The sequence below is a fragment of the Hyla sarda genome, chromosome 1 (assembly GCF_029499605.1).
Source record: "Hyla sarda isolate aHylSar1 chromosome 1, aHylSar1.hap1, whole genome shotgun sequence".
NCBI lineage: Eukaryota > Metazoa > Chordata > Amphibia > Anura > Hylidae > Hyla > Hyla sarda.
The window spans coordinates 129,690,515-130,222,100 of NC_079189.1; the positions used below are offsets into that span (position 1 = coordinate 129,690,515).

The following is a 531,586-nucleotide window of genomic DNA, read 5'->3' on the forward strand; positions in this document are numbered from 1 at the left end:
GCCCACATCTTTACCAAGCTGGACTTAAGAGGTGCATATAATCTCATCCGCATCAGGGAGGGGGACGAGTGGAAGACTGCGTTTAACACCAGAGATGGACACTTTGAATACCTGGTTATGCCCTTTGGGCTTTGCAACGCCCCTGCCGTCTTCCAAGACTTTGTAAATGAAATTTTTCGTGATCTTCTATATACCTGTGTTGTGGTCTACCTAGACGATATTTTGATTTTTTTTTCTAACCTAGAAGAACACCGCCAGCATGTCCGCATGGTTCTTCAGAGACTTCGGAACAATCAATTATATGCCAAAATGGAAAAATGTCTCTTTGAATGTCAATCTCTTCCCTTCCTAGGATACTTAGTCTCTGGCCAGGGACTCCAAATGGACCCAGATAAACTATCTGCCGTATTGGATTGGCCACGCCCCTCCGGACTCCGTACTATCCAACGTTTTTTGGGGTTTGCCAATTATTACAGACAATTTATTCCGCACTTTTCCCCTATTGTGACCCCTATCGTGGCCCTAACCAAGAAAAACGCCAACCCTAAGTCCTGGCCTCCTCAAGCGGAAAATGCATTCAATCATCTCAAAACTGCCTTTTCTTCTGCTCCCGTGCTCTCCAGACCTGATCCATCTAAGCCCTTCTCACTTGAGGTAGACGCCTCCTCGGTGGGAGCTGGAGCAGTACTCCTACAAAAAAATTCTTCCGGACATGCTGTTACTTGTCGTTTCTTTTCTAGGACCTTCTCTCCGGCGGAAAAAAAATACTCCATTGGTGATCGAGAACTACTGGCCATAAAATTGGTGCTTGAGGAATAGAGGCACCTGCTGGAGGGATCCAAATATCCAGTTATTATATACACTGATCACAAGAATCTCTCTTATCTTCAGTCTGCCCAACGGCTGAACCCTCGCCAGGCTAGGTGGTCGTTGTTCTTTGCCCGTTTTAACTTTGAAATTCATTTTCGCCCCGCTAACAAGAACATTAGGGCTGACGCCCTCTCTCGTTCATCGGATGCCTCTGAAGTGGAAGCTTCCCCGCAACACATTATTCCTCCGGACTGTCTGATATCCACTTCTCCTGCCTCCATCAGACAAACTCCTCCAGGGAAGACCTTCGTCTCTCCACGCCAGCGCCTCAGGATTCTCAAGTAGGGACACTCCTCACACCTCGCAGGCCATGCTGGCATCAAAAAATCCATCCAGCTCATCTCTCGATTTTATTGGTGGCCTACCCTGGAACCTGATGTTGTTGATTTCATGCGGGCTTGTACAGTCTGTGCCCGGGACAAGACCCCTCGCCAGAAGCCTGCTGGTCTCCTCCATCCTCTGCCTGTTCCTGAACGACCATGGTCTCAGATTGGTATGGACTTTATTACTGACTTACCTTTATCCCATGGCAACACAGTTATTTGGGTGGTCGTTGATCGATTCTCCAAGATGGCACATTTTATCCCTCTTCCAGGTCTTCCTTCTGCGCCTCAGTTGGCGAAACAATTTTTTATGCACATTTTTCGCCTTCACGGGCTTCCTACGCATATCGTCTCAGATAGAGGTGTACAATTTGTGTCAAAATTCTGGAGGGCCCTCTGTAATCAACTCAAAATCAAATTAAACTTCTCATCTTCTTATCATCCCCAATCCAATGGGCAAGTGGAAAGAATTAATCAGGTCCTGGGTGACTATTTGCGACATTTTGTTTCCTCCCGCCAGGATGACTGGGCAGATCTTCTACCATGGGCCGAATTCTCGTACAATTTCAGAGTCTCTGAGTCTTCCGCTAAATCCCCATTTTTTGTGGTGTACGGCCGTCACCCTCTTCCCCCCCTTCCCACTCCCATACCTTCTGGTTTGCCCGCTGTTGATGAGGTGACTCGGGACTTCTCCACCATTTGGAAAGAGACTCAAAATTCTCTCTTACAGGCCTCATCCCGGATGAAAAAACATGCCGATAAGAAAAGAAGAATTCCCCCCATTTTTTCTCCCGGAGACAAAGTATGGCTCTCCGCCAAGTATGTTCGCTTTCGTGTCCCCAGTTATAAACTGGGACCACGTTATCTTGGTCCTTTCAAAATCAAGTGCCAAATCAACCCTGTCTCTTACAAACTCCTTCTTCCTCCTTCTCTCCGTATTCCCAATGCTTTCCATGTCTCTCTCCTTAAACCACTCATCCTTAACCGCTTCTCTCCCAAGGTTGTTGCTCCCACTCCAGTTTCCGGGTCCTCTGACATCTTTTCGGTGAAGGAAATTCTGGCATCCAAGACGGTCAGAGGTAAAAAAAAATTTTTGGTTGATTGGGAGAATTGCGGCCCAGAGGAGAGGTCATGGGAACCTGAGGACAACATCCTGGACAAGAACCTTATCCTCAAATTCTAAGGTTCCAAAAAGAGGGGGAGACCCAAGGGGGGGGGTACTGTTACGCCGAGCGCTCCGGGTCCCCACTCCTCCCCGGAGCGCTCACTGCGTTCTCCTATTCGCAGCGCCCCGGTCAGACCTGCCGACCGGGTGCGCTGCGATAATGTTCCCAGCCGGGATGCGATTCGCGATGCGGGACGCGCCCGCTCGCGATGCGCATCCCGACTCGCTTACCAGACCCGTTCCCCGTCTGTGCTGTCCCGGCGCGCCGCCCCGCTCCCTAGGGCGCGCGCGCGCCGGGTCTTTGCGATTTAAAGGGCCGGTGCGCCACTGATTGGCGCATGAGGTTTTAATCAGTACCGTCACCTTTGCACTTCCCTACTTATACCTCACTTCCCCTTCACTCCCTTGCCGGATCTTGTTGCCATTGTGCCAGTGAAAGCGTTTCCTTGTGTGTTCCTAGCCTGTGTTCCAGACCTCCTGCCGTTGCCCCTGACTACGATCCTTGCTGCCTGCCCTGACCTTCTGCTACATCCGACCTTGCTCTTGTCTACTCCCTTGTACCGCGCTTATCTCAGCAGTCAGAGAGGTTGAGCCGTTGCAGGTGGATACGACCTGGTTGCTACCGCCGCTGCAAGACCAGCCCGCTTTGCAGCGGGCTCTGGTGAATACCAGTAGCAACTTAGAACCGGTCCACCGACACGGTCCACGCCAATCCCTCTCTGGCACAGAGGATCCACCTCCAGCCAGCCGAATCGTGACAATAGCATAGGCAGGAGATGGAACATGGTTTAACCTTGAAGGGAAGCTGATATACAGTAGACACATGGCATTTGACATACTACCTGCAAGCACGTATGTATTAGTCCAGCTAAAGCCAAGTTTGCAAACATGTAGCCTAATGAAGAGATGTGCAGCAAAAGCATTTTATCCTGTAGCATACAGTGTCACAGTTAGGCCCAAATAAAGGACTCAAAAGATAAAAGACAATTATTAGTAAACCATACAGAGCATAAAAATAAAATAGGAACCTCAAAGAAGGATAAAAATGTTACAAATAAAATAGAAACAATGATTATAATCTCTTGCCAGCATGACAATGCAGGCAAAGAAGTAAAAAGACAAAATGGAAAGGAAAGTAACCAATGATAAACAAGTAGAAAAATATAACATGTACTCACCATTAACGACATGTACGAATACAGGAGGACATGCTCATGGTCGGGGAGCCAGGCAATGAATGCTGTTTCGCATATCATTGCGCTACGACCCTTTATGGGAGCTGACTATGGTGCGCATCCATAACAATGCGTCAACACCCAGGAACATGCACAAAAGACATAAGAAAAGAAAAACCTAAGTAAACCAATATAAAAAGAGATGATACTATAGTAGGATAAAACACAAGACAAAGCTTCTCATTGGGCAGTATGTTTTGTATGGTTGGCACTGCAGGTGAGTCGTATAGGCGGAACACTCACCTTGTAAGGTTGTGTTTGGCACACAACAACCTTGAGAGCTTTTATATGTATTCAGAGTTAGCAGGGTGGCGGTGCAGCCGTCCGGATATTTCGAGTGTATCCTCACTCGATAGTAGATTCAGTAAGTAGTAGATAAAAATTTCCGGGTGATCATCGCAATCCGCATGACGTACAAAATACAAAGTATGCTGGTAAAAATCCAAAGGTTCTTTTATTTGCTTGCGTCAGACGCATTTCGAGGTTTCATACCTCTTTTTCAATGACTACAGCAGTGATCATGCGGATTGCGCCGATCACCTGGAAATTTTTATCTACTACTTACTGAATATAAAAAGAGAGAGAGAGAGAGAATATGCAGGCAGCACACCACTGCTTTCTCAAGTGCTAAACAGGTTACATGTATGAGGTTACATGTATAAGCCAACCAATCACAAGATTATGACATCATCAAACAGTGATTTACATATATAAACATTATACAAAACATCATATAAATGAGACATCCCAAGTATCAGAATGCAAATCAATGTCACTTCTATGTGCACAATGTGCATATTCTCCGTTGTGCATCACCCGATCGTGTGGTGCAGTAATTGTCCATAAGAAAAGTGTCCATAATATAAACATGTGCAGATTACCTCCTGAGCCCCTACCACAATATACTCCTTCCGGGACGCCATTTTCACATGGTTACAGCCTCCCGCTGTGTGAACAATTAACTTCCGATTAGCAGGACACGTCACAAAGCGTCCATGGCAACCTGAGTGTTGCTGCATCCAGCGTCGTTCCTAGACTTGATTACTTAACACAGTGTCCATAGTAACCAATACGTTGTCCAATCCTTCGTCCTTCTCTGTGCATGCTCACTTTTGGAGAGAACGTATTTGGAGATACATCACGGCCGGTCATAGAAGCCATTGTCCTTAGCAACCGGATCAATACAACGTACTTAGGTAAGTAAAAAATGTGGTTCTTGCCATCTTATAGTATTCATGACAAGAGGAACAGTGTTGCCACTGACACATACAGACCATATACTCCAGGGTGGTGACAATGCAGTCCCCTGTGTATAGGGCATACAGGGAGGTGCTTTCACGGTGTACATCATGCAAATGGATAACACCAGCATCGGATAGGGGATGTTCCGGTGACCCAGACCAGGTATCATCTCCCACTTTCCATACTCCCTTACCCACACAGTTAAAGGGAATTGTCGCCAATATATCCCTAATATACATACATAAATTCCATGCATACCTGTGGCGATACCAAAGTTCCTCTTGAATGAACTAAATGAATATTGGCATTACCTCTGACAATTGGAGAAAAAAGCTCATGTTGTAGCAGACACACTTACAGGTTGCCATGGGTGACGACAAAAAAACTTGATTGTAGTTACATACATCGTCACGGTAGGAGTGATAGCATGGGCGGTCTCAGGTACAAATGTATTTTTATATATATATATATATATATATATATATATATATAAATTAGTAGAATTCCGCAGCACACAATCCAAGTAGATGAAAAAAGTGAAGTTTTATTCCATAAACAGGTGAAAGTTACAGCGACGTTTCAACCAGCTCTCCTGGTCTTTCTCAAGCATAACACAAGTGAACAAAAAGACCCATTTTATGGGCTATACAATTACAAATCCAATTTAGTGAAAAAGTACAAAATCAATATAAAGTGTACAAAATTCAAACAGTACATTACATAAACAAGTGTAGAAATATGTGTCACATATATCTATATCTAATGCATTATACGAATATAGACGTGAATCCCAAAATCATATAAAATCCCTAATGATATGATTTTGGGATTCACGTCTATATTCGTATAATGCATTAGATATAGATATATGTGACACATATTTCTACACTTGTTTATGTAATGTACTGTTTGAATTTTGTACACTTTATATTGATTTTGTACTTTTTCACTAAATTGGATTTGTAATTGTATAGCCCATAAAATGGGTCTTTTTGTTCACTTGTGTTATGCTTGAGAAAGACCAGGAGAGCTGGTTGAAACGTCGCTGTAACTTTCACCTGTTTATGGAATAAAACTTCACTTTTTTCATCTACTTGGATTGTGTGCTGCGGAATTCTACTAATTTGTATTACATATAGGACCATTAACCAGGGTCCGGCTCTGCGTGCACCGCTTTTTTCTTCTTTTTTCTTCTTTTTTTGGGGTGCTGTTTCTCTTGGATTACTGCTATATATATATATATATATATATATATATATATATATATATATATATATTTAGCAATATAAATATAACTCAAGAAAGGGAATAAATCAAACCAATCGTTAAACCCTGCAGGACCCTGCGTGTTGCACTCAAGGATCCAGCAGGCTTCACGTTGCAATAATAGGATGTGCCTCTCCCTGCCATGTGTTGGGCAAAAAAAACCCTCTCTAAACCACCAAACTTAAGGACATCATTATTATGGTGAGTATTCATGTGATCCATAAGCCTAGGACCACCGGACTCGGTTCTCAAGGAGTATAAATGCTCCCTAAATTGGACACATAATTGGCTCGTCATTTTGCCTAACACTTTCCTAGATACCACCTGTCCCACTGGAGGACAGAAAAAACCACAGTGAGGCATTGGAGTGGAAGGTGTTATATATTTTTGATTGACACCATATGTCCTATTCTTGTGAGAGGATAGATTTGTCCTCATTGGTGCATTAGTGCTGCTGCTGCAGAACATAAAGGAAATTCAAAGTTCTCCAATACCTATGGCTTGTTTGCTTTGTGCTACTTTTAAACCTCAGACGGACTTTAGAATTATGGGGATCTTTTGGGTTATAACATGATTTAAGAATACCTTTCTCTGGCTTCTTGTTCATGTTGACAAAAAGTGCAGGTGGTGCATCATACAGGAGGCAAGATAGCTACATATAGCCCTATATACAGGGGGAAAACTTCCTACAGGGAGGTCCTGCATACTGTGGGCATCCTACCTACAGGGGAATCCAACCTGTAAGAGGGTTCTATCTACAGGAGCAAACTACCTACCGGAGGGTCCTACCTACAGTGGGAAAGCTACCTACAGAAGGGTCCTAAATACTGGAGTCAGTTACCAACAGGGTGTACTACGAACAGTATAATATACACGTGTTCAGAAGTAAAGGCCGTACATATGCCAGATATGAAGACCTCAAGGAAAATAATTAGGAATGAGCGAATCAAATCTGACAAATCCAAATTTGTTACAAATTTCAGTAAAAATGTTATTCGCAACGAATGCAAATGTGGCCATGATTCGATCTCGCAAATCGCTTCATTAAACTCCATTTAGTACGGTCCAGACTCCAGGGCATCTAAAATGGTAGATCCACATGTGAGGACATGGGAAAAGGAATCCTGGGAAGGAGGGAACAAGGGTATGCTGGAGGACCCTGAAGCACATGCAGGACACCCCTCTGTTATCCCGTTCACCCTTCTGCCACCCCTCTACATCCCTCTGTTACCCCTGTATGCCCCTCTGTCACACATGTACACTCATCTACACCCCTATCTCATAGGTACACCCCTCTGTCACTGTGTGGGGTAATGCAGGAGGCTTTGTGTGAGCTTGTGGTGGTGGTGGTGGTGGGGTCTGGAAACATTGGGGAAGATTTAAAAAAAACTTGTGCAAAGGAAAAGTTGCCCATAGTAACCAATCAAATTTCTTATTTCATTTTGCAAATGCCTTATTAAAAATGAAAAAGCAAGCTAATTGGTTGCTATGGGCAACTGGGCAACTTTTCCTCTGCACAGGTTTTTATAAATCTCCCCCCTTGTGCGTTGTGGGAAGGCTGGTGTTTGGGAAAAGGGGAGGATAATGCTGGAAAAGTGCAGAGCCTAATACTAAAATGTTTGTGTTGCAGGTTCCATGATGCCCTGTGTCAAAATATTCTGTTCTCGCCTCAGGAGTAAAAAGAGCTAGCTACAGCTCTGTCTGTAATGCACATAATATAACAATGTTTAGCACTTAGCTGATCGGTGTTATTTTCTGTTCTCGCCCCAGGAGCAAAAAAGAGCTATCTACAGCTCTGTCTGTATTGCACATCATGTAACAATGTTTAGCACTTAGCTGATCACTGTTATAAGAGCCTTGTAGTTTGCAGACTTTGTTTAAAGACATTTTATAATTTATGAAAAGTGACTTTTAAATAATATTTAATATAATTTAAATAAATAATTGCTATACATAAAAGCCAGGTAAGAAGTCCAGAATGGAAGGTAACTCTTGTCACTACATTCTCATGGCATGAAGGACATTTCCAAAAGAATTTGCATTTCATACTGAATAACAGTATTATTTCACTAACCCAGCACACACCCTATGCATGTTACAGAAAGGCAAAGTGTTCTACACCCCTATTGAGGCTCTCTGTAGGCCAGAAATAGCTGTTTTTAATAGTGATTCGCCGCTAATAAATTCAGCCCGGAACAAATTTTTGGGATAGAGTTGGCGAATCGTCCGAATCAAATTTTTAAAAAATTAGCTAATCTCTAAAAATATGACAAAAAAGCAATGTTCCTAAGACTGAGGTGCCCTATTAAAACATACTTTTTATTGATACAAATAATACATTAAAAAAATGTGGGAGTCGCCATCCGACCTACGACATACACAATTATGCAGTAGTCAACAATAATCCAACTTGGTCAGAATAAACACAAATAGTGAAGTATTGTGCACCATTACGACCCCATCCCACCCCATTTATAGAATTTGGATATGGATTTATAGGATTTATTCATTTGAGTATATTTTTCAGTTGGGATCACTATTACTGATTTATGTGGTGTTTCTTAGGTGTATCAATAAAAGTTATGTTTTAAAAGGGCACTGCTTTTTTGTTATGTCCTACAAACAGGGGGCAAACTGTCTACAAAAGGGTCCCATATACAGGGGTCCTATCTTCAGGTGCAAACAATTATCTACAGGGGGTCCTATATACAGGGGCAAACTAACTACAGAGTGGCCCTACATACAGGGAGCTAACAGTCTACGCCTCACCAAAAGTAAGCCATTTTAGCCATTACATTAGGGGTGAGTTAACCAAATGTTTGACCAAATATACTGTAGCTGGCTAATTATTAAGATGATCATTTGTTTATGGCCCGTAAATAATTGAACAAATATGCAAATGGAAGTCTCCATGAAAAAAGGTTCTCCTGTGGATGGCATAAGTGTCTGTGATGGGAATGCAGTAAGAGAAAACTCTTCAAATGTTTTATTTGGGGAGGGGGGGGGGGGGGTATTTTTGCACTGGGCCCATAAATGTGTTAAAATAACCCTATGAGTGATGTATAATTCCTTTCTCCTTAAAAATAAGGAGCCAAGATTTAATTGAAAAGTTACATTATTGGCAGATATTTAAAAAATAATTCCATTAAACAGTATGCCTGTTTCGGCATAAGTAAATGGAATTAAAACATAACAGATTGATGTGTTTTCTATTAATCCAGTACCCAATAGACATGAAAAGCTTTGATTCATTGGAGTGTAACCAGAAACATGCAGAAATCTTAATAAGCAGCTTCACATAATAACAAGAGCCCAAGCGTTGCAAATTACTGTAATGTCTACATTTAACAAATTAAATAAATCTGCAAGAAAAGGTGACTTCAATACGGTACAAAATCCGTATTGTATCCATACATACTATTTACTAATGGAAAACTGTAATGCACATTTTTAACAAATCTTACACATGCCTCTCCCTCACATCACATCTAATAGCAAGAAACACAAACAAATAACCAGATGTTATCCTAAGTAAAATATAAAAGAATAGTGTAGCTCAATCAGTGGGAAAATATACCTGAGGTGAACTGGTGTTACCTTCACCTAAAGGTCTATAGAATACAGAAAAAATAGTTGATAAAACAACTAGAAACCAGTCCTCAAGGTATATGTAAGGGTAAAGTAAAGATAAGGTGAAGAAGAAAATGATCCAGATATCAATTAAATCAATGTATTTATTAGAAAGTATATGGTGGTCACTGGTGTCCAATGTCCCTGCAGGGCCCTTGCATGGGACACAAGACACAGCGTGGAGGATAAAATTAGATTAAAACAGTTAAATAAATAAAAATAATTAATAAACATAGGGAAAAATAGGGAAAACTTGCATGTATACTTCAGTATCGTATATTAAATATTAAAAATCAATAATTGTCAATGTGCTTTCACTGCTCAGTGGGTCAAATGTCTCTTAAAAGAACAAAAGGAGATTCCAATAGCTAGGTACGCTATGCTGACAGCAAATTGTCCTGTATTGTAACAGTCACAGTAGATAGTAATAGCCTTTCAATGCTGTGTATCCAGTGTTGGGGATACAGTATCAATATACAGTGTATCAGCCGTTGGTGGTACAGTAATGCAAACTGTATCGCAGATGCAGAAAATAAGAAGAATAACAGAGTCCGGTGCACAGCACCACTACCACCCAACTGGTTCAGTAATGTAGCACGGAGGTATCAGACCTCTGGCAATATCGGTCTCTGTCTCCTGTATCCGGAGGTGTGGTATGTAGCGCTGTGGGTAACGCTGGTGATCTCCTTTCAAGGTCCGCGGCTGGCACGGATGGCTCCGGCCTCACAGGTATGCCAAGGGTCCTTGGTTGGTGGAATAGGGTAGCGCAGACAAAGCGGTGTAGCCAGGGCAGTGGTGGGTGTACGTGCAGCGTGCCTCGTGTGATTAGGCGCTTACTCGTGCATAGAGTAGCAGTGAAGTGGTTGTGGTCCCAAAGATAGGGTCTCCAGCAGTTGCAAATAGAGTTCTATGTTGGGCTGGATTCTTGAAATATGGTAGTGGATATAGATAGATGCAAGTATTGTAATTAATTCTAGATGCGTTTCAAGGCCGCAGGCCTTTTTTTCAGTAGAGGTATAGATGAATGATATGTGCGGGAAGAGTTTTTTATAGTGTGAATTGGGATTAAGGGAGGACTGGAAAATCTGGAAATTCCAGGTTATAGGTAAACTCAGGTACTGGATCGTACAGAAGAGAAAAAATTGAGGAAATGAGATAATGAGAAGGGAGAATAAAGGTGATACAAGCTTGGATATAACAAATATGATGATAAAATAGAATGTGGATAAAGATAAAAATATAAATGAAAATAAAGATAATAATGATAATAGTATGATAATAATTGGATGTAGATGGCTGAGAAGGCAATGGTTTTCTTGTTCAATATAGGTGATTGGTACCTTATGATTATTTAACAGTCTCCCATGTATATATATATATATATATATATCTATATATATATATATATATATATATATATATATATATACATGGGATATAGCACATATATTATAACAATATATATGTATATAAATTAATTAAATCAATTAGTAAAAAATGTGTATGACAACCACAGCCCCCCTGAAGAAATAGGAGTGAGGTGGCAGGGGTGCCACCCCTCCTATCCCTGCTATTGGTGGTCTAGACGCGACCACCAATAGCAGATCGGGGGCGGGGGGTTTACTTACGTTTTCCCCGTCCTGCCCACCCACAATAGGTGGGGCAGGACAGGGAAACCCGACAGGGACCGGCGCCGAAGATCCACTTACCGATCCAGAAGCTGCGGGCGACGGAGATCGGCGGGCGGCGACGTCGTGCGGCTGGATCCTACGGAAGCCGGTGAGTTGCCTAGCAACATCTGGAGGGTACAGTCTGAGACCACTAGATAGTGGTCTCTAACTGTAGCCCTCCAGATGTTGCAAAACTACAACTCCAAGCATGCCCAGACAGTTGTTTGGGCATGCTGGAATATGTAGTTTTGCAACAGCTGGAGGGCTACAGTTTGAGACCACTATATAGTGGTCCCTAAACTATAGCCCTCCAGATCTTGCAAAACTACAACTCCTAGCATGCCCAAACAGCTGTTTGCTGTCCGGGCATGCTGGGATTGGTAGTTTTGCAACAGCTGGAGGACCACAGTTTGGAGATCACTTTGCAGTGGTCTCTAAAACTGTAGCCCTCCAGATGTTGCAAAACTGCAAATCCCAGAATGCCCAAACAGCTGTCTCGGCATGCTGGGAATTGTAGTTGCGTACCTCCAGCTGTTGCATAACTACATCTCCCATCATGCCCTTTGGTGATCAGTACATTCTGGGAGTTGTAGTTTTGCAACAGCTGGAGGCACACTGGTTGGAAAATACTGAGTTAGAAAACAGAACCTAACTGAAGGTTTTCCAACCAGTGTGCCTCCAGCTGTTGCAAAACTATAACTCCCAGCATGCACGGTCTGTCAGTACATGCTGGGAGTTGTAGTTTTGAAACAGCTGGAGGTTTGCCCCGCCAGGTGAACGTACAGGGTACTTTTGCATGAGCAGGTTTACAGTAAGTTTCTTGCTTCAAGTTTGGGCTGCGGCAAATTTGCCACAGCGCAAACTCCTAGCGGGAAACTTAATGTAACCCGCCAGTGCGAATGTACCCTAAAAACACTACACTAACACATAATAAAGAGTAAAACACTACATATACACCCCCTTACACTGTCCCCCCAATAAAAATTAAAAACATATTGTACGGCAGTGTTTCCAAAACGGAGCCTCCAGCTGTTGCAAAACAACTCCCAGCATTTCTGGACAGCCACTGACTGTCCAGGCATGCTGGGAGTTTAGCAACAGCTGGAGGCACCCTGTTTGGGAATCAGTGGCATAGAATACCCCTATGTCCACCCCTATGCAATCCCCAATTTAGTCCTCAAATGCGCATAGCGCTCTCTCCCTTCAGAGCCCTGTCATATTTCAAGGAAACAGGTTAGGGCCACATATGGGGGTATCTCCGTACTCGGGAGAAATTGCACTACAAATTTTAGGCTTTTTCTCCTTTTACCCCTTATGAAAAGGAAAAGTTGGGGGATACACCAGCTTGTTAGTGTAAAAAAAAAAAAATTTTTTACACTAACATGCTGGTGTTGCCCCATACTTTTTATTTTCACAAGCGTTAAAAGGAAAAAAAGACCCCCAAAATTTGTAACGCAATTTCTCCTGAGTACGGAAATACCCCATTTGTGATCGTAAAATGCTCTGCGGGCACACAACAAGGCTCAGGAGTGAGAGCGGACCATGTACATTTGAGGCCTAAATTGGTGATTTGCACAGGGGTGGCCGATTTTACAGCGGTTCTGACATAAACGCAAATAAATAAATACCCACATGTGACACCATTTTGGAAACTACACCCCATACGGAATGTAATAAGGGGTACAGTGAGTATTTACGCCCCACAGGTGTCTGACTTTTTTGGAACTGAGATTTTTGGAACAGTGGTACGTGAAAATGAAAAATGTAATTTTTCATTTGCACAGCCCTCTGTTCCAAAGATCTGTCAAACGCCAGTGGGGTGTAAATATACACTGCACCCCTTATTAAATTCTGTGACGGGTGTAGTTTCCAAAATAGGGTCACACGTGGGGGGGTCCACTGTTCTGGCACCACGGGGGGGCTTTGTAAACGCACATGGCCCCTGACTTCCATTCCAAACAATTTTTTCCCCAAAAGCTCAATGGCGCTCCTTCTCTTCTGAGCATTGTAGTGCGCCAGCAGAGCACTTGACGTCCACACATGGGGTATTTCCATACTCAGAAGCAATGGGGTTTCAAATTTTGGGGGGCATTTTGTCCTATTACCCCTTGTAAAAAAATTAATTGAGGGAAAACTAGCATTTTAGTGAAAAAAAAATTCATTTACACATCCAACTTTCACGAAAAGTCGTCAAACACCTGTGGGGTGTTAAGGCTCACTGGACCCCTTGTTACGTGCCTTGAGGGGTGTAGTTTGCAAAATAGTATGCCATGTGTTTTTTTTTTTGCTGTCCTGGCACCATAGGGGCTTCCTAAATGCGACATGCCCCCCAAAAACCATTTCAGTAAATTTTGCTTTTCAAAAGCTAAATGTGACCCCTTCTCTTCTGAGCATTGTAGTTTGCTCGCAAAGCATTTTACATCCTAACATGGGGTATTTCCATACTCTGAAGAGATGGGGTTACATATGTTGGGGGTCATTTTGTCCTATTATCCCTTGTAAAAAATCAAAATTTGAGGGAAAACTAGCATATTAGTGAAAAAAAAAATAATTTTCACATTTAACGAAAAGTCGTCAAACACCTGTGGGGTGTTAAGGTTCACTGGACACCTTGTTACGTGCCTTGAGTGGCGTAGTTTCCAAAATAGTATGCCATGTGTTTTTTTTTGCTGTTCTAGCACCATAGGGGCTTCCTAAATGTGACATGCCCCCCAAAAACCATTTCAGAAAAACTCACTCTCCAAAAATCCCAGTGTCGCTCCTTCCCTTTTGAGCCCTCTACTGCGCCCGCCGAAGACTTGACATACACATATGAGGTATTTTCTTACTCGAGAGAAATTGGGTTACACATTTTAGGAAGATTTCTCTTCTTTTACCCCTTGTAAAAATTCAATAACTGGGTCTACAAGAACATGCGAGTGTAAAAAATGAAGATTTTGAATTTTCTCCTTCAATTTGCTGCTATTCCTGTGAAACACCTAAAGGGTTAACAAACCTTTTGAATGTCATTTTGAATACTTTGAGGCATGCAGTTTTTATAATGGGGTCATTTGTGGGGTATTTCTAATAAGAAGGCCCTTCAAATCCACTTAAAAAAAGAACTGGTCCCTGAAAAATTTCGATTTAGAAAATTTTGTGAAAAATCGGAAAATTGCTGCTATACTTTGAAGCCCTCTGATGTCTTCCAAAAGTAAAAACATGTCAACTTTATGATGGAAACATAAAGTAGACATATTGTATATGGGAATCAATATACAATTTATTTGGAATATTCATTTTTCTTATGAGCAGAGAGCTTCAAAGTAAAAAAAAATTGGAATTTTTCACCAAGAAATGATGCAAGTATTGACAACATTTTACCACTAACATAAAGTAGAATATGTCACGAAAAAACTATCTCGGAATCAGAATGAAAGGTAAAAGCATCCCAGAGTTATTAATGTTTAAAGTGACAGTGGTCAGATGTGCAAAAAATGGCCGTGTCCTACAGTGAAAATTGGCTGGGTCCTTAAGGGGTTAATGGTGTTGTCCTCAAGGGGAAATATTACCCCATTTATTTATACCCACATGCCTCTCACAGCTAAGCCAGATCACCCTGCACTGTACTGATTAGGGGCAAGACCTTGGACAATACTGCCTGTAGATAGGTACTCTTTTCTTCTGGAGAGATTTCTGACAAAATTCCAATGGATTTCTAATGCTCTATAGGTTCTTAAAGGGGTATTCCAGGCCAAAACTCTTTTTTTTAAATATCAACTGGCTCTGGAAAGTTAAACAGATTTGTAAATTACTTCTATTAAAAAATCTTAATCCTTCCAATAGTTATTAGCTTCTGAAGTTTAGTTGTTGTTTTCTGTCTAACTGCTCAATGATGATGTCACGTCCCGGGAGCTTTGCAGTTACTATGGGGATATTCTCCCATCATGCACAGCTCCCGGGACGTGACATCATCATTGAGCAGTTAGACAGAAAACTTCAGAAGCTAATAACAATTGGAAGGATTAAGATTTTTTAATAGAAGTAATTTACAAATCTGTTTAACTTTCCGGAGCCAGTTGATGTATAAAAAAAAAGTTTTTGCCTGGAATACCCCTTTAAGATGCTCAACCCCTTCACGACCACGGACGTAAATGTACGTCCTGGTTTGGCGGGACTTCGCGCACCAGGATGTACATTTACGTCCTGTGTATGACCGTGAGCATCGGAACAATACTCACGTCATATACGGCAGGTTCCGGCTGCTAGCTGATCGCGCTGCCATTAACCTCTCAGATGTCTGCCATTAACCTCTCAGATGCCGTGATCAATACAGATTACGGCATCTGAGGCAGCTGCAATCCGATCATCCAGCATGGTGGCCGAAGGTCCCCTTACCTGGCTCCGGCCATCTCCCGGGGTCTTCTGCTCTGGTCTGAGATCGAGCAGACCAGAGCAGAAGATGACCGATAATACTGATCAGTGCTATACATTGCACTGAACAGTATTAGCAATCAAATGATTGCTATAGATAGTCCCATATGGGGACATAAAAAGTGTAAAAAAAAAAGTTGAAAAATGTAAAAATAAAAAGTTAAAAAAAGTGAAAAATCTGCTCCCCAATAAAAATGAAAATTGAAAGTTTTTCCCATTTTACCCCCAAAAAGCTTAATTTTTTAAATAAGCATATTTGGTATCACCGAGTGCGTAAATGTTCGAACTATCAAAATATAATGTTAATTATCCCGTACGGTGAATGGCGTAAGTCCAAAAATGCAGCTTTTTTGTCACATTTTATTTAAAAAAAACTAAAATAAAAAATTATCTAAAAGTTTTATATATGCAAATGTGGTATCAATAAAAAGTACAGATGATGGTGCAAAAAATTAGCCCTCATACCACCCTATATATGGAAAAATGAAAAATTTATAGGTGGTCAAAATAGGGCGATTTTAGATTACTGATTTTGTACAAAAAGTTTTAGATTTTTTTTAAGCGGTACAAAAATATAAAAGTATCTAGCCATCGGTATTATTTTAATCGTATTGACCCACAGAATAAAGAACACATGTCATTTTTACCGTAAAGTGTATATTGTGAAAACAAAACCCTCCATAATGTGCAAAATTGTGGTTTAAATTTTCTCCCTGAAAAATGTTTTTTGGGTTTGCTGTACATTTTATGGTAAAATGAGAGGTTTCATTACAAAGTACAACTGGTCACGCAAAAAACAAGCCCTTATATGGGTGTGTAGATGGAAATATAATTTATGGATTTTAGAAGGCGAGGAGGAAAAAAGGAAAACACAAAAATAAAATTGGCATGGTCCTTAAGGTTAAAATGGGCTTGGTCCTTAAGGGGTTAAGTAGGCAGGGAAAGTGCTGTGGGTAAACTCATGGCGGCACATATCCCTGACTGACATAACACCCAGATCAACAAAGGTTTAGAATATAATTAAATAGTTACATCTCCAGTTACTACTGCCTTTAAAAAACGTGGAACACAGGTTGTTAAAGGAAAATGGTAATCCAGTTCACCCATACTAAATCCAATACACTGGGTTAAAATGTGGGTAAACAGGAGACCGATGAGGGGGTCACTGACTCCTATACGTACCTTTACTCCGAAGATCTGCTCCCATCTTCCATCTGCCGTTTCAATTTGAAGATTCATTGTCGCTGGTCATGTGAGCGCTGAGCCGACTGTGTGCTCACATGATCAGTCACAATGAATATTCAAGTTGAGCCAGCAGACCCACCTCCAGTGCACAATTTACGGAAGATGGAAGCAGATCTTTGGAGGGACAGGAGTCAGTGACCCCTCATTGGTCTCCTGTTTACCCACACTATAGCCCAGTGTATTGGGTTTAGTGTGGGTGAACAGGATAACCATTTTCCTTTAATGGGTTTATCCAAGTTGCGGTGCCCATGTAGGGGATGAAATATTACATACCCCCTTAGAATCAATAGACTGTCCAGTGCTCTTACCTGCTGTAGTTACTTTCCACTGTGGCTGATCAATACAGTTATTGGGCTGTTATATTTAACTCACTATTTCCTAGTAAATTTCTGTGGGAAGATATAATAGGTAAGTGGTGCCTTATAAACTTCAAGGTTAACATGATCATAATGCTTTAATAGGAAACTATAGAAGCGTAATAGTGCAAGAAATTGTGCACTGAACAATAATAGAAATCAATTGAACTCCTCAATTTGCCTTGTAGAGCCAAAGGCATCCATTAGCAATAGAGTTTCGACTTGAAGACTGTAATCCTATACAGTGTTTACACATACTTTAGAGGTCCATAGTGTGTTTAACCCCTTAGGAACTCAGTCCATTTTTACCTAAAATTTTCATCATTACTTGCATCCTTTCTTGTTGAAAAATCCCCGAATGTCATGAAAATTTGGAAAATTTAGCATTTTTCTAACTTTGAAACTTTCTGCTTGTAAGGAAAATGGATATTCCAAATAAATTATATATATTGATTCACAAATACAATATGTCTACTTTATGTTGGCATCATAAAGGTGACATCAGAGGGCTTGAAAGTATAGCAGCAATTTTCAAAATGTTCACGAAAAATTAAAAATCAGATTTTTTTACGAACCAGTTAAGTTTGAAGTGGATTTGAGGGGCTTTTCTGTGAAAAATACCCCATAAATTACCCCATTATAGAAACTGCACCCCTCAAAGTATTCAAAATGACATTCAGAAAGTTTGTTAACCTTTAGGTGTTTCACAGGAATAGCAGCAAAGTGAATGAGAAAATTTAAAATCTTCATTTTTTTACACTTGCACGTTCTTGTAGAGCAATTTTTTTTATTTTTACAAGGGGTAAAAGGAGAGGAATCCCCCCAAAATTTGTAACCCAATTTCTCTTGAGTAAGGAAATACCTCATATGTAGATGTAAAGTGCTCTGTGAGTGCACTAGAGGGCTCAGAAGGGAAGGAGCGACAATGGGATTTTGGAGAGGGAATTTTGCTGAAATGGTTTTTTGGGGGCACATCGCATTTAGGAAGCCTCTATGGTACCAGAAAAGCAAAAGAAACCCACATGGCATACTATTTTGGAAACTAAACTCCTCAAGGAATGTAACAAGGGGTACAGTGAGCCTCAACACCCCACAGGTGTTTGACGACTTTTTGTTAAAGTCAGATGTGTAAATGAAAAAAAGTTTCACAAAAATGCAGGTTTTTCCCAAAATTTTACATTTTTTAAAGTGGTAATAGGAGAAAATGTCCCCCAAAATTTGTATGGAAATACCCCATGTGTGGACGTCAAGTGCTCTGCTGGCGCACTACAATGCTCAGAAAGAGGGAGTCACATTTGGCTTTTGGAATTTTTTTTTGCTGAAATGGTTTTTGGGTGACATGTCGCATTTAGGAAGCCCCTATGGTGCCACCTTATCATTATTCTGTAGGTCCATACGGTTAAAATGGTACCCTACTTATATAGGTATGATTTTGTCGCACTTCTGGAAAAAATCATAACTACATGCAGGAAAATGTATACGTTTAAAAATGTCATCTTCTGACCCCTATAACTTTTTTATTGTTCCACTTACAGGGCGGTATGAGGACTCATTTTTTGCGCCGTGATCTGAAGTTTTTATCGGTATGATTTTTGTTTTGATCGGACTTTTTGATCACTTCTTATTCATTTTTTAATGGTATAAAAAGTGACCAAAAATGCGCTTTTTTTGACTTTGGAATTTTTTTGTGCGTACGCCATTGATCGTACAGTTTAATTAATGATATATTTTTATAGTTTGGTCATTTACGCACGCGGCGATACCACATACGTTTATTTATTTATTTTTTTACATTGTTTTATTTTTTTTATGGGAAAAGGGGGGTGATTCAAACTTTTATTAGGGAAGGGGTTAAATGACCTTTATTAACACTTTTTTTTTTTTACATTTTTTTTGCAGTGTTATAGGTCCCATAGGGACCTATAACACTGCACACACTGATCACAGACGTGTATTAACAGACACGGAGCAGTCATTCGCCGATCGGACACCGAGGAGGCAGGTAAGGGCCCTCCCGGTGTCCTGCCAGCTGTTCGGGACGCCGCGGTGGTCCCGAACAGCCCGACTGAGCAGCCGGGTCACTTTCACTTTCGCTTTAGAAGCGGCGGTCAGCTTTGACCGCCGCTTCTAAAGGGTTAATACCACACATCGCCACGATCGGCGATGTGTAGTATTAGCTGCGGGTCCCGGCCGTTGATGAGCGCCGGGACCGACGCGATATGATGCGGGATCGCGGCGCGGGAACCGGCGCAGGACGTAAATATACGTCCTGCGTCGTTAAGGGGTTAAAGCAATATTACTGCCCTACCTTTTTTGTAAAAATATCTCTCCTTTTACTTTTCTGAGACATCCAAATATGTAGGAAAAAGTGAATGTCACTAATCAGAAACATGGCCAATATAAAAACCAAGTGGGAAGCTGCATTGCTTAACCCCGTAAAGGACACAACCCATTTTGGCCTTGAGGATACAGTCATTTTTCACTTTTTGTGTTTTCCTTTTTTCTTCCTTGCATTTTAATAGCGATAATTCTTTTCTTTTTTTAATCTACAGACCCATATGAGATTTTGTTTATTGCATGACCAATTGCACTTTGTAATGATATCCTTCATTTTACTATAAAATGTACAGCGAAAACAAAGAGTTATTGTTTGTGAGGGGGATAAGAAAATCCCAATTATGCAACTTTTTTTTTTTTTTTAAACAGTACACTTTATGGAAAAAAAAATTCTCTTTATTTTGTGGATCAATACAATTAAAATGATACCCAATTTATATTGTTTTTTGATTATTGTACTGCCTTAAAATGAAGGTCACACTTTTTAACACAAACTCAGTCTGCTTAAGATGGCCCTATTCTGACTCCTAAAACTTGTTTAGTTTTCCATATATGTGGCTGTGTGAAGGCTCATTTTGTGTGCCATGATCTGTAGTCAGGGCCTGCCTTAGGGGTGTGCGAGCTGTGCGGCTGCACAGGGCGCCATAGCAACAGAGTGGTGGGTGGCCAACACAGCTCGCACCAGGTATATGTAATTTGTATTGCCCGACGTGCAGTTCCGGGCACCGGGCAGGTAACTTCTTCAGACATTCAGCGCTGCTTCGGGCAAGCAGCGCTAAATGCCGGTGTAAGGAAGAAAACTGGCCGGCCCGAGTCTGAAGAGGGACGTTGCGCATGTGACGTCCCTCCGCAGACCCGCACAGGAGGACGTCAGTGACGTCACTCGTCAGGCCGCCGTCGGAGAGAAGCGCAGCGCAGGACAGGTAAGTGTGTCTATGTGTGTGCGTGCATGTGTGGGTGTCTGTGTGTGTGTGCATGTGTGGGTGTCTGTCTGTGAGTCCGGGGGGGGGGGGGGGCATGGGTGAGGGGAGAACCTGCTACTACCTAATGTGGGAAACCTGCTACTACCTAATGTGGGGAGAACCTGCTGCTACCTAATGTGGAGAACCTGCTACTACCTAATGTGGGGAACCTGCTTCTACCTAATATGGGGAACCTGCTTCTACCTAATGTGGGGAACTTGCTTCTACCTAATGTGGGGAACCTCTTCTAACTAATGTGGGGAGCCTGCTTCTACCTAATGTGGGGAGCCTGTTTCTACCTAATGTGGGGAACCTGCTACTACCTAATGTGGGGAACCTGCGACTACCTAATGTGGGGAACCTGCTTCTACCTAATGTGGGGAGCCTGCTTCTACCAAATGTGGGGAACCTGCTACTACCTAATGTGGGGAACCTGCTACTACCTAATGTGGGGAACCTGCTTCTAAGTAATATGGGGAACCTGCTTCTACCTAATGTGGGGAACCTGCTTCTACCTAATGTGGGGAACCTGCTACTACCTAATGTGGGGAACCTGCTGCCTACCTAATGTGGGGAACCTGCTTCTACCTAATGTGGGGAACCTGCTTCTACCTAATGTGGGGAACCTGCTACTACCTAATGCGGGGAACCTGCTATTACCTAATGTGGGCAACTATACTGCACCTAATGTGGGGGAACTATACTGCCATCATAATGTGGGGGAAATACTCTGCACCTAATGTGGGGAACTATACGGCACCTAATGTGGGGGAACTATACGGCACCTAATGTGGGGAACTATACTGCACCTAATGTGGGGAAACTATACTGCACCTAATGTGGGGGAACTATGCTGCACCTAATGTGGGGAACTATACTGCACCTAATGTGGGAGAGCTATACTGCACCTAATGTGGGGGACTATACTGCACCTAATGTGGGAGAACTATACTGCATCTGATTAAGGGGGGCAGGGGACTGGTGAAGGGGTACATGGGACTGATTGGGGGGCAGGGGACTGATTAAATATTAAAAAAAATATTTGTCACAAAGATTTTTTTCCTCTTTGTGTACGTTTATGGGGTGGGGGGGGGGGGGGGGCGCCACAAGGTTAGCTCACACAGGGCACCTGAACACCTATGGCTGACCCTGTCTGTAGTAAACAACCCAAAACCCCAGGGCCGAAGCCTGGAGTCACTAACTCCCCTCTTGATATCCCATCCTTAAAATGTAACCTTTATTGTGTACATTAAGATGTAGAATACCCTAAACACAAAATTTAAAACTAATGCTATGATGAATATTAGAGATGAGCACATTTTTAAAAAATTCGATTCGGCCGATTCGCTGAATTTTCCCAAAAAATGTGGTTCGGTCCGAATTTATTTGCGTCGAATCTGTATTAAAAACGGCTATTTCTGGCCAACAGAGAGCCGCAATAGGGGTGTAGAAAACTTTGCCTTGCTGTAACACGCATAGTGTGTTTGCTGCCTTAGTTAAATAATACTCAAAAAATAATAGATAAATCAGGTATCTAAACACCTTTCATGTGTAATGCTCCCAGCCTCAAAAATGCACAGATAATGGGGGAGTGAATTTAAAATGTAACTTTTACTTGTTATCTACTAAAACACATAATATAAGTGTACGTAGAGATGATTGTAGGTAAGAAATTACCTTACATATGACGCAAAATAGACAACTGTTAGAATCATAGATTACAAATTGCTCAATAAAGTGTAGATAGAGTCACTATTTGATTCAATGCGTCTCCATGTATATCCCGACGCGTTTCTGACATAACTTAAAATGTCTTCCTCAGGGGAAAAAGGGGAGACATTGACCCACATTAGATAATCAATGTACCAAGTCATGAAATGATGAGCTAATCACCGAGGTGGTGAGCGGGAATAGCCTCATAAGGTCCGGTCTGTAGACCCTGTAAGAAAAAAAACATAATACATATATGGTGAGGCTCGCTTATTGTCCCCTGCAACCTGTAAAGAGAAAAGTGGGGATCTTACTCACTATTAGGCTTCTGCCTCCATGCTCGTCTGATGCACAAACCCGCTGTGGCAGGGAGCCGTGCAGTTGTGGCGGCTACTGTGCGCGTGACTGAGCTACAGCGGCGTCTGAGCTCATATCCGCTTCTGGCGCAGCAGGTGAAGCTTCCGTAGTGACGCGTCCCCCAGCTGACGCCATAGTGGGAGGCCGTAACCCGCTCGCAGTAAACACTGTGAGCGGACGGAGCTCTGTTAAATCTGCCGCTGCCGGAACGGACAGATAGTATTACAGCCATGCAAGGCTGTTAGATATGCTAATGCTGTAGAGGGTTAGTAACGGCATGTCTCCAGGTTTACTATTTGCAGGGTAATAACCCTGCAGTGTAGAAGATGTATGAAAAGAATGGCTATTAATGTGTGTACATACTTATAGAGGTAATGCACATAGATGAAACTAGATATTCAGATATTAACCCCTAAGAGAATATTGTTACCAACATTGGGGTGTAGTCTAGACTGGAAAGGTGCACGCAGTAGGACGTGAAGGAGGGAGACAGCGGGGAAAATGCAACATGGACATATGGGATGGATCTACACTACGTCCTAGTGGGTATCGGAGGTGATAAGGTCGAAAAAGGGTAGATGGGAACCCCTAACAGAGAACAGTGGGGGATATTAGATAGGGGCCTAGGGAACCTGATGTAACCTAAATAAATTCCACACTATCGGGGACATTTATCATCACTGCTTTGGTAAGCAAGTTCTGTAGTCATTTTTTTCTTGCTATTTTTTTCTTATGTATAACATATTTATCATACTATCACAGGGGGTTGATAAATTTGGCTTACATCAGCAAAAACCAAGAAATCACTTTTAAATACCATTTTTTTAGCACACATAAGCAAAAACCAAATAATGACTACAGAACACCACTATGCAGCTTTGAAAAAAAATGTGTGTGTGTGTATATATATATATATATATATATATATATATATATATATATATGTGTGTGTGTGTGTGTGTGTTTATTAATTTTTTTTAACACTGTTTTTTCTCCCTAAATGTACTTACTCATTTTTTTTTTGTTAGTTCTACAGATCTGTGTATCCTGTGGACTCCTTCGGATTCGGTGGACCACTTGGACGACCAGCGTTTTTCTTTGCTTGATATTAATAAAATGGTTAACGAGGACTTTTGGGGGAGTGTTTTTTTGTAATAACATTTTTTTTTTAAACCTGTTGTGTTTTTTTTTTTTTTTTACTTACTGGACAGGCTTAGTAGTGGAAGCTGTCTTACAGACGGAGTCCATTACTAAGCCGGGCTTAGTGTTAGCCACAAAAACAGCTAGCGCTAACCCCCAATTATTACCCCGGGACTCAACACCACAGGGGTGCCGGGAAGAGCCGGTACCAACAGGCCCAGAGCATCAAAAATGGCGCTCCGGGGCCTAGGCGGTAACAGGCTGGCGTTATTTAGGCTGGGGAGGGCCAGTAACAATGGTCCTCGCCCATCCTGGTAACGTCAGGCTGTTACTGTTTGGTTGGTATTTGGCTGAGAATAAAATAGGGGGGACCCTATGCGTTTATTTTTAAAATAAATAATTAAATATTAAAAACAAAAACGCATAGGGTCCCCCCTATTTTTATTCTCAGCCAAATACCAACCAAACAGTAACAGACTGACGTTACCAGGGTGGGCGAGGACCATTGTTACTGGCTCTCCCCAGCCTAAATAACGTCAGCTCCGGCCCTCCCCAGCCTAAATAACGCCAGCTCCGGGCCTGTTGGTACCGGCTCTTCCCGGCACCCCTGTAGCGTTGGGTACCGGGGTAATAATTGGGGGTTAGCGCTAGCTGTTTTTGTGGCTAACGCTAAGCCCAGCTCAGTAATGGACTCCGTCTATAAGACAGCTTCCACAACTAAGCCTGTCAAGTAAAGTAAGGAAAAAACACAACAGGTTTAAAAAAAAATTTATTACAAAAAAACACTCCCCCACAAGCCCTCGTTAACTATTTTATTTAAATCAAACAAAGAAAAACGCTGGTCATCAAAGTAGTCCACCGAATCCGAAGGAGTCCACAGGATACACAGATCTGAAATGAGAAGAAAAAATAAATAAAAATGGGTTAGTACATTTATTATCACCTGCTCGCACATCTCCCGCCCCGCACGACTACAACTCCCAGCATGCCCTTACAGTAAGGACATGCTGGGAGTTGTAGTTGCGTGGTGCAGGAGATGTGTGGGCAAGTGAAAAGCTTGTCCCCTGCCCCCAGCTGCAGGACTACAACTCCCAGCATGCCCTTACTGTAAGGACATGCTGGGAGTTGTAGTCCTACAGCTGGGGGCAGGGGACAAGCTTGTCATTTGCCTGCACTGCACAACTACAACTCCGAGCATGTAATTACAGTAAGGGCATGCTGGAAGTTGTAGTCCTGCAAAGGGAGCCCGGGCACACACACACAGAGAGTCACACAGAGAGTCACACACAGTCACACACACAGTCACACACACAGACAGTCACACACACACAAACACACACAGTCACACACAGTCACACACACAGAGAGTCACACACAGTCACATACACACACAGTCACACACACACAGTCACACACAGACAGAGACACACAGGCAGAGATAGAGACAGACACACACACTCACCCATCCAGCGCAGCGATCCTTTTCTTCGGGCGCCCTGCGAGTGACGTCACTGACGGAGGGACGTGGGAGCGGAGGCCGGCGCAACCGAAGACGTGGGAGCCGAGGCCGGGCACAGTGCAGGTGAAGGCCGGGGGGGGGGGGGGGTGGGGGCTGGTTGGAGTAGAGGGGTGCTGTGGGGGTGGAGGCCGGGGGGGGGTTACGGACGGGTACAAAGCAAGTAAAGGCTGGGGGGGTTACGGGCTGACACAGCGCAGGCGAAGGCCGGTGAGGGGAGGGGGCGTGAATGCTGAAGGACCCCCCCCCCTGACAGACTCCTATATCCCCTAATCATGTCACTGTTCCGGTCGGGTCCTGTGATTGGCTGCTGGTCCTGGCCAATCACAGGACCCAGTGGGAAATGTGAAATGACAGCAGGGGATTTAGGAGTCTGCGGCGCCGGTATATGTAAGGAGCCCGGGCTGACATTACAGTGCAGCCGCCCGGGCTCCTCATGCTGCCTCCCCGCTACCCTCACTTAATAATGATGGGGACACTGATATCCCCCCTTGCCTCCCGCCCGCGCCGCTCAGCTCCCGCTGCTAAAGGACTACAACTCCCAGCGTGTCCTCACTGTAAGGGCATGCTGGGACTTGTAGTCTTGCAACAGTTAGCAGACAGATGGGAGTTGTGTGGCGCTGGCAGGTGAGAGGGGTGGGTTGTAAATCACTGCAGTGTCCCTGTAGTGAAGTGAGGGTAGCGGGGAGAAAATATGTCGGAGCGCAGTAGCTTTTCCTGCTCCATGTTGGAGCTGGAGTAAATTTAGTCAATTTTTACGTCCGTTGCGACATTTTATTGCGCAGCTGCGACTGTCGCAGTTAATAAATACCTGACTAAACCAAGTAAAGAAGGGGTATAACAATTTAAAACTTAGCGTTTAATGTGCAGTATAAAACCACAAGGCCCCACTGACAATACAACAACAGATATTTGGCATATAAAACAATGACCCAGAGACCAAGAAAGCTGGTGTAGCAGTCCGAGCCCGTGTCAAAAATTGGCCAAAATAAAGATGTCAGGGGATAGGGGTATGATGGAGAAGTCCAGGGAGGGTAGGGATGGTAGCCCTAAGAAAACCCTAGCGGGGAGATGTAGTGCCACTACCCCTGCTCGCTCAGGGAACTGTCGGGGCACTCGTCCTTGAAAGGACGACCCCTGCCCCGTTCTACCCCTTTGTCAGCCCCTACACTTAAGAAAACAATAAACCTGCCCAACGCGTTTCCCCCAAGTTGATGGGTTCGTCAGGGGCTAGAAGGCCCAATGTAGTCAATCTTATACAATAGAAATCAAGACAAATAAACCATATAAAATAATTAGAAGTCACGGCCAACAAAGTGCATCACAAACAATATCGTGCACAAAACAAAATCAGTCCATCGCTATTACATCCACCGTTCATAGATAACCCATCATTATACAGTACATTGACTGGGAAAGCGATGTGCTAAAAAACCCAGGGCAGAGCCCTGCTCCTGGGTATGGACTCACGGATACCACAGTGGTGGTCGGCGAGAGGCTGGCATCTGCAGTGGCGGTATGCCCAGCTTTGGTGTCTGTTATCCGCTGCTGGTAGCAGTAAAAATGGGGCCTTTTTAAAGCACTTACCTAGGTCAGACGCTACCACGCTCAATTCACCCGCGCCGCTTTCGGATGTCGACGTCAGCCAGTGAGTCCGCGTCATTTCCGGGGGCGCGTCGTTGCTGCCGAGCGGAACGTCTGTCGTTGCTAAGCGACGCCCGCGATGGAAAACTGCAGGCGCCGCCGCAACTGTTTAACAAGAGAAGAGTATTCTGTGGCTGGGATCCGACACGGATTTGAAAGAAGTGACCTGAGAGGTAGTATGATACTACACTAGGGGTAACATGACAATAGATTACACCATAATATGGATCAAAAGAATAATCTAGTAAATAATATGATTATAATTCAAACAAGGGTCAACCCTCCACAGTAGAGGGCCATGAGTAAGATAGTGTTGGAACATAATAGGGTAAATGTGCGAGAATAAATTAGGGGAGGGGAACACCGAACTAGAAATAAATTAGTTAGAGAAAACATGCATAACTCAATTTTTCATTAACCCCTTAAGGACGCAGGACGTAAATGTACGTCCTGGTGAGTTGGTACTTAACGCACCAGGACGTACATTTACGTCCTAAGCATAACCGCGGGCATCGGAGCGATGCCCGTGTCATGCGCGGCTGATCCCGGCTGCTGATCGCAGCCAGAGACCCGCAAGCAATGGCCGCCATTAACCCCTCAGGTGCCGGGATCAATACAGATCCCGGCATCTGCGGCAGTTCGCGATTAAAATGAACGATCGGATCGCCCGCAGCGCTGCTGCGGGGATCCGATCATTCATAACACCGCACGGAGGTCCCCTCTCCTTCCTCCGTGCGGCTCCCGGAGACTCCTGCTCTGGTCTGTGATCGAGCAGACCAGAGCAGAAGATCACCGAAAACACTGATCTGTTCTATGTCCTATACATAGAACAGATCAGTATTAGCAATCATGGTATTGCTATGAATAGTCCCCTATGGGGACTATTCAAGTGTAAAACAAAATGTAAAAAAATGTAAAAGTAAAAGTAAAAAAAAAGTGAAAAATCCCCTCCCCCAATAAAAAAGTAAAACGTCCGTTTTTTCCTATTTTACCCCCAAAAAGCGTAAAAAACATTTTTTATAGACATATTTGGTATCGCCGCATGCATAAATGTCCGAACTATTAAAATAAAATGTTAATGATCCCGTACGGTGAACGGCGTGAACGAAAAAAAATAAAAAAAATCCAAAATTCCTACTTTTTTAATACATTTTATTAAAAAAAAATTATAAAAAATTTATTAAAAGTTTTTTATATGCAAATGTGGTATCAAAAACAAGTACAGATCATGGCGCAAAAAATGAGCCCCCATACCGCCGCTTATACGGAAAAATAAAAAAGTTATAGGTCTTAAAGGGATTATAAACGTACTAATTTGGTTAAAAAGTTTGTGATTTTTTTTAAGCGCAACAATAATATAAAAGTATGTAATAATGGGTATCATTTTAATCGTATTGACCCTCAGAATAAAGAACACATGTCATTTTTACCAGAAATTGTACGGCGTGAAAACAAAACCTTCCAAAATTAGCAAAATTGCGTTTTTCGTTTTAATTTCCCCACAAAAATATTGTTTTTTGGTTGCGCCATACATTTTATGATATAATGAGTGATGTCATTACAAAGGACAACTGGTCGCGCAAAAAACAAGCCCTCATACTAGTCTGTGGATGAAAATATAAAAGAGTTATGATTTTTAGAAGGCGAGGAGGAAAAAATGAAAACGTAAAAATTAAATTGTCTGAGTCCTTAAGGCCAAAATGGGCTGAGTCCTTAAGGGGTTAAGGCCCTGTGGGGACTGTGTCTGGAGACGGAATATGCATTTGGTTTCTTTTTGCAGAATCAATTTGTCCCAGTCCCCTCCTCTGAGGGGAGGTCTCACCAGTTCGATCCCCACAAAGGTGATCACCTTGCTGTCCCCTCCGTGACAGTCAACAACATGGCTTGCTAGAGGCTTGTCTGCCTGGTTCATGATGTCCCTAAGGTGCTCTCCAACCCTCCTCCTTAGTTCTCGTTTAGTTTTCCCAATATATTCAAGGCCACATATACATGTGGCCTTGTACACCACCCCCTTACTCCGACAATTGATAAAGTCCCGGATGTCAAACGTGTCACCTGTGACAGAACTGCTAAAGATCTTAGTTACTGCTATGTGTCCACATGCAATACACCCGCTACATCTGTAGCAGCCTTTAATCTGCCGATCCAGCCAGGTTAAGGCCTGACTGGGTCTGGAGAAGTGGCTATGGACAATTCTGACTCGGAGACTACGTCCCTGTCGGAACGAGATCTGCGGGCGTGTGTCCAACACCGGGTCCAGTTTAGTAAGGAGTTTGAGGAGGTGGGCTTACGATATATGGTGGTATCCAAACCTCCTTGGTCATTCTTCGAAATCAGGACATCAAGGAATGGAATCTGGTCCTTGTGCATTTCAAAGGTGAACTGTAAGCCAAAATCATTAAGGTTCAACATGGCCACAAACTCCTTAAATTGAACAGACGATCCATTCCAAAGAATGAATATGTCCTCAATATATCGAGCCCACAGTCCGACCAGCTCCGTATATTGTGCGAGACTCCCACCAAAGACAACTGACTCCTCCCACCACCCGAGATAGAGATTAGCATAGGTGGGGGCGCAGGGGCTCCCCATCGCGGTCCCCCGCGTTTGATGGTATATACGCCTATCAAAGAGGAAATAATTCCTGGTGAGAGTAAATCGCAACAGATCGGAGACTAGTCGGCTGTGGGCTCAAAACTGGACACCCCTGGTTTGGAGAAAAAATTCAACGGCAGCCACCCCAAGATGATGTGGGATAGAAGTATACAGGGATACGACGTCAATGCTGGCCAATAAGCACCCCTCCTCGAGGGTGAGGCCATCAAGTTTTTGCAGTAAATCGGATGTGTCTCTGGTGTAGGACGGAAGAGCCGTTACAAATGGTTTAAGTACGGTATCAATGTACAAACCCACGTTCTGGGTAACATTTCCCACACCAGAGACTATTGGTCGACCCTTCAGAGGAGAGGTGCCCTTGTGGATTTTGGGCAAAGCATAAAACATCGCAATCCTGGGAAAACGGGGTACAAGAAAATCCACTTCATCATTGCTCATCATTACCGCGTTGGGCAGGTTTATTGTTTTCTTAAGTTTAGGGGCTGACAAAGGGGTAGAACGGGGCAGGGGTCGTCCTTTCAAGGACGAGTGCCCCGACAGTTCCCTGAGCGAGCAGGGGTAGTGGCACTACATCTCCCCGCTAGGGTTTTCTTAGGGCTTCCATCCCTACCCTCCCTGGACTTCTCCATCATACCCCTATCCCCTAACATCTTTATTTTGGCCAATTTTTGACACGGGCTCGGACTGCTACACCAGCTTTCTTGGTCTCTGGGTCATTGTTTTATATGACAAATATCTGTTGTTGTATTGTCAGTGGGGTCTTGTGGTTTTATACTGCACATTAAACGCTAAGTTTTAAATTGTTATACCCCTTCTGTGAATTCTGATTTGACATTGGGTACCGCAATATATTTTTTCTGTGAATCATTTTGTGATATATTGGAGTATGGCTGGTTTCCTGGCCACAGGTCTGAACACTGAGAGTTGGGTAACAGAAGCATCAGAGGTTTTTTCGGATAAGGTTTATGTTCAGAAACAATATACCCCTTCTTTCAAAGCCGCTTTTAGAGAATTAACCCAGTTGTACAAGGAACATATCACCTCCTGGTGGGAGATTCAGAGTCTAGATAATTATATCAAAAATCAAATAGTACCCAGGGGTTTACGCATCGGCCTGACCCCGGCTACCAGAATCAGAAACCCAGGTCTTATGACCAAATTGGAGAAAGAGGCTACCCAAAGCTCTCTCAGGCTGATGCGTCTACTCCTTGACGAAGAAAAACGTAACCACTCTACTTTTGAGGTGAAATTGAAATCCCAGATTGAAATTACTCAGGGGTTCTCTCTTGAAGCTGAGTTCCAAACAAAAGAGACTCAGTTGAAAAAAAAAGTCGAACGCTTTTAAGGACAATAAGGTATACGGGGTCCTTCCAAGAGGTGGTGTTGTGGCATCAGAGGTAGAGTGTTCCTCGACAGAGACAGACGTCTCTGACTCTGATAGGGAATCACAGGGTAGGGGGCGTGGTAGAGGTAGAGGAAAGGGCAGTTACAAACGCGGAGGTAGGGGTAATAACAGAGGTAAGCGAGGCGGTCCACCCACTGCTAATGATAGCTCTTTTTTAGAGCGCCAGAATCAGTACACAGTGTACCCTCTCCGCAACCGGAACACCTAGCTCTATCCGACTCACAAATTATTAACTTATCCTCCCATTACCTTACCTTTGACGAAGTGTGTATCCTCAGCAGAGGTCTTGGTTTTGTTCCCACAAATGACTTTAATAAATTCAACTGGGTTAAAGATCTCAACTTATTTACACGCAAGTTACAGTGGCATAAATATCATGCTAATATTGAAAGAAGGAGAGCTCTGGGGCTACCCAGGGATGTACTCCAGGGCGCTGATACGTTGGTAGACCTCCTGACTGAAAATGAAACCATTAGTGGCCAAGGTCCATTCACGACCCTTAGGAACAAGAGCACGAAAATGCCCCTGGCTGGGGACATCTCGTGCATTGATGTGTTCCTAGGGCTTGTAACTAACAAACTTGAGAGATTACAGATTAACAAACACTCTAATTTCAGGCATGGAGAAATGACTGCACTTCAGTCTCTGGAATGTGACCAGTCCCTGACCATAAAGCCCTCCGATAAAGGTGGCAATATTGTGGTCATGGACTGGTCGCAGTATCGGGAAATGTGTCTCACATTGCTATCGGATACCACTAGTTATGAGATTTTGACCTCTAATCCAACAGAGACATATCTCACCGAGCTTAAACACATAGTTGAGGGAGGCCTGAACCTCAATTTATTGAGTAATGATGAAGTGGATTTTCTTGTACCCCGTTTTCCCAGGATTGCGACGTTTTATGCTTTGCCCAAAATCCACAAGGGCACCTCTCCTCTGAAGGGTCGACCAATAGTCTCTGGTGTGGGAAATGTTACCCAGAACGTGGGTTTGTACATTGATACCGTACTTAAACCATTTGTAACGGCTCTTCCGTCCTACACCAGAGACACAACCGATTTACTGCAAAAACTTGATGGCCTGACCCTCGAGGAGGGGTGCTTATTGGCCAGCATTGACGTCGAATCCCTGTATACATCTATCCCACATCATCTTGGGGTGGCTGCTGTTGAATTTTTTCTCCAAACCAGGGGTGTCCAGTTTCGAGCCCACAGCCGACTAGTCTCCGATCTGTTGCAATTTACTCTCACCAGGAATTATTTCCTCTTTGATAGGCGTATATACCATCAAACGCTGGGGACCGCGATGGGGAGCCCTTGCGCCCCCACCTATGCTAATCTCTATCTCAGGTGGTGGGAGGAGTCAGTTGTCTTTGGTGGGAGTCTCGCGCAATATACGGAGCTGGTCGGACTGTGGGCTCGATATATTGAGGACATATTCATTCTTTGGAATGGATCGTCTGTTCAATTTACGGAGTTTCTGGCCATGTTGAACCTTAATAATTTTGGCTTACGGTTCACCTTTGAAATATACAAGGACCAGATTCCATTCCTTGATGTCCTGATTTCGAAGAATGACCAAGGAGGTTTGGATACCACCATATATCGTAAGCCCACCTCCTCAAACTCCTTACTAAACTGGACCCGCCATCACCCCAAATCAGTCTGCAGAGGCATCCCCAAAGGTCAGTATTTGCGGATGAAACGCAACTGCTCCACAAATTCGGAATTCATAAGACAGGCTGCAGACCTACGTAAAAGGTTCAGGGAACGGGGATACCCTGACTGGACCCTAAGAAAGGCATTTCAGGAAGCCAAGTCAAAAGAACGGAATTCTCTTCTTACACCTAAACAAAAAACATCTGATGAGAATAAGATTACACGCTTAGTAGCCACTTTTGATAGTGGCACCCCAGAGGTCAAAGCCATTATTGACAAATATTGGCATGTTCTCTTGATGGACAAGGATCTGCAGGAGGTGTTGGACACACGCCTGCAGATCTCGTTCTGACGGGGACGTAGTCTCCGAGACAGAATTGTCCATAGCCACTTCTCCAGACCCAGTCAGGCCTTAACCTGGCTGGATCGGCAGATTAAAGGCTGCTACAGATGTAGCGGGTGTATTGCATGTGGACACATAGCAGTAACTAAGATCTTTAGCAGTTCTGTCACAGGTGACACGTTTGACATCCGGGACTTTATTAATTGTCGGAGTAAGGGGGTGGTGTACAAGGCCACATGTATATGTGGCCATGAATATATTGGGAAAACTAAACGAGAACTAAGGAGGAGGGTTGGAGAGCACCTTAGGGACATCATGAACCAGGCAGACAAGCCTCTAGTCAATGTTGTTGACTGTCACGGAGGGGACAGCAAGGTGATCACCTTTGTGGGGAACGAACTGGTGAGACCTCCCCTCAGAGGAGGGGACTGGGACAAATTGATTCTGCAAAAAGAAACCAAATGGATATTCCATCTCCAGACACAGTCCCCACAGGGCCTTAATGAAAAATTGAGTTATGCATGTTTTCTCTAATTTATTTCTAGTTCGGTGTTCCCCTCCCCTAATTTATTCTCACACATTTACCCTATTATGTTCCAACACTATCTTACTCATGGCCCTCTACTGTGGAGGGTTGACCCTTGTTTGAATTATAATCATATTATTTACTAGATTATTCTTTCGATCCATATTATGGTGTAATCTATTGTCATGTTACCCCTAGTGTAGTATCATACTACCTCTCAGGTCACTTCTTTCAAATCCGTGTCGGATCCCAGCCACAGAATACTCTTCTCTTGTTAATCAGTTGCGGCGGCGCCTGCACTTTTCCATCGCGGGCGTCGCTTAGCAACGACAGATGTTCCGCTCGGCAGCAACGACGCGCCCCCGGAAATGACGCGGACTCACTGGCTGACGTCGACATCCGGAAGCGGCGCGGGTGAATTGAGCGTGGTAGCGTCTGACCTAGGTAAGTGCTTTAAAAAGGCCCCGTTTTCACTGCTACCAGCAGCGGATAATAGACGCCAAAGCTGGGCATACCGCCACTGCAGATGCCAGCCTCTCGCCGACCACCACTGTGGTATCCGTGAGTCCATACCCAGGAGCAGGGCTCTGCCCTGGGTTTCTAGCACATCGCTTTCCCAGTCAATGTACTGCATAATGATGGGTTATCTATGAACGGTGGATGTAATAGCGATGGACTGATTTTGTTTTGTGCACAATATTGTTTGTGATGCACTTTGTTGGCTGTGACTTCTAATCATTTTATATGGTTTATTTGTCTTGATTTCTATCGTATAAGATTGACTACATTGGGCCTTCTAGCCCCTGACGAACCCATCAACTTGGGGGAAACGCGTTGGGCAGATTTATTGTTTTCTTAAGTGTAGGGGCTGACAAAGGGGTAGAACGGGGCAGGGGTCGTCCTTCCAAGGACGAGTGCCCCGACAGTTCCCTGAGCGAGCAGGGGTAGTGGCACTACATCTTCCCGCTAGGGTTTTCTTAGGGCTACCATCCCTACCCTCCCTGGACTTCTCCATCATACCCCTATCCCCTGACATCTTTATTTTGACCAATTTTTGACACGGGCTCGGACTGCTACACCAGCTTTCTTGGTCTCTGGGTCATTGTTTTATATGACAAATATCTGTTGTTGTATTGTCAGTGGGGTCTTGTGGTTTTATACTGCACATTAAACGCTAAGTTTTAAATTGTTATACCCCTTCTGTGAATTCTGATTTGACATTGGGTACCGCAATATATTTTTTCTGTGAATCATAAACCAAGTAAAGTTTTCAAACCCGCGTACCGTAGTCAAAAAAACAAAACTTGCTCTTCTTGCTCGCATAGATGATTGTCGCACAAAAAGTCACGGTGTCGCAGTAGCCACTTTTTTGCGACAAATTTACACAGAAAAAATCGGGTAAAAGGGTTGATAAATGCCCCTCTATATCCCTAAGCCTAGGCGGGGTGGCCGCCCTAAAAAGGGTGGTCCCGCACAGGAACCTAACCTGTCATACCCTAGAAATCCCTAGGCTAGCAGGGGTGTACTTACTTATGAGCTGACTACAGCTCCACCTATCTACCTAAGAAGCACCCCCAAAGGCCCTCTGTCGACCATCTTATATATATATATATATATATATATATATATATATATAGCCAGTGAAACACAGCTGTTCATTTAAGCCTCGAGGTGTGGCTGTATCTAAGGTGTAGATCCATCTAGTTTCTCGTTGCAAGAGTAGATTATCTATATCCCCCCCCCCCCCCCCCCCCGTGGAAATGGACTCATTTTCTCTATCCCATAGAAGTAAATGTCTTTCATATTCCCTCTATGCACATCATTTATGTGTCTCGCTATTGCTGTGTCTCTTTTATTACGTATGTCGCCAATGTGCTCCAGGACCCTCTTGCGGAGTTCCCGCAACGTCTTGCCTACATACTTAACATGTCGCACACAGCGACATACACTACCGCCTTTGAAGTTCCTGATTTTAAATATCCTTTTGTCAGATGGTATTAGGACAGATTGTGTTTTTTTCATGAAACTACATGCACGGCACTGTCAACATTCATAGGATCCTACTACTGTATGTCTATTCAACCAGGTCGTAGGAGTGGGGTCGGTGATAAGTGACTATGCGTGACCATGTCTCCTATGCTTCTCCCTTTCCTATATGTAATTTGAGGATATTCTCCCACGTATGATCTCAAATCATCATCCATGAGGAGAATGCTCCAGTGACGTTGGATGATTTCTCTTACGGAGGTAGACATGTAGTCAAAAGTCCCTATGATGCGATCATTCTCCTTAGAAGAGTTCCTCCTGAGGCGGAGATATTGCCCTTTCGGGATCCCCCTTTTCAGGGTGCCCGGATGGCAACTCTCCCACCTCAGGTGGCTGTTCGTCGAGGTGGCCTTCCGATAAACTGTAGTCGCAAGGCCACCTTGTCCGTTTTTAGAGACAGTAAGGTCCAAAAATGCATTTGAGTGTCTCTCAACTGTATATGTGAAAGTAAGGCCAATGGAATTGGAGTTGATTAACTCAATAAATTCTTAAAAGTGTACCTGTCATAAACAAAAACTTTATATATAATGTAGATAATAACATTTTATGTATATTTGTAATATACATTGGTTAAAAAATTTGCATATTTTTAGGTGAAAAAATTCTGTCCCTGCAGCTATTGCATTCGTGTCTCTGTGAGGAGTCCAAATACAGGAAGTTAGGGCTGGACAAGCAGGACTTTGTGCTGGCTTCTGGCTTGTCAATAATCCTCATGTGTGAGCCTATAGCATGTCACAGAGCCTCACTGCACAGAGCCCTGCTTGTCCTCAGTGCACAGAACCCTGCTTGTCCACCCACACTTCCTATATTTGGACTCCTCATAGAGACACACAGGTAATAGCTGCAGAGACAAAAATATACAAATTTTTTAACCAATGTATATTATGGTATTATCTACATTATATAAAAAGTTTTTGTTGACGACAGGTACACTTTAAGTTGCGTAATGGTACCTGTCCACAAGATAAAAATATCGTCTATGTACCGTGCCCATAATGTGGCACAGTTATAGTAAATCTCTTTCTCCTCAATGAACGCCTCCCACCTGCCCAAATAGATGTTTGCGTATGTAGGCGCACAGGGACTGCCCATGGCAGTCCCTTTGAGCTGGTGGGAATAGCGTCCGTCGAAGAGAAAATAGTTATGGTACAAAATAATTCTCACCAGAGATAAGATGAATTCATTATGGTTATGAAGATAGGTGGATCTTGTGGATAGATAAAAGGCGACCACCCGTAGTCCTTCCTCATGTGGGATCGAGGAGCACAATGCCTCAACATCCAAACCCACAAGGAGGGTGTCCTGCTCCACCTCTATCCCGTCAAGTTTGGACAGTAAGTCCGTTGTATCGTGAACATATGACGGGAGGTTTGTCCACGTACACCCCCCATTCTGCGTGATGCTTCCCATGCCGGGCGCAATTGGGCGTCCTTTTAACAGAACTAACCCCTTGTGTATCTTTGGCATGGCATAGAAAATGGGGGTGATGGGACTCTTTGGACAAAGGAATTTGTATTCTTCATCATCAATAAGTTTATTGATTCTAGCCTCCTGTAAAATGTTAGTGAGGGCTTCCCTGTATTGAGTTGTCGGATCTTTTGAAAGGATCTCATATGACTGTCTGTCATCCAAGATCTTATAACACATGTGTGTATACTGATTTCTCCCCATAACAACAGTATTGCCCCCCTTATCTGATGGCTTAATTACTAGAGAGGTGTTGTTTTCTAGTTCCCTGAGGGTTGCTCTTTCTTCAAAGTTTAGGTTGTTACGGAGAGTACGATCATGTGTTTGCAGGTTTCCTAGATCCCTGGTAACCAGGTCCCTAAAAATCTCAATGCAGGAAAGTTCCCCTATCGGAGGTTGTGCCTTACTTTTTGGTTTGAGTTGTGTAAATGGACCTATACCTCTGTCTCTTTCTCCTGTTGTCAGTATATCTGTAAGTTCTGTTATCATGTGCAAGTCTTCAGGTGTAACGCCCAGATCTTGGCATTTTTTTCGTTCAAGGTTTTGAAAAAACTTATGCCAGCCAAGTTTCCTCGTGAATAGGTGGATGTCCTGCGTCCACACAAACGAGTCAAAATTGACAGTGGGCACAAAGGACAATCCCCTATTCAGAGCTTTGGTTTGTATCTCTGTCAGTGGATAGTCTGACAGATTAAGGATCTGTGGAGCATTATAGTTTTCATAGGTATGCCCTACATTTTCCCCCTGCCAACCGTTGGTCAGAGGGGGTACGGGTTCTACACTTCGGGCTATACATGGAGACGCATTGAATCAGATAGTAACTCTATCTTCACTTTATTGAGCAATTTGTAATCTACGATTCTAACAGTTGTCTATTTTGCATCATATGTAAGGTAATTTCTTACCTACAATCATCTCTACCTACACTTATATTGTGTTTTATATGTGTTTTAGTAGATAACAAGTAAACATTATGTTTTAAATTCACTCCCCCATTATCTGTGCATTAGTTAAATAATACTTTTATTCAGTATGACATGCAGATTAGAGGCGTCACTATTAGAATCACTGTTGCAGAGCGGCACAATGACAGAGCCTGGAGGAGGCATCAGTATGAGGAGACCATATAGTGGCTGAATGACACAGCGTGGAGGTGGCAGCAGCATGAGTAGACCATAAATGGCTGAATGACACTGCGTGGAGGTGGCTGCAGCATGAGGAGACCATATAGTGGCTGAATGACACAGACTGGAGGTGGCAGAAGCATGAGAAGACCATATAGTGGTTGAATGACACATCTTGCAGTTGGTGGCAGCAAGAGGAGACCATATAGAGGCTGAATGACACAGCCAGGAGGTGGTGGAATCATGAGGAGACCATATAGTGGCTGAATGGCATAGCCTGGAGTTGGCGGCAGCAAGAGGAGACCATATAGTGGCTGAATGAAAGCCTGTAGTTGGTGGCAGTATGAGGAGACCATATAATGGCTGAATGACACAGCCTGGTGGTGGCGGAAGCATGAGGAAACCATATAGTTGCAGAATGAGAAAGCCTAGAGGTGGCATCAGCATGGGAAGAACAAATGGTGGCAGTATGAGACAGCCTGGAGGTGTCATTAGCATGAGGAGAACCTATGGTGACAGTATGAGACAGCCTGGAGCTGGAAGCAGCATGAGGAGAACATATGGTGGTAGAAAGAGACAGCCTGGAGCTGGGATCAGCATGAGGAGAACGTATGGTGGCAGTATGAGACAGCCTGGAGGTGGCAGCAGCATGAAGAGAACATATGGAGGCAGAATGAGACAGCCTGGAGCTGGCATCAGCATGAGAAGAACAAATGGTGGCATTATGAGACAGCCTGGAGGTAGCAGCAGCATGAAGAGAACATATGGTGGCAGAATTAGACGACAGATGGCATCAGCAGCATCAGGAGTCCAGAAAGTGACCCGGTGACATTGTGGGGTGGTGGGTGGCAATACCAGTACCTGGTGACGAAGGTGGGTGAAAAAAGGAGAACTTTGCATCAGATGTGTGGCATCAGGCAGGTGGCAGAATCAGAATAGTAGGTGAGGCAGGTAGGCAGAAGAAAACAGTCTCTTTTGTAAAAGTGTTAGTGTGCACAAGTAAGTATTGAGGATATACATTACGTAAAACTTTACTTTTAATAACATTCTTAGGATAAAGTATATGTACCCAGATTTTTTTTTTGAAAGGAAAGGTGTGCAAAAAAACCCATGTGCTACCTACACCACCAAGTATTGATGTGATGCATAGACCTCTAATAGGTGGAAAGGAACAACGTATGGTTCATTATAACCAGCGGGGGTAAAACTTCCCCTGTAAGGCCTTACTCTTGAATTATTAATTTCCTTCTTGGCAAGTGTTATGCGCCCTAAAAAGGGTGGCCACACACAGGAACCTCTCCCTATTTCCACCTGAAAACACTGCCATTTCCCAGGGTTTTTAGGTGGAAATAGGGAGAGGTTCCTGTGTGGGGCTGCCCATTTTAAAACAAGTAACACTTTCCTCGAAATGGTGGAAGGGAACAACGTATTGTCCATTGTAGCAGGTGGGGAAAAATTCCACTGTAAGGCCCTACTCTCGTCCTATTAATTCCCTTCTTGGCGGGTGTTATTCACCCATACAGGAAACTCTCCCTATTTCCACCTAAAAACCCTGTGAAATGGCAGTGTTTGTAGGTGGAAATAGGGAGGGGTTCCTGTGGGGCTGCCCTTTTTATGGCGAGTAATACTTGCAAGGAAGGGAATTAATAATGCGAGAGAAGGACCTTACAGGGGAAGTTTCACTCCCCACCGTTTACAATGGACCATGCATTGTTCCCTTCCACCTTTTAGAGGTCTTTGCATCACATCAATACTTGGTGGTGTAGGTGGCACATGGTTTGTTTGCACACCTTTACTTTTGTTTGATTTCAAAACATTTTTGGGCACATACATTTTATCCTAAGAAAAGGATTTACGTTTTAGCTAATGCATATCCTCAATACGTACTTGTGGTCTGATGCAGAGGAATGTCTGTAACTGGGGAGCAGCATCTTAAATATGTTTTGCACTATCCATATTGGTGAAGTGTTGTGTGGCACCATGGTCAATTTACTCAGATGCATCAGGCATTGGTGGGTGGAAATCCTGGCTGATCTATGAATGATTCTTCTTCACAAAGGTCAGTCTCTCCATATTTTTCGTGGACAGACGAGTTCTCCTTGGGGTTACTAGGGCCCCCACCGCACTAAACACCCGCTCTGATGGCACACTACTGGCTGGGCAGGACAGCTTTTCCAGGGCAAACTCTGCTAGTTGCAGCCAAAAATAAAAGGGGTATTCCAGGCAAAACCTTTTTTTTATATATATCAACTGGCTCCGGAAAGTTAAACAGATTTGTAAATTACTTCTATTAAAAAATCTTAATCCTTCCAATAGTTATTAGCTTCTGAAGTTTTCTGTCTAATTGCTAAATGATGATGTCACGTCCCGGGAGCTGTGCATGATGGGAGAATATCCCCATAGGAACTGCACAGCTCCCGAGACGTGAGTCATCAGAGAGCAGTTAGACAGAAAACAACAACTCAACTTCAGAAGCTAATAACTATTGGAAGGATTAAGATTTTTTAATAGAAGTAATTTAAAAATCTGTTTAACTTTCCGGAGCCAGTTGACATATAAAAAAAAGTTTTGGCCTGGAATACCCCTTTAATTTGGCTGCCCAGAAGTCGAGCGGATCTTCAAGCTGTGTTGGCATGGTCATGTCAAGGTATGCCACCACCTGCTGGTTCAGGTCCTGCTCCAGGTCTACCTGCTGCTGATGAGTTGCTTCACTATGCGGGTGAAGACTGTAGACTCAGGCTGCTGCTGATTGAGATGGTACGGCTCGTGCCACACCACCCCTCCCCCGCAGCCACGGCAGTGGAAGGTGAGCGCAGAGGTCCCCCCGAATCAGACCTGCGAGAGGATGGGCGATGGCGCAGATAGGAAGGGCCAACTACGTAGGGACTATGTAGGATGTTTCTGTATTAGGTGAGTTTGTCCTCCCTCTCAATGGGTGTAAAAATGGCCCCTAATTTGTGCCAGTAGCGAGGGTCCAATAAGGTGAAGAGCCAGAAGTCATCCCACTGCCGAATCGTGACAATTCGGGGGTCACTACGCAAGCAAGTTAGCATGCATTGTGCCATTTTTGCAAGTGACTCGGAGGGACTCCCTGCCTCCATCTCCACTGCATACTGCCACGGTGTGTCTGGGTCCTCTGTCTCACCTTCCTCATAACCCTCTAGCTCCTCTGGCTGCTCCTGCTCCTCCTTTCCTGACAGATGACTAGAAAAACTGCCCATCTTGCGGAACCTAAACTGTGCTCCACTGTGCCCCTCTCCCTCTTCCTCCAGTTCAGCCCCCACAGGGCTCATGTGGCCATGAGATGTAGGCGCCACGTCTCCATTGCCATGACCAGCCATAATTTCCAACATGTGTTGCAGTAATTGAAGCAGTGGAATGACATTGTTCATCCCGTAATCCTGGCTACTGACGAATAAGGTGGCTTCAAAGGGCCTGAGGAAACGGCAGGTGTCAAGTATGAGTTGCCACTGGTTGACATTGAAGTTACACAGGGGAGTACCCCTATCCGCTTGGATTATCAAGCAATCAATGATCACTTTTCTCTTTTTGTATAATCGGTCCAACATATGGAGGGTGGAATTCCAACGTGTGGAAACGGAGAAAATCAGACTTTGTTGGGGATACCGTTCTGACGCTCAAGGAGGGTGTGCTTTGCTGTGTACGAGTGGCTGAAGTGCATGCACAGTTTCCTTCCCATTGTTAGGATGTCCTGCAGATGGGGGGAACACTTCAGGAACCGCTTGACAACCAGATTGAACACATGAGCCATGCAGGCGCATGGCTCAGGCTTCCTTGTCACAGCGCAACTAGATATTCTTCCCATTGTCAGTCACCATGGTTACCATTTCCAGTTTTCGTGGAGTAAGCCATGATTCGATTTCTTGATGAATTACTTTTAGCAGTTCCTCCCCTTTGTGACTCCGTTCACCAAGGCAAACCATGTGAAGAACAGTGGGACACCGCCGTGCCCTGTGCACATGGAGGGGCATTGAGACTTGTCGATGCAGTGGAGGCTGAGGACACGGTGGAGGATGAGGAGGCAGAATCGCACACTGTCACAGGACCGAGGGCCTGAGAGCGTGGAGGCAGAAGCGGCATGACCTGTAAAAGAATCTGTGTAGAGAAGGAGGGCACCAGGGTATGGTGCGCCGTGTTCATGGATCATATAAATCCAATGGAAAAAGAAAAAATCCCGGCACCAGCAACTTTGATACAAGTAAAAGGATTTATTTATAATACAGCATAATTCGATACGATTGAGAAAGGTGGCATTAGCCGAAACGCGTCTAGTTACGTGTATAATACATGCCGTTCGCCAATGGATTGCTGCCGGAATGACTGACTCGAAGTAGGAGGAGCATCTGGAGTGACAGAAGATGGGTATGGCATACAGCTCCCTTTGGCTGAGGTGGTGGAGCCTTGGCTGGCTGAAAGAGGGAGTGGTGTGCCACTGGGTGATGCAGCAGACTGGACCACCACATCGGAGACACGGTTCTCCCAGGCCGCTTTATGGTGATGCTGCTTATGTTGACACAGGGCCATGGTGCCAACATTGGGATGCTTCACCTTCAGTTGACACACCTTGCATATGGCCATGTTAACCTCCTCCGGATGCTTGATGAAAAACTGCCACACCGCTGAGTAGCTGATTTTCCCACCAACAGTCCGCACTGATTGACTGCTACTGGTGCCGGCTCCAGGAACCCCTGTTCAACTCACTCCCGGGAAGGTAGGCTGCCGCGTAGCAGGTGGTCTACCCCGGGCACGTTTGGCTCCAGACTTTCCACTTCTGCCACCATGCTGACTGCCAACAATGCTACCACCTTGCTAGCTCAGCTTCTGCCTCACGGGTAACCTGCAACCCTCTTCTCCTGATGATGATGAAGCCCCTTCTGCACCCGCCTCCCAAGTGCCATCGGCTTCATCATCATCGAGTTGTTTCTGCACGTCACTGATGTCCTCCTCAGGTTGCTCAACAGTGTCTGCTTCAGAAGCCTGAACGCTCGCAACACCACCTCCCACGCCACTCTCCTCATCACTAAGATAATTTTGTGGGGGAGGGAACAGCATAGGACAGAGGCAATGGGAGGACAGGGACTGCTCCCGGGCCATGCAAACTGAGGGTTGTGTCTGAGGAACCCACCAACTGTTGACTGGGGGTGTCAGATGTAACTTGTGATGAAGGGGATGATCGTGTTAACCAAACAATGACGGCAGATGGATTGCTGTTCGAGACACGACCTCTAGCTGATACCGGAAGCTCAGGCCTCTCGCCCGTGGTCTACTGTGACCTCTGCCTGAAGAATTTAGGACTCTGCCACTCCTCTGTGCACGTCCTGGAACTTCTCTTAGTGCTAGTACAATACGCTCCACTTCGCTTAAACAGTATTTGTTTACAACACCAGCAGGTGTGTACTTTTGGCTGGCCTTTCACAGGTACTAGGCCCTTGAGACTTTAACAGGAACAAAATGGTACCCCACTTAAATGTACATATGTGGCATGCACTTATGAGGGGAGTACAATGCGTTCCTCCAGTATTTGTCTACAACACCAGCAGGTGTGTACTTTTGGCTGGGCTTTCACAGCATCTAGTGCCTTAAGACTTTAACAGGAACAAAATGGTACACCACTTAGATGTACGCATGCGGTATGCACTTATGAGGGGAGTACAATGCGCTCCAGTATTATTAAAACAGTATTTGTCTACAACACCAGCAGGTGTATACTTTTGGCTGGCCTTTCACATTAACTAGGCCCTTGAGACTTTAACAGGAAAAAAAATGATACACCACTTAGATGTATGCACAGGTTATACTTAATACAGGATAATGTGCTTTTAATGCTCTGCTCACCCTAACTGGCTGGCTACTATTAGCTTTTCAGTTGTTGTACACACCAGTTCTGCAGCACACAGTCGGTGTGTACTACACCCAAAATTGCACTTTCTCTCTCAATCTCACTCGCTTCCCTATCTGTGCTTCTAGGCTTGATTTGGGCTTGAGGTGAATTGCTGCTGTAAAAAAAGCTTTTCTGTGCAACACACTGCTGTCCCTCTCTCTCTGCAATAGAACCCTGATGTGATTTGCCGCAAGATGGCTGCCAATTATATAGGACTGTGACATCACAGGGGTGTCCGGCTGCTGATACGCTGCATGCTGCATGGGATTCAGGGTGACCCCGCCGACCCTTGTTCCTGCCTTCCCAGGATTCCTTGCCCCATATCCTCACATGTGGATCTGTTATTTTAGATGCCCTGGAGGCTGGACCGCACTAAGTGGAATTTAATGAAGTGATTAGTGCGATCGAATTGCGGCGATATTCGCATTTGTTGCGAATCAAACTTTTCCTGAAATTCGTAACAAATTCGGATTCATCAGATTCGATTTGCTCATCTGTCATGAATATGCCATTAAGGTATACAGTGTGCCTTACAGGATATGACTCATGTTCAGTGCAAAAAGTCAGATGCATATCATATCACCTCAGTATGAAATGTTAAAATGCAAACTGTCATGCCCTCCTCAACATGTTTGGCCGTGACAACGGTGTTGTCAAGAGGCATATAGATGGCAATTTCTTCAAGAGGCTTATAGATGGCAATGGCATCTATAAGCCTCTTAACAACACAGATGTTATGGCAAAATATGTTGAGGAGGGCATAACAGTTTGCATTTTAACATTTCATACTGTGGTGATGTGGTATGCAGGTCTCTGCAACATCTGACTTTTTGCATTGAACAGGAGTCATATTCTGTAAGGCACACTGTATACTTTAGTGGTATATTTATCACAGTATTAGTTTTAAGTTTTGTTTTTAGGGTATTCTATATTTTGATGTACACCAAAAATTTGACATTTTAGGGGTGTGATGTCAAGAGGGGAGTTAGTGACTCCAGGCTTCAACCCTGGGGTTTTGTTTCATTCAGTATTGGGGATCCTTCACTCTTCTTGGGTTAATTGTGCTCAATGATCTGAAGTATTTATTGGTATTTCTGTTTAGATATAACTTTTTAATCACTAATAAACATTCTATGTTGATAGTTTAGAGAATTCTTCTTGTATATATATGTTTATATGTCTTTTTTTATTTTTATATTTTATTTATTGTAAAATGGGAAACTTTTTTTATTTTATTCTACTTTTTATTAGCGAAGAGGCTTTTCTGTAATTTCAAAAACACTTTTTAAAATTTTTTTTATATCCCAATAGTGGAGGTAAGTGTCAGCTCACGTTAGGCAGGGTGCACAGTCTGATTCTTGCAACTTAAAGGAAAGATCTAGGAATGTCTTCACTCGGTATAACTCTATGTTAATTGCAGATATTATACCAAATACAGGATAGAGTGGAACATGATAAGATCAAACAGTCAACTTGATGTCAACCACAACAAGTTGACTGTTTGATCTTATCATGTTCCAGTGTATCCTGTATTCGGTTTTATATCTGCAATAAAAAATATTCCTAGATCTTTTCTTTCCCATAGTGGACTTTTATATGCAATCATTAGATTGCATTCACTGCGCAATGCTATGCCTATTGCCTTTGAGCACCACTGGGCTACCGGCATGTTTCATAATTCATTTAGACGGCATGATCGGCATTGATCATGGTGTCTAAACTGTTAATGATGGACAGCGGTGATCCCCATCATTAGTAGGGAGGCCCCATCTACTGAAAGTAGCAGTGGTGAGGTCCAATCTACTGACAGTAGCTGTCCTTCGCCACCTACAAAACAAGCACAGGTAAGCTCTTGGTCATTAAGTCTCAGCAGAAAGTGCATACAAGTATGCCCGATGTCCTCTAGAGGTTTAAGGGTTATTCTGTCTCTGTAGAAAAAAGTAATACTGTGGCAGAGTCCTATCCCTAGTCCCCAACTGGTGGTGTTGCAGTGCTGGTTCTTCAGATCCCCTGTATCTCTTCTCTTCAATCTGTTTCCAAAATGAGTGCTTGAAGTAGGACCTTCCAGCTCAGCTAATCATTGGCTGAGATAGGATACCACTGTGGGCAGCGTTTGAGGGAATGTCCTGCTAATGCGTATCTTGAAAGCAAGTTGAAGAGACAAGCAGCATGGGAAAGGAAGAAGAATGTCTGGTGCTCCAGCTGGATTGTTGGTAGGATAGTGTAGTTTTTTTTTCTATTTTACCAGAGCTCTGGTCTTAAAGGACATGTCTGGTGCTCACTTTTCTCATTGTATCACTTTTCTCATTGTATCATTGTAAAATAAGCTTTCGCTTACCTGCTTACGCTCCCCCGGTGCTCCGGTACAGGTGTTTGGTCCCCGGGCTGTATTCTTCTTACTTCCTGTTAGCCCGGCACGTCACACGGAGCTTCAGCCTATCACTGGCTGAGGCGGGACATCGCTGCGGCCGGTGATAGGCTGAAGCTCCATGTGACGTGCCGGGCTAACAGGAAGTAAGAAGAATACAGCCCGGGGACCGAACACCTGTACCGGAGCACCGGGGGAGCATAGGCAGGTAAGAGAAAGTTTGTTTTCTTTTTTTTGCAGCCCGGAACGGATACAATAAGAAAATTGAGCACCGGACATGTCCTTTAAGGAATAGTGTTGAGCCCGAATATTCATAATGCAAATTTTTATCACGAATATCGTCAATTTGCGATTATGTGAATATTTAGAATATAGTGACAATTTTTTTTTCATATGCGAGTTTTTAGGCAAATGTAAATGCAAATTTCCCATGCAAATTTTATGCAAATGTTTCATGCTAATTTTTAGCGAATATGCGAATTTCGCGAACATAAGACAAATAATTATCAATATATTCGCAAAATATCGCAAAGTCGAATATGGCACATGCTGCTCATCCCTAATTAGACACAAAGCAACATAGCTGTGTATGTAGGGGCTATATGAATGAAAAGAGACGCCTCTATTTAAGGGATCTTGAACTATTTTATTTTGGGATCTAAAACACATCATTTATAGCATCGTACATTGCATAACGTTAACCCCTTAAGGACCCTTGACGTACGCGCACGTAATGACAACCTGGTACTTAAGGATCCATGATGTACACGTACATCAAGGAGAATTCCGGCCCCTGCTGCGAGCCGAGCGGAGATCGGAACCCGACCACCCGGTAATTTTCCATGATCCCGGTTGTCACAGCCAGGAATATGCTGAAGGCTAGGAGCGAGGTGGCAAGCCTGCCACCTCCTCCTATCCCCTGCGATCCGTCGGTTAGCTAACCGACCAATCGCAGGGGGGGCAGTTACTTCCTCCCGCCCTGCCCGGCCCCTGGAAGTCCAGAGAGGACGGGAGGAAGACCGGGGGACGGGGGAGTGCTGGGGCCCGGCCCGGCCCCGGTACTTACCTCGACCCTGAAGACCCGGATCCCGGCGATGAAGACGGCAGCGGCAGCGACAGGTGAGTTCCTCTTCAGCCGCGGTCGGGCCCTTTACAGCAATGCACGTCCCCGTAAAGCGACATGCATTGCTGTAATGGGACCCTGTATACTACAACTCCCAGCATGCCAAGACAGCCCTTGGCGTCTGGGCATGCTGGGAGTTGCAGTTTTGCAACATCTGGAGGTCCACAGTTTGGAGACCACTGTGCCCTTCCAGATGTTGAAAAACTACACATCCTCAGCATGCCCTTACTGTCCAGGCATGCTGGGAGTTGTAGTTCTGTAACATCTGGCCCTTCAGATGTTGCAGTACTACAACTCCCAGCATGCCTGGACAGTTTTGGCATACTGGGAGTTGTAGTTTTGCAACATCTGGAAGGGCACACATTGGGAACCACTGTATTAGTGGTCTGCAAACTGTAGTCCTCCAGATGTTGCAAAACTACAACTCCAAGCATGCTGGGAGTTGTAGTTCGGCAACATCTGGCTCTAAAAATGTTGCCGAACTACTACTTCCAGCATGCCTGAGAATTTTTGGGAGTAGTGGTTTTGCAACAACTGGAGCCACACTGGTTGGGAAACATTGTCTGTTTCCTAACTCAGTGTTTCCCAACCCGTGTGCCTCCAGCTGTTGCAAAACTATAACTACCAGCATGCACTGATAGACTGTGCATGCTGGGAGTTGTAGTTTTGCAACAGCTGGAGCCCCCCCCCCCTGTGAATATACAGGGTACATTCACATGGGCAGGGCCTTACAGTGAGTATCAGGTTGCAAGTTTGCGACGCAGCAAATTTTGCGCAGCAACTCAAACTCGCAGAGGGAAACTCGCTGTAACCCCCCACCCATGTGACTGTACCCTAAAAACACTACACTAACACAAAATAAAATAAAAAGTAAAAAACACTACATATACATATACCCCTACACAGCCCCCCTCCCCTCCCTAATAAAAATGAAAAACGTCTGGTACGCCACTGTTTCCAAAATGGAGCCTCCAGCTGTTGCAAAACAACAACCCCCAATATTGGCGAACAGCCGTTGACTGTCCAAGCATGCTGGGAGTTTTGTAAAAGCTGGAGGCACCCTGTTTGGGAATCACTGGCATAGAATACCCCTATGTCCACCCCTATGCAAATCCCTAATTCAGGCCTCTCACTTTGGAGCCCTGTCGTATTTCAAGGCAACAGTTTAGGGACACATATGGGGTATTGCCGTACTCGGGAGAAATTGTCTAACAAATTTCGGGGGGCTTTTTCTCCTTTAACCCCTTATGAAAAGGTGAAGTTGGGGTCGACACCAGCATGTTAGTGTAAAAAAATAAATTTTTTACACTAACATGCTGGTGTTGCCCTATACTTTTCATTTTGACAAGAGGTAAAAGGGTAAAAAGCCCCCCAAAATTTGTAATGCAATTTCTCCCGACTATGGAGATACCCCATATGTGGGCGCAAAGTGCTCTGGGGGTGCACAACAAGGCCTAGAAGGGAGAGTGCGCCATGTACATTTGAGCTGATTTGCACAGGGGTGGCTGATTGTTACAGCAGTTTTGACAAACGCAAAAAAAAAAAAAAAACCACATGTGACCCCATTTCGGAAACTACACCCCTCACGGAATGTAATGAGGGGTGCAGTAAGAATTTAACCCCCACTAGTGTCTGACAGATCTTTGGAACAGTGGGCTGTGCAAATTAAAAATTTCGTACAGCCCACTGTTCCAAAGATCTGACAGACACCAGTGGGGGGTAAATGCTCACTGTACCCCTTGTTACATTCCTCAAGGGGTCTAGTTTAAAAAATGGTATGCCATGTTGGGGTTATTTTGCTGTTCTGGCACCATAGGGGCTTCCTAAATGCGACATGCCCATCGAGCTCTCAAAAAGCCAAATATGACTCCTTCTCTTCTGAGCATTGTAGTTCGCCCGTAGTGCTCTTCAGGTCAACTTATGGGGTACCTCCATACTCAGAAGAGATGGGGTTACAAATTTTGGGGGGTATTTTCTGCTATTAACCCTTGCAAAAATTTGAAATTTGGAGGGAAACACACATTTTAGTGAAACATTTAAATTTTTTTACATATGCAAAAGTCGTGAAACACCTGTGGAGTATTAAGGCTCACTTTATTCCTTGTTACGTTCCTCAAGGGGTCTAGTTTCCAAAATGATATGCCATGTTTTTTCTTTTTGCTGTTCTGGCACCATAGGGGCTTCCTAAATGCAACATGCCCCCCAAAAACCATTTCAGAAAAACTTACTCTCCAAAATCCCCTTGTCACTCCTTCGCTTCGGAGCCCTCTACTGCGCCCGCCGAACACTTTACATAGACATATGAGGTATGTGCTTACTCGAGAGAAATTGGGCTACAAATTGTAAAAATTCAAAAATTGGGTCTACAAGAACATGCGAGTGTAAAAAATGAAGATTGTGAATTTTCTCCTTCCCTTTGCTGCTATTCCTGTGAAACACCTAAAGGGTTAAAACATTTACTGAATGTCATTTTGAATACTTTGGGGGGTGCAGTTTTTATAATGGGGTCATTTGTGGGGTATTTCTAAGATGAAGACCCTTCAAATCCACTTCAAACCTGAATTGAAAAGTTGTGTTTGGAAATTTTGTGAAAAATTGGAAAATTGCTGCTGAACTTTGAAGCCCTCTGGTGTCTTCCAAAAGTAAAAACACGTCAATTTTATGATACATATTTTATATGTGAATAAAAAAAATGTATTTGAAATATCCATTCTCCTTACAAGCAGAGAGCTTCAAAGTTAGAAAAATGCTAAATTTTAAAATTTTTCATCAAATTTTGGGATTTTTCACCAAGAAAGGATGCAAGTATTGACAAAATTTTACCACTATGTTAAAGTAGAATATGTCACTAAAAAACTATCTCGGAATCAGAATGATAAGTAAAAGCATTCCAGAGTTATTAATGTTTAAAGTGACAGTGGTCAGATCAAAAAATGGCCGGGTCCTAATGTGTAAAATGACTGGGTCCTTAAGGGGCTAATACCACACCTAATAGTGTTTCATCAGACACAACATTAATATGACCTCTTAATATTGTGCCCTATCAGCCATAGCATGAATACCACCGCCTAATATGTTTCATCAGCCATAACATGAATACCACTGCCATATATTGTGCCCCATCATCCCTAACATCAATACCACCCCCTAATATTGTGTCCCAGCAGCCATAACATTAATACCACCACCTAATATGTTTCATCAGACATAACATAATTGCCATCTACTTATATTGTTTCCCATGAGCTATAATATTAATAACACTGCCTAATATTGTGTCCCAGCAGCTATAATATTAATACCACTGCCTAATATTGTGTCTCTAGGTTGAACTCGACAGTCTCTTGTCTTTTTTCAACCTTACAGACTGTTACTATGTTTCCCTTTGGAGCATTCTGGGTTTTATTTTTCTTTCTTTGTAAACCATGATATTCTCAAAATTCACAACTTACAGTTGCAGTTATTTTACACCCCCCTCTATAACTGCTTTAGGTACTGTATACATGAAACAATATCACTGACAGTTGGACACAATAGTGTCCTATAGCTAATTTGTACCAGAATAACACTAAAACATGTAGCTAAAATGTATAATTTTATTAAATCCTCATTAAAAAACCCAATAACAATAATATAAATAATTTGTATCCACACAAAAGAAAGAGAAAGTTCTCCTATGATGAACAACTGTATATCCCAATGCGTTTCCCCGTGTATCTTATGATATACAATGGTTCATCAGGGGATGACAACAACAGTATAAAAATATACCTAATAAGCACAGAGATATGGAGGAACAATATATATATAATACAGGAATATGGGTGCACTACTGTGGTGGATGTAACAATGACATTGGCTATCCCTCAACACTGATGTTAAAATTGAGACATTCGCCAGTGTATCCTTATATGAAGGACACACCAGAGCCCGCACACCAACGCCAAGGTTTCTCAAGATGGTGCGAGACCTAATGCTAATCCTACCTGTGCTTGATAAGCCAAACAGGGGCCAGTGGGCAATTACGGCAGCATTCGGTCGACTCACAACTTCCTCCCAAATACCCTCCAGCGTGACTGAGCACACATGCAATGGGAGGAGGGAGGCAAGCTGCAAGCCCCATCTGAGTTGGCTAATATGGGTGCCTGGCCTCACAGGTGCTACCTTAATGCTGCCTTGAAGGTATTCAAGGCGCATTAATTTTGGAGTTTACACACCTCCAAGTATAAAATTTAAACAAACAACAAAAAACGTGGTCTCAAATGTCTGGAGGTGCTCAACCCCAAATGCGGTTGTGCATTTATACTGGGGGAGCAGATCCTGCCCTTGTAGTCCGTTGCTAAGGTCGATCTCCAGCATAAAAATGCATACAATGGAGGATGCCTGCAGCGGACTACAAGTGCCACAATAGAATCCTACACCAGATAAACGGTGTGGATGTGTAACAATTAGAATACAATACAGGAATATGGGTGCACTACTGTGGTGGATGTAACAATGACATTGGCTATCCCTCAACACTGATGTTAAAATTGAGACATTCGCCAGTGTATCCTTATATGAAGGACACACCAGAGCCCGCACACCAACGCCAAGGTTTCTCAAGATGGTGCGAGACCTAACGCTAATCCTACCTGTGCTTGATAAGCCAAACAGGGGCCAGTGGGCAATTACGGCAGCATTCGGTCGACTCACAACTTTCTCCCAGATACCCTCCAGCGAAGGTATTCAAGGCGCATTAATTTTGGAGTTTACACACCTCCAAGTATAAAATTTAAACAAACAACAAAAAACGTGGTCTCAAATGTCTGGAGGTGCTCAACCCCAAATGCGGTTGTGCATTTATTCTGGGGGAGCAGATCCTGCCCTTGTAGTCCGTTGCTAAGGGCGATCCCCAGCATAAAAATGCATACAATGGAGGATGCCTGCAGCGGACTACAAGTGCCACAATAGAATCCTACACCAGATAAACGGTGTGGATGTGTAACAATTAGAATACAATACAGGGATATGGGTGCACTACTGTGGTGGATGTAACAATGACATTGGCTATCCCTCAATATATATATAGACAGCATGCGACACATGGACAATAGCACAACTTAATACAAAGAAAATAAGAGGACAATTAAGACTATACATATTTGTAATACATCAAAGCAAACATGTATACAATACAAAGCACATGAATGCAGACAAACGATGACACAGCTTATTTGTGGCTTCATTTGAATATCCTCCGACTGATGCAATGACCTATAGCAAAAAGCAAAAACAAGAGAGAGAGAAAAAAGACACAACATACCACATAGAGCATAGCATTAGCTTTAGTAAACAAATATTCCATTATACATATAATTGCAAGCCAAATAGAAAGGCAAGACAAAGAATAACAGAACATACAAAAAGATATTAAGACAGAAAAAGTAAAAAGATAATAATGATAATGACTGTGTTAGAGGATGACAAAAATAAATAAATAAAGACTGTGTTATTAACAGACCAGATGCCAAAGAAAAAGAGGAGATAAATCAGATCCTTTAGTTACACCAAGTGTGGTCTCAAAAAAGAAAATATACCCATTAACCAACTAAAGAGAAATACATAAATGTATCATTACCTCTATGTAGTTAGGCAGCAAAAAACAGGGTCACTGATAGAGTGAGGACCCTAATGTAAGGGCTCCTCCACAAAAGAAAAGACTTAACAAATGGCCCCCTGGAGATAAGATGGCAAAAAGGTAGTCATGATAAACCATGCTGAATCTACCATTTATACACTGACCAGTTCAATATTATTAGTCAAGCAACTACCTGAAGAAATTACCTGATAATAATAGCTCCTTTAATACAGATAACTCCAGACCACAATTATCCAACCACCAGGATCCTATATGGCCCTCCAAATTTTTATAGATAAGATATTCTGATAACAATACCACCTATACAAAAAAGGGGGGTGGATCAGTACATGTGATATATGTATATAGTCCAGAGCTTCAACCCCAACATCCTAGTCCTTACCTAGATGAAAAAGCAACCTCTATGATGTCCACATAACCACAGTCTGTCCAAAAGATGTCCAGCCATTATCCATGTATAAATACTGCAATAAACAACTAAACTAAATAACTAATTCCTAACACCAAAGTTCATCATACATAGTCCAATGCTTACCCCCATATCAGAATGCCATAAGCATGATACGTCCGTCTGCGGCTGACGATCCACGTCGCAGATGGCTAATCATAGCCCAGCCTCTACCTTAAATACCTCTACACTGGCGTATATCCGGGACGCCAAGGGCGTCACTTCCGGTAGCCGCGCATCATGTGATCGTATCTCCAAGGACGCCGCAACCGAGATAGATCACATGATATATCATGTGACCTATTGCGTCCGTCACTCCGCTACACGTCCAAGATAATTGATAAGGATAGGAGTGGGAGGAGAATTGGAAAGGAGGCTAGCAAGAGATAATACTGCAAAACAGATAAAAGCAGCACAGGAGAACTTAAATAAGGTACTGTATATATGTAGATAGACATAAAGTACCAGATTAAGAAAACACATATAATTTGACCAAAAAAAAACAGATGTGAAAAATATATATACATATAAAGTCACAAACAAAGTGGTATAAAAAAAATATATGACCACATAATATACAGACTACACATTTTATTACAAAAATATAGGGAATAATAAATTATTGAGAACAAATGATACATTCAAATTATGTGTCATTAAGACTACATAAATAGTATAATAACTTTTGAAACCTAATTGCTCAAAAGAGCCAATAAAATTAGGGGCATTTCTCGCAGTTTCATATGACTCTAAAGTCCATTTTATATTATCTCACCAGACCAAGATGCGTCTGTCCCACTCTCCACCCTTAGGGGATTTCCAAATTACTTCCATGACACAAAAGGAGATACATTTAGTATCACCACCATGCTTTGCCCACATGTGTAGTGACACCGGCGTGTCTCTTCGATTTTGAATGTCGCAGACATGTTCCCTAATTCTTTTCTTAAGGGACCTCTTGGTCTTGCCTATTTACTGAAGGGGGCATGTACAAGTCCCTACATAAATCACCCCCTCAGTATCACAATTGGCAAAATCTCTAATTGTGTACTCCCTTCCAGTCACTACGCTAGTGAAGGACTTGCATTGCTGGATGTTACTACATGCCCTACATCGGCCACAACGGAAAGTACCAAGTGGTTTCCTGTCCAGCCATGTCCCTTTTCTAGTCGGTTCAGCAAAATGACTATGTACCAGCCTATCTCTTATGGACCTACCCCTCCGAAATGTAATCATAGGATAAGGAGAAACAATTTCATGAAGATCTTGATCACTTCGCAGGAGAGGCCAATATCGTTTTAGTAAATTTTTTACCCTTTGTGATTGGTTATCATAAGTACCAATTAATCTCACAGAGTTGTCCTCAATTGTCCTATTCTTCGGGGTTAGCAAATCCCGACGTTCTGATGTTCATGCCCTCCTAAAGGATGTAACCAGCGTCTCTGAGGGGTAGCCTCGTTCAATGAACCTATCCCTCAGGTCTCTTGCTTGGTTGTTGAAACCTACCATCAACGAACAGTTCCTACGTATCCGCAAGAATTGTCCAGTAGGAATACCTCTTTTGAGGGGTACAGGATGGAAACTGTCCCATCTAAGTAGGCTGTTCGTCGATGTAGGTTTCCTATAAGTACATGTCTCTAACAAACCATTCTCTCCAAAAATGGTAATTCGTCCCTATCAATCTCGAACGTAAACTTAAGACCCAGGGGGTTGTGATTTAAATCTTCTACAAATTTCTTATAGAGATTTTAACTTCCGGACCAAATTACGAACATGTCATCAATATATCTACCCCAATAAATTAAATGTGGGTTCCACTTACTCTCCTCCTCCCCAAAAACTATGGTACTCTCCCACCAGCCCAGGGTAAGGTTTGCATATGAGGGGGCCACTGGGCTTCCCATGGCAGTACCCCTGAGCTGGTGGTAGTGCCGAGAATCAAAAATAAAATAATTATGGGTTAGAAGAAATTCCAATAATTGAATGACATATTCGCTATGGGTCCGGAAGTGAATGCCCCTAGTCTGTAGATAATAAGAGACAGCCCTCAATCCATCTGTGTGACGAATAGAGCTATAGAGGGCTTCTACATCTATCGATGCTAGGAGCATGTCTGAGTCAAGTTGTATACCATCTATCTTTTGCAGAAGGTCACTAGTGTCCCTTATATATGATGGTAAAGAGGACACATATTCTCTCAATATCTGATCTAGGTAAATGCTGAGTAACTACATAGAGGTAATGATACATTTATGTATTTCTCTTTAGTTGGTTAATGGGTATATTTTCTTTTTTGAGACCACACTTGGTGTAACTAAAGGATCTGATTTATCTCCTCTTTTTCTTTGGCATCTGGTCTGTTAATAACACAGTCTTTATTTTTTTATTTTTTTATTTATTTATTTTTGTCATCCTCTAACACAGTCATTATCCTTATTATCTTTTTACTTTTTCTGTCTTAATATCTTTTTGTATGTTCTGTTATTCTTTGTCTTGCCTTTCTATTTGGCTTGCAATTATATGTATAATGGAATATTTGTTTACTAAAGTTAATGCTATGCTCTATGTGGTATGTTGTGTCTTTTTTCTCTCTCTCTTGTTTTTGCTTTTTGCTATAGGTCATTGCATCAGTCGGAGGATATTCAAATGAAGCCACAAATAAGCCTTGTCCTCTTATTTTCTTTGTATTAAGTTGTGCTATTGTCCATGTGTCGCATGCTGTCTATATATATATTGTTCCTCCATATCTCTGTGCTTATTAGGTATATTTTTATACTGTTGTTGTCATCCCCTGATGAACCGTTGTATATCATAAGATACACGGGGAAAAGCGTTGGGATATACAGTTGTTCATCATAGGAGAACTTTCTCTTTCTTTTGTGTGGATACAAATTATTTATATTATTGTTATTGGGTTTTTTAAGGAGGATTTAATAAAATTATAAATTTTAGCTACATGGTTTAGTGTTATTCAGGTACTGTATACATGACAAAGATTCAGAAAAAGTATTAACCCCAATAATATACATCGCAACCAGGTATTGTTCCAAATGTAAGGAAAATAAATATATCCAAACCAAGCTGAATAAGCAGAGTTTTCCCGCAGAAGCACATTTTTTGAGTAGTGAAAAGGGGTACAGGCAGGTTTTTTCTATTATACCCTTAAAAACTGTGCAAAAGCAGCGTACATAGCCGTATCAAAGAACAGCTGTATAAACAAAGCGGTTTCCAACAGGCAATCCCCCTATTTCTCACATTAGACACTCATAAAAATAACATAGTGTTATGAGTGGCGCTGCTGTCAGACTTGCTCACCGCAAGCACACTCCCTGTTCTGTCAGAGCTGTGAATTGCTTGTCGGGATGCGATCACATGCAGCTCGCTGCCCGTTCCATACCCCACTCTCGCTGCGCGTTCTCGCTTCCTAAGGTGTGCGTGCTGGCTCCCTGAGATTTAAAGGGCCAGTGCACCCTTAATTGGTCCATGTCTGGCGCTGACCTTATATAGTTCCTCACTTCCTCCTGACCCCCGCCGAATCTTTGCGCCCCACAGAGTTAGAGAAAGCCTACCATACTTGTGTTCTGCCTTACTGTGTACCAGACCTCCTCGCTACGTTTCCTGACCACGCTCCAGTGCCGCCCGTTCTGAACTACTTGCCTGTCCCCGACTACGAATTTGCCTTATCCTTCCTGGGCCCTGCTTCACCTCAGCAGCCTGTGTGGATGGGTCGTATCAGGGGTAGCTACCTGGGTTCTGCCTGCTGCAGCATGTCCATCCCCCTTTGCAGTGGGCTCTGGTGAAAACCAGTGGCACCTTAGATTCCACTCCCTGGTATGGCTCATGCCATCATCCACACAGCCTCAGTGGATCCACTTCACCACAATCGTTACAGTAAGATCCAGCCATGGATCCCGCTGAGGTGCCTCTGCCAAACCTTGCTGACCTTTCATCCGTCATGGCTCAACAATCACAACAGCTTGCACAGCAAATGCAACAGCTGAATCATCTATCCGCAATGATGCAGCAACTCCTCTCAATTCAGCAGCCACAGCAGCCTCCTCCTGCTGCTGTGATTCCTCTGGTGTCTGCAGCTTCCGTTGGTTTCAAGCTTCGTCTGTCTCTGCCAATGAAGTATGAAGGGGACCCTAAATTGTACAGGGAGTTTGTGACCCAATGTTCTATGCATTTGGAACTTATGGCTGAACAGTTCTCGACGGAGTGTGCCAAGGTGGCGTTCGTGGTCAGTCTCCTTTCTGGGAAAGCCCTGGCTTGGGCCACTCCTCTTTGGGACAGAAATTACCCGGTGTCCTCCAATCTGCAACCCTTCCTTTCGGAATTCCGCAATGTTTTTGAAGAGCCTGCACGAGCGTCTTCGGCCAAAAACGCACTCTTTAACCTCATCCAAGGGGACTCTACTGTTGTTGACTATGCAGTTCAGTTCCGCACCCTAGACTCCAAATTGTCCTGGAACGATGAGGCCCTGTGTGCTACCTTTAAAAATTGACTTTCCACTAGAGTCAAGGACGCTCTGGCTGCACGAGATCCTCGATCTTCCCTAAGTGACCTCATTCAGTTGTCCACTCGAATAGCTGTGCGTTTGCCGAGAGGCAGGAAGAACTTCGGCAAGAACCTGAACCACTTTGGACACATCGTCTTCCCTATTTGGCATCTGTGTTTTAGCAGCCACATCATCCACCCTCTTTGCCCTCCGCTGAAGGAGCTATGCTAGTGGATTGTGCCTATCTTACCCAGCAGGAGAGGTCTCGCCGACGCAATGAAAATTTGTGTCTCTACTGTGCCAGCCCGGAGCATTTTCTCAAAGATTGTGCTTTGCGACGACCACGTCTGGGAAATGCACAAATCTAGGAAATGTGGGAGAGGCGTCCCTAGGTGAGAATTTCTCCTCTCCTCGACTTACCACACCGTTCCAAGTCTATACCTCTACCAATGCATTGTTCTTTGTCTCAGCCTTTCTAGACTCTGGTTCAGCTGGAAACACAGTCTCCCGGTGACTCAGCTCGTCAAACCTTTTTACATTTCTGTACGGAGAATGCCTTAACTATGCAGTGCAATTCCGCACACTACCACTTTTGTTGCAAGTGGGAGTTTTGCATAAGGAGAAGATCGAGTTCTATGTGCTTCCTCAATGTACTTCGTAGCTTCTTCTCGGTCTCCCTTGGCTACAACTTCACACTCCGGCTTTAGACTGGCAAACTGGTGTGATCACCCGCTGGGGTTCCTACTGCCAGAACCACTGTCTGGCATTCCCACAACCTAAGAGTGTCTTGCCGTCTCCTTCCCTGCTTTATCCCTTCCTTTCTGATGTCTTCTGTGAAAAACAGGCTGAGAGTCTTCCTCCACATCGGCCCTATGATTTCCCGATTGACCTTCTGCCAGGGACTACGCCTCCCCGGGGAAGAATCTATCCCTTGTCTGTTCCCGAAATGCAAGCCATGGCACAATACATTAAGGAGAATCTTCAGAAGGGCCGAATCCGAAAATCCTCATTTCCTGAGGGTGCTGGATTCTTCTTTGTTGAAAAGAAGGATAGTTCTCTTCCTCCTTGTATTGAAAGATTACAATCAAAATGGTACCCCTTACCTTTGATTTCTGAGCTCTTCGATCGCCTGCGGGGTGCCAAGGTCTTCTCCAAGCTGGATCTGTGAGGAGCAAACAACCTTATCAGAATTCGCATAGGAGACGAATGGTAGACGGCCTTTAATACCCATGACGGGCACTTCAAGTACCTTGTCATGCGCCGGCCGTTTTCCAAGAATTCTTCAATAACATCTTCCGTGATCTTCTCTTCACGTGTCATGGTGTATCCAGATGATATCCTGATCCTTTCACCCAACTTGGAGCTTCATCGCACATATGTGTGACAGGTCTTACAATGCCTACGGGACAATCGTTTCTACACAAAATTCGAGAAATGTCTCTTCGAGAAGACAAGCCTTCCATTTCTTGGTTATTTAGTCTCCAATCAAGGCTTCGGTTCTTAACTGATCTCAACCTAATGGCTTGCGGGCAATACAACACTTCCTGGGGTCTGCCAAATATTATCGACAGTTTATTCCAAACTTCTCTTTGGTTGCTCTGATTGTGGCTTTTACTAAGAAGAACAGTAACCCCAAATCCTGGCCTAGTGATGCCAAAGAAACCTTCTCCTGATTGAAATCGGCGTTTGCCTCTGCTCCAGTTTTATCAAGGCCCGATTCAGGAAAACCCTTCTTCCTCAAAGTAGATGCCTCTTTGGTAGGAGCTGGCGCCATTCTGACCCAAAAGACAAACAGAGAAAAAACCATGACATGTGGTTTTTTCGCCTAAACCTTTTTGCCTGCCGAGAGGAATTATTCCATTGGAGATCGTGAACTGTTGGCCGTAAAGCTCGCCTTGGAAGTATGGCATCACCTACTCGAAGGCTCTACTCATCCAGTCAGTATCTACACAGTCCATGAGAATCTCTTGTATCTTCAGTCCGCTCAGCGTCTGCATCCCCGGGTCTTTTCTTCTCCCGATTAAATTTCCTTATCCATTTTTGGCCCACGGATAAAAAAATCAAGGCCAATGCTCTCTCCAGAGCTTTTGATGTAGTGGGTCTGGACTCCTTTCCTCAGCACATTGTGCCTGCAGAACGTTTGATCTGGGTTGTGCCTTTCGACCTTCAGCAAGTTCCACCGAGGAAGACTTTTGTGCCCTCCAGCCTTAGAATTAACGTATTGAATTGGGGACACTCTTCTCTACTGGCCGGACATCCTGGAATACGAAAGTCCACTCTGCTCATCTTCCGTCATTACTGGTGGCCGAATTTGGAGTGAGATGTTTCTGATTTTGTTCGTTCCTGCAATATTTTTGCCTGAGACAAAACACCTCCACTTAAACCTGCAGGTCTTCTTCAACCTCTGGACATTCCGGAGTGTCCTTGGACTCACATTGCCATGGACTTTATCATTGATCTGCCTTCTTCCTCTAAAAACACGATCATCTCGGTAGTCACAGATGGTTTTTCCAAAATGTCCCATTTTGTTCCTTTGCCTGGACTTCCCTCTGCTCCTCAGTTGGTGGATCTATTCTTCCGGCATATTTTTTGCTTACATGGCTTGCAACTACACATTGTTTTTGACTGAGGGGTCCAGTTTGTCTCCAAGTTTTGGTGGGCTCTCTGTTCACGCCTCAAAGTCAAGTTGGACTTTTCTTCTGCTTATCAATCACAGACTGATGGCCAGGTAGAGAGGGTGAATCAAATTCTGGGAGACTACCTCCGTCACTTTGTTTCTGCACGACAGGACAATTGGGCCAATCTGCTTCCTTGGCGGAGTTTTCTTATAGTCACCGGAATTCTGAGGCTACCAGAAAGTCACAATTCTACATAGTCTATGGACACCATCCTCGCCCTCCTCTTCCTCTACTTGTTTCTACTGGGGTGCTGTGGATGTCCAGGTCCAGGATTTTATAGGTATTTGGCAGGAAACCCGGCGTTCCCTAGTACACGCCTCTACCCTCATGAAGACACAGGCCGATAAGAGAAGAAGAACAACTCCCATCTTTTCTCCAGGAGATAAAGTCTGGTTGTCCGCCAAATATGTTTGTTTAAAGATCCCCAGTTACAATCTGGGTCCTCGGTTCCTTGGTCCCTTTTAAATTCTGCACCGTGTAAACTCGGTGTCTCACAAACTCTGCCTTCCTTCTTCCCTTCGCATCTCGAACTCCTTCCATGTCTCCCTCCTTAAGCCACTGGTACCTAACCACTTTTCCCAGAGGGACATTTCTCCTTTTCCGGTGTCAGTTTCTGCTGATGTGTTTGAGGTGAAGGAGATTCTGGCCACCAAGACTATGGGGGGGGGGGGGGGGGAGACGTTTTTTTCTGGCGATTGGAAGGGGTTCGGGCTGGAAGAGAGGTCTTAGGAACCAGATGAAAACATCGTGGACTGAGATTTTGTACGTAGGATTCTGTTGCCTAAAAAGAAAGGGAGACCCGGGGGGGTACTTTTATGAGTGGCGCTGCGGTCAGACGTGCTGGCCGCATGTGCACTCCCTGTTCTGTCAGCGCTGAGATTCGCATGTTGGGATGCGATTGCTCGCAACCCGCTGCCCCTTCCTTACCCCACTCTCCTCATGCCTCCTCCATCCTCTCTGTCTGCCTTCGTGTGCGTTCTTGCTTCCCAGGGCGCGCGTGCCGGCTCCCTGAGATTTAAAGGGCCAGTGCACCCTTAATTGGTCCATGTCTGGCACTGACCTTATTTAGTTCCTTACTTCATCCTGACCCCCGCTTGATCTTTGTACCCCACAGTCTTAGAGAAAGCATACCATACTTGTGTTCTGCCTTACTGTGTACCAGACCTCCTTGCTACGTTTCCTGACCATACTCCAGTGCCCTCTGTCCTTACCTTCCTGCCTGTCCCAGACTACAAGTTTGCCTTATCCTTCCTGTGCCACGCTTCACCTCGGCAGCCTGAGTCGACGAGTCATGTCAAGAGTAGCGACCTGGGTGCCACCTGCCGCAGCAAGTCCGTCCCACTTTACGGCAGCCTCTGGTGAAAACCAGCGGCACCTTAGATTCCGCTCCCTGGCATGGCCCCATGCCATCATCCACACAGGCTCAGCGGATCCACTTCACCACAACCGTTACACATAGCTGTGTATGTAGAGGCTATATCAATGAATAGATATGCCTCTATGTAGGAGATCTTGAATTATTTTAGTGTGGGATCTAAAACAGATCATTTATAGTATCATACATTGCATAACATGAATACCACCGCCTAATATTGTGTCCCATCATCCATAACAGCAATACCACCCTCTAATATTGTGTCCTAGCAGCCATAACATTAATACCACAGCCTAATATATTTCATCAGCCATAACATAATTACCAGCTCAAAATATTGTGACCCATGAACTATAATATTAATATCACTGCCTAATATTGTGTCTCTAGGTTGAACTCGACAGACTTTTTTTTTTTTTCAACCTTACAAACTGTTACCATGTTTCTCTTTGGAGCATTCTGGGTTTTGTTTTCTTTCTTTATAAACCATGATATTCTTAAAGTTCACAACTTACAGTTACAGATATTTAACATCACTCTGTAAGCACTTTAGGTAACATATACATGACGAAGATTCAGAAAAATATTTCCCCAATAATATATATCGCAACCAGGTATTGTTCCGAATGTAAGGAGAAAATATATTCAATCATGCCGCGCATGCCCAGTGAACTTGCAGACATCACAGCTGCTCCCCCTGCTCTATGAGCTAGGCCGAGAGCTGCCGCGATGTGCAAGTATACTGTACATGTGCTCTGCGACTCCCACATCGCAGTGTGTCTGCTCGTAGCGGCTTATTGCCGCTCTGAACAGGCACATGTAAAGGCACCCTACAGCGGTCCTTCAGCGGCGGATCTGCAGCATAAAGTATGCCAGGGATCTGCTCGTGTGAATGTACCCCTAGGCTTCTGAGTCTTTGTATTTACATGAACAGGTACCATTCATTTAATATAAATCCTGATTTTATACAATGAAAGGGTTGCTAGAGAATGCAAGTAAGAAACATAGACAAAATAAATCTGAGGCATGGATCTCATCTCTAAGAATTATACAAGCTCACATTCTATAATGAAGTCACTACTAGTGTAATTGCCTGGCAGTGCTGAAAATTATGACATATTCTTAGGCTCCTGGTAGCATGTAATGTTGTCATGAATTGTAAAATTACACAGGTTCAATGTAGCTATCTATGTCAGGCGGGGTCAATTCAAATATACAAGGACTGAGAACATGTGTTTTAGTGTGAGCTACATTGCTTGTGTTTGTCATTTTACTGCTGTAGTTTTAAACTCCAATAGTAAAGTTTAATTTATAAAATAAACATCACACAAATTTGTGGGGGTTTAGTAATGAGTCTATTATTTTGAGCATTTTTCTGTTTTGCTTGCTTTATTTGTAAATTACAGTCAGGCTAATTCCACTCCTAATTTTGGCTAAAATAATGACCAAAATTCCAAGAATATTCCTATGTGCCATTTGAAGTTTGTCCCTAACTAGCTGAAAACAATGCAAGAACAAAAAGGAATAAATTAATTGAAAAATGCACACAACATTCCATTAGATCTTTGAGGCATTATGGTATATTCACACGTGTAGATATAATCTGATAATCCATCAATACAGCTGAATAGTTTGTTTATACAATATGTGCATGGATTTAACCATCACAGAGACAAAGTCCTGCAACACATTTCAAATTTGCGATGTTTGGACATACCCAAAGGTAAATACTTTCAAAGTGCACAATTTAGAAGTTACATTTATTATGCACCCACTCTATAAGTGTTTCAGCTACTATATACATAACAAAGATTCAGGAAAATATTGTGGTAACCAAGTAATATCCAGGGAAAATGGGCACTGTGCCTATTGTAAGTAAAAGAAATGTGTCCAATCGTGGAATATTTAATAACATATAAACATAAAGAAAATACTATAATAAAAATAATAATAATGATGTTATATATTTATAGCACATGATAAATAATGGCATTAATCATTGTCAGTGACAGTAATATTAATAGGACATGTACGAACACATAGTAAATACTAGAGTAAGAGTATTTCAGGTTTTGCCAATCATTCTCACATGAACGAAAAAGACAGGACCAACCATATACCTCCGGAGACGTGAAGCAATTTACTTCTCGACATTTACACTATAGCACTGAATTGACTCTATGCACTGCACAATTCTTTTTTTTTTTTTTTTTTTACATTAACGTTTTATTAAAAGTACAAAGTTCAAGTAAATTACAAAAACACCATCAATAAACAGGCATTGTAGGAAACGCGGTTGTCGATAGGGTACACACATATGATGCGTACCATCACTATATAAAGTCAGGTATTCAGTAACAAGACAGGATGTTGAATACATTAAAGTGAATAGTTAAAGACATGACAATTCAAACATCAACTAGTCAACTCAAGGTACATGGTCCAAGCTTCTATGTGATCAGGGTAGGTACAATCAACAACAATGTGGTTGGTGTAAGCAACATATGGGAAGAAGAGGAGATGAGTACAGAAAGAAGGAGGAAGAAGAGACAGGAAAGGGTTCCAAAGGGACAGAAGGGAATGGGAACGAGGAAGACTACTAGGTTCGTAAGAAAGAGGTTGTTAGACTTACCCAGCGGGTCAGGAGGGCTTCAGAACAACATGGCAAAGCAATGAGGCATGGTGGCTATTTGTGAAAAATGGGTTGTTTAGGTAGAGGGAGCACCGGAAACCGGGCGTGCTGTAGGGCTTGGGGGACATATGTTTCCGAGTGAAAGATGCATGGACGTATAGTCCCTAGAGGATGTAAAATGTGTCCAAGGGTGCCAGACGGTGTTGTATTTGTCTATCTGATTTTTGGAGTCGGCTAGCAATTCTTCCATCCTGTGTAGATGGGAGGATTCTTGGAGCCAAGAGGTAATGGATGGGGGAAGTTGTGATTTCCAAAGTCTTGGAATTACCGTTCTGGCCGCAAGCAACAGAAACGATATTAGTTTGGCCGTGTGCTTGGGAATGTGAGCAGGAAGGATGGTGAGTAGGATGACTTCTGGCGTGGGGGGGAGCTGGGTCAATGTGATACGAAGTATTATATCTATAACTTGAGTCCAGTATGTAGATAAGTGGGGGCAGGTCAGCCAAATATGAAGCATAGTGCCACCTACACCTCCACATCTCCAGCACGTATCTGGAAAATCGGGATAGAATTTGGCGAGTAAGGATGGCACTCTGTACCATCTCGTTAGAACTTTATAGTTGATTTCTTGTGCTTTACAAGAGATGGAGGTGTGGTGGCACCGATTCAGAGCCCTGGTCCAGTCCTCCTCCGCGAACCGACATCCTATTTCTTTTTCCCAGCCTAACCGGAATGGGAGCGGATCGGTTGTAAATTCATGTATGAGGAGAGAGTAAAGGACACTGATTTTATGGTTGATTTTATGCGAGGAAACACAGAGGTTTTCAAAGTTGGTGAGTGGACGATGAAGTGATAGCTTCCTTTTGTTAGACAGGTAAAAGTGACTGAGTTGTGCGTATTGAAAGAGTAAGTGGGTAATCACCTCGGTCTCCTGTAAGAGATCAGGTAGGCTCTTCAATGATGTCTGAGATATTAATTTGGAAAAACAAGTGCCATCTCCCCTTTGGAAGGTGAGGAAGGGGCTCGTGGATAAGGCCGGGGGAAAAGCCGGGTTGTCAAATAATGGGGTAAGGGGGCCGTCTGGGGAGAAGAGCGAAAGATGACTAAGATATGTATTGCGAGTGCGAATGATTGAGTTAAGGACAGCCGGTAGACTGGCCACATCTTTAGTGGAAGAGATGTATTGTGGGAGCCAAAGTAAGAATTTGGGGTTTTGATTCAATATAGTACCCTCAAATTGTACCCATTGTTTGTCTGTATAATGGTGAAAGCAATCTAGTACGCGGGAGAGGACTGCAGCCAGGTAATATGAGAAAGGGTCAGGCATCGCCAAACCCCCCTCTCTTTTCCTTCTAATCAATATGGTGCGGGCCAGTCTAGACGGTTTGTGCATCCATACAAATCCAGAGCTGAGAGCAGAGAGTTCCCTGAAATAGGATTTGGGTATTAGGCAGAGAATACAGGAGAAAAGATATGAGACGAGGTAGCATATTCATTTTCAGGATATTTACCCTCCCCAGCCAAGAAAAGTCTCTCCGCTCCCATCTGGACAAGTCGGTTTGAGAGAGTGTAAGAATGGTGGGAAGTTGATGCAAAAGATTTCAGACGGGTCAGCGGGAACATGGACACCTAAGTATTTAATTGATTTAGCCTGCCATCGGAAGGGATAACATTCCTGCAACTGTTGTAGGGTGTGGGCAGGGAGTGTGATGTTTAAAGCTTCACATTTGGAAGTATTGAGTTTGTAATTGCTATAGTTAGAGAACTGGCGTATTGTGGACAATAGGGAAGGTAAGGTAGTTAAAGGGGAGGAAAGAAATAACAGCAGATCGTCGGCGAAGGCCGAACATTTGTAATGGCCCGGGGAGACATTCAGACCCTTAATGTCCTCATTATTGCGAATGGCAACCAGAAGATGTTCCATACACAGGACATATAATAAAGGGGATAATGGGCATCCCTGTCGGGTGCCATTACAAATATTGAACGGGGTCGACAATTGGCCATTTATTCTTATCTGAGCCTGTGGGTGGAAATATAATGCCTGTATACGGGCCAGCATACGGGAACCTATACCAATTTGAGCCAGCGACGCATATAAGAAGTCCCAGTCCACTCGGTCAAAAGTCTTTTCTGCATCTAACGACAGCAGAAATAGAGGGACTTTATTTTGTCTAGCGTAAGAAACTACAGAAAAGGTCCGGAGTGTATTATCCCTCGCCTCTCTGCCGCTCACAAAGCCTACTTGATCCGGGTGTACTAGGGACGGCATATGCGTCGCCAATCTGTTAGCAATCAGTTTAGCAAACAGTTTTGCATCTGTGTTAATTAAAGATATAGGTCGGTAGCTTTGGCATAGTAGCGGGTCTTTACCCTCTTTTGGGATTACAGTTACAAAGGCTCGCAGAAAGGAACTAGGTGGGGGGGAGGAATCAGATATATTGTTGAATGCACTGAGTAATGGACCTGATAATTCCTCTCTAAGTGATCTGTAAAATTTTGCCGTATAGCCGTCCGGGCCAGGGCTTTTCCCCGCCGGCATGGAGGAGATGGCTAAGTCCAGCTCCTCAGATGAAAAGGGCTCTTCCAGTGTCTGTATCGTCTGTTTGGGTAGTTGGGGGAGAGCTGTGTCAGATATATATTGCATTAAAGAGGGGGTGTCAGGAGACGGAGATACTAGGTTTTTTGGTTTGGGCAGACAGTATAACGCTGAGTAGTATTGCCGGAACGCCTCAAGTATTTCCGGGGTTAGGTAAGTTGGCAGGCCCGTGTGGGATTTAATAGATGCTATGTAAAGTGAGGATCTCTTTTCCCTGAGGGCAGTTGCCAAAAGCTTTCCCGACTTATTGCCCCATTCGTAGAAGAGGCGTCCTGTAATCTGTTTATAGTGTCTGTGTTTAATATTTATGTAAGATAGAAGCTCAGTACGTATCTTTATGAGATCTCGGTAAGTGGAGTCTAACTGAGATTTCTTATGGAGGGATTCAAGGTGTTGAAGCTCCTGGTATAGAGAAGCCAACTTTGCGGACGCTTCTCTCTTCAGCCTTGCCCCATGACTCATAAGTATTCCTCTCAAGACACATTTCAACGCCTCCCATTTAATCAGAGGTGATGATGAGTCTGAGACATGGTCAGAGTGAAAGTGAGTAATTGATTTCTTGAGGTCTTGTATACACAGGGTATCTAAGAGCAGAGATTCGTTTAGTCTCCATGAGGAGTGGGGTTTGGCCAAAGAGGGAAGCGTAAATGAGCATCTCACAGGGGCATGATCTGACAGGGTTTGGACATCTATGCGAGTACGTGTGATATTAGGAAGGAGATGGTGTGGGAAGAAAATGTAATCTATACGACTATAGGTGTTTCTTGGGTGGGAATAAAAGGTGTAATCCCTATCCTGGGGATGTAAGGCTCTCCAGGCATCGACTAATTGCAAGGAGTGCAATTTCTTTCTGAGAGCGCTGAGTTTGCGGAATGATAGAGTAGAATGACCAGAAGATGTATCTACCTGAGGGAAAAGAGGTAGATTGAAGTCACCACATAACAGGATCGGTCCCGTTGCAAAGGCTCTCAAAGCTTCAAGCATGCTCAGAAAGAAGGGAATCTGGTTGTGGTTGGGGGCATACACAGCAGCAATTGTAAGTGGCTGGTTAACTAGCGTGCAATTGGCGAATACATAACGTGCATTAGGGTCTAGTTGGGATGAATTAATCGTGATGGGGAGGGATTTGTGGAAAGCGATTGAAACTCCCTTAGTCCTCGCTTCAGTGTTAACGCTGTGCAACCAGGAAGTGTAATATCTGTTATTTAATTTGGGTAGGTGTCCTTCTTTGAAATGCGTCTCTTGAATCGCTAGGATATGAGTTTTCAGTTTATGTTGGGAATACAGTATTTGGGCCCTTTTTTCCGGTGTATTAAACCCTTGAACATTAAGAGTAGTGAGTGTTATATCAGCTGCCATTGTGTGGTTGTGTAATATGGGTCCACTTACCAGCCTTGCCATGAGTCCATAGAATGCTCCGTCCGCTGGGCAGGAGAAGGTGAGAAACACGAATCCTAGGAGGGAAGAAATAAAGAAGAACAGTAAAAAAAAAACAAGAGATGGAGAGGATTAGAAGGAGAAGTATCCATAACACTGCACAATTCTTTGGTATTTTTACAAATGCGGGCCTCATATTTACTGCACTTTCACTAATAAACAACAGGCTGCATTCTCTAGAGGTGCTGAGACATGTGACTGTAAGCTAGTGGCATCTCCCAACACATACGTAGGGGCTCTCACCTCTGTAGCAATGTGTAGGGCCACACCATTATGAAACTGCAGGCAGTGTAAAAGTTTACAATAGTGCCTCTATAGCATTCCATTCCTGAAATAACCAACACAAAATCTGTTTCTTATCACATGAAAATGAATAACTTTCCTTTATTATTAATATTTAACATGCATTTATTTATTCAGCTTTTCCATTATTTGTTGTTGAATGATTTGTAAACACAACCAACTATTCAAGGTTAAATTGAAAACTTTAAAATAACAATCAGGTCACATTTCGTTGTGGGCACTTTAAAAACAACCTCAAATGGTAACAGTTTTGGGACTCCAGCTAAATAACCACATTAAAGACTCTATGGATTGGATTTATGACCTCTCCAAAACCCTAACTTGGTAGATGAACAATATATGTGTTTCAGATTTGCTCCTCTACACTGCACCTTGCGCCTCTAGGGATCCCTCTCAGTCTCATCTTTTACAACACTCAAGGCATGGCAGATTTTAGACCCTGTGCAAAACTAAAAGTATGCCCTAAATGGTGAAATATTGTACCAAAACACTGTAATGTACTATATAGAAGGACTTCTCTGTTTCATCCTCATATGATCAAATAACAAATACCACACAACATTAAATAGGCGCTATAGCGCACAACCATGTTACACCCAACTAAATAGCACCAAGCAAAACACATAATACCCCAAACCAAATACCACAGTGCAGTACAAAATATTTCCCCCTAAAGAAACACGATAATACAGCACAAAATACCACTCCAGGAACACCAAATATTACAGTGCAGCACAATATACCACTTCAACAGCACCAAATATTACAGTAAAAGCACAAAATAACTCTCACCCACACAGAAAAAATCCCACAGTGCACAACAAAATACCTATCCACCAACATAAAACAAATAAGACACCATATAAACATACTTCTCCAACAGTAGTACACAAGTGCCACAGAGCAGCGTAAAATATATTTCCATCTTTGTTTGTCTCTTGTGCAAGTCATCTGTTACTCTCACTAAAAAATGTATGACTAAATAACTGTCTGACTGTTACCATTTGGGATTGTTTTTAACCCCTTAAGGATGCAGGACGTAAATGTATGTCCTGGTGAGGTGGTACTTAACGCACCAGGACGTACATTTACGCCCTAAGCATAACCGCGGGCATCGGAGCGATGCCCGTGTCATGCGCGGCTGATCCCGGCTGCTAATCGCAGCCAGGGACCCGCCGGCAATGGCCGACGCCCGCGATCTCGCGGGCGTCCGCCATTAACCCCTCAGGTGCCGGGATCAATACAGATCCCGGCATCTGCGGCGGTTCGCGATTTAAATGAACGATCGGATCGCCCGCAGCGCTGCTGCGGGGATCCGATCATTCATAACGCCGCACGGAGGTCCCCTCTCCTTCCTCCGTGCGGCTCCCGGCGTCTCCTGCTCTGGTCTGTGATCGAGCAGACCAGAGCAGGAGATGACCAATGATACTGATCTGTTCTATGTCCTATACATAGAACAGATCAGTATTAGCAATCATGGTATTGCTATGAATAGTCCCCTATGGGGACTATTCAAGTGTAAAAAAAATGTAAAAAAATTTAAAAGTAAAAGTAAAAAAAAAGTGAAAAATCCCCTCCCCCAATAAAAAAGTAAAACGTCCGTTTTTTCCTATTTTACCCCCAAAAAGCGTAAAAAACATTTTTTATAGACATATTTGGTATCGCCGCGTGCGTAAATGTCCGAACTATTAAAATAAAATGTTAATGATCCCGTACGGTGAACGGCGTGAACGAAAAAAAATAAAAAAAAGTCCAAAATTCCTACTTTTTTAATACATTTTATTAAAAAAAAATTATAAAAAATGTATTAAAAGTTTTTTATATGCAAATGTGGTATCAAAAAAAAGTACAGATCATGGCGCAAAAAATGAGCCCTCATACCGCTGCTTATACGGAAAAATAAAAAAGTTAGAGGTCATCAAATAAAGGGATTATAAACGTACTAATTTGGTTAAAAAGTTTGTGATTTTTTTTAAGCGAAACAATAATATAAAAGTATATAATAATGGGTATCATTTTAATCGTATTGACCCTCAGAATAAAGAACACACGTCATTTTTACCATAAATTGTACGGCGTGAAAACAAAACCTTCCAAAATTAGCAAAATTGCGTTTTTCGTTTTAATTTCCCCACAAAAATAGTGTTTTTTGGTTGCGCCATACATTTTATGATATAATGAGTGATGTCATTACAAAGGACAACTGGTCGCGCAAAAAACAAGCCCTCATACTAGTCTGTGGATGAAAATATAAAAGAGTTATGATTTTTAGAAGGCGAGGAGGAAAAAATGAAAACGTAAAAATTAAATTGTCTGAGTCCTTAAGGCCAAAATGGGCTGAGTCCTTAAGGGGTTAAAGCACCCACAATTAAATGTGACCTGATTGTTATTTTAAAGTTTTCAATTTAACCCTGAATAGTTGCATGTGTTTAAAAATCATTCAACAACAAATAATGGAAAAGCTGAATAAATGAATATTAAATATAAACATAACATAATATAAACATAATAATATTAAACATATTAAATATTAATAATAAAGGAAAGTTATACATTTTCATGTGATAAGAAACAGATTTGTGTTGGTTATTTCAGGAATGGAATGCTATAGAGGCACTATTGTAAACTTTTACACTGCCTGCAGTTTCATAATGGTGTGGCCCTACACATTGCTACAGAGGTGAGGGCCCCTACGTATGTGTAGGAAGAAGCCACTAGCTTGCAGTCATGTGTCTCAGCACCTCTAGAGAATGCAGCCTGTTGTTTATTAGTGAAAGTGCAGTAAATATGAGGCCCGCATTTGTGGGAATACCAAAGAATTGTGCAGTGTTTAGAGCCAATTCAGTGCTACAGTGTAAATGACAAGAAGGAAATTGCTTCACATCTCTGGAGGTGTATGGTGGGTCATGTCATGTTCGGTTATGTGAGAATGATTGGCAAAACCTGAAATACTTTTACTCTAGTATTTACTATGTGTTCATACATGTCCTATTAATATTACTGTCACTGACATTGATTAATGCCATTATTTATCATGTGCTGTACATATATAACATCATTATTATTATTTTTATTAAAGTATTTTCTTTAAGTTTATATATTACTAAATCTTCTACGATTGGACACATTTATTTTACTTACAATAGGCACAGTGCCCATTTACCCTGGATATTACTTGAATAGCACAATATTTTCATGAATCTTTGTTATGTATATAGTACCTGGAACACTTATGGAGTAGGTGCATAATAAATGTAATTATAAATTGTGCACTTTGAAAGTATTTACCTTTGGGTATGTCCAAACATCGCAAATTTGAAATATGTTGCAGGACTTTGTCTCTGTGATGGTTAAATCCATGCACGTATTGTATAAACAAACTATTCAGCTGTATTGATGGATTATCAGATTATATCTACATGTGTGAATATACCATAAGTCCTCAAAGATCTAATGGAATGTTGTGTGCATTTTTCAATTCATTTATTCCTTTTTCTTCTCGTATTGTTTTCCTATCAGCTAATTAGGGACAAATTTCAAATGGCACCTAGGAATATTCTTAGAATGTTGGTCATTATTTTAGCCAAAATTAGGAACGGGATTAACCTGACTGTAATTTACAAATAAATCAAGCAAAACAGAAAAATGCTCAAAATAATAGACTCATTGCTTAACCCCCGCAAATTTGTGTGATCTTTATTTTTGAAATTAAACTACTATTGGAGTTTAAAACTACAGCAGTAAAATGACAAACACTAGCAATGTAGCTCACTTGGTCTAACACTAAAACATACTGTATGCTTTCAGTTCTTGTATGTTTGAATTGACCCCGCCTGACATAGATAGCTACATTGAAAATGTGTAATCTTACAATTCATCAAAACATTACATGTTACCGGGAGCCTAAGAATATATCATGCTTTTCAGCACTGCCAGGCAATTACATTGGTAGTGACTTCATTATAGAATGTGAGCTTGTATAATTCTTAGAGATGAGATCCATGCCTCAGATTTATTTTGTCTATGTTACTTACTTGCGTTCTCTAGCAACCCTTTTATTGAATAAAATCAGGATTCATAATAAATGAATGGTACCTGTTCATGTAAATACTTTGACTCAGAAGCCTAAAATACATCTATTCTAGTATTTACTATGTGTTCATCCATGTCCTGTTATTATTATGATAATAATAATAAATGGCATTACTTATTTATTATAATTAAATAACATCATCAATATAGTATTTTCTTTTAGTTTATATGTTAGTAATATTTGTATGATTGGATACATTTTTTCCTGATACTTCGAACAATACCTGGTTGCGATGCATATTATTAGGGGTAATATTTTTTTTTTAATCTTATGTTATGCAATGTACAATACTATAAATGATCTGTTTTAGATGCCACACTAAAATAATTCAAAATACCTTACATAGAGGCATCTCTATTCATTGATATAGCCCCTACATACATAGCTATGGTACTTTTATGAGTGTCTAATGTGAGAAATAGGGGGATTGTCTGTTGGAAACCATTTTGTTTATACAGTTGTTCGTGGATACGGCTTTGTATGCTTCTTTTAGCACAGTTTTTAAGGGTGTAATAGAAAAAACCTGCCTGTACCCATTTCACTACTCTTTGGAATGTGTGGCTTCTGTACAGAAAATAATGTGCTTCTGCTGGAAAATTCTGTTTATACAGCTTGGTTTGGATATTTTTCTTTTCCTTACTTTTGGAACAATACCTGGTTGCAATGTATATTATTGGGGGTAATACTTTTTCTGAATCTTGGTCATGTATACAGTACCTAAAGCAGTTATAGATGGGGTGTAAAATAACTGTAACTGTAAGTTGTGAACTTTGAGAATATCATTGTTTACAAAGAAAGAAAAACAAAACCCATAATGCTCCAAAGGGAAGCATAGTAACAGTCTGTAAGGTTGAAAAAAGACAAGAGGCCGTCGAGTTCAACCTAGAGACACAATATTAGGCAGTGGTATTAATATTATAGCTGCTGGGACACAATATTAGGCAGTGTTATTAATATTATAGCTCATGGGACACAATATTAGGAGATGGTAATTATGTTATGGCTGATGAAACATATTAGACTGTAGTATTAATGTTATGGCTGCTGGGACACTGTTACGCCTAGCGCTCCGGGTCCCCGCTCCTCCCCGGAGCGCTCACGGCGTCTTTCTCCCTGCAGCGCCCCGGTCAGTCCCGCTGACCGGGAGCGCTGCACTGTCATGGCCGTTGGGGATGCGATTCGCACAGCGGGACGCGCCCGCTCGCGAATCGCATCCCAGGTCACTTACCCGTCCCGGTCCCCTGCTGTCATGTGCTGGCGCGCGCGGCTCCGCTCTCTAGGGCGCGCGCGCGCCAGCTCTCTGAGACTTAAAGGGCCAGTGCACCATTGATTGGTGCCTGGCCCAATTAGCTTAATTGGCTTCCACCTGCTCCAGACTATATCTGACCTCCTTCCATGCACTCCCTTGCCGGATCTTGTTGCCTTGTGCCAGTGAAAGCGTTTAGTGTGTCCAAAGCCTGTGTACCTGAACTTCTGCTATCCATCCTGACTACGAACCTTGCCGCCTGCCCCCGACCTTCTGCTACGTCTGACCTTGCCTCTGCCTAGTCCTTCTGTCCCACGCCTTCTCAGCAGTCAGTGAGGTTGAGCCATTGCTAGTGGATACGACCTGGTTGCTACTGCCGCAGCAAGACCATCCCGCTTTGCGGCGGGCTCTGGTGAAAACCAGTAGCCTCTTAGAACCGGTCCACTAGCACGGTCCACGCCAATCCCTCGCTGACACAGCGGATCCACAACCCGTAATCCGAATCGTGACAGTAGATCCGGCCATGGATCCCGCTGAGGTGCCGCTGCCAAGTCTCGCTGATCTTCCCACGGTGGTCGCTCAGCAATCGCAGCAGATTGCCCAACAAGGACAGCAGCTGTCGCAGTTGACCGCCATGTTACAGCAACTTCTGCCTCTGCTAAAGCAGCAACCATCTCCTCCGCCAGCTCCTGCACCTCCTCCGCAGCGAGTGGCCGCTCCTAACCTACGCTTGTCCCTGCCGGACAAATTTGATGGGGACTCTAAACTCTGCCGTGGATTTTTGTCTCAGTGTTCCCTGCATATGGAGATGTTGTCGGACTTGTTTCCTACAGAACGGTCTAAGGTGGCGTTCGTAGTAAGCCTTCTTTCAGGAAAGGCCTTGTCTTGGGCCACACCGCTCTGGGACCGCAATGATCCTGCCACAGCCACAGTCCAGTCCTTCTTCGCTGAAGTCCGAAGTGTCTTTGAGGAACCTGCCCGAGCCTCTTCTGCTGAGACTGCCTTGCTGAACCTGGTCCAGGGTAATTCTTCCGTTGGCGAGTACGCCATACAATTCCGTACTCTTGCTTCTGAACTATCCTGGAATAACGAGGCTCTCTGCGCGACCTTTAAAAAAGGCCTATCCAGTCGCATCAAGGATGTGCTGGCCGCACGAGAGATTCCTGCCAACCTCCAAGAACTCATCCATTTGGCTACCCGCATTGACATGCGTTTTTCTGAGCGACACCAAGAGCTCCGCCAGGAAAAAGACTTAGATCTCTGGGCACCTCTCCCACAGCATCCTTTGCAGTCTACGCCTGGGCCTCCCGCCGAGGAGGCCATGCAAGTGGATCGGTCTCGCCTGACCCAGGAAGAGAGGAATCGCCGTAGAGAAGAAAATCTCTGTCTGTACTGTGCCAGTACCGAGCATTTCTTGGTGGATTGCCCTATCCGTCCTCCACGCCTGGGAAATGCACGCACGCACCCAGCTCACGTGGGTGTGGCATCTCTTGGTTCTAAGTCTTCTTCTCCACGTCTCACGGTGCCCGTGCGGATTTCTCCTACAGCCAACTCCTCCCTCTCAGCCGTGGCCTGCTTGGACTCTGGTGCCTCCGGGAATTTTATTTTGGAGTCCTTTGTTAATAAATTCAGCATCCCGGTGACCCGTCTCGTCAAGCCGCTCTACATTTCCGCGGTCAACGGAGCCAGATTGGACTGCACCGTGCGTTACCGCACAGAACCCCTCCTGATGTCTATTGGACCCCACCTCGAGAGAATTGAGCTCTTCGTTCTCCCCGGCTGTACCTCTGAGGTCCTCCTCGGTCTGCCATGGCTCCGGCTTCATTCCCCCACCCTTGATTGGACCACCGGGGAGATCAAGAACTGGGACTCTGCCTGCCACAGGAAGTGCCTCTCCCCCCCTCCCAGTCCCATCAGGCAAGCCTCTGTGTCCCCTCATGGCTCCCGTCCTTGTGTCTCCCTGCCCCGTGCCAAACTTCACCCTCTGCCCTCCCTCCCCATTCCAACTCCTGCTGTACTGCCTCCCGTTGAGGAAGCCCTCCATTCTTTCCCGGTGTCCTCATCCCAGGGGAGGCAGTTACCGGACAAAAAAAAGGGGAGACCTAAGGGGGGGGGGTACTGTTACGCCTAGCGCTCCGGGTCCCCGCTCCTCCCCGGAGCGCTCACGGCGTCTTTCTCCCTGCAGCGCCCCGGTCAGTCCCGCTGACCGGGAGCGCTGCACTGTCATGGCCGTTGGGGATGCGATTCGCACAGCGGGACGCGCCCGCTCGCGAATCGCATCCCAGGTCACTTACCCGTCCCGGTCCCCTGCTGTCATGTGCTGGCGCGCGCGGCTCCGCTCTCTAGGGCGCGCGCGCGCCAGCTCTCTGAGGCTTAAAGGGCCAGTGCACCATTGATTGGTGCCTGGCCCAATTAGCTTAATTGGCTTCCACCTGCTCCAGACTATATCTGACCTCCTTACATGCACTCCCTTGCCGGATCTTGTTGCCTTGTGCCAGTGAAAGCGTTTAGTGTGTCCAAAGCCTGTGTACCTGAACTTCTGCTATCCATCCTGACTACGAACCTTGCCGCCTGCCCCCGACCTTCTGCTACATCTGACCTTGCCTCTGCCTAGTCCTTCTGTCCCACGCCTTCTCAGCAGTCAGTGAGGTTGAGCCGTTGCTAGTGGATACGACCTGGTTGCTACTGCCGCAGCAAGACCATCCCGCTTTGCGGCGGGCTCTGGTGAAAACCAGTAGCCTCTTAGAACCGGTCCAGTAGCACGGTCCACGCCAATCCCTCGCTGACACAGCGGATCCACAACCCGTAAGCCGAATCGTGACAGTAGATCCGGCCATGGATCCCGCTGAGGTGCTGCTGCCAAGTCTCGCTGATCTTCCCACGGTGGTCGCTCAGCAATCGCAGCAGATTGCCCAACAAGGACAGCAGCTGTCGCAGTTGACCGCCATGTTACAGCAACTTCTGCCTCTGCTACAGCAGCAACCATCTCCTCCGCCAGCTCCTGCACCTCCTCCGCAGCGAGTGGCCGCTCCTAACCTACGCTTGTCCCTGCCGGACAAATTTGATGGGGACTCTAAACTCTGCCGTGGATTTTTGTCTCAGTGTTCCCTGCATATGGAGATGTTGTCGGACTTGTTTCCTACAGAACGGTCTAAGGTGGCGTTCGTAGTAAGCCTTCTTTCAGGAAAGGCCTTGTCTTGGGCCACACCGCTCTGGGACCGCAATGATCCTGCCACAGCCACAGTCCAGTCCTTCTTCGCTGAAGTCCGAAGTGTCTTTGAGGAACCTGCCCGAGCCTCTTCTGCTGAGACTGCCTTGCTGAACCTGGTCCAGGGTAATTCTTCCGTTGGCGAGTACGCCATACAATTCCGTACTCTTGCTTCTGAACTATCCTGGAATAACGAGGCTCTCTGTGCGACCTTTAAAAAAGGCCTATCCAGTCGCATCAAGGATGTGCTGGCCGCACGAGAGATTCCTGCCAACCTCCAAGAACTCATCCATTTGGCTACCCGCATTGACATGCGTTTTTCTGAGCGACACCAAGAGCTCCGCCAGGAAAAAGACTTAGATCTCTGGGCACCTCTCCCACAGCATCCTTTGCAGTCTACGCCTGGGCCTCCCGCCGAGGAGGCCATGCAAGTGAATCGGTCTCGCCTGACCCAGGAAGAGAGGAATCGCCGTAGAGAAGAAAATCTCTGTCTGTACTGTGCCAGTACCGAGCATTTCTTGGTGGATTGCCCTATCCGTCCTCCACGCCTGGGAAACGCACGCACGCACCCAGCTCACGTGGGTGTGGCATCTCTTGGTTCTAAGTCTTCTTCTCCACGTCTCACGGTGCCCGTGCGGATTTCTCCTACAGCCAACTCCTCCCTCTCAGCCGTGGCCTGCTTGGACTCTGGTGCCTCCGGGAATTTTATTTTGGAGTCCTTTGTTAATAAATTCAGCATCCCGGTGACCCGTCTCGTCAAGCCGCTCTACATTTCCGCGGTCAACGGAGCCAGATTGGACTGCACCGTGCGTTACCGCACAGAACCCCTCCTGATGTCTATTGGACCCCACCTCGAGAGAATTGAGCTCTTCGTTCTCCCCGGCTGTACCTCTGAGGTCCTCCTCGGTCTGCCATGGCTCCGGCTTCATTCCCCCACCCTTGATTGGACCACCGGGGAGATCAAGAACTGGGACTCTGCCTGCCACAGGAAGTGCCTCTCCCCCCCTCCCAGTCCCATCAGGCAAGCCTCTGTGTCCCCTCATGGCTCCCGTCCTTGTGTCTCCCTGCCCCGTGCCAAACTTCACCCTCTGCCCTCCCTCCCCATTCCAACTCCTGCTGTACTGCCTCCCGTTGAGGAAGCCCTCCATTCTTTCCCGGTGTCCTCATCCCAGGGGAGGCAGTTACCGGACAAAAAAAAGGGGAGACCTAAGGGGGGGGGTACTGTTACGCCTAGCGCTCCGGGTCCCCGCTCCTCCCCGGAGCGCTCACGGCGTCTTTCTCCCTGCAGCGCCCCGGTCAGTCCCGCTGACCGGGAGCGCTGCACTGTCATGGCCGTTGGGGATGCGATTCGCACAGCGGGACGCGCCCGCTCGCGAATCGCATCCCAGGTCACTTACCCGTCCCGGTCCCCTGCTGTCATGTGCTGGCGCGCGCGGCTCCGCTCTCTAGGGCGCGCGCGCGCCAGCTCTCTGAGACTTAAAGGGCCAGTGCACCATTGATTGGTGCCTGGCCCAATTAGCTTAATTGGCTTCCACCTGCTCCAGACTATATCTGACCTCCTTCCATGCACTCCCTTGCCGGATCTTGTTGCCTTGTGCCAGTGAAAGCGTTTAGTGTGTCCAAAGCCTGTGTACCTGAACTTCTGCTATCCATCCTGACTACGAACCTTGCCGCCTGCCCCCGACCTTCTGCTACGTCTGACCTTGCCTCTGCCTAGTCCTTCTGTCCCACGCCTTCTCAGCAGTCAGTGAGGTTGAGCCGTTGCTAGTGGATACGACCTGGTTGCTACTGCCGCAGCAAGACCATCCCGCTTTGCGGCGGGCTCTGGTGAAAACCAGTAGCCTCTTAGAACCGGTCCACTAGCACGGTCCACGCCAATCCCTCGCTGACATAGCGGATCCACAACCCGTAAGCCGAATCGTGACAGACACAATATTAAAGGGTGGTATTGCTGTTATGGTTGATGGGACACAATATTAGGTGGTGGTATTAATGTTACATCTGATGGGTTTATAAAGCTTTATTAATAGAACTAATCATATATTCAAGCACATTTCATAGAATAACGCGCCCCAAATCTCTTTTTCAATTAGCTGTGTAGGGCTCTTTAGTATAAATGCAACGTTTACCTCTTTTAACTTTTAATCTAGTTTTAGGAATTGGGGTATATTGTAAAATGTATGGTAAGAGATTACAGAGAGCTAAATGCATACCAAATGTTTGTTAATTATAGCACAAGGTGCATAGTATAGCATCAAGCAGTCATTGTTTACCGTAAAAAATGACAGAAGCGAGAACAGCTGCTGTAGAAGAATTTTAGTCTGCTGCTGGACATGTCCACATATTACACTGGGGCCCCACACTATAAACATTCATATCCATTTAGGAGACTACGTCAGTGAATGTGGGGGAAAGTGGGGGGCGAAGCTATGCAGGGAAGGGGTACATATGACTCGGCGTGAGGGGGGCACCACACTATAAACATTCACATCCATTTAGGAGACTACATCAGTTAATGCAGGAGAAAGGGGGGCAAAGCTATGCAGGGAAAGGGGCATAGCCTAGTGAGGTTCTGTTAGAAAAGGGGCATGGCCTAGGGAGGCTCTGTTAGAAAAGGGGCATGGCGTAGTGAGGCTTTGTTAGAAAAGGGGTGTGGCACCTGTCACTTTACTTGCGGTGTGCAGTTTGACGAAAGGTCACTACTCACAGAGAAAAGCAGGATCTGAATATGATGTATTTTTCTCATTCCCTGCATGTAAGTGACAGCTGAAAGAAGAAAACTGCTCTATAAAGCTAATGAATGATATTTAGACAAATAACTAGGTTGGTGAGAGGGAAAGGATGGGCTATGGGTTTACTTTTTTGGAGTACCCCTTTAATGCATTTTAAGCCTCAGTTGACTAAAAAGTGGTCTATGGATTCGTTTAACAGATGACCTGGGAGCTATTCTGCAGATAACTTTAAACAGAGCCTGCTGGATACTGCTTAATGCAGTGCAAAAACAATCTTATGTTATGTGCTATTTGCTACACAATTAATTCTGTGAAATTAATGCTATGGATTTTAAGCTGCAGATTTTTATCAGTGCTTTACCAGCATGAACTCTGCCGTGCATAATCTGCAACAAAAATGATGCAGTATATACAGTATATGTGAAATAGGGAAAGCTGTAAGTACATCATTTTTGTTTATTTCGAGGGGGGAGGGGGTAGTAATAGGTGAGGGAACCAACAAGAGAGACAACAGGGCACAATCCCATTAGCACATTCACAATGATCACGCTTCACAAAAGAAACATGAGGTGTTTTTCATTTTGCACCAATTCATAAAAATTATAAAGGCTAAATAATGTTACTCACAGTTGCCTCTTAGCTACAGTACTTAGATGGTAAAAAGTTAAGAAAGTCAATGATATTTGCAGCGCAACCAATTCAATTCACCTTTACCATTTCTCTAACACTCAGAACAGCACTTTCCTTTGATAAATGTGGCCCGATGTCTCCTGCTGAAAGTTTTCTCTACTTTGTTGCCAGTCAACACATAATCTTAAATATCTTGCTTGACAAGTGAGCACCTTGGATGTGTTAGTCCGGTTTAACCCCTTAAGGACGCAGGACGTAAATGTACGTCCTGGTGCGGTGGTACTTAACGCACCAGGACGTACATTTACGTCCTGTGCATAACCATGGGCATCGGAGCGATGCCCGTGTCATGCGCGGCTGATCCCGGCTGCTGATCGCAGCCAGGGACCCGCCGGCAATGGCCGACGCCCGCGATCTCGCGGGCGTCCGCCATTAATCCCTCAGGTGTCGGGAACAATACAGATCCCGGCATCTGCGGCAGTGCGCGATTTGAATGAATGATCGGATCGCCCGCAGCGCTGCTGCGGGGATCTGATCATTCAGAACGCCGCATGGAGGTCCCCTCACCTGCCTCCGTCCGGCTCCCGGCGTCTCCTGCTCTGGTCTGAGATCGAGCAGACCAGAGCAGGAGATGACCGATAATACTGATCTGTTCTATGTCCTATACATAGAACAGATTAGTATTAGCAATCATGGTATTGCTATGAATAGTCCCCTATGGGGACTATTTAAGTGTAAAAAAAAATGTAAAAAAATGTAAAAGTAAAAAAAAAGTGAAAAATCCCCTCCCCCAATAAAAAATAAAACGTCCGTTTTTTCCTATTTTCCCCCAAAAAGCGTACAAAATAAATTTTATAGACATATTTGGTATCGCCGCGTGCGTAAATGTCCGAACTATTAAAATAAAATGTTAATGATCCCATACGGTGAACGGCGTGAACGAAAAAAAAAAAGTCCAAAATTGCTACTTTTTAAATATATTTTATTTAAAAAAAATTACAAAAAATGTATTAAAAGTTTTTTATATGCAAATGTGGTATCAAAAAAAAGAACAGATCATGGTGCAAAAAATTAGCCCCCATACCGCCGCTTATATGGAAAAATAAAAAAGTTAGAGGTCATCAAAATAAAGGGATTATAAACGTACTAATTTGGTTAAAAAGTTTGTGATTTTTTTTAAGCGCAACAATAATAGAAAAGTAGGTAATAATGGGTATCATTTTAATCGTATTGACCCTCAGAATAAAGAACACACGTCATTTTTACCATAAATTGTACGGCGTGAAAACGAAACCTTCCAAAATTAGCAAAATTGCGTTTTTCTTTTTAATTTCCTCACAAAAATAGTGTTTTTTGGTTGCGCCATACATTTTATGATATAATGAGTTATGTAATTACAAAGGACAACTGGTCGCGCAAAAAACGAGCCCTCATACTAGTCTGTGGATGAAAATATAAAAGAGTTATGATTTTTAGAAGGCGAGGAGGAAAAAATGAAAACGTAAAAATTTAATTGTCTGAGTCCTTAAGGCCAAAATGGGCTTAGTCCTTAAGGGGTTAATGGATCAGAGCAGAAAAATGCTCTGCACAATGGGAGCCATAAAAAAGGTGAACTAACACCTGCCAACATTATTACAGTTACATAGAGTCCTATAAGAAATACTGGTCTGGTAAATTTGGCTTAAACATTATGTTCCATTTTATTGTTGTAAAGTAAATGGTCTGAATTGCTAACATGCTAAGAAAAATAGAGTTGCAAGTACCACAAAATTCTTCAGTTAATTCTAAACAAAAAAAAAAAGTTTTGTATATTAACTTTATAAATAATAAATGTCTCCATAGAGATTGCATCCTACAGCTAATTCATTTGCTTGCGCTGCAAGAAGCGCACACAACAGGGAGGGAGCAACTGAGGAGAAGGGCTTCTGTAGTTACTCGCAGGACAATTTAACAGCATTTATTTATAAATCCATTTAATTCATGCTCTGCTTTAAGGAAAAGGAAGAAAAACAATTTCTCGCCTAGAATAGATAACCTGTGATAACCTGAGACTTGTTGAATGTGTGGATAGAAAATGATTGTGTAGGAATGTATGTGATTGTAGCATCTAATGTTCAAACATCTTATTTTCTTTTATTTCTTCTGACTTACAGTTACTCCTTGTTGTGTCTTGACACGTCAAATGTGACAAATACAGCTCCTGGGATTCATCATCTGGAGACACTTGCTGCTTTTTTACATGGTTATGAAGTTAATAAAAAAAATCCTATTTGAATGTACTTGTGACATGATTTGGGTGCACAATGATAGCAACACAACTTATGAGGGAATTTGTCTATGTTTTGGACAGTTCAATGGTTAGACCTCTAAAAACCCTTCTTCGGGTTAGCACCAAGGAAGCTAGGCTTGACACTGGTTACTTGTTAAAGGGAACCTGTCACTTTTCTGACAGCATCATGTTGTACAGCAGTGATGAGTAAATAACAAGTTACCTTGAAAACCCTTTTCACAGAATCATATATTTAAAGGGTTAATTGCAGAAATTGGCTTGAATGACGATGCCTGTCATTAGTGGTATGCCAGTGAGGATTCCAGCTCCTAAACTCACTTCATAGACAGATCGCACTTCGTGACTTAAATGTACTTCATGTCACATTAAGGTGCGGACCATGTATATTTACATCGTGGGGTAGGAAGGGGTTAAAGAGTAACCTAAGATTATAAAAGCAGAGCTGATTTCTGCAAAAACAGCACCAGTTCTGTCCTCAGGTTGTATGTGGTATTGGAGCTCAATTACATTAAAGTGAATGGGGCCAAATTGTAATACCACAAACAACCTGAGGACAGGTGGGCGCTATTTGTTTGGTTTAATTAGCTCAGTTTTTCTATTCCTGGATAACCTTTAATATTATGGTTGGCTGATTAAGACCATAAACATTAGTTGCACTCAATTGTTGACAGGCTTATTTTCTGTTTTTAAAAGTGCTTTTGGAAGAAACTAGCTCTGTTTTTCTCTTCCTGGAAAACACCTTTAAATGGGTTATGCAGACCCTCTTTTTCCTACTTTATCTTAAAGGGTATTCCCGGAATTTTTTTTATTTGACTATGCTACAGGGGCTGTAGATCTAGTGTAGTTCATAATATGGTGTCTGCACCTGTGTGTGACAGTTTTCTCACAATTCTTCTGTGATTTTCACTCCAATATTTATTTTTACCAGCATACAAAATGACTGTTGATTTTTTCCCAGGTTGCAGTGCGGCCGAGACCTGACTCACTAGTCAGCTGATGACAGGGAGCCTGTCTGCTTCAATGGGTGGAGGGATTGCTTGGTGGGAGAGAGATCAATCTGCAACTAATGCAACAGCAGTAGGCACTCTTATTGAAAACCATAGGTCTTTTGAATGGATGCAGCTCATGTATGTTTCAATGGGTGGGGTGGCTGATGTGTGGGAGGAAGGAAAATGGAATTATAGGATTTGTAGTCAAAAAAAGAAAACTCAAACAGGAAATGCCAGTTCACAAAAAGCTAGACACAGTGTTAGGGCAATCTCACAATATAGCCATTTAGCCCCATGACAAGTGCAGATCCTCCCTAAGCATGTCCATTACTGTCTGCCAGGTATGTACTAAAATCACCTTATGGTGGATAATCCCTTTTAATCGATCATGGAGAGATTGTGCTTATGTCTTTAGCCAATGCCCAGCAGGTATCCTGCATGTGTCCTATTAATTGGAACACAATATTTTCTGGGTGAAGAGACATCATGCATTGAGAGGTGCTGCGGCACACTGGGGAAGACTTTCTGTGTGCATCAGAGTTTCTCAACAACTGATCTGAGATTTGGTGGAAGAGATATTGACTGCACAGTGGGCTGCTGTGATGCTGCTGTTCAGGGATAAACAGTGAGGAACAACACTGTGAGACCCATCTGTACTTTAGGATTGTAGGGGTCTCAGAAGTCAGATAGGATATGCCACGTGATGACATATTGTAGCAAGATGTCATCACTTTACAAGCTGTGAATACCACTTTAAAAGTTGGAACTACAACCAATTTATCTAGCAGAGAAATCATGGATGGAGAAGCAAACACATTTTGTCATTTTTTTCACACTCCCATAATTATTATTTTTAAGCCATGGTTCACTGTTTCCAGCAATTTACACACAATAGAATAATACAAGAATCCAAACCTATTTATGCTTCACTTCATTGCTGCCACAGAGAATCCCATTAAAATACTATGACTGAATGCCAGAAAAGAACTTGAATAAGTTGCCTTACTGTTATTTTCTTAAATGAGCACTGTCAGATGCAAAAGCTTTTTATATGTTGTACATCTTGGCAAAACATTAAACTTTCTAATATACCTCATAGGAAAATTGTATTTCCTTTGTATAGAAATCATGGCTTTGTCTAAGCTGAAGCACAGGTGTAGACAAAGTCCAGTAAATAAGGGTGGGCTAGCACTCCTCTGTGCTCTTTCCTGTCTGATTGCACTCCTCTGTGCTCTCTCCTGTCTGATAGTACTCCTCTGTGCTCTCTCCTGTCTGATAGGACTCCTCTGTGCTCTATCCTGTCTGATAGGACTCCTCTGTGCTCTCTCCTGTCTGGTAGGACTCCTCTGTACTCTCTCCTATCTGAAAGCACTCCTCTGTGTTCTCTCATGTCTGATAGTACTCCTCTGTGCTCTCTCTTTTCTGATAGTACTCCTCCGTGTTCTCTCCTGTCTGACAGTATTCCTCTGTGCTCTCTCCTGTCTGATAGCACTCCTCTGTGCTCTCTCCTGTCTGATAGTACTCCTCTGTGCTCTATCCTGTCTGATAGCACTCCTCTCTGCTCACTCCTCTGTGCTCTCCTGTCTGATAGTACTCCTCTGTGCTCTCTCCTGTCTGACAGTACTCCTCTGTGCTCTCTGTCTGATAGTACTCCTCTGTGTTCTCTCCTGTCTGACAGTATTCCTCTGTGCTCTCTCCTGTCTGATAGCACTCCTCTGTGCTCTCTCCTGTCTGATAGTACTCCTCTGTGCTCTCTCCTGTCTGATAGCACTCCTCTCTGCTCACTCCTCTGTGCTCTCCTGTCTGATAGTACTCCTCTGTGCTCTCTCCTGTCTGACAGTACTCCTCTGTGCTCTCTGTCTGATAGAACTCATCTGTGCTCTCTACTGTCTGATAGCACTCCTCTGTGCTCTCTCCTGTCTGATAGTACTCCTCTGTGCTATCTCCTGTCTGATAGCACTCCTCTGTGTTCTCTCCTGTCTGGTAGCACTCCTCTGTACTCTCTCCTGTCTGTTAGTACTCCCCTGTGCTCTCTCCTGTCTGATAGTACTCCTCTGTGCTATCTCCTGTCTGATAGGACTCCTCTGTGCTCTCTCCTGTCTGATAGTACTCCTCTGTGCTCTCTCCTGTCTGATAGAACTCCTCTTTGCTCTCTCCTGTCTGATAGTACTCCTCTGTGCTCTCCCCTGTCTGATAATACTCCTCTGTGCTCTCTCCTGTCTGATAGTACTCCTCTGTGCTCTCTCCTGTCTGATAATACTCCTCTGTGCTCTTTCCTGTCTGATAGGAGTCCTCTGTGCTTTCTCCTGTCTGATAGCACTCCTCTGTGCTCTCTCCTGTCTAATACTACTCCTCTGTGCTCTCTCCTGTCTGATAGAACTCCACTATGTTCTCTCCTGCCTGATAGGACTCTTTGTGCTCTCTAATGTCTAATAGTATTCCTCTATGCTCTCTCCTGTCTGATAGTACTCCTCTGTGCTCTCTCCTGTCTGATAGCACTTCTCTGTGCTCCCTCCTGTCTGATAGTACTCCACTGTGCTCTCTCCTGTCTGATAGCACTCCTCAGTGCTCTCTCCAGTCTGATAGTACTCCTCTGTGCTCTCTCCTGTCTGATAGTACTCCTCTGTACTCTCTCCTGTCTGATAGTGCTCCTCTGTACTCTCTCCTGTCTGAGAGCACCCCTCTGTGCTCTCTTCTGTCTGATAGTACTCCTCTGTGCGCTCTCCTATTTCATAGGACTCCTCAGTGCTCTCTCCTATCTGATAGTACTCCTCTGTGCTATCTCCTATCTGATAGTACTCCTCTGTGCTCTCTCCTGCCTGATATTACTCCTCTGTGCTCTCTGTCTGATAGTACTCCTCAGTGCTCTCTCCTGTCTGACAGCACTCCTCTCTGCTCTCTCCTGTCTGATAGGACTCCTCTGTGCTCTCTCCTGTCTGATAGTACTCCTCTGTGCTCTCTCCTGTCTGATAGTACTCCACTGTGCTCTCTCCTGTCTGATAGCACTCCTCTGTGCTCTCTCCTGTCCGATAGCACTCCTCTGTACTCTCTCCTGTCTGATAGTACTCCTCTGTGCTCTCTCCTGTCTGATAGGACTCCTCTGTGCTCTCTCCTTTCTGATAGCACTCCTCTGTGCTCTCTTCTGTCTGATAGTACTCCTCTGTGTTCTCTCCTGTCTGATAGGACTCTTCTGTGCTCTCTCCTGTCTGATAGGACTCCTCTGTGCTCTTTCCTATCTGATAGGACTCCTCTGTGCTCTCTCCTGTCTGATAGGACTCATCTGTTCTCTCTCCTGTCTTATACTATTCCTCTGTGCTCTCTCCTGTCTGACAGGACTCCTCTGTGCTCTCTTCTGTCTGATAGTACTCCTGTGTGCTTTCTCCTGTCTGATAGGACTCCTCTATGCTCTCTCCTGTCTGACAGGACTCCTCTGTGCTCTCTCCTGTCTGATAGCACTCCTCTGTGCTCTCTCCTGTCTGATAGGACTCCTCTGTGCTCTCTCCGGTCTGATAGCACTCCTCTGTGCTCTCTTCTGTCTGATAGGACTCATCTGTGCTCTCTCATGTCTGATAGGACTCCTCTGTACTCTCTCCTGTCTGATAGCACTCCTCTGTGCTATATTCTGTCTGATAGTATTCCTCTGTGCTCTCTCCTGTCTGATAATACTCCTCTGTGCTATCTCCTGTCTGAGAGGACTCCTCTGTGCTCTCTCATGTCTGATAGGACTCCTTTGTGCTCTCTCCTGTCTGATAGGACTCTACTGTGCTCTCTCCTGTGTGATAGGAATCCTCTGTGCTCTCTCCTGTCTGATAGGACTCCTCTGTGCTCTCTCCTGTCTGATAGGACTCCTCTGTGCTCTCTCCTGTCTGATAGGACTCCTCTGTTCTCTCTCCTGTCTTATACTACTCCTCTGTGCTCTCTCCTGTCTTATAGGACTCCTCTGTGCTCTCTCCTGTCTGCTAGCACTCCTCTGTGCTCTCTTCTGTCTGATAGGACTCCTCTGTGCTCTCTCATGTCTGATAGGACTCTTCTGTACTCTATCCTGTCTCATAGTACTCCTCTGTACTCTCTCCTGTCTGATAGCACTCCTCTGTGCTCTTTCCTGTCTGATAATACTCCTCTGTGCTCTCTCCTGTCTGATAGTACTCCTCTGTACTCTTTCCTGTCTGATAGCACTACTCTGTGCTCTCTCCTGTCTGATAGTACTAATATGTGCTCTCTCCTGTCTGATAGTACTCCTCTGTGCTCTCTCCTGTCTGATAGCACTCCTCTGAGCTCTCTCCTGTCTGATAGCACTCCTCTGTGCTCCTCCTGTCTGATTGTACTCCTCTGTGCTCTCTCCTGTCTGATAGCACTCCTCTGTACTCTCTCCTGTCTTATAGTACTCCTCTGTGCTCTCTCTTTTCTGATGGGACTTCTTTGTGCTCTCTTCTGTCCTATCAGACTGAAGCTTCTGCTTCGAGCCATGATTTTATGCAGTAAGCCATGATTTTTATTAAAAAAAAAAGGAAATTATATTTTCTTATGAAGTATGTTAGAAAGGTTAACCCCTTAAGGACTCAGCCCATTTTGACCTTAAGGACTCAGACAATTTAATTTTTACGTTTTCATTTTTTCCTCCTCGCCTTCTAAAAATCATAACTCTTTTATATTTTCATCTCCAGACTAGTATGAGGGCTTGTTTTTTGCGTGACCAGTTGTCCTTTGTAATGACATTACTCATTATATCATAAAATGTATGGCGCAACCAAAAAACAATATTTTTGTGGGAAAATTAAAACGAAAAACACAATTTTGCTAATTTTGGAAGGTTTCGTTTTCACGCCGTACAATTTATGGTAAAAATGACGTGTGTTCTTTATTCTGAGGGTCAATACGATTAAAATGATACCCATTATTACATACTTTTCTATTATTGTTGCGCTTAAAAAAAATCACAAACTTTTTAACCAAATTAGTACGTTTATAATCCCTTTATTTTGATGACCTCTAACTTTTTTATTTTTCTGTATAAGCGGCGGTATGGGGGCTCATTTTTTGCGCCAGGATCTGTACTTTTTTTGATACTGCATTTGCATATAAAAAACTTTTAATACATTTTTTATAATTTTTTTTTAATAAAATGTATTAAAAAAGTAGGAATTTTGGACTTTTTCTTTTTCGTTCACGCCGTTCACCGTACGGGATCATTAACATTTTATTTTAATAGTTCGGACATTTACGCACGCAGCGATACCAAATATGTCTATAAAAAAATTTTTTACGCTTTTTGGGAGTAAAATAGGAAAAAACGGACGTTTTACTTTTTTATTGGGGGAGGGGATTTTTCACTATTTTTTTTACTTTTACTTTTACATTTTTTTACATTTTTTTTACACTTGAATAGTCCCCATAGGGGACTATTCATAGCAATACCATGATTGCTAATACTGATCTGTTCTATGTATAGGACATAGAACAGATCAGTGTTATCGGCTATCTTCTGTTCTGGTCTGCTCGATCACAGACCAGAGCAGAAGACGCCGGGAGCCGGACGGTGGAAGGAGAGGGGATTTCCGTGCGGCGTTCTGAATGATCGGATCCCCGCAGCAGCGCTGCGGGCGATCCGATCATTCATTCAAATCGCGCACTGCCGCAGATGCCGGGATCTGTATTGATCCCGGCACCTGAGGGGTTAATGGCGGACGCCCGCGAGATCGTGGGCGTCGGCCATTGCCGTCGGGTCCCTGGCTGCGATCAGCAGCCGGGATCAGCCGCGCATGACACCTGCATCGCTCCGATGCCCGCGGTTATGCACAGGACGTAAATGTACGTCCTGGTGCGTTAAGTACCACCGCACCAGGACGTACATTTACGTCCTGCGTCCTTAAGGGGTTAATGTGTTGCTAAGATGTACAACATGTGAAAAGCTTTTGTACCTGAAAAAGACCATTTAAAAATACAGAGTCCATGTAAAAACCTAAAGTAGGCAATGGTGAGATACAACTTAGCATTACATATCAATATCTCTGTTTGCTGACAGAGACTGAAAACCTGTTCAGATCGTATCACAGTGATCGGCTATTATGTTGCTGAACCCAATTTTTTATACGCCCTACCACTCCTGAGATGAGGGCTTACAGTTTATCTGACATTTATCTGACAATCTGCCATATATGTGTGAACTTAATTTTAATAATGGGGAGTGGAGCTGACTTGTTGCTATGGGTGACAATGATAAGTAATCTTTCCAACAGTTTTGATAAGTGAGATATATTGGGGAAATTCACCAAAACCTTTGTCTCATATAGATATATAAAATCCTGTTGACCAGAAATTTAGCAGAGGTGGTGCACACCCGCTGCTTCAGCGACTGCCGTGCGCCATATGTTGAAATTTACGCTAGCTACCAGCTTGTGTACATTTAAGCAACAAATTACTGGTTTTAGTTGTCCAACCCCTTTACAGCACAGCCAAGGTCAATATTTTTAACCGAAACCAGCTTTGGGTCCAAAACAATGGAAAAAGGTGCAAATATTAGATGTGAACCAAAACTGACCACAGGCACCCAGATGAGGTGAATATACTATATACAAGTGTATCACTACAGTACTTCCCCCTTAGATAATGTATAAGTGCAATTATATTTGTTCTCTGTTGTTAGGCACCCAGGGCACTCTGAGGACACTTCTGACCTAACGTGAAAACCTACAGCCATATACATTAAAGAAAATACATTATATAACACGAGAAGTTCCGTAATATATGCCTTATGCCTATGTACAGTATCTCATTACATTTTAATGACTATCTGTCTAGAAGTCATGTGCCCCATTGGTTACCCTTTTGTCAGGTCCCCATTAGCGACCATCTCTCCCGCATGTTTCACTTCCATTAATCTCACTTTTTTCCAGACAGTGAGAATATAAACACTTTACAAATTAGTATTTTAATCAGCGCTGCCAGCAGATAATGTCATACACGTGACCGAAAGCCTAAAGTTAATGTCTTCCATGGGTAATAAGGCAGCTGCTGTAAATGCCACGCTTATAGAAGTATACAGCTTGCCAGCGTAGCATGTGAGCATTGTGTGCGGACGTCTGTGTGTGTTTCCAGTGTCTGTTGATTCTGCCTGTGCTGCAGCAGCTGATTCTGTCTCATATACACACAATACAGCAAGTGGATAGAGCCGTACAATCACCTTCAGAGGAGCACATTGCTTCTGCCAGTGTGGTATTCTTCTTTACACCTGATTCACTCACTGCTGCTCCGCAATTGAAGGCAGATCCTTTGACCTAAGCAGATTAGACGCATGAACGACACAGCAAGCTATCTGCGCTTTTCAAGGAAGAGATTTGACTCCAAAATAGGGCACTAAGCTTTTCAGCCTTATGCCTATTTACCAAGTCAGCATGATGCAGTGTCTCAGGGTGCTTAGTAGCCTCCTGGGGAATCAAGTGGGAAACAAAAGCAGAAGTGGCAGCCGCTGCAAATGTGGAAGTCTGTGCCATTAGAGAAAGCGCTTGCTAATAATGGCCTGTGAGACCCAGGTTTCCTTGGTTTCCATGACAGCTATTAGGTACCATAGAAATTGAATTGCCCACTGCTCCTGGGGGAGTGAAAGGGTGTTTCGAATGACAGAGCATATTACCAACAACTTGTCGTGTTCATCTTTTTTTTTGCAAAACTAACTGGATTATGGCTTTTTTGTATCCTTTGCTTACTGAAGATCTGGATTGCTTTTAAACCTTCGTTTCCAAGAACATTTACTCTTTTTTTTATGTTTGTGCATAGAACTGATCTTGGAAATTCAAGGATATGAGCTGTTATACAGGTGGGCTACAAAGGGGGAGTGAAAATACCAAGCATCCAATCAGGTATTGGTTACCTGCAACACCGACAAGATGCCCCTGCAACAGATTTCTGTAGTCCCTGCAAGGGAAACTGCTAGCAATGGGAGAAGTTCAATGGGAAAAAACAGACAGAAGAATAAAGAAGTTGAGGTAAGTACTGGGTTGCTCTTGCCCAGTATATACACTATGATCTATGACAGATACAAGGCATGCTTTTCACGACAAATCTTGGCAAATTGTAATGCATGCATAACGCTTTCATCGCTAGCTGGACATCCAGGTCCGTATTATGATAAAGCTGGCTGCTTTGTAATGATAATACTGAATAAGGGCTTCTTTCTATTATGACTTAGTTTGTGTTTGTGCATAGAGTTCTGAGACTCAAAGAACAGAGAGTTAAAAATGCATAAACACAAAATTACTAAAAGCAATAATGGCAGCATTAGGAAAATGAAACTCATAGTAGTGTTAATGTATGTGGCATAAATGACTAGCAATTCATTCAAGCTTTCATTGGCACTTACTGAGTCTTGAGCTGTAGGAAGCTATATGAAGCACACGTAGACCTTCTGTAAAGAGCCAATCATTGCATTCTTACCAGCCTCATAATTAATTGTAATCCTTCTGTCTAATGAATGGAGCACAAAGGGAGTCAGGATTATTATGATGGAATGTTTTTGTGTCTCAGAAATGTCAAATTGCTTATTCTTATAATACTTACGGTGTGCCAATCAAAGTAGACTTTAAAGTAAGTTTTTTATGTGAGAAATTAAGTTATTTTAATGTTTAAAAAAGTATTCATTGATATATGACTAATGATCTAATTATATAAACACTATCTATCCATATGCTTTCTTTAGTTATTTTGAAGTTCTAAAATCTGGGGGCTTGATACTTAGTGGCCATGTGGAAAACAATATAGAAAGAGATTTATCATTCTTTTCATATGTATGGCTTTTATATGACAATTTTCTTTACTTACTTTTGCTTACATGCGACCTATTTATCAAATAGTCAGACGACCTTGATAAACAAATCACACGTAAGCAAAATACGGGAAACCCGCTCACAAAAGTATTTTTTAAAGCAAAAAAGTTTTCCCTTATGTTAATAGCTGAAGTTCTTTATCTACCCTTTATTACCAGTAGGGTTGCTAGAGAGTGACGGGGAGGGGGGGGGGGGGGGGGGCATATCGCATCGGGTGACATCCTGCCTGGCCTGCCTGGCACTAAATAGCTGCACTCCAACTGTCCCACAACAACCCATCCACCCTCCTCAGAAATAAAAAAATATTAAAAACATACTATGCCACACCTTGAATATCTGTACTCTGGAGGCTTTTTTGTTTAATTTTGAGCCTGCATTTTGTGACATTAGTGGGCGGAGTCCTGCGTCGCTGCGCTGAGGCAGGAGTTTACATCAGGAAGGAAGACAGCGCAGCACCAACAGGCACATAAACAATAGTAACGCCACAAAAGAAAAAAACGGCTCGGTACGTTACCCACCCCAAAATGTGCATGAAGCTGTATTACTATGGATGTTTCTTTTTTTTAAAGGAAACATTTTAGTGCCACATATGGGTTATTTACGTAGTCTGTAAAAAGTCTTACACAATAATTTTTTGCCTTATTCTATTTTAACACAACATTAATTTTAAAATGTAGTGGGTACACCAGCATGTACGTGTCCTAACATTAACAAGGTGTGCAGTGTGTATTTTCAACCTTAAAATTAATAGATTTATTAATTATATAATAATTTTTTTCTATAATTAAAATTAACATTAATGTAGTAGCTTTGTTGCATGATGCAGAACAAGAACGGTTGTTAAAGTGGGTGTTAATGTCCTTTTCTGCAGACGTGTGCACTTTCTGTAAGACAGATTGGACCTGGAATGCATATGCGACTTTTAAATGGAGATGCAACTTTTTTTCTTTATAAATAGCAACTATCGCATTTGATCCATACATGACCACTGTAAAGCAAAAAAAAAAAAAAAAAAAAAAAAAGATAAATTACTATGTGAGCAGATTTCAGAAATGTGCTTTGGAATAAGCAAAAAATCTAAAAGTCGCAGCATGTATAGAAAAGTAGAACGTGCGCAAGTATGTGCGGCTTTTTTTATGCAAAAAAAAAAAATGTGCTACAGAGCTTGATAAATCCCCTTCATAATGATAAAAAAATAATATTGCCAATTCTTGTTTGCAAAAATTTGTTAATGGAGTTAAAAAAGGCATACTCACCTGTCTGATGCCCTGCCACTGCTAGGACCATGCTGACCATGCCCTTTAAAAATAATTTTTAGTACTATGCCACCCCAACTATTAAAGCCATAGATAGGATGTTTACAAATAATATTGGGGACATTACAAATATTTGCTCACCAATTCACCATAATAATATAGGCATAGATCATTTGTGTAATATTAAAATAACACTGGGCAATTTTATCTGAAGCGGTAGGGACCATGGCATAAAATATATCAAAATGCTTGATGTAAAGCTGTATGTCACTTTTAAATATACATGTGAACCTGTCATAATTTTTATGTTGCCCAAATCGCAAGTAGCATGATATCAGAACACTATCAGTTACTCTGATACATTCAGCCATTTCAGATTAATAATAATTTGAAAATGACCCTGGTAATTAGTCACAGGGAACAGGTCCCAGTGGCTGCTTTCTGCCTGGCCAACCTGAATGATGCATGTCTCCCTATCGGTGTATAAGGAGAAATGCGTCACTCAGTACTGGTGGGGCAGAGAGCAGCCATTGGGACCTGCCCCCATGACTTGTTACCAGGGATTGGTTTCATTTTTAAACTCTGATAACTCTGAAATGTCAGACGTATCAGAGTAATTCATGAAATCCTAACATGATGCTGTCTGCACCTGTTTTCTGCTGCCCACGGGTTGGACAGCATAAGATGGATGACATGTTCCCTTTAGATGTAATTTAAAGAGGGAAAAAATAAAGATAACAGAGGTGCTGATTGTAATTTTAATTTGAATGTTAATTAGCATACAAAACAAACATTTTGTAGTAGAAAAAGAGTTACATTTTGGCAAACTGATTTATAATGAATTGTTTAAGGCTATATTGTTACATTTTTCCCTTAGGCTGTCAATATTTGTTGTCTGTCTGTCAAAAAAAAAGTTGCCAATGTAAATTGAGTTCCCTTGAAGGGCCCATTGAGTTTAATTGACCAGTATAGTCAATTTCCCAAAAAATTATTACTTGTCATGTGAACTCCCACTGTTGACATCCAATCTGATAATATAGTGTAACCATTAATGGTTACAGCAGAGAAAATAGTTCTTTGGAAAAGCTGGCTGTAGATTACCTGATTTCTGTTACCAGATAGTGTGACCAATCTGATAATTGTTCCTTGTATTAAGGCTTTGTTGTGTTTTTTAACCGTTCATTATTTTTGTAAATAGAAATTATGTTCAGAATAATTTTAGTTTTTTTAATGCAAAAGTCCACGGTTCCAGTTTCTTCTCACACAGCCATCTGTACCACATGCATGGCAAAGAAAATCACGTTCCATATATCTTATTAGGACAGCTTACAGGGCTTCCCCGATCTGGACCCTACTCTATGAACCATAGAAGAAAACCTCTTACAAACAATAACGCCCTTGCAAGTATGATGTAAACTCCTAAATTTAACCTAATAATGGCTGTAGGTTGTCAACATCATATGTTTTATCTTTATATCTGTATGAAGAGAAGCAAAGGGGAACCATATTGGTCAGTTAAGAGTTACAGGCCAGTTAGCAGTTGAGGTGGGGTATTTTGATTCTTCCTTAGCCTTCTGGCTTGGCTCTTGTTTTGCTAGATTTTAGTCTTGACTGTTTTAGTTCTGACTTGTTAGTTTGATTTTGCCATGGCTTTATTGTATTGATCCATTTATCTAATTGTTAGCCTTGTTCTGTTTCAGTTTTATTGTATGTCTAGTTTACATCTGTTACCTGAATCTGTATCATGACTTATTCTGACCAATTTGTGTTTCATACTTTATTTTGGTATAAAGCTTGATCATTTTTTCACTTGCTTTGCCCCTTGCCTTGTGTGTTGTATTTCTGTCTTGTCTGTTACTTGAACCTGTATCTTGACTTGTATTCTGACCTGTTTGTGTTTTGTGCTTCACTCCAGCATACGTCCTGATCCATTGCTTTTCTTACTTATTCCTAGCCTTGAATGTTTTACTTCTGTTAAGTCTTGTTTCATCTTGAATCTGTTAATTCTCATCTGACTGACTTCAGTTACCTGTTCACTCACCTTCATTCCTGTTAAACCTGCTGCAACATCCTTATGGAAACCTGTTTGTCATTTCTCTCTACCAGCTGTATTATTTTGGTCCTGAACCTGTTAGTCAGTACTCGATATACCTGCTGTTATATATTTCTGATACCTGTTTATTACTTTTTTGCATACCTGCCATTATATCTAACCTTGTTTCCAGTTTGTTTTTTCTTGCCTGCTCTTTTTGACCTCTGTACAGACATGCTTTTCTGAAATCTGTACAGTTCAATTTATTATTTTGACTTGTGACGCCCCTGCACCTTCTAAAGTGCAGGGACAGCCGTTCAGTCGTGGATCGGCTGCCTAGGGCAGATATGCAAGTAGGCAAGGAAAGCGCTTCTGGTTGAACTTTGGGATGCACTATTTCCTGCCCTACGTGACAAAAAGACTTTGAGTTCTATATAAGAGAAATACAGCTGTTTGTTCACTGTAATGGTATATTATAATGCCACAAAATGTTACCTAAAAACAACATTCTGTTAAAAGGTGGACATTTGAATGGTCACTGTCACTTCAACAAAATTTGTATAAATCAATAATACATGTGAATAGAGATGAGCAAATTTTTGAAAAATTCGATTTGGCTGATTCGCCGAATTTTTTGAAAAAATTCAATTCGATCCTAATAAATTCATGGTTAATCGATATAAGAAAGTGTGTGTTTTTAACTTTTTCCTTTTTTTTTTTCTTTTCTTTCGCATTTTTAAGGTAGAACCACTACTCCCAGCATGGAACAGACTGTTCCATGATGGGAGTAGTAGTACCTGTACTAATAGACAGATCGCCCCGGGATCTGACACCCGTTGCGATACTCCTATATAATGTATAGATTACATTACTCTTCTGCAGGATCCTGCACTATGTTCTGCGATGTGAAGTTCTTCACATCACAGATTCATATTTCCCACAGAAAGCTGTGATTGGCTAGATGGTTCCAGCTAATCACAACTCTCTGCGGGAAATATGAATGATAGGTATATATATATATATATATATATATATATATATATATATATATATATGGCAGTGCAAGGGACCAGAGAAGAGCGGCCGTGCATCGCATCTATACATTATACAGGATGCTCGCAGTGGGTGTCGGGAGTGGCTCGAAAAATAAAGGGAACACTTAAATAACACAATGTAACTCCAAGTCAATCACACTTGTGAAATCACACTGTCCACTCAGGAAGCAACACTGATTGACAATCAATTTCACATGATGTTGTGCAAATGGAACAGAAAGCAGGTGGAAATTATAGGCAATTAGCAAGACACCCCCAATAAAAGAGTGGTTCTGCAGGTGGTGACCACTTCTCAGTTCCTATGTAGTGTTGAGCGCGAATATTCGAAATGCAAATTTTCACCGCGAATATTGGCACTTTGCGATATCACAAATATTTTGAATATAGTGATATATATTCGTAATGATGAATATTCATAATTTTTTTTTTGCGAATATGTGAAAATATTTGAATATATGTGGATATGCAAATATTCGCAAATATGCGAATATCGGCACTTCCAGTTAGAGGGCACTGATTCCTCCATTCTATTAGTTGAAAGATATAATCGCACGTGTGCACTATGTGAATCTCATTATGGATTTTCACTTGAAAAAAAATAGAACGAACATAGCGAATATGCGAATTTCGCGAACATAGGACGAATATTCGCAAAAAATTTGAATATGGCCCCTGCCGCTCATCACTATTCCTTTGTTTCCTGGCTGATGTTTTGGTCACTTTGAATGCTGGCGGTGCTTTCACTCCAGTGGTAGCATGAGATGGAGTCTACAACCCACATAAGTGGCTCAGGTAGTGCAGCTCATCCAGCATGGCACAACCATGCTGTGGTAAGAAAGTTTGCTGTGTCAGTCGGCGTAGTGTCCAGAGCATGGAGGCACTACCAGGAGGAGGCCGTAGGACGGCAACAACCCAGCAACAGGACCGCTACCTCCAACTTTGTGCAAGGAGGAGCAGGAGGAACACTGCGAGAGCCCTGTAAAATGACCTACAGCAGCCACAAATGTGCATGTGTCCACTCAAACGGTCAGAAACAGACTCCATGAAGGTGGTATGAGGGCCCGACGTCCACAGGTGGGGGTTGTGCTTACAGCCTAACACTGTGCAGGACGTTTGGCATTTGCCAGAGAACACCAAGATTGGCAAATTCACCACTGGCACCCTGTGCTCTTCACAGATGAAAGCAGGTTCACACTGAGCACATGTGACAGACGTGACAGAGTCTGGAGACGCCTTGGAGAATGTTCTGCTGCCTGCAACATCCTCTAGCATGACCGGTTTGGCGGTGGGTCAGTAATGGTGTGGGTTGGCATTTCTTTGGGGGGGGCCGCACAGCCCTCAATGTGGTTGCCACAGGTAGGCTGACTGCCATTAGGTATCGAGATGAGATCCTCAGACCCCTTGTGAGACCATATGCTGGTGCGGTTGGCCCTGGGTTTCTCATGTGCTAGACCTCATGTGGCTGGAGTGTGTCAGCAGTTCCTGCAAGAGGAAGGCATTGATGCTATGGACTGTCCGCCCGTTCCCCAGACCTGAATCCGATTGAGCCCATCTGGGACATCTTGTCTCGCTCCATCCACCAATGCCACATTACACCACAGGCTGTCCAGGAGTTGGTGGATGCTTTATTCCAGGTCTGGGAGGATATCCCTCAGGAGACCATCCGCCACCTCATCAGGAGCATGCCCAGGAGTTGTTTAGAGGTCATACGGGCATGTGGAGGCCATAAACACTACTGAGCCTCATTTTGACTTGTTTTAAGGACATTACATCAAATATGAATCAGCCTGTAGTGTGGTTTTCCACTTTGATTTTGAGTGTGACTTCATATCCAGACCTCCATGGGTTGACAAATTTGATTTCCTTTGATAATTTTTGTGTGATTTTGTTGTCAGCACATTCAACTATGTAAAGTCGAAAGGATTTCATAAGATTAGTTCATTCATTCAGATCTAGGATGTGTTATCTTACTGTTCCCTTTATGTTTTTTGAGCAGTGTGTGTAAATACATATTGTTCATATTTCCCGCAGAAAGTTGTGAATGGCTGGAACCATTTGGCCAATCACAGCTCTCTGCGTGAAATATGAATCCGTGATATGAAGAACTTTACATCTCAGAACATAGTGCAGGATCGCGCAGAAGAGCGGCTGGCCGCCGCATCTATACATTATATAGGAGGATCGCAATGGGTGTCAGAACCCAAGGTGATTTATCTATTAGTATAGGTACTACTACTCCCATCATGAAACAGTCTGTTTCATGCTAGAAGTATTCGTACTACCTAAAAAATTTATTAAAACACACACACTTTAATAAACACATTATTAAAATACATTACAAAAAAAAAGTTTAACAAAATTTATTCTAAAAAATATATTATTTTTACATTTAAATGGCCCCCTTTTACATATTTATTATTGTCGGCTACATTTTTTTTGATCCCTTCTGTCCATTTTTTACTGCAAAAACTCAGTGGAATTGTAGCCTTAGAATAATATCAAAATGCAGAGAATGAAGAAATTCGTTATTCGTATCTAGTGGAAATTGGGATTCGGTCAGGATCTAATTTTTCATGAAATTTGGAACGAATTGGGATTCGTCCGATTCGATTCGCTCATCTCTACATGTGAACGTAAGAAAATTTACAATATATATTTTCTGAGAAAAGTATTTTCTCTATCAGGCTTCTTTCTTCTCCCCCTGCTAAATTTTCATTAAAGGGGTATTCTGGGCAAAAACATTTTATTCCCTATCCAAAGCATAGGGTATAAGATGTCTGTTCGCGAGAGGGGGCACCGCTGGGACCCCCCGCGATCTCCTTGCAGCACCCACATTCTATGCAGGAGCTGCGTCTCCAGTTTTGGAAACCTCCGGGCCATCACGCCCCCTCCCTTAGACATGAATGGAGGGGGCGTGGTGTGACGTCACGTCCCCAGTCCCGGAAACACGGAGGTTTTCGAAACTGGAGACACAGCTCCCGCATAGAATGCGGGTGCTGCAGGGAGATCGCAGGGGGGTCCTTTGGATAGGGGATAAAATGATTTTTGCCCGGAATACCCCTTTAATTCTGAAAGAAAAAAAATCAACTTTATCCTGTGTATAGAAAATAGACCTCACTATAGAAAAGATCTCACTCAGTGGTCAGATTGCATGCTGTTCACACTAGTTTATGGAGACAGGAGGGGTGAAGAGTGAGATTGGAAGGGGGAAGTTTATCCCCTTAAGGACCAGGCCCATTTTGGCCTTAAAGGGGTATTCCAGGCAAAACCTTTTTTTATATATATATCAACTGGCTCCAGAAAGTTAAACAGATTTGTAAAGTACTTCTATTAACAAATCTTAATCCTTCCAATAGTTATTAGCTTCTGAAGTTTTCTGTCTAACTGCTCAATGATGATGTCACGTCCCTGGAGCTGTGCATGATGGGAGAATATCCCCATAGGAACTGCACAGCTCCCGGGACGTGAGTCATCAGAGAGCAGTTAGACAGAAAACAACAACTCAACTTCAGAAGCTAATAACTATTGGAAGGATTAAGATTTTTTAAGTAATTTGCAAATCTGTTTAACTTTCCAGAGCCAGTTGATATATATAAAAAAAAGTTTTGGCCTGGAATACCCCTTTAACCCCTTAACGACGCAGGACATATATCTACGTCCGGCGCCGGCTTCCGCGATATGAAGCGTGATCGCGCCGCGATCCCGCATCATATCACATTGGTCCCGGCACTCATCAACGGCCGGGACCCGCAGCTAATACCACACATCGCCGATCGCGGCGATGTGCGGTATTAACCCTTTAGAAGCGGCGGTCAAAGCTGACTGCCGCTTCTAAAGTGAAAGTGAAAGTGACCCGGCTGCTCAGTCGGGCTGTTCGGGACCGCCGCGGTGAAATCGCGGCATCCCGAACAGCTTACAGGACATCGGGAGGGCCCCTATCTGCCTCCTCGGTGTCCGATCGGCGAATGACTGCTCCGTGCCTGAGATCCAGGCAGGAGCAGTCAAGCGCCGATAACACTGATCACAGGCGTGTTAATACACGCCTGTGATCTGTGTAAAAGATCAGTGTGTGCAGTGTTATAGGTCCCTATGGGACCTATAACACTACAAAAAAAGTAAAAAAAAAGTGTTAATAAAGGTCATTTAACCCCTTCCCTAATAAAAGTTTGAATAACCCCCTTTTTCCCATAAAAAAATAAAACAGTGTAAAAAAAAATAAACATATATGGTATCGCCGCGTGTGTAAATGTCCGAACTATAAAAATATATAATTAATTAAACCACATGGTCAATGGCGTACGCGCAAAAAAATTTCAAAGTCCAAAAAAGCAAATTTTTGGTCACTTTTTATACCATTAAAAAATGAATAAAAAGTGATCAAAAAGTCCGATCAAAACAAAAATCATAGCAATAAAAACTTCAGATAACAGCGCAAAAAAATGAGTCCTCATACTGCCCTGTACATGGAAAAATAAAAAAGTTATAGGGGTCAGAAGATGACATTTTTAAATGTATACATTTTCCTGCATGTAGTTATGATTTTTTCCAGAAGTGCGACAAAATCAAACCTATATAAGTAGGGTATCATTTTAACCATATGGACCTACAGAATAATGATAAGGTGTAATTTTTACCGAAATATGCACTGCGTAGAAACGGAAGCCCCCAAAATTTACAAAATGGAATTTTTTTCTTCGATTTTGTCGCACAATGATTTTTTTTTACGTTTCGCTGTGCATTTTTGGGTAAAATGACTAATATCACTGCAAAGTAGAATTGGCGACGCAAAGAATAAGCCATAATATGGATTTTTAGGTGGAAAATTGAAAGGGTTATGATTTTTAAAAGGTAAGGAGGAAAAAACGAAAGTGCAAAAACTGAAAAACCCTGAGTCCATAGGGAATTATTTATAGCAATCATTTGATTGCTAATACTGTTCAGTGCTATGCATAGAGCATAGCACTGATCAGTGTTATCGGTGATCTTCTGCTCTGGTCTGCTCGATCTCAGACCAGAGCAGAAGACCCCGGGAGACAGCCGGAGACAGGTGAGGGAACCTCCGGCTGCCATGCTGGATGATCGGATCCCCGCGTCAGCGATGCGGGCGATCCGATCATCCATTCAAAGTACTGCACTGCCGCAGATGCTGTGATCTGTATTGACCACGGCATCTGAGGGGTTTCTTGGCGGACATACGCGGGATCGATAGCAGCCGGGACCTGCCGTGCATGACGCCAGAGAGATTGCAAAGAGAGACACCGAGAGATTGCAAAAAGACCAATGTGAGTTCCAGATCCAAGGCTTAATTTACAAGTTAAAATATTCACTACTGCTCTCTAATGTCATCCTTACTATTGCTGCTTCTTAGTGTGTGCTATAAAGGAAAGCATGATCCCCTCCACTGTGTGTGCAGGGTACAGGCGACATCATAGTGGCTAGTCACCACAAACTAGTTTAGGCACAAATAAAAATTACACATAGAACCTGCAGTTATATAATGGCCTTAAATAGTATTGTTTCTCATGTACGAACATTGTAAGCTTTATGCTATTAAAGGGGAAATCCGGTGGAAGTTTTTTTTTCAAATCAACTGGTGCAAGAAAGTTAAACAGATTTGTAAATCCCTTCTATTTAAAAATCTTAACCCTTCCAGTACTTATCAGCTGCTGTATACTACAGATATACTACAGAGAAATTTGTGAAGTTCTTTTCTGTCGGACAGTGCTCTCTGCTGACACCTCTGTCCGTTTCAGGAACTGTCCAGAGCAGGAGAAGTTTTCTATGGGGATATGATTCTAATCTGGACAGTTCCTGAAACGGACAGCAGCTGATAAGTACTGGAAGGATTAAGATTTTTTAATAGAAGTAATTTACAAATCTGTTTAACTTTCAGGCCCCTGAAAACATTTGTTTTCTTCTTGTTTCCACCTGAGTTCCCCTTTAAGACACAATTTTCAGCCCACTTCTCTGTACACTATTGAAATTCTAGAACATATAGTTAAGGTCTTACCCTTAGGGTATGTTCATGTGGGCAAAAGAAGCTCATTTTGATGTCCGAAATGCACTGATTTTCACTTCAAACACAGGGCAGTGTCCTTGCCTAAAACCCTGCCCTTAATGACTTTAATGGGAGTTGGGTGACATAGAAAGTAACATGTTCTGCATGTTACAAGAAAAAAATAACATATTTGGTATCGCCGTGTGGATCATTTTCCAAATTATTAAAATATAATGTTTATAATCCCACATGGTAAAGGACGTAAATGGAAAAAAATACAACGTAAAATTGGTCACGCCAAAAACAAGCTCTCATATGTATCTGTAGGTAGAAAAATAAAAGAGTTATGCCATTTAGAAGGCCAGGAGGAAAACATTGAATGAAAATTGGAAAATGAAAATTGTCTGTGTCCTAGGGGCAAAATGGGACATGCCCTTAAGGGGTTAATAGTTGTGTAAGTAGTGGGAGATTTGCTTACTAAACAGCAGTTTTGTAAGAGTTCTTTACTAAATCCGTGTTAACAAATACACTAAGCTCTGTTACAAAAAGGATTGACCTGATTTGCCATAAACAGCATGTCTTTTAATTATTACTATTGTCTTACACAACATATTTTCTTTGCTTTAAATTGTGACATCACTAGGCACTTAGATCTACAGCCTCTGCTGTATTACAAGTCTAACCTAATGCCAACACCTTTTTGTAAACTAAAATAGAAATTCTATTAATACTCTGTCTGCTGTGTGGCACAGTACAGTGTGTGGTAAAGTGTGTATCCTGACTCCTCCTGACGTCTTCCCTTCCTTAAAGAAGAGTCTGCTTTAACATTTTGGATGACAGTTTATTTGCTGTCATTTTGGTGGAAGCTTGAGCTGGAAAGGTAAAGATGTTTCAAAAGCTGGGCACATAGTAAATAACATAGTAACAAATTTACAAAAGCAAAATGAAAAAAAAAATGCATAAACATTTATAATTTTTTCCGACAAAATACTGCAAATACTACAAAAAGTGGGGCAGGTGCATAAAAATGTATCCACAACTTCAAGCAGAATAAATCCTACTTCTAGTACACTAGTACATATAAACTTGCAATACTATTATATCAGGGAATCAGCATACTAAACCATCTGAATCTTATTCCCCCTATTGTTTTATACACTTTCTTGAGCCCACAATGTTGTAAAGAACATAGTTTAAAAGTCTCAGAATCTATAGGTTTAGTAAATAAAAATGTCCCCTTATAATGTAAGTAAACATATGCTTGAAATTGTGGATTCTTTTTGTAGTTAGTACTTTTTCTTTATCATTAACCCTTAACGACCTGCACCGTATATATTTACATGGCACAGTCGTGTGATAGGTCTATGATGCGAGCTCAGGAGCTAAGCTCGCTTCCTATCCTTTTGGTCCCAGCTGCTATCAGCAGCCAGGGCCCACAGTTAATGCCGGACACTGGTGATTGGGCTGATGCCCGGCATTAACCATACAGACGCCGCAACAAAAGATTATCGTGGCATCTAAAATGCCGGAAATGCAACGACACAGATCAGCGGAGCTGATCAGGATCATCGCAGGAAAATTGTGATGTCCTAATCAGCTGAGAGGACGGCGGGAGGGCCCTTACCTGCTTCCTCACCATCCGATCGATTCTCCAAGGCTCCAGTCAGCCGCAGCAGGCTGGAGCAATGGAGTACCGATGATACCGATCAATGCTATGCTATGGCATAGCACTGAACAGTGTATGCAATCTAGTGATTGCATGTAACAGTCCCCTATGGGGACTAAAAAATTGTGTAAAAAAAGGTAAAAAGAAAATAATTAATAAATGCGATTTAACCCCTTCCCTAATAAAAGTTTGAATCACCCCCCTTTTTCCTATGAAAAAAAATATGTAAACAAAAATAAACATAAACATATGTGGTACCGCCGCATGTGTAAATGTCTGAACTATAAAAATATATTGCTAATTAAACGAAACAGACAATGGCGTATGCGTAAAAAATACTAAAATCCAGAATTGCGTATTTTTGGTCACTTTGTATATCAAAAAGTCCCATCAAAACAAATAAATAAACTAATAAAAACTACAAACCATGGTGCAAAATATGAGCACCTATATAGCCCCATATATGGAAAAATAAAAAAATTATAAGGGTCAGAAGTGGACATTTTTAAACATGCTAATTTTCGTACAAAAAGTTACAAAACAAAATAAAACCATATAAGTTTGGTATCATTTTAATTTTATGGAATCGTACAGAATAAAGATAAGGTGTAATAAAAATGACAAAATGGTGGAGTTTTTTTTTTTCAATTTTGTCCCACAAAATATATATTTTTTTTCGCCATAGATTTTGTGGTGAAATGATTGATGTAATTACAAAGTACAATTAGTGACGCAAAATACAAGCCCTCATATATGTCTGTAGGTGGAAAATTAAAAGCGTTATGATTTTTAGAAGGTGAGGTGGAAAAAACTAAAGTGCAAAAAAGAAAAAACCCTGTGTCCTTTATAATAAATTCTGTGTTCTTCTTTTAACATCCATCCCACTGAAGTCATTTTATAAATTTTTTGCCCTTAGTAAATGTAAATATTGCCCATGAGTACCTTTAGTCCATATTACTGCAATTACTCTTTCATGTGCCTTTCACAATTCTTTTTGTCTATATTGAAAAATTGTATGCCTGTATTGTACATAGCACAATGTTTCTCAAATAATCCAGTTATATTGTTAGAGTTTTTGTTTTAAAAATGACACAACAAAAAAATAAAATAAAAATAAAGGGGTATAATCTAAGGCTTTTCAGGCCCCCCCCATCCAACTATAATTTAGCATTTATGAAACAGGTATTTTACTGCAGTCAGTCCTTGGTCTTCCTCTGGCACCAGGTTTGACTGCTACCTCTGTAACCTCCGCAGTAACTTCTCTAGTCCTATCGTGTCAACCCCCATTTGCCTGCTTATGACCTATGGACATCATAGAGTAGGGCCTCATATGAGCCAGAGTAGGGAAATGTCAGGAAGAAACTATTCCTTTGACGATCCCTGTCTGTTCACATATTTTATTATTTGAATGGCCTCATTCATCCCTATAGTTCACATGTAGCAGGCAATGAACAGCCAATTGTCAACATTTCATGACAAAAGCAACTGTTTGCCAGAAAAGTTGGGGGCAAGATCCATTGTGATTGGCTAATTGCTGTTATTGATCAAATGATTGCTTACATAGTACAGCACAGGCTATAATTAGATAATAATGTAGAGGTTCTTTTGAATGCCTTGTCCTTACTAGTTTTAGCTCATGTGGCATGCATGGATCTCCAGCCCTACTGTGTAATGACTGGTCCTGTATGCACCCGTAGGGTTAATTCTGCATAGTTCTGTTGTTTTTGTTAGTTACTGGGACAACGCCCTGAGCTGCATGGGTGTGGTTGGAGTTTCTTCCCAGCCTATCTGTACTCTGGTTTCTTCTTTCAATCAGGATTCTCCATTCACCTACACTCTCATATATAAGTAAATCCTTTTCTCTTGTGCTTTGCTTGTGAAAGTTACCTGTTGACTGAAGCTAACACTCCTTTATATATATTGTCTAATTTGGTACTCTGATCTTTTGGCTTGGCTCTTGACATCTCTTCTGGCATTTGCATTGCTACTTTGCTATCTTCTGTTACCAACTTTGGCTAAGACTGACTTTGTTTTGACTCTGTGTTTGTCATAGTGTATCTCTGTTAGTTTGTATGCCTCCAGCTGTTCCACGACTCCTACTGTTTTGTAGTTTATTATTTCGTCTCTGTCTGTCACGTCATGTAGTAGAAAGGGAACGTCCTCGTGGTTGTAGACCCATTGTTTAGGACGGGTACGCAAGTAGGCAGGGACAGAGGATGTGGGCAAGATTAGGGCTTCACCCAATCCCTGCCCATTGTGACATATTGATTCCAATTCAATCACTGAAATGATTTTCAAATTTGCATAGAGAGGGATGGAGTCTCTTCACTGTATTTCCCTTTCTTTATCCCTCACTGTATCACCTTTCACAAACTCTTTGTGTGCAATTTAGAGAAATATTGTCCTTAGGTTAAAGTCATTTTCATTTTTTTTGCCATGATTTGGCTGTTTTTTTCTTGCAATTAGAACGGTTGTAAAATTATACATTTTTTTATATTATTTGTGGCAGTAAAAATAGCACCATTTTGGCAATGGCTTTGGGAAAAGCACAGCAAAACAGCTTCAAGGAAGGTATATAACTACTATATCATGGTCCCAGAGAGATAGCAGCAGCAGTGTACAGATAGAGCTGGGAAGGAAGGAAATCTGTGAGCTAGCAGGTGTGAGTTTATAGCTGATGATGGCATCCTTTAGTTTACAGAAAGTCAGCTGACCCAGGACTGACCACTTCCTGAGACACATAAAGCCTTTTAATTTTTTAATGGTCTAAATGCTGCTCATGTGTCCCAGGAACAGTAGTGATGTGCATGGCTACAGCTGTACTGGAATAAAATAGAAACTGCTATAGGACTGGTGATGGTGATTGTGCACAAAAAAGAAAAAGAAAAAGAAACAACCTAAAAACCCTCAAGAGTAGAAAGTTTTTTGCAAACTCACTCAAGACCAGACCACAATTTGAAACTTGCTTAGAACTTCACTATTTAGCTAGCTTTAAATATGGGGGAAAGTAAACATGATGTATGCACTGGCAAGTGGGGATAAAAATAACTTGATTTAGGCAGACAATGCAACACTTCCCCCAGAGTCTTTTGGAAAAACACTTTTTGTGGCAGTTTTTAATTCATATTTTTGAGGAAAAGCCGTTCAAGTGAATTCAAAATGTATTTTAAATATACATTAAGTATATGAGTAGACTAATACAATAATAATAATAATAATAAATATTCTGATTATTATTATTGTGTGATTTTGCAAATGTTCTCACATTTCTTGGATGATTGTAATGTTAGTGGCTCAGTTTATGGACTTTTCTACCATTTAAATCAAATTCTATAAAATGAAGTAGATATTTGTGTATAACTGTACTGCAGAGCAGGTCAACTCTAATAAGTTCAGTGAACAATTGTAAAAGTCTTGCAAATAACAGTCTATAAGCTGGTTACTGTGTAATTACTGAGCCCCATCCTCTCAGGACCAATGTGCACGGCTAGTTAAAAACAACCAGGGAAATGTACCCAAGCCTCAGCACACAAGACTCTTCATATTAAAAGAAAATTGATTGTGTTCGCTACAATTATGTTTATGGCTGTTTTTATATATTTTCTAATGTATAGACACAGGTTATTACACTATTTTAGTAAAAAATAAGTATAAAAGAAGAAATAACTTGTGCAAATGTCATGCAAAATTTTGGTATTGGAAAGTGTAGAACATTTAAGGTCCCAGCAAGTACATTGTCTTAGACAGCTGATGAGGAAGGCAAGGTATTTGCCGAAACGTGTACTGTGTACTCTTATATGTAAAACTTCAATAGTCAAATTTTCTAGCAGAACTTGGCGAGTGCGGACCTTGACTTTTCTAAATGTGCCTACCCCCATTACTGCCCATGGAGTGCTGACAGCCTATCTATACAATGGTGGGAAGTGGTCACATTTGCTGTGGAAATGTATAGTATATCTCTATGCTTGCATGAATCTTGTAAAACCAACGTCCCATTTACTGCAGTCTAGAGATATTAGCTTTTCTTACTAATCATTATATGGTCTCATTTTAAAGCATGTATAATACAATATATAGTCAAAATTCCAAAGAGCAGTTACAACAAAGCAAGCGGAACATCTCCTGCAAACAAAAATGGACACTGACAGTAAACCTGGCAAATAGAGGTTACTAAGTATAATGGTCCACAGTGATTAATGACAAATGTCACAAAGCAGACCAACTATAATAAAGCAGACCAAATTTTCTGCTGCAATATATATGCAGTAAGCAGTACTAGGGAACACGATACTGCACTGGGAATACTGAAATGCAGAACCAGCTAGTGCCAGCTTTACTAAAGGTAATGAGATAGTGCGAAACCTAGTACTGGGGTATATACAGTAATGGCCGAACAATAACAGCACTGTGTAAAGTACAAAACTGTGTATAACAAAAGTTAGACTTCAAATGATATTTAGGTGATCTTAGCCAATGGGAAAGTCTACAGTAAGGGGTGACTGTCAACTACCTGACGTTTTACCACAAGCGGGCAACTCTCTCTCTCTCTCTCTCTCTCTCTCTCTCTCTCTCTCTCTCTCTCTATATATATATATATATATATATGTATATATATATTCATATAGCTACTATCCAATGGGATGCATAGTGGTTCATAGTGTCAGTTACCACCTTTCTATAAATTCAAAAGCCGACGCACAAGTTGAGATGCACATCCTTCTAACACCCCCTCACTCTGGGCAGAGCTGTAGCTAGATCCTTTTGCACCCGAGGCAATCCCAGAAAATTGCACCCCCCCCCACCCAAAAAAAAAAAAGGTATAATACAGGATATAACTCAGGATCAGTACAGGATAAATAGTGTAATGTATGCACACAATGACTCCACCAGCAGAATAGGGAGTAGAGCTCTGGAGTATAATAGTTTACAGAAAGTCAGCTGACCCAGGACTGACCTCTTCCTGAGACACATAAAGCCTTCAAATTCTTTGATGGTCTAAATGCTGCTCATGTGTCCCAGGAACAGTAGTGAAATGCATGGATACAGCTGTACTGGAATAAAACAGATAGTGCTATAGGACTGGTGATGGTGATTGTACACAAAAAAAGACAAAAACAACCTAAAAACCCTCAACAGTAGAATGTTTTTTGCAAACTCACTTGAGACCAAACCACAATTTGAAATTACTTAGAACTTCACAATTTTGCTAACTTACACATGATGTATGCACTGGTAAATGGGGATAAAAATGACTTCATTTAGGCAGACAATGCAACATTTCCCCCAGAGTCATTTGGAAAAACACTTCTTGTGGCAGTTTTTAATTCATATTTTTGAGGAAAAGCCTTTGAAGTGAATTCAAAATGTATTGTAAATATACATTGGGTATATACGTAGACTAATACAATAATAATAATAATAATAATGAATATTCTTATTATTACTGTTATTGTTGTGTGATTTAGCAAATGTTCTTACATTTCTTGGATGATAATAATGTTAGTTTATAGACTTTTCTGCCATTTATATCTAAGTCTATAACACAAAGTAGCAGTACAGGATAAGTAATGTAATGTATGTACACAGTGACCTTACCAGCAGAATAGTGAGTACAGCTCTGGACTATAATAAAAAATATAGCTCAGGATCAGTACAGGATACGTAATATAATGTATGTACACAGTGACTCCAACAGCAGAATATTGAATACAGCTCTAGAGTATAATACAGGATATAACTCAGGATCACTACAGGATAAGTAATGTAATGTGTGTACAGTGACCTCACCAACAGAATAGTGAGCACAGCTCTGGGAGTATAATAGAGGATGAGACTGTAACAGGTAGGCATTAGAAGAATGCCCATTCTACATTATAGAAAAAAAAAACTCTACTCACCTCCAGCGCTCCCGCTTTGTCCTGTTCCGGTCCTGGGGTACAATACTCTTCCTGAGCTGCAGCATGTTTTTAGCCCAGAGTGACATCTTGGCCCAGTTTTTCATACTGCTGCTGTGCCAACCACTGACCGTAGTGATGTCCCACTTTGGCCAGCTAAGCAGCAGCATGACACACTAGGGCCCAATGTCACTCTGGGCCCAACCGTGTCTACAGCTTAGGAGGAGGATTGCACCTGGTGACCGGAGAAGGGCACAGCGGGATCGCTGGAGGTGAGCCCTCATACATCCCTGTATATGGGAAAATAGAATAGTTTCAGGGATCAGAAAAGGACAATTTTAGGCATACTGATTTTCATACAAAAAGTTAGAATTTTTCAAATGTAGTAAAATATAACAAAACCTATATAAATTGAGTATCGTTGTAATCATATGGACCTATAGAAAAAAGATAAGGTTTTTTGTTTTTTTTTCTACCGAAAAAAGCACTGCATAAAAAGGGAAGCCCCCATAACTTACAAAATGGCTTTTTTATTTTTATTTTTATTTCCCCCTCAAATAATTTTACTTTTATTTCGCTGTAGATTTTGTGGTATGAGTGATTTCATTACAAAGTACAATTAGTGGCGCAAAAAACTTTTCTTCCATTATGCCTGGGCTGCCAGCATCTAAAACAACAAATGGCACTTACCTGCCACCGCTTCCTTGGTGTATCACCGCTGCAGTCCTCCACTGCTATCTTCTTCCTGGTTGCCCCTGATCAACATGTCACACCTAATCGCTGGCCGCAGCGATGTCCCACCATGTCCGGTGATAAATTGAGCGACAATGTGATGCACTGAGCCACGGCACCAGGATGAAGACCAGGGCCAGGGCTCAATACATCACACTGCCACTCAGCCTATTGCTGGCTAAGGCCAGTGATTAGCTGAGCTGCAGTTTGATGCATAGATCATGGGCAACCAGGAAGAAAACAGCAGCGGAGGACTGTAGAGGTGATGCCAGGACACCAAAAGAGCGACATGAGGTAAGTCCAGTTTGTTTTATATCATATCAGCAAGGACATAATGGCTGAAAAAAGATCTTGATGACACATCTACTTTAAGGTCCTAAGGGGTACTGCGGGTTAGGAAAATGTATCCAACAACCCCCCCCACAATTAAACTTTTATCCCCTATTCTATGGATAAGGTATACATTTTCCTTATCTGAAATACCCCTTTAAGGGTACGTTCAGACGAGAGGATCCACCGAATATTTTACGCTGCGGATCTGCCGCCGAAGGACCGCTACAGAGTGCCTTTAGATGTTAGCTATATGGTGGCACTGGCAGGCAGGTGGGGGGGGGGGCAGGCTGGTGGGGGGGATTACTTATATGGTGGGTGGCACTGGCAGGTGGTGTTTTCAAAATGAGGCCTGGTGCTGCGACATTCAGCAGCAGCAGCAGCTTAGGCACTCAGACGGCAACTCAGGCGGGCCCAGGACGCGATGAGGCAGAGGCAGAGCTCCTCTCTGCCTGCATGCTGGGAACACAGGTGGCCACTGCTGTACTTTTTTTTTCAACTGTGATTTTTATTAAAGATTTTTCAGAAATCCAAATCCAAATAATGGAAAAGGAACATACAGATAGGACCATAAAGGGTTGAACCCGTAACAGTCAGGGTGTTTGGAATCGAAGAATGAAGTATAGGGAAGACCATCGTAAGCTAATAAAACATAAAAATCTAGATAAGGGTCTCCAACACCTGAGCATGAATACAAGGAAAGAGCATAACCTCAACCATAAAAATGTATAAACTAGATGAAGCCTACACATCAACAAATATAGAGGCATGAGGGCCACAAACAGGGGAAGGGGAGAGGGGGGAAGAACAAAAAGGACCACAAAGACACTGAACACACCACAAGATCAGGGAGGAGGGAAGGGGGGAAGAGATAAGAAGGCAGGAGAAGGAAGGAGAAGAAAGGAGAAGAGAGGGAAGAGAAGGTAGGAGAATCAAGGTGGCTGTTGATCAGAAAAGCGGTCCCAGGGTTCCCGAAAAAGCAAGAAATGAGGGAATAGAATTATTTACAGAGGCCGTGAGAAATTCCAAGGAGCAGATCTCACGAATACGGGCTAACAGGTCGGACTCAGAGGGAGGAAGGGTCCTCTTCCAACACTACGCAATAAGAGTTTTAGCTGCCAAAGCAATATGCATAAAAAGCTTAAATGGCTTTTTAGAAAGAGTGGGGTGAGAAAGGTGTAGGAGGTAGACAAGAGGGTCCAGAGGGACAGAGACTCCCAGTATGTCAGAAATTAGGCACTGCACTTTTTTCCAGTAATCTACTAGGAGAGGACATGACCAGAAAATATGAAACACCGTACCCAATCCCACCCCACAACGCCACCATTGGTGGTGGTGGTGGGGGGGGGGGGGTGTCATTGGGGGACGTAAGGGTTTAATCTATTCAACAGTTCCGGAGTTTGATAACAGCCCATAATCATTTTATACTGGGTTTCCTTGTAGGCAGTACAAATGGAGGCCTTGGAGGCCCTCTCCCATATAATATGCCACGGAGACAGGGTAATGATAGTAATTAGAAAGGCCTCCCAACTGCCCATGTATTGGGGCGATGGGGGGGTCACCATTAGGGGGCTGAAGAAGTAAGGAATAAATGTCGGAGAGAAGACCCCTCATCTGAGGCCCACCTCGGCACAAACTTTCAAAGCTGGTGGGCAGAGAGACCACTGTGGAGCCGGCCATGGAAAACATGAAATGTCTCAATTGTAAATGGTGAAAGTGCTCAGACGAGGGGAGCTTGCAACAAGTCATCAATTGGTCAAAAGGCAGGAGGGAATGAGATAAGGGGCCCACTACATCAGCCCAGCAGAAAAGGCCCTGAGACCCCCACTCCCTCACCATAGTAGAGGACAGACCAGAAAGGAAGTCAGGATGATAGAGGAAGGACAAACAGTTTGAATTGATAGAGGAAGGACAAACAGTTAGAATTTTACTGAGCAATACCCCCACACATATTTAGAGAAAGACATAAGACCCAGTAGAGTAGAGAGAGATATAGGAGACACTGGAGGGGACCAGAGGAGAGTATAAGGATGGATAGGAGCCAGCCAGAGCTTCTCTAGTTCCATCCAGTGGCTGTATGCATGGTATGAGGACCATGCCATCAGATGGTGTAGGTGTGCGTCCCAGTAGTATAGCCCTACTATCCATCATGAGAGACATTGGCAGACGATGTCTCTTACCATCCCTGATAAAACTAAAAATTGCCAATTGGAAAGAGCGAAGGACAGATAAAGGCACTCGGACAGGTAACGTCTCGAAAAAATAAAGTAGTTTCGGAAGGATCGTCATCTTAACCGCCGCTATACGACCAAACAAAGGGATATATTGTGACCACCATTTCTCCAGAAAAGTGGAAGGAAGTTCCCGGAAAAGTGGAAGGAAATTAGTAGAGTAAAGAGAGGAGTAGTGAGAGGTGATATATATCCCTAAATACTTTAAAGCAGTGGTAGACCATTTAAAGTAATACTTAGAGAGCAAAAGGGTAGACAAGGGCAGAGGGAGGTTCAGAGGAAGCACTTCAGATTTAGAAAGATTGACCTTGTAGCCAGAAACCACACCATAGGCATGAAGAGCTTCATAGAGGCTAGGTAGAGAAATCAAAGGACGAGAGAATGTAAGAAGAACATCATCAGCTAATAAGCATATCTTGAATTCCCGATCATGTAAGGGAATGCCAGTGATGTTGGGATCACCCCTTATCATAGCAGCAAAAGGCTTAATGTATAAGGCAAAAACCAGGGGGGGGAACAGGCATCCCTGACGAGTCCCATTAAATAAGGGGAAGGTTGGGGAAGAAGCATGAGGAAGTTTGAGAGTTAAGGAGGACAATAGGCATGTAGCTAGAGCAAGGTTTAGGTATCAGGGTGATAAAGGAATGCAAGAAGGACTGCAGGATCTCCTCCCCCACCATAAAAGAATTAAACAGAGGAACAAGGTGAGGAACAAGTAGAGAAGAGAAAGTGTTATAATACAGGTACGTGAATCCATCTGGGCCTGGGGAGCGACCAACAGGAAGGTATTTGAGAACCTACAGAAGTTCATCCCTAGTAATGAGTGCATGAAGGACCTCACGATCGTCCCCCGACAGAGTAGGTAAGCCACACCGTGAAAGATAGGAGTCAAGGGCAGCTGCACGGAAGCTAAGAGGGAAGGGAGTAAAGACCAGTGTAATAGTCAACAAAGAGGCGAGAAATAGCAGCAGTGAAGAACATCAGAGGGGTCTTTTAGGGCAGAGGGAGATTGAGCAACAGCACGGTCCCATAGGCGCCTGGCTAACATAGTATGAGCTTTATTACCTTTCTCATAAAACCGCTGTTTATCATATCAGCTGTCGTTCAACTCTATGGAGAGCCAGGTCGCCCAACTGAGCACGGGCAGCCACTAAGCGCCTCAGGGTGGATATAGAGGGGAAAGACAGTAAGAGAGCTTCTAAGAATATATCTGAGCACAAATTTCCCTGGAGAGAGTCAGAGTGTCACGCTTAAGTCGTGCACCTAGGGCAATACAATGTCCCCATACGACCGACTTGTGAGCTTCCCAGAGGACAGCCTGTGAAGAGACTGAGCCCTCTTTAGTAGCAAAGTAATCAGTTATACACATCTGTATCGGCTCCCGGGAAGGTAGTGATTCAAGAAGAGAATTGTTAAGCCACCAATGACAGCACCGAAGAGAAGAGGGAGAGGAGGAAAAAGAAAATAGAATGGGACAATGGTCAGACCAAGAGATTGGTTCTAGTGAGGCGGCCGAGAGCATGCGTTACCAAATAAATAGTTTATGCGAATACTAGGGGTGCGAGTAAAAACGAAAAGAGAGGTCTGTCGGGTTGTTTATCCTCCATAATTCGTACAACGAGGAGGCCCTAAGAATCTGTCGGAAAATGGTAGCTAAACGTATCTGGGCAGGGGTAGGAGGAGCTGCAGTAAGAGAGTGGTGGTCCATAGAGGGAGAAAAGATGAGGTTAAAGTCCCCCCCAAGCAGCCAGGCAGAGTAAGGGTATTTATGGAGTTTAGCAAATACTCTTTGCAGGAATGGGATTTGGGAATAGTTAGGGGCATAAACATTGCATAGCAGAAGTGGGACCCCACCTAGAACCACCTCCCCCACTAAAAAGCGTCCCTGCGGGTCTAGGAAGGAGGAAGAAACTTGTAGCGGACTGGATCTAGAAACAAGGATAGCAACTCCAGGCGTCTTCCTGGAGGAGGAATAGAAAGGATCCAGAACAGTCAAAGTGTGTCTCGTGAAGAAAAACTATATTGGCACAAAGCTCAACCAGCTCCCGTTGCAAGAGGCGCCTCTTAGAGGAAGAGTTCAGGCCCTTAACATTCAGGGAGACACACTTCACCATGGTGGATGGTAAGAGGAGGAATGCAGCCAAATAAGAGGCATACTCACAGGAGATCCCGGAAGGACCGCTTCACATCAAAGGAGACATAACTGGGGAACCTGGGCGAATATGAGGACGAATATTCGTCCCATATTCGTGAAATTCGAATATTCTTTCTTTCAATAGTCTTTCTTTCATTGCGAAATTTTGCCTTTGCAAAATTTCGCTATATCGAATTTTCGCTATTTTGAAATTTTGCTCGACTGCGCATGCGCGCTATGACATCATGCGAGAACGGAGATCATTTCCTGGATCTTTGCCAGTTGCTTTTTGCATTGCGATTTTCTGCTGCCCTGCGAAGCGAAGATGGTGGGGAGTAACTTTTCACCAAGTGAGGAAAAACTGCTGATTTGTGTAAGTAATGTCACCACTGTTATTTCATTATATTTTACTGCATTTTAGACTAGTTTAAAAGTTATGATATAAGATCAGATAGCAGTGTTTCCCAAACAGTGTGTCTCCAACTGTTGCAAAACTACAACTCCCAGCATGCACTGACAGACCATGCCTGCTGGGAGTTGTAGTTTTGCAACAGCTGGAGGCACACTGGTTGTGAGACACTGAGTTAGGTAACAAACTCTCAGTGTTTCGCAACCATTGTGCCTCCAGCTGTTGCAAAACTACAACTCCCTGCATGCAACTCGCTGCACCCCCCCCCCTCTCCCCCAATGTGAATGTACAGGGTACATTCACATGGGCAGGGGCTTACAGTGTGTTTGTAGCTGAAGAAGATTTTGCGCTGCAGCTCAAACTCTTAGCGGGAAACTACTGTCAACCCCCGCCCGTGTGACTGTACCCTAAAAACACTACATTACACTACACTAACCCAAAATAAAAAGTAAAAAACACTACACATACCCCTACACAGCCCCCCTCCTCTCCCCAATAAAAATGAAAACGTCTGGTACGGCACTGTTTCCTAAACTGAGCCTCCAGCTGTTGCAAAACAACTCCCCAGTATTACCGAACAGCCATTGACTGTCCAGGCATGCTGGGAGTTTAGCAACAGCTGGAGGCACCCTGTTTGGGAATCAGTAGCGTACAATACCCCTATGTCCACTCCTATGCAATTCCCTAATTTAGTCCTCAAATGCGCATGGTGCTCTTACTTTGTAGTACTGTGTTATCTGTGGTATTACATAGGACTGCAGGTCACATCTACTACATTATCTGTACTCAGAGTTATCACGGTGTTATCTGTAGTGTTACATAGGACTGCAGGTCCCATCTACTACATTAGAGAGTTATCACTGTGTTATCTGTGGTGTTACATAGGACTGCAGGTCACATCTACTACATTATCTGTACTCAGAGAGTTATCACTGTGTTATCTGTGGTATTACATAGGACTGCAGGTCACATCTACTACATTATCTATACTCAGAGAGTTATCACTGTGTTATCTGTGGTGTTACATAGGACTGCAGGTCACAGCTACTACATTGTCTGTACTCAGAGAGTTACCACTGTGTTATCTGTGGTGTTACATAGGACTGCAGGTCACATCTATACATTATCTGTACTCAGAGAGTTATCACTGTGTTATCTGTGGTGTTACATAGGACTGCAGGTCACATCTATACATTATCTGTACTCAGAGAGTTATCACGGTGTTATCTGTGGTGTTACATAGGACTGCAGGTCACACCTATACATTGTCTGTACTCAGAGAGTTATCACGGTGTTATCTGTGGTGTTACATAGGACTGCAGGTCACATCTATACATTATCTGTACTCAGAGAGTTATCACTGTTATCTGTGGTGTTACATAGGACTGCAGATCACATCTATACATTATCTGTACTCAGAGAGTTATCACGGTGTTATCTGTGGTGTTACATAGGACTGCAGGTCACATCTATACATTATCTGTACTCAGAGAGTTATCACTGTATTATCTCTGGTGTTACATAGGACTGCAGGTCACATCTATACATTATCTGTACTCAGAGAGTTATCACGGTGTTATCTGTGGTGCTACATAGGACTGCAGGTCACATCTACTACATTATCTGTACTCAGAGAGTTATCACTGTGTTATCTCTGGTGTTACATAGGACTGCAGGTCACATCTATACATTATCTGTACTCAGAGAGTTATCACGGTGTTATCTGTGGTGTTACATAGGACTGCAGGTCACATCTATACATTATCTGTACTCAGAGAGTTATCACTGTTATCTGTGGTGTTACGTAGGACTGCAGATCACATCTATACATTATCTGTACTCAGAGAGTTATCACTGTGTTGTCTCTGGTGTTACATAGGACTGCAGGTCACATCTACTACATTATCTGTACTCAGAGAGTTATCACTGTGTTACCAGTTGTGCTTCTTCTGTTAAAAAAAAACAATTGGGTTCTCTTCTGCTTTTAAAAAAGCAATTGGTTGTCACAGGATACAAGGCACAAAGGACGCAAGCAAAAGCACAGAAACACTCTCCTCTGTAAACCACCATGTGAATCTACAAAGGAATGCTGGTGGGGAGTGATCTTATATACTGGTCGTGCCAGCAAGTTTCTATTGGTTGCTAGGGAAGTTGCTAAGCTCTGACAACTGTGCTTGCAGAACTCTCATTGGCTCACAGGCATAAGTAGGGCGGAATTTCAAAGAATATTTGCATTGCGAATATTCGTATTGCGAATATTCGCATGCATAAACCTTTCACCTCACAGTCTCATCCCTGGGTCTTTAATGATACAAGCATTGCATTTATCAGTCGAAGGAGATCTCTACAATGTGCTCAGTTTTTAAAACAGTTTGAAAAAAAGACAAATATTCGTAATAGCAAATTTTTTGCGCGAAATTCGTAATATTCGCAAATTTACGAATATAAGATATTCGCTGTGAATATTCGTAATGCAAATATTCGTGAGCAACACTACTATATAACAATGTGCAAAATACATGGGACATATAGTAAAGTGCTGGATCTAGATGGATTTAGATCCCTGAATTAGAAGACAGTTCATAGAAGTGCTGCAAATGGAACCTAAACATGATTTATGAAACAATGTATAAATAGGTATAAAATGAGTGATATAGGATACCTTAAAATAATTAGACATGTAAGCAATTCATATTAATAATACATAGACAGACACATTGACACAAAAAGACATACAACACAAAAACCTTGCCAAACCACAAAGCAACTCAATGCAAAATAGTGTGATGTGTTCAAGTTAAATAAGAAAAAAATGACACTCAGACAGGATAATAAAGCTTCCACAGATGCTCATCCTCAACCTTACACATATATCAAACTAAGGGTATCATCAAACATCGCTGCCGAAGTAGGTTACCAAGGTAACTGAACTGAAGTGTCCCTGTTAAAAACAGTGGTGTAGGGCCATCATTCTGCCCATATAAATGTATTAGATGCAAAATATAAAGAACTGTATGGTCAAATTAAAATTGTTATTGAGTATACTATTAAATGAATGGACACGCTGAATTGGATGATAGTAGCGTAAAAAAAAATGCACTAATACATAGTGGAATGCCCATAACCCACTGCTGAAACACAGTCCAGAGCAAAGTGAGTAGGTTCTCTGCCTGCATAACAGGTTCATCCATAGGAAAAGTTAAAGATGAGTGAACCGAAGTACAACAACAATCAATTCAGACGATCCGGAGGAGATCATCATAGATAATACAATGTGTGACAGTAATACCCAGTTCATCCGGACAAACCTACAAATATGGCTGAGTTCACACTATGGGATATGGCTGGGGGGAGCAAAAACCGGGTGCTCCCGTATCCCAGACGGATCTGACCCGAACCCCATTCATTTCAATGAGCCGACCAGAGTCAAACGCTGACTCTGGTCGGCTCGTTGAAATGCATTATATAGGTGATGTGCAGTGCCTTTTTTTCCAGATATGACTTAGAATTGAGGCCAACAGGGTTTTTCTTAATTTTATCAGACCAAAGAATCAGTGTACTATTTTATTTATTTATTTTTTGCTTTTTTTCCGGAAACTCTGCTATACAACCCGGAATTTTCCAGTGATGGTTGACCTTGTGGAAGTTTCTCCATCTGCCCACACACTCTCTTACCAAGGCTCTTCACCCTGAAATCTTATTGTGGGGAGGTGGCCATCTCTAGGGAGAGATCTCCTGGCTGTTTCATATTTCTTCAACCTTATAGTTATGAAGGCCACTGTGTGCTCAGGAACTTTTAGTGAAGCAGAAATGTTTTTGTACCCTTCTCTAGATCTATGCCTTCGCACAAACCTATCTCCAAGCTTTCAAAGATAGGGCTTTTCTTTTACAAATCATGTCCAATGATGTGAATTTGCCACAGGTGACTCCAGTTAAGGTTTAGAAACATCTCAAAGAAGATTAAGAAAAATTTAAGGCCTCCCAAGAAATGAATTTGCATGTCCATGTAAAAGCTTAGTTTTTCCTTTTTTTTTAATTGACCAAAAATTTTTATTTCACATTCTAGGCATTGAAGGCAGAATAACTTTTGGTTTAGACCCCCCATTGATTGTTAGAATTAATAGAGAGAAGCTTCATTGTAAGTCTATGGTACCAGTCTGTTGCAACTAGAGATCAAAGCAAGACAGATTTAATCCAAATGCTTCTCTTAGTTTGTCCTTATAAGTTTAGAAACTTCATTGTGGCTGTCTACAGTAGGAACTTCCAAAATAAAGGACAACACAATTTACATATTACTGTCATTGAAATTAAAGGAAATGTGTTGGTACAGACAGGTAGTGCAGGTGACACAGATGACAATGGTACTTGCTTGGTCCTGCTCTGTGCTGTGGCTCTCTCACAATATTCCGCCGTATCTTCCATTCCGAGGCGGACTTGGAGCATAGATGGAGCCTAGTGACGTCACCTCTGCTGTTCTCTGCTGGGTCCCGCTGCAAGCAAACAGCAGCAGTGACATCACTGAGCTCCACCCATACTCCAAGATTGCGGGAGAACCAATGCACGGAACAGGACCAGGTAAGTATTGTTATCAGTCTCAACTGCAATACCTGTCTGTAGCAATAGGTTAGTGCAGGTGTCACTGATGACAGATCTCCTTTAAACTGTCATTATTACTTCAAAAGGGAGCTATCCATAGATTAAATATATTACACACCCACACCAATCATGACAATGAAGGTCAAAAGTGTGCTTAAATAAAGGTCAGAAAAATTCAAAAGTCCCATATACAGTAAATGATCCTGTGGTGGAGCATGCACACTACTCCTCCACTCACCCAGTGGATATTTGATCTCAGTTTTTGTGATTGGTGGGGGTCCCAGCTTTTAAATTCTGACCCATTACCTAGTTATCTCCTAATGTAAGGATATAGGATATCCTACTAATTCCGTAAATTGAATTTAATAATTTAATAATGGCAGTTTTACTTTCATGAAAGCATTAAAAACTGTAAGTGACAAAAAAAGTTCAGTTAAATACAGTAGATAACATAGAAAAATCAATTATGCAAAGAGCCATAAAATAAACTTACAACATTTTGATACTTGATTTAGGAAAAACAAACTTAATTTGCAATAAAAAATATAATTTGTTATGATAAGTGACTTCAGCTAACTCCGAGACAAATTATCTACAGCTGTGCAATGTATAACATTAGACAAACACCCACACAGATTTCCTAGAAACTGCTACTACAGTTAAAAAATCAAGTGGGAAAAGTTGATTATCAGTGAGGATGTGGAGAGAATTCAATGAGGCAATGGCAAATAAGTATATTCAAGGGAGAACAGCTGATACTTTAATAATTTTAATAAATTTGCCTATACAGTTTGTGTTATTGGGAATAAAAAGACAATGGGCCTGATTTTTCAATTTGCGTGGAAGAAAAACTAGAGAGATTTTACCCTCAGCAACAAATCACAGCTCAGCATTCAATTTATCAGAGCACATTAAGATGTGAATGCTGTAGTCATTGTCTGCTATGGGCAAAATCTCTCCAATTATTCTCTCACATGCATTGATGAGCCAGGGCCAAAAAGGAGATGTAGCAAACCTGGTGCAAGGGGAAAGTGGAGCAAATGTTGGAACAAAGCAGCCAATGGCAATCATTTTTAAACTGGAATCTAAATTTTAACTTTTATTAGGGAAGGAGCTTGTTTTCATTAATTGTAATTTTTTTTTACATTTTATTCTTAATTTTTTTGTCAACATAGGGGGACTTTTAACTTCAATCTTTCAATTACATACACTAAACAATTCTTTGCCTTAGCAGAGTATTCCTCAGTGTTATCGGTGCTCAACCAGTACAGGCTACAAAGGCTGTCTGCACAGTTGTACCGCAGATGAAACATGCAGAAGCATAGTAAGAGACCTCTGTCTGTTCTCTCTTGGCATCTAATTTTAGCACTTTTAGACACACGATAAGCCAGGACCAACTGAGTATGAAGCGTATTCAGCTCCTCAGCATGCTTCATAGGCTGGGAGTGGGCACATGGCATACATTTACATCCTGTGTCCTCTAGGGATTAGTCAATTATTCCATAGAGGTCAATGAGTCCCTTCTAATCTATTGTTTCCTATGTCCATATTGCTGCCCCCATATTAAAATACAAATAATGAATTAAAAACATTTAAAATAAAAAAATACATATAGATTAGAAAATAAATGTTTCGGTATTTGGCTTTAATTTGTGAAAAAAGTGACCTGTCATTAGCAAAAACCTTTTATATATTGTAAAAATTATGATATACATTGGTTTAAAAATTTGTATATTTTTGTCCCGGCAGCTATTGCCTGTGTGTCTCTGTAAAGAGACCAAATACAGGAAGTGTGAATGGACAAGCAGGGCTCTGTACACTGAGAATAAGCAGGGTTCTATGTACTGAGGACAAGCAGGGCTTTGTGTAGTGAGGACTAGCAGGGCTTTGTGTGGTGAGGACAAGCAGGGCTCTGTGCATTGAGGACAAGCAGGGCTCTGTACACTGAGGATAAGCAGGGCTCTGTGTAGTGAGGACAAGCAGGGCTCTGTGCGGTGAGGACAAGCAGGGCTCTGTGCATTGAGGACAAGCAGGGCTCATAACACTGAGGACAAGCAGAGCTCTGTACACTGAGGACAAGCAGGGTTCTGTACACTGAGAACAAGCAGGGCTCTGTATACCGAGGACAAGCAGGGCTCTGTGTAGTGAGGACAAGCAGGGCTCTGTGTAGTGAGGACTAGCAGGGCTCTGTGCAGTGAGGACAAGCAGGGCTCTTTGCATTGAGGACAAGCAGGGTTCTGTACACTGAGGATAAGCAGGGCTCTGTGTAGTGAGGACAAGCAGGGCTCTGTGCGGTGAGGACAAGCAGGGCTCTGTGCATTGAGGACAAGCAGGGCTCTGTACACTGAGGACAAGCAGGGCTCTGTACAGTGAGGACAAGCAGGGCTCTGTGCAGTGAGGACAAGCAGGGCTCTGTACAGTGAGGACAAGCAGGGCTCTGTGCAGTGAGGACAAGCAGGGCTCTGTACAATGAGGACAAGCAGGGTTCTGTACACTGAGGACAAGCAGGGCTCTGTGCAGTGAGGACAAGCAGGGCTCTGTGCATTGAGGACAAGCAGGGCTCTGTACACTGAGGACAAGCAGGGCTCTGCACATTGAGGACAAGCAGGGCTCTGTGCACTGAGGACAAGTAGGACTCTGTGCACTGAGGACAAGCAGGGCTCTGTGCACTGAGGACATGCAGGGCTCTGTGCAGTGAGGACAAGCAGGGCTCTGTGCAGTGAGGACAAGCAGGGCTCTGTACAATGAGGACAAGCAGGGTTCTGTGCACTGAGGACAAGCAGGGCTCTGTGCACTGAGGACAAGTAGGACTCTGTGCAGTGCACTGAGGACAAGCAGGGCTCTGTGACATACTCCCAGCTCACACAGAAGGATGACTGACTAGCCAGGAGCCTGCACAGAGCCCTGCTTGTCCTGCCCTCACTTTCTGTATTTGGTCTCCTCACAGAGACACACAGGCAATATCTGCAGGTACATCATTTTTTCACCCAAAAATATACAAATTGTTAACAAATGTGTATTACAAATATACATATAATGGTATTATCTTCATTTTATACAAATATTTTGCTGATGACAGGTACAATTTAATGATACTGGTCTCCTATTGCAGGTCTTTATAAATCTGTCATGGTTTTCATTATAATATAAGGCACAAGGAGGGGGCGCGGTAATATTTAGGAATGAATTAGCAAAATTGTTATGTGTATTTACATAATATTTATGAACATCACTTATTTTACAGTATAGGATTATTTTAGTCACCTTTTGCAGACAGAATGGAAATGTGACAGCTTAGACTTACCGTAGTTTAGCAGTTTTCAAAGACAGAAATATTTTTTCTGTATGCATAAGGCAGTATAATGTCAGTATAAACAGTGCTCAGTTTAGCTTGCATCTTGAATCCTTATGATAGATTTGTAGCATAGCATAGCACCATCCTATGTTAACAATCTCAGCTCTAGATATTTGAACTGCCAGAGCTCAGATGAGTAACTCCTGCATATATAACAGGCTCACATTGTAATATCATCACTCTTACAGAAATTGAAGCTTAACAGCAAGTGCTATAATAGACAAGCTGAAATACTCATTTCTTCTATCACATAAATAGTTTACAGGAATACAAGAGAGGAACACATTTCCAGTGCAGTTTAAACTAGTTTTTCTGCATAAACTGTACAAAAAAGCATGCATTTTACATTAAAAATTACAACTTTTCTCAGCGCTTTCCGAATTTGAAAAGTGCCAACACCGGTGGATGTGATTTCCATTGAAGGTTTCTGGTCTCCAGGGCTGTATTTACAGCTTATGTTGCCCTAGGCCCTCAGACTGAATACACCTCAAAGCTTCAGACAAATATACAGCAATAATCACATGCAGATTTTGTAGAAAATGCCTTTTAATAAATTCACCTCAACATTCCTTATTTTTAGAATGGCAAAAGAAACTTGAATCTTGCTAAGAGAGGGACACAGTGGGGGAGATTCTCAAAAATGACTGTAATTTCTGTTCCAGTGATATTATTTACACCTTTTTTCTTCTCACATTTTCAAAGGTCTTTTGTGCTGCTTTGAAAAGACGAAAGTATGTGAAAATTCATTTTCGTGCCACTTTTGTTTTTTTTCGCGGCCAAAAATTTATTTTTGTTGCAGCCATATTGGATTATTTTGCCCCAAAATTGCTGAGTTTGGCGCCAAAATCTGCAATTTATGTGCCAAAATTGCTGATTTTTATGCAGAATTTTACAGCCCAGAAAATTCTGGCACAAACATCTCATGAAATATTCTATGGTTACTAGTGCCCAGACAAGCGATAACTGTATAAATAAAACATTTCTGAGCTTAAATGTGAGTGCAGGTGCAGTGACCAAGAATAAATATATATTTTTTTAATAACATTTTTAAATAATATTTTTTTTTATATTTAACAGCGTCACAAAGCTCTTTGAAAATGTGGTCAATACTTTTCTCGCCAAAAATGGCGCAAAATAGTTTTTTTAATGCAAAATTCTTTGAGAATGTTCCCCATCTTTCTAAAGGGGTTGTTGCACCGATTATTTTTTTTTCCTTGTTTCAAAGTTATTCTACTACTTGTAGTCCTTGTCTTATTATGAATGTTGTTGTCATTGGTTAAATCCCACAGCACTACTGAGAAGTGTGGATCACACATGCTCAGTTGTTTTTCCTGTTCCCCATTCTTCTCTGTCAGTTTGCCCAACACAACTACTAAGTACTGAATAACAGCCTTGCCTTCCTGCTCTCACTCGCTGTCACTTCACTCTCTTGCTGATTAAGTTTCCCTCTCCCTCTGTCCGACAGTCCAGCAGCCCACTAGTGTATACCGACAAGTCTCCTCAGTAAAGGGGGGGGGGGGGGTTGACATTCTAATTCCTCTTCCCTGGCCCCTCTTTCACTGCCGAGACTTGTCTGTGTAGAACACTACAGAGTGGGCCATTTATATGGATACACCTTAATAAAATGGGAATGGTGACATTGGCAGCCATTTTGAAGTTGGCCATTTTGAATCCAGCTTTTGTTTTTTCAATAGGAAGAGAGTCATGTGACACACAAAACTTATTGGGAATTTCACAAGAAAAACAATGATGTGCTTGGTTTTAACTTAACTTTATTCTTTCATGAGTTATTTACAAGTTTCTGACCACTTATAAAATGTGTTCAATGTGCTACCCATTGTGTTGGATTGTCAATGCAACCCTCTTCTCCCACTCTTCACACACTGATAGCAACACCGCAGGAGAAATGCTAGCACAGGCTTTCAGTATCCGTAGTTTCAGGTGCTGCACATCTCGTATCCGATGACCAATCCACTTTCCAGGAAATTGTTTATCTAGGAATGCTTGGACCTGACACCCATAATGTGGTGGTGCACCATCTTGCTGGAAAAACTCAGGTAACATGCCAGCTTCAGTGCATAAAGAGGGAAACACATCATCATGTAGCAATTTTGCATATCCAGTGGCCTTGAGGTTTCCTTTGATGAAGAATGGCCCCACTATCTTTGTACCCCATATACCACACCATACCATACATTTTTGTGTTCCAACAGTCTAGGAGGGATCTATCCAATGTGGGTTAGTGTCAGACCAATAGCGGTTGTTTTGTTTGTTAACTTCACCATTCACATAAAAGTTTGCCTCATCACTGAACAAAATCTTCAGCGTAAACTGAGGGTCCTGTTCCAATTTTTGTTTTGCCCATTCTGCAGCACCTGAAACTACGGATACTGTAAGCCTGTGCTAGCATTTCTCCTGCGGCGTAGCTATCAGTGTGTGAAGAGTGGGAGAAGAGGGTTGCATTGACAATTCAACACAATGGGCAGCACATTGAACACATTTTATAAGTGGTCAGAAACATGTAAATAACTCATCAAAGATTAAAGTTACTTTAAAATCAAGCACATCATTGTTTTTCTTGTGAAATTCCCAATAAGTTTGATGTGTCACATGACCCTCTTCCTACTGAAAAAACAAAAGCTGGATTCAAAATGTCCAACTTCCAAATGGTCACCACCCATTTTGAAAAGTTTCCCCCCTCACATATACTAATGTGCCACAAACAGGAAGTTAATATCACCAACCATTCCCATTTTATTAAGGTCTATCCATATAAATGGCCCACCCTGTATATAATATCAGGCTGTCAGACTGAGGGAAAGGGAAACTAACTAGAGAGTGAAGTGATCGTGTGGGAGAGCAAGAAGAAAGGCTGCTATTCAGCCCTTAGTGCTTGTATCAGGCAAACTGACAGGACGGGGAACAGAAAAAACAACTGAGCATGTATGATCCAAAGGTGTGCTGTGGGATGTAACCAATGACAACAAGATTCATAACAAGGCAGGCACATGGGCTACAGGTAGGGGAATAACTTAAACAAGGCAATAGAAATTTTTTTTAATATTGGGTAAAATTATTGTCTCAACAAGCACTATATAATTACATATATTACAATTGGTGGGACAACCCTTTAAACATGTTTTTTTTTTAGCTTGTCATGGAAAGTTCATACAGTAGACATACAGGGGACAATTCAGGATTAATTTACACATAACATAATTCTACACCACAGAGGAACCCAACACAAAATCTGCAGGTCTTACATGTGGAATTTGACACAGGTTTGTATTGAAATATGCTCTAGATTTTACCATTTCCTTTGGAAGAGTGAAATCCAGCATCTAAATCTAAAATTAAGCCATGTATGAAACCATCCTAATAGTGTTGTTAGAGTTATACTTGGCATATGTAAAGTTAGCCCTTAATATTATTCTGCTGTGACAATGAATAACATTTACCAATTTTCCACTCTGAAATTGTTTTGCTCAATATGTTGAATAACCTAATTTTCAATCATAATATAGGTCTTTGCCATATAAAAGGTGAGATCAAAGGAAAAGTAAGAATACTAATGTTTCTGCATGCCCTCTGCATCACAGTGTGAAGATTTTGCCCTCTAAATCATAAATCATTAAGGGCTTTTGAATTATGTCTTACTGTAGTATACTGTCCAGACCTTACAACAGTGTTCATTCTGTGCATTAGAGGTTTCCAAACTTTTCGTGTTGGTGATACCCTTTTTAGTGGTGTATAGTTTTGTGACACACTCCTCGCCATACCGTCAGTTGCATGTATCACTTTGCATGTCCTATGATGCACAACGTGCTACCAGTATCAGGGACCAGCATTTTTCACCCCCTGTGCCACATCATTCCCCACCTCTGCTATTTAATGCCCCTCTCTATTTCCCCATGTTCCACATCATTCCCCCTCGAATCCCCCCGTTTTATCATCCCCTGTGCCAAACCATCTCCACCTCTGTTCCCCCTGCTCCTCTTCCATCCCCCCTTTGCCACATCACCCCTTTGTACCATTTAGTTCCCCCTTTATATGCTCTGTGCCATTGCAATCACCTGCTGTGCCACATCTCCCCCCTTATCCCCCTGTTCCATTTAATTCCTCTCTTTATCTCCCCTGTGCCACAACATTCCCCCTCCTTCTCTCTCTGATACCTTGCTGATTTATAATATTTTTACCTAACCTGTTTCTCAGGCAGACTCAAGTGCAGACATTGTCTCGGGGGGTCCAGGGCGATGTCTTTCAGCACAGCTTGGCACTAACAAGTGGTGTCCTCCTGTGCAACTCCTTGGCGCGACCTCGGTGGCATCACTCATTTGTCCCGGCAGCCATTACAGGTCTCTCTTTTAAAGTTGCTGCAGCACAAACTGCCTGTTTAAAAGGGTACTCCGGTGGAAAACATTTTTTTTTTAATCAACTGGTGCAAGAAAGTTAAACAGATTTGTAAATGACTTCAATTAAAAAATCTTTACCCTCCCAGTACTTTTATAGCAGCTGTATGCTACAGAGATAATTCTATACTTTTTGAATTTCTGTTTTGTCTTGTCCACAGTGCTCTCTGCTGACACCTGATGCCCGTATCAGGAACTGTCCAGAGCAGGAGAAAATCCCCATTGCAAACCTATGCTGCTCTGGACAGTTCCTGTAACGGGCAGCGGGTGTCAGCAGAGAGCACTGTGGACAAGACAAAAAAGTATAGAAATTCCTCTGTAGCATACAGCTGCTAAAAGGTACTGGAAGGGTAAAGAGGTTTTAATAGAAGTCATTTACAAATCTTTTTAACTTTCTGGCACCAGTTGATTTAAAAAAAAAATATTTCCACCAAAGTACCCCTTTAAGAACAGCAGCTCGGGCTGCAGTCACTTTATAACAATGATCAGTGGCGGCTTCTGATGAGTGACTGGATGGTCCCACAACACACCTTGGAGATGCTGCCAACAGACAGTTTGAAAAGCCCTGCTGTACATGGATTCCTTTTTCCTTCCACCTCTACCTGTTAATTGTATAGGACACCCATACATACAGTATAATTTGATATACAGTAACATGAACCCTGTGTCCGTGTCCTTCTGAAACAGTATGTGAAAACATCTACAGCAAGGATACCGTTTCTGCATCCTGCTGAGTCTCAATAATTTTTAAAGCAAATGATTTTTATTAGTATTTATTGTATGTATTACTTCCCGACAGTAGGAAACACTAGTACATGATGTTCAGCTATACCAGTTGTTTAGTCACATGGGAATGGCAGCTAGAGAGTCATTTTTATGGCCTTGCTTGTATTGGCCTAGAACAGAATGCTGCAAACAATGCCTATGTATGTATTTTGTATATGATGGTATAGACATACAGAAATAAAATGTTTTCTATGAGCATCTCTCTGTAAAATGGATAATAAATAAATAAATGCTTGTCAAGTTTGCAAATGAATTGTAGTCAGGGGTCAAGTCCTGGGAAAAAATTGTGGGAACTCACCCAAGATTTCCACTTAAGGGCTGGTCCTGCAGGACTCATGCTAATGGAAACAGTGTTCCTGCTGTGAAAAAAAGTGCAGGAACTCCATTTCCATGCAGTCCTGCCAGACCTGAGACCTGATTGTATGTACAATGAGGCTTTTACTTAAAATGAGATTTCATTATAAAAGTAGCAGAATGGCTAGATGATTAGGATGGATGCTAAGTCTTCTATGAAGTTACGCTTTTGACAAGAGCTAAATTGAGATATGCTGAGGTATATATTTATTTCAGCCATATGTTCATTGCTGCAATAAGGAATATGGAAGCTTAGTTTGGCATGTTCTATATATAAAAAAAGTCATTCTGTTTAAGGCCTTATCTATCTATTCTTCTTGTGGACAAGATACTGTATGTCAGCTTTATTTGCTCGGTATGCAGTAGCTACCCCCCCCCCCCCCTGAGTTTTCTGTATTACATGACTAAATGTATGTTTAGAAATCTATAAACAGGATAGTTTTAGATTGTGGGGGATCTGAGCACTGGGGCCTGGAGTGGCGCTTCATGCCCCTCCATATATCTCTATAGCAGAGCTGTTTGGCTATCTTCGGTTTTCCTATAGATATATATTTTGGGGGGGTGGGGGTGGCCGGGGTTGTGACTCGCCATCCCAGGGAAGAACCGGGGGATAGGGGATATGTTTTATTCCATGAGACTACTCCTTTAAAGATGGCCATGGTTTTGACTATATACATTATGGTTTATATACCTATGTATGCACATTTTCTTTGGGTGCAATGGGTCCTCCATCTTCTTTTGAACACTTATCCATATTACAATTGTGGAGGTAAATATTGGGTTGGTGAAGTAATTTTAAGGTAGCCTCCAGTCAGTGTTATCAGTGGTACTCCTGAATGTTGTAACACTCACGTTTCTGAAGACAGGAACCCCGGTGGATGTGGATCCGCTGGACCTGTGTGGCAGATGACTCGGACCAAACCAGGGAGCAGAGTCTAAGGTGCCGCTGGTTTTCACCAGAGCCCGCCGCAAAGCGAGATGGACTTGCTGCTGCAGGCAACACTCAGGTCGCTACCCCTGGCATGGCTCGACCATACAAGCAGCTGAGGAGATGCGAGGGATAAGGAAGGAGGGATAAGGCATCTCGTAGTCTGGATAGCAGAAGGTCAGGGCAGGTGGCACAGTAGCGTAGTCTAGATGTAGCAGGAGGTCAGTAGGCAGGCGGCAGAGGAGCAAGGTCGAGTCACAAAGCAAGAGATCAGATACACGACAAGGCAATAACAGGAATGTTTTCTCTCAGGCTCAAGGCAACAAAGATCTGGCAGGAAACTGAGGAGGGTGGAGGAATTTATAAATGAGCCAGAGGGTGGATTACACTAATGAGCGTACTGGCCCTTTAAATCTTAAAGCTCCGGCACGCGCGCCCAAGGGGACAGGGAAACGTGTGCCCGAGCAGAGAAGCAGAGGCGGAGGCAGGAGAAACACCCGGAGAGGGACGGACTGGGGCTACAGCAGGTAAGGGGACCATTCGCTCACGGCCAGCGAGTGCATAACGTAACAAATGTAAATGGTATCACTTTAAAAGAAAGAAAGAAAATTGGAATTTTGCATATGTACTACCTTTTATTGTCTAAGAAAAAAAATAATGTAAAATAGGAAACTTTTAAGACATCTTAAATCTCTCCACCAGGCATGACATGACAAAATAACAAAGTATCTCAAGAAATATAATTAGCCTTCAAAATGTGACTTTTTGACTTTAACCCTTGCAGGACCAAGCCTTTTATTTACATTTTTTTTGAGGTTTTGTTTTTTTCCTCCTTGCCTTCTAATAGACATAACTCTTATTTTTCCATCTAAAGACCAGTATTTTTTTTTAGCTTGTATAGCTTGTTTTTTGCCTGACCAATTGTAATTTGTAATGACTTCACGTATTTTACCTCCAAATGTACAGTGAAACAAAAAAAAGTATTTGTAGGGCAAAATTGAAAAAACAAACACCATTTTGCAGCTTTTGGGGGCTTTTGTTTTTATGCAGTGAACTTTTCAGTAAAAATTACACTTTAGCTTTGTTCTGTAGATCCACAAAATTAAAATAATACCCAATTTATATAGTTTTATTTTTTATTTTACTACTTCTAAAAGATTCTAACTTTTTGTAAAAAATGTGTATGCTTAAAAGTGTCTATTTCTGACCCCTATACATTTTTTTTCTGCATACAGGCATATATGAGGGCTTATTGTTTGTGCCGTGATTTGTAGTTTTTATCAGGACCATTTTTGTTTTGATGGCACAAATATGAAGTGACCAAAAATCCTAATTTCTGGGCTCAGAACTCTCTTTGCTGTGTGGAGAGTGTGTGTGTGTGTGGGGGGGGGGGGTGGTAAGGGCGGCATGCGCTACATACTATTGGAGTGCTGTAGATATAGACGAAATATACTTTCTGTATGCATATGCAATATACATCCTTTACAGTCAAAAACAAGATGTGATCAGAGCCTTTTACTCTGATCTCTGATCATAATGTCTTGGTCTCCCCTTAAATATTGTAGTTTGTAGTGTAATCTAAATGAACTGAATTCATTAAAACATGGAATCGATGAATAATGTACATTTATTTGATAACATCTCCAAAAGTATTTAAGGTAAGGGTGTATGCAGAGGAAATCTACTATGCATAAGATTAAGAGTGGTACTTAACCTCTTAAGGACCCCTGACGTACGTAGTGAGTCAGCTCCCGTTCTATAACGCGGGGCCATAGCAGGTCGGGCCCGGCCTCTAACAATGGTCGGGACCCGTGACTAATTGCGCACAGCACTGATCGCTTTCAAACTTGATCGCTGTGTCTAAAGGGAAACTAAACTAATGTCGGTTAGCTGAACGGGCTGTTCGGGATAGCCGCGGTGAAATTGTGGCACCCCGGACCACGGTAGGACACGAGGAGGGTCCCCTTACCTGCCTCCTAGTGTCCGATCGCCGAATGACTGCTCAGTTCCTGAGATCCAGTCAAGAGGCAGAATCATCGATCAATGGTTTCCTATGAGAAACCATTGATCAATGTAAAAGATCAGTGTGTGCAGTGTTATAGCCCCCTATAGGGGGGGGGGGGAGTTTGAATCACCCCCCTTTTCCCATAAAAAAAAAATAGTGTAAATAAAAATAAAATTAAACATATGTGGTATCGCCGTGTGCAGAAATGTCCGAGTTATAAAAATATATCATTCATTTAACCGCACGGTCAATGGTGTATGCGCAAAAATATTCCAAAGTCCAAAATAGCATATTTGGATCAATAAGTCCGATCAATACAAAATTGGTAAACTTCAGATCATGATGCAAAAAATGAGCCCTCATACCGCGCGAAAAAAAAAAGTTATAGGGGTCAGAAGATGACAATATTAAATGTATACATTTTCCTGCATTTAGTTAGGATTTTTTTTTAAGAAGTACGAAAAAATAAAACCTACATAAGTAGGGAATCATTTTAATTGTATGGACCTACAGAATAAAGATAAGGTGTCATTTTTACCGAAAAATGTACTGTGTAGAAACGGAAGCCTTCAAAATTTACAAAATGGCGTTTTTTCTTCAATTTTGTTGCACAATGATATTTTTTTCCATTTCGACATAGATTTTTGGGTAAAATGACTTATTTCATTACAAAGTAAAATTGGTGGTGCAAAAAATAAGCCATCATATGGATTTTTAGGTGCAAAATTGAAAGAGTTATGATTTTTTAAACGTAAGGAGGAAAAAATGAAAGTGCATAAACAGAAAAACCACGGGTCCTTAAGGAGTTAAAGAAACATTACAGGATTTTCTTTGTTTTTTGCTTATATAGTGCAGCATTTGCTATTATTAGAGAACAATGTACAGGTTTTTGTATAAGCCTTTTTTTTTACTCTCTCTGCTGATATGGTATGCATGGGAAAGGCCCATTTTGGTTTACAAATGCACAATGTGGGTTCTGTAATGTAGCTTACATTTCTTATGAATCCTCTTGCTGAGGATCAGGTGTCTGATTATTGCACCTGGTCATCTTATCAGACTGCTAGTGCTAAAGATCACTGAGGTGAACTGATTAGACACATTAGTGAGTTGATGTCAGTTCACACTGTGCAGTTCTTGTGTGTTTTCTTACTCAAAGTGTATTTACAGAAAATCTGCCACGAGGCAAAGGCATATGATCTATAATTACATTTGAGGTGTTTTATGAAAATTTGGCATCTTTAGGCTGTGTTCACTGCATTTTTCACACATTTGTATGGCATTTAGCTGTTTTAGCTGATTTTTTAAAATTGGGGTAATAATTACAAGTATTTTCCATATTTTACACATTTGCTGAACACTATTTCCCACGAGGGAAAATCACAGCAAAAACAGAGAAAAAGTAGAAAGAAACGCAATGTGTAAGCACAGCCTTAGGGGAGGTGTATAGCTAATATATCCCATAGAGATAGCAGATGGAGCTGGGAGGGGTGGGAAGAAGCTGGGAGCTAGTAGAAGGATCTGGTAGGTGATGAGGTCACGCTGTAGTCCACAGGGAGTGAGAAACCAGGTCTGACATCCTGTCACTCACATTATGCATAGTAACTTTTTGGAGTCAGACTGGGGATCTCATGACCACGTTAAAATAATAAAAAGCAGATATGCAACTGTGCTGGAATAAACAAATGGCGCTGTGAGACTAGTGATGGTGACTGTGCACGATATGGGCAAACCCCTCCCCCCAAAAATACTGAAGTGCTGCTATAAATTCTTCCGAAAAGCTGTAAATATCAGCAGATGTAGGCAGTTCAACAATAATGAATAAGCTAAAAAGAAATAAATGCTAGTGAAAGTTCCGATAATCAGGCACTGCAGCTGCAATGATTGCAGCCCACATGTATAGCAATGTATACAGAGGTGTCAATATAGGTCTCCAATGGTGTAACAGAGGAGTGCCAGCTTATAGAAGTGAAGAACTTTTTTAATACATGTAACAAAGAGTATGTTTGAAGAAAAGCTGCACTCACCCATGGTTATGGTTCCCAGGAAATTGTCTTTATTTCTGTGTCAAACAGCTGGGCAGGTGAATCGCTGTATAAGCGGGGAGCGAGAGACACAGCTCTCAGGTGCGGGGGACGTACCACAGTCATCCCTTAGAGCTGTGTCTCCCGCTCCCAGCGATTCACCTGCCCGGCTGTTTGACACCGAAATCAAGACAATTTCCTGGGAACCATAACCGTGGGTGAGTGCAGCTTTTCTTCAAACATACTCTTTGTTACATGTATTTAAAAAGAAAAAAAGATTGAACTAGCAGAGGATGACAAGGTTATCTTACTAGACAGTGAAATTCTAAAAGACATTCATACCTTTATTGGCTAATCTGAGAAAACTTACCGTATTTTTCGCCATATAGGACGCTTCGGCATATAAGACGCACCCAATTTTTCCACTAAATGAGGAAAATCTAGAATACAATGTAAAGTATAGGTCACAGTGATCTTCAACCAGCGGACCTCCAGATGTTGCAAAACTACAACTCCCAGCATGCGCGGACAGCATGCCAGGAGTTGCAGTTTTGCAACATCTGGAGGTCCACAGGTTGAAGGCCACTGGTATAGGAGGTAATACTCACGTGTCCCCGCCGCTCCGGATCCATCACCGCTGCCCTGGATGTCGCCCTCCATCGCTGTCGCCGCATCCCCGGGGTGTCCCCGTCGCTCCGGAACGTCTCTGCTGCCAGGTATCCTTGCTCTCCGTCGCTGCCATCACTTCGCTATGCACGCCGCTCCTATTGGATGACGGGGTGGTGTGCGCGATGACGTGATGACGACGAAGGAGAGCGCCGGCCATGCAGGGGATCCCGGCACGAAGCAGACACCGAGGAGGCAGGTAAGGTCCCTCCCGTTGCAGCCGGGTTAGTGTCACTTTCGCTTCAGACGCAGCGGTCAGCTTTGATCGCCGCGTCTGAAGGGTTAATACAGGGCATCACCGCGATCGGTAATGTCCTGTTTTAGCCGCGGGTCCTGGCCGTTGATGACCACAGGGACCGCCGTGATAGGTGTGTATTCGGTGTATTCGCCGTATAAGACGCACCAACTTTTCCCCCCCAGTTTTGGGGAAGAAAAGTGTGTCTTATACGGTGAAAAATACAGTAATTATTAACAAAGACTTCTTCAACAGGTAGTTGACAAATAAATACATGGTATCAGGAATCACTCAGAAAATAGTGCAATCAAATTGCTTTGTTTGTCATATCTTAATGTTATATCTCTCCCTGGATGGGTGACTCCATTATGTAACGTTTTTTAAGTGTTGTGCTCATCTCTCAGTTATTCATTTGTAAAATTGTTTTACAAAGAGACCTCTATTCTCTGTAGCTTGCAATTATGATTTTTCTAGTTGGCCAATAAAGGTGTGACTTTTATAATTCTTTAGTTTTTTTACACAATAATATTTAACAGCACATAGATTTTAATATCTTTTTATTCTTCTAATTTCAGGCAGTGTGAGCAGCCTGTAACAAGTTGCTCTGTAGATATACACTGTACCTTTGCAAGTGGAGTTGAAATACCAGTCTATGGAAATGTAGAAATGTTCCTTCTAGTGAGTAAAGGCTTCTCTCTATGCACCCAGTGGTGGTCCTTGCATTCAGAGAAGTCTTTTATGTGGCAGTACTAACTCTGACCGTAGACTGTTGAAGAGATTAGTGTGACATACATGTCTGACCTGTCTCCAGCATTGCATTCATCTCTCTCATGGCATGGCCAATCGCTTCCTTCATTGTCCTGACATCAGCTCTGAACCTCGCTGGGCCATTTGTCAATAAGTAAAGTGGCAACTGGCATATCAGGAGGTAGACACACTGGGCCAGTGCTCACACCACCAAGCAGTGGAAGAGATGATAAAGGTTTACCCCATCACTAGTGTTTCTTATTCGTGTTTATCCTGTGTAACCTGACCTCTGCTTTCACTTGACAACCCTTTGCTTGCTGCAGTTGTACTGTGCTGATTTTGTATCTAGGTTTGACTGTCCTGAAGTTGCATTGGTTTGTGATTTTCTGGTTTGTGATTTTCACACTGAGTTAGGTTCTGTTACCTAACTCAGTATTTTCCAACCAGTGTGCCTCCAGCTATTGCAAAACTACAACTCCCAGCATGTACTGATCACCGAAGGGCATGCTAGGAGATGTAGTTTTACAACAGCTGGAGGTACGTAACTACAACTCCCAGCATGGCGAGAAAGCCGTTTGCTGTTCGTGCATGCTGGGAGTTGTTGTTTTGCAAGATTTAGAGGGCCATGATTTAGAAACCACCGCACAGTGATCTCCAAACTGTGGCCCTCCAGCTGTTGCAAAAGTACAAATCCCAGCATGCCCAAACAGCAAACAGCTGCTTGGGCATGCTGGGAGTTGTATTTTGCAACATCTGGAGGGCTACAGTTTAGAGACCACTGTATAGGCAACTCACCGGCTTCCATAGTCTGCACCAGGGAGCCAGCCGCATGTCATCACCGCCCACTGCTGACGATTGCCGCCGATAATAAGTGACCGCCGGTCACAGGACAGTTCCCCCGTTCTGTCTAGACTATTGTGCGTGGGCAGAACGGGAAAACCGAACTTAAACCCTCCCCCCGTCTCCGATCTGTTATTGGTCGGTCACTTCTGACCGACCAATAGCAGGGATAGGAGGGGTGGAATCACTTCCACCTCACTCCTAGCCCTTCAGGGGGATCATGGGTGTCTTGGACAGCCCTTATCCCAATTATTTTCCAGGTCATCGGGTCACCGGAGACCCGTTTGACCCGGAATCGCCGCAGATTGCCGGTCTGAATTGACTGTAGTGTGCCGGCATGTCTGCTGAATGATTTCAGAAGGCATCCCGGTCTGGTCCCCGACCGGCTAGCGGTGGGGACTGAAATTCCCACAGGTGTGCCTGTACGCCCTCAGTCCTTAAGGACTCTGAAACAGGGCGTACGGGTACACCCTCTGTCTTTAAGGGGTTAAGCTTACAAATACTGATGCAAAATACTGACCAACATTCTGCTGTGTGAAAGCCTTAAACTGTATTTCAGAAGAATGCAGCTTTTGTATAGTCAATTGATGTAGTACAACAATACTATGGATGCTTGCCACTGGAAATGAATACAATACATATGAATTATTTAGTGCTACACATTAACCTATATTCTTGAATTACAACTGCTGTGTGTTCTGCAGTGCCAACCAGGCTATAAATAGTGATATATTGCCCATCTACAGAATTCTGCTAATTCACACTCTAACATACAATTAATTTTTTTTTTTAATCAAAATATGTTTATTTTCAAATTTTTATATAACAGAGAAACAGATAAACAATTCAACAGAGCCATACGGATACAGATACATCAACAAGGAATCAATGATACTCATGACAGAGTATACAGTGGTAAGAAAATGAAGGCCTAGGATTAGGTGACGGGATACAAGTATGGTTCCAGCATAAATGATCGGGGTCCAGTGCTGCCACAACATTGAACAGGCCAGGTATATACAATGAGTCAAGGAATATTTAAAGTATAAACCCACTTTCCAACCAGTGTGGAATTAACTACTTAAACAACAATCTGCCTTCTGGCACATGAACTTCAAAATGTCTGTTCTTGTATTTCAACCTTATTAATTAAAATAGGACAATGAGCAGCATCTTATAACTAGATATTGGCTGAAAGCAGCTACAAGTACCGTATACTGTTACTTATCTAAAGGCCATGTTCACAAACCCTGACATTTTACCTGCATAAAAGACAGATTTTTGTACTTGTCTTGCTTACGGCTGTTCAATAATACAATGTGCTCATTACAAGCAGTTTTTACATTAAGTTCCAGTGAACTTAATAACTTGTTTGTCGTTAAAGAAGATGTTTTGGTACAAAAAAAATGGCTTAGAAAAATGATGTGCGAACATTGCCTGAACACAAATCAGCTCATCCTTGTGAGGCAAATAGCAAAATAGCAAAATAGCAAATATCCCATCAGAAAAGTTAATTATCCCCCTTAAAGGGGTACTGCACTGGAAAACATTTTTTTTTAATCAACTGGTGCCAGCAAGTTAAACAGATTTGTAAATTACTTCTATTAAAAATGTTAATCCTTCCAGTATGTATCAGCTGCAATATGCGCCACAGGAAGTTATTTTCTTTTTGAATTTCCTTTCTGTGTGACCACAGTACTCTCTGCTGACTAACCTCTACTGCTTCTGACAGTTTCTAAAATGGACAGAGGTGTCAGCAGAGAGCACTGTGGTCAGACAGAAAGGAAGATGAAAAAGAAAAGAACTTCATGTGGAGCATATATCAGCTGATAAGTACTGGAAGGATTCATATTTTTTAATAGAAGTAATTTACAAATATGTTTAACTTTCTGGCACAGTTGATAAAAAAATGTTTTCCAGTGGAGTACCCCTTTAAAGGACATCTGCCGCTATAGACACTTATCCCCTATCTGCAGCATAGGGTATAAGTGTCTGATCGCAGGGGGTCTGAACGCTGGGACCCCCACATGATCTCCTGTACGGGTCCCTGGCTCTGCCGTGGCTCCCGTTCAGGAGGCATGTCGGTGTGTGGCCGACAAGTCCCCTCTATGTATCTCTATGGGAAAGGTGGAGTTAAAGTGTTCCTGCATCCCTGCCTCTACCATAGAGCTGTATGGAAGGGGCGCGTCGTCAACCTCAGAATACTGACCCTCTGCAAAAATTGTCCTTTAAAAAGCAGAACATACATTCCTCTCCACTAGGTTACTTACTACAAAATAGATCAGCTCTTTCCTTTATTTTGTCTTCCATCCTCGTAAAACTAATTATTCACCCTTTCCCACTAGAAACCAGGGCTCAAGTGCTGCAGTAATGCATGGGAATGGAGTTCCTGCACTTTTTCTACAGCAGAAACACTGTTTCCAATAGCAGGAGTCCAGCAGGAGCCCTTGAGTTCCCACACTTGAGTTCCCACACTTTTTTTTTCCCTCAGGGCTTGACCCCTTCTAGAAACCATGTTTTTGGACATAAGAGCAAGATAGTATTAATGGTGGCTATAAAGAATGTTCCTGGCAGTTCTGCATCATGTACTGGTGCTCCTGGTGCTCACACTGTTCTCTAAATCTGCTGGTTCCATGGAGGCTCCTGTTACTGAATGGACAGGTAGGCAGGGGTTAACACATTTCTAAAACCTTTTAAGTTGCAGACATTAATTAACCCCAGCCCGCCTTAGTGACAATGTATGTACTTTTTATTTACACTGTCATTCGCATAACAGTCTGATAACAGTGCCAGACAGATGGGGAAGGGTATTCAGGCAGCTTCCTCTGCAGCGTCTGCAGTCTTCCCCTGCTGGTGTGCACTTACCATATTACACAGCCTGTGACTGTAGCTAAATGAACTACTGGGAGTATGCTGTAAGGTAGGCCCCCAACACACAAGAAGACCAAATTGTTATATGCAGCAGAGCTGAATCAGCTATTTGGAACAATTCGTTTTCATATCACCATCTATGCTAAACCTAACAAGCATTCTACAGTGTATATACAGGGCAACTGCCCTCTACATTCTGTATACATATTTTTACCTTTTTTTCAGTCACCCATTCCACAGCTTCAGCTGCTGTACATTCATCTCTAGATGCTTATACCAAGGGGATGTAAGTATACCATTCTTTAGGCACCTGCAGCATCGCTTCTAATAACTAGTCTTCTCATGCCCCAATTTATCATTTCTAGACCAACGGAGTCCCCTTTTTCCTTCTAGGTGGTGGAGGTTCCAGGGCAGGATCCCTGGGTACCTGCAGGGTGTTTCTGGGATCCTTGAAACACCCCTAACTGTACCCCTGTGTAATCTGTAAAATCTCAAATTTGTGACCTCACTGGATGTAGTTGAACAGAAGACATGTTATTTTTTGTCCACCATAAGGTTATTTTGTTACGTACCTGCCAGACAGTAATGGACATGCTTAGGAAGGATCTGCACTTGTCTTGGAGCTAAACGGTTATGTTCTGAGTCAACAATAATGCTGTGACTATCTTTTTGTGAACTGGCTATTTCCTGTTGGAGTTCCCTCACTTGAACTACATGCCCCATGATTCCTTGTTTGTAAGTGTGAGGTCATTGTTCTTCTTCCCACACACCAGCCACCTCACCCATTGAAACACACCTATGCCTCCAGCTGTTGCCAATCTACAATTCCCTTCACAATGATCTCCCTCCCAGCCAGAGGTCTTACCACCCATTGAAGCAAAGACAGGCTTCCTCTGAACACCTGACCAGTTATGTAATGTCTTGGGTCACACTGCAACCTGGGAAAACCTGAGACAAAAGTCATTTTGTATGCTGTTAAAAATAAGCATTGTGCCAAAAATCACAGAATTGTGAGATCACCATCCAGCACAGGTACAGACACTATATTACAAACTATACTAACTTTACAGCCCCTGTAGCATAGTCAAATAAAAAAAATCCTGGAATACCCCTTTAAAGAATACAGAGTTCCGTTGTATTTGCTCTTCATGACACATTCCATTGAGTAAATAATACCAGTGAAGATTTGGAAGATTTGTCTTAAAACTTGCAATTTAAACTCATTATTCAATATTATTACTGAATAAAAATGAAATCTGATTGTATTGTGTAGAATTTAACTGAATAGGTATTAGGCACCTTGTGCCAATTCTGGCTTCATATCCATTTTGGAGACATTTAATTTCAATCATGTGTGATTAAATTATACAAAAGAATCAGAAATAAATAACATTTACATTTCATTTGTTTCTCTTTGCTTTATTTTCAGCTATTCTCAGTATATTGATTAGTTGAATAAAACATTTTTATTTTCAATATATTTCACATACACTGGGTTCTGCATATTTTTGCAAGTAAATGAAACTAATAGAGATACATTTTGCTAAAAACTGGAAACGTTACATTGGTTTCCTGGGAACTTTCAGGGCAGGCAGAATCTCATTTGCTTTCATGAAATATGCAATGTTCTGGCATGTTTGAATTACTGTGCATAGGTGGTATGTGGATTAACTTCAACTGACTTCATTAGGCACTAAACACTCAATCAAGATTCCTCAATTGAGTCAGGGGGGCATTTATACATTTTAACTTTATTTATTTTTGCTTTATTATACTTAAAAAACTTATATGACAAAAGGAGGGTTTTCATTGTTATACAGCTGTAGGAAAATACAGAGCTGAATGAAGACTGAAAGAGAATTCGACACCAAAGAAGAGACTTATGAGAATGCAATCCTGGGGCTAGGTCTTGAGGTGATCTTTTCTTTATTAATCTTTATTCATTGGAAATTCAATTTAAGAAACAACTTCCTATTCATGCTCAAAAACTCTGGTATATGAGCACTTCCAGTCTTTGGATTAAAGTAACCATTAGATAATAGCAATTTAATGGACAAACAATGTATTCAACTTTGAAACAAATGACTTTGAGAAGACTGAATAGTCTTAGAACATTGCATTTTCTTGAAGTGTAGTGTTAGCTGTTGTCATTTAATATAGCTTCAGAGTGTTTGATGTGAAGTATCTCATATTTCCATTGTGATTCAATTCCTGGACATTGTGATATGTGGATATTATATTACTGTTTTGTTCTGGAAAGGTAGGTGATGAAGTAATTTTCTAGTTTACAAAGAAAGCTGGTATTTTTGTACTAATTCTGCAATGGTAATTTACAACTCAAGATGCCCTTGCAAATTCAGATTTTAACACTTACATGGTTACTGTCATTTCAAACTACTTTACGCCATTTCATATTCTATGTGATTCCTAACATTTCTGCAAATCACACATTTACAAAAAAAAATGTCAGAATACCTGTGAAGGTTTTGCTACTAGATATCCCCTTTCTCTACATTGTTGTCCACTTCCTGTTGTCAGGGGAACAGGGTAAGTCTGTCTCTAGTAAGAGAGACTAGGACAGAACACAGGTGGTGGGCTTAGCCACTGATATGTGTAGGGAGAGAGAGAGAAAGGCAATTTCAGTACTTAGTTTAACCCCTTCATTTTCTGTGCTTCTGCATGTACACAGTGCTGCCTCCTGTAACTAATCTCTCTCTCTCTCTCTCTCTCTCTCTCTCTCTCTCTCTTTAGTCTACAGGCTGGTATTCAGCAGCAGTTCAGTACTTAGTATAAACCTTTCCTTATTTTGATGCTGTTTTTTTTTTATTTTATTGCTCAAACTGCACCTTGCAAAGCCAGTGCATCAATAAAGTAATCGATCGTAGTGTACTGTGTAAATCTTCAGCTTAGCATACAGCCAGTCTGTTTATTGCATTTTCTCTGCCACTGTCCGGGCATTGCAGAGATAAGTTATGTGCTGTGATTGGACAGACAAATATAAGAGTAAGAAACTGTGTGTGTGTGTGTGTGCTACTGGCAAACAGCCCCGCTCTGGTCCCATCTCATGAAATGGAGAAAATAAGTAAACACTATTCACCATGGAAGGGATTTTCAGGGGCTCAATAAAAGCAGTGAGAGCAATACTACAGTGGGGCAAAAAAATATTTAGTCAGTTCTCCCACTTAAAAAGATGAGAGGCCTGTAATTTTCGGCATAGGTATACCTCAACTATGAGAGACATAATAAGAAAAAAAAGACACCTGTCCACAACCTCAAACAGTCACACTCCAAACACCACTATGGCCACACCAAAGAGCTGTCGAAGGACAACAGAAACAAAATTGTAGACCTGCACCATGCTGGGAAGACTGAATTTGCAATAGGCAAGCAGCTATGTGTGAACTCAACTGTGGGAGCAATTATTAGAAAATGGAAGACATACAAGACCACTGATAATATAGCTTAATTTGGGGCTCCACGCAAGATCTCACCCCGTTGTGTCAAAATGATCACAAGAACGGTGAGCAAAAATCCTAGAACCACACGGGAGTCCTAGTGAATGACCTGCAGAGAGCTGGGACCAAAGTAACAAAGGCTACCATTAGTAACACACTACGCTGCCAGGGACTCAAATCATGCAGTGCCAGATGTGATCCCTTGCTTAAGCCAGTACATGTCTGGGCCTGCCTGAAGTTTGCTAGAGAGCATTTGGATGATCCAGAAGAGGATTGGGAGAATGTCATATGGTGAGATGAAACCAAAGTAGAACTTTTTGGTAAAAACTCAACTCATCGTGTTTGGAGGAGAAAGAATGCTGAGTTGTATCCAAAGAATACCATACCTACTGTGAAGCATGGGGGTGGAAACATCATGCTTTGGGCTGCTTTTCTGCTAAGGGACCAGGATGACTGATCCATAAGTACTGTAAAAAAAAAAGCTGAGAGCTAAGGTATTAAATAACAATATGTCTGGGACATGAAGAGAGCAATGTGGTCTGTGGTCATTTTCTGAGAAAAAGAAAATCACCAGATCTTATGGATCAAAATGTAACTCCTTAATCCTGTAGAGTTTATTTTTTATTAGCAATGGGAATACACCAATGACTATTTCATTTGCTTCACATCACAAGCAGGCTTCGTCATTCTAAGCAGGTCTTCGGTGTTATAACCATGTAAACAGCAACATATACCTCAGTTACTTGGTTTCCTTCAAGTATGACTTGGGGGAGAAATTCCTTTACCTGTATTGATTTTAAAAAGCTTGTGTAGGATTAGAAAAATTTTAATTTTTCTTGTCTAGAAACATTGCTACTCGTTTGTAGGATGTTATTTGTATTGTAGCTTAGCTTCTTTAAGTTTAGTAGGGATGAGCTGCAATATCAGTCATATCCTATGAACAAAGGCAATGCTTTTTTGGAAAAAGGGAGGTTAGTTTTTGCTAATTTGATTTAAATGTTTGTAGATGAGTAAATTGCATAATGCATAAAATAGACAAATTACTTAAATGATAATTTTTTATAACTACTCAAAGAACTGCCTAGTTCTAATACAATGTAATTGAGTATTTATGATTTAGTCATTGTTATCTGTATAGATTTTGTGAGGCTATACAGTAATATTCTACACTGCATGATCCCTCCCACTTCAGCTTAGTCTTGGTCTTTCTCAGTGAGATTGTCTTTTCGTGCCTGTGGGTGTTTTATTTTATTTTGTGAACTGTGTAGTTCATTGCAGTTACAGCTTTATATGATGACTGCTACATTTTTCAGCCATGAAAACATTGTCCCAAATCATAGTCCTTGATAGAATGTTTATGTCATTCTCTCTTACTTTAATTTAAGCACTAATGGAGCAAATGTATGTACAATCCCTCTAGTCTTCCCTGTACATTTGATTCTGGTGAACAGGGACAATAATGGAGAAACTGATTTATTGAGGCCCAACAATGAACTTTGGATATTCCATAACTTAAAAAATATAAAAGTCCAGGGCTCTTGTAAAAACAAAAAAAATTATACTTACTTTCCATGCTCCCCTGCTGCCTACAATATTGCTGCATTAGAACAAAGGAATTGGGGACAGGGCTTAGGTTGTGAAGGCTGCTCCCTATCATTACACTGTGAGCATGTAAGCTCAGCCTGTAAGACTCCTCTTATCTGTGCACAGTGCACGACAGGTAAATTATTATTTATCATTAGGCAGTTGTCCCTGACAGAACTGTAATGTTATTGGGGGAGATAATCAAAAACTGTCTAATATTAAAGCTGGCTTTGTTGCCCATAGCAACCTATCAGAAGTGAACTGTTATATCTTAATATTTATTTGTGGCCAACCCACAAAATGAGATTGAATTATCATTAAATAGCTATGGATGCCCTGATCGCATACATTTTTACAGTTTCTTGACACAACCTTCTATTCCTGACATATGAAAATTTGTCTGACAATTCAAGGAATCAGTCGGATGGGCAAAAACTTACTTTTCTCAATGGGAGTGAATATCCGGGGATGGACGGAATTTTACAGTCATAATACTTTTGACTCATTATGCAGCAGTGGGGTTTGGTGTCCCCTCAGAGACACTTCTACCTCTACACCTCCTATATCTGTAGACCTGCTAAACTCCTTGTACAGTAGATAACAATAGAGTAAAAACTTAATTCATTAAATTTTTGCAACATTATACTGCTAGTCACTAAACTATTTGGATTTATGCAGTTCAGTTATTTTAATGATTTGTAATAAGGGGATGGTGCTAATCCCATTGCGCCCTCAGTTGTTGGACCCTCTAGGGCAATTGCCCATTTGCCTTTCCAATAATCTGGACCTGTCTGTTATGTGCTTACTTTTTGTTTAGGATTTTAATTTGTTTCAAATCATAATAATGTAACTTAGGAAAGGAAAACCGGAGAAGTTTCACTTGCTGTACATTGGAGGTAAATTACTAAAGACTGGCATTTTCAATTTGTTTTAAGGCGACGAACAACAGAGTAGAATATAGGAGGTGCCTGCCTTATAGTAAATTTTTATACCAAAAACAAAATTTCAGCTACAAAAAGAATCTCAGTAATCATGTTGTCAATTTCTGTTGTAAATTATAGTAAATAATTCATATTACTGGGGACCAGGCCCCTGTAGCTAAGCCTTATTTTGTGTGTGAGCCGTGCAAAAGTTAAAAAAGTCACAAATGTTTGAGCAACATGAGCCTTGCCCAAAAACTTTTGTAAACCAGGAAACTTGTGTACTTGGTTTAATAAAATCCCGTTACATTAAGATATAATATACATTTCAAAAATATAAAGAACATCAAATTCAGTTGTCGGGATTTGATTTGGTCTAAATGCTTAAACTAAAACAGAAATATCTTCAGAATACAAGTGTCCACTGCTCAGAGAGTCTCTTATATCAGTTGAAGAGCATATTTGTAAAGTGGTTTTAGTAGTGGGAATTTCAAGTTTTCTGTTTTGGAATGAATACAAATCCTTGCCACAGTGGTCTATAATTTTTCTATTAAGTGACGATGTGTTTGGTAACTGTTCTACTCCCGCCTAAGTCCTCCTCTGAGAAATGAAATAATTAAATTTGCGCTAGCCCTGCCGACGAGATGATTTTAATTAAAGCAGAAAATAATTGATAATAGTGCATTCTATTGAGGAAATGCACTCAGGCCTTCATGCCACTTCCTAATTGTTAATGATAATTAAAATGTAGTTTTAAGAAGTTTACGTTAATCTCTGTATTATGTATAAAGGCAAAGTGACCCATGCTAGATTCATTTAATCTTCAGAATTACAGTTTATTATTTAAAGACTATTGTTTGCCGACATCTTCTTTTCAAATTTAATTTAATTAAACTTTCTTCAATGAGCATCTATGTCCTCATTTGGTTTACTGATGCAACAATTGCCATAACCTTAAAAGTAAAATAATATACTAATTTAAAAGCTTTGAAATATAGTGAATTTGATTAACAAAATTTAACTAAAAGAATTCTGGCATTAATTACATGAAAAAAATGGAAACCACGCATAGAAGGTATGATTTTTAGAACACACACCTTAATAGTTTTGAAAAGGCCCATGGCTAAGAGGAGGTGACAAATTTTCAATGTCACCATACTTTATTTTTGTATGTCAATAATTAGGTGTTTGAAGAAAAATTGTCTTAAAGGGGTACTCTGGTGAAAAGCAATTTTTTTCTCAAATTGAATGGTTCTAAAAAGTTAAACAGATTTGTAAATTCCTTCTATAAAAAAATCTTCCAGTACTTAAAAGATGCTTTATGCTCCAGAGGAATTTGTATAGTTCTTTTCAGTCTGACCACAGTACTCTCTGCTGACACCTCTGTCTATGACAGGAACTGTCCAGAGTAGGAGAGGTTTGCTATGCAGATTTGCTCCTACTCTGGACAGTTCCTGACATGGACAGAGGTGTCAACTGAGAGCACTGTGGTCAGACAGAAAAGAACAACTCAACCTTCTCTGCAGTATACATCAGCTAATAAATACTGGAAGGATTAAGATTTTTTTAACAGAAGTCATTTACAAATCTGTTTAACTTTCTGGTTTAAATGAAAAAAAACAACTTTCTAGTTTATATGAAAAAAAATAATATATATATATATATATATATATATATATATATATAGTTTACCATGGGAGTACTCCTTTAAATGTCTTTAAAATGTAGCAACCAATAAAAGAACTCCAGCACTGCGTGATAGATCCTAGTTCACACTGAGTCCGGTGGTAAATAATGTACCTGATCAGCACCATTAAACCTATAGGGGGGGGTGCTCATTTTGAAAGGATGGCAGAACATGTAACAGCAAACAGAATAAAAACGGCACTCACCAATGAATTGTAAAATTCTTTTTTATTCTTCATAAAAGGTGAAAATGACAAGACATAGCAGGGGATGGTATGGATGGAAGGGCGTTCGAACACTCCTACCATCAGTACCACCCCCTGCTATGTCGTGTCATTTGCACCTTTTATGAAGATTAAAGATGAACTTTGCCATACCTTGGTGAGTGCCACTTTCGTTCTGTTTGCTGTCTTTGAAATTTGAGTGCACTGTTTTCAATGATATTGAAGAAAAAAAAAAAACCTTTCCAATGTGTTCTTAAAGCAACCAAACATCTTTAAAATGTGTGGACAGTAACTAATACTGTGAAAATATAAATCTTTAAAACCTACTATATCTCATACATCTGTATTCCAATAGTCTTACAACTCTAAGAAAGATAAATTACCAGCTCACCCTATTCCAGTGTTTGCATGCAACTTCATATATCCACAGCGTCCATAAATTCCAAATAGTGAACAGAACAGCAGGCCACATTGGGGGTGGTGACAAGTCAGCCTTTTAAGTAGTAAATCTAGTACTCATCTTACCTGCATAAAAACATCACTCTCTTTATTGGTATCCATTAAAAGCAGTGACAGAAAGAGATGAAAACATAGCTCCCGGAGCTACTGTCAGAGGCCAATGTTGTTTTTTTTTTTTTTTTTTAGGCAAAGTTACCATTCCACCTATATATATGTGCAATATAACATAATATTTTTGGCCACTTCATAAGTGTTGGTAATCCTGCAGGACTACAAGGAACACAGATTTCTCTTTTCTGCCCTACAGGGACCAAAAGTAGAAAGAAATATCTCCAGACTGAAACCTTTACCTAAATGAGCTATCCTATAAATCATTTTATACCAGTCCTGTAAGACTGCAAATTGTTGTTTTAAAGTAATAAATTATTGTCTCCAGCAAAAAATATACTCTACTGACTTCTATGTTACTGTCTTGCTGCATGGACAGGCTCTGGAAAAAAAATTAGTATTCTACCACTCTTGCAATTAGAAATGTTCCGTTCTTACTCCTGCAAAAGGTGTATTTTTATTTATTGCAGTGGTTCTAGTTCACAGCTATATATACTGGCTGCTCTGCAGTGAACAGAAGATCACTATGCAGAGAACTGGCTGTAGGGAGACTAACTAAGCAGGTGCATCCATTTGCACTCAGTTAAGTAGGTGGACATGCACATTGCTATATACTTTGGTTATATCTGTTGTTCATACTATGTTGTGAAACGTCATACATGTTTATCTTCACCAAATCATTTAATTTAAAGGGGTATTCCAGGAAAAAACATATATATATATATATATATATATATATATATATATATATATATGTATATATATATATCTCAACTGGCTCCAGAAAGTTGAACAGTCTTGTAAATTACTTCTATAAAAAAATTGTAATCCTTCCAGTAGTTATCAGCTGCTGAAGTTAAGTTGTTCTTTTCCGTCTGGCAACAATGCACTCTGCTGACACCTCTGCTTGTCTCAGGAACTGTCCAGAGTAGGAACAAAAGCCCATAGCAAACCTCTAATGCTCTAATACAGTTCCTAAAACAAGCAGAGGTGTAAGCAGAGAGCACTGTTGTCAGAAAGAAAAGAACAACTCAACTTCAGCATCTTTTAACTACTGGAAGGATTAAGATATTTTAATAGAAGTAATTTAAAAATCTGTTTAACTTTCTGGAGCTAGTTGATATAAAAAAGTTTTTTTTTCCTGGAATACCCCTTTAAATCAGCTTAAATACTGTCTTTTTGTTGTTGTTGTTTTGTGCCTTTTTTAAAGTTTTTGGGGGGTTTTGCAAGTGTTTTGCAAATGTATTAATATGCGCAAAATTGAGGGAGAGGCAAGGCTCACCTTACAGTCTTATTTACAAAGTTCACCATTTCTGGACACACATATGCCTAGTGGGCCTAAAGTGATTGCCGAGCAAGGACGAAATGTACCACCCACTACATGTACATCTGCAAGTGTGAATGAGTACTGTGGTTTATACACTGAAAACACAACATGATCCATCTGTGAACTGAGACATGGAGCTCATCACTGAACCATCAACTTCAAAAGCAATGATGCCAGAAAAGCCAAGCAAAAACAAAGACAAAAATGTGCAACATACAAAACAATAATTTGAGGTAGATTCCAAAAATACATCTGTGTTCCTAGTCAACATCTATGAAGGATAGAAGTGCTGGGACTCCCACGATCTCCAGAACAGGGCTAGATTCTTCCTATTGAGTTAGAGCTCAATCCCCCCCCCCCCCACCTTCTGAGAGGAACTGGTCTCGACAGTGACGACCTGATCAGCCAATCAGAGACTGAGGCATGACACTGCAGCGGAGGGTGATTGATTGAGTGTCCCATTACTGCTGGGACAAGTATGCTGCAGAAGGTGGGGACAGGACAGCTCAGTGGAAAAAGTCAAGCCCTGTTCTAGAGATTTTGTGGGGACCCAGAGGTTGGACCCTCCATGATCAGATACTTCATCAGATTCATAACTTTTTAAAAGCTGGATAACCCCTTTAACTTTATTGGCTGAATGTAAACTGATTTTGTCCTTTAGCAATTTTAGCAGTCAAGAGTAAGTTTTCCTGAACATATTATTTCTTTGTCGGGGAGCTGGACCCATTGTGATCCATGGCTGCCTTTGACGCAAATGTTACTAAACTTGCATATTTTCCTTTTCTACATGTAAATGAATACAGCCATCTCTGAAATCCACTTTAGGTTGAATCCATAATGTTCTGAAACATATGTGATCCATTATTTTCTAAATAATTTATCTTATGTGCAGTCATTTTAAAATTCTTATTAAATTCACGAGGAAAGATGTAACATTTTCATTCCAAGTGATATATTGCAGAGTGTCCTTGCAAGTACTGTATCCTCTGATAACCTTTTGAACATAGTTGTTAGGCTTCGTGCTCCTACCGCCTGCACCAGCCACGAGCGCATTGTTCCCTAGTCCCCGGCTGCCGATGGTGCTGGGATTCGCATTGAGGGACGCACCCGCATGCGAATCCCAGCCTGTCACTCACCTCTCTCCCCTGCTCCCTTCGCTGTGTCTCAGCTCCGGCGCACGCGTCCCCATCCCTTAGGGTGCGTGCATGTCGCAGCTCAAAAATTTAAAGGGCCAGTACGCCCATAATTATTGTGTATACCTGACAACATTCTATTAGTCCATGCACCTCCCACACTTCCCTGCCGAATCTTCAGTGCCCCTAGCCTGAGATTAGGCGACCCTTATAGCCTGTTAGCCTTACCCGTGTATCCAGACCTTCCGCTACATTATTAGACTCCGCACCTTTGCTGCCTGCCTTGACCTTCTGACATCATGTGTTAGGTGAGCTCTGATACACCATAAAGTGTGTCAGAAATGAGTTGGATTCAATACGAATTATTATTAATAATAAGAATGTATATGACATGTTTTTGAAACTATGTTAATGCACCAAGTTAGTTATTCTAAGACGTAGCTGAGGAGAGTTATTTAACTATACTTACCTCGGATCTCCTATTGCACTAAGTAACCTGGTGATACTAAGTATGCCTTTGCAGTCTGGCTATTTGACAACTAGTAGTCTAGAGATTAAGAGCTCGCACAGCCTAGTCTGCGCACTGTGACAAATAACCCATTACCTCTTATAGACTAACAGCTCGCGCAGCATGGTCTGCGCACGTTGAAAATATTCTATTACCTCGCACAGCTCAGTCTGCGCATCTAGGTCACGCGGACTCCATCCAATGAGAGCGGAACATGTTGCATAGACCCCAACCAATCAGTGGCTATGTAAACAAACCAACGCGTGCGCACAGGCATGCTAGAGTCATCCAGGAGTGTAAGTTCCGGCGCAGGATCATCGGCGCAGCTACATCAAATCAGGGACATCCATTCAGGATACGGTACGTCATAGTATGTTAAATACAAGTGGCGCTTGCGCATATAAACAATTAAGCGCTGTAGAATATAAGTTTTAGCGCAGCTCCATCTGCGCACATACGTGGATGCATTCCTGTCCAATCAGATAGATCATGAATGTGCAGTGTGTAGCAATTGGATGGGATGTTTAGAGGCGTAACTTAGCTACTTGTGCATCGAATAGAGGACTTCTAATTGGGTGAACTTCTGTCAATCAAAATCAGTAAACCAATCAGATGGGTAAATTAACTGTGTAATCATTTCCTGTGGGTGACATCACTAAATAGGAGGTTATAAAACCCCAAACAAAGCTCGACCACATGCCATTGACCCTTTAGTCCTTGATAAAGCCACTACTTGTGGTGAAACGTCGGGGAGGGTTATGTGTGACAGTTTTTAACTACAGTGTGCTCCTAGTCTGAGTTGCCAGTCGGACTGCAGCCGAGGCAATGGAATCATATATTAAATACTAGCATGTGGTTACATGCAGTCAGATATGATATTGCAGCAATCAACGGGAGACATATACACTGATAATTTTAAATGAGTTGGCAATAAAAGTTATATTTTAGGCTTCACAATTAATTTAGTGGGTGGTAAATTTAGGGTTCTAGTGATGTAAATAGCATTGAAAAATTTAACCCTTCACCCATTGGTCCTCTTTGTTGTTAAGGGATTCGCATTGCGGGACGCACCCGCATGGGAATCCCATCCCGTCACTCACCTCTCTCCCCTGCTCCCTCCGCTGTGTCTCAGTTCCGGCGCACACGTCCCCATCCCATAGGGAGCGTGCGTGTCGCAGCTCAAAAATTTAAACGGCCAGTACGCCCATAATTATTGTGTATACCTGACACCATTCTATAAGTCCAGCACCTCCCACACTTCCCTGCCGGCTCTTCAGTGCCCCTAGCCTGAGATTAGGCGACCCTTATAGCCTGTTAGCCTTACCCGTGTATCCAGACCTTCCGCTACATTATTAGACTCTGCACCTTTGCTGCCTGCCTTGACCTTCTGCTACGTTTGACTATGGTACCTTCGGTACCTAGCCTTGCCCAGCTACCTGTGTGGTCGAGCCGTGTCAGGGGTAGCGACCTGGGTGTCACCTGCCCACCAAGCCCATCCTGCTTTGCAGCGGGCTCTGGTGAAGACCAGCTGCACCTTAGACTCTGCTCCCCGATACGGTCCGAGTCTTCAGCCTCACAGGTTAGAGGATCCACATCCAGCTCCGTTACAGCAAGATCCGGCCATGGATCCCGCTGGGGTTCCTCTGCCTGATAGTCTGGATCTCGCTTCCATCGTTGAGCTCCAGTCACAGCAGTTGGCCCAGCAGGCCCAGCAGTTTAGCCAGTTATCTGCCATGATGCAGCAGTTGCTAACAGCTCAGCAACAACCACCACAACCACAGCCTCCTCCTGCTCCACTGGCACCTCTCTCTCCTGCAGTTGTCTCTGGATCAAGACTTCGCCTGTCTCTTCCCGAGAAATACGAGAGGGATTCCAAGTCCTATCATGGTTTCGTGACTCAGTGCTCCATGCACATTAAACTCATGGCGGTTCAGTTCCCTACGGAACGAGCAAAGGTGGTCTTCATCCTTAGTCTGTTAACTGGAAGGGCTTTGGCCAGGGCAACTCTCCTTTGGGATCGCAGTAATGCTCTCACTACCAATCTCCAGGCGTTCCTGATGGAATTTAGGGGTGTCTCGAAGAACCTGCTCGAGCTTCCTCCGCTGAGAAGACATTGCTGAGTCTTACTCAGGGCAACTCCTCAGTAGGCGAGTATGTCATTCAGTTTCGTACAATGGCATCGGAGTTAGCATGGAATGATGAAGCTCTTTGCGCCACCTTCAAGAGAGGATTATCAAATCAAATCAAGGATGGCCTCGTGGCCCGGGAATTGCCATCTAATCTGAATGAGCTTATACAGTAGGCATTCCAGATTGATATCTGTTTCTCAGAGCGATGTGAGGAACTACGCCAAGAAAGGGGGTCTGTACAACCTCGGCGCTTTCCTCTTCTGGCACCTATCTTCCAGCATACATCTTCCAGCAAGATGTATTTTAGCTAGTACTAACATCAAAAAATTTTAGGCACAGGCCCAGCAACATCAGTAAGTCAAATAGTTCCTGAAAGACACAGCCTGGATCAGGCAGCAGGATGCCTACATAAGAGGGCTTCACATCCCCTAACATTAAAAGATCAATGTTGAAATCTTTATTGAGCATGTATGTTTGCTAGTGCTACCATAAAAAATTGTAGGTAATATCCAAGACAGTCCCAGCAGTATCGGAAAATAATATTTTGGCTGAATGACACAGCTTGGAGGTGGGGAAAGCATGAGGAGCCCATATAGTGTGTGAATGGCACAGCCTGGAGGTGGCTAAAGCATGAGGATACCATATAGTGGCTGAATGGCACAGCCTGGAGGTGTCATCAGGAGTCCTAAAAGTGACCAAAATGCAAGGAATTTCTGAAACTGGAGACCAGCACCTTAATTATGTTTTGCAGTATCCAGAGCGCCTGGATGTGGTAGCATCAGTATGAGGAGACCATAGAGCAGCACAATTAGAGAGCCTGGAGGTGACAGGGGTGACTGAATTCTGATAGGCAGCATCCTGAATGTGATCAGGGTCATTCTGCCTACCTCCCTTCCAGCCTTGCTGTCCCACCTTCCCAGCATCCCCTGACCGATGTTCTGACATGTGGTTCTGTCATTTTAGGTGTCCTGGAGCCTGGAACACTGTAAAATGGAATTTAATGAAGCAATTTGCACAATAGAATCGCGGCAATATTCGCATTTGTTGCGAATTGAATTTTCCCTGAAATTCGTAACGAATTTGGGTTCATCTGCTTCGATCATCTCTAATCACAATGTTTCACTTTCATTATTGGAATTTAACTGTAGGGGTCGCTACCATGCTCCTTTGTCTGTGGGTAGTGGACAGATGTTATATTTATGATGTGATAATCCCCTACACATTTGCAAGTAATGCACACTCGGAGGGTACAAATAATGGGTGTGTTCTTATATCTGTATTTAAATTGTTTGGGTAATATATGTTTTTTAATGCTGTGATAAAGACTGGGGGGGGGGGGGACATTTATAAAACCTTGCTTTAGTCCTCTTGTTTTTAGTTGTTTTTTTTCGACTGCTGTTTTGCTTACGTGCGACAAATTTATTATTATGTCGAACGGCCTTAATAAATTTGTCGCATGTTAGCAAAATCTTGAAATCTGCCACAGGTAAGCAAAAGTAGGTGAGGTATTTTAGTAAGCCAGGATTTTCCTGGAGTAAATATAAGCAAACTTTTACTTTATTGCGACTTTTTTGTGACATTCGCATTTTATAAATCTCTAACTACCGTAAGCTGATTTGTGAAAGCTGCTTACAAAAGCTGAAATCAATATTTTTGCTTTTCTCGCTCTGAAAAATGATTGTCGCAAAGAAAAATGTGTAGTCACAACTGCGACTTTTTTAGCGACAAATCTAAGAAGAAAAATGGGTAAACACTTTTATGAATGTCCCCCTGTATGGTCAAAATGTGTAGTGCTTGATCCACATGTCATTTATGGCCCGGAATGAAATTTAAAGTGGCTTTTAACAGGAGTTTGGAGAGCTGTATTCCCTCATGCTGGCACATGGAAACAATTGCGTAGTAAAGCTTCTTGTATGAATAACACCAAAGATATATCCAGCATCACAGCTGGATGTTCATATAAAACTTTCAGGTTTATGTAAACTACATTAAAAGGCACCCAAACATGGAATACAATAGGCCTTATATTATGTACAGTCTATTGGTTATTATTAGTTCTAAAGAGGCTCCTCTACTAATGGGGTCCTGTGGTTTATTATGTTTGGTAGATTTTAATACCCCCCCCCCCTATTATTATTTTTATTATAGTGTTAATACTTGCTAAGGTAAAGTGCATGCACTAATAATAGAGTAGTGTGGAAATTATATATACACTTTTAGTGCTTGTCTACTTTTAAACAAATACTACCCATACTAAGCAAATATATAAAACAGAATTTATAGAGTGCACCTGGATCATTGTCAGGGGAAATTACACCTTTCACAAACATTGTCTGTATAGTTGGCAGATATCGCCTCTAGGATCTTAAAGGGGTTATCCACCATAAGGGGATTTTAATACTTACCAGGCAGACAGTAATGGACATTCTTAAAGGGATATTCCAGGCCAAAACTTTTTTTATATATCAACTGGCTCCGGAAAGTTAAACAGATTTGTAAATTACTTTGATTAAAAAAATCTTAATCCTTGCAATAGTTATTAGCTTCTGAAGTTGATTTTTTTTTTTTTTTTTGTCTAACTGCTTTCTGATGACTCACGTCCTGGGAGCATGTGCAGTTCCTATGGGGATATTCTCCCAGCATGCACAGCTCCCGGGACGTGACATCATCATTGAGCAGTTAGACAGAAAACTTCAGAAGCTAATAACTATTGAAAGGATTAAGATTTTTTAATGGAAGTAATTTACAAATCTGTTTAACTTTCCGGAGCCAGTTGATATATAAAAAAAATTTTGGCCTGGAATACCCCTTTAAGAATGTCCATTACTGTCTGCCAGGTAAGTATTAAAATCCCCTTATGGTGGATAACCCCTTTAAGATCCTAGAGGCGATATCTGCCAACTATACAGACAATGTTTGTGAAAGGTGTAATTTCCCCTGACAATGAAGGATCTGCGCTTGTCTTGGGGCTAAATGGCTATGTTGTGAGATTACCATAACGCTGTGGCTATCTTTTTGTTTAATGGCTATTTCCTCCTTTAAGCTACAACTCCCATGATTCCTCCCCCACATCAGCCATCCCACCCATTTAAACACAAATTAGCTGCCTTCCTTGCATTAGACCAGTGTTTACTAACCAGGGAATGCAAAATTACAACTGACTGCAGAATAAACCCCCCATTCCCCACCCAGTGGTTGCTCCACCCATAGAAAAAAAGACAGGCTCCCTCTGAACACTTGACGTAATGTAGTGATGTAATATCTTGGGCCACACTGCAACCTGGAAAAACCTGAGACGATAGTCATTTTGTATGCTGATAAAAATAAACATTGAGGCAAAGATAAAAGAAAAATTGCGAGACCACCATGAAACACAAGTACAGACACTATATTATGAACTACACTAACTTTACAGCCCCTGTAGCCTATTCAATAAAAAAAAAATCCTGGAATACCCTTTGAATTGTAACAAGCCTATACTGCATTTTATAAAATATTTTTCCCCTAAAGATAAATCAGTACATGAGAAACGTAATTGTAGGATGCTCCACCACCTGCCATATTACGTAGGTGTCCTCCCAATACTTCTAGGGTAGAATATGATGCTTCACAGAGGCATCATACTGTACATCGTGCATGAAAGTAATCCTTTAGTCATTTGGAAAAAATAAGAGGCAATTAATGCACAGCAGTCAACAAATGAAATACAGTCACATAAGGGCTTTGTGGCAGGTTTTTATTTTTGTCAATTTGTCACTTAGTTTTTTGAGACAAAGCCAGAAGTGGCTAAAAATGTTATGTACATACACAGGAAGCGGATTGAAAGTGGAATATGTCCAAAGGATAGGGGATAAGATATCTGATCGTGAGGGGCCAGCTGCCGAGACCCCCCGCGATCTCCCTGCCGCACCCTCATTATATGCGGCTGCTGAATCTCCAGGTTCGGAAACCTCCTGGTTTCCGGGACTGGGGACGTGACGTCATGCCACGCCCCCTCCATTCATGTTTATGGGAGGGAGCATGACGGCCATCACATGAATGGAGGGGACGTGGCATGACGTCACGTCCCCAGTCCCGGAAACCAGGAGGTTTCCGAACCTGGAGATTCAGCAGCCGCATATAATGAGGGTGCGGCAGGGAGATCGCGGGGGGTCTCGGCAGCGGGCCCCTCACGATCAGACATCTTATCCCCTATCCTTTGGATAGGGGACAAAATGTTTTTGCCCGAAATACCCCTTTAAATGTAAATAAACAGGAAGCCTCATACTCCTGTTTCCTTCTGGATCCACTTCTGGCTCAGCTAAATAAAAACTACCCCAAATAGACGTTATATTTGGTACTGTATATTAATGCTCATCAAAGATTGCAACCGAATTACATCTAAAATGTAAATATTCAGAGCTAAGATAGTAGATAATGAAGTGAGAAGATTGTTGCAGTAGACTTTAAAGATCTATGCGCTTCACATTACTTCTGAAAGGATATACAGTACAGTACTATGATCTTGATGTTTTGATTGATACAAAGGCAAGGGAATTTTCTAATCTCTCTGGAGTCGGATTCAGTTTTGGTAGGAGATGATATGTGTCCTACTATGTACAGTAAACCAGAAGGATATAAGTGACATCTATGTGTAAATCTCTGGTGCACATCTCCTGGCAGGCTTGGTCTTACCAATACAAAGCTGTATCCAGTAGAGGGAAGTATTGTGACCGCACTCAATTATGTGGGTCTAAAGCAATGATTTCTGCATTCTAATTTGAAATATTAGTTTTCTCTAGAGATAAAAGTAACCTGTCTGAACATTGTATGCTGATGACTGATCCTACCTTGGATGGCTCAATGAAAAGAGCCTGTTACGTTGAAACTTCAGTCCAGTTTGCAGGCGTCATGTTATACCTAGTGTTGCTCGCGAATATTCGCAATTCGAATTTTATTCGCGAATATCGCATATTCGTGAATTCACCAATATTCGCGAATATAGCACTATATATTCGAAATTACGAATATTTGCTTTTTATTTTTCACAGTACACATCACAATGATCATCCCTCTCTGCTTCCAGCTTGTGTGGTCTAAAGAAGGCTCTAATACAACTGTGTGAGACCGCCGGGGGAATATTCGCATATGTGAATATTCACGAATATTGATCCCTCCCTCCTTACACTGGTATACTTGCTATAAAGTTCATAAGTTTTCACATATGCAAATTTACGCATTTGCGAAAAAACGTGAATATTATGAATATGCAAATTTAGCGAATATATGACGAATATTCGTCCATATATTTGCAAAATATCGCAAATTCGAATATGGCCTATGCCGCTCAACACTAGTTATAGCATGAGAAACTGAGCAGATTGATATACTATAGTTTTGTTGGAAAAGTTCCAGGATAACTAGTAATTTATCCATGGTAAACTTTGCTAATTCTGGGCTAAGTAGTCAAGTTGGTGGTCCTACTCAGTGATTGACAGCTCCCTATATGCACACTTATACATCAGTAACTGTCCATCACTTAGGTCCACCATTTTGCCATGGTTAAATTACTAGTTATCCTGGAACTTTTATAACAAAACTATATTTCTATCTGTTTAGCTTCTCCTGATCTGTGCCCTGAAGATTTCACATTGGATTACTGCAGCTTTTTAAAAGGAATGTGTCATCAGAAAATTTCCCATTGTTTCAATTAAGTTTTTATGTGAAGCAGAATTTTAAAGAATTGTTCATGATGTTTTTCTATCTATATTATAAAATAATCCTGGAATCTTGCAGTATTCAATCCCACCACTAAGACTAAAACAAAGCTGAGACTTCCTATTTTGTAGGTGATGATAGAAAGGAGGGGATAAGGGGAGGCTGCTGGAATGTGATGTCTACAGCACTACAGTGAAGGGGGACAACAGTATAGAAAAGTCAAAAGACAATGGGGGAGATTTATCAAAACCTGTGCAGAGGAAAAGTTGCCCAGTTGCCCATAGCAACCAATCAGCTCTGCAAAATTAAAGAAGAAATCTCATTGGTTGCTATGGGCAACTGGGCAACTTTTCCTTTGCACAGGTTTTGATAAATCCCCCCCAATATCTAAAGCTAACAGCTCAGCCTCCTTCTCCCTGTGGAATGATCTTTGCAAACGTCACAGAGTATGGCCAGTAATGTTTCCTATTCAAGTCAATGGGGAAGCTACTGTCTATTGATGCCTATGTCCATGAGGCCTAGTGTAAAGCATGTCTAAATGTTGTTAAAACAGCTCAGGCATGATGGAAGCCCCCCTAATATTGTACAAAAGTTAAATTAAAAAATGACATGTAGAAAAAAAAAAACTAGGGAAAAAGGACGTGTGTCAGTATCTGGTTCTAATAAAAAAAAAATCTATGGGGATTCCATATGAAAGTGTAAACACTAAAATCATCTGAATAACATGGATAACTGTTACATGCTATAGATATTCAAGTGTTAATAAACAAAACTATTGTTGGCCAATTATAGATTGTAATTCAAACCTAGGACTGTATCCAGACCAGTTTATTTTCATGGGAATATAGTATGCACATTTTTTGCACTTTTGTTTTTTCCTCCTCACCTTCTAGAAACCATAACGCTTTCGATTTTGCACATACAGACCCATATGAGGATCCAAATATACAAAGAAAGGAGGAATGGCACTCACCGCTTACTGTAATTTCTTATCTTTTATTCTTCATAAAGTGCAGGTGCTTTAAAAAGGCATTTCACCCAGCCGGGTGTGGACGCCAGTGCGCGTGCTACAGGTAACAATTGTTTCGCTCTGGCTTGAGCTTCAACAGACCTTCCCTTTCCCATGCTCCTTCATTCCTTATAACACGTCATGAAGGATCCACGGGGCGGGGATTACAAGCACAATAGGTTTAAAAACAGTGTAAAGTGCAAAAAACACATACAGTTAAAACCAAAAACTAAATAACTACAAAAATAATCCTAAATCAATCCTGTAATTTAATCCTCCTAACTCTTGTGCACCAGTTTTCAAAATCCACTTTGCTTCGATCTCGCGGAGGATTTTTTCATTATCTTTACCTTGAGTACAAATTAACCTTTTAATTCCCATAAATTTCAGGACGCTTGTATCTCCATTGTGTGCCGAATTAATATGTTCTATTAATCTTGGGGAACCTTTTCCTGATTTTATTGACCAGGTATGTTCCCGAAAACGTGTATTTAGTGCACGAATAGTGCTTCCTATATAAAATCTCCCGCAGGTGCAAATTAATGCATACACTGCAAAGGAGGTTTTACAACAAATGAATTCGGTAATATTTTTTGTTTGGCCACCAATGGAGATGCATTTTCCTGGTTGGAAATATGCGCACCAATTGCATCATCCACACCTATGATTCCCGACTACTGCGTTTTTTTCTAACCATGTTTTGTTACTTTCCTTTTCTTTATATTTACTACGTACTAATTCGTCTTTTAGATTTTTTGTACGTTTAAAAGTAACTATTGGTTTATTTTTTCTGACATTCCCTATAAGCGGGTCTCTCTCAATCAAATGCCAATTGGAAAAAATAGCACTTTTTATTATTTCTGCTACTGGACTATATTTAAAGGAGAAGCAGAACCTGTCATTTTCGGGATTTTTAATTTTTCGTTTATTAGTTTTTTTATGGAGTAGAGTTTTTCTATCTAATTTTCTAGCTCTAATTAATGCTTCAGTCAACACGGTCTGAGGGTATCCCCTTAACAGAAAGCGCTTAGTTAGGCTTTTTTTTTTTTTTGCACCACCAATTGTGCTTTGATGTCATTATAGTCATTTCACCACAAAATTTACGGCGAAACCAGAAAAAAATATTTGTGGGTCAAAATTGGAAAAAATGCTATTTTGCAACTTTTGGGTGCTTCCGATTTTATGCAGTGCACTCTTCGGTAAAAATGACACCATATCTTTATTCTGTACATACGGTTCATGCAGTTACAAGGATACCTAATTTATATAGGTATATTATAACTACATGCACCAAAATTAGTATGTGTTAAATTGACCCCTATAACTTTTTTATTTTTCCATATTCGGGGCGGTAAGAGGGTTCCTTTTTTATAATTTTTTAGGGTATACAAAGTGACCAAAAATACACAATTTTGGACTTTGTCATTTTTTTAAGTGTATGCCATTGACTGTGCGGTTTAATTAACATTATATTTTTTATAGTTCGGACATTTACGCATGCAGTAATACCACATATGTTTATTTTTATTAAGTTAACATATTTTTTATTTGGAATTTGGGAAAAGGGGGGATATTCAAACTTTTAATATGGAAGGGGTTAATGTTTTTTTTAAACTTTTTAGGCAACTTTTTTTTTTTATACTTTTAGTCCCCTTAGGGGACTTTTAGGAGGAATCAGTAGATTCCTCATACAGATCAATGTGGTTCCATAGAACCACATTGATCTGTGTGCTCCGCGGTCGATTGATAAAGCCTGGTCCTGCCAGACTTTATCATTGTCAAAGCCGCAGCGGCCACAGAACATGAGGTAAGCCCTCTGACTACCTCAGCTGTGGATCACCCCCACGTGATCGCACTGCGGGGGGGGGGGGGGTCAATCTGCCCCACTGGACCACCAGGGATGGTTTAAATGTCCCTTTAGATGCTGCTGTCACAAATTTGACAGTGGCGACCTAAAGGGTTAATAGCCGGTTGGACGATTAACGCATGCTGGCTATTAATGGCAGCCCCCATCTAGAGGAATCAGCTGGGGGCTGGCCGGTATGATGCGGGCTCGAGTCAGTCAGTCGAGCCCACGCCATACACCGCTTGCTGTCTCAGAACGAGCTGGCTCGTTCTTAGATGGCAACCGGTTAAAGAGACCCCTTCAACTCTAACCCCCACTCCAAACAAAAGCAATGAGTAAATAGTTAATAATCTGTTATATGTATCTTTCTATCTTACACTTTTATTTTTATTTCCCTTGCCCTCTCCTGCTGTATATAATTATATTTTTGAACAAGTAGGAGAGAGACGGTGAACTGGCACTACTATGTATCAGTACAGTCCAGAACAAGTCCCAAGGAGCACTGTGGCACGGTGTGGCAAACAGCAACTACGATGGCGCAGAGTAGGTGGTGCATTCAAAGCCTCTAAAAGACCAGCAAGTCCAACAATGATTCACAAGAAGGAAAGAAAGAGGCTGCACTCATCATAGAAACTTGAACTGTGCTTTATTTGCGGCAGATCATGGGGTACATGCAAGAGCCAAAGGATGCGCTAGAATAGCGCGAAACATATTTCGCTCTCCTGCCGAATGTACCCCATGATCTGCCACAAATAAAGCATAGTTCAAGTTTCTATGGTGAGTGCAGCCTCTTTCTTTCCTTTTTGTGAATTATATTTTTGAGTTAAAGTGCAGCTGTCATCCTTTGCCCTCAGCATTTATACTTATATCCCAGCTGTCTTGTACTTTAGTAAACGAGTAGTAGCCCAGCCCATTCTCATAGTAGCACATCTTCTCTGTGCTCTGACCTACCTACATGATTGACACACAGGGCTCCAGGCTAGGAGCAGGTCAAGGTGGGAAGGAGGAGTGTTGGTGTAAGCCGGCTTCTTCAAATGTTCGGCCAAAGTATGGGATATTAGTTTACAAGCTGCGGGCAAAGGATACGGAAGTATTGTCTGTTGTATCTTCTAATGCCCTAAATTATGGTGCCTGCACTTCCATACAGTTACACTTTAAGTAGTCTTCTCTAAAAATAAGTATACCTTGTTTTCAGGCTTACAGTGGGGGAATAAAAGTGAGAAGAACTATTAAAAATTACAGATTCGGAATAAGCCTTTTTTTCTTTTTCTTACTGGTACCTTTATGTGGCGCCCAATTTAGAGGTACTGTGTGCAGGTGTATGGGTATGATAGTGATACCAGGGCACTGTTAGCCTACATGGTCCAAGGATAGAACAGCTTCTCCTGGGCCAGGCATGGTAAAAGAAATACACTGATGCTGGGTTATGGATACATTTCTTTACTGAGGCAGGAGTAGATGTTACAATCCTCACAGCACAGATTAGAATAGAGGAGATGCAGTGTAACCCCTGGGGGCCCTGTAGACTTGCTGTGACTTGTAGTGCTTGGGACTTTAAACTAAAAGCGGTATTCCAGGATCTTTTTTTATTTGACAATGCTACAGGTGTTGTAAAGTTAGTGCGGTTCATAATATAGTGTCTGTACCTGTGTGTGACGATGGTGTCACAATTCTTCTGTGATTATTGCTCTAATATTTATTTTGAACAGCATACAAAATTACTAATGTCTCGGATTTCCCCAGGTTGCAGTGCGTCGAGATCTGACATCACGAGTCAGGTAATCAGGGGGAGCCTGTCATGCTTCAATTGGTGTTCTTTTTTTCTTCATTGGGAGTTCATTTTGCAACAGCTGTAGACACCCTGAACAGCAAACACTGATGTATTGCATTGAAGGGATCACAGGTGTGTTTCAATGAGTGTTGTGGCTGATGTGTGGGAGGGAGGAAAGTGACCTCATACTTACAAGCATGGAACTATGGGATGTGTAGTTTAGGGAACGAAATTCAACAGGAAATACCAAGTTCTGGCAGGTACGTACTACTAAAATCACCTTATGGTGGATAATCCCTTTAATGCTGAGGCCTCCAACGCTGACTTGGGCTCTGATAGTGTCCAATTAATGCTGCACCGCCAAGATATAAACTATCACTGTGTGACCCGTCAACTCACCAGGTATTATGCTCACAATTAGGAAGCTCTAAATCCTCCTGGGTAGTGAAGACTTGCAGGATGGCGAGGTTGCTTGCTTGAAGATTTATTTTAGGCTTCCCTTGAATCACCTCACTCTTCTGCTGTCTCTTCTACACACTGCAGCTCACACATAGCTCTGCACTAGTCTCTAGTAAACAAACTAAAACAGAATTTTACACTATATATGGCCTAGCTAGGGGGCCTCCCATTGGGCAATCAGGGTTACATGGGTACTCTGCATCATGCCTCTTTACAGATATCCTGTACCTTTCTTAAAGGTAAATTGCAAAAAAATATAAATTAACAGGCAAAGATCATAACAAATATTAAAGCATCACCTGAGTAGCAGGGCCTATAGTAGGTACCTGAAGCAATGTTTACCGGTACTGGGACACCACATTTAATTTAGGAGGATTTTGGTGGTAACAGATTCCCTGAAAATTCTGAATAGAGATCCTTAATAAGATTAATAGATCTGTCTCCAAGCAGTAGTGACAGAGGAGTATCCAAGCAGTAGCCTCCAGAGTTTTTCTAAACTGGATAGAGGAAAAGCCAAGGGATAATGGCTTCTAGTTCTCTCTAGTGTTGCTCGCAAATATTCGCAATGCAAATTTTATTTGCGAATATCGCATATTCGTGAATATTCGTGAATATAGCACTATATATTCGTAATTACGAATATTCTTTTTTTTTTCTTTTTTTTTCACAGTACATATCACAGTGATCACCCCTCTCTGCTTCCAGCTTTTGTGGTGTAAAAAAAAGCTCTAATACTACTGTGTGAGACTGGTGTGCAGATTTTCGCATATGCTAATTTTTGTATATACAAATTTCAGCATATGCAAATTTTCGCATACGTGAATTTTTGCATATGCGGAAATAAAATGCGAATATTACAAATATGCGAATATGTGAATTAGCAAATATATGACGAATTTTCGTCCATATATTCACGAAATATCGCAAATTCGAATATGGCCTATGACGCTCAACACTAGTTCTCTCTATTGCTTCTGAAATGACAGAAAACACAGTAGGGCTCAACTGCCTTCATTTTATGTTGTTACCACACAGTTCCTTTTTTTCATTTCTGCTAAAGCAGAGAACATTCCAGTTGTGAGGGATTGAGAAAAGCCATGAAAGCTTTGCCGTAAAATATGGTTTGTGAGTTTGTTTGGCTTAAAAACATATTCCCGTGTTTAACTTCACGTAAAGGGATTAGTCATCTAGTCATTTATGCAGTGTAAGCAGTGTGAATACGAAGCTCTATTTCTGGGCGTTTTCTTGGAAGGTAATAAGAAGTAAAGCAAGATACTGTGAAAAATGAGAAATGTGTGATAATAACAAAAGCCTGGGCTGAATGTGTTCTGATCTAATCCAAACACTACAGAACGTAGGACTGAGTCTGTTATACACTGGGATTATGCGAGCCAAGGCTCCATGAAAGGATGTAAATGCTGCTTGAGAATGTGCAGAGCTGAAGAGGTTTCAGATAATTTCAGGCATTAACTGTACACTCCATTCCTTGCCATCATAGAACATCAGAATTGGATTTATGCATATTTTCTACAACTTCACAGGATTTTAGAAAGAAATTATATGTTTGATCTCTGAGCTACGGTACATTTTGTTCTATCTCCATCTACTACAAAACTTGGAAAATGTAGTAATAGACAACAGCTGATCACCACTGGATACTTTGACTACTCAGTAAGACGAGTAAATAAAGTAAATATTCTCTCCCCTCTTCTACATGTTTTACACCTGTTAGATTGTGAGCCCAAGTAGACTGTGCACCGTACTAAGGACAGGGACTAATAAAGAGAGGACAAGCTCCGTCCAGTAGAATATAAAGGCACTATAAAAATAAAAGAATATATTATCTGTCATTAGCGTCACCGGCACTGACCTGCTTGTACAGTCTTATAGTAAAGGAGACATTGATTATGATGGTCTCTACCAATTTTGTATTTGTGCCGCTACTGTGCTCAAAAATATACTGTAAATATGCAAATAAGGTAGCATGGTGCCCTCTGCATGCTCTCTAGCCCCTGGTTCACCATGAAGTTCAGCCCACATCTTCCATGTTATTGCCCTCTTCATGCATATCTCATGAACAGAGAAAAATCGCATAATGTGGGTTCATGGTGACAATTGCGCTTGCACCATTAGCAGCAGGTGGCACTCCCTCACAGCCGCATCCATCTTTGTGACACATGCATGATTGTCACCGACAGCCTACAGTATGTAAAATCTCTCTGCTCGTGAGAAAGATTTCACAGGGGAGAAACATGAATATGCATGAAGAGGGCGTTAACATGGACTGCCCAGAGTGTACTAAGCTAACTTTTTTATATAGTTGGGCACAGCAGAGGCACAAATTAAACAGTGGTAGAGACCATTGTAATCAGTGTCAGGTACTACAGCAGGTTAGTGCAGGTGACTCTAATAACAGATTCCCTTTAAGGGTAGGGTCATACATAGTGTATACACAGCGTATATCACCCTGTGCGAAATCAGCTACAAGGTGGGAAATATGTTGCATATTCTCCTATGAACAGACATATAAGGCTACCCGGAGGCAGCCCTGTGTGTGCAGTGAGGTCTCCAAACCCTATGTGTCTTCTAATAGGAAAATACACAGCGTATTTCCTTCTGTACAGTTGAGGGCACAGTCTACTTGGGCTTAAAATTTAGATGGTGTAAAAGATGTGTAAAATACATTAAAGAAACAGAGGCAAGATCCAGTGGTTATCTAATTAAACTAGGATACAGCAAACCTAGGCTGAAATACTTCTTTTCAGGAGCTCAACAGTAGCCACACAGACTGCTCTTATGGTACTGTACACATACCCTTGGCAGTAAATGACCATATATAACAAATTATACAAACTGAAAGTACACAATCAGTAAAACAAAAAAGCAGCTTTCATCCCCTAGAACCTAATGGATTTGTTCTGCATACTCAGGGAAATGTATCTAAGGCTCAAACAAAAAATTAAATAGGCAAATTAAAAAAGGCACATTGATAAAATAATGGGCAGCTTACCAATAGACCAAACAACATAAGCCATGTTAACTAGAGATGAGTGATCCGAATATGGCGAACCCGGATTAAACCCAAACTTTTGCATTTTTCTCGCTCTGTGAACTCCCAAGCTTTTATCGGTTTGGCTCATGCGAGGTGGTAAAGAGTGCAAAAAACTGTGAAAGCATGCTCTTTTATGGAAGGAAGAAGCAGGGCAGGCCGGGGGCTGTGAGATGACATAGGGAAAACAGCGGATCACATTATAACCCAGGTCTATCGTGTGATTGGCTGCTTTTATGTGTCAATCAGCACAAAGGCCAATAGGATACAGCAAGGGACACAGATAAAAGGCCAGTGATGTCACTCATCATTCAAAGCGACGGTGCTGCTGAAGAGAGCAAGAGATGTAGTAATTGGGACAGCCAGAAGAAATCTGGTCAGTTAGTGATTAGAAAGACGAGAGAGATACAGATTATAAATAGGGAACTTGTGGGGGCTCCTATACACCATAAGAGCTTAATCACAGCCTCTGAAGATCTCATCTTTCCTGTGTGGTCTGCTACCACAAATCCAAAGCCTTTTTAAAGGGGTATTTCGCCCCTATACATCTTATCCCCTATCCCCGCGATCTCCCTGCTGCATCCGGTGTTCGTTTAGAGTGTCGGGTGCAGCGTCGGAGGCTCGTGGGCTCGTGATGTCCCGACCGCGCCCTGCTTGGGACATCATGGCCAAGCCCCCTGCACGCCCCCTCCCATAGACTTGCATTGAGGGGGAATTTCTGTGACATCACGATCGGGGCGTGACCGTGACATCACAAGCCTCCGCCCCGCATCGCCAGTCATCCGGCACGGAGCAAAGTTCGCTCCATGCACCGGATGTCTGGGATGCCGCAGCCGAGGTCGCGGGGGTCCACAGCAGCGGGACCCCCACGATATGATATTTTATCCCCTATCCTTTGGATAGGGAATAAGATGTCTAGGGGCGGAGGATCCTTTAACCCCTTAAGGACGCAGGGTTTTTCCCTTTTCCTTTTTTCCTCATCACCTTCTAAAAATCATAATGCTTTAAATTTTGCACATAATATTCCATATGATGGCTTATTTTTTGCGAAACCAATTCAACTTTGCAGTGACATTAGTCATTTTACCAAAAAATCCACGGTGAAACGGAAAAAAAATTCATTGTGCGACAAAATTGAAGAAAAAATTTAATTGTGTAACTTTTGGGGCTTCCGTTTCTATGCAGTGAATTTGTCGGGAAAAAACACCTTATCTATATTCTGTAGGTCCATACGGTTAAAATGATACCCAACTTATATAGGTTGGATATTGTCGTACTTCGGAAAAAAAATCATAACTACATGCAGGAAAATTTATATGTTAAAAATTCTCATCTTCTAACCTCTATAACTTTTTTAATTTTCTGTGTATGGGCCGGTATGAGGACTAATTTTTTGCGCTGTATTCTGAAGTTTTTACTGTACCATTTTTGAATTGATCGAACTTTTTGATCGCTTTTTATTCATTTTTTCATGATATAAAAAGTGACCAAAATACGCTATTTTGGACTTTGGAATTTTTTTGCGCATACGCCATTGACCGTGCGATTTAATTAACAATATATTTTTATAGATCGGACATTTCCGCATGCGGTGATACCACATTTGTTTATTTTTATCTTTATTTACACAGTTTTTTTTATGAGAAAAGGGGGGAGTGATTCAAACTTTTATTAGGGAAGGGGTTAAATGACCTTTGTTAATTATTTTTAAACTTTTTTTTTGCACTGTGATAGCACCCATAGGGAGCTATAGCACTGCACACACTGATCTCTTATACTGATCCCTGCAAAGCCATAGCTTTGCATGGATCAGCGAGATAGGGGCTCGATTGCTCAAGCCTGTAGCTCAGGCTTGGAGCAACGCCAATCGGACGCGACCTCGTAAGGTAAGGGGGTCTCTGGGAAGCGTTTACTTTCACTTTCAGAAGTGGCGGTCAACTTTGATTGCTGCGTCTGATCGGTGGCGCGCAATTAGCTATGGGTCCCGGGTATCGTTAGCAGCCGGGACCGACCCGGTGTGAGCCCCCAGCAACTCATCACTTTTTTGGAGGCTTACCCATTGACTGCAATGCCATTTAGAATCCCCTTATTCCCCCGGTTTTGGACAATTTGACAAACATGGGGGAGGAAGAGCACTAGGAGCAATTTCTCTAAGCTGTATACTGCCCCAAAACATTTAGGATGCTGTGTTTTTTGCCATGGCTTTCTCAAACCTTTGGCATTAGGTATGCCAGTTTGTGAAGAGACTGTGCAAATTTCCTAGACCATGCTGAACTGTATTTACTTTAATTTTTTAGTTGTTTTTCTCCCACTTACTAAGACCATTTGCCAAATCTTGTGACTTAAAGTGAATGTTTTTATAAATCCAAATAAATAATTGTGAATATACTTTGCTTATATGTGTGAGCCAAGTTAAAAATATTCAGGTATTTCAGACATTCAGTGCTGCACATTGGTTGCATGATGCAAAGTGGAGTGGGCTCCACCTTTATTGGAACATATTTGTAATATAGATTTGATGGTTATATCTGGGATTTCAACCTATTTAAACTGTAAAATGCTTAAATAAATGAAAGGCAACTCAGTTGAAAACCTTTTATTTCAAAAGCTTGCACTATATAGGAACTGTCACGATGCCGGCTGGCAGGTAGTGGACCCTCTGTGCCAGAGAGGGATTGGCGTGGACCGTGCTAGTGGACCGGTTCTAAGCCACTACTGGTTTTCACCAGAGCCCGCCGCAAAGCGGGATGGTCTTGCTGCGGCGGTAGTGACCAGGTCGTATCCACTAGCAACGGCTCACCTCTCTGGCTGCTGAAGATAGGCGCGGTACAAGGGAGTAGGCAGAAGCAAGGTCGGACGTAGCAGAAGGTCGGGGCAGGCAGCAAGGATCGTAGTCAGGGGCAACGGCAGAAGGTCTGGAAACACAGGCAAGGAACACACAAGGAACGCTTTCACTGGCACTAAGGCAACAAGATCCGGCAAGGGAGTGCAAGGGAAGTGAGGTAATATAGGGAAGTGCACAGGTGAAAACCCTAATTGGAACCACTGCGCCAATCAGCGGCGCAGTGGCCCTTTAAATCGCAGAGACCCGGCGCGCGCGCGCCCTAGGGAGCGGGGCCGCGCGCGCCGGGACAGAACAGACGGGGAGCGAGTCAGGTAGGGGAGCCGGGGTGCGCATCGCGAGCGGGCGCTACCCGCATCGCGAATCGCATCCCGGCTGGCAGCAGGATCGCAGCGCCCCGGGTCAGAGGACGTGACCGGAGCGCTGCAGCGGAGGGAGTGAAGCGAGCGCTCCGGGGAGGAGCGGGGACCCGGAGCGCTCGGCGTAACAGTACCCCCCCCCTTGGGTCTCCCCCTCTTCTTGGAGCCTGAGAACCTGAGGAGCAGACTTTTGTCAATGATGTTGTCCTCAGGTTCCCAGGATCTCTCTTCAGGACCACAACCCTCCCAGTCTACTAAAAAAAAATTTTTCCCTCTGACCTTTTTGGCAGCCAAAATTTCCTTGACCGAGAAGACGTCCGAGGAGCCGGAAACAGGAGTGGGAGGAACAGATTTGGGAGAAAAACGGTTGAGGATGAGTGGTTTGAGAAGAGAGACGTGAAAGGCATTAGGGATACGAAGAGAAGGAGGAAGAAGAAGTTTATAAGAGACAGGATTAATTTGACACAAAATTTTGAAAGGACCAAGATAGCGTGGTCCCAACTTGTAGCTAGGGACACGGAAGCGGACATATTTAGCGGAGAGCCATACCTTGTCTCCAGGGGAAAAAACGGGGGGAGCTCTTCTTTTCTTATCCGCGAACCTCTTCATGCGTGAAGAAGCCTGTAAGAGAGAATTTTGGGTCTCTCTCCATATAATGGAAAGGTCACGAGAAATTTCATCCACAGCGGGCAGACCAGAGGGCAAGGGGGTAGGGAGGGGGGGAAGAGGGTGACGGCCGTACACCACGAAAAATGGGGATTTGGAGGAAGATTCAGAGACCCTGAAGTTATACGAAAATTCGGCCCATGGAAGGAGATCTGCCCAGTCATCCTGGCGGGAGGAAACAAAATGTCGCAAATAATCACCCAGGATCTGGTTAATTCTTTCTACTTGTCCATTGGACTGGGGATGATATGCAGAGGAAAAATTTAATTTAATCTTGAGTTGTTTACAGAGAGCCCTCCAGAATTTAGACACGAATTGGACCCCTCTATCCGAGACAATCTGCGTAGGCAACCCGTGAAGACGAAAAATGTGTACAAAAAATTGTTTAGCCAACTGAGGCGCAGAAGGAAGACCAGGAAGAGGGATGAAATGTGCCATTTTGGAGAATCGATCAACGACCACCCAAATAACGGTGTTGCCACGGGAAGGGGGTAAATCAGTAATAAAATCCATACCAATCAGAGACCAAGGCTGTTCGGGGACAGGCAGAGGATGAAGAAAACCAGCGGGCTTCTGGCGAGGAGTCTTATCCCGGGCACAGATAGTGCAGGCTCGCACAAAGTCCCCAACATCCGTCTCCAGAGTCGGCCACCAATAGAAGCGGGAGATGAGTTGCACAGATTTCTTGATGCCCGCATGACCTGCGAGATGGGAGGAGTGACCCCATTTGAGGATTCCGAGGCGTTGGCGTGGAGAAACAAAGGTCTTTCCTGGAGGAGTCTGCCTGATGGAGGCAGGAGAAGTGGAGATCAGGCAGTCAGGTGGAATGATGTGTTGCGGAGGGAGATCAACTTCTGAGGCATCCGAGGAACGAGAGAGAGCATCGGCCCTAATGTTCTTATCGGCAGGACGAAAGTGAATCTCAAAATTAAATCGGGCAAAGAACAGAGACCACCGGGCCTGGCGAGGATTCAGCCGTTGGGCCGACTGGAGGTAGGAGAGGTTCTTGTGGTCGGTGTAGATAATAACAGGAAATCTTGATCCCTCCAGCAGATGCCTCCATTCCTCAAGTGCTAATTTAATGGCTAGAAGCTCTCGATCCCCGATGGAGTAGTTCCTCTCCGCTGGAGAGAAGGTCCTAGAGAAAAAACCACAAGTGACAGCATGCCCGGAAGGATTTTTTTGTAGAAGAACAGCTCCAGCTCCTACTGAGGAGGCATCAACCTCCAATAGGAAGGGTTTGGAAGGGTCAGGTCTGGAGAGCACGGGAGCCGAAGAAAAGGCAGACTTGAGTCGTTTAAAGGAGTCTTCTGCTTGAGGAGGCCAGGACTTGGGATCAGCATTTTTCTTGGTTAAAGCCACGATAGGAGCCACAATGGTAGAAAAATGTGGAATAAATTGCCTGTAATAATTGGCGAACCCCAAAAAGCGTTGGATAGCACGGAGTCCGGAGGGGCGTGGCCAATTTAAGACGGCAGAGAGTTTGTCTGGATCCATCTGTAGTCCCTGGCCAGAGACCAAATATCCTAGAAAAGGAAGAGATTGGCATTCAAACAGACATTTCTCAATTTTGGCATAGAGTTGGTTGTCACGAAGTCTCTGAAGAACCATACGGACATGCTGGCGGTGTTCTTCTAAATTGGCAGAAAAAATTAGGATATCGTCCAGATATACCACAACACAGGAGTATAACAGATCACGAAAAATTTCATTGACAAAGTCTTGGAAGACGGCAGGGGCATTGCACAGTCCAAAGGGCATGACCAGATACTCAAAGTGTCCATCTCTGGTGTTAAATGCCGTTTTCCACTCGTCCCCCTCTCTGATGCGGATGAGGTTATAGGCGCCTCTTAAGTCCAATTTAGTGAAGATGTGGGCACCTTGGAGGCGATCAAAGAGTTCAGAGATGAGGGGTAAGGGGTAGCGGTTCTTAACCGTGATTTTATTAAGACCGCGGTAGTCAATGCAAGGACGTAGGGAGCCATCTTTTTTGGACACAAAGAAAAATCCGGCTCCGGCAGGAGAGGAGGATTTACGGATAAAGCCCTTTTTTAGATTCTCCTGGACGTATTCGGACATGGCAAGAGTCTCTGGGGCAGAGAGAGGATAAATTCTGCCCCGGGGTGGAGTAGTACCCGGGAGGAGGTCGATAGGGCAATCATAAGGCCTGTGAGGAGGTAGAGTCTCAGCTTGTTTTTTGCAGAAAACATCCGCGAAGTCCATATAGGCCTTAGGGAGACCGGTTACTGGAGGAACCACAGAGTTACGGCAAGGGTTACTGGGAACCGGTTTTAGACAGTTCTTGGAACAAGAGGACCCCCAACTCTTGATCTCCCCAGTGGACCAATCCAGGGTTGGGGAATGAAGTTGAAGCCAGGGAAGTCCAAGGAGAATCTCCGAGGTGCAATTGGGGAGGACCAAAAGTTCAATCCTCTCATGATGAGATCCGATGCTCATAAGAAGGGGCTCCGTGCGGAAACGTATGGTACAGTCCAATCTTTCATTATTTACACAATTGATGTAGAGGGGTCTGGCGAGACTGGTCACTGGGATGTTGAACCTGTTGACGAGAGAGGCCAAAATAAAATTTCCTGCAGATCCAGAGTCCAAGAAGGCCACTGTAGAGAAGGAGAAGGCAGAGGCAGACATCCGCACAGGCACAGTAAGACGTGGAGAAGCAGAGTAAACATCAAGGACTGTCTCACCTTTGTGCGGAGTCAGCGTACGTCTTTCCAGGCGGGGAGGACGGATAGGACAATCCCTCAGGAAGTGTTCGGTACTAGCACAGTACAGGCAGAGGTTCTCCATACGGCGTCGTGTCCTCTCTTGAGGTGTCAGGCGAGACCGGTCGACCTGCATAGCCTCCACGGCGGGAGGCACAGGAACAGATTGCAGGGGACCAGAGGAGAGAGGAGCCGAGGAGACGAAACGCCTCGTGCGAACAGAGTCCATATCTTGGCGGAGTTCCTGACGCCTTTCAGAAAAACGCATGTCAATGCGAGTGGCTAGGTGAATAAGTTCATGTAGATTAGCAGGAATTTCTCGTGCGGCCAGAACATCTTTAATGTTGCTGGATAGGCCTTTTTTGAAGGTCGCGCAGAGGGCCTCATTATTCCAGGACAATTCTGAAGCAAGTGTACGGAATTGTACGGCATACTCGCCAACGGAAGAATTACCCTGGACCAGGTTCAACAGGGCAGTCTCAGCAGAAGAGGCTCGGGCAGGTTCCTCAAAGACACTTCGGATTTCCGAGAAGAAGGAGTGTACAGAGGCAGTGACGGGGTCATTGCGGTCCCAGAGCGGTGTGGCCCATGACAGGGCTTTTCCGGACAGAAGACTGACTACGAAAGCCACCTTAGACCTTTCAGTGGGAAACAGGTCCGACATCATCTCCAGATGCAGGGAACATTGGGAAAGAAAGCCACGGCAAAACTTAGAGTCCCCATCAAATTTATCCGGCAAGGATAAGCGTATCCCAGGAGCGGCCACTCGCTGCGGAGGAGGTGCAGGAGCTGGCGGAGGAGATGACTGCTGAAGCTGTGGTAGCAACTGTTGTAGCATAACGGTCAGTTGAGACAGCTGTTGGCCTTGTTGCGCTATCTGTTGTGACTGCTGGGCGACCACCGTGGTGAGGTCAGCGACAACTGGCAGAGGAACTTCAGCGGGATCCATGGCCGGATCTACTGTCACGATGCCGGCTGGCAGGTAGTGGACCCTCTGTGCCAGAGAGGGATTGGCGTGGACCGTGCTAGTGGACCGGTTCTAAGCCACTACTGGTTTTCACCAGAGCCCGCCGCAAAGCGGGATGGTCTTGCTGCGGCGGTAGTGACCAGGTCGTATCCACTAGCAACGGCTCACCTCTCTGGCTGCTGAAGATAGGCGCGGTACAAGGGAGTAGGCAGAAGCAAGGTCGGACGTAGCAGAAGGTCGGGGCAGGCAGCAAGGATCGTAGTCAGGGGCAACGGCAGAAGGTCTGGAAACACAGGCAAGGAACACACAAGGAACGCTTTCACTGGCACTAAGGCAACAAGATCCGGCAAGGGAGTGCAAGGGAAGTGAGGTAATATAGGGAAGTGCACAGGTGAAAACCCTAATTGGAACCACTGCGCCAATCAGCGGCGCAGTGGCCCTTTAAATCGCAGAGACCCGGCGCGCGCGCGCCCTAGGGAGCGGGGCCGCGCGCGCCGGGACAGAACAGACGGGGAGCGAGTCAGGTAGGGGAGCCGGGGTGCGCATCGCGAGCGGGCGCTACCCGCATCGCGAATCGCATCCCGGCTGGCAGCAGGATCGCAGCGCCCCGGGTCAGAGGACGTGACCGGAGCGCTGCAGCGGAGGGAGTGAAGCGAGCGCTCCGGGGAGGAGCGGGGACCCGGAGCGCTCGGCGTAACAGGAACCTGACAGTGGAAGCCCCTGTCCACTCTTTTGATGACATAGTAGGGGATGGTCCGAGGAAGACTTCCATTTCCCAATTATACCTAGCTTTACGGGGGAGACTTTTAAAATTCGACCCAAAACGCCTGTTTACCACATGGGAGAGATGGACTGGGGACCCAGACATTCATGAGACTATACTTACGGGATGGGAAGCGGTTTGTAAACAGGTTATCAATGAACGATGGAGGGAGACCTATTTTAAAGTTTCCCACGCAGCCTTGTACGGCTTTAATATCCCACCGTCGCCTTGTTTCCCTGAGCGTATAACACACTGCCCCAAATGTCTTACACCTATGACAAATCTTTTTCACGGGATCTGGGACTGTGCTCACTCGGCTGGCTACTGGCGCTCGATCTGCTCCTACATCAGAGACCACTGGCGGGTAAGTCTTCCTTTTACGGTTCAGACCCTTATATTTCACCAGCTTCGTCCTCCGGAGGAGGATCGGACGGGGATCCAGAGGATCCCTAAAATAATACATGTGGTCTTGTTGGTTGCTCTCCGATGCTTGTTTCTCCGGTGGTTGGAGGACCGGGTACCGGACCTGCAATTATTGATAACTCAATTGAAGTTCTTTTTAGGGGTAGACAGATTGGATGCTGAACGCCATTGCAACTCTGGCACGGCACGTTTCTTCGAAAAGTGGACACCGTTCATTGTTACACACTATAATCCCCGGGAGGTAGCCGACATTGTATATCCTTTTAGACACACCACATGGTACCTTACAGAATCATTGAAAGGGACGCTGGGGACATTACAGCTTCCTGATTCAGTTTAGACTGTAAGGATTAAGCTTATTGAATCCTTGGGGAGAGAGGGAATCCTGCATCACTTCACTACAGCACCTCAGTATTTGTCATTTTTAAGACAGTTATTGCATTGTATGTTGGATCGCGGTCCGTTATTTTCCCAGATGGGGATCGTGATATTTCTGATATGTTTTTGTGTTATTCTGAAAATGTTGAATAAAAATATATTGCAAAAAAAAAAAAGCTTGCACTATAAAGATATACACAGCAAGGGTCCCATCTACTTAGCTTTTAAGATGAAATGTCAATAGAATAGAGGATCAATATTGTCTTAATTCATATGGAAATGTGAATTTATTTTAAAGCTGCAAACCTGTAAAGCGGGTGTATTCTAATTACTCTAGTGAGCTGAGCTGCAGTAACCCAGCATGGCCACTATATTATTATGGAGCTGTCTGTTTGTGGCTGATGCAACTGATTGGCAAGGTGACTGAACACATATATATACTGACATGAAAATCTAATTGCACCTCCCCCAAAGCAGATGTCAGGCATTTTGGATTTCAAGTACAGGATCACAGGAGATAGCTGTCAGCTGAACGAGCATTTGGCCTACAGCTATTTCATATAAAATGTCAGATAAGAGAAGATAATAAATTCTGGGGTGTCTATACCTGTAAGGAGGGGTTGATTTGAAAATACTCCCATTAGTTTAACCAACAAATAGCAAACAATAATGTAAAAATTCTAATGTTTAGACCCCGCTTAATCACTAGAATGAGTTGGAAGAGAAGCACACAGCTGAGCACATCTCTCCCCACTTTCTGTGCATGTCACAGACAATGGTCTTATAGACTGATATTGCAAGTCCGTCTGGGTCATGTGGCATGTGACCCCAAAGAGAAAGCACTTAACTTTCTCTTCTCCTACCACCATTGAGACATGGCAATAGTTGTTATTGGTCGGAATCTGGGTGTTCAGACCCCTACCGATCACCCAGATTCCGACAACAACTTCTATAACAACTTTGACAGGTCTCAACAACAGGTCAAAAGTTTTTTAAAGTTAAGCCTGGTTCACACAGCTTGAAATGTGTGGAATTTCTGCCCGGAAAACATGGGAGAATGTTCAGCACATCTGAATAATCCAGTTGACAGTATTTTGGTCAGTATTTTAATCCTGTTCAAAATACTGTGAATATTACTGTTCAAAATACAGTGAGCCCAGCCTTAGTGTGAAAATGTTGCTGGTATTTGCACGCTATGTCTCATATGTTTCCTTTTAGGTTCATTAATCAGATGTATGTCTGAAGAAAAAAAATATTTTACAATTTTCAGGTATTTTTCAGTTTTGAAAAAATTCCCTTTGGGTGACAATTTTGGAGATATACACTTCCTACCTGCACTGTCTTTGTAGATTGTGCAGCAATGTGTGTGCTTCATGGAAGCTTCAATGAATGGCAGTATTATTGCTATTGGCAATATTATTGAATGTTATAGTCTCTAAGCAATAATGGAGACTAGCCTTACCTTAAAAAGAATCATATCTGTATTTGTATATGGTGTTCCTGTCATGCCTTGTGTGGTAATGATGGGGTGTGTGGTGCAGGGCAGATGTTTTTGCCCTAGGGTCAGATGGTATTGATGCCTTGTGTTTGTTACGCCAGGGACTGGTTTAGCATTAACCACCCGAAGGTATACCGCTGGATCCTAGGCTAGGCATGGGGGCAATGAAGACACTGATGCCAAGTTACGGACAACGGTAGCTTTACTGAGGGTAGACAGTTGTTACAGACTATGCAGTACAGTTAGGGCCCAAGGAGGTGATTGGAGACACAGAAACCTTGCAGGTTTGCTGGGATTTGTAGTAGACAGGAGAATTTAGTGCAGGCCACTCTGGATAGACAGAAGACTTGACTGACTGGACTGTGACTTTAGCTTACTTTGCACTTGATTTGTGGCTGCAGGACTTGACTTGTAGCTGCAGGACTTGACGTAAGGCCTCCAATGTTCTGGACACACACAATAAGACAACTTGACTGCACTGGACCTCAGGAACACGAGAGAGAAGCTAGCTCCACCCAGGGGTTATATGGGGGAGAATAGAAGGGAGCCCATAGGTCACCTTTGGGGTCAGCTTGTCACTAGTACCTCCTGGGCAACAATCACATGGTACATTTATTAAAGATACAACACACAATATAATAAACAACATATTTACATAGGGGAAACAACTGCAGGGTGCCTTGGGGACACTGAGGGACACTGCCTGACAGGGCAGGAAAGGTACCGGGAAACACCATCCCGAACTGGGCACCACACCTTACATAGGCCTTGAGATGTACAATAGAACTGTCATTATACCCTGCCCTCTTCTGACAATGTGATGACTTTGTGTGCATAGAAGCAAAAATGTTAAATGCTTATGATAAAAAGACAGATTTTAATAATATGACATTTTTGCATAACACTAAATATGTCATGAGCCCTTCTCCAACAAAGCAAATGGTAATGATGGTAATAAAGCATGCTGGGTTAGTCAGAGCATGTAAAAATGTACTTAATGGTTATGTTCACATACATACTGTATATGATTTGATGCTGTGGATTTGACAGCCTAAAATCCCCAGGATCTAAACTGCAGCATATACAGTACAGACCAAAAGTTTGGACACACCTTCTCATTCAGAGTTTTCTTTAATTTCATGACTATGAAAATTGTAGATTCACACGGAAGGCATCAAAACTATGAATTAACACATGTGCAATTATACACATAACAATAAAGTGTGAAACAACTGAAAATATGTCATATTGTAGGTTCTTAAGTAGCCACCTTTCGCTTTGATTACTGCTTTGCACACTCATTCTCTTGATGAGCTTCAAGAGGTAGCCACCTGAAATGGTCTTCCAACAGTCTTGAAGGAGTTCCCAGAGATGCTTAGCACTTGTTGGCCCTTTTGCCTTCACTCTGCGGTCCAGCTCACCCCAAACCATCTCGATTGGGTTCAGGTCCGGTGACTGTGGAGGCCAGGTCATCTGGCGCAGCACCCCATCACTCTCCTTCTTGGTCAAATAGCCCTTACACAGCCTGGAGGTGTGTTTGGGGTCATTGTCCTGTTGAAAAATAAATGATGGTCCAACTAAACGCAAACCTGATGGAATAGTATGCCGCTGCAAGATGCTGTGGTAGCCATGCTTTTTCAGTATGCCTTCAATTTTGAATAAATCCCCAACAGTGTCACCGGCAAAGCACCCCCACACCATCACACCTCCTCCTCCACACCAGCAGACCTGTGAAGTGAAGACCATTTCAGGCGACTACCTCTTGAAGCTCAACAAGAGAATGCCAAGAGTGTGCAGAGCAGTAATCAAAGCAAAAGGTGGCTACTTTGAAGAACCTAGAATATGACATATTTTCAGCTGTTTCACACTTTTTTGTTATGTCTATAATTCCACATGTGTTAATTCATAGTTTTGATGCCTTCAGAGTTAATCTACAATTTTCATAGTCATGAAAATAAAGAAAACTTTGAATGAGAAGGTGTGTCCAAACTTTTGGTCTGTACTGTACATTACATGGGAAGATATCCTTACCAATGTCTTCCTACTCATTTTCACATTAGTTTTCATTCTGTTGAAAGCAATAAAATGCATCAATCGGGAGCAATTTCAAATGATATCTATCCATCTCTTTAGCACCCTGCTCTGCTGAGGATGAAATAAAATCACCTTTATTTTTTCACTACATCTGTGTGCTACGGTCTTGTCTATTTTGGATATCTATCTCTTTATCTATCTGTCCTAATATATATGGTTACAGTCCAGGATATTTTAGCGTTAAGTCAATTAACTTCAGATTCAGAGCCTTAATCTGTATGCTCCTCACATTACTATAATACTTCGATAATTATAACATTGAAGTCTTCAGTTCAGACTTTGCTGTTCTACCCAGTAATTAAAACTAATGGACACAGCATGGATAAAAGTGAGGACAGAAGATACAATTCTACATACTTATCACACCTATTGTGCTAATCTTGTTTTGTTTTGCAGAATGACAAATCCCCTGGGCGTTCAGCAAGTCGATCAAGCAACATTTCAAAGGTATGTTAAAAATATTACCTGTTCTTCCTCTTGATAGAGGACACTAAGGTGACGTACATCATTTATTGTACATTATATGCATATCCTGTATGTCATCTGCAGGCTTCAGTTAAACATTTTTTTTCCTGACTTTAATTAGAATGATGCACTGCCAATCTAACTTGCACATGTCAAGCTTGTAATGCGGCATATTGCTTTCATGTTATTCAAACTATCTACCCAAGACAATAGAACAAATATGAAGACGGGATAAATGTTTCATGTCTCTGTTCTCATTTGAAATTCATGAGATGCGACTGATGACAAGTGTTTAGAAATACATTAATTTATGCAAACTATTAGCCATTTTTAATACAGTATATACATGTTCACACACTGCAAGAATGCTTTGGCAGTTGTGGAATGTCTAATCTGCAAAGAAAGAATGTCAGAAAAATAATACATGAATTAAACATGCTGTGGGATAACTACAAAGTGTAAATAAATGAATAAACACATTAGTAGAAAGCTTTTCTTTCCTTTGACTGTCAGAACAGAACATAACACGACATAGCTTTACATTATTATCTATTGTACTTTTAAGCAGCAAAGTCACATTTTGAATATAAACTAGGGGTGCAACTACAATTCATAGGGTGCTGTAAGCAATTCAGGGATGGGCATTCCCATCTTTTGACTGCAAATGGCAGTGATGTATACAAAAGTACACAAAGTACACAAAGTACAAAGCTGAGCTGCAAAACCAGAAACAACCCAAGACCAGGTATTATTTCGTGAAGAAAGCAGCCATGTCTTTTAATCTTGTTTATGTGCGCAGAGCATCAGTTGAGTAAAAGTGTCATATAGTAGATGAAGAAAAACAAGAAAATTCCGGCACTCTTGTAATGCTTTTAAATGTTCTTTACTTGAGTCTTTGCATATACAGCATATGTTATATAGCAGAATGCAGTTGAGAAAGGTGTCTTGCCGGAACGTGGGCTGCTATATAACATATGCTGTATATGCAAAGACTCAAGTAAAGAACGTTTAAAAGCATTACAAGAGTATCAGGATTTTCTTGTTTTTCTACTATTCACCTATCCGCGGGCACCGGGAGTTAACTGCAGTGCTGACCTATTGTCACGATTCGGCTGGCAGTAGGTGGATCCTCTGTGCCAGAGAGGGATTGGCGTGGACCGTGCTAGTGGACCGGTTTTAAGCTGCTACTGGTTTTCACCAGAGCCCGCCGCAAAGCGGGATGGTCTTGCAGCGGCGGTAGCAACCAGGTCGTATCCACTAGCAACGGCTCAACCTCTCTGACTGCTGAAGATAGGCGCGGTACAAGGGAGTAGACAAGAGCAAGGTTGGACGTAGCAGAAGGTCGGGGCAGGCAGCAAGGATCGTAGTCAGGGGCAACGGCAGGAGGTCTGGAACACAGGCTAGGAACACACTGGGAAACGCTTTCACTGGCACGATGGCAACAAGATCCGGCAAGGAAGGGAAGGGGAAGTGAGGTTATATAGGGAAGTGCACAGGTGAATTCACTAATTAGAACCAGGCGCCAATCAGCGGCACACTGGCCCTTTAAATCGCAGAGACCCGGCGTGCGCGCGCCCTAGGGAGCGGGGCCGCGCGCGCCGGGACAAGACCGACGGAGAGCGAGTCAGGTACGGGAGCCGGGATGCGCATCGCGAGCGGGCGCCTGCCGCATAGCGAATCGCATCCCGGCTGGGAGAGGTATCGCAGCGCACCCGGTCAGCAGGTCTGACCGGGGCGCTGCAATTGCGAGAATGTTGCGAGCGCTCTGGGGAGGAGCGGGGACCCGGAGCGCTCGGCGTAACAGTACCCCCCCCTTGGGTCTCCCCCTCCTCTTGGAGCCTGAGAACCTGAGGACAAGACTTTTGTCTAGGATGTTGTCCTCAGGTTCCCAGGATCTCTCTTCAGGACCACAGCCCTCCCAATCCACCAGGAAATTTTTTTTTCCTCTGACCGTCTTGGAGGCCAGAATCTCCTTCACGGAGAAGACGTCAGAAGAGCCGGAAACAGGAGTGGGAGAAACAAATTTGGGAGAGAAGCGATTAATGATGAGTGGTTTAAGGAGAGAGACATGGAAGGCATTGGGAATACGGAGAGAAGGAGGAAGAAGGAGTTTGTAAGAGACAGGATTAATCTGGCACAAGACTTTGAAAGGACCAAGATAGCGTGGTCCCAGTTTGTAACTGGGGACACGAAAGCGGACATATTTAGCGGAGAGCCATACCTTGTCTCCGGGCGCAAAAATGGGGGGAGTTCTTCTTTTCTTATCGGCAAACCTTTTCATGCGGGATGAAGCCTGTAAAAGAGAATTTTGGGTCTCTTTCCATATGGTGGAAAGATCACGAGTCACTTCATCCACAGCGGGCAAACCAGAGGGCAAGGGAGTAGGGAGGGGGGGAAGAGGGTGACGGCCGTACACCACGAAAAATGGGGACTTAGCAGAAGATTCTGAGACTCTGAAGTTGTATGAAAATTCGGCCCATGGTAGAAGATCTGCCCAGTCATCCTGGCGGGAGGAAACAAAATGCCGTAAATAGTCACCCAGGACCTGGTTAATTCTTTCTACTTGCCCATTGGATTGGGGATGATAAGAAGAAGAGAAGTTTAATTTAATCTTGAGCTGTTTACAGAGGGCCCTCCAGAATTTAGACACGAATTGGACGCCTCTATCCGAGACGATCTGTGTGGGCAAACCGTGAAGACGAAAAATGTGTACAAAAAATTGTTTTGCCAACTGAGGCGCTGAAGGGAGACCAGGAAGAGGAATAAAATGTGCCATCTTGGAAAATCGATCAACGACCACCCAAACAACAGTGTTGCCACGGGATGGGGGTAAGTCTGTAATAAAGTCCATACCAATCAGAGACCAAGGCTGTTCGGGGACAGGCAGAGGATGAAGGAGACCAGCAGGCTTCTGGCGAGGAGTCTTATCCCGGGCACAGACAGTACAGGCCCGCACAAAATCAACAACATCCGTCTCCAGAGTCGGCCACCAATAGAAACGAGAGATGAGTTGCAAGGACTTTTTGATGCCCGCATGGCCTGCGAGGTGGGAGGAGTGACCCCATTTGAGAATCCCGAGACGTTGGCGTGGAGAAACGAAGGTCTTCCCTGGAGGAGTTTGCCTGATGGAGACTGGAGAAGTGGAGATCAGACAGTCAGGAGGAATGATGTGTTGCGGAGAGACCTCTACTTCCGAGGCATCCGAGGAACGAGAGAGAGCATCGGCCCTAATGTTCTTGTCGGCAGGGCGAAAATGAATTTCAAAGTTAAAACGGGCAAAGAACAACGACCACCTGGCCTGGCGAGGATTCAGCCGTTGGGCAGACTGGAGATAGGAGAGATTCTTGTGATCGGTGTAAATGATAACTGGAAATTTTGATCCCTCCAGCAGATGCCTCCATTCCTCAAGTGCCAATTTAATGGCCAGTAGTTCTCGATCCCCGATGGAGTAGTTCCTCTCCGCCGGAGAGAAGGTCCTAGAAAAAAAACCACAGGTAACAGCATGCCCAGAAGAATTTTTTTGTAGAAGGACCGCTCCAGCTCCCACTGAGGAGGCATCAACCTCCAATAGGAAGGGTTTAGATGGGTCAGGTCTGGAGAGCACGGGAGCAGAAGAAAAGGCAGACTTGAGCCGTTTAAATGCGTCTTCCGCTTGGGGAGACCAGGACTTAGGATTGGCATTCTTCTTGGTTAAAGCCACGATAGGAGCCACAATAGTGGAAAAATGTGGAATGAATTGTCTGTAATAATTGGCGAACCCCAAAAAACGTTGGATAGCACGGAGTCCGGAGGGGCGTGGCCAATCTAAGACGGCAGAGAGTTTATCTGGGTCCATTTGTAGTCCCTGGCCAGAGACCAAGTATCCTAGGAAAGGAAGAGATTGACATTCAAACAGACATTTCTCCATTTTGACATAAAGTTGATTGTCTCGAAGTCTCTGAAGAACCATGCGGACATGCTGGCGATGTTCTTCTAAGTTGGCAGAAAAAATCAGAATATCGTCCAGATACACAACAACACAGGAATATAAGAGATCACGAAAAATTTCATTAACAAAGTCTTGGAAGACGGTAGGGGCGTTGCACAGGCCAAAGGGCATGACCAGATACTCAAAGTGTCCATCTCTGGTGTTAAATGCAGTTTTCCATTCGTCCCCCTCCCTGATGCGGATGAGATTATATGCACCTCTTAAGTCCAGTTTGGTAAAGATGTGGGCACCTTGAAGGCGATCAAAGAGTTCAGAGATAAGAGGTAGGGGGTAGCGGTTCTTTACCGTGATTTTATTAAGTCCGCGGTAATCAATGCAAGGACGTAGGGAGCCATCCTTTTTGGACACAAAGAAAAATCCAGCTCCGGCAGGAGAGGAGGATTTGCGGATAAACCCCTTTTTTAAATTTTCCTGGATGTATTCAGACATAGCAAGAGTCTCTGGGGCGGACAGAGGATAAATTCTGCCCCGGGGTGGAGTAGTGCCCGGGAGGAGGTCAATAGGACAGTCAAAAGGCCTGTGAGGGGGTAAAGTCTCAGCTTGCTTTTTGCAAAATACGTCAGCATAGTCCATATAAGCCTTAGGGAGACCGGTTACAGGGGGAACCACAGGGTCACGGCAGGGAGTACTGGGAACCGGTTTAAGACAGTCCTTGAAACAAGAAGTACCCCAGCTCTTGATCTCTCCTGTGGACCAATCAAGGGTTGGGGAATGGCTTTGAAGCCACGGTAGTCCAAGGAGAATTTCGGAAGTGCAATTGGAGAGGACCAAAAACTCAATTTTTTCGTGATGAGGTCCGATGCACATTAGGAGGGGTTCCGTGCGGTAACGCACGGCACAGTCCAATCTTTCATTGTTAACACAATTGATGTAGAGGGGTCTGGCGAGACTGGTCACTGGGATGTTGAACCTGTTGATGAGAGAGGCCAAAATAAAATTTCCTGCAGATCCGGAATCCAAGAAGGCCTTAGTAGAGAAGGAGAAGGTAGAGGCAGATATCCGCACAGGCACAGTAAGGCGTGGAGAAGCAGAGTTGACATCAAGAACTGTCTCACCTTTGTGCGGAGTCAGCGTACGTCTTTCCAGGCGGGGAGGACGGATAGGACAATCCTTCAGGAAGTGTTCGGTACCGGCACAGTACAGGCAAAGATTCTCCATGCGGCGTCGTGTCCTCTCTTGAGGTGTCAAGCGAGACCGGTCAACTTGCATAGCCTCCACGGCGGGAGGCACAGGAACGGATTGCAGAGGACCAGAGGAGAGAGGAGCCGGGGAGAAAAAACGCCTCGTGCGAACAAAGTCCATATCCTGGCGGAGCTCCTGACGCCTTTCGGAAAAACGCATGTCAATGCGAGTGGCAAGATGAATGAGTTCATGCAGGTTAGCAGGAATTTCTCGTGCGGCCAGAACATCTTTAATGTTGCTGGATAGGCCTTTTTTAAAGGTCGCGCAGAGGGCCTCATTATTCCAGGATAATTCAGAAGCAAGAGTACGGAATTGGATGGCGTACTCGCCAACGGAAGAATTACCCTGGACCAGGTTCAGCAGGGCAGTCTCAGCAGAAGAGGCTCGGGCAGGTTCCTCAAAGACACTTCAAATTTCCGAGAAGAAGGAGTGTACAGAGGCAGTGACGGGGTCATTGCGGTCCCAGAGCGGTGTGGCCCATGACAGAGCTTTCCCAGACAGAAGGCTGACTACGAAAGCTACCTTAGACCTTTCAGTAGGAAACCGGTCCGACATCATCTCCAAGTGCAGGGAACATTGTGAAAGAAAGCCACGGCAAAAGTTAGAGTCCCCATCAAATTTATCCGGCAAGGAAAGTCGTAGGCCGGAAGCGGCCACTCGCTGCGGAGGAGGTGCAGGAGCTGGCGGAGGAGATGATTGCTGAAGCTGTGGTAGTAGCTGCTGTAGCATCACGGTCAGTTGAGACAGCTGGTGGCCTTGTTGCGCTATCTGTTGCGACTGCTGGGCGACCACAGTGGTGAGGTCGGCGACAACCGGCAGTGGAACTTCAGCGGGATCCATGGCCGGATCTACTGTCACGATTCGGCTGGCAGGAGGTGGATCCTCTGTGCCAGAGAGGGATTGGCGTGGACCGTGCTAGTGGACCGGTTCTAAGCTGCTACTGGTTTTCACCAGAGCCCGCCGCAAAGCGGGATGGTCTTGCAGCGGCGGTAGCAACCAGGTCGTATCCACTAGCAACGGCTCAACCTCTCTGACTGCTGAAGATAGGCGCGGTACAAGGGAGTAGACAAGAGCAAGGTCGGACGTAGCAGAAGGTCGGGGCAGGCAGCAAGGATCGTAGTCAGGGGCAATGGCAGGAGGTCTGGAACACAGGCTAGGAACACACTGGGAAACGCTTTCACTGGCACGATGGCAACAAGATCCGGCAAGGAAGGGAAGGGGAAGTGAGGTTATATAGGGAAGTGCACAGGTGAATTCACTAATTAGAACCAGGCGGGACAAGACCGACGGAGAGCGAGTCAGGTACGGGAGCCGGGATGCGCATCGCGAGCGGGCGCCTGCCGCATATCAACTCGCATCCCGGCTGGGAGAGGTATCGCAGCGCACCCGGTCAGCAGGTCTGACCGGGGCGCTGCAATTGCGAGAATGTTGGGAGCGCTCCGTGGAGGAGCGGGAACCCGGAGCGCTCGGCGTAACACCTATTACTTACCTTCATATAGAAGATCTTCTGCATAAATATAACTCATATAGTGGAGCTGTTCATCTCTTCTCTTAAAGAAAAGAAACAGTGTGAGTTGCTCTCAGATTTGGGCCCTAGGAGTTTGGCTACTATAGATACAGTAATAGCCATGTTAGTAAATGTTTTATTTTTTTTTTTTTTTTTTTATGTTCAAGCTTTAAGCTATTGATACAGAAGTCCTGGCTCCAACCCATATCCAAACTCTTCACTGTGACCTATGGATACTATTGGATATCAAACTTTTTACAATGCAACATACAGTCCCATTGTTTACAAAAAAAGGACATTGATAGCTTGAAGAATTATTATCTTAGCCATTATTAGTTAGAGGAAACCCCATTCACTTGATGTGAATAACCATTAGATTTGATGTGGATTTCGGCACAGAAACCTCACCAAAATACAGGTTAGCTTCAACTGTGTGACTCATACAGATACACTGATTTAAATAGATCTATTCAGGATATAGAATTCTATATAGTGAACAATTTGTTGTAACATAGTAGAAAAACACTGTATGAGCTCCTTAAGATATATATCTATAAAGTACAAAGACCTCTGCAATGTATTTATCAATTTTGATACTGATTAACACACTAAAGCTGAAAATCAGAATGCACAAATAACAAAAGTATTGAAATAAACTGTGAACTCTATTAAATCAGAAAACACAAGATAACAGGAATGAGTTTATTAGATTATATCTACACAGTTCTCTACATGCCCAGTCTTCATACTTCATTTTTGTAAAGCATACCTTTATAAAATCATTTGTATGATCCATCCAGAGTCCAAAATGTTTTATGTATGATCTTTTTTATCAGTTATAAAATTTTGCCACTCCTGTTCTCAAAGACACATGTAGAGCAGAACCTGCTAATGAGATTTGGTGCATGTAATTCTGAGAATCTTGGCTTTTCAATACTTAACAGTGCAGCAGCATGCCCAGATAAGTGCCAGTACTAGCACAGTCTTAGCAGTTACCAGCTTGCTATTTATATTTTCATTATGTTCTTACTATGTTACCAGATGATACAGTGTTATGTTACCATGGCACCACCCACTACAAGGCAGGTGGGCATTTGTATTATTTTACAATACTGCTTAACCCCTTAAGGACTGAGCCCTTTTTCACCTTAAGGAATCAGCCCTTTTTTTTCAAATCTGACTACTGTTACTTTAACCACTTAGGGACCATGGGCGTACAGGTACGCCCTGACATCCTGGTACTTAAGGACCAAGGGCGCACCTGTATGCCCGTGGGAATTTCGGTCCCTGCCGCGCTTCAGGTGGGGACCGGGCCAGGATAACTGCTGATATCTATCTGCAGGCATCCCGTGCCAATGCCCAGGGGGGTCCTGAGACCCCTCATGTTGGCGATTTGCAGCGATTCCGGTCATACGGGTCACATGGGACCCGGTTACCAAGAGTTAGATGGTGATTGGTGGTGTAGTATACACCACCAATCACCTCTTGTAGCTAGGGGGATGTGGCGAATGCGTCACCCCCCTCCCCCAAGAACGCTGCCATTGGTCGGACCAATAGCAGCCAGCAGAGGAGGGGTTAATGTCCCCTTCTCACAGCTCTGCTCACCCACCAAGTTCAGTCAGCGGGCAGAGCTGTGAGAAGTAGCCAGGGACCCCCCCCCCCCCCCCGCCGAGATCTGTGCCCCTCAGGGCAGAAGAACTGTCCTCCTGTCTCCAGTAGTGCAGGGTGAGTTTTGTCTGCAAGGACAGGTAGGAGTTAAAAAAAAAAAAAGTAAAAAAAAAACATTTTAGGGTTTCGTGCTGCATATGGGTCTGGTCAAAAAACCCAGTGTCAGGCAGTAGTGGAGCTGGGACATCCTCTACCAGACCCCGCTTTACAGTATGGTCATGGCATGGAGGCAGTTCAAGGCCATTCGGAAATGCCTGCATTACACTGATAATGCGGCATGTACCCCCTGAAGTGATCTCACCTATGACCGGCTTTACAAAGTGAGGCCGGTCATAGGTCACTTTGGGGCCAAATTTTTGGAGGTCTACGTACCCCTCAGGGAGCTCTCAATAGATTAGTCTCTTATCAGTTGTAAGGGGAGACTCATCATCTGCCAGTATATTCCCTCGAAGCGGGCGCGGTATGTCGGGAAACTCTAGAAACTTTGTGAGAGTACCTCCGGGTACACTTACAAGTTTAGAGTATATGAGGGACGAGATTCCTGTATTGAACCCCAAGAATTTCCCCCTACTCTGGGTGTAAGGGGGAATATTGTTTGGGACCTTGTACACCCATTGCTGGATAAGGGTTACCACATGTATGTGGACAACTTTTATACCAGCATCCCTCTGTTCACATCCCTTGCCGCCAGATCCATGTCCGCTTGTGGGACCGTGCGATAGAACCAGAGAGGCCTCCCTCTAAATTTGATCCGGACACCTATGCCCAAGGGTTAGTCCCATGCCCTTACCCATGAAAACCTGTTGCTGGTCAGGTATAAGGATAAGAGGGATGTCCTTATGCTCACCACAATTCATGGTAACGGCAGCTCACCTGTCCCTGTGCGAGGTACCACCACAACGGTAAATGCGATGTGCCCCCCATTTCAGCAAAATTTGCAGATGCGACTTCTTCTCTTCTGAGCATTGTAGTGCGCCCACAGTGCACTTGACGTCCACACATGGGGTATTTCCATACTCAGAAGAGATGGGGTTACAAATTTTGGGGGGCATTTTCTCCTATTACCGCTTGAAAAAATGTAAAATTTGGGGAAAAAACTGCATTTTAGTAAAAAAAAAAAAAAAAAAAAAAAAGATTCATTTATACATCCAACTTTAACGAAAAGTCGTCAAACACCTGTGGGGTGTTAAGGCTCAATGTACCCCTTGTTACATTCCTTGAGGGGTGTAGTTTCCAAAATAGTATGCCATGGTTTTTTTTTTTCCGCTGTTCCTGCACCCTAGAGGCTTCCTAAATGTGACATGCCCCCCAAAAACCATTTCAGAAAAACTCACTCTCCAAAATCCCATTGAGAAATTGGGTTACAAATTTTAGGGTGATTTCTTTCCTTTTACACCTTGCAAAAATTCAAAATCTGGGCCTACAAGAACAAGAGTGTAAAAAATGAAGATTTTGAATTTTCTCCTTCACTTTGCTGCTATTCCTGTGATACACCCAAAGTGTTAACACACTTACTGAATGTAATTTTGAATACTTTCATTCATGGGTTATTTCTTATAAGAAAGCCCTTCAAATACACTTCAAAACTGAACGGGTCCCTGAAAAATTCCGATTTTGAACATTTTGTGAAAAATTGGAAAATTGCTGCTGAACTTTGAAACCCTCTGATGTCTTCCAAAAGTAAAAACATGTCAACTTTATGATGCAAACATAAAGTAGACACATTGTATATGTGAATCAATGTATTATTTATTTGGAATGTCTATTTTCCGTACAAGCAGAGAGCTTCAAAGTTAGAAAAATGCAACATTTAAAATTTTTCATCAAATTTTTGAATTTTTCACTAAGAAAGCATGCAAGTATCGACGAAAATTTACCACTATCATAAAGTAGAATACTGTATGTCACGAAAAAACTATATCTGAATCAGAATGAAAAGTAAAAGCATCCCAGAGTTATTAATGCTTAAAGGGACAGGGTTAAATGGGAAAAAAACGCTCTTGTCCTTAAGGTCAAAATGGGATTGGTCCTTAAGGGGTTAAGCATTAATAACTCTGGGATGCTTTTACTTTTCATTCTGATTCCGAGATAGTTTTTTCGTGACATATTCTACTTTATGTTAGTCGTAAATTTTCATTGATAATTTTCATTGATAATTTGTTGAAAATTTAGCATTTTTTTTACTTTGAAACTCTCTGCTTATAAGGAAAATGGACATCCTAAATAAATTATACCTTGTATAGAAAGAAGCCATGGCACTCGATCCGGATGCAGTTAAAAAAAAGCTTTATTCCCGCTGGAGGTACAAGACACGTCAGGAGGGGGAGAAGAGACGGGACTACGTCCGTTTCACAGATCACTCTGCTTCTACCTGTCGGCTGCCGGCGGCGTCTCGCTCGCTTCCCCACAAGCGCATATGTGAATGACATGTGCGCTCGGGGAGAGGAGCGGATGTGGGCGCCATTACTGACCTTCTTGTCAGAAGCTGAGGGCGCTGTAGCTCCGCCCCTCTGTTGCCAGGGCTTCTGAGAGGCGTTAATTAGCCTCCAATCAGCGCTGTGCGCACATTGTGAGAGGCAGGGGCCAATCAGCAGTGCCCCTGCTCCTGGCCCGCCCCTATTTTGCTATTGGCCAGCATTTCTCCCTTCTTTGTCTCCTCACAGCAGCTGCCCTGGGGTCACAGACTTGGGCTGCACAGACAACTGGAGCGTTAGTTCATCATTTAGTCTGTAAAAGCTGTAATTCCAAAATGCCTGGTTCTGCTGAACCCATTTGCTCCCTCTAAACAGTTAACTGGAGTGTTAGCCACTCATTACATCTATAAAAGCTGTATTTCAAAAATGTCTGGTTCTGCTGAACCACTTGTTCTGCCTGCTCCAATGTTCCCACAGACCCCCCTGCTATTCTACCCCGGTTGTCTACCAGACCCGGTGGGTTCAAAGAAAAAAAAAAAAAGGCCGCCCCTCCAGCCTGTGTTCTCTCCCTCCCCCAGTCTATATCCGACTTGGCTCAGGTCTCCCGTTATGTGGTGACTGCATTGGAGAGGCCCTCCCGGCCCTCCGGAGGGTCCCACTCTCCTTTTATACTGATGCTCTCGTAGCGTCATGGGGGTGCTTTTCATCTGACTCATCCTCTGAGTCTTCTGGCAGGCACGGGCGCTCCCTTCACAGGCATCGCTCAGTTACTCTGCCCTGTAGCAAGCGTCGCTCCCCTAGAGGACGCTCCCATGGTCGCCGCTCTGGCTCTCCAGACCTGCGTACCTGGTTAGTCTCCCCCTCTTCCAGGGCCACCTCACACGTTTCCATTCACCTGGAGAACTTGTGGATGCAGTTTCCGATTCAGCCTCTGATTCAGACGACCACACGGCTATGTCGGACATGGTGCACTCATTGGTCTCGGCCACAAGAGACACCTTCCATCTAGAGGACCCAGGAACTTCGGACGTGGCTCCAGAAGTTTCCTTTAATCCTGCCCAACCTCCAGGGCTGCCTCACCTCGTTCCCATTCTGCCAGAGAACTTGTGGATGAGGTTTCTGATTCGGCCTCCGACTCAGAGGACCACACGGATATGCCTGATGTGGTGTACTCATTGGTTTCGGCCATAAGAGACACCTTCCAGCTAAGGACCCTGGAACTTTGGACGTGGTCCAGAAGTTTCCTCTCATCGTGCCCGACCTCTTCCAGGGCTGCCTCACCTCATTCCCATTCACCTGGAGAACTTGCGGATGAGGTTTCTGATTCGGCCTCCGACTTGAAGGAATGATGTGGTGTACTCATTGGTTTCGGCCATAAGATACACCTTCCATCTAAAGGACCCAGGAACTTCGGACGTGACTCCAGAAGTCTCCGTTTCTTTGTGCCCGACCAGCACCCAAGACCTTCAGTTCTCACGCTGAATTTTACGCCCTGATGGTATCCGCCTGGAGACACCCTGACAAGAAGCTTCATAAAACTTAGAAGGTTCAAGCGCGGTATCCCTTCGCCAAGGACCTCTTTGCTCGGTGGACCTCCTCTCCAACTGTGGATCTGCTGGTCTCCCGCCTCTCTACGGTGCCTACCGGGCCTTTGACTGATGCGGCTGCCTTCAAGATCCAGCAGACATGAATGTGGAGACTTTGGCAAACTTTGCCTTGAGACAGCAGGATCTTCCTGCTTTTGCTTCGGCTTGGGGGTCAAGGGCCCTTTCAGTATGGTCTCCCAAATCCGCTAGGGTAGTCTTCAAGATCCCGCTGTAGGATTTATTTAATCTAGCTCCCGATGTTCCGCAGCTGGAGATTTTCTGTTCCATGCGCAGCCACTGTGCTGCCTTTGCTACAAGCTACCTGGTAGCCACCGTCCCTCCATGTGGCTTAAAGCCTGGAAGGACACCACCTTCAGGAGGTGAGGCGTCGGGTGAAAAAGAGTTCTTTATTACCTCTGGATATGGCTCACAGAACCGCTTTCCGTCGTAAGTCCTCCTTCGGGTTCTGCGGACCTTTGGTGCCACCACAGGGTACCAACAAAGGGTCCAGCCAGGCGCCTTCACGGGAAGAGGGCTTCCTCCTTCCGGACCTGTCCCTCCCGGAGGTCGGCTATCCATTCAGGCCGTTTTGCGGCCCCATCAGGCACCCGTAGATCTTCCTCGATCTGATGGCTCGCCCCCCACCCGCCGACCTTTCTCGGGTGGTTGGTCGCCTCTTACTCTTCCGGGATGCCTGGACTACACACATTCATTGTCCCGGTTCCTTCAGGGGAACGTTTTTGAGGTTTATTCCAACCTCTTTGTTTCTGCTCGCCCAATCTTGGTTCTCGAGTATCTCAGCCAGCATCTTCTGCTTCCCATCCCGAATGGAGTCTCTACGTTGGGGGCTGGCGTCCCTGGTTCATGGGGAATTTTTTCGTTCTTCGGTGGACATCAAGGATGCCTGCCTCCACATCTCATTGTTCTGGTCATCAGCGGTACCTCCGCTTTGCAGTTCCGGGCAGTCATTTTCTATTGTGGCTCTCCATTTCGGTCTGGCAACTTCTCCGCGGACCTTTAACTCAGTCCCGGCACCTGTGATAGCCTCTTTTACGGACAACAGTTGTTTCCGTGATTCCTTACTTGGACGACCTTCTGATCAGAGACCTAGCCAGGGCCCAGATCCTGGAGAGTCTTAGTCTCAACCTCCAGATCTTGTCTCTCTTCGGTCCAACCACTTTCCTGGGGCTCCAGTTCGACGCGGCCTCTGCCCGCTTTCAACTCTGCCGACCAATCGGCTGACTCTCTTATAAAGAGTCCGATGACTTCGGCACCCTGCTCCAGTTTCCATTCGCTTTTGCATAAATGTCCTGGGTTGATTAGCGGCGGCCGTGAAGGCCGTGCCATTTGCCCAGTTTCATCACCGACCTCTTCAATTGATGATTCTCTTCCGGTGGGATAGGTCTCCATTGTCACTCGACAGTCTTGTCGGTCCCTTCTATGGTGGCTTTGTTCCCCCCCTGCTTTTTCGGGGGCGCTCCTTCCTGCCCCTCCCTGCCAGTCTGTCGGGCTGAGGAGGTGTTTTCAAGGACCGGCCGGTCTGGGGTCTTGGTCCCTCAAGAAGCCCTTTTCCCCTTCAAAATGTTAGGGCCTAGGGCAATCCTTTCTTTGCTTGCTTCATGGGAAATTTCCTTCTGGGCGGAAACCAGGTTTCCGGCCATCTCAGCACTTTTCATTCCAGGCGTTTCTGGGATGTGGTCTTTCTCAGCCGGTCCTCAGCCGTCCAAGGCGAGTGGTCCCTACATCCGGAGGTGTTTGCAGTGATCTGCAACCTCTGGGGCGCTTCAGCCGTGGACCTCTGCACGTCCCGCCACAACCAAGCGTTCCTATTTCTTGGTCAGGCTTTGCCCTACCTTATCTGTTTATTGGTCGGGCTTTGCCCTACCTTATCTGTTTCCTCCCCTTCCTCTCTTTTCGGGGTCCTGAGGAAACTCACAGCAGAGGGCGTACCCGCCATTCTCGTGGCCCAGACTGGCCCCGGCAGGCGTGGTACGTCGTCATGGTCAGGCTCCTATACTACTTACCTCTGCACCTTCCCTATAGTCCAGACCTCCTATATCAGGTCTCCTGTGCCACCCCTATTTACCGTCTCTGCTTTTGACGGCGTGGCGGTTGAGACAGCGGTTCTGAGGACCCGCGGTTTCTCTTTCCAAGTGGTTCACACCATGCTGAGGGCTCCCAAGCCTTCCTCTGCAAATATTTACCACCATACCTGGCTGTCTTATTTCTTTTGGTGTGAAACTCAGCCTTTTTCCCCGGTCGTGGTTGGCTTTCGGCCATTTCCATTCTTTTTCAACGTTCTTTGGCGTTCAATTATCATGTCCGAACCTAGTTCAGGGAGTGGCACAAGCTGCCCCTCCTTATCAGTCCCCTTTTTTTCCCTTGGGACTTACACTTGGTCTTAGGTGCTCTGCAGGACGCCCCTTTTGGCCCTCTTAGGGAAATTTCTTTTTGCCTCCTTCCCTGGAAGGGGGCGTTCGTTATTGCTCTTACCTCTGTTAGGAGGGTGTCAGAGCTGGTAGCTCTCTCCTGCCATTCTCCCTTCCTGGTGGTATACCAGGACAAGTTACTTTCTGTCCAGGTCCATCCTTCTTACCTGAGATGGTTTTTGACTTTTTCATCTCAATGAGAACATCGTCCTACCGTCCTCTTGTCCGGCCCCTTCTCATCCCTGGAAGCGTTTGTTCCACAACCTGGTTGTGGGGAGGGCTGTTCGGACTTACCTCTCAGTCACTCTCAGTGTGACCCCCTTTTTTGTTTTTCCGGAAGGTCGTTGTATAGGACAACCTGCTTCTATGACCACCATTTTTCGGTGGATCCGGTCTGCTCTTTTTGGGAGCTTACCGCTGTAAGGGGAGGATCCCACCCTTCAGGGGTTTGGCTCATTCCACCCGTTTTTTGGGGCATCCTGGGCCCTCCGCTACGTGGCTTCGGCCTTGCAGTTCTGTAAGATGTCCGCATGGTCGTCTTTGTACACTTTCTCAAGGTGCTACCAGATTCATGCCTTCGCATTGGTTGATGCTACTCTGGGCTGTAAGATGTTGCAGACGGCGGTGGTCCAACCGTCCACCTGTCTGATTCCTTACCCACCCAAGGGACAGCTTTGATACGTCCCATGGTCTGTGTCCCCCAATGGAGCAGATAGAGAAAAGGAGATTTTTTATGCTTACCGTAAAATCTCTTTCTCGAAGGATCCATTGGGGGACACAGCTCCCACCCTTTTTTCTGGTGTTCCTATTTCAGTTATCTGTCCGAAGATGTGTTCAGTTGCCTTTTCTTCTGATTGCTCGGACAGTTTGTGGTTTTCTCTTGTCCTGTCGGTCTTCTATTGCTCTGGGACTAAAACTGATTACTTCAGGTGCCTGTGGGCGGGTATACCCTTCTGGGAGGAGCCGACTTCTCTTGTTGCCATAGTGTCGAGCCTCCTAGTGACAGCAGCATACACCCATGGTCTGTGTCCCCCAATGGATCCTTCGAGAAAGAGATTTTACGGTAAGCATAAAAAATCTCCTTTTTCATTTTCATGGACCACTGTTCCAAAAATCTGTCAGACACCTGCAAGGCATAAATGCTCACTGCACCCCTTCTTACATTATGTGAGGGGTGAAGTTTCCAAAATGGGGTCACATGGGGGGGATGTCCATTGTTCTAGCACCATGAGGGCTTTGTAAACACACGTGGCCTTCAATTCCGGACAAATTTTCTCTCCAAAAGCCCAATGGCGCTACTTCTCTTCTGAGCATTGTAGTTCGCCCGCAGAGCACTTTACATCCACATATGGGGTATGTTCTTACTTAGAAGAAATGGGGTTACAGATTTTGGGGGGATTTTTTTCCTATTTTCTTTTGTGAAAATGAAAAATGTTGGGTAACACCAACATTTTAGTAAAAAAATTATTTTTTCATTTTCACATCCAACTTTAATGAAAATTCGTTAAACACTTGTGGGGTGGTACGGCTCACTATGCCTCATTGTTTTGTTCTATGAGGGGTTTAGTTTCCAAAATGGGGTGACACGTGGTTGTTTATTTTTTTGTGTTTATGTCAGAACCGCTGTAAAATCTGCCGCCCCTGTGCAAATCACCAATTTAGGCCTCTGATGTACATAGTGCGCTCTTACTCCTGAGCCTTGTTGTGCGTCCACAGAGCATTTTATGTCCACATATGGGGTATTTCCGTACTCAGGAGAAATTGTGTCACAAATTTTGGGGTCCTTTTTTCCTTTTACCTCTTGAGAAAATAAAAAGCATGGGGCAACGCCAGCATGTTAGTGTAAATTTCTTTTTTTACACTAACAGGCTGGTGTAGACCCCAACATTTCCTTTTCATAAGGGCTAAAAGGAGAAAAAGCCCCCCAAAATTTGTAACGCAATTGCCCCCGAGTACGGAAATACTCCATATGTTGCCCTCGACATGGCAAGTGAGAGAGAGCCATGCGCATTTGAGGACTAAATTAGGGATTGCATAGGGGTGGACATAGGGAATCACTGGCATAGAATACCCCTAACAGTGTGCCTCCAGCTGTTGCTAAACTCCCAGCATGCCTGGACAGTCAGTGGCTGTCCGGAAATGCTGGGAGTTGTTGTTTTGCAACAGCTGGAGGCTCCGCTTTGGAAACACTACCGTATGATACGCTTTTCATTTTTATTGGTGGGACAGTGTAAGGGGGTGTATATGTAGTGTAGTGTTTTTAGGGTACATTCACATGGGCGGGGGTTTACAGTAAGTTTCCCGCTAGGAGATTGCTCTGCGACGGAAAATTTGCCTCAGCTCAAACATGAAGCAGAAAACTCACTGTAATCCAGCCCATGTGAATGCACATTCACACAGGGGGGGGGGGGGGACAAACCTCCAGCTGTTGCAAAGCTACAGCTCCCAGCATGCACTGATAGACTGTGCATGCTGGGAGTTGTACTTTTGCAACAGCTGGAGGAACACTGGTTGGAAATCCTTCAGTTAGGTTCTGTTACCTAAGTATTTTCCAACCAGTGTGTCTCCAGCTGTTGCAAAACTACAACTCCCAGCATGTACTGATCACCAAAGGGCATGCTGGGAGATGTAGTCATACAACAGCTGGAGGTACACAATTACAACTCCCAGCATGGCGAGACAGCCGTTTGCTGTTCGTGCATTCTGGGAGTTGTAGTTTCGCAAGATTTAGAGGGCCACAGTTTAGAAACCACCGCACAGTGATCTCCAAACTGTGGCCCTCCAGATGTTGCAAAACTACAAATCCCAGTTTGCTGTCTGGGCATGCTAGGAGTTGTAGTTTTGCAAGATCTAGAGGGCCACAGTTTAGAGACCACTGCACAGTGATTTCCAAACTGTAGCCTTCCAGCTGTTACAAAACTACAAATCCCAGCATGCCCAAATAGCAAACAGCTGTCTGGGCATGCTGGGAATTGTAGTTTTGCAACAGCTGGAGGGCTACAGTTTAGAGACCACTGTATAGTGGTTTCCAAACTGTAGTCCTCCAGATGTTGCTAGGCAACAACTCACCGGCTTCCGTAGGTTTGCCGTACCAGGGAACCACATGTCATCACCGCCCGCCGCTGGTAAGTGACCTCCGGCGTCGGTTCCCCCATTCTGTCCAGACTACAGTGGATGGGCCCAGCTTGGGAACCAAACTTTAACCCCCCCCACCCCCGATCTACTATTGGTCGGTTGCTTCTGACTGACCAATAGCAGGGATAGGAGAAGTGACACCCCTACCATCTCACTCCAATCCCTTCACGGAGATCGTGGGTGTCTTGGACGACCCTGAACCCCCTTGTTTTCTAAGAGACTGGTCTGAATTGACACCCCTCAGGGATGTGCTGGGATGCCTGCTGAATGATTTAAGCAGACATCCCGGTTCGGTCCCCGCCCGGCAAGCGGCAGGGACCGGAGAAACGCAGGGTGTACCTGTATGCCCTGAGTCCTCAAGTCCTCGGGAACAGGGACGTACAGGTACGCCCTACATCCTTATGTGGTTAAAGACAGCATTAGCCAGCATTTTTATATAAAACACATGGGTCGGCATTTATCATTGTAGGTGTCAGGGAAGCATTATCCTACATCATTTTTTTGTATGCGGGTAATGTGTAGGAGCACCAAATTAATTAAATGGTCAGAGAGCATTTGATAAATTTTGTGCAGGTCCACATGTTCTGAAACTTCCCTCTTCACATACACCAAAAAGCTAAGCTAAGTCTGGGCTGGTGTAGTTTTATAGACTTTTCAGTGGCTTTGACCCTTTTTTGCGCCTTTTCACAAAAAGGCGCAGTCCATAAAACCCTTCCATATCATGTGTATTGCCAAAATCAGTGAATTGCAACTCAAAATGTGTAAACCAAAAGGAGCAAAAAAGGTGCAAATAAACCCTGCTTGTGCCTTTTTTGTGCCCTTTCTAGACACAAAAAACAGTGTAAAGACAATCATAAATGTCTGCTTTGATCCCAAAATTTTGGCAGTGAGGATAAGAACAGATTAATGGCAAAATAAGGCACATTTTGTCAATCTGGCCTTGGGTGTTAATAGTTGACTACAGACTAGTTATTAGTGTTGTTTTTTTTTCTTAAATATATCAGGAAATTACACGTAATAACACTCACGTTTCAGTAGACTGGAACACAGATGATAGTGGATCCGCTGGACCTGTGTGATAGATGACTCGGACCGTACCAGGAAGTGGAGTCTAAGGTGCCACTGGTTTTCACCAGAGCCCACTGGAAAGCGGGATGGACTTGCTGCGGCAGGCGGCACACAGGTCACTACCCCTGGCACAGCTTGACCACAGGTGGCTGAGGAGATTCGAGGCACAGGTGGGATTAGGCAACTCGTGGTCTGGATAGCAGGAGGACAGGGCAGGCGGCACAGTAGCGTAGTCAGGAACGTAACACATGGTCAGTAGGCAGGCGGCAAAGGAGCAAGGTCAGGTCACGGAGCAAAGGTATGATACGTGGCAAGGCAATACACAGGAATGCTTTCTCTAAGGCTCTAGGGCAATAAAAATACATCAGGGAAATGTAGGAGGTGGAGGAATTTATCAATGAGCCGCAGGTGTTACTTCACTAATTGGCGCACTAGCCCTTTAAATTTTAAAGCTCCGGCGCGCGCACGCCCTAGGGGACACGCGAGCCAGAGAAGAGAGGCAGAGGCGGGGGCAGGAGAAGCACCAGGTGAGTGATGGGCTGGGATTCGCATGTGGGCGCATCCCGCAATGCGAATCCCAGCCCTGCCGGCAGCAGCAGGTAACGGGACAATGCGCTCGCGGCCAGCGTGTGCGGCCGGAGAGCATAACGTAATAATTCCCCCCCCTTTGGTCCCCCCTCCTTTTACGATTCAGAAATCTCCTGAGAAGGTCATGGTCCAGGATATTCTCCTCAGGCTCCCAAGATCTCTCCTGAGGACCGTAACCCTCCCAGTCGACCAGAATTTTTTTTTTTACCTCTCACGGTTTTAGTGGCAAGAATCTTTTTAACTTTGTAGACGTCAGAAGAGCCGGAGACAGGTGTGGGGACAAGATTCTTTTGAGAAAACTGGTTCAGGACAAGAGGCTTGAGGAGAGAGACATGAAAGGAATTTGGAATACGTAACATAGCAGGTAGACAGAGTTTGAAGGAGACAGGATTCATTTTTTGTAGAATCTGGAAGAGACCAAGGTAGCAAGGACCAAGCTTGTAACAGGGGATCTTGAAGAGGATGTACTTGGATAAAAGCCACACCATATCACCAGGAGAGAAGGATGGAGGAGGTCTTCTTCTCATATCAGCTTGCGTCTTCATGTGTGAAGAAGCCTGGGATAACGACTGTTGGGTCTGTTGCCAGATGGTGGAGAAGTCACGGACCAGCTCATCAACAGCAGGCACACCAGAGGAAACTGGGAGAGGAAGAGGAGAACGGAGATGTAGTCTGTAGACAACAAAAAAGGGAGACGACCTTGTGGACTTGGAATCCTTATGATTATATGAAAATTCAGCCCAGGGGTGTAGGTCAACCCAATCGTCTTGGCGAGCTGTAACAAAATGCTGAAGATTAGTCTGAAGAATTTGAATAACCCTCTCCACCTGACCGTTGGACTGAGGGTAGTAGGTCGAGGAGAAGTCCAGATTGATTTCCAGACGGTTACAAAGGGCTCTCCAGAACTTAGAGACAAACTGCACACCACAACCCGAAATGATATGCTGAGGAAGACCATATAAACGAAAGACATGCAACAAGAAGTACTTCGCCAGCTGTGGGGCAGAAGGAAGACCTGGTAGAGGAATGAAATGAGCCATCTTGGAAAACCTATCTACACCGACCTAAATGACAGTGTTATTATGAGATGGTGGCAAATCGGTGATGAAATATGGGACAAGGGAGTCTCCGGGATGGGTAAAGGCTGTAAGAGTCCTGCAGGTCTCTGTTGAGGAGTTTTGTCATGGGCACAAGTTTCGCAGGAATGAACAAAATCAAAAACATTGCGTATAGCAGGATGACCTGCTGTCAAGCAAGGTACTGAAATGAGGTCATTCTTGCTTGACAGCAGGTCATTCTGGTATACGCAAGACTCTACTTCTAATCTCCTGGCACTACTGGTGGCCCCATCATGAACATGATGTTTTTTATTTTGTTCATTCCTGGACTTTCCCGGGGGAACTTGCTGGATTTCAGCAGGAGCGGCAGGAATGAAACAGTCTGGAGGAATAATATGCCTAACCACGTCCAAACCAATGACGTCAGAGGACCTGGAGAGAGCATCTACCCTGATGTTCTTATGTAACGGACGGAAGTGGATGAAGAAGTTGAACCTAGAAAAGAACAGTAACCACCTTGCACGGCGGGGGTTCAAACGCTGAGCAGACTGAAGGTATAGAAGAATCTTATGGTTGGAGTAGATGCTGCCCGGATGAGAAGAACCTTCCAATAAATGTTGCCATTCCTCCAAGGCTGGCTTGACAGCGAGGAGTTCACGGTCTTCAATAGAGTAATTCCTCTCAGCAGGAGAGAAGGTCTTGGAGGAGAACCCACAAGTTACAGTCTTGCCATTGGTGTTTTTCTGAGTAAGAAGGGCACCGGGTCTAATAGATGAGGCATCAACCTCCAAAGCAAAGAGCCTCTCCGGATCTGGTCTTGTAAGCACAGGAGCAGAGGCAAACGCAGACTTTAAACGGGAGAAGGCCTCTTCAGCCTCTTGAGGCCAAGACTTAGGATTAGAAGTCTTCTTAGTGAGAGCCACGATTGGAGCATTGGTGGATCCCAGAAAGGGTTGAATAGCATGTAGGCCCGAAGGACGAGGCCAATCAAATACTGCAGACAATTTATCTGGATCCATCTACAGGTGCCAATGAGAGACAATGTAGCCAAGAAACGGAAGACTAGACTTCTCGAACAGTCATTTCTTCAGTTTGGTGTAGAGACGAACATTAGTACAATGTTTCTCTAAGTTGGAAGAGAAGCTCAGGATGTCATCTAGGTATACGACAACACAGGTGTAGAGAAAATCACAGAAGATATCATTGACAAACTCTTGAAAAACGTCTGGAGCACTGCAGAGACCAAAAGGCATTACGAGATACTCAAAATGTCCGTCACGAGTATTGAAGGCCTTTTTCCATTCATCTCCCTTGTGGATACGAATGAGGTTATTTGCTCCACCTAAGTCCAACTTGGAGAAGACCTTGGCACCACGTAGACGGTCAAAAAGTTCTGAGATATGAGGTAGTGGGTAACGGTTCTTGACCGTGATTTTGTTAAGTCCCCTGTAGTCAATGCATGGACGGAGTGAGCCATCCTTCTTCCCTACAAAGTAGAAACCTGCTCCAGCAGGAGAAGAGGACTTACGGATAAATCCCATTTGAAGAGTCTCCTGGATATACTGGCTATAGCTTTGGTCTCAGGAACTGATAGAGGGTATATCCTTCCACAAAGAGGAGTGGTACCAGGCAGAATATCTATAGGGCAGTCGTAAGGACGATGTGGAGGCAGAGACTCAGCCTGTTTCTTGCAGAATACTTTAGAAGAATCTTGGTACCTTGGCGGCAGGCCAGGTAAAGGAGGAAGATAAGAAACAACTTTAGGCTGAACTGGTTGGAGGCAAAGATTTTGACAGGATCGTCCCCAGCAAATTATTTATCCAGTTTTCCAATCCAGTTGTGGAGAATGGCGTTGCAGCCAAGGAAGGCCAAGAAGAATCTCTGAAGTACAGTGTGGCAGAACATAGAATTCAATCTTTTCTTTATGCAATACTCCTACTTGCATGACGAGAGATTCTGTACGGATGTGAACCACGCAGTCCAGATTTTGTCCATTAACAGAGGAGTTGAACAAGGGCTTGGCAAGCCGAGTAAGGGGAAGGTGATACTTGTGGATCAAAGAAGCATCAATAAAGTCACCTGCTGATCCAGAATCCCAAAATGCTGTAGCGCTCAAGGAAGACTTGGCTGAAGCAAAGACTTGTACATAAATAGTTGAGCGTGGAGAGGTAGTATTTACACCCAGGGATGCCTCTCCCATGTACCCTAGGTGTGGGTGTTTCCCGGACGCTGTGGGCAAACAGTACAGTCCTTGAGGAAGTGCTCCGGGCTAGCACAATATAAGCACAAATTCTCACTACGTCGGCGTGACCTCTCCTGTTGCGTAAGACGAGAATGATCCACTTACATAGCCTCTTCGGCCTCTTACATAGCCTCAGGAAACTGAAAAGGTGGACGCTGAAATTTGGGTGCCAGGCGAGGATATCTCTGTGTTCGGGCAGATTCCCTCTCTAAGCGCAGTTTCTCCTGTCTCTCAGCAAAATGCACATTAATGTGTGTGGCCAAGTGGATTAGTTCAGTCAAAGAAGATGGAGGATCATGTGCTGCGAGGGCATCTTTAATCCTGCTTGACAGTCCTTTTTTGAATGTGGCACACAAGACCTCATCATTCCATGCAAGTTCCGAGATTAGAGTGCAGAAATGAACCACGTAGTCACCAACGGAAGAATTCCCTTGACAGAGGTTCAGCAAAGCCGTCTCAACAGAAGAGGCATGTGTGGGTTCCTCAAAGACATTGCGAAATTCTGCCAAGAAAGCCGACAAGTTGGAGGATACCAGATCACCACGGTCCCAAAGGGGTGTAGCCCAGGTCAGGGCTTTTCCGGACAGTAGACTAATGACAAAGGCCACCTTTGCACATTCCGTTGGAAACTGTTCAGACATGAACTCCACGTGCATGAAGTACTGTGTATCAAAGCCTCTGCACAACTTGGAATCACCATCATACTTAGAAGGTAAAGGCAGACATAGCTGGGAGCCAGAAGACACTGGAGGAACTGGTGGTGGGAGTGGGCCAGGTTGCGGTACCTGCTGTTGTTGCAGCAAGGCCAATAGCTGTTGCATCATAGCAGACAGTTGGGTAAGTTGCTGCGCCTGTCACGCCAATTGCTAAGACTGACATACCACAACAGAGGGAAGATTCACGACTTCAGGCAGGGGTACCTCAGCGGGATCCATAGTTGGATCTTACTGTAACACTCACGTTTTAGTAGACAGGAACACAGATGATAGTGGATCCGCTGGACCTATGCGGTAGATGACTCGGACCGTACCAGGGAGCGGAGTCTAAGGTGCCGCTGGTTTTCTCCAGAGCCTGCCGCAAAGCAGGATGAACTTGCTGCGGCAGGTGGCACCCAAGTCGCTACCCCTGGCATGGCTCGACCACACAGGTGGCTGAGGAGATTCAAGGCACAGGTGGGATTAGGCAACTCGTGGTCTGGATACTAGAAGGTCAGGGCAGGCGGCACAGTAGCGTAGTCATGAACATAGCAAATGGTCAGTAGGCAGGCGGCAAAGGAGCAAGGTCAGGTCAGGGAGCAAAGGTATCATACACGGCAAGGCAATACACAGGAATGCTTTCTCTAAGGCTCTAGGGCAACAAAGATCTGGCAAGGAAGTGTGAAAGGAATTTATCTTTTTTTATAGAAGCAATTTACAAATCTGTTTAACTTTCCAGAGCCAATTGATATATATAAAAAAGTTTTGGCCTGGAATACCCCTTTAAAGCTCTGGTGCGCGCGTGGCCTAGGGCAGGAGTAGGAGAAGCACCAGGTGAGTGACGGGCTGGGATTCACATGCGGGCGCATCCCATGATGCGAATCCCAGCCCCGCCGGCAGTAGCAGGTGACGTGACCATGCGCTCATGCCCAACGTGTTCGGCCAGAGCAGATATCGTAACATACACATTCTTATTAGATATATATTGTTAAAGGAGTACTCCGGTGGCCAAAAATTTTTTTTTTCAAATCAACTGGTGCCTAAAATTTAAACAGATTTGTAAATGACTTTTATTAAAACAATCTTTACCCTTCCGGTACTTTTTAGCAGCTGTATGCCACAGGGGAAATTATTTTCTTTTTGAATTTCTTTTTTGTCATTTCCACAGTGCTCTCTGCTGACACCTGATGCCCATACCAGGAACTGTCCAGAGCAGCAGAAAATCCTCATAGCAAACCTATGCTGCTCTGGACAGTTCCTGACACAGACAGAGGTGTCAGCAGAGAGCACTTTCTATCATATCTAAGGTAATGATATACACCAACAAGTTGTTGCCAAACCCAGAATCGCTAGCTACAAGTTATCTTGACTATTTATAATGTCATGTGTTCATAAAATGGCATTATAAAATGGGAATTAAATCAGACAAAAGAGATAAGTATTGAGTAGATTACTAGTCAGTAGAGATGAGCGAGCTGAGCCTGGCAAATTTGGTCTCGTTTAGTACTTTGGGAGGCCAACGCCTTGCCAAACATTGACAGGGATTGGGAAGAGAGGGTATTTAGGCGCCTGAATGAAAAGATGAAGAACTGGGAACACTAAGCATACCTTTCAGCTTTTAGAAGGGTCTCTTTCTTCTGCTCATGTGGGACATCTCTAGTTCTGGGTTTAATCGAACATAAAGTATTTCTACTTACATTTAATAAATGTCCATATTAAAAACAAAAAGGCAGCAACATGTCACTCATGTTAATGTTTTCAGCCTGAAACGATTCTAAATTTTTTCATATTTCTAGTTAGGTTTAACATAACTACGCATTTAAAAGTGTTTAAATTGAACGGGGAATAGCCATCTAAGCCTAGGTTACATGTTATTAAACATTTAAAAGCGTTAAGAGTGAATACAGCGAAGCCATCTAATAACAGGCTATGTGTATCTTCTGGGTTTAAACAAACATATAGGCCCTGATTTACTATTGTAACCCGACCTGCTTTTTTTGGTTGTGTGCCAAAATTTGGCATATTGTGCCACAAATTGTGTGTGCACCAGAATTTGTGGCAAAATTTTTTAAAACCTCTCCATTTTACTTAGAAAACCCGAAAAAGGGGCATGGCTGCCGTGAAAAGATGGCATGTCCCTGACATTTACCAAAATACCAACATGTTTACTAATGTTTCCACAGAAAATGTGGTGGATTTGAGCTTTAGAAAACCCGACAGCTCAGAGCAGTTGTAAAAAAAAAAAAAAAAGTATATAGGCCCTGATTTAATATTGTAAACCCGACCTGGGTTTTGCGCCAAAATTTGTGTCTGCACCAGAATTTGCGGCTAAAAGTTCTAATACACGACCAACTCTCCATTTTACTTAGAAAACCTGAAAAAGGGACATGGCTGCCTGGTAAAGGGAGCATGTCCCTGGCATTTACCAAAAATCCCAACATCTTTACTAATGTTTCCACAGAAAATGTGGTGGATTTGAGCTTTGAAAAACCCGACAGCTCAGAGCAGTTGTAAAAAAAAAAAAAAGAGATTGAACACAGGATGTCCATCCAAGGCCAAGTTATGTGTGTTTTCTAGGTAGATGACCCTGGTAGTGACACCTTAATAAAATGGGAATGGTTGGTGACATTCCTGTTTGTGGCACATTAGTATATGTGAGGGGGGGAAACTTTTCAAGATGGGTGGTAACCATGGCAGCCATTTTGAAGTCGGTCATTTTTAATCCAACTTTTGTTTTTTCAATAGGAAGAGGGTCATGTGACACACCAAACCTATTGAAAATTTCACAAGAAAAACAATGATGTGCTTGGTTTAAACATAACTTTATTCTATCATGAGTTATTTACAAGTTTCTGAACACTTATATAATGTGTTCAATGTGCTGCCCATTGTGTTGGATTGTTAATGCGACCCTCTTCTCCTACTCTTCACACACTGATAGCAACACCGCAGGAGAAATGCTAGCACAGGCTTCCAGTATCCGTAGTTTCAGGTGCTGCATATCTCGTATCTTCACAGCATAGACAATTGCCTTCAGATGACCCCAAAGATAAAAGTCTAAGGGGGTCAGATCGGGAGACCTTGGGGGCCATTCAACTGGCCCGCGATGACCAATCCACTTTCCAGGAAACAGTTCATCTAGGAATGTTCGGACCTGACACCCATAATGTGGTGGTGCACCATCGTGCTGGAAAAACTCAGGGAACATGCCAGCTTCAGTGCATAAAAAGGGAAACACATCATCATGTAGCCATTTCGCATATCCAGTGGCCTTGAGGTTTCCATTGATGAAGAATGGCCCCACTATCTTTGTACCCCATAAACCACACCATACCATAAATTTTTGTGTTCCAACAGGCTTGGAGGGATCTATTCAATGTGGGTTAGTGTTAGACCAATAGCGGTGGTTTTGTTTGCTAACTTCACCATTCACATAAAAGTTTGCCTCATCATTGAACAAAATCTTCTGTGTAAACTGAGGGTCCTGTTCCAATTTTTGTTTTGCCCAGTCTGCAAATTCAGTGCGCCGATCTGGGTCATCTTCGTTAAGATGCTGCAGTAGCTGGAGTTTGTAAGGGTGCCATTTGTGAGTAGCTAATATCCGCCGAAGGGATGTTCGACTAATGCTACTCTCCAGTGACATGCGGCGAGTGCTACGCTGTGGGCTCTTGCTGAATGAAGCTAGGACAGTCACTGATGTTTCTTCATTAGTGACAGATTTCATGCGTCCACATTTTGGCAAATTCAACACTGAACCAGATTCACGAAAATTAGCAAGCAATTTACTAACTGAAGCATGGGAGATGGGTGGTCTCGTAGGGTGTCTTGCATTGAAATCTGCTGCAATGACCCGGTTACTGCGTTCACCAGACATCAACACAATTTCTATCTGCTCCTCACGTGTTACCCTCAACGACATGTCAATGGCTGTCAACAAAGAGAAACTTGCAAATAACTCATGAAAGAATAAAGTTATGTTAAAACCAAGCACAACGTTGTTTTTCTTGTGAAATTCTCAATAAATTTGATGTGTCACATGACCCTCTTCCTATTGAAAAAACAAAAGTTGGATTCAAAATGGCTGACTTCAAAATGGCTGCCATGGTCACCACCCATCTTGAAAAGTTTCCCCCCCTCACATATACTAATGTGCCACAAACAGGAAGTTAATATAACCAACCATTCCCATTTTATTAAGGTGTATCAATATAAATGGCCCACCCTGTACAGTGCTTAAAAGCTTCGATTCAGTGTTATACACATGTTTTGAGGCTTGTTTCACTGCTGAATGCTTTGCTCAACTGTAGTCTTTAACATACCACATATGCATAAGACAGTAATTAGGAAAACAACCAATTGCATGAAGAAAATACAAAATAAAGATAATAGGCATAACACAAAAGGAAATAAAAGGTACAATTTGAGCTCAGGGTTTGTCATACTGACCAGAACCTTTATCCTAAGGAATAGTCTATAACAGTATTTCCCAACCAGTAGTTACCAGCCAAGGAGGAAACATAAATAAAATTAAATGAAACACAAGCACAGACTCCAACATACTCCTAGATAGATGGATTAGTTCAAAGCTTGGAACAGCATTCTACCCTAGGAGATCCAGGATCCAACAAGGCTGAAGAGGACTGATACAAAGGCATAATGGAAACATGGACTAAGATATACAAAACTCAGGCAAAACAGAATACAATCTGAACCCGGGTCTAAACAAGGAACACTAAATATATGCAATGCAAGAATATTAAAACCTGACAAGGTACTAAACAAAGCAGGCTAAAATCCAGATAGCAAAAACATAGACAGGACAACCATGGTCAAACTCAGTAAATGTGCTCAGACAGACAAAGATGCATAAAGAAACATGGTCAGAGTAACATGTGAAATAACCAATCCAGGGCAGCATATACCCTGCCAGTGCTGAAGGGCTGGAAGCATTAACTCTTGAAACTGTTCAAACTTAAACTGCATGTCTGAACAGGCCCCAAAACAGAATATACCAAAACACAGAAAAACAGACATTATGACATAATTGGGAAAACAAAAATCAAGTAAAAGTACAATACTTAGGCTGTAAATAAACAAATACGAGTGGGGTGCGTAGCCGAGCAAATATGGCCTTAAGAAAACTACCCACACTAGACTGCCCAAGTATTCTCAAACATTCCTGTAAATGAAACACATATATCAAATACAATTTGTCCAATCTATCCCAATGTGTTTTACCCCTATAAAGATAATCACAAAACATAGTTTGTAAGGTTGAAAAAAAGCATAAGAATCCATCGAGTTCAACCTAAAACCCCACTATGTAGATCCAGAGGAAGGCAAAGACACTCCATGAGGCTGATGCCAATTACCCCATGACAGAGGGAAAATTCCTTCCTAACTCCAATATGGAAGTCAAAATAAATCCCTGGATCAACGTTCTATCCCATCTGTGAATCAACCATTGTATCCCAGTAGACAGGGTTGATTAGGGGACCAAAATTAGCTGGATAATGAAAAGTTAATTATATTTCTGAAAAATAAGAAATAAGGCACACATTGTTAATAGATTGGTCCACAACTGAGAGGATGATACAGGCAATGTGGATACACAAAGGCACAGATAGAGTATTTGGCAAAATTATGTAATCTCAGTTCAGAGAGCAACCACATACTTTTGCCACTCACAGATATGTGATATTGGATCATTTCCCTCAATAAATAAATTACCAAGTCTAATATTTTGATATGTTGACTCATTTTATTTGATTTTCTTTATTTTCATATTTTCATCCTCTCTTTATCTTATTTTTATCTGATATAGTTTTGTTCAAATTTGTGCAGAAATTTAGCAAACTGGCTTGTTATTTAGCCTTTGGTTTCTTAGCCACATTTTTGTTAGTTTCAATGATTGAGAATGTCATCTTACGTTTAGCTCTTGCACTGCCAGAAGTGGTCTATGCAGTCATTCGAAGAGCTTAATAGTCCCACTAAATAAAAAATGAGTTACAGATGTTTTAGGTATAGAACAACAATCCTGGTTATTGACTCCGAGACTGACAGCAGCATCATGTTTTGTTGCTTTAGAAACCCAGTTATAAGGTCACAAGAGAACTAATATGTTTCAGGTAAAGGGAACGATCCAATTAATTATACTAAATGTATTTTATATACTAGAAAAAAATCTACATATGTTCAGAATATTATTTTAGCTAATTCATCCTGTAATTACTAGATTTCATCTAAATCATGGGGAGCAGCCTACTCTTTTCTTTTCAGAAACATGCACTTTATATGGTTGGTCGCGAACATACACTTTCTCTTCAAAGGTACTTTCAACTAATTATGTATAAAGCAAGTGGCTTCCAGGAAGACCTCCCACTTACAGTCAGCACTGTATTGCGGCTTTCATGTAGTTAGATAAACAGCATGAAAATATACTATACTGGGCTAAAGCCTTGATTTGGTGTATGTTTATCTTACCGAGAATGACTGTCAATTTAAAAGTCAATTCAGCCATAGTGTAATATTATATAAACCCCCCTCTACCATACCTTCAGGAAGAACACTGAAATACAATAGGTAAAAGAGATGGCTTTTGTCATGCTGTAGATTACATGCAGTAGGGACCTACTGGGGAAATGTAACCTATTTAATCTAGAGATTCAAATTTTTTTTTCAAAATGTTTTTGTTTCACTTGTCAGAAAATATGAAAAATTAAACAATATATTTTCAGATTTTTACTGTTGACCAGCATAAAGAGCTACCATAAGAATCTTGTGAAGGCAAGCACTATGGGGAGATTTATAAAAACCTGTGTAGAGGAAGAGTGGTGCAGTTGCCCATATCAACCAATAAGATTGCTTCTTTCATTTTTTAAAAAGGCCTCTGAAAGATAAAATAAGCAATCACCCATCTACCTGCTGGTGACCTCTGTGGAGTGCAAAAGGAGGGAGTAAGTTTTCTTCAACACCACTGTGCAGTGCCATTTTGTTAATGTTTGTATTGTAGTAAACTACAGTTGCTATAGCAGCTGTAGTTTACTATAGGAAAAAAGCAAACCAGCCAGAACTGCTGCAGTTTTTTTCATCTGGATTTTAAACATGGAAACTCTGCTGTATAATACAGTACCAGGGCAAAGTGAATAACATATTCAGGCTTCTATCAGACAAGCATGGTAAAAAAAAATTAACATGTTTAATTTCTTTATAAAATTTTTTATCTTTCTGTTATATTGATTAAAAAAAGGCATGTATACTGTTAGAGATGAGTGAATCGAAGCTGACGAATTCGAATTTGTTACGAATTTCAGGAAATATTCGATTTGCAAGGAATGTGAATATTTCTGCAATTCTATTGCGCAAATCCCTTCATTAAACTCTATTTTACAGCGTTCCAGGCTCATAGGCATCTAAAATGGCGGATTCACATGTCAGTACATGGGGCAAGGAAGTAGGCGGGATGACCTAGAATAACCTGCAGGATGCAGCCTATCAGCAGCCAGTCACCCCTGTGATGTCACAGCTCTATATAATTGGCAGCCATATTGTGGTCAGCCACTTCATTCATTACACTGCAGAGAGATAGGACGGATAGCCTGTGTGTGTGTTACAGCAGAGAAAAGCGCTTTCCAGCAGAGGAGGCAGGAATAAATTTTCAGCGCAATTAAGTGTCATTGTTCCACAAAAAAACATCTACTGCAATTTTGTGTTTAGTACACAGCTTTTTTTGGTTGCAGCATTGTTGTGTACTGCTGGTGTTTTACAAAAATATATATTTTTTAAGGGTACTGTAGTGCATTTTTCTGCCCTGTGAAAGGACAGAGTTTTTAGACTTATTGTAGCGCATTTTTCTGCCCTCATAAGTGCATATCGCATGCGTACATCTAAGTAGTGCACTATTTTGTATCTGTTAATGTGTCAAGGGCCTACATACTGTGAAAGGACAGACAAAAGTAATCACCAGCTGGTACGAGTTTTTAGACGCATTGTAGAGCATTTTTCTGCCCTCATAAGTGCCTACCGCATATGTACATCTAAGTACTGTACTATTTTTTACCTGTTAATCTGTCAAAGGCCTACATACTGTGAAAGTCCAGGCAAAAGTACTCATCGGCTAGTGTTGTACTCAGATACTTTGTTAAGTGTACTGTAAAGCATTTTTCTGCCCTCATCAGTGCATACCACATACCTAAATCTAAGTAGTGTACAATTTTGTTCATGTTAATCTGTCAAGGGCCTAGAACTGTGAAAGACCAGCCAAAAGTGCACACCTGCTGCTGTTCTAGACAAATACTGTTTTAAGCGTAGTGAAGCTTATTGTACTACCCTCATATACGCACTAAGTATGTCAGGCAGAGAAGTGCCGGCACGTGTACAGAGTAGTAACAGAGGCCTAAATCCTTCAGGCAGAGGTCGCAGCAGACTAGGGGTGAGTGGCTGCAAAAGTTGCAGCGAAAGGCCTGAGCTCCCGTTATCAGCTAGCGGTCGTTTCTCGACCAGCAACCCATCTGCCGTCGTCGATTGGTTAACACGGGTGACATCTGACTTCCCCAGTCACCAGTCATTGTGTTCCTCAGACACAACCCTCTGTTGGCATGGCCCGGGAGCAGTCCCCATTGCCTCTGTCCTATGCTGTTCCCTCTCCTACAGAAGTATCTTATGCTGTCGGTTCAGCTCCACTATTTTGTGAGGACAATATACTAGAGGACAGTCAGCAGCTACTGCCCAGCCAAGAAGTAGAGGAGACATCCGCTGCTTCCTCTGCTAGGTGGGCAAGTAGTGATGAGGAGAGTGATGTGGGAGGCGGTGTTGCCAGGGTTCAGGGTCCTGAAACAGACACTGTTGAGGAATCAGAGGAGGACATCAGTGACGTGCAAACACTTGGTGATGATGATGAAGCCAATGGCAATTGGGAGCCAGGTGCAGAAGGGGCTTCATAATCATCAGGAGAAGAGAGTTGCAGGTTTCCCGTGAGGCAGCAGCTGAGCCAGCAAGGCGGTAGCATGCTTGGCAGTTAGCGTAGTGGCAGAAGTGGAAGTTCTGGAGCCAAACGTGACCGGGGATTACCACCTGCTTTGCTACAGCCTACCTTTCCGGGAGGTAGTGGAGCAGGGGTTCCTGGAGAAGGCGGCAGTATCAGTCATTTAGTGCGGACTGTTGGTGGGAAAATCAGCTACTCTGCGTTGTGGCAGTTTTTCATCAAGCATCCGGAGGAGGTTCACATAGCCACATGCAAGATATGTCGGCAGAAGGTGAAGCATGGCCAGGGTCCCAATATTTGCACCACAGCCCTGCGTCAACACATGCTTCGCCACCATAAAACGGCCTGTGAGAACCGTGGCTCCGATGTAGTGGTCCAGCCTGCTACATCACGCAGTGGCCAGCCGCTCCCTCCTTTAGCCAGCCAAAGCTCCACCACCTCAGCCGAAGGGAGCTGTGTGTCATACCCTCCTTCTGTCGCTCCAGATGCTCCAGCTTCTCCCACTTTTAGTCAGCCATTCCGCCAACAATCCATACGCAAAGCCATTTCCAAGAGACAACTGTATGCGCCCACTCATCCAATGGTGCAGAAGCTGAATGTGCTCCTGTCTAAGCTGCTGGGGCTGCAGCCCCTCCGTTTTCAAGTGGTGGACTCTACACCTTTCAGAGAACTGATGGCCTGTGCCGAGCCAAGGTGGAGAGTATCAAGCCGTCATATTTGCGAAGAAGGCAGTACCAGCCCTGCACAATTTTGTGCAAGAGAAGGTGGGCCAGTCCTTGAGCCTGTCGGTGTGCACCAAAGTGCACGGCAGCACCGACGTCTGGAGCTGTAACTACGGTCAGGGACAATACATGTCCTTTATGGCTCACTGGGTGAATGTGGTTCCTGCACAGCCACAACCCCAACTTGGACAGGTCACGCCGCTTCTTCCTCCACGCCGTCAGCCGGTTGGTCATGTGACAGTGTGCGACTCTGCCTCCTCATCCTCCACCGTGTCCTCAGCCTCCACTGCCCAGACAAGTCTAAGTGGCCCTTCAGCACACCATTAGTGTGCAGGGCACGGCGGTATCACGCTGTTCTTCACATGGTTTGCCTTGGCGAAAAGAGTCACACGGTGGAGGAACTGCTAAAAGTAATTTGTAAAGAAATCAGAGCATGGCTGTGGCTTTCAGCCACCATATGGTCTCCTCATGCTTCGGCCACCTCCAGGCTGTACCATTCAGCCACTATATGGTCTCCTTATGCTTTCCCCACATCCAGGCTGTCATTCAGTCAATATATTGTTTTCTGATGCTGCTGGGACTGTCTTGGATATTACCTACAGTTTCTTTTTATGGTAGCACTAGCAAACATACATGCTCATTAGAGATTTCAACATTGATCTTTTAATGTTAGGGGTTGTGAAGCCCTCTTATGTACACATCCTGCTGGCTGATCCAGGCTGTGTGTTTCAGGAACTAATTGGTTTACTGATGCTGCTGGGCCTGTGCCTACATTTTTTAAATGTTAACACTAGCTAACATACATCTTCTATACAGATTTCAACATTCACCTGTTAATGTTAGGGGTTATTAAGCCCTCTTATGTACTTCTGCTGCTGCCTGATTTAGGCTGTGTGTTTCAGGAACTATATGGTTTAGTGATGCTGATGGGGCTGTGCCAAAAATTTTTTGATGTTAGTCCTAGCTAACATACATGTTAGGGATTGTGAAGCCCTCTTGTAAACTCATGCTGATGCCTGCTCCAGGCTGTGTGTTTCAGGAACTACTGTGCTTAGTGATGCTGCTTGGCTTGGGTATAAAATTCTTTGATGATTGCACGAGGTAACATACCTCTTCAATAGAGATTTCAATATTGATCTTTCAATCTTAGGGGTTATGGAACCCTCTTGAGTACTGCTGCTGCCTGCTCCTGACTGTGTCTTTCAGGAACTACTTGACTTACTGATGCTGCTGGGCTTGGGCCTTAAATTTTTGGATGTTAGCACTAGCTTACATACATACTTTATTGCCATTTCAAAATTGATCTTTCAATGTAAAGGGTTATGAAACCCTCTTCTGTACTCCTGACTGTGTGTTTCAGAAACTACTTGGCTTACTGATGCTGCTGGACATGGGCCTCACATTTTTGGATGTTAGCACTAGCTTACATTCATGCTTAATTGACATTTCAACATTAATTGAGATTTCAACATTGAAGAAGGTGAAGGAAGAGAGCGCTTCAATTGTGGTGCATGACAGCCTTGACCACAGCGTGAAATTTCTCCTGTTTGCCAATTGAGAACCGGTGCGTGAAGTTGCAACTAAGGTAAACCCAAGAGAATCGCAGAAATGCAAAAAGAAAGCACATAGAACATGATCTTCTCCTTGTGTAAAACCCCCACGTGCATGGTCAGAAGAACCTGTGCGGTATTGCACCACGAAGTTCAAACTTTCATCGTTGATGGAGGAAATGTGTAGGGGTTTGCAGAGCCTTGACACTGGAAGACGATACTTGTGGACCAGGGATGCATTGATGAAATTTCCTGCAGAACCAGAGTCCAAGAAAGCAGAGGCATGAAACTAAATCTCAGAAGAGGTGTAGATTTGGATCTCTCCAACATGCCCTAGGTGCGTGTGTTTCCCGGACGAGAGGGATGAAGAGGACAGTCTTTGAGAAAATGTTCCGGACTGGCACAATAAAGGCAAAGATTTTTCCTCACGTCGGCGGGACCTCTCATGCTGTGACAGGTGAACGCGGTCCACTTGCATAGCTTCTTCAGCAGGAGGTACACCAGGTGACAGAGGAGACCGCTGGAATACTGGTGCCAGTCGAGGTAAATGACGAGTTCGAGCAGGTTCACGCTCGAGACAAATTTCCTCTTGCCTCTTGGTGAAGTGCACATCAATTTGAGTGGACAGGAGAATGAGCTCACTCAAGGTAGAAGGAGAATCCCGTGTAGCCAAAGCATTTTTTACCCTGTTGGAAAGACCTTTTTTGAAGGTAGCACAAAGGGCTGCATTATTCCAGTCAAGTTCAGAAGCCAGGGTACAAAATTTGACCGCATACTTGCCAACAGAAGATTCCACTTGGCGGAGATTCAGAAGCGCAGTTTCTGCAGAGGAAGACCGAGCAGGCTCTTCAAAGACGCTGCATAATTCAGCAAGGAAAGCTTGCAAATTCGTAGTCACCGGGTCGCTTCTGTCCCAGAGAGGAGTGGCCCAGGTCAGAGCCTTACCAAAGAGCAGACTAAACACGAAGGCTACCTTGGCATGCTCTCTTGGAAACTGATTGGCCATCATTTCGACGTGCATGGAGCACTGGGTCATGAATCCCCTGCACAATTTAGAGTCTCCGTCATACTTTGTTGGCAGGGAAAAACGAAGTTTGGGACCGAGGGATGCTACAGACACAGTAGGAACTGTTGGTGTTGCTGCTGCTGTAGTTGCTGCTGCTGGACTGTGAGGAGCTGCTGCATCAAAGCAGACAGTTGATTTAGCTGATGCACTTGTTGCGCAATTTTCTGGGACTTCTGGGCCAAAATAGAAGAGAGGTCTGGAACATCGGGGGGTACCCTGGCAGGATCCATGGCCGGATCTTACTGTTATGGCTGTGGTAAGGTGGATCCACTGACCTGTGAGGAGGATGGCATGGGCCGTACCAGGGAGCAGGGTCTATGCTACCCCTGGTACGATTTGTTACCTCAGGCAGCTGAGGTATAACGTGCACAAGAAGGTAGAGGCACAGATGTAGTCAGGACTGGCAGGAGGTCAGGGCTAGCGGCAATGAAGCAAGGTCATGTCACATAGCAAGAACCTCAGAAGGCAGGCAGCACAGGAGCAAGGTCAGAATACATAGCAAGGGGTCAGATACACAACGAGGCAAGACACAGATAAACACAAAGATCCGGCAAGGATTTTAAGAAGTGCAGGGTTAAATAGGGTCAAATGGAACTAGCACCAATCAATGGTGCCCTGTACCTTTACATTTTGAAGAGCTGGCGTGTGTGTGCCCTAGGAGGCGGGGGCGCACCCGCCGGCCGACACGGGTGCGGAGGAGACAGAACAGACAGGAGGTGAGGGGAAACCCAGCAGTCGCATGAGTTCGCATTGCGGGATGCAAACCGCAGTGGTGCCTGCAGCAGGGACATGGATGCGCTTGCAGTCAGGAGGTCGGACCGCAGCGATGTCTGTGACAACTGCCTCTTATCTCCATTACTTCCTGATTTACCCCTCCACCTCTCAGAAGGAATCATGTTTCACATACTGGGCAGCAAATTATGCAGTCAGTAAGCAATAGACTGCATGACTGTGTACATCTTCCCAACCACCTGCAGCTGCTGTAAACAGGCCTGAGGCGCTCGTTCTAGAGATAGGTGTGGGACTCACATATTTAGGGCATTTATGGCATATCATGTGGATATTCTATAAATGTCCCAGAAGAGAATACACATTTAAGGCAATGTCTGCGAGAGGGGAAAGTATCATGGGAGCTGAAGTCATTCTCATTGGTAAGTCCAAGGACTGCAAGTTGTGGCAGCATCAAAACAAATGTGCTGTAAAGACCCTGGCAAGATAATAAAAATGTCATATCATAATGGCAATACCTGGTGACCATTCAGAAACAATTAGGTACTTTTCTCTCTCTCTCTCTCTCTCTCTCTCTCTCTCTCTCTCTCTCTCTCTCTCTATATATATATATTAACTCTGGAAATTCATGATCCAATTTTTTTTATTTCTCCTTATGGTTCATAAAACTCCTGTTTCTGCTATTGGTTGATATACTAATATATTCAGAGGCACTGCAGTGGCAAGGACAGGTCTGAACTGCCTCTAATTAGTGAGACTGTGGTGCACAACAGGAGCTGACACCTGGTTTAAAATACTCTTAAGTGTCTGAGAATATGCACATTGAAAATTAAGTGAAGAATGTTGTCTGTTGATTGACATTTTAAATCAAATCTAAATGCTTCTTAGGCTCTAAAAGTGGAAAGTAAATAGTCTATATTTAGACACAGAGCATGACTTCAGCTTTTGAACTTCTGTGTGCTTTTTAAATGAAAAAAATAATCATATATGTATTTAGGCAAACAGCTGTATTCATATGCATTATAAAAAAAATAATCATTCTTTGTATCGAATTTATTGAGAGCCATTAAAGTTCACAAAACAAAACAGAAAACACAAGTTAAAAATGCAACAAAGATGTTAAGTATGAACTAGGCAGTTAACAAAGATAACAACCAGATTTAGCAATATATTTAAAATGTATCTACATTAGTTTTCATAAATGTCACTCTATGAATTGAAGAATAGGAATGGTCAACCTCTGTAGGATGAAGGGCGTACCTACGCTCTTGTCCCACTCCCCTTCTATGATGCATACTCAGAAGCTGAGGGCAGGTCAAGGTGGTGATGCCTGACATTAACCCATTAGATGCCGTAATCAAGTTTATGTGGCATTTAAAATGTTAAAAAAAAACACTTCCCCACCGCTCAGTGGTGCTGATGGAGACCATCGACAACACTTATCAATGCTCCAGTCAGCAATGGTAGGCTGGAGCAATGGAATACTGAAAACACTTATCAATGCTGTGCTATGGCATAGCATTATTCAGTCTATGCAATTGTCACACTCTGCACTCCTGCCGCAAGCTCTGGCTGTGAGCGCAGTGTCCCGGGGTCCCCGTCTGTTAGCGGGGCTGGGATTCGCATCGCGGGATGGGCCCACATGCGAATCACAGCCCGTCACTCACCCCGCTCGACTGTCTCAGCTTCGGTGCGCGTGTCCCGTCTCCTAGGGTGTGTGAGCTGGAGCTCTGAAATTTAAAGGGCCAGTGCGCCCATAATTAGTGTTTGCACCTGACACCACATTATAAGTCCCTGCACCTCCACACTTCCCTGCCAGGTCTTCAGTGCCCCTAGCCTGAGATTAAGCTTTCCATATTGCCTGTTTGCCTTACCCTTGTATCCAGATCTTCCCCATTATTATAACATCATTTTGATTTGCTGCCTTGTTTATTTGCTTCAGTAATTGATATGTTAAAAAAAGTTAAGATTTGCATATTTTTAATACATCGTATACACTAAAAAATGTATGATCAAAAAGTCGCATCAAGACAAAAATGGTACTGATAAATCTACAGATCACAGTGCAATTTTTACCAGAAAGTGCTCTGTGTAGAAGTGGAAGCCCCCAAAAGTTACAAAATGGCATTGTTTTTTTTTTTCAATTTTGCCCCATAAATAATCTATTTTTTTTTTGTTTCACCAATGATTTTGTGGTAAAATGATTAATGTCATTGCAAAGTAAAATTGGTGGCGCAAAAAGCAAGCCTTCATATAGGTCTGTAGTTAGAAAATTTTTAGGTGAGGTATAAAAAAACTAAAGTGCTACATTAAAAACCTGATGTTGTTATGGGGTTAAAGGGGTTATCAAGGATAAGAACAGAGCTGATTTTTATCAAAAGACAGCAACACACACCTGTCCATTGGGTAGGTGTAGTATTGTTGCTCGAGAAGAAAGAAGATCGAGCTCACAAGGAAAATGTCCAAAAATTTGGAAACATTTTTTTAAGCATACAAGTATAAAAAAAAAATAAAAAACAATACTATCTAGCGTTAAAAAAAGACTGAAATTTTTTGGTTTGATGTGTCCTTAGTCATAGTCATACATGTCACTGACACAAACTCACTTTATATATCAGCCATATATAACCCATATGTCATAAAAGAACAATTGAAGCTATGTAACCTATAATTTATACATATATCGGATCAAAATGTAGGAGAAGGAAAAAAGTTAGACATAAATTCTGGTGATCTGCAACCGCTGACAAAATGTTTAAATAAAATCCAGGATTCTTGATGGAGAAGGCATCAGAGCGAACTTAAATGTTGTAAATGACATATCATTTTTTCCTCTTTGTAATACAGGGACATGTTTGCTGACATGATCATTAGGACTCAATTAGAAAATTATTCACATACTTAGATTTAAAGAAATTTATTTTCTCCGTAATCAACTTCACAAATCTATTGATATCCAAAATGGTGTTAAAAAGGTCAAAATGAGCAGTTGGGGAAAAGTACACTAGACAGTACCTGTTCCTGATCCACTGTTATCACTGTAGCAGACAAATTCACTACTTTTAATTTCTCTTGGCTCTCTGTGGATAACGTGGACAGCCTCCAATTCTTATGGTCCACTCTCTGTGATCTTTTCTTGCGTTGTATGTTTTGGGCATGTTCTTTTTTGTCTACTGGTTCCGACTTTCTAACAAAATGAAAAGATAACACCAGTGCTGAATAGATCCTGTACAAGCTGCCTAGATACAACATTTGGCTAAAACCACCAAAAATGGAGCTTTTTGCAATATACAGTACAGACCAAAAGTTTGGACACACCTTCTCATTCAGAGTTTCCTTTATTTTTATGACTATGAAAATTGTAGATTCATACTGAAGGCATCAAAACTATGAATTAACACATGTGGAATTATATACATAACAAAAAAGTGTGAAACAACTGAAAATATGTCATATTCTAGGTTCTTCAAAATAACCACCCTTTGCTTTGATTACTGCTTTGCACACTCTTGGCAATCTCTTGTTGAGATTCAAGAGGTAGTCACCTGAAATGGTTTTCACTTCACAGGTGTGCTGGTGTGGAGGAGGAGATGTGATGGTGTGGGGGTGCTTTGCTGGTGACACTGTTGGGGATTTATTCAAAATTGAAGGCATACTGAACCAGCATGGCTACCACAGCATCTTGCAGCGGCATTCTATTCCATCCGGTTTGCGTTTAGTTGGACCATCATTTATTTTTCAACAGGACAATGACCCCAAACACACCTCCAGGTTGTGTAAGGGCTATTTGACCAAGAAGTAGAGTGATGGGGTGCTGCGCCAGATGACCTGGCCTCCACAGTCACCGGACCTGAACTCAATCGAGATGGTTTGGGGTGAGCTGGACCGCAGAGTGAAGGCAAAAAGCGCCAACAAGTGCTAAACATCTCTGGGAACTCCTTCAAGACTGTTGGAAGACCATTTCAGGTGACTACCTCTTGAAGCTCATCAAGAGAATGTCAAGAATGTGCAAAGGTGTCATCAAGGCAAAAAGTGTCTAGAACCTAGAATATGACATATTTTCAGTTGTTTCACACTTTTTTGTTATGTCTATAATTCCACATGTGTTAATTCATAGTTTTGATGCCGTCAGTGTGAATCTACAATTTTCATAGTCATGAAAATAAAGAAAACTCTGAATGAGAAGGTGTGTCCAAACTTTTGGTCTGTACTGTATATATATATAAATATGTATCGGTGCTCTAATATTAAAAACTACAAAATTAACTTTCAATGTTCTCCTAAACATATTATCATATTTAATTACCTTCATTGTGGCCTTAGGGTAACTAAATTGTAATCGGACAGAGCTATTATCTCATAGAAAATGTTCTTTACTTGCTAGTAAATGTCTTCACGCACTTATGTTATGGAATACTCTAGTCATATCACCGACCTAGCATCTGATATTGAGTTAAAGAAAATGATATGATGCTATTTTCACTGGAGATTTCCATTATTCACAACCTTGTTTGCTTACTATATATGTTCCTATTTTCTCCATTCCTGTAAAAATCTTGAAAAACTGAAAATAAACAGTTATTTTAAAAAAACTACAAAATAGTGATAGAGGCTCACTTACTAAAATCCTGATGGGGAGTGTACTCAGAATCTCTGCCCAGAGGGAAATTCTTGTCTCCACTGGAAGGAAAAAAAATACATAGTTAATTGACCAGGAGCAGGATGATGACATGCAAAATAAATCTCCTGGTCTGGCTCAACTTACTCATAAGATCCTATAGAGCAAGTGTATCCTCCTCATAGGATGCAGAATGCAGGACTAGAGTAAAAAACGATCAACACTCTTGTTCTTTTCTTACTTAGTCCCTTATATTGTGCTGTATGTAGAATAGTTAACAATATTGTTAATCCGAGAGTCCTAACTACATGCGGTATAACATATGCGCCGGTTTAAAAATACCTTAAAGATCCCACAAAGCTGTAAGTCTGTGTCCTTGATAGTATGGAACTTGCCCTGTTATACTCGCTTTTTGTGCTTTGAGTAGTTTTCAGGAGTTCATGGTTCCAGTCAGCCTATTAGCCGAGAGATCTGACCCGGCTAGTGGCATCTCCCCGGCTTGCTGTACTGTTTGTGGATTACAGAGTGCTGTGACCTAGCGCTGTGAGTGATGTAACTACTACAGGGAGAGCGCGAGGCCAAAAAGCATCTAACATGCTTTGGAAAGTAACGTTTTCCTTCATCAGAGATGTATTAACAAGAGTGTTGATTGATTTTTTTACTCTAGCCGTGCATTCTGCATCCTATGAGGAGGATACACTTGCGCTTTAGGATTTTATGAGTAAGTTGAGCCAGACCAGGAGATTTATTTTGCATGGTATCATCCTGCTCCTGAGACACAGTGGTCAATGAACTATACAAATATATTTTTTCCTTCCAGTGAAGACAAGAACTTCCCTCTGGGCAGAGATTGCGAGTACACTCCCCATCAGGATTTTAGTAAGTGAGCCTCCATCACTATTTTGTAGTTTTTATTATTAGAGCGCCAATACATATTTATATATATTGTATATGGTTCCGATTTTTCCTCTTTTAATAAATGTTGGGCATTAGGTTTAGTTGCCATAATTCCAGATTCTTGTCCTCCAGTGGTATGTCCAACTCCATACAATCCTCTGTATGATTAATGGTATGTCCTAGAGTGGATCAAACCTCCTCAATTTCTTGCAGCAAATCCTCCTTATATGCCATAATTAAATTCTTTTTTTTTTACATTTTCTCAAGGGTTGCAGATCACTAGAATTTATATCTAACTTTTTTCCTTCTCCTACATTTTGATCAGATACATGTATAAATTACATATAACATAACTTCCATAGTTCTCTTTATTTTTCTCAAGAGTTATTCCCAGATGATTAATTATAAGGATATCCACAAGTGAAGATGAGTTTTTATTTAGTATGTTAGCTGTTATATAAAGTGACATTGTGTCAGTGACATGTATGACTATGACTATGGACACATGGTCTAAAACGTATTAGTTGTTTTTCAAATTTATTTTTATACTTGTGTGCTACAATAATTTTTTCACACTTTTGGACTACCGTATTTCCTTGTGAGCTGGTTCTTCTTTCTTCTTGATGAGTGCATGCTGTGCTCTTGCTTTCCAAGCTCCAAGGCGGGGATATCTAAATCACGTGAAGGTGTATTGAGCTGAATGATTGTTTTGTCTGTTTAGTATTGTAGCTCAGTTCTATTAAAGTGAATGAGGCTAACTTTTAACCCCTTAGGGACTCAGCCTATTTTCACCTGAAGGACTCAACAAATTTTCGTTTTTGCATTCTTTGCATTTTTTTTCCTCCTTCCCTACTAACAATCATAACACTTTCAATTTTGCACCTACAGACCCATATGAGGTCTTGTTTTTTGTGTCACCAATTCTAATTAGTAATGACATCACTTATTTTATAATATAACCTGCGATGAAATAAAAAAATAATAATTTGTGGGATGAAACGAAAAAAGAAACGCCATTTTGTAAATTTTGGGGGCTCCCATTTCTTCTACGCAGTGCACCTTTTGGTAAAAATGACACCTTATATTTATTCTGTAGGTCCGTACGGTTACAAAAATACCAAATTTATATAGGTTTTATTTTATTTTAATACTTAAAAAAAAATTATAAACTACAAAACCACATGCCCCAAAATTAGTATGTTTAAAATTGGCATCTTCTGACCCCTATAATTTATTTTTCCGTTTACGGGGCAGTATGAGGGTTCATTTTTAGCACCGACATGAGTAGTTTTTATTGGTACCATTTTTGTTTTGATTGGACTTTTTGATCACATTTTATAAATATTTTTATGGTATATGAAGTAACCAGAAATGCACAATTTTGGACTTTGATATTTTTATACGTGTACGCCATCAATTGTGCAGTTTAGCTAACATATTTTGATAGTTCGGACATTTACACACGCGGCGGTACCACATATGATTATTTTTATTACATTATTTTATTTTAAAAAAAATGGGAAAAGGGGGTGATTTAAACTTTTAATAGGGAAGGGGTTAATGAACTTTTATAAAAAATATTTTTTTACACTTTTTTTTTTAGCCCCCGTAGGAGGCTACAACATGCAATCTTCTGATTGCATACACTGTTCAAATGCTATGCCATTGCACAGCATTGATCAGTGTAACACGTGCTCTATTGTTCTAGCCTGCTGCGCAGGCATGGAGCGATAGATTGCCGATTGGACGACGTAGAGGCAGATAAGGACCCTCCCGATGTCCGGTAAGCTGATTGAGACATCGCGATTTTGACGCGATAGTCCAGATCAGCTCCGCTGAGGTGCCGGGATTCTTTTACTTTCTTTTTAGATCCCGCGATCAACTTTGACTGCGGCGTCTACAGGGTTCGGCCGTGCCCAGCATTAGACGTGGGTCCTGGCTGCCAGTAGCAATGGTTTAAACCCATTATACTGGACCAGGGCGACCAGGATCGGGGATGCAGGGTGTATGCATACGCCCTGCGTCCCCAAGAGGTTAATACTAGACACAACCTGCAGACAAGGGTGGTATATTGCTGGATATTATTTTTTTTAACCAATACATACAGGGCTGCCATCAGGGGGGCGGGGGGGGGGGTAAAGCCAGTAAGGGGCCAGGGCCCCCACTGCACCCACCCCTGCACAGAAGCAGAAGGCCACTGTTTAAACATTTCCTTTCTTATCCATTCTGTTGCTTGGTTGGACATTTAGCAAGTTGTTGAACACCTGTGCTGACTTGGGGCCATTCTGAAAATCTGAACTGGCCCAGAAAGAGAGATGAAAGGCTCCACTTACAAACCTACCTTTTCACTCAGCTTTCCTGGATGTAATTTGTGCTTTCCTTGGATGTAATATGTGAAAACTTATGTCTACATATAACAGGTACCTTGGGGAAATGAGAACAGAAATGTCTGTGTATCTGTGCCATTCATCCTGTCTCCATTCATAAAGGCATCTACCCAGGGCCGCCGTCAGGGAGGTACAAGTAGTACCTCAGTAAGGGTAACGATCGTCACTTGCCACCCTCTGGTGACATTCATGTGTTCTGACAGATCTTTTCGGGACACAGGCATCACTTTTCAGGACTGGAGGCAGTATGTCTGTGGGGGTACGGAGGTGCCTAAAACAACATATGGTGTCACAGGGGCCTATAATTACATATGGGGCACAGGGGCCTACAACTATGTATAGGAGCACAGGGGTCTACATCTATATATGGAGGCACAGGGGCCTACATCTATATATGGGGGCACAGGGCCTACATCTATATATGGGGGCACAGGGGCCTACATCTTTATATGAGTGCACAGAGGACCTACAACTATATATGGGGACAAAGAGGCATCTACAGCTATGTATGGGGTCACATAGGGGTCTACAACTATGTCAAGGTGGGCATTATGTTGGAGAAAGGAGCCTAAATGGTTTGTCTGGCTGCTCTGGCATGTTCTGTGAAGGTGAGTCTTGACCAAGAGAAGACTTCATGATGCTCTGGGCTAGATAAGGGGGGGGGGGGAAGGGAAACTTGACCACCCAGATCAGAAAATATGTTGCCTGTGATTAAGAGAAGATGTCACCTGTAAGTATCTAAATGTAATTGTAATCCTATACTGTCAACAGAGTGATTTATGGTATTTACCTCTGTATGGCCAGTGGGGAAGATTTATCAAAACCTGTTCAAAGGAAAAGGGGTGCAGTTGCCCATAGCAACCAGTGAGATCGCTTCTTTCATTTTTCAAAGGCTTTCTTCTAAATCAAAGAAGTGATCTGATTAGTTGCTACAGGCAGCTGATCCACTTTTCTTCTGCACAGGTTTTCATAAATCTCCCAAGTATTTGGGAATATTCGCAAATTTTTAGGGTGGTTTCACATCAACTAGAATATGGTATATTAGATTATGGCAGAGTGAGGCACAGTAAAATACTTTGCAGCACACTGTTTTGCTGCACTGCCCTCTGCTTTAATCTAATTAGAAATATATACTTAGGGCCTGCCCAAACCCAATTTTATTTTCTAAGGGCGGACTTAGGAGCATATGGGGGGGGGGGGGCAGGCCTTGAGCTGTGTAAGGGGCCCCAAAATTTCTGATGGCATCCCTGCATCTACCTCAATGTAAACAGAACAGTGTGAGTAGATTTTTTATGTCAGTGACAATTACATTACTTTGATTGTCAGAAGAACAACTATTAAAGGGAATCAAGCATTGGATTTTACCATATACAAAGCTTGCCAACCCATTATATATGGTAAAATCTTTACCCTTGCCATACCATGGGGACATTTTTGCCCCTAGCTTCAGCTGTATTAATGCCCACTCGGCATGATTGACAGCCTTCCCGTTGTCAATCACGTTGTCAATCACGCAAGGGGACAAGGTAAGTATAGTGCCCTGCCCAGGGGACTACTTACGGGGCAGTGGGGGTAACTTACATACTTCATATGCTCACTATCCCTGGGGGTAAAAACGTCCCCCGGGGATGGTGAAGATAAAGATTTTCCAATATATAACGCATTGCTAAGTGTTACATTTATGGTAAAATCTAATGCTTGGTATTCAAGTTAGACTTGAGTACAAGCAGCCACCCCATTAGATTGCCAATTATTTTTACAAGCTATTATTTCAACCTAAGCCAAAGGATAAAATCTTTAGCAAAACTACACACATAGATAACAGAGTGCATTATAATGACAAATGGAAAACATGGGAACCTACTGGCCTTTTATTCCCATCTATAAAATTGTCTGATTATATACAATATACAGTATATGCATCTTAAAGAGAGTTATAGCTGTGTACCATGAAGTGGACTCTCTATTATTTATTCATATGAAAGATGTTGGTATATGTAGTAAAATTTCTGATGGCAGCCCTGTTGAGTCTATAAATTACAAATAATACATTTTCAACTACATCAAACCTTTTGGAGCTGGATGTTTCTCTCATTCTGGTTATATTAAAGCATATTTAATTAAAACCCAATTTATTGTTATTAGTCAGTAAAAGATTTCAAAAGGTTACAGTATAATCATTTTTATAGTCATATGAACATTTCTGCATGTCTGGCTCTTGTTATAATTTTCTTTAAATGTATTTATGTGGGCCATTTGACATTTAACAAAAAGATCTGTATGTATTATGTAAGCACCTTCATCTGTAAGGATAATGGCCTTGACTGTCATTTGCTATTAAACTAGTAATTCTTGTGGGCAGTTAATAAAGCGTGAAATATGTGGCTTAGAATTATTCATCTTTTTTAATTACATGTTGTAATTTGTTCTACAGTATTTATTGTAGTGTAAGCAGGTGCCATTCAACAATTAATGTTTTGCTTTCTAATGAATGTGTTATGAGACTGAAGGGTCAGCAATCATGATGTGTGTCATTAAGAAGATTTATAATTATTACTTATTAAGGGGAAGATTAATTTTACAGTTTCTTTTGCTGTTCACTTGACTTTAGAAACCAGAATTGCCAATCAACTAATGTTTCAGCAACCTGGATAACATTTTAATTTCTTTAAACAGTAATAAATGGAACTTAATTTTTAGAGGATCCCCACAGCAAGACAACATTTGTTGTTTGTTAGCCTTGGCAGAAGCTGCCTGGCACTGGTCACTAAGGATGAGTTACATTTATTCGAATTAAACTTCATTTGCCATGTCTGTGTCCAAACCTCCAGCCTCCCCAGATTCACCCTCTGTGGTGATTACCATACCCTGGTTAGTGTCATCTGCAAATAATAAGTTCTTACTCCGTAATCCCTCAACAAGGTCATTAATAAACAAATTGAAAAGAAGTGGACCCGGTACTGACCCCTGTGGTATCCCACTTGTAACTGTCACCCAACCAGAGTAAGTTTCGTTGATACCCAACCTCTGCTTCCTGTCACTGAGCAAGTTACTAACCCATTTACATATATCCTCCCCTAACACCAGCATCCTCATTTTATGTACTAACCTTTTGTGTGGCACATTATCAAATGCCTTAGAAAAGTCTGGATATACAATATCCACAGCTTCACCCCGATCCAATCTATAACTGACCTCCTCAACAAAGATGATCAGGTTAGTCTGACAGGCCCGATCCTGCATAAACCCATGTTGGAGCTATGTTATTTTATTTAAAATACTAATTACAAATCTTACCCACAACTGATGTTAAACTTACAGACCTATAGGATGAGATGTAATAAATAATAAATGGAACTTAAAGAGTACCTGTCATCAACTAAACTTTCCCTGATCCCCCTCCCCATCTGTCCCTTACTCTAACTATGCCTATCCCTGTGTTTATTGAGGTTTAAAACACTGTGGAAATACCTTTTTTTATCCCTCTTCATTAGCTCAGGAGCACTGTCTTTCTGAGGGATGGAAGGGGGCGGGTCCCGGCAAGCATGATGCCACATGAAGCCTGGCTGGGACTCTGCTTCTGCCAGTCTTCCTGTATGCTGCTCTCCCTCTGCAGCAGTGTTTCCCAACCAGGGTACCTCCAGCTGTTGCAAAACTACAACTCCCAGCATGCCCAGACAGCCAACAGCTGTTCAAGCATGCTGGGAGTTGTAGTTTTGCAACAGCTGGAGGCACCCTGGTTGGGAAACACTGCTCTGCAGTGTGCATACAGACTAAGTACAGGGGAGGGATGGCAGCCTCTGTCTCTCTCTCTCCTGTGTCTCTCTGCACTAAAATGTCAATGCTGAGAACCAGGGGCGGTGGGAGCAATTACAGAGGCAGTAATTAAGATGAATGTCAGGGGGGGGCACAGAGCAGTGAGTGCAGTGAGATAATACAATGTATAAGATAACGTGTGGTGAGGGGCAGGGAGAGGGGACTGGCCTCTGTTATATGAGAGGCATGTGCAGGCTTGTAGCTCACAGTACTGAAATTCCTGTAGAAGGACCAGTGCCCTTTCAGCATTAGTCCTAAAAGCTATACACTTACTATGAAAAGCATAGAAAGCTGCCTGCAGACCAGGCATAGAAGCGAGACCCCTAGTGGCCAAAAGTATAAAATGAAAAAACTGGTATAAATATTAATATTTTTTTAATGAAGATATATTACAATATGTCTTCATTAATGATTATGAACAACATATTAAAAGTTTTTGTTGATGACAGGTACTCTTTAATTGTTAGATGATCCCCACAGCAAAACAACATTTGTTGTTTGTTAGCCTTGGCAGAAGCTGCCCACAGCAACCAATCAGATCCCGTATTTAATTTTTCACAGGCCTCTTAAAAACAATAAAAGCAATCTGATTGGTAGCTATGGGCAATTGTACCACTCTTCCTCTATGCATGTTTTGCTAAATCTCCCCCATAGTTTTCAGGATCCCATTTTCCCCCCTTTTTTAAATATAAGTACCACATTTGCTAAGTGCCAGTCCAGTGGAATAATCCTTGTCATTATAGAATCTTTAAATATAAGGATTAAGGGTTTCTACATCATGAAAATAACTTCTGGCAAAACTCCGTCGTGGCTGCCATCTAGGCCCAATACTTTGGTGTTTTAATGTTAATAAGGTTGCTGCACTTCTTGTTGGGTTAGACAAGGTGAGATTTGCTGGAGAATTTACATTATCCCTACTCATACCATCTGACATTGGATTTTCCTGTGTAAATACAGTATGTCGGGCGGTAATAACTCAATTATGAATTATGGTCATAAAAATATTAATTATGAAAAATGTATGAAAATTATCAAAAATTTCTAAATTATGACCTGGTAAATTGTAGACAAAGCAAATCAATACAATTCCCATCTGAGTCCGACTATTTCCTCAGATAGATATCAACAAATAATTTTTATGACGGGATGACATTAACGGTTAAGGATGCAGTTTTGCAATATACAATAATACACAGGTATTATAAAAGTATGCAGATTTATTGGTTATAAGGTTATAAACATAAATGAGTAATTAACACAATGATATATGCATATTAATATTAATTAGATATATTAGTAAACATTACAAGCTTTTCCATAGTCTACATATAGTAGAACAATACATGTGAGTAGTAAGTAACTTGTTACAATGAAACAAAAGCTACTAGGTTAGTATATCATACAAGAAAAAGGTTACATATCACTGTGTTCAGAGGAAAATTTATGATATCAAGATGGGCAATATCTAATTATAGACATCTCAATATGGAATGCTAAATACACTCCCGCCCCTTCTAACTAACTACATATCACATGACTCCATAAATGGGAAAATCCATCTAACAATATAAACATGGAAGAAATGTAATTTACTCCCGCCCCATTCTGGACTATTTTCTATACATGATCTTCGTTAGACTTTAAGACAAATAGCAATGATATATGATCTTGCCAGACTACATTTTAGGAGGAAGAACTTGAAGCAAGTTTCCTGTGTGGTAAATATGCTTATAACACTTAGTTTAGCGAGTAGGAATTATATCAATATGTCTAAGCAATTATTTAATGCTTTGATAGATTGTGAGTCTTGCTTCTTCTGCAGGTAGAATGAAATCTCACAATATCCTAAAACTATAATCTCAATATGGAGATAATTAATTATTTTATTTAATTAATGTATTCGCCAATCTAAATGGTATAATTCCATCCACAATATCCAAATTGGTCTAAATTAAATGGAATACCATTTTTGTGTCTCTTACCAAGTCTATGTAAGAACCTCGCTTCGGCTCTTAGGAAAACTGAACGGTCCATCTCATCGTCATGGATAGCCATTGGTCTGGTACCGTGTGATCAGTCCTTGCTGGGATCTCACAAGGCTCTTCCACCTTGTTGGACCTCTTTCCTTTGTGTGGGAGAGAGTTCTGTGTCTTTCTGTCCCTTAACTCTCTTCCTTTGTGTCTTTGTGTGTTTGTGTCCCTAACATCTGGTTTACCAGACTTTTTAATTAGTTAGACACACCTCCCTATAATGGAATTCCCCAATGAATGTAGGTTGGGCCTGTACATATGGCAATGACTATGACATCACTATATTACCCAGAATGCATTGAGAATATCGCCCATAATGCCTTTCCAGTCGGTGTAATGTCAACTACCCATACCCTAGGGGGTGCTATTGCATAAACTATTAGCATCATTACCATTAAGGGTTAACTGTCAATAACTGGTCTTAAACCCACATTCCACACTTGAAGTATGGAGCTCTTAATTATAAATTCAGGGATTATTTTTGACATATATAAGTAATTAAAACCTGGATTCTCATAGACATCTTGGGGCCTACCTAGACATCCAAATTTATTGGAGAGATAAGAATACCATGGAGGTCTCTTTCACATAGACATGTGAATCTCTCTCTTTGTCTAGTCAATTGGGTAATTAATTGTTAGTCAGAATAACATTCACAAGACTGGCTTACTAGCCCTCTTATCTGTCTTATCTAAACAGCCATAAAAATATAAATAGACAACAAATATTCTTCTCCCAGACTGGCACTTTTGTAGAGATAAAACTTTAGAATACAATGTGGTCCATTTAGAACATACAACATGGCAGACACATCATGCTATTATTGTATTAAACATTGTGATTCAGTTTTGTTTCATAAGTATGACAAGTAGAGAAGAAGGCATTTAGTAGATTGGGCTTTTTGGGCTTTTTCTCCAACACCATTACACCCAGATAATTTCTTAGGGGACCAACATGTTCAGTTTCTTATTATTTATGTAGATAAAACATAATTTTAGGGTTTATTCATTCATTTATTACCAAGAAGACTACCTACCTCTACTTCGTATACTATGTCTGGCCTATTAAAACTTCACGTTTTTAAATTATTTGTCTATAATATATATCAGATGGAGACCATGTTTACAGACAACAAAAAAGGCATTTTTTTTCTTTATAGACTTTTTTCAGCTATTGACATTCTTTTTTATGTTATGTAAACATGCCCTTAGTGATATGCACATAATGTACACTAGGGAGATGAAAGCATTACATGTGCTGTAATGCTGGCCTCTGTAAGGCACAGATAGTCTCCATGTAAGGGATGGTTTCTATGTATTTTGGAATTTACAGGAAAAAAATTATAGGGTAAAAGAATGTAAAAAAAACAAAAAACTGAAATAGGATTTTATAGCTCCACTTGTTTTATGCAGTTGTGATATAGTCATGAATTATTTTTTTTACCAAATATTAATGGCACTAAAACATCAAACTAACACAAGATATCCATGACAAATAACTGAATGTGCAATGTTTTGGGTGTAGGGGAATGCGCTGTATTCAATTGTGTAGTAAATAGGAAATGATGTGCACCACACATTTATAAAATACAATGTTTAATTGAAGCAGTGGCATATACCGTAAGTAAGTAGTAAGCTAACTAGTTTTAGCCCCTGCGGTTCTGGAATCTGGTATTTTAATGGATTCTTGCAGATTTATGTGCCTGACTTACAGTATATTCCTTGGGTATTTTGTTTATAACTAATTCAAGAGAAGATCATAATTTGCATATCATTTTCCATTTGCACAGGGTTGTTGAAATGTATACTTAAAATAATTGTATTATTAAATCTAAGTTACAATTATACGAGTATTCTAGCCCTAAAACTGTGTCCACTACCCATAGGATAGGGGATAACTATTGGATCATGAGTGTTCTGAACTCTGGGACCTCCCCTTCCATCACTAAAACAGAGCCCTGACTCTTTGCACTGAATAGAGTGGTCATGCTCCATTGATTGTTTATAGGCGCTTCTGAGATACCCGAGTGAAGTACTCAGGTATCTCCGGCGCCCCCATAGACAATAAAGGTGGTACATTCTGACCCACCACTCCATTCAGCATGGAGAGCCAGGGCTTTGTTGTAGAGAATCCAGGGGTCTGAAAGGTTGGATGCCTCCCTCACATTCAGATATTTAACCCCTATCTTGTAAATGAGTAATTAATGGCATTGATTAGTTAGCTAATTTGATATGAATGATACACAGTAAAGAATGTATTGTGAAAGTTGCCCAAAGAAGTACATCTTTAGCTAAACCATGTATAAAATAAACATGAATAAAGACAGTACATATATTTCAGATATATGGGGAAATCTAAAATTCTGAACACAGACCTACACTATTGCTATATGCTATAATATTTATTTATATCATTTTTTTGTAGGCAAGCAGTCCAACCACAGTTACAGCCCCAAGAAGCCAATCACAAACATCTGTCTGTCCTTCAACTCAGGATATATGTAGGTATGTAAACCTTGTGCAACATTATGTGTTTCTAAATGGTAAAAAAAAAGTAGAAACCTGAAGATCCTTATACATCATTATTTTCCATTTTAGTACTAACCGTATACTCCTAATTTCCCATCATTTCATATAGAGTCATGTGTTCTAGCTGTTCCATGTATCATTATTTTTCATGCTTTTTTTTTCTTTCATTACTTTTGCATGCCCATTGGTCATGGACTTATTCTTTTAGAACTACCTTGCTTGATGTTTCAGAAGATGACTTTAATCATTCTACACCTGTCATGCCAATTGCACGTTCTGGTAGGGAGTCTGGTAAAAAACAAGTAAAGCGAAGAATCAGGCGTAAAAGGGCAAGTTGTTCCACCTGTGCCCAAACAGCAAAGCAAAGAAACAAACAACCTATTGATGTAACACAGGAACTAGATGTGGTTGACACAGAATCTTCATCAGATGAAAGACAATGGGCTACAAGAGTTAGAAAAATTGAAAATCAGAAACATCATAAAAAAGGAAGAAAACAGGATAAATCACACAATGGTTCTTCAGACTCTAATGCCATTGAAATGGTACCTCTAAGTTCCAAAGATTCACATGTGCAAAAGCTTAATAAACATCAACCCCATCACCATCATCACCATTATCATCAACAGCAGCAACAACAACACAACAGTAGTTTCGCCAACACGTCTTCATACTACAGAAGGAGAAAACCATCAAAAATCAAAGAATCCAATATCTCTACATCTGGATCACCAGATGAAATAAAGCAGTATCCTAACAGAAGATTGAAAAGAAGAGTAAAGGCTTGTTGTACTAATACTCAGAAGTGTCAATGTAACTGTACAGAAGATATTCAGAAAAATATAAGGGAGGAAGGCACTGGTGCAGAGACCTTGGCGCCAGTTCCTGCTGCCCAGTATGGGAGTACTGCTTCACCTGTTAACTGTGATCAATGGGGTGATGATTTAGAAGACTGCAGGTCAGTTTTCAATCATAGTATTTAAGCTGGCAGTTCAATTGAACTTTTATCATTTTTTACATTAATTTGTTCATTTCATGTAATCCACATGCTTTTCATGAATATCATAGAATAGTAGAATTTAAACCACTATATAAAAATGAATAGAATATAACATCATATGGAAGTTGACTTTCCGAGAACGTTATAGCAATGCTAGAGAAGGTGTTAGATAATGTAAAAGGTTGTGATAAAATGGAGGCAAAGGGTAGGGTCAAATGTACTGTATTTTGCTGCATATTATGCTACATATTTGCTGATGCGTATTTTCCTACCCATTAAAGTCAATAGGTAGTAAAATCAGTTGCAGAAAAAACACAGCAAAAATACAGCACATGTGACCCTATCCTAAAGATGTGAACTCCTGTAATAATACAATATTCTGGAAGCACCACCACCATAGCATGAGATCCAGCAATGTAAAATGTAGATAAGGCTCTCAACACATCAATCATTTTAGTCAAGTTGTCAATAGGAAGTCAAACATATGTATTTAAACAAAATATTTTGACATAATTTGAACAGATTACAATAAAGGCTATGATTTTCCAAGTATTAATTTAATATAATGGATTCATCGGTGTAGTTGGGATTCTTTTACTATAAAGGGTAAATTGAATGAGGCATGGTTTCAGCTAGACTTTGCTTATATTTATTTGCTAAAATTTTGTTTGCTGCCCTAGCTCATATCTACAGTATATACCTTGGACACCCAGCATCAAAGGGATACTCCAGCCCTGAGACATCTTATCCCCTATCCAAAGGATAGGGGATGATGTCTCACCGCAATCTTGTATTCGCCACCCACCTGTTTTTAGCTGCACGCCGCGGTGCCAGCTCACAAACAGCCGGGTGGTGACCACGGGGCAGGATTATGGTGACGTCCCCCCCCCCCCTGACCCCGCTATGCAAGTCTATCGGGTATCCAGCAGAAGTATCACACTCAGGTCACGGAGATGGAGTAATCAGCAACTTTATTATGATTACTCATCTCCGTGACCTGAGTGTGATACTTCTGCTGGATACCTGAGTGCCTGCTGCCAAGGTCTTTTTACTCAATTTCCTATCCTAACTCTCCTCAGAGCACACAGCACACACCTGAACCAGACTGTGTTAAGGCTAAACTTAGACAAAAAAAACTCCTCCCCCCCATTACACTACATAGGGGAGACTTTAGGGGTTCCCATTGGCAGGCAGGGTCACATGGGGTTCACTGCTCTCACTTAAGGGTACAGTAACATAGAAAAACATATATACAAATAACAACACTATAATTAGTTCAGAAAAATATATTACTTTGCAATAGAAGGTAAACATAATTAATATGACTATATGTCTCTGGTGGACCCAACACCTTGTGCTGCAAAACTGCCCGAGACAGTCCAAAGCCACAGGACAGCTATTGTGCTGGGACACCACATACATATATTGTTCACTGAAAAGTTTTATTAAATTAATGTGCCTGTCCTGCATAATTAAGCAATAAAAGCTTCCACAAGGTAGGTATCTTGCTCCCTAGGGGCCTCCTGTATCGGCACCCAGGATCCGCTGCGCTGAACTTCAGTTAAAGCGTACGAGTCAGATCCAACAAAATATATTTTTTAATATATCACTCAGTTCCTAATCCTGACCATGTACATCTAATTTTTATGTGTCTAGCACCTTTATTTATTTATTTTTACTACACTTTTAATTTAGCTCACTAGTCTGAATTCCTCTCAAAGGGAGGGGGTGTGGCCTCACAGTGCAGGTCTCCGCCCACTTCCTCAGTATGCTGTCTGCTCACATCTCCCCTAGCATTAGCAAAACTACAACTCCCAGCTTGTCCTCACTGACAGTAGGGGACACAAGCTGACAGTGGGAGTATTTTTCCTCTTGCTGTGAGCCCTGAACTCACAGCCGTCAATCAAGGAAGTGTGTCAATGACGCATGGACACAGCAGGACTAGTATGTGTCAAGGAAGGCAGGGGGGCAGTTGTTTGACTGGCTTTTTTCAGTATGAAATACTGAAAATTTTCTAATGAAAGCAATATATTGTTCTTTATGTAATCATAAAACACTTTGCTTTACTTGCTGTTAAAATTCTCAACCTTTATATGTTTTTAATGTAATTGAAAAAATGGCCACTAGGTGGCTCTGTTCTGTTCCCTGCACAAGTCAAACTGTTAGTTTTGTCTCTTCCAGCCTGGCAGGAGACCAAACTTAGGAAGTGCCTGGGGGGCATGGCAAAGCACAGCTCTTGCAGGCTTTAGTGACGTTTCGCCTGCTGGGGAACACCCACTTTCTCATGCCTGGAGTGCACACAATGTGAGTGTTAGGAGTAGTTTGGGAATAATCTGAGTTAGTTTAGAAAATATGGTTTGTTGACTTGTACTCTTTAATGGCCAGAGATGTCTTGCCCCAGTCAGTGATCGGAGATGTGACGTGCCGTCTGCACTAGGTGCTGATACTGGCGGCTACAGGAGAGGGAGGGAGGTAAACAGAAGCTTTTTTGTTTTATTATACAGCCTGGGCACATGGATTAAATCAATATTTTCAGTGGACAACCCCGTACAAACTTTATCAATAAATAACAAGAACAATTTAACGTCCAGATGATCTTTTCTAATTTGTTACATGTAAATCAAAGGCATCTGAAGATGTTTTCATACTGTACAGAAGATATTTGCACTAATGTTATGAATGGATATAGCCATGAAAGTAAGAAATATGCTGTACTGCAGTTGTAGTGCTTGTGGTTCTACTATTAAAAGGTAAGCACTAAATCTGTGCATTTTTTTTGTAGAATATGCCATTGTGAGGGAGATGAGGAAAATCCTCTTATTACACCATGTCACTGTACAGGAACATTGAGATTTGTACATCAAGCCTGCCTACATCAGTGGATTAAGAGCTCAGACACCCGTTGCTGTGAACTTTGCAAGTATGATTTTGTAATGGAAACAAAGCTCAAACCTTTAAGGAAGGTAAGAAAATAGTAAAATGAATGGCCTGTGTTAACCTACATATCTCTAAAAACACACTGGAAGACTTGTAATGTGGTGATATGAGATCCATCTACATGCAATACGAAATCTTTCTAGATTTTGGGGACTGCATTGTTCATGCACCTTAAAGGTATACTTACACACAATAAAAATACAGCTGTAATTTATTTCGGGACATAGGGGGAGATTTATCAAAACCTGAAGAAAAGTTGCTTCTTTCATTTTTGAAAAGTACTCTGAAAAATGAAAGAAGTGATTTCATTGGTTGCAATGGGCAACTCAGCAACTATTCCTCAGGTTTTGATAAATCTCCCCAATATTTTCTGAGCCAACATGCTGTCAATGGGCCTCATTTACTAAGCTGAAACCGACCAGTTTTTGTCTGGTTATTTTGGCGCAGAGTGTCTGCGACATGTCTGCTCCAGTCTGTGCCAGTGTGCGACAGTGTGCACCTGGAAAATCCGACAAACCCAACATCGCACTGTGAAAAGCCGAAAAGGGTGTATGGTCTGTCACAAAGGGGGCGTGGTCATCCCAAAAAAGGACGTGGTTTCACAACCCGATTGATTTACTATTGAATTCACATAAAATCCTGTGGATAAATGGCTGGAAATATCCACCTGGAAAAAGCTGGTCAGAAAAGGTTCCTGACTTTTCCCAATAGTAAATAGAGAGGAATTCTGCAAGTCTGAAATAACTTTTCCCACTAGAAAAACCCATCACTCTTAGTAAATGAGGCCCAATGACTTCTCTTCGGCTTTATTTTCCTATAGAGGTCCTGTCCTCTGATTCTGAAGTGAATAGGAGAAGTAAATTCAGCACAGTCACTCCACAATGTGGGTGATTTATTAAAATCTGTGCAGAGGAAAAGTTTACCAATTCTCCATAGTAATAATCAGATTTATTTTAAATTTTTAGAAAGGCCTTTGACAAATTAAAAAAAGCAACTTGATTGGTTGCTATTGGCAACTGCTCCACTTTTCCTATGCACAAGTTTTGATACATCATCCCCACAAACCTGGTGTGTTGTCATATTCTAAGAGCTGTATTGTTTTTTTTAATACTTTTTTTTTTTTTTTACCAATGTTGCTGTGTGAGGACTTTTGCAGAAAAAGTAGAACTTTTTTTGCACCAATTTTGGGTAAGAATTACATTTATCTATCGGCTCCATTGGGGGACACAGACTCTGGGTATATGCTGCTGTCTCTAGGAGGTTGACACTATGGTAACCAAAAAGTCGGCTCCTCCCAGCAGGATATACCCGCCTCCAGGCCACTGAGCAATTCAGTTTTTGCTTAGTGTCTTAAGGAGGTGGACATGGTCTAGTTTTCTCGAGACCAAGTCTCATTAGTTCTTTACTCCTTTTTATTTCTGTTTTCAGGTAGGGACTCAGGAACGCAATGTCCACTGTTTCCCCATTGTGAGAGGTGGCAGGCATCTTGGATGTACTGTTAACCCCCTCTTGCCAATGGTCAGCACTTGGGGTTGTACCTCATGGGTCTGGGTCCCCCTACCTCCTTGTTGGCCTAGCTATGAGCTTGGCTTGCCGCAGGTGGAAAGGCTGGCTGAAGACTACAGTCTGAAGACTTCTTTAGGTAAGTTCTTCAGCGTGAGGTGAGTATCTTTCTCCCTAGGTCTTGCAACAGCTGGAGACCCTCTGTGTTTTTTCTGCATAGCTGGGGCTGGCCTATTATTGGGGGAGCAGTGGCTACTGTACAGGCACAGTGAGGGGCACTTTATTAAGTGTGTGTGTAATAAGGGGGCACTTTATTAAGTGTGTGTATAGTGAGGGGGCACTTTATTGAATGTGTGTATGTGTTTTTCTAACACACGCGCCGCAGGCTTCTCCATGCGGGCTGGTGCACTTTTTACTTTCGTTTTCGGCAGCCGCTCCGTCCCCGGGTGCACAGAACTCACTGCAGGCGGCGTGTGCGCTCGGGGTTCGAGCCCAGAACTGTTCCTCCCTCTAAGCAGATATCGGGAATATTAGTTACCTATTACGCTTGTAAAAACTGTTCTGCAAAAATGCCAGGTTCTGCTGAACCCACTTGTTCTGCCTGCTCCAATGCTCCCCCAGACCCCCCTGCTATTTCTAACCCAGGTGCCCCCTCAGACCCGGTGGGTTCGGCTGCCCCTCCAGCCTAGGTTTGCTTCCTCTCCCAGTCTATATCCGACTTGGCACAGGTCTCCCGTTCTGTGGTGACTGCCTTGGAGAGGTCTACCCTTCACCGACCCTCTAGAAGGTCCCGTTCCCCTTCTCCCTACGCTTTGCATAAGCGTAATAGGGGTGTCTCCTCTGACTCGTCCCACTAGTCTTTTGGTAGACACGGGCGTTCCTCTCGCAGGTCTCGCCCGACCACTTCTTCAGGCCACACACGTCACTCTTCCAGAGGAAAAGCCGTTCTGGCTCTCCTGAGCCACGTACCAGGTCCGAGTCTCCCTCTTCCAGGGCCGCCTCTACTCGTTCGCACTCTCCTGCAGAGCTAGTGGCCAAGGGTTCCGATTCGGCATCCGATTCGGAGGACCGTTCGGACTCAGTGGACACGGTGAACTCATTGGTTATGGCCATTAGAGACACCTTTAACCTAGAGGACCCAGGAACTTCATACGCAGCTCCAGAAGTATCCTTTCATCGTGCCCGACCGGCACCCAAGTTGTTCAGCTCTCACGCTGAATTTGAGGCCATTTTAGAATCCAACCAATCCAACCGCAAACCCACTTCTGCATGAAGGGATGGATGCCCCCACCCACAGCCTTTTCTCGGGTGGGTGGTCGCCTCTTACTTTTTCGAGACGTTTGGACGACGCACATTCAGGACTCCTGGATCAGGGACGTGGTATCCAATGGATACCGGATAGAATTTGCCTCCCTTCCGAGGGATCTTTTTTCCAGTCCCGTGCTCCCTAGTCTCCCTCGCTTGCGAGGGAATTCCGTGAGGCTCTTCAGTCCCTTCTCGTCCAGGGTGTCATTGTCCCAGTTCCTTCAAGGGAACGCTTTCGGGGTTTATTCCAATCTTTTCGTGGTTCCCAAGAAAAAAACGGTTCTATGCAGCCAATCCTGGATCTCAAACGTCTCAACCAACTTCTTCTGATCCGCCATTTCCGAATGGAATCTCTCCGTTCGGTGGTGGCATCTATGGATCAAGGGGAGTTTCTTTCCTCGGTGGACATCAAGGATGCCTACCTTCACATTCCAATCACCAGCGGTACCTCCGCTTTGCGGTTCCGGAAGGTCATTATCATTTTGTGGCTCTCCCCTTCAGTCTGGCCACAGTGCCACGAGTCTTTAACAAGATTCTGGTGCCTGTGGTAGCTCTGTTACAGTCAAGAGGGGTCTCAGTGATACCCTACTTGGATGACCTTCTCACTCAGGACACCATCCCCGGTCTCCATTCATACTTGCATGGAAGTCCTGGGTCGGATGGTGGCAGCCATGGAGGCCGTGCCCTTTGCTCAGTTTCATTACCGTCCTCTTCAGCTGGTGATACTTGCACGATGGGACAGGCCCCCTCTCTCTCTTGATCGCAAGATTCTTCCTCCGCTCCGGACTTGGCGGTCTCTGCGCTGGTGGCTCCGCTCCCCTCTTCTTCTTCAGGGGCGTTCGTTCCTCCCCCTCCACTGGCAGGTGGTCCCGACGGACGCCAGCCTTTCGGGCTGGGGGGGTGTTTTCAGGAATAAGACGGTTCAGGGCCTCTGCCCCCCCCCCCCAAGTAGCCCTTCTTTCCATAAACGTTTTGGAACTGAGGGCGATTTATCTGTGTCTGAAGCATTGGGAGTCCCTGCTTCTGGGTCCCCCTGTCCGTGTCCAGTCGGACAATGCCACGGCTGAGGCATACATCAATCGGCAGGGCGTCACTCGCAGCTCAGCGGCAAAGATCCTCCTCTGGGCAGAACAAGTGGTTCCAGCCATTTCGGCGATTCACATTCCGGGAGTTCTCAATTGGGAAGCGGATTTCCTCAGTCGCTCCTTAGCCGACCCCGGAGAGTGGTCTCTTCTTCTGGAGGTGTTTGCGCAGGTCTGCGACCTCTGGGAGACCCCGGACGTGGACCTCTTCGCGTCTCGACACAACCGGAAAGATCCGAAGTTTGTGTCAAAGACAAGGGACCCCCTGGCCCTTTCTATTCTTTTTCAGCGTCCTCTGGCTTCCAATTCTCATGTCCAGACCTTCCTCCAAGGAGTGGCACATGCGGCCCCTCCTTACCGGTCCCCTTCTCCCCCCTGGGAGACTTGAACTTGGTTCTAGGCGCTCTCCAGGGTGCACCCTTTGAGCCTCTTAGGGAGGTTCCCCTTCGCCTCCTTTCCTGGAAAGTGGCTTTTCTTATAGCTATTACCTCCATTAGGAGAGTTTCTGAACTGGCAGTGCGATTCTTTTTTCGTTCTTACGGAAGGCCGTCGGAAGGACAGCCTGCTTCTAAGGCCACCATTTCTCGGTGGATCCGATGTGCTATTTCGGAAGCTTACCTCTGCAAGGTGAGGACCCCACCTTTCAGGGTTCTGGCTCATTCCACCCGCTCTGTGGGAGCATCCTGGGCTTTCCGAAACAAGGCCTCAGCCTCGCAGATTTGTAAAGCGGCCACTTGGTCGTCTTTACAAACTTTTTCAAAATTCTATCAGGTTCATACCTTCGCATCGGCTGATGCTAGTCTGGGCCGTAAGGTGTTGTAGGCGGCGGTGGTACAGCCGACTGCATGACCTTTTTTTCTTATCTGCCCACTCAAGGGACGGCTTTGGTACGTCCCAGAGTCTGTGTCCCCCAATGGAGCCGATAGAGAAAAGGAGATTTTTTAGACTTACCGTAAAATCTCTTTCTCGAAGGATCCATTGGGGGACACAGCTCCTGCCCCCTTTTTCCTGGGGTTCCTTTTCGTTATCTGTCCGAGGGAGTGTTCAGTTATATTTTCTTCTGGTTCTCGGACAGTTCATGGTTTTTTTCCCTTGACCTGTCGGTCTCCTCCTATTGCTCTGAGACGAAACTGAATTGCTCAGTGGACTGGAGGCGGGTTTATCCTGCTCGGAGGAGTCGACTTTTTGGTTACCATAGTGTTAACCTCCTAGAGACCGCAGCATATACCCAGAGTCTGTGTCCCCAATGGATCCTTCGAGAAAGAGATTTTACGGTAAGTCTAAAAAAAATCTCCTTTTTCATCACTTATTTAGTTTTTAGGAGTTTTTTTTTAACTAATAGTTAACAAAATATTTTTTTTTTCAGTACGGCTATGGTGATATCTAAATAATGTACCTTTTTAAATGGTTTATTACATTTATACTATAAAAATATTTCTTTGTAAAAAAAAATCATGTTTGTGTATCGCAATATCCTGAGGCTGTAATTTTGTTTTACTTTTTCACTGACAGAGCTATGTGAGGGCTTGTTTTTTTGCATAATAAATATGACATTTATGTAGATAATTTTTTTTATAAAGGCAGGATTAATGAGAAGGAGAGATTTTGACTAAATTTTGCGTTAATGAATATTTCCATTTTATAGCCCATTCTATTATGGGTATAGAGATACCTAATAAGTATACATTTTAATTTTCTTCCAAAAACATAATTTATAATGCGGGAAATGGGAGTTGGAGTGCCAACGGGAAACAAAGGTGACTCACTCCCTTTCTAACTCCGTTAAATACTATGGTTACTCTGATCACAGCATCTAAAGGTTAATTGTCAGGATCAGAGCATAGCCCATGTACGCATTACGCATTAAGGTGGTTAACCCCTTAAGGACGCGCCCTTTTTCACCTTAAGGACGCAGCCCTTTTTCACCTTAAGGACTGAGCCCTTTTTCGCAATTCTGACCACCGTCGCTTTACGAATTAATATCTCGAAAACGCTTTTACCGAATATTCTGATTCTGAGATAGTTTTTTCGTGACATATTCTACTTTATTTTGGTGGTAAATTTTCAGCGTTACTTGCATCCTTTTTTGGTGAAAAATCCAAAAATTTCATGAAAATGTAGCATTTTCTAACTTTGAAGCTCTCTACTTAAGATGGATATTCCAAATAAATTTTATTTTTATTCACAAATGCAATATGTCCACTTTATGTTGGCATCATAAAATGGACATATTTTTGCTTTTTGAAAAAATTTGAGGGCTTCAAAGTAGAGAAGCAATTTTAAAAAATGTCATGAAAATTGCAAAATCTGAAGGGACAGATGTTACAGAACTACAACTCCCAGCATGCCTGGGCAGTCTAGGCATGCTGAGAGTTGTAGTTTTGCAACATCTGGAGGGCTAACGTTTGGGCATCACCGTAACAGTGGTCTCCAAACTGTGACCCTCCAGATGTTGCAAAACTACAACTCCCAGCATGCCCAGACAGCGCTGCCAACCAGAAAATTTTGCATAATCTGTACAATCTGCAAGGGGCTACTATCTACAGGGGTCTACCTATAGAGTGAAACTATCTGGGGGGGGGGGGGGGGGAGTCTACCTACCAAGGGGCTACTATCAAGGGGCTACTGCCAATAGGGGGCTACTACCTACAGGGGGCTACTATCTACAGAGGACTTATCTACAGGAGGCAACTACCTATAGGGGGAAGCTATTTACAAAATGACCTATTTGCAGGGGGCAACTATTTACAGAGGGCCTACATATTCTTCCCCAACCCACTTATCTACACACTCTACTGTGTGGAGCACACAATGTTTGTCTGGTAGGTCCTGCATAGACGAATCATGGCTAGAAGAAATCTTCATGATGGTCTGGGCTAGATGAAGAAGAAAAAGGAAAGTGAACAAAAATGTTCAAAGAAGACGTGAATGGATGTAACTGCACTGTAATAACTTTTATAGTCTTTAGTGTTAATGATTGCGGTTATGATGTGACAGTTGTATTTAGGTTATTATGTAGGGGCATCACTGAATATAATTGCACTGTAATCACTTATATGGATGGCCATAGTTGTTGTCAGTCTGTCATCTGAGTATCGTAGGTCCTCCTTAACTTTAGTAACAGACTGACAACATTATTGCTGTTTAAGGGGGATTCTTCCAATTAAAAATTATCCCCTAGATAACTAGGTGATCAGTGGAGGTCTAACTGCTGGGACCCCCGCCGATCACCAGAGTGGTGGAGAAATGTCCTCCAAATGAAAGTAGTTTTAGGTACAGCAATGGGAGAAAGATGAATATATGAAGGAAACTTGGTGTGCTTTGGTGTGACTCAGGGGGTGGTTAGGGGTTTGGCTAAGGGCATGGTTAGGACGTAGTTGCAAGTGTGGTTAGAGGTATGACTGGAAATCTTGGCCGAATTTCCACACTTTTTTTTCCCAGGATGTGGTTCCTGGTTAAGGCCAAGCTTATACTAGAGCAAAAGTAACCATGGGCTGTTTTGGTAATAGTGAATGGCATGCCTAATGCATTTTAATAATCTGTTATTCCTTCAATAGGGACTATTATAGAAACAACAACAGGATTGGGAATAAGTGTATCATCCACAGGATAGGGGTCCTGAGTCTCCTGTTGGAATAGAGGAGGGGTCACACATAACCACTATTTATTGTCTGTGGGACTGGTAAAGATAGTTGAGATCTTCATGCATGACCACTGCTCCACTCCAATGAAATACCTGAGGTCTCAGTGGTATAACCCTAATCATTATGCATGTATTCCTTTAGAATGTTAAATAGCACATTCTGTATTATTTTCACCAGGTAATATACAATATTGGACCCTAAAAATTCTTATCCCTACTAAAAAAAAGGAAGGCAAAGAGGATAAATAATTGCCCTTATTGGCCCTCATTTCTTAAGCTAAAACCCATTAGTATTTGCTGGGTTTTGTTGGTGCACAGTGTCTGAGACATATCTGAGACGGTCTGAGACATATCTCAGACACTGTGCGACAGTGTGCACCAGGAAAAACCAACTAACCCTACATTGCACTGTGAAAAGCTGAAAAGGGGCGTGGTATGTTGCAAAGGGGCGTGGTTTCACAATCCAACCTATTTACTATTGAATTCACAGAAAATTCTGTGAATAAATGGATGGAAATTTCCACCTAGAAAAAGCTGGTCAGAAAATGTTCCCAATTTGTAAATCTGTAATCCCAATAGTAGATAGAGTGGAATCCTGCAAGTCTACACCCTACACTCTTAGTAAATGAGGCCCATTATGTTCAGTGCCAGTGCAAAGCAGATGTGCAATCTTTTCTTGGAGATAGAGAGTCCTCCTCTAGAGGTAAACTTACAGCATTTCACCAGAAAAATGCAAACAATAAAGCATTGGAATGTCTGTATTATTTATAAGGTTTTAACTGAGTTTAGTAAATGTATATTTTTTATCCATTTTTGTAACAAAAATATTGCTGCTTTGCAAACACAAGCAGTAAAATAAATATAGTTTTGAGTTTCATTGTGAATCTTGGTTGTTTCCTTGTTTCCCATGCTGTAAATAGCTGTCATCCGCATTGTCACATTCATGCAGTATTGATGTATTCTGAATAATAAATGATCTTATGCCTCAGTATTCATTCACACAAGACAAAGCCAACAAAGCATGTCATTTATAACAATGTGAGTAGAGTACAAATGAAGTAAATAATGCCTTGAGAGTTATATGTACAATAATAGTAATGCCATGGAGGGATGTAACTCAACTCGAAGAACGAAAGTAGCAATTATTTCTTCCTCGTAAAATATGTTCTTTTGTTATTTTTCCATGCCAAACATTGTCCTGCATACTAAGTTAAATTATATATCTTTGTGTAGTATTTAATCCAAAATCTTGATAACCAAAATATGATAAATACAAGACAAATATGCTTCCTGTAGGATAGATCTATAACATTGAAAGGTTTCAAACAGCAAAGGAGAGTTTAAAAATATATGCAAATTTGGCTCTGGAGCCCACTGGGCATTCCCTTTGGCTGATAGAACCCAGCACAAATCAGCCCCTTCATCAGTTAGTACACACGCACTGAGACTAATCAGTTAAAATAGCCAACATGTAGTGATCTCCATGCCAGAGATCTGAAAGCAGCCAGGTGACTCCAGGTATGGGACAGGTTTAAGTCCCAAGCCCGCTCCATACACAGTTATAGGGGTTATCCAGGAAAAAATACTTTTTTTTAATATATCAACTGGCTCCAGAAAGTTAAACAGATTTGTAAATGACTTCTATTAAAAAATCTTAATCCTTTCAGTACTTATGAGCTGCTGAAGTTGAGTTGTTCTTTTCTGTCTAAGTGCTCTCTGATGACACCTGTCTCGGGAACTGTCCAAAGTAGAATCAAATCCCGATAGCAAACCTTTCCTACTTTGTGCAGTTCCCGAGAAAAGCAGAGATGTCAGCAGAGAGCACTGTTGCCAGACAGAAAACAACAACTCAACTTCAGCAGCTGATCATTTTTGGAAGGATTAAGATTTTTTAATAGAAGTCATTTACAAATCTGTTTACATTTCTGGAGCCAGTTGATATAAAAAAAAAGTTTTTTCCTGGAATACCCCTTAAACTTCTGCCGGATGAGCATATTAATTCTGTGGTATCAACAGGATACTGGGTACAATGCCTTGCTCTTCATTTCTTCCTCTAGGATGCTAAAATGCATTACATTTTCACACTATTTCACCTTTTTTCACACTTTGTTATGCTGCAGTCTTGTGTTAAAATAAAAGAAAAATTTATTTTTTCCCATCATTCTACACTAGTACCCCATAATGAGAATGTGAAAATAGATTTTAGAAATGTTTGCAAATTTATTAAGAATATAAAACTAAAGTTTTGCATGGTCATACATATTCAGACATTTAGCTCTAGGGGCCTTCCCATTTATCTTCTTTTAGACATTTATATACCTTGATTGGATAAAGTTAATTGGACATTATTTTGAAGAACTCAACCCTGTCTATATAAGGTCTCCCAGCTGACAATACTATCAGAGCAAAAACTAATCTATGAGGGGAAAATAACTGCCTGCAGAGCACAGAGTCCGGATTGTATAGAGAAAAGGATCTGAAGAAGGGTACAACAACATTTTCTGCTACACTCCACAATCTGGATTTTATGGCAGATTGGCCAGAAAAAATCCTTTCCTCAGTAAAAGACACATGAAAACCCAACTGGAATATACAAAAGAAAGCACCTAAAGGACTTTCAGACTGTGAAAAACAAGATTCTCTGGTCTGATGAAACCAAGATTGAAGTTTATGACTAGTGTTGAGCGGCATAGGCCATATTCGAATTCGCGAATATTCGCGAATATATGGACGAATATTCGTCATATATTCGCGAATATTCGCGTTTTATTTTCGTATATGCAAATATTCGCATATTCGAAAATTAGCATATATACATTTTCGCATATGCGAAAATTCGCACACCAGTCTCACACAGTAGTATTAGAGCCTTCTTTACACCACACAAGCTGGAAGCAGAGGGGGATGATCACTGTTATGTGTACTGTGAAAAAAAAAATGTTAAAAAAAATGTTAAAAAACGAATATTCGTAATTACGAATATATAGTGCTATATTCGCGAATATTCGCGAATTCGCGAATATGCGATATTCGCGAATAAAATTCGTATTGCGAATATTCGCGAGCAACACTATTTATGACCTCAATTCTATGCATCAAGTCTGGAGAAAACAAGGTGCTGCCAACACTACACGAAAGCATAGTGGTGACAGCATCAGTCTGAGCAAAGCTCAGCTATTTAGAGCCTATTTAGAGCCTGATCTAGAGTGTTCTCAACCTTATAATTACCTGAAGGGTCACCTTCCAACAAGACAATGACCCTAGGCCTTAACCTAAGCCTTTCCCTGTCTAGGGGGTTGAGTGCATTGATGCATGCTTCTCTAGGCTATGGCTAATAATCTCAGAACTATGACCCCAACCAATCAAAACTTTTGACATTTGTGCATAAAATGTCAAATGTTTTTTAACACTATAACAATTTAAGTAACATGGTTGCACTGGGAGTCACTTGTTTTATTTATACTCCTGCCCTCCCCCCCCCCCATTCAGTCACCTGCTCTATCAATTAAGCCACTTGAAATAATTTGGCACTGGCACCTTAGGGTTGCTGACTGCGGAACTGTCAAACATGGTGGTAGCAGTATCATAGTCTGGGGCTGCATGAGTGCTGCTGGCACTGGGGTGCTACAGTTCATTGAGAAACCATGAATGCCAACATGTACTGTTGCATACTGAAGCAGATCATAATACCTTTCCTTTGGAGACTTGGCTGCAGGGCAATTGTCACGATTCGGCTGGCAGGAGGTGGATCCTCTGTGCCAGAGAGGGATTGGCGTGGACCGTGCTAGTGGACCGGTTCTAAGCTGCTACTGGTTTTCACCAGAGCCCGCCGCAAAGCGGGATGGTCTTGCAGCGGCGGTAGCAACCAGGTCGTATCCACTAGCAACGGCTCAACCTCTCTGACTGCTGAAGATAGGCGCGGTACAAGGGAGTAGACAAGAGCAAGGTCGGACGTAGCAGAAGGTCGGGGCAGGCAGCAAGGATCGTAGTCAGGGGCAACGGCAGGAGGTCTGGAACACAGGCTAGGAACACACTGGGAAACGCTTTCACTGGCACGATGGCAACAAGATTCGGCAAGGAAGGGAAGGGGAAGTGAGGTTATATAGGGAAGTGCACAGGTGAATACACTAATTAAACCAACTGCGCCAATCAGCGGCGCAGTGGCCCTTTAAATCGTAGAGACCCGGCGCGCGCGCGCCCTAAGGAGCGGGGCCGCGCGCGCCGGGACAGGACCGACGGAGAGCGAGTCAGGTACGGGAGCCGGGGTGCGCATCGCGAGCGGGCGCCACCCGCATCGCGAATCGCATCCCGGCTGGAAGAGGTATCGCAGCGCACCCGGTCAGCAGGTCTGACCGGGGCGCTGCGATTGCGAGGATGTTGCGAGCGCTCCGGGGAGGAGCGGGGACCCGGAGCGCTCGGCGTAACAGCAATATTCCAACATGATAACAACCCTAAACACAACTCCAAGGCAACACCTACCTTGCTAAAGAACCTGAGAGTAAAGCTGATGGAAAGACCAAGTCTCCAAATCTAAACCCTATTAACCCCTTAAGGAAGCAGCCTATTTTGACTTTAACCCCTTAAGGACCAAGCCCATTTTCACCTTAAAGGGGTACTCCCGTGGAAAACCTTTTTTTTTTTTTAAATCAACTGGTGCCAGAAAGTTAAATAGATTTGTAAATCACTTCTATTAAAACATCTTAATCCTTCCAGTACTTTTTAGAGGCTGTATACTAAAGAGAAATCCCAAAAAAATGCATTTCCTCTGATGTCATGACCACAGTGCTCTCTGCTGACCTCTGCTATCCATTTTAGGAACTGTCCAGGGCAGGAGAAAATCCCCATAGCAAACATATGCTGCTCTGGACAGTTACTAAAATGGACAGCAGAGGTCAGCAGAGAGCACTGTGGTCATGACATCAGAGGAAATGCAGTTCTCTTTTGGATTTCTCTTTAGTATACAGCCCCTAAAAAGTACTGGAAGAATTAAGATTTTTTAATAGAAGTGATTTACAAATCTGTTTAACTTTCTGGCACCAGTTGATTTAAAAAAACAGTTTTCCACAGGAGTACCCATTTAAGGACCAGAGCGTTTTTTGTACATCTGACCACTGTCACTTTAAGCATTAATAACTCTGGGATGCTTTTACTTTTCATTCTGATTTCGAGAATGTTTTTTGGTGACATATTCTACTTTATGTTAGTGGTAAATTTTTGTCAATACTTGCATAATTTCTTGGTGAAAAATTCAAAAATTTGAAAAAAAAATGAAAATTTAACATTTTTTTAACTTTGAAGCTCTCTGCTTGTAAGGAAAATAGACATTCCAAATAAATGATATATTGATTCACATAAACAATATGTCTACTTTATGTTTGCATCATAAAGTAGACATGTTTTTACTTTCGGAAGACATCAGAGGGCTTCAAAGTTCAGCAGCAATTTTCTAATTTTTCAAGAAATATTAAAATTGGAATTTTTCGGGGACCAGTTCTGTTTTTAAGTGGATTTGAAGGGCCTTCATATTAGAAATACCCCATAAATTACCCCATTATAGAAACTGTACCCCTCAAAGTATTCAAAATGACATTCAGAAGGTTTGTTAACTCTCTAGGTGTTTCACAGGAATAGCAGCAAAGTTAAGGAGAAAATTCAAAATTTTCATTTTTTACACTCGCATGTTCTTGACCCAGTTTTTGAATTTTTATAGGAGAGTAATAGGAGAAAAAGCTCCCCAAAATCTGGAATCCAATTTCTCTTGAGTAAGGAAATACCTCATATGTGTATGTGAAGCGTTCGGCATGCACAGTAGAGGGCTCAGAAAGGAAGGAGCAACAATGGGATTTTGGAGAGTGAATTTTGCTGAAATTGTTTTTGGGGGGCATGTTTCATTTAGAAGCCCCTATTGTACCATAACAGCAAAAAAAACAAAAAAAAAACACATGGCATACTACAGTATTTTGTAAACCACACCCCTCAAGATATGTTACAAGGGGTCCAGTGAGCCTTAACACCCACAGGAGTTTGGCAACTTTTCATTAAAGTCGGATGTGTAAATAAAAATTTTTTTTCACTAAAGCGCAGTTTTTCCCCAAATTTACCATTTTTAAAAAGGGTAATGGGGGAAAATACCCTTAAAATTTGTAACCCCATTTCTTCCGAGTATGGAAATACCCAATGTTAGGACGTAAAATACTCTGCAGGCGGACTACAATGCTCCAAAGAGAAGGAGTCACTTTTGGCTTTTGGAAAGCAAATTTTGCTGAAATGGTTTGGGGGGGGGGGGGGGGCATGTCGCATTTAGGAAGCCCCTAAGGTGCCATAACAGCAAAAAACAAAACAAAACAAAAAAAAAAACATGGCATGCTATTTTGGAAACCACACCCCTCAAGGAACGTAACAAGGGGTACAGTGAGCCTTAAAACCCCACAGGTGACTGACAGATTTTTGAAACACAGCCCACTGTTGACAACTTTTTGTTAAAGTTGGATGAGTGAAGAGTAAATGGGAAAAAAATCATTTCCCCCCCCCACAAATTTTACATTTTTGCAACGGGTAATAGGAGAAAACGCCCCTCAAAATTTGTAACCCCATCTCTTCTGAGTATGGAAATACCCCATGTGTGGACGTCAAGTGCTCTGCTGGCGCACTACAATGCTTAGAAGAGGAGGAGCGCCATTGAGCTTTTGGAGAGAGATTTTGTTTGGAATGGAATGGCCATGTGCGTTTACAAAGTGGTGCCAGAACAGTGTAGTTCACCCACAGAGCACTTTACATCCCCATATGGGGTATGTTCTTACTCAGAAGAAATGGGGTTACAAATTTTGGGGGGCTTTTTTTCCTATTTTCCCTTGCGAAAATAAAGAATTTTGGATAACAGCAGCATTTTGTTACGTTCTGTGAGGGGTGTAGCTTCCAAAACGGGGTCACACGTGGGTATTTATATTTTTGTGTTTATGTCAGAACCGCTGTAAAATCAGCCACCCCTGTGCAAATCACCAATTTAGGCTTCAAATGTACATGGTGCGCTCTCACTCCTGAGCCTTGTTATGCGTTGAAGAGCATTTTACAACCACATATGAGGTATTTCTGTTCTCAGAAGAAATTGTGTTACAGATTTTAGAATTTTTTTTCCTTTAACCTCTTGTGAAAATAAAAAGTAGGGGGCAACACCAGTATGTTAGTGTAAAATATTTTATTTTTTTACACTAACAGGCTGGTGTAGACCCCAACTTTTCCTTTTCATAAGGGTTAAAAGGAGAAAAAGCCCCTCAAAATGTGTAGTGCAATTGCTCCCAAGTACGGAAATACCCCATATGTGGCCCTAAACTGTTTCCTTTGAAATACGACTGGGCTCTGAAGTGAGAGAGCGCCATGCGCATTTGAGGACTAACTTAGGGATTGCATAGGGGTGGACATTGGGAATCACTGGCGTAGAATACCCCTATCAGGGGGCCTCCAGCTGTTGCTAAACTCTCAGCATGCCTGGACAGTCAGTGGCTGTCCGGAAATGCTGGGAGTTGTTGTTATGCAACAGCTGGAGGTTTCCCACCCCCCATATGAATGTACAGGGTACATTCACACGGTCGGGCTTACGGCGAGTTTCCCGCTAGGAGTTTACACTGCGACGGAAAATTTGCCACAGCTCAAGCTTGAAGCAGGAAACTCACTGTAAAACCACCTGTGTGAATGTACCCTGTATATTCACATGGGGGGAAACCTCCAGCTGTTGCAAAACTACAACTCCCAGCATGCACTGACAGACCATGCATGCTGGGAGTTGTAGTTTTGCAACATCTGGAGGGCTACAGTTTAGAGACCACTGTATAGTGGCCTCAAAACTGTAGCCCTCCAGATGTTGCTAGGCAACTACTCACTGGCTTCCATAGGATCGCCGCACCAGGGAGCCGCACAAGGGAGCCACATCGCCGTCCTCTGCCGCCAGCCACCGATTGCCGATGGTAAGTGGACCTCCGGCGCCGGTCACCATCGGTCCCCTCGTTCTGCCCGGACTACTGTGGGTGGGCAGAGCGGGGGAACTGAATTTTAACACCCCCCCTCCCCCAATCTGCTATTGGTCAGTTGCTTCTGAACGACCAATAGAAGGGAATTTCAAAATCTGAATTTTTCAGGGACCAGTTCAGTTTTGAAGTGAATTTGAGGGTCTTTATGTTAGAAATTCCCCATAATGGACCCCATTATTAAAACTGCACCCATCAATGTATTCAAAATAACGTTCAGAAAGTTTGTTAACCCTTTAGGTGTTTCACAGGAATAGCAGCAAAATGGAGGCGAAAATTTATCTTCATTTTCTTTTTTTACACTAACATGTTCTTGTAGACCCATATTTTTTTATTTTTACAAGGGGTAAAAGGTGAAAAAGTCCCCCAAAATTCTTAACCTTATTTCTATTGAGTAAGGAAATACCTCATATGTGGATGTAAAATGCTCTGTGGGTGCTTTAGAGGGCTCAGAAGGGAAGGAGCGACAATGGAATTTTGGAGAGCAATTTTGCTGATGCCTGAACAGCCTTAACACCCCTTAGGTGATTGACAAACTTTTGTTAAATTGGGAAATAAATAGGGAAAAAATAGATTTTGTTCATTAAAATGCAGATGTACCCACAAAGGGTAATAGGTGAAAATGTCCCTCAAAGTTTGTAACCCCATTTCTCTCGAGTAAGGAAATATCTCATATGTGGATGTAAAGTGATCTGCTGGTGCATTAGAGGGCTCAGAAGGGAAGTAGCGACATTGGGCTTTTAGAAAGCGATTTTTTTTTTCACAAAAATGCTGGTGTTACCCCATATTTTTTATTTTACAAGGGGTAATAGGAGAACCCCCCCAAAAAAATTTGTAACACTATTTCTTCTGAGTATGCAAATACCCCATATGTGGATGTAAAGAGCTCTGTGGGTGAACTACAGGGCTCAGAAGAGGAGCACCATTGGGATTTTGGAGAGAGAATTTGGTTGAAATAGAAGTCGGGGGCCATGTGCATTTACAAACCCCTTATGGTGCCAGAACAGGGGACCCAATACATGTAACCCCATTTTGGAAACTACACCCCTCACGGAATGTAATAAGGGGTGCAGTGAGTATTTACATCCCATCAGGTGCCTGATGAAGCTGCTGTAGCAGTGAAACGTGTTGCATTCTGGGAAAATTAAGCACCCTTGGTTTTACCTACCTGATGCTGTCTGTTTCCTGCGCCATTTGGAACCTGTTGAAGCCCTCTCCTTCTCTATTGTAATCAAACATGGCCTTCAATTCCAGCCAAATTCTCTCTCCAAAAGCCCAAATTCTCTCTCCTTCTCTTCTGAGCCCTGTAATGCGCCTGCAGAGCACTTTACATGCACATATGGGGTATTTCCTTACTCAGAAAAAATGGGGTTTCAAATGTTGGGGGGCTTTTTTTTCTATTACCCCTTGTGAAAATGAAAACTTTGGGGTAACACCAGCATTTTTTTTTTTTAATTTTCATGTCAAACTTTAACCTCTTCAGGACGCAGGGCGTATGGATACGCCCTGCAATCCAAGTCCTTAAGGACGCAGGGCGTATCCATACGCCCGTGGGAATTCCGGTCCCCACCACTAGCCGGTTGGGGACCGGAGCCGGATGCCTGCTGAAATCGTTCAGCAGGCATCGCGGCATATCGCCCAGGGGGGTCATTATGTCCCCCCATGTCGGCGATGGCTGCAGATCACTGGACAATTCAGCCCAGCGATCTGCAGCGGATTCCGGCTCAATCGGGTCTCCAGTGACCCGGTGACCCGGAATTACTGGCTGATCGGGGCCGTCTCTGACGGCCCGAGCAGCCATAGTCAGCAGGGGTGAGGTGGCACTGGTGCCACCTCACGATCGCCTTGATTCGTTTGCCGGTTTACCGGCCGACCAATCAGGGCACCTGCTGCGAGTGTCACTCCCGCAACCCGCTCCGCCCCTCTTCCGGAGGACGTGATCGGGTGCGGGACATGGACCCCGGCGTCCCTGTTGGGATTGGGGCCCCAGGAGCGGCGGCGGCGACGAGGGACTTACCTGGGGAGCAGCAGTTGGAGCTGAGTGACAGCCTCCTGCTGTTGCTTAGCAACAGCTCCCAGCATGCAAAAAGGGCATGCTGGGAGCTGTAGTTATGCAACAGCATGAGGCAGACCGACCACCACAACTCCCAGCATTCCCTTATGGGCATGCTGGGACTTATAGTTTTGCAACAGCTGGATGCACATTTTTTCTATGGAAAAGTGTACCTTCAGCTGTTGTATAACTACAACTACTAGCTAGCACAAACAGCTAAAGTGCATGCTGAGAGTTGTAGTGGTGCATCTGCTGGTTGCATAACTAGAACTCCCAGCATGCCCGTTGGCTGTCGGTGACTGCTGAGAGTTGTAGTCTTGCAACAGCTGAAGGCACACAGGTTGTGAAACTCAAGAGATTTTTTTTACCTAACTCAGTGTTTCACGACCGGTGTGCCTCCAGCTGTTGCAAACTACAACTCCCAGCATGCACCGTACATGCTGGGAGTTGTAGTTTTGCAACAGCTGGAGGCCCACTGGTTGTGAAACACTGAGTTAGGTCACAAACTCAGTGATACATAACCAGTGTGCCTACAGCTGTTGCAAAACTACAACTCTCAAAACTCTCAGCATGTACAGTCTGTCAGCGCATGCTGGGAGTTGTAGTTTTGCAACAGCTGGATGTTCCCCCCTCTCCAATGTGAACGTACAGGGTACACTCACATGGGCGGAGGTTTACAGTAAGTATCCAGCTGCAAGTTTGAGCTGCGGCAAATTTTCTGCCGCAGCTGAAACTGCCAGCGAGAAACTACTGTGAACCCCCGCCCGTGCGACTGTTCCCTAAAAACACTACAATACACTAACACAAAATAAAATAAAAAGTAAAAAACACTACATATACACATACCCCTACACAGCCCCCCTCCCAAATAGAAATGAAAAATGTCTGGTACGCCACCGTTTCAAAAACGGAGCCTTCAGCTGTTGCAAAACAACTACTCCCAGTATTGCCAGATAGGCACTGACTGTCCAGTCATGCTGGGAGTGTTACAACAGCTGGAGGCACACTGTTTGGGAATCACTGGCGTAGAATACCCCTATGTCCACCCCTATGCAAGTCCCTAATTTAGGCCTCAAATGCGCATGACTCTCTCACTTTGGAGCCCTGTCATATTTCAAGGCAACAGTTTAGGGTCACATATGGGGTATCGCCGTACTCGGGAGAAATTGTGTTACAAATTTTGGGGGGTATTTTCTGCTTTTACCCTTTTTAAAAATGTAACATTTTTGGGAAAGCAAGCATTTTAGGTAAAAAAAAAAATTTTTTTTTTACATATGAAAAAGTCGTGAAACACCTGTGGGGTATAAAGGTTCACTTAACCCCTGGTTACGTTCCCCGAGGGGTCTAGTTTCCAAAGTAGTATGCCATGTGTTTTTTTTTTTTGCTGTCCTGGCACCATAGCAAAATTTGCTTCCAAAAAGCCAAATGGGATCAGGGCCGGATTAAGAGCATCATGGGCCTGGTGCTGAGAATTTTTCTGGGCCTTTTTATGAAAATATTTTACAATATATAAAATGAAAACGCAAAGCAATTTTATTAAGACAAATTAAATAATTTAATTAACATTTAAGTGTGATAACAGAAATGTATAGAAAAAATGTCTTTGTAACAGTAGAACAAGAATAAATACAACATTCACAACAATAGAACGTAAACCTTTAGGATAGGGGATAAGATGCCTGATCGCGGGACTCCCGCCTCTGGGGACCCCCGTGATCTTCCATGCAGCACCTCGTTCATAATCAGTCACGCGGGGGGTACCGCGTCCAAGCTCCCGGGGGTCCCCAGCAGTGGGACTCCCGCCATCAGGCATCTTATCCCCTGTCCTTTGGATAGGGGATAAGATGTCTAAGCACCGGAGAACCCCTTGTGGAATTCGGCCCGGGCATTCCGCTGTAGCAGAGTCCCGTTGAATTCAACAGGATTCTGCTGCGCTGTACTCACGGCAGAATATCCATGGCAGATGTTTCCAGCACGGAAATTCCGTTTTCTGTGTCTGCAGAAAGAATGAACATGTTCATTCTTTCTGCAGACACCGCATGGAATGCTTAACCATCTAGGAGACGGCTGTCCGCACAGAGATTTTCCCTGCGGACAGATAGGATATGTTTGAACAGAGATATCAATATTACAAAGATCATAAGACATTTCAAGCAGTTGACGTATAATATATTAGAATGTTTACATAAACAGGACGACACATAGGACACGGTCACACATTTAGTGGGAGATTTATGAAAATTTGTCCGAGGAAAAGTTGACCAGTTGCCCATAGCAACCAAAGCCTTTTTACAAATGAAAGAAGCGATCTGATTGTTTGCTATGGGCAACTCAGCAACTTTTAGACTGGAAGAAAGGAGATTTTGTCTAAGGCAAAGGAAAGGGTATTTTACACTAAGAACATTAAGGATGTGGAATCCTCTGCCTGCAGATGCGGTTTTATTAGTCTGTACAGACATTTAAACAGCAACTGGATGAATATTTGCAAAAACATAACATTAAGGGATATAGGCCCTGTAGCATTTAGTGATGCCTGTAGCATGTTGTGATGCCCGCGCTGTAGCATTTAGTGATGCCTGTAGCATGTTGTGATGCCTGTAGCATGTTGTGATGCCTGTAGCATTTAGTGATGCCTGTAGCATGTTGTGATGCCCACGCTGTAGCATTTAGTGATGCCTGTAGCATGTTGTGATGCCCGCGCTGTAGCATTTAGTGATGCCTGTAGCATGTTGTGATGCCTGTAGCATGTTGTGATGCCTGTAGCATTTAGTGATGCCTGTAGCATGTTGTGATGCCCACGCTGTAGCATTTAGTGATGCCTGTAGCATGTTGTGATGCCCGCGCTGTAGCATTTAGTGATGCCTGTAGCATGTTGGGATGCCTGTAGCATGTTGTGATGCCTGTAGCATGTTGTGATGCCTGTAGCATGTTGGGATGCCCGCGCTGTAGCATTTAGTGATGCCTGTAGCATGTTGTGATGCCTGTAGCATTTAGTGATGCCTGTAGCATGTTGTGATGCCTGTAGCATTTAGTGATGCCTGTAGCATGTTGGGATGCCCGCGCTGTAGCATTTAGTGATGCCTGTAGCATGTTGGGATGCCCGCGCTGTAGCATTTAGTGATGCCTGTAGCATGTTGTGATGCCCGCGCTGTAGCATTTAGTGATGCCTGTAGCATGTTGGGATGCCCGCGCTGTAGCATTTAGTGATGCCTGTAGCATGTTGGGATGCCCGCGCTGTAGCATGTTGTGATGCCCGCGCTGTAGCATGTTGGGATGCCCGCGCTATAGCATGTTGCAGTAAATTATTTCCAGTATAATAATCAAATATACCAATTGCCACAGAATGGGAAAGTGCTAAAGAAGTTTTTACCATTTAAAACTACGGCTCCCAGTATGACCTTAAATATGTGGTGAGAGGATGCTGGGAGTTGTTGTTTCCCCCATCATTACTGCAGAACTTACAAATGACTACAGCTCTGATAGGACATAGTGAGGAGAATACAGAATGGTATCAGTGACTACAGGTGACGTCTTCTCTATAGTCTTCCCTTATCTAATTCAGATGGTACATACCGCCAGGACTTGTTCCAGCTAAATGTTCTCCCTGCAGAACTTGACGCCCAGATGGCTCCTCACTATGTCAGTGGATTCTGATCCTCTATATGAAAACAATAATTATTATGATACTGCCAAACACTGTATCCTCTGAATATAATACTGGCACACGCCGTACCCTCTGAATATGAAAGTACTACACACTGTACCCTCTGAATATAATACTGCCACACACCGTACCCTCTGAATATAAATCCGCCACACACCGTACCCTCTGTATATAGGGGCACAGGTCATGGGGTATTATATATGAGGGGCACATGACAGGGGGGGGGGAGGGTCCTGTCATGTGCCCCCACATATAATGTCCCCTGTCATGTGCCCCTCATATATAATACCCCATGTCCTGTACCCCTCACATATAATGCAGCTGCCCCCGACATGTGCCCCTTACATATAAATTGCCCCTCTCACTTATAATTCCCCCCCCTTCTCACACCTGTCACCTTTCTCACATAATAATATATATATAATATATTATAATGCACATATAATGCCCCCCTGACATATGTCCCTGACTTATAATGCCCCATGTCCTGTGCCCCTCACACATAATGCCCCATGTCCTGTGCCCCTCACAGGGGGCATTATATGTGAGGGGCACAGGACATGGGGCATTATATATGAGGGGCACATGTCAGGGGGCATTATATGTGGGGGCACATGACAGGGGGGCATTATATATGAGGGGCACAGGACAGGGGGTATTATAAATAAGTGGCAAATATCAGGGGGGCACTATATGTGCATTATATTGGCACATGACAGGGGGGCCCCTGTCATGTGCCCCCACATATAATGCCCCCTGTCATGTGCCCCCCACATATAATGCCCCCCTGACATGTGTACCTCACATATAATGCCCCCTGAGGGGGCAGGACAGGGAGCATTATATGTGAGGGGCACATGTCAGGGGGGCATTATATGTGAGGGGCACAGGACATGGGGTATTATATATGAGGGGCACATGACAGGGGGGCATTATATGTGAGGGGCACAGGTAATGGGGTATTATATATGAGGGGCACATGACAGGGGGGGGTCCTGTCATGTGCCCCCACATATAATGTCCCCCTGTCATGTGCCCCCACATATAATGTCCCCCTGTCATGTGCCCCTCATATATAATACCCCATGTCCTGTGCCCCTCAGATATAAAGCGGCTGCCCCGACATGTGCCCCTTACATATAAATTGCCCCTCTCACTTATAATTTCCTCCCTCCCTTCTCACACCTGTCACCTTTCTCACATAATGCCCCCCCTGAGATATTGCCCCTCACTTATAATTCCCCCCCCCTTCTCACACCTGTCACCTTTCTCACATAATGCCCCCCCTGAGATATTGCCCCTCACTTATAATTTTCTCTCCCCCCCCCTTCTCACACCTGTCACCTTTCTCACATAATGCCCCCCCCCTGAGATATTGCCCCTCACTTATAATTTTCTTTCCCCCATTTACTCACAACTGTCACCGTCCTTACCCTGCGGCCCCGTTCTTGCAGTGAGAGTGAGAGCCGCAGGGACGTGATTTCCGGCAGCCAGCGCGATGATGTGATGTCATCACGCCGGCCTGCCGTGGACTGGATGGCGGCCGTCACCGAACAGCTGACAGCGGGGCCTTGGTGGCGCTACCGCGGCTCTCGCTGACAGCCGTGCGCAGCGTGTTTGAATGGAGAGGGGGGGGGGTTGGGGGGCTGAACAGCTGACAGCGGGGCCTTGGTGGCGCTACCGCGGCTCTCACTAACAGCCGTACGCAGCGTGTTTGAATGGAGAGGGGGGGGCGGGTGTCGGGTGATGCAGTGCAGGGCCGCGCCGGCCCTCTTTGATTTTATTGTGTGCGCTGGGCGGGCCGTCTGTGCAGGCCGCTGGGCCTATTTTTATGTAGGGGCCTGGAGCGGCAGCTCCATCCGCCCCTACGTTAATCCGGCCCTGAAAGGGACTATTCCTCTTCTGAGACCTGTAGTGCACCAGCATAGCACTTTCCCCCCCCATATGGAGTGTTTTCTGAATCGGGAGAAATTGGGCTTCAAATTTTGGGGGGTATTTTCTGTTATTACCCTTTTTAAAAATGTAAAATCTTGGGGAAAACAAGCATTTTAGGTAATTTTTTTTTTTTTTTTACATTTTCAAAAGTCATGAAACACCTGTGGAGTATTAAGGCTCACTTTATCCCATGTTACATTCCCTGAGGGGTCTAGTTTCCAAAACGGTAAACCATGTGTTTTTTTTTTTTGCTGTTTTGACACCCTAGGGGCTTCCTAAAGGTGACATGCCCCCCAAAAACCATTTCAGAAAAATGTTCTCTCCAAAATCCCCTTGTCGCTCCTTCCCTTCTGAGCCCTCTACTGCGCCCGCCGAACACTTTACATAGACATATTAGGTATGTGCTTACTCAAGAGAAATTGGGCTACAAATACCAGTAAAAATTTTCTCCTTTTACCACTTGCAAAAATTCAAAAATTGGGTCTACAAGAACATGCGAGTGTAAAAAATTAAGATTTTGAATTTTCTCCTTCACTTTGCTGCTATTCCTATGAAACAGTTAAAGGGTTAAAACACTGACTGAATGTCATTTTGAATAGTTTGGGGGGTGTAGTTTTTATAATGGGGTCATTCATGGGGTATTTCTAATATGAAGACCCTTCAAATCCACATAAAAACTGAACTGGTCCCTGAAATCTCGAGTTTGAAAATTTTGTGAAAGATTGGAAAATTGCTTCTGATGTTTGAAGCCCTCTGGTGTCTTCCAAAAGTAAAAACTCATATATTTTATGATGCAAACATAAAGTAGACATATTGTATATGTGAACCAAAAAAACATTATTTTGAATATCCATTTTGCTTACAAGCAGAGAGCTTCAAAGTTCAAAAAATGCTAAATTTTCATTTTTTTCATCAAATTTGGGGATTTTTCACCAAGAAAGGATGCAAGTTACCATAAAATGTTACCACTAAGGTAAAGTAGAATATGTCGCAAAAAAACAATCTCGGAATCAGAATGATAAGTAAAAGCATTCCAGAGTTATTAATGTTTAAAGTGACAGTGGTCAGAATTGCAAAAAACGGCCAAGTCCTTAAGGTGAAAAAGGGCTAAGTCCTTAAGGGTTTAACGAAAATTCGTCAAACACCTGTGGGGTGTTAAGGCTCACTATAACCCTTGTTATGTTCCATGAGGGGTGTCGTTTTTAAAATGGGGTCACATGTGTTTTTTTTTTTTTTTTTTTGCGTCCACATATGGGGTATTTCCGATCTTGGGAGAAATTGTGTTACACATTTTTTTTTCCCTTTTACCTCTTATGAAAACGAAAAGTATGGGGCAACACCAGCATGTTAGTGTTAACTCTCCAGATGTTGCAAAACTTCAACAGCAACCATGCCAAGACTGCCCAGGCATGCTGGGAGTTGTAGTTCTGACACATCTGGCCCTTCAGATGTTGCCAAACTACAACTCCCAGCATGCCTGGGCAGTCTGGACATGCTTGCAGTTGAAGTTTTGCAACATCTTTAAGGCCACAGTTTGGAGACCCCTACACAGTGGTCTACTAACTGTACTCCTCCAGTTGTTGCATAACTACAACTCCCAGCATGCCCTTTGGCTGTCCGGGCATGCTGGAAGTTGTACTTTTGCAACAACTGGAGGCACACTGGTTGGGAAACACTGAGTTAGGTAACCGACTACTGCAGTGTTTTCGCACCAGTGTACCACCAGCTGTTGCACAACTACAACTCCCAGCATGCAGGGTCTGGCAGTGCATGCTGGTAGTTGGAGTTTTGGAACAGCTGGAGGCACACGGGCGGGGAAACACTAAGTTAGGAAACAGACAGTCTCCCGAACAGTGTGCCTCCAGTTGTAGCAAAACTACAACTTCCAGCATGCCCGGACAGGGCATGATGGGAGTTGTAGTTATGCTACAACTGGAGGAGAACAGTTTGGAGACCTCTGTGTAGTGGTCTCCAAACTGTGGCCTTACAGATGTTGCAAAACTTCAACTGCAAGCATGCCTAGACTGTCAAGGTATGCTGGGAGTTGTAGTTTGGCAACACCTGAAGGGCCAGATGTTGCAAAACTACAACTCCCGGCATGCCTGGGCAGTCTGGGCATGCTTGCAGTTGAAATTTTGCAACATCTGGAGGGTTACAGCTTGGACATCACTGTATAGTGATCTCTAAACTGTGCTCTGCCAGATGTGGCAAAACTACAACTCCCAAACTGTCCAGGCATGCTGGGAGTTGTAGTTCTGGAAGATCTAAAGGGGCAGATGTTACAGAACTACAACTCTCAGCATGCCTGGACTGTCTGGGCATGCTGGGAATTGTAGTTTTGCAAACCACTAGCAGCATACTCACAGCAATCACCGCTGGACAGTAGCCCTCTGCCGCCTGCCGCACAAGATCGCCGTCCGATAATCACTGCCTGCTGCCCGCCGATCACCGCCTGCTGCCCGCCGATCACCGCCTGCTGCCCGCCGATCACTGCCTGCCGCTTGCAAATCCCCCTGCTCTGCCCACCTTTGGTAGTCCGGGCAGAGCGGGGGGTTAACTCTTAACCCCCCTGCCCCAATCTGCCATTGGTCGGTGAGTCCTGACCGACCAATGACAGGGGATAGGAGAAGGTGGTACCCCTGCCACCCCACTCCTATCCTTCAGGATGATTGGCGCTGTATTGGACAGCGCCAAGCACTCTAATTTTCGTTGCCATTGGATCACCAGAGACCCGATTAGCCCAGAAATTCTGTGATTCGCTAATCTGAATTGACCGACGAATCGCGGCGATCGCCGACAAGGGGGGTCTCTTGACCCCCCTGGGCGATATGCGGGGATAGCTGCTTGCTGTTAGATAACACGGTGATCACGGAACAGAGCACCGTAAATATACAGCGCTGTGCACTAAGTGACACGTATCAGCGCCGTCCATTTTCGGCACTTGTCATTAAGGGGTTAAGCATCTGTGTGGCATCATCACGGAAGGTGGGGGAGCGCAAGGCCTCTAACATCCACCAGCTCTGTGATGTCGTCATAGAGGAGTGGAAAAGGACTCAAGTGGCAACCTGTGAACCACATGAGGCTTAAAGCAGTGTTAGAAAATAATGGTGGCCACACTAATTATTGGCACATTGGGCCCAATTTGCAAATTTCCACTTAGGGGTGTACTTAATGTTGTGGCCAAGGTTCATACATTAAAGGAGAACTCCAGCAAAAATGTACTTATCCTCCTATCCACGGGATAAGTAGCTGCTTGCCAGGGGGGTCTGACCACTATGTCTCCCCACGATCAATGGTTGGGAACCAGTGAGGAGCGCATGCTGCAGCTGGCACATGCTCCATTCATTTCTATGGTAGTGCCGGAAAGACCCAAATACAGTTCTCGGACATTATTGGCGCTCCCATAGAAACTAATGGAGCACGTCCCTTCTACTGGTAGACAAAATGCGCATCTCACTGAAACCACTGGGGTCCCTTCCTGGAGATCGCGGGAGCCCCAGCAGTTGAACTCCCGTAATCAGTTACTTATCCCCTATCCTGTGGATAGGGGATAAGTCAATTTTTGCCGGATTACTCCTTTAATGGCTGTGTGTTAGGTAATTTTAAGGGAACATAACAAACACTGTTATACAGGCTGTCTACTCACTACTTTACATTGTAGCAGTGTGTCATTTCTTCAGTATTTTCACATACAAAGATGTGAGGTGTGGACTAACTTATATGTAGATGCACATTCTCCTCTGGTGACACTATGGACTTGGTTCAGGAGGACCAAATCTTCCCTTCAGTAGTCACTACTACCACGGTTTATAGTATTCTTATCACAGAACACTCTGAACTGTATCTTGTAAAAAGAAATAACATTTCCCATTTGTTGCATCATCATTGCACAATGAATTTACTTCAAGACTCTTCAAAAACAGTCCATCTAGAAATCCAAATGAATTCTGTTTGATAGTTATCATGTCATGTAAAGTAAAAGTCCTATTATCATAGCAAAGTCTACCCTTGCTGGCCTTGAAGTGACAGTTTGGCAGATGTAGATACTGTCACAGTTTCCAAGGCAACTGATTATAATGATACAGTATGTTCCCTATTATCTTTAATCATACACCGAACATACTTTGCATTGTATTGCTTTCATAAAGTTAACAGAAATGTTACTACACGTATCATTTATATCCCAAATCCTTGCAATTAAAGAGTGAACATGCATGCAATGATAAAATACTGTGCTTCTGATATACCTTTGTTCTTAGGGTAGAATATATGGAGATAAAAAAAAATTCTGATAGGGGTTTGTTATAAGCCACCAAACATAATGGATGAGGCAGAAGATCAATTACTGAGGCAAATAAACAAGGCAGCAAATCAGAATGAGGTGATAATAATGGGGGACTTTAACTATCCTGATATAAACTGGGAGACTGAGACCTGTGAATCTAATAAAGGAAACAGGTTTCTGACTATAACTAAAGACAATTATCTGTCACAAATGATGCAGGGCCTGACCAGAGGGGGCGCCCTACTGGACATAATATTAACCAACTGACCTGACAGAATAACTAATGTGCAAGTAGAAGGACACCTAGGAAATAGTGATCATAATATAATACATTATAGTTTGTTCTTCAATAAGGGAATCTCTGGAGGGACCACAAAAAACAATGAACTTTAGGAAGGCAAAGTTTGATCAACTCAGAGAAGCCCTTAACAATAGGAAATGGGACAATGTCCTCAAAAACAAGAATACTGACACTTAACGGGAGACTTTTAAAAATATCTTAAATTCTCACTGTAAGATGTATATACTTTATAGGAATAAAAGGGTAAGAAATAAAAAGAAAACCAATATGGATGAATAAAAATGTCAAGGGAGCAATAAATGACAAAAATAAAGCATTTAAACTACTAAAATGGAACGGCGGTGAAGAAGCATTAAAAAGCTATAGAGAAAAATGTAAATGTAAAAAAAAAAACAATAAAAGGAGCAAAAATAGAGACAGAAAGACTTATTGCCAAAGAGAGTAAAACTAATCCCAAAATGTTCTTTAACTATATAAAAAGCAAAAAGGTTAAAAATGAAAGTGTTGGCCCTTCAAAAAATTATGAGGCTAAAACAAATATATTAAACAAATTCTTCTCCACTGTATTCACCGAGGAAAATGAAATGCCAGGTGAAATACAGCGAGATAAGATAAACTCCCTAGTACAGGTCACCTGTCTAACCCAGGAAGAAGTACAGTGCCGCCTACAAAAAATCTAAATAGACAAATCACCAGGTCCAGATGGCATTCACCCCCGTGTTCTAAAGGAATTAAGTAATGTAATAGACAGACCCCTATTTTTAATATTCAGGGACTCTATAGTAACAGGAACTGTTCCCCAGGACTGGTGCATTGCAAGTGTGGTGTTAATATTTAACAAGGGGTCAAAAGGTGACCTTGGGAATTATAGGCCTGTTAGTTTTACCTTCGTTGTATGTAAATTGTTTGAGGGTTTTCTAAGAGATGCTATTTTGGAGTAAAAATAAATGTATGACTCCATATCAGCATGGCTTTATGAAGGATCGGTCCTTTCAAACTAACCAGATCAGCTTCTATGAGGAGGTGAGCTCCAGTCAGCACATTCAACTATGTAAAACTGTGATGAAAGTATTTTATGCGATTAGTTCATTCATTCAGATCTAGAATGTGTTATCTTAGTGTTCCCTTTATTTTTTTGAGCAGTGTATTTATAAATGACCTTGTAGAGGGGTTGAATAGTAAAGTAGGTTGGAGGTTTGGGCTGAGAAGTGGCAGATGAGGTTCAACACTGTTAAATGTAAGGTTATACACTTGGTCAAAAAAATCTGGTCTGGGATTATGTATTAAATGGGAGCACACTTGGGATGACTGATGTGGAAAAGGACTTAGGAGTCTTAGTTAATAGTAAACTTAGCTGTAGTGACCAGTGTCGGGCAGCTGCTGCCAAGGCAAATAAAATCATGGGGTGCATCAATAGGGGCATAGATGCCCATGACAAAGAAATAATTCTACCACTGTACAAATCACTAGTCAGACCACACATAGAATGCTGTGGCACCCATGAACAAGAATGATATAGTGGAGCAGGTGAGGGTTCAAAGACGGGCAATCAGAGTAATACGGGCAACCAGAAAGGTTACTATGTTACTTGTATATTGCAAAAAAAAAAAAAAAAAAACTATAATTGTTGACTTTAAAGTGGTACTCCGGTGCTAAGACATCTTATCCCCTATCCAAAGGATAGGGGATAAGATGCCTGATCGCGGGGGTCCCGCCGCCGGGGACCCCCAGTGATCTTGCATGCAGCACCCCGTTACAATCAGTACCCGGAGCATATTCGCTCCGGGTCTGATTACTGGCGATCACGGGGGCCGGAGCATTGTGATGACATGGCCCCGCCCTGTGATGTCATGCTATGCCCCCTCAATGCAAGCCTATGGGAGGGGGCGTGACAGCGGCTGAAAAGATGCTATAGATGCTAAGATGCTATAGTACCTTTATCTTCCTACAGTATGCAGATAAATACATCATGGTCTTCTTCTGGCCAGAGGTATGAATTAAAATTTGGTTCGCTCCAAATTTATTTGCGGCGAATATCTATTAAAATGGCTATTTCTGGCCTACAGACAGCCTCAATAGGGGTGTAGAACACTTTGTCTTGCTGTACCATGCATAGGGTGTGTGCTGGCTTAGTGAAATAATACTGTTTTTAAGTATAACATGCAGATTAGAGGCATTGCTATTAGAATCACTGTCATAGAGCGGCACAATGACAGAGTCTGGTGGTATCAGTATAAGGAGACCATATAGTAGCTCAATGACACAGTGTGGAGGTGGCGGCAGCATAAGGAGACCATATAGTTACTGAATGACACACCCTGGAGTTGGCGGCAGCATGAGGAGACCATATAGTGGCAGAATGAGAGCCTGGAGGTGGCAGTATGAGGAGAACAGATGGTGGCAGAATGAGACAGCCTTGAGGTGGCAACAACATGAGGAGAACATATGGTGGCAGTAAGAGACAGCCTGGAGATGGCATCAGCATGAGGAGAATATATGGTGGCAGAATGAGACAGCCTGGAACTGGCATCAGCATGAGGAGAACATATGGTGGCAGTATGAGACAGCCTGGAGCTGGCATCAGCATGGGGAGAATATATGGTGGCAGAATGAGACAGCCTGGAACTGGCATCAGCATGAGGAGAACATATGAACATATGGTGGCAGTATGAGACAGCCTGGAGCTGGCAGCAGCATGAAGAGAACACATGGTGGCAGAATGAGACAGCCTGGAGGTGGCAGCCGCATCAGGAGTCCCTGATGTGACCTGGTGACATAGTGGGGCGGTGGGTGACAATACCAGTACCCAGTGACAAAGGTGGGGGAAAAAAGGAGAACGTGGCATCAGGCGGGTGGCAGGATCAGAATAGTAGCTGAGGCAGGTAGGCAGAAGAAAACTGTCTCTTTTGTAAAAGTGTTAGTGTGCAGGATATGCATTACGTAAAACTTAACTTTTAATAATATTCTTTGGTTAAAAGGTGCCCAATTTTTTTTTAAATAAAACAAAAGGAAAGTTGCGCAAAAACACCATGTGCCACCTATACCACTAAGTATTGATGTGATGCAAAGACCTTTAAAAGGTGGAAGGGAACAAAGTATGGTTCAATGTAATTTGTGGGGGTAAAAACTTCCTCCTACTCTCGCATTATTAATTCCCTTCTTAGCAAGTGTTACTCACCCTAAAAAGGGCGGGGCCAAGCTGGAACCTTTCCCTATTTTCACCTACAAACACTGCCATTTCCCAGGGTTTTTAGGATTGAAATAGGGAGAGGTTGCTGTGTGGGGCTGCCCTTTTTAAGACGAAATGGAACACCACTTAGACGTACGTACGAGGTATGCACTTATGAGGGGAGGACAATGAGCTCCAGTACGTTTAAAACAGTATTTGTCTACAACACCAGCTGGTGTGTACTTTTGTTTCACTTTTCACAGTAACTAGGCCCTTAAGACTTTAACAGGAACAAAATGGTATACCACTTAGATGTAGGTACATGGTATGCACTTATGAGGGGAGTACAATGCGCTCAACTACGCTTAAAACAATATTAGAGTAGAACACCTGCAGTTTTGTAGTTTCATAGTAACTCAGCCCTTAAATGAAAATTGTCAGCTTTCTCCCCCCCACACTAACTAGCAGTACTGGCTGGTAGTGCGGGGGACGCTGATCAGTTTGATGCTTACCGTGCCCGGATCCGCCGTGCCGTTCGGCCCTAATTTTCTATTTTCGGGATATGTTACTGAGGTGCTAACTGGCACCGGCCGGACTAACTGGCACTCTGACATCAGTGCCGCCAGCATCAAACTGATAACCTTCCCCCGCATTACCAGCCAGTACCTCTGGTTAGTGCGGGGGGAGAAAGGTGACAGTTTTCCTTTAAGACTTTAACAGGAACAAAATGGTACACCACCTATGTTCGCACAGGTTACACTTAATAGAGGACAATATGCTCCGATACTCAACCAGTATTAGGCACTAAGGCACTACACCCAAAATTGCACTTTGTCTCTCAATCTTACTCCCTTCCCTATCAGTGATTATAGGCTGGATTTGAGGTTGAGGTGAATCGTTGCTGCAATACACCCACAATTGCACTTTCTCTCTCAATCTCACTCCCTTCCCTATCAGTGATTATAGACTGGATTTGAGGTTGAGGTGAATCATTGCTGTAATACACCCACAATTGCACTCTATCTCTCAATCTCTCTCCCTTCCCAATCAGTGCTTCTAGGCTGGATTTGGGCTTGAGGTGAATCGCTGCTGTAATACACCCACAATTGCACTCTCTCTCAATCTCTCTCCCTTCCCTATCAGTGATTATAAGCTGGATTTGAGGTTGAGGTGAATCGTTGCTGTAATACAGCCACAATTGCACTCTCTCTCTCAATCTCACCCTTCCCTATCAATGCTTCTAGGCTGGATTTGAGCTTGAGGTGAATCACTGCTGCAAAAATGCTTTTCTGTGCAACACACACTGCTGTCTGTCTCTCTTTTCAACACAACGCTGATATGAGTGGCCGCAAGATGGCTGCCGATTACATAGGGCTGTTATATCACAGGGGTGACTGGCTGCTGATAGGCTGCATGCTGCATGTGATTCAGGGTCATCCCGCTTACCCTTGTTCCCGCCTTCCCAGTATTCCTTGCCCCATGTCCTGACATGTGGAGCCACCATCTTAGATGTCCTGGAGCCTGGACCGCACTAAATGGAGTTTAATGAAGTGATTTGTTCAATCGAATCGCTACGATATTCGCATCCGTTGCGAAGTGAATTTTCCTGAAATACGTAACGAATTCGGATTCGTCATGTTCGATTCGCTCATCCCTAGTATGTATCGAATGTTTTTTGTAACTCTTAACAGTTTACAGTAAATTATGACATTGTTTTCACAAGCCAAGTATATGCTATTTACCGGACCAGCCCTTTTTAAGACCATTTTCAGTGTGATTTGGTGTAGTGTTCTCAAAAAGTTTTTACTGTATTCTGTTAGTCACCTTTATGATTCTTTTTAAAATGTTTTAATTAGTCCATAACATTTATAAAAAAAGAAAAATAAAAAATCCCCAAAAAACAAAAACAGAATTTAACATCAATAAAGATGAGCTGCACTACCTGAGCCACTTGTGTGGGTTGTAGACTCCATCTCATGCTACCACTCGAGTTAAAGCACCGCCAGCATTCAAAAGTCACCAACATTTCAGCCAGGAAGCATATGAACTGAGAAGTGGTCAGTGGTCACCACCTGCAGAACCACACTTTTATTGCAAGTGTCTTGCTAATTGCCTATAATTTCCACCTGTTGTCTGTTCCATTTGCACAACAGCATGTGAAATTGATTGTCAATCAGTGTTGCTTCCTGAGTGGACAGTGATTTCACAGAAGTGTGATTGACTTGGAGTTACATTGTGTTGTTTAAGTGTTCCCTTTATTTTTTTTGAGCAGTGTAGGTAATGTGTGTATTTTCTAACAAGTGTATATTCATTTCACGGTGTAATAATGACATATTCCAGACAAGTTTCTTGTTTTTCAGTGAAGACTTTTTGTGAAATACCATTGCACCCTCTAGTGTTCTAAACCTCTAGAATAATTCATTACATGAATTCTAGTCGTAAGTAAATGAGCCAATAGTTTGATTCCTTACTGACTATTTAATGTCATGTGTTGGTTTAGCATAATTGTTTTCTAACTACCTGTTATGTTAATTTGTCTTAAAGGGTAAGCCAGATACTAAAACATGTTCTTTTTTTCCTAAGTTTTTCTATTTTCTCTATTTTTTTTTTTTTTAGTACACTATTATAGGGGCTGCAATCCAGCTTGAGCTGTTTTTAACATAATTTAATGATACGTTTTACTGCAAGCCCCATGAACATGGACTCAATGGAGAAGATGTATTATAATCTTTGTAGAGGAAAAGGGGAGCAGTTGCCCATCAGATCGCTTCTTTCATTTTTCAGTGGCATTTTTAAAAATTAAAGAAGCAATGTGATTGGTTGCTATGGGTCCACTTCTTCTCTGCACAGGTCTGATATATCTACTCCAGTGAATGTCTCCAGACCTTTTTCATTGTCTGGAGATGAATGAATTACTTGGGTTGTTACCAACATCAAGTAAAAATTTCATGCCAATAGTAACTTTGGAAAAAGTAAGAAAAATGGTCATGTGTTCAATCATGACACAGGCCCAAAAATCAAGACACATGTGGTCGCATTATGGTAATAATATAGAGACCTTGACATGCTAGGACATGAGTTAGGTCAAACTGGGTCCTCGCAAAGGGAACCTAGATAGGATCCTTTTAAAGGAGGAAGCAAGAGGGATATTTAGGTTGTCCAGAATGAGTTTAAGTGGGCTCAATGAAGGTTTTTCATTTAGTGCTTCAAAAGAATGTGTTGGGCTATGTTACTAGTAACATAGTAACATGGCCAAGGACTCTTCTGCTGTAGTGAAACATGTTGACGGGGCATCTGATCTCCATGTTTTACAGTGTTAACACATCACCAGTCAAGCATTACTGGTAGTCTGCAGCTGCCAGCATATTTAGGGATAGTGGGGGACAGTAATCATTGCATTTAGAGCAGTTTTGTTGTCTATGTTTGGCACAGTATAAGCACAGTGAAGGATTTTTGCACTCATTTTCAAAAAGACATTTTTCACAATGTTGTCTTGCACTACACCATTTTATCCTTATTACTGTGCAGTGGTAACGTATTTTTTGTTTGCGACTTATGTAAAAAGTTGCTAATTTTTACTCGCAGAGCAAAATCGAGGCTCAACATGATCTAAAAGGAGATGCAAGAAAAACCTTTACACTAAGTCCATGTGACTTTTTGATAAATTTGTTGTGCGAATGTCAAAACCACCATCAGAAAAATGGTGAAGAAAAACAACTACACTATACATCTTTTGATAAATGATTTATATGATGAGAAATAAAAGTTCATGTCTAAACGCCTTAAGGAAATTGGACATAAATGTACAACCTGATGCCATGGTACTTCGTGCACCAGGGCGTAAATTTACATCCTGTGCATCAAGGGAGCACATCAGTAGCTGGGGAACCGCCAGTAATGGTGGACATCAGAGATCCCATGAACCCATCAGATGCTGTGATCAATACTGATCATGGCATCTATGGCGGCTTTGTATGGCTCATCAGATCACCCCCCGGTACAACCGCGGAGATCCAATGAGCCAAGATGGCAGCCAGAGTTCCCCTCAACTGCCTCCAGCCATTCTAATGGGGTTTTCTTCTCTGATCTGCCTTCTAGCAGATCACCGATTATACTGATCAATGATATGCCTATGTATAGCACTGAACAACATTAGCAATCTAATCATGGTCCCCTATGGGGACATAAAAAATGTAAAATAAATGGTAAAAAAAATTATAATGTATATAAGCCCTTCAAAATATAACGTTAATGATCCTGTAAAGTGAATTTGCTGCTTTTTAGCCATATCACATTCCAAAACAATTTTATAAAAAGGGATTAAAAAGTTACATACACACAAGTGGTACTACTGATCAGGGTGCAAAAAAAAAAAAGCCCATATGCATGTGTATTATGGAAAAATAAAAAAGTTATAGGTGGTCAAAATAAGGAAATTTTAAACATACCTAGTTTAACCCCTTAAGGACTCAGCCCATTTTGGCCTTAAGGACTCAGACAATTTAATTTTTACGTTTTTATTTTTTCCTCCTCGCCTTCTAAAAATCATAACTCTTTTATATTTTCATCCACAGACTAGTATGAGGGCTTGTTTTTTGCGCGACCAGTTGTCCTTTGTAATGACATCACTCATTATATCATAAAATGTATGGCGCAACCAAAAAAAACTATTTTTGTGGGGAAATTAAAACGAAAAACGCAATTTTGCTAATTTTGGAAGGTTTTGTTTTCACGCCGTACAATTTCTGGTAAAAATGACATGTGTTCTTTATTCTGAGGGTCAATACGATTAAAATGATACCCATTATTATATACTTTTATATTATTGTTGCGCTTAAAAAAAATCACAAACTTTTTAACCAAATTAGTACGTTTATAATCCCTTTATTTTGATGACCTATAACTTTTTTATTTTTCCGTATAAGCGGCGGTATGGGGGCTCATTTTTTGCGCCATGATCTGTACTTTTTTTTGATACCACATTTGCATATAAAAAACTTTTAATACATTTTTTATAATTTTTTTTTTAATAAAATGTATTAAAAAAGTAGGAATTTTGGACTTTTTAAATTTTTTTTCGTTCACGCCGTTCACCGTACGGGATCATTAACATTTTATTTTAATAGTTCGGACATTTACACACGCGGCGATACCAAATATGTCTATAAAAAATGTTTTTTACGCTTTTTGGGGGTAAAATAGGAAAAAACGGACGTTTTACTTTTTTATTGGGGGAGGGGATTTTTCACTTTTTTTTAACTTTTACATTTTTTTACATTTTTTTTTACACTTGAATAGTCCCCATAGGGGACTATTCATAGCAATACCATGATTGCTAATACTGATCTGTTCTATGTATAGGACATAGAACAGATCAGTATTATCGGTGATCTCCTGCTCTGGTCTGCTCGATCACAGACCAGAGCAGGAGACGCCGGGAGCCGCACGGAGGAAGGAGAGGGGACCTCCGTGCGGCGTTATGAATGATCGGATCCCCGCAGCAGCGCTGCGGGCGATCCGATCGTTCATTTTAATCGCGAACTGCCGCAGATGCCGGGATCTGTATTGATCCCGGCACCTGAGGGGTTAATGGCGGACGCCCGCGAGATCGCGGGCGTCGGCCATTGCCGGCGGGTCCCTGGCTGCGATCAGCAGCCGGGATCAGCCGCGCATGACACGGGCATCGCTCCGATGCCTGCGGTTATGCTTAGGACGTAAATGTACGTCCTGGTGCGTTAAGTACCACCTCACCAGGACGTACATTTACGTCCTGCGTCCTTAAGGGGTTAAAATCAGTTTGTGCTTTTTTAAAAGCAGTACAATAATAAATATAAGTATCATTTTAATTATATTGGCTCACAGAAGAAAAAGAACATGTAATTTTTGCCATAAAGTGTACAGTGTCAAAATAAAACCCTCCAAAATTGGCATGGTAAAATGAGAGTTGTAATTACAAAGTATAATTGGTTCAAGAACTGTAGTGTCCGCTCACCGCCCAAGGCTGACCGCCCACACACCTGTGCTTTACGGACCCGCCGGTCCCGCCCCGGCTCCAACAACACAGCAGAAGTAAAAAGTTGTCCGGCACCAGGTATGTTTAAGATCACTTCTTTATTCATGCCATAGCAAGGTAGCACATATACAGGGTAGAATAATCTGACACATTTCGCTCTCTCTTGAGCTTAAACGTAGACTCTACGTTTAAGCTCAAGAGAGAGCGAAACACGTCAGTTTATTCTACCCTGTATAAGTGCTACCTTGCTATGGCATGAATAAAGAAGTGATCTTAAACATACATGGTGCCGGACAACTTTGTACTTCTAAAGTACAATTGGTGGTGCAAAAAACAAGCCCTCAAATGGGTCTGAAGATGGAAAAATAAAAGAGTTGTGGCTCTTAGAAGAGGAAACAATTAAAATGCAAACATTTAATTGGCTGTGTCCTTAAGGGTTTAAGGGAAGGGGGGTGTTTTACATTTTCAATAGGGGCGTTATGTGGAGCTTTGGGCAATTACATTTAGGTGCCTTCTAAAGTTTTGTACTGACAGAAGAATTGTAAGGGACTACAGCATTGTTAGTATTTTATTATTTGCATTCATTGATTTTCTGTTATATATATTTCACCACTATGTTCTTCAATGCTGTACAATGAATTAAAGGAAAACTGTCAGTAAATTCCCCCTGCACTAACCAGAGGTACTGGCTGGTAGTGCTGGGGAAGCTGATCAATATGTTGCCTATCATGCCCGGTTCCGCCCCCCAATTCGCCCATTATCTTCATTCTTCTGGATATGCAAATGAGCTGCTAACTGGCATGGGCGGGGTTACAAGGCTCATTCTGGCACTCTTACATCAGCGCCGCTCATTCGCATTGCTGTCCAGCTTATGAATATTCATCCCCTCCCTCCGACTCTTTTATATTTCCATCCACAGACGAGTATGAGGGCTTGTTTTTTACCAGTTGTCCTTTGTACTAACATTTACATTTTACCATAAAATGTATGGCAACATTTAAAAAAAATACTATTTGTGTGGGAAAATTGAAAAGAAAATAGCAATTGTGCAAATTTCGGAAGGTTTCGTTTTCACAATATACAATTTATGGTAAAAATTACATGTTTTCTTTATTCTGTGGGTCAATATGGTTAAAATTTTGGCCTTTTTTTCCACTATAGGGGATCAATAGCATTATATTTTGATAGTTCGGACATTTATGCACGTGGCGATATCAAATATGTTTTATAATTTTTTTTTTACACTTTCTATGGGTAAAATGGGAAAAAGGGATGATTTAAATTTTTATTGGGGAAGGGGATTTTTAAATTTTTTTTCCTTTTTTTTTTTTTTTTTTACACTTTAATACCCCCATTTGATTGCCAATGCTGTTCAGTGCATAGGGCATAGCACTGATCAGTATTATCGGTGATCTTCTACTCTGGTCTGCTCGATCTCCAAGCAGAAGACCACTGGAGACGGACAGATGCAGGTGAGGGGACCTCTGTCCGCCATTATGGATGATACGATCCCCGTGGCAGCTCCGCGGGTGTTCCTATCGTTCATTTTACTGATCGCACTGCCGCAGATGCCGTGATCTGAGGGGTTAATGTCGCACATCAGCATGATCGCTGATGTCCGCCAATACCAGCGGTTCCCTGGCTGCTGATAGCAGCCGGGACCTGTCATGCATTACACGAGCACGACTCCGGTGCTTGTGGTCATGTACAGTGGTCATGTACAGGATGTAAATGTACGTCCTGGTGCGTTAAATGGGCACTGTCAGATACAAAAACTTTTTATATGTTTTAAAGCATGTATAACCAATAGGTTTTGCAATTGCTTTCATTAGAAATTTTTCAGTATGTCATACTGAAAAAGTCAGTAAAACTACTGCCCCCCCCCCCTCCCGCCTGCTTGGACACATACTAGTCCTGCTGTGTCCATGCATCATCACCTATGTCATGGACGCACTTCCTTGATTGACAGCTGTTAGCGCAGGGCTCACAGCTGGAGGAAAAATCCTCCCACTGTCAGCTTGTGTCCCGCTACTGTCAGTGAGGACAAGCTGGGAGTTGTAGTTTTGCTAATGCTAGGGGAGATGTGAGCAGACGGCATACTGAGGGAGGGGGTGGAGACCTGCATAGTGAGGCCACGCCCCCTCCCTTTGAGAGGAATTCAGACTAGTGAGCTAAATTAAAAGTGTAATAAAAAATAAATAAAGATGCTAGACACATAAAAATTAGATGTACATGGTCAGGATTAGGTACTGAGTGATACATTTAAAAAAAAAATTGTTTTGTAGGATCTGACATGATATTATGCTCTATACAAGAAATTTGTTTTAACTCACAAATGTGCATTTTTTTGTAGTAACATTTGCAAAAGATAAAACACGTTTTATCTGTCCGAAGAATTAACTAATAAATATGATGTACAAAAGATATCTTGCTTGAGCATCTCTACTTTATAGATAGCTATTAGTTGTAGTAATTGAACACCACACAAATATTATGACGTTGCAATATAGCTGAGGCCAGGTAGATGGCAGCAACGGTCTATAAATCCAGCAGGTGCAGCGCAAACCCTTTGGGTTATTGATGGCTGCTTCTATCTTCACTATTTAATTTCAGATCTGAAAGAATGTAGACAGTGTCATTACAGCACCATAGACAGCTCAATGTGACATTGTAAAATAGTGTAAAATACTGCATCAAATCTGTTCACATGAATGGAGATTGATAAATCATTGTACCTGTAGTTACATGATAATGATGACATATACAGAATTACATCAGTCATTTATGGCTCTGTTCAAACTAGCATCATGGCTATCTGTCTATCTATGTCAATCATCTAATATTCCATTTATTGTCTAATCCACCTCATCTTTACAATATATGATCCTGTGATCCATCTATTACCAACTCTTGTACGTGATATTAATGCATCTGTACATTAAGTTTCATGTTTAAGAATGAGTTCTACCATATTTTATGATCCTAAATAAGCAACAAACCAACTGATTTACATCTTCATACAAAAAGGCATTGACCTTGGACTCTTGTCTCCCACATAATCTGTCATTATCATCCTGACAAATGAGTACAACAAAAACAAGACTGATATGTTATTGTATGATTATTCCCTTTATACATATCTGTAAAACTGATAAAGAATGTTTGCTAGTCTGCCCACTTATATTGTAACAAGCTGTTTTATGGCTTATATTCGTAATCTATTCAGCCCCTTCTTGTTTTTATGTCTATCAATCATCTATGTTTCTTTCTTTCACCCACTTGTTATATATATATATATATATATATATATATATATATATATATATATATATATATATATATATGTTAGACTGATGTCATTTTACACAATACCTAAGTGGGATTTTGGTGATTTTCTATATGTAAGAAGAGCGTATTAATGACAAATTCATCAGTGTTACATCTGTGCTCACAGCAGCATCTCAATACTAATAGTCTATATGTACAACGCATTCACACATGTTTAAATCATCCCCACAGCAAGACACATGCATAGTATTGCTTATTTAATAATCTGCATAAGAATGTTGGGAAGCTTATCTGTATTTCTGGATCATTAGAGAGTGTGAGTTTTTTTCCATTGCATATGGTAAACATTTGCTGTTAATATATATGAAGCAGCCAATGCTATTAATGGTCACTATTTGAAATATATTATATCAAATCAATCAGAAAAATATTAAGTTTCAATGTCACTTAACTATTACTCAAAACACAACCAGAGGAGACATAGGGACAATGCTAACATCTTAGCAGTCAGAGCTAGGGAAAAACATTCTAAACAATATAGTGTTCAAAAGGTTCCAAAATAAAAACAATAAGGCAGACATAAATATGGTATAAAACACCATTTCAGCTTGTCATTGTTCCTGTGTGCTCTGAGGAAATCAACAGTATTAGCTGTTCTGTTTTCCTTTTGCACCAATAGGTGGCAGCAGTCTCCCATCACCTTTTCCGCAGGTGCTGATATTCTAATCTCTTAAAGTGGTATTTTTGGTTTGGTTCTTTGGATGTGAGACAGGGGCAGCAAAGTTAGTCCAGTTACTAATATATTTCCCCAACCTGTGGTTGGTATAGAATTTCTTTGTTTTTCTTTTCCTCAGCGGTCCATTTTTTGCAGCCTACAAAATAAGTGTTGTCTTGGACTTTTCCCAGCTTGCTGTGCAGGCCAAGACAATATGTCACAAGTCATGTTCTGAAAGGGGGCTTGGTTTCTTTGTCTGTTGTGCATGAAGTCAGCTGATGTTACTGGCACACATCATTACAGCACTACAGCTTGTGTGTCAGGTGATCAAAGGGAGTGTGGCTGTGCTGCAATGTGTTAGAGGGAAAAAGTTATCAAAAGCATGACAGCAGCATGATGGGGGACGCAGAACACAGCCATTTACCACCAACACAAGCACAGATCCTTGGCAAGCATGCCCATTACTGTATAACATTATTGCTAAACGTTACTAAAGTTACCTTTTGTTGGATAACCCCTTTAGAAATGTTTTCTGGAATCCCATTTGCCCAGGTAAAATCTGCATTGGATTACAGAAGCAGGCAAATGGTTGATAGTATACAAGTTCCAGTCACATGCTGCAAATTTTTTCACAGCATGTTCGTTCTGTTGTGGATTTGGTATGAATTTGTAATGCAGATATCACCATTTTAAGTGTAGTAAGGGAGAATCTGCAGCAAAATCCACATCAAAATCTGCATGTGATGCAGTCATGAAGTAATATCTGCAGCCCAATTTTTCTCCCACATGTAGTGCTGGCATTACAGTTTGTAATGCCCCAATGATGGGTTTGGCTTTGAGCAAAACTTGGGAGCGAAGTCTAAGTGTTCCCCTGGTTTTAATCCTTTATCCCGCTCCAGTATGTGGAAGATGGTCTTAGCTGTAGGGAAGACACCATGTCGCTACCACAAGTGGTGCCGGTTAAGTGATAGCTGGCCAAGCAGGCTACTACTCCCCAGTGTCAAGCGTCATAGATACAGGCAGGTGGAGTGAGCTGTAGTTAGTTGGAATATGCGCAGCAGCAGAGTCAGATGAGGCAAGACTGATTTGGTGTTTTAGCAAAGCTGAGGTGAATAGCACAGGTGCAGCTAGGTGTAATGAGCGTGCTAGAAGACAGAGGCGTGGTCAAAAATCTGAGTCAAATACTGGAGAAGCAGGCAGGTACCAAGGGGTCAGGCTAGAGGCAGAGTAGTATAAAGGCAATGGTCAGGAACATAGCAGATCAGAACAGCAGAACAGAACCTTTGTGAGAAGACAAGCTACAGTATTGCTCAGGCATCACAGCAAGGGAGAAGCACCCTTAAAAAGGTGGCAGGGATTGGAATGGGAGTGGAATCAAGGACGTACACTGAGCTTTAAAGAGACAGCACGCATGGGGTGCACTTGAAGCAGTTGCCGCCTGTGACAGTACAGGGAAACAAGTCCATAGCCTGCATTGAAGAGGAGGAGGTACGCAGCGGAATGCACGGCATGCTGGTGGCTGCCAACCACTAACATTACACAATTCTGTTTGCTCTATATGCCTATGTACCTGAAGCAGAAATAATTATTTAACTAATGCACAAAAAAGGTCCTGACAGTCCTGTATAAAATCATAACAATAATGATAATAATTTGAGCTCTCATATGCAGATTTGTTTGCTGATATAACCATAATTCTATATAATAAGCATTCTCAATACATCTACAGTATATTTCCCATAACAATCTTCCCCAGACATCTAATTATCCTTTAGTTCTAATTGCTACATCAGTAGGAGGTGCAGTTGATCTTGTGTGCTCAGGATACAGAATATGTTTTCAGTATTGAATTATAGGTTTGAAACAATTTGCGGAGTCTAACACTTTCACAGATGACACAAGGTCACCTTCACTTGTAGATTTAATCACCAACTCAGAAAAAAGGAATTTATGTTACTGTTTAAACTATGGAATGTTTCCCCCCAAAGAATAGGTTCAGACAGGATGTGAACAAGTCTCAGGACTAGCAGCATTAGTAATGCAATGTTTAGATCCAGGGACTTGTTTGACTGCCACTACGGGGTCAGAAAGTATTGCATGTTTTCTACTTTATTGAAAAACCAGTATGCTGTTTTCCGCCATCCTCTGCATCAGCCAGATTTTGGTGATGGCAGGTTAAATTTGATGTGTTACATCTTTTATTTATCATGGCAATTAAAGTGTTGATCTGACATCCAAACATTATACACAGGTTTATAGATGCTGTTTGTTGTCCCTAGATGTTGATACATTGCCATCACTTTTTTCCTGTCTGATGTTTTGTTACTTTGGCTAATAGCCTATTGATTTATACTGTCTCTCTATGTCACAATAGAAAAGCTTCAGTAAATGATAACCATGTTATAATCCTCTCTAAACTTTTTTGGCTCTGGGCACCTCTCGGAAATGTTTTTTCAATGGGGCACCCCTATAATTTGCGCTGCACAACACATTGATAAGAAATGCACAACACCTACATATCTGTAGGCCAGTAATATATCTGTCCGTCCGTTTGCTGTCTGGGCATGCTGGGTAGTTTTGCAACATCTAGAGGGCCACAGTTTGGACATAACTGCTGTAGGCTATGTATATTACAGTGCTGCTATACGCAGCAACTCACAGATGACATCTTTTGATCCTGTGATAAAAGTCATTCACTTTTTCAGCCATAACTCTTCACCACAGAACCTGCAATACAAAAATTTTACGCTCTACACCTTTCCATCATCAGCCTCCCCTTTTTATTCAAATGCCCCCAGACTCCTACACACACAATGACACTCTCCTCACCCACACACAATGCCTCCAGCATCACCCAAATGCCTCCAGCCTCACCCACACTTAATGCCTCCAGCCTCACCCACACACATTGCCTCCAGCATCACCCAAATGCCTCCAGCCTCACCCACACTTAATGCATCCAGCCTCACCCACACACAATGCCTTTGGCCTCACTCAAATGCCTCCAGTCTCATCCACACATAATGCTTCCTGCCTCACCCACATACAATGCCTCCAGCCTCACACACAATGCCTTGATTTCTTCGAGCCATAACTCATCACTGCAGAACCTGCAACACAAAAATTTTAGGCTCCACACTTTTCCAGCATTAGCCTCCCCTTTTTCTTCAAATGTCTCCAGACTCCTACACACAGAATGATTTCAGCCTCACCCACACACAATGCCTCCAGCCTCACACACACTCAGTGCCTCCAGCCTCATCTACATACAATGCCTCAAGCCTCGCCCACACACAATGCCTCCAGCCTCACCTACAAATAATGCTTCAAGCCTCACCCAAATGCCTTCAGCTTTACCCACACACAATGCCTCCAGTGTGTAAGCAGGTATCTTGGCCGCAGTTTCACCTCTTTTACAGGTGTAGAGGAGTAAAGATGTGTATAGGTGTAAATGGGGTGTAGAAAGGTTTACGTACGTGACAGGTGTAGAGGATTGTACATGGGTGACAGAGGGGTGTATAGAGGTGTACATGGGTGACAGAGGTGTAGTGGGGGATATAGGGGTGACAGAGGTGTGGAGGAGGGGTGTAGAGAGATGTACATGGTGACAGAGGGGTCTAGGGGATTACAGGGGTGACAGGGGTGTAAAGTGTAAAGGGGTGTATGTGTGAAAGAGTGTACTTGGGTGGCAGAGGAGTGTAAATGGGGTGTATGTGTGGAAGAGGGGTGTACATGGGTGTAGAAGGGTGTAAATGGGTGACAGATGGGTGTAGAGGAGTGACAGAGGGGTGCAAAGTGGTGCACATGTGTGATAGTGGGGTTTACATGGGTGAAAGAGGGGTGTAGAGGGGTGTACATGGATGACAGTGGGGTGTAGAGGAGTGACAAAGGGGTAAAGAGGAGTGTACATGGGTAACAGAGGGGTTTAGTGTGTGACAGCGGGGTGTACATGGGTGACAGAGGGGTGTAGAAGGGGACAGAGGGATGTAGAGGAGGTGGACGGGGGCGATGAATGGGTGATGGGGTGACAGGAGTGTAAAGGGGGTGGACGGAAGTGACAGAGGTGGACAGGGTGACAGGGGTGAACTTGGGTAACAGATAGTGATTGGGGTGACAGAAGGGTAGACAAGGGTGACATGGGTGTAGAGAGGTCACAGAGGGGGACAGAGGGTGAACAGGTGATGGAGTGACAAAGGTGTCAGAGGGGTGGACAGTGGGATGGACTGGGTTGGACAAGGGGGTGGACAGGAGTGGAGGGGGGGTTGAACGGGGGTGACAGATGGGTGGACTTGGGTGACAGAGGAGTGGATGGGGTGGACATGGGTGATAGGGTGATGGAAAGGGGTGACAGAGGGGTGGACAGGGGTGACATGAAGGTGCACATAGGTGACAGGGGTGTAGAAAGGTCATAGACCGGTGACAGAGAGGTATAGAGGAGGTGGTAAGGGGGGTGAAGGGATGACAGAGGTGTGAGAGGGGAATGGACTGGCGTGGATGGGGAGTGTTGGACAGGGGTGACTGATGGCTGTACTGCAGTGACAAATGGGTGAAAAGGAGTGACAGAGGGGTTGACAGGGTGACAAAGAGGTGGACTGGGGTCACAGGTGTGACAGGGGTATGGTCAGGTGTGACACAGTCCTGACCTCAGTATCTGAGGAAAGGGATTTAGGAGTAATTATTTCCGAAAACTTAAAGGTAGGAAGACAATGTAATAGAGCAGCAGGTAATGCTAGCAGAATGCTTGGATGTATAGGGAGAGGTATAAGCAGTAGAAAGAGAGAAGTGCTCATGCCGCTGTACAGAACACTGGTGAGGCCTCACTTGGAGTATTGTGCACAGTACTGAAGGCCATATCTCCAGAAGGATATATGGGGAGATTTATCAAAATCTGTGCAAAGCAAAAGTTGCCCAGTTGCCCATAGCAACCAATCAGATAGCTTTTTTCATTTTGCAGAAGCAACTCTCAACTCTCTATGGGCAACTCTGCAACTTTTTCTCTGCACAGGTTTCGATAAATCTTCCCTACAGATACTCTAGAGAGAGTTCAGAGAAGAGCTAATAAACTAGTACATGGACTGCAGGATAACACTTACCAGGGAAGGTTAAAGGACCTTAACATGTATAGATAGGAAGAAAGAAGAGACAGAGGGGATATGATAGAAACTTTTAAATACATAAAGGGAATCAACACGGTAAAGGAGGAGAGCATATTTAAAAGAAGAAAAACTATCACAAGAGGACATTGGTTTAAATTAGAGGGGCAAAGGTTTATGCAGTAATATCAGGAAGTATTACTTTACTGAGAGAGTAGTGGATACATGGAATTGCCTTCCTGCAGAAGTGGTCGCTGCAAATACAGTGAAGTAGTTTAACCCCTTAAGGACCAAGGGCGTACAGGTACGCTCTTGGTCCTGCTCTCCTGATATAACGCGGGGTTACACAGTAACCCCGCATCATATCACGGCGGGCCCGGCGTCATAGTGAAGCCGGGACCCACCTCTAATAGCGTGCAGTGCCGATCGCGGCGCCGCGCACTATTAACCCTTTAGCCGCGCGCTCAGAGCTGAGCCGCGTGGCTAAAAGTGAAACCGAAAGTGGCCGGCTAGCTCAGTCGGGCTGTTCGGGATAGCCGCGGCTAATCGCAGCATCCCGAACAGCTGACAGGACAGCGGGAGGGCACCTACATGCCTCCTCGCTGTCCGATCGCCGAATGACTGCTCAGTGCCTGAGATCCAGGCATGAGCAGTCATGCGGCAGAATCGTTGATCACTGGTTTCTTATGAGAAACCAGTAATCAATGATGAAGATCAGTGTGTGCAGTGTTATAGGTCCCTATGGGACCTATAACACTGCAAAAAAAAAGTGGAAAAAAAAAGTGAATAAAGATCATTTAACTCCTCCCCTATTAAAAGTTTGAATCACCCCCCTTTTCCAATAAAAAAAAAAAAAACTGTGTAAATAAAAATAAAAATAAACATATATGATATCACGGCATGCGGCAATGTCCGAATTATAAAAATATATTATTAATTAAACCGCTCGGTCAATGGCGTGCGCGCAAAAAAATTCCAAAGTCCAAAATAGTGCATTTTTGTTCACTTTTTATATAATTTAAAAATGAATAAAAAGTCCTATCAATGCAAAAATGGTACCGTTAAAAACTTCAGATCACGGCACAAAAAATTAGCTCTCATACCGCCCCATACATGGAAAAATAAAAAAGTTATAGGGGTCAGAAGATGACAATTTTAAACGTATTAATTTTCCTGCATGTAGTTATGATTTTTTCCAGAAGTCCGACAAAATCAAACCTATATAAGTAGGGTATCATTTTAATCGTATGGACCTACAGAATAAAGATAAGGTGTCATTTTTACCGAAAAATGTACTACGTAGAAACGAAAGTCCCCAAAAGTTACAAAACAGCGTTTTTTTTTTCAATTTTGTCGCACAATGATTTTTTTTTCTGTTTCACCGTAGATTTTGGGGCAAAATGACTGATGTCATTACAAAGTAGAATTGGTGGCGCAAAAAATAAGCCATCATATGGATTTTTAGGTGCAAAATTGAAAGAGTTATGATTTTTTAAAGGCAAGGAGCAAAAAACGAAAATGCAAAAACGGAAAAAACCCCGGTCCTTAAGGGGTTAAACAAGCATGGGATAAGCATAAGGCTATCCTTCATATAAGATAGGGCCAGGGACTATTGATAGTATTCAGATTATTGGGCAGACTAGATGGGCCAAATGGTTCTTATCTGCCGACACATCCTATGTTTCTATGTAATTAATATATAATTAAATAAATAAATACATAAACAAATAAGGAAATACATTAATTAATTAATAAAAGCTCTAGAGTATAGGAAAACCGGGAGGAGAGATGTAGCTGGAGTTCCCCTGCCTTTCTGTAAAACTTCAATCTGTGGGGGAAAATCAACTGGATATGTGGTGAGCCAAAGCAGAACACCAGGAATTGCTTATCCAGTAAACCATTTTTACACTGTCTCTCAGTGTCCATGCAAGCTATATATATCCCCAGTGTAAATCTCTCGCAGACCATCTTATCACATACAACAAACCCAACATATACCACCAGAACAAAGTCTGTTGGGTAATTTGAGTCAAAATAATTTCAGGAGTTTTTCTGCTGCATACGGTATACACACTTGAATGCTGGAAAATTTCTCATGGGCCCATGGCCTTTATATGAATTGCACAGGATCAACTGCAACTGATTTCATGCATAATAAAAATAGTGTTGAGTGGGAATATCGGCACTTCGCATTTTCTCGAATATTTAGAATATAACGATATATATTCATTATGACGAATATTCAGATTTTTTTTTGATTCACAGAACACATTACAATGATGAGTACTGTGTAAATAAAAAGTGATCATCCCTCCCTGCTTCCAGCTTGTGGTCCAAAAGAAGGCTCCAATATTATTTACTGTGTGAGTCAGTGTGGAGCGTGAATATTTTGTATCTGCGAATATGCAAAAATTTGCGAATATCAGCACTTCCAGAGCACACTGATCCCTCCCTTCTTTTAGCTTGTGGGCCAATGAGAAGGATGAATATACAGTTGTCAGAGGTTAGCAACCAACAGGAAAGTAGTTAGTTGAAAAGTACAATCGCGCATGCGCACTTTGCAAATTTCATTACAAAATTTGCATGGAAAAAAAGTGAACGAATATGCGAAATTCGCAAACATAGGACGAATATCAGTCCATATATTCGCAAAATATCATAAATTTTAAAATGGTCTATGCCGCTCATCAGTAAATAAAAAAAATATATATATATTAAGAAAAATACACTTGATAATCTCAAGTATTATTAAACTATTATCCTTTTTTATTTCAGTGGGAAAAACTACAGATGACCAAAAGTGAAAGGAGGAAAATTGTTTGTTCGGTAACTTTTCACATAATTGCCATTACATGCGTAGTTTGGTCTCTTTATGTGCTTATTGACCGGACGGCAGAGGAAATCAGGCAAGGGAATGACAATGGTAAGACCTTATATCTGTATAATTTATCATTTTTAATATACTGGCTAAGCAAATTGTGTCAAAATTCTATGAGAATTTGTGGGAAATTAGTGGGGTATGTTGTGTATATGCCAGATCTAATGTTTTTAAAACACTATTTACATTTATTTGAACACTTTTTATAACTATTTGTAAACAGAGTTTTGACTAAGGCAGGTCATACATTTTGCCAAATTGACTACAGATGTAATCCATTTTTGGCCTAAATTATTTGTATATACTGTAGGTCTGGCGAGCAAGAGGTATCGCAACGAAAAGTCTCTAGCTCATGCATTTTACACCACTATTGATAAATCTCCCCTTATCTGCTCAGTCAGTTTTCTTCAATAATTGAAACAGATTTATCAATTTATTGACAGCAGTTTTCTGCTGTAAATACACTTAAAGGCTACAGACACCTTTGCACTGATTTGTTTTTTTATTGTTTTCTTAAAGGAAAAAAAAAAACTACTTTACAACTAAATAGTCTTTATTGAAAATTTCCTACCAAGTGCTATTAGATGATATTATGTTATCTAAGTTAAAGATAACAGCAGGGAAAGTTTAAGACCAGATAGAAGACAGGGGTAAAAAAAACAAGGAAAGAAAGAGAAGAGCAAGCAGTCTGCTGAAAGGGTTATCCAACAAACATAATAAAAAAACCAACTCAGATCAGCATAGGACATTAACCTTGCGTCTATTATTTTACTGTGACCTTTGTATTTCCTGTATGTGGCGCTAATAAACCTTTTTTTTCCCTCCTGCTTGTTCCCTTCCCTGCACACTGTCCTTAAACTGCAGGTCCCAGCATTCTTTGCTCCCGCTATGTGCTCACTTCCTCCTAACTGCCGTTTTCTGCCCCAGTCACCTGACCAGCCCCAGCACTCGGAATGTTACTAAGCAACCATTCCCATCTTGCTTTCATCTACTGTACTATATAGCAATGACTCACAAAATGGGTGCATCCATCTACAAAACTACAACTCCCAGCATGGCCAAAAAGTCAAAGTCCATCTGTGCATGCGTGGAGTTGAAGTTTTAAAGTTTTTAAACAACTGAAGGCACCCCTTTTGGGAAACACTGCCACATAGTATATATATATACATATATATATATATATATATATATATATATATATATATATATATATATATAAATAAAGCAAATAGGGGAACCAGCACTGGATGACTTCTGGGGATGTGCCCGTAATCCACCCGAACACCAAACCCGGGTACACTTCACACTATCCCTCTGTAGGAAACAGCAGCTATCACCAGGTCCGGTATATAAGCAAACTGATTTTTATTGCACCAAAGCAAGTACAGCAGCAACGTTCCGGCTAAAATTAAGCCTTTCTCATGCTTGAGAAAGGCCTACTTTTAGCCGAAACATTGCTGCTGTACTTGCTTTGATGCAATAAAAATCCGTTTGCTTATATACCGGACCTGGTGATTGCTGCTGTTTCCTACAGAGGGATAGTATATATATATATATATATATATATATATATATATATATATATATATATATAATCAGTGTTTCCCAACCAGGGTGCCTCCAGCTGTTGCAAAACTAAAACTCCCAGCATGCCTTGGCAACCACCGTTTTAAACCACTGTGCAATGGTCTACAAACTATGCCCCTGCATATGTTGCACAACTACAACTCCCAGCATGCCAAGACAGTCCATGCATGTTTGGAGTTGTAATTCTGCAACATTTGGCCCTTCTCATGTTGCCAAACTACAACTCCCAACATGCTTGCACACTGTGTACATGCTGGGAGTTGTAGTATTGCAACATCTGGAGGGCAAAAGTTTGTTGACCACTACACAGTGGTCTTCAAACTGTTGCCCTCCAGATGTTGCATAAAGAAAACTGTCAGCATACACTTCAGCTATCAATGCATGCTGGGAGTTTTAGATTTGCAACATCTGGAGGGCAACAGTTTGAAGACCACTGTGCAGTGGTCTACAAAATGTACTCTTCCAGATGTTCCAAAACTACAATTCCCAGCATGCTGGGAGTTGTAATTCGGCAACATCTGGCCCTTCACATGTTGCCGAACTACAACTCCCAGCATGCCTTGACAGTCTGGGCATGCTGGGAATTGCAGTTTTGCAAGATCTGAAAGGCCACAGTTTGGAGACCACTAGAGTGTGGTTTCCAAAATGAGCCCTTTCAGCTGTTGCATAACTACAACTCTCAGCATGCCCTTCGGCTGTCAGTGTATGCTGGGAGTTGTAGTTAAAAAAAAAAATTAGGTAGGCAGCAGTTCCCCCACATTAGCGGCATAGTTTCCCCCCATTAGGTAGCATAGATACCCCACATTAGGAGCATGGTTTCCCCACGTTAGGTAGCATAGATTCCCCAAATCAGGAGCATAGTTTCCCCACATTAGGTAGTATAGTTTCCCCATATTAGGAGCATAGTTTCCCCCACATTATGAGCAAATTTTCCCCACATTAGGAGCATAGTTTCCCCACGTTAGGTAGCATAGATTCCCCACATTAGGAGCATAGTTTCCCCACATTAGGTAGTATAGTTTCCCCGCATTAGGTTGCATAGTTTTCCCACATTAGGAGAATAGTTTCCCCACGTTAGGTAGCATAGATTCCCCACATTAGAAGCAAAGTTTCCCCCACATTATGAGCATATTTTCCCCACATTGGAAGCATAGTTTCTCCACGTTAGGTAACATAGATTCCCCACATTAGGAGCATAGTTTCCCCACATTAGGTAGTATAGTTTTCCCACATTAGGAGCATAGTTTCCCCACATTAGGTAGCATAGATTCTGCACATTAGGAGTGTAGTTTCACCCCCCCACACGCACACACAGACACACACACAGAGAGACACACACACTCACCTGGCCTGCGTGGCATGACGAGTGACGTCACTGACGTTCAGGCCCGGTGAGCGGTGCAGCAGGGGAGCTGTAGCAGGGGAGCTGTAGCAGGGGACCCTGAACTGTAACAGGGGAATGGGAGCTGTAGCAGGAGAGCGAGAGCTTTAGCAGGGGAGCGGGAGCTGCAAAGAAAAAAAAAATTGAAAAAAAAAACAGAAAGTCATACCACCACTATTACTGCTCCTGTCAGTGTGACTGCCGTGGCTCACCCGAGTTTCTGCGGCCACTCATCTCCCTCCTCAGCGCTCCAGGGCAGTCATCAGTGTCGGGAGTGTAAGGGTGCATTCACACTGAGTAATTCAAGAGTAATTTTCTTGCGTAATTCCTCCTGATTTCTCCGCTAGTGACAATTGAACATCTTCCCCTTCCATTGACTTTAATGTATTTTACGCTCTTCAGTTCACACTGCAGAAATTACCCTCGCGGAATTCTGCAGCGGAATTCCTTTCCACTTGAAGAAAGGACATGTTCATTCTTGATGCGGAATCCGCGAGCAGAAATCAATTGAAGTCAATGGTAAAAAAAAATTCTGCCCTACATCATTTACGCTCGGAATTTCACGGGCAATTCGCGGGCAATTTGCGCGCAATTTGCGTGGAATTCGCGCACAATTTGCACAGAAATGGCTGAAAAACCCTTCACTTCTTTCTCCCCCATGTCCGCACGGAATTGCGCGCAAATTTCCCGTGATTTTTGCACGAAATTTTTTTTATTTTTTCCGCCCGTAAATTTTTCGGCGTGAATTACTTTTCATTTACTCCGTGTGAACGCACCCTAAGGGACCAGACACGCTGCCTCACAGGTGTTGCTAGGCAGAAGAAGTCTCCCGCTCTCCCCTGCAGATGGAGAGTCAGGTGGTCGACTCAGCAGTTGAGTCATGTGATCTCCATCTCAAAAGATGAGGGCTGTAGGAGGAGGGACAGCCGCCGAGACGGAGATGCCAGAACAGGGAGTCAAAAAAAGGTTTTGATGACATTTCCCAATAGGAATAGTGGTGGAAGGAGTGTACATTTTTTATGGATGTTTATTGCAAAAATAAAAAACTATGAAGGAGGAAAATAATAATAGATAAAACATTTTTTTTAACTGAATTACCCCTTTAAGAGAAAATTATAAAGGATTTGTACAAGTATATAGAGAGAATAAGGCTCACTAATACAGCACGTTGTAGAGGCTGCATAAGCAAAAGCAAACTTTGTAATAAAGATGAAGAAAAAATTTTGCACCATAATAAGCACAAAGCAAGAATAAAATACAATGCTTTTCAAAAGGTGTTCTTAACCTACTGTATAGGGGAGAACCTCCAAACAACCAACATACATGTTGTGTGTCAGATTTATTGTGTGTATTTCCTACTGTACGTTAGACAAACTTTATGAAGCCTTGTACCATATTGACTTCTATTAAAGGGAGTGTGTCATCAGAAAATGACCTAATGTTTACATTTTTGGTGTTTTTTCTCTACATTTTTCATGTTACTATATGTGTTATGAAGTAATCTTGAAATCTTTTTTTTTTTTTTTTGTATACTGAAGCAGCGAAGAAAACCCATTGTTATTATTCTGGGGTCAGAAGGTCGGAACACTGTTCACAATTCCACTTATTGTTGTAGTCCTGCCGACTATACTTGTTGTCGTTTTGAGGATTAGACTGCGCAATTACAGAAACAAAGATGACCCCTTAGGCATAAGCTACATTATTAGGACCAAAATAAGTCTGCAAAAAACCCAAAACACTGATTAAGTTTTTTACAACTATAAAATGATTGTACAAGATATTTTGACAGCAAATGTTCACAAGTGATCAAGATGAATATGAAAAGAATGAGAACAAAATCATTGATACATTTGTGAAGAAAGGGTACAGTAAGAAAGGTGACAGTTATACGAATAGGTGACAAAGTGGGAAAAAACCTGAGAGAAATCTACAGGATAAAGAAACAAAAAAGTCTAAAAGAAAACAAAAGAATGAGTGAACAATGTACATAAGTCGCTATGATAAAAGATCAATTATGATTCAACAGACCATTAAAAAGTATTGAAAATTATTAACAGCTGATCGAAAATTTTAAAATGTATTTAAGGAACTCCCCATGTTTGTTTTTAAAAAGGTTAAAGGACAACTGCAGCGCTATCAAATTAGGGCCCAAATGTAATAATAACACAAGTTATATAAGTTTCTAAATGGGATCCATTACCTGGCTGGTCCCATTTCTCTGCTATGCCGCCACCGGAAGTTATCTCCTGGTCCCCTAACGCGCGTAGCGTCTACCTATTATTCTCTATGGAGCCGCCATCTTGGTCGACGCTACGTTACAAATGCCCATAATGCGCCGGGGGATTGCTTCACTCCTCCTGCAAAGTTTTCCGAAGCTAGAGCGGGGAGGAGCGGGGAGGAGTGAAGGCAGAGGCCGAGATCGCACGTCTGCAGGACATAAGCCACGCCCCTTGGGTTCGGAAATCTCACTTCACACCCCCCGCTCTTACATTACACAAGAAGCAGGGGGAGAGCGGGGACATATACAGCTCTGTACACAGCTCCATCCCCCGTACACAGCTCGGTACAAAGCTCCATCACCCGCACACAAGCTCGGTACACAGCTCCATCCCCTCCCCCTGCTCTGTCTCCCCAGAACCTCATCTACCACAGGGAGATTGCAAGTTTGCACGGGGAAAACACAGAGCGGGGGAGGGGAGAGAGGACGTCCGTGCAGAGCTCCTTCACCTTCATAATGATGTGTGAGGAGGACAGACTGCACTGCACGGGGCTGAGGATTTCTGTGTGTGAGGAGGACAGACTGCACTGCACGGGGCTGAGGATTTCTGTGTGTGAGGAGGACAGACTGCACGGGGCTGAGGATTTCTGTGTGTGAGGAGGACAGACTGCACTGCACGGGGCTGAGGATTTCTGTGTGTGAAGGAGACACAGACTGCAGGGGAACAAATATCATGTAACTGTGGATGAATTCTATGTGTGAGGGGGGGGGGGGACTCCTGCATGACACATGCTGGGAGTTGTAGTCCCTGTTATGTGTGTGTATGCCAGTGTTTCCCAACCAGGGAATGCTGGGAGTAGTAGTTTTGCAACATCTGGAGGCACCCTGGTTGGGAAACACTGGTGTATAGACTACAACCCGCAGGAGACTACTGAGATACAATATAGGTGTTTGTGAACTACAACTCCCAGGAGGCTACTGAGATACAATAGAGGTGTTGGTGAACTACAACTCCCAGGAGACTACTAAGATACAATAGAGGTGTTGGTGAACTACAACTCCCAGGAGGCTACTGAGATACAATAGAGGTGTTGATGAACTACAACTCCCAGGAGACTACTAAGATACAATAGAGGTGTTGGTGAACTACAGCTCCCAGGAGACTACTAAGATACAATAGAGGTGTTGGTGAACTACAACTCCCAGGAGACTGCAGAGATACAATATAAGTGTTGGTGTTGTAGTTCACCAACACCTATATTGTATCAGTATTCTCCTGGGAGTTGTAGTTCACCAACACCTCAATTGTATCTCTGTAGTCTCCTGGGGGTTGTAGTACACCAACACTTCTATTGTATCTCAGTAGTCTCCTGGGAGTTGTAGTTCACCAACACCTATATTGTATCTTAGTAGTCTCCTTGGAGTTGTAGTTCACCAACACCTATATTGTATCTCAGTAGTCTCCTGGGAGTTGTAGTTCACCAACACCTCTATTGTTTCTTAGTAGTCTCCTGGGGGTTGTAGTTCACCAACACCTATATTGTATCTCAGTAGTCTCCTGGGGGTTGTAGTTCATACACCAGTGTTTCCCAGTGTGAAACACTGGCATACACACACATAACAGGGACTACAACTCCCAGCATGTGTCATTCAGGAGTGTCCCCCCCCCCCCCCACACACACACACACATAGAAATTATCCCCAGTATGATATTTCTTCCCCTGCAGTCAGGAAGATAGAAATTCCTGGTAACCAATAAAAAGGAAACATTTCCATGTCTTTTGTGTTCTCAATGTAGTAGTATAGTGAAAGGTGATAGTATTTATCAGCACAAAAGGTCACAAAATTCAGATAAAAGGTTTCCATACTTGTCTTAGCACCAGTGTTATTTACCTTTTGAAATGCCCATGCGGCAAAGTGGACGTCAGACTGCGCATAAAATTAAAGTTTGAGTGGGAAAACACAAATCGGTTATTCGTAGGCATTTACAGAGTGATGGTAAGACAGAGCTGGAAACGCAATATGGCGCTGCATTTCAGAAGCTGTGGACATCAGATCTGGACATCAGAAAATGTTGACTATAGAGCAAATAAGGAAGACAATAGAAGAAGTTTATTTAGTTGTGAGGCATTTTGGATTACGGAGTAGGAGGTATTGGAACCAAAAGGTTTAAATGAGACATATAGCTACAAAGTATTTCTCTGAGTGTTGTTGGGGTGTGTGGACATATTAGTGCATTAAGTGATGGTATCTTTAGAATTTCTAGCACCCTATATCTACCCCCTGACCTGTCCTACCTGTGCGCATAGCTAGGGAGCTTTACTCTGTAACGTAGCGCACGACAGGATGGAGCACAGGTCGTTTTCCATCCGACCTGATCAAAGATCAGACATCTTATTTATGAAGTTTTAAACCGAACATATTGTGAAACTGAAATTACGAAAATAAATAAAAAGCCTATGAATTGGTGAATGCATCCAAGTTCATGAGTAACTTCGATGAATGATGTCATTATGCACCTAGCACAAGCAACGCTGTCCAAGTACACTCTATATAAATTTTGGCAGCAAATGTCTTATACTAGTAGATTAACAATAAGTTAAGTTATAGTGATAAAGAGCAGGAGATGTGATGTCCTCCCCCTTCCAATCTAGAAAGTTAAAGGGGTACTCCGGTGAAAACCTTTTTTCTTTTAAATCAACTGGCTCCGGAAAGTTAAACAGATTTTTACATTACTTCTATTAAAAAAATCTTAATCCTTCCTGTACTTATTAGCTGCTGAATACTACAGAGGAAATTCTTTTCTTTTTGGAATGCTATCTGATGACATCACAACCACAGTGCTCTCTGCTGACGTTATTATAATAATAATAATAATAAGTCTTTATTTATTTATTGTTGTCCTTAGTGGGATTTGAACCCAAGGCCCCAGCACTGCAAGGCAGTAGTGCTAACCACCAAGCCACCATGCTGCCCTTAGCATACATCTGCTATGCCCGGTTGCTAAAATGGACAGAGATGTCAGCAGAGAGCACTGTGCTTGTGATGTCATCAGTGTTTCAAAAAGAAAGGATTTTCCTTTTTAATAGAAGTAATTTACAAATATGTTTAACTTTCTGGCACCAGTTGATTTAAAAGAAAAAAGGTTTTCACCGGAGTACCCCTTTAAGAGAAAGTCTTACTATAGGCCTAAGACTAAAATCCATTGTTCCTAGTCTCCCCCTCCTTCCAATTTCCCATTTTTGTCTCAGGAAAATATGGTCTACCTACCACTAAGCCTAAGGTGAAGTTGAGAACTCCTGTTCTGGAGAGGAAACTTTTCAGTAGTGTTCTAGTAATCATTACAGACAGGATTACAATAAAAGGTGACATCAATTTACAATGGGTGAAGGTCGGAGCGTCTCCCCTCCTGCACAGTGACCTCTGCACAGGCACCAGCATGTCTAAAAACGCTCCCATTTTAGTGAACAGTGTCTGCTCTAGACGCTTGTCCTTAGGTCCTTAGGGCTTGAGGTAAAGTATATATCTAAATGCTATGAACGACCAAGTCCATTTTGACCTTAAGGACCAGGCCAATTGAATTTTTGCATTTTCATTTTCTCCTCCTCGCCTTCTAAAAATCATAACTGTTGTGCGTATAATTATCACGACATAACTCTTTTCATTCACAGACCCATATGAGGGCTTGTTTTATGCGTGGCCAATTTAATTTTTTTAATGACATCACTTTTTTGACCATAAAATGTACGGCGCAACCAAAAGAATATTATTTATGTGGGGAAATTGAAAGGAAAACCGCAATTTAGCAAATTTTGGAAGGTTTTGTGTTCACGCTGTACACTGGATCAATACAATTAAAATGATACCCATATTATATGCTTTTCTATAATTGTACCGCTTTGAAAAAATCTCAAACTATGTTAACAAAATTAGTATGTTTGAATTGCCCTATTTTGCCCACCTATAACTTTCTCATTTTTCTGTATATGGGGCAGTATGAGGGCTCATTTTTTGCGCCGTGATCTGTAGCTTTTATCGGTACCACTTGTTTATATCTTACTTTTTATTCATTTTTTTTAATAAGATGTGACAGAAAAAGCAGCAATTTTGGATTTTTTGGGGGGGATTTACGTTTACACCGTTCACCTTAGGGGATAATGAACAATATATTTTGATCGGACATTTATCGGTACCACTTGTTTTATATTTTACTTTTTCATAACTTTCTATTCATTTTTTGGAATAAAATGTGACAAAAGCATTAATTTTGGAATTTTTTTTGTATTTACGTTTACGCCGTATTGAATCAACAATATAATTTTTATAGTTGAGACATCTACGCATGCGGTGATACCAAATATGTTTATACAAATTATTTTTACACTTTTTGGGAGTAATATGGGAAAAAGGAATGATATACATTTTTATTGGGGATGGGGATTATTTTTATTTTTTTTTTACTTTTTATTTTTTATTTTTTTTTTCTACACTTTTTATGTCCCTATAGGGACTGCTAATACTGTTCCGAGCTATGCATAGGCATAGCACTGATCAGTGTTATCGGCGATCTTCTGCTCTGGTCTGCTCGATCTCAGACCAGAGCAAGAGACCCCTGGAGATGGACAGAGGCAGGTGAGGGGACCTCCGTCCACCATTATGGATGATTGGGTCCCCACAGCAGCATTAGGAATTATGCTCTGCTATACAACACATTATGCTCTGCTGTCTAAGGAAGCATGAATTGATCTAGTTTCTGAGCTCAAGCCCACCCCCATCCCCTATCATATACACATATACATATATTATACATATATATATATATCTTTATGGGGACCTTTAGGGAGATTGAGGTGTGTTTACAGCATGCTGTGCTGAACATTGCTACAAGAAGAGGAGCAGACATGGAATGATTGCAGCAGGTGCTGCAACCTTGCTGATGCAATCATCAGCTGTAAAATGAAATGTTCTGTAACAGTTATAGGCGGGGAACTGGCAGGAGTGCTGTGGGAGGAAAGTAGGCAGGATGGGAGAGTTAAGAACAGAAGGAAAGCAAAGTATTCTGGGAATTGTAGTCAGGGCTGCCATCAGGACTCTCATTTGTCCTGCATCTAGTCTGTCGCCAGGGCCTGCCCACTATTTTCCCCATAGTCTATGAAAAAATATTTCAAAACACAAGACAAGAAAAACAAGAGCCTTTTGGTCCAATGAGGAAGGAAGGAGAAAATATTATCACCATACATATTACCATCATACTGTTACTGGCCAAATCCTGTATACTGAGAACATTTTTACAAATAATATCAGTAGACAAGGGAAAATAATACCACCACACCATGACCACTACCATCACCACCACATTGGGACTGTATAAAAACCTTCAAACATGGACCAATATCCCTCTCCCACCCATACAAAGCCCAGATAATGGTTACCCTGGCTCTACACAGGCACTGTAGACCATAAAGGTGATAACAGAGCAATTATGTAGACTGACTCACAGGAGGGGTCTTCTTGGAGTTGTTGTCTTTACTTTTCTTCTTTGTCTTGCTCAGTCATGAAGTCTTCTTTTAACCATGACTCGTCTCCACAGAATCTGCCAGACAACAAACATTTAAGTTCCAAACTTTTTCAGCATATTCCCCACATGTTCCCTACCCTCAGTGCCCCATATAATGCTCCATTTGGTGCCCTGCATAGTACGAGGGAGAAGGTAAGTGTGTTTGGGGGAAAGGGTAGGAGGATTGGGTGGAGGCTGGTAGGTAATTTACCCTCCCCTATTAGGTAATACCCTCAGTTGGTAGGTAGAGAATCCCCTCTTTAAAGTATAACCCCCCCAGTAGGCTGGTTAAGCCCCCAGTAGGTAGGTAGTAGGTAATGGCCTCAGTAGGTAGGTAGTAGGTATTGCCCCCAGTAGGCAGTAGGTGATGCCCCCAGATAGGTAATGCCCCAGTAGGTTATTCTTCCTGTAGATTGCACCCCCAGTAGGTAATGCCCTCAGTAGGTAATGCCTCGAGTAATTAGTGTCCCCAGGTAGTTCATACCCCTAGCATGTACTTCCCCCTGGTAGGTAATGCTCCAGTAGGTAGTTCCCTCAGGTAGATAGTGCCCCCATATAGGTAATGCTCCCACATAGGTAATGCTCCCAGATAGGTAATGCCTCCAGGTAGGTAATGCCCCCAGATAGCTCCTCTGAAAATAAATAATAAAAAAACCCTCACCTTTCCGCAGATCCTGCGCTGAGGCCGGGTTATCTGGATCCTCCGAAGTGGCATGAAACTTCTGTGGAAGGCTGCGTGATGACATCATCATGTCACCTGCAGTGTAAATCTATGCTTCTGTATGTACATTATGTATCCTATTTGTGTACTGTACACACAGAATCTGGAGACTGATGTTTAAACAGCCCTCTTTTGCTTCTGTGCTGGGGCTGCTGCAGGGGGCCCTTATTGGGGCTGCTGCTGTACCCCCCTGACGGCAGCCCTGATTGTAATACTTAATACCTGCTTAATCAAAATGTACAGGACTAAGACCCAAAACAAATGGATTTTGATGGTTGCAAAACTGGAGCAAAGATGTAAGCAATATGCCATATGCTTCTACAGTATCTTTATTTTTTTACCTGATGGCAGAGTACCCCTTTAAATTCAATCCCTGACTGTGAGAGATTCTCAAGAAATTTATAATACATTTCTGTGCCATCATCATCATTGCCTTAAGTGATTTATTCTATTGTTTCTGAAATCACTGTTGCATTATATTGTCACCAGTGCATTTGGAGCTCTGTTTTATGTTGTAAACATTTCATCAATGACATTGTCATCAAGAACTTCAGCGGTGGGAAAAAAAAAATGTGTAAATGTCTCTGAACCTCACTCAGTAACACTACATTAGGGACGGAAACATTCTTTGTATGTTTTGTAAATCAATCTTTATTTAGGAAATTGCCAAAGAGAAAAAGACTGGGGGGCTCAGCTAAACAATATGAGTAATGTAAAGTGGTGTGCTATTAAGTGTAAGCCAAGAAGTGATCCAAAGAAAGCAAAGCAAATGCACTATAAGCAATGCATACCAATATAGTACAAAAATAAGTAGACATTTTATTGGGGCAACACAAAAAAAGGCCTACCTACTACAGGAGGAGACCAGTAATGGTCTCCCTCTGGACAACCACACTATAAAGTAATAATAGTTCTATCAAAGTGCTACATTCTCCATAATACATCCATAATCAAAAAAGATGTAAACAATTGAATAATGTCAAATAATATACTCTCACGAATAAATAAATAAATATTTAGCACTTGTACTTTATTTGTGAGGGTATATTATTTAACATTATTTAATTGTTTCCATATTTTTTGATTATGAATGCATTATGGAGGATGTAGCACTTTGAGAACTATTATTACTATATAGTGCGGTTGTCCAGTGGGAGACCATTACTGGTCTTCTTCTGTTGTAGGTAGGCTCTTTTGAGCATTTTAAGTGATTTTATTGTGTGCCTTTTTTGTGTGTTGCCATAATAAAATTTCTACTTATTTTCGTACTATATGGGTGTGCATTGCTTATAGTGCATTCACTTTTTTTTCTTTTGATTGTTTAGGAAATTGGTCGCTAGGTTGCACCCATCCTAATCCTGCTAAAGCACTGGGCAGATCATGTAAATTTAAAGACAAATTGGTGGGAATACAAATTATGTCCCGGTGATGATTTTTGCAGACAGAAAGAAATGTGTTGGGAAAACTGGGAGGTGGTTCCAAATCATGCAAACCGTGACTCATTTGGGAAAATTTCTACCACTTTTGCTACTTAAAAATGAATAAATAATATAAGGCCTGACATGATGCAATTTTTTCCTTCACTTTGCATTCAGATCAAAAGTTGTTGATCATAGAAGTGATGACCTGGTACGATCAATAACTTTTGAAATATCTGAGCAATATGTCACAACTAGTTCTTTTTTATGGTTGTAAAGCTTTAAAGCATTGAATCCTTAAAGAGGTACTCCATTGGAAAAAAAATTCCAAAAGTTAAAAAGTTTTGTAAATTACTTCTATTTAAAAATCTTAATCCTTCTAGTACTTTTTAACTGCTGAATGCAGTTTTTTTGTTTTTTTTTTAATTTCCTTTCTGTTTGACCACAGTGCTCTTTCCTGACACCTCTGTCCATTTTAGGAACTGTCCACAGTAGGAGCAAATCCCCATAGAAAACCTCTCTTGCTGTGGACAGTTCCTGACATGGATAGAGGTGTCCGCAGAGAGCACTGTGGTCAGACAGAAAGGAAATTCTGAAAGAAAAGAACTTCCTCTGTAGCATACAGCAGCTAAAAAGTGCTAGAAGGATTAAGATTTTTAAATAGAAGTGATTTACAAATCCATTTAACTTTCTGGCACCAGTTGAATAATTTTTTTTTTTTTTTCCAGTGGAGTACCCTTTAACCTGTTAAGGACCAAGGACGTACGTGTACATCCTAGCTCCCTGGTACTTAAGGACCAAGGACGTACACGTACGTCATGGAGAATTCCGGTCCCCGCCGCGTGCCGGGCGGGGGCCGGACCGGGGTGACTGCTGATATCGATCAGCAGGCACCCCGCGCAAATGCCCAGGGGGGTCATCAGACCCCCCCCCCCCATGTCGGCGATCGGCGAAAATCGCAAGTGAATTCACACTTGTGATTTGCGCCAATGCTGGGTCGTATGGGTCTATGGTGACCCGGTGACCCGGAATATAAGGGGAATCGCAGTTGTCTAAGACACCCATGATCCCCCTGAAGGCATAGGAGTGAGGTGGAAGGGGTGCCACCCCTCCTATCCCTGCTATTGGTCGTCAGAAGCGACGATCAATAGCAGATCGGGGGCGGGGGGATAACTTTCGTTTTCCCCGTTCTGCCCACCCACAATAGCCGAAGAGGACCAGGGCCGAAGTCCACTTACCCATCGGCGATGGCAGCGGGATGCAATCAGCGGTGGCAGCAGGCGGCAGAAGAGGACGGCTATGCGGCTCCCTGAATCCTACAGAAGCTGGCGAGTTGCCTAGAAACATTTGGAGGGCTACAGTCTTAGACCATTATACAGTGGTCCCTATACTGTAGCCCTCCAGATGTTGCAAAACTACAACTCCCAGCATGCCCAGACAGCTGTTTGGGCATGCTGGGAGTTGTAGTTTTGTAACAGCTGAAGGGCTACAGTTTGGAGATCACTTTGCAGTGATCTCTAAACTATGGCCCTCTAGATCTTGCAAAACTACAACTCCTCGCATGCCCACACAGCTGTTTGCTGTCTGGGCATGCTGGGATTTGTAGTTTTGCAACATCTGGAGGACCACAGTTTGGAGATCACTATGCAGTGGTCTTTAAACTATAGCCCTCCAGATGTTGCAAAACTGCAAATCCCAGCATGTCCAAACAGCAAACATCTGTCTCGGCATGCTGGGAGTTGTAGTTGCGTACCTCCAGCTGTTGCATAACTACATCTTTCAGCATGCCTTTGGCGATCAGTACATGCTTGGAGTTGTAGTTTTGCAACAGCTGGAGGCACAATGGTTGGAAAATACAGAGTTAGGTAACAGAACCTAACTGAAGGTTTTCCAACCAGTGTGCCTCCAGCTGTTGCAAAAGTACAACTCCCAGGAGTTGTAGTTTTGAAACAGCTGGAGGTTTGCCCTCTTTCTGTGAATGTACAGGGTACATTCACATGGGCAGGTTTACAGTAAGTTTCCTGCTTCAAGTTTGGGCTGCGCAAACTTCTAGTGGGATACTCACCGTAACACACCAGTGCGAATGTACCCTAAAAACACTACACTACACTAACACATAATAAAGGGTAAAAAAATACATATACACCCCCTTACACTGTCCTCCCCAATGAAAATGAAAAACGTATTGTTCGGGAGTGTTTCCAAAACGGAGCCTCCAGTTGTTGCAAAACAACAACTCCCAGCATTTCTGGACAGCCACTGACTGTCCAGGCATGCTGGGAGTTCAGCAAAAGCTGGAGGCATCCTGTTTGAGAATCACTGGTGTAGAATACCCCTATGTCCACCCCTATGCAATCCCTAATTTAGTCCTCAAATGCGCATGGCGCTCTCTCACTTCAGAGCCCTGTCGTATTTCAAGAAAACAGTTTAGGGCCACATATGGGGTATTTCCCTACTCGGGAGAAATTGCACTACAAATTTTGCGGGTCTTTTTCTCCTTTTACCCCTTATGAAAAGGAAAAGTTGGGATCTACACCAACCTGTTAGTGTAAAAAATTAAAATCTTTACACTAACATGCTGATGTTGCCCCATATATTTTCACAAGCGCTAAAAGCAAAAAAAGACCCCCAAAATTTGTAACACAATTTATCCTGAGTATGGAAATACCCCATATGTGGGCGTAAAATGCTCTGAGGGCGCACAACAAGGCTCAGGAGTGAGAGTGCACTATGTACATTTGAGGCCTAAATTGGTGATCTGCACAGGGGTGGCTGATTTTACAGCGGTTCTGGCAAACGAAAAGAAATAAATACGCACATTTGACCCCATTTTGGAAACTACACCCCTCACGGAACGTAAGAAGGGGTATAGTGAGCCTGAACACTGCACATGTGTTTGAATAATTTTCATTAAAGTTGCACGGGAAAATGAAAAAAAAAAATTTTCACTAAAATGCTGGTGTTTCCCTAAATAGGAAAAACATGGGGAAAAAAGGGGAAAAAAAATTTGGCACCCCATTTCTTCTGAGTAAGAAAATACCCCATATGTGGATGTAAAGTGCTCTGCGGGCGAAGTACAATACTCAGAAGAGAGGGAGCACCATTGGGATTTTGGAGAGAGAATGTTTCTGAAATTGAAGGCCATGTGTGTTTACAAAGGCCCCATAGTGCCAGAACAATGGACCCCCCCCCCACATGTGACCCCATTTTGGAAACTACACCCCTCATATAATGTAATAAGGGGTACAGTGAGCATTTACATCCCACAGGTGTCTGACAGATTTTTGGAACAGTCGTCCGTGAAAATGAAAAATTAAATTTTTCATTTGCACAGCCCACTGTTCCAAAGATCTGTCAAATGCCAGTGGGGTGTATATACTCACTGCACCCCTTAGTAGTTTCCAAAATGGGGTCACATGTGGGGGGAGTCCACTGTTCTGGCACTATGGGGGGCTTTGTAAACACGCATGGCCCCTGACTCCTATTCCAAACAAATTCACTCTCCGAAAGCTCAATGGCGCTCCTTCTCTTCTTAGCATTGTAGTGCACCAGCAGAGCACTTGACGTCCACACAGGGGGTATTTCCATACTCAGAAGAAATGGGGTTACAAATTTTGGGGGTCATTTTCTCCTATTACCCCTTGTAAAAATGTAAAATTTTGGGGAAAAGCAGCATTTTAGTGAAAAAAAAAATTCATTTACACATCCAACTTTAACGAAAAGTCGTCAAACACCTGGGGGGTGTTAAGGCACACTGTACCCCTTGTTACCTTACATGAGGGGTATAGTTTCCAAAATAGTATGCCATGTTAGGGTTATTTTGCTGTCCTGCCACCATAGGGGCTTCCTAAATGCGACATGCCCCCCAAAAACCATTTCAGCAGAATTTGCTTTCCAAAAGCCAAATGTGACTCCTTCTCTTCTGAGCATTGTAGTGCACCCGCAGTGCACTTGACGTCCACACATGAGGTATTTCCATACTCAGAAGAGATGGAGTTAAAAATTTGGGAGGGGGGGGTATTTCCTACTATTACCCCTTGTAAAAATTTAAAATTTGGGGAAAAGCATCATTTTTTTTTTTTGCTCTTCTGGCACCATAGGGCTTCCTAAATGTGACATGCCCCCCAAAAACCATTTCAGAAAAACTCACTCTCCAAAATCCCAGTGTCGCTCTTTCCCTTCTGAGCCCTCTACTGCGCCCGTCGAACACTTTACATACACATATGAGATATTTCCTTACTCGAGAGAAATTGGGTTAAACATTTTAGGAAGATTTTTTTCCTTTTACCACTTGTAAAACTTCAAAAACTGGGTTTACAAGAACATCCGAGTGTAAAAAATGAAGATTTTGAATTTTCTCCTTCACTTTGCTGCTATTCCTGTGAAACACCTAAAGGGTTAACACACGTACTGAATATTATTTTGAATACTTTGAGGGGTGCAGTTTTTATAAAGGGGTCATTTATTGGGTATTTCTAATATGAAGGCCCTTCAAATCCACTTCAAAACTGAACTGGTCCCTGAAAAATTCAGATTTTGAAAATGTTGTCTTCCAAAAGTAAAAACATGTCAACTTTATGATGTAATCATAAAGTAAACATATTGTATATGTGAATCAATATATAATTTGTTTGGAATGTCTGTTTTCCTGATAAGCAGAGAGCTTCAAAGTTATAAGAATGCAGAATTTTAAATTTTTTCATCAAATTATGGAATTTTTCACCAAGAAATGATGCAAGTATCGATGACATTTTACCACTAACATAAAGTAGAATATGTCATGAAAAAACTTTCTCGGAATAAGAATGAAAGGAAAAAGCATCCCAGAGTTTTTAATGCTTAAAGTGACAATGGTCAGATGTGCAAAAAACGCTCTGGACCTTAAAGGACAACTGCAGCGGCATTACACTTATCCCCTATCCACAGGATAGGGGATAAGTGTTTGATCGTGGGGGGTCCGACCGATGGGACCCCCCCCCCCCCGATCTCCCTAACTGGGCACCACCATTAGCACTCATGGTGAGCACTAAAGCGCGTAGCATCGACCTAGAGGTCGATGGTGAAGCCCCGTCTCCCCGCCTCTCCCATAGAGATGTATGGAGGAGGCGTGCCGGCCGCAATGTCATGCTGCGGCTGGCACGCCCCCTGCACGGGACAGCCGCGGCCCCGTACAGGAGATTGCCCGGGCCCCAGCGTTCGGACCCACAGCGATCAAACACTTATCCCCTATCTTGAGGATATGGGATAAGTGTTTGTAACGCTGCAAATGTCCTTTAAAGGGGTATTCCAGGCCAAAACTTTTTTGTTTGGGCATGCTGGGAGTTGTAGTTTTGTAACAGCTGAAGGGCTACAGTTTGGAGATCACTTTGCAGTGATCTCTAAACTATGGCCCTCTAGATCTTGCAAAACTACAACTCCTCGCATGCCCACACAGCTGTTTGCTGTCTGGGCATGCTGGGATTTGTAGTTTTGCAACATCTGGAGGACCACAGTTTGGAGATCACTATGCAGTGGTCCCTAAACTATAGCCCTCCAGATGTTGCAAAACTGCAAATCCCAGCATGTCCAAACAGCAAACATCTGTCTCGGCATGCTGGGAGTTGTAGTTGCGTACCTCCAGCTGTTGCATAACTACATCTTTCAGCATGCCTTTGGCGATCAGTACATGCTTGGAGTTGTAGTTTTGCAACAGCTGTAGGCACAATGGTTGGAAAATACAGAGTTAGGTAACAGAACCTAACTGAAGGTTTTCCAACCAGTGTGCCTCCAGCTGTTGCAAAAGTACAACTCCCAGGAGTTGTAGTTTTGAAACAGCTGGAGGTTTGCCCTCTTTCTGTGAATGTACAGGGTACATTCACATGGGCAGGTTTACAGTAAGTTTCCTGCTTCAAGTTTGGGCTGCGCAAACTTCTAGTGGGATACTCACCGTAACACACCAGTGCGAATGTACCCTAAAAACACTACACTACACTAACACATAATAAAGGGTAAAAAAATACATATACACCCCCTTACACTGTCCTCCCCAATGAAAATGAAAAACGTATTGTTCGGGAGTGTTTCCAAAACGGAGCCTCCAGTTGTTGCAAAACAACAACTCCCAGCATTTCTGGACAGCCACTGACTGTCCAGGCATGCTGGGAGTTCAGCAAAAGCTGGAGGCACCCTGTTTGAGAATCACTGGTGTAGAATACCCCTATGTCCACCCCTATGCAATCCCTAATTTAGTCCTCAAATGCGCATGGCGCTCTCTCACTTCAGAGCCCTGTCGTATTTCAAGAAAACAGTTTAGGGCCACATATGGGGTATTTCCCTACTCGGGAGAAATTGCACTACAAATTTTGCGGGTCTTTTTCTCCTTTTACCCCTTATGAAAAGGAAAAGTTGGGATCTACACCAACCTGTTAGTGTAAAAAATTAAAATCTTTACACTAACATGCTGATGTTGCCCCATATATTTTCACAAGCGCTAAAAGCAAAAAAAGACCCCCAAAATTTGTAACACAATTTATCCTGAGTATGGAAATACCCCATATGTGGGCGTAAAATGCTCTGAGGGCGCACAACAAGACTCAGGAGTGAGAGTGCACTATGTACATTTGAGGCCTAAATTGGTGATCTGCACAGGGGTGGCTGATTTTTCAGCGGTTCTGGCAAACGAAAAGAAATAAATACGCACATTTGACCCCATTTTGGAAACTACACCCCTCACGGAACGTAAGAAGGGGTATAGTGAGCCTGAACACTGCACATGTGTTTGAATAATTTTCATTAAAGTTGCACGGGAAAATGAAAAAAAAAAATTTTCACTAAAATGCTGGTGTTTCCCTAAATAGGAAAAACATGGGGAAAAAAGGGGAAAAAAATTTGGCACCCCATTTCTTTTGAGTAAGAAAATACCCCATATGTGGATGTAAAGTGCTCTGCGGGCGAAGTACAATACTCAGAAGAGAGGGAGCACCATTGGGATTTTGGAGAGAGAATGTTTCTGAAATTGAAGGCCATGTGTGTTTACAAAGGCCCCATAGTGCCAGAACAATGGACCCCCCCCCACATGTGACCCCATTTTGGAAACTACACCCCTCATATAATGTAATAAGGGGTACAGTGAGCATTTACATCCCACAGGTGTCTGACAGATTTTTGGATCAGTCGTCCGTGAAAATGAAAAATTAAATTTTTCATTTGCACAGCCCACTGTTCCAAAGATCTGTCAAATGCCAGTGGGGTGTATATACTCACTGCACCCCTTAGTAGTTTCCAAAATGGGGTCACATGTGGGGGGAGTCCACTGTTCTGGCACTATGGGGGGCTTTGTAAACACGCATGGCCCCTGACTCCTATTCCAAACAAATTCACTCTCCGAAAGCTCAATGGCGCTCCTTCTCTTCTTAGCATTGTAGTGCACCAGCAGAGCACTTGACGTCCACACAGGGGGTATTTCCATACTCAGAAGAAATGGGGTTACAAATTTTGGGGGTCATTTTCTCCTATTACCCCTTGTAAAAATGTAAAATTTTGGGGAAAAGCAGCATTTTAGTGAAAAAAAAAATTCATTTACACATCCAACTTTAACGAAAAGTCGTCAAACACCTGGGGGGTGTTAAGGCACACTGTACCCCTTGTTACCTTACATGAGGGGTATAGTTTCCAAAATAGTATGCCATGTTAGGGTTATTTTGCTGTCCTGCCACCATAGGGGCTTCCTAAATGCGACATGCCCCCCAAAAACCATTTCAGCAGAATTTGCTTTCCAAAAGCCAAATGTGACTCCTTCTCTTCTGAGCATTGTAGTGCACCCGCAGTGCACTTAACGTCCACACATGAGGTATTTCCATACTCAGAAGAGATGGAGTTAAAAATTTGGGAGGGGGGGTATTTCCTACTATTACCCCTTGTAAAAATTTAAAATTTGGGGAAAAGCATCATTTTTTTTTTTTGCTCTTCTGGCACCATAGGGCTTCCTAAATGTGACATGCCCCCCAAAAACCATTTCAGAAAAACTCACTCTCCAAAATCCCAGTGTCGCTCTTTCCCTTCTGAGCCCTCTACTGCGCCCGTCGAACACTTTACATACACATATGAGATATTTCCTTACTCGAGAGAAATTGGGTTAAACATTTTAGGAAGATTTTTTTCCTTTTACCACTTGTAAAACTTCAAAAACTGGGTTTACAAGAACATCCGAGTGTAAAAAATGAAGATTTTGAATTTTCTCCTTCACTTTGCTGCTATTCCTGTGAAACACCTAAAGGGTTAACACACGTACTGAATATTATTTTGAATACTTTGAGGGGTGCAGTTTTTATAAAGGGGTCATTTATTGGGTATTTCTAATATGAAGGCCCTTCAAATCCACTTCAAAACTGAACTGGTCCCTGAAAAATTCAGATTTTGAAAATGTTGTCTTCCAAAAGTAAAAACATGTCAACTTTATGATGTAATCATAAAGTAAACATATTGTATATGTGAATCAATATATAATTTGTTTGGAATGTCTGTTTTCCTGATAAGCAGAGAGCTTCAAAGTTATAAGAATGCAGAATTTTAAATTTTTTCATCAAATTATGGAATTTTTCACCAAGAAATGATGCAAGTATCGATGACATTTTACCACTAACATAAAGTAGAATATGTCATGAAAAAACTTTCTCGGAATAAGAATGAAAGGAAAAAGCATCCCAGAGTTTTTAATGCTTAAAGTGACAATGGTCAGATGTGCAAAAAACGCTCTGGACCTTAAAGGACAACTGCAGCGGCATTACACTTATCCCCTATCCACAGGATAGGGGATAAGTGTTTGATCGTGGGGGGTCCGACCGATGGGACCCCCCCCCCCCCGATCTCCCTAACTGGGCACCACCATTAGCACTCATGGTGAGCACTAAAGCGCGTAGCATCGACCTAGAGGTCGATGGTGAAGCCCCGTCTCCCCGCCTCTCCCATAGAGATGTATGGAGGAGGCGTGCCGGCCGCAATGTCATGCTGCGGCTGGCACGCCCCCTGCACGGGACAGCCGCGGCCCCGTACAGGAGATTGCCCGGGCCCCAGCGTTCGGACCCACAGCGATCAAACACTTATCCCCTATCTTGAGGATATGGGATAAGTGTTTGTAACGCTGCAAATGTCCTTTAAAGGGGTATTCCAGGCCAAAACTTTTTTTATATATATATATAAATTGGCTCCGGAAAGTTAAACAGATTTGTAAATTACTTCTATTAAAAAATCTTAATCCTTCCAATAGTTATTAGCTTCTGAAGTTGAGTTGTTGTTTTCTGTCTAACTGCTCTCTGATGACTCACGTCCCGGATGCTGTGCAGTTCCTATGGGGATATTCTCCTATCATGCGCAGCTCCCGGGATGTGACATCATCATTGAGCAGTTAGACAGAAAACTTCAGAAGCTAATAACTATTGGAAGGATTAAGATTTTTAATAGAAGTAATTTACAAATCTGTTTAACTTTCCGGAGCCAGTTGATATAAAAAAAAAAGTTTTTGCCTGGAATACCCCTTTAAGGCCAAAATGGGCCTGGTCCATAAGGTGTTAAGGACACAATCAGTTTTATTTTTGCATTTTTTTTCCTCCTCACCTTCTAGAAGCCACAACTCTCTTATATTTCCATCTACGGACCCATATGAGGGCTTGTTTTTTGCATGACCAATTGTTCTTTATATGACATCACTAGACATGTACTTTATATGACATAACTAAATAAATATTAATTTGTGTGGGCAAAAGAAAACAGCAATTTTGCAGGTTTTGGAGGGATTTGATTTAACGCTGTCCACTAAACCGTAAAAATGATGTGTTTTCGGGTTCATTTTATGCACCATGATCTGTTTTTATTCAATTATTTTGGAATGTGATGTGACAAAAAAGGCAGCAATTTTGGATTTTTTTTTTACATCTACGCTGTTTGCCGTATAGGATCATAAATATTATATTTTGATTGTTCTGACATTTCAGCACGCACTGATACCAAACATGTTTATAAATTTTTTTTTTTTTTTTTTGGGGGGGTTTAAATGGTGATTTACATTTTTATTGGGGGGCTTGTTATGTCCCCATAGAAAACTATTTTTTAGCAATCATAAGATTGCTGATACAGTTCATTGTTATTTATATGCATAGCACTGATCAGTATTATCAACAATTTTCTTCTTTGGTCTGCTAGAAGGTCACTATCTTGACTGATCGGATCTCCGTGGTCGTACCGCAGGTAATCCGATCAGCTTTTAAAATCACTGTATTGCTGCAGATGCCAGTGGGTCCCTGGCTGCTGATAACTTCCAAGACCTACCTGTACTTGCTTCATGTATAGAATGGAAATGTACTTTCTGGTGTGTTAAGTTACAGGACACCAGGATGTATATTTAAGTCCTATATCCTTAAGGGGTTAATGTCAGTAACATAAACTTTTGATATGTCGCCCAGATGTCAAAACTTCTCATCACACTGGGTTTCAGTCTTGAGGCCCAATGCAATTGCGAGTTATAACCTGGTGAAGTGCATAACAGTGGGCTTCACTGCCTGGCCAGCCACCGGCTTCATCTTATTCACTCCATCATAATGAGTCATTGAGTCTGATTTGACAGACAGCCAGAGAGGGTGGTTCAACATTTTTAACCTTTAAATGTTCCCCACGGCTGTACCTTTATGTCCATGTTCTTCTTTCTTCAATCGGTCCAGCTGTTGGTTTGGATGACATAAATATCATCATCCTCCATGCTGCCTTGCTCCGTTTTTCTGTCTCTCTGTGCCTCCTCCTCACCCCCTCACCTACCTCATGCTCTCCCCTCCCCATTGATTTCAATTAACCCACACCCATCATTTGCATCTCCCTCCCCTCCATTCCCCGCACCAAAGTGAGCCCCGCCGCTGCACCCGGCTTTTCCACTTCTTTTACGATGGGGGAGGGAGCACATGCTCAATAGGCGAATCTGAAGAAATTACTAAGTGGTTTGTAGAATATCCCTGTTAGTTACAGCAGTGTAACTATCAGGGATTTCATTGGCCTTTAGAGGTCACGTGTCCAGTCCCGGGGAGATGCAGAGTGCGCTGGCAGCAAGCGCTGATAGGTGGGAGGCATTCAGACTTTTTTACACAGCTCAGCGAATGATGTCTGTGGTAACTAAGTACATATGAATATGTAAGATGTGGGACTGAATGAATCGCAGCTAGGGGGGCGGGCAGAAAGCGAGGAGGTGATGAAGATCAGTGACCTTTTATTAAATTAAAAAGATGGCCGCGGACAGGCTGCACTTCTGGTTTAGCAAAAAGTCGGGTTTTTTGTCCCCTATTATTCCCTATTGGGAGTGTTTTGTCCTCTATTGGAACTGTTTTGTCCCCTATAGTCCCCTATTGGGTCTGTCCGCGTCCAGTATTGGGAATCTCCCCTATTCGGAGGGAGCAAATACGTTAAGTCTTATGGGACTATACCGGGGAATTAAAAACTGTCCCCTATTGGGAGGTGTCCACTAAGGGAGATTTCACTGTATCTGCAAATAAATAGTAAAAGTAAAGCAACATGTGTATATCCATAAATACCTTCCAGCCACAGGAACTTTGATAGAAGATCCAATGTTTTGTATATAGAAAGGATTGTTTTTTAGCACTCTAAATTTGTGAAGCAAAATATAAACTTTTCTTTAGCCATGTAAATGTATGCAGAACTTTATTGTGAATAAACAAACTACATTCATTTTTTTCACATTATGCTTGTCGGTTGCAGAACATACGGTAGTTCGTGGTACAATAGGTTTGGTGGTTACTTCAACAGGTCCATCTTGTCTGGATAGAATAGACAATTTGGGGAGAAGGGATTAACCTAACTACCAAGGACAACTAGTATTGTAAATGGGGTACTATTAAGGTGGAGGGAGGACATACCTACTATGTTGGGGATTACGTACTATGTGGTGGCCCACTTAACTACTGTATAGGGCACAAAAGGAGGCATTTGTAGATAGTAGGTTATGAACAGCTCTCCCTCTGTATTAGACTGTAACTTACTCTGTATCACATTCACTGTACCTGTGTTTGTAGCATGTATTTTAACCATTATCCAATGTACAGTGCCCTGTAACCAAGGGCACTGTTTAAATAAATAATACAAATAAAATCATAATAAAATTATTACATTTGAGGAACTATAGAAGGGGTGTTTGTATAGAGGTGCCAATGGTGTTTGCTTGGCAATTCTGCAGAAATCAATCATGGCTGAAGGAAATCATTATAGTGGTCTGAGCCAGATGGAATGGAAATGTTATAGAATTGAGTCGTTTTTGCAATTTTAATGGGCAGAAAGATGGAACCTACATGAATCTGAGATAATTTTCCCTATGGGGTTCATAGAATCTGTGGAATCCATTTTGAAGTCCATCATCAATAATCATTGGTCAGCCAGAGGTATTGGGAGGATAAATTGTCATTAGTTGACTCAATGAATCCTGATTAAAGGACCTGCAATATTGACATGAGAGGAATGAATTATTGGCAGCCACTGGGTAGGTTTACATTGAACTATTGGTACCAAATATAGGATGAGCTCTGGGAATAATGCTTAATAATGCTGTCCTATAACTGTTATATATAGTACGTTCTAAGGGCAGAAACATGTTCCTAAATTTCAGTCAGGTGAGAGTTGTGTGAGAATGATTAAAAAGAAGAGTCACCAGTGTCCCCTTTTACTTTAGGATTTGTCTGCAGGTGTTTTTAGGCAAAAAAAAAAAAGAACATATTTTCGTAACTGTAAAAATAGAAAGAATATCAGTATGTCAGTTGATACAACAATTTGGGATTTAACAAATGTTCAATAATCTTATATTGGATTTGCTTATGAAAAGCATGTAAAAAAAATAATAAAGTGAGGAGATGTGAAAAAGTTTATAGGTTCTGTGTGTGTGTGTGTGTGTGTATATGTATATATATATATATATTGTCACGATGCCGGCTGGCAGGTAGTGGATCCTCTGTGCCAGAGAGGGATTGGCGTGGACCGTGCTAGTGGATCGGTTCTAAGTCACTACTGGTTTTCACCAGAGCCCGCCGCAAAGCGGGATGGTCTTGCTGCGGCGGTAGTGACCAGGTCGTATCCACTAGCAACGGCTCAACCTCTCTGGCTGCTGAAGATAGGCGCGGTACAAGGGAGTAGACAGAAGCAAGGTCGGACGTAGCAGAAGGTCGGGGCAGGCAGCAAGGATCGTAGTCAGGGGCAACGGCAGGAGGTCTGGAACACAGGCTAGGAACATACAAGGAAACGCTTTCACTGGCACGATGGCAACAAGATCCGGCAAGGAAGTGCAGGGGAAGTGAGGTGATATAGGGAAGTGCACAGGTGATAACACTAATTGGAACCACTGCGCCAATCAGCGGCGCAGTGGCCCTTTAAATCGCAAAGACCCGGCGCGCGCGCGCCCTAGGGAGCGGGGCCGCGCGCGCCGGGACAGGACTGACGGAGAGCGAGTCAGGTACGGGAGCCGGGGTGCGCATCGCGAGCGGGCGCTACCCGCATCGCGAATCGCATCCCGGCTGGAGGCGGTATCGCAGCGCCCCGGGTCAGTGGATCTGACCGGAGCGCTGCAGTGAGGAGAGTGTAGCGAGCGCTCCGGGGAGGAGCGGGGACCCGGAGCGCTAGGCGTAACAGTACCCCCCCTTTGGGTCTCCCCCTCTTCTTAGAGCCTGAGAACCTGAGAAGCAGACTTTTGTCTAGGATGTTGTCCTCAGGTTCCCAGGATCTCTCTTCTGGACCACAACCCTCCCAATCCACTAAAAAAAAGGTTTTCCCTCTGACCTTTTTAGATGCCAGAATCTCTTTGACGGAGAAGATGTCCGAGGAGCCGGAAACAGGAGTGGGAGGAACAGATTTGGGAGAGAAACGGTTAATGATAAGTGGTTTAAGAAGAGAAACGTGAAAGGCATTAGGAATACGAAGAGAAGGAGGAAGAAGAAGTTTGTAAGAGACAGGATTAATCTGGCACAAAATTTTGAAAGGACCAAGATAGCGTGGTCCCAACTTATAGCTAGGGACACGGAAGCGGACATATTTATCGGAGAGCCATACCTTGTCTCCAGGGGAAAAAATGGGAGGAGCTCTTCTTTTCTTATCCGCGAACTTCTTCATGCGTGATGAAGCCTGTAAGAGAGAATTTTGGGTCTCTCTCCATATGATGGAAAGATCACGAGAAATTTCATCCACAGCGGGCAGACCAGAGGGCAAGGGGGTAGGGAGGGGGGGAAGAGGGTGACGGCCGTACACCACGAAAAATGGGGATTTGGAGGAAGATTCAGAGACTCTGAAGTTATACGAGAATTCGGCCCATGGTAGAAGATCTGCCCAGTCATCCTGGCGGGAGGAAACAAAATGTCGTAAATAATCACCCAAGACCTGGTTAATTCTTTCTACTTGTCCATTGGATTGAGGATGATATGCAGAAGAAAAATTTAATTTAATCTTGAGTTGTTTACAGAGAGCCCTCCAGAATTTAGACACGAATTGGACGCCTCTATCCGAGACGATCTGCGTGGGCAACCCGTGAAGACGAAAAATGTGTACAAAAAATTGTTTAGCCAACTGAGGCGCTGAAGGAAGACCAGGAAGAGGGATGAAATGTGCCATTTTGGAGAATCGATCAACGACCACCCAAATAACAGTGTTGCCATGGGATGGGGGTAAGTCAGTAATAAAATCCATACCAATCAGAGACCAAGGCTGTTCGGGGACAGGCAGAGGATGAAGAAAACCAGCGGGCTTCTGGCGAGGAGTCTTATCCCGGGCACAGATAGTGCAGGCTCGCACAAAGTCCACAACATCCGTCTCCAGAGTCGGCCACCAATAGTAGCGAGAGATGAGTTGCACAGATTTCTTGATGCCCGCATGACCTGCGAGATGGGAAGAGTGGCCCCATTTGAGGATTCCGAGGCGTTGGCGTGGAGAAACAAAGGTCTTTCCTGGAGGAGTTTGCCTGATGGAGGCTGGAGAAGTGGAAATCAGGCAGTCAGGAGGAATGATGTGTTGCGGAGAGAGTTCAACTTCAGAAGCATCCGAGGAACGAGAGAGAGCATCGGCCCTAATGTTCTTATCGGCAGGCCGAAAGTGAATTTCAAAATTAAATCGGGCAAAGAACAGAGACCACCTGGCCTGGCGAGGATTCAGCCGTTGGGCAAACTGGAGGTAGGAGAGGTTCTTGTGATCGGTGTAAATAATAACTGGAAATCTTGATCCCTCCAGCAGATGCCTCCATTCCTCAAGTGCTAATTTAATGGCTAGAAGCTCTCGATCCCCGATGGAGTAGTTTCTCTCCGCCGGAGAGAAGGTCCTAGAAAAAAAACCACAAGTAACAGCATGCCCGGAAGAATTTTTTTGTAGAAGGACAGCTCCAGCTCCCACAGAGGAGGCATCAACCTCCAATAGGAAGGGTTTAGATGGGTCAGGTCTGGAGAGCACGGGAGCCGAAGAAAAGGCAGACTTGAGCCGTTTAAAGGCGTCTTCCGCTTGAGGAGGCCAAGACTTGGGATCGGCATTTTTTTTGGTTAAAGCCACGATAGGAGCCACAACGGTAGAAAAATGTGGAATAAATTGTCTGTAATAATTGGCGAACCCCAAAAAACGTTGGATAGCACGGAGTCCGGAGGGGCGTGGCCAATCTAAGACGGCAGAGAGTTTGTCTGGATCCATTTGTAGTCCCTGGCCAGAGACCAAGTATCCTAGGAAAGGAAGAGATTGGCATTCAAACAGACATTTCTCTATTTTGGCATAGAGTTGATTGTCACGAAGTCTCTGAAGAACCATACGGACATGCTGGCGGTGTTCTTCTAGATTGGCAGAAAAAATCAGGATATCGTCCAGATATACAACAACACAGGAGTATAAAAGATCACGAAAAATTTCATTAACAAAGTCTTGGAAGACGGCAGGGGCGTTGCACAGGCCAAAGGGCATGACCAGATACTCAAAGTGTCCATCTCTGGTGTTAAATGCCGTTTTCCATTCATCCCCCTCTCTGATGCGGATGAGATTATAAGCACCTCTTAAGTCCAGTTTGGTAAAGATGTGGGCACCTTGGAGGCGATCAAAGAGTTCAGAGATGAGAGGTAGGGGGTAGCGGTTCTTAACCGTGATTTTATTAAGACCGCGGTAGTCAATGCAAGGGCGTAGAGAGCCATCTTTTTTGGACACAAAGAAAAATCCGGCTCCGGCAGGAGAGGAGGATTTACGGATAAAGCCCTTTTTTAAATTTTCCTGGACGTATTCAGACATGGCAAGAGTCTCTGGGGCGGACAGAGGATAAATTCTGCCCCGGGGTGGAGTAGTGCCCGGGAGGAGGTCGATAGGACAATCATAAGGCCTGTGAGGAGGTAGAGTCTCAGCTTGTTTTTTGCAAAAAACATCCGCAAAGTCCATATAGGCCTTAGGGAGACCGGTTACGGGAGGAACCACAGAGTCACGGCAAGGGTTACTGGGAACCGGTTTTAGGCAGTCCTTGGAACAAGAGGGCCCCCAACTCTTGATCTCCCCAGTGGACCAATCCAGGGTTGGGGAGTGAAGTTGAAGCCAGGGAAGTCCAAGGAGAATTTCAGAAGTGCAATTGGGAAGGACCAAAAGTTCAATCCTCTCGTGATGAGGTCCGATGTGCATTAGAAGGGGCTCCGTGCGGAAACGTATGGTACAGTCCAATCTTTCATTGTTTACACAATTGATGTAGAGGGGTCTGGCGAGACTGGTCACCGGGATGTTGAACCTGTTGACGAGAGATCCGGAGTCCAAGAAGGCCACAGCAGAGAAGGAGAAGGCAGATGCAGACATCCGCACAGGCACAGTAAGACGTGGAGAAGCAGAGTAGACATCAAGGACTGTCTCACCTTTGTGCGGAGTCTGCGTACGTCTTTCCAGGCGGGGAGGACGGATAGGACAATCCTTCAGGAAGTGTTCGGTACTAGCACAGTACAGGCAGAGATTCTCCATGCGGCGTCGTGTCCTCTCTTGAGGTGTCAGGCGAGACCGGTCGACCTGCATAGCCTCCACGGCGGGAGGCACAGGAACAGGTTGCAGGGGACCAGAGGAGAGAGGAGCCGGGGAGAAGAAACGCCTCGTGCGAACAGAGTCCATATCCTGGCGGAGCTCCTGACGCCTTTCGGAAAAACGCATGTCAATGCGAGTGGCTAGGTGAATGAGTTCATGTAGATTAGCAGGGATTTCTCGTGCGGCCAGAACATCTTTAATGTTGCTGGATAGGCCTTTTTTAAAGGTCGCGCAGAGGGCCTCATTATTCCAGGATAATTCTGAAGCAAGAGTACGGAATTGTACGGCATACTCGCCAACGGAAGAATTACCCTGGACCAGGTTCAACAGGGCAGTCTCAGCAGAAGAGGCTCGGGCAGGTTCCTCAAAGACACTTCGAATTTCCGAGAAGAAGGAGTGTACAGAGGCAGTGACGGGGTCATTGCGGTCCCAGAGCGGTGTGGCCCAAGACAGGGCTTTTCCAGACAGAAGGCTGACTACGAAAGCCACCTTAGACCTTTCAGTGGGAAACTGGTCCGACATCATCTCCAGGTGCAGGGAACATTGGGAAAGAAAGCCACGGCAAAACTTAGAGTCCCCATCAAATTTATCCGGCAAGGATAGTCGTAGACCAGAAGCGGCCACTCGCTGCGGAGGAGATGCAGGAGCTGGCGGAGGAGATGATTGCTGAAGCTGTGGTAGTAACTGCTGAAGCATAACGGTCAGTTGAGACAGCTGTTGGCCTTGTTGCGCTATCTGTTGCGACTGCTGGGCGACCACCGTGGTGAGGTCAGCGACAACTGGCAGAGGAACTTCAGTGGGATCCATGGCCGGATCTACTGTCACGATGCCGGCTGGCAGGTAGTGGATCCTCTGTGCCAGAGAGGGATTGGCGTGGACCGTGCTAGTGGATCGGTTCTAAGTCACTACTGGTTTTCACCAGAGCCCGCCGCAAAGCGGGATGGTCTTGCTGCGGCGGTAGTGACCAGGTCGTATCCACTAGCAACGGCTCAACCTCTCTGGCTGCTGAAGATAGGCGCGGTACAAGGGAGTAGACAGAAGCAAGGTCGGACGTAGCAGAAGGTCGGGGCAGGCAGCAAGGATCGTAGTCAGGGGCAACGGCAGGAGGTCTGGAACACAGGCTAGGAACATACAAGGAAACGCTTTCACTGGCACGATGGCAACAAGATCCGGCAAGGAAGTGCAGGGGAAGTGAGGTGATATAGGGAAGTGCACAGGTGATAACACTAATTGGAACCACTGCGCCAATCAGCGGCGCAGTGGCCCTTTAAATCGCAAAGACCCGGCGCGCGCGCGCCCTAGGGAGCGGGGCCGCGCGCGCCGGGACAGGACTGACGGAGAGCGAGTCAGGTACGGGAGCCGGGGTGCGCATCGCGAGCGGGCGCTACCCGCATCGCGAATCGCATCCCGGCTGGAGGCGGTATCGCAGCGCCCCGGGTCAGTGGATCTGACCGGAGCGCTGCAGTGAGGAGAGTGTAGCGAGCGCTCCGGGGAGGAGCGGGGACCCGGAGCGCTAGGCGTAACATATATGTGGTAGCCTTGGGGGGTGTAGGGTAGTTGGGATTTTGTAGTAGATAAGGGGTTAATGTTAACCCTATAGTTCGTGACGCCAGGCTGAGGGCAAGTATGCTGAGGTAATTCTCCGGCCTATCGCCACCCTTCCCAGATACGATAGGTGCATGTAATAAAATGACTAAAGGTCCACAAGGTACTTGAACTTGAACTTGAACAAACTTTACTTAAGCGCTTACAGTACATCCAATGAACAATGACAGTCTCAGGCAAACAGTCTCTATATATCTCAATGACTGACAATTGTTGCGGACCTTGAATGACATTAAAAGTCTCTGAATTTAGGGTAGTTATTGCAGATCCGTCCGGATTTAGGGGATAGATAAGGTCCTGTGATCCTGCAGAGTGCGTGGGGATTGATACACTCAGAAATTAGAAGTTATCGGCTGTTGCTGCAAGGTTCAGGCCTAGACTCACTGATCTCCGCAGCGCAGATGCTTCTTGCTTGCTTGAACAGGAACAAGAGAGATGCTTACAGCTTGGCTGCACAGGAACAAGAGAGCGAGAACATGGCTGCCGCTCCCTTATATGGGCAGGGGGCGGGGCTAATCTGATTGGTCCGAACATCTGTCATTCACTGTTACACAGTGTGATGGGATTGACTACGTCACTGGGACCTCCAAAGGTCCTCAAGCAGAAATACCATAGAGTTCACCTGACCACTTGACCTGCAGGTCCTGCTACTCTATGGGCAGGTAATTAACTATTTTTTTACATTTATACAATCTTATACATCCAAATCCTAAGTGGTTACTGGACAATTACCGACTGGATGAGAGGTGACTAGGGGTGAACTAGACAATTAGGACCCCGACGTCCTAGGGACTCTGGCTATGGGGACCCACAATAAAAGGTACCGGATAGGATACGGTACCGGGACACCACATATATATATATATATATATATATATATATATATACACTTTTTCTTTACATTTTACACATTTTATTTGTTTCTTGAAGTAAAATTGTGCTTATGTTAAATGTTACACATTTAAGCATATTTTAAAATATCTTAAGTAGGCCCAATAACAAGTTCTGATCTTCGTGGATATTACTTGATTGTTTGTGTAGCCCTTTATTTTTACAGGGTGATGTGTGGTGATAGAGATTCTAAAAGAAAAGAGGGTTTCACAGACACAGATTCTTTACTGTAAGAGCAATGAGACAATGGAACTCTATGCCACATGATGTTATGATATCTAACTCAATCAACAAGTTTGGGGGGGGGGGGGGGTGGAAGATATTTGTAAATTACTTCTATTTAAAAATCTTAATCCTTCCAGAACTTATAAGATGTTGTATGCTCCACAGGAAGTAATTTTCTTTTTTAATTTCCTTTCTGTTTGACCACAGTACTCTCTGCTGACACCGCTGTCCATTTTAGGAACTGTCAAGAGCAGGATAGATTTGCTATGGGGATTTGCTCCTACTCTAGACAGTTCCGTAAATGGACAGAGGTGTCAGCAGAGAGCACTGTGGTCAGACATAAAAGAGATTCAAAAAGAAAATAACTTCCACTGAAACATACAGCAGCTGATCAGTACAGGAAAGGTTAAGATTTTTAATTAGAAGTAATTTACAAATCTGTTTAACTTTCTGGCACCAGTTGATTAAATACCTTTTTTTTCCTGTGGAGTACCCCTTTAAGGAGGAAATGTCATGGGGCAATTGGCATCAGCCTTCCTCTAGATCAACACAGTAGGGTTTTAGTTTGAGCTTGTTTAGCTCTTTTTTTAACCGTGTAAACTACATACTATGTAAAAATGGGCATATAAAAAATCTGATCAGCTGACAAGGTGATCGCTGACCCTTTTGCATGGGTAAATTATTGGGAACAAGCCTTCCTACAAACATTCATCCTACCGATAAGTGGCTCTTATAATAGGACCTTTAGATCATAACGCAATGTTTCCTTTTTTTTCTTTCCCCTTGTGTGGTGATTTTTTATTTATTTCTCCCAAATGCATGAATGTGTTTATAGATGTCATGAAAATTTGGTGGTTTACATTTATTTAACCTCTCTGATAGAAGGGAAAAATCGCAGGTTGAAAAGTCACCAAAATAGGACAAATGATTTAACAAATTCGGATTGTGAAAAATTTGAAAACCATGACCACCGCGAAATGGAAATATTAATAAATAAAGTAAAAATGTATTTGCCTGTATTTTTTTCACCAGTCATTCCAATACCACATGAAGCCCCCTATGTCACTATAAAATAAAACATAATGACTCATATGCCTAAATTTCAACTATATAGGGGGAGATTTATCAAAACCTGTGCAAAGGAAAAGTTTCCCAGTTGCCAATAGCAACCAATCAGATCACTTCTTTCATTTTGCAGAGGACTTGTGAAAAATGAAAGAAGCAAACTGATTGGTTGCTATTAGGGATGAGCGAATCGAATCTGATGAATCCAAATTAGTTACAATTTCGGATTCGTCAGATCCACATGTGAGGACATGGGGCAAGGAATCCTGGGAAGGCGGGAAGAAGGGTCAGCGGGATGACCCTGAATCACATGTAGCATGCAGCCTATCACCAGCCAGTCACCCCTGTGATGTCACAGCCCTATATAATCGGCAGCCATCTTAGGGCCAGTCACATCAGCATTCTATTACAGAGAAAGAGGGACAGACAGCAGTGTTTATTGCACAGAAAAGCATTTTTACAGAGGTGATTCACCTCCCAGTCACATCAGCATTCTATTACAGAGAGAGGGACAGACAGCAGTGTGTGTTGCACAGAAAAGCATTTTTACAGCAGTGATTCACCTCCCAGTCACATCAGGGTTCTATTGCACAGAAAAGCTTTTTTACAGCAACGATTCGCCTTAAGTCCAAATACAGCCTAGAAGCACTGATAGGGAAGGGAGTGAAATTGAGAGAAAAAGTGCAATTTTGGGTGTAGTACACAGCGACTGTGCGCTGCAGCACTGGTGTGTACAACAGCTGAAAAAGCCAATTGTAGCCAGCTAGTTAGGGTGAGCAGAGCACTAAAAGCATATTGTCCTCTTTTAAGTGCAACCTGTGCGCACATCTAAGTGGTGTACCATTTTGTTCCTCTTAAAGTCTTAGGGGCATAGATACTGTGAAAGGCTAGGCAAAAGTACACACCTGCTGGTGTTGTAGACAAATACAGTTTTAAGCGTACTGGAGCGCATTGTCCTCCCCTCATAAGTGCATACCACATATGTACATCTAAGTGGTGTACCATTTTGTTCCTGTTAAAGTCTCAAGGGCCTATATACTGTGAAAAGCAAGCCAAAAGTACATGCCTGCTGGTGTTGTAGACAAACACGGTTTTAAGCGTAGTGGAGCGTATTGTACTCCCCTCATATACACACTAAGTATGACAGGCAGAGAAATGCCAGGACTTGCACAGAAAAGTGTCACAGGCAGAGTTCGCAGCAGACTAGGGGCAAGAGTCCTGAGCTCCCTGAATCAGCTTACGATCGTGTCTGAACCAGCAACCTATATGCCGTCATCAACTAGTTAACTTGGTCATCCACTTCATCACAAGTGATATCTGACACCGCCAGTCAACAGTCGGTGGGTTCCTCAGACACAACCCTCAGTTGGCATGGCCGAGAGCAGTCCATGTCTTCCCATTGCCTCTGTCCTATGATGTTTCCTCCCCCACAGAAGTACCTTATGCAGTGGGTTCAGCTCCACTATTTAGTGAGGACGATCTACTAGAAGACACTCAGCAGCTACTGCCAAGCCAAGAAGTGGAGGAGACATCAGCCGCTTCCTCCACTAGGGGGCCAAATAGTGATGAGGAGAGTATGGTTGGAGGTGGTTTTGCAAGCTTTCAGGCTCCTGAAGCAAACACTGATGAGGCACCTGAGGAGGACATTAGTGAGGTACAGACACAACTCAATGATGATGAAGCTGATCGCACTTGGGAGCCGGGTGCTGAAGGGGCTTCATCATCATCAGGAGAAGAGAGTTGCAGGTTGCCTGTGAGGCAGCAGCTTAGCCAGCAAGGTGGTAGCATGGTTGGCAGTCAGCATGGTGGCAGAAGTGGAAATTCTGGAGCCAAACATGCCCGGGGTAGACAACCTGCTTCAAGGCAGCCTACCTTCCCAGGAGATAGTGAAACAGGGGTTCCTGGAGTCAGCGGCAGTAGCAGTCAATCAGTATGGACTGTTGGTGGGAAAATAAGCTACTTAGCAGTGTGCCAGTTTTTCATCAAGCATCCGGAGGCACCACGGCCCTGCATCAACTTATGCAGTGTCACCATAAAGCAGCCTGGGAGAACTGTGGCTCCGATGTGGTGGTCTAGTTTGCTGCATCGCCCAGGGGCACACTGCTCCCTGTTTCAGCCAGCCAAAGCTCCACCACCTCAGCTGAAGTGAACTGTGTGTCATACCAATCTTCTGTCGCTCCAGATGCTCCTGCTCCTCCTACTTCAAGTCAGTCATTCCGCCAGCAATCTATCAGCGAAGCCATGTCCAAGAGACAACAGTATGCACCCACTCATAAAACGGTGCAGAAGCTGAATGTGCTACTGTCCAAGTTGCTGATGCTGCAGTCCCTCCCTTTTCAAGTGGTAGACTCTGCACCTTTCAGAGAGCTGATGGCTTGTGTCGAGCCGAGGTGGAGAGTCCCAAGCCATCATTTCTTTACGAAGAAGGCAATACCAGGCCTGCACAATTTTGTGGAACAGAAGATGGGCCAGACCTTGAGCCTGTCGGTGTGTAGTAAAGTGCACGGCAGTGTTGACGTTTGGAGATGTAACTACGCTCATGGACAATACATGTCCTTTACAGCCCACTGGGTGAATGTGGTTCCTGCACAGCCACAACAGCAACTTGGACAGGTCACGCCGCTTCCGCCTCCAAGCTCTCAGGCCGTTGGTCCTGTGACAGTGTGCGACTCCGCCTCCTCATCCTCCAGCGTGTCCTCAGCCTCCACTGCACGGACAAGTCTCAGTGCCCCTTCAGAATACCATGTGTGAAGGGCACGGCGGTGTCACACTGTTCTTCACATAGTTTGCCTTGGCGAACTGAGTCATACAGGGAAAGAACTGCTAAAAGTCATTCATCAAGAAATAGAATCAAGGATTACTCCACGAAAAATGGAAATGGGAACCATGGTGACCGACAACGGGTAGAACATCTTGTCTGCGCTGCTACAAGGAAGCCTCAGACATGCATCCTGCATGGCACACATGTTCAATCTCAATGTCAAGCAGTTCCTGAAGTGTTCCCCCTATCTGCAAGATAATCCTAACAATGGGAAGGAAACTTTGTATGCACTTCAGCCACTCATACACTGCAAAGCACACCCTCCTTGAGCTGCAGCGTCAGAACGGTGTTCCCCAACATAGTCTGATTTGCGACGTTTCCACGCGTTGGAATTCCACCCTCCATATGTTGGACCGACTATATGAACAGAGAAAAGCCATCACTGATTTCTTGATGATCCAAGCGGATAGGAGGATTCCCCTGTGTAACTTCAATGTCAACCAGTGTCAGCTCATATGTGACACCTGTCGTTTGCTCTGGCCCTTTGAGGAAGCCACATTATTAGTCAGTCGCCAGGATTACGGGATGAACGTCATTCCACTGCTTCATCTACTACAACACGTGTTAAAAACAATGGCTGTTCAGGGCACTGGAGATGTGGCGCCTACATCTCATGGCCATTTGAGCACTGTGGGGGCTGAACTGGAGGAGGAGGAGAGGGAGGGGCACAGTGGGGTACAGTTAAGGTTTGCAAGATGCAAAGTTTTTCTAGTCATCTGACAGGAGAGGAGGAGCAGGAGCAGCCAGAGGAGCTAAAGGGTTATGAGGAAGGCGAGACAGAGGACCTAAACACACCGTGGCAGTATACAGTGGAGATGGAGGCATGGAGTCTCTCCGAGTCACTTGAACAAATGGCATGATGCATGCTCACTTGCTTGTGTAGTGACCGCCGAATGGTCACCATTCGGCAGCGGGAGGACTTCTGACTCTCCATCTTATTGGACCCTCGCTACCGGCAAAAAATGGGGGCCTTTTTTACACCCACTGAGAGGGAGGACAAACTGACCTACTACAGAGACATCCTACGTAGTCAGTTGGCCAATGCCTATCTGCACCATCATCCATCTTCTCGCAGGTTTTACCTTCCACTGCCATGGCTGCTGGGGAGGGGTGACAGAAGCAGTACCAGCTCCATTAGCAGAAGCCTGAGTCTACAGTCGCTGATGAGTAGCTTTCTTCACCCGAATAGTGAAGCAACTCATCAGCAGCAGATAGAACTGGAGCATGACCTGAACCAGCACCTGGTGGCATACCTTGACATGACCATGCCAACACACCTTGAAGATCCACTGGACTTCTGGCCAAACTTGATTTGTGGCCGCAACTAGCAGAATTTGCCCTGGAAAAGCTGTCCTGCCAGGCCAGTAGTGTGCCATCAGAGCGAGTGTTTAGTGTGGCAGAGGCCATAGTAACCCAAAGGAGAACTCGTCTGTCCACGAAAAATGTGGAGAAACTGACCTTTGTGAAGGTGAAACAGGCATGGATCAGCCAGGATTTCCACCCACCAATGCAAGATACATCAGAGTAGATTGACCATGGTGCCACACCAACACTTTACAAGTATGGAAAGTGCAAAACATATTTAAGGTGCTGCTCCCCAGTTACAGACATTCCTCGACATCAGACCAAAAGTATGTATTGAGGATATGTATTAGCTAAAACTTAACTTTTCTTAGGATAAAATATCCAAGTACCCCAACTTTTTTTTTAAATCAAACAAAAGGAAAGGTGTGGAAAAAACACCACGTGCCACCTACACCACAAAGTATTGATGTGATGCAAAGACCTCTAAAAGGGGGAAGGGAACAACATATGGTCCATTGTAACCGGTCAGGGTAAAAACTTTACCTGTAAGGCCCTACTCTTGCATTGTTAATTCCCTTATTGGCAAGTGTTACTCACCCTAAAAAGGGCAGCCCCATACAGAAACCTCTCCCTATTTCCCCCTACAAACACTGCCATTTTCCAAGGTTTTTAGGTGGAAATAGAAGGAGTTTCCTGTGTGGGGCCGCCTTTTTTAGGGTGAGTAACACTTGCCAAGAAGGGAATTAATAGGGAGAAAGTAGGGCCTTACAGGGGACGTTTTTACCCCGCCGGTTACAACGGACCATACGTTGTTCCCTTCCACCTTTTAGAGGTCTTTGCATCATATCAATATTTGGTGGTGTAGGTGGCACATGGTGTTTTTTGCACACCTTTCCTTTTGTTTGATTTAAAAAAAAATTGGGTCCATATATTTTATGCTAAGCATATTATTAAAAGTTAAGTTTTACATAATGCATATCCTCAATACTTACTGGTGCACACTAACACTTTAGCAAAAGAGACCGTTTTCTTCCGCCTACCTGCCTCAGCTTCTATTCTGATCCTGCCATCTGCCTGATGCCACACATCTGATGCCAAGTTCTCCTTTTTTAACCCACTCTGTCACCAAATCACTTTCAGGACTCCTGATGCTGCTGCTGCCCCTCCAGGTTGTCCCATTCTGCCACCATATGTTCTCCTCATGCTTATGCCACCTCCTGGCTGTTCATGCTGCCACCATATATTCTCTTCATGCTGCTGCCAACTCCAGGCTGTGCTATTAAGCCACTCTATAGTTTCTCATGCTGCTGCCAACTCCAGGCTGTGTCATTCAGCCACTATATGGCCTCCTCATGTTTCCCTCACCTCGGGGCTGTGTCATTCAGCCACTATATGTTCTCCTTATGCCGCCACCAACTCCAGGCTGTGTCATTCAGACATTATATGCTTCCGCCATCTCCACACTGTGTCATTCAGGCACTATATGGTCTCATCATGCTACTGTCACCTACACGCTGTGTCATTCAGCCGCTATATGGTCTCCTCATGCTGCCGAAAACTCCAGGCTGTATCATTTAGCCACTATATGGTCTCCTCATGCTGCCGCCAACTACAGGCTGTGTCATTCAGCCACCAAATGGTCTCCTCAGCCTTCTGCCACCTTCAGGCTGTGTCTTTCAGCCACTATATGTTCTCCTCATGCTGTCAGAAATTCCAGGCTGTGTCATTCAGCCACTATATGCTGCCACCAACTACAGCCACTATATGGTCTCCTCATACTGATGCCACCTCCAGGCTCTGTCATTGTGCCGCTCTGCAACAATGATTCTAATAGCAACACCTCTGATCTGCATGTCATACTGAATTTCAGTATTATTTCACTAACATAAGTAAGGCAAAGTGTTCTACACCCCTATTGAGGATTTCTGTAGGCCAGATATAGCCATTTCTAATAGTGATTCGCTGCGAATAAATTTGGACTGAAACCAATTTTGGGGGAAAATTCGGCAAATCGTCCAAATCAAATTTTTCATTCATTTTTCGCTCATCTTTAGTTGCTATAGGCAACTGGGCAACTTTTCCTCTGGACAGATTTTGATAAATCTCCCCCTTATTGTATGTAGCTGTAAAAGGGCTGCTATAGAGGTGCATGAAACCTTAAATGTATCCCAAAATATCCATTCGGAAGCATACAAATTTAGTTTTTCTCTTATTGTACTATTTAAAAAAAAAATCAGTATGCTTGAAATTTTCCTCTTCTGACCCCTATATATATTTTTTCATATACAAGGCTTTATAAGGGCTATTTTGTTCTGCTTCATGAGTTGTAGTTCCAATCAATACCATTTTTGTTTTTATGGGACTTAATAAAACCTGGCTCATTAAAGCATTGATCCAGCAGCTGTAAGCTGTTAAAGGGGTACTCCACCCCTAGACATCTTATCCCCTATCCAAAGGATAGGGGATAAGATGTCTGATCGCAGGGGTCCCGCAGCTGGGGACCCCCTGGATCTACCATGCAACACCCACCTGTAGCGGCTTCCGGAACTGCTGGAGGTCCTCAGGCTGAGTCCATCTCGACCACTGGGACGGAAGATCGTGATGTTACGACTCCGCCCCCGTTTGATGTCACACCCCACCCCTCAATGCAAGTCTATGGGAGGGGGCACGAAAGCTGTCCGGCCCCCTCCCATAGACTTGCATTGAAAGGCGGGGTGTGACATCACACGGGGGCGGAGTCGTGACGTCACAATCTTCCGTCCCAGTGGTCGAGATGGACTCAGCCTGAGGACCTCCAGCGGTTCCGGAAGCCGCTACAGGTGGGTGCTGCATGGTAGATCCAGGGGGTCCCCAGCAGCGGGACCCTGGCGATCTGACATCTTATCTCCTATCCTTTGGATAGGGGATAAGATGTCTAGGGGCGGAGTACCCCTTTAAGGAAACTCTCCACCGCCATTTTAGCTCATTGGACCCAGTCGATCACGTTGTGAAGGTATGATAAACACCCTGAGCTAACCAGCATTTTTTATTTATTCCTTTAGATGACGTAAATGAAATTGATCACAGTGTCATAAGGGCTAATAAAGGGTAGTTATAATCGGTGATTGTTCAGCTACTAATAGTAGCCAACACCCACGACTATGAGGCGAGTTCAGCTCCTATGCTTTATAGATATTTAACAATTCAAGGCATACCTATACGCCCTTGGTTATGAAGTCCAAACGGCAAAGGCCTATGTGTACGTCCGATGTCGTCTAGGGGTTCGACAAAGCATTAAGGAAACAAAGGTTAAATTTGCCACAGCTGACTAATTTTTTTACAATGTAAGCCTAAGCTAGACATTCTACGAATGGGTCTGATTTATCACAGTGGCTTAGGCTGTTTGATAAATTTGTCACATTCTTAAGGCCCTTTTATACATGTCAATTTTTTGGTCAATGAGCATTCTTAGAAGTGATTTTCCAAATAAATGGTGCATGCTTGTTAAATGCCTGATTACATCTTTTGACTGGCCAAAAAACTCATGGTTATAAATGAAGAAAGAAAAATGAGAAAGTTAAGGGCCACATGAATGATCCAGCATTTGTGCCGCCAGGCACAATTATTATAGCCTCAGTAAAGGCTCAGTAAACCAGCACCAATCACCGGCATCAGAGTCCATTGACCCATGTAAGGCTCTTTTGCTGGATGCATACAATATGAACTTTTTTCTTGATGATAGCTGAGCCCCATGAGAGGTCTGTTTACAGCTGCATTAGTAAAAGTCACCTTATCAGCATTTATTAAGGGTTCTTATCAACAGGTAGGGGGGGGGGGGGTTCCCAGATCAGATTTGCATTTGAAAAAAAGAAGAAAGAAAAGGGTCAAAGGGGAGAAAAGAACAAGAGTGGAAGTAGGAAAAGAGATTGGCCTCAAGTCTGGAGTCATCTAGGAAGTGTAATAAAAAATCAACTAGGGCTTCCATTTCTGAACAGAAGCAGCATAAGTATGGTTTGCCCAGGGTGTAAGGTGTTCCAGGCGTGCAATTCGGTTGTCTTTATTGAACCACTGTGAAATAGAAGAAGATGTAGACTGCAGCCACATAAGAGGTATCAAGAGGTGAGTGGCTAATGAGTTTCTGGAATGTCAGAAATCATGTGAGGAGGTCTCTAAGACTATCAATTGCAAAGATATGCCCATATAAGAGCCTGTAGTTTGCGGGGAAAAAAATTGTACTTTGTAATGACATCCCTCATTGTACTACAAAATCCACGGGAAAGCCCAAAAAAAATTATTTGCGGGGCATAATTATAAGAAAATATGTACAGTCATGGCCGTAAATGTTGGCACCCCTGAAATTTTTCTAGAAAACGAAGTATTTCTCACAGAAAAGGATTGCAGTAAAAAGTGTTTTGCTATACACATGTTTATTCCCTTTGTGTGTGTTGTAACTAAACCAAAAAAGAGAGGAAAAAATAGCAAATTGGACATAATGTCACACCAAACTCCAAAAATGGGCTGGACAAAATGATTGGCACCCTTTCAAAATTGTGGAAAAATAAGATTGTTTCAAGCATGTGATGCTCCTTTAAACTCACTAGGGGCAAGTAACAGGTGTGAGCAATATAAAAATCACACCTGAAAGCAGATAAAAAGCAGATAAAAAGTTCACTTAGTCTTTGCATTGTGTGTCTGTGTGTGCCACACTAAGCATGGACAACAGAAAGAGGAGAAGAGAACTGTCTGAGGACTTGATAACCAAAAATGTGGAAAAATAGCAAAAATTTTGAGGTTACAAGTCCATCTCCAGAAATCTAGATTTCCCTTTGTCCACAGTGTGCAACATTATCAAGAAGTTTGCAACCCATGGCACTGTAGCTAATCTCCATGGGCGGGGACGGAAGAGAAAAATTGATGAAAGGTGTCAATGCAGGATAGTCCAGATGGTGGATAAGCAGCCCCAAACAAGTTCCAAAGATATTCAAGCTGTCCTGCAGGCTCAGGGAGCATCAGTGTCAGTGTGAACTATCTGTCGACATTTAAATGAAATGAAATGCTATGGCAGGAGACCCAGGACCACCCCACTGCTGACACAGATACATAAAAAGCAAGACTACATTTTGCCAAAATGAACTCCTTCTAGGAGAATGTCTTGTGGACAGATGAGACCAAGATAGAGCTTTTTGGTAAAGCACATCATTCTACTGTTTACCGAAAACGGAATGAGGCCTACAAAGAAAAGAACACAATACCTACAGTGAAATATGGTGGAGGTTCAATGATGTTTTGGGGTTGTTTTGCTGCCTCTGGCACTGAGTCCCCTGAATGTGTGCAAGGCATCATGAAATCTGAGGATTACCAACCAAGTTTGGTTCGCACTGTACAGCCCAGTGTCCGAAAGCTGAGTTTGCGTCTGAGATCTTGGGTCTTCCAGCAGGACAATGGCCCCAAAAATACATCAAAAAGCACCCAGAAATGAATGGCAACAAAGTGCTGGAGAGTTCTGAAGTGGCCAGCAATGAGTCCAGATCTATATTCCATTGAACACCTGTGGAGAGATCTTAAAATTGCTGTTGGGAAAAGGCGCCCTTCCAATAAGAGAGACCTAGAGCAGTTTGCAAAGGAAGAGTGGTCCAACATTCCAGCTGAGAGGTGTAAGAAGCTTATTCATGGTTATAGGAAGTGACTGATTTCAGTTATTTTTTCCAAAGGGTGTGCAACCAAATATTAAGCTAAGGGTGCCAATAATTTTGCCCAGCCCTTTTTTGGAGTTTGGTGTGACATTATGTCAATTTGCTTTTTTCTCTCCCTTTTTTTGGTTTAGTTCCAATATATACAAAGGAAATAAACATGTATATAGCAAAACATGTGTTACTGCAATCCTTTTCTGTGAGAAATATTTAATTTCCTTGAAAAATTTCAGGGGTGCCAACATTTACGGCCATGACTGTATTCTTTAACCACTTAAGGACCAAGTCCATTTTCACCTTAACCCCTTAATGACCCTGGACATAAATGTACGTCATGGTGAGCTGGTCCTTAACGCACCAGGACGTACATTTACGTCCTGTACATAACTGCGAGCATCGGAGTGATGGTCGGGTTATGCGCAGCAGGTTCCGGCTGCTGATAGCAGCTAGGGACCCGCTGGTAATGGCGGACATCTGTGATCGTGCGGATGTCCACCATTAACCCCTCAGATGCTGTGATCAATACAGATCACAGCATCTGCAGCATTGCAGTCACTAAAATGGATGATCGGATTGCTCATAGCGCTGCCGCGGCGTTCGATCAACCAGAATGGCAGACGGAGGTCCCCTCACCTGCCTCTGCTGCCTTTCACGGGTCTTCTGCTCTGGTCTGCGATCGAGCAGACCAGAGCAGAAAATCACATATAATACTGATCAGTGCTATGTCCTATGCATAGCACTGAACAGTATTAGCAATCGAATGATTGCTATAAATAGTCCCCTATGGGGACTATTAAAGTGCAAAAGTAAAAAAATGTGAAAAACCCCCTCCCCCAATAAAAATGTAAATTGTCCCATTATCCCTATTTCACCCCCAAAAAGTGTGAAAATATATATATATATTTGGTATCACTGCATGCATAAATATCCAAACTATTAAAATAAAATATTATTGATAACGTATGGTGAACGGCGTGAAGGTAAAAAAAAAAAAGAAAAAAAACATCCAAAATAGCTGCTTTTTTATAACATTTTATTCCAATTTTTTTTAAATTGTATTAAAAGTTTTATATAAGCAAATATGGTATCAATAAAAAGTACAGATAACGGCGCAAAAAATTAGCCCTCATACCGCCGATTATATGGAAATATTATAGGTATTCAAAATAGGAGGATTTTAAGCGTACTAATTTGATTAACCTCTTAAGGACTCAGGCCTGTGCTCGATAGCCGGGACCCTGGGCTAACAGCGTACAGCACCGATCGTTGTGCCCCGCGCTGTTAACCCTTCAGACGTGGCGATCAAAGTTGACCGCCGCGTCTGAAAACGAAAGTAAACGCTTCCCGGCAGCTCAGTCGGGCTGATCGGGACATCGTAATAAAATCGCGATGTTCCGATCGGCTGGGACGTAGGCAGAGGTCTCCTTACCTGACTCTGCGGTGTCCGATCGTCGATTGATTGCTCCAAGCCTGAGCTACAGGCTTGAGCAATCAAGCCCCTATCTCACTGATCCCTGCAAAGCTATGGCTTTGCAGGGATCAGCATAGGAGATCAGTGTGTGCAGTGCTATAGCTCCCTAAGGGAGCTATAGCACTGCAAAAAAAAGTGGAGAAAAAAAGTTAACAAAGGTCATTTAACTTATTCCCTAATAAAAGTTTGAATCACCCCCCTTTTCCCATAAATAAAACTGTGTAAATAAAAATAAAAATTAACATATGTGGTATCGCCACATGCGTAAATGTCCGAACTATAAAACTATATCATTAATTAAACCACACGGTCAATGGCGTACGCGCAAAAAATTCCAAAGTCCAAAATAGCGTATTTTTGGTCACTTTTTATATCATAAAAAATGAATAAAAAGCGATCAAAAAGTCCGATCAACACAAAAATGGTACCGATAAAAACTTCAGAACACGGCACAAAAAATGAGCCCCATACTGGCCTGTACGTTGAAAAATAAAAAAAAGTTACAGGGGTCAGAAGATGACAATTTTAAACGTATAAATTTTCCTGCATGTAGTTATGATTTTTTTCAGAAGTGCAACAAAATAAAACCTATATAAGTAGGGTATAATTTTAACTGTATGGACCTAAAGAATAAAGATAAGGTGTAATATTGACCAAAAAATGCACTGCGTAGAAACGGAAGCCCCCAAAAGTTACAAAATGAAATGTTTTCTTCAATTTTGTCGCACAATGATTTTGTTTTCCGTTTCGCCGTGGATTTTTTGGTAAAATGACTAATGTCACTGCAAAGTAGAATTGGTGGCGCAAAAAAAAAGCCATCATATGGATTTTTAGGTGCAACATTTAAAGCGTTATGATTTTTAGAAGGTGATGAGGAAAAAAATTAAAATGCAAAAACGGAAAAACGTCCTTAAGGGGTTAAACAGTTTGCGATTTTTTTTAAGTGCAACAGTAATAGAAAATTATGTTATCATGGGTATCATTTTAATCTTATTGACCCAAAGAATAAAGAACACAAGAAAACGAAACATTCCAAAATGAGCCAAATTGCGGTCTTCTTTTTAATTTCCCTAGAAAATAGTATTTTTTTTGGTTGCGCCATACATTTTATGGTAAAGTGATTGATGGAATTACAACGGACAACTGGTCATGCAAAAAAATAAGCCCTCATACTAGTCTGTGGATGAAAATATTAAAGAGTTATGATTTTTTGAAGGCGAGGAGGAAAAAACAAAAACGTAAAAATAAAATTGTCTGAATCCTTAAGGGGTTAAGGACCAGAGCATTTTTTGCACAATAGACCACTGTCACTTTAAGCATTAATAACTTTGGGATGCTTTTACTTATGAATTTGATTCCGAGATAGTTTTTTCGTGACATTCTACTTTATGTTAGTGGTAAATTTTCGTCGATATTTGCATCATTTCTTGGTGAAAAATTTAAATGTTGCACTTTTATAACTTTGAAGCTCTTTGATTGTAAGGAAAGTGGACATACCAAATAAATTATATATTGATTCACATATACAATATGCCTACTTTATGTTGACATCATAAAGTTGACAAGTTTTTATTTTTTGAATACATTGGAGGGCTTCAAAATATATCAACACCGAACACAGAGGCCAAAAATGTGGTGTAAAAATAACAATTATTTATTAGTCATTCACTAAAAACATGGATAAGTGATATATAAAAACAGAATACACATACAAATAGAACAAAAGGTGAGTATATCATAAATTAAATAAAGCACATTAGAATGCGAAGACAGGTGTCAGCATAGTAATGGTACACTCTCAGTGTGCAGGCACTAAGTGTATCAAGCATACTGTATATAAATGTTAACAGCATATATATATATAGGTAGAAATATACAGCAATAATAGGCTAACAACAAAAGGGAACAGTATTGAAATATACAAGTCAGGCCATGCACCCATATAAACGATACCTCACCTTACCCCGAACGCGTTTTCGCTGATATGCTTTCTCAAGGGGCCCTATCTTCACATTCTAATGTGCTTTATTTAATTTATGATATACTCACCTTTTGTTATATTTGTATGTGTATTCTGTTTTTATAAATCATTTATCCATGTTTTTAGTGAATGACTAATAAAGAATTGTTATTTTTACACCACATTTTTGGCCTCTGTGTTCGGTCTTGATGATAGATTTTGGCCTGTGGTCTGTCATGACTTGGTGCCTATAAAAGTTGTTTTTTTTTGCTTATAATGGCTTCAAAATATAGCTGCAATTTTACAATTTTTCACGTAAATTTCAAAAATTTTCAGGGGCATGTTGAGTTTTGAAGTGAATTTGAGGGTCTTTATGTTAGAAATACCCCACAATGGACCCCATTATGAAAACTGCACCCCTCAATGTATTCAAAAGGACATTCAGAAAGTTTGTTAACTCTTCAGGTGTTCCACAGGAATAGCAGCAAAGTGGAGGCGGAAATTCTAAATCTTAATTTTTTACACTAACATGTTCTTGTAGACCCATATTTTTCATTTTTACAAGGGGTAAAAGGAGAAAAAGCCCCCCAAAATTTTTAACCCAATTTCTTTCAAGTAAGGAGATACCTCATACGTGGATGTTAAGTGCTCTATGGGTGTACTTGAGGGCTCAGAAGGGAAGGAGCAACAAAGGGATTTTGGAGAGTCAATTTTGCTGAAATGGTTTTTGGGGGGCATGTCTCATTTAGGAAGCCACCATGGTGCCAGAACAGCAAAAAACACCCCACATGTCACACTATTTGGGAAACTACACCCCTCAAGGAATGTAACAAGGGGTACAGTGAGCCTTAACACCCCACATGTGTTTGACGAATTTTCAATAAAGTTGGACGTGAAAATGAAATATTTGATTCACTAGATTCACTAAAATACTGATGTTACCCCAAATTTTTCATTTTCACAAGGGGTTATGGGTGAAAATGTCCCCCAAAATTTGAAACCCCATTTCTCTCGAGTAAGGAAATACTTCATATGTGGATGTAAAGTGCTCTGCGGGTGCTCTAGAGGGCTCAGGAGGGAGAGAGCGGCATTGGGCTTTTGGAAAGCAAATTTTGCTGAAATGTTTTTTAGGGGGCATGCCTCATTTAGGAAGCCCCCATGATGCCAGAACAGCAAAAAACACCCCACTATTTGGGAAACTACACCCCTCAAGGAACGTAACAAGGGGTACAGTGAGCTTTAATACCCCACAGGTGTTTGACGAATTTTCAATAAAGTTGGACGTGAAAATGAAAAATTTCACTAGATTTTTTTCACTAAAATGCTGGTGTTGCCCCAAATTTTTCCTTTTTACAAGTGGTAATAGGTGAAAATGTCCCCCCAAAATGTGTAACCCCAGTTCTCTCGAGTAAGGAAATATCTCATATGTGGATGTAAAGTGCTCTGTGGGTGCACTACAATGCACAGAAAGAAAGGAACGACAATGGAATTTTGGAGAGAGTATTTGGTTGGAATAGAAGTCTGGGACAATGTGTATTTAGTGGAGCCCCCCCCCCCACATGTGACCCCATTTTGGAAACTAATGGGGTCACATGTGTGTTTTTTTTTTTTGCGTTTATGTCATTACCGCTGTAACCAGCAGCCACCCCTGTGCAAATTACCAGTTTAGGCCTCAAATGTACATGGTGCGCTCTCACTCCTGAGCCTTGTTGTTTTCCCGCAGAGCACGTTACGTCCACATTTGGGGTATTTCCATACTTGGGAGAAATTGTGTTACAAATTTTGGGGGTCTTGTTTTCCTTTTACCTCTTATGAAAATAAATTTTGTTACACTAACATGCTGGTGTAGACCCCACCTTTACCTCTTCATAAGGGGTAAAAGGAGATAAAGCCCCCAAAATTTGTAACACAATTTCTCCTGAGTACGGAGATGTGTGGCCATAAGCTGATGCCTCGAAATACGAGAGAATGCCATGTGCATTTGAGGGCTAAATTAGGGATTTTCATAGGGGTGTACCCGGATGCAAGCGTTACACTTGTTTCCTCCACCAAAAATACTGTATATCAGTCTACCCCCAAACAGGGTGCCTCCAGCTGTCATAAAACTTCCAACATGCCTGGACAGGCAATTGCTGTCCAGCAATACTGGGAGTTGTTATTTTGCAACAGCTAGAGGCTCCGTTTTGGAAACACTGCCGTACAAGATGTTACATTTTTAATGGGGGGGGGGGGGTTGGGTGACAGTGTAAGGGTGCAGTGTATATGTAGTGTTTTACTCTTTATTTAGAGTTAGTGTAGTGCAGTGTTTTTAGGGTACAGTCACATGGGCAGAGGTTCACAGCGAGTTTCCCACAGGGATTTTGAGCTGCAGTAGAAAATTTGCTGCATCTCAAACGTGAAGCGGGAAACTTGCTGGAAACTCCCTCCAGTGTGAATGTAGCCTGTACATTCACATGGAATGGTGGGAGGGGGGGGGGGAGACAAACCTTCAGCTGTTGCAAAACTACTACTCCCGGCATGCACTGACAGACTGTGCATGCTGGGAGTGGTAGTTATGAAACAGCTAGAGGCACACTGGTTGGCGAACACTGAGTTAGGTAACAGACTACAGCTTTTGCAAAACTACAACTCCCAGCATGCATGGTATGTCAGTGCATGCTGGGAGTTACAGTTTTGCAACAGTTAGAGTCACATGGGTTGGGAAACATTGAGTTAGGAAACAAACAGTGGAGTTAGGAAAGAGACAATGTCTCCCAACCAGTGTGCCTCCAGTTGTTGCAAAACTACAACTCCCAGCATGCCCAGATAGCCGAAGGGCATGTTTGGAGTTGTAGTTGTGCAACAACTGAAGAAGAACAGTTTGAAGACCACTGTGTAGTGGTTTCCAAACTGTAGCCCATTCAAATGTTGCAAAAATTCAACTCTAAGCATGCTCAGACTGCCCAGATATGCTAGGAGTTGTAGTTCGACAACATGTAAAGGGCCAGATGTTGCCGAACCACAACTCCCAGCATGCCTGGACACTCTCGGCATGCTCTGAACTGTAGTTTTTCAACATCTGGAACACTACAGTTTGGACACCACTGTATAGTGGTCTCCAAACAGTGCCCTTCCAGATGTTGAAAAACTACAACTCCCAGCATGCCGAGACTTTGCATGCATGCTGGGAGTTGTAGTTCTGCAACATCTGAAGGGCCAGATGTTACAGAACTAGAACTCCCAGCATGCCTGGACTGTCTGGGAATTCTGAGGTTTGTAGTTTTGTAACATCTTGAAGGGCACAGTTTGGAGACAACTGCACGGTGGTCTCCAAACTGTGGCCCTCCAGATGTTGCAAAACTACAACTGCCAGCATGTTCAGATTTATTACAATCTTTTTTTTACATGCCATTATACGATTGTTAACATTGTTTAACCCCTTAAGGACCAACACAAGTAAACCTGTACGCCCCTGAAAGACGAGGCCTGTTTTTTTTAAATTGGGGATGTCTGACTTTATTAGAGAATAACTCTGATAACATTTTGCCAATCACGATAATTCTGACATTTTTTGTCACAAGTTGAAGAATCTGTAGAGAAAAGAAAAGAAAGGACCGACGGACGGCGCCTCGTGTATTTACCCTCAATAGATCGGGTGGTGGGTGGGGGGGGCAACCCCACGGGGCTTATAGATGGCCGCTCACCTTGCGATCTATGCAAAAAAGCATATCACCCACGATATAATCTGGGTACTGTAGTGCGAGTCGCTGCTATGCCGATGGGTTGCAGGAGGAAACAAGTCGTCATGGGAGTCAATATTAGAAGTAGAGCAGGAAAGAACCCTCAGGTATGGCGCTGCAGACTCTTGTAGACAGATGAGGCGGATGCCAAAGGTAATAGGAAAGTCCTCAGCAGGACATTTTATTAAAAAAAACTATAAAATGGAAAAGATTACGCGTTTCGGGAGGATCCCTCCCTTCCTCTGATCCTGATCTGAGGAAGGAAGGGATCCTCTCAAAACGCGTAATCTTGTCCATTTTATTGTTTTTTTTTTATAAAATGTCCTGCTGAGGACTTTCCTATTACCTTTGGCATCTGCCTCATCTGTCTACAAGAGTCTGCAGCGCCATACCTGAGGGTTTTTTCCTGCTCTACTTCTAATTTTGTCACAAGTTGTCCTTCATGTACATAATAAAAGTAAGCCGATATCATTTGTAGTTTTTTTTTTACAATGCAAAAAATCATGAACTTTTTAAAAAAGATTTTTTTGCTAATTTAACACCAATAGGTTTCAAATATTTATACTTTCTGACCAAAAAGTTTCTGAAACATATAATTTCATATGTCTACTTTATTTTGAAAGCATTTCTTTTGTTTTCAATTAACATTTTAAATGAATTAGAAGCCTAAGAATTTAACTTTAGAAAATTTGAAAAGTACATCTTTTTTTATGTGCTATGCAAGGTTTGCAGAAATTTGAAGGTGGTAGAACATAGGAACCCACCCCCAAATGACTCCATTGTAAAAATTAGACCCCTCAAGGTATTCGCTTGGGGATACAGTGAGTATTTTAACACCATAGTTTTTTGCAGGAATTATTACAAAGTCAATGTTAAAAATGCTAAATTTGCTTTTTTTTCACAAATGCATCATTTGTGGGGCATATTTTTGTACATTGCTTCTGATATTGAAAGAAATGCACCCTATATTTTATTAAGTTGCTTGGTCCGTGTTTGGAAATACCCCGCTTAGGCCATATTTGATGTGTTGGCCGCGTGGTAGGACCCAGAAGGAGAGGAGCGCCATTTGGCTTTCAGGGCATCATTCTAGGCCGGGGGGATTATAGGCCACACTTCATGCCTGCAAAGGGTTTTAGCTGTCAGAACCATACAGAACCCCAACATGTGACCCAATTTTGGAAACTACACCCCCTAAAGTATTCATCTAGACCAAAAGTGAGTACTTTGACTCCTTTTTGTGTGGCTGGAATGGTTACAAAGTCAGTGGAAAAATTAAAAATTTCAATTTTTTTTCACAAATGCATCATTTGTGAGACATATTGTTTGTACATTGCATCTGAAAAGTATAAAATGCGCCCCCTATTTTATTACGCTGTTCGTCCCATTTTCGGTAATACCCTCGCTTAGGCCATATTTGGTTGCATGGCCACATGGTGGGACCCAAAAGGAGAGGAGCCCCTTTTGGCTTTCAGGATATCATACAAATTATAGGCCACACTTCATCTTGCAAAGCTTTCTAGCTGTCAGAACAATACTGCACCCCCAGATGTGACCCAATTTTCGAAACTACGCACCCTAAAGTATTCACTTAAGGCAAAAATAAATTCGTTGAGCCCTTATTGTGTGGCTAGAATGATTTTACAGTCAGTGGAAAAAAATTGAAATTAGCTTTTTTCCCAAAAAAATTCTTTATATTTTATCATCCGGGGCTGGGCAGTACCCCTACTTAGGCCATATCTGGTTGCCTGACCGCCTGGCAGGACCAAGTAGGAGAGGAGCCCCCTTTGGCTTTCAGGGCATCATTATATGGATTATAGACCCCACCCCCTGCCTGCAAAGAATCGGAGCTGTCAGAACAATACCGCACCCCTACAAGTGTATTGGCTGGACAAGGCACCGCTCTGATCGGTCCCTGGTCGGCTAGTAGTGATGCGTGGCTGTAACATACTGCTAAAACGCAGTATGAACAGGACGCAGTGTAGGGTCACATAGAGCACATCCATGGCTTATTTGACACCGTGGATGCCCCCGGCAGTCACAAGGGTGAGATCACTGCTGCGGCTGGGTAGCTCAATGTGTCCGCTCATGACTGCCACTATGAGTGGACACAAAGCTACCCAGCCGCAGCAGGGAGCTCATTATTGTGACTGCTGGCGGGCATCCGCAGCATGTAATATGCTGTGGATGTGCGCCATGTGATCCTACACATTATGCATTTTTTATTTTTCATTACATTTATTCAATATATGTATTTTTATTTTATTTCTTTACTTTTTTAGATTTTTTTAAAGTTTTTTACACTTTTAGTTTTTACACTTTTTTTTACACGTTTATTTATTTTATATTTTTTTACACTTTTTTTTTAATGCTTTGGAATGCCTAGTATTCCAAAGCATTGCAGTTATATGCTGTCTGCCAGTTTTACACTGGCAGGCAGCATATCAGGACGTGCCTCAGGCAAAAACCGGGGCAGACCTGGTGGTCCTAGTAAAGACCCCCGGCTGCCTAGGTAACCATCAGCACCCCACAATCATTGCAGGGTGCTACAGGAGAGAGACAGAGGGAGCCCCCTCCCTCTGTCAAAACTCCTTACAGCTCACGGTCGCTTCTGACCGTAGCTGTAAGGGTTAAACTGCCGGGACCGAAATTTTCTTCGGTCCCGGCAGTGCGGCAGGCCCCCGCCCGCCGGGGATCACACACAGCTACCCGCAATCATGCTGCGGGGTGTTGCAGGGAAGATAGACGGAGCTCCTTCCCTCCGTCAAAACACTTACAGCCTGCGGTCACTTCCGACTGCGGTTGTAAGGGTTAAACTGCCGAACGTGTTAATGGGGTACTCTGGTGGAAAACAATTTTTTTTAAATCAACTGGTGCCAGAAAGTTAAACAGATTTGTAAATTACTTCTATTTAAAAAGCTTAATACTTCCAGTACTTACCGGCTGCATTATGCTCCAGAGGAAGTTCTTTTTTTTTTACATTTATATTCTGTCTGACCACAGTGCTCTCTGCTGACACCTCTGTCCATATCAGGAACTGTCCAGAACAGGATAGGTTTGCTATGGGGATTTGCTTCTGATTTAGACCGTTCCTGACATGAATAGAGGTGTCAGCAGAGAGCACTGTGATCAGACAGAAAAGAACAACTCAACTTCCTGTGTTGCATACAGCAGCTGTATGGAAGTACTGGAAGGATTAAGAATTATTTAATAGAAGTAATTTACAAATCTGTTTAACTTTCTGGAGCCAGTTGATAAAAAAAAATACAGTTTTCCACTATAGTTCCCCTTTAACGCTTCAACCGCATTGGTCAGTGCAATTGGAACTCCATGGTTGGATTGCTTGAAGGGAGCTTGTATCAACTGATTGGGACCCCTATGATCGCGCTGCTGGGGTCCTGATCAGCTTCACTAAAGGACCAGCAACAGAATTTTACTGGATTCAGGTCCTGCCATTAACTTTGATTGAGGGATCTAAAGGCTTAATGGTATCACCTTGATTACTGCTGAAGGCTATTAGCTGCGGCCCCTGGCTATGAATGCCAGTCAAGAGACACCCAGTATTGAGCAGCATCACAGCAAAATCTCACTCCAAAGCCCTCCCTCTTTTGGGATATACCTTTACATCCTGGAGAGGAAAAGCGTTAAGGGTATTTTGAAAGGACAATTTATGAGAGCAAGGCATATATGTAACAGTGATCAGGAATTCTAGATTAATGCCAAAAAGTATCCCTCCTCAACTAATAATTGGCTGAGGAAATGTGTGATGCCACCTCCCCAGCGCTGCTCTGTAAAACCAGCGGACATAAGGGAGCAAGGAAGCTAAATGTTTGTTCTTTTTACTTCCTCCATACTTCCTCCATGAGCAAATAGATAAAGTACATGTTGCCCACATAACCCCTTTAAGCAGATAAACCAGAAAAAACATCATAACAATCCATATATTGCAGAAACAATATATATACAATCTCATGTATTCCATCAGCTAAAGTCCAAATACCTGGATAGGGAGAGTGTCATCCTGAGCTGGTAAAACAGCTCAAAAAGCTGAATATTTTAACATGAGAAATACAGTACAATGAGCATTATGCAGGGAAATGCAGGAAGCGTGCAGTAACAGTAACAAGAATATAAGGGCTAGAGGGGATCAAAGGTATACATACCTGTTGTACACATTGCCGGATCATCATTGGCACTCCTGGAGCGCCTGCTCCGGGCTCCGTGCCCGCAGGGGGCCCTCGTCACATTTGGGACATCCCTGTGCCCTGAAAAATCTTTTCAGGACACAAGGATGTCCTGGTTACCTTTGAAAAAACGTCATCTTCAGTGTTCCGACCACCGTTCCTCTACGATCCCAGGACCTACTGCTATGGCCCATAGACCATAGCAGTAGATCGTGACCCCGAACCGGAGAAGCAGTGGTCGGAACACGGAAGTGGGGCAGTACACAGGCATACAGCCTCCAGCCATACACTGTATATTGCTGAAGGCTGTATGTCTGTGGGGGAACTATACTGCACCTAATGGGGGAACTATACTGCACCAAATGTGGAGGAACTATACTGCACCTAATGTGGGGGAACTATACTCCACCCCTAATGTGGGGGAACTGTACTCCACCCCTAATTTGGGGGAACTGTACTCTACTCCTAATGTGGGAGAACTGTACTCCACCCCTAATGTGGGGGAACTGTACTCCACCCCTAATGTGGGGGAACTCTACTCCACCCCCAATGTGGGGTAACTGTACTGCACCCCTAATGTGGGGGAACTGTACTGCACCCCTAATGTGGGGGAACTGTACTGCACTCCTAATGTGGGGGAACTGTACTCCACCCCTAATGTGGGGGAACTGTACTCCACCCCTAATGTGGGGAACTCTACTCCACCCCCAATGTGGGGTAACTGTACTGCACCCCTAATGTGGGGGAACTGTACTGCACCCCTAATGGGGGGGAACTGTACTGCACTCCTAATGTGGGGGAACTGTACTGCCAACCTAATGTGGGGGAACTGTACTGCCAACCTAATGTGCGGGGACATATACTGCACCTAATGTGGGGAACTATACTGCACCTAATGTGGGGGAACTACAACCTAATGCGGGGGAACTATACTTCCAACCTAATGTGGGGGAACTATACTGCCCCTAATGTGGGGGAACTGTCGGGGGGGGGCAACATAATGAAGTGCTCCGTCTTCCAGGCAGCCTTAATCTGGCGCTGGTTGTACATCTATGTAGCTTGAATAGAAGAAAATGGCACAGCACTCGAAAAAATTTAGAAAAAAAATTAAATTAATTAAGATGAGAACCTTGGATGCAGCCAAGATACAAGAAGTTAGCAGTTGAAGTCTAAACATTGGGCTTTGTGGAAGGATGGAAAAATCCCAAGATAGAGGAGTTGACTTAGGCTACGCCACGTTCAAATTACCAGTCAGCATATAAAACGATGATTGATGCAATAGTTTTACCCTCCCCTTTTTGTCAACTGAAAAAACTAATGTGATTCTCTAATAAAGATCCGACAGAGCTCCTGTCCTGGGAGTATGTAGAAGGGAATATATACCACGGTAGTCACTCACAGTTTAAGGCCTCACTGCAAGACATCCTCGACAAGTGTGTCAGTCTAGCCACACCCCATATAACCCTATATTGCAAAGCCACACCCACCATTTAAGCCACATCCCTTTTATTTTCTACCCTTTTGTGCATTGAACCACGCCCACTTCCACAAACCATGCATCCTTCTATTTTCCTCCTACAATCTCTTCATCACAACTCAGCCCCATGTGAGGACAGGATATGAGGACAATATAGGAGGATGGGATATGAGGATGAGAAATGAGGACGGGATATGAAAATGGGATATGAAAACAAGATATGAGGACAAGCTATGAGGACGGGATATGAGGACGGGATATATATCAATGAGGACAGGATATGAGGATGGAAGATGAGGACAGGATATGAGGTCGGGCAACGAGGACGGGATATGAGGTCGGGATATGAGGCTAGGATATGAGGATGGGATATAAGGTCAGGATATGAATGCAGGATATAAGGATGAGATATTAGGATGTGATACGAGGATGGGATATGAGGATGACATATGAGGATTGGATATGAGGGCTGAATATAAGGATGGGATATGAGGGCTGGATATAAGGATGGGATATGAGGTTGGGATATGAGGATGGGATATGAGGTCAGGATATGTGTTCGGTATATGAGGATGGGATACAGTGGAGATCAAAAGTTTGGGCACTCCAGGTAAAAAATTGTATTAATGTGCATAAAGAAGGAAAGATGGAAACATTTCCAAAAGGCATCAGATTACAGATTAGACATTCTTTTTTTATATTTTTTTTTATATAACTGTTTATTTTATTTTTGCAAGAGAAAAAAATAAAACAACATATAAAAGTAACAGTACATAGGATATAGAAAATTGTCATAAAGTCACAGCTGTCATCAATCAAGGTCTGTAGAAGAATATACAAAACAGTTCATATAGATGGGGTCAAAGAGAGAAAAAGCATTCAACAAGATCATCAATCCAACAAAAAGGCATACCGTGCTCCTTTTGATATGTAGGTATGCGATGACAGGAAGTCAAATTCAACTGTAGTACACTATGTTAGTTAACCTAAATACAGGTAGCAAGTTAAAGTAAGAGGCTTACACAGTATATAAGGCTTTGACTGAAAAGCATGGAGTTAGGTTAAAACTGACCTGGGCCATAATGCAGAGGAGGGTAACTTTAAGTCAGGCCTCCTTGCAGCTAAAGAACAAGACATTAAATTAATTAAGGAGAATAAGTTAAAAAAAAAATTAAAAAAATTAAAAATAATAATAATAATTAGAAAGGTAAATGAGGAGAGAAAAAGGAAAAAAAATGTTACATTTCCTCAAGATTAGACATTCTCATAATATGTCAACAAAAGTTAGATTTCATTTTCATCATTTACACTGTCAAAATAACAGAAAACAAAAAAATGGTGTCTGCAAAAGTTTGGGCACAATTCAGAATTTATAGCATGCACTGCCTCCTTTGCAAAGCTGAGACCTGCCAGTGTCATGGATTGTTCTCAATCATCATCTGGGAAGACCAGGTGATGTCAATTTCAAAGGTTTTAAATGCCCAGACTCATCTGACCTTGCCCCAACAATCAGCACCATGGGTTCTTCTAAGTAGTTGTGTAGAAATCTGAAACTGAAAATAGTTGACACTCACAAAGCTGGAGAAGGCTATAAGAAGATAGCAAAACGTTTTCAGATGTCAATATCCTCTGTTCGGAATGTATTTAAGAAATGGCAGTCATCAGGAGCAGTGGAAGTTAAAGCAAGATCTGGAAGACCAAGAAAAATATCAGACAGAACAGCTCGCAGGATTGTGAGAAAAACAATTCAAAACCCACGTTTGACTGCACAATCCCTCCAGAAAAATCTGGCAGACACTGGAGTTGTGGTACACTATTCCACTATAAAGAGATACTTGTACAAATATGGTCTTCATGGAAGAGTCATCAGAAGAAAACCTCTTCTACGTCCTCACCACAAAAATCATCGTTTGAAGAACTTTGCAAGTTCTGTGGACTGATGAGGTTAAAATTTAACTTTTTGGCCGGAATTAGCAAAGGTACGTTTGGAGAAGGGGAACAGAATTTAATGAAAAGAACCTCTGTCCAACTGTTAAGCATGGGAGTGGATCAATCATGCTTTGGGGTTGTATTGCAGCCAGTGGCACAGGGAACATCTCACGAGTAGAAGGAAAAATTGATTCAATAAAATTTCAGCAAATTTTGGATGCTAACTTGATGCCATCTGTGAAAAAGCTGAAGTTAAAGAGAGGATGGCTTCCAGAATTGGATAATGATCCTAAACACACCTCAAAATCCACAGGGGATTAAATCAAGTGGCGTAAACTGAAGGTTTTGCCATGGCCTTCACAATCTCCTGACCTCAACATATTTGAAAATCTATGGATAGACCTTAAAAGAGCAGTGCGTGACAGACAGCCCAGAAATCTCAAAGAACTGGAAGACTTTTGTAAGGAAAAAGGGGCAAAGATACCTCAAACAAGAATTAAAAGACTCTTGGCTGGCTGCAAAAAGCATTTACAACCTGTGATACTTGTGTAACCGAAAAAGACTTTCCTCAAGGGCTCAAAATAGAATAATATAATATAGATAGGGTAGGGGGTTTATTATTCACTAAAAGAGCAACTAAAACAACAACATACAGGTGTGGAAGACCACACAACAAAATGATGAATATACCCCAGTTGGAAGTAACTTATGACAAGTATGATCATGTATAAAAATTATTTTATTGAAATATATAGTTTAAAAAATACATATATGTATATCTGAAATTACAAAATCAATTCATAAAGGGTAGTATAAAAATAAAGAATATATAAGAATAAAATATAAGGTGGATACTGGGGTGAGAAAGCCTGTATGCCAATAGAATAGGTAAAGAGATAAAAAAGTTTCTTGTGAAGTCACGGTGCTAATAGTGAGCTGCAATTAATGGTTAAAAATAAATAAATTGATGATTATAAATAAATTAATATCTACAGGCGTTGCATGCACAAGGTAAGGGAAAAAAAGCGGGGCAGGGCGTCGTGCAGGATATGCGCAAACAAAATGTGCAATACTTGTGGAATTAAATACCACGCAACGGCCAGTGAGGACAAACAAATATATGTGATAAAATTATTGATTAATAACCCAGGCAGAAAAAAAATATAAATATATAAGTAAAGCACAACACTCAAGTGAGTTACAACAAGTGCAAAAATTACCGTGCAAGTGAAGTGGGCAAGGACCTGAACATGCAACCCAAAACAAGAAGAATATTACCTGGGTCACCCAGTATGGTGCTAACAATAAGCAATAACAACCAACAGGCAAATAGCAGCAATAATATGGATAGCAGCAGATAGATAGCAGCAAATTTGAGTAGTGACTAGCAGCAAAAAATGATATACAAAGAAAAACCGTTTGGTATAGGCTGGCACAGGACTCACCCCAGTCCACCTCCACAGCTCCGACGCGTTTCGCCAGAAGCGGCTTTGTCAAGGAGTGAGGTGGACTGGGATAGCCTCGCTATAAGTAGTATATGTGTGCCAATGGGGAGTGAGGAACGCACCTGTTACGACACACAAGGTGATGTAGACCGGAAGTTGCGTCAGGTCACGTGAGCGGGTCAGCTCATGTAAATGAGACCGGGATCTCGCGAGAGGAGGGCCGTATAAGCCGTCCTCGCCTAGAGTACACTACTGCGCATGTGTGCCGGCTCAACTCCCATGCAGGGAGTGGGAAACACGCAAGAGTGGAGCTATTGGCGCAGGCCACACAAACATGGCCGTATGCTGTGATATTGCGCATGTGCGCCGGACCCGGTCACTAGAGGCAAAAATGCCTGTGGCCTCACTAAGATGGCTGAATGCCGACAGTGAAATAAGGAAATGAAGTGATGTGATGGAGAATAATTAATAAATAATGCTTGATGAGGGGAAATGGTAGGATCAAGATTGGATCGACCATAAGGGATATATGTAATGCAGTAAATGTGTAAGGATGTGTGTGTGCGTGGGAATGAACAACATTGTGCAAAATAGTGGAAGGGCAGGGAGGAATAGAAGGGAAGGAGAAGGAGGGGAGGTGTGGATGGGAAATATATAATGTGATAAACCTAGTATGCGGATATGCAATAGGATTCAATGCTAAGAGGGTGAGTAGGTGCGAGTGATGAAATAGATAAATGAAATGTGAAAGATATGGGAGACAATTAATACATTGATATTACCAAGTGAGGGGGTGTGGGAACCAATAGAGAGGGGCGTGATAAGTGAACTATGCATCAAAAAATGATAATATAATAACCAAATATTAGTAGTTATGAATAAATAAACATACATAATAAGGTGGGGGCCCCCATATAGCTTTAAACATAATTTTGAAAAAAATCACAGGAGCAACAAATCAATACTGTATGAACATGCATACATGAACCATTCACAGATAATTAACCTCTTCAGGACATAGGGCGTATGGATACGCCCTGAATCCCAAGTCCTTAAGGACCGAGGGCGTATCCATACGCCCGTGGGAATTCCGGCCCCCACCGCTAGCCGGTTGGGGACCGGAGCAGGATGCCTGCTGAAATCATTCAGCAGGCATCCCGGCATATCTCCCAGGGGGGTCATTATGCCCCCCCATGTCGGCGATCGCCGCAGATCGCTGGACAATTCAGTCCAGCGATCTGCGGCGATTCCGGGTCAATCGGGTCTCCGGTGACCCGGTGACCCGGAATTACTGGCTGTTCGGGGCCGTCTCTGACGGCCCCGAACAGCCAGAGCCTGCAGGGGTGAGGTGGCACTGGTGCCACCTCACGATCGCCCTGATTCGTCGGCCGGATTACCGGCCGACCAATCAGGGCGCCTGCTGCGGGTGTCACTCCCGCACCCGCTCCGCCCCTCTTCTGGAGGACGTGAGCGGGTGCGGGAAGACGACCCCCGGTGCTGGGGACCCCGATCCCCGGCGCCCCTGTTGGGATCGGGGCCCCAGGAGCAGCTGCGGCGGCGGGACTGACCTGCAGCGTCTGGATCGTTGGAGGTGAGTGACAGCCTCCTGCTGTTGCTTAGCAACAGCTCCCAGCATGCAAAAAGGGCATGCTGGGAGCTGTAGTTATGCAACAGCAGGAGGCAGACCACCACAACTCCCAGCATTCCCTTATGGGCATGCTGGGACTTATGGTTTTGCAACAGCTGGAGGCACATTCTTTCTATGGAAAAGTGTACCTTCAGCTGTTGTATAACTACAACTCCCAGCTTGCACAAACAGCTAAAGTGCATGCTGGGAGTTGTAGTGGTGCATCTGCTGGTTGCATAACTACAACTCCCAGCATGCCCGTTGGCTGTCGGTGACTGCTGAGAGTTGTAGTTTTGCAACAGCTGAAGGCACACTGGTTGTGAAACTCAGAGTTTTTTTTTACCTAACTCAGTGTTTCACGACCGGTGTGCCTCCAGCTGTTGCAAACTACAACTCTCAGCAGTCACCGTACACCATGCACCGTACATGCTGGGAGTTGTAGTTTTGCAACAGCTGGAGGCACACTGGTTGTGAAACACTGAGTTAGGTCACAAACTCAGTGATACATAACCAGTGTGCCTACAGTTGTTACAAAACTGCAACTCTCAGCAGTCACCGACAGCCAACGGGCATGCTGGGAGTTGTAGTTATGCAACAGCTGGATGTCCCCCCCCAATGTAAACGTACAGGGTACACTCACATGGGCGGAGGCTTACAGTAAGTATCGGGCTGCAAATTTGAGCTGCCGCAAACTTTCTGCTGCAGCTCAAATTGCCAGCGAGAAACTACTGTGAACCCCCGTCCGTGCGACTGTACCCTAAAAACACTACACTACACTAACACAAAAAATAAAATAAAAAGTAAAAAACACTACATAAACACATACCCCTACACAGCCCCCCTCCCCTCCCCAATAAAAATGAAAAACGTCTGGTACACCACTGTTTCCAGAACGGAGCCTCCAGCTGTTGCAAAACAACTCCCAGTATTGTCGGACAGCCGTTGACTGTCCAGGCATGCTGGGAGTTTTGCAACAGCTGGAGGCACCCTGTTTGGGAATCACTGGCGTAGAATACCCCTATGTCCACCCCTATGCAAGTCCCTAATTTAGGCCTCAAATGCGCATGGCGCTCTCACTTTGGAGCCCTGTCGTATTTCAAGGCAACAGTTTAGGGTCACATATGGGGTATCGCCGTACTCGGGAGAAATTGTGTTACAAATTTTGGGGGGTATTTTCTGCTTTTACCCTTTTTAAAAATGTAACACTTTTGGGAAAACAAGCATTTTAGGTAAAAAAAAAAAATTTTTTTTACATATGCAAAAGTCGTGAAACACCTGTGGGGTATAAAGGTTCACTTAACCCCTTGTTACGTTCCCCGAGGGGTCTAGTTTCCAAAATGGTATGCCATGTGTTTTTTTTTTTGCTATCCTGGCACCATAGGGGCTTCCTAAATGCGGCATGCCCCCAGAGCAAAATTTGCGTTCAAAAAGCCAAATGTGACTCCTTCTCTTCTGAGACCTGTAGTGTGCCAGCAGAGCACTTTTCACCCCCATATGGGGTGTTTTCTGAATCGGGAGAAATTGGGCTTCAAATTTTTAGGGGTATTTTCTGCTATTACCCTTTTTAAAAATAAAATTTTTGGGGGAAAACAAGCATTTTAGGTAAAAATTTTTATTTATTTTTTACATTTGCAAAAGTCGTGAAACACCTGTGGGGTATTAAGGTTCACTTTATCCCATGTTACATTCCCCGAGGGGTCTAGTTTCCAAAATGGTATGCCATGTGGTTTTTTTTTGCTGTTCTGGCACCATAAGGGCTTCCTAAAGGTAACATGCCCCCCAAAAACCATTTCAGAAAAACGTACTCTCCAAAATCCCCTTGTCGCTCCTTCCCTTCTGAGCCCTCTACTGCGCCCGCCGAACACTTTACATAGACATATGAGGTATGTGCTTACTCGAGAGAAATTGGGCTACAAATACAAGTAAAAATTTTGTCCTTTTACCCCTTGTAAAAATTCAGAAATTGGGTCTACAAGAACATGTGAGTGTAAAAAATGAAGATTGTGAATTTTCTCCTTCACTTTGCTGCTATTCGTGTGAAACACCTAAAGGGTTAAAACGCTGACTGAATGTCATTTTGAATACTTTGGGGGGGGTGTAGTTTTTATAATGGGGTCATTTATGGGGTATTTCTAATATGAAGACCCTTCAAATCCACTTCAAACCTGAACTGGTCCCTGAAAAATACTGAGTTTGAAAATTTTGTGAAAAATCGGAAAATTGCTGCTGACCGTTGAAGCCCTCTGGTGTCTTCCAAAAGTAAAAACTCATCAATTTTATGATGCAAATATAAAGTAGACATATTGTATATGTGAACCAAAAAAAAATGTATTAGTAATATCCATTTTCCTTACAAGCAGAAAGCTTCAAAGTTAGAAAAATGCTAAATCTTCAAATTTTTCATCAAATTTACGGATTTTTCACCAAAAAAGGATGCAAGTATCGACAAAAATTTACCACTATGTTAAAGTAGAATATGTCACGAAAAAACAATCTCGGAATCAGAATGATAACTAAAAGCATTCCAGAGTTATTAATGTTTAAAGTGACAGTGGTCAGATGTGCAAAAAATGCTCCGGTCCTTAACTCCAAAATGGGCTCCGTCCTGAAGGGGTTAATTGGACAACACTACTAACAACAATAACAATAAATACATTAAAGATATGTAGAGTAGTGCATAGGGATGGGGAACATGGGGAAAAAAGGGGGGGAGGGGGGGGAAGGGGGAAGGAAAAAGGGGGTCTTCCGCTATATTGATGAGATGAGGAGCAAAATGTATTGTAGACCCTACATAAATAGGAGACAATTGGATGAAAAAAGGAGAAAATTACAAACAATAAAAAGGGGGATAGCATAGTTACAAACAGCGAGAACAGACATAGGTGAAGAAAATTGAATAAAATAAATACACATGACATGAATGAAAACCACATAAAAGACAGAAAAAATGCATTAATAATAGGAATAAGTGAGCAAGTGCAAAAAATATATATGTGTATAGGGACCATGAAAAGGGAAGGGGGAGGGGGAGCGAGGAGGGGGAATGGTATGGTGGACAGTAGAACTGACATAGATAAGTAAAATGTATGAAAAGTGAAGCCTAATAGGAAAGATAAGTAAACCAATTGGATACTCAGTGAAAAAGAACGGGTATCCAATTGGTTTACTTATCTTTCCTATTAGGCTTCACTTTTCATACATTTTACTTATCTATGTCAGTTCTACTGTCCACCATACCATTCCCAGTCCTCCCTCCCCCTCCCCCTTCCCTTTTCATGGTCCCTATACACATGTATATTTTTTGCACTTGCTCACTTATTCCTATTATTAATGAATTTTTTCTGTCTTTTATGTGGTTTTCATTCATGTCATGTGTATTTATTTTATTCAATTTTCTTCACCTATGTCTGTTCTCGCTGTTTGTAACTATGCTATCCCCCTTTTTATTGTTTGTAATTTTCTCCTTTTTTCATTCAATTGTCTCCTATTTATGTAGGGTCTACAATACATCTTGCTCCTCATCTCATCAATATAGCGGAAGACCCCCTTTTTCCTTACCCCTTCCCCCCCTCCCCCCCTTTTTTCCCCATGTTCCCCATCCCTATGCACTACTCTACATATCTTTAATGTATTTATTGTTATTGTTGTTAGTAGTGTTGTCCAATTAATTATCTGTGAATGGTTCATGTATGCATGTTCATACAGTATTGATTTGTTGCTCCTGTGATTTTTTTCAAAATTATGTTTAAAGCTATATGGGGGCCCCCACCTTATTATGTATGTTTATTTATTCATAACTACTAATATTTGGTTATTATATTATCATTTTTTGATGCATAGTTCACTTATCACGCCCCTCTCTATTGGTTCCCACACCCCCTCACTTGGTAATATCAATGTATTAATTGTCTCCCATATCTTTCACATTTCATTTATCTATTTCATCACTCGCACCTACTCACCCTCTTAGCATTGAATCCTATCGCATATCCACATACTAGGTTTATCACATTATATATTTCCCATCCACACCTCCCCTCCTTCTCCTTCCCTTCTATTCCTCCCTGCCCTTCCACTATTTTGCACAATGTTGTTCATTCCCACGCACACACACATCCTTACACATTTACTGCATTACATATATCCCTTATGGTCGATCCAATCTTGATCCTACCATTTCCCCTCATCAAGCATTATTTATTAATTATTCTCCATCACATCACTTCATTTCCTTATTTCACTGTCGACACTCAGCCATCTTAGTGAGGCCAAAGGCATTTTTGCCTCTAGTGACCGGGTCCGGCGCACATGCGCAATATCACAGCATACGGCCATGTTTGTGTGGCCTGCGCCAATAGCTCCACTCTTGCGTGTTTCCGGCTCCCTGCATGGGAGTTGAGCCGGCACACATGCGCAGTAGTGTACTCTAGGCGAGGACGGCTTATACGGCCCTCCTTTCGCGAGATCCCGGTCTCATTTACATGAGCTGACCCGCTCACGTGACCTGACGCAACTTCCGGTCTACATCACCTAGCGTGTCGTAATAGGTGCGTTCCTCACTCCCCATTGGCACACATATACTACTTATAGCGAGGCTATCCCAGTCCACCTCACTCCTTGACAAAGCCACTTCTGGCAAAACGCGTCGGAGCTGTGGAGGTGGACTGGGGTGAGTCCTGTGCCAGCCTATACCAAACGGTTTTTCTTTGTATATCATTTTTTGCTGCTTGTCACTACTCAAATTTGCTGCTATCTATCTGCTGCTATCCATATTATTGCTGCTATTTGCCTGTTGGTTGTTATTGCTTATTGTTAGCACCATACTGGGTGACCCAGGTAATATTCTTCTTGTTTTTGGGTTGCATGTTCAGGTCCTTGCCCACTTCACTTGCACGGTAATTTTTACACTTGTTGTAACTCACTTGAGTGTTGTGCTTTACTTATATATTTATATTTTTTTTCTGCCTTGGTTATTAATCAATAATTTTATCACATATATTTGTTTGTCCTCACTGGCCGTTGCGTGGTATTTAATTCCACAAGTATTGTACATTTTGTTTGCTCATATCCTGCACGACGCCCTCTCCCCCTTTTTTCCCTTACCTTGTGCATGCAACCCCTGTAGATATTAATTTATTTATAATAATCAATTTATTTATTTTTAACCATTAATTGCAGCTCACTATTAGCATCGTGACTTCACAAGAAACTTTTTTATCTCTTTACCTATTCTATTGGCATACAGGCTTTCTCACCCCAGTATCCACCTTATATTTTATTCTTTTATATATATATATATATATATATATATATATATATATATATATATTCTTTATTTTTATACTACCCTTTATGAATTGATTCTGTGATTTCAGATATACATATATGTATTTTTTAAACTATATATTTCAATACAATCATTTTTATACATGATCATACTTGTCATAAGTTACTTCCAACTGGGGTATATTCACCATTTTGTTGTGTGGTCTTCCACACCTGTAGGTTGTTTTTAACCTGTGATACTTGCCAAAGGGGGCAGTACAAGATATTAACTCTGCAGGGTGCCCAAACTTTTGCAGATGCCATTTTTTTTGTTTTCTGTTATTTTGAAAGTGTAAATGATGGAAATAAAATCTAACTTCTGTTGACATATTATAAGAATGTCTAATCTGTAATTTGATGCCTTTTGGAGATTTTGCCATCTTTCCTTGGCTTCTTTATGCACATTAATACAAATTTTTAACTGGGGTGCTCAAACTTTTAATCCCCACTGTATGAGGACGGGATATGAGGACAGGATGTGAGGTCTGGATATAAGGATGGGATATGAGGTGGGAATATGAGGACAGGATATGAGGATGAGATATGACAGGATAAGAGGGTAGAAGATGAGGACAGGATATGAGTTCGGGCTACAAGGACGTGATACGAGGTTGGGATATGAGGATGGGATATAAGGGCGGGATATGAGGTCAGGTTATGAGTTCGGGATATGAGGATGAGATATGAGGATGGAATATGATGTCGGGATATGAGGATGAGATATAAGGACAGGATAAGATATGAGAACAGGATATGAGGGTGGAAGATGAGGACTGGATATGAGGTTCGGGATACGAAGACGGGATATGAGGTCAGGATATAAGGATGGGATATGAGGTTGGTGTATGAGATCGGGATGTGAGGATGGGATATGAGGTCGAAATATGAGTTTGGGATATGAGGTGGGGATATGAGGATGGGATATGAGGAAAGGGATATGAGGACAAGTACTTCATCCTATGTTGCTTTTCCTCCCCAACAAGGATTAGGTAGGAAAAACCTGGCAATGCCGGTTACTCAGCTAGTAAAGAATAACACTTTTAAGTTAGGTGAATACTGCAATAGTGGTTGGTAAATACAGGGTTTATTTTTCCACCTAGGTGGTTTTGTGTGTTTTGGTTATATACCCTCCAACCATAAGTCTCATTAGTAGGAATTGAGTATCTACCAGTACTGGATCAGCTCACTGGAGGCTGCTAGAACCATATTAGCTAGCTGAGTCCTCTAGAGGTAGAGGATGCTCCCTTGTTGCAGGCCTATGTATGAAAAGTTTACTAAAAAGATATCTGTAATCTTCATTTATATATTTGTATATTGTGAACAGATTTCCCCTAAGACATCTTTTTGTGCAAACTAAATTCCCCCAGGCTTGATAACTTGTCATGGTTCTCTTATCCACCCATTCCCTTATTTAGGGCCGAGGAATCTCTTGGTATCCTGCCACTACAAGAACTCAGCATTATACTGGATTGTAACACAGCCCTTGGGTCGGTGAACACCTCTGGGTACATATGAAGTGAATATGTTTATTGTTATGTTCCGTATCTTGTCCTGGAACACAGTGGCGTTGGAACATATTTTTCTAAGTGGTCTCTGTACAATGCTATCCGTGATCTTTTACATCTATTATGGTACCCTACAGCTTATGTTAACCACCATGATATATGGCCATTGGCATCTTTAACCCCTTCAGGACGGAGCCCATTTTGGCTTTAAGGATCGGAGCGTTTTTTGCACATCTGACCACTGTCACTTTAAACATTAATAACTCTGGAATGCTTTTAGTTATCATTCTGATTCCGAGATTGTTTTTTCTTGACATATTCTTCTTTAACATAGTGGTAAATTTTTGTCGATACTTGCATCCTTTCTTGGTGAAAAATCCGTAAATTTGATGAAAAATTAGAAAATTTTGCATTTTTCTAAATTTGAAGCTCTCTGCTTGTAAGGAAAATGGATATTACGAATACATTTTTTTTTTGGTTCACATATACAATATGTCTACTTTATGTTTGCATCATAAAATTGACGTGTTTTTACTTTTGGAAGACACCAGAGGGCTTCAACGGTCAGCAGCAATTTTCCGATTTTTCACAAAATTTTCAAACTCAGTATTTCAGGGACCAGTTCAGGTTTGAAGTGGATTTGAAGGGTCTTCATATTAGAAATACCCCATAAATGACCCCATTATAAAAACTACACCCCCCAAAGTATTCAAAATGAGATTCAGTCAGCGTTTTAACCCTTTAGGTGTTTCACACGAATAGCAGCAAAGTGAAGGAGAAAATTCACAATCTTCATTTTTTACACTCACATGTTCACTCAAAATTTTTACTTGTATTTGTAGCCCAATTTCTCTCGTGTAAGGACATACCTCATATGTCTATGTAAAGTGTTTGGCGGGCGCAGTAGAGGGCTCAGAAGGGAAGGAGCGACAAGGGGATTTTGGAGAGTACGTTTTTCTGAAATGGTTTTTGGGGGGCATGTTACCTTTAGGAAGCCCTTATGGTGCCAGAACAGCAAAAAAAAACCACATGGCATACCATTTTGGAAACTAGACCCCTCGGGGAATGTAACATGGGATAAAGTGAACCTTAATACCCCACAGGTGTTTCACGACTTTTGCAAATGTAAAGAAAAAAAAAATTTACCTAAAATGCTTGTTTTCCCAAAAATGTTTTATTTTTAAAAAGGGTAATAGCAGAAAATACCCCTAAAAATTTGAAGCCCAATTTCTCCAGATTCAGAAAACACCCCACATGGGGGTGAAAAGTGCTCTGCTGGCGCACTACAGGTCTCGGAAGAGAAGGAGTCACATTTGGCTTTTTGAACGCAAATTTTGCTCTGGGGGCATGCCGCATTTAGGAAGCCCCTATGGTGCCAGGACAGCAAAAAAAAAACACATGGCATACCATTTTGGAAACTAGACCCCTCGGGGAACGTAACAAGGGGTTAAGTGAACCTTTATACCCCACAGGTGTTTCACGACTTTTGCATATGTAAAAAAATAAAAAAAAATTTTACCTAAAATGCTTGTTTTCCCAAAAATTTTACATTTTTAAAAAGGGTAAAAGCAGAAAATACCCCCCAAAATTTGTAACACAATTTCTCCCGAGTACGGCGATACCCCATATGTGACCCTAAACTGTTGCCTTGAAATACGACAGGGCTCCAAAGTGAGAGCGCCATGCGCATTTGAGGCCTAAATTAGGGATTGCATAGGGGTGGACATAGGGGTATTCTACGCCAGTGATTCCCAAACAGGGTGCCTCCAGCTGTTGCAAAACTCCCAGCATGCCTGGACAGTCAACAGCTGTCCGACAATACTGGGAGTTGTTTTGCAACAGCTGGAGGCTCCGTTCTGGAAACAGTGGCGTACCAGACGTTTTTCATTTTAATTGGGGAGGGGAGGGGGGCTGTGTAGGGGTATGTGTATACGTAGTGTTTTTTACTTTTTATTTTATTTTTTGTGGTAGTGTAGTGTAGTGTTTTTAGGGTACAGTCACACGGGCGGGGGTTCACAGTAGTTTCTCGCTGGCAGTTTGAGCTGCAGCAGAAAGTTTGCGGCAGCTCAAACTTGCAGCCAGATACTTACTGTAATCCTCCGCCCATGTGAGTGTACCCTGTACGTTCACATTGGGGGGGACATCCAGCTGTTGCATAACTACAACTCCCAGCATGCCCGTTGGCTGTCGGTGACTGCTGACTGTAGGCACACTGGTTATGTATCACTGAGTTTGTGACCTAACTCAGTGTTTCACAACCAGTGTGCCTCCAGCTGTTGCAAAACTACAACTCCCAGCATGTACGGTGCATGGTGTACGGTGACTGCTGAGAGTTGTAGTTTGCAACAGCTGGAGGCACACCGGTCGTGAAACACTGAGTTAGGTAAAAAAAAAACTCTGAGTTTCACAACCAGTGTGCCTTCAGCTGTTGCAAAACTACAATTCTCAGCAGTCACCGACAGCCAACGGGCATGCTGGGAGTTGTAGTTATGCAACCAGCAGATGCACCACTACAACTACCAGCATGCACTTTAGCTGTTTGTGCAAGCTGGGAGTTGTAGTTATACAACAGCTGAAGGTACACTTTTCCATAGAAAGAATGTGCCTCCAACTGTTGCAAAACCATAAGTCCCAGCATGCCCATAAGGGAATGCTGGGAGTTGTGGTGGTCTGCCTCCTGCTGTTGCATAACTACAGCTCCCAGCATGCCCTTTTTGCATGCTGGGAGCTGTTGCTAAGCAACAGCAGGAGGCTGTCACTCACCTCCAACGATCCAGACGCTGCAGGTCAGTCCCGCCACCGCAGCTGCTCCTGGGGCCCCGATCCCAACAGGGGCGCCGGGGATCGGGGTCCCCAGCACCCGGGGTGCACGTCCCGCACCCGCTCACGTCCTCCAGAAGAGGGGCGGAGCGGGTGCGGGAGTGACACCCGCAGCAGGCGCCCTGATTGGTCAGCCGGTAATCCGGCCGACGAATCAGGGCTATCGTGAGGTGGCACCAGTGCCACCTCACCCCTGCAGGCTCTGGCTGTTCGGGGCCGTCAGAGACGGCCCCGAACAGCCAGTAATTCCGGGTCATCGGGTCACTGGAGACCCGATTGACCCGGAATCGCCGCAGATTGCTGGACTGAATTGTCCAGCGATCTGCGGCGATCGCCGACATGGGGGGGCATAACGACCCCCCTGGGCGATATGCCGGGATGCCTGCTGAACGATTTCAGCAGGCATCCGGCTCCAGTCCCCAACCGGCTAGCGGTGGGGGCCGGAATTCCCACGGGCGTATGGATACGCCCTCGGTCCTTAAGGACTCGGGACGCAGGGCGTATCCATACGCCCTATGTCCTGAAGAGGTTAAATATCTCTAATATACTTCCATTTTTTTTAAAATTAAAATTGTTTATTTTATATTTGAAAACCGGCCATTAGGGGTCTCCCTCCTACTGGCCGGCCGCAGCCTGCCGTGATGGCACGACTGAATTAAGACCAATGGGGGGGCGGGGTTTGATAGAGCGGGTTGCACGGTGGGGTTCGGGGTAGTGGGTTGCGGCCATAACAAAGATATATTGTTTTCAACACAGTGTGCCACCAGTTGTTTCACCACTACAACTCCCAGCATGCCCTGACAGCCAATAAATGTCAGGGCAAGCTGGGAGTTGTAGTGGTGAAACAGCTGGAGGCACCCTGTATAGATGAACTAAGGGCGGAAGTGTCGGCCTGGTAAGTGAGCATACTACCAGGCAGACAAAAAGCCTTTTTTAATATAGTAAAAAAAAAAAAATTAAAAAAAGATTGGTGGGAGTTACTCTTTAACCATTTATTTAACTATCATATTTACATTCATTCAGGACATGCAATTGTAGTTGCTGAGTAACCATTTCTACTGAAGACACTCCTGGGTACAGGGTTATTTATATTAGGAGTAGAAAAATATGTTGAGAATGGTTTCTGGGAAGAAGTAAAAGCCTCTCCTTGTACGTATAACTTTATTTGAGCATTGTATGTCTGTTGGGATTAGTTTGAGATACCACTGCTATCCCTTGTCATTTGTCTTTTGATGATTTTGTGTATCAATAATACAACATTCTTTGGATACATTGCTATTAACCATGTCAATGCTGACTAGTGAGACCAGTGCATAGGTCCAATTGTATAACATTTTATCAACATTTTGTCACTATTTTGGGAATGCACTTTTTCCTTTTTTTTGGTGGTTTTGAATATATACACTGCTCAAAAAAATAAAGGGAACACTAAGATAACATCACCTAGATCTGAATGAATGAACTAATTGTATGAAATACTTTCGTCTTCACATAGTTGAATGTGCAGACAACAAAATGACACAAAAATTATCAATGTAAATCAAATTTATCAACCCATGGAGATCTGGATATGGAGTCACACTCAAAATCAAAGTGGAAAACCACACTACAGGCTGATCCAACTTCATGTAATGTCCTTAAAACAAGTCAAAATGAGGCTCGGTAGTGTGTGTGGCCTCCACGTGCCCATATGACCTCCCTACAATGCCTGGGCATGCTCCTGATGAGGTGGTGGATGGTTTCCTGAGGGATGTCCTCCCAGACTTAGATTAAAGCATCTGCCAACCCCTGAACAGTGTGTGGTGCAACGTGGCGTTGGTGGATGGAGCGAGACATGATGTCCCAGATGTGCTCAATCTGATTCAAGTCTGGGGAACGGGCAGGCCAGTCCATAGCATCAATGCCTTTTTCCTGCAGGAACTGCTGACACATGAGTTCTAGCATTGTCTTGTATTAGGAGGAACACAGGGCCAACCACACCAGCCTATGGTCTCACAAGGGGTCTGAGATACCCTCGATACCTAACGGCAGTCAGACTACCTCTGGCAAGCACATTGTGGGCTGTGCGGCCCCCCAATGAAATTTCACCCCACACCATTACTGACCTACCGCCAATCTGGTCATGCTGGAGGATGTTGCAGGCAGCAGAAAGTTCTCCATGGTGTCTCCAGACTATGTCACGTCTGTCACATGTGCTCAGAGTGAACCTGCTTCCATCTGTGAAGAGCACAGGGCACCAGTGGCAAATTTGCCAATCTTGGTGTTCTCTGGCAAATGCCAAACATCCTGCAAAGTGTTGGGCTGTAAGCACAACCCCCACCTGTGGACGTCGGGCACTCATACCACCCCCCATGAAGTCTGTTTCTGACCATTTGAGTGGACACATGCACATTTGTGGCCTGCTGGAGGTCATTTTGCAGGGCTCTGGCAGTGCTTCTCCTGCTCCTCTTTGCACAAAGGCGGAGGAAGCGGTCCTGCTGCTGGGTTGTTGCCCTCCTACGGCCTCCTCCACCATCTCCTGATGTACTGGCCTGTCTCCTGGTAGTTCCTCCATGCTCTGGACACTACACTGACAGACACAGCAAACCTTCTTGCCACAGCTTGCATTGATGTGCCATCCTGGATGAGCTGCACTACCTGAGCCACTTGTGTGGGTTGTAGACTCCGTCTCATGCTAACACTAGAGTGAAAGCACCGCCAGCATTTAAAAGTGACCAAAACATCAGCCAGGAAGCATAGGAACTGAGAAGTGATCTGTGGTTACCACCTGCAGAACCACTCTTTTATTGGGGGTGTCTTGCTAATTGCCTATAATTTCCACCTGTTGTCTGCTCCATTTGCACAACAGCATGTGAAATTGATTGTCAATCAGTGTTGCTTCCTGATTGGACAGTGTGATTTCACAGAAGTGTGACTGACTTGAAGTTACATTGGGGGAGATTTATCAAAACCTGTGCAAAGGAAAAGTTGTCCAGTTTCCCATAGCAACCAATCAGATCGCTACTTTCATTTTGCAGAGGCCTTGTTAAAAATGAAAGAAGCAAGCTGATTGGTTGCTATGGGTTACTGGACAACTTTTCCTTTGCACAGGTTTTGATAAATCTCCCCCATTGTGTTGTTTTCCTTTAAATTTCTCTTTATTGAGCTGCAATTCTTCATTTTATACATACAGTATATAGTATTTATAATTTTCTAGCAAACAACACCCTCTGATAAAAAAGCAAAATGGATACGATAATATCCTTGTTGTCTACCCACACGAATCTCAATATAATCCCACATATAATCCCTAAATGCCTTGAGGGAGGGACACACAAAAAAAAAAAACGACTAATGCGGCCCTCTCCATTCCCCTCCCTCCACTCATCTCTCAAACAGCGTTTAGGCAGCCAGTCCCTAACACCTTCGATCATCCAGGCTCTTACTCAAATTTATTATAAAAGTAGAGAAGATTTACAGAGTTTTTTATTTTAATCGTAATTTATCAAAAAATTTTAGTTGCAAAAAAGAGAATTTATTTTAAACTTATTTAAAAAAAAAAAATTTCTTTCTTTTTACTTTCCTTCTTCTTCTCTTTCCCTTTCCCCTCCCCTCTTCTTTAAGTTCAAGTATAAATAGCCCGGATAAACAAATAAAAGAAATACTGACGTACATTTAATTTTAATTTATCTAAATATATAACCGGTACTGGCTGACACGCCTCTCCTATGCCTACCACCCCTCTCCCTTTCCCTCCCTCTCTCTCTAATCAGGGCACCTATTCACCCAGCATGACCAAATTTGATTACATTTCCCAAGATTTCTTCTACTATATATAGCTCTTTCCCATTCAACTACCTGGTCTGTTTTATCAATAAAATCCTTTAAAGTTGGTACGGATGTTAACTTCCATTTTCTGGCGATCAGAATCCTTGCGTTAAATAGCATCCTTCCAACTGATTTTTCAAGATAAGTATCCAGACCCATATTTCCCAAGTATCCAAGAATACATATTTTCAAGTCTTGGTGTATAGTTTTCACAATTATAGTTCCTATATACTTTAAAATTAGATCCCAGGATCTCTGTATAGGCTCACATTCCCGTAACATATGCTGGATATTTGCATCCTGCATGCCACGTCGCCAACATTTCGAATCTTGTACTGTCCTAATCTTAGCTAAAGAGAGTGGGGTCCAATATGCTTGATATATGATATATAATTGAGACAATCTGGGTACCTCCCCCAGAGACTGATTAGGGATAGCATCCAAGGCTGACCTCCACTATACCCCATCCATTTCTGCCACCGCTTTCCACCTCTCAAAGGCAGGGACAGTTTTGTTATGTAGCAAATGAGAAAGCAATATGTTGGATATCATGGATGTGGTTCTCTTTCTACCATTCCAACACATAATTAATTCCAGTATTGGCTCTCTATTTATCGAGAAAGATGTGAGTCTATTCCGCTTCTGTGTTGGAAGTCAACTCTAAGATCCTCAAAAGACCTAAAAGTCCCATTTTTAAACAGGTCCTTCATCAATTTACCCCCCCCCCCCCCCTCTTCCAGTTTGAAAACCCTTGTAGTTTGCTCAGCTCTTTGAGTTTATCATTTCCCCAAATTGGTGTATATTGATATATATCCCCTATCCCGACCAGCTGTTTAGTTTTACTCCACAACTTCTCTATCAAATTTAATGTTGGATGAGATATGTTAGAGTTTCTGAACTTCCCACATTCCAATGAGCCTAATAAATTTCGGGAAGATAGAGTCCATGCTAAAATGGTCTCTGAGCTGTTTTCAGAGCACTGCCTATCCCAACCAACTAAGTGTTTACACTGCGCAGCAAGAAAATACCACATAGGATTGGGCAAAGCTAATCCCCCTTCCCCTTTGAGACGCTGTAGATTCTCAAGTTTAAGCTTAGGCTTCCTTCCATTCCATATCAGTTCCCTGAACTGGGAATTTATTTGTTGGAACATCGTGGGAGGAAGCCAGATAGGGGAATTCAGTAATATATATATAAAAGCTGTGGCATAAAAATCATTTTTATCAAATGTATTCTCCCTACTGGAGTTAGGGGTAGTTTTTTCCAGGTATTGCTTTTAGTTTTAAATTTGTTTATTAAAGAAGTGACATTCAAGCTGATAAAATCTTGTACATTTATGGTTATGTCCAGACCTAGATAACTGATCTGTCGAACACATTTAATACTGTTTTGGCCTTGTGCCTGCACCTCGGCTTCTGACCGATCTAACAACATAAGGAAAGATTTTTGCCAGTTTATTTCAATACCCGACAGCCTCCCGTACCGTGTTAATAATTTCATTGCCTCTTCCAATGATATTCCTGTATCATTAAGATATAATAGGGCGTCATCCGCATATAAAGAGCTCTTGCTACTATAATTACCATATTGGAACCCAACTATTTTCTGATTAGCGCGGACATGCTCAGCCAGCGGCTCCATGACAATAGCAAGGGTGACAAAGGGCAGCCCTGCCTTGTTCCACGGAATAACGGGAAGCTGTCGGATAGTTCACAGTTAACTTTTATACAGGCCATTGGGGATTTATACATTAACTGTATCCACGATATAAACTTAGGGCCAAATCCCATTACCTCGAGAGTCTCCCAGAGAAAGGGCCATTCCACAGAGCCGAACGCTTTCTGTGCATCAAATGAGAATATGGCCCTGTCTCTGGGAGAGTCCTGAGGGATCTGTAAACTCAGAAAAAGACGTCTTATATTAATAGAGGTAGACCTAGTAGGAATAAATCCTGTTTGATCAGGATGTATTCATTTTGATATTATTTTATTTAGTCAGAGGGCAAGTACTTTAGCAAGTATTTTGATATCGCTGGTTATGAGTGATATTGGGCGATACGATTCTGGCAGTTGAGAGTTTTTCCCTTTTTTTAAAATTAATGTTATTATAGCTTCACTCATTGATCTCGGAAGCTCCTGTTTTGCCACAGCCACCTCAAAAAGGTGGAGTAGATTTGGCAAAAGGACGTCAGATTATTTTTTATAAATTTCAGCAGGGAGACCGTCCACCCCCGATGCTTTGTTATTAGGTAAGGAGCTAATTGCTTTCTCTAGTTCCTCTCTTGTCAATGGGCCTTCCAGAGATTCCCTATCATCCATAGATAATTTATTTAAAGTAATTTCCTTGAGAAATGTTTTGATTTCATCTTTAGTGGCAGCCGTTTTAGAAGTATACAGTACTGAATAAAATTCTAACATAGAGTTTAGTATTCCCTTTTATCCTCTATAATGTCTTCTTGCAAGTTTTTAAGAGCAGTAATATTCGAGGAAGTATGCTGAGCTTTAGTTATATTGGCGAGCATCCGACCTGCAGCTTCTCCCTCCGCAAAGTATTGTTGTTTTTGCATCATAAGTCTATTATTTGCCTCCCTCAGAAGGCGACATTTTAATATTCTCTAAGCCTCATAATGGAGTTTGGCATTAATATCAGAAGGATCTTCTACAAATCTTTTTTTGGTAATAGCCACGGCGTCCCTAAGTGCATTAACCTGGGAAATACAATCACGTTTCTCCCAGGCAATGTCCTTAATAAGAATACCACGTAGATATGCCTTCATCGCCTCCCATACTACGATTGTAGATGCCGAGCCATTATTCAATAAAAAATATTCTTCTAATTGTGCTTTAATTTTATTTTCATTTTTTGTTGTGTTGTTTAAGTGTTCCCTTTATGTTTTTTGAAATAAAAAAAAAGCACAAACGGATGCGCTCCGTAGTGTAACACCAAAGGTGAGTTGGTAACGCTAAGTGTGAATTGCGCTTACCTCATGAAGTTGTACTCCAACCAAGTACAACAATGGAACAGGGTGTATCATCAAAGGGTCTCTGCAGCTTCGTCCCGCTGAAATAGAATCACGATAAAAACAAGCAATCTCCAGGTAGCAGAGCGGGATCAATGGAAGCGCTGAGACCAGATAAGAAGTTACAAGGATTTATTTCCCATAATGCATTATGGGAAATAAATCCTTGTAACTTCTTATCTGGTCTCAGCGCTTCCATTGATCCCGCTCTGCTACCTGGAGATTGCTTGTTTTTATCGTGACTTTATGTTTTTTGAGCATTGTATTTGTTGGTTGGTCTGAAGTATAAGGCCTGGTCCACACATAAGGAAGTTAGCTAAATCCATGATAAAAATCTGTAACTAGTCTGGATCAGAATTACAATGCTGCAGATTTAATAATCCACAACATGTTCATCTTTCTGTACGGAAAAAGTCTGCATATATGGATACAATATGTAAAATCTCACCCACTTGCTTTCTACTGCTACTGATTCGACCTTGAAAAAACAGCATTTCATCCTAGTGCAAATTTATTTGCAACAGTATTTACAATACATTTATTTCATTCATTCTAAATGATGTCGCCTAACCTTTTAAGCAAAGAAAAGCACAATATTTTCCCCATATTTCTGTTAGGATCATTTTTATAAACTATGACTCCTATCTACATAGTGTTTCTGTAAACAACATATGCTTTAGTTTTTTTTTATCTAGAGGTACTATAAAAAAAGATACACAGCAGGATACCAGCCATTCAATTTGCAGCAGATGTCAGTTAGCTCATAACAAGAAATGTGTTTCTTGTGACATCTATATATGTAGAAGTGTTAGAGTATGAGATGACAGGTAAGAAAGTAGAGAGACCATAAAAAGGGATTCCTTTTTTATTTTGAAATGCTCCATAAAAGAGACTGGGACAGCTGCACAGTTAGGAAACGTTGTTCAAAAGTTAATTTTTGGAAAGCCTCAAATCCTGCATTAACATTGACTCTTAAAAAATCCTATGCAATGTGTACTATAAAATAATGTGTCTTAATAGTTCTAGCATAGTCTGCTCCCATTTGTTAATGTAAATTTAAAAATGGCTGGAAGATTATTTTGACAAAAGTGTGATACATAAGGGGGCAAGACTGCAAGTCAAAGACTATACAGACAATTTTTAAAGGCAATATGTGAGCTCTTCATTATGCCCAGAGTTGTATACATGAGCAGATACTGTAGCAAATAGAGAGATCATTCTCTTAGCTGATGGCTGTTTGAAAAGTTTTAAAATCATGTTTTACTTCTAAGCTCAAGAGTTGTAAAGACTCTGGATGAGCTGGATGCTTCCCCCCTACCTGCCCTGCATGATTGATTTCTAGGCCTTGGCTTCCAGCATTGAACCCTGTATATCAACCATGCAGACCATTGGGGGAGGGAAGAGCCACACATAATAGATCATCTAGGAGATGGGTATCATTAATTTTTTTCCCATGTCTGCAGCTCTGAGCAAGATATAAAGCAGACAGATTCTCTTTAAGATGGATGTCCTACCAGTTAGGCTGATCACCCTAATGTGTCCCTTAACACTGAAAACAGTGGTGTAAATGAGCACATGGTTAGAAAGGGGTAGTCATGATTCCTGACATACCTTTTTTCGCATTTGTCCACCCCTTTTCACTAACTAACATTAGATAACATTAAATCTTTCAAGGTGTGGCAGGTTTTATACGGTGCTGAATGGAGTTTAGACACGATCGGTAATCACACAAGGTATGGTTATAATTCCCATTATGCAATGTGCTTCACAGTATATCACTATTTCTTTGTAAGGAATATAAAATAAAAGAACACAACCTTTATATAGCTCCTGGTTAAAACTGACAGGTGTATTATAATCCAACAGACCATATAAAACACAATGGACCAGATTTATCAAACTGTGTGAGAGAAAAACTGGAGTGATTTTTCTACAGCAACCAATCACAGCTCAGGTTTCACTTCACCAGAGCACTGGAAAAATCACTCCAGTTTTTCTCTCACACAGTTTGATAAATCTGGGCCAATATCTTATAAAGAAAAACATGTAAATCACAATATAAACAAGCTATACTGAATGCATAAGCCATATATATATATATATATATATATATATATATACACACACACAGGGGGGGCCATTTATATGGATACACCTCAATAAAATGGGAATTGTTGGTGATATTAACTTCCTGTTTGTGGCACATTAGTATATGTGAGGGGGGAAACTTTTCATGATGGGTGGTGACCATGGCAGCCGTTTGAAGTTGACCATTTTGAATCCAACTTTTGTTTTCTCAATAGGAAGAGGGTCATGTGACACGTCAAACTAATTGGGAATTTCACAAGAAAAACAATGATGTGTTTGGTTTTAACGTAACCGCAGGAGAAACAGGCTTCCAGTATCCGTAGCTCCGTAGTGAAATTCTCAATAAGTTTGATGTGTCGCATGACCCTCTTCCTATTGGAAAAAAAAAGTTGGATTCAAAATGGCCGACTTCAAAATGTCCACCATGGTCAACACCCATCTTGAAAAGTTTCCCCCCCTCACATATACAGTGGTCCCTCAACATACGATGGTAATTCGTTCCAAACGAGCCATCGTATGTCGAATCCATCGTATGTTGAGGGATTCATGCAATGTAAAGTATAGGAAGCTGTACTCACCTGTCCCCGACGCTCACGATGGTGTCCCCGCCGCTCGCGATGGTGAGCCCGGGCCTCTGCTGGGCTCTCCTGGTCTTCTCCGGTCCTCTGCTGTCTTCTCCGGTCCTCTCCTGGTCTTCTCCGGTCCTCAGCTGTCTTCCGCAAGGCCTTACTGGGCCTGCGTAGTGACGTTATTACTCCGCTGCGTACGCTATTCCTATTGGATGACGCGCGCAGCAGCATATTGATGTCATCGGAGAGGGCCGAGAAGACACCGGAAGACCAGCGCTGGACCCGGAGGGCACCCCGGATCATCGTGGAGGGGTAAGTAATATTCACCGCACCACACGGGGAACATTAAGCTGCTATCCGGCAGCAGCTTAAGCATTTTGCGCTGCCGGATAGCACTTAATGCGATGGCCCCGACATTAAAAAGCATCGTATGTCGATGCTGACATCGACATGCGATGGCCTCTGAGAGGCCATCGTATGTCGATTTGATCATATGTCGAGGCCATCGTAGGTCGGGGGGTCACTGTACTAATATGCCACAAACAGGAAGTTAATATCACCAACCATTCCCATTTTATTAAGGTGTCTCCATATAAATGGCCCACCCTGTATATTTATTTATGGCTTATACATTTCTATATATCCCAAATCCTACATTTGGGATATATATATATATATATATATATATATATATATATATATATATATCCCAAATGTAGGATTCAACCCCTTAAGGACCAAGCTAATTTTCACTGTAGGACCAGAGTGTTTTTTGCACATCTGACCACTGTCATTTTACGCATTAATAACTCCGGGATGCTTCTACTTTTCATTCTGATTCCGAGATTGCTTTTTCGCGACATATACTTTATGTTAGTGGTAACAATTTAGTCGATACTTGCATCATTTCTTGGTGAAAAATTCCAAAATTTGATGAAAAAATTTAAAATGTTTCATTTTTCTAACTTTGAAGCTCTCTGCTTGTAAGGAAAATGGATATTCCAAATAAATTATATATTGAGTCACATATACAATATGTCTACTTTATGTTGGCATTATAAAGTTGACATGTTTTTTCTTTTTGAAGACATCAGAGGGCTTCAAAGTTCAGCATCAATTTTCAAATTTTTCACAAAATTTTCAAGATCGTAATTTTTCATGGACCAGTTCAGGTTTGAACTGGATTTGAAGGGCCTTCATATTAGAAATACCCAATAAAAGACCCCATTATAAAAACTGCACCCCTCAAAGTATTCAAAATGACATTCAGTAAGTGTGTTAACCCTTTAGGTGTTTCACAGCAATAGCAGCAAAGTAAAGGAGAAAATTCTAAATCCCTTTTTTACACTCGCATGTGCTTCTACATAGATGCCTATGGAGCCAGAACAGCAGGAGGAGCGTTACATGGGGTAAATTACAGGGGTACAGTGAGGGTACAGTGGGGTACAGTGGGATAAAATTATAAAACAGGTTATGTTCCCAGAATGATGACCCAGAGCATAGCCAAAACTAAAATATGCCCACCCCAAACTCAGTGACCCATGACCCATTTTTGGCAAAAAAATACCTCCAGAGGTCTTATCAGGTTTTTTTTTTTTTTTTTTATAAAAGTGTTTTTGGGGCAATTTAGTGGACTTGGTACATTGGGGTCAAATTATGGAAAATTAAAATGAAGAGAGAAAATTTAGTACTGCATGGAAGTGTGATACTCCCTGAAGCAATCCTTAATGCAGAGGCCCAGATGATCGGGGCAAGTTTCATATTGAGTGGTGGTGTCCTTCCATATTACCCTCTTGGAACACACTCTGCATCTTTTCTGGGATCCTGGCACCTATAACTTCAGCTCCTTGGGAACTCCGGCCTGCTCTTTCTCAGTTGCCAAAGATCATGGCCTTTAGGACTTCTTCTTGGAACTGAAGGAATGTCCCTGTGTTGCCAGAGTTCTGGGACAGTACAAAAGAGTTGTACATGGCAACCTGTACCAAGTAGACCACAACTTTTTTGTACCATACCCGTGTTTTGCACATGGCATGGTATGGCTTGAGGACTTCATCATAGAGATCAACTCCCCCCTTATACTGATTGTGGCCCAGAATACAATCAGACTTGAGGACCGTTGTTGTGGTACCTCGCACAGGGACAGGTGAGCTGCCATTACCATGAATTGTGGTCAGCATAAGAACATACCTCTTATCCTTATACCTGAACAACAACAGGTTTTCATGGGTAAGGGCACGGGACTCACCCTTGGGCATAGGTGCCTGGATCAAATTTAGAGGGAGGACTCTCTGGTTCTTCCGCACAGTCTCACAAGTGGACGAGGATCTGGCGGCAAGGGATGTGAACAGAGGGATGCTGGTATAAAAGTTATCCACGTACGCGTGGTAACCCTTATCCACCAATGGGTGCACAAGCTCCCAAACGATTTTCCCGTTAACACCCAGAGTGGGGGAACATTCTGTGGGTTCAATATGGGAATTTCGTCCCTCATATACTCTAAATTTGCAAGTGTACCCGGAGGTACTCTCACAAAGTTTGTAGAGTTCCACACCATACCGCGCCCGCTTCGAGGGAATGTACTTGCGGAAGATGAGTCTCCCCTTAAAACTGATAAGAGACTCATCTACCAAGAGGGCCCTGAGGGGTGCATAGGCCTCCCAAAATTTGGCCCCAAAGTTATCTATGACCGGCCTCACTTTGTAAAGCCAGTCATAGGCGGGATCACCTCGGGAGGGACATGCCACATTATCTGCATAATGCAGGCATTTCCGAATGGCCTCAAACCACCTCAGTGTCAAGACCATACTGTAAAGTGGGGTCTGGTATGGGATTTCCCCGCTCCAGTACTGTCTGACACTGGGTTTTTTGACCAGGCCCATACGCAGCACGAGGCCCTAAAATGTCCTCATTTCTGCTGCATCAATGGTGTACCATTCATTGGGCCTGGCCAAAAGTGAATCTGGGTGGTGGGCAATGAACTGCTGGGCGTACAGATTCGTCTACTCCACCATTAGATTGACAAAGCTGTCACTGAAAAAATAACTAGTCAATTTCAGTGAATCCAGCCGTGTCAATCCAGATTCCTGAGTTGCCAACAAACTCAGGAATCCGTAGCTGATAACCCTCTAGGGGTCTCCAGACAGGTTCACCAAAGTAAAATTGTCTGGGGGGTCGGACTCCTATTACGAGCGGCATTGTCGCTCGCTCTAGTGAAAGCCACTGGGTCACTTTCATGTTTTATCTGCTTTCAGGTGTGATTTTTATATTGCTCACACCTGTTACTTGCCTCAGGTGAGTTTAAAGGAGCATCACATGCTTGAAACAATCCTATTGTTCCCCAATTTTGAAAGGGTGCCAATAATTTTGTCCAGCCCATTTTTGGAGTTTGGTATGACATTATGACCAATTTGCTTTTTTTCCTCCCTTTTTTGGTTTAGTTCCAATACACATAAAGGAAATAAACATGTGTATAGCAAAACATGTGTTACTGCAATCGTTTTCTGTGAAAAATACTTAATTTTCTAGAAAAATTTCAGGGGTGCCAACATTTATGGTCATGACTGTATATATAACAAAATCAGAATGACCATTCCTGTATGTTCAGTTCTATTGTGCTTGATTTTTTTTACACATATTTTTTATTACTGTGCAACATAAGCATCTAGAGCTGCTGCACTTGTATACCTCTGTGATTGGAGGGTAGATGAGTTTTTCTTTTTTTGATGATAATGGCATAGGTCATCTTAAGTGGCTGGGAGCTAGGAATTTTTTCAATGTGGGTGCCCTGCTGGGGTATTCAGTCATACAGGGATTGAGCACTGGGTCTAAAAGTAAGATGTGCCAACATTTAAAGAATATTTATTTTATCTGTCTATGGCCACTGTTATATGTGGTAACAAAGTTTGGTTTTGGATGTTGATCTGTGGAGATTTGACCTAGGAGTTCTGTATTTGCTGGTGGATAATTGTGGTAATGGCGGGATGTGTGGTGCAGGGCAGATGTTGTTGCCCTAGGGACAGATGGTATTAACCCCTTGTGTTCGTAATGCCAGGGCATGGTTTAGCCTTCCCCACCTGAAGGTATACCGCTGGATCCTGGGCTAGGCATGGGGGCAATGAAGACACCGACGCCAAGTTACGGACAACAGTAGCTTCAATGAGGGTAGACAGTTGTTCCAGTCTATGCAGTACAACTAGGGCCCAAGGAGGTGACCAGTGACACAGAGACCTCGCAGGTTTGCTGGGACTTGTAGTAGACAGGAGAATTTAGTGCAGGCCAGCATTGTAAGTACATTTTTTTTGTCATTTGATTGCATTGAAGTGGGATATTTGTATTCCATTTCTTTAAGTGACCACTGTTGAAGACTAAATAACTGTTTAAATCCAATCCACCATCTTGAAGTGTGTTGCGGTGGTGATTTCTGTATCACCATGCGTGATCTCTCGGTCAAAGAAATCAATCTTCTCCCTAGACAAGTTGAAAATTAGTTGTAAACCCCACTCGTTTTGATTATTGATGTCCGCAAAAGATGAAATCAGGTTGATAGGGTCTCACCATATCATGAACAAGTCATCTATGTATCGCTTGTATATAATAACATGTTTCCTGAAAGACTTTGTATATAGGGGACTCTTATAGCAGTCCCAGGCCTTTGATGGTACATCTTTCCATTGTAGTGAAAAAAAGTATTATTTTTTTAGGATAAGTTTCAGACAGTCAATTAGAAATCCTTTTTACTAATAGGAATGGCTGCATCTTTTGTCAAAGTGTTTTTTACACGTTGAAGACATATTATATTTGTGTACCATGCTGCTACCTTTAATGTCATGAAGGAGAAATCATTCATCCATTTTATAGGACATACCAGACTGATTTATTCATCAGAATTTTGGGGAATTTTTTTTTACTTAAATGCTGATGTTACCCCAAATTATTCATTTTCACAAGGGGTAATAAATGAACATGTCCCCCAAAATTTTAAACCCCATTTCTCTCGAGTAAGGAAATACCTTATATGTGGATGTAAAGTGATCTGCGGGTGCCCTAGAGGGCTCAAAAGGGAGGGAGCGACTTTGGGCTTTTGGAAAGTGAATTTTTTCTGAAATGGTTTTTGGGGGGCATGTCACATTTAGGAAGCCCCCAAGGCTCACTATACCCCTGGTTACGTTCCATGAGGGGTGTAATTTCCAAAATGGGGTCAAATTTTTTTTGTGTGTTTATGTCAGAACCGCTGTAAAATCAGCCACCCCTGTGCAAATCACCAGTTACGCCTCAAATGTATATGGCGCTCTCTCACTCCTGAGCCTTGTTGTGCGCCTGCAGAGCATTTTACGCCCACATATGAGGTATTTCCGTACTTGGGAGAAATTGTGTTACAAATTTTGTGGGTCTTTATTTCCTTTTAACTCTTATGAAAATGAAAAGTGTGGAGCAACATCAGCATGTTAGTGTAAAAAATAAAAAATTTTTACACTAACAGGCTGGTGTAGACCCCAACTTTACCTTTTCATAATGGTTAAAAGCCCCCCAAAATGTGTAGTGCAATTTCTTCTGAGTACGGAGATACCCTATATGTGTCCCTAAACTGTTGTCTTGAAATATGACAGGGCTCTGAAGTGAGAACGCGCCATGCGCATTTGAGGCCTAATCTAGCGTTTCACTTGCCTCCTCCACCAAAAATACTGTACGTCAGTTTTCCCCAAACAGGGTGCCTCCAGCTGTTGCAAAACTCACCACATGCCTGGACAGTCAATGGCTGTCCGGCAATACTGGGAGATGTTATTTTGCAACAGCTGGAGGCTCCATTTTGGAAAAACTGGCATTCAAGACGTTTTAAATTTTTATTGGGGGGGGGGGGGGCAGTGTAAGGGTGTAGTGTATATGTAGTGTTTTACTCTTTATTTAGGGTTAGTGTAGTGTAGTTTTTTTAGGGTACATTCACACGGGCCGGGGTTTCCAGTGAGTGAAAATTTGCCACATCTCAAACTTGAAGCGGGAAACTGTAAACCCCGCCCGTTTGAATGTACCCTATACATTCACGTGTGGGGGGGGGCGGGGGGCAAAACTACAACTCCCAGCATGCACTGACAGACCGTGTCAGCAGAGAGCACTGTGGTCAAACAGAAAATAAATTCAAAAAGAAAAGAACTTCCTCTGTAGTATCCAGCAGCTGATAAGTACTGGAAGGATTAAGATTTTTAAATAGAAGTAATTTACTAATTTGTTTAACTTTCTGGCACCAGTTGATATTAAAAATAAAATAAAAATGTTTTCCAGCTGAGTACCCCTTTAAGTTGTTCCGTCTTGTGCAATTTTTAAGATCATTCACTTTCTACTACAGATTTTCCAAACTGAGGTCCTATATAGCAGTGCCTGTGTTCCAAAACATGCATTCCACTGCCCACACTTCCCAAAACACCCCCCTGCACTGCTGTGAAAGAGAGATCATCCTGGAGGACTGTTTAGTAGCTTCCAGCATTTTCTGTAGATCTGGGGAAAGGTGATAAGTGACTTTTATGGCAAGTGTCTTATAATTGAGGCATGATGCCAGACCAGAGTCCATTTCCCACAGTAGGGCCATCCAGAGAGCTGTATTGTGTAAGACTCAGGACCGGGGCTGGAGCCATCTTGGTGCTTATATCAGTAAGATTCTGGCTGCTCCACAAGACGTACTGCTCCCTGAAGACACCACCACATGTAAGAAGCATAGAGAGGTGATATTGGGGTTATTGAGGTATTGATGTTATCACTAGAGATGAGCAAACTTACAGTAAATTCGATTTGTCACGAACTTCTCGGCTCGGCAGTTGATGACTTATCCTGCATAAATTAGTTCAGCTTTCCGGTGCTCCGGTGGGCTGGAAAAGGTGGATAGAGTCCTAGGAAAGAGTCTCCTAGGACTGTATCCACCTTTTCCAGCTCACGGGAGCACCTGAAAGCTGAACTTATTTATGCAGGGAAAGACATCAACTGCCGAGCCGAGAAGTTCGTGACGAATTGAATTTACTGTAAGTTCGCTCATCTCTAGTCACCACAATTGACGGGTACAGGGCAGCAGGAGCAGGAGAGTCCTGTCCTACACGGTTTAATAGGCCTTCAAGCATGTTTAAAAATCCTAAATCTTCAGCCGAACATTTCCCCGAGGATGTGCAGCTGACGAAATATAGAAGTAAGGGCTGCACAAATGATACAGCAATTTTTCGTGTGGTCCCTCCTGCACTATAATAAAGCCTTAAATTAGGCTCCTTGTATCAGGCAGCAGTCTTCTCATTTAATTCAGCCCAGAGGGTATACCGTATTTTTCGCCCTATAGGACGCACCGGCGTATAAGACGCACCCAATTTATAGGTGCCAAATCTTAAAAAAATAAAGATTCTGAACCCAACAGTGGTCTTCAACCTGCGGACCTCCAGATGTTGCAAAACTACGACTCCCAGCATGCCCGGACAGCCGTTTGCTGTCTGGGCATGCTGGGAGTTGTAGTTTTGCAACATCTGGAGGTCCGCAGGTTGAAGACCACTGGTATAGGAGGTAATACTCACGTGTCCCCACCGCTCTGGACCCTTCACCTGTGCCCTGGTTGTCGCTCCATCGCTGTTGCAGCGCCCCCGTGGTGTCCCCGACGCTCCGGACTTCTTCTTCCCCGGGATCCACGCTCTCTGTCGCCGTCATCACGTCGCCGTCATCACGCCGCTACGCACGCCGCTCCTATTGGATGACGGCGTGTGCGACGACATGATGACGTTCAAGGAGAGCGCAGGGGATCCCGGCTCGGAGAAGATACCGAGGAGGCAGGTAAGGTCCCTCCCGGTGTCCTGTAAGCTGTTCGGGACGCCGCAATTTCACCGCGGCGGTCCCGAACAGCCCGACTGAGCAGCCGGGTTAGTGTTATTTTCGCTTCAGACGCGGCGGTCAGCTTTGATCGCCGCGTCTGCAGGGTTAATACAGGGCATCATTGCGATCGGTGATGTCCTGTATTAGCGGCGAGTCCTGGCCATTGATGGCCGCAGGTATTCGCCGTATAAGACACACCAACTTTTCCCCCCCAGTTTTGGGGAAGAAAAAGTGCGTCTTATACGGCGAAAAATACGGTAAGTATAGTCATAAAAACCACATGTATAAACCACCTGGAAAAGCAGCCTACAAAACAGCTTACAAATCAGCATAGTTTTTACATTAATTTTATTATAAGTTTTTAAAAATACAGACTTTTTATTTTTTATTTTTTTGCCCGTATGAACAGACACTTTACTTTACCATGTTAGCTTGATGATCTTACACTGTCTATACAAAAACACAATTATATGCTCATCCACAGAATCATAGATTTAATATCAGGTAAGATGTAACGCTTGCAAGTAGGAGTCAATATAGAATATTGAATTGAATGAAATCCCCAAAGTGTACTTTCATCTTGTACAGCTGGGAAGTGCTCTGAAATAATACTGTCTGCGGTATAACCTGTTTGTAGCCGGCGCCAGTGTAGAAATAGTGATTCATTTTTGCATGAAATACCCCAGATAATAGCACTTTTTTTTATTTCACAGCTATAGAAAATAGTAGGATATACTGCGGTGGTGGTTTAAATTGCTTTTTTTTTTGTTTTGTAAATGTATAATGTGATATATCATTGTAGAATTTGATTGCAGTGATTGACATTTCTACTTCCACAGGTCATACAGGTAAGTAGAATAGTCTAAAGCTCATTTGTTAGGAAGGATGACTTCATTTAACCACGGCTAAAGATGTGAACCTAAAATGTCCCCTTTATAGTCATTATTGTTTGGGGCAACAATTGTCTATTAAAGATCATCCTGATAGGCTAAATTATTTTCATGACACTAACCAGCAATGTAAGAATGTTTCCAGCAATCACTTGAAATTCATCAGACGAAATCCCGCTCCTTATTCCCTCAATATCCTATGAAGCGGAAAGACTTCCAGACAGAGCTTTCAGCAATGCCCACAGCTGGTAACAACAAAGTGCTGTAAGGAAATTGTCTATCTTCCATTCTGCATATGCCTCAAATGATTACAATGTTACATTTTATAACGTGACATAGTGACAGAAAAAAAATATCCGCTTAAGAGGAATAGAGAAGCACGCTACATAACCAAAATAAACAAAATGCAATATATATCACGTGATGTAAATGTGAAAATCATTTATGCATCTTTTATGCAATATATCTGTATTCATAATTATTTCAAGGTCAGTGAAGGACAGTGAGTAAGAAGACAGAGAAATGTATGAGGTTTATTTGCTAAGGAATTATTTTTTTTGCATAATTGCATTATGCACAAAAATATGTGACATTTTCTTTTGTTATGCCACAAAAAAAGCCCAAATAGAGCTAGGTATAGAGTTATGAGGCATAGTCTTCAGTGTCCCAAGAAGTCAACATAATTTACACCATAAATTTTCCCGAAATCCACTTCACCTCAGAGCTGGTATAGACTTCAAACTGTGGTGTATAAATACTTAACCCCTTAACGACCATGGACGTGTATACACGTCCAGGCAGGATGCACGTTCCTGCACCAGGACGAGTATACTCATCCATTATTCTCGTGGGTGCTGACCAGTGCACCCACGAGATCGCGGCAGGGACTCTGCTGTAAAACACAGCTGTTTCACCCTTACAGCCGTGGTCGGAAGTGACCGCTGGCTGTAAGTGTTATGACAGAGGGAGCTCCCTCTGTCACCCCTGCAGCACCCCGCAGCGCGATCGCGGGGTGCTGTGTGTAATCCCCAGTGGGCGGGGACCTGCCGCACTGCCGGGAGCGAAGACAACTTCGGTCCCGGCAGTTTAACCCTTAAAGCCGCGTTCAGAAGCGACCGCGAGCTGTAAGGAGTTTTGACAGAGGGAGGGGGCTCCCTCTGTCTCTCTCCTGTAGCACCACGCAATGATCGTGGGGTGCTGCTGCTTACCTGGGCAGCCGGGGGTCTTTACAAGGACCCCCAGGTCTGCCCCGGTTATTGCCTGTGAGGATGTGCCAGAGGCAAGTCCTCATATGCTGCCTGCTAGTGTAAAACTAGCAGGCAGCATATATCTGCAATGCTTTGAACTACTAAGTATTCCAAAGCATTAAAAAAAAGTGAATAAATAAATAAAAATGTATAAAAACAAGAAGTTTAAAAAATAAATTAAAAAAAGTGTGAAAAAGTGTAAAAAGTGTAAAAAAAATAATAAAAACACATTTATTAAATAAATATAGTAAAAAATAAAAATGTATAATGTGTAGGATCACACGGCGCACGTCTGCAGCATATTACGTGCTGCGGATGCCCGCCAACAGTCACAATAATGAGCTCCGTGCTACGGCTGGGTAGCTTTGTGTGTCCACTAATAGCGGCGGATTTCCCGCCGGCAGTCATAAGCGAGCACACTGAGCTACCAAGCCACAGCAGTGATCTCGCCCTTGTGACTGCTGGGGGCATCCGCGATGTGAAATATGCTGCGGATGCGCTCTTTGTGACCCTACACTGCGTCCCATTCATACTGCGTTTCCGCAGTGTTAGAGGTATCCGTCAGCATCATGTCAAAAAGAGTGATGCTGACATATACTGTAGCAGCTCCGATCATTTCTGACTGCTACAGTATATATTGGCATCCCTTTTTTGACATGACAACGGACACCTATACTGCAGAAACGCAGTATGAATGGGGACTATTCATATAATGATGCCCTGAAAGCCAAAGGGGGCTCCTCTCCTTTGGGGTCCTACCACACGGCCAAGGAACCAAATATGGCCTAAGCGGGTGTATTTCCAAACACGGGCTGAGCAGCTCAATAAAATATAGGGTGCATTTCTTGCAATATCAGAAGTGATGTACAAAAAATATGCACCAAAAATGATGCATTTGTGAAAAAAGGCAAATTTCTAATTTTTAACACTGACTTTGTAATAATTCCTGCCAAAAAACGATGGTGTTAAAATACTCACTGTATCCCCTAGTGAATACCTTGAGGGGTCTAGATTTTAAAATTGGGTAATTTGGGGGGTGTTCCTATGTTCTACCACCTTTCAAAATTTTCAAAATTTCAAGTTCAATTGTTAGGCTTCTAATTAATTTAAAATGTTAATTTAAAAAAAAATGTTGTCAAAATAAAGTAGACATCTGAAAGTATAAGTTTAATAAACTATTTGGTCAGTATGTATAAATATATGCAACCTATTAGTGTTAAAATAGCAAAAAATCGTCATGATTTTTTGCATTGTAAAAAAAAAAACTACAAATGATATCGGCTTACTTTTACTTTGTACATGAAGGACAACTTGTGACAAAAAAATTATGTCAGAATTATCATGATTGGCAAAATGTTACCAGAGTTATTCTCTAATAAAGACAGACATCCCCGATGTGAAAAAGCAGGCCTGGTCTTTTAGGGGCGTACAGGTTTATTTGGGTTGGTCCTTAAGGGGTTAAAAAACATATGCCAAACTAATTGAGAGGCTTGCACCTCCTAAAGGAATACTCCAGAGGAAAACAAATGTTTTCAAATAAACTGATGCCAGAAAGCTATACAGATTTGTAAACTACTTCTATTTAAACATTTTAATCATTCCAGTACTTATCAGCTGCTGTATGCTCCAAAGGAAGTTGTATAGTTCCTTTCTGTCTATCCACAGTGCTCTCTGCTGCCACCTCTGCCCTTGTAAGGGATTGTCCAGAGCAGGAGAAAGTCCCCATAGCAAACCTCTTAATATATTCCCTCATAAGTGGACTTTCTGCAAAAGTGGAGGGAAATATGGGCAAGGCATGTTAAACAGGAACAGCTGGAAGATCAATGTTTCAATAACGAGTGTGTTTTACAGACAGGAGTGGCATGACAGAATGGTGAAGTATTGCATGCCATGGTTGAGGCACATGATTATTTGAGTTGGAAACAAAATGCATTAACCCCTTAAGGACTCAGGGTTTTTCAGTTTTTGCACTTTCGTTTTTTCCTCCTTACCTTTTAAAAATCATAACTGTCACGATGCCGGCTGGCAGGTAGTGGACCCTCTGTGCCAGAGAGGGATTGGCGTGGACCGTGCTAGTGGACCGGTTCTAAGCCACTACTGGTTTTCACCAGAGCCCGCCGCAAAGCGGGATGGTCTTGCTGCGGCGGTAGTGACCAGGTCGTATCCACTAGCAACGGCTCACCTCTCTGGCTGCTGAAGATAGGCGCGGTACAAGGGAGTAGGCAGAAGCAAGGTCGGACGTAGCAGAAGGTCGGGGCAGGCAGCAAGGATCGTAGTCAGGGGCAACGGCAGAAGGTCTGGAAACACAGGCAAGGAACACACAAGGAACGCTTTCACTGGCACTAAGGCAACAAGATCCGGCAAGGGAGTGCAAGGGAAGTGAGGTAATATAGGGAAGTGCACAGGTGAAAACCCTAATTGGAACCACTGCGCCAATCAGCGGCGCAGTGGCCCTTTAAATCGCAGAGACCCGGCGCGCGCGCGCCCTAGGGAGCGGGGCCGCGCGCGCCGGGACAGAACAGACGGGGAGCGAGTCAGGTAGGGGAGCCGGGGTGCGCATCGCGAGCGGGCGCTACCCGCATCGCGAATCGCATCCCGGCTGGCAGCAGGATCGCAGCGCCCCGGGTCAGAGGACGTGACCGGAGCGCTGCAGCGGAGGGAGTGAAGCGAGCGCTCCGGGGAGGAGCGGGGACCCGGAGCGCTCGGCGTAACAGTACCCCCCCCCTTGGGTCTCCCCCTCTTCTTGGAGCCTGAGAACCTGAGGAGCAGACTTTTGTCAAGGATGTTGTCCTCAGGTTCCCAGGATCTCTCTTCAGGACCACAACCCTCCCAGTCTACTAAAAAAAAATTTTTCCCTCTGACCTTTTTGGCAGCCAAAATTTCCTTGACCGAGAAGACGTCCGAGGAGCCGGAAACAGGAGTGGGAGGAACAGATTTGGGAGAAAAACGGTTGAGGATGAGTGGTTTGAGAAGAGAGACGTGAAAGGCATTAGGGATACGAAGAGAAGGAGGAAGAAGAAGTTTATAAGAGACAGGATTAATTTGACACAAAATTTTGAAAGGACCAAGATAGCGTGGTCCCAACTTGTAGCTAGGGACACGGAAGCGGACATATTTAGCGGAGAGCCATACCTTGTCTCCAGGGGAAAAAACGGGGGGAGCTCTTCTTTTCTTATCCGCGAACCTCTTCATGCGTGAAGAAGCCTGTAAGAGAGAATTTTGGGTCTCTCTCCATATAATGGAAAGGTCACGAGAAATTTCATCCACAGCGGGCAGACCAGAGGGCAAGGGGGTAGGGAGGGGGGGAAGAGGGTGACGGCCGTACACCACGAAAAATGGGGATTTGGAGGAAGATTCAGAGACCCTGAAGTTATACGAGAATTCGGCCCATGGAAGGAGATCTGCCCAGTCATCCTGGCGGGAGGAAACAAAATGTCGCAAATAATCACCCAGGATCTGGTTAATTCTTTCTACTTGTCCATTGGACTGGGGATGATATGCAGAGGAAAAATTTAATTTAATCTTGAGTTGTTTACAGAGAGCTCTCCAGAATTTAGACACGAATTGGACCCCTCTATCCGAGACAATCTGCGTAGGCAACCCGTGAAGACGAAAAATGTGTACAAAAAATTGTTTAGCCAACTGAGGCGCAGAAGGAAGACCAGGAAGAGGGATGAAATGTGCCATTTTGGAGAATCGATCAACGACCACCCAAATAACGGTGTTGCCACGGGAAGGGGGTAAATCAGTAATAAAATCCATACCAATTAGAGACCAAGGCTGTTCGGGGACAGGCAGAGGATGAAGAAAACCAGCGGGCTTCTGGCGAGGAGTCTTATCCCGGGCACAGATAGTGCAGGCTCGCACAAAGTCCCCAACATCCGTCTCCAGAGTCGGCCACCAATAGAAGCGGGAGATGAGTTGCACAGATTTCTTGATGCCCGCATGACCTGCGAGATGGGAGGAGTGACCCCATTTGAGGATTCCGAGGCGTTGGCGTGGAGAAACAAAGGTCTTTCCTGGAGGAGTCTGCCTGATGGAGGCAGGAGAAGTGGAGATCAGGCAGTCAGGTGGAATGATGTGTTGCGGAGGGAGATCAACTTCTGAGGCATCCGAGGAACGAGAGAGAGCATCGGCCCTAATGTTCTTATCGGCAGGACGAAAGTGAATCTCAAAATTAAATCGGGCAAAGAACAGAGACCACCGGGCCTGGCGAGGATTCAGCCGTTGGGCCGACTGGAGGTAGGAGAGGTTCTTGTGGTCGGTGTAGATAATAACAGGAAATCTTGATCCCTCCAGCAGATGCCTCCATTCCTCAAGTGCTAATTTAATGGCTAGAAGCTCTTGATCCCCGATGGAGTAGTTCCTCTCCGCTGGAGAGAAGGTCCTAGAGAAAAAACCACAAGTGACAGCATGCCCGGAAGAATTTTTTTGTAGAAGAACAGCTCCAGCTCCTACTGAGGAGGCATCAACCTCCAATAGGAAGGGTTTGGAAGGGTCAGGTCTGGAGAGCACGGGAGCCGAAGAAAAGGCAGACTTGAGTCGTTTAAAGGAGTCTTCTGCTTGAGGAGGCCAGGACTTGGGATCAGCATTTTTTTTGGTTAAAGCCACGATAGGAGCCACAATGGTAGAAAAATGTGGAATAAATTGCCTGTAATAATTGGCGAACCCCAAAAAGCGTTGGATAGCACGGAGTCCGGAGGGGCGTGGCCAATTTAAGACGGCAGAGAGTTTGTCTGGATCCATCTGTAGTCCCTGGCCAGAGACCAAATATCCTAGAAAAGGAAGAGATTGGCATTCAAACAGACATTTCTCAATTTTGGCATAGAGTTGGTTGTCACGAAGTCTCTGAAGAACCATACGGACATGCTGGCGGTGTTCTTCTAGATTGGCAGAAAAAATTAGGATATCGTCCAGATATACCACAACACAGGAGTATAACAGATCACGAAAAATTTCATTGACAAAGTCTTGGAAGACGGCAGGGGCATTGCACAGTCCAAAGGGCATGACCAGATACTCAAAGTGTCCATCTCTGGTGTTAAATGCCGTTTTCCACTCGTCCCCCTCTCTGATGCGGATGAGGTTATAGGCGCCTCTTAAGTCCAATTTAGTGAAGATGTGGGCACCTTGGAGGCGATCAAAGAGTTCAGAGATGAGGGGTAAGGGGTAGCGGTTCTTAACCGTGATTTTATTAAGACCGCGGTAGTCAATGCAAGGACGTAGGGAGCCATCTTTTTTGGACACAAAGAAAAATCCGGCTCCGGCAGGAGAGGAGGATTTACGGATAAAGCCCTTTTTTAGATTCTCCTGGACGTATTCGGACATGGCAAGAGTCTCTGGGGCAGAGAGAGGATAAATTCTGCCCCGGGGTGGAGTAGTACCCGGGAGGAGGTCGATAGGGCAATCATAAGGCCTGTGAGGAGGTAGAGTCTCAGCTTGTTTTTTGCAGAAAACATCCGCGAAGTCCATATAGGCCTTAGGGAGACCGGTTACTGGAGGAACCACAGAGTTACGGCAAGGGTTACTGGGAACCGGTTTTAGACAGTTCTTGGAACAAGAGGACCCCCAACTCTTGATCTCCCCAGTGGACCAATCCAGGGTTGGGGAATGAAGTTGAAGCCAGGGAAGTCCAAGGAGAATCTCCGAGGTGCAATTGGGGAGGACCAAAAGTTCAATCCTCTCATGATGAGATCCGATGCTCATAAGAAGGGGCTCCGTGCGGAAACGTATGGTACAGTCCAATCTTTCATTATTTACACAATTGATGTAGAGGGGTCTGGCGAGACTGGTCACTGGGATGTTGAACCTGTTGACGAGAGAGGCCAAAATAAAATTTCCTGCAGATCCAGAGTCCAAGAAGGCCACTGTAGAGAAGGAGAAGGCAGAGGCAGACATCCGCACAGGCACAGTAAGACGTGGAGAAGCAGAGTAGACATCAAGGACTGTCTCACCATTGTGCGGAGTCAGCGTACGTCTTTCCAGGCGGGGAGGACGGATAGGACAATCCCTCAGGAAGTGTTCGGTACTAGCACAGTACAGGCAGAGGTTCTCCATACGGCGTCGTGTCCTCTCTTGAGGTGTCAGGCGAGACCGGTCGACCTGCATAGCCTCCACGGCGGGAGGCACAGGAACAGATTGCAGGGGACCAGAGGAGAGAGGAGCCGAGGAGACGAAACGCCTCGTGCGAACAGAGTCCATATCTTGGCGGAGTTCCTGACGCCTTTCAGAAAAACGCATGTCAATGCGAGTGGCTAGGTGAATAAGTTCATGTAGATTAGCAGGAATTTCTCGTGCGGCCAGAACATCTTTAATGTTGCTGGATAGGCCTTTTTTGAAGGTCGCGCAGAGGGCCTCATTATTCCAGGACAATTCTGAAGCAAGTGTACGGAATTGTACGGCATACTCGCCAACGGAAGAATTACCCTGGACCAGGTTCAACAGGGCAGTCTCAGCAGAAGAGGCTCGGGCAGGTTCCTCAAAGACACTTCGGATTTCCGAGAAGAAGGAGTGTACAGAGGCAGTGACGGGGTCATTGCGGTCCCAGAGCGGTGTGGCCCATGACAGGGCTTTTCCGGACAGAAGACTGACTACGAAAGCCACCTTAGACCTTTCAGTGGGAAACAGGTCCGACATCATCTCCAGATGCAGGGAACATTGGGAAAGAAAGCCACGGCAAAACTTAGAGTCCCCATCAAATTTATCCGGCAAGGATAAGCGTATCCCAGGAGCGGCCACTCGCTGCGGAGGAGGTGCAGGAGCTGGCGGAGGAGATGACTGCTGAAGCTGTGGTAGCAACTGTTGTAGCATAACGGTCAGTTGAGACAGCTGTTGGCCTTGTTGCGCTATCTGTTGTGACTGCTGGGCGACCACCGTGGTGAGGTCAGCGACAACTGGCAGAGGAACTTCAGCGGGATCCATCGCCGGATCTACTGTCACGATGCCGGCTGGCAGGTAGTGGACCCTCTGTGCCAGAGAGGGATTGGCGTGGACCGTGCTAGTGGACCGGTTCTAAGCCACTACTGGTTTTCACCAGAGCCCGCCGCAAAGCGGGATGGTCTTGCTGCGGCGGTAGTGACCAGGTCGTATCCACTAGCAACGGCTCACCTCTCTGGCTGCTGAAGATAGGCGCGGTACAAGGGAGTAGGCAGAAGCAAGGTCGGACGTAGCAGAAGGTCGGGGCAGGCAGCAAGGATCGTAGTCAGGGGCAACGGCAGAAGGTCTGGAAACACAGGCAAGGAACACACAAGGAACGCTTTCACTGGCACTAAGGCAACAAGATCCGGCAAGGGAGTGCAAGGGAAGTGAGGTAAGATAGGGAAGTGCACAGGTGAAAACCCTAATTGGAACCACTGCGCCAATCAGCGGCGCAGTGGCCCTTTAAATCGCAGAGACCCGGCGCGCGCGCGCCCTAGGGAGCGGGGCCGCGCGCGCCGGGACAGAACAGACGGGGAGCGAGTCAGGTAGGGGAGCCGGGGTGCGCATCGCGAGCGGGCGCTACCCGCATCGCGAATCGCATCCCGGCTGGCAGCAGGATCGCAGCGCCCCGGGTCAGAGGACGTGACCGGAGCGCTGCAGCGGAGGGAGTGAAGCGAGCGCTCCGGGGAGGAGCGGGGACCCGGAGCGCTCGGCGTAACAATAACCCTTTCAATTTTCCACCTAAAAATCCATATTATGGCTTATTTTTTGCATCACCAATTCTACTTTGCAGTGAAATTAGTCATTTTACCCAAAAATTCATGGCGAAACGGAAAAAAAAATCATTGCGACAAAATCGAAGAAAAATCGCCATTTTGTAAATTTTGGGGGCTTCCGTTTCTACGCAGTGCATATTTCAGTAAAAATGACACCTTATCATTATTCTGTAGGTCCATATGATTAAAATGATACCCTACTTATATAGGTTTGATTTTGTCGTACTTCTGGAAAAAATCATAACTACATGCAGGAAAATGTATACGTTTAAAAATGTCATATTCTGACCCCTATAACTTTTTAATTTTTCCACGCACAGGGCAGTATGAGGACTCATTTTTTGCGCCGTGATCAGAAGTTTTTATCGGTATGATTTTTGTTTTGATCGGACTTTTTGATCACTTTTTATACATTTTTTAATGGTATAAAAAGTGACCAAAAATACGCTTTTTTGGACTTTGGAATTTTTTTGCGCGTACGCCATTGACCGTGCGGTTTAATTAATGATATATTTTTATAGTTCAGACATTTATGCATGCTGCAATACCACATATATTTATTTATTTTTATTTACACTGTTTTATTTTTTTTATGGGAAAGGGGGGTGATTCAAACTTTTATTAGGGACCTATAACACTGCACACACTGATCTTTTACACAGATCACAGGCGTTTATTAACACGCCTGTGATCAGTGTTATCGGCGTTTGACAGCTCCTGCCTGGATCTCAGGCACGGAGCAGTTATTCGTCGATAGGACACCGAGGAGGCAGGTAAGGGCCCTCCCTGTAAGCTGTTCAGGACGCCGCAATTTCACCGCGGCGGTCCCGAACAGCCCGACTGACTAGCTGGGATAGTTTCACTTTCACTTTAGAAGCGGCGGTCAGCTTTGACCACCGCTTCTAAAGGGTTAATACCGCACATTGCCGCGATCGGCGATGTGTGATATTAGCCGCGGGTCCCGGCCGTTGATGAGCGCCGGGACCGACGCGATGTTGATGAGCGCCTGGACCGACGCGATGTCCTGCGTCGTTAAGGGGTTAAGAAAGTCTTTGACAGTATATTCATAGTAACAAAGTACAACCTAAACTGATTAAAAAATGGGTTAACAGGTTATCAGCAATCAAATGATTTATTAACATGAATAAATCTACTCTCCTATCTACGCCTTTTAAAACTAAAAATACCAGCCATGACCCAAGATCCTTTTAATATGGTCCTTACAATTCAATTCCAAGTAGTATTTGTAAAGTAGCTGGACAGTTTGATTGACACTCCGGATCACAATATCGAACAGTCTTTGAAGGGGTACTACAGCCCTAAGACATCTTATCCCCTCTCCAAAGGATAGGGGATAAGATGCCTGATTGCGGGGGTGCCACTGCTGGGGACCCCCACAATCTTTCATGCAGCACCCCGCTATTATCAGCCTCCTGAGCGAACATTGCTCCGGGTCTGATGAATCACGATCACAGGGCCGGAGTATCGTGATGTCACGGCTCTGCCCCGTGTGACGTCACGCTCCGTCCCCTCAATGCAAGTTTATGGGAGGGGGTGTGGTGGCCCCCACCCATAGGCTTGTATTGAGGGGGCAGAGCGCGACATCACATGGGAGCGGAGCCGTGACGTCACGATACTCCGGCCCTGTGAACGTGATTCATCAGACCCAGAGCAATGTTCGCTCCGGAGGCTGATGATAGCGGGGTGCTGCATGAAAAATTGTGGGGGACCCCCATGATCAGGCATCTTATCCCCTATCTTTTGGGTATGGGATAAGATGTCTTAGGGCCGGAGTACCCCTTTAATAAAGTTGAGAATGCTGACCCCTTATGAATGTGATTTCACTTAGGTTATATGTAACACAATTATCTAAGGTAAATTATATGGCTTCATTGGTAATAGTTAAAGTTACCCACTACCTGACAGAACTCCAAAAAATAAGGATTGTGTTCTGGGCACTTAACTGGAACACCTATGAGTGCCTTGGTGATCCTTTGTAGTCCATTCTGCTAGATTATGTGATGAATCACTTTATCTTAAATTGGTAGATGATCATGTGTGTTTATGCTCTAGGGCAAAGTTTATGGAAAAGTGATCAAAAGAACAGTGCACAATCAAAGGCTCCCTAATTTGGACCCTTGTAAGACTTGTTGCCAGGCCAATTACTACTGGGCATGCAGAACAACAGAATATGCAGCATTAACTGATTGTAATCTCCTTAAACAAAATCAGGATCAGGTACATACTTTGACCTATCAACTTTCCTGGTTTCCGAAGGTAGAGGTCACTGTAGCTTTTTTCTTGGAACATTTGCCTCATCTCTTTATTGTTTCAAAGTGTTTCTTTGACTGAAGATCTGAACACAATGGGAACTGTCCTTACCTTGCTTTATCAGCCTATGTGGCCTGTAGTCTTCCCGTTGCTCAACAACAGGTTTCCTAGCCTATTCACCTGGCCCTTACCATTCACTCTCCCTAACACAGCCCATACCTGTCTATCTTTAGGTATGTACCCCTGCTCTACATTGCAACACCTCTACAGCCCTTCCGGCTTCGTGCTTAGCCAGGAAAGTCCACTCCACTCCACATTGTATTGGAGTATCGCTGGTAAGTTGCCTGGCACTATTCATCATGGCAGAAGGATGCCTAGCTAATGACACTGCTACATTGACCCTTACTTCACAAATGCAGAAAACTCGAGGTAGTAAAGGACAAGAGCATATCTCAGACAAAAATCTGAGTGACTGGAGGAGAGTGCCGCTATTTCCTTTTACACGTGTCCTGGTAGTTGAGATTGCTTTGCTTGCTTGCTTGTTTTTTTTTTTGCTGATGTCCCTCTGGAGAGATAGCTAGAATAAAACTATTATGGAAGATTTTAGCATTGGTAACCTTACTTTGATTGCATACCCCAGTTAAGGCATGTCCACATATGTACGGCATCCGTCATCTTTTCCCTCCGTTGCTTGCTAAAAAGCGACTGAGGGAAACTGATACTAGAACTGAGCCCATTAATTTGAAAAGGGCAGTTCACAACTTGAGATGCCACATGGATAGACATGCCGGATGGAGGAACACATCATGCTGCATTTCCCTGTCCTGCATTCAGAAATAACAAATGCCGGATGCCAAACAACTGATGACAACTGATGCACTTTATCATCAGTTGTAGCATCAGCTGCGTTGAGTTTTAGTCTGGGTTCTCATCGGACATATGGGAACCCAGCATTACTACCCTTAAATCATGAGTTTAGTGAGCAGACTGATTGTCTTAATATTTATGCAAAGTGGATGAAGAGTCAAAAGGCAAAAAATGCAAAAACATTATCTTATTGTAAAGTGATGAAGTAGCAAATACCAACAGTTTAATAAGTAACAGTTCTCTGTGAGACATTATCAGCCAATGCCAACTATGCCAACATTGTGTCTCACACCATATGTTTCTGTATAGTGATTTTATACTTATAAAGGAGAACATCTCTATAGGGCATTTTCAAATAAATGTGATAAACAATCCTCCATCTGCCATTGTATGCAATTGGTGACATACAGGGGTAGGACCCCTATGAGTATTATATTACAACTCCATACAACTTGGAGCTGGTACAGAGAAGTAATATGGACTTGTGCATAAGATATTACACTGGGACGTTCTAGAAATAATCAGGTATGTATGTGTTAAATAATGGAGACCCCGCTATGAATACGCTTTCCTATATATCTGAGGAATACTATGCTGATATAATTCAAGGGAAGAAGCTTTCCATTCCACACTGAAAGCATATACAAATGCAAATAGAGAATACATTATTGAATGAATAGTAACGTTATAATAGTGATTATTCTGTATTCTAATCTATTACCCTAAAGCATAACTCCTAAACTGAGCAGCTGCTCCATGAATGATTTACATTGCAAAAATTGGATGTTTTCTTTATTTATAAACTACTTTAATATAACATACATTACTAACTGTGCACATTGTAGTAAACACAGTGTGCAGGTTTATTGTATTTACTGTTATTATATTATAACCTTTTAAATAGAGCCTAATAAACCCAAAGTACGGAGTGCCTATTATAATACAAAAACACCAATGATGAGCACACCATGCGTTGTGAAAATAATATCCAATCCTTTTTGAAAACACTTAGTAAAATACATCAAAAGACATATAAAAATATGGCAGAACAACAATTCAGAGTAGGCTATATTGAAGACAAGTGTGAATAAAAATAACAACCAATCTTAGGTGGTTACCACATAAAAAGTGCAATGTGCATAGCAGCATGGTTTTACAGTCAAGGCAGGAGCACAACAAACCCGGCAACTACTCCTTAGGAAACATAAATATACATTGACATGTGTAACGCTGCTGGATGTGGATCCTCTAACCTGTGTGGCAGATGACAATCGGGGAGCGGAGTGTAAGGGGCCGCTGGTCTTCACCAGAACCCGCCGCAAGGCAGGATGGCTTGCTGCAGCAGGCTACACCCAGGTCGCTACCCACGATACGACTCGACTACACAGGTAACTGGGCGAGGCGAGGTACAGAAGGGTGAGACAGAGGCATAGTAGGACTAAGCAGAAGGTCCAGGCAGGCAGCAAAGGTGCGTAGTCAAACAACATAGTGGAAGGGTCAAAATACATGGGCAAGGCAAACAGACCACTGGGAACGCTTAATCTCAGGCTAGGGGCACTGATGATCCAGCAGGGAGGAAAAGGGCGGAGCTGCCATATATACTTTTGGAAGAAGGGCCAGGCACCAATCAGTGGTGCACTAGCCCTTTAAATTTCCTGAAGCTGGCGTGCACACGCCCTAGGAGGCAGGGGCCAGAGCAGAGGCAGGTTAGAAGCGGGATGTGATTCACATGTAGGCGTGTCCCGCGATGTGAACCGCGGCCCGGACGGTAGAGCGGGGAGATGAGCGCTCACGGTCGGATCGCCGGACCGGAGCGCTCACCATAACAACATGGCCTGCACAACAACTAACATTGAATGATCCCTGCCACCCCAATGTGGTTTTGCTAAGGAGCTTCATCTGGGGGCAATGTATCTTTATGTTTCCAATGTTGTAGGGTTTGTTTTTCTCCCGCCTTTATTGTAAAACCATGCTGTTAGGCACATTTTGATGTGGTTACCAACTCAGGTTGGTTGTTATTTTTATTCACACTTGCCGTCAGTGTATCCTGCTTTGTATTGTAGTTCTGTCAATTTTTTTTGTCTTTTAAAGTATTTTACTAAGTACTTTCAATAAAGGGATTTGGATATTATTTCCACAATGCATGGTGTGCTCCCTATTGGTGTTATTACATTATGTATCATGAGCTGCATGTATGGTTCTGGCAGTAGTCACATAAGAACTAGTGCAGACAACAAGTGGCTGTTGTCTTTACCAACCATCCATATTCCAGCTGGCATGTTCGGTCGTTGTGTGAGGTTAACCTTTGCATTGTTAAAAGAAAACTGTCAGCTTTCTCCCCCCACACTAACCAGCGATACTGGCTGGTAGTGCAGGGGACGCTGATCAGTTTGATCCTTACCGTGCCCAAATCCGCGGTGCCGTTCGGCCATAATCTTCTATTTTCGGTATTTGCAAATAAGGTACTAACTGGCACTCTGATGTCAACGCCGCCCAGCTCATCAATATTCCCCCCCTCCCTCCGCCTCTCCCTCTTCTCCCGCTCTGTACTGAAGAGAGAGGGAAGAAATATTGATGAGCTGGGCGGCGCTGACATCAGAGTGCAAGTTAGCCAGGCCGGTGCCAGTTAGCACCTTATTTGCATATACCAAAAATAGAAGATTACGGCCAAACGGCGCTGCGGATACGGGCACGGTAAGGATCAAACCGAACAGCGTCCCTCCGCACTACCAGCCAGTACCGCTGGTTAGTGCGGGGGGAGAAAGCTGACAGTTTTCCTTTAACCTTTGGTTTTAAAAGGGTATTACGGCTTTATTCTTTGAATAGGGGATGGGATGTATAAAGCCGGAATACTCTTTAACTGTTACATTGATCTGAAAAAAGACTTCATTATAATGCAATCTGTGGTTCATAAAGAAATTAGTTCTGCTTAATTCACTATGATAATAGCAAGTAGAATATGAATTATTTTAATTTAATTACAATATATTAGTTATTGAAAATGAATTTTAAAGACATGGTGGAGGAAAATATCCTATTTGCATTGATTTTCACTGACACAGTATTGACTTCTTTCCTCAAGTTAACTTAATAAGCTGTGGTTTAATAAAGAGAAAAAAGATGATTTCGTTTGGTTGATGTCATTGCCATATCTGAAGCTGTTAAACAGTGACTATTGAGACATAAAGAAGTAAAAGGGAGATTAATGTACTGCTACTGTTAATGTACCACTGAAAACAGTAGGAAATCTCTGGAAATCAGCAAGAATAATAACTTTTAATTTTAAGATTGGCATTTCAGTATTGCTTTAAGTGGATACAGGACACAACAGAATGGCAACTGCACTGGTAAACTAGCGAGATAATAGCTAAAGTGGTTCTTAAAGGGGTACTCCGCCCCTAGACATCTTATCCCCTATCTAAAAAATAGGGGATAAGATGTCTGATCATGGGTGAACTTCACTCCATGCCGCATGACTGACGATGCGGGGTGGAGGCTCGTGATGTCACGGTCACACCCCATTCATGACATCACGGCCACGTCCCTCAATGAAAGTCTATGGAAGGGGGCATGACAACCCTCATGCCCCCTCCCATAGACTTGCATTGAGGGGGCATGGCCGTGATGTCCTGAGCCTCCGGCGCTGCACCCGATGCACTAAACAAACGCCTGGTGCAGCAGGGAAATCCAGAAAGGGCTGTAGTAAAGCTTCTCTGCAGTCTCTTATAACTGTATTTACTTATTACTGTGTCGTTTAACAAATAGCTTTTTAAATTCAATATTTTTTAGCATGTTGATTGGCATCTTTCACTGATAAAGAATAAAAGACTTTGTCAGAATCAGAAAGAATACCGGAGCAGTAGATGCATGTATTGATCAAGCCAGTAAAAGAAAATTCAGCAAACTAAATTCAATACTTGGAAAAGTAAACACTGTGGGTGAAAAGCAGAAGTGTTAAACAGTTTAAATGATGCACGTGGAAGAGCAAATAGCCTGGTAGTTACCTAAAGGGGTAAGAACTGTAACACCTGCTCAGGGGCAAATCCAGAGCCCAGAAGCTGACGCACATAGCGTACCACTGCCCCCAGCCATGCCATAACACACCCTCATATATGCCTATTGCCTAAGCACATCCAGCCTCCTTCTTCAATATTCTCCCACTGCTGTATTTAAGACAATGCACATGCATGGCAACACTTCATTCATTGTTTATGAAGCAGTGCCTCTCCATAGAGAATGAGTGGTGTGCTGGTGCACTCCCTTTATTTCGAAGGACATTTCTCCTCCATTTTGGTGATCAGCGGGGGTCCAATAGGTCAGACACTGGCTATGGAAAGGGTATAATTTTGAGAATATTTCTTTAGCAGCACTAACTGCAGCCTGTCACCTGAGTTTACGTTGACTTTCTACACCCAGGTGACAGACTGACAACTGCCGCTATCATTATCACAAGAGACCACATACGTGATTACAATGCAGTTATATCCAGTGATGTAAACAATTACATTGACGTGGTCTAAGGTGATACAAGGTGCTCAACCCCAAGTGCAGTTGTGCACCTACGTTGGAGTGGAGGACCTGCACCTATGGATGACAATGTGGTTTCACAACTGTGGTTAATGTAAACAATGACATTAGCTAATCCTCAAAACTGATGTAAAATTGAGACATTAGCCAGTATATCCTTATATGAAGGACACACTTGAGCCCGCACACCACGCCAAGGTTTCTCAAATGGTGCGGGACCTAACGCTAACCTACCTGGCCAGATAAATAAAACCAGGAACCAAATTGACTTTACAGTAAGACAGACAGAGTATTTATGATGTGACCAAAAGTCTGCAATTCTGGTGTTTGGTATGTTCTTTTTTTTTTTGTTTTTTTTTTGTTTAGGCTGTTAACTGTGCAGGATTATAAACATATTAAAAGCAATAAATGTCACTGTTCAATGCTATGCTTGTCATTTTATCATTTAGATGCTGTGATCATGCAGATTTTGACATCAAAGGGTTAATGGTATCAGTGTAATCACTGAAGTCCATCATTAGCAGTGAGTCCCTCACTGTCCATAAAATGAGAGCAGCTTCTGCTCTTTCTTCATACACATAATGCACTGCAGGACGTACTTGTATACCCTGGTGTGCAAAGTACCAGACATCCATTGTCGTCTATGGGTTAAACAATATTTTATTGATAGCTTACTTTAACCATTTAAGGATGCTTACCTGAATGACCGAGCCCAATTTTTCAAATCAGTCGTGTCTCTTTAAGTAGTAATAACTTTGACATGCTTTTACTTAGCGATGTGATTTGGGACATGTTGTACTTTATATTAGTGGTAAATCTTTGTTGATTCATGCAGCATTTTTTGTGAAAAACTAAAGAGTATTGTGAAAAATTTGAAAATTTCTGGTGTTTCTAATAATTTTTTTAAGGCATTAACTGTACGGTAAAAATTATGTTTATTTTTTATTTTTTATTCTGTGGGTCGGTACCATTATGGCGATAACCAATTTGTATAGCTTTTTATGTTCTTTTTCCTTTTCTCAACAAAATCCTATTTTTCCCTTTTGTGTGTTGCCATGTTCTGACAGCCATAACTTTTTTATTTTTGTCCAACTGCATTTTGTAAGGGCTTATTTTTTGCAGGACAAGCTACTGTTTATTGGTACCATTTTTGCAATACATTCTACCTTTTGATGTTTTTATTCCATATCTTTGACCAAAATTAGTGATTTTTGCACTTTTTTTTAATTTTTTTACTGGACCTCACAGGCTGCCATTCTAGGCAGACAGGAGGCCATCAACTGGCCTCCTGCTGCCATTGCAACCAAAAGGACACCACAATTGCCATTGATGAACAGGGGGAGCCCCCTCCCCCTGTCAATCTTATAGATGCGGTGATCAGGACTGATTACAGCATCTATGGGGTAATGCTGCAGAGACCAGTGTGATCCCAGTGTGCAATCCCCATTTTGGCAGCTGCAGTGGGATCCCGGCTGTAATTGATAGCCAGGTGCCGCTGGTGATCTCCAGCAGCATATCGCGCTGCGTCAACATGTAGAGAACTGGAACATATGCATACGTCCTGTGGTGGGAACGTGTTAAAGCAGAGGTATTCAGTAAAATATCATGCACAGAATAGTCCATGCGCCAAACAAACAACAAAAAATGGACACTGTTTAATTTTTTCCTCTTCTGCTGTTGCAGGAATCGGTTCTGATAGAATCTGTAGCACTGTACGGTAGTCTAAAAGCTCTTGAATTAGTAAGAAAGTTAGTAGTTGAGTCACATCTCCTTTACGCCCTTCATTTATTAACAACTGTAAAGTACAGTATGCTTTAACCATGTTATAGATATTTTTTATTTAGCTGATGGACGGGTTAATGACATACGGCAGGTAGTGAAATGGATTTATTAGTTTCTGGTATTTGCATCCTCTTTATACAAGGATGGGAGGCTATAGATCTGTGATTTAGATCTCTTACAGTACATAAACCCAAATATTCTATCTAGTAATGGCTTGAATATAGTCTGACACTGGCCATACCATAAATTAAGGAGACTATTAAAGTATAGGCTATTATTTCATAATAGCACATTGTTTCCTATATGGCTTACTGAATTTATTTTACATTGTAACCGTCCAAGATTTACTCCACGTCACAATAGCCTTATAGTCATTGCTCATCTGTAAGATTAACTGATCTGACATAAACCACCTGCTTAGAATTAATTACTTGGGGCTGAAGGGGATTTGGAGCTAAACTGGATATGCCACTGTTCTGTAAAGGTCACACATCCCTACAGAGCATTATGGCTATGGATACCATTTTTTGACATTTAGCTCTTTCATTATACATCTATGATAAATAAATGAAAATATTAAAATAATAAATTACCAGATAATGTTGAAAGAAACATTAAGAGCCCCATTTCCAATACATTTTGGGTCAACCCCGAAAATGGTATCCCAACATATACAGTGTCACACCCACAGTGTGCCAATAGACTTTCAATGTTGTCTGTTAAAGAAAATAATAAAACATATCTAGCTAATGGTAATTGTTGTTATGTTTCTGCTTATTATGGATATCTACAGCTGCAACAGTGATTTTAAAGTATTCTCTAGATGGATTTAACTATATTGTTCTAAAACTGTCACTGTAAACTTTTGTTTAATGTCTTTAAAACTCCAATCATCTTAAAAACAGTAAGGAAAAACTAAATGAAAAATAGTGACCAGTGCTTAGAATTATACAAAGGGAAAGCAGCAAGAGTAATATCAAAGAACAAAAGGACTTATTCAGAGTAAAAGCTAGCATATAGTATCCAGTAGGGGTGCAAGGGTATTGGAAAAATGAGAAGCAGGCGGACAATAGTAAAAAAAAAAAAAAAAAAAGTCCATTTACAGGTCAGTCAGATTTTGTTTTTTTTCATGGCGCATGTTGGTCAGTATCAGGAAAAAAGAGAGGCATATTGGTACAGGGTACTGAGGATCATTCATGGACATACTAATCCTAAACTAGGGTCTTACAATCAGTTTACCACAGTGATTTTGTTTTGATATATTGCTTAAAGGGGTATTCCCATCTAGGACATTTGTGGAATATTCACAGGATGCTGGGGTCATAGACACATGGGTGCAAGATTATTGTTGGGGAACATGGTTATCTTATTAACTCCTCCCCTTTACAAACGTTCTTTTTCAATACATGCCCATATATATGGCAAGGACTTTGCCTCCCTCCTTCCCTTTGTTCAATATAAAACAAAAAATAAAATAAAAGAACAAAAGCTTAAATAATCCTGCAATTTATCCTGTCTGGTGAATTCGGATAAAAAATATTAAATACTTGTTGCAAACATTTGTGGTGAGGGTGTTGGAAATGGCAGATGTTTTTAACTCTTAGGGCAGATGATATTAACCCTTAGTGTTCATGATGCCAGGGAATGCTTATCCTCTACACCACCCGAGGTATGCCCGCTGGTTCCTGGGCCAGGCGCGGGGCAAATAATCACGCTGATGCAAGGTTACAGAAAAATAGTACTTCAGGAGGCTTGTTGGCTCACTGGGACTTGTAGTGGACTTGGACTCAATTATGCAACCCACGCTGACTTTAGACTTGACAGACTTGACTATGCTGTCTAGACTTCTCCCCTTTATTTGCGCTTACCAGGCTTTGACTTCCACCTGCAGGGGGTTCCACTGGTAGTGGCTGCGTGGCTGCATAACTATGCCTTGGTCTCCCTCAGGAACACCAGTCACTCTCAGGTCTTCACTTGACTGCAGCTCAGAACTAATCTGAGAATTGACTAAGGTAGCTCCTACCAGCTATATAAGGGAGCAATTTGGAGGGGTCCCATAGGTCACCAACAAGTCACCTGGTCACTTACACATTTCTTGGTTACCCAGGGCTTAACAACAAGATTTAAAGGCACACATGTCTCAAAAGAATAACCAGCATATAAAATAAGACATTATTAATCCTTTAACAACAATGGACGTAAATGTATGTCATGGTGACGTGGTACTTAATGCACCATGACGTACATTTATGCGCCGCCATGATCGCAAGCACCGGAGCGGTGCTCGCATCATGCACGGCAGGTCCCGGCTGCTATCAGCAGCCAGGGACCCGCCAGTAATGGAGGACATTCGCGATCATGCGGATGTCTGCCATTAACCCCTCAGATGCCGTGATCAATATAGATCACGGCATCTGCGGCAGTGCGTACTTTGAATGGATGATCGGATCGCCCGCAGCGCTGCCGCGGAGATCCAATCATCCAGCATGGCAGCCGGAGCTCCCCTCACCTGGCTCTAGCCATCATCCGGGGTCTCCTGCTCTGGTCTGAGATCGAGCAGACCAGAGCAGAAGATCGCCGATAATACTGATCAGTGCTATGTCCTATACATAGCACTGAACAGTATTAGCAATCAAATGATTGCTATGAATAGTCCCCTGTGGGGACATAAAAAGTGTAAAAAAAAGTTAAATAAAAAGGTATAAAAATGGGAAAAATCCCCTCCCCCAATAAAAAAGTTAAATGTCAGTTTTTCCCATTTTACCCCCAAAAAAGCGTAAAAAAATAATTAATACACATATTTGGTATCGCCGCATGTGTAAAAGTCTGAACTATTAAAATATATTGTTAATTATCCCATACGGTGAACGGCGTAAACGTAAAAAAAAAATTTTTTAAGTCCAAAATTGCTGCTTTTTTGTCACATTTTATTCCCAAAAAAATTAATAAAAAATGGATAAAAAGTAAAACCTAAGCAAAAGTGGTACTGATACATTTTATGGTAAAATAAGTGATGTAATTACAAAGTACAATTGGTGACACAAAAAAACAAGCCCTCATATGGGTCTGTGGATGGAAATATAAGAGAGTTATGATTTTTAGAAGGCGAGGAGGAAAAAACAAAAATGCAAAAATAAAATTGGTCTGGTCCTTAAGGCCAAAATGTGCCTGGTCCTTAAGGGGTTAACACTTGACAGTCCATGAGAGGGGCGTGGACCCAGAGAGATACAGACAGGGAATCCGCCCCATAGGACCTGGCCCTGGAGGTCTCCAACCTTGCACACTGAGCCATTATTGCACATTATGTGGTGACTACAAAACTTGGTTATCACATTAGCTCACAGAGTCACCATAGAGATTAATTTTAATGTGTCAAGATTGCCTATTTACATATTTTTTTTTTAACTCACCTTCTTCTTTCTCTTGTAGCCTTCAGTATCAGGATGCTCCGCCTGTGGCCGGTCTCCGCTAACAGTCCACCTCTTGGAGTCGGCCGATACTGTAAACAAGACATCAAAGCGCCGCTGCAGCTTCCATCTGAGCTAGTGATTGCGAGCTACACTGTCAGTTCCCCATCTGCAGATGCTATGATTTTCAGGAAAGCAGTGTCACTGGCTGCAGGCAGGGTGCCCTGATACTGGAGCCTGCACGTGAGTGAGAAAGGTGAAGTAAAGGCAGGCTAGGGACAAAAATAAAAATTTCACCAAACAACCCCTTTAAGTAGTGTGCAAGCCCTGGGCCCTCTTTCCCACGACCACCATTCCATGTATGCCAATAGCCAAAGCACAGGAAAATTTGTGAATTGGGCATTGATTAATATGCACTATTTTGCACTCATAGCACATACAGAAGTATATAACCATGCTTTTTTACACACATCACCATTAATCCTTCACATTTCACTAATGCTTTCCCAACCGACCCTGCACCCCCCAACACTCACACACACCACCTTGCCTGGGTCTCTGGATAAACTTCTCTTTTCTGAGTGGGGTCCTGGAGTTGTTGCAGGATCGATGGAGCAGAGGCTCTGGACCAAAATGGTCATGCTCTTCAGGGTTCAGCAGCCATACACATCCGTATGCACACAGATAAGGAGCTGTAAATCAATCTGCACTGATCTATGTGCAGAATGGGACTTTGGCTGCCCAAGGAACCTCTTACATGGAACAGTGTTATTCCCTTGTGCTGCTGCCATATTTTCAAATAGTTGTCTACAGGGGCTGGTGGATAATTAGTTAATTGCCAACTTTTACTATATTCTGCTCACGTCTTCCTGCGCCATAGACACCTGCTTTGGTGTATGCCCCTCTCTATATTACAGCACTGATGAGCCAGAGGAAAGTGCAGAGAACAAGCCTAGAGATGATTAACCAACTAGCACCAGGCTTGATATCTGCATTGCTTCCCCATTCATCACCAGAAATATGCAGCACTTGGTGTCCTTTTCTTCTTTCACTCCCCTGACGCCTGGGTGCAGTGCACCCCGTGTACCGGCTTAGAATCGGCCTTGCACATCTGGGGCCAGTACCTATCTTGAGTTTGAGAGCTCCACAGCTCCTCTGACCTGTCTGCAGCCATTGGAGGTTGTTGAGAAGCTGAAAAGAGCCAAAGTAGGGGAGTTACGTAATTTGCGTAACTCTCGTTGCCGTTAATGGGACTGGCACAAATGGCATAGTAATATTTTGCAAATTGGAATACCCCTTTAAGTCTTGGTTAAAGCTACAGTTTTCTCTATTTGTTTTTGTTGTGGTGGTTGGTGGGCCTGCAAATTGGGTAGAGATGACAAATTTTTCAAAAATTCTATTCGGCCGATTTGCCGATTTTTTCCGGAAAAAAACTGGTTTGATCCGAATATATTCGCTGCAAATCGCTATTAAAAATGGCTATTTATGGGGCCACAGAGAACCTCAATAGGGGTGTAGAACACTTTGCCTTGCCGTAACACGCGTAGGGAGTGTGCTGGGGTTGTGAAATAATACTGTTATTCAGTATGACATGCATATTACAGGTGTCGCTATTAAAATCACTGCCTCAGAGTCTGCGTGTGGCAGCAGGGTAGGGAGACAATATGGCGTCACAATTGAAAAGATTAAAGAGATTTTTGAGATGTCAATTGAAGAGTTTAAAGAGATTAACAAGTTTAATGTGCCATCAGCAGGATAAGATCATATGTAGGCTGCAGAGTGGCACAATGACAGAGTAGTGTGTCAGTTTGTCCTCCCTCTCAGTGGTGCAGGCCTGACCCGGGAGGGCTACTGGGTAGATCCTGCCAGTATCATATGCTTGTCTAAACTATTAAGCCATGCACGTGTAAGTAAACACGGCTGGTACTGTGAAACTGCATATGTAACTGCAAATGTGTAATTTAATCAGTTATGCTTTATTTTTATCGCTCCAACCTGTTTCCTTTGATTTTTGTGGTAATTCCAGAGATAATATATGACGACGAACAGCTTAAGTAGGGTGTGTTTACGGTGTACCAGTGGCTGAAGTGCATTCAAAGTTTCCTGGCCATTTTAGGATGTCTTGCAGAAGGAAATGCTTGACAACCAGATTGAACACGTGTGCCATGTTATGGTTCATTTTTATTGCTCCAACCCGTTTTCTTGGAGCCTGGATGTGGCAGCATCCTGACAAGACCATAGGGCCTCACAATTGAAGAGATTGAAGAAATGTTTTAAATGTCAATTGAAGATTTTGAAGAGATTAACAAGTTTAATGTGCCAGAAGCATGCGGAGATCACATGGTGGCACAATAACACAGCCTGAAGGTGGCAACAGCATGACAAGACCATAGGGTGGCACAATGACACAGCCTGGAGGTGGCAGCAGCATGAGGAGACCATAGGTGGTGGCAGCCTATGTAGACCACAGAGCTAGACAATGACAGAGCCTGGAGGTCGCAGCAGCATGACAAGACCATAGTGTGGCACAATGACAGAGCCTGGAGGTGGCAGCAGCATGACGAGACCATAGGGTGACACAATGACAGAGCATGGAAGTAGCAGCAGTATGAGTAGACCATATGGCGGCAAAATGACAGAGCCTGGAGGTGGCAGCAGCAGCATGAGAAGTTCATATGGTGGCACAATGACAGAGCCAGGAGGTGGCAGCATTTTTTGTGGACAGGCGAGTTCTCTTTGGAGTGTCACATGGTTGACATCAAAGTTACACAGGCGAGTCCCCCTATCCGCTTGGATCATCAAGAATGATGGCCTTTCTCTGTCCGTATTGTTGGTACAACATATGGAGGGTGGAATTCCAACGGGTGGAAACATCGCATATCAGACTATGTTGAGGGATGCCGTTCTGACGCCGTAGCTCAAGGAGAGTGTGCTTTGCGGTGTACATGTGGCTGAAGTTCATGCAAAGTTTCCTGGCCATTGTCAGGATGATTTGCAGATATGTGGAACAAACACAAGGCAAACCAGGTGAAGAACAGCGTGACGGGAGAAATAGTGCATGCACTATTTCTTCCATTCTTTCTCCCGTCACAAAATAACGTCTGTTATTAATAACAGGCTATGACGGGTTAAAACGGATAATGTAAAAATCCCATGGACTATAATGGGATTTTGTAATGACCGTTTAACAGCCGATTTTCAGGGTTTTCATGAAGGAACATATAACGGATCTTTAAAAATGGATGAATGTATAGTGTGAAATTTGCCTTAATCTTAATAATTTGCTTGTTTGCAGGTTTTTCTAGGGGGTGCATTGCTGTATGCATTTTTTTTTAATACCCCATTCGTCTTTCTTAATCTGAGTTCATGTCTGCTGTTTCAAAAGGTTTGTCAAGGTTTAACTTTATGGCACAAGGGATTGATATTGATTATTTTATTTCTTTGTAAAGATAGATAAGAAATCAATTACACAGCTACAGTTTTGTAAATTGAAAGAAGACATATACCCATCAAGTTTAACCTTTTATACTTATAAACTTCAGCTGAGCTGATGCAGACATAAAATACTCTTGAGTAGGATAGACCAATTTCATACAGCCAATTGGACAGATCTGTAGGTCAACTTTCTACCTAGTTAACAGCAGTATTGAACATGTCTATCTCATCCCTATCGGCACTTTCTCCTTTTACTAACTCCCATGGGACCATTTTATAACCTATAATTTTAGAGTCCTGACAATAAACTAATGGCATATTCTAAGATTAAATTTCTCTTTCTTAATTTACAGGAATGACCTCATCTTCTTTAGGGTCAGCAAAATGAATATGTTATTGTAAAAAAAAATTCTTCTTGTCAGAGGTAACTCTCTATTAAGCCCATCTTTAATGAAGCATGCAATTCCTGACAGGTTGGCATTAAAATGGTGTTTAAAGGCAGAAACATTTTTTAAACCATTGGAAAGGTTTCTAATCTAGATTTTGGTCTGAAATTAGTTAGCCTGGGATACCTTAAAATGCCTATTGGTAGGAACAGTGGAACAGTGCTGACTAACATTGCTTCTCGGACAAGGCCTGGTACTGCCTTCCATTATTATTAGATCAATACCACATCTCTTGTTGACAATACCAATACCACATACTTGTTGACAATGTAGTTGCTGGCAAGATGATTCCTGCACAGTTTTTTACCAGTAGCAAAAGGAATGAGACCCCCTCTCTCCAAAGTAGCTTCATTGTCTGTCTCTATGGCATGTACTCCAATGGAAATGAAGACTGTCTTTTTGTTGTACGAAAATTTGGTATTGGATACAAATAGCTTTTACCCTACACATTATAAAAGGCAGTGTAGCAACAAAAATTATTCAGTCATAATCCGACATTATTCAGTCTTCTTAGAAAAAAAAGATTATTAAATAAGGGTAAAAAAATTTAAAACATGCTTATCTCCAGCAATGCTTGTGCCTATTGCCACAGTGTTTCCTAGGCAAAACCAGAAAGCTTTTGGAGCACTGTGAGCTAAAAACGTTTTGCTTCTGCCCGGGAAACCCTGTAACAGTCATCAGTTGGAAGCAAGACAATGCAGTGTACTGAAGCAATGGTTAGCTGTAGTGTGGGGAGTTCATTTCCAGGGTCAGGTGCAGTGTGCACACTGGGAACACTCTAACAATAATCGGGGGATGCATGCAGCATCCTAAGCTTACTGTCCCTGCTGTAGTTTCCACAAAACTACACAAAGGAGTACAAACATCTGTCAAAGTCAAATGCCCCTACTCTTTGCAAAGCATGCTACTGTAATAGTGTAATGTGTTTTGTGTAACAACATTTCTGGCTGCGATTTCTACATACACTGTTCTCTCCAATTATAAGATTAATCTCCAAAAATTGGAGGCCCGGAACATTTCCTTGTCAAATGCCCCTACTCTTTGCAAAGCATGCTACTGTAATAGTGTAATGTGTTTTGTGTAACAACATTTCTGGCTGCGATTTCTACATACACTGCTCTCTCCAATTATAAGATTAATCTCCAAAAATTGGAGGCCCGGAACATTTCCTTGTTTTCCTCTCTCCTCTCTCTCTCTCTGTTTCTTTTCCTTTCTGCTGGGCTCCTTCGTACCGGAAATGATTGAGCGTATTCTTCACTCCTGGGGTTTCTGATGTCTTTCAGGCTAACATTGTCACACTGCTTAGAACCCTGGAAGAAGACCTGGACCATTGATGTGCGATTTAAGATGAATGTTCTCCCCCATTTACTTTACCTCTTTCAGGGTTTTTCTGTCTTTCTCCCCCTGGCCTTTTTTTCTTCTGTCTCCTCCCTCTTCTTCCTTTTTATCTGGGCCAAAAAAAAACAGCTAGGTTTGCGCAGTCTCTTCTTAACAGAAGTAAAGCCGAGGGGGGTCTTGTCCTCCCAAATCTTTATCTCTACTATGTGGCCTCACTTCTGACGTGTGGTGGATTGGCATCATCATGCTGTCACCAAGTTGGTGGTCTCACTAGAGGATCATCTCTCCTCGCCATCCCTGCTGGTATCTCCTTGGCTGGCTACTGCACTGCACTCCCCTTTGTCTCAGCCTATCCTCTTTACTACCCTAAAACTCTGTATACAGCAGCAGAAGATCAAACAAGTACTGCTTCTGTCAGCTAAAAACAGGAAACTAAATCTACAATTCCCACAGGTTCACCATTATTGGACAATGCAATGTAAAACAAAAAAGAACAAAAGATATGTCTGCACTCACCACGATCATAAAGTTCAATTCATGCTTTTATTGTTGATACAACATCTTCGAACTGAGTCGAGGTACAAATCTTCACCCGTGGTGCAGGGAGGGAGAAACGGCTATCCAGCCGACAGCAGGAGCGTATAGCTAGAACGACAGCGCAGTTTCGCGTCAAAGATGCATCATCCATCGGATGCTAGTGTCTTGCACCCCACGCTTCTATCAACGGGACTTATTTACAGTGCATATCTTTGCAACCAGCTATTTAGACGTGTTGGAGTGCCCATCCCACATTCTTTGTCTTTTTGGATTATTTGACAATGGAAGACTGGAATAAAATTGCTAGTCTGATAAGTCTCGATTCTAACTGCAACATTCCGATGGCAGGGTCAGAATTTGGTATAAAAAAACACACAAGCATGGATCAATTTTGCCTTGTATCAACAGTTCAGTCTCATAGTGGTATGAAAGTGTGGGGGATATTTTCTTTGCACATTGTGGGTCTCTTAGTACCAACTGAGCATTGTTTAAATGCAACAGCCTACCTGAGTATAGTTGCTGACCATGTCTTTCCCTTTATGACCACAGTGTTCCCATCTTCTGATGGCAATATCCAGCAGGATAATGCAATAATGCAGCATGTTACAAACCTTCCATCATCTCAAACATGACAACGAGATCATTGTAGCACCTTTTGAATGTGGTGGAATGGGAGATTCACATTATGGATATGCAGCCTACAAATCTGCAACAACTGTGTGATGTCACCACGTCCATATGGACCAAAATCTCTGAGGAATGTTTTCAGAACCTAGTTGAAAGTATTTCACAAATAATGAAGACAGTTCTGAAGGCAAAATATACCTTTATTAAACTTAACGTGTGTGGGTGTGAGTGTATATGTATGTGCGTTCCGGCATTACTTCCAAAAGGCTGCATTTCTTTTGATGAAACTTGTTACACAAGTCACATGTGTCAACTAAAAATATAGTAGAGTTAAATCAACCCTGACCCACTACTCCTTTTAAACATTCTTCCGACTGTCAGGCAGGTGCAAAGAAAAGTTAGTGTGGGGATGGGATATAAGGATGGGATATGAGGTCAGAATATAAGGTAAAGATAAAATATAAGGATATCCCATTCCAAAATCTGTACATAACAAATTTTTGGTGGTAATTTGAAAAGTTGTGTATGAGGAGATGTCAGACAGAGTGCTGTGGTATACCTCCAGTGAATGTTAATGTTTCATAATTCCTGATTTGGTCTTACTAGAGCTCTATACAATGAGATTATAATTTTCCTCTTCCTGCTAGTCATACCTTTTGTTATGGCTTAGACTTTAGTTCCCTATAGCCTGGCTGCACTGTGGACTCATATTGAGGCTGTCACAACAAATAAATCTTTATTCTGAAGTTTTTGCTAACACAGAACTGCCAATACTATACCTAAGGGATTTTGTGTGTTGTGTTTTTAATTAAATTTACTTTTCAAGCTGAGTAGTGGAAGCTATCTTATGGACAGAATTCATTACTAAGCTGCGGCTTAGTGTTAACCTCAAAAAGAGCTAGTGTTAACCCCCAATTATTACCCGTTACCCACCACCACAGGGGTGCCAATACGAACAGGCCCAGAGCATCAAAAAAGGGCGCTCCTGGGCCTAGGCAGAACAGGCTGGTGTTATTTAGGCTGGGGAGGGCCAGTAACAATGGTCCTCGCCCACTCTGGTAATGTCAGGCTGTTGCTGCTTGGTATCTGGCTGATAATGAAAATAATGAGAACCCCACAAGTCTTTAGGAAATAATTAAATAATAAAAAAGAAAACGTGTGTGGTTCCCTGTATTTTCATTCTCTGCCAGATACCAACCAAGCAGCAACAGCCTGACATTACCAGGGTGGGAGAGGACCATTATTACTTGCCCTCCCCAGCCTAAATAACGCCGGCCTGTTACCACCTAGGCCCAGGAGCACAGTATTTGACGCTCCGGGCTTGTTGGTACCGGCTCTTTCCGGCACCCCTGTGGCGGTGGGTACCCGGGTAATAATTAGGGGTTAGCCCTAGCTGTTTTTGAGGCTAACACTATGCCCTGGCTTAGTAATGGATTCTGTCTATAAGAACAAGGATGCCTGTAAAGTAAATAAAATAAAAAACACGTTTAAAAAACTTTTATTCCTAAAAACACTCCCTCACAAGCGCTCTTTAACCATTTTATTAATATTAAAAAAAAAACATTGGTTATCGTTGTAGTCCTCCGAATCCGAAGTAGTCCTCTACATAAACATCTAAAATGATAATAAAAAACACAAAAATATCTTAGTATATTTATAGGGCTCTCCCCTGGGGAGAACGCCCATAAAGTAGAGTTTCCAAACAGGGAGCCTCCAGCTGCTGCTAAACTACAACCCCCATCATCTCCAGAAAGCCTTTGGCTGTCTGGGAATGAGGGGTGTTTTAATTTACCAACAGTGAGCCTTCAGTTTAGCTACATCTGGATTCTCGCTGTTCCTAAACTACAACTCCCATGATAGGAGTTGTAGTTTAGGAACAGTGAGACTCCAGCTGTTGCTAAACTACAACTCCCATGATGGGAGTTGTAGTTTAGAAACAGCTGGAGGTATCCAGTTTCTAAACTACAACTTCCAAGAGTTGTAGTTTAGAAACAGCTGGAGACACCCCGTTTCTAAACGACAACTCCCATGACAGGAGTTGTAGTTTAGAAACAGCTGGAGGCCCCCCGTTTCTGAACTACAACTCCCATGACGGGAGCTGTAGTTTAGAAACAGCTGGAGGCACCCCATTTCTAAACTACAAATCCCATGATGGGAATTTTAGTTTAGAAAAAGCTGGAGGCACCCTGGTGTTAAAATGCTAGCCACATCTACCACCAGCCTGCTAGCTGTTGCAAGACTACAACTCCCAGCATGACCTTACAGTGAGGACATTCTGGGAATTGTAGTTTCAACTCTTGAGTGGATGGTTGATGCATGTTGGCGTTCAGATATATCAATCTACACTGTCATTTCATATTTCCCGGGCAGTGCCAATCACGACCCCACCTGGGAAATATGAAATAACAATGTAGTTTCATATTTCTGGGAGCCCTCTGCTGCCCCAGCCCCTCATCTCATCCCACCGCCGCTCATCAACCCCCCCCACGCTGCCGCTCATCTGACCCCCATCACCCTGCCCACACAGCTGCTGATCTTCCCCCCACCGTTCATCTCCCCCCCACCACCGCTCATCTCCTCCCTCCAATGCCGTTCATCTCCCACTGGCCAATCGCAGCACCGCCCGGGAAATTGTAGTTTCGTATTTCTGGGAGCCAAGCGGCTCCACTGCCCCAGCCCCTCATATCTCCCTGCCGCCGCTCATCTCTCCCCCGCTGCTGCCACTCATCCCCCCGCCACTCATCTCTCCCCCCCCCGCCACTTATCTCATCTCTCCCCTCTGCTTATCTCTCCCCTGCCACTGCTCGTCTCTCCCCCGCCGCCGCTCATCTCTCCCCTGCCACCGCTCATCTCTCCCCCGCCGCCACTCATCTCCCCACCCGGCCGCCACCACTCATCCCCTCCCCCAATCCACAACGCCACTGGTCATCTCCCCCCACAGTGGCAGGGGAGAGATGAGCAGCAGCGGGGGAGAGATGTGCGGCGATGGGGGAAAGATGAGCGGCGGTGGGGGAGAGATGAGATGAGCGCAGCGCGGGGGAAATGAGCGGAGGTAGGGGGGGTGAGCGGAGGAGAGGGGAGATGAGCAGCCGTGGGGGGGAGATGAGCGGCGGGGGGGGAGATGAGCGGCGGGGGGGAGATGAGCGGCAGGGGGGAAAATGAGGTGGCGGGGAGTAGATGAAAGGCAGCGACTTTTTACATTTGCTAACGTACAGGAGCTTTGTACTCCAGGTCAGACCTTTTTGAAGGGGGTTTGCAACTTTTTCTTTGCCTACATGCGACTTTCGAAAATCATAAATTCCTGACCACTGCAAGGGGAAAACTGAAATTTGCTTATGTAAGGCTGTTTGTAACTTTTTGCTTACCCACAAAAGTTGCACAAAAAAGGCTCTAAATACCTTGATAAATGTCCCCCATTGTTTCCACTGCTTATGTAGTACAGACTATTGCAGCACACCTTATCTACCAAATCTGCTCCACATCCATTTATGTATGTATTTAACCCCTTAAGGACGCAGGACGTAAATGTACGTCCTGGTGAGGTGGTACTTAACGCACCAGGACGTACATTTACGTCCTAAGCATAACCGCGGGCATCGGAGCGATGCCCGTGTCATGCGCGGCTGATCCCGGTTGCTGATCGCAGCCAGGGACCCGCCGGCAATGGCCGACGCCCGCGATCTCGCGGGCGTCCGCCATTAACCCCTCAGGTGCCGGGATCAATACAGATCCCGGCATCTGCGGCGGTTCGCGACTTAAATGAACGATCGGATCGCCCGCAGCGCTGCTGCGGGGATCCGATCATTCATAACGCCGCACGGAGGTCCCCTCTCCTTCCTCCGTGCGGCTCCCGGCGTCTCCTGCTCTGGTCTGTGATCGAGCAGACCAGAGCAGGAGATGACCGATAATATTGATCTGTTCTATGTCCTATACATAGAACAGATCAGTATTAGCAATCATGGTATTGCTATGAATAGTCCCCTATGGGGACTATTCAAGTGTAAAAAAAAATGTAAAAAAATGTAAAAGTAAAAGTTAAAAAAAAGTGAAAAATCCCCTCCCCCAATAAAAAAGTAAAATGTCTGTTTTTTCCTATTTTACCCCCAAAAAGCGTAAAAAAACATTTTTTATAGACATATTTGGTATCGCCGCGTGCGTAAATGTCCGAACTATTAAAATAAAATGTTAATGATCCCGTACGGTGAACGGCGTGAACGAAAAATAATTTAAAAAGTCCAAAATTCCTACTTTTTTAATACATTTTATTAAAAAAAAAATTATAAAAAATGTATTAAAAGTTTTTTATATGCAAATGTGGTATCAAAAAAAAGTACAGATCATGGCGCAAAAAATGAGCCCCCATACCGCCGCTTATACGGAAAAATAAAAAAGTTATAGGTCATCAAAATAAAGGGATTATAAATGTACTAATTTGGTTAAAAAGTTTGTGATTTTTTTTAAGCGCAACAATAATATAAAAGTATATAATAATGGGTATCATTTTAATCGTATTGACCCTCAGAATAAAGAACACATGTCATTTTTACCATAAATTGTACGGCGTGAAAACGAAACCTTCCAAAATTTGCAAAATTGCGTTTTTCGTTTTAATTTCCCCACAAAAATAGTGTTTTTTGGTTGCGCCATACATTTTATGATATAATGAGTGATGTCAATACAAAGAACAACTGGTCGCGCAAAAAACAAGCCCTCATACTAGTCTGTGGATGAAAATATAAAAGAGTTATGATTTTTAGAAGGCGAGGAGGAAAAAATGAAAGCGTAAAAATTAAATTGTCTGAGTCCTTAAGGCCAAAATGGGCTGAGTCCTTAAGGGGTTAAAAGAATAGGACCCATGACAGACCCTTGTGGCACACTACTTGTAACCAGTGCTCACAATATACACCATTAACAACAACTCTCTTTCTGAATGAGACAGTCTCCAAAATGTATGCACCAATCTGCTTAGTGTGAATCCACCTTAGACACATTACACAAAGCATACCCCGCATTTAGTGATTATGGGAAAGTTTTAAACAGTCATATTAAATATATTAGAACTGTGCAACTGTTTACTTATATATTGTACAAGCCTGCCATCAAAAGTTATAAAAAATATATCTGAAATGGTATTTTTTAGGTTTACGTTACAGTTGTATTGATAAGTGTTACCAACTATTATATGTAAGATGGGGTACCTTTGGAATATATACTTTGCTATTAATGTATGTGAACATGTAGTTGTCAATTTAGCATTACTGTTTTTACTAGGATGCAACACATTTTATTTGATTGAACAAGTATATGAACTATAGAATATAAAGAATCAATGAAGATAAATGTTGTTATTAAAAATAATAATTCTTAATACTGTATCATTGATAAATGCATATATTTTAATAATTCATCTCTATACTCCACATGGGTAAACATCCCCTGCCTGCCTTTATAAGAGCAGCTGTTGGTGTTTTTAAACAGAAGTTTTTGCTTTCATCAGGTGACAGAAGCTGTCACAGTCACTAAGGCTGATGAATGGTATAATCTTTCAAGTTTAAGTTAAAGGCACAGCATGAAAAAATGCCTCCTGACCCCTTGCTGTGTTACACATTCCTAATGGAGTAAGTGAGTGTCCTGGTCATGTTTTCCACATCCATGAACAACTATATAGAAGAATGACTTCACTAGTATAGTTATAAAAATACAATGTACATACTATTAAAATGCCTCATGAACATCGTAAACAACAGTTACTGGTAAACAAATATGGACATGGACAAAATTGTTGGTATCCTTCAGTTAAAGGGGTACTCTGGTGAAAACCTTTTTTCTTTTAAATCAACTGGTGGCAAAAAGTTAAACATATTTGTAAATTACTTCTATTAAAAAATCTTAATCTTTCCTGTACTTATTAGCTGCTGAATACTACAGAGGAAATTCTTTTCTTTTTGGAATGCTCTCTGATGACATCACGAGCACAATTCTCTCTGCTGACATTATTATAATAATAATAATGCTTTATTTATTGTTGTGCTTAGTGGGATTTGAACCCAAGTCCCCAGCACTGCAAGGCAGCAGTGCTAACCACTGAACCACCATGCTGCCCTTAGCATACATTTGCTATGCATGGTTGCTAAAATGGACAGAGATGTCAGCAGAGAGCACTGTGCTCGTGATGTCATCAGTGTTCCAAAAAGAAAGGAATTTCCTCTGTAGCATTCAGCAGCTAATAAGTACTGAAAGGATTAAGATTTTTTTAATAGAAGTAATTTACAAATATGTTTAACTTTCTGCCACCAGTTGATTTAAAAGAAAAAAGGTTTTCACCGGAGTACCCCTTTAAAGACACAAAAACCCACATTGCTCCCTGAAAAAATAACTGGTAAAAATCCAACATTGCTTTTGAATTGTGGTTGAAAATAATCATTTTGAAAAACAAAATAATGAAACTGGCCTGGACAAAAATAATGGTTTCTTTAGAAAAAGATAACAAATCCTTTGATAATAGGGACATGATAAACTAAGGTGCGTCCTGCAATAAGCATCACAGGTGACTCCAAACTTGTAAAGAGTCAGTCTGCATATTTAAAGTAGTCATTATGCTGTTTGGTATCATGGTATGCACCACATTGAACATGGACCACAGAAAGCCAAGGAGAGAGTTGTCTTAGGGGATCCGAAAGAACATTACAGACAAATATGTTAAATGTTAAGGCTATAAGACCATCTCCAAGCAACTTGATGTTCCTATGACTACATTTGTACATACTATTCAGAAGGTTTTGGTTCACAAGACTGTTGCCAACCTCCCTGGACGTGCCACAAGGGGACAATTGATGACAAATAATACGAAAGGTACCAAAAATAAAAAATAAAAACAGAATAACTTCCAGAAACATTAGAGGTAAATGCCAAGGTCAAGGTGTCAGACTGCACAATCCATCGCTGTTTGAACCAAAGTAGTCGTAATAGAAGACTAAGGAGGAAACCACTGTTAAAATCAAATCAAAAAAGAAATCAAGACTGGAATTTGCCCAAATGCATATTGCAAGACACAATTTATCTGGGGAAACATCCTTTGGACAGATGAGACAAAACGAGCGTTCTGAAAAGTCACATCAGTGCTATGTTCGCAGATGCAAAAATGAAGCTTACAAAGGTAAGAACACCTTACCTACTGTGAAGCATGGAGGAGGCTTGGCTGTGTTTTGGGGGTGCTTTGCTGCATATGGTACATGGCCTTGAATCTGTACAAGGTACAATGAAATCTCAAGACTAGGGCCTTCTATGAGCCCTGATCTGAATCCTATTAAACATCTGGAAGGAGCTGAAACATGAAGTCTGGAGCAGTTTGCTTATGAGGAGTGGACCAAGATACCTGTAGACAAGCTCAGAAGTCTCACTGAGGGTTAAAGATACCAGTAGATTGCAGAAACTGCACCAAAAGGTTGTGCAACAAAATATTAAGTTCAGGCTACCATCATTTTTGTCCAGACCAGTTACATTATTATGTTTTTCAAAATTCTTCTATTGAACCAAGCAATTTAAAAACAATGTCTGATTTTCATGTTATTTACAGTAACCTTTTATAAATTATTACTTTTGTCGGTACTTTTGTACTTTTGTCGATACTTACCGGTCGGTCACCACTGATCAATATTTCCTACTTTAAATCTTGACACACAGGAAATACCCAACCACTGGCTGAGAGGAGTGAACGCTGTTGCCAGTGATTGGATGAACTAGTGTTTCCATTAAATTATATGCAACAGGGATCTTTGTTGGCAAGGCAGCGCTGTTGTTAAGATTTTTATAGTGCGCGTTCTCCCTAATAATCAGACATATGCTGAAGATATTTTCCGAACCATCCTCCTAGGTTGTTTGTATAGTAGCCTGCTTGGTACATTTCATAGCAATCATATGATCATAGTGACATATAAGTAGGTAGCCCGGGAGCTTTTAAAGAGGTGTGGTTTTAATTACTAATAAAGCTTTGGCTTGTTAGGCTTATTGAAAGGGAAACATGGGTATTTCATGACCACCTAAGGTAGTTTTAAGTATAGCATCTTCTATAGATGTCGGCTATATGCTTGTTCCGTCAACAGCTATTTCCCCAACACCCCCCCCCCCCCCCCAATATACATTCTGAAATTCTGATTGAGGGGTTTGCTATAAGCCACTAAACATAATGGAAGAGGCAGAAGATCAATTACTGAGGCAAATAAACAAGACAGCAAATCAAAATGAGGTGATAATAATGGGGGACTTTAACTATCCTGATATAAACTGGGAGACTGAGACCTGTGAATCTCATAAAGGAAACAGGTTTCTGACTATAGTTAAAGACAATTATCTGTCCCAAATGGTGCAGGGCCCGACCAAAGGGGGCGCCCTACTAGACTTAATATTAACCAACAGACCTGACAGAGTAACTAATGTGCAAGTAGAAGGACACCTGGGAAATATTGATCATAATACAATACATTATAACGTGTTCTTCAATAAGGGAATCTCTCGAGGGTCCACAAAAACAATGAACTTTAGGAAGGCAAAGTTTGATCAACTCAGAGAAGCCCTTAACAATATAAAATGGGATAATGTCCTCAAAAACAAGAATACTGACACTAAATGGGAGACTTAAATATCTTAAATTCTCACTGTGAGATGTATATACCTTATGGGAATAAAAGGGTCAGAAATAAAAGAAAACCAATATGGATGAATAAAAATGTTAATGGGGCAATAAATGACAAAAATAAAGCATTTAAACTACTAAAACAGGACAGCAGTGAAGAAGCATTAAAAAGCTATAGAGAAAAATGTAAAATATATTAAAAAAACAGATAAATAGCTAAAAGTTAAAAATGAAAGTGTGGGCCCTTTAAAAAATGGCTTTATGAAGGATTGGTCCTGTCAAACTTACCTGATCAGCTTTTATGAGGAGGTGAGCTCCAGACTGGATGTCGTATCTCTGGATTTTTCCAAAGCATTTGATACGGTGCCACATAAAAGGTTGGTGCATAAAATGAGAATGCTTGGACTGTGGGAAAATGTGTGCAAGTGGGTAAGTAACTGGTTCAGTGATAGGAAACAGAGGGTGGTTATTATTTGTACTTATTCTGATTGGGCGACTGTTACTAGTGGGGTACCACAGGGGTCAGTCTTGGGTCCTATTTAATATATTCATTAATGACCTTGTAGAGGGGTAGAATAGTAAAGTAGCAATCTTTGCAAATGATACTAAACTCTGTGAAGTGGTAAACACAATAGAAGACAGTGCACTGTTACAAATGGATCTGGTTAGGTTGGAGGTTTGGGCTGAGGAGTGGCACATGAGGTTCAACATTGATAAATGTAAGGTAATAAACATGGGGAAGAAAAATCCTGTCTGGGATTATGTATTAAATGGGAGTACACTTGGGACAACTGACGTGGAAAAGGACTTGGTAGTCTTAGTTAACATTAAATTTAGCTGTAGTGACCAGTGTCAGGCAGCTGCTGCCAAGGCAAATAATATCATGGGGTACATCAATAGGGGCATATATGCCCACAAAATGGAAATAATTCTACCGCTGTACAAATCACTAGTCAGACAACACATGGAATACTGTGTAAAGTAAAGTACTGGGCATCAGTGTACAAAAAAGATAATGTGGAGCAGCAGAGGGTTCAACGACGGGCAAGAGAGTATTTCCTTCCACATCAATACTCTAGAAATATTCATGTGGTGTATAGTGTGTGTCCATTTTGCAATACGTTCGTGATACAGGATTTTCTGTTTGAGAAGCAGGTTTTCAGTGCTGAATTATAAAGTATCTTTTTTTTAGTCTATCCAGGTATTAATAGCTTCTTGTTAGTCTTCAGCACCGGAGGGTTCTATAGTTCAATGAATATTAATTGGTCTATTGTGTGCACCAGTTGAGAGCAGATCCAGATTAAGTGAACCATGATGTCAGAGTTCATTTCCATTTTTGAAGAGTGACTGCCTCTTGATATGATCACTGTGCAAATGATGATTTATTTTAGTGATGAGCAGTAAAGAATCACGCATCACCACACAGTAATACATTCACAGTTATATTATTAGACCTTAGAAAGATTGTCTCACAAATCCAGTGGAATTATTTATTTGTTTTTACAGTATGTCTTGTAATATTAAAGATATTTGTGTCTTAAAGGGGTACTCCGGTGCTTACACATCTTATCCCCTATCCAAAGGATAGGGGATAAGATGGCTGATCGCGGGAGTCCCGCAGCTGGGGACGGCCAGGATCATGCACGCGGCACCCCATTTGTAATCAGTCCCCGGAGCGTGTTCGCTCCGTGTCTGATTAGGGTCGACCGCAGGGTCGGTGGTGTGTGATGTCACGCCCCCGTGTGATGACACGTTCCGCCCCTCAATGCAAGCCTACGGGAGGGGGCGTGATAGCTATCACGCCCCCTCCCGTAGGCTTGCATTGAGGGGCGGAGCATGACATCACCCTGCGGTCGACCGCAATCAGACCCGGAGCGAACACGCTCCGGACACTGATTACAAACGGGGTGCCGCGTGCATGATCCCAGGCGTCCCCCGCTGCTGGACTTCCGCGATCATCCATCTTATCCCCTGTCCTTTGGATAGAGGATAAGATGTGTAAGCACTGGAGTACCCCTTTAAAGGGATTATCCAGGATATCTCATTGATGGTCTATCCTTGTCATAAACCCTCAGCGTATACTCTATGGGGGTTTGAACCACACTGAACAGAACTCTTTTACTACAATTGCTGCACATTTCTGTCTATATTTTTTCAGCTATGCATGGTACCTAAGCTCAGTGTATTCAGTAAAATGGAAAAGATTGGGACTTTACAGTGGTGTGGCCTAGCGGATCAATAGGATACCAGTGGATGAATCCCCACCTTTCATACATAAATAAGCAAAGATTTATAGCTAAATGTAGGTCACAAATATATGCCCAAAAAAACTAATGATATTTGTACACTTTTTTTATACAGTGGTTTCAGACAATCTTTGGACTTTGTTGTGGTTAAGTTTAACTGTAAATTTTCTAGACTGCATTTTTATGTACTCACTAGTACCCAGCGTTGCCCGGTTTTTCCTTCCTAATCCTTGTTGTGGAGGAAAATCAACAGAGGAAGCTTTTGACTTCATATCCCGTCCTCTTATATTGTTGTCATATCCCAACCCCATATACCGACCCCCTATCCCGACCTTCTATCCCATCCTCCTATCTCGACCTCCTATCTCGACCTCCTATCCAGTCCTCCTATCCTGTCCTCCTATCTTGACCTCCTATCCCAACCTCCTATCCCGTCCTCATATTATGTCCTCATATTCTGTCCTCATATCCCATCCTCATATCCCGTCCTCTTATCCCGTTCTCCTATCTCGACCTCTTATCTTGACCTCCTATCTCGACCTATCCCGACCGCCTATCCTGTCCTCCTTTCCCGTCCTCATATCTTGACCTCCTATCTATCTTGACCTCCTATCTCGACCTCCTATCCCGACCTCCTATCCTGACCTCCTATCTTGTCCTCCTATCTCGACCTCCTATCCTGACCTCCTATCCCGACCCTTAATATGTGTACCAGGTATTGAAATATCTCCAGCCGTACGGAAGTTATGTGGGAACATACATTTCCCATTGATTTGTATGGAACTTTAAACATAAACCCCGCCCCTGGCAAATGGGGGTGAGTAAGGGTTAATATCTTTAGCCGTTTGGACATGATGCTGGAACATACACACATACACACATTGGCCTTCATTTTTAAAGAGTGTCGGGTTTATCTCTGATTGTTTCCTCATTTACTCCGTGTATTTTTGTCCCTGATTTACTAATGTGTCTCACGGGGAAAAAAATTGTGACGCAGGGTAAATTGTATATATGTCCCCCGCGCAGCGCATGTTATATATGTCCCCTGCACAGCGCTATCATATACCCCCTGCAGCGCATGTGTATATATATATACCCCCGCACAGCGCTATTATATACCCCCCCGCAACGCATGTGTAATATATATCCCCCTGCATAGCGCTATTATATACCCCCCGCAGCACATGTGTACATATATATATCCCTCCGCATATCGCTATTATATACCCCCCGCAGCGCATCTATATACGTATGCCTCTGAAGTGCTATCAATGACTAATGCAGTGGTCTCCAACTTGCGGACCTCCAGATGTTGCAAAACTACAACTCCCAGCATGCACGGACAGCCGTTGGCTGTCCGGGCATTCTGGGAGTTGTAGTTTTGCAACATCTGGAGGTCCGCAGGTTGGAGACCACTGCGCTTCAGAGGCATACGTATATAGAAGTGAAGTGGGAGCAGACATATAGCGTTATCTGGTCCCCACTTAGCTTCTATACACAGTCCTCAGCAAACATCACAGCTGCCCCATCGCCTCCCCCATCCCCGGTGTTATAATTACCTGTTCCCGGCCCAGGTCCGCGATGCTTCTGACTTCGGCGCTGTTGCTGTGCGCTGTTACTGTGCGCACTGACGGTGACGTCACAACGTGCGTTGGGCATCAGTGCGCACAGTGACTGCGCACAGCAACAGCGCCGAAGCCAGAATCATGCGCTGCGGCGGGTATATAATAGCGCTGTGCGGGGGTGTATATATATTTATATATATATATATATATATATATACACATGTGCTGCGGGGGGTATATAATAGTGCTATGCGGGGGGATATATATATATATATGTACACATGCGCTGAGGGGGGTATATAATAGCGCTGTGCGGGGGTATATATATATATGTATGTACACATGCGGCTGGGGGCAAGACATATAGCGCAGCAGGGGGCAAGATATATAGAAGCTGTGGGGACATATACATTCCCCCCAGCGATTCTATATATCTTTCCCCACCGCAGCTCGCAGGGATCCCTGAATGGCTGCTCAATACTGGCCATTCAAGGATCCCAGCGAGGAATTTGAAGATGAAAGTAAAATACATCGCTGGGGAGCGGACCATGCCGCCCGCTCCCCTGCTTAATAACTTTTGATCGGATCAGGTCTCAGAAGTGAGACCCGATGCGATCAACCCCTTAGCCCCTGTACTACTACCCCCAACATGGAACAGATCCTGTTCCATGATGGGGGTAGGATTCACTCAGTTTTCAGTAATTTCCCGACAGCTGAAGAAAAATTTACAGGTTTTCCTGTGAGTTTTTCATCATACTCCAAGTGTTTTTTCTGGTTTGTCGGGGACACGCCCCTTTTTTTGTGATAACCACCCCCATTATGATGGGTTTATAACACACTCAGAGTGATGATATATTTTGTCGGGTTGTGCGACCAAATTTGTGTTGCATGGGCTATGCGACACAAATTTGGGCGCACAACCCGACAAAAAAAGTCGGGTTGACATTAGTAAATGAGGGCTATTGAGTTATATATATTATATATATGAATAGTTGTGTATTTTACACTTGGCAATTATTGGCATGACTTCCTATTGGGCAATAATCATGCCACAGGGCATAATTATTGCCCAATAGGAAGTCATGCTTTTTTCCATTAAAATTGTATATTTTGACGTCTAGCAATGCCATCAGCATTGATGGCATTGTTAGACGTTTTGCTCTGTTCCATTTGCTCTACAACATGATGCTGGCAGATGTGATAAGTTCCACTTAAAGTCAGTGAGATCGCTTCAGTTTGACCCTTCCTACTACCAAAGTTTGCCTATGGAACTTGCATGGCTGTGTGGTTGATTGTATGCACCTGTTGTTGATGGGTTTTGCTGAAACACCTGAACTCAGTAGTTAAAAGGAGTGTCCTATTGTGTATTTTAAGAATACACAATAGAACACTATTAAGATTTTTTTAATAGAAGTAATTTACAAATCTGTTTAACTTTCTGGGTCCGTTGATTTAAAAAAAAATATATAGTTTTCCACCGGAGTACCCCTTTAAACCCTGACCAACGAAAACTTTTGTCAAGCCTCTATAACATGTGATTTTTTTTTAAGTGACCATTTATATGGATACACCTTAATAAAATGGGAATGATATTAACTTCCTGTTTGTGGCACATTAGTATATGAGAGGGGGGGAAACTTTTCAAGATGGGTGGTGACCATGGCGACCATTTTGAAGTCGGACATTTTGAATCCAAATTTTGTTTTTTCAATAGGAAGAGGGTCATGTGACACATCAAACTTATTGGGAATTTCACAAGAAAAACAACGATGGGCTTGGTTTTAATGTAACTTTATTCTTTCATGAGTTATTTACAAGTTTCTGACCACTTATAAAATGTGTTCAATGTGCTGCCCATTGTGTTGGATTGTCAATGCAACCCTCTTCTCCCACTCTTCACACACTGATAGCAACACCGCAGGAGAAATGCTAGCACAGGCTTCCAGTATCCATAGTTTCAGGTGCTGCACATCTCGTATCTTCACAGCATAGACAATTGCCTTCAGATGACCCCAAAGATAAAAGTCTAAGGGGGTCAAATCGGGAGACCTTGGGGGCCATTCAACTGGTCCACGATGACCAATCCACTTTCCAGGAAACTGTTCATCTAGGAATGCTCGGACCTGACACCCATAATGTGGTGGTGCACCATCTTGCTGGAAAAACTCAGGGAACGTGCCAGCTTCAGTGCATCAAGAGGGAAACACATCATCATGCAGCAACTTCACATATCCAGTGGCCTTGAGGTTTCCATTGATGAAGAATGGCCCCACTATCTTTGTACCCCATAGTCTTGGAGGGATCTATCCAATGTGGGTTAGTGTCAGACCAATAGCAGTGGTTTTGTTTGTTAACTTCACCATACACATAAAAGTTTGCCTCATCAATGAACAAAATCTTCTGCGTAAACTGAGGGTCCTGTTCCAATTTTTGTTTTGCCCATTCTGCAGTACCTGAAACTACGGATACTGGAAGCCTGTGCTAGCATTTCTCCTGCGGTGTTGCTATCAGTGTGTGAAGAGTGGTGTCACGATGCCGGCTGGCAGGAGGTGGATCCTCTGTGCCAGAGAGGGATAGCGAGGACCGTGCTAGTGGACCGGTTCTAAGACACTACCGGTTTTCACCAGAGCCCGCCGCAAAGCGGGATGGTCTTGCTGCGGCGGTAGTGACCAGGTCGTATCCACTAGCAACGGCTCACCTCTCTGGCTGCTGAAGATAGGCGAGGTACAAGGGAGTAGGCAGAAGCAAAGTCGGACGTAGCAGAAGGTCGGGGGCAGGCGGCAAGGTTCGTAGTCAGGGGAGATAACAGAAGGTCTGGTACACAGGGTATAAACACACAAAAACGCTTTCACTAGGCTCAAGGCAACAAGATCCGGCAAGGGAGTGCAAGGGAGGAGACTAGATATAAGCAGGGAACAGGTGGGAACCAATTAAGCTAATTGGGCCAGGCACCAATCATTGGTGCACTGGCCCTTTAAGTCTCAGGGAGCTGGCGCGCGCGCGCCCTAGAGAGCGGAGCCGCGCGCGCCAGCACATGACCGCAGGAGACGGGAACGGGTAAGTGACCTGGGATGCGATTCGCGAGCGGGCGCGTCCCGCTGTGCGAATCGCATCCCCAACGGCCATGAGAGAGCAGCGCTCCCGGTCAGCGGGACTGACCGGGGAGCTGCAGGGAAAGAGACGCCGTGAGCGCTCCGGGGAGGAGCGGGGACCCGGAGCGCTAGGCGTAACAGTACCCCCCCCCTTAGGTCTCCCCTTCTCTTTATCGGGTAACTGCCTCCCCTGGGATGAGGACACCGGGAAAGGATGGAGGGATTCCTCAACGGCAGGCAGAACCGCAGGAGTAGGAATGGGGAGAGAGGGCAGAGGGCGGGACCTGGCACGGGGCAGTGTGACACCAGGACGAGGGCCATGAGGGGACACAGAAGCTTGCCTGATGGAACTGGGAGGGGGGGAGGGGCATTTCCTGTGGCAGGCAGAGTCCTTAATGACCTTAGGGGGACCAGATACAGGAGGAACCACAGAGTTACGGCAAGGGTTACTGGGAACCGGTTTTAGACAGTTCTTGGAACAAGAGGACCCCCAACTCTTGATCTCCCCAGTGGACCAATCCAGGGTTGGGGAATGAAGTTGAAGCCAGGGAAGTCCAAGGAGAATTTCCGAGGTGCAATTGGGGAGGACCAAAAGTTCAATCCTCTCGTGGTGAGATCCGATGCTCATAAGAAGGGGCTCCGTGCGGAAACGTATGGTACAGTCCAACCTGGCTCCGTTGACCGCGGAAATGTGGAGTGGCTTGACAAGACGGGTCACCGGAATACGGAATTTATTCACAAAGGAGTCCCGAATAAAATTCCCAGAAGCTCCAGAGTCCAGGCAGGCCACGGCTGAGAGGGGAGAGCTGGCTGAAGTGGAAATCCGAACAGGTACCGTGAGACGTGGAGAAGCCGACTTGGCATCAAGAGACGCCACACCCACGAGAGCTGAGTGCGAGCGTGCGTTTCCCAGACGTGGAGGACGGATTGGGCAATCCACCAGAAAATGTTCAGTACTGGCACAGTACAAACAAAGATTCTCTTCCTTACGGCGATTTCTCTCTTCCAGGGTCAGGCGAGACCGATCCACTTGCATGGCCTCCTCGGCGGGAGGCCTAGGCGCAGATTGCAGTGGAGACTGTGGGAGAGGTGGCCAGAGATCTAAGTCTTTTTCCTGGCGGAGCTCTTGATGCCTCTCAGAAAAACGCATGTCAATGCGAGTGGCTAGATGAATGAGTTCATGCAGGCTAGCAGGAGTCTCTCGTGCGGCCAGAACATCTTTAATGTTGCTGGATAGGCCTTTTTTAAAGGTCGCGCAGAGAGCCTCATTATTCCAGGAAAGTTCAGAAGCAAGAGTACGGAATTGTATGGCGTACTCGCCAACAGAGGAATTACCCTGGACCAGGTTCAGCAGGGCAGTCTCAGCAGAAGAGGCTCGGGCAGGTTCCTCAAAGACACTTCGAATTTCCGAGAAGAAGGAGTGTACAGAGGCAGTGACGGGGTCATCGCGGTCCCAGAGCGGTGTGGCCCATGAGAGGGCTTTTCCAGACAGAAGGCTGACTACGAAAGCCACCTTAGACCTTTCAGTAGGAAACTGATCCGACATCATCTCTAAGTGCAAGGAACATTGCGAAAGAAAGCCACGGCAAAACTTAGAGTCCCCATTAAATTTGTCCGGCAAGGACAGGCGGAGGCTAGGAGCGGCCACTCGCCGCGGAAGGGGTGCTGGAGCTGGCGGAGGAGATGATTGTTGCTGCTGTAGCTGCGACTGTACTTGCTGTAGTTGTGACTGGAGTTGCTGTGTCATGGTAGTCAAGTACGACAGCTGGTGATCTTGTTGCGCTATCTGTTGCGACTGCTGGGCGATCTGACGAGCTTGCTGGGCGACCAGCGTAGGGAGGTCAGCGACCCCTGGCAGAGGAACTTCAGCGGGATCCATGGCCGGATCTACTGTCACGATGCCGGCTGGCAGGAGGTGGATCCTCTGTGCCAGAGAGGGATAGCGAGGACCGTGCTAGTGGACCGGTTCTAAGACACTACCGGTTTTCACCAGAGCCCGCCGCAAAGCGGGATGGTCTTGCTGCGGCGGTAGTGACCAGGTCGTATCCACTAGCAACGGCTCACCTCTCTGGCTGCTGAAGATAGGCGAGGTACAAGGGAGTAGGCAGAAGCAAAGTCGGACGTAGCAGAAGGTCGGGGGCAGGCGGCAAGGTTCGTAGTCAGGGGAGATAACAGAAGGTCTGGTACACAGGGTATAAACACACAAAAACGCTTTCACTAGGCTCAAGGCAACAAGATCCGGCAAGGGAGTGCAAGGGAGGAGACTAGATATAAGCAGGGAACAGGTGGGAACCAATTAAGCTAATTGGGCCAGGCACCAATCATTGGTGCACTGGCCCTTTAAGTCTCAGGGAGCTGGCGCGCGCGCGCCCTAGAGAGCGGAGCCGCGCGCGCCAGCACATGACCGCAGGAGACGGGAACGGGTAAGTGACCTGGGATGCGATTCGCGAGCGGGCGCGTCCCGCTGTGCGAATCGCATCCCCAACGGCCATGAGAGAGCAGCGCTCCCGGTCAGCGGGACTGACCGGGGAGCTGCAGGGAAAGAGACGCCGTGAGCGCTCCGGGGAGGAGCGGGGACCCGGAGCGCTAGGCGTAACAAGTGGTAGAAGAGGGTTGCATTGACAATCCAACACAATGGGCAGCACATTGAACACATTTTATAAGTGGTCAGAAACTTGTAAATAACTCATGAAAGAATAAAGTTACGTTAAAACCAAGCACATCCTTGTTTTTCTTGTGAAATTCTCAATATGTTTGATGTGTCACATGAGCCTTTTCCTATTGAAAAAACAAAAAGTTGGATTCAAAATGGCCGACTTCAAAATGGCCGCCATGGTCACCACCCATCTTGAAAAGTTTCCCCCCTCACATATACTAATGTGCCACAAACATGAAGTTAATATCACCAACCATTCCCATTTTATTAAGGTGTATCCATATAAATGGCCCACCCTGTATATATCTTCACTTCTTTTAGGTTTGTTAATGACAAAAGTATCTAAAAAATGATCAAAGTGACACTTAAAAAAAAAATCACATGTTATATAGGCTTGACAAAAATTTTGGTTGGTCAGGGTTTAAAGAGGTACTCCGGTGGAAAACTTTTTTTTTTTTTCTTTAAATCAATGGATCCAGAAAGTTAAACAGATTTGTAAATTACTTATATTAAAAAAAATCTTAATTCTTCCAGTACTCATTAGCTGCTGAATACTACAGACAAAATGATTTTCTTTTTGGATTCCTTTTCTGTCACGACCACAGTGCTCTCTGCTGACACTTCTGTCCATGTTAGGAACTGTCCAGAGCAGGACAAAATCCCCATAGCAAACATATGCTGCTCTAGACAGTTCCTAAAATAGACAGAGGTGTCAGGAGAGAGCATTGTGGTCCGGACAGAAAATAAATCCCAAAAGAAAAGAATTTCCTCTGTAGTATACAGCAGTTTTTTTTTAAAGAAAAAAGCAGAATGTGCATCTAAGCGCAATTATCCTTTTCAAGATGTTTATTATACGTGAAGATAGAAGTTTGCTCACCTTTATGTGTTGTACTATGAGCACAACACCATGGAGGGCTTGGTTCCACAATCTGTGGTATGTCAGAGGAGTGCAGCCTGCATCGGTTCCGTGCTCAGACGGTCTGTAGAATGCAGAAGGTGGAGAGGAATCTCCTGAAAGTGGTGTAGTCAATGGCGCTCTGCTCTGGATGCTCGGAAGCCTCCTCCCAGGAAACTCCCGAGCATCCAGAGGAGAGCGCCATTGACTACACCACTTTCAGGAGATTCCTCTCCACCTTCTGCACTCTGTAGTATAAAGCTGCTAATAAGTACTGGAAGGATTAAGAATTTTTACCAAATCTGTTTAACTTGCTGGCACCAGTTGATTTAAAAAACAAAACAAAAAAAAAAAAGTTTTCCACTGGAGTACCCCTTTAAGTGATTAGACCCTGACCTATAACTGTAACGAGTGATGAGAGAAGCGTGTATCTGAGCGCTTCTCTCTCTTTCCTCTGTCTAATAGACTCACTTATGGTCTGGATGGTGCTCACTTTTGCTCTCTAATGGTATGCAGTGTTTATAAGGTTGGTACATTGGTTTCTAGAGATTGTGTCTATAGGGTGACTGATCTAGTGACTTATGGTGGTCACCTTGTTTGATAGCTCACTTTTTGTACTTACACACTCCTATATATCCCTTCATGAGGTCTTGCTGAATGATTGTCCAAAACAAAGGATGGTGCTGTGGGATATTATACACATAGGCTTTTGTAGATTAGCTAATACTGTAAACCTTTTTGTGCAGACTAGTGGAGGGTAGATTGTGTTTTCTTTTCCCCAGGGGATCCCTGTTCTGGACCTCTGGGCGTCCATCATATTCTAACTTTAGTGGTTGAATTTTATACGTTACAATATATTTAATAAAAGCTAACTTTCAAGCTCTCCCTTATTTAACCTAAATTCTAGATTGCTGGAGTATGTCATAGTGGAGTTGATACATATTCGCTCATTTTTTCTTTTCCTGTTAATTTTGTCTAAGGAACCAAGACGGTTCATAGACTTGCTTTGTCTTGGTCACATGGTTTAGAGCTGGGAGAGATCACACTTAAAGGGGTACTCTGGTGAAAACATTTTTTCTTTTAAATCAACTGGTGGCAGAAAGTTAAACATATTTGTAAATTACTTCTATTAAAAAATCTTAATCCTTCCAGTACTTATTAGCTGCTGAATGCTACAAAGGAAATTCCTTTCTTTTTGGAACACTGATGACATCACGAGCACAGTGCTCTCTGCTGACATCTCTGTCCATTTTGGGAACCATACATAGCAGATGCATAGCAGATGTATGCTAAGAGCAGCATGGTGGCTCAGTGGTTAGCACTGCTGCCTTGCAGTGTTGGGGACTTGGGTTCAAATCCCACTAAGGACAACAATAAATAAAGCGTTATTGTTATTATAATAATGTCAGCAGAAAGAACTGTGCTTGTGATGTCATCAGAGAGCATTCCAAAAAGAAAAGAATTTCCTCTGTAGTATTGTCACGATTCGGCTGGCAGGAGGTGGATCCTCTGTGCCAGAGTGGGATTGGCGTGGACCGTGCTGGTGGACCGGTTCTAAGTTACTGGTATTCACCAGAGCCCGCCGCAAAGCGGGATGGTCTTGCAGCGGCGGTAGCAACCAGGTCGTATCCACCAGCAACGGCTCAACCTCTCTGACTGCTGAAGATAAGCGCGGTACAAGGGAGTAGACAAGATCAAAGTCGGACGTAGCAGAAGGTCAGGGCAGGCAGCAAGGATCGTAGTCAGGGGCAACGGCAGGAGGTCTGGAACACACAAGGGAACGCTTTCACTGGCACAATGGCAACAAGATCCGGCGAGGGAGTGCAGGGGAAGTGAGGTATAAATAGGGAGTGCACAGGTGAGAATACTGATTAGGCCTGCTGCGCCAATCAGTGGCGCAGCGGCCCATTAAATGGCAGAGACCCGGCGCGCGCGCGCCCTAAGGAGCGGGGCCGCGCGCGCCGGGACAACACAGACGGGGAACGGGTCAGGTACGGGAGCCGAGATGCGCATCGCGAGCGGGCGCGTCCCGCATCGCGAATCGCATCCCGGCTGGGAGTAATATCGCAGCGCACCCGGTCAGCAGGTCTGACCGGGGCGCTGCGAATGAGAGAACGCTGCGAGCGCTCCGGGGAGGAGCGGGGACCCGGAGCGCTCGGCGTAACAAGTATTCAGCAGCTAATAAGTACAGGAAGGATTAAGATTTTTTTATAGAAGTAATTTACAAATATGTTTAACTTTCTGCCACCAGTTGATTTAAAAGAAAAAAAGTTTTCACTGGAGTACCCCTTTAACCCCTTAAGGACGCAGGACGTAAATGTACGTCTTGGTGAGGTGGTACTTAACGCACCAGGACGTACATTTACGTCCTAAGCATAACCGCGGGCATCGGAGCGATGCCCGTGTCATGCGCGGCTGATCCCGGCTGCTGATCGCAGCCAGGGACCCGCCGGCAATGGCCGACGCCCGCGATCTCGCGGGCGTCCGCCATTAACCCCTCAGGTGCCGGGATCAATACAGATCCCGGCATCTGCGGCAGTTCGCGATTAAAATGAACGATCGGATCGCCCGCAGCGCTGCTGCGGGGATCCGATCATTCATAACGCCGCACGGAGGTCCCCTCTCCTTCCTCCGTGCGGCTCCCGGCGTCTCCTGCTCTGGTCTGTGATCGAGCAGACCAGAGCAGGAGATGACGGATAATACTGATCTGTTCTATGTCCTATACATAGAACAGATCAGTATTAGCAATCATGGTATTGCTATGAATAGTCCCCTATGGGGACTATTCAAGTGTAAAAAAAAATGTAAAAAAATGTAAAAGTAAAAGTAAAAAAAAAGTGAAAAATCCCCTCCCCCAATAAAAAAGTAAAACGTCCGTTTTTTCCTATTTTACCCCCAAAAAGCGTAAAAAACATTTTTTATAGACATATTTGGTATCGCCGCGTGCGTAAATGTCCGAACTATTAAAATAAAATGTTAATGATCCCGTACGGTGAACGGCGTGAACGAAAAAAAATTTAAAAAGTCCAAAATTCCTACTTTTTTAATACATTTTATTAAAAAAAAAATTATAAAAAATGTATTAAAAGTTTTTTATATGCAAATGTGGTATCAAAAAAAAGTACAGATCATGGCGCAAAAAATGAGCCCCCATACCGCCGCTTATACGGAAAAATAAAAAAGTTATAGGTCATCAAAATAAAGGGATTATAAACGTACTAATTTGGTTAAAAAGTTTGTGATTTTTTTTAAGCACAACAATAATATAAAAGTATATAATAATGGGTATCATTTTAATCGTATTGACCCTCAGAATAAAGAACACATGTCATTTTTACCAGAAATTGTACGGCGTGAAAACAAAACCTTCCAAAATTAGCAAAATTGCGTTTTTCGTTTTAATTTCCCCACAAAAATAGTGTTTTTTGGTTGCGTCATACATTTTATGATATAATGAGTGATGTCATTACAAAGGACAACTGGTCGCGCAAAAAACAAGCCCTCATACTAGTCTGTGGATGAAAATATAAAAGAGTTATGATTTATAGAAGGCGAGGAGGAAAAAATGAAAACGTAAAAATTAAATTGTCTGAGTCCTTAAGGCCAAAATGGGCTGAGTCCTTAAGGGGTTAACATGCGCTTTTTCCGATTCTATCTTGCAATCAGTTGAGGTCTGAACACTCAAATACTAACCAATCAAAAGTTATATATATATATATTTTTTTTTATGACAGGGTCCATTTAAACTTTGAAATATTAACTATTAGATGTAACTGACTAGAGTATTTTGAGTAATGATAATTTCTAAGTAGGGTACAAATAACAATAGTTTCTGCCTAGTTTATCTCGCTGTGGTTTATTTCTATATTGAATTTAGACCTTGTGCTAAATATATAAGCAGAAAAGATGAAAGCAAACTCTAAAAAGAGCTTTCAACTAAGTCTGGAATATGGTTTTGATCTTACTGCCTACAAAAATATTCCTTTTAAATGAATTATCCAGAGTTGTACTCATGCTCTGTATTGAAATTTCAGCCATCAAATAAATTAGAATTTTGTCTGCATGTCTCACTAGTCTGTAAATTTAATGTTCCATTGTTTTACTTTGTACCTATTTAAACGCTTGCATGGTATTTCCTCTGTACACAACATACATGGCATAAGGCACAATATGGTGGGCTCAATCTATCTAAAAATACCATTTAACATGGGTGCTACCAATGTTTATAATCTACAGAAACAAGACTACAAGAGCAGCATAAACATATTGTAGGGCCCACACCAAAATAGCCAGATATAATTGTTATTAATACATAAAGTAGGGAAAAATATTATTTTGTACACAAAAGCAGACATTTAAAAACAAATTAAAATATAGGTAGGGTAAGGACTTCGGTGGAAAAACAATTTTTTTTTCTTTTTTAAATCAACTGGTGCCAGAAAGTTAAACATATTTGTAAATTACTTCCATTAAAAAATTGTAATCCTTCCAGTACTTATTAGCTGCTGAATGCTACAGAGGAAATTCCTTTCTTTTTGGAACACTGATGACATCACGACCACAGTGCTCTCTGCTGACATCTCTGTCCATTTTAGCAACCGTGCATAGCAGATGTATGCTAAGGGCAGTATGGTGGCTTAGTGGTTAGCACTGCTGTCTTGCAGTGCTGGGGCCTTGGGTTCAAATCCCACTAAAGACAACAATAAATAAAGACTAATTATTATTATAATGACGTCAGCAGAGAGCAGTGTGTTCGTGATGTCATCAGAGAGCATTCCAAAAAGAAAAGAATTTCCTCTGTAGTATTCAGCAGCTAATAAATACAGGAAGGATTAAGATTTTTTAATAGAAGTAATTTACAAATATGTTTAACTTTCTGGCACCAGTTGATTTAAAAAAGAAAAAAAAATTGTTTTTCCACCGGAGTACCCCTTTAAGACCAATCCCTAACCACGGAGTGGATCCCAAACTATAGGGACGTCCCCTCAGGGGACTTCCCCTGAGGAAATCACTGTGGAGTGACTGTGGTGGGCACTTTAACCCCTTAATGACCAAGCCCATTTTCACCTCAAGGACCAGGCCAATTTTATTTTTGCATTTTTGTTTTTTCCTCCTCGCCTTCAAAATCCATAACTCTTTTATATTTACAGACCCATATAAGGGCTTGTTTTTGACCAATTGTACTTTGTAATGAAACCTCTCATTTTACCATAAAATGTACGGAGAACCCCCCCAAAAAATTTTTAGGGAGGAAATTTAAATGAAAACCAAAATTTTGCACATTTTGGAGAGTTTTGTTTTCACACTGTACAATTTACGGTAAAAATGACATGTGTTCTTTATTCTGTGGGTCAATATGATTAAAATGATACCCATGGCTAGATACTTTTATATTTTTGTACCGCTTAAAAAAAATCAAAAACTTTTTGTACAAAATAAGTACCGTATTTATCGGGGTATACCACGCACCGGCCTATAACACGTACCCTCATTTTACCAAGGATATTTGGGTAAAAAAAGTTTTTTACCCAAATATCCATGATAAAATGAGGGTGCGTGTGTGCGCGTGTATACCCCGATATACCCCCAGGAAAGGCAGGGGGAGAGAGGCCGTCGCTGCCCGCTTCTCTCCCCCTGCCTTTCCTGGGGTCTAGAGTGCTGCTGTCGGCCCTTTTCACCCCCTGGTTATCGGCGCCGCTGCCCGTTCTGTCCCCCTGACTATCGGTGCCGGCGCCGATAGCCAGGGAGAGAGAAGCGGCGCCGACAGCCAGGGGGAGAGAAGGGGCAGCGGCACCCATTGCCGGCGCCGTTGCCCCGTTGCCTCCCCCCATCCCCGGTTGCATAATTACCTGAGTCCGGTCCGCGCTGCTCCAGGCCTCCGTCGTGCATCCCCAGCGTCGTTGCTATGCACGGCGCGGCGCTCTGACGTCATGCGCCGCGCCGTTCAGCGCATAGCAATGACGCCGGGGACGCACGACGGAGGCCTGGAGCAGCGCGGACCGGACTCAGGTAATTATGCCACCGGGGATGGGGGGAGGCAACGGGGCAGCGGCGCCGGCAATGGGTGCCGCTGCCCCTTCTCTCCCCCTGGCTGTCGGCGCCGCTTCTCTCTCCCTGGCTATCGGCGCCGGCACCGATAGTCAGGGGGACAGAACGGGCAGCGGCGCCGATAACCAGGGGGTGAAAAGGGCCGGCAGCAGCACTCTAGACCCCAGGAAAGGCAGGGGGAGAGAAGCGGGCAGCGACGGCCTCTCTCCCCCTGCCTTTCCTGGGGGTGTATCGGCGTATAACACGCACACAGACTTTAGGCTAAAAATTTTAGCCTAAAAAGTGCGTGTTATACGCCGATAAATACGGTAATCTAAAATCGCCCTATTTTGACCACCTATAACTTTTTCATTTTTCCGTATATAGGGCGGTATTAGGGCTCATTTTTTGCATCGTCATCTTTACTTTTTTTAATTACTACATTTGCATATATAAAACTTTTAGATAATTTTTTATACATTTTTTTTGAATAAAATGTGACAAAAAGGCAGGATTTCTGGACTTTTTAAATTTTTACGTTTACGCCATTCACCGTACAGGATCATTAACATTATATTTTGATAGTTCGGACATTTATGCATGCGGCGATACCAAATAAGTTTATTTAAAAAAAAAGTTACGCTTTTTGGGTGGAAAATGGGAAAAACAGACAATTTTCATTTTTATTGGGGGAGGGGATTTTTCACTTTTTTTACTTTTTATTTTAAAAATTTTCAACTCTTTTTTTACACTTTTTATGTCCCCATAGGGGACTATCTATAGCAATCGTTTGATTGCTAATACTGTGCAGTGCTATGCATAGGACACAGCACTGCTCAGTATTATCGGTGATCTTCTGCTCTGGTCTGCTCAATGGCAGACCAGAGCAGAAGACCCCGGGAGACGGCCGGAGCTAGGTAAGGGGACTTCCGGCTATCATGCTGGATGATCGGATCCCCGCGGCAGCGCTGCGGGCGATCCGATCATCCAATCAAAGTGACGCAATGCCGCAGATGCCGTGATCTGTATTGATCACGGCATCGGAGGGGTTAATGGCGGACATCCGCGCGATCACGGATGTCGGCCATTACTGGCGGGTCCCCGGCTGCTGCTGGCAGCTGGAACCTGCCGTGTATAACGCAAGCACCCTTCCGATGCTCGCTGTCATACACAGGAGATTGCTGTGTTAGTTAAATAATACTGTTATTCAGTATGACATGTTGATTACAGGCAAAGCTATTAGAATCACTGCGGCAGAGCGTCTGAATGGGGCAGCAGGGAGACCATATGACATAAAAATTGAAGAGAGTAAATAGATTTTTTTATGTAATTTTTATTTTATTTTATTTGAATTTATTTAAATTTTTTGAGTTCCCTTTCTGGTGCGCATCAAGCTGGCGGTACGCTGCAAGGGAGCTACCACCTATTCCAGCCTCTCCTCTCCCCCATGCCATCACCGCTGCTAACCTGCTGGCTTGTCTGGAGCTGATGGGGCCAGTCCGTTGCGGGCAGTAAGCCTGAGGAAGCTGCGACCGCCGGGGGGAACAACTTGAGAGCCCCGGTGGCGGAGGTGCAGAAGAGAGGACCGGAGTGGGAGCGGGTGCAGGGCCTGAGGCCAGAATCGAAGCTGGAAACAGAGCTGCTGGAAGAGGGTGAAGGGCAGAGCTGTGGAGCAAGAGTCAGGTAGCGGGGGGTTTGAACTGAAGTTGAAGCTCCGGAGTGTGAGAGGATCTGGGGGAAAGCACTGACGGAAGAAGGTATAGCTGGGAATGGGGATAATGCACCCCAAAGTACTGATATGCCCTCTGATATTTCCCCCTTGTTAAGCAGCTATATAGGAATATTGAAAGGCATCTTGGGGGAGATTTATCAAAACCTGTGCAGAGGAATATTTGCCCAGTTGCCCATAGCAACCAATCAGATTGCTTCTGTCATTTCTAACAAGGCCTTTGCAAAATGAAAGAAGCAAGCTGATTGGTTGCTATGGGCAACTGGGCAATTTTCTTCTGCACAGGTTTTGATAAATCTCCCCCCTTGTGTTTTCCAGACTTGCTTCATTGGAATCTGAATGTGCAGAGCTCGGTAATTGTTTGATGGGAGCTTATGGAAAAAACCCTAAATGGGGACTGTTTGCAGTAGTGATATACAATGGTTGATTGAAAGACATTTGAATGTCTGCACAGTATATCCCTAAACAAGTTAAACTGTCTTCTCATTTATTGACATGCATACCTGATCTGTAGCTCTGTAGGAGCATATGAAATACACTGTGTAGCCCAGACTTGCCACACTGGAATTTGAATGGACAGTGTCTGATGGATTATCTAACAGCAGCTGATATATTGGAGGTGTGTAGTATACTACCTACTGGAGAGTCTGTAAATAAAAGGTGTGGAAAAAACAACTAATGGCATTGCTGGGTCACAGACCGTTAAACTAAGGAAAAACTTATATTATTTAAAAAAAATAATAATTTATAACTTCTGGGAAAATCCCTTAATGTGATGTGTGGAGTGTCTGGGTAGTGATATCTTATGCTAAAAAGTGTTTGGATTCAACGCCTCTACAGTATATAAATTTGAAAAGATAGAGCTTGAGAAGTCGCCCAGCAGCAGGTACACCTGTGGCGTGTGATATACTAACTGGTGGAGAGCCTGTATCTGGGAATTGTTTGCTGGGGGCTATTGGGACACAGAAGGTTAAATCAAGAAAATATGTACACGGTTATAAAAAAAAAATGTAATACCTGCTGCGGATGGTTGAGTTCTATAGCAGTGTTGTTTGATGGACACTAAAAATGCTGGGAGCTAACGCCTGCTCAACCTATACCTAAATAAGTTAAATCATATCCTCCCACTGGTCTGTATACTTGACTTGAAGCTGCATACAAGAAATTAAAATACCTTGTGTAACCCATATTTGAACTGGGCGGTATTGAGATATATAATCCTCTGGAGAGATTGTAAATAACTACTGACTGGGGAGTTTGTAATAGTAATATTTATTGGAGATTGAAAAGTTTTGGAATTAACATCCCTACAGTATATAACTGAATAAAAATGTTCAACTCGTCTACCAGTTGACCAGTTAAAACAACATACAGCCATATATTAACTAGCAAAACTCCCTGCCCAGTCCAGGCCCACTACATTAGACCCCATTGAAGTACTGATGGGCTGTAGAGGGTCAAAAGAAGGAAAAACATACTTTTTTAAATGAGAATGAATATCTTCTGGGAAAGACTTTCTAGCCGTGGAGCGTGGAATCTATAGTAGTAACAACTATCAATAGAAATGGGGTATCTACCCTTACCCGCTACTCCGCTGCCTTGACTAAAAGGCTTACCCCCAGTACCTTAGTCTACTGACCACTAAAAGGATATCTAAGCACTGGAAGACAGAGCGAGGCAACATATAAGGACTGAAAGTACTTTCTACAAAGACTCTAAGGCTATGTTCAGACTACGGAATCTCCGGGCACAAAATTTCCGACCGGAGATTCCAAGTGAATCAGTTGGCACTACCGTGCAATGTGTTCCACGAGTATTTCCAAGTGAATTTTCCGTTCACAAATTCCGCTTCACAAATTCCGAAGTGTGAATTTGTGAACGAAAACCCATTCACTACACTATACATTTTAGCAAGCAGAATTTCCGCTTGCAATTTCAAAGCGGAATTGCAGGCGGAAATTCCGTAGTGTGAACCTAACCTAACAGTGGAGCTGTCTGTAAAACTATACATTTGCGATCTATATTGGAGATAAAGAGCTGTTGCCCCTACTCTCTGCTACCTCAGTGGGGGGACTTACTAAACAAGTTGGGGCTATCAGTTCTGAAATCTATCTCTTCTTAGCAATGACCTATCTAATATTCAATCTAGATGTGGAGAAGCAGAAGAGAGAATAAGTGCGGTGGAGGATGAGGTAGTAAATCTTAAGAAAGAGATGAAAATATTGAAAACAGAAAATCAGTGGCTGAGAAATAAAGTAACAGACCTAGAAGACAGGTCAAGATGGTGTAATTTGAGGATTCTCGGTATCCCTGAGGGGTCAGAAAAAAATGATATTACAGGTTTTATTCAAACTTCATATTTTTTTAGGTTAAAAAGAAACTTCAAAATAAGGGAATTAAGTACGGATTAATGTTCTCTACTAAACTTCAGGTGATGCACAAAGAAAAGGTCTGGTATTTCTATACCCCATAAGAAGCCTCAGATTGGATGGACAATGAAGGACTCAAATAACTAAGTGGCGGAGGCGTTGGGGGGGGGGGGGGTAGACGTAGGTTAGAGGTTTGGGTCCTAATAAAAAAGACTCAAACCACTGGGGGGGTTGGGGGGGCTGCAGTAGGGAGGGCATTATGGAGAAAGTATACATTTGTGCTGTTGTTTATTTTTTTTTTTCCCTCTTTATTTTTTTTCATCTCCCTTCCCTCCTTTTTGATGTAAATTTTTTTATTTTTCTCTTCTTTTACACATTAGCTACTTTTTGGGCACTTAATATAGTAATTTGAGACACTGAGAGTTGGTCTGATGCACTGAAAATATGTGATACAAGTTGTGAAAAGACACTCATAAAATACACATAAAGGAATGGTTATCAGAATAATAACACAGAATGTACGTGGATTAGGGGAGATGGCTAAAAGAGTAGCTGTAATGAGTTATATTAAGAAATATATGCCTGGGATAATATGTTTGACAGAGACACATTTTACGAAGCACACAATAAGGATAGCGTATAATAATTGGTGGGGTATCAATATAATGCAGAATATTCATCGTACTCAAGGAGGTATCACTGCTTGTACACAGGGGGGTTAAATGGGAAGAGAGGGAAGTCAGAATTGATAAGGAGGGTAGATTTATTTTTACCCAGGTAAAATGGGATGGAATTGAATACTTGATGGCATTTCTGTATAATTCCCCTCTGTTCTCCACAAAAATTACTGTAGAATTTGTCAATTTCTGTAAAGGAAAAGGTGATCTCCCTACCTTGGTAATAGGAGACTTTAATGGGGTGATGGATGAAAATGCTGATAGATATAGGGTAGGGAGACCTAGCCCAAAAATGGGTCCAACCCCTTTGTCGATTATTAGTCAGGAATTGGGATTAATTGATCTGTGGAGGGTATGTAACCCTGACGATCATATTCTCCTGTTGGAACTAAAGCCATCAGATATTCTCAAGAATAGACTTGGCTTTAGGAATGTCCACATTTAATCAAAAAATAACCGAAGTATATCCGACCATAACCCCCTTTTGGTGAAAATTAAAAGGAAAAGCAATTGAAGGGCAGAAATAAAGATAAACGCCCATTGGTTTAATTTGTTGAAGCACTGGAGATCTTGAAAGGAGGTTGAAAAATATGATTGAAGTCAACTGGGGGTCAGCATCAGATGGGATTGTATGGGAGGCCATAAAAGGGTATCTAAGGGGCGAATTATTTGGAACCATTTGTAAATTGGGGAAGAAAAATCAGGAAGAAGAGAAAAGGCTGTTGAGTAGTGTAAAACAAGCGGAATAACTTTTTCTTATCTCGTCGACAATAAAAAATAAAGAGCAGTGAGAAAGGTGGCAGTGGGAAATAGGTTTAATAAGGAAAAGGTAAGAAATAAAATGTTTTTTGCAGGGAAGCAAAGGTTTTGGGATATGAACAAATGTCTCATATCTTTGATCAAAAATAGAAAGATAGGAAAGATATAACTGCATTAAACACTAAACAAGGAAATATTACTAATGATCCACAAATTATCCCCTCTAGTATTGCTGAGAATTTTGAGGGAATATTTTCCTCTGACGTATCCTGCTCTAAGATCGAGGTTCTGTCATATTTAGAACAGATATATTTCCTGGCAATATCGGAAGAGGATAAAATAGAACTTGATGCTCCACTATCTTTGTGAGCTAAATGGTGCTCTAGAATCAATTAGAGGGAACTCTTCTAAAACCTAAATTCTGGTTTTGTGAATCTGTATTAAAAACAAATATGAAAATAAAAAATTATATTTATATTTAAAAAAAAGCATTGATGATATGCATTATGTAAAACAAATTTTCTTAGGATAATAAGAAGCAAAGAAGCAAAGGTGTACAAAAAACAAAATGTGCCACCAATACCACAAAGTATTTATGTGATGCAAAGACCTCTAAAAGGTGGAAAGGAACAACGTAGGGTCCACTGTAACATGTGTGTGATTTTTAGGACGCGTAACACTTGCCAACAAGGGAATTAATAGTGCGAGTGTAGGGCCTTACAAGGGAAGTTTTTACCCACACCTGTTACAATAGACCATACGTTGTTCCCTTCCACCTTCTAGAGGTCTTTGCATTGCATAAATACTTGGGGGTATTTGTGGCACATGGAGTTTTTTTGCACACCTTTCCTTTTTGTTAGATAAAAAAAAAAGTGTTTGGGTCCGTATATTTTATCCTAAGAAAAGTTACGTTTTAAGTAATGCATTTCCTCAATACTTACTTGTGGTCTAATGTAGAGGAATTTCTGAAACTGGGGACCAGCACCTTAATGATGTTTTGCATTATCCATGGCAGCACAATCCATGAGAGCCTGGAGGTGGTAGCATCAGCATGAGGAAACCATGTGGTGGCACAATGACAGAGCGTGGAGGCGGTAGCATCAGCATAAGGAGACCATAGAGCAGAATGAGAGAGCCTGGAGGTGGCAGCATCAGCATGAGGAGACCATATGGTGGCACAATGATGGAGCCTGGAGGTGGTAGCACTAGCATGAGGAGAAGATAGAGCAGCACAATGACAGAGCCTGGAGGTGGCAGCAGCAGCATGAGGGCCATGCCAACTGAGGGTTGAGTCTGAGGAACCTACCGACTGTTGACTGGGGGTGTTGGATGTCACTTGGGATGAAGTGGATGACCGAGTGAACCGATTAATCACAGCTTCTGGGTAGCTGGTTGAGACACGACTGCTAGCTGACACCGGGAGCTCAGACCTCTTGCTGCGACTCTGGCCGTACTCTGCTGCGAACTCTGCCTGCGCCTGATGAATTTGGGCCTCTGCCACTCCTCTTTGCACACCCTGGCATTACTCTGCCTGACATACTTGGTGCGTATATGAGGGGAGTACAATACATACGCTTCACTACGCATAAAACGGTATTGTCTAGAACAGCAGCAGGTGTGTACTATTGGCTGTCCTTTCACAGTATCTAGGCCCTTGACAGATTAACAGGTACAAAATAGTACACTGCTTAGATGTAGGTATGTGGTATGCACTTATGAGGGCAGAAAAATGCACTGCAGTATGCTTAAAAATACAGATTTTTGCACAACACCAGCAGTACACAATAGTGCTGCAGCACACAGTTGCTGTGTACTAAACCCAAAATAGCACTCTCTCACAGACTATTAGGAATGGACTAGTATAACCAGCAGGCCATTTGTTGTGGAACAGAGAGGGCAATAAATGTGCTACAGTGCGCTTAAAAAACATATTGGAGTAAAACACCAGATTAACAGCTACGAAATAGTACACTACTTAGATGTGGTTATGTGGTATGAACTTATGAGAGCAGAAAAATGCGCTACAGTACGCTTAAAAAAAGTATTTTAGTAAAACACCAGCCGGTGATTACTTCTCCCTGCCCTTGAGAGTTTAACAGGTACAAAATAGTACACTACTTAGATGTATGTATGTGGTATGCACGTATGAGGGCAGAAAAATTTGCTACAGTATGCTTAAAAAAACAGTGCTGGAGCACACAAAAGCTGTGTACTAAACCCAAAATTACACTCTGTCAAAGACCAGCAAATGATTTGTTGTGGAACAAAGACACAGAATTGCGCTGAAAATTATTCCTGCCTCCTCTGCTAAGGTTTATGAAGTTGAGGCAGCTTGTTGAAATATATGAGGCAACACACAGCTCTCTGCCCCTCTCTGTAATACAATGCTATAGAAAGTGACTGTGAGGTTAATGGCTGCCGTAAAAATCATTTTTAGTGGAATAACCAGAACACTGATGTGACTATGAGGTGAAGCGCTGCTGGAAAAAGCTTTTCTGTGTAACACACACACTCAGCGATGTCCGTCCTATCTCTTGGCAGTGTAATGAATGATATGATGAGCCGCAATATGGCTGACGATTATATAGGGCTGTGACATCACAGAGGTGACTGGATGCTGATATGCTGCATCCTGCATGTGATTCAGGGTCATCCCGCCTACCCACCTTCCCAGAGTTCCTTGCCCCATGTCCTCACACGTGGATCTGCCAATTTAGATGCCCTGGAGCCTAGACCGCATTAAAGGGGTTCTCCGGTGCTTACACATCTTATCCCCTATCCAAAGGATAGGGGATAAGATGCCTGATCGCGGGAGTCCTGCAGCTGGGGACGCCCGCGATCATGCACGCGGCACCCCGTTTGTAATCAGTCCCTGGAGCGTGTTCGCTCCGGGTCTGATTACGGGCAACAACAGGGCCGACGGCGTGTGATGTCACGCCTCCACCCCCTTGTGACGTCACGCTCCACCCCTCAATGCAAGCCGACGGGAGGGGGCGTGATAGCTATCACACCCCCTCCCATAGGATTGCATTGAGGGACGGAGCGTGACGTCACACAGGGGCAGAGTACACGCTGTCGGTCCTGTAGTCGCCCGTAATCAGACCCGGAGCGAACACGCTCCGGGGACTGATTACAAACGGGGTTCCGCATGCATGATCGCGGGCATCCCCAGCTAGTGTAACTATAAAATAGGGGACGGGGAAGGAATCGGGCAGCGGCGGGGCATGTAACTATAAAATCGGCAGCAGCAGCGGGACTCTGGCCCCACAGAACCCGCTGCAGTAATATGATTTAAAGTGCCGCTTTAAATTATTGAACTGCAGTGGCTTCTGCGGGGCCAGAAACAGTGTATCGGCGTATAACATGCAGATAGATACGGTATTATTGTTTCAATATATTGTATTGTGGTAGTACCTTTGTGTGCATAGGAGCATTGTTATATTGTATGAGGCTATTGGGTGTCCCTGAGGGGAAGTCCCATTAGTTTGGGATCCCCTCCGCTGTTGGGGATGGGTCTTAGAGTCTATCTTACCCTCCCTGTATTTGAATTGTTTTTAAATGTGTACTTTTGTGTACAAAATAATATTTTTTTTCCCTACTGTTTGTATTAATAAAAATTATATCTGGCTATTTTGGTGTGCGCCCTACTATATATTTATGCTGGTCTTAGTCTTGTTAACATACATGACATGTGACTGAATTAATTCAGTGCAAATTTTGTCTTTCCCAGGAGACTCTATAACCTCTGACTTTCTGCTTCAAAGCACATCTTGAAAGTCCTCTTAGGTCTTTTCTCTTGTTCATTTCTAATTGTCCCTGACATAAACACTGCACTTACCTTTAGCAGCTGTCTCTGAAGAAAGCTGCGTTCTACATTATCTGAGCTGACTGTTATATAAAAGTCAATTTATGTTTTCATTTCAAATTTTAGTCCAGTAATTCTACAAATGTGCAGCAAAAACTGAGTAATTGTGTCATTTTGATGTTAAAGGCATTTTAGGCACACAGGATGTCGCCTTACATTTGTGTGTGTGAACAATCAATAGTGTTGCTCACGAATATTCGCAATGCGAATTTTATTCTCGAATATCGCATATTCGCGAATTCGCGAATATTCGCGAATATAGCACTATATATTCATAATTACGAATATTCGTATTTTTTTATTTTTATTTTTATTTTTCACAGTACACATCACAGTGATCATCTCTCTCTGCTTCCAGCTTGTGTGGTGTAAAGAAGGCTCTAATACAACTGTGCGAATTTTCGCATATGCGAACATTAGCATATGCTAGTTTTCGCATATGCGAATTTTCGCTTATGCTAATTTTGTATATGCTAATTTTCGCATATGTTAATTTTTGCATTCGCGAATTTTCCGCTTATGTGAAAATAAAACGCGAATATTACGAATATGAGAATATTCGCGAATATATGACGAATATTCGTCCATATATTCACGAATATTCGCGAATTCGAATATGGCTTATGCCGCTCAACACTAATAATCAACTACATGTACTTGCAGAACACACAACATACCAAGGACAATGCAGAATTTAGCTCATAGCTACCAACCCTGATTTAGCCAGTAAGGCTGGGTTTACAGCTGTGTTGGGGTATTTCACAGGAAGAATAGTGAAGCATGCAAGGCTATCCTGTCTAAATGAGGAGTGCCATGATGATTATAATTCAATGAGTTTCATTAACCAAGAGGAAGGTATGGTCCAGCGGAGAGAGATTCCTTAAAGGGGTATTCACACAGGCATCAAAACTATGAATTAACACATGTGGAATTATATACATAACAGAAAAGTGTGAAAATATGTCATTTTCTAGGTTCTAGACACCTTTTGCTTTGATTACTGCTTTGCACACTCTTGACATTCTCTTGATGAGCTTCAAGAGGTAGTCACCTGAAATGGTCTTCCAACAGTCTTGAAGGAGTTCCCATAGATGCTTAGCACTTGTTGGCCCTTTTTGCCTTCACTCTGCGGTCCAGCTCACCCCAAACCATCTCGATTGGGTTCAGATCCGGTGACTGTGGAGGCAATGTCATCTGAAGCAGCACCCCATCACTCTCCTTCTTGGTCACATAGCCCTTACATAGCCTGGAGGTGTGTTTGGGGTAATTGTCCTGTTGAAAAATAAATGATGGTGCAACTAAACGCAAACCAGATGGAATAGCATGCCGCTGCAAGATGGTGTGGTAGCCATGTTGGTTCAGTATGCCTTTAATTTTGAATAAATCCCCAACAGTGTCACCAACAAAGCACCCCCACACCATCACACCTCCTCCTCCACACCAGCACACCTGTGAAGTGAAAACCATTTCAGGTGACAACCTCTTGAATCTCAACAAGAGAATGCCAAGAGTGTGCAGAGCAGTAATCAAAGCAAAAGGTGGCTACTTTGAAGAACCTAGAATATGACATATTTTACGTTGTTTCACACTTTTTTGTGAAGGTGTGTCCAAATGAGAAGGTGTGTCCAAATTTTTGGTCTGTATTGTATATAGAGCAGTTTCCCTTTTTTGGTTGTCACTTACACGCATGAAGTGAGGGAATGACATCATCCAACTATCCACTCTGTCTCTGTCCAATTCCTTCTCAGAAAGCAGCCCCCACCCTCCAGAGAGACACAGATCATGTGGTTCCTGCATTGCACTCATGCTTCCTTTAGTACTGAGAACTGGGAGGTGTGTGCAGCCTCAGCCAATCAGATACTGAACCTCTCTCAGATATTCTGCTTAGAGCAGGAAGGTTAGGGCATGCAGAGCAGAGCTGCAATAATTGCTGGGAGATGTAGGCAAGGGGAGAGAAGGATGGCAAAGAATATCAAGCAGACAGAGAAGATAACAGAGGCCACAGGAGCCATGCATATCAGACAGGATGGTTTACAGGCAACATATCCAGGCAGCGTGATGGCTTTGTGATTATATATATATATATATATATATATATATATACTATTAGATTATACTCTGGGGTTAGCTCTGGGATCATCCTTTGCCGTAGCCAAAGAACACATTTTTCACAATAAACCAGCAAACAGCAAGTCCTTTCTGCAAACCTGGCTCAGGTTTATTTAAAAACAAAACAAACAAAAAAACATAAAACAACACCTAGGCTGTCTAGCCGCTCACTACACATGTAACATGCTCTGACTATTAACTGGGGGCTTTCCCCTGCCTGTGAACATAAATCCTGCAACCTTATAAGACTCAGTTCACACTTGAACATAAAGTCCCATTCACACACAGCCGGCTGCCATGTGTCCTCAGAGCCACAGCTCTTACTCAAAGTCCTTCACTTCGTCACTGGTGCGTCTTTGTGTGTCCACCACAGCCACCTGCTGTGTGCCCATCTGGCAAAGGGACACGGTGTCTCCCTCCTTGCATCAGTCTGTGATCTAAAGGAGAGCTCAGACCACACTGTCTGAATTCTTATAACACAATCCTCCTTTCTGCTGGCCTCATTAATCAGGCTCCAGGTGGAGGTTTCTCCCAGATCTGGTAGGGAAATACACCCTTTCCCTGCCTGACTGTCACAATATATATACCGTATTTATCGGGGTATATCACGCACCGGCCTATAACACGCACCCTCATTTTACCAAGGATATTTGGGTAAAAAAAGTTTTTTACCCAAATATCCATGGTAAAATGAGGGTGCGTGTGTGCGCGTGTATACTCCGATATACCCCCAGGAAAGGCAGGGAGAGAGAGGCCGTCGCTGCCTGCTTCTCTCCTCCTGCCTTTCCTGGGGTCTAGAGCCCTGCTGCCGGCCCTTCTCTTCCCCTGGCTATCAGCGCCGCTGCCCGTTCTGTCCCCCTGACTATCGGTGCCAGCACCCCATTGCCGGTGCCGATAACCAGGGGGAGAGAAGCGGCGCCGACAGCCAGGGGGAGAGAAGGGGCAGCGGCACCCATTACCGGCGCCGCTGCCCCATTGCCTCCCCCCATCCCCGGTGGCATAATTACCTGGGTCGGGTCCGCGCTGCTGCAGGCCTCCGGCGTGCTTCCCCGGCGTCGTTGCTATGCGCTGCACGGCGCGGCGCATGACGTCAGTGTGCCGCGCCGTGCATAGCAACGACACAGGGGACGCGCGCGTCATTGGCCTGCAGCAGCCCGGACCCGACCCAGGTAATTATGCCACCGGGGATGGGGGGAGGCAACGGGGCAGCGGCGCCGGCAATGGGTGCCGCTGCCCCTTCTCTCCCCCTGGCTGTCGGCGCCGCTTCTCTCCCCCTGGCTATCGGCGCCGGCAGTGGGGCGCCGGCACCGATAGTCAGGGGTACAGAAGGGGCAGCGGCACCGATAGCCAGGGGGAGAGAAGGGCCAGCAGCAGCGCTCTAGACCCCTAGGAAAGGCAGTGGGGGAGAAGTGGGCAGCGACGGCCTCTCTCCCCCTGCCTTTCCTGGGGGTGTATCGGCGTATAACACGCACATAGACTTCAGGCTAAAAATTTTAGCCTAAAAAGTGTGTGTTATACGCCGATAAATACGGTATATATATATATATATATATGTCACGGCTAGTGCTCCTTCCCTGGCGGGACCACTTCCTTGCCCTGCGGGACATGCCCACATGCGAATCGCGGCCCGTTCATTACCTGCTGCTGCCAGGCTCTCTGATTCCCTGCACGTGCGTCCCTGCCTCCCAGTGCGCGCGCGCTCCGGCTTCTTCAGATTTTAAGGGCCAGCACACCACTAATTGGTGCCTGGTCCTTCCCATATGTTATTTAAGCCTGCTCCTCCCCCTCTTTCCTGACGGATCTTCTGTGCCCCTAGCCTGAGATTAAGCGTTCCCTATTGTCTGTTTGGCTTACCCACATATTTGACCCTTCCGCTACGTTATTTGACTACGTACCTTTGCCGCCTGCCTTGACCTTCTGCTAAGTCTGACTATGCCTCTGCCTCATCCATCTGTACCTCGTCTTGCCCAGCTACTTGTGTGGTCGAGTCGTATCAGGGGTAGCGACCTGGGTGTCACCTGCCACAGCAAGCCCATCCTGCCTTGCCGCGGGCTCTGGTGAAGACCAGCGGCACCTTAGACTCCACTCCCAGATACTGCCCGTGTCATCTGCCACACAGGTTGGAGGATCCACATCCAGCACCATCTTGCTTCTATCGTTGCTCTCCAGTCACAGCAGTTGGCCCAGCAGGCACAACAGCTAAGCCAATTTTCCGCCATGATGCAGTAATTGCTATCTGCTCAACAACAACCGCAGCAGCCACAGCCTCCTCCTGCTCCAGTGTTGCCTCTCGCACCTGCAGTCGTCAGGGGATCTAAGCTCTTGCCATGGTTTCCTGACACAGGGCTACATGCACATTGAACTCATGGCAGAACAGTTCCCTACGGAACGAGCGGAGGTGGCCTTTGTCGTCAGTCTCCTAACTGGAAGGGCCTAGGCCTGGGCAACTCCGCTATGGGATCACAGTGATCCACTCACAACTAATCTCCAGGCTTTTCTAACAGAATTCTGGGGTGTCTTTGAAGAACCTGCTCGGGCTTCTTCCACTGAGACGGCTTGGCTGAGTCTTTCCTAGGGCAACTCCTCTGTGGGCGTGTATGCCATTTGATTTCGCACCCTGGCATTGGAGTTATCTTGGAACAATGAAGCTCTTTGCGCCACTTTCAAGAGAGGATTTTCTAGTCAAATCAAGGATGTCCTTGCTGCCCGGGAATTACCATCTACCCTAAATGAACTCATACAGTTGGCATCTCGGATTGATATCCGTTTCTCTGAACTACGTGAGGAACTAAGTCAAGAAAGGGAGTCTGTACGACCTCAGCACTTTTCTCGCCTGGCACCTGTCTTTCAGCAACCACCGCAACCTTCTACGTTGCCTCCCGCAGTGGAGGCTATGCAGGTGGACCGGTTTAATCTGACCCTGCAGGAAAGAACTCGCCGATGAGATGAGAATCTTTGCCTCTACTGCGCCAGTGTAGATAATTTCCTCACAGATTGTCCTCTGTGTCCACAGTCACATGGAACCGCTTGCACGTAGGGTTTGTGGGAGAGGCCTCCCTAGGTGTGAATACCACCTCTCCATGCTCGAATTTGACGGTCCAGCTTTCTCTCCTCCCAAAGACCCCATTTCCATTCTTGCCTTTCTGGACTCTGGTTCCGTGGGAAATTTTATCAATGCCTCCCTAGTACATAGGTATCGTCTGCCAGTATCCCACCTTGTGAAGCCTTTGTACATTTCATCATTCAACAGAGAAAATCTGGACTGTACTGTCTTATTCCGCACAGAACTCTTATTTATGCAAGTTGGTTCTGCATAAGGAAAAATTGTCCTTCTATGTACTTCCTCATTGTACCTCCACTCTTCTACTAGGCTTCCTTGCTTGCAACTACAACTACAACTACATGCTCCACATCTTGATTGGAAAACTGGAGAAGTACTTCGTTGGGGAACCTACTGCTATAACAACTGTTTTCATCCCCTTCCATCCAAGTTGGTGTCTCCTTCTACTCCTCTGTCCTGTTTACCATCGTTCCTTCTGGACTTTACTGATGTCTTCAACTTATTGCCCGGCACTACACCTCCTCAAGGCAGAATTTACCCCTTATTTATTCCTTAAACTCAGGCCATGTCTTCTTACATCCAAGAAAATCTTCAGAAAGGATTTACATGAAGTCGTCCTCCCCCGCGGGAGCCGGATTTTTCTTTGTGGAAAAAAAAGACATCTCTTTGTGGTCTTGCATCGACTACCGTGGCTTGAATAAAATTACTTTCAAGAATCACTATCCACTACCATTGATCTCTGAATTGTTTGATCGTCTGCTTGGTGCCAGAATTTTCTTCAAAGCTGACCTTCGTTGGACCTATAATTTTATCTGTATACATAAAGGCGACGAATGGAAAACCACATTTAATACTCGTGATGGATATTTCGAGTAACTTGACATTTGGACTGCAATGCTCCAGAAGTCTTCCAGGAGTTCGTCAATGATATATTTCATGACCTCCTATACGCCTGTGTCGTAGTTATTTGGACGGCATTCTCATCTACTCACCCAATGTCCAGACTCATCGCTCTCACCTCATCGCTCTCAAGTTTTACAGTGTCTCCGAGACAATTATCTCGATGCTAAACTTGAGAAGTGTACTTTTGAAAAAAACAGTCTTCCATTTCTGGGGTATATCGTTACCAGTAAAGGTCTTCAAATGGATCCTAACAAGTTGTCCGCAGTATTGGACTGGCCACGACCTTCTTGCTTGAAAGCTATTCAGCGCTTTCTCGGCTTTGCCAATTATTATCGGCAATTTATTCCTCAGTATTCCACCTTGGTAGCTCCCCATCGTTTCTCTCACCAAGAAGACTGCTAATCCGAAGGTCTGTACTTTAGAGGCTGAAGAAGCTTTCAAACAGTTATGGTCAGCCTTCACTTCCGATCCAGGCAAGCCATTTATTTTGGAAGCGGATGCTATTTCAGTTGGAGCAGGTGCAGTCTTAACGCAAAAGTCCTCTAAAGGAAAAATTGTAGCCTGCATTTTTTTCTCTAACTCCTTCCCTTCTGCGGAAACAAATTATACCATTGGAGATCGAGAGCTCATGACAACAAAGCTGGTTTTGGAAGAATGGCATCATCTCTTAGGGCTCTTTAAATCCAATTACTATTTACTCTGACCACAAGAACTTGCTATATCTTCAGCCTGCCCATCGTCTCAACCCCCGGCAGGCTGGTTGGTGTCTGTTCTTCTCCAGATTTGACTTAATTATTCACTTCCGTCCAGCAGAGAAGTATCTTCAATCTGACACTCTATCTAGATCCTCATATGTTCAACACCAGGAATCCCACCCTCAACATATTATTACTCCTGATCGCCTCATCTCTGCAGCACCTGCAAACCTTCAGCACCTGCCTCCTGGAAAGACTTACGTGTCTCCGAGTCTTGAAATGGGGTCATTCCTCTCTTCTGGCCGGTCATGCCAGAATACGCAAGTCCTTGCAGCTCATCTCTCAACAGTATTGGTGGCCTACTTTGAAACAGGATGTCGTTGATTTTGTCTGTTCCTGTTCGGTCTGTGCCTGGACAAGACCCCCCGTTCCAAACCTGCTGGTCTTTTACATCCTTTGCCAGTTCCAGAGCTGCTCTGGACCGATATTGCTATGGACTTTATTACAGACCTTCCCTCTTCTGGCGGCAATACAGTCATTTGGGTTGTAGTGGACCGATTCTCTAAAATGGCTCATTTTGTGCCTCTACCAGGATTACCATCTGCACCGCAGCTTGCTAAGCTTTTCCTTTGCCATATCTTTCCCTCTCATGGATTGCCAATTCATATTGTATCCGACCGTGGAGTCCAGTTTGTCTCCAAATTCTGGAGGGCCCTTTGCATACGTCTCCAAGTTAAATTGGACTTTTCCTAAGGTTATCACCCGCAATCCAATGGTCAGGTCAAAATGGCGAACCAGGTCTTGGGAGAATTTTGTCGCCATTTTGTTTCTACTCTTCAAGACGACTGGGCCGATTTACTTCCCTGGGAATGGTTTCTTACAATCATAGGGACTCTGAATCCACTGGGACTTCACCTTTCTTTGTGGTCTATGGACTTCATCCTCATCCTCCTCTTCCCTTGTCTTCTTCCTCTGGAGTTCCCATGTCTAATTTCCTCAGGAGACTCGTCACTCCCTTATATATGCCACATCTTGTATGAAATCTCAAGTGGACAAGAAAAGGTATTCTCCTCCTGAATTCTCTCCTGGAGACAGAGTATGGTTGTCATCCAAATATATCCGCTTTAAGGTACCCAGTTATAAACTGGGTCCTCACTATTTGGGTCCTTACAAGATCAAGAAACGTTTCAATCCCGTGGCTTATTTTCTCCATCTGCCTTCTTCTCTCCGGATCCCAAATTCTTTTCATGTCTCCCTCTTGAAACCTGAAAGGATTTGGGCCAACATTTTAGACCGTGACCTCATTCAGAAATTCTTGTCCTCCAAAAGGAGGGAGATACCAAAAGGGGGTGTACTGTCAAGGTGAGCGCTCTGGTCCGGCGCTCTGACCGTGAGCGCTCGCCCCCCTCCTTCCCTCGGCGGGACCGCGATTCGCAGTGCAGGACGCGCCCGTATACGAATCGAGGCCTGTTTGTTACCTGCTGCTGCCCGACTCTCTGGTTCCCTGCACGCGGGCCCCCGCCTCCTAGGGTGCGTGCACGTGCTTCTCCAGATTTAAAGAGCCAGCGTACCAATAATTGGTGCCTGGTCCTTCCCATATGTTATTTAAGCCTGCTCCTTCCCCTCTTCTCTGCCGGATCTTCAGTCCCCCTAGCCTGAGATTAAGCGTTCCCTATTGTCTGTTTGCCTTACCCTTCCGCTACATTATTTGACTACTCACCTTTGCCGTCTGCCTTGACCTTCTTCTAAGTCTGACTACGCTTCTGCCTCATCCATCTGTACCTTATCTTGCCCAGCCACCGGTGTGGTCGAGTGGTAGCGGGGGTAGCGACCTGGGTGTTACCTGCCGCAGCAATCCCAGGATGGGCCTTGCAGCGGGCTCTGGTGAAGACCAGCGTCACCTTAGACTCCGCTCCCCGATAAGGCCCATGTCATCTGCCACACAGGTCAGAGGATCCACATCCAGCACCATTATATATATATATATATATATATATATATATATATATTTCCCTGCAGTAGCCCTTTAACCCTTAAGGACATGGCACACAGGGGCGGAGTCGTGATACTCCAGCCCCGTGGTTGTCCCGCTACATACTCGGAGCCTCCAGCACTGCGGAGAAGTGGGTGCACAATGACAGATTGTGGGGGTCCACACCAGCGGGACCCCTGCAACCAGACATCTTATCCCCTATTCTTTGGATAAGGGATAAGATGTATTAGGGCTAGAGTACACCTTTAAAGTGGTCTTCCGGTGGAAACTATTTTTTTCATATCAACTGGCTTCAGAAAGATAAACAGATTTGTAAATTACTTCTATTAAAAAATCTTAATCTTTCCAGTACTTATCAGCTGCTGTATGCTCCAGAGGAAGTTGCATAGCTCTTTTCTGTCTGACCACAGTGCTCTCTTCTAACACCACTACTTTCAGGGGTTTGGTTTTTACGAAGTGTATTTTATGGTTAAAATGATACATTATCTTTATTCTGTAGGTTAATGCGATTAAAACTATGCACAATTTATATAGTTTTTCTATTATTAGTGAAACTTTAAAATGCAAACTTTTTTTAAAGGGGTACTCCGCTGCTCCAGCGTTCTGAACATTTTGTTCTGAATGCTTGGAGCAGGCGGCGGGGGTTGGGACATCATGACCACGCCCTCTTGTGATGTCATACTACGCCCCCTCAATGCAAGTCTATGGGAGGTGGTGTGGCGACCCCATCAACAAAATTCTAATGCATAAAATTTTCCTTTTCTGACCCCTATATTTATTTATTTTTTTCGTATACGGGAATGTATGAAGGCTAATTTTATGCGCCATTGTCTGTAGTTTTTATCAGTACCATTTTTGCTTTAATGGGACTTTTTAATAGCTTTTCATAATTCTGATATGTGATGTCATTAAAAATCAGTATTTTTGGTGTTTGATATTTCTCTACGTTTATCGTGTGGGATCATAAACATTATATTTTAATAGTTTGGCCATTGACGCATGTGGGTTATTTAATTTTTTTATTAGGTGATGGGGGTTTTATATAATTTTAGAAACTTTTTTTATTTTTATTTTTTACACTTTTGAAGTCCCCAGAGTGGACTTTGATAAACAATCATTAGATTGCATTTACTGTATAATGGTAAGCCTGTGGCATAGCATTATACAGTGTGATCGGCTATCCACTGATCTAGCCTGGCTAAGCCCGGTTACCTCATTTAGATCGGCAATTGGCGGCAGGAGGCAGGTAAGGGGTTGGTTCACCCCCTCACCCCTCTGAATTACCGACAATCTTTTACTTTAGACGCCGTGATCGGCATTGATCACGGTGTCTAAAGAGTTAAAGAGGAACTCTGGTGGAAACAAGTGGAAAACAAATGTTTTCCAATGAACTGGTGCCAGAAAGTTAAACAGATTTGTAAATGACTTCTATTTGAATATCTTAACCCTTTCAGTACTTATCAGTTCTTTCCAGTCTGAAAACAGTGCTCTCTGCTGACACCTCTGTCCATGTCAGGAACTGTCCAGATTAGAAGCATATCCCTATAGAAAATCTCTCCTGATCCGGACAGCTCCTGACATGGACAAAGGTGTCAGCAGAGAGCACTGTTGTCAGACTGGAAAGAACTTCACAAATGTAGTATATCTGTGGCATACAGCAGCTGATAAGTACTGGAAGGGTTAAGATTTTTAAATAGTAGTAATTTACAAATCTGTTTAACCTTCTGGCACCAGTTGATTATGAAAAAATAATTTTCCACCGGAGTTCCCCTTTAATGACCGGTAGCGGCAGTATCGCTGCTGCCTGTGATTAGTAGTAAGTGTCTGATAATGTCTAATGAAGTGTCTAATAATGTTGGATATAGGACTGAATGTAAATGAAAAACCAAATCTGTAATCAAGATTATTACTTTGTTGGGTATTTTAAGTTTTAGGTATTTTTGATTTATGCAACAGTAATTCTTTATTTTGTTTATTTGCCCTCATGTATGCTTTTTTAATATACTCATGGGATAGGCTCTGTTCAGTAGGCGTTCAGTTAGTTCATACGCTTGTTGATCTAAAGAGGTTTGTGTGCTGTTAATCCTGCGGAACCTAACATATTGACCATAGGGGACTGCTTTTTTTGTGTGTTGGCGTGGTAACTATTGTAATGCAATTGCCCTCTGTACCCTACTGTTTGTAGCTCTCCTTCTTGTATTTTAACAACCATTTCTAGAAATTCCAGTTCAATATTGCTAACTTTGTGTGTAAACTGTAAGCCCATGTTGTTATTCCATAAAGTTTATGAAGTCTATCTCTGATCCTAAAAAACATATGAATAATTGTCTATTGTGTATATAGATAGTGCATTGTTTGTTTTGAATATGCACTATTTAAATTCACAATGTTTTTAAGAACATTGTTGACACCTGACTGATGATGTGGACATCGAAGGTGTACTTACTAAGACCCATGTAGCCATCAGGTGTGGTCTTATGAAGCTCCTGCATGCGGGTGAAACAGCTGTCACACCTAGTGAAGCGTTAGCAGCGTCCTGCACTTGACTCCCAGTATAGCTGCACATGCCTTTTTAATTCAGCTTTTTCATGAAATAAAGATTGTAGCAACCGAGAACGGGGTGAGTGCGTTCTGATTTCTTTATATACTTTATATACTACTTTATATACTATTCTTTGTATGCCTTTACGGATGTGCACCTATCTATATAGTGACCAATGCTTAGCGGATTTCATTGTACAGAGCTGCTGTGTAAAGGAGAGTGGGATGTTATAAAAAGAGGTTAGTGGCAAGCAGATCTGTTTATATATATATATATATATATATAGATATATATATATATATATATATATATATATATATATATATATATATATATATATACTGTGGTAAAGTGTATGTGAAATTGGGGGATGGGGTGTATATTTCGCCTGGTTTCCTCTGCCAGACACGATAAAGGAAATCCAGAAGGTTATGTTGCTTAAGCAGAGCATAGTCTGCTGGGGCTATTTTGTTTATGTTGCATGGGCTATATTTCCCGGACTGGAGAACAGGTTGGAAGTGGGAGTGCTCCAGTCTACACCCATAGTCTACTACGGGTTTCCCTTATATAAGGTCTTCTCAGGTGAGGCCTCTGGGCCTGATTGCTGGAGAGACATAGATGAGAAGCAGCCACAGCCAGAACTGCAGCTAAAACCTACCAGGTCTGAACCTTCCTCTATGGACATTTTTGTGAGTTTGCTTGGGGCCAGACATTAGGCCTACAGTAGGATAGAGAGGTATCCTGATGTTTAGTTAGAGCCGGACAGGCTTAGGTTTTTGTTGTTTTGTTTGCACTATGCTTTGTGCCTAAACTCAGTTAGATAAAACATCCTCTTGGACATTTGAAACCTACTGCCTGTATGAATACTGTCATTGCCGACCCCACCGTGTGAGCAGTTTCCTGCAACATATATATATATATATATATATATTTATAGTATAAATTAAGATAATGTACAATCCATTACTGATTATATCCCTTCAAACTGTATAATATAAAGTAAAAAAAAAGGTCAAGCCCAATGGTAATCTAGTTTTTACATTATGCTTTGAAACAAGCTTGTGTATCTTGTGTATTCAACACTAAAATTCCATCAGATGGATTATATTACATTTACTAAATCAATTTTATTATGCAATGTTTTCTATTAAAAGGGGTATTTCTAAATTAAGTTAAGGGGGTACTTCACTGGAAAGCATTTTTTTAAATAAACTGGTGCCAGAAAGTTAAACAGATTTGTAAATGACTTCTATTAAAAAAAATCTTAATCCTTCCAGTACTTAGTTATTTTCTTTTTGAATTTCCTTTCTGCCTGACCCCAGTGCTCTCTGCTGGCACCGTTGTGCATGTCAGGAACTATCCAGAGGTGTCAGCAGAGAGCACTGTGGTCGGGCAGAAAGGAAATTTTAAAAGTAAGAACTTCCTGTGGATTATACAGCAGCTGATAAGTACTGGAAAGGTTAAGATTTTTTTAATAGAAGTAATTCACAAATCTGTTTAACTTTCAGGCAACAGTTGATTTAAAAATAAATATGTTTTCCAGTGGAGTACCTCTTTAAATAGGGAAATGAAAAGCTGTTAGGCAGCATTTCCTAGATAAATATATTCAAGCTAGATCAATGCCACAGCCTAATTCTCTATCCACATAAGTGTATCAGAAAATGGACTGAATAGCAGAATAGTCATGCTCCATTTTGTCCTTTATACGTGCTTAAATCTCTTTCCAATGTCTGTGTAAACACAGATGAATTCTTACTAAAGAGGAAAATAAACATATTAAATTTGTGCTCACAGAATACTAAGAAAGATAGATTTCATGATTTTATCATGCAGGAATGGAGAGATTCTAATAAAGCATGCTATTATCCTCCCGACATTCCCTTATCCTCCTGACATGCATTGCAATATATATATATATATATATATATATATATATATATATATATATATATATATTTATTTATATAGATAGATATATTCATTACACCATATTTTCTGAACAAACTCTGATTATATTCCCTAACCACTCCTAACACCCCTCCTACCTTCAAAAATAAATCAGAGCCTTTAAAAAGCTCTGTGTCATACCATTCCCCTTTCTCTCATTGTGTGAGCTCCTGGCAGGAGAAACTGGGTGTTTCCCAGCAGGCGAGACGTCACTGAAACCTGCAAGAGCTGTGCCTCCCCATGCCACGCACTTCCTGAGTTTGGTCTCCTGCCAGGCCGGGAGGAGACCAAACTAACTGAACAGAACAGAGCCACCTAGTGGCTGTTTTTTCAATCACATTAAAAACATTTAAAGGTTGAGAATTTTAACAACATGTAAATAGCAAAGTGTGTTATAATTACATAAGCGACAATATATTTAACGTTTAGTTTGGTGACAGGTATTTTTTTTTTATTTCAATAAATTTTTATTAATTACAATACCTCTTACTGTACAAAATATACAACAATTTCACAACTTTAATTATTCAATCCCCCCTATCAGAAGGGGGGGGGGGGGGGGGGGGGACTTCATCAAACAATAAATTCAGTTGTTCCACTCCGACCAAATCCTCTCGTACTTTTCCAAACCTTTCTTTGTATTTATTCGCCACTTCTCATATTTTTTTTATTTTTTGAACTAGCCTTACCCAAACAACTATTTCAGGGCCATTTTTTTTGCCAAATTGCCCTCTCAAGATCACCACTTTTGCCAGCATCAAAATACAATTTAATAATTCTTGGCCCTTACTGATATTAACCAGATAGCCTAGAATGATCTCTGTCCCCAACCAATCCTTCTTGATATTCAATCATCAGGAATACCTTTTGCCACAATTCTTTAACTCTGGGTCATTCCCATAATAAGTGAACCAGGTCTGCATCTATAATCCAACACTAAGACAATCTGCATTTCTCCAACACCCTATATGTTTTAAATGTAACGGTGAGTAGTATTGATGGCAAATTTTTCTTAATTGCATAATTTGATATTTCTTGTTAGATGAACACTTCATTAAAATCCTTTTCCACGAATCTGATAAGATTGTGCCAAAACATTTTTCCAACTTCCTTTTTTTTTTTCCTGAAATATCACCGGTACAGTTTTTAGGATTAAAGGAGATGTCTGGCACAGACTTTTTCTATTCCATGCTGCAAAAAAAGACAAAACTTTCACTTACCTCCAAATGTTCTCACGGAGCTCCGCAACAGCTGATCGGTCGGCCGGGCTGTTTACTTCCTATTTCCTTTAGCCCGGTACGTCACACGGCGCTTCAGCCTATCACCGGCCAAGGCGGGACATCGCTGCGGCCGGTGATAGGCTGAAACACTGTGTGACATACCAGGCTAAAGGAAGTTGGAAGCAGACAGCCCAGCCGACAGATCAGCTGTTGCAGAGTTCTGGGAGAACATATGGAGGTGAGTGAAAGTTTTTTATTTTTTTTTTGCAGCCCAGGCAGGACGGAATAGAAAAAGTCTGTGCCGGACATCTCCTTTTATTATATATCTGATTTATCCTACCACCCCCCTCCATGTTCAGAAATTCTATCACGCTATGTGTACTTATTTTGAATTTCTCCTTATTTTTAGTGTATCTATGTGCTTCACACAACTGTATATACCAAAATTTATGTTCATTCCTCAAAGCAAACTCTCTCTGAAATTTTTTTTTTAACAAATCTGTTTTTATTGATTTTGTCACATAACATAACAAATAGGCATGGCAATATCGCAGACAGCAAACAGGGAAAACAACCTGCCTTCCACATGTGCATGTAGTCATAGACATGTCAGCATAAGACATGTCAACAATGATATCTAATACACAAAGGCAAAAGTCTATAAACGATAACAAGAAAAACATAAATAAAGATAAAAAATATATAGAGTTTCATCTGAGTCGGGCCTAGGTAGCGTAATCGCAGGACACTAAAAATAGGGTCGAGGGGGGGGGGGGGAGGTGTGAGGGGGTGGGTAATATATGTACCTAATGAGTATATGAGTTTCACGGACAGATGTCCAGGCACTGAGGAAAGAGGAAGGGGTACAGGGGGGGAGGGGAGGAGAAGGGTGTGGTAGTCACCTCTGCTACAGCTTATGCGGACTACGTCCATAAGACCAGGTAGGTTACATCAGTTATTTAAGATGGGATACAAGTAATATGTTGGGTCGCATCAGGGTGTTTGTATTTGAGCCAGGGGCCCCATATAATTTCAAATTTTTCATGAGATAATGTTTGCCAGCTGGACATTTCTTCCATTCTGCAAATTTGGTTTATTTCATCAACCCATTGATTTTTGGTGGGGGGTATTGTTTGGCACCACAATTGGGGGACAAGTGATTTTGCAGCCGCTAGCATATGAGTGGGCAAGGATTTGGCAGAGGGTTTAAAGGTAGGAGTGGGTAAGGCCAAGGCGATAAGCGCCATAGACATCTGGATAGATCCCCGGCACACTACATTAATAACATCTTCTACCTCCCTCCAGAAGGGTTGAATAATCGAGCAGGTCCACCAGATGTGGGTCAGTGTCCCCACTTCCTTCCCGCACCTCCAACATAAGTTTGAGTTTGTGAGGCCGAACCTATGTAGGACCTCAGGTGTTTTGTACCATCTGGTCAATAATTTGAAATGGTTTTCTTGCAACTTAATGCAGCGGGAGAAGCCATGGGAGCAGCGAACCACATGCCAGCGCATCTCATCAGAGAGCTGAATATTTAGTTCTTTTTCCCAAGAGTGTAGATATAGTGGGAAGTTAGAGGCCGTATCTCGTAAGAGAAGGCCACTAAATGTGGACAGCTTAAGCTTACCTCTTTTATCTCTAACAGCGAGATCGTCCAACCATGTAGTAGTCTCGGCAATGGAGTATTCCTTCATGAAAGCTATGCAAACCTGTCGTGCAGCGTAACCAAAGAAGGTGGCAGAAGGGTGAGAGTGTATCAAGGATTGGAGTAGCTCTAGACTAGGTGGGGTGATGTTATGGAATAAATCAGCCAATGTAACTGTAGCTAGCCTGTGCCAGACAGGGTTCCTATGTTGAGCAGGAACATTCAGCAGCTGCGGAACGAGTGAGGCTGGAGCAACAGGGGTTATCACCTTAGGGGTAGGATTCCTAGTAGAGAATTCATATTTTATCAGTAAGGTGCCTTTTAACAAAGGGCTGCGTAGGGAAGCAATTTCCGCTTTTTCAGGAGCCCAGAGTAAGCTCAACTTCCTTGGGCCCAGCTGCTCAGTCTCAATGTCCGAGTCTCGCAACGTTCCAGTGCCAGTGACCAACTCAACCCAGCGTTTCAGGTGCATATATTTGTAGCACAGTTCAGCATCAGGTAAACCCAGTCCTACTGATAGTTTTTTTTCGAGTAAGTAGAGAGTATGCCAGCCTGGGTCTAGCGTGTTTCCACAGAAAATTGGAGAACATACGTTTAATTTTTTGGAAGAAGTGCCTGGGTAATATGGATCGGAAGAAGTGTTAAAGAGTATAAATAGATTGGAAAAACATAGGTATGGAGAAGATTTTTACGCCTCATCCATGAGAGATAGGAAAAGTCATACACGTTCAAAATATTGGTGAGTTTTTGCAGAAGCAGGGCAAAGTTAGAACTATATAATAGGGAAAGGGAGTGGGGTAATTGTATGCCGAGGTACTTTATAGAAGTTTGGGGCCAAAGGTAGGGAGCCATCGCCTTTAAATCATTAATTAGTTTTGCAGGGACTGAGATATTCAATATCTCTGACTTATGACCTTAAAGTTAGACACTTTGCTGTATAGCGCCAGGGCCCTGAGAACTCCAGGCAAGGATTCGTTAGGGTTCGTAAGTAGGAGTAGCACATCATCCGTAAATGCAGAAGTCAGGTGTGTATGCGTTCCTATTTTTAAGCCAGATATCCCAGGGTCCCCTCTCTGAAAATGTTTTCATCTTCCCATTTTCACAAATCTGTGCCACATTCTTAATACCCTTCCCCTTCCAAAAGTCAATACTCATCCCTTTCCTAAATTGTTCAAATTCTATATTATCCGATATCACTGTGTTTATTATACTACCCTCTATGTTACATCTCTTTTTGACCTCCTGCCAAACTCGCCTAAGCAACTTTATCAGTGAAATATGTGCCAAATCCTCCTTTACTGGTAAGCCCGCTTCCACAAATTCCATGAAATTCTCAAATTTACCCCTATAGTCTTTAAATAAGTCCCCCCAAAGTGCATCATTCCACCCCTTCTAAGCTTCTGAATATTTTTTGCTAGAAAATACAATCTTAGTTCCGGCAGTCCCCCTCCAGCTTCTCCTTCTGGCTGTACCTATCCCACCAAAGCTTCTAAACCCCAGAACCAATTCCTAGGGATCCAACATGGAGCCGCTCCCAAGACGTATAAAGCCTGTGGGAGCACCACCATCTTGATCAATCCAACCCGATCCGCAATCGATAAGGGCAGACATATCCATGCATCTCCTTTTCTTCTAATTTTACTCAGCAACAGTTGTCACGGATCGGCAGGCTGGAGGTGGATCCTCTGTGTCAGAGAGGGTTTGGCGAGGACCGTGTCGGTGGACCGGTTCTAAGTAGCTACTGGTTTTCACCAGAGCCCGCCGCAAAGCGGGATGGTCTTGCAGCGGCGGTAGCAACCAGGTCGTATCCACCGGCAACGGCTCAACCTCTCTGACTGCTGAGATAAGCATGGTACAAGGGATAAGGCAAGAGCAAGGTCGGACGTAGCAGAAGGTCAGGGCAGGCAGCAAGGATCGTAGTCAGGGGCAACGGCAGGAGGTCTGGAACACGGGCTAGGAACAGACAAGGGAACGCTTTCACTAGGCACAAGGGCAACAATATCCGGCAAGGGAGTGCAGGGGAAGTGAGGTATAAGTAGGGAGTGCACAGGTGGAAACTAATCAAGGTAATTGGGAAGATTGGGCCAGGCACCATCATTGGTGCACTGGCCCTTTAAATCTAGAGAGCTGGCGCGCGCGCGCCCTAGAGTGCGGAGCCGCGCGCGCCAGAGCATGACAGCCGGGGACCGGGACAGGTAAGTGACTTGGGACGCGATTCGCAAGCGGGCGCGTCCCGCTGTGCGAATCGCATCCCCGACGGCCATGACAGTGCAGCGCTCCCGGTCAGCGGGACCGACCGGGGCGCTGCAGGGAGAGAGACGCCGTGAGCGCTCCGGGGAGGAGCGGGGACCCGGAGCGCTCGGCGTAACAGTACCCCCCCCCTTGGGTCTCCCCCTCTTCTTGGAGCCTGAGAACCTGAGGATAAGACTTTTGTCCAGGATGATGTCCTCAGGTTCCCAAGATCTCTCCTCTGAGCACTCAACTCCAAAGGGTCCAAGATAACGTGGTCCGAGATTAAAACTGGGGACACGGAAGCGGATATACTTGGTGGAGAGCCACACAAAAACAGGGGGGGTTCTTCGTTTTCCTTCGGCAAGCTTCTTCACCCGGGATGAGGCTAGTATGAGGGATTTAAGAGTCTTTTCCCAGATGGTGGCGAAGCCCCGGAAAACCTCATCAACAGCGGGCACACAAGAAGGCGTGGGGGTGGGGAGGGAGGGAAGAGGGTCAAGCCCGGCACGGGGCAGAGTGTCAACAGGACGGGAGCCGTGAGGAGGAGACACAGCATAGTCCAGACAGGCCTTGGGGAGGCCAGGTAAAGGGGGAGACACAGAGGCTTGACTGACGGAACTGGGAGCAGACGTGAGGCACTTCCTGTGGCAAGAAGCACCCCAGCTCCCGATCTCCCCGGTGGTCCAGACAAGGGCAGAAGATGGGGGTTGGAGCCATGGCAGACCGAGGAGGACTTCAGAGGAGCATTTGGGCAAAACAAAAAGTTCCATGCTGAAGAGCAGGGGTTCTGTGCGGTAACGCACAGTGCAGTGTAGAAGTAAATCTTCTTTCTTCCTGCGGCGAGTCCTCTCTTCAGGGGTCAGGCGGGACCGATCCAGTTGCATAGCCTCCTCGGCGGGAGGCACAGGGGTGGATTGCAAAGGATACTGTAAGAGAGGTGCTCCGGGCGGTGTGGCACATGGCAGGGCCTTCCCAGGCAGGAGACCACGGCAGAGTCTAGAGTCCTCATCAAATTTGTCCGGCAGGGACAAGCAGGGGTTAGGAGCGGCCGGTTGCTGCGGAGGAGTTGCAGGAGCCGGCGGAGGAGATGGTTGTTGCAGCTGCTGTGTCTGTGACTGAAGTTGCTGTATCTGCGGCAGCAGCTGCTGTATCTGTGACTGAAGTTGCAGTGTCACGGTGGTCAAGTATGCCAGCTGGTGATTTCGTTGGGTGATCTTTAGGGCTTGCTGGGCGATCACCGTGGAAATGTCGGCAAGACTTGACAGCGGCACCTCAGCGGAATCCATGGCCGGATCTACTGTCACGGATCGGCAGGCTGGAGGTGGATCCTCTGTGTCAGAGAGGGTTTGGCGAGGACCGTGTCGGTGGACCGGTTCTAAGTAGCTACTGGTTTTCACCAGAGCCCGCCGCAAAGCGGGATGGTCTTGCAGCGGCGGTAGCAACCAGGTCGTATCCACCGGCAACGGCTCAACCTCTCTGACTGCTGAGATAGGCATGGTACAAGGGATAAGGCAAGAGCAAGGTCGGACGTAGCAGAAGGTCAGGGCAGGCAGCAAGGATCGCAGTCAGGGGCAACGGCAGGAGGTCTGGAACACGGGCTAGGAACAGACAAGGGAACGCTTTCACTAGGCACAAGGGCAACAAGATCCGGCAAGGGAGTGCAGGGGAAGTGAGGTATAAGTAGGGAGTGCACAGGTGGAAACTAATCAAGGTAATTGGGAAGATTGGGCCAGGCACCATCATTGGTGCACTGGCCCTTTAAATCTAGAGAGCTGGCGCGCGCGCGCCCTAGAGAGCGGAGCCGCGCGCGCCAGAGCATGACAGCCGGGGACCGGGACAGGTAAGTGACTTGGGACGCGATTCGCAAGCGGGCGCGTCCCGCTGTGCGAATCGCATCCCCGACGGCCATGACAGTGCAGCGCTCCCGGTCAGCGGGACCGACCGGGGCGCTGCAGGGAGAGAGACGCCGTGAGCGCTCCGGGGAGGAGCGGGGACCCGGAGCGCTCGGCGTAACAACAGTCTCAAATTAAAGTGCATAAAGTACTCTTTCAACACAGAGAGTTTAATACCCAAATAATCCAGATTTTCATTTTCTGCTAATACCTTCACTCCTGTTAACCAAGTTACTTCTCCTGGAACCAATGGCATTAAAGACGATTTACAGTTAATTTTAAGACCTGATAGGTTCCCAAATTCCTCCACTACCTTAATTACTTCTGGAACCCCTTTATTCGCAACCTCTAAAAACAAGAGTATATCATCAGCATACATAAGGAATTTTTCTTCTGCCCCTAGATCCCAAAACCCCTAATATTACTTGCCTTTTTTAACCTTGCTGCTAATGGCTCCAGAAATAACACAAACAGCAAGTGTGAGAGTGGGCAACCTTGTATCGTACCCCTTTCTATTATCAATTGTGGTGATAGTGACCCATTAACTGCTACCGTTGCCCTTGGGTTCATATATAATAATTTTATCCATTGTGCTATTGCCCATTCCATACCAAATTTTTTAAGAACAGCCCACAAAATCTCCACTCCACCCTGTCAAATGCTTTCATAGCATCAAGTGACAGGGCGGAGCAGGATGGACTAGATCCCAACTGTATATTAACTAGAGATCAAAGCAAATCACTATGAATTGATCTCCCCGGAAGAAACCCAGTTTGTTCAGTTCCAACCATGTCAGGGAGGAGAGTAGATAATCTTCTGGCCAGAAGCTTTGCCAATAGCTTAGCGTTTGAATTTATCAGTGAGATAGGCCGGTAAGACTCAATTTTAGTACTATCCTTACCCTTTTTTAATATGAGGACTATTTTAGTTTCAAGCATGGAGGGAGGTACCTCCCTTCCGGGCCTTCTCCAGAACCATTCCAAAAATTGGTAATAGAACCTCTTTATACATTGAATAGGGCAGTCCCGGGGCTGATGTAGAGGAGCATCCTTCCAACGCTTCTCCTAATTCCTCTACTGTAATCTCCTTGTTCAGAATGTCCAACTGATCTCTATTTATAGCCAGAAAATCACACTCTTTTAAATATTCCTCTATATCAGTATCTCCCAGATGCTTTTCTGTACTATTTAGCTGTTGATAAAAGGAGCAAGCTATCTCATGTATCTCCTCCTGATCTGTTTGTATTTCACCACGATTGTCCTGCAATGCTGAGATATCACTTCTTCCTCTTTGAGCTCTAACTACACTAGCTAGTAGTTTCCCGGGGCGAGCTCCTTCTACAAAGTCTTTCTGTCCAGCGAAAAAAAATCTTGTGTTGGGCTTTTTCTAAATAGTACCCTGTCATTTTCTCCAATTCCCTGAATCTTCAGATCGAGTTCTCTCATATCCTTCCTCTGCATCTTTAACCTTCTCCCTGAGGTCCTGATCCACCTGTTTATATTCCCTCTTTTTTTGGTAAGGCTTTATATAAGATACCCCGGAGCAAGGCTTTGATGGTATCCCACACCACAGGGTAGGGGGCCGAGTTCTTATTAATTTCCCAACATTCCCATATCCCCCTTGCAATATCTTCCTTACCATCTATCAGGCTAAGCCAATAAGAGTTCATACCCACTCTCTCCCCCTTCCTCTACCCCCAAACTCCATTATTACTGGTGAATGGTCCGAGATTGTCCTCGACTCGTATTTAATTTCAGCAGTAAATCGCAACCCTGCATCATTCGATAAGACCAGGTCAATTCTAGAAGGTAACAAGTATTCTTTAAATTAGACAGTTTATACAAACAAAATCAAAATACATTACATGCTTATAAACTGATCAAGAATCCAAACAAGAGGAATGAGGGCACTGTCCGACCGCTTGTTATGTCCAACTGTAGCGCTGGACACTGTTCAGAAACCTCATACAGAGTGAATGGAGTACTGTCTGCATATACAATGCATTTGGAAAGTATTAAGACCCTTTCACTTTTTCACATATTGTATATGCAGATAGATGTTTGTTTTTTTTCCTCATCATTCTGCACTCAATACCCCATAATAAGAATATGAAAATATAATTTTAAAAATAGCAACTTTCTTAAATTAAAAACTAAAAGTTTGCCTGGACATAAGTATTCAGACCCTTGCTATGATACTTGATATTAAGTTCTAGGAGCCTCTCACTTCTCATCTTTGTTTCCCGGCTGACAATGTATATCAGGCCAAAAATCAAGCCATGAGAAAGAATAACTGCCTGTAGAGCTCAGAGAAAGGATTGTGTAGAGACACCGATCTGGAGAAGGTTACAAAGAAATTCAGCAACTTTCAGAAGGTCAACCATTACTGATTCTACCTATTAGGGCTTTTTGGCAGAGTAGCTAGAAAGAAGTTTCTCTTCAGTAAAAAAAAAAAAAATGAATTCCCACCTAGAGTTTAAAAAAAAGGACTCTCAGACAGTAAGAAACTAGATTATCTTGTCTGCTGAAACCAAAATTGAAGTTGTTGGTCTCAATTCTAAGCATAATGTCTGGAGGAAACCAGGCGCTGCCCATTACCCAATACCATTGATACAATGAAGCATGGTGGTGGCAGTGGATGGTGATATTTTTCAGCAGCTGCGACAGGGAGACCATTTGGGGTTCAGGGAAAGATGAATGAAGCTTAGTACAGAGACATTCTGAATGTAAACCTCTAAAAGAAAAGTCCTCTGGACTTCAGACTGGGCAGTAGGTTCGCCTTCCCACAAGACAATGGGGGAGATTTATTAAAATCTGCACAGATGAAAATTGTAGCAGATTGCCTCTTTAGTTTTTAAAATGCCCACTGAAAAATTAAAATTAAGCAATCTGATTGGTTGCTTTGGGCAACTGCACCACTTTTGCTCTGCACAGGTTTTAATAAACACATAGCAAAGACAATATGGGAGTGGCTTTGAGATAACATTGTAAATGTTCTTGAGTGCCCGAGCCAGAGTCCTGTCTTCAATTTAGTTGAACATATCTGGAAAGGCCTGAAAATGGCTTACACTGAAGGTCCCCATCCAACCTGACAGGACATGAGAGGATCTGCAGAGAAGAAAGGCAGATAAGTGAAGTTGAGATTTTCCCTTGTAATCCTGTTTACTAATAATACATATCTAGTGGATTTGGATGTGGAATCCTGAACCGGATGAATACTTAACTTCATTTCAATCCTTAGCTATAACGTTTCAAGCCTAAATGGCCAAATTATAGTCTCAGAATATGAATGAAGTCACTTAGGCTAAAATGTGTTGTCAGGGGGCCTACCATGCAAAAACAAAACATTTAATGGATTAAAATAAAGTTTACAAATTTTAATCTAGTGCTGAATTTCACCTCCAAATCTACTAGAATAATTACCTAGACAACTTGCCCCCAGTTATGCAAATACAGATATTCAAAATGTACCTAGAAAAAACTGAGTGAAACACATTGGAGGGAGGGGAAAACATTTGCATGTCCATTGCACAACCACTTCAATTGGTTGTTTTAGTTGATTTGTACATCTACCTTAGCACTCATTTACACATGGGTACTTGCCATTGGGCTTTTCTGTGCAATATAGCCCTTAATATTACCATTTGTGTATGTGTATATATATATATATATATATATATATATATATATATATATATATATATATATATATATGATAAAGCAGATAGTTGCAGCACTCCAAAAGTGTGACAAAAATCATGTGGCTTTTATTCCATACAAAAACAAGAGCAACGTTTCGGCTGCCTTTGCAGCCTTTTTCAAGCATGTTGCTCTTGTTTTTGTATGGAATAAAAGCCACCTGATTTTTCCACACTTTTGGAATGCTGCGACTATCTGCTTTATCCTGTATTTTGGGTCCGTGACCTGGACCAACTAGTCGCCTGCACCCGGCTACTGCTGCAAAGATCTTTTTGCCCTGGTTGTGCTGCTCTTCCGTTATTTTTCGCTACACACATATATATATATATATATATATATATATATATACACTAGCTGAATACCCGGTGTGGCCTGGTTTTTTCTTTCTAATCCTTGTTGGGGAGAAAAATAAACAAAGGAGGAAGCTTTTGACTTCACATCCAGTCCTCATATATTGTTGTCATATCCCAACCCCATATCACGTCCTCATATCCCGACCTCCTATCCCGACCTCCTATCCCCTCCTCATATCCTGACCTCCTATCCCCTCCTCATATCTCAACCTCCTATCCTGTCCTCATATCTCGTCCTCATATCTCGTCCTCCTATCTCCACCTCCTATCTCGTCCTTCTATCCCGTCCTCATATCTCGACCTCCTATCTCGACATCCTATCCCATCTTCATATCCCATCCTCCTATTCCATCCTCCTATCTCCACCTCCTATCTCGACCTCCTATCCCATCCTCATATCTCGTCCTTCTATCTTAACCTCCTATCCTATCCTCCTATCTTGACCTCCTATCTCAACCTCCTATTCCGTCCTATCCATTCCATCTATCTCAACCTCCTGTCTCGACCTCCTGTCTTGACCTCTTATCCCGACCTCCTATCCCAACCTCCTATCCTGAACTCCTATTCCGTCCCCCTATCCCATCCTCCTGTCTTGACCTCTTATCCCGACCTCCTATCCCAACCTCCTATCCTGACCTCCTATTCCGTCCCCCTATCCCATCCTCCTATCTTGACCTCCTATCCTGACCTCCTATCCCGACCTCCTATCCCTATACAGACCTCCTATCCCTGTCCTCCTATCCCAGTCCTCCTATCCTGGTCCTCCAATCCCGGTCCTTCTGTCCCGGTCCTCCTATCCCGTCCACATATCCCGACCTCCTATCCCGACCCGTAATAACCAGGTATTGAAATATCTCCAGCCGTACGGAAGTTATGTGGGAACAAATATTTCCCATTGATTTGCATCGGACTTTAAACAAAAACCCCGACCCTCACAAATGGGAGTAGTTAAGGGTTAAATTAACTATCCTATATTTTAAGTGGACATATAAGTAACATGTGACCAAGTATTATAGAAATATCTCCAGCCGTTTGGAAGTTATGCAGTAACATATATTTCCCATTGACTTGTATGGGACTTTAAACATAAACCCCGCCCCTGGCAAATGGGGGTGAGTAAGGGTTAAATCACATATCCTATGTTTGTTATTGACATATAAGTAACATGTGTGCCAAGTTTCATGTTAATATCTTTAGTCGTTTGGACGTGATGCTGGAACACATACACACGTTGAGTTTTATATATATGTGTATTCATTTATCTTACATCTAGGGGCAACAGCAAGACATAGAGTAGATTTGCAATGCATGTAGACACTATATATGTCACAGTACTTACTATCATCTCTTCAGTTGTGTCCATGTGATCATCTTTGTTATTTTTACATACTTAATTTTCCCAACCCACATAGTGTGCAATAGGATGCTTCTTTGTTATTTTCAAAACACAGTTGTATATTTATGAAATGTGGCATTTTCCAACCTTGTGTTTTTAATATGTGGTGTTGGGTGATGGTAATGTGCAAATTAACCTTTTCGTGATGCCAGGGCACGGTTAACCTAAACACCTTCCAAAGTTGAGATGGCTTCTCCTGGGCCAGGCATGGGGCAATGAATACTCCGACACAAGGTTACGGGTAAACTGACTTCACTGATGCAGGATAAATGGTAAAATCCATTACAGCTTAGATTGGTACAAAGGGAGGTGCAGGGTAAACCTTGTGAAGACTTACAGAAAACATTTGACCTCTGCCATTGCCAACAAAGGGTATATAACAATATAACAAAGTATTGAGATTAACTTTTGTTATTGACCAAATACTTATTTTCCATCATGATTTGCAAATAAATTCTTTAAAAATCTGACAATGATTTTATGGATTTTTTTTTCTCATTATGTCTCTCATAGTTAAGGTATACCTATGATGAAAATTACAGGCCTCTCATCTTTTTAAGTGGGAGAACTTGCACAATTGGTGGCTGACTAAATACTTTTTTGCCCCACTGTATACAGCACAATTCAAGTTACCAGCAAGGCAATAAGCTTCACAAGGTTTTCAAACACTGCTGCTGGTTTTTTGGCCCATTCCTCCATTCAGATCTATGGGGTTGAGATCTGGAGACTGGCTAGGCCCCTCCAGGACCTTGAAATGCTTCTTACTAAACTACTCTTTCGTTGCCTGGGTGGTGTGTTTGGGATTATTGTCATGCTGAAAGACCCAGCCACATTTCATCTTCAATACACTTGCTGATGGAAGGAGGTTTTCACTTAAAATCTCACAGTACATGGCCCAATTGATTCTTTCCTTTACACAGATCGGCCGTCCTTGTCCCTTAGCAGAAAAACAGCCCCAAAGCATGATGTTTCCACCCCCATGCTTCACAGTAGGTATGGTAATCTATGCATGCAACTCAGCATTCTTTCTCTTCCAAACACGACTAGTTGAGTTTTTACTAAAAAGTTCTACTTTGGTTTCTGACCGTATGACATTTTCCCAATACTCTCCTGGATCATCCAAATGCTCTCTAACAAACTTCAGATGGGCCCGGACACGTACTGGATTAAGCAGGGGGACGCGTCTGGCACTGCATGATTTGAGTCCCTGGCCGCGTAGTGTGTTACTGATGGTAGCCTTTGTTACTTTGGTCCCAGCTGTCTGCAGGTCCTTCACTAGGTCCCCCCCCACGTGTGGTCCAGGGATTTTTGCTCACCGTTCTTGTGATCATTTTGACACCACAGGGTGAGATCTTGCGTGGAGCCCCAGATCGAGGGAGATTATCAGTGGTCTTGTATGTCTTCCATTTTCTAATAATTGATCCCACATTTGATTTCATCACACCAAGCTTCTTGCCTATTGCAGATTCAGTCTTCCCAGCCTAGTGCAGGTCTACAATTTTGTTTCTGGTGACCTTTGAGAGCTCTTTGGTCTTGGGCATAGTGGAGTTTGGAGTGTGACTGTTTGAGGTTATGGACAGGTGTCTTTTATACTGATAAGTTCAAACAGGTGCCATTAATACTGGTACTGAGTGGAGGACAGAGGGGACTATTAAAGAAAAAAGTTACAGGTCTGTGTAGGTGACCAAATACTTATTCTGCACCATCATTTGCAAATAAATTCTTTAAAAATCAGACAATGTGATTTCATGGATTTTTTTCTCATAATGTCTCTCATAGTTGAGGTATACCTATGATGAAAATTACAGGCCTCTCTCATCTTTCTAAGTGGGAGAACTTGCACAATTCGTGGATGACTAAATACTATTTTGCCCCACTGTATGACTGACTTGCTGTATGACAACCCACGCTTACTTTAGTGGCCTGTATGACTGACTTGGATGACTGACTTGAATCCCTGTATTGCTTACCACTAGGCTTTGACATTCACCTGGCGCAGGGGATTTGCTTTAGAAGATGAGTGGTTGCAGGATTAAACTTGAGGCCTCCTCAGACTTCCTCCAGGCTGTGCTTCAGGAGTTCAGCTCACAGCAGGTCTGCTACATGTTCACAGCAGAAAGTGGAACTAAGAACTAACTAGCTAACGCCTCCCACCCTATATATGGGGCATATTTTGAGGATCCCCATTGGGCTGACAAGTCACCTGGTTTACCTCATGCACACTCCTCTAACAACAGGTTTTAACAGACTTAAAGCAACAGGTACATAGAAAATGCCAATACATAACCCAGTAGTGTGGGCCTAAGACAGACACTGAAGGCAACATCTGCCACGCAGGATGGGATATATTCTGGGTCACCACAAATATGCCCTATATCTACGTTTTTATGGGGAAGGGTACTTTTTGGATATTTGTATGAATTTTTGTTATTAATAAGATACAGAGTTCTGACGTGTCGCAGCTACAAGGAAGAGAGAAGAGCTAATATGGAGAGATCTGTGCAGTATGGCTAATAACATTATATTAGTAAGTGGCTTTATTATACTTTTTGACACCATACATAGGTTAATGTGTTGGACAACCCCTTTAAAAGGGTTTCCTTTATCCACTACAGGAAGTGATCGAATATGTCTAGGATATGCCTTCTTTCCTTATTGGTGAGAGCCCAACTGTTTTGGTTTTCACAAACGCACAGACTAAGGGGATCACAATGATCAGAATGAAGAGACGCCAATGTTTAGACAGAACAAATGACTGTCAGTGTCACTGTAAAGGATGTTTGTCCCTTTATTTGGGGCATTGGTACGGTTCATTAGCATCTACCTGGCGGGGCTGCTGACACAGCTGCCCTCGGATTGCTTAATGTGTCCTGTCCCTGTCAAACCACACATATGAACTTCAGTACTGTAGAGACACAGTAAGAATCAGTTACTCACTGTGGCACTGTGTTGCTCCATGTCCCTGGTTCTGTGCAAGGCTTTTCTCCTCCACCTCCCTCAGTGACTTGCAGAAAGCTGCAAACTGATTGGATAGTGCTGTAGGTCACTGATCCAATAATATGTTAGGCTGTCCTCCCTCTTCCCCACATCACAGTGGCATCATAGGATCCTAGAGGTCACAGCGTTACTGCAGAGTAGTATCGCTGCAGTGTTGGAGTACAGTCTCATCAAGCTGTAAAGTGTCCCACCCAGACCAAGACTCTGTCCAAAATAGGTACAGTACAGTTGACCACATCACACATCATAAAACAGTACTGCCATACTATTTTCATGTTCTCCTATGTTGGAGGACTATAAGTCCTCACATGCTGACTGCTGCAGACCTTCAAGACCTGCAGAAAATTGTACTTCTCTTTAAGTAGTAGTCCCTCTTAAAGTGCAAGCCCAGCATTGCTCTTCCATCTGTTCAGCAAAGTTTAGTGTGGAGTGGTGTTGGACAAGCTGGGTGATAAAGGTGCTAAGGATCACTCAGCAAGATCCATGCACAAGCCCTTTTGTAATTAAGAGGGCCCTGTGAATTGAATTCGGCAACTGGGCCGCCCCTCATGGCAGTGTTTCTCCATGACAAAATCTACAGAACCAGCGGAATATCTCATCCGTCTAGAAAGTATTTACTCATTTCCAGTTGCGTCTTCTGACAATTAAAAGTACATAGATGTTTTATTTGTACTATTTATGTGCTTATTTTTCTTCAGTCTTCATGTTTTCTTATTTTGGCTTGACATTTCGGGGGCTTGAAAACAAATCACCAATTTTCCATAGAGTTATGGACTCAAGATACAATGGTTTCATATTAATATTGTGTGTTGAGGGGCTAGTGTATAAATATAAGTATTCTGCAGACTTTTAATTGGAACTGTGTGCTGTGCAGTGAAGAGAGGAAAAATAACTTTGTTATGTTTTTGTAGACCCTTTTCGCTACATCTCCAAGTAGTGGGTGCAGCTTGAAACATGATTATGTTGTTCTCATATTAAAACAAAATTAATTGTGTCTGGAAATTAGATGGATGATTGTTTGGATATATTGTGTTACCAAGTACATAAAGGAGAAGCACTATTTTTGGCCAGCCTAATAAAACGAAGATCTTTATTTGGGTGCACAATAACAGAAACCAGTTCACTAAGTTCCCCCCCCCCTCCCAAACTTTGATAAATTACAATGGGTACTGTCACTAGATTAGTCTGTTGTTCAGGGTGAATACAGCTGATAGATGAGTTGGGAAGAAGTAAAGAATTATGGTATGTTAAATCTCCCCAATCCATCTATCAGCCACCTTCAGACCCTACACCCAGACCCCCACTATTTTGTGTATAATTTAAAATGTATATCCACCACCATGTGATTTCTCCATGAATCACATGATGGCGGATATACATTGCATATTTGTTTTACTACATTTTTAGCATCCAGCCATTTAAATTTGCTATAATAAAAGTTGAGTCTTTGTCTACTTTTTGTTATATAACAAGCAGTCAGACGTATAGATAAATATATAGAATATCTAACTTTTGTCAATAACTTTGTCAATAACTAACTACTGTTATGTATCTATATATATAAAACTCAATGTGTGTGTGTATGTATGTATGTGTGTATGTGTGTATGTTCCAGCATCACGTCCAAACGGCTTAAGATATTAACATGAAACTTGGCACACATGTTACTTATATGTCTACAACAAACATAGGATGGGGTGGGGTTTATGTTTAAAGTCCCATACAAGTCAATGGGAAATATATGTTACTGCATATTTCGATAATACTTGGTCACATGTTACTTATATATCCACTTAAAATATAGGATAGTTAATTTAACCCTTAACTACCCCCCCATTTGTGAGGGTCGGGGTTTTTGTTTAAAGTCCCATGCAAATCAATGGGAAATGTATGTTCCCACATAACTTCCGTACGGCTGGAGATATTTCAATAACTGATACACATATTATGGGTCGGGATAGGAGGTCGACATAGGAGATCGGGATAGGAGGTCGGGATAGGAGGACGGGATAGGAGGACGGGATAGGAGGACGCGATAGGAGGATGCGATAGGAGGACCGGGATAGGAGGACCGGGATAGGAGGACCGGGATAGGAGGACCGGGATAGGAGGACCGGGATAGGAGGTCGGGATAGGAGGTCGAGATAGGCGGTCGGGATAGGAGGTCGGGATAGGAGGACGGGTTAGGAGACGGGATAGGAGGACGGGATAGGAGGTCGGGTTAGGAGGACGGGATAGGAGGTCAGGATAGGAGGTCGAGATAGGAGGACGGGATAGGAGGTTGAGATATGAGGACGGGATAGGAGGTCGGGATAGGAGGTCATGATAGGAGGATGGGATAGGAGGACGGGATAGGAGGACGGGATAGGAGGTTGGGATAGGAGGATGGGATAGATGGACTGGATAGGAGGACAGGATAGGAGAATGGGAAAGGAGGACGGGAAAGGAGGTCGAGATTTGAGGACGGGAAAGGAGGACGGGAAAGGAGGACGGGATAGGAGAACAGCATAGGAGAACGGGATAGGAGGACGGGAAAGGAGGACGGGAAAGGAGGATGGGAAAGGAGGATGGGATAGGAAGACGGGATAGGAGGACGGGATAGGAGGTCGGGATACGAGGACTGGATAGGAGGTCGGGATATGACAACAATTTATGAGGACGGGATATGAAGTCAAAAGGTTCCTCCTTTGTTTATTTTCCTCCCCAACAAGGATTAGGAAGGAAAAACCGGGCAACGGCGGGTACTCAGCTAGTACAGAAAATATATATTAAAATAATCTCGGTGTGTTAAGGAATCTTTCTTCCTCCCATGTCAAGAACACTTTCTGGAGCCATAGCAACAAAGAAACAATAAGAAAGGAAGGTTCAGGACACAGACTATGCTGTGTGCCACATCAGAAGACTGACAAGCTGGCCACTGATTTATAGCAATTGATTGCCACTGGCCACTGATTTTAAAGTACAGTTTTCACATATAAGAAAAGAAGGAGGGAAAGAGCAGGAAAGAAGAAAGGGAGGGATGAGTAGATGGATGAAAGGAATAAAGGAAGGATAAAAAATTACAAAGATCCTGACATATTTTTGCAAGATCAAAGAGTAAAAAAGCAAATAGTTTCATACTAATACATTTTAGATTACATTTGGTCCTATATCTCATAAAAGGACTGTAAACATCTTTAGTCATGTCAGCTGAGAGTCTGAACTTAACATTCAACATTATTATATAGTAAGGTATAACTTAGTTTTTTGCCTCCACCTCATCTTTTTTACACACTGCAGAGTGCTGATGCTGCTGTAATCACAGGACTTCAATAGGGTGCAGGTTAAAGGGGTACTCCACACTAGACATCTTTTCCACTATCCAAAGGATAGGGTATAAGATGTCTGATCGTGGAGGGTCCGGCCTCTGGGACCCCCACGATCTCAGGGCTGGGGATAAGATGTCTAGGGGCAGAGTATCCCTTTAACATTTCATACAGATATTTGTAATTTATTGCTTAGGTAAGATATTCACATTATTTTAGTTATATATCAATGGGCTGCAGTAAGACTCCTTCAATGGTATTTGTCTGTACTGATCTTGGGGGCATCATGGTGGCTCAGTGATTAGCACAATTACCTTGCAGCGCTGGGTTTCAAATCCCACTAGGAACCTCCAAAGGTTTTGCATGTTTTCTCCATGTTTGCCTCCTGGGTTTCCTCCGGTTTCCTCCCAGACATTAAAACATACTGATAGGTTTACATTGTGAGCCCCAATGGTGACAGAAGCCAATTTGAGTGTACAGTGCTGCAGAATCTGTGTGCTATATAAAAATATTATTATTAATAATAAATGATATGCATATCCTAAGAGGCTGAATTTAAAAGATATGGATATCCTGAGAGGTTTTATGGTGGATCACTGGAAATACAATTATATAATGCTGTATCTATCATTTGAAAAGTTAAAAATTTTGCTAATATTTTTTCTTGTATCCTTTACTTTCATAGGTGTCCTGGAATGGCCATTTTGGACAAAATTAGTGGTTGTGGCAATTGGATTTACAGGTGGCTTAGTTTTTATGTATGTTCAGTGTAAAGTCTATATACAGTTGTGGAGAAGACTGAAGGCTTACAACCGAGTCATATTTGTTCAGAATTGCCCTGATACTACAAAGAAGCTTGAAACTAAGAACCATCCAAATAATCAGAACACTGAACTCAAGGATTCTGTATCTGTCCCAGTTTCACAGACAACTACTAATCTCCAATCATGTTCCAATGCAAATGTACCTGGAGTCATGTCTGTTTGATGAGCGTGGTACATTTTTTGAACATCAGATTAAGTCTCCAAAAGAAATGCTTAAAGTGTTTCTGATTCTCTGCAAACATGCAGCAGGGAGCTAGTAATCCTTTTCCTCAAGGAGTACAGCTGTGACTCACGAACTGAAAATTAAGGTACCGCAATGCTAGAAATGTCATTGATCGCACAGTAATATCATGAAAGAGCACAAGAAGAAAAGTTAGAACAAAGTCTACAATTTTGTAAGTCAGCAAACTAAAACAACTGACTTTATTAGTTTCAATTTTTGAGGGAAAATCTTTTTACCCAGTTGTTTGTATTGTATTTGTTTTTGTGTGAGTGAACTGAATGTTTTCTATAAAAAAAAAAAAACACATTCTACAGGACACACATAAATGGCGGATAAATTAGCCTCTGTAATTCTGTATGTTGTCTCATGAAAGTTCTCAAAAATAATTAATGTCCAGAACCAATTTACAAAATGCAGTTTAGGTTTGTACAACGTCATGATACATTACTTATAAATATTTGGAAGTTGTGGGGGATTCGGGGATTAAAACACTTAAGAAAAATGAAATGAACCATGATATCTGTGGATACAGATTAAAATGTATTGTTTTACCTGTGGAATCTTAAAAGGTTGTTACAGTCATCAAATGGCCCAAATTTCCAAGAAAGTTTCCAGTCTTTTTGAAGATTTGACACCAGCTGTTAAGACTTCTAATAATCTAGAAGCTGAAGAAGTGGTCCTATCTGAAAAACCCTTTCCCAGATTGAAGTTGATTTCTGGTCATCAGTTGCTTGCACCTATTTACATGACATATAATGCAATGTCCCTCCAAGTCCACCATAGCAGGAGATACCTTTTGAGGTGGCTTTCTTCTGTCGCTTATGGTGGGGGTCCCTAGCAGTTGAATTGCCCATAAGGTTTCTGGTTCAATGTTTTTATTGAATTTTTTATAACAAAATTAACAAATTAACAAATAGCCGATACATTGGCCTGAGATACATAGTTTACAGCATATACATGGGTAATTAAAGCGAGGAGAGGATAATATAAGGTACCGATGAACACTATACATTAGAGAAATCCAGAAAGAATTTGCTCTCCTTATTATAGGTGGCACTTAAGGTACATACTGCAATAACAATAAGTAATCCTAGTCAAAACATAGTAAACTTCAGAACCTAACAAGGATAGTGGGTGGGGAAAGGGGTGATGCGGGCCGAGAAGTTAGTACTGTAATTAAACATAATGCAATTACCAACCTCCAATTCTACTACTCACATATTTCCACAAGTTCCTAGGAATGTATCCCTGGAAAGGCCAGGAGTGCCATAGATTTATGCTGGCACCCAGACTACTATTGTAATACGCCATCGTGCGTTCACTAAGGTAAGATTGATGTAGCCCATAAGGTTTCCTATCTGTTAAATAAATCATGCCTTTTTTTTTAATATAGCAAAACTACAACCTGATGACATTAGAGACTATGTTCACATTTGAGACCATTTCCTTGTTCCAAAGCATATCAAGTAAAAAAAAAAAAATAATGTTTTAAAGAAGTTATACTGACACAAAGAATAGAGTTAATACCACCAAAATGAATTGATCATCTGATGTGTAATAGTCAGAGCTTCAGTAACCAGTTATTTAGACTATGACTATTACAAATCTAAGTGTTGTCCTGTGATCACATATAGTGTCATAGATCTTAGATGCACATGTGTACTGTGAGATTAATATCAGTGTTATTTACAGTGTTACAACATTAATAGCAATCATACATACATCACTTTAACACAATCAATATTAACTTTACGTTGAAGGCCACACAGTCTTAGAATGAGAGGATACCGCACAATAGAACTGAACAGTATTAACTACGTGTTGAGGTGTAAATTGCTCCTTTTCGGTGATTCATATGACTTCACCTTTGTGTAATCATTAAATAACGCTGCTCCTGCTGAGTGTGGTCTTTGGAGTCTTTTCTCTAACTTATGTCAGTTGCATTTTTTTTAAAGAGGAAATAAAATTACAGATTTTTACATCATAAAATGTTGGTGGTGTTATCTCTATTCTGTGTGAAAGTAGAATAAAGGAAGAAATCTAGTCCTGACAAATAGTCAATATATGAGGACGGGATAGGAGGTCGGGATATGATGATGGGATAGGAGGATGGGATAGGAGGTCGGGATATGAGGACGGGATATGAGGACGAGATATGAGGATGGGATAGGAGGATGGGATAGGAGGACGGGATGTGAGGTTGGGATATGAGGTTGAGATATGAGGACGGGATATGAAGACAAGATATGAGGATGAGACATAAGGACATGCCTCATGCCTCTATTACCAATATTTATTATAAAAAAATACCTCTTTTTATTAGCTCTCAGTGTTAGAAATCCTCTCAGGGGAGGGGGACGTGTCCCTCCTTGTGATGGGAGGTGATTAGTGTTTTTGCTCATGTAGCCCTGTCCATAAGTCATCTATTGTTCATGACCATAGCACTGGTTAGTGTCCCAGTAGGTATGAGGACCCCTTGTGGTGGGATTTTTAGGAGCCTTTTCTTTTATTAAATATTCAAAACATTTTAAACAACAATAGTTTAATAGTGCAAAAGGTCTTTAATTTTCATCAGTAACAACATTAAATTTTTTTGGGGGGTGGGGATCTGGCAATGTCCATTGTTTTCTACCCCGAAAGCTTAGAATGAAATTGGTATTTTAAATAAACAAATAAATATCTTACTAAATCTTACAAAATGTTTAATTAATGCAAACATAAGCATAAATAATAAAATTAAAATAATAACTTAAGCCTAAAGCCTTTTGATAAAAAAAAAAAAAAAAAAACAACATTAACCACAGCTACTGTTAGGTGACAATCCCGGGATATTATTAAAAAATATAAACATCTGTGTATTTCTAGATGGCTAAATGTTATTGTAACATTATTTCCACCCAGTAAAGCAGAGATGCTGAATGTTTTTCATACAATATTTTCATGGTTTATTGCGTTGCGAATAAAACCAAAGCTGTCTTAGCACTGAATCCATTTGTCTTGTATTTTTCTATTACATAAAGAGTGTGCATCTGTGCCATAACATTTCCAGCCTTTCAATTGATTGGGAATAAAAAGTGTTCACCCATCTGTGAACTTTGCCATTTTAGATGAACCACAAGGAATGTAATGTGGTTTATTGGACCCATGAGTCTTTCTCTGTTGAAGTGACAACAAATCTCTGCAAGGTGATCTAATGTACATATTTAACAATTACTGAACACAGCATCATTAAATACACACGTTTATTCTCTCAAAGACGATATTTAGCTGAATTTATTTGGCTGCAGATACAGCCCTGAGCCTGTGGGACTAAGTCTCCATCAGCTTTTCATATATAGACGCTGACATTCTTTCACAATTCTTTCTTCAGAAAGTGCTCGTGTAGCACACAGGGAAGGCAGTGGCAGTCCCTTAGTGGTGTTGATGGTAATGTCACATGGCAGGGTGGTATAACAATCCTAAGGGTCCCCTGTAATCCCAACAATTCTCTTGTCAAAAGTGTTGTTCTTATGGTGTGAAGTGCAGGAAAAAAGTACAAAAAATGTCAAACTTTTCAGATTTTCCGATGCAAACCCAATTATGAAACAGTTGCTTTAGCACAGGGTTGTATGTTACACAGTTTAAAGGGGTACTCTGCCCCTAGACATCTTATCCCCTATCCAAAGGATAGGGGATAAGATGTCTGACAGCAGGGGTCCCGCCGCTGGGGACCCCCGGAAACTCGGCTGCGGCACCCCAGATATATGGTGCATGGAGCAAACTTCCCTCTGTGCCAGATGACTAGCAATGCGGGGCGGAGGCTTGTGACGTCAGGGCCATGCCCCCTCAATGCAAGTCTATGGGAGGGGGCATGACAGCCGTCATGCCCCCTCCCACAGACTTGCATTGAGGAGGCATGGCCGTGATGTCACAAGTGGGGCATGGCCATGATGTCACGAGCCTCTGGCACTGCACCTGATGCTCTAAACGAATGCCGGGTGCAGTAGGAAGATTGCAGGGGGGCCCCAGCGGCGGGACCCCTGCAAACAGACATCTTCTCTCCTATTTTTTGATAGGGGATAAGATGTCTGGGGGCGGAGTACCCTTTTAAGCAGATGAGTGAATAGTTTTATTACTGTCTCTTTAATACTTGCTTTTACAGTAAATATACTGATTGTAAAGTCTCTGATGTGCTTGTTGCATGTGTAAGTGAGGTTTCTAGAGTAATGGTATTGAAAACAGGATACAGGCCGATTTGATCAAACTCTACTTTGGAAGGCCTACGCAGGTTGGCTTACAGTGGTGCAAATACTCAAACTTTTTACATACGGGTTTGTGGCATGCAGGGAGCATGCTGAAAAACATCTGTTATGTGTCAGCCACCAAGCAGTAATTTTGACCATAGGTCACTGGAGAGATTAATGTATGCAGAGGGAACCTTGTTCAACTTTCTCCTCCTCTGCCTAAATGACAATGGAAACCTGTATAATGCCTTCAGAGCATAGACTTTTTGGACAGCCTTCCAGGAATTTCTGCATTGAAGCCTGGCTGAGGGGATGTCATGTGACCAATGCATCATTCATATGATATAAAATGCCAATATTTAAAGGGAATCTGTCACCCAGGAATTCCCCAGTAAACTCCTGAGGTGCACATATACTATTACTTTATATTAGAGCAATGGTACCTCTATGTTGCATCTCCGTTGGTGTTATTCTGGAAAACACATCTTTTTTACTGCCTCCCTCTTCATGGACAGCAAGGGGTTTCTTAGTCCTAGTGAAATCTTGTTCATGCGCCGTACATTGGTATTGTGGTCCATGCACGGTGAGCTCAATAGGCCCAGCAGCAGAAACTGCACAGACTCATCTGCTATGATTCTGATGCAGCCCTAGCTGTCCAGAAAGTGGAAGAGGATGGTGAAAGCAAGCGAGTAGAGGCATTGTGGCACAATGCCTCTTTGACTCTGGGTCATTAGTAAAAGATGTTTTTTTTCCATAAAAGTTCCAATTGAGATGCTACGTACAGATAATATTTTCCTAATTGCAAGTAATATAATAGGCAAATCTCAGCAGTTGACTAGTCAAGCTCTGGGTGACCCATCTACTCACATTATACCTTAGTGTACACTATTATGGCATGGTAATACACAAAACTTTTTTGAAGGTCAATTCACAGTACCCATATACATATATTTTAGGCTTCTTATTTATTGTGGCTGAAACACTGGTATGGGAACATGGACACATCAAATACAACTACAAATTCTTTACTGGATTAACATGTGAACTAGGGTCCCCTGGCTTAGATTTATCAATCTGTCTGAAACAAAAACTAGTGTGACTTTCCCATAACAACCAACCACAGCTTAGCTTTCATTTTACCAGAGAAATGAGAAAAATGAAAGCTGATCTGTGATTGGTAGTGTTGAGCGGCATAGGCCATATTCGAATTCGCGAATATTCGCGAATATATGGACGAATATTCGTCATATACTCGCGAATATTCGCACATTCGTTATATTCTCGTTTTATTTTCGCATATGCGAATTTTTCACGTATGCGAAAATTTACATGTGTGAATATTAGCATATACAAAATTAGCAAACGCGAAAATTCGTATATGCGAACATTAGCATATGCTTATTTTCGCATATGCGAATTTTCGCGCACCAGTCTCACACAGTAGTATTACAGCCTTCTTTACACCACACAAGCTGGAAGCAGAGAGGGATGATCACTGTGATGTGTACTGTGAAGAAAAAAAAAAAAAAACGAATATTCGTAATTACGAATATATAGCGCTATATTCGCGAAATTCGCGAATTCGCGAATATGCGATATTCGCGAATAATATTCGAATTGCGAATATTCGCGAGCAACACTAGTGATTGGTGGCGATAGGTAGATCAGTTTTTGTCTTGCACAGGTTTATAAATCTGGGCCATCGTTTTTCTGGACAATATATGATTCAAGTTAAAGTTTTCTTATATCCTGCAGCAATGTTTTCTCCAGAATTTATTAGCATTTTCCTGCATTAATTTTATAACATAAGGCTAAATTAACACCAGAAATGTAATCTTCTATGGCTAAATTAACACGACTTTTTTGTATACAGATCTCATGTAGGGTATTTTAGTAGAGGATTAGAAACAACTGATAACCTACCTGGGCCATAGTTAGCTAAGAAAAGTTGTTGCAATGAAGACAGCATTGTTGCTCAACTCCAGGCCCCTGTACACATTCGCTGGGTCTGGGGCTCAGTGCATATAAGTGTGAGCAGTAATTCACACAGTATGCATGTCCTCTAATGTTCATTTGTCTAGATCACACCCGTCCAGTGCTAGGATGTTGCACCATCAGGCTCCTGTTGGCAGCTGCTACATCTGTACTCTGATGGATACCTTCAGTACTTTAAAATATTTGTGTAGTCATCCTTTGATTGGTAAATTTTTACATTCAGTTGACTATACATATAACACTGAAAAAAAAACAGCCACATGAAGTGCATTCAGGGCAGACATCTGCACTCGGTGAACCCAAACAAGTGCCAGAGCACCCTACTTCTGGAGGGCCCACTCAGTTACCGGGGGAGGAGAGCAGAGAGAACAGAGGGTGCCTAGCTATTCTCTAATAAAGTCATACATCCCCGATTTAAAAAATAGGCTTAATTATCTTGGTCCTTAAAGGGTTAAAAAATGTAATAAAATAAATGAAAAATGACAATGCAAAAGGGTAAAAAAATATTTAACCACCTTTTTAAATGTAAAGGGATGCTGCAAATTAAATTATGTTATCCTATATACAGAACTTCAGAATGGGGCCTCAATTCCTTCGTTTTAAATGGAGCAGCAACTTGATTGTCTATGGAGCTGCCGAAGAGGACCAAGTGTTGTATTTGGCTTTTTTTGGGGGGCTCCATAGACTAAGAATGAAGTGCCAGCACAAATGTGTGTGTCAAAGCTCCATTCAAAACAAAGAAGTTTGGGGCCCCATTCTGAAGATCATGGGGGGTCCCAGCTGTTGGACCATTCTGTCAATAGGGGAAAAGGTAATTTAACTCGGAAAACCCCTTTAAAGCGCAACTGTCATGGATATTGTACCCCCCAGACTAATACCATGATAGTATAGATGATGACACTTGTAATGTAGCTGTACTTTTGGCTGTTCTTTATCACACTTAATCAGCAGGAAAATAGTTTTATTGTGCGGTCAGCAACAGTTGGATAGGCGTGGCCGGGGATTGTAATGCCCCACCTCCGCCATGCCTATCCCCTGTAAGTGAGCCTGGACCACTGTGTGATTGATACACAGGTCCCCACCCCTGATGTCCATGATGTGCGGTCCGGCTTGACTCCACTGAGCCTATACATATTATGTGCACCTTTATGATATATGATATACAGTGCCCGTACTCCTCTTCTTTCTTCTCCTGGTGCCGGAGACGCGCGGCTTCTGCTTTCACTAGAGGCGCTCACTCCCATTGTCTGCCACCAGCTCAGAGCGCATGTGCAGTGATAGAGGCAGCGAGCGAGTGCTTTCTCTCTGCCTCTAGTGAAAGCAGAAGCAGCGTGTCTCCGGCACCATACCATATATCATAAAGGTGCATCATAATATGTATAGGCCCGTACATCATGGACATCGGGGGTGGGGACCTGTGTGTCAATCACACAGCGGTTCCGTCGCTCACTTGTGGTGGGGCATTACAATCCCCGGCCACGCCTTTCCGACTGGTACTGACCACACGATAAAACTATTTTCCTGCTGATAAAGTGTGATGAAGAGCAACCAAAGGTATGGCCGCATTACAAGTGTCATCATCTACACTATCATGGTATTAGTCTGGGGGGTACAATATCCATGACAGTTGTGCTTTAAATTTAAAAAGATTGTGATTTTTTTTTACCCTTTTCATTGTCATTTTTCATTGGAATTTTTTGTGTGTTTACATATTAATGCATACAATGCATGTATACATATATGTAAATATTAGCCTGTGGAAGCTGTTAGGTATTACCAAAGAATGTCCTTACAGGCACCATTGGCACACAGTACAAGGCTTCGTTAAAGGGCTACACCGCCCCTAGACATCTTATTCCATATCCAAAGGATAGGGGATAAGATGTCTGATTGCGTGGGTCCCGCCGCTGGGGACTCCTGCGATCTCTCCTGCAGCACCCCCGTCATCTTGTGACGTCACAGCCCTGCAACCTCATGATGTCACGCCCCGCAATGTAAGTCTATGGGAGGGGGGGCAAGTCTATGGGAGATCGCAGGGGTTCCCAGCGGCAGGACCCCCACGATCAGACATCTTATCCCCAATACTTTGGATAGGGGATAAGATGTCTAGGGGCGGAGTACCCCTTTAATGGATCCTGGGAAGTAAACCCCTATAAAGTTTGGGCATGAAGGTGAGGCTACACTATGACTTATAAACTATTAAATAATTATTTATAGCACAGTGTACAAGTGCTTTGACAAGGGACCAGTATATGCACAATTTATTATATGTATCTTAGGTGGAGTAAGCCTTTCACAAGTCATTTACTAAACCCTAAGACAAAACAAACTTAAAGCATTACTGTTGTTATAATAAACTTTTGACTTGTTCAGTCATGTAAAAAGTTGAGATCACACTGATCTTACTCCAGAGACCCACTGCGATTGCGACTCCCTGTGAAGTGTGTGACAGCACTTCAGTCTCCGGCCAGGCACTCCACCAAACCTTTTCAATACATAGACTTATGTCTGGACATGTCATAAGTTTATTTAAATGACAATGATGCTTTAACATTTAACATAATTAACATAATAACTTATACATCAATTTTTCCTATAGGCTGTGGTTTGCTCCATTATTTACCATATTTTTCGCCCTATAGGACGCACCGGCATATAAGATGCACCCAATATTAAAGGTGAAAAATCTAGAAAAAAAAAAGATTCTGAACCCATTACAGTGATCTTCAACCTGCGGACCTCCAGATGTTGCAAAACTTCAACTCCTAGCATGCCCGGACAGCCGTTGGCTGTCCGGGCATGCTGGGAGTTGTAGTTTTGCAACATCTGGAGGTCTGCAGGTTGAAGACCACTGGTAGGAGGTAATACACACGTGTCCCACGCTGCTCCGGACCCGTCACCGCTGCCCTGGATGTCGCTCCATCGCTGTCGCCGCGTCCCCGTGGTGTCCCTGACGCTCCAGAAGTCTTCTTCCCCGGGATCCTCACTCTCCGTCGCCGTCATCACGTCGCCGTCATCACGTCACAACGCACGCCGCTCCTATTGGATGACGGGACGGCGTGCGCGACGATGTGATGACGTCGAAGGAGAGCGCCAGCCATGCAGGGGATCCTGGCCCGGAGCAGACACCGAGGAGGCAGGTAAGTTCCCTCCTGGTGTCCTGTAAGCTGTTCGGGACGCCACGATTTCACCACGGCGGTCCCGAACAGCCCGACTGAGCAGCCGGGTTAGTGTCACTTTAGCTTCAGACGCAGTGGTCACCTTTGTTCGCCGCGTCTGAAGGGTTAATACAGGGCATTACCGCGATCGGTGATGTCCTGTATTAGCCACGGGTCCCGGCCGTTGATGGCCACTGGGACCGACCTGATAGGGGTGTATTCGTCGTATAAGATGCACCAACTTTCCCCCCCCCCCAGTTTTGGGGAAGAAAAAGTGCGTCTTATATGGCGAAAAATACGGTAAGTAACCCTGAAAATAGCCACCAGATGAAAAATACTTGTTTTGAAAAAAAAAAAAATGCTTTTAGATATATGACCTTTATACAACAAAAATATACAGGTTTCATTGCTTTACATTCAGACATAAAAATTGACTTGTATGTCCCACCTGCTGTGTATGTGGTTTGAAAGAGTAATAGGATTGATATAAATGTATTCTGAAACATTATAGATACAATATGTTATAGTTATGCTACTAGTGTGCAACATTTTCTATTTGAAATAGACATGAAATTGAAAAATTCCACTGCATTCAATACAGGCAAAAATATATTACATAAAATATATTACAACATTGCACTGTAACTTTCTAAGAATGATCTATCTTCATTCCTGGAGAAGACTGTCATTTTATGTTAAAAAAATTATTATTTGTCTGAACAAATAAGAAAAAATACCTTGTAAAAGACTAAAATGTAATTTTCTGAAACTATGTAAATAAAATCATCAGCCTGCTGTGTGCGTGACAGATGACCAGTCTCACTATGCATTTTCCGATGCAGCAGCCTCCCATTATTTTCAATGGAATTCTGCTGCACCATTCACACTACGGAAATTTCCATAACGGAATTTCTGAATTGCAACATATTCAATCTTTCAGCGGAATCTGCTAGGAAATGTGCTGTCGACTATGGAGCAGTCCTGTTCTGACGGTGCCTGCAGCCATGGAATCTCTGCCCAGAATATCTCTAGGTGAGGATTTCAAAGAGCGCATGGGCCTATAAGAACAGACTATAGTGATTTGGGGGGAGATTTATCAAAACCTGTCCAAAGGAAAAGTTGCTGAGTTGCCCATAGCAACCAATCAGATTTCTTCTTTCTTTTTTCAGAGGCCTTTTCAAAAATGAAAGAGGTGATCTGATTGGTTGCTATGGGCAACTCAGCAACTTTTCCTCTGGACAGGTATTGATAAATCTCCCCAATTATCCCAGCTGTGGTTATGGTTCATATTAAATAAATAAAAAAAAAGTGAAATGTGAAAATAAATGTGATAGCAAAAGGATCAGATGGCTTACACCTAAAATTCCTCTAAAGGTATATTTAATTGCTGCAAATAAGACAGTAATAGTAGTACACCACCCCTAGACATCTTATCCCTTATCCAAAGCATAGGGGATAAGATGTCTGATCACGGGGGTTCCGCCACTGGGAACCCCCGCAATCTCTCCTGCAGCACCCCATGTCATCTGCTGCACAGAGCAAACTTCGGTCCGTGCCTGATGATGGGTGATAAAGGGGCAGGAGTATTGTAGTGTCGTGACCCTGCCCGCCTCCTCAATACAAGTCTATGGGAGTGGGCGTCACGGCTGCCTTGCCCCCTCCCATAGACTTGGATGGAGGTGGCAGGGCGTGACGTCACAAGGGGACGAGGCTGTGACATCACAATACTTCAGTCCCTGTATTGCCTGTCATCAGGCATGGAGTCAGGCACTATGCAGCAGATGACATGGGGTGTTGCAGGAGAGATTGCGTGGTTCCCAGAGGTGGGATCTCTGCGATCAAACATCTTATCCCATATCCTTTGGATAGGGGATAAGATGTCTAGGGGCGGAGTACCCTCTTTAAGGACAGTACCACATTTTTTAAGTAGTTATTGTCATGTGGTTTTACCTGCATATTTAACTACATTTAAAAAGATTTTCCATAAAAAATACACATACAGTCTTCCATTGTGGTATTTCATTTTGATCACACTGCCTAAAAGTTTATCCATAACTTTCTCTTTAAGGGTCTATTCACACGTACAGCATTCTGTACAGATTTGATGCGAAGAATTTAAAGCTGTGTTTAGTCATTCAGTTTACATTGAAATCTGTGCAGAATACTGTACGTTTGAATAGACCCTAAAGGATTTTATATATTTCTCTTTAAAGGTTTTAGTAAATATTTACTTGGGGCAACAACAGAAAGTACTGTAAAGTGTACAAAACCCAGCCTTGCTATGGGGAGAGATGGATCATACACAGTTGAAGATGGCTTGATGGATTCAAAAAGGCTGTCCTCAGGGCCCTGCCAAACACAGAACACATCGTCTATAAATCTATACGATCTCAGAAAGACATTGAAAAAGGGTATTGGTATAAATAAATCTATTTTCCAAGTCCTTTTAAATGAGTACAGTGTTACAGCCCCTTGCACTCCCTGATGTCTGTACATAAAATCGACTTGCCAGTAACACACTATTCAATACTTCCGAAAAGCATTGTCACCTGAAGAAATCTTTATTTTTCTCCAAAGTACCTCTGTTGTTATATTGGTATAATAACATGCTACATCTACAGTATGTGGTGTCTAATACAAACATTTGACAGAACTGGGCTTGAGGCGGTAGTAGCTTGTCGAACATTTTTGCTGCTATTGGTCTCCCAAGAGGGTGACTGTAAATCTTAAGCAGTGTGCATATTACTTTAATTCCGTGAGTGTTAGGTTAGTGGGTGTGTAGACAAATTCTCAGATATAACATTTTTCACTTTTCAAAGAAAGACAAGTGATAAGGATAAGTACTTTTATACATTACTGTGAAAAAATCTCAAATTTGGCTAGTGTTCTAAAGTTTTCCGGGACCTTCTCCCTGCCTCTTTTGAAGTGGAGAAGTAAGGTGGGACCACATAACTTCTGATATCCAACCCTAACTCTAACCCTAACCATGTGCTCTAATGCTTCTCCTCTGTAAGAGAGAGACAGGGAGTAGGTGTACTGATAGCTCAGCAAGTGAGGACATTGCTGGCTGTGGAGGGGAAGTGACACAGCCAACTGGACGTGATGCCGTCTCACAATGCTCTGGGTCCCAGGAAACTTTGTATCACCGGCTCACAAGAGAACAGGAGCCCAGGCCTTTAATGATAACAAGGTCCATCAAGTTGAACAGAGTTTATGATCCAAATAATTCAACTATTTATTATAGCTGGCTTCTCAATATTATATCCTGCTTAGAAATGGATAAAAAACACAGGGGGCTCTCCCTGATGAGGGGTATCTGCTGGTGTGTGCCCTTCACCACACCTTAGTGAGATACCCACCTTGTATAGCTGTAGGCTGGTTAATGCAGTGGTTGGCACGAAATGGGTCGTTAGCGATAGTTGGCTGCTGGGCTCCTACCGGTATCGGACCCAAGTATTGGGAACCGATAGTAAGGGAGGAGAGATAAGGCAGAAAAAAAAATGGTTGGAGGAGGCGCTGCACAACTTTTATCATAAAGAGAGGACTCGAGCAGCACAGGACAATAAAACTTTTTATTGGTACAACAGGGACAACATGTTTCGGCATGAACTTATGCCTTCTTCAGGTCCACTTACAGTGCCCAAGTGATTGCTTGGTTTAGTACTGTAGAGCTGGTATGGAGGTCATGTATTCATCTGTGCTGTCGCATGTCTTACCTTCCCCGTTGTACCAATAAAAAGTTTTATTGTCCTGTGCTGCTCGAGTCCTCTCTTTATTATAAAAGTTGTGCAGCGCCTCCGCCAATCCAATATTATATCCTATAATGAATTCAAGATCGCTAACTCTATCCCTGATTAAACCTTAGTCGTGCCAAGGGTCAAACACAGTGATGACAATAGTTTGAAGTATTTTACCATTTTGCCAAAATAGTTCATGCTGCTGGAATGGGTTACAAATAGTAAATAGATGTAACATATTATTTTGCATACATTTAATTTTATTTACAACATAGCAAATGGGTAAAACATACATAAAAATATAGCAATGAGTGTTAGAACAATGCAGAAGTATCAAAGCAAAAATAATGGGGAGATTTATAAAAACCTGTCCAGAGGAAAATTTGCTGAGTTGCCCATAGCAACCAATCTAAAAGAAACAATCTGATTGGTTGCTATGGGCAACTCAGCAACTTTTTCTCTGGGCAGTTTTGATAAATCTCCCCCCATGTGTACAATGTTTTACATCAATGTATAATGTTACTATATCTTTACATAACCACCTGCTGTTTTTCTTTCATAAATTCTCCACATGGTCTGTGAAGACTTCATCTCTTGAAGGAGTAGTGCATTGAAAAATAACTTCTCCTATCCAAAGGACCGATCTCATGAACGGGGTCCCATCAGTCTGCTGGATGCGCCCGTTCTGACCTCACAGGAAGCCGCGGCTGACACGACCCCTTTATGTATCTCTAAGGGATACATGGAGGGGGCATGTCGGACGCCGCTCCATAGCACCCAATAACTCAAGATTATTTAGCTTTTATGTTGCGCTTATTTTAACACGTTGACTTTCTTACTGGACTTGCAGTTCATAGATTAGAGAATATTGCCATAGAGACATAGAACTCATTACTACATTGCTGCTTTCTAAGAAAGTGTTTATCTACCCACGAGGAAAAAGAAACACATGGGAAATAATTGCTACACTTACCGAAATAGTAAATTATGGGGCACGTGTAGAATGGAAGAGGCATCATGCTGTATAAGTCAATTTACTCCATAGCTATAGCTAAGTGATTTGATAGGGAAATAAAGGAATGCTCCATTAAGCACACATTAAAGGAAATTCATCAGAGGCAAATGAAAGAAATGATGTTTTACTGCATCAAAAACGTAAGTAAATCTGAATGTTCCGGTAGCTCAATGCAATGATTGGTCTCAAAAGTAAAACCGCCTGCTTAATATTGTTTGGGCCCCCAGTGTGCCGTCAAAAGAGCTCTGACTTTGTCGAAGGCATTGATGTCACAAGACTGATGTTGTAATGTCTTATAGCTGATCTGTGTATATTATTAATAACTTATAATACAGCTTTAACTAATGCATTAAAATACAGTTGTATTTCTTACATTTTGCAATGCTAAACTGAGCAGTAGCCGATCTTAGTGTTATCACCAGTATATTTTCCCTGTAGACAAAAATTGGCTGCCCATGATATTACTGCCAGTACCAAACAAATTTATTGCAGTAAATATCAAAATATGTGGTTACTTAGAAATTACGAATTTCCTACAGATGTCTAAGTAAATCAAGAAAACAGAGATAATGAGGAATAATAATAACATTTCCTAAACACTTTAGGGTCAAAACACACAATGCTGTTGTGTTGTTGTTGCAATGTGGTTGTGTTGCAGTTGGCCATATACAGTAAGAACTTCTGAAATGCTGCTGTTAACTTGCGCCTTATTACTACTTTTCAGACTTGGCACCAGTATTTAACAATTGGGGTACATTCACTTGTACAGGATCTGCTGCAGATAAAAAGTTGCATATTGATTCTGCAAATTTGAAACTATGTTCAATTATTTGGTTACATTAAATGGGTACTCCGGTGAAAAACAAATGTTTTTAAATCAACTGGTGCCAGAAAGTTAAACAGATTTGTAAATGACTTCTATATAAAAAAAATCTTAGCCCTTCCAGTACTTATCAGCTGCTGTAGAGGAAGTTGTGAAGTTCTTTCCAGTCTGACCACAGTGCTCTCTGTTGACACCTCTGTCTGTATCAGGAACTGTCCAGAGTAGAAGCAAATCCGCATAGCAAACCTCTCCTGCTCTGGACAGTTCCTGACATGGACAGAGGTGTAAGCAGAGAGCACTGTGGTCGGACTAAAAAGAACTACACAACTTCCTCTGGAATATATAACAGCTGATAAGTACCGGAAAATTTTTAAATAGAAGTAATTTACAAATCTGTATAACTTGCTGGCACCAGTTGATGTGAAAACATTTGTTTTCCACGGGAGTACCCCTTTAATATATGCAGCTTCAAATCTGCAGCAGATCCTGTATATGTGAATGTACCCTCAGGGTAGGGTCACTCATGCTGTATTTTGCTGCATATTTGCTGCTGCTTATTTTTCTACCCATTGAAGTCAATGGGTTTTAAAATCTGACTGTAAAAATAGGGGTGATAAGAATGAGCTATTAAGGGTGAGTATAAAGGGTTTATACGATATCAAAAAGAGTGAATGAGTGCAGAGTGATACTCGGAAAAAGTGGGGGTAATGAAAATATTAGTAATTGATAGACATCAAAAATGAGAAATAATATATATAGATAATTAAAATGCCTGCAAAAATTAATAATCTTAAACAATCATATGCATTTATTAGATGATAACAAAATAATAATCAATGCCTGAGCAGAGCCCTTGCTCAGGTATGCGATGTGAATATTAAAAATGTATAATGATTAAAAAGTGCCAACTATCTCAAAAATGTGGAATTAAAAATAGTCCTTTATAGCCGAAAAAAATCTTAAAGAATAGGTTTGTGTGAATAGCAGCAGTATTGAATGTATTGTCCAGCGATCAAAGAGTCTGTATAATCCAGTAGTACTCATATGTAAAACAGTCACTTTCAACTGTAGCAAATATGTTTCAATGTTTCACTTAGAAGATACAATGTGATTGATCACTGTTATCCACTTAAGTCCAACAACAAGTGTTTGTAGGATACCAGTGTTAGTAGCAAAGTATAGTTACAGTTGCTAAATGAAATCAGGCACAGTACCTTATAGTTGTATTCACCGTGATAGTCGGCAGCTGAATGTCTCCAGAGTTTCAGGCTCCGGGGACTGTGGAAGTACAGTGCCCGCACGGACCAAATCGATCACCACCCTGACATGGGTAGGAAGGTACCTTTAGTGCCGTAGTTGAAAGGAAGCGATAATCCAGATAAATGAATCGCTTTGGTGTAAAGTACTGGATTGTAGATCGTAGAATAAATATGCAAATGAGCAGGAGTATCGTGCTTAGCACAGCTCAGTAGCCGGTCTGTAGGAAAATCGGCAGCGGCTGTCCGGCGTCCTCGTGGCATGTGAATAGCGCGCTAATTCACAGTGGTCCACTAGTCCAGGTCCTGCAGCGCTGTCTAGGTGGTATCGGCTGATAAATATATTAAGGAAGAGACGAAAGCGGTCGCTCGGGGCACTTCGGCAGGCATTGCACTTTATACAGCATGGGTGAGTGTGCGAGGAGGGTGAGAATTCACCCTTGATTATTTTTCTTGCATACCCCATGTTTGGTATACCTTCTTATATTAATATAATTATATTATTATATGCAACTTCTGCTGGCCACCCAGATTTCTGCCAATTTTATAAGTTTTTCAAGTACTGTGTATTTAAAAAAAAGTTATAATAAAGATAATTGTTTTAATATTATTGTGGTAGTTGACTCATCTCTCGGTATACAAGTAAAGTAGGAGTCACCCTAAATATATAGTGTCCAATGATTTAGTGGCATGTTATAGTGGGGCATGAATATGTATATAGCCTCACATCAACTGGAGTTTGTTCTAATATATTAAACAAGGTTGAGATAGATATGGCTCATAAATATAAAATAAAATATTTATATTTATGAGCCATATCTATTTCAACCTTGTTTAAAATATTTATCAGCCGATACCGCCTAGATAGCGCTGCAGGACCCGGACTAGTGGACCACTGTGAATTAGCGAGCTATTCACACGCCACGAGGACGCCGGACAGCCGATTTTCCTTCAGACCGGCTACTGAGCTGTGTTAAGCACGATACTCCTGCTCATTTGCATATTTATCATACGAAGAGTTAGTAGGGTTTTTGGATTTTTTGTCGGAAATTCTGGCGCATGAAACATGCGGCACAAAAAAATAAATAAAAAATCTAATCGGAAAAGCCGTTGTACATGGGGCCCACTATGTCAGCTCAATCCTATCATTGCTATAAAGTGCTAAACATTGCAGTTAGGAAACCATTATGCAATGCTGATATCATGAGCACTGACAATTCATCCCCCTCGCCCAATCCATCCATACTCCCAATCCTTAATGATTAGTGTTGAGCGGCATGGGCCATATTCGAATTCGCGAATATTCGCGAATATATGGACGAATATTCGTCATATTCGCGAATATTCGCATATTCGTAATGTTCTCGTTTTATTTTCGCATATGCGAATATTCACATATGCGAATATTCACGTGTGTGAAATGTGCATATACAAAATCAACATAAGCGGAAATTCGCATATGCGAAAGTTCTTATATGCACATTTTCGCATATGCGAAAATTCACGCACCAGTCTCACACAGTAGTATTAGAGCCTTCTTACACCACATAAGCTGGAAGCAGAGAGGGATGATCACTGTGATGTGTACTGTGAAAAAAAAACAAAAAAAAAACGAATATTCGTAATTACGAATATATAGCGCTATATTCGCGAATATTCGCGAATTCGCGAATATGCGATATTCGCGAATAAAATTCGAATTGCGAATATTCGCGAGCAACACTATTAATGATGTGGAATCTACTTTGAATAGGCAAAATGCAACAATGTAATTATGCTTCTGTATCACCGAGAATGTGTTCGCTTAAAGCCACATAATAAATTCTTCATTGTTGATTTTTGTTTATTCAGCCTTATCTGTTCTTTCGAGGTTCTTTTTTGAGGTTTTATTTATTTATTTTTTTAAACATATTTTTAGTCAACAGTTTTTGATAATACAGAATACATCGGAGCACTTAGGTCTGCGAGTGCACGACCTGGAATAACACATATATCTGAATCGTACAGATAAACAAGAGGTGGCGGAGAAAGATTTACATCTCTTTTCAGTTTAATGGTTTAAAATGCACAACAAAGCAGTATGCGTTGCAATGCAGCAATAAAGAAAGACATAAATGATTACCCAATGTATCACTACGACAATCAACCCAGAAGTTCCAAAATACAGATGAAATTTTCTCTTGCCATCACATTTGTTACAAAACCCCATGCTACACATGGACAGTAATATAATTATTCAAATTAGTATCCGACAAATCACAAAGCCTAGAGGATGATTCAATTTTACAATATAGAAGGTTACAAAATATCACAGGAATGAATGTTTTGAGATTAAAACCACATCCCATGTCTTCCAGAGAAGTGTTAGAACATCATCCTAGGTGATTATTTCTTCTACATTAGAGAGATGATCATTATTAAATGTTATCTCAGTCACTAAGAACATTCCCCAAGGTTTCTTCTAAACTGCTCTATGTAATGACCTCAATAAATCAAAGCTGTGATATTGGTTTAGGATATACAGAAAAACGGGCTGTCATTTTTCTTTCAATTAGACTAAAAAACACAAGACAGTCTATTTTTATAACTCCACTTGTCACCCTCTTCTACCATATTGTTTTGAACTCCATTCAACTCAGTTACATCTGTTGCTAACACAGCTGAATGACCATAATTATTGCTGACAATTATGGGCATAATGCGAGGCGTCTGGCCACTCAGGTTACATACTGTAGGTTATAGGCCTGTTACGATTCGGCAGGCTGGATGTGGATCCTCTGTGGCAGCGAGGGATTGGCGTGGACCATGTCGGTGGACCGGTTCTAGGGTTGCTACTGGTTTTCACCAGAGCCCGCCGCAAAGCGGGGTGGACTTGCTGCGGCGGTAGCAACCAGGTAGTATCCACCGGCAACGGCTCAATCTCGCTGACTGCTGAGAAGGCGTGGGACAGAAGGACTAGGCAGAGGCAAGGTCAGACATAGCAGAAGGTCGGGGAAGGCGGCAAGGTTCGTAGTCAATAAGGATAGCAGGAGATCTGGAACACAGGCTTTGGACAACACTAAACGCTTTCACTGGCACAAGGCAACAAGATCCGGCAGGGGAGTGCAGGGGAAGTGAGGTAATATGGACAGGGAGCAGGTGGAAGCTAATTAGGCTGATTGGGCCAGGCACCAATCACTGGTGCACTGGCCCTTTAAATCTAAGGAGCGGAGCCGCGCGCGCCAGGACGTGACAGCCGGGGACCGGGACAGGTGAGTGACTTGGGATGCGATTCGCGAGCGGGCGCGTACCGCTATGCGAATCGCATCCCCGCCGGCAATGTCAGTGCAGCGCTCCCGGTCAGCGGGTCTGACCGGGGCGCTGCAGAGAGAGGGACGCCATGAGCGCTCCGGGGAGGAGCAGGGACCCGGAGCGCTCGGCGTAACAGTACCCCCCCCCCTTAGGTCTCCCCCTCTTTTTGTCGGGATGTTTCTTCATCCGGGATGAGGCCTGTATGAGGGATTCTTGAGTCTCTTTCCAGATGGTGGAGAAGTCCCGGGAAACCTCATAAACAGCGGGCAAACCAGAAGGCATGGGAGTGGGGAGGGGGGGGAAGAGGGTGAAGCTGGGCACGGGGCAAAGTGTTACCAGGACGGGGGCTATGAGGAGGAGACACAGCATAGTCCAGATAGGCCTTGGGGAAACCAGGTAAAGGAGGAGACACTGAGGTTTGACTGACGGGACTAGGAGCAGACGTGAGGCATTTTTTATGGCAAGAAGCCCCCCAGCTCTTGATCTCCCCGGTGGTCCAATCAAGGGTAGGAGAGTGGTGTTGGAGCCATGGCAGACCAAGGAGGACTTCAGAGGTGCAGTTGGGCAAATCAAAAAGTTAAATTTTTTTCGTGATGCCGTCCAATGCTCATGAGCAAAGGTTCTGTGCGGTAACGCACAGTGCAGTCCTATTTAACTCCGTTGACTGAGGAAATGTAGAGCGGCTTGACGAGACGGGTCACCGGGATGCAGAACTTATTCACCAAAGAGGCCAGAATAAAATTTCCAGAAGAACCAGAGTCCAAGAAGGCGGCGGCTGAGAAGGAGGAGTTGGCAGAAGGAGAAATCCGCACGGGCACAGTGAGACGTGGAGAAGCAGACTTCGTACCAAGAGATGCCACACCCACGTGAGCTGGGTGCGTGCGTTTCCCAGACGTGGAGGGCGAATAGGGCAATCCACCAAGAAGTGTTCGGTACTAGTGCAGTACAGACATAAATTGTTATCCCTACGGCGAGTCCTCTCTTCATGGGTCAGGCGAGACCGATCCACTTGCATAGCCTCCTCGGCGGGAGGCACAGGGGTAGATTGCAAAGGATACTGTGAGAGAGGTGCCCAGAGATCAAGGTCTTTTTCCTGGCGGAGCTCCTGGTGTCTCTCAGAAAAACGCATGTCAATGCGGGTGGCCAAATGGATAAGTTCTTGCAGGTTGGCAGGAATCTCTCGTGCGGCCAGCACATCCTTGATGTTACTGGATAGGCTTTTTTTTAAAGGTCGCGCAGAGAGCCTCGTTATTCCAAGATAATTCGGAAGCGAGAGTACGAAATTGGATGGCGTTCTCGCCTACTGAAGAATTACCCTGGACCAGGTTCAGTAGGGCAGTCTCGGCAGAAGAAGCTCGGGCTGGTTCCTCGAAGACACTACGGACTTCAGCGAAGAAGGACTGGACAGTGGCTGTGGCAGGATCATTGTTGTCCCAGAGCGGTGTGGCCCAAGACAAAGCCTTTCCAGATAGACGACTCACTACGAACGCCACCTTAGACCGTTCTGTGGGAAATTGGTCCGACAACATCTCCATATGCAGGGAACATTGAGACAAGAAGCCACGGCAGAGTCGGGAGTCCCCATCAAATTTGTCCGGCAGGGACAAGCGGAGGCTAGGAGTGGCCACTCGCTGCAGAGGAGGTGCAGGAGCTGGCGGAGGAGATGATTGCTGCTGTAGCAGTGGCAGAAGTTGCTGTAACGTGGCGGTCAACTGCGACAGCTGCTGTCCTTGTTGGGCAATTTGCTGCGATTGCTGGGCGACCACCGTGGGTAAGTCAGCGAGACTTGGCAGTGGCACCTCAGCGGGATCCATGGCCGAATCAACTGTTACGATTCGGCAGGCTGGATGTGGATCCTCTGTGTCAGCGAGGGATTGGGGTGGACCGTGTCGGTGGACCGGTTCTAGGGTTGCTACTGGTTTTCACCAGAGCCCGCCGCAAAGCGGGATGGTCTTGCTGCGGCGGTAGCAACAAGGTCGTATCCACCGACAATGGCTCAACCTCGCTGACTGCTGAGAAGGCGTGGGACAGAAGGACTAGGCAGAGGCAAGGTCAGACCTAGCAGAAGGTCGGGGCAGGCGGCAAGGTTCGTAGTCAATAAGGATAGCAGGAGATCTAGAACACAGGCTTTGGACAACACTAAACGCTTTCACTGGCACAAGGCAACAAGATCTGGCAAGGGAGTGCAGGGGAAGTGAGGTAATATGGACAGGGAGCAGGTGGAAGCTAATTAGGCTGATTGGGCCAGGCACCAATCACTGGTGCACTGGCCCTTTAAATCTTAGAGAGCTGGCGCGCGCACGCCCTAAGGAGCGGAGCCTTGGGGAGACCAGGTAAAGGAGCTCTTTAAATCTTAGAAAGCTGGCACGCGCGGCACGAGCATCCCCGCCGGCAATGTCAGTGCAGCGCTCCCGGTCAGCGGGTCTGACCGGGGCGCTGCAGAGAGAGGAACGCCGCGAGCGCTCCGGGGAGGAGCAGGGACCCGGAGTGCTCGGCGTAACAGTACCCCCCCCCCCCCTTAGGTCTCCCCCTCTTTTTGTCGGGATGTTTCTTCATCCGGGATGAGGCCTGTATGAGGGATTCTTGAGTCTCTTTCCAGATGGTGGAGAAGTCCCGGGAAACCTCATCAACAGCGGGCAAACCAGAAGGCATGGGAGTGGGGAGGGGGAGGAAGAGGGTGAAGCTGGGCATGGGGCAAAGTGTTACCAGGACGGGGGCTATGAGGAGGAGACACAGCATAGTCCAGATAGGCCTTGGGGAGACCAGGTAAAGGAGGAGACACTGAGGCTGGATGTGGATCCTCTGTGTCAGCGAGGGATTGGGGTGGACCATGTCGGTGGACCGGTTCTAGGGTTGCTACTGGTTTTCACCAGAGCCTGCCGCAAAGCGGGATGGTCTTGCTGCGGCGGTAGCAACAAGGTCGTATCCACCGACAACGGCTCAACCTCGCTGACTGCTGAGAAGGCGTGGGACAGAAGGACTAGGCAGAGGCAAGGTCAGACGTAGCAGAAGGTCAGGGCAGGCGGCAAGGTTCGTAGTCAATAAGGATAGCAGGAGATCTGGAACACAGGCTTTGGACAACACTAAACGCTTTCACTGGCACAAGGCAACAAGATCCGGCAAGGGAGTGCAGGGGAAGTGAGGTAATATGGACAGGGAGCAGGTGGAAGCTAATTAGGCTGATTGGGCCAGGCACCAATCACTGGTGCACTGGCCCTTTAAATCTTAGAGAGCTGGCGCGCGCACGCCCTAAGGAGCGGAGCCACGCGCTCCAGGACGTGACAGTCGGGGACCGGGACAGGTGAGTGACTTGGGATGCGATTCGCGAGCGGGCGCGTCCCGCTATGCGAATCGCATCCCCGCCGGCAATGTCAGTGCAGCGCTCCCGGTCAGCGGGTCTGACCGGGGCGCTGCAGAGAGAGGGACGCCGCGAGCGCTCCGGGGAGGAGCAGGGACCCGGAGCGCTCGGCGTAACAAGGCCCTTTCAGCCATCATACAGATTTTTTTTTTTTTTCTGAAAATAAAATAAAAAGTTGCTCCCTTCCTCCTCAGCAGCTGTCATTAAAATGCAACTCTCACCTAGAATAGTCTTGTCAGGCTGCACAGTGCACTAGGGCTTCACAATCCTATTCTAGACATACCTGTAAAGATAAATCAGGCTTCTGTATACTTACAGAAAACTCCTTTGTAATTCCTATAGGAGCTGGACGGTCAGAGAGGCAGTGCCCCACGTTTGCTATGCCCCATGGGTGCACTGCCTCACTCTGCCTATGTCACGCAGTTGATTGACACTCAGGGTTCACCTTCCCGCGGTGGCCCTGTGTAGTTGTGCTGTGCACACCGGCTGTCAGTCAACTGAACAACATAAGCAAAGAGAAGCAGTTCAGCCTCGGAGCATAGCAGACTCCAGGCCATGCCTCTCTGACTGTTTAACCTATTCCTGGATCTGTTACAAAGGAGTTTTCTGTGACTATACAGTAGCTTGATTTATCTATGTAGGTATGCCTTAAAAAGGCTTGTGAAGCCCTTGTGCAATGTGCAGCTTCACACGCCTATTCTAGTTCACTGTTGCACTTTAACCCCTTAACGACAATGGACGTAAATGTACGTCATGGTGACGTGGTAATTAAAGCACCATGACATACATTTACGCGCCGACATGATCGCGAGCACCAGAGCTGTACTCGCGTCATGCCCGGTAGGTCCCGGCTGCTATCAGCAATCGTACGGATGACCGCCATTAACCCCTCCGATGCCGTGATCAATACAGATCACGACATCTGCGGCAGTGCGGTACTTTCAATGGATGATCGGATCACCCGCAGCGCTGCCACAGCGATCCGATCATCCAGCATGGCGTCCGGAGGTCCCCTCACCTGGCTCCGGCAATCTCCCTGGGTCTTCTGCTCTGGTCCAGAGCAGAAGATCACCGATAATACTGAGCAGTGTTGTGTCTTATGCATAGCACTGCACAGTATTAGCAATCAAAGGATTGTTATGAATAGTCCTCTATGGGGGCATATAAAGTGTAAACAAAAAGTTCAAAAATGTAAAATAAAAAAAATAAAAAAATTAGAAAAATCCCCTCCCCCAATAAAAAAGTAAAACGTCCATTTTTCCAAAAGCGTAAAAAAAAAATAATACACATATTTGGTATCGCCGTGTGTGTAAAAGTCTGAACTATTAAAATATATTGTTAATTATCCCGCACGGTGAACGGCGTAAATGTAAAAAATTTTTAAAAAAGTCAAAAATTGCTGCTTTTTTTGTCACATTTTATTCCCAAAAATTTTAAATTTTTTTTTATAAAAACTAAAAACTAAGCAAAAGTGATACTGCTAAAAACAACAGATCATGGCGCAAAAAATGAGCTCTCATATCGCCCCATATACGGAAAAATGAGAAAGTTATAGGTGGTCAAAATAAGGCAATTTCAAACATACAAATTTTGTTAAAATGGTTTGAGATTTTTTTTAAGCGATACAATTATAGAAAAGCATTAGTGTTGCTCGCGAATATTCGCAATGCGAATTTTACTTGCAAATATCGCATATTCGCCAATATCGCATATTCGCGAATTCACGTATATTCGCGAATATAGCACTATATATTCGTAATTACGAATATTTGTTTATTTTATTTTTTGTTCACAGTACACTTCACAGTGATCATCCCTCTCTGCTTCCAGCTTGTGTGGTGTAAAGAAGGCTCTAATACTACTGTGTGAGACTGGTATGTGAAGTTTCGCATATGCGAAAATTTACATATGCTTATTTTTCACTTGTGCTGACTTTGTATATGCTAATTTTCGCATATGTTAATTTTCGCATAGCGAAATCTTCGCATATGCGAAAATAAACGCGAATATTAAGAATATGCGAATATTCACGAATATATGACGAATATTCGTCCATATATTCGCGAATATTCGCGAATTCGAATATGGCCTATGCCGCTCAACACTAAAAAGCATATAACATGGGTATTATTTTAATCGTATTGACCCACAGAATAAAGAAAAGATGTCATTTTTACTGGAAAGTGTACAGCGTGAAAACAAAACCTTCCAAAATTTGCTAAATTGCTGTTTTCTTTTCAATTTTCCCACATAAATAATATTTGTTTGGTTGTGCCATACATTTTATGGTAAAATAAGTGATGTAATTACAAAGTGAAATTGGTGACGCAAAAAACAAGCCCTCATATGGGTCTGTGGATGGAAAAATAAGAGAGTTATGATTTTTAGAAGGCGAGGAGGAAAAAGCGAAAATGCTAAAATAAAATTGATCTGGTCCTTAAGGCCAAAATGGGTCTGGTCCTTAAGGGGTTAAAAGAAAGCATTACATGCAGAATTATGCATATACTATTGAATCTACTAAAAGCTATATAAATGTGTGTACAATTATTTCCTCCTTATGGTTGCTGAAGATCGGATGTAGGGAATATGCAGTGCCCAGTTGGCAAAACGGTCAATTCACTCCTGCAGCTATGATGAAAACTAGGGGATTGGCAATAAGGTTTCTAGACATGACAAAAAAATTACAAATCTACCTACATTTATATAGTTGAAGGGTAAAGACAATGTATATCACTCACTACATAAATGGGCAAATTGCTATTAGGGCTCTGATAAATGTATAACTCTTTAACGATGCAGGAACATCAACAGCTGGGACCCGCGGCTAACATCGGACATCACCGATCGCGGTGATGCCCGGTATTAACCCTTCAGACACGTCGATCAAAGTTGACCGCCACGTCTGAAGTGAAACTGAAAGCATTCTGGCAGCTCAGTTGGGCTGTTCGGGACCGCCGCGGTGAAAACATGGCATCCCGAACAGTTTGCAGGACACCAGGAGGATTCCTGCTTACAGGCAGGAGCATTCAAGCGCCGATAACACTGATCTATTGCATGGCAGTGAACAGTGTAAGAGATCAGTCTGTGCAATGTTATAGCCCCCTACGGGAGCTATAACATTGCGAGAAAAAAGGGGGGAAAAAGTGTTAATAAATGTGATTTAATCCCTTCCCTAATAAAAGTCAGAATCACCCCCCATTTCCAATAAAAAAAAACTGGGTAAATAAAAATAAATATAACCATATGTGGTATCGCCGCATGCGTAAATGTCCAAACCATAAAAATATATTGTTAAAGGGGTACTCCCATGGAAAACTTTTTTTGTTTAGATCAACTGGTGCCAGAAAGTTAGACACATTTGTAAATTACTTCTATTAAAAAATCTTAATCCTTCCAGTATTTTTAGGGGCTGTTTACTACAGAGGAAATGTTTTTCATTTTGGATTTCTCTGATGTCACGACCACGGTGCTCTCTGCTGACCTCTGCTGTCCACTTTAGGAACTGTCCAGAGAAGGAGAAAATCCCCATAGCAAACAGATGCTGCTCTGGACAGTTCCTAAAATGGACATCAGAGGTCAGCAGAGAGCACTGTGGTCGTGACATAAGAGAGATCCAAAAGCAAAACATTTCCTTTGTAGTAAACAGCCCCTAAAAAGTACTGGAAGGATTAAGATTTTTTAATAGAAGTACCGTATTTATCGGCATATAACATTTAACTTTTAAAACTTAAATTTAAGGCAAAAAGCCTGCCTGCGTGTTATATGTCAATAAATCTTCTGGTCACTGATTTAAAGCGGCCGCAGCAGCTTGTGAGGTATTAGCAGCACGGCCGCGGCCACTTTAAATCAGTGACCAGCGGCATCTCCTCCCCGCTCTGCTTTAAATTTTTCTTACCTCCCCCTCCCTCATCATTCCCCCTTTTCCCTGCTTTTCATAGTTTTTTTTTATTTTTCTTACCTGGCTGCGCTTCGGCAGGCCAGGTCAGGCAGCGGGTCTTGTGGGCTGCGGTCAGTGAAGCAGATGAGTGACGTCCTCTCCCGGCTTCTCTGCGCGGCATCAGAGACGTCACTTTTCATTTCCTCTAGTTGCCGCACTCCGAACTCTGACTCGCGGCGGTTGCAAGAAATGAAAAGTGACGTCCCTGATGCCGCGCAGAGAAGTGGGCAGGGGACGTCATTCATCTGCTTCACTGACCACAGCCCACAAGACCCCCCCCCCCCCCCACCTGACCTGGCCTGCCGAAGTGCAGCCAGGTAAGGAAAAAAAAAAAAACTATGAAAAGCAGGGAAAAGGGGGAATGATGAGGGAGGGGAAGAATAGCATAGGAGGAACATGATGGGGGGATGATGAGAAAGGGTGGGGGGATGATGAGAGAGGGGGAAATGATGAGGGGGGAATGATGGGGGGCATGATGAGACAGGGTGGGGGATGATGAGACAGGGAGAAATGATGGTGGGGGGAGGCACTAAAGGCTTAATGTCTGTATGGCTAGTGGTGGTCTATGACAGTGGGAAATGATGAGACATGAGGGGATGATGAGACATGGGGGGTGGTGATAAGAGGGGTAAATGTGGCACAGGGACTGATAAAAGGGAAGGAATGATGTGGCACTGGAGGGGATGGGACCAAACTGAGGTGCAGAAGAAAACAAAGTTGGGGGGGGGGATGATGTTGCATTTAGTCCAAGTAATTTATTTAACATTTTATTGTTTTTTACTTAAATTTCCCTATTAACCCCTTAAGGACACAGCCCATTTTCACCTCTAGGACGCAGCCCTTTTTTGCACATCTGACCACTGTCACTTTAAACATTAATAACTCTGAAATGCTTTTACTTATCAATCTGATTCCGAGATTGTTTTTTCGTGACATATTCTACTTTAACATAGTAGTAAATTTGTGTGGTAACTTGCATCCTTTCTTGGTGAAAAATCCCCAAATTTTATGAAAAAATTGAAAATTTTGCATTTTTCTAACTTTGAAGCTCTCTGCTCGTACGGAAAATGGATATTCCAAATATTTTTTTTTTTGGATTCACATATACAATATGTCTACTTTATATTTTCATCATAAAATTGACAAGTGTTTACTTTTGGAAGACACCAGAGGGCTTCAAAGTTCAGCAGCAATTTTACAATTTTTCACAAAATTTTCAAACTAGCTATTTTTCATGGACCAGTTCAGGTTTGAAGTGGATTTGAAGGGTCTTCATATTAGAAATACCCCATAAATGACCCCATTACAAAAACTGCACCCCCCAAAGTATTCAAAATGACATTCAGTAAGTGTTTTAACCCTTTAGGTGTTTCACAGGAAAAGCAGCAAAGTGAAGGAGAAAATTCAAAATCTTCATTTTTTACACTTGCATGTTGGATCTTGTAGATCCAATTTTTGAATTTTTACAAGGGGTAAAAGGATAAAATTTATACTTGAATTTGTAGCCCAATTTCTCTCCAGTAAGCACATACCTCATATGTCTATGTAAATTGTTCGGCGGGCGCAGTAGAGGGCTCAGAAGCGAAGGAGCGACAAGGGGATTTTGGAGAGTACGTTTTTCTGAAATGGTTTTTTGGGGGCATGTTGCATTTAGGAAGCCCCTATGGTGCCAAAACAGCAAAAAAAAAAACATGGCATACCATTTTGGAAACTAGACCCCTTGAGGAACGTAACAAGGAATTAAGTGAGCCTTAATACCCCACAGGTGTTTCATGACTTTTGCATATGTAAAAAAAATGTTTTTCACTAAAATGTGTGTTTCCCCCCAAATTTCAAATTTTTGCAAGGGTTAATAGCAGAAAATACCCCCCAAAATTTGTAACCCCATCTCTTCTGAGTATGGAGGTACCCCATAAGTTGACCTGAAGTGCATTACGGGCGAACTTCAATGCTCAGAAGAGAAGGAGTCATATTTGGCTTTTTGAGAGCAAATTTTGCTCGGGGGGCATGTCTCATTTAGGAAGCCCCTATGGTGCCAGGACAGCAAAAAAAAAAACGACATGGCATACCATTTTGGAAACTAGACTCCTTGAGGAACGTAAGAAGGGATAAAGTGAACCTTAATACCCCACAGGTGTTTCACGACTTTTGCATATGTAAAAAAACATTTTTTTTTTTTACCAAAAAATGCTTGGTTTAGCAAAAATTTTACATTTTAAAAAAAGGTAATAGCAGAAAATACCCCCCAAAATTTGAAGCCCAATTTCTCCCGATTCAGAAAACACCCAATATGGGGATGAAAAGTGCTCTGCTGGCGCACTACAGGTCTCAGAAGAGAAGGAGTCACATTTGGCTTTTTGGAAGCAAATTTTGCTCTGGGGGCATGCCGCATTTAGGAAGCACCTATGGTGCCAGGACAGAAAAAAAAAACCACATGGCATACCATTTTGGAAACTAGACCCCTTGGGGAACGTAACAAGGGTAAAGTGAACCTTAATACCCCACAGGTGTTTCACGACTTTTGCATATGTAAAAAAAAAATTTTTTTTTTACACTAAAATGCTTGTTTTCCCCCAATTTTTACATTTTTACAAGGGATAATAGCAGAAAATATCCCCCAAAATTTGTAACCCCATCTCTTCTGAGTATGGAAATACCCAATAAGTGGACGTGAAGTGCACTGGGGGCGAACTACAATGCTCAGAAGAGAAGAAGCATCATTGAGCTTTTGGAGAGAGAATTTGGCCATGTGCATTTCCAAAGCCCCCCCCCCCCACCCGTGGTGCCAGAACAGTGGACCCCCCCACATGTGACCCCATTTTTAAAACTACACCCCTCATGGAAGGTAATAAGGGGTGCAGGGAGAATTTACACCCCACTGGCATTTGACGGATCTTTGGAACAGTGGGCTGTGCAAATTAAAAATTTTATTTTTCATTTTCACAGACCCCTGTTTCAAAGATCTGTCAGACACCTGTGGGGTGTAAATGCTCACTGTACCCCTTGTTACATTCCGTGAGGGGTGTAGTTTCCAAAATGGGGTCACATGTGGGTATTTATTGTTTTGCACTTATGTCAGAACCGCTGTAAAATCAGCCACCCCTGTGCAAATCACCAATTTAGACCTCAAATTTACATGGTGCACTCTCCCTTCTGAGCCTTGTTGTGCGTCCCCAGAACACTTTGCGCCCACATATGGGGTATCTCCGTCCTCAGGAGAAATTGCGTTACAAATTTTGGAGGCTTTTTTTCTTTTACCGCTTGTGAAATTTTAAAGTTTGGGGCAACACCAGTATGTTAGTGTACAAAAATGTTTTTTTTTTACACTAACATGCTGGTGTAGACCCCAACTTTACCTTTTCATAAGGGGTAAAAGGAGAAAAAGCCCCCCAAAATTTGTTAGGCAATTTCTCCCGAGTACGGCGATACCCCATATGTGGCCCTAAACTGTTGCCTTGAAATACGACAGGGCTCCAAAGTGAGAGCGCCATGCGCATTTCAGGTCTAAATTAGGGATTTGCATAGGGGTGGACATAGGGGTATTCTACACCAGTGATTCTCAAACAGGGTGCCTCCAGCTGTTGCTAAACTCCCAGCATGCTTGGACAGTCAATGGCTGTCTGGAAATGCTGGGAGTTTTTGTTTTGCAACAGCTGGAGGCTCTGTTTTGGAAACACTGCTGTAGGATACGTTTTTCATTTTTATTGGGGGGGAAGGGGTGGTGGGGGGGGGGCAGTGTACATGTGTATATGTAATGTTTTTACTCTTTATTTTATGTTAGTGTAGTGTTTTTAGGTTACATTCACACTGACGGCGGATTACACTGAGTCTCCCGCTAGGAGTTTGAGCTGCGGCTGCTGCAGCTCAAACTTGAAGCAGGGAACTCACTGTAATCCGCCGCCAGTGTGAATGTAACCTGTACATTCACATGGGGGGGGGGGGGCAAAACTACAACTCCCAGCATGCACTGACAGAACGTGCATGCTGGGAGTTGTAGTTTTGCAACAGCTGGAGGCACACTGGTTGGAAAATACTGAGTTAGGTAATAGAACCTATTACCTAACTCGGTATTTCCCAACCAGTGTGCCTCCAGCTGTTGCAGAACTACAACTCTCAGCATGTACTCTCCGTCGCCGCCATCACGTCGTTACGCACGCCGACGCACGTGCGCGACGACGTGATGACGAGGAAGGAGAGCGGCGGCATACAGGGGATCCCTGAACGGAGAAGACACCGAGGAGGCAGGTAAGGTCCCCACCGGTGTCCTGTAAGCACTAACCCGGCTATTCAGTCGGACTGTTCGGGACCGCCGCGGTGAAATCGCCGCGGTCCCGAACAGCCCGACTGAACAGCCGGGTTAGTGTCACTTTCCCTTCAGATGCGGCGGTCAGCTTTGATCGCCGCGTCTGAAGGGTTAATACAGGGCATCACCGCGATCGGTGATGTCCTGTATTAGCCGCGGGTCCCTGCCGTTGATGGCCGCAGGGACCGCCGCGATAGGGGTGTATTCGCCGTATAAGACGCACCGACTTTTTCCCCCCAGTTTTGGGGAAGAAAAAGTGCGTCTTATACGGCGAAAAATACGGTATATACGGTTGTACATGGTTGTGTACGGTTCGGTCCAGTTTGGGATATATTGGTTGTACATGGTTGTGTACGGTTCGGTCCATTTTGGGATATATAATGCATTCCATAGCTCATTATGAAACATATGAGAAAACAGTAGAGCAACTTAGCAAAGTATTCACATAACCTGTACGGCAGAACTGTGTGTATTGTAAACAGTGCAACCTTGAAAAGCCCAGAACATAAGCACATAACATTAAGTACATTTATTATTTACTTTTGTGGACTCGTAAAAGCCTGACAAATTGTTCTCCCGGTGCCGCAATCAGCGTATCATTTGAAAAGCTCTCACCTGCTCTCATACCAGAGGGTGGCCCGGCCTACTGACAGTTCCCATGGATTCTTTTAATCTCCACAGCAACTAGACCTGCTGGAACAATGTCCTCAAAATTAAAAGCACAGAAATCAGATGGCAAATGTTTAAAATTCTAAGTAATATTGTGACAAACAAATGTTTTAAAGGTAAAATGGTAGGTGGTTAAATCAAAACTTAACAAATAGAAAGCATCTATTTACTATAGATAAAAAAAGAGAGGACAAGAATAAGTTATGTGGGCAAATACAGTTCCATTTTAGAGTGAAAGACAGTGAAAATAAAACAAACTTTCAAAAGGTGTTTTAAGTGTATGCATTGAAAAGTGTAGGCCAAGCATTTAACCCTTTAAGGACTGAGCCCTTTTTTCACCTTAAGGACTGAGCCCTTTTTTGCAATTCTGACCACTGTCACTTTACGCATTAATAACTCTAAGATGCTTTTACCGATTATTCTGATTCCGAGACAGTTTTTTCGTGACATATTCTACTTTAACATAGCAGTAAATTTTTGTCGTTGCTTGCCTCCTTTCTTGGTGAAAAATTACAACATTTCATGAAAATTTAGCATTTTTCTAATTTTGAAACTTTCTGCTTGTAAGGAAAATGGATATTCCAAATACATTTTATATGGATTCACAAATACAATATGCCTACTTCATGTTGGCATCATAAAATTGACCTATTTTTACTTTTTGAAGACATTACAGGGCTTCAAAGTAGAGCAGCCATTTTCAAAATTTTCATGAAAATTTCAAAATCTGAAGGGACAGATATTACAGAAATACAACTCCCAGCATGCCTGTAGTTTTGCAACATCTGGAGAGCTACCGTTTGGGCACCACTGTTTAGTGGTCTCCAAACTGTGACCCTCCAGATGTTACAAAACTACAACTCCCAGCATGCCCAGACAGCCTTTGGCTGTCTGGGCATGTTAGGAGTTGCAGTTTGGCAACCCCTAGAAGGCAGCAGTAAAGATCGCTTTACTGCCACCTTTCTTGATGCTCTGTGCCGTCGCCTCCCTACCTCTGCTGCTGATCTCCGCTGATGCCACCGATGATCGCCGGTCCCCACTGCATGAAAGTCCCCAGGTACCAGCCGCCATCTTCTCCTCCCGCTCTGCCCGACATCCAGGGGTGGGCAGAGTAGGGGGGGGGGGGGTTCCATGGTAACCCCTGTCTTCAACAGCCATTGGTCAGTAGTCATTGCTGACTAATGGCAGGGGATTGGAGGGGGTGGCACCACTGCAACCTTGCTTCTATCCCTTAGGATGACCAGGGCTGTCACTGACAGCTCCGATCATCCCTATTTTCCTGGCGATCGGGTCACCAGAGACCTGATCAGCCCAGAATAGCGACAAATCGCCAATCTGAATTTATCTGCGATTTGCCGTGATCGCCGACTTGGGGGGGTCTCAGGACCCCATGGACGATATGCCGGAATGCCTGCTGAACGATATCAGCAGGCATCCCGGTCCGGTCCCCGCCTGGCGAGTGGCAGGGACCGGAAATCCTACGGGCCTATCCATACGCCCTCAGTCCTTAAGGACTTTAAAACGGGGGAGCATGGATACACCTGCCGTCCTTAAGAGGTTAAGTACTAAGCACTGACGTAGTAAGATATAATACTAGACTTTTATTCGGTCATTTAAAAGTATTAGAAAATTGGTGAAAAATTTGAAAAAAGTATAGCATAATTAACTATAACAGGCCGCCATCAATAATGCAACAAATGTTCATATCCAACATACTACTCAATGGTATATATGTATGTAGATATAGGAATCCACACATCCAGTGTCATGAAGCATACTCCACAGAAAGTCTAGCAATAAATAATCCTCAGTACAGTATCAGTATCTGCAGGAAAAATGTATCTTTATGAGCACAATAGTCATCCTTGCAAGTTCATCCTATATCAAATGCAGTCCTTATAAATGTATGGCTTGATAGTACATACTATTGCAAAGCTATATAAGTCCAGGTAGCATAAATGTAACCATATAATCCTTTTAAGAGTCAATACACACTGTGCTTACTTACAATTATTCACACACTCTGCATCCATCCAAGGCTATTATCTCAGTGTCCACATAGTACGTATCCCATATTCTCATCAACAGTATTGTTCCGCTCTCAAAACACTGACTATGTGTGGTTCTAAACGGACAGCTAAACACTTGTTAGAGACTCCAGTAAACAGAAGCCCATGCTTGTATTGTCCACCAGAGGACTCCAACTTTATTTTAGTCTGTGAAACTGCAATACAATACAATAACAACATATCAGTACACATGGAATCATTAGCCTAGCATAAATGACGAATAACTAAGCAGAAAGGCACTTACAGGTGATGATGTCCCAAACCTCATGGGAGAGATAGATACATGCTGCCTGCCCAGTGGAAGAATGACCTCAAGATGGTGGAAGAGCTTCCTGGAACAAAGGTCACTTCCTGTCTGTATAAACTATCTGTGTAAGTAAAGCTGATATTAACTTCTGCCACTAGATGGCAGTGGTACACTACACAACCTATCATTATAATGCAGTTAACCTAAAAAGGCAGCACACTCCCTGCCTGATATAATACATTATATCACTACCTATACATATCTGATGTACAGGGAAAAACATATTAATAAGATATTGTGTTCCTGACCAGAACTAGTAACAAACTATAACATAAGTCCACAATATCAGTGTCTCTTGGCTGTGGCACTTCAAGCTGGTAATCCACATGAAGAAATAGTTCTGTCCATAAACCCATCTTCAGATAGGAGAAGCCGCACTAGGCCAAACTATCTCCTACCCCATTTGTAATCCACAGAATGGAATTCAGCTCGTGGCAAATGTCACATTTGAAAACTCTCAGTGACAAGCTCTTAGTTATGTATTGAGCCAATAACAGAATAGAAATACTCAAAGGAGAACAATGACATCAGAAACTGGTCTGGCGTACACTTTAACAGTCCCTTGTTTCGTGACTTTTACTTCAACCTTTCTGACATTACCATCTTTACTTGGCAACGTATTTGTGACAATTCCCATAGGCCAGTTATTTCTGCTTTCTTGAATATCTTTCAATAACACAACATTTCCCACCTTGACATTGGGACCAGTCTCTGCCCATTTCTTGCGACTTTGTAAGGTAAATAGGTAATCTCTCCTCCATCTCTTCCAAAATGTATCAGCCAGACATTGGACTTGTTTCCATTGCTTTGCATGAAGTTCTGTTGTACTAAAGTCTCCACAGGGGGCTGATAAAGAGTCTATCTTTTGAGTCAAGAGCATAGCAGGGGTAAGAACTGTTGGGTTATCTGGATCTGTAGATATTGGTACCAAAGGTCTTGAATTAATGATGGCCATAACTTCTGCCATGAAAGTACTCAAAGTCTCATGAGTCAGACGAGTGGGTTTGGATTGGAGCAACATTGCATCTAAAATTCGTCTAGCCACACCAATTAATCTCTCCCAAGCACCTCCCATGTGAGATGAGTGTGGAGTGTTAAAGAGCCATGTACATCCTTTGTCTTGGAGATAATCTAGAATTTCTGCATCATTTGAGCATGTATGCAGCTCCTTGCATGCTCCTACAAAGTTTGTACCTCTATCTGAGCGAATCAACTTAGCCGGACCACGCACAGAAAAGAATCTTCTCAGAGCATTGATGAAACTGGATGCTGACATGGACTCAATCAATTCTATATGCACTGCTCTTATAGAAAGACACGTGAAAAGAACAGCCCAGCGTTTACTGTCAGCGCTGCCTCCTCTAGTTCGGCGTGTTACAACTTCCCAGGGACCAAACACATCAACACCCACACTAGTGAATGGAGGTTCAGGATTGACTCTATCTTTTGGTAATTCTGCCATCTTTTGGCTTTCAAATCTCCCTCTGAGCTTACGGCATACGACACATTTGTGAATGATTGCAGACACTAGACGTTTTCCACCAAGAATCCAGAATCCTGCAGCTCTGATTGCACCTTCAGTAATGTGTCGCCCTTGGTGTACTGCTTGACTGTGATAATATCTTATGATCAAGGTAGCAATGTAGTGATCGTGAGGAATGATGACAGGCTGTTTCTCTTCATCTGACAGCGTGGCATAAGATAAACGGCCACCTACTCTCAATAATCCATATTGATCTATAAAGGGACTTAGTTTTGTAAGACGGCTATGTTTAGGAAGCATCTTTTGCTGTTCAATACAGTCATATTCTTGCCTGAAACATGTGCGCTGTACAGAAGAAATTATAACTCTCTTGGCTAGTGAAAGTTCTTCTAAACTAACCCTTTCATGAAAAACTCTCCAACTTCCAGGTTGATCATCATTAGGTTTCTTTTGGAAGCTTTTGGTAACATGGATTAACTTCGCTATAACCCTGTTCAGTCTCTTCCAGTCCGAAAATCTTACAAAACGATGTGGCTGCAGTCTAGCGTCAAGGGCTTTAGTACTGAAGCTCACTACTTCTGACCTAATTTCAGGATCAGCTTCGGGCTCCACTAAAGGGTAAACATTGGTGTCAGGACTATCTACAGCCGTCTGATACAGAAAAGTTGGCCCTGAAAACCATATAGAGTTCTGAAGGCAAGCTATCTGTGTAGGCCTGGTAGCATAATCTGCAGGATTTTGTTCTGAGGGCACATAGAACCATTGCTCTGGACGTGTTGTTTGTCTGATCCTGTTCACCCGATTAGAAACATATAAAAAGAATCTCTTTGTACTGTTGCAGATATAGCCTAGGACTGTTTTACTGTCTGTAAAGAATTTCACAGCATCTAGGTCTAGGTCTATCTCGTCTCTCACTAGCTCATACAGTTCAACCGCTAGTACAGCTGCACATAACTCTAGACGTGGGATTGTGTGTGCTGGCCTAGGACTTAGCTTGGATTTTCCCATAACAAATCCAACATGGCAGACATTTCCTACATCGCTTACCTTCAAGTAAGCAACGGCACCTATTGCTATAACAGATGCATCTGAAAAAATGTACAGTTCTTTTTTGCAGGCCTGTGACAATGAAAGAGGTACATAACACCTGGATATTTGTAAACATTGTAAGGCTTGTAAAGACTCTGTCCATTGGACCCACTCATGGAGTCTTTCTTGTGGAAGTAAGGCATCCCACTCACTTTCTCCACTTGATAGTTCACGAACTAAGGCCTTACCTTTTATGGTGACTGGTGCCACAAACCCGAGAGGGTCGTAGAGACTGTTAACAGTGGATAGGATCCCTCTTCTTGTGAATGGCTTTTCTGCTGAAGAAACCTGAAACACAAAACAGTCTTTATCTAGATCCCAGCTTAGGCCTAGACTTTTCTGCAATGGAAGGGTGTCTGTTCCCAGGCAAAGGTCTTTGAGGTCTTTAGCTCTGTCTTCTGCGGTGAAAGCTTCCATGACTTGTTTGCTGTTAGAGGCAATCTTATGTAGTCGCAGATTAGACTCTGCCAGCATTTGTTTTGCTTTGTTGAGAATGTTAACTGCTCCTTCAGGTGTGTTCGCTGAAGCAAGTCCGTCATCTACATAGAAATGTCTCATCACAAAGTGCTTGGCATCTTGACCATAACGTTCTGCACCTTTGTGGGCAGCTTTCCGCATACAATATATGGCAACAGCGGGGGAAGGGCTATTACCAAAAACATGTACTCTCATTCTGTACTCTGTTACCTCTTTATCTATGTCGTTATCCTTGTACCACAGGAAACGCAGGTAGTCTCGATGGTCCTCTCTCACTAGAAAACAATAAAACATCTGTTGCACATCAGCTGTGAAGGCAATAGGCTCCTTCCTGAAGCGTAAGAGGACACCCAGAAGTGTGTTATTTAGGTCTGGGCCACTCAGCAGTACATCATTTAGTGAAATGCCTTCCTGTTGAGCACTGGAATCGAACACAACTCTTATTTGATCTGGCTTGTGTGGATAGTAAACGCCAAACATTGGCAGATACCAGTGTTCTTTACCTTTATCCAGTGATGGTGCTAATTCAGCATGATTATTGTCCAGCATCCTTTTGATAAATTCTGTAAAGTCTTTTTTCACTTCGGGCTTTCTTTGCAAAGTTTTGCGTAGTGTGTTTAAGCGCTTCATGGCTTGCTCTCTGTTACTAGGTAAATAACACCTTGGTTTGCGAAAAGGTAAAGGGGCTACCCAATTGTTGTTCTTATCTTGGAAAGTCTCTTTATCCATGATGTGGAGAAAGGTTTGATCATCTATGGACATTGCTTGTTTGTCATCATCTTTTGTCTTCTGGAACACTGAGTTCCCTAAATTGTCGGTCTTCAGACCACTACTAATATTCCTATCATAACTGGAAGGAGAGCCACAGTATGGTTTTAGGGTTTCTTTAACAACAAAGCTGTTTTGGCATGGACTGAGAAGGGACGTGCGTCCATTTGTTAACACAGATGTCTTAGAAGTGTTGACACTGTCAGGCCGATGAGCTGCTCCCAAACAAACTTCTCCTACTATAACCCACCCCAAGTCAAGTCTTTGCGCATAGGGGGCATTAAATGGTCCATTAATTTGTTGGCGTACCTTATGCACCTGTAGAATGTCTCTTCCAAGAAGTAGAAGAATAGAGACGTCTGTCTGGACAGCTGGAATAAGGTGAGATATTGCATTAAGATGAGGATGATGAAGGGCCACTTCTGGTGTAGGGATCTCTGATTTATCATCTGGTATCATATCACACTCTATCAAAGTGGGAAGTGAGAGATGGATCCTTTTGTCAAGAGACTCAATAGTAAAGTCAGTAGCTCTTCTCCCTGAAGTTTCTATCACTCCTGCACATGTCTTTAGGGTGTATGGAACTGCCCTTGATGTAATGTTGAAGGCATCAAAAAAGTCTGACCTTGCCAGCGACCTGTTACTTTGTTCATCCAGAACCACATACATCTTTACTGCCTTTTCTCTTTTCCCTGTGGGGTACACTGTTGCTAGGCAGATCTTGGAACATGAGCGTGGATTTGTACTGTCACCACAGATTTCAGTGCATTTGGACATTACTGGGATAGCTGATTTATCTTTTTGCTCCCTGCCCTCATCTTTTGGGGTTTCAGTGACCTCTAATGGTTGATGCAAAGTATTGGGGTGCAGAGCTGAGATGTGTCTGTCACTGCCACATTCTGAGCAATTTGCTTGTATTTTGCAGTCTTTAGCTATATGTTTGGTGGATTCACAACACTTGAAGCATATGCCGTTTTGTCTAAGAAAGGCTAACCTTTCCTTGATAGGTTTACTTTTGAACCCTTTGCACTTGTTTAGAGGATGGGGCTTTTTATGAAGTGGGCAAAGTCTGTCAGGGCCTTCAAAGGTGTTTACCTTGTAGCTGCTTGAATCTCCTGGGTCCTCAGAGGGAACTGTTGTCTTGTGGGTTATCACTGAAGTCCTATTGTAGGATCTAGGTGGCTTTTCTGCCTTAGGCAGTTGGCTGCTGGTGATGAAGGAAAAACTGGGATCGCACCTCATCTTAGCTTGCTGCTGTACAAACCTAGAAAACACAAAGAAAGGGGGGAAGGGGACACCATGTTCTTCTTTGTATTTAGCTCCAACACTCACCCATTTCTCTTGCAGGTGGTGAGGTAGTTTCTCCACTATAGGCTTAGTACCGTTGGCAGTATCTAAATGTGCAAGTCCCCTTAAATAACCTTCTTCTTTGGCACACTGGACTTCCCAAAGAATATCACCCAGCTCTTGCAGTTTTAAATTGTCTTTGCTGTTTAGCTTAGGGAAAGACTCCAGTCTTTTCATCAGAGCACCTTCAATTGCCTCTGGTGATCCATATCTTTCTTCTAGCCTTTGCCAGGCCATATCGAGTCCTACTGAAGGGTTAAATAGGTGTATCCTGCGCATCCTTCTTGCATGCTCTGCAGACTCAGACCCAAGCCACTTTACCATCAGGTCTAGCGTCTCAGCTGCTGTTAAGTCCAAGTCTTTGACTGCATTCAGAAAAGAAGCCTTCCATGCCCAGTAATTTTCTGGGCAGTCATCAAACTTGAGGAAGCCTGTATTAACCATTTCTTTACGGATAAGATATTTAGTGACGTCTTGCATGCTCTGGTGTTTGGGTTGCTGCGGTGAGGATTCTTCTTTTATCACTCTGGTACTGCCAGCCTCATGGGTTTGTTTTCGTGCGCTCAGGAGTTCTGATGATTTTGGTTTAAATTCAGCTGACTTTGGATTGAGAAACGGTATTGTTGAGCTGCCACTTGAAATATCTTGGACATACGCCCTAGTGCGTTCTGCAGAGGAAAGCGGTTTCTCGGGCACATCTGGGCCTTCGTGGATAGATTCCATTCCAGACCGCTCAATATCCGCATAAGCTGCTGCTTCTGCTGCTGCAGCAGCGGCTGCACACTGACGTTGAAGAATATGCAACTTTGCTTCCTGTTCAGTTTTTTCTTTTATAATGGCAGCCTCTTTCTCTGATCTTTCCTTCATAATGGCAGCCTCTTTCTCTGATCTTTCCTTCATAATGGCAGCCTCTTTCTCTGATCTTTCCTTCATAATGGCAGCCTCTTTCTCAGCAAATTCTAGCTGAACGCGAGCAGCCTCTGCTTTGGCGCGAGCCCTGGCAAAAAGGGCACTTGCTGATGAAATCTGACTGGACCTTGCTGATCTAGATGAGCGTGAGCGTACATCATCCTGCTGGACACTTGGCGCGCTCTCCCTGCCTTGATGTGTCCCGGGTAGCTGATCTTCAGCATTATACTGACTTCCTGATCTTAGACTCATTCTGTCTGTGCAGCAACTACTATCTCCAGGCTTGTTGTGCTATCACCTTTTCACTGTTCCGCTCTCAAAACACTGACTATGTGTGGTTCTAAACGGACAGCTAAACACTTGTTAGAGACTCCAGTAAACAGAAGCCCATGCTTGTATTGTCCACCAGAGGACTCCAACTTTATTTTAGTCTGTGAAACTGCAATACAATACAATAACAACATATCAGTACACATGGAATCATTAGCCTAGCATAAATGACGAATAACTAAGCAGAAAGGCACTTACAGGTGATGATGTCCCAAACCTCATGGGAGAGATAGATACATGCTGCCTGCCCAGTGGAAGAATGACCTCAAGATGGTGGAAGAGCTTCCTGGAACAAAGGTCACTTCCTGTCTGTATAAACTATCTGTGTAAGTAAAGCTGATATTAACTTCTGCCACTAGATGGCAGTGGTACACTACACAACCTATCATTATAATGCAGTTAACCTAAAAAGGCAGCACAAGTATAGTCAGTGTTTCTATAGTTATGGTCACTGTGATTAGGCATAGTCTGTATGGAATCTTATATGCGGTGTGAATCCTCTATAGACGACCATGTAAATGTTACGCCTGTGCTCCAGCAGGACTCGCCGGCAGTAAGCGCTCTCTGTCCCCGCTGTGGCAGGGCTGAGATTCAAATCGCGGGACGTGAGTCTCGGTCCGTCACTCACGTCCTCGGTGTCTGCTTCCTGGTGTCCCTGCATTCCCAGCGCGCGTGCTTCCGCCTTCTGGGACACGCGCCAGAGCTCTTACTCTTAAAGGGCCAGTACCCATTTAATTAGAGTGCCTGCACCTGTCCCCTGGTCCATAAGATCTGCTCCTCCCTGGTTTCCCTGACGGATCTTTGGTAGTCTTTGCCATTGTGAAGTCCCATTGCCATTGCTCTTGTGTCTCAGCTTCTGTACACCTGTCCCTTGTTCCTGTCCTATCCTGTACTTGTGTTCCTGCCCTGTCCGTATGCCATCTTGCCAGTCACCTTCTGTGCCACGCCACCCCCCCAGCTACCTGTGTGGACAATTCGTGCCAGGGGTAGCGACCTGGATGCAGTCTGCCGCAGCAAGACCATCAGGCTCTGGTGAAAACCAGCGGCACCTTAGACTCCACTTCCTAAAAAGCAGTTACAGGTGTGGCTGCATTGCATTTCTTATTAACAGTACTATCATGTTAATAGTGTATGGGTTATAAAATTGGTGACAGTTGCGCTTTAAGGCTACTTTCACACTGCCATTGCTCCCCTTTGAGAATGGCCGGCAAAGTCTTCTTGGAAGTCCGGGCAGCGGGGTAAAGATGGCAGCGGCTGTTACCGATCTGGTAAGTGATCTTCACTGCTGCCTTGTAGTTTCACAACTGCAACTTCCAGCATGCCCAGATAGCCAAAAGCTGTCTGGGCATGCTGGGAGTTGTAGTTTTGCAACATCTGGAGGGCTACAGTTTGGAGACCACTATATAGTGGTCTCCAAACTGTGCAATTCCAGATGTTGCAAAACTACAACTTCCAGCATGTCAAGACTGTCCAGGCATGCTGAACGTAGTTCGGCAACATCTGAAGAGCCAGATGGTGCAAAACTACAACTCCCAGCATGCCCTTTGGCTCTCCGGGCATGCTGGGAGTTGTAGTTTTGCAACAATTGGAAGCACACTCGTTGGGAAACATTGTCTGTTTCCTAACTCAGTGTTTCCCAACTTGTGTTCCTCCAGCTGTTGCAAAACTACAACTCAGCATGAACCCCCGCCCGTGTGAATGTACCCTAAAAACACTACACTACACCTACACTTCCACAAAATAAAGGGTAAAACACTACATATATACCCCCTTACACTGCCTCTCATACGGCAGTGTTTCCAAAACAGAGCCTCCAGCTGTTGCAAAATAACTCCCAGTATTGCCAGACAGCCATTGACTGTCCAGGCAAGCTGGGAGTTTTGCAACAGCTGGAGGCACCCTGTTTGGGGAACACTGCCGTATCCATCCCTAAGTAAATCCCTAATTTAATCCTCAAATGAATATGAAGCTCTTTCACTTCAGAGCCCTGTCGTATTTCATGACAACAATTTAGTGCCACATATGTGGTATTTCTGTAATCAGGAGAAATTGCCTAACAAATTTTGGGGGGCTTTTTCTCCTTTTACCCTATATGAAAAGATAAAGTTGGGGTCTACACCAGCATGTTAGTGTAAAAAAATATAAATTTTTACACTAACATGCTGGTGTTTCCCCATACTTTTCATTTTTACAAGAGATAATAGGAAAAAAAGACCCCCAAAATTTGTAACACAATTTCTTCTGAGTACGGAAATACCCCATATGTGGACGTTAAATGCTCTGCGGACGCACAACAAGGCTCAGGAGTGCATGATATACATTTGAGGTCTAAATTGGTGATTTGCACAGGGGTGGCTGATAGTTACAGCACTTCTGACATAAAGGTAAAAAAAAAATCATCCACATGTGACCCCATTTTGAAAACTACACCCCTTACGAAATGTAACAAGTGGTACAGTGAGCCTTAACACCCCACAGGTGTTTGACAAATTTTCGTTAAAGTTGGACGTGAAAATGGAAAATCTGATTTTTTTTCACTAAAATGCTGGTGTTACCACAAAGTTTTTATTTTCACAAGGGGTAATAGGAGAAAAAGCCCCCCCAACATTTGTAACACCATTTTTTCTGAGTATATAAATGTCCCATATGTGGATGTAAAGTGCTCTGCGGGCAAACGCCAATGCTCAGAAGAGAAGGAGCGCCATTGAGCTTTTGGAGAGAGAATTTGGCTGGAATTGAAGGCCAAGTGTGTTTACAAAGCCCCCATGCTGCCAGAACAGTGGACCCCCCCCACATGTGACCCCATTTTGGAAACTACACCACTCACGTAATGTAATAAGGGGTGCAGTGAGCATTTACACCTCACTGGCATTTGACAGATTTTTTGAACAGTGGTCCGTGAAAATGAAAAATTAAATTTTTCATTTGCACAGCCAACTGTTCAAAAAAATCTGTCAAACGCCAGTGAGGTGTAAATGCTCACTGCACCCCTTATTAAATTTTGTGAGGGGTGTTATTTCCAAAATGGGGTCACATGGGGGGGGTCCACTGTCCTGGTAGCATGGGGGCTTTGTAAACACACATGGCCCCCAACTTCTATTCCAATCAAATTCTCTCTCCAAAAGCTCAATGGCGCTCCTTCTCTTCTGAGCATTGTAGCTTGCCCACAGAGCACTTTACATTCACATATGAGGTATTTCCACACTCAGAAGAAATTGTTACACATTTGTGGGGGCTTTTTTTTTCCTATTATCCCTTGTAAAAAAGAAAAATTTCATTCTCACGTCCAACTTTAGCGAAATGAGGTGTTAAGGCTCACTATACCCCTTGTTACGTTCCTTGAGGGGTGTAGTTTCCCAAATAGTGTGCCATGTGTTTTTTTTTTTTGCTGTTATGGCACCATGGGGCTCCCTAAATGAGACATGCCCCCAACAACCATTTCAGCAAAATTCACTCTCCAAAATCCCATTGTCGCTCCTACCCTTCTGAGCCCTCTAGTGCACCCAGAGAGCACTTTACATACGCATATGAGATATTTCCTTAATTGAGAGAAATGGGGTTACAAATTTTGGGGACATTTATTACCCCTTGTAAAAATGAAAAAAAAATTGGTCTACAAGAACATGTTAGTGTAAAAAATACAGATTTAGAATTTTCTCCTTCACTTTGCTGCTATTCCTGTGAAACACCTAAAGGGTTAATAAACTTTCTGAATGTCATTTTGAATACTTTAAAGGGGTGTAGTTTTCATAATGGGGTCCATTATAGGGTATTTCTAACATAAAGACCCTCAAATTCACTTCGCAACTGAAAAATTCCAACTTTGAAATTTTTAAGAAAAATTGGAAAATTGCTGCTAAACTAAAAAGCCCTCTAATTTAAAAAGTAAAAACACGTCAACTTCATAATGCAAAGAAACTAGACATATTGTATATGTGAATCAACATATAATTTATTTGGAATGTCCACTTTCCTTACAAGTAGAGAGCTTCAAAGTTCCAAAATTGCTACATTTTCAAATTTTTCATGAAATTTTAGATTTGTTTCACCAAGAAATGTAGCAAGTATAGACATAAATTTACCATTAACATAAAGTAGAATATGTCACGAAAAAACTTTCTCAGAATCAAATTCATTAGTTAAATCATCCCAGAGTTATTAATGCTTAAAGTGACAGTGGTCAGATTTGCAAAAAACGTCTGCGTCCTTAAGGTCAAAATGGTCTCCGTCCTCAAGGGGTTAAGACAGGATTATGGTATATGTAAGAGCTATTAGATGCATATTCACACAATGTACATGTCAATTTAGACAATATGAGAGGCTTTACAAACAGGGAGGACAAGTGACAGCTATGTTCTTCTCAACATCATTAACAGATGTAAGGAAATCAGGGCTGTATAATACTGTAGACGCCCCCTGACGAAGCGCATTGGTGTGAAACGTGCGTTGGGGTAGGTGCAGGTAACTACATGGCTCGGTTGTGGTAATATACCTCTGTAATTCTTTCTGACTGCTGTTGCATTTGTACTCAAATATTGAACTTTATTGCATGGTCTGCATCTTTTCATGTGAGTCCCTTGTTTATGCAATGTTTGTCAGTGTTCTTAGCATTCATATACCCCTTACCTTGAGCCTGTATGTTTCTGCCTTTTCTTCCAGCTGTGTACACTGTGCTTTTTAATTGTTATGATGCATTTTTTTATTCTCAATAAATAAACTTTTGTAATGTTTCATACATCGTTGTTGCTGACGCTTTTGTTGTTGGTGTTGAACTGTAAACACATACACACATATTTGTGGGTCAATGGTCACTCTCCCAACTTGCTAGTTCCCTGCTCTATAGTCATAAGGGGCAAGAACCAAAAGGAAAAAAAATGTCTACAGGAGTCCTTTATCACTGATGGAGATTCTGATCTTGCTTATATCCCTAGCCATGTATTAAAGGGGTACTCCACTGGAAAACATTTTATTTTTAATTCAACTAATGCCAGAAAATTAAACAGATTTGTAAATTACTTCTATTTAAAAATCTTAATCCTTCCAGTACTTATTAGCTGCTGTATGCTCCACAGGACACAGAAAGTTATTTTCTTTTTTCATTTATTTTCTGCTTGACCACAGTGCTCTCTGCTGACATCTCTGTCCATGTCAGGAACTGTCCAGAGAAGGATAGGTTTGCTATGGGGATTTGCTCCTACTCTGGACAGAGGTGTCAGCAGAGAGCACTGTGGTCAGGCAAAAAAAGAACTACCTGTGGAGCATACAGCAGCTGATAAGTACTGGAAGGATTAAGATATTTAAATAGAAGTAATTTACAAATCTGTTTAACTTTCTGGCACCAGTTGATTTTATTTTTTCCAGTGGAGTACCCCTTTTAAGGCATTTTAAACGGTTGAGCATTTATTTACAGACTCCCTGTGCCAGCTTGGTGACAAGCAACCATAAATACTTTCTGCTGCTGTAAAGTACACACACACACACACACAACTGTTGCATTGTCTAGACCAGCGTTTCTCAAGCGCGGTCCTCAAGTCCCCCAAGAGGTCATGTTTTCTGGATTTCCTTAGTCTTTCACAGGTGAAAATCCAGAAAACGACCTGTTGGGGAAACTTGAGGACCGTGCTTGAGAAACACTGGTCTAGACACATAACATAGGAAAGATGAGCTTTCAACTTGCCCGCCCTCCCATTTTAAGGTACATTCACACTTACAGTATCTGATGTATATTTTCTGCAACTGATTTTGCTGTCCAAAAGAGCAGCTAACCCTGATACAGGTAAAGTGTACAGAATGGTAATACCAGACACCAGTCAGTGCATACACTTCAGTAATACAGGGGTTTTACCAGTGAATGCCCATTTTGATTGGTTGGTTCTTCCAGCCATTGACACGTTTTACAGATCTGGACTGTCTGTAGCATTGTATGTTGAGTCTGGTTTCAACTTACGATGGTCCAGAAAAGACCATTGTATGTTGAAACTATTGTATGTTGAGGCCATTGTAAGTTGAGGGATCACTGTAAATTGTAGTCATGGCTCAGAAGTGGTAAACGGCGTTTAGTGTGTGTGTGTGTGTTTATTACATTTTTTTAACACAGTTTTTTTCTCCCTAAATGTACTTACACTTTTTTTTTTTTTTTGTTTACTTCTTCTACAGATCTGTGTATCCTGTGGACTCCTTCGGATTCGGTGGACTACTTCGATGACCAGCGTTTTTCTTTGCTTGATGTTAATAAAATGGTTAACGAGGGCTTGTGGGGGAGTGTTTTTTGTAATAAATTTTTTTTTAAACCTGTTGTGTTTTATTTTTATTTTACTTTACTAGACAGGCTTAGTAGTGGAAGCTGTCTTATAGACTGAGTCCATTACTAAGCCGGGCTTAGCGTTAGCCACAAAAACAGCTAGCGCTAACCCCCAATTATTACCCCGGTACCCAACACCACAGGGGTGCCGGGAAGAGCCGGTACCAACAGGCCCGGAGCGTCAAAAATGGCGCTCCTGGGCCTAGGCGGTAACAGGCTGGCGTTATTTAGGCTGGGGAGGGCCAGTAACAATGGTCCTCGCCCACCCTGGTAACGTCAGGCTGTTACTGTTTGGTTGGTATTTGGTTGAGAATAAAAATAGGGGGACCCTATGCGTTTTTTTAATATATTTAATTATTTATTTTAAAAAAAAAACGCATAGGGTCCCCCCTATTTTCATTCTCAGCCAAATACCAAGTACATTTATTATCACCTGCTCACACATCTTCCGCCCCGCACGACTACAACTGCCAGCATGCCCTTACAGTAAGGACATGCTGGGAGTTGTAGTTGTGTGGTGCAGGAGATGTGTGGGCAAGTGACAAGCTTGTCCCCTGCCCCCAGCTGCAGGACTACAACTCCCAGCATGCCCTTACAGTAAGGTGGGGCGGAGACCGGGCACAGTGTTTCCCAATCTGGGACTTGTAGTTTTGCAACATCTGGAGGCACCCTGGTTGGGAAACACTGTTTTAGGCCAGTGTTTCCCAACCAGGGTGCCTCCAGATGTTGCAAAACTACAAGCCCCAGCATGCCTGGACAGTCAAAGGCTGTCTAGGCATGCTGGGAGTTGTAGTTTTGCAACATCTGGAGGCAACCTGGCTGGGAAACACTGGCCTAAAACAGTGTTTCCCAACCAGGGTGCCTCCAGATGTTGCAAAACTACAAGTCCCAGCATGCCTGGACAGTCAAAGGCTGTCTAGGCATGCTGGGAGTTGTAGTTTTGCAACATCTGGAGGCAACCTGGCTGGGAAACACTGGCCTAAAACAGTGTTTCCCAACCAGGGTGCCTCCAGATGTTGCAAAACTACAAGCCCCAGCATGCCTGGACAATCAAAGGCTGTCTAGGCATGCTGGGAGTTGTAGTTTTGCAACATCTGGAGGCACCCTGGTTGGGAAACACTGGCCTAAAACAGCCTTTGGCTGTCCAGGCATGCTGGGAGTTGTAGTCTTGCAACATCTGGAGGCACCCTGGTTGGGAAACACTGTTTAAGGCCAGTGTTTCCCAACTGTTTTAGGCCAGTGTTTCCCAACCAGGGTGCCTCCAGCTGTTGCTAAACTACAACTCCCAGCATGCCCGGACAGCCAAAGGCTGTCCAGGCATGCTGGGAGTTGTAGTCTTGCAACAACTGGAGGCACCCTGGTTGGGAAGCTTGCGCAACTTACCGGCTTCCGTAGGATCCAGCGCTGCACGACACTGCCGCACGACACTGCCGCGCGACAGTGCCGCGCGACGATCTCCGACAGCGATCGTCGCTGGAGCCTCGGAAGGGTAAGTGAACTTCTTCGCCGGTCCCCTTCAGCTGTTTAGTTTTGCAACAGCTGGAGGACTACAGTTTACAGACCACAAACCAGTGGTCTGCAAACTGTGGCCCTCCAGCTGTTGCAAAACTACAACTCCCAGCATGCCTGGACAGCCAATGGCTGTCCAGGCATGCTGGGAGTTGTAGTCTTGCAACATCTGGAGGCACCCTGGTTGGGAAACACTGTTTTAGGCCAGTGTTTCCCAACAACGGTGCCTCCAGCTGTTGCAAAACTACAACTCCCAGCATGCCCGGACAGCCAAAGGGTGTCCAGGCATGCTGGGAGTTGTAGTCTTGCAACATTTGGAGGCACCCTGGTTGGGAAGCTTGCGCAACTTACCGGCTTCCGTAGGATCCAGCGCTGCACGACACTGCCGCGCGACAGTGCCGCGCGACGATCTCCGTCAGCGATCGTCGCTGGAGCCTCGGAAGGGTAAGTGAACTTCTTCCCCGGTCCCCTTCAGCTGTTTAGTTTTGCAACAGCTGGAGGACTACAGTTTACAGACCACACACCAGTGGTCTGCAAACTGTGGCCCTCCAGCTGTTGTAAAACTACAACACCCAGCATGCCCTGACAGTCAAAGCCTATGGCTCTCAGGGCAGGAGCCCGGGCTGACATTACAGTGCTGCAGCCGCCCGGGCTCCTCATACGGTCTCCCCGCTACCCCCCTTGTCTCCCGCCCGGGCTCCTCATACGGCCTCCCCGCTACCCCAAACCCCCCCCCCCTTGTCTCCCGCCCGCGCCGCTCAGCTCCCGCTGCTACAAGACTACAACTCCCAGCGTGTCCTCACTGTAAGGCCATGCTGGGACTTGTAGTCTTGCAACAGCAGATAGATGGGAGTTGTGTGGCGCTGGCAGGTGAGAGGGGGGGGGGTGTAAATCACTGTAGTGTCCCGGTAGCGCAGTGAGGGTAGCGGGGAGAAAGTATGTCGGAGTCCGGGCGGCAGTAGCTTTTCCTGCTCCATGTTGGAGCTGGAGTAAATTTAGTCAATTTTTATGGCCGTTGCGACAGTTTATTGCGCAACTGCGACTGTCTCAGTTAATAAATTCCTGACCACTGCAAGTCAAAACTGAAAACTTGCGTAAATTAAGCGGGAATTTTTTTTTTGACTTTCTAGCTCTTGCTAGGGAAAGTCGCACAATTTATAGCGTAGGCGCAATTGCGACAATTTTGCGCCAAAAATAGTCAGAAAAAAATTACTAAACCCCTTAGTAAATGCCCCTCCATATGAATTTCATTATGATTTTCGCATGGAAAAAAAAACGTGAACGAACATAGCGAATGTGAATTTCGCGAACACAGGACGAATATTCGTCCATATATTTGCGAAATATCACAAATTCGAATATGGCCCCTGCCACTCATAACTAATGGGTATGTGTGAGGGTCTTGTCACTGCTCCGGAGTAATGCTGTGGAAATGTGTATATTTGCTTACTAGTGGATTTCTGATGCTGAATGTGTTTATAGCTCTGCATCCTCCTGGATCCATTTACTTTCCCGGCGTATCAATTGGATCAAGTGAACTCTTTTTTCTGTCCCATTATACGATATGATCTTGATATAATAATGTAATTATCTCTGCATTGAAGTGCATACTTTGTATTTATCTATTCTTTGCTGCTTGATAGTGGCTTTATTGATTGCACTTGTCACTTTACTGTATTTATACTTACTGATGATTTTTTGCCCATTACAGTGGTCAGAATTTTCCTGATTGTTGTTGCATCTTTTAAATGTTTTTATCTATGTCCCTCAATAAAGATTTATGATTTTTTCATGAAAATTATATTCTGGTGTATAATTTCAATTAAATGGTCAGTTGACCAGAATGACACCTGTCTCCTTTGCTAACAATTTCGAACAAAGACATCTTGGAAATGTGAAAACCATCAAAGAACTGACAGCCAAGCAAAATGATATTTATTATTTATATACTATATTGACAGGAAAATGTATTCTAACTACCCTAAAACGTTACTGTCATTAGAAATCACTTATTTTTTTATTTCATTTAATGCTTCCTTAAAAACTAAGCATTTTTCGAATATACCCAATTAAAAAATTAGATTGCTAAGATGTGAAAAAAAATTGTTTAAAAAAAAACGGCCACTAGAAGTCTCTGTGTCTTTAATTTTGCAAACGAACCCTGGTAACCAAGTCCTTTTGGTCCTAACAAGAAGATATTTTGGAAGTGGGGGTGTGGTTATCCCCCTGCTGTGTCTCAGAGAAGTGTATAATCCAGCTTTCACCAGTGTGAGCTGAACCACTGTGAGATCCAGACAGTTTGCAGTCTTTATATAAGAGGAGCATTTCCATGCACACTGACAAGCAATACAAGGTGTCAATTATTTCTCTTTGGTCCTTCAGCACAAAGCTGCTCATTTTTGGCACAAAATTTTGTTTATTTCTTCTAAATTTGTAAGACATTAGGTTCCACATGCTGCATTAGAGTGTTAAAAAGTATTCATTTTAGGCATAAAGCTTTGAAAATGTAAACATGTTTGTGCAGACCTCATAACAAGAAAGGGAAGGGGGGAGAAAATGAGCTCCTGAAGAAATGCCCCCAGCCTTCGAAGGAAGTACAGAAAGAGTGGGCATAGTAAAACATAGATTAAAAGGTATTTTACCTATAAAAACCTGCATATTATTATGCATAAAGGTCTTAGGGCACATTCCTACATTGACTTCAGCATTTTTTTTTTTTTTAAAGGGGTACTCCGGTGAAAAACTTTTATTTTTTTTATTTTTTTTTATTAACTGGTGCCAGAAAGTTAAACAGATTTGTAAATTACTTAAAAATCTTAATCCATCCAGTAATTATTAGCTGCTGAATACTACAGAGGAAATTCTTTTATTTTTGGAACACAGAGTAGGAGAAAATTCCCATAGCAAACATATGCTGCTCTGGACAGTTCCTAAAATGGACAGAGATGTCAGCAGAGAGCACTGTGGTCATGATGTCAGCAGAAAGAAAATAATTTCCTCTGTAGTATTCAGCAGCTAATAAGTACTGGAAGAATTAAGATTTTTTTAATAGAAGTAATTTACAAATCTGTTTAACTTTCTGCCACCAGTTGATTTAAATAAAAAATAAAGTTTTCCACCGGAGTACCCCTTTTAATTCTCTTACTAATGACAGTAACATTTTAATATGAGGAACAGTTGGAATACATAAAGAAAAGTGTAATAATATGTTCCTTAATAACATACTGACGGAAGATTTGTCTAAAGCTTTAATGACTAACTGGAAATGGCTATAACAAGAATCAATATTCATTCTTTTATGAAATGATAACATTTGCAACACAAAAGAGAGAAAAGGCTTCGGAAATCAAAGTATTTTTGGTTTTACAATACATTTTCTTCTGTTTCATCTGGCATCTCATTCTTCAATAGAATATGACACATTCTTTACACATGCAATGAAACCCTGGGGCAGATTATTTTTCTTTTTTGATGGACTGTATGAAGATAAATAGTTTGTAGCCTATGTTCAAGGTTTTCATTAAGGAGGAGTTCAATAAGCAATACACAGTAGGTGGTATAAACACTATTGATTTTTCAGGAACAGCAGATAAAGTGGTTCATTTGTAGGAATGAAATCTAAAATTTTGTTTGGTGTGGGTTTATGCTGGATTATTAAAATCAAATAGTGAGTATATTGTGAGAATACATACAAATAACACTGCTGAACCACAGAGAAGAGGCCAGAAAACAGGTTCCCTAAGTTAATTCAAAAGAAGGATAGAAAAGAGGATACAATACAAATTGTTTAAATAAAGCAAAGTTAAAATTACATTCGGAAATTACCTTAGTGAGCACATTAGAAAAGTGCAACTGAATATATGCCCTAGACATATGCAACTACAAGTCTATAATGTTGTTTATGACTGCCTTTGAGTCCCATTGTAAACTAAAAAAGTATATTACACTTTTTTGGTTCACTTAAAACAAAGGGACCCTTGTTCGAAATAAGTCTGTGGACACATTAGGAGTAATTGTGGCACATACACTTAACTTGATCATTAAATGGTCACTGTCATTTCAAACAACTTCCATCTACCGTATATATACTCGAGTATAAGCCATCCCGAATATAAGCCGAGGCCCCTAATTTCACCCCAAAAACCCAGGAAAAGTTATTGACTCGACTATAAGCTTAGGGTGGGAAATACATCATCCCCCATGTCATCATCCAGACCCCCATCAGCATCCAGACCCCCGTCATTAACACCCCGTCATCATCAACGCATCATCACCCCCCCCCCTTCATCATCACCGCCTGTCAATCCCTTCTCAGTGGTCTTCAACCTGCGGACCTCCAGATGTTGCAAAACTACAACTCTCAGCATGCCCGGACAGCCGATGGCTGTCCGGGCATGCTGAGAGTTGTAGTTTTGCAACATCTGGAGGTCCGCAGGTTGAAGACCACTGAGAAGGGATTGACAGGCCAGAAAAGTTTGACAGGCCAGAAAGTTTTTTTCGAGTATAAGCCGAGGGGGGCGTTTTCAGCACGAAAAATCGTGCTGAAAAACCCGGCTTATACTCGAGTATATACAGAATGTAATTTCTAACATTTTTGTAAGTCATATTACCAAATATTACTCTTTACCCCACAAAAAAGCCCTAAAGTCCTGGCCACTAGGTGTCTCACTTTCCTGTAATCTGCTATCCGCTGCCTGTTAGAAAAGACAGTTTACCTGCATCTGTGAGTGTCCAGAGGATCTACACTGCCCATGCAAGGTAAATCAAGGCTTCCCTGTCATCTTCCCAGTTTATTTGCTGTTTATTTCCTTTCTGCTAACATCTGCCAAGCTAGCGCATCAGTAACCCCTTCTTCCCTGCATGAAATTTATAATAGTGTACTGTGTCAGCTCAGTACAGTGCAGTACAGTACATCAGCTCTGTACAGTGCAAACCTGTTTCACGCACTTTCACTATGTCATAGCACAGCAAAGAGGAGTATTTGATGTGTTCTTGTGTGTTCCACAAAAAAAAAAAAAGGAGGCGGTAACAGTGTGTGTACTACTGGCCACCAGCTATGCTTTGGTCATGGCCCATTAAATGGAGAAAATAGGAAATAGCTAAGCACCATGGAGGGGACCTCAGGGGTTCGAAAACAGGGTGACACTAAAATGACCATGGCATCATTCATAAAGAGTTAATCTAATAAAACCATGCATGTAAACAGGTTTTGAAATGATAGGTACAGTGAAGGTTACAGTGTAGTAATGTCAGCCATATGGGTTTTTTGCCTTCATTTTGTGCAACTTACAGGGAATGTCCCTTATTGTAATAAATTTAGTTTTTCTTGTTTTAACAAATGTAAAATGAAAAAAATAAAGCAAAGACATGTGACATTTCACCCCCGATAAATCCTAGTTCTGCATCAGTAACCCCTTCTTCCCCAAATGAAATTTATAATAGTGTACTGTGTAACTCATCAAGCCTGTTTAGCGCACTTTTACTATGTCATAGCACAGCAAAGAGGAGAATTTGATGTGTTGCAAATGGCTAGACAAGTAAGGGAGTTTTTCTTGTTTTTCCAAATGTCAAATAAAAAATAAAGCAAAGACATGTGACAGCTCACCCTCCTATAAATCCTAGTTCTGCAACTGAGCAAGATCGACCAGAAATCTAAAGCCGGAGTACAGGTCATAACCTTATGCAACGAGCTATAAATATCACATATCAGTAAAGCAAGCGGTGAGTGATAATACAGAATATATTCCATAACTAAATATTGTTTTTTTTACTTCATATCTGAACTGTTGAATAGAGTCATATTTTGCATACAGGATACCCCTTTAACCTTTTAAGGATTCGCCTGTTTCTACCTTAATAAACTGGCCCCATTTTTTAAATCTGACGTGTGTGTCTGGCATGTTACTGAGCAAAGCAATTCAGAAACTGTTTTTTTCGTGACATATTGTATTTAGTGGTAAATTTTTATTGCTACATGTAGCATTTTTTGTGAAAAGCTCCAAAAATTTCTGGCATTTTTAATGTCGGAAAATGTTGCTGAGTTGCCCATAGCAACCAATCACATTGTTTCTTTAATTTTTCAGAGGTTCCTTTCAAAAATGAAAGAGGTGATCTGATTGGTTGCTATGGGCAACTCAGCAACTTTTCCTCCGGACAGGATTTTCTAACTCTCCCCCTGTTCTTTTTTATTCATTGGGTCAGTACGATAATGGCGATACCTAAAATTATTTAGCTTTTTATGTGCTTTTTCCTTTTCACAACTTTTTTTTTCTCTTTTTTGTGCTGCTTTAACTCTTAATTTTTGTCTGATTGCATTGTGTGAGGGCTTTTTTTTTTTTTTTTTTGCAGGACAAGCTGTGAAATCACACTGTCCACTCAGGAAGCAACACTGATTGACAATCAATTTCACATGCTGTTGTGCAAATGGAACAGACAACAGGTGGAAATTATAGGCAATTAGCAAGACACCCCAATAAAGGAATGGTTCTGCAGGTGGTGACCACTGACCACTCCTCAGTTCCTATGCTTCCTGATGTTTTGGTCACTTTTGAATGCTGGCGGTGCTTTCACTCTAGTGGTAGCATGAGACGGAGTCTACAACCCACACAAGTGGCTCAGGTATTGCAGCTCATCCAGGATGGCACATCAATGCAAGCTGTGGCAAGAAGGTTTGCTGTGCCTGTCTGTGTAGTGCGCAGAGCATGGAGGTGCTACCAGGAGACAGGCCAGCACATCAGGAGATGTGGAGGAGGCCGTAGGAGGGCAACAACCCAGCAGCATGACCGCTACCTCTGCCTTTGTGCAAGAAAGAGCATTGCCAGAGCCCTGCAAAATGACCTCCAGCAGGCCACAAATGTGCATGTGTCCACTCAAACAGTCAGAAACAGACTCCATGAGGGTGGTATGAGGGCCCAACTTCTACAGATGGGAGATGTGCTTACAGCCTAACACCATGCCGGACGTTTGGCATTTGCCAGAGAACACAAAGATTAACAAATTTGTAACTGGCGCCCTGTGCTCTTCACAGATGAAAGCAGATTCAAACTGAGCACGTGACAGAGTCTTGAGATGCCGTGGAGAATGTTCTGCTGCCTGCAACAGATGCCATTAGGTACCAAGATGAGATTATCAGACCCCTTGTGAGACCATATGCTGGTGCGGTTGGCCCTGGGTTCCTCTTAATGCAAGACAATGCTAGACCTCATGTGGCTGGAGTGCGTCAGCAGTTCCTGCAAGAGAAAGGCATTGATGCTATGGACTGGCACGCCCGTTCCCCAGACCTGAATCTGATTGAGCACATCTGGGACATCATGTCTCGCTCCATCCACCAATGCCACATTGCACCAGACTGTCCAGGAGTTGGTGGATGCTTTAGTCCAGGACTGGGAGGACATCCCTCATGAGACTATCCGCCACCTCATCAGGTGCATGCCCAGGTGTTGTAGGGAGGTCAACACTGAGCCTCATTTTGACTTGTTTTAAGGACATTACATCAAAGTTGGATCAGCTTGTAGTGTGGTTTTCCACTTTGATTTTGAGTGTGACTCCATATCCAGATCTCCATGGGTTGATAAATTTGATTTTCATTGATAATTTTTGTGTGATTTTGTTGTCAGCACATTCAACTATGTTAAGACGAAAGTATTTCATAAGATTAGTTCATTCATTCAGATCTAGGATGTGTTATCTTAGTGTTCCCTTTATGTTGTGTAACATTATCGTTTTATATAAGTCAGTGATAATACAGGGCTTTATTGGGAAAAGAGCATTTATTTTATATTTAACACTTTTTTAAAAATGTTTTTACTGGTTATACTATGCAGCAGTACCTGACACTCAGCATGTGAGATCCAGCCTTTGGCTGGACCTCACAGGCTGCCATACTTGTCATTCAGGACGCAATCAGCTGGCCTCCTGCTGAAACGGCAACCATCAAAAGCCCCTGATCGCATTGCCGGGTCACCGATGGGAGAGAAAGGGAGAATAGGGGACTTATTCACTGCAACCATGGGGATAATGCTGGCGAGACCAGCATGATCTTGGTCTCAGCAGCTGCACCCTGTGATTGACAGCTGGTTCCATCTGCTGATCTCCTGCAGTGCATGATGCAAAGCAGAAGGTCAATAGGGCAGAGATAAAAGGCATTATTACTCAGTTTAACTCCTTGGTGACATTTGGCATATGTTTATGGTGGACATGCACTCATGAGTATAGAGTAGGCTTAAGTGCTAAGCACACTTAATATATGTTGGGTGCCGGCTCTTATCTGCACTTACTATTACTGATGAACATCAGATATCACACAGATGCTGGTCATTTAACGCCCTAGGGGCCATGGCCAATGGTGACTGCAGCACCTACGTAGTTCTTTTACAGGTACCAGTCTTGTCAAAGCCAACTGGTTGATATGGCAGTCAGAGGCCTTTCATTTTTAGCTATTTATTTCACCCAAGTAATTTTTTTTTACAGTACATTTTATGATAAAGTAAAGGTTCAATTGAAAAAGTGCAATTAAGCCTACAAAAAGCCCTCAGATCTTAAAAGGGGAGGAGAAAAAATTCTTCTTACAGCGAATCTGTCAGCAGGTTTTTAGGGTATAAAGTCACATCATTGCTGTATAAGGCTTCTGACCCTGAATTTGTACACACCTCAAGATACTTGACCACGCAAGCACAAAATATAAGAGTTAAAAAATATATATGCAAAAAAGGCTTCAAAGCCCACTAGGCATTCCCCTCAGCGGCTAATGTCCAGGACACTTCAGCCACTTTAGTTAGAATGGACATGTCAGTTCTTGAAGCTGAAAATAATCCTCACGTGGACCTTCCATTGACATCATTGGGACTTTGATTCCAGGAAGAAATTACATAGAAATTCTGTTGAAATCTGCCTCAAATTACCTAGTAAGCACTATTTTTTGCATGGTTTTTCCTTACTATTTTCCTCATCATTTCCTCAGTGAACAGATCATAGATTAACAGAAGAAAGCCAGCTAGGAACTTCCTTGCTAAATTTTCTCAGTGTGCAGGAGTCGAAGTTTGCATATGGGAACAGGATGAAAAAGAAAAAACGTCAGGGGGCTCCTTGATGCAGTATTGTGAGGTGGTATTAACCCGCCACCACACCAATAACGCTATGCTGACCTTATTTGGTAGTGCTATATGATGCACAACTCTATCAAGGATATGTGTATAACTAGGCACGTTTACAGTTTGAGGATCCTCTCTGCATACCCTGGGATGTGGAGCAGTAATAGGCGTTGCGAGAAAGGGAAAAAAATACAGTCGGGTACAAGTGCTACTGCTGAGTACACATAAGAAGGCTAGGCTACCATGGTTGCACAGGACAAAGATTTATATGAGAAAATGAACGTGTTTCTCAGGTCCAACAATAAACATTTGCTAGCGTCCTGCAAGAGTTCCCTGTGCTGTGGTGGTACATCAAGTTTGTAGATGAAACATTGCTTGTTTTTTTTTAATTTAAACTGTAATTGCATTCTGCATACATTAATTGCACCATTGCAGAGATTCTCTGCCTTCTTATTAAACAAGAATGTTAAGTGAAACATCCATGGTCTTTGCTTAGAATAAGTCATCAATGTTTCATTGGTGAAGTCCTGACCTCAAGGAACTCCATTGATCATTGTAACAAAGTATTTCAGTAAGTGTCATGGTCAGCAATTATCCTAGCAAAGCAGCTTGTATATATGTACCACTGTGCCCATTACTGAAACTCAGCTCCATTCCGCCATGGTCTAGGGATTGCCAATCAATATTGAACGATCATTTCTGACGGCTGACTGCAGAAGAGGTGATCATTTTTAAGCCACTTTCAGATGACTATTTACATGTGTTGCCTCATCATTCAAAGAGCAGCTGATCATTTGTCACCAGTTGGTCTCATTTTTTTTTATTTCTTTTTTGAATACCTGCCTGTTTTCCTTTGTAACATATACATACATATAGTAAACAGCATAGTGAGGACATGAGCCCCACAGTTGCTTTTGAAATTATTTGGTTCACAACTGGAAAATATACGGTTCCAGACAGAAGCTGTATTATGCTTTGTACTTCCTGCTACAAAAAAAAAAAAAAAAAACAACAAACTGCTGTAGTGAGGAACATAATGTGCAAACATTATATAAGGGAAAATCTTATTAAAACTAGAAGACATTGAAGCTGAAAATACTGGAGGTGTGAATAACACTGCTTCCATATTGTGCAGCTTGGAAAATACAAAGCAAGTGACAACAGAAAACAAACACTGGCTTTACAGCTCTGTAAAATGAACATGTATTCATTAAAATTCTAATATTCTAATATGCCAAGAAATCGAATGAAGAAATACCCCCAGTATATAGCCGTGGATTTCTGCAGAGTATTCTGACATTATAGACTACATTTTTGAACACAGTCTTGCCCCATTTCAGTGCATGTGCAAAGCTCACTCCCAGGCAATACATTTTGAAAAAAAGTTACCCTTTTTATTACGGTGTATATAATGTCGCTAACAAAGCACTGATATTACTAGATAGGTAAATTAGGTCTCCAAGAATAATAATAGAAAAATAGTGACTGTACAGGGAACCTTTAAAACTTAGCTTTTAATATACTAATATAAAAGTAGCAATGATGTGTCAAGAAAAAATAGCAAAAAGTTTAAAAATATTCAGATAAGGTCGCCATCGGGTAGCCGTCCTTCATTTATACAGCAATGCATCCATCTTGTAATACCAAAGTCTATGGATACTTCAAATGTAAGATATATATATGGCTCAACACAAGTTCACACTTTAAGTATCACCAATTATCATGGGGATCCGTTACTGTTCTTCATAGGGATAATCTGGATATTACGAAGAGTCTCTACAGTTGACAAGACAGCATTCGCAATGGATACGCTGCAATAGTCCTACTGTGGATACATCAAATATTCATCTTCAAGTGCCATTCACTATAGATGATGATACTTTGGCAATTCACACTGATACTGCATTTTCTATTAAATATTCATACTAGGTAGTTCTGTTCACAGATTCCAAGCGCAATCCCCACTACCGATGCGTTTGTGATTACAATGACCGCAGCATATATTACAGACACAGATCACACTAATATAACGTTTCCAATTAGATGGTAGTATTCTGTTTTTATATTCACAGCTTCTAGGTGTAGTTCACACTGCCGATATGTTAACGCTTTCAATGACCACAGTATA

General features: G+C 43.0%; 1 protein-coding gene across 2 annotated transcripts; it reads left to right on the forward strand.

The window, feature by feature from the left end:
• The first annotated feature begins 91,538 nt into the window (after positions 1-91,538).
• MARCHF1 (membrane associated ring-CH-type finger 1) lies at positions 91,539-474,997 on the forward strand. Of its 2 annotated transcripts, XR_008889453.1 has the most exons (7): positions 91,539-92,440; positions 181,301-181,351; positions 234,152-234,231; positions 238,038-238,218; positions 287,038-287,185; positions 471,654-474,097; positions 474,137-474,997. XR_008889453.1 is itself a non-coding variant. In XM_056561343.1 (6 exons), exons 1-6 carry the CDS (start codon positions 92,342-92,344, stop codon positions 471,953-471,955), a joined length of 861 nt encoding a protein of 286 aa, XP_056417318.1. In that variant the 5' UTR covers positions 91,539-92,341; the 3' UTR covers positions 471,956-474,997. The 2 variants fall into 2 exon arrangements, 1 of the variants encoding a protein (XP_056417318.1); XM_056561343.1 differs by having other exon boundaries at positions 471,654-474,997.
• Positions 474,998-531,586: the final 56,589 nt, after the last annotated feature.

Coding starts and splice junctions, on each gene's coding strand:
- MARCHF1 (XM_056561343.1), top strand. CDS start 92,342: ATGCCCCTGCAACAGATTTCTGTAGTCCCTGCAAGGGAAACTGCTAGC. Junction 238,219..287,037: donor AGCTCAAACCTTTAAGGAAG/GTAAGAAAATAG, acceptor TTTTTATTTCAG/TGGGAAAAACTACAGATGAC. Junction 287,186..471,653: donor CAGGCAAGGGAATGACAATG/GTAAGACCTTAT, acceptor TTACTTTCATAG/GTGTCCTGGAATGGCCATTT.